This window comes from Botryllus schlosseri, chromosome 12, assembly GCF_051294905.1.
Source record: "Botryllus schlosseri isolate E-star chromosome 12, Bs_hap1, whole genome shotgun sequence".
NCBI lineage: Eukaryota > Metazoa > Chordata > Ascidiacea > Stolidobranchia > Styelidae > Botryllus > Botryllus schlosseri.
Window position 1 is genome coordinate 17,673,080 of NC_137247.1, and position 441,768 is coordinate 18,114,847.

Genomic DNA, 441,768 nt, shown 5'->3' on the forward strand with positions numbered 1-441,768 from the left:
GCTCACTCTGTCACACTGGACAACCAATTTGGCTTCCGACAAAATCTTGACATAAATCAAGCAAATCTTGCCCTTACTTCCAAAATTTATCAGAGACACAACTCTGGTCTGATTTCATGTGTTGTTTTTTCTTGATATAAAAAAGCTTTCGAGACTGTCAATCCTTCAATACTTATAAATAAACTCTCGTGTTATGATATCAAAGGTGTAACCTTGGATTTGATTACAAGCTATCTTACCAATCGATGTCAATATGTTTACAGTATGGATCGCACACCTTCTGAAAAGGGTGATATAGTGTGTGGTGTTCCACAAGGCTCCGTTTTAGGACCACTTTTATTTCAGTCTATATATCAATGATGTTGCTGACCTCAGTCCTATTTGATGATGATACTTGTGTACTTATATAACCTACAGACTTGACCTTTTTTCAATCCAAAGCTATTTCCAAGATTTGTAAGATTAGTTATTGGATGAAAGCAACCGACTAACCATTAATTCAATTAGACTCAGGTACTTGTTTTCAATTGTAAAGCTACCTCAAATTTTTCACCAAGTGTATCTGACGTCATTATTGCACCCTCAACCCATACACGATATCTGGAAATTATCATTGACTCCAATCGTAAATGAAAGACCGACATTTTCAATCTTTGTAAAAAGCTATCTGCGAGGGCCAGAATGCTAGCCAGACTGAGACAATCTCTCCCTAGACAGACCTTGAGAACAATTTATTGATATGATGTCAGACTGGCAATGCGTTGCTTCAGCATTGTATACAAAGGTGTTTGTCGATTGTATACAAAGGTGTTTTTTTAAACATAGTTCGTGAATTAACTAGACTTTTGGGCCATCACGAATTTGAGCTCCTATGATTGCTAGGGACGGAGTTCTATTTTGGTCTGCCACATACTTCTTCCCGCGCAGGATGAAATTGCATGGCCCGCAGTCATGTGTTTGACAGTTCTGCAATATTTATAGGTCGATGCAGATATGTGGTTATGTGTTGTAGCCAGGGCCGGAACAGTACATTTGAGCCAACTCCTGCCCTAAAAAACACTGGTCTGGGGCCCACCATAGGGTGATCGAAGCAACTTCTGGTGGTCTCACTATATGCATCTGATTTCTACGCCCGTGGGGTCCGTGAAGCATTTTCAGGGGTCTGCGAAGACTTAAAATTTGTAAAATGATTAAAAACCTAATTTCTATGTTATTTCTGAATTAGGAAAAGCATGAGTCAGTTTCGCTGCGTGATAGCTAAAACTTTAGGCCCTCACATCATTGAAATGGTCGTCGGGTATGAAATATCCGACTGTGAAAACTCATTTTAATTGTCAAATTGCCAATAGCATGCAGATGCAAACATATTGCCGTTTAGAGATGTTTTATTGGGGTTAGTGGAAAAATGAAATTTTGGAGACAGCAAGGTCAAACAGGGTGACTTCGAAATGCAAAACATTTTGATTTGGAGTTGTCAGTCTAAGCAAGTTAGTTAACAGTCGTTTGAAATACAAACTCCTTAATTTTTTTTCCGAATTTGTCCGAATGAAGGAATTGAAACCTCGACACGAAATTTATTTTCTCATGTGATATAACCACCAGTGATGAGCGGAGTCTGCTTTTCGAGACTCCGAGTCCCTCCGACAACTTTGGTCTCTGAGGCAAAGTCCCTCCGACTCCGGGGATCTCAATCCCAGACTCCGAGATAACCCGAAGAATCTTGTCCATCAGTCTCCAAAACATCCATATCGGTAGAGGTAGTTATTCAAAACCATTGTCGAAGAACCCAATCGATGTTTTCGATAGCCTGTTTGATATTCAGACCAGTTTTTTTAGTATCCATGAATTGCCGAACAGTCGCAACATTACTTCTGAGAGTCAAGTTCTGTCGAACAAAATGGAAGGTCAAGCTAATAGAACTGCGACCCTTTAGATCGGTCCACATATCTGTGGTGATGCCAGCCAGCCCATAAGACTTGATAGCAACTCTTAGTTCCTCTGACAGCTTCTGCTTCAAAGATGAAGCCTCCTCATCCAACTTACGTTTCACCGTAAATCTGGATGGCAAAACGTCTTCTGCACAACACCACGGCAAACCGGCACTTCTTCGGTATTCTCCACCCGGCGATCAGTGTTCCCCATGATCACCTTCTCCTTTGATTTCTCGCTTACTTTTTTGTTGGAAGAAAGAAAGGAACTTTCTTCAACTGCGATCAATTCTTCTTACACGCTTCGCTATGTCTTCGAAGATGCGACGTACCACTTGTCGACTTGTGATGCTTTAGCTGAACATTGCAATTTTGACATCTCGCAAACCCAGTATACTGGCCGTTATTATCATGCAGCATCAGAGTGAAATCCTTCCACACGTCACTCTTTTTCTGCGTCTTTGTGGGTAACCCACTTGACGTCGATGGTGCTTCAGCCATTATATTAAAACGACGAAGGAAGACCAGTCAGTTCGAACTAACTACCACTAACCCCACTGAAATCGACGATCACGTCACAGGTTTCAGTAAATTAACTTCCGCATCGCCATGAAACAGTTGATGGAACTGCACTGCACTAGACATACATGATGCATCACTGACGCACCGATCGGCGCTCCTTGGAGTTGACTAAATGACTAGTGCGAGTGACAGCGAGTGACAGCGATACGGCTGATCTCATCTGTACCTTTACGTACCAATTTATCGCCTTACTACCGTAAGCATCGAATTTTGCGAGTTGATGAACTGTATCGCTTCGAAGTATCAAAAGTTGTTCACAAATATTTTTCCAATAGTCTGCCTCCTGTGTTTGATGACTTTTTCATACCTGCTAAACATGTCCATTCCCATTACACGAGATCTTCATCTAAAGGAAACGTCTACTTACCCCAACCCAATAGCAACCTAACTAAGAGATCTATCGACTACTCGGGACCTATCATCTGGAATGCATTACCATCACATATCCGTGAATTGCCTTATAATAGATTCAAAAAAGCCCTACTTGATCACCTCTTGTCGTTACACTAACACTGTTGCCCCACCTCGCCCAGACATTGCTTCATTGATCATTTGCTACCATTGTTTAATTTTTTTTCTATTTTCCTTTTCTAACTAAACATTTTTTACAGCCAGACTGTTCTGAGTCAAGTGTACCTGTTTGATGCTGGTGTGATCAGACTAGATGACCTTCATGGTCTTATCGATCATTCCTATCTAATACCGAATACTGTGCACGCATATTTTCTGTACCACCATCACTGCCGTTTGTTATGTATTTTGGTTCGATGAAAATAAAGACTCTCTCTCTCTCACTTCCAATTTTGAAGCTGATACATGATATCTGGAATTTGGAGTCTGAGACAGACCAGCAGCAGAAACTTGATTGCGGTGCTGATTTTTCTTATCACATCAAAGTCATTTCTCAATCAAACCAAACATTACATGACGAAAATTCAGAATAGTTCTGGATGACTGACTACGTCAATCAATATTGAAGGAAGCGTAGTTGATGCGAGCAGCAGAGATGAGCATGGATTAGGATTAGGTTTTGAAAAAACAGGATTTGTGAAATTTTGTCGGATTTGGATTGGATTTGGATTAGACATTTTTTTCGGAACGGATTAGGATTTGGATTGGATTTATCTATTTTCTGGGAGATTGAAATGTCGTGTGGCGAATGGCGACAAACTTTATTCAGATCAGTTATTAATGTACTTATGGTTACTAAGTTATCTTGAATCAAGTGAATCGTTGGTTGTGAAGGAAAATTTTCGAATCCCTCCATTGCATAAATTAGTATTTTTTATGAATTTCCAGTTGGAATCGGATTAGGATTGGACATGGACTTGAATATGAAAAAGTTATGGATTAGGAATAGGATTAGGATTTGAAGGTTCGGATTTGGATTGGATTAGGACATAGAAATTTCAAATCCGCTCATCTCTGGCGAGCAGAGCAAAGCAGATGATTGTAGTTATTGAGTGTGGCCGTTCAGAAATTCGGAATATTTTGTTTTTACAGGGTAAGATCAGCTTACCTTAGTGATTTATGTATTGTTGAAATCTTTAAAGCGGGATTAGATGCTGGTATGCCTCTGTGAGCGGATCTTACTAGCGAAAATTCGTCGCAATGTCATTAAATCATTGTAACACATTGCATAAGTTATTATTGTTTCCATCCAGAAACTTGCTTGTTGTATGTATATTTCTCACAGATATAAAGGTAATATTGATGTAACACTTATTATCGATATCTCTCACTGCAAATTGCAAGTACGATGAAAGTTGCGAAAAGTTATCACAAAAGTGGTATCGGATATTATCTTGTTTCAACTGATACCAACGTTGGAAATACATTTTCACAAAATGGACCTATTACTATGTTGAATGTCATCAGGATAATGGGATATATTCCGTTATGATCATGAACTTGCTGGAAGAATCAGGGTATCTAAAGGTTGTACCATAGGGAAGCCCCGCTGTATGTTGCTGATTGTAAATGTTTCGCACAATTACTGGGGTGGCATGAAAATCAGTCACCAAACAAATACGCAAGGAGGAATGTGACTATAAAAGACTGCAATGACAGCAACGTGGAAGATTCTGGAGATCTTATCTCATAATATGGTGACATTCAGCTGTGGATTCAAAGACTGCATCTCAAGGCAGGGAGCAAATGATGCACTGCGAATGATATTGGGCGCCTTTAATTTTGTGAACTACAGACACTGCTCAACGAAAATGCCTTGCTAGATCACTAGGTTACTCTCCAGTCCCCAATTGCAGTGCAGATGGCTGATTTTTATGCACTTGGCAATCATTTTTGCATGTTACCCGTCATATTACAACTTTTCAAGGTGTCAGCTGTCTGTGTTTTGGTATGTAATCAATAGTGTCTTCTGGTCAGAGCTATCGAAAGATATCGGGGGCAAAACTTACAACACTCCGGAAAAATATCTGTAGTAAACTCCGAGCCCATTCCGAGTATCACAAAATTGGCAAAACTCCACTCCGGAAACACTCCGACTCCGCTCCGATGCTCATCACTGATAACCACTTAATAACCTGAATATCACAGAGAGAGAGAGAGAGAGAGAGAGAGAGAGAGAGAGAGAGAGAGAGAGAGAGAGAGAGAGAGAGAGAGAGAGAGAGAGAGAGAAAGAGAAAGAGAGAGAGAGAGAGAGAGAGAGAGAGAGAAAGAGAGAGAGAGAGAGAGAGAGCGAGAAAGAGAAAGAGAGAGAGAGAGAGAGAGAGAGAAAGAGAAAGAGAGAGAGAGAGAGAGAGATGATATTCTTTTTCGCCTGTCCCATCGAGATGCTTTGACGACAGAGATGCGATACGACCGTAAGGTCATCTAGTCTGCACCTCCTTTTTCTCCACCATGCTATTCGTGGACGCTGCGCGTCGAGCAGGATAGCTACGGTTATCAGTTTTCGATTCTTTGGTGTGACCCGGCCTGGGATCAAACCACAACCTGCCGATCGAGAAGCAGGACCTTTCCACTACAGATAGAAATGACGATAGGCTGGACGTGATGTGTTCATTAATAAACGCTGTTGTCGGAAGTGTTACGCGTTAATATTATATTCGCCACCAATAAAGCTTTGTGGAAATGGATTTTTGGTACTCATTCATATCCCATCGAAGACGCAGATGTTCAAGACAATAAACACAGTTGGAAAATTCCCTTCGAACACCCCAATCGCACGGATTTGTTTTTTATGATGCACTAAACATGAAATCAAGATTACCCCCTTACGCCGGCTAGATTTTTTACATCAGATAACGATATCAATTTCATTGATTGGTTGAATAAGCATCATTCCCTGACTACCTGTAAAGTATTTCGCTCTTGATATTGTGTGATTGCGGGTCAAGCTCACTGCGGATGGTCACTAAGTATTCGAGCAAACTTTTGTAACAAAGCAAGTAAAATCTTTGAGAATGTCAAAGAGCATGCTCGATTGGTGTTGATATTTTTATGCTGTCAGCGCCATGCATAAAGTGGTCTGCAGTTGAAATGCAACAAATTTCAACTAAAGGCGTTATAATGAAGTGAAAATTGTAATATATGAAAAAGGTTCACAGTGCAGAACCTACCAAGGTTCGTTTGTGAACGTGAACCTCTGAATTTCTGAGGTTCACACACAGAACGCGAACGTGAACCTCGCGTTCACACCATCCCTGATGTTTACCCAATTTCTACATAGTATGCTGTAATTTTCAAGAGAAGTCATTTTGTGGCTGTTTATCACTAGCCTACATTTACTATTTGCACAAGACAGTTTACGGTTGCACGATATAATTGAGCAAATTTTGAAGGAAAAATTGAGGGAGTCCGTGGGGTCCGTGACGGTCTAAAAGGGGTCCGCGAAGACAAAAAGGTTGAGAACCACTGCTTTAGTTAATGAAAATGTTTTTTAAAGCTTGGGGTCGTTTGCCCTTTTCTGGGGATCGCGAAGATGTTGAACTTACTCGGCTTTTAACACAGACCGTGAGTAAGTCTGGTCAAAGGTGCTGAACATTTTTCTTAGTAATGAGCTTACCAAAGTTTAAGGTGAGCCACGAAACATTTTCAAATTGAAAATAGAGTCGCGACCATAAAAGGTTGGAAATCACCGGATGTGGTCTTATCCGTGTGACACGAACATCACTTAGCAATGTAGAATTACGTTCCGGCATTTTCAAAGTCATTATCGCCACCACAGCTCTACAGATAACTTCGATCAAATTGGCTGAGAGAGGATAAAAGTTTTATAGTGACATTTGGAAAAACCAAGATTATTGAGAGAATTCATTCACAAAATTTAACAACCAGGGGTCCGCGGATCCCCGGTTGAGAACCACTGGACTAAAGCATCCAAACGGCTTTCCCGACACTAGGAATATACGGTTCTCTTAAAATTGCGATTACAATTAATCTTACCACAGTAAATGATAGTTATTTTGATTTATTTTTACATTAGTTTTTACGAGGACAGAGGTAGGCCTACCCGCACTAAAATTAACATACGTTAAAATAAATCGCGCGCAGCGCGAAGAAAAATTTCAAGCTAGCACAGCATAAATCTTCCCCGAAATAAGTAAGTGTTTACGTTGATTTACGAAAATAATTTCAGCTCCCTTCAAGCCTAAACCCCAGACATTTAGCCATGTTGCCGCATTTCCTCCCGGACGCACTTTGAAAAGTGGAATTCCAGACATGTCCGGGAAATTCCGGACGTATGGTGACACTATTCTAGGTCATCTGCTATACTCCTGGTTATTTAGCTCTTAGGATACTTAAACTACCAAATTTGTAAATGGAGTAGTCAACCTGATGCTTAAATTTACAAACGGCAATATCTCCCCTTACTTTAATAGCTTGTTTGAGCAATCTTGTACTGTGCGTGGGTATTCTACTAGATCATCAGAATTTGGACATCTTCATGTTCACCGCAAGAACTCCAGATTGACCCTACAGTCCATTGAATATATGGCCCAAATATTTGGGTTAGCGTTCCAGATAATATCAAAGAGCAATATCAGCATGAATTTAAATCCCAATACCTGTATTACCTTTTTCAAATTACAATAAGATATGGAGACTGTACCCGTTAATTTATATATTATACATCTATTTATTGATTTCATCATGCGTATTTATATTTAGGCCTATATTTTTCAATTATATTTATCCGGAGGCAGATAATGAACAATCAATAAAGCTACCAGCAGCGTATATCGCATTAGGCACGACGAATATATTCAAGTTGAATACATACTGCAGCAAAACATGGTTTAATGTTCCTGGGAGTAGAAGTATAGCTAACCAAAGTATTATAGGTTTAGCTGGCTGACTACTTAACCTGGAATCCTGTATCCTGTTGAGATCTTCTTAAGACGCAGATATAGGCCTACGCAAGACATACGAATATATTTCAGACGTTGTTACAAGTAGGTTTAGCAAATGAGTCTACTGACTCTCTCGAATCAGTAGTTTTATACTAGAGGCAAATTACTCTAGAACAGATGTCTCTCGGTTACGAGATATACACATTTCATGGTTGGATGATAACAGGAATCTCCTATAATACGCTCTAAAATTGTTATTTTACGTAAGTGCTCCAAATATTTGAGGGGCATGGCATGAGTTTCCCGTGGGTTAGCGCCGATAGCACCCACTTTTATTACTAACTTGTATTCTTCTAATAAGCTGCTCTCTTACCGTCGCGATATGTCGATGACACATTGGTGATTTTCTATAAGGAATCTGATTGCGACAATTTCCCAAATAACCTAAACAACTTGCATGCGGCATTGCAATCCGCGTTGGGAAAAGAAATTACCAAGCACTGTGCATTACTCTAACGATCTAGTTCAGTGTTTCTCAAACTGTGGGCATGAAAGCATCTGAGGGGATGCGCGAATCCTCCTGAGAGAAATGGTGTTTCTTGAACTCGGAATGAGTTTAATTTGTGCCATGTTTGAAAATCACTATGGATTAATACATACATCAGTTCCTGATTTTAGAGGAATCCTGCAGATATATCCAGTACCGGTTTTTCCTAATCGAACACTCAAACTGCCAAACGCGATATAATGCAGTTCCCAGCACTGACTGTTCGTTTCAACATCTATCAAACATGGTCGCAGCCTTGAAAAGTGGATATTATATTGAGTACATGCAGCCTTCCTGATGACAGCCGGATGTATCATTACCTCCCTAAATTAACATGGTTTGTGCCCCGAATGCAATACAGATTCTGCCACCATAAGTACTAGATATGTGCAAAAACACTTTACATTCGCAAATGGATTTACGATAATAGTCATCCCAAGCATGTACTGAAATTATTATCTGATATCGATACAGTTTAATGGAGTGTATTATAGCGAAAAATGCGTTCGGTCAAGATTTTCGCAATGCCTGGTTGGTTGAGTGAGTTTTACATATTGGACGTTTTATATGTTGAATGACCTGTATTGTTCTCACAAATCACGTAATCCATATTGCATATCATTACGTTTAGAAGACGTTTGAAATTGTGATTGAACATGGCCACCTGGCCAAAGATAATAAATTTCTAAACTCATAAATGGGCAATTTAGATCATAAACGGCGAATGAGGGTCTAACTTTAAATAAGTGGTTCTCAACCTTTTTGTCTTCGCGGACACCTTTTGGACGGTCACGTACCCCAGCGGACCCCCTCACCTTTTAGATCAAATTTTGCTCAATTATCCTGATCGTGTAATCGTCATTTGTCTTGTGTAAATATTAACTGCAGGCTAGCGATAAACATTAACAAAATTACTTTTCTTGAAAATACCATCATAGTATTTATGTAGAAATTGGATAGACTTTTCATATTTCAAAATGAATCCCGAAACTGTATTTCTTCGAATACGCGGTCGTCCAGTCGTGTTGTTTTGTTTGAGGTATTCATGGTTTTTGTCGACTACAATGGTCACTTACACCAGGCCGATATTGCTTAATTTTGATTCCGTAACTGCCGACTTGTAGCACGGCCCAGTTCTAGCTATTTGTACGACACCACCGCTTACGTGGATGAAATGGCCAGGAGGAGCCTAGATAAACACTAAAGTAGGAATTCTAAAGTCCACCTCGGTCGCACTCGAACCCACAACCCATTAGCGTTGTAGCTTTGGAATATACCATTACGCTATCTCGCCACAGCGTGGTCGTGTTTTGAACATCCGCGCACTCGATTTGATAGGACGAGTTCCTTGAATCCATTTCTACAAAGACAGGTGGTGGTGAATGTGATAAAAACGAGTAAATGTGGCATCAAAATTGAGAAACAGAGTTTTTAATGAACACATAACGTCCAGTCCGGTAATTTTATTTAGCAGCTCATCTCGAATTTATTATGGAATAGTGGTCGTCTATATCACAGGAGAAAATGGATCTCTGCAAACATTATGAAGTCATCGTAATTGACCTTTCCACTTCTTATTTCTCCACAATCCTGAACAAAACACCTCTAGATAGCAATATGTTAGTATGAGTAGGCTATAGGAAATTTAACAATTAAAATGAGTTTGCAAAGTAGGATATTTCATCTCAGACGGCTGGTCTGTTGATGTGAGTCCTGGAGTTTCACCAGTAATGAAGCGAAACTGCGTCGTGATTTTCCTAATTTAAATAATTACAAATTAGGTTATCAACCATTATGTATATTTCGAGGTCTCGCGGAGCCCCTGTGGAGAACCACTGGTCTAGCAGCTCATAATGAAGTTATTCCGGAATAACGGGTATGTATATCACAGGAACAAATGGATTTTTGCAAACAAATATTTCCAAATCCCCAACAAAACATCTGAAAACAGCAACACGTTTAGGCTATTGGCAATTTGGCAATTGAAATGAGTTTGCACGGTAGAATATTTCGTTTTAGATGGCCATTCTGTTTTTGTGGGTACCGAAGTTTTAGCAGTTATGGAGTGAAACTGCCTCGTGATTTCTCTAATTAAAAAAATACAAATTAGGTTAATCAACCATTTTGGGAAATTTGGATGCTTCACGGACCCCCAGGGGTCCGCGGATACCCGTTTGAGAACCACTGCTCTAAATAATAAACTAGTTAGTTACAAGGTATCATCTAGCCATGTGTATAGTGTAAAACATCGGAGTGCTCGGTTACTTGGGTGCCAACGTTTTGTTGTAAACTAAAATAATTTATGCAATAAACTAAAATTCAATCGGAAAGTGATCCTTTTTCCGAGCATAAAACATTTGAGACGGACTTTCAATATTCCCATGGTCACTTACTTACTTACACGGATAATTTCGTGGCCGGCCATGGAAAGTGCTATGCTATGGCCGTCGGCCGGCCATGAAATTTCCTTTGCCAGCCATGTAAAACTCATTCTCACGGCCGGTCATAGCCGAATTTTATCACCGGCCGCAATATATCAACTTAGTATTGATGATCAGTACTGTCCGTGACATTCATGTACTGTCATGGCTGTACACTTTGTACAGACGATAGCAACAGATTAAAGCGAGTATGTTTTGGTCAGTTTATCAGAAAAATACCAGACAAATTACAATGCAATGAAATTATATGAAGAAGTCGAAACGACTTGGAAAAGTCTATCAATTAAATGATAGGTCTACATTAAAAAGAGGAGTGCGTACTAAATGAAATATAAAACTACATAGCATAGAAAGCGGGAAGCGAGGAAGGCAATGAACCTTTCTGCCCTGTGTCCAAATTTCGACCCCATATTCCTAAAACGCTGCTAATTTGGTTAAGTAGGCTATATATTTCAATGATTTAAATAATGTGTTCATATTGAGATAAATCCGAATATTTTCGTCTGGCGCTAGACAAGGGTGATCACTCATCATCCACAACTAGTAGAGAATGGAAAGATCATTGTATAGAATGTAGATATGGAAAAACCTCCATAAGTTCCAGAAAAGCTGTGAAATTCACATAACATTCTGTGGCCGGCCACGGAGCAGCTCGCTGTGGCCGGGGCTTCTCCCGATCTCATATCTCTTTCAAACGGTAGGATATGTAATTGCAAATGATTGCATAGCAAATAGAGTTAGTTGTCTTTTGCAGAGCTGAATAGCTGCGATTTTTAATAATGAGAGGCTGATAAGATCTTTCACTTCCCACCACGATGATGGTGATGATGATGATGATGGTGATGATAATAATGAGTCTACGATGTGGGGTTAATAATCATATAGTCGGACAATGTAAGGGGAAATTTAAAATCTCGTGAATTGTCCGAACGAATTTATGAATCTTATTATATATATGAATACTGTACCGGCAATTCACATTAATTCACTATAAATTTGTTCTATTTGCAATTGCGTAGACTCGACTATGCTACCATAGCCTTTATAAAGGCTATATGTCGGCAACCTTTCTCGTGAAACGTGCCAGGATATGACAATTTCAAAAATAATATTAACTAACGTGCCACACGTTTTTAGTTTTGTCATATTTATCGCTTTAAGCAAGGAATTCCAACTACCACTTATCTGAAGCTGACAACGGCGTCGGTTGCGCCATTGGTTCTCAAAGTAAGGGTCTTGTAAGGTAGGCCTATAAATACTGGTCGCTACCGCACCAGAGCTTAATTTATTGCAAAAAATCTATTCGCACGAAGATCGATCTTCTGTGGTTGCTTTTGTAGTTTCTTTATCCGCTGTGTTCGGAACCATAGCCAATAAGTTACACGCTCACCAACTTCGACACGACGGTATGACTTGATCATCAACAATGTACCCACCCCTGTAACATGGTTTGATGACAGAAGATTTTTCTGCAAAGCTGTAAAGATCGCGGTAAAGACGGTAGCTGTTCAAAATAGATTGGAATCGCTTACACGTACCAGACGAAGCTAGAACAAAATCTCCTTTCGTGAAATGAATACGACGCCAAATTCGTATTTCGTCGCGGGTCCCATTATTTTTCTCTGCGGGTCTCGTTTGCACCGTGCGACTCAGGCACAGTACTATTCAGTGCCGGTCATTTCGACGCCTGGACATACCAATATCGAACGTTTTGGCCAACATGCAACGGACATTTAATTTCAAGGTTTTGTCGCCGCCAGTCATTTTAGGAGCGCACTTCACGGAGTCGCCTGTTTCCCGAAACGTTATGTCTTAGTGTCTCCTACTTAGGAACACCCAGGGCCGAAATGACGGTTTATAATAGTCACCATAGGCGCCGAGTAACGGGGTGGCGGGGTGGCGCAACCACCCCAAGAGATATTTATGGGGTGGCGGCCACCCCATACAATAAGATTAAAAGCCCGCCTTCTGCGATTTCAGATCATCAACGCTGTAAATTAGCGAGTCCGTGATAGCGCGTAAATGCCAACTATTTACCACCGATACGCGCGCGAATAATTGAATACGCAGCTTCGTTGGCGACGACGAACTAGTGCTTAAAACGCCCAATAAAGTGTAATCCGTTAATCAGACAATGGAAGCAACCTCGTTTAAGACGCCGATTTTGACACGCTTGCGCTGAGAAACACCATTTTCTCTCTCGACCAGACGAGCGAATTCACGTTCTCCTTCTCTTCCTTAAATTGTATTTGCGCCCATATTCGTTTAAAAAATAATTCCTGAGTAAGTTCCGTGATAGTCTCTTTAATTGGAGGCTTGCAGCGCGAAATAGGACAGTGTGTTTGTGTATGCCTGCGAATTGAAAAGTCATTCCTGCCCAAAGTGCGCATATTCATTTCTCTAACAAGGCTTAGCCAACTTTTATCGGGAAATGCAACAATTCAGCTCAAACGTCGTTATAATGAGCAAACAATTGTCGCAATGTCAGAGTTGGAACCCCATTGTGCCGCACGCAAGTTGTGGAATTACTGATTAGATGCGCGCTTTCTCGTTTGCAATCATCTGTAGGCTAGTAATTCGTGTCTGCTGTATACAGTGATTATCCACCAATCAAGGATAATCGGAGAATTATCAACGAAAAACTCACATAACTCCGCTTCTACTGGTTGGAATCGACTCAAATTTGTTTTGCATCGTCTTTGAAGACAGCTCAACAATTTCATGGGATTGGCAGAAAAATTTGAAAAATATTATTTTTTAATTTTCCCTTATAAATTAAAATTTTTAATTGGATCCGCGGAGGGAGTCCTACACTTGTTGGAATTGAACCAAATTTGATGTGCAGCGTTATTTACGGTAACCTTACAATTTAATCAGTGAACGGCTGGAATCCGCAAAAAAAAAGTTATTTTTGAACAGCCCTAGTATACACTCGTATTCCCTCGGTGTCACTTGTCAGTGTTTGATTAGTTATTAATACTGCACATTGTGCAGAGCACCGCGTTGAATTACGTTGTCCAAAATTGATGCAACACGAGATTCTCGGTGACGCGAATTACGAATTTATTCGATTAGTTTGAACGGGAACTTTCTATGTTTCAATAAACGTCATTGCTGGACGGACTCTATCGAGCGCAACCATATCGCGGATCGAATTTCAAACCTTTGGGATATGTATTTCTATTGATAAGGTCGCGACATGCGCCCATATTGCGCTTACAGCAATAACACGTGGACACAGGCGCACCATTTTACGATCAAATTCGACTGGCTGATCGGGGCCTACGTAGGCCGCAGGCCCCGGGCTGATATTAACCAGCGCGTTGTCGGCATAAAAACCGTTGGTGCGTAGCCAGGGAGTTTCTCAGTTATAACTAGCAATTCCGTCCTTTTGAAATGCGAATTCACTAATTCGTAGTATCGATGATGCGTATGGCAAATTAGCGGGAATAATTTGTATGCGTAATGGGTCATCGATATCTCATGTGCACTATAGTCGCAGGTTTGATTTAGCGCGTCCGCATGCGGGCCTGCTGCCGTCCGCAGAAACACTTTCGCCAAACCGTAGCAATCTGTGATCGTAATATTGTTTGTGTTTATGTATCTTTTTGATTAAAACTTACGCCCACGTCTGAACAAATTGTGCTCGTTACCATTGCCGAATCTGCATGGGTATTTAGGTATGACTAGGACACCCTGTAATTGTAATTATCACAGGTTTGCTGCATATCTGCAATTTCGTTATTAGCGCAACTTTGTCGACCGATTGTCCAGTCCGATAAAATTGATCACTACTATGTATTTCGCACAGCGTACGGATGCTGATTTCAGCAAACTAACGATCCTTATTATGTGTACAAATTCGACCTCACGTTCAAAAAGTAGATTTCATCGCGCGCAGAGTAGCAGACGAATCTCGCTAATTGGTCGTGACCCTGAGTAACACTGTCAATACGACTTGTGGAATTGCAACTGCCTATTAGCGCAAGAATGGTCATTTCAAAAGGACGGGGTTTTGCGTTACAAAAGGAGGGGGCGTCGACATCCCCCTGGCTACGCGCCTGCCACCACTCCATGCAAAAATAAAAGTCGGCGCCTATGATAGTCACCCTCTCATATTTTCACGAATAATAGAACTTGCCACAAAATTCTCCATTTTATAGTTATTTACGAACTAATTTTTGGTCACCTTCGAGCTTTTTCTATTTTGAAAACTTCTGTTTCAGTTTTTGCAACAAACATGATTATAACACGTCCTGTGTGTCAATTCAATCAGCGTGCCATGAAAAATATTTTCGCGTGCCGCAATTGGCACGCGTGCTAGGAATTGCCGACCCCTGCTCTAAATCATGCCTCGTACTCCAAAAAATCAACTTGACTTGACTCGACTTGACTCGAGTCACCTCCAGACGCCCCCCAGACGCAACTTTTATTGTTGTGCACCTCGTATGCAATGTTCCGGTAGTACAGGTACCCGATAGAATTTGGACCAGACAAGTGTCCAGTCTATTTCCACCTGCCTTGGCTCGGCTCCGTTTCGAACAGATTTACCAACTTTGTTATAACACTGTGAAGTCAAGAATTGTTTGCATGACCAAACAGATTTTTCCCAACGCTCAAAAGGATGTGCTTCCCGCTTTTCATCAAGGTATGGTTCTTTATGAGTACAAATGCCACTGCGACAGTCGGTATGTAGGACGCACATCTCAACGTTTGTTGGAACGCATCAAACAGCACGTTCCTAAAGTAATGAGATCGACATCACAGCCGCTCGATTTGGAAAACTTGGCACGTCAATGCAAAAACGCGTCATACGGTACATCATATAACCAAGTAACATTTGAATGGTATATTCATATTGAAATGAACCCGAATATTTTCGGCTGACTCTCGTCAGGGGTAATCGTCAGCAACTAGTAGAAAATTGGAAAGAACATTGTATATCAACAATCGTAACACAAATGCGACGTCATATTTTGTGATACGATTGTCGATATACAATGTTATTTCCAATTCTCGAATATTTTTTTTCGAACCCGAATATTTTCGGCTAGCACTCGTCAGGGGTAATCGTCAGCAACTATTCGAGAATTTGAAATAACATTGACCCAATAAACACTTTACAGACCAAAGATGTAGAAAAGCCGAGCTTGATTTAGTAGATATTAGAGCTTGGCAGGTAGTAGAAAGGGGGATTTTGTGTCGACTCAATTCAATGTCTTTTCCATGTACTTTAATAATGTAAGTATTACGCAGATACTACAGCGTTCATCAGCGCATGGGATGTAGATCCGCTGGTTAAAATACCACCCTGACACACTCCTTCCTGCTTCACCTATTCAGGCATACCTGATCATAATAGCATGCCGTCACATATGCAATGGTATCCACTACCCATTACCTTGTATTATATAAAGATCACAAAACAGATAATAACATGAAATGAGTTGGAGAAGCGAAAACAAATTAGAATTGACAATATTGAAAAAGCCAAGACAACTAACAATACAATAAAACGAGGATTAATTAAGAAACATAACTGAGTGGATGATATGTCTCTGCAATGAGTAATAAAATTGCTTTCAAGTGTAGGCAGATACAAAATATTACAGTTACTATGACAAAAATGCAGCTTACAATGAAAAAATGATACATATTAGGATACAGCACATGAAAAGTTGACTATATAGTCAACAGACCGAACCAAGAGCACCCAAATATCAACATATTACGGAAGTAGATACTGAGGTTAGCGGATTGCATGGATTCAGTGACAGAAAGGTTTATGTAACAGTTATGGCACAGTGCGCAGGGATTAGGCTGGAGATATATATACTCAAGTCTAGAAAGTGGAATGATACTCTGCCTGGAAAGCTGAAGACCTAACAATATTGTGTACAGAGAGCAAAACATTTGAGTGGCTGCACTGGTATAGGCATTAACAAATTTTTAGAATTGACAGCAAGATAACCAGCAAGACATTAAAATGAGAATTACGGTAGTGCAGTTTCTTAGGCTGTAGTGATACTCAGCCAGGAAAGTAATTGACCTAGCAGAGAGCAAAACGTTGTAAATAAAGTGAGCGAAACCTCCGACAAATGATACGATAAAACATTAGAATCGACAGTCTTACTAGAAGCAGAATAACTATCATGAGCGGTTAGAGAACAGAAGACCGGGAAGTATCTATCAGAAATTACAGCATACTGGCCGAACAAATCCATGACCAATAGCAAATGGTCTTTTAATAGTCCATATTGATACCAAATGACACCACCCCTATTTCACCGCAATATTTAGCAAATACAGCACTGGAGTCAACCTTATATAAGCGCTAACCAAACGCCCCATTAGTTTTCCCATCTACTACTTCGCGGATGAAAATACGCATTAAAGCGAACGGACGCGACTTGTCACACTCTTGCTTTTTCTGTCCTTTCTTTCTCTTCGTTCCCCCTCTCTGTCGCTTCCGCTTGAGGAGAGAAACAGTCGGACACGTTTACGGATCGTGGATTCCCGGCTTAAGGGTGATTCTTCCTCCAATGGTCAACACCTTGAAAATTGAGAACAATGTTGTTGCAAAATGCATGACAATTTGAAAGTTACATCATTCTAATTATTCCAGTTATGGCCGTGAATCGTTACAAGTGCGGTAAACATAAGAATTATTACTATACTTCAACTACAAATACAATATATTGTATAAAATAATTACCAATTCTTTTACGTTGATCGAGTCCCAAATAGATGAAATATGTCAAAGAATTTGCTAAATTTTTTTGTATAATTTGCCTGGCTGCTACCTGTTGCGAGTCAAATCTTTGTCCCGCGCGATGACGTAAAATTTGAATCGCCGAAATGTTCTAGAAGTCACGCATCGATAATCATATTCCTAAACGTACAACATCTCACTTATTTAGTTATTCTCTGAATAAAACTATTATCCATACTCGTTGAACATACGAGATTACCGAAAGAGCGAATATATATATAATGAAGATCATATATATCAGAAGAAAACGAAACTGTTCGACCTTAAGCAACAACAGGAATATACAACACCGGTGACATCCTCACGCAATAAAACGAAGGAAGAACATTGTTTTCTAATGGATATAACGAAGCTACTGCATGAGATCGAACAAAACCGGATAGTAATTTATTGTTATTGAATGTAACACAAACAATATCCTTTCTACGTATTTTAGACATACCCGCAAGCGATAGAAAATTCGCATTATTAGGTTAACAACGGGATATAACAAAGTCTAACGCATGCCATGAAACAACACCGAGTTGGAATTTATTCTGATTGAATATAATCACAAGACCACCCTTCTACGTATTTTAGATATTCCCCCGACACTTAGAAAATCAGAATATAATCGAGATGATCCCGGATTATCCTTTTACGGTTTTGTGTTTGTTGGGGAGTGTCAGCCGAAAATATTCAGGTTCATTTCACTATGAATATACTATTCAATTGTATATTGAAGATCTGTACCTCCAAGAAGCTCTTAACCAAGTAACAGCGGGCAATTCATCCATCGGTCGACATTTAATTGATAACCCGGTTTGCGCCCAAAACTATTCCGACGATATGTTTTCTGTTCTGTCCAAGGGGATATCTACATTCTACATACCACTTAAAAGCATTGGATTAGACGTTCATTAAACTGAGCAATCCGGTCCTATATATGGACAGAAAGAATATTTGTATTAGCTTAAGATTGCCCACCAGTTGCCGTTGTGTAGTTGTTGTGCGTCTTGTTATCAAACACAGTTTGCTGTTCCTATTGCATTTGCCGCGTTAATTGTATCATCTGTGTCCAGAGGTAGTCAGTAACGAAGTACTTCTACTTTTTCGAAGTACTCAAGTAGTTTCCCTCTACTTCTGGTACTTACTCAAGTAGATCTGATTTTCGCTACTTCTACTTCTACTTCGTAATTTTTTATGATCTACTTAATTACTTTTCGCTATTTTCAGTTTGTCAAGTAGAAGTAGTTTAATCCTTTAATCAGCAATATAGCCTGAGGAATTTCGGGACTGTTTTCACGGAGTATCAACATGTCATTTTTCATAAAGTTGAGTAAAGCGAAAAATTTTCGTCGCGCTTCGCGCTCAGTGGATACGGAGTAGCCAGTATGATTTCACGAAAGTATCGGTGAATATAATTTGGGGAGCGGGTTGGCGTGGTTCCGTTCCCACCGCATTGTCGCCCTTTGCCCATATGGAATATTTCACCACAGTATATATATGGCTCATCATAACGTTTGAAACTGATGTTTCGCAATGTAGCATCTACTTATCATATCGTAATCTAGCAGTACATGGTGTGTCCTAATCTGGAAAAGTGAACTCTGACTTTTTTAGTTTTAGAGCTGTTTTAGCATACCACCTTTGAAACTTTCTGTCTTTAGACATGAAATACATATCCCGCTTTTAGAAGTAGTATTTAGCTTACATTACACTTTCAATTTCCAGTATCATATACTTTGAGCTCTAATCAATATCAGTTATTTTGTCTCGATAACATGCCATGTTGAAGTATAAAAGCAAATGTAGTAATGCCTTTAATTTCCGGAAATAAAGCTACACAATTTGGCATTTTCACGATCCACCATATTTTTAATTCACGTCTACTAATCGCGCAAAGTGCTGACACCGTATCCTATACAACTTCTCCCTATTACTCTTCGACTACACAACGGGCCTTATAATATGGGGAAGGCCGCCATACCATGATACTTTCTAGAACGATTTCTAGTTCGATTAAACAGTGGATTAGTATCGCATTTCCATATCAACACTATCATTTTCATCCCATGATGCGGACGAATGCTTATGCTGTCGAAAATTGAATACCTCCTGGTATACATCAATATGAATCAAGCTCGGCACCTTTCGCATTGCTCAATTTGCACCTTATGACAATCCATGTGAACGAATTATGATCGTTTTCATAACTACTTACTTACTTGAGTAGATTTAAAGTCAGTCGATTCTACTTCTACTTCAAGTAGTTTTAGGTTGCTTATGGAAAAAGTACTTCTACTTGTACTTGAGTAGATTTTTCCGTCGTTACTTCTACTTCTACTTGAGTAGCTTTCTTGACTACTTTGACCACCTCTGTCTGTGTCTCACGCTGGCATTTCTGACTTACGCTAGCAGTTGCTATACACTAGTCTGCATTGTTGCTATGTTCTGGCTCCATTGATGTTATTTATAAATTCGACAGTATTGCGTCATAATTCTCCATTTGGCTTTGAATTCAACTTGGTTTTATTTCCTTTATCGTGCCGGTAGTTCTTTATAAGTGGCAATCGAAAAGTCACCAGCGACCAGACTTAGGTGACTAAATTTCCTGATTATATTCAAATCCGTAAATAAGGGGGGACACGAAAATTTGTGTCGAGATTGATAAGGGGGGTGATGAGTCGAAAAAGATTGGGAACCACCGATCTAGAAAGATATGCATCGTCTATTTGTCTACAATCGTAATCTCGCTGCTTGATTTCCCACACATCTTTTTCATTTCCTGTCGTATTTCATTCGATCCGTAGTAGTAGAGAAACGGATTGAGGCATTCCGACAGGCGGATGACTCCATGAGCTGCCAATGTCAATGTCAACGAGTTACGATCTGGCACGTTGTCATCACTTCTGAGGAATATGAACATCTTCGTTCCGCAGTCGAATGTGTAGGCTATCAGGAAGCTGACAACAACGACCACAAGCTGCTTAATTGCTCGTTTCTCCATTCGTCGCCGAGATATATTCGCCGATGTTGTAGATGTAAGTGGCTTCCGTCCCAATAAGAACGCTGCGATCGCGATACACAATCCGGCTATAAGCCGCGTTGGAACGAAAATTCCAGCAGCCACGGACAATACCACCAGATTCCTCGCCAGTGTGGCACTATCGCTGATCTCACATATCAATCTGTTATCAATTTCGGTAACTCCGACAGCAATTGGATATGGTGATATCATCAACAATGACAGCACCCATACTGAGACGATGGTAGAGTTGAATCTACGATGCGATGCTTCTTTTCTCGGTGACGCATTGGTTACGGTGTGATATCTGAACATGGTCAAAGCTAGCACTTGGTAGACTGTTGCGATCGATGTGCCGATTTCAATACTCGATGACAAGCCGCAAAAGATCTTCGGAAGCTTGAAGTCTTGCACTGAAAGTACAACCTCGACAAACAGCGGGCTGTTGCAAGCCGATAGAAAGTCGGAAAAGCAAAGCCCGATGAGATTGACGAAAAATACTGTGCGTTTCAAGTTTAACAGTGTCCGTATCATCAGAAGATTTGCGACGACACCTCCTGCTGCAAGCAACCCGAACGTCGTTCTGATAGCGGCGAGCTCTGTTGTACTGTAAATCGGGTCAATTCCAGTTTCATATTTCATACTCGACGTCGGAAGACAAGAATGGAAATAGCGTTTAATGAAAAATGGAGCTGTTCGTCCTGATAAATTGAAAAATAAGTAAGTTTTTCTGATGTTACTTTGCTCAATTGATTGAATGAGCATCAGAAAGAAGACGTAGTCAAGAAGAAAAAGTCCATTGTACTGTTACAATTTTTACACAAGTCAACGTTTAATTATAGTTATAATTCATTGTCCACTGTTTGATAAAAACGATGTGTCGCTTTCACTATCAGTGTGCTGGTTGGATTTACAACATTTGCTATTCTAACGTTAAATTTCAAAGAACGACAACAGCAATGGGTACGGAATGAAAGAACGAAGAAGAGAAAGTGAAAACTAGTTTAGCATACTGGGTTCCAGTCCGGTTCTTGTAAATCAGCTAAATTCTCTCATAGATATAATGTTGTTTAATTTTTTGTTTAGCCAGTTCATGAGCGATTAAGTCAGTAAATTTTAAATGGCGAAAGCATTTAAAAATTATATTGCCAAAACCATAATGAAGCCTGGAGAACTCTGTTTGTATGAAGATCTTGGTTGTAGGGATGGTGTGAACCTCTGAAAGGTTCAGGTTCGTGTGAACGCGAACCTTTTTGAAAGGTTCTGTGTGAACGCGAACGTGAACCTCATGACGTCACGTGACGTCATATTGCTAATTCCGACCCTGTCTTTCAATGAAGTGATAGCCTATATTAATGTACACGATACCTAGCGACGACTCGGGCCACATAATGCCACAATGGTGAAGTACATATTGGCGTTTTAAACGTCACTAAATGTATCAACTGAGGCAATCAAATGATATAATACTCCCATAAAATCAATATCATCCGTCGTTTTGTCAACAGTTTCAACGAGGAGTTGCCAGGGAATATAAGCTTACGCCTTAACGGTCTTGGCCAGACCGTAAAGTGTATTCGGCGTCTGAGTATATCTACATTGATATTGGGCATAGTGTAAAACAGGTTTCTATACTTGCTACCGATATTAGGCTATCCCACTAATTATACAGCTGTAGCCAACACCTCAATCGCACGGATTTGGTTTTAATTATACAGTAAACATATGAAGTCAAGATTGACCCCGTACGCCGGTTAGATTTGTTACATCAAAATACGATATCAATCTCATTGATTTGCTGAATAAGCATCATTCGCTGACTACATGTAGTGTCTGTCGCTCGTGATGTTGAGTGATTGCGGGTCAAGCTCACAGCAGGAAGTCACTAAATATTTACAAACGGAAAGCTGGATATTTTGAGCAAACTTTTGTAACAAAGCAAGTAAAATCTTTGAGATTGTCAAGGTGCATGGTCGTTTTGTGTTGTTTTTTTATGCTGCCCGCGTCATGCATAGCGTGGCCCGCAGTTGAAATGCAATAATTTCGCACCAAAAATGTCATAATGAAGTGAAAATTGTAATATATGAAAAAGGTTCACAGTGCAGAACCTACCAAGGTTCTGTTGTGAACGCGAACCTCTAAATTTCCGAGGTTCACACACAGAACGCGAACGTGAACCTCGCGTTCACACCATCCCTACTTGGTTGCTTTCATACATCTTATTAATCGTCGACTTGCAACGTAATAACTTTATTTCTCTCACGAGCTTTCGGAGCTCCGCTCCATCTTCAGGTGTTCAAGTTTGTATGGAATTCTGAACTTATGCGCGTCTCATAACAGTATATGCTCTTATTTTTCAGGTATGAATGCATTCGATCAATAAATATGTTACTTGCATATATTGGGGGTCGCCTCTGTATACCACCGGGCTCATTTGGCAAGGACAGGATTATTCGGCGTTTAGACATAGCAATAACGAAGGTTTCGGTGAACATGCCTCTATCATTTTGTGCAAATGTTTCATCACCGACGATCTCGCTGCGACCGCACAAGCGAAGTCGCGTGTTGGCGTCAAATGATGCTGATTGCAATTGGGAATGAGATACGCCAATGAATAGTATTTATGAATTCAAAAAGTATTTCAGGTACTTCACATAAGCGTTGATACTGGAGCTTTATATGTGCTCAAAACTTTGCGAGCTTCAGGGAAACCAAATGGTAACTCGTGGAGCTTATAAGGCACATTAGCATTTGCTGGTCTTCCAATATCACCTGAAACCGCTTCCTGTAATAGAATAATAAAACGTTTTGGTGTTCTACCACGATAAACGTAGACTATTAGATGGTATCCAGCGAATATGGAGAATGACGTGAAGAGAGGACGATAACGATCGGAAGAAGATCAGTAACGATTATTATCATAATAATTCTCGAGCACGCTATCGGTACATGAACCGATGCCATTTACTTATAATTAACTGAACGATATTGTGTATCCACCGAAAGTCGAAAACAATGACCATTAGTCGTAATTCCCCCAAGAGAGTAATATAGAGTGCTGAAGAGCAAATGATACGATGACATGATATCGTAATGTTTTGTGAAGAATACAGCCACAAGCTTCGTTAAGTCTTCGTGAAATCTACATTGGACCGACAAGGAATATAGATATTAACTATCACTTGAGAAATATATTTACCAGTGTTTTACCTGCTTGTCAGTTTATTTCGTTATCGTGGTCGTTAATTTTAGTGTGAAAAGTATTTTATTTGCAAAATATATCTCCATCCTTTGAATGTGGCTATTTCAATGAAGTCGAATAATTTCCAGTTAATACGGGATGTTGGAGTGATGAAATTGGTCACCGTAAATACTATTATATATAAAATGGCCGAAAATTTCAATTTGAAAGAAATCGGCATTTACTGGTTGAAATTGAGTCAAATTTGGTGTGAATCGTTTTTAAGGTAACCTGAAGATTTGATCAAGTAGCGATAACGATTTTGAATTTTTTTTGAACAGCCCTAGTACCAGACATGGGGTGATTACTTCATGAATGAAATTGAGTGCGATTACGATTACTTCTAAATCACGCGATTACGATTACGATTACAGCAAAATCAGGAAGTAGTCGATTACGATTACATTAGAAAAGTAATCACGATTACTCACGATTACATTTATTTTGGTTCTTAGAAGCAATCTTAAAAATATATTGGAAGACAATATAAAGATTGCGACGAGAAGGCATAACATAGTAACAAGTATCTATATAGATGATACGTCATTTGCTTGTTACGTCATACTGTGTCCATTGTGCAACTTATGGGATGATTTATCGTACCCAGTTCAGTTCAGTTCGGTCTATTAAAAATTTTTATCAGTTCAATGCACCACAAAAATTTCGATACAATGAAAAGATAGGGAGCTGTCGAAACGACTTGGAGTAGTCTTTGGAATCAGAAACCCACCTTGGCCTAGGCGATGTAAAGAGAAGGCATGTACACTGAATGAGACGTAAAAGAAGATGGTATAGAAAAAGAAAGCGACAAAAAATGGGGTGACATGTCACGGAAGGCGAGATCGATAGGTAAGGTCGTGGTCCTGTAATCTTGAGGGCGGACTTGTGTACATTTAGTAGTAATTGCTTGAATTTTGACTTGGATGTGGACATGCTCGTCGACTGTCGGATGGCCGGCGGGACAGTGCTCCACACGGCAAGTCCGGCCTATTTGATAGAGCTATGATTTTTTCGGTCAATCACGCATCGATTTGCATTCTTGCCACGTCCGTAACCGCCACACCCCAAACTTCCCGATAGGGTGGGGAGCGAGCTCGATGAGAACTAAAAAGTCTTTCGTAAATCAACACAAATTATAAAATATATTTTTTGAGAGATTTAAATAACTTGAAAATTTTCTTCGAGCTTCGCGATAAAATGAATCGATATAGCTTGATTTTGAAATGCATACGTTTCCCCCCAAGAAAAAGCATGTCTGCTTTATAGGAATAGGCATTTCGGTGCCGATCATTACCGCACCAAGACACACCAAAAGAGATATGCAGTTTCGACCATCATGCGACTTCACGAAATGTGCGACCGAAGAAAGAACTGGGCCGACACGTTAGGTATATGTGTCCATTGTCAATAGCCACGCTGGATGGGCGTGACGAATAGTCCTGTCCTTCCAGTCAGAGCCCCTCGATACAAATGCCATCCCGGGCAGCCACAGAGGAATGAAGACATGACAATTTGTGCGTGCGTCTCACGAAAGTTTTAGTCAGATGGTATAATTATGCATTAAGTGCTCCAAGCTCTAATGGTAAATGTGACCATCAGGGACTGAGAGAGGATTAAAAATGAATGGTAAAATAATGCAATTATCAATATTACTGAATAAATTCAGTCATCAACCTGAAAATTGACCACCCTTTCGGACCCAAGACCAACGTTTGTGGTGGGGGACGAATTTCTGTTTTCGTCCTGATTCTAACTACAATCCCACGCTAACATGGTGTATCAGCGGATGGCTATGGCGGCAGCAGGTTCAAAAGTTGAGTAAAGAACAGCGAAAAAACGATTGGCGCCGGTTTCAAGTAGAGCCATACGATAATAAGATAAACTGAACATAAAATTCTGCCTTCCACTTAATACAGACACTGCAAGCTGACGTTAGGAGAAACTGCGAAGAATGGCTCGCTCATGAAATATATCAGCAGATGTTGGTTTTAATACTTCTTTGTGGAAATCATAATTGTTTCATTTGACGACTACAAAATTTCCAAATCTTTGTCCGGTGTACTTGTACATACGTAGAGGAGACCTGGTACCGATGAGACACTGGGACCGAAAATACTTGAAAAATTATCTGTGATTATCCCATGATTACAGTACACGACTTTGTCTGCAATGGCATGCTGGCAGAATCTTTCCTCGCATGCAAAAAAACTTCGACCTGCGTGAGTTATGGGGTCTGTGACAAATGGTTTACGTTTTAGGGGGTGCAAAGTAAATTTGGACCGACATATACATTTTTCTATATCACCTTCCAGACTAATAAACCCGCAATAGTTTTTGATGTGAGTTATAGGGCTTGTATCAGGGTATATAATGGCACATATTGTTTGAATCGATACCATCTTCGAGTGGCCTATTTTCAATTTAATTACAATATTTATAGTGTGGGAAACCTATGGTACGATCGCCAAATCAGGGAAAATAGTTGGACCAACTAATCACTTAACAACAGAAACACACCTACATATATAGAGACTGTAAATCATAGTTACCTGTGGTGTTTTATCGCTATTTCGTGGTATTTGAAAGTCAAAATGTCGATTTTCCGGTAATCTGTATGTGGCATTAATTTTGTAAGTTTTGGCGGAAATCAAAACGTGATTTTATCGCAACATTTGAGTTGATATAATCTATTTTATTCTTGTAGGTGGCGACGAAACATTCTTCATTGGCATGCTGTAGCCTAGATTATAGTACACAATAAAACAAGTTGAAAAATTTGAGTTTTGAGCGTATGTCTCATATTTCCCATGGTCGTGTGCCATCGGACCCACCGGGTGGGGACCGATGACACGCTCGAACAACAAATTTTAAATGTTGATGAATATTTTTTGAAAAGGAGGATATCCATGTAAATGCCCGCGATAGTTAGAGCTTGTATCAAAGTGTTGAGCCAGCAAAAGATCCGCTATTCTCGGCCGAAGATATGCGGGCCAGAGATCATTTTGCAATTTTTGATCCATCGGTACCACATCTCCCCTACGTACATAGGCCTACTGCTCGCCAAGCAACAACGGTAAACCTGCGTTTTTCTTAATCGAAGGTTTAACTATGTATAACCAAACATCAATACATAAGTTCCTATTTGAAACTATAGGCAGCATGGTGATTATTATCCTACTGCAAGGTATAGTAGCGTCTGGAGTGTGTTGATAACCTGATATACAGCATGGCGGATGTTCTTACAATTACACTACAATGAGGCGTACATCGAATATCTATTAACTAAGTGTGGATACTTCTTACGCAATGACCAGCAAAGCTAATACTTTTGACGTAATAACGAGCAGTGGCGTTTGAAAATCAGACGTTGATGATATCTATAAACTCGGTACAATATCTCTTCCTTGTTCACGAGCGTTCCGTTTTTGTCATAGTCCAAGTACAAATAAAAAGTAATCGTTATTTCACAAAGAAATCGATTAGATATGGGAAGTAGTCGATTACGATTACGATTACTTCGGACTTTTTTTTCGAGTATAATCGATTGCGATTACGATTACTTGAAAATGCTAATTGTCGTAATCAATTACGATTACTAATCGCGATTACCCCATGTCTGCCTAGTACACGATAGGGTACCTAGCGACGACTCAGGCCACATTATGTCACAGTGCTGAAGTACATGCTGAATTTTTAAACGTCGCCAAATGTATCAACTTGAGCAATCAACTGCTAATATAATGCCATAAAATCAATATCTTCGGTCGCTTTGCCAACAATTTCCACGAGGACTAGCAAGGGAATATAAGATTACGCCTTACGGTCTAGGCCAGTCCTAACAATATATTCGACGTCTGACTTTTGCTACATTGATATTGAACAAAGTGTAAAACTGGTTTCTCATACTTGCTACCGATATTACCCCATATAAAAGTTATAAGGTAGCCAACACCCTAATCGCACGGATTTGATTTTTATGATACAATAGACATATCAAATCCAGATCGATACCGTACGCCTGCTAGATTCTTTTACATTAGACGACGCTGTATTCTTTGTTAAGCATCAATTTCCTTGATGGTTGAAGAAGCATCTTATACGTGAACTGCCTACATGTAGTGTATTTCCTTCTTGTTGTTGTGTGATTTCGGGTCAAGCTCACAGCAGAGAGTCACTAAATATTCACAAACGAAAAGCTGAATATTTCGAGCAAACTTTTTTAAAAACGCACGTAAAATGTTGGAGAATTGCAAGGTGCATGCTCGTTTAGTGTCGATTTTTTTGTGCTGCCAGCGCCATGCATAGATTGGTCCGAAGTTAAAATGCAAAGAATTTCAACCAAATATGTTATATTATCGTGAAAATTGTAACTTATGAAAAAGGTTCACATTGCAGGACCTACCAGGGTTCGTTTGTGAACGTGAACCTCTAAATTTCTGAGGTTGACAAACAGAAAGCGAACGTGAACCTCACGTTCACAACATCCCTGATAATTACCACTGTAAAAAGCGCCGCGCTCAAGTGACTCACAAATCGTTATCTTCAGATGCCGTAACGCTAGTTTAACAGCATGCACAATGCTGTCGCCAATTTCAGTGTGGAAAGTATTTATTAGCAAATTATAATAACTAAGCTCAAGTGGGGTAATAGAAGAAATTAGACACTAAAGTCGCTAAAATATCTATGTGCTACGACCTAACATTGCACATGAATATGTTTAACAATATATCAAGCTCGCAATATTTTCGCGCCTCGCGCGATTTGACTCCAGCTCATTGTTATAGCTCTGTGTATAATCCTAATTCCATATTGGATAAGTCTCTCAACAACCATAGTACATCCCATGCCACCAAACAGTGCGTTGGGATTGCAAACATGACCTTTGCTCTTTTAATATATTTTGATATGACGATAATGGAGTGCGAAACTTTTCACTATCATCAAGGGGGCGTGTCGAACCACTGTTCTAGTTAAAAACGGGACGGACAATTCCTCAACTTTGCGTATAGAAAACCTCCGTTCACTGGTTAGTACCTTCGATGGAATTCTTTTAGCCCAAAGGGTCACAAAATCAATTTGATCGGCACCTTGGTCCACCAACCGTTGAGGATATCCTCTAGGGAAAAATTGAATTCGGAACTTAAATATATTCGCAAAATTTTTCTTGATAACGGATACCCAAAGTATGTCATCATGCGGGGGATAAACAAAACGTTAAGTCATTTGAATGATACCAATCCCAAGAAATCTCCGAATACGTTACTCATGAGAGTAAGGTTGTATTGCATACATTAGGGATATGGTGAAAACGCGAGGTTCGCGTTCGCGTCCTGTGTGCGAACCTCGGAAATTCAAAGGTTCACGTTCACAAACGAACCTTGGTAGGTTCTGCGATGTGAACCTTTTTCATATATTACAATTTTCGTTTCATAATAAAATCTTTGGTTGAAATATATTTCAATTTCAACTGCGGGCCACTCTATGCATGGCGCTGGCAGCATAAAAATCAACACTAAACGAGCATGCACCTTGACAATCTCAAACATTTTACTTGATCTGTTACAAAAGTTTGCTCGAACTATCCAGCTTTTCGTTTGTGAATATTTAGTGACTCTCTGCTGTGAGCTTGACCCGCAATTACACAACATCAAGAGTGAAATACACTACATGTAAGTAGTCAGCGAATAATGCTTATTCAACCAGTCAATGAAATTGATATCGTTGTTTGATGTAAAAAATCTAGCCGGCGTACTGGGTCAGTCTTGATTTAATATGTTTATTGTATCATAAAAACCAAATCCCTGCGACTGGAGTGTTGGCTACTGCTGTATAACTTGTCTAAGGGATAATATCGGTAGCAAGTACAGAACTCGTTTTACAGTCTGCCCAATATCAACGTAGCAATACTTCGACGCCGAATACGATGTTCGGTCTGGCCTAGACCGTTAATGCGTAAGCTTATATTCCCTTGCAAGTCCTCGTCGAAACTGCTGGCAAAGCGACGGAAGATATTGATATTATGGGATTTTTATATCATTTGATTGCCCCAATTGATACATTTGGCGACGTTTAAAACGTCAATATGCACTCAGCATTGCGGTATTATGTGGCCCGAGTTGTCTCTATAGGTATCGTGTACAATGTATGCAATATTACAGGCTATCACGTAACTGAAATGTAGGGTTGGAATTAGCAATATGACGTCACGTGACGTCACGAGGTTCATGTTCGCGTTCACACAGAAACTTTCAAAATGGTTCGCATTCACACGAACCTGAGCCTCTTAGAGGTTCACATCATCCGTATTAGTATACATCCACCTACTTTGGATCGGCCCAGTTTATCTTCGATTTGAGAAACAGCTGACTTCAGCTGTCTACCGTTGTTATCCAACGGGGAAAACCAATGTTTTTTTCTACTACGACACGAATGTTTCTTGCAACCAGAAAGGATGTTCTCCCTGCTTCACAACAAAACACTGAATTTATGAATCCGAGGTACACTACGGACACTACCAAACGGTTGTACGACCGTATCAAACAACACATTCCACGTTTTATCAATTCGTATATCTCAAAGTAGTAGCAAAAGAAGATGCTTATTTTCAAATACAACCAGTCCATTGCTCAAGGGTCTTCCATAGGCAAATACTTGCTTCTATGTTCGGACTAATTGTCGCCACATTTGAAACTCACTATGGATCAATGCCTACATCGGAATGAGTTTAATTTGTGCCATGTTTGAAAATCACTATGGAATAATAGACACATCAGTTCCTGATTTTAGAAGATGCCTGCAGAGATTTCCAGTACCGGTTGTTCCTAATCGAACACCCAAACTGCCAAGCGCAATATAATGCAGTTCACAGTTCTGACTGTTTCGTTTCCACATCTATCAAACATGGTCTCAGTCTTGAAAAGTGGATATTATATTGAGTAGGGCCTACATGCAGCATTCCTAATGACAGCCGGATATATCATTATCCCCCAAATTTAACAGGGTTTTTGTCTCGAACGCAATACAGATTCTTCGCCACTAAGTACTAGAAATGTGCAAAAACACTTTACGTTCGCAAATGGATTTACGATGATAGTCATCACAAGCAAGTACTCAAATCATGATCTGATATCGATACAGTTTAATGGACTGTATTACAGCGAAAACTGCCGGTCAAGATTTTCGCAATACTTGGTTGGTTGAGTGAGTATTACTGTCCGACATTTTAGACGTTTTATACGTTGAATGAGCTGTATTGTTTTCACAACTCACGTATTCCATATCGCATCTCATTACGTTTAGAAGACGTTTGAAATTGTGATTGACCATGGCCACCTATATATATGGCCAAGGATAATATATTTCTAAACTCATAGATCAGTGGTCACCAACACGCGGCCCGCGGGCCGCATGCGGCCCGCGAGGTCATATTTTGCGGCCCGCGGCCCGATTTAGAGAAATTTTGGAAGAACGCTGAGCGAACCATTTCGAAATGCCGAAATTGATTTCAGTTTAAACATATTGTTGTTGTTGTTCAAAGTAAGCCATTCTACTGTGCCCAATATCACTATTCCTTCGGTTCGGCATGGTAATATCATTCTATGCTGGAGGAATAATTTGCTGATATGAATGCGCATATTGCCTTGGCGTGCAGTGGCCAACCACTGCCAAGACCGGGAGGCTTGATAAACGACTTCGGGCTTTACAGGAGACCATGCTTTACGAGTAGATAGTTTTCCAGCAAATAGGCTATACCTTGCCTATAACTAACCCCAATATCGATTCTTTAATCCTGGGGAGGCCAATCTGCGACAGTAGAAGAAAAATTATGGGGTCGTCGACATTCAATTCAATTAGGATGTGTTGGCGGCTGTCAATAATATGCGAATTTAATTTACGAATTGACTCCCTAATTAATGAGAGATTTGAATTATTCTTGAAATTTTCTTCGCGTGGCGCGCGCGTCAATGGGAGTTCATTTTTGATATTAATATAGCAGTGTCCATTGTAATCTGAGCCCCACCGTACAGATGCGAACAGCGGACAAAAATTATGCACCCCATAAAGAAATACCAATTTTTGATCGTGTTCTCCTCATCCCGAATTACTTTTTTTTTCTGGTAGGCCTGCGTTTGGGCGAATCCAATATATTTCCACTATAACGACAATTCTAATGGGAGGTCAAGAAATACTTGCATGCAACATAGGCGACTAATGAGAATTGGCCCACTCAAAGATGCACCACAGCAATAATAACTTCTCCAAGGTTTTGAAGACACCCCCTGCATAAACTCTACCGGTGAATCTGAACACATGGGCCGAGAAAGGATGAATTTTTGATACTAATAATGCATTGACGAAATCCACTCATGAACATAAAAAAATTTTCGCGCTTCGCGCGACTACAGTGTACAAATCCCTGTTGCTCATCACTACAACATGAATATATTCACGATCTCGGTGCCCATAGTAAGCCGATATGAGTAAATAGATTTGTCCAGAGTGTACCAGCAATGGACATGGTGAGTTTAACGTAGATATTTGGCTCCAGCTTGTTTATTACCACTATGCACCGGAATGCGGCCGCGGGCTATATGAGTAATCGAAATGCGATCGTTAATAGCAAAAAGGTTGGCCACCCCTGTTTTGGTTGCTACAGAGTGTTGTCAGGTAGGCCTATTGTGCGCATCTCATAGTTGAAAATATAATGAAATTGAGTCGCATGAGTTTTTTTTTGTATTTGTGTTTGTTCAATAAAATATTTTTCATTTTGGGGTGACTATGCCCATCGCCCATGTAAGAGGGCACAGCATTGCACTTACGTAGAGTTATCACACGTGATTGTTAAGCTGCATTGGCTATGTTAATCTCAATATTGAAGTCATGCGGCCCGCGGTCTCTAGGAATTTTGAAAAGTGGCCCGCGACCCATTTTGAGTTGGCGACCCCTGTCATAGATGGACAATTTAAATGGTTAACTGCGAATAATAAACTAGTTAGCTGCAACGTATCATCTAGCCATGTGTATAGTGTACGGTATATGGCAGGAGTGTGAAACATACGGCCCGCGAGCCGCATCCGGCCCGCGAAGTCATTCTGAGTAAATTGAAAAATTATTGTACTTTTCTAATAGAAGTAACGGTCGAACGTGTTCATCGGGGCCGCCTTATAAACAGTTGTCGACAGTGTTGAGTTCTTACTCATGTAACCATCAGGACCAAGGTAGTGACAATGACACTAAATTATGGAAAGGCAAAAAATAGCACATTCTAATCAGAGTTTTCTGGGGAAAACAGAGCAAATAATGGTTATTCACCGAGGCGGAAACGACAATCCGAAACCGTTATATGCAAAACACACGGAGAATATAATAGCTACGCGAAGAATAGAATTCAAATATCTCTGGTCGCACTGCTTCTTATATTACTCTTACCCAAAAGGCCGCAGTCCCGGTCTCCAGAGAAATCGAATGGTGAATTGATGATAGAAAAATCATGAACAAAGGGCCCTCGTTTACAATCTCTTATATGTGTCACCACCAGGGCTGTGGAGTCGGAGTCGGAGTCGGTGTAGTCGGTGAGGTCGGAGTCGGAATTTGGCTAATTTTCGCTTAATGGAGTCGGGGTCGTTAAGACTAAAGTGGCTGGAGTCGGAGTAGGAGTCGTAGAAATATTACTGACCGGAGTCGGAGTTTGTGAAAATGACCCTGACTCTGACTCCGACTCCGACTCTAACTTCTTTATTATGAAAACAATTGATTTCAAAGGCATCATTAAACTACTAGTATGTTAATAACTAAACAGGATTTTTATGTACCATCAATCACTGTTATTAGTAACGATATAGATCAGGGGCGGCCAACCCGTGGCCCGTGGGCCTAATGTGGTCCGCGAGAAGGTTTTGTGTGGCCCACGAGGTAATTATCGAAATTAGGTATAACATCAGGTAAAATTACAAGGCCAACCAAACTTTTATTAGCCTGACCGCAAAATTTGATGATGACTAAATCATCAGTTCCGACGCCTTGGCGTAACCAGGGGCCAGCCACATTTATCGCAGATCTTCGTATATGACCATAAAGTGGAACATTTCGTAGCAGATTTAATTGACTTGAAATTTTTCTTAGCACTTCGCATGATTTATTGTCACTCGATTTCTTGCATTCTTGCAAAATTATAAATACGCGTAATTTACAGAATTGAGTCTAACTATATTCGCAATTAGGAGATAACGTGTCGTCCAACATGCGACTTCCCTTGTGCGCTTGCAGCGAGATCGTCGGCGATGAAACATTTGTACAAAATGACAGAGGCATGTTCACCAAAACCTTCGATATTGCTATGTCTACACGCCGAATAATCCTGTCCTTGCCAAATGAGCATAGTAGTATACAGAGGCGACCCCCAATGTATGCAAATAATATATTTATTGATCGAATTCATTCATTACCTTTGAAAACATTTAGCGCTTTTCGCGACCAGGAAATGTATGCACACTGCACAATTGCACACAGAGTTTTCATGACATCATTGTTATCAATTTTAAAGTGTAGTAATATAAGTCTTGTTTTCAACGATACCTAATTCGGTTTGCTCCTATCGCACGACTAAAAAAAGGTCATCAACATTCAAGTGGCCCGCGCAATGTTTCGTAAATCTCGTGTGGATCTTTTGCCGAAAAGGTTAGCCACTCCTGATATAGCTAAAATTGAACATCTTTTTAAAATTACAATTCAGTTGCATAGAGGAAGAAAACCGCAATATGCATCTTCGCGATGCAGTCACAAATCGAGGCAATTTTAGGAATTATACCATGATACTGTGCCAGAGTAAATACATCGTCTGGTTTTGTAAAATTGTAAAATTGATGTAATATAATCAAACGCTGCTTCCCACTTGACAAGATTAAAAATATTTGTAGTGTGGCGTATAGCAGCTTGGGTCGAACAAAGGAATAAGAAAGACTGCAAGTCCTAGTCCTTGAATACCTGAGTAAGTGCATGTAGACTAACTCCTATGCTATTTCATTACTTCCTGAATTTCGTTTCTGACCAATGTTTATTACTTCTGAGAGTGTGTGTGATTGTAATTAGTATAGTGTGTAATGAGAAAATTAGTAAGGTACATCTCTGTATCAGTTACTGACTCATACACAAGAGCTACACTTCGATTGTTTTATCAACATTATAATTATACAGGATTGGATATATGTCATGTTTGAATGATTCATACATATTAGGATAGTAGCGAATCCATGTTATTAAAACTTATAAAATATAAAAAAGGAAGGATATTTAGTAAGGCATTTTTCATGTTAATTGCATAGTGAATAATTCGAGCTGTGTCACAATGAACCGATTTTGCAAGCCACCGTTAATCATATATTTACATATATATTTAATGGTTATATGATAGTCATTCAATCGTCACTGTGGCATATAATTTTCGAAGTAAATTGGTAATACTGTTGGAGTCGGAGTTCACACAAGAAAATAGTCGGAGTCGGAGCCGGAGTCGAAGTCGGTACGTTTGAACACTCAGGAGTCGGAGTCGGAGTTGGAGTCGTTGGTAAAATTTGCCGACTCCGCAGCCCTGGTCACCAAGAATGCGCAGGGTCAACGACGCATCACGATTGAAGCAAGGGGATCATTGAATTATTCCATCTTGTATCGTCGTTAGAGATTATGTTTTAGTGGTTTATAACTGTATTCAATCGGCCAATCATCGCATTTGTCGATTTCATTGTTTGCCAATAACGGTGTTGCTAAAATAGATATAATATATAATACTGTTTTGCATGGCTGCAGATGCTGAAGAAAAACGGCGTTGCAGTAGATGATGTAGTTGGGTTATATGATTGATGATTATATAATAGAACAATAGTTTGCAAATTGCATTGCTCATTGCAAATTAGCAGCCGACCAAATTTGTAAAATCACGAAATTTTTCGTTGATGGTGCGAATAAATACAAGCGATGTTTGGAACGTGTTTCTCTGAATACAGTGTGTGGTGATTCGTATAGTCTTTTGTATTCAAGCCATCGTGCATCATGTCATCATTGCTTTTCTAATCATTAGTTTCCAATACCTCTGTTACTTACATCGCTACTGTTACTGTTACTGTTACTGTTGTATTTGACGCCGAGATTTAAGTTAGTAAAAGCCAACGAAACAAGAGTCTTCTGTTTACTGGTACGACAATTTTACTAACTTAAATCTCGGCGTCAAATACAACACTAACAGTTTACGATTACGATTACGATGCTGTCATCACCGAGCTGCAGTCCCTTTACAAAAAGAAGAAAAACGAAGTCTACGCCCGACATCTGCTAGCAACTGCAACGCAAGAGGTTGGAGTTAACGTGTCAGAATTTTCTAGAAAACTGATGGCGTTGTTTAAAGATTGTAATTTCTTGGCCGTAAATGCTCAAAAGCATAAAGAGGAAGCTGTAAGAGACGCTTTCATCACTGGGCTGAGGTCCCCAGCAATTCGACAGAGATTACTGGAATGCGATGAACTAACTATGCAAAAAGCCTTCCAGACTGCGGACACGTTAGAAAGAGCCCAATTGTTCGCCAGCTCGTACAATGTCAACCCTCCTTCGTCTGATACCATCGCTTCTGCGGAAATCGCAGCAGTTCGGCAAAGCGATCCTGAACACGGGACAGATTTTACCGCAGCTGTAGAAAAGCCTGAAGCACCGAGATTACTGCGCAAATGCTTCTTCTGCGGCGGATCTCATGTGGCAGACAAGCGCGTTTGTCCTGCAAAGGACGTCGAATGCCTGAAATGCGGAAGAAAGGGGCATTTTGCAAAGGTATGTCGATCCCCTCGTTCATATGACATCCGAGCAACCGCCAGCATGCTTCTAGCAGGAGTTCCAAATTGTCTCTGGCGTGCGTCATGCACAGCTAAAATTCATAAATTACTTGTGGGCGTTCTATTAGACTCGGGCTCTTTCGAAAATTATATGGACGAGTTGGTAGCCATTAAACTAGGATTTCTGCACGAGGTCAGTCCACTACTATATCACTCGCGTCCAAGACAGCGACAGCCGAAGTTTCCGGCACCTTTACTGTTTCTTTCGAAATGCTATCTCGAAACTATGTGGGTGTCACATTCGGGGTGGTTAAGGATTTGTGCGCTGATGTAATTCTTGGTCATGATTTTATGAAGAAGCACAAGAAAGTCATCTTCGAGTTTGACGGAAACGAAGAACCGCTGACAATACAAAGTCGATCGTGCGCTTTGTCCCCTGCTAAGGCAGAGCCTCTTCAGCTATTTCGGTTCCTAGATTCCAATTGCAAGCCTATCGCCACCCCATCAAGAAATTATAGTCGCGAAGATCAATCGTTCATCAAGGACGAAGTTAATCGCTTACTAGAAGGAGGAATAATTGAGCCTTCTCGTTCTCCTTGGCGTGCTCAAGTATTGGTTACGAAGGTTTCCAGGCACAAGAAAAGACTTGTGATTGATTATTCGCAAACCTTAAACAGGTATAGGGGAGATGTGGTACCGATGGATCACTGGGACCGAAAATACTTTGAAAATTCTCTATGATAATTCCATGATTGCACTCCGTGAACTTGTCTACAATTGCATGCTGGCAAAATCTTTCCTCACATACAAAAAAATTCGACGTGCGCGAGCAATGGGGTCTCTCACAGATGATTTTTGTTTTAGGGGGTGTAAACTAAATTTAGATCGACATATACATTTTTCTTTGTAACCTTCAACACGAACAAACCAGCAATCATTTTTATTGTGAAGTGTAGGGCTTGTATCAGGCTATATAATGGCAGCTATTATTTTTTTCAGTACTTTCCTTGAGTGGACTTTTTTCGATTTATGTATAAAATTCGTAGGGTGGGGACCGATGATACAATAGCCAAATCAAGCAAATTAATCAAGCATACTAATCACGAAATAAATGAAACATGCCTACGTTTAGAAAATCTTTATGTAATAATTGCATATGATGTTTTATCGCTATAACAAGGTATTTGGAAGTCACACTCTCAATTTTCAGGCAATATGTATGCACCCTCAAATTTATAAGTGCGAGCCTAAATCGAAACGAGATTTTATGACAACATTTGAGTTAATATTTATTCTATTTTTTGACAGTTGCGACCCGACCAAACATTTTTCTTTGGCTTGCTGTAGCTAAGATTATAATACTGAGAAAGAAAAGTAGTCACATTTGAGTTTTTTAGGGTAGATGTGTCATAGGTCCCCGGGTCGTGTGTCATTGGACCCACCGGGTGGGGACCGATGACACGTTCGAGCAACAAATTTTGAACGTCCATTAATATTTTTTGAGAAGACGGATATTCATGTATATGTGCGCGATAGGTAGAGCTTGTATCAAAGTGCTGAGTCAGCAAAAGATCTGCTGTTTTCGGCTGAACATTTTAGGGTCAGCGATCATTTTCCGATTTTTGATCCATCGGTACCACATCTCCCCTACTCCGCTTGACGCGTATCCCTTGCCAAAAATTGAAACTATCGTAAATGAAGTGTCGAAAGGTAAAGTATATTCGACTATTGATTTGAAGTCTGCTTATCACCAAGTCCCGCTATCTTCATCTGACAAGCCGTTTACCGCCTTTGAAGCTTGCGGCTCCCTTTATCAGTTTTGCAGATTGCCTTTCGGTATCACCAATGGAGTGGCTGCTTTCCAACGTTTTATCGATTCGTTCATCGACGACTACAGTTTGAAGGGGACTCTGGCTTACTTGGACAACATCACTATATTCGGCAAAGATGCCGCGGAACACGACGAGAGACTCCAAGCTTTCCTCAAAGCCGCATCTGATTGTCGACTAACGTTGAACGAGAACAAATCCGTCTATAACGTGAGTGAATTGCGTCTATTGGGTCATCTGGTGTCGCACGGATCAATTAAACCCGACCCAGATCATCTGAAACCGTTGATTGAGTTGCCACCCCCTAAATCGGATAAAGAGATGAAAAGGATCTTGGGTATGTCCGCATATTATTCAAAGTGGATTCCAAGCTTTTCTGATAAAATCAAACCAATGATTAGCAATTCAGTTTTTCCACTGAGTGGGCCTGCCCTGACCTCATTCAATGTTCTGAAGGAAGACTTGATAAACGCATCCCTTTGTTATATTGACGAATCTGAACCGTTTGAAATTAAATGTGATGCGTCCAACAACGCTATTGCTGCTATTCTCAGTCAGCGAGGTAGACCTGTGGCATTTGCCTCGCGAACATTTGCTAAAAGTGAACTAAATTATCCTGCTGTCGAAAAAGAATCAGCCGCAATCATGCATGCTATAAGAAAGTGGGGGTACCTTTTACATGGTCGTAAATTCCGATTGATAACTGACCAAAAAGCCCTGTCGTTCATTTTTAAGAAAAAGCATCGCAGTAAAATAAAAAACACTAAATTGACACTGTGGAAGCTGGAACTTAGTGTTTTCGACTACGAGATTGTTCACAGACCAGGAGTAGAAAATATTGCGCCTGACACTATCTCTCGGATTTGCAGTCTAACGGCTTTGTCCACTGATTTACGCGAACTTCACAACATTTTAGGACATCCGGGCATCCGTAGGTTGAGTCATTTTGTTAAATCTAAAAACCTACCCTATTCAATGGAAGACGTCAAAAAGGTTTGGGGTAGCTGTAGACCAGTGGTTCTTAACCTTTTTTCTTCCAGCGCCCCCTTGCCAAAAAATATTGTGCTCCAGCGCCCCCCAACTTCATATTGTCAGGAATGTAATAAAGACGATAAGTAAGAGGGAGGGCCGTAACAGCACTTCGTCAACCCGCCTAAAAACGATTGCCTTGCGCACCCATAGCGTGATAAACCAAAATTCTGAGGTTTTCGCCCCCACGAATCCCATGGCGTAGTGATTTCGATGGTCAGCAAAGTTTGTGTGGCCTGGTCGCCCTAGGTACCAAAATTTTCTATAATGCATGAATGAATAGGTGGTAATCACATCGCTATAAACTTCTTATCCTCTCAGCCCACGTAATCAGATTTACCAGTAGCTCTGAGTGAGCTGTTGTATAGGAAAATAAAGGGCACGTAATTAATAATTAAACATATTCGGGCGTGCCCTCAGATACAATTATTCGTTACCAGGGCCGTAACAGCACTTCGTCAGCCCCCAACCCAAACAAAAATCGTTGGTCTTGGGCCCCCATCGGGTGATAAACCAAACTTCCGGGGGACTTCAATCCCAGACCCCCATTAGGCTGTCCGCTATTTGCTGATAGCCTATTAGGTTTCTACATTGGGTGTCCATTTACTGAGGCAGCTATTCTCGCCTAGTCGCGTGAAGTGCGAAAAATTACACTAATTAATGATTGAATTGGTCAATATCATCGGGAATTGCATGTAAATTGAGATCAATTTTTATCCTCTCTCTGCTCACGTAAACACATTTACCAGTAGAGCTGAGTGAGGTGCAATGTGCCCTCTAAGCTGCGCACGTGCGCAGTGCTGACACGGTCTCTGCGCACAGAAAATCTACGTTGCGCATAATAAATCCGGAGTTATTACCTTTTTTTAGTCGTTACGCACTGTTGTCCAAGGGTCAGCGCAGTGAGTTGTTGAGTGTGCGCAGCAGACTCATCAAAACTTAAAGCGAACATTGTGAGGTTTCTTGGTAACTGTAGGGCCCGTTACTAATAATTAAACATATTCGGGCGGGCGAACCCGTTGGTATGACTTCGTTGCATGATGTTATTTCGTGACCCTCTGTCTGCAATATCAAAAAATATAGAATCGCTCAACGGGGATATCGCCCAATCGTACCAAACTAAAAGACGCATACTATTTCAGATTGGTATTTTTTCACTGACATATAATTTTTCCCTGCCAGATGGAATTCGTCTTCTGGGGTTCAGATTGCCAAGGCAGGAACATTCGGTGTCAGTCATTTAGGCGCCCATGGACAATTAAACCTATATGTATTTTGAAGGCTATATGTAACGGAGTTTTCGGTGTTAATTTGCTCTGAATACTCATAAAGGAAATGTAGTTATGTACCATCACCACATCATCTACTGCGAAGCCATTTTTCTCCAGCGCCCCCCATACCGCCCCCCTGAGCCCAGCGCCCCCCATATCGCCCCCTGAGCGTTTCCGCCCCCTTCAAAATCGCCAGCGCCCCCTGGGGGGCGCTGGGGGCAAGGTTAAGAACCACTGCTGTAGACAATGCTCCGAATTGAAGCCTAGATTTTTCAACAACAACGAGCACCATAAACTTGTCAGAGCCACTCGCCCATGGGAACGCATCAGCATGGACTTCAAAGGCCCCGTGGCTGGGAGAAACAGGTTTTTATTGATTGTTGTGGATGAATACAGTCGGTTTCCTTTCGTGTTTCCATGTCGTGATATGTCTACTCCAACCGTGATGCGCAACTTGAAGACGCTGTTTTGGCTCGTAGGAGTTCCCGAATATATCCATAGCGATAGAGGAAGCTCTTTTATCTCCAGAGATTTGATTACGTTTTCAACTAAACGTGGTGTCGCTACTAGCAGGTCTACTCCGTATCATGCTACTGGTAATTCTCAGTGTGAACGCATCAACCAAACGATTTGGAGAACAATCAAATTGATTCTTGCTACGGAGCGGCTGCCGGAATCTGCGTGGGAAATGGTGTTGAATGATGCGCTACATAGCGTGCGATCGCTGCTTTGTACAGCTACTAACGCAACACCACATGAACGATTTTTTGGTTTTCCTAGACGCTCGATGATTGGACCCTCGATTCCTGATTGGTTACTTTTCGCCGACTCTGTGCTGTTGCGACGTTTCCATCGATCTTCGAAGTCTGAACCGCTTTGCGACCCGGTCGAGCTGCTTGATGTGAATCCTAAGTACGCGTTAATACGCCACGAAGATGGAAGAGAGTCCACCGTGCCCGTGAGAGACTTGGCTCCGAACCCTACCACCATCGATGTGGAGAGACCGGAAGCGAGAGCCGATACGTCAAGGACTGAAATGATTCCGACATCGAATGATCGTGCCGAGGTGTCGGATGATAAAGAGCCCGAGAATGAGACGTCGTTATTAAAGGACAATTCGTCGAATACGCCAATGCCGCGCCGATCTAATAGGGTTCGAAAGTGTCCGGAATGGTACGGCGACCGCGTAAAGTGATTTTGATGTGATAATGTGCCAATTTTGTATTCAATTTTATTTGGTGGGGGAGATTGTGGTGATTCGTATAGTCTTTTGTATTCAAGCCATCGTGCATCATGTAATCATTGCTTTTCTAATCAGTAGTTTCCAATACCTCTGTTACTTAAATCGCTACTGTTACTGTTACTGTTACTGTTGTATTTGACGCCGAGATTTAAGTTAGTAAAAGCCAACGAAACAAGAGTCTTCTGTGTACTGGTACGACACAGTGGGTTATTAGAATTCATGTAAACAGCATTGGGCGTTATTTTAGATCCCCAATTCCGAGTTAAAACACTCCGGATGGTGGAGTAATTTTGAGCAGATGTATTCGACTACAGATTTTTTTCGCACTTCGCGCAATATATAATTTCAGTAATTTTTTGATTGCTGACTAGCCGCTTCTCGATAAATAAAAATGATGTACGGAGTTGAATCCAACTGTATTCGTGTGTGCTGCTTACGTTGCGGGTCTGTTAGCCACCTACCTTTCGGCACCAAAAAGACACACCAAGGCAGAAAAGTTTTTGCCAACACGACCTGTGATCCCGGAAAAATCGTCAGCGATAGAAAAACGACCGAATATCGCGCGGGATGGCCTTGTCTTCGGAATCTGAGTCCCGTGGTACAAATGAAACGGGCAGTGACAATAAATATTGCACCCCGTGAATAAATGCAAATTTGGAGTCCAGCGCATCTCATCAAAGACATTTCTTTTTGATTTTGGTACATGTGGCCACAACTTTCTCCTCAGGTCACTAAATAACAGCATGATTCAACTAAGTAAGTAATAATCAGTGGCCCGCCCGATGCTCACCCTCCAGAAACACATGAATAGTCTTCCCGTGTGGTATAAACATATAGCTCGAGATGAATAATATTGTGCCTTCTAAATCTTTGAAGACGCTGCTTCTGTCAGGTCTTCCAGTAAATCTTTTTATGAAAACGTGTAGGCTATGCAGGGACGTATCAGATTATAGATAACTAACCTACAGTTAGGTTAGTAATCTAGGTTAGTTAGTATAATTAGTAATCTATTATCAGAGTCGCACCCCAAACCCAACAATTAGGGGGGTGGCGAGCTCGAATGGGGCATTTTAGCGCCGTTGATATATATAAGTGTATATGTCCAATTGTCAGTTGTTTATATACGTGCCTAGATTGTCGGCACCGAATAGTCCTGTCTTGGCAATCAGAGAAAATGCTGCACCATGTGATGAAATGTCAACTTGGAAGCGTTCGTATCTCACGAAAGAGGTTATTCTTTTTGTTTAGTCTGATACAGTTGTGCTATTGCAATATCCTTCAACCATATATAGCAGCCAGGAGATCAAACTTAATTAATTGTTAATCATTAACGCGAACTAAAATTTCGAAGACACCACCGCCCTTAGCTATACCGGCAAATCTGATCACGTTGGCAATTATATGATATGCAATTACTAATATTATTGACAAAATTCAGACATGAATTAGGAAATTTATACGCGAATCCCGTCACTACAAGATATACGTATAGGCCTACACGGTGTGCGTACAAACATACATGACAATGACGTGGGTCGAGTAGCCGTGACATGGGAGGTCTACGGGACGAATCCTCCGGAATTTCGGTTGATCGCCCTATGGCCTTTAGCAGGGATCGGGAACCTATGGCTCGCAAGCAATGTTCCATCTAATTTTTCACGAGTCTGCGCGAACACGCCAACTTACTGCGCAGGCCCTTGGACAACGGTGTGCAACCAGGCTCCCATAGGATGATAAACCGACCTTCTGGGGACCCAGACCCCTCGGGATATACGCTTTTTTCCGCTACTAATCATCCATATTGAGTCTCCGTTTAGTGGGCGGTTCGGCTAAACGCGCTCATCGCGAAAAAATCCTATAATTCATGATTGAATCAGTCATTATCATCGGAAATTGCATATATATTGCTATCAATTTCTATCCTCTCTCTGCTCCCCTAATCAGATTTACCGGTAGAGCTGATCGAGTGAGGTGTGTTGGAAAAGGTAGGACCCCTAAATAATAATTTAACATATTCAGGCGTACCCGTTGGTATAATGACTTCCTTACATGATGCTATTTCGTGACCTCCTATCTGGTATGTCAAAAGATATTGAAATCTCCCAAACGTACTAAACTAAAAGACGTGCACGATTTCAAATTGGAATTTCTTCTTTGAAAAATTTGCATAAATTTCCAAAAACATACTCCATGATTTATGGTAATTCACGAAATAATTTTGAGTCCCCTTCGAGCTCGAGCCCCCAAATTGGGGGGTGTAGGTGCGGCAGTTACGGTCCTGTGCGTAACACCAGACGTGCGTGTATCCATTCGAGTCACATGATTTATTGATACAATGATTATAATCAAAGTACAGCATTTACATTTAGTCCCATTGCATGGCACCAGATAATCTCATTATGAGTGAAGAAAGAGAACTGCGCTGTAAACATGATGTGGTCTTGACTTGAAGTTAAGCCATTGTTAAGGCATTTGTTCAGAAGGTCACCGCGTTTGGGCTGCGGCTGGAATATTTTCGGGATTCGGTTAAGAAGCATTCATGCGCAATAGGGTTGTCCAAAATTTGGAAAATCTTAAAAAGTCTCCGTGATTGTGTCTCATTCTATAGATTATTGATAAAAAACAACAATTAGCCTGAAAGAAGCTTACAGAAATGCCGTTAAGATTTCGGTCAAAGCGTTTGAAAGTAGCTGCTCAAGAATGGGCGTGCCACCGACCATAGAACGGCTAGAAGACTAGTAATCAAACAACCACGGCTATTGATTGGCTAATCGGCTATGCTTCAATGATCACGGCAGCAGCAGCTTGCTGATTAGGTGTTCAAGAAGTCTGCTACCGGCGGGGATTCTGAGTGCGCATTGTTAGTATTTTGGCAGGTGATGATTTCAGATTAATTCAGGACATGTTGAGTTACGAAATGCATGATGAACAAACAACACCTGCTTCACAAAACCTTTTACAGCATGACTGCTTTATTGTGAAGGAAGCGGCTATAGCCTACATGCCGTGTTTTTTACGAGGAAAAGCAAAGGTGCTTACTGCTTATGCAAGTGGTGAACGAATTCCCCGTTTAAGAAGGGATCCATCATCAGTGAATACAAATATAAAGCTTGACTAATTTGTGTGATCTTATTGGACCCAAGTTGTAGTATATAGTAAGTTTTGAAGGTTCTAGGGATCGACTGAATCGGCCGGTTATGCTTGGCAGTTATCCTTACAGCAAATTGAATTCACTTATAAGAGTTGTCAAAGTCCTTACTGATGCTGCAGAAAAGAGGTGTAAGGTAAGCATAGGCTATGCTGGATATGATATCCAAACTATTCTAGATACTATATGCAGCATAGTCTGTGCTTTTCTTCTCACCTCTTTTCAGCGGGATCAATAAGGACTTTGAGATACCATATCCAGCATAGCCTGTACGAGTGTGCGTACATTACCACCTCTTTTCTGCGTTTTCATTAATGATGACTTAAACAACGCCTACAAGTGCATGCAATTTGCTGTAAGCAAGTGCCAAGCATAACCGGCTGATTCCGCCAATCCCTAGAGCATTCAAAACGTCACCTATAGACTACAGCTTCAGCCCAATAAGATCACACAAAGTATAGTGTCATTGTTAAGCTATATATATTTGTATTCACTGATGATGGATGCGTACTGAAACGGGGAATTCGTTCAACACTTGCATAAGCGCCTTTGCTTTATCTCGATGAAAACACGGCATGTAGGCTTCAGCCGTTTCCTTCACACTAAAGCAGTCGTGCTGTAAAAGCTTCTGGGAAGCAGGTGTTCTTTGTTCATCATGTATTTCGTAACTCAACATGTCGTGAATCATTTTTAAACCACCACCTGCCAAAATACTAACAATGCGCACTCAGAATCCCCGCCGGTAGCAGACTTCTTGAACACCTAATCAGCAAGCTGCTGCTGGCGTGATCATTGAAGCATAGACGATTAGCCAATCAAGAGCCGTTGTTGCTTGATTACTAGTCTTCTCGCCGTTCTATGGTAGGTGGCACGCCCATTCTTGAACAGCTACTTTCAAACGCTTTGACCGAAATCTTAACGGCATTTCTGTAAGCTTCTTTCAGGCTAATTGTTGTTTTTTATCAATAATCTATAGAATGAGACACAATCACGGAGACTTTTTAAGATTTTCCAAATTTTGGACAACCCTAATGCGCAATGACGATAATCTCGACATCATGGATATCGCACGTGTGCTGTGGTGCATGTTTGGGGGTATTTTGGCTTCAGTTCGAATGCGGTGGCTTTTTGAAGAAAATGACTGCTGCCAAAAATTTTCCCAAATTTATCTCAAATTTAAGACCCTGTCGTATCTAGATCGCAGTCTCCCTTTACATTTAATCCTTATTTTCCCGTCTATCCTTCTCAGCTCTCCAATGGTTGTATACATTGTCCAGGTTATTGGCCTCGTCTGTATTAAGTTTTGACTTTATGCGCATCAGCTGGTCCAAATGAGCCACTTGAAGACGATTTCTCGATGCTGTTTTGATCCGATTCATTAAACTAAAGCCTCTTTCGCCATCCGCACTGGATGCTTGAAATGTAGCACAAATATCCACAAGCTGTGAGACGTGCTTCAGCTCCTCGCATTTTAGTGTCGCTGCTACCATGTCGGAAAATGTTCCGATCGATCCTTGTTTCAATTTGTTTCAAATGATATCAGTATTGCTCACGCGTACGAGACCATACTAAAAAATATCTCTTTCGTGAGGCGCACGCGATAGCAAATTCTCATTTCTTCACGGAGCGCCATATTTACCTTTGCGGGCCGCAGTTGCAGGCCTACCTCGGTTTCAGACTTCAGCGATAGCACTATTTACCCTTGGCAATGTTCCCTCTCATTTTTCACGAGTCTGAGCGCCTGCGCGGTCCGTTGGACAACAGTGCGCAACGATTAAAAAAAAAGTCATCACTTTTGATTTTTTGTGCGCAGCTTCGATTTTCTGTGCGCAGGGACCGTTTCAGCACTGATCATTTGCTCACGTGCGCAGCTTAGAGGGAACATTGCTCGCAAGCCATATATGGCTCTTTTGATGCTAGGCTATAATATGGCTCTTTGATAAAATTTTACTTTGCCACATAATTTACAACAATATTGCTGAATGTTCTGTAACTTTTCATAACGAACGAAATTTATATGCCTGTGGTAGCTGATACAACGTATGTGTAGGGTCAAAAAGTGGACTAACTCAGACATGTTAGAGAATCTGAACCTTCCTTTTCAAAATCTCAAAATTTAATTAGGCAGGTAATCGCTCATTTACCAGTCCAATATGATTTATTTTTTTCTATAATGGTGTAAACACAATCACGTTTTTTCAAGATATGCATCGCTGAACGCAACATCGCACGACTCGAAATATTGGATTTCATAATGCGTTGATTAATCAGAGAGAAAAGCGAACTTGGCGATACCTTTGTGACAATGCAGATTTCAAATATACATTATCTTTCTGCTCATTTGTAAGAAATATACTCCCTCGCACGGAAGTGACATTACAAATTCAACAACAACTCCAGTGTGTTCGGTGGGTGGCTTGCTCGCAACGCCGTTAAAATGTAGGCTAGTAGCGCAAAGTTATGTTACCACCAAATAATTTGAGAATTGAGTGGTAAAGTTAACCAAATGATATCGGTTCACGATGGTACCCGCCGATGAAGTTTTTTCATGGCTTGGAGCAATTGATTTGACAGCGCGTAATTGTCAGTAGTGCCATTGCGGTATGGCTACAGGCTACCCTCACGCGTGCTGAACGGATACTTTGAAAGCCGTGTTACTGAAGAATATGCAGTTAATTCCCACGTTTACTAACCAGAGCGAATCGGCTGTTTCGGTGGTGAGACAGACTCAATTCTCCACTCAAACCATCTCTTTGATCCAAGATATCTGGCGTTGTACCGGTCATAGCATGTCCACATTCAAGTCGAAATAAAAGCAATTACTACTAAATGAATACTAGTCCATCCTCAAGATAACCGGAACACGACTGACCTATCGATCTCGCCTTCCATGACATGCCCCCCAATTTTTGTCACTTTCTATTTTCTATACCATCTTCTTTACTTTTCATTCAGTGTGCATGCCTCCTCTGTACTACGCCTAGGCCAAAGGTGGGTGTTTGATTCCATAGATTAGTCCAAGTCGCTTCGACACCGTCCTATCTTTTCATTGTATCGCATTTTGTGGTGTATTGAACTGATAAAATTGTTAATAAACCAATGATGATGATGATGATGATGATGATTGTGGTGATTCAGTTCCTTTTGACCACTAGTGGGTGTTTATACTGATTGCTTCTAATTACCTTCACGTCGGGATTATTCATTTCATTCGTACTAGTTGGGTGTGGTGTTGCTTCTGTTCGTTGTATCTACGTTTACTCTGTTTTATTGCCATGTTGTATTCAGATACACTAGCTTAGTTTTATGTTAATAAAAGCCTAGGAACCGATCGTATTGAGTTCTATCGAAGGGTACAACAATGATAGTGTCCTATATGGTGTGGACACAAGCAAATCTCACGGCTCTGTGAAATTGGTCTACGTCACACTTTCCATTTGGCCAAAGGCAATTTGACGGTTATTTTTGACCGGCTTGCCGAGCGCGAAATTTGATAAAAATTTGATAAAAATTTTATTCTGCTCGTGGTCCTGGTACTATATGGTTCCAGATCCTATATATCAACTATATTAGCAACGCAAAACATGTTCAAAGTGCAGGATGAATACAGAAAAACGAATTTCGCGGGTATCGACAACAGGAGAGTGACGGCCAAATGTTTTCTCTTTTCTTGATGAGAAATCGATAACACTTGGTGTTATCACACTATGATCTCCCGGCCGTCCAATCATCGAATTAGCTCAGTTGGTTACGCGTTGAAGAGCGGTTTGTTGCGATTTTCGAGACGTTGGTTCAAGTCCTGTGGTTCAGATTATATGAACATTTGTGTGAACCCACTTCAATTCTTGCATCGAGGCCCACCGTTCGAAGAAAGTTGGCTTAAGTTTCAGAAAATATTGTAATTATGGCTCTAGCGCAGTAGTCGCCAACTCAAAACGGGTCGCGGGCCACTTTTCAAAATTCGTAGAGGCCGCGGGCCGCATGACTTCAGCATCGAGATAGAAATATGCAACGCAGTTTAACAACCACGTTTTAATAATTCTACGTCAGTACAACGGTGTGCTCTCTACATGGGCGACGGGCATAGTTACCACAAAAGAAATAATATGTTATTGTAGAAATACAAATGAAACAAAAATACTATGAGCTGCGCACGATACCTGAACAACACTCTTTAGCAACTAAAGCAGGGTTGGTCAACTTTTTTTGCTATTCACAGGCGCATTTTGACCAGCTGACTTATGTAGCCTAAGGCCGCATTTCAGTGCATAGTCGTAATGAAGTAACTGGAGGGAAAATACCCACGTTAAACTGTGCATGTCCAATTGTCGATTGCCAGTGAACTCCAGGCTAATCTATTCTCTCATATCGGGTTGGTATGGTTACGGAAATTCTGAGTAGTCATGTTAGGAATAGCCAAAGAGAGACGTTCTGTAGTCGTGCGAAGCGCCAAAATTTTCTCATAATCATGAATGACTTTCGTCATTATTATTAGTATAGTTTCACATATTACTATAAAATATTTATCCTTCCTCAGCTCATGTGATCAGATTCAGCGGTAGGGTTGATGCAGAAGGTGTCTTCGAAAATTTAGGGAAGTTATTAATTCTGTACTGTATATTTGGGTGGACCAATTGTTATTAGTGCTCTTTGTTGCATGCTGTTTTTTCTTGACTACCCATCAGTATTTGCGGTATAGTGGAAAGATGTATAGGCCTACCAGACACAAATTTCCTTCGTGATGAGGAGAACACGATTACAAATTAGTATTTCTTTATGGGGCGCATCATTTTCCTCTGCTGTTCGCCTCTGTACTGTGGGGCTCACTTTATTGAAATCGAAAATCAATCTTCCTTCTACTGCCGCGGATTGCCCACCCCTGGACTAATGAATCGATATCGGCGCTAGCTAGACAAGACACGGACACACGGTACTTCCTGGAAAACTATCTCCTCGCCCGAAGTCGCTTTCTAAGCGTCTCGGTCTTGTCAGTGGTGGGCCATTGCACGTCAAGGCAATATGTTCATTCATATCAGCAAATTCCTCCTCCGTGGAATGATATTACCGTCGCCGAAGCCGTATCAGCTATTGAGGAATAGTGATATTGGGCACAGGAGAATAGCTTACTTTGAACAACAACAACAATATGTTTAAACTGAAATCAATTTAAGCATTTCAAAAAGCTTAACTATAAGCGTTCTTCCAAAATTTCAATTCAGGTAGCGGGCCGCAAAATGGGACCTCGCGGGCCGCGTGTTGGTGACCCCTGCTTAAGCGGAAATAAAATGGAAAATGTGTTGCTCCCAAAAGGTTACCGAATCCTTTAGCTCGGCTAAAGTATCACATGCTCTTTGCTCAACTGTCGTTTTTCACTGTGTCGCATGATCAAATGTCACGCAACTTGCTTGATTAATGGGGGCGTTGTAACATCACTTCAGTGCTCAAGCAGAGAATATGGCGCACACAACGAATCCCATAGTTAACTTTGCCTTCGTGCCTCAGTGACGTCACGTATCATCGATTGTGACGTAATAATTAACATTGATGTATGGCTCTTTGGGAACTACAAATCGAAATTTAAGGTCGATATGGCTCTTTTGTCGAAAGGGGTTACGGACCCCTGGTCTATAGGGTGCCCAAGACCAGTGCAAGTACCAATATTATTCACCAAACTAAACCATTTCCTTTGAAAAAATTTCGCGCTCGGTGCCCCGCATCCGCACGTTGCAGACCGAATTAGAGGAAACCATCCCAGCTTCCTCCGACGGTGTTAAGCTATACTAGGAACATACCGTTCTTGCTTAAGTGAGAACACAGTTCGACTCATTTCTGTAAATTATGCGCAATAAAAACATTCTTGGATACTGAAGTTACGGCCCTGCTCTTTCCCCCGCCCTTTTGTCAGAGCATCACGCGCGCAAGTTAGTGCTTTCCATATAAACCAATGTCAGACATATCTTATCATGACACGAACCACAATTTGAGCATCACAAAGCCGGAAAATTTCTACGATCAAACCATATTGTGGTAACCAATTATAGGCGTGCCTATATTATCCAACATAGGGACCTTGGAAAAGAACAAACTTTCTTCAGGAGATCGCGAGAAATTCCTTTTGCTGTCAGAAATTCAGCAAGTCTTACATATCTGTACGCCTACAAACGGTGAATTGTGATTTTATTTCACTCAACCGATACAATGGCGATAAAGAGTTCAGATACAGATACCAATGCTATATCATGAGTCTAGCAGGTAAAACAAATTACGGCATATAAAAGTTGCCGATTATTTGCCTTAATTCAGATAGTACAAGATTGAGAAAATGGATCATTAAAGCTTGTTTGAGCGCTACAGGGGCAAGTAAATATATGTGCCGGCTCTGCACTTACAGTTGAAAACACAGGAAATGCCATTTTATTCACAATTTCATTACGTTCATTGCTATTTAAATCGGTGACTGGAAAGATTCACAAAGTCCACAACTGATGATTGGGTCAAATTGTTCATGGTAGGGTTACCATACGTCCTCTTTCAAGAGGATTTGTCCTCTTTTTTGACTTTTTTGAAAGTGTCGGAGGAGGATGCCCAAATGTCCTCGTTTTTGAGATGTTGTTCTCTTTTTTGAGGATATTTGTTAAAATAGGGCAAAATTTGACTGAGATACAATATATCAGTACTGAAATAACGTTCCGGCGGTTGTTTCGGGAGCCGATCCGGAAAGTTAACCTTTTTCGTGTAAAAAGTTTGATGTCACCAGAAGCTTCTAGGGGCTCGCACCAGCCCTAAAAAGTTAGTATATAAATCTATAGAATGACGTCCACCGTCTAGTTGTTTTGAATTGTCATCTCGCTGCTTGATATCCCACACAACTTCTTCATTTCCCGTCGTATTTTATTCGAGCCGTAGTAGTACAGAAACGGATTGAGGCATTCCGAAAGACGAATTATTCCATGACTTGTCAATATCAATGTTATCAAATTGTGATCGGTCAGTTCACTATCATTTTTGAGGAACACGAAGATCTTCGTTGCACAGTCTACTGTGTATGCTAGTAGAAAGCTGACGACAACGATCACTAGCTGCTTAACAGCTCGTTTCTCCATTCGACGACGAGATTTATCAGCTGATGGTGTAGTTACAGGCAGCTTTCTTTTCAACAAGAACACTGCGATAGTGATGCACAACCCAGAAACAACCAGCATTGGAATGAGAATTCCAGCAATCGCTGACAATGCAACCAGCTTAGACGCCACTGTAGCGTTTTCCCTGACATTACATGTGTAGAGTAGGGTTACCATATTTTCGGAACACAAATTCCGGACGCTATTTAGCGCCCACTGGCGGATTCCAAAATGAGGTTTGAGTACATTGTGGGTCAATATGACGTCACACTAGCAAAGCTTTGTCCATCGACTAGAGGTGGTCACGATCCGGTTCAGCTTCAGGAGTGTGTGGTTGGGTGTTGTAAGTCGTAACCAGGGCCGAAGCCACATTTTCCAGCCCACTCCCGCCCAAATAAACACTGATATTGAGCAGATCGTAGGGTAAGCGATGCAAAATCTGAAGGCTTACTATTCATCTGGTCGTTAAATGACTTGAATGAATTATGTCAATAAGCATATGCCGCTGGACAAGGAAGACGCAGACATAGCCTCGTACGGCTTTCTAAGTCTTGCACCACCCCGCCATACTATCACAATGCGTCAAGCGGGGAAGTCATGGATACCAGCGTTACTAATCAGGTGTTTGGTCTGACCCGGCCGGGGATCGAACCCACGACCTACCGACCAAGAAGCCGGATGCTTCACCATTACGCTATCTTGTCGGTTTACGTTACCTTGACGCTATCTTGTACATCCTTAAGTCATATATGTCCAAACAGCCTAAACCGACGCTATGAATATACCTTTATCTTGTAATTGCGATTACAATTAAACTTATTTCTGTAACCTAATGTTATTTTGGTTTATATTTTATCGCAGTTTTTGCGAGGGTGGTAGTCCCGATGGTAAAATGGATATATATGTGTTACTAAATCGCGCGCAGCGCGAAGAAAAATTTCATCTAGCATAGATCTGCCCAAAAATAATATTGTTTGTGTTTGTTCAGGAAAAAATCATGACCCTACTTCAAAATTCCGGACATTTAGGCATATTTTAGAAATTCCTCCCGGACGCAATTTTAACAGTGAAATTCCGGACATGTCCGGGAAATTCCGGACGTATGGCAACCCTAGTGTAGAGGCCTTTGTCCAGTATGGAGGTTTATTCAGCACACAAAATATACTGCAACCCGACAGACTATACAGATCCAAGAACCAAGTAACCGACCACAAATACCGTCGACCGCCCCGCACGGCCGACGCATCCCAAGAGACCGAACCGGCTCATGCTCTTCCCAAATAGACGAAGCATGACCGATAGCGGACCCGAACAGGGGGCGCACGAGGGCTGCTACATCACCCTCCTCTAATTCTGAGAGATACTATAGAAAGTACTCTCACTAACCCACAAAATAGCAACAAACTATCAGCATAAACAATCAAGGTAGAGTAATCACAATAAAACACATATGCAATTTTTCAGTCGTCAGTCCATACTATCATTCACACGGCGGTTCCCAAACTCCCCATAGTAGACGTACGACTTCAGCCAATTCGGAAGATCTGAGACAGGTGAAACGTAGCCATTCGAGTTCAGTTCCCACAAGCTTCCCACGATTGCTGCAATAAATCCTGTGTCATTCGGAATCCTCTCCCGGTAATCAGGCTTGCTTCTGTAGCCGCATTCTGAACGTTTTTCATCACGTCGCTTACATGGCAGCTGCACTATGAAATCTGAAACATCAGTCGAGACTTTCACTTCATATCCAAGCGCTGGACCACCCAAACTGACATCAGCTGCTACACTGCAATTCTCTGGCAAGGCGATAGTGGATGTAGTATCTGAGCATGAATTACGTACCGGTACACCACGCAACTCTTCACTGCTGGACAATTTCCCAGCTCCAACACCTTCACTGACAGAAGCACCAGAATCTTCAACGCCCATAATATTTTCAGAACCAGCATCATCACCTTGTAGTATAGCCTTGAGCACCGAAATCATTCTATCCTCAGATGCCTTAAACTTGCGTTCAACGATCTCTTCCATAGCTTTCACGCAGTTTTCAGACGTACCGTCGATTCGAGAAATCCATGTACTTTCCATGTCCTCAAATCGTCGCTGCAGACATTCAATTTCGGCCTCCAGCATAACCAACTGTTGTGCTTCAATTTCTCTCTCCAATCTTCTGACTTCACTAACTAGCCAGACTCGCGAGTTGATGGACTGCGGCGAATTCTCCATACTGGTCCTGGCGTGCTCGCCAATGTAGAGGCCTTTGTCCAGTATAGAGGTTTATTCAGCACACAAAATACACCGCAACCCGAGAGACTATACAGATCCCAGAACCAAGTAACCGACCACAAATACCGTCGACCGCCCAGCACGGCCGACGCAACCCAAGAGAGCGAACCAGCTCATGCTCTTCCCGAATAGACGAAGCATGACCGACAGCGCACCCGAATAGGGGGCGCACGAGGGCTGCTACACATGCAAAACCGTGACCAGTTTCTAGCACTCCGACTGCGAACGGATGGGGGCAGCTCATCAACAATGACAATATCCATATCAACACGACGGTGTAGGTGCATGTATGATGCGATATTTCGCTTCTCGATGACACAGAACGGACGACACTGTGGAATCTGAACAAAGTCAAAGCCAGCACTTGGTACATTGTCGCAATCGATGTACCGATTTCAAACGCAGTTGACAAGCTGCAAAAGATCTTCGGTAACTTGTAGTCAGTTGCTGAAACAATCACTTCCACAAACACCGGACTGTTGCAAGCCGACAGCAAGTCAGAAAAGCAGAGCCCGATAAGAATGACAAAAAATACTGTGCGTTTCAAGTTGAGCAATGTCAGTATCATCAGCAAATTTGCGCAAACGCATACTAATGTCAGTAGCCAAAATGTCGTTCTGATAGCGGCGAGCCCGATTGTACTGTACACCGGGTGAATTCCAGTCTCATTTTCCATACTCGAAGTCGGAGGTTAAGGGTGCCGATGAAATACGAATATATATAAAGTCGTTCGTCCTAATAAATTGAAACAAGGTATGGTCCTACATTGCTTTGGTCAAACAATCGAAAGAAAACTAGTAATATTTTGGACGTATGTACGATTAGGAAACTTCTATGTATCTAGGGTTGCATTTAAAACAAATGGATGTTTAAATCACAGTGATTTAAAAACAATGCCCCTTAAAAATGTATTTTTCAAGTTGCATAATTATGCCATTATTGTGTGAATTCTTTCCAAAAACATGTTTTATGAGCCTACGGACGATAACCACAACAATATAGCCGACGTATACGATATGTGATGGTTGGAACCCTCGAAACTGTCGGTTCAACTGCTATAGTACGTAGATATAGATCAGTGGTACGAAATGAATGTTCTGATGATGATGACCACCGACCGTAGAAATGCTGCATGACGATGTAGTCCTGGTTAAAGATATTTTTGGTCTTGATATGACAGGGGTTGGAAGCCTATTTCGTCAAAGGAGCTATATTTACCCTATATTTTCAACAATCATTGCCAATCCATCATGACGTCACAACTGAATTTTCGTGACGTCATGGCTTTCATTAAAAAAAGAAAAAAATGAAAATCATGTTTCAAACAAGGGCCTTGTTTTAAACAATTGGTTTTAAATTGATTTTTGTTTTAAATGCAACCTTAAATCTATTGCTATAATTTTCGCACACACGAACACGTTCAATCACTATTTATTCGTTCCCTGTCAGTCGTCACGTCACATGTGGGCTGGGTAGATTTACAACTTCGGTGAATTGAACGCCAACAAGAAAGAAAGCAACAGAGCAAAGAAAAAAAGAAAGAACAAAGAAACAAAGACGGACAGAAAGACAGAAAGGGAAGACGACTCTGCAACTAGGCTTGTGCAATATCGAGCAGACCCACCTATGTGCTTCGATTCCGAATCGATTATTATGCTCTAAATCGAGTATAAAAGTATTACTACAGGAGTAAGGATGATGGGGTGTATTCAAATATGCACATTTAAGCGACCCACAAAGAAAATAATGCCAGTTCTACGGTGCATAGAGAAAAGTTGGTAGTTTTTCGGCCATATCAATTTCATTGCACTCTGTAACAATGCTGCGACTTGAAATCCAGCTGCACAGAAACGTCAACAACACTAGAACGCGCGAAGCTTTTTACCTATTTATTTTTAAGACAACAAACATACTCGAACAACATAACCGGCTAGCCATAATCGCAAACTTCAATTTGGAACTTTCAATACATGAACGATGAAACTTTCAATATATGAACCCTGAGACAACTTCAAATCGCAATATATGACAAAGCACTGTCAATGAGAATATCGCACCGTCATGAAAAAATCGTGTTTGGGCTTCATTCAGGTCATCGCCAGCTAAAAGCGGATTGAATTCGGATTATTCGCATAAATTCTAGTTTGTAGGATTTTTTTCCACCCGATACGGTTGATCATTTTCTTTTATCAAATTATAAATACGGCTATCATAGGCTACGGCTATCATATCATCACGAATACTATAACAATCTTGTGATGGATCGAATCCATAACTCACTACTTAATAATATTGTGGTGAGCACGCAATATCTAACTGCCGTCATTGAATCCGTGCACCCGTGAAAATTATTATTCTGAATAGTTCAACATTTACACACGTATGACTTCTAAATGAATCATTGAAATGGACGTAGTGTAGCACACCGTTCGCTATGACAGACGTTAATAATATTATTAATAAAATTTTAGATGGCTATTTAGGAAAATGATGCATGTCGAAAATATTTGTAAATGTGGTTTTGGGCTAAACTTTTCGCTTATCCGGGCTTTTCTTATCATACTTAGTCATGAGCACCTAATTTTTTAAGTGGTCGAATGAATTGTCTTATCCTGTAGAAAACACCCACAGTGAGTCGCGTGGAATATTGATTAATTTTGCTATTGCTGCCTCAAATCGTCTCATAAGGTGCTGATTACGATTCATATGTCACCAAAACGAAGTCATGGATACAGTTTAGCCTGCGTGGCAGTGCCGCAACAAGTGTATGCTATCCGGGTCATAGCGTCCGGAATCAATTATATTCATGATGACCCTTCACTTATTTTAATTGAATAATATAAGTTCCCGATTTGAGAATCCGCATTCAGTGATTCCCATTCCCGCTTTTTCCAAACATAACATTGAAGCTCTGAAATAAATTCGAATGTAGTTCGCAGCACTGATTCGTTTTCTCATCAAGCACGATGGCAGTCTTTAAAAGTGCTGCATATTCTCTTGAGTGCATGCATCATATATAACAGGGATGGGCAAACTGCGGCTCTTTCAGCACATCCCTGATATATAATGCCCAGTGGCTTTATCATTAAGTTCGAAAATACAGCGTTTGTATGTCGAAGGAAATGCAATTTCTGTCCCACTAAGTACAAGATATATGTGCAGGAACAGTTTACATTTGCAAATGGATATGTAATAATTGTCATTCTCAAGCATCTGCTGCATTCCTAAACATGCACCTCTGAAATTGATAAAGCCGAATCAACTTTATATCTTCAGAAGAGAAAAATCATGCTTTGCCACGTATCCACCAAGTGTCCATTCAACTTAGACTATAATCCAGTGGTCGGGAATTTATGGCTTTTTTGAGTATAAGGTATGGCTCTCTGGCAAATGTTTAATTTTCTACTTAATTTATCAATATTGTAGCAACTTGTCAGTAAATTTTCATGACGGCCAGGATAATCATTCTCATGGCAGCATAAACATGTCTTTGAGTGGCCAAGACAGTGGGGTATCCAGAGGGTTAGGGGCTCGTACCCTTCTTTTCAAAATGCCTAAATGTATGTTGCTGTCGCGCCGGCGACCAACTCCATTCGCTAATTCGATCTACCCGCCACTGCGCTCCTTGAAGTCTTGGATTGCACGATACCTTGATTGATCAAAGAGAATAGCAGACATGGCGACGATTAATGCAGTTTTCAAATACACATTGCCTTCCTGATCTACGCCATGAAATAAACTGCCTTGGAAGTGATATTCACAATTATAAATCCAAATTAAAAACAGCGCCATAGCTACCCATGTTCTTTATTGGTAAGTATTAGCTTTCTAGCACCGCCGTAAAAATGTAGGTGTCGATCAAGTCGATCAATATTTAGATTTTTGGAATCAGCGCGACAATTACATTTGAATAATATTTGTCATTGTAAATTCTAAACCAGTGGTTCGCAACCCGGGGTCAGCGGATATTATTTTCAAGAACGATCATTTTGTTGCTGTTTATCACTACCCTTGAGTTGATATTAGCGCAAGACAGATGAGGGTTGCACGATAATTGCTCCAAATTGGAACTAGAACTTGAGGGGGTACGCGGGGGTCCGTCACTGTTAAAAAAGGGTCCGCGAAAACATGAAGGTTGAGAACCACTGTTCTAAACTATTTACGATAAGTGGCGCTATCACAGGTGAGGCTTTGGCCCGTCTGTGCCTTACCTCTCCTTTCACGCTTTATTTTCGAACAATACATATGAAAATTCCGTGATTTTGGGAATAGAAATGTTCAAAATCTAGTCATTCATAAACATCATTGAAGGTTTCAGAATTTTCCTTCTCTCATCCCTGACGACATGTGAGTTAGTGCCTCACTTGCCTCCCCTAACCCCACGTCACTGATGCATCACACCCTGCAGTAGGTATGTGCTGCTGTAGTGATCGTGTTTGACTCCACCTACGTTTGCGGGCACAAAAATATTGCGCACAGTACGAATCTCATATATTAGGGCTGCCAATCCGTCACGAATTTTCAATTGTGACGTAACAGTTGATTGGCATGTGTGGCTCTTTGGGAGCTACAATTGAAAATATTGGGTCATTATTGCTCTTCGGTCGAAAAGGTTTCCGACCCCTGCTATAATCGATACTAGACACCCGGTGGCCCTAGTAATAGCAATACCACCACAATATCAATCAGTGGCAAGTGGGTTTGAGTCGGCCCGACGTCAACTCCAGAATTCCTACCTAATTGTTGGAGGTTTATCTAGGCTCGTCCTCGCCATCTCATCCACGAAAGTGGTGTCTGAAAAAAAGCCTAGAAGTGGGCCGTGCTACAAGTCTGCATCTATGGAATAAAAAAAAAGAAATATCGGCCTGGTGTAAAGGACCATAGTAGTCAACAAACACCACGAATATCACAAACAAACAAACAATAGCAATTACCAATGAGTGAAAATCATGGAGGGCTTGGTTTGCGAACTTAAAAAATCAATGCACTATTTTGTAACGAATCATGTTTGCTATCCTACAAAATGGCGTAATGGTGGAGTGTCTGGCTTCTTGATCGTGGGTTCAATCCCCTGTCGGGTCAGACCAAAGACCTGGTTACAGTAAGGAGCGGACTGTGATATTTTTCGTTCAAAGTCCAGTCCTGGAATCAGGGATATCTAGAACTTCTAGATATCCCTGCCTGGAATTTTCAATTCAGTCCGACTCCATTCTGATCCAAAAATATTTTTCAAATTAACAGTCTGACATCCAGCTCCCCCAAAAACTGTAAAATCCATTGTCCAATTCTGAAAATCAGATGAAACCGTTACAGGGAATAATGGAGCTTCATGTAATATATCTTGGTTATGTGACAGTATGTTTAATTCCTCGTCATGCTTACACTCAACTCGATATGACACAGCAATTTCACAGCTGCAGGTAATTCACTGGACGCATTAGGCCGGCTTCCATTAAGTTGAGCATACAGTACGTCGTGCATTAAGATGTTCCTTCAAATGGTTCAATTTGAAATTACAGTATTGTTTAATTGCGATAATAACCATGGTGTCAATTCCAGATACATTTAGCAAAGCATTTCCTGAGCCCATACACTGCAGAAATGCTAACTTATTATAATTTGCGCAACTCAAATGCGCTTTAATGACCATTTGGAGACAGGCGCCCATCACAGGGTCGAATTTTGATATTTAATGCAATATTGATCTCACTTTGTAACATTACGTAACATTATCTATGTTCAACTCCATTTTTGATGCCACTTAAAGGGGCACTGCACTCTAAAAATGATGTGGAATCAAATTGATGGGCAAAACGAAAGAAAAATTTTGGCCGCAGCCGTTTTCTTCAGAACGCCACCGTAATGGAGCTGCAATGTATTGAAATTTCCATAGCGCCTTCACGCTCCAGCATTCACGCAGAGATCGAACTTTATATAGTTGTCAGCCGATGTTATGAAGGAAATATGTCGTACACGCCACGGTGGTTTGGATACCGCGTTCAACGGAAGATGTTCAATTGTCCAGTCAGAAAATTTATGTCAAAATCGGGCCTAGTGTATTCTATTTCCTTCATAACATCGGCTGACAACTATATCAAGTTCGATCTCTGCGTGACTGCTAGAGCGTGAAGCCCCTGTGGAAATTTCAATACATTGCAGCTCCATTACGGCACCGTTCTGAAGAAAACGGCTGCGGCCAAAATTTTTCTTTCGTTTTGCCCTTCAATTTGAGACGACATCATTTTTAGAGTGCAGTGCCCCTTTAATGTTTTATTGCGCGGTAAGTTCGAAAATCTGATAAGATTTTCCGTATCATCTTTACTTTTGAATTTATCACCGTCCTTTTTTTCTGATTTAGTAATGAAAATCCAAGTTTGAAGACTGTCAACGTATATTAATTTAGATGAGCTGGGAATCAAATATTACCGACTACAACATGTCAATTGCACTGGTCAACAGTGGCAAATGAAGTAAGAGTGGTTTTAGAGGTTCTGAATAGCACTGATTTCGAATATAACCTTCGTTTTTTCAAATTGGCTCTATTTTTAAAAATAATTCATGGGGCTATTTTGACTAAAATCTCATATTTTCGCTGTATGGGCTGGATAAAAAATCGGCTCAGTCATACTATAAAGTTCAGATATTCAATCTACTTGTCATTTTGGCACGCTGAAGACTGTTTTAAATCAAAATACATCAACAAGGTATTAGATTTATCATAATTGGAGACTTTCACGGATATCATGTACATAAATAAACTTCAATCATGTATATAAGTATTTACCTAAATACTCAAATAACGTTGCATTAATTGAATCAGTTTTATGTCAACCACCTATTTTAAATTCAAAATAATCAGTTGGAATATATCAATAATAACTTATCTTAAAGCAAAATTGGTTCTTGTACTATTTTCGGTTGTAAGCATTTTAGTGCAGTTTTTCGAAAGGTTCCAGCAATAGTCTGCCATAATATGTTCGTTGCATCAGCACTGATATCTTTGTTTTGTTGTTTTGATGCATTGGTGGAACCTTTCCCCTTTCTATTACCTCGAATCAACAATATTATCAGAAAATATATCAAGATGACTGAACAGGAAGTGAGATTTAATGCTCGTGTTTGCTCCGAGGTTTCCATATGCAGATGCCAATTCTCGGTCGAACTGTTTGTAGTTGGGTGCTTTGTATTCTTCCCAACAGTTTTATTTACTACATCCTAGAAGGGATTCCATGCTGTAACAACCTTTCTTCATATGAAATTGTAATCCTTACTCCGTATTCGAATCTGATATCCATCAAAGATTCCAGATTTAAGCTTCTCGTTTGACATGGATACTAGGTATACCCACTTTGTCGGCTTTACGAAAAATTATCCATTTACAAGTAAAAAGAGATGAGACGTATATGACTATTGTAGTTAGGCTTTCCGGGGACAAACTTGATAGCATTATACTCCTCTTTCGTCTTGGTAGAATAACTAATTGGTACAGAAGAAAATCAATTTCCATTGTGTAAAAGTACAATTTTTAGGCTTGACAAACTGCTTTTTTAACAAAGTTCTCGCATCAGGTCATGTTAATATTGATGGAATAACTGAGAACGACATGAGTGTTTTTGTTCATCATAGTCAATTATCTATTTATACGCAGTATGAAAGTAGAAAAATCCAAGATTTACTTCCTACCAAATGTAATATTCAAGGGTAAATACAGTAATTTTAAGCTTTTTTACGGGTGTAAATATCTTCTTTTCTAGAGCCAATTTGGCAAAACTAACGTGATATTCGTAATCAGCAACCTCGAAAACCCCAGAAACGGATCTCCGATGTTCTGCCAAAAAAATTTGTTACATTTTGTTGACCAGTGTTATAGGTCACTCTTCAAGTCAGCTTTCATATGATATGTTACTTTCCAATTTCCGTGGAGATTAAGTACGCTAGAAATATTTGAAATTAATGTTACGCATGACTGATTTTTATGATCATTGGGTTCTTAACCTGGTTTTGATCGACGACCTCATTTCGTTGGGCAAGAGATTTTCAATTCAGCATGAAGACCTTCTTCTCTATCATTAGGCACTATAATTTTATATATATATAAATATAGGTACGTTTTTTATGCCTGTTATTGTTGCATGCAATGTAAAAGAATTGAATTTATTGGTTGGGTGAGCACGAAATATCCACTTTAAAGATGCGATAATTTGTTTTATCGATAATTTGTTTTATCGAATTTATTTTGCAGCATTCATCATAAGATATTGTCATTTCACGGATCCCCTATATATAGCTAGTTCGCGGACCCTTAAGGGGTCCGTGGACCCCAGTGGAAGAACCCATGTAATAGACCTTTAACCGGAGGAAGAAATAGTTGACGAGCAGATTTTTTGCGATATTTTCCAAAATGTGATATTCTGATGCATATTACAGCATTTATGAGTAAAATGAGCTTCGTAGTTCCTTCACTTATCCAAATCTATGTTTAGAAGAGCTAAACGCGCAGCTAAACGATAATTAATATCATAAATGAGATCTGTGCTATTCAGTATGTATGTGCAATGTGCATTAACCCTACCCCCATTACCACCCTTCCCCCACCGAGTGATCGATGGTAGCAAAAAATGAATGATATTTTGTTTGAATCAATGCCCCAAAAGTATAGCCAAATGGATTAAAATATCAAGATAAACGAAAATTTCATTCGATTTTGCTACGTAAGTAGTTATTATGATCGCTTATGATGTGGCAGGGGCTCTTATGGGTGCGGCGGTGACTCGTATTGAAAACTCGTGGTGGTGACTCGTACTTTCAGACCCCCCTCTCGGCGGTGATTCGTAATGGATTCTTATGGACGCGGTCGTGATTCGTACTTTCGAGTATTGGCTGCGGCGGTGACTCGTATTAAAAACTCGTGGTCGTGATTCGTACTTTCAGACCTCTCATGCGGTGGTGAATCGTATTGAAATACTCGTGTTGGTGAGTCGTATTTTCAGGTATAGGCTGCGTTGGTGTGTCGTACTTTCAGGTATAGACTGCGGTGGTATGGTGTTGAATATGTATTAGATATGGTAAATAGTCACGCGATTGATCCTTAGTTAATGTGTTTATTCCAAATTATTATATATGACCGATTCGGGTTAATCCCAACGTTGACGGTGAGTGCGACAATGATATATCGTTATACTTATGGACGTGGTGGTGATTCGTACTTTCGGGTATAGGCTGCGGCGTCATGTCGTACTTTCAGCAAAAAAGGTGTGAAATAGTTTGCTAAATCTAGGAATTACTCGCATGGTAATATTTTGGTAATTAATCGAAATATATTACAAACCCCGCGATCACTCACAAGATAACACCTAAGACATAGCCATGTCTCGCGACTTGTCATTACATACATTCCAATCGCCCCAGTGTAATATGTTGATAGATTTTACTATTAAGTAATAAGTAACGAATAACAGAACCGTTGCAGACGGTGATTCGAAAACCAACAATTTGACACTTGCCCGCGATCGCTATATGTTTTCACATCCTTGAAATAGTGGTCGACTTCAGTTGCGTGATTAGAGTCATGAGAATATTCAATCAATGTGTTAATTTGTCAACTTGAAATGAAACTCACTACACAAAATCAAGTTGATTCGTATTTGAATGTGTTGATTCGGCCCAACTCTAATCCTTTGAGAAATCCATTTAATGCGATCAGTTGATTCGAACGTAACCTGAATATTACTGACTCCAACTTCAGCCGCATCGAATTATTCACACATCCCACGCCGCTGTTTTCACACCTGTAGAATCAATACCAACTAACTCAACAAGAATCAAGAATCACAAGTATGCACATTATACAGTTATTGTATTTATCAACTTGAAATCAAACTATTACCAAAAACACGCAACTAATCATTTGCCAACTCTAGCATTACCAAAAAATTCAGGTATTGTTGATTGAAAATCCTTGTGTCCTTATTATTAAAAATACGGGGTCGGAATCCATTCGCGAGATGTACAAAAGGTAAATTCAGATAATCCAAAATGAAATATTTTGACTTTGACATAGACTGAATTGAAATAGATTGACAAACATGACCACCAACTTCCAACCCAGTCATATTTAGAGATTATACGCATATTGATTTGAAACAAGTAATGAAACCTTACAACTCTATTCACGACTGAGTTTCCGTTTGTCAAATATAGTTTCAGTAAATAATATCACTATGGCATCGCGATATTTTAATGTGTTACTACACACAATCGAATCAATAAATGAAATAGCACCTGTTGTTGTAAATATTTCTAACTTGACAACCACTTGTGCATACCGCGATCGAGTTACGACGCGATGAGTTAAATCAGAATATTTCAATCTCTTTGTCGAAACCTTGACCAAACTATCTGGTTATTTTTTGTTGCAATTGAGTTAACGGAAATAGTATTACGTCTTGACATTTTAACATCTTACCATACTCCAAAGAGTCAACAAGGAAAAACCTTGTCAAGTAAATCCGTTTGTAACTCACCCAACCAACTCAACAGTATCCGTATGGAAAGTAGCCAAGATTACGCGAGTACATACATTCGCTACAATCTAAAATCCATAAAAAGTTCGGTTGTAGTCATATACCGCCAACTCGTCTTTTTTGTTCAACTGTAAAAGTCGTTACTATTCTGTAAGATAAAGGAATTACTACTTGGTTTATTCTGTAACACAAAGTAATTACTACTCGATATATTTTGTAAGACAAAAGTAATTACTACTCGGCGCACACGATTTGAGATTAACATAATATGTTTGAGTATACGAGATTTGAATGTCTGATCATCGTAGTTGGGAATTCATTTCTTACAATCGAACGCTGGCGTTATATCGAAAGTTATCATGCTGTAAACATAAGGATTGACACATTGATTTGACATATGTAAGAGTCGATCATGACTTGATTATTAAATTACGGCGTAATTAGTCCGGGGTTGTGTTAAAGCAGAGGTCTCAAACACGCGGCCCGCGGGCCGCATGCGGCCCTCCAGAGCATTTTGTGCGGCCCGCGACGACATTTTAAGATTTTTAATAATTTGACAATATATACGTGTCACATATATCTTTTCAGGTTATAAAGTCAAAATTCCCTCTTAAATTGCTCCGAAAGCCTGAAACTATAAATCAAACTTCACTATAACATCTATTGCAAACGCTACCATACAGGGGAAGATTCACTATTTCGCCACATTTCCAATTCATGGTGACAAAACCTGACCCTTAGACGATTCGTGACTGAAATTTGTGAGTTGGAATTGGACGTGACCTTTCTCAGAATTACTCAGACTCGGACTAACTCGATGGAAAAATGAAAATGACCCGAGTTGACTCGGAGTGACTCGGAATGCCGAGAATTTGTTAGAACCATGGACGCAACAAACTAATCGCATATCAGGGGAATAGTAATAGATCAGAAGGTCGCAGCTTGGTATTTCGCTAACTAAGCAAGTAGTTATGGCAACCATGGGCAATCTGTTCGTTACATCTTTGGTCGCTAATCCATGTTATTAAGGCCACTACAAGGTACCGAGTATACCGTAGTGGTACGCTCCAACGATGTAACAACAATGGGCCGTTCGGCGTTCCGATAATTCAATCATCAAGACAAATTCATTAATATATTTATATTATATTTATATTTTTTCTGCTCCTGTATTTGAAGATATTTGGCCATGAGATTAATAGCCTACATATCAGACGTACACCCGAATCCTGGATTGGAATTACAATGCTCAACCTAAAAATGTTTTGATATCAGATCAGTCTCTATTATCAATCTGTTAAATTCATAAATATTCATAGTAGCTGCAAAATTATAACCCGATAGCTTTTATGATGGCATCATACATTTTTCCGGCCATATGGTGTCTATATCTTATAATTAATATATATCAAGTGCAACAACAATTCTATTCAAATAGTTATAAATGTGATGATTCTTTTCGTGCCAGGCCTCAATTGATACAAGAGTAAATCACATTTTGACGATGTTTGTTTACTGTCAGTCTGCTGGATCGTCTCACTTTCAATAGGACAATTCAATCCCGCCAAATAAGGCCTACTTGGAAAGACATAGAACACCCCTATAAGTGCTGCGGCCCGCGGCGTCGTCAAAACGGGAAAACTGGCCCGCGAGCACATTTGAGTTTGAGACCTCTGTGTTAAAGGTTATTATGACAGCAACAAACTTTTCACTACCATGGTTATTAACATGTTGAGTTGTAAAACTATACGTGTCTGAAATGTTCTTGATTGGAAATTTATTCCACCTTGGTACAAATCACTCTGCGTATCGCGGATATCAGAAAATATTTTACAAATGTAATTGTTTCCAGTTACCGAGACTAAAGATGAAACAACAATTTCGTTTGCTGGTTAACAACCGGTGCAATACTTTATTGTCAGAATCTGTGACAGCGAATTGAAACATACACACATTACACAGTACGAAAATATCACTTTGGGCTCCGGGGCGGCGTCATTTAATCCGTGTTAAACTCTGTTCACACTCTCTGTCGAAAATGCGTGAAATGTAAAAACATTACGAGGTCACACTCTAAGGCTTTGATCAGTGCAGAGGCAATTGGAATATCTTTTCTGGACGCAACCTATTCAACCGGTCTTGGTTAAAACAAAACTCATACCAATAATAAAATCGAAGTATATGCTACACTGAAATCTACAAAAATGTGTTTGTATTGCTGTTCATAGTATAGTGATATCGATTAAAACCTCCAGAATAATTGTCATCATCCAACCAAACTACTGAAAGTCGTTGCCAATTTGTATGATGTTCACTGATTGCATACTAGAACTATTTGTGCAACGCACACGACCGGAGAAATTGGAAATTTTCCCATTGTCATTCGGCAAAGTAAATGTCGTTACAATACTCAGTCATTAAAAGACCATATACTTGTATGTGATTGAATCGCCGGCAATTAACTAGCTAAATCAAACCCCTAAGCAATTTCAGTCACTCATTGGATATTAAACAGCGTCGCTTAATCGGTGTGGGTCGTTTTTTCTAAATACAAATCATATCTGTCCAGCCGAAAACAATTTTCACTCACTTGGGTAACGAAACCAGTGTGCAATATCAGTACAAGATATTTTCCTCACACAAAAAATAATCAACTTCACTCGATATTCTCGTAAAACGAAACTGTACAATGGTTTCATGTTTTTTTGTATGACATGGAATTAATACCGATCGAAGTAACCGTATATTGGAAATGACTTTCAAACAAACACACTCTACGTGGTTAACATTCTCATCGATTCCATTGTGATCAATGTATACTTCGTGCGTTCTGGATTCATTTCGATATGGTTAAATATTCAAGCTCGACCGATACGAATTGTCACACACTCAACTAATATCATACCAAATAGTTATTTACAACAACCAAGACACAGAAAATTTGTTTTTGTCGTTTCGATTTTATAACTGGAGGTACTCATCACTTCGCTTAATACAATCTAGATTTAAACTCCATCGAGCCTTTGGTGTCTATCGTTTTGCTGGATACGCATTATGTTAGTGTAACAGTAAACAATTTTCACTATCTTGGGTTATGAACTCAGTGTGTTAGCGGTCATTCAATATTCTGTAGCATCAACTATAGTTACTTTGTATAGGATACGAATGATCATCCTCACAACTCTTACAAAAGTACGAAGGATATTTACAACACACAAAGTAATCGACTTTACTCGATATCCTCACACTACGAAACTAAATGTTTGGTTAGACTCTACAAACTGTTTTTGATGTCACAAGAACTTTTTTTACATGAATGGTCACGCATCTAAATATTCAAATAATCCAACACACAATCATAGTACTTACAGAAATATCATAGTTCTTGTAACAAAGTTGTATGCGCACAACATATGTTTGTCGTGAGTCCTACACGTTCATGATATCTGTCGAGTTTGACTTTTAGAAAATATTATATCGATATCGCGACATCTTTCAAAAACAAAACCATGGCCACTGCTTGAGAGACCTACCAATGTCATCGCAGTAATCTTGTTACTTCCACAAAAGAGTATGTATTCGACTTACTTTCCACAAATCTAACGCACAAAACAATTTACTTTGCTAACGAAAAGTGCTGAGTCATCATATGATTGTCCTCACAACAATACAACTAAAACATACTATCATACAAAATGGTCGTTATAGTTTGCACACCAACGATACATCGTACAAGTAACAAGTCTCGAGAATCGAGTTATTGAATACCGTTAAAGTGTTTTTTCCAGTGTCAAGTCGTTATGTTGATGAAAGCGTATATTGTAATATCATGATCAATTTGCATTCGTTGGTCACAAACTGTCACTACTCTAAATAATTATTTTTCACTCAAACACAAAAGCATAATTGTCACCATTCGTTTTCATCAAGCACGAGTTCAAGAAATTTACTTACTACGACATGAATTGTTATTTTTATGTTGTGTAAATAGGTAATAATTAATTTTAGTAACACTATATCAACGTCATCGAGTTGTGCGAATAGATTTACGTGTGGTCTTGTGGTTTTAATCGAAGCACACAGCATGGTCTAATGTAGAGTCATCTCTATTGCACAGCAAGTCGGGAATCGAAATGCACGCATTAACATTTGAACAACGATCTTGTTTCGTCACGCGAAAAATATCTTCACTGTCGCGACACTCTGATACTCTGCACATGATGTGTAAATCCTTTTCACACTCATAATAGTACACTAACAGGATACCGACGTCAAGCAACAATGTTTAACAACATCACTGACACTGAACATACGATACCTACCCAAGTAAAATTACCACACTGCGATATGAATGTCCTAAACGCCTGTCCTTTTCACATTACGTAGAGGCCGGGGGCCACAAGAATGCAATAGAGACATAATAGGTAAAATAGGTTAACACCACGATTCTAAAACTTCACGTCAGTACAACGCTGTGCTGTCTAACATGTTCGACTGACATGGTTACCACAAACGAAGTGATATTTTATTATAGAAATACAAAGACAGCAAACAATATCATGATCATCACTTTAATTTTATTTTGAACTACGTGCTGATCACGATACCTGACAACGCTTTTCAGCCACCGTGACTAAGAATCAATATTGGGCTATAGTGGGGCACTGTAGCCTACTATTGGAAAGACTACCTTCTCGTGAAGCTTAATCGCGTGGGTAAACCCTAAGCCGTTTTCTATGTGTCTCAGTCTTGGCAGTGTCGGGACCATTGCGCGTCAAGGCAATATGCCCAATGATATCAGCTGATTCTCCCTCGGTGGAGTGCTGTTGCCATCGTCGAAGCCGTTTCAGCTAGTGAGGACTAGTGATGTTGGGCACAGCAGAATAGTTCATTTTGAAACAACAACAGCAACAATATTTTGAAACTGAAATCAATTTCAGCATTTCATAGTGCTACTTAGCACTCTTGCGAAATCTCAAATCAGATTGGATTTGGATCAAATTGTTCATGGCCTCATGGGCTCACAATATGAACAGTCCAATAATACTGAGTATGAAAAACAGGTCTTTGCGGGTCGGATCCCGGACCCGGATCCATCACAATCTAACGTTGTTATATGATAATCATACGACATTTCGATCCAGTTAAGTCATCATGAGAGACATGTTTCTGATGGCTTAGATCGTACTCTGAATAATGTCTACAGCTTGGACGGTATCTGACACGGACAGGAAGGCAAAAAGGTATAGCTATTTGAATTACCATTGTGACGTCAGATGCCTCCACACGACCCACTGTTCGTATTCGCCACTACAGCGAACCACTTTATAAAAGATCATATTAACACGAATCAGCACCTGTTACGGAGCTAGTATGAGTTGATACAATGTTCACAATCGTCTATTTGTTTTGAATTGTGGTCTCACTCCTTGATATTCCACATATCTTCTTCATTTCCCGTCTTAATTGATTCGAGCCGTAGTAGTATAGAAACGGATTGAGACATTCCGAGAGGCGGATTACTCCATGAGTTGTCAACGCCAGTGTCATCGTGCTGTATTCAGTCAAATCGTCATCACTTTTGAGAAAAAGGAATATTTTCGTTGCACAGTCGAATGTGTAGGCGACCAGGAAACTGACAACAACGATCATAAGCTGCTTAACTGCTCGTTTCTCCATTCGTTGCCGAGATTTAGTCGCCGATTGTGCAGATACAGGCGGCTTTCGTCCCAACAAGATCATTGCGGTAGCGATGCATAGTCCGGAAATAACCACCGTTGGAAGAAAAATTCCTGCAGTTGCAGAAAATGCAACCAGATTTTTCGGCAGGGTTGCATTTTCTCTGAAACTACACTTGAGCGTATCATCATCATCAGTTTCGGACACTTCAACCGCGAATAGATAGGGTGATATCAGCAACAATGACATCACCCATAGTGGGATGAGGGTGGAGGTGCATGTATGATGCGATGTTTCTCTTCTCGGTGACACAACATTGACTACAGTATGGAATCTGAACACTGTCAAAGCCAGCACTTGGTAGACTGTTGCGATCGATGTACCGATTTCCAAAGCCGTTGACAAGCTGCAGAAGATTTTCGGTAGCTTGAAGTCTGTTGATGAAAGGATAACCTCCACAAACAACGGACTGTTACAAGCTGCTGAGAGCAAGTCGGAAAAGCAAAGCCCGATGAGAATGGCGAAGAATACTGTGCGTTTCAAGTTTAGCAGCGTAAGTATCATCAGCAGATTTGCGACCACGCCAACTATTGCTAGAAACCAAAATGTCGTTCTGAAAGCAGCGAGCTCTATTGTAGTGTAAACAGGCTCAATTCCAGTAACATTTGCCATACTCCACGTTTCAGGCCAAGAATGCCTACTATGTATTAATAAATAGAGACTCGGCCGTCCTGATAAATTGATACATAGTACCGTCTAGCATTATATGACTGAAACTATAAAATGCAAATGAGGGGTATTCTAGATCTGTGTACGAATAAAAAAGCTCTACTCAGTGTACCGAAGGCCTACCACCAGAGGTGGTCAGTAACGAAGTACTTCTACTTTTTGGAAGTACTCAAGTAGTGTTCCTCCACTTATGGTACTTACTCAAGTAGATCTGATTTTCTCTACTTCTACTACGTAATATTTTGTGATCTACCTACTTTTTTTCGCTATTTACAGTTTGTCAACTAGAAGTAGTTTGATCCTCCACTACGAAAGATATCCTGAGGAATGTCGGAGCTGTTTTCACGGAGTACCAACATTTAATATTCATAAAAGTCAAATAGAGCCCAGAAATTTTGTTGCGCTTAGCGCACAGTAGTTACGGAGTGACAAATATGTTTTCGCGAAAATATCAGTGAATACTACCGTTTCGCAATCTAGCAATTACCTATCTTATCGTAATCTAGCAGCCCATGACATGTCCTGCTAATCTGGAAAATCCGGCTTTTTTGAACGTTACACCTGTTTTAGCAGATCACTTTTGAAGCTTTATGGACAAAAGACATGAAATAAAATTTTTCGCTTTTTAGAAGTGGTATTTGTATTTCTCTTTCAATTCTCAGTTTCAACTTTGAGTCCTAATTACTTTCAGTTCTTTTGCCTGCAGAACATACATGTTGAAGCATGAAAGCAAGTATAGTAATGCCTTTATTTTCCGGAAATAAAGCTACACTAAATATAACTTTTACGATTCACAATATTTGTTATTAACGTATACTAATCGTGCAAAGTGATGAAACCGTATCCGATACAACTTCTACGTAACGTATTTCTCTTCGCCTGAACTTGGGGCCTTATAATATGGGGTATAGGGCGCCATGCCATGATATTCTCTAAAACGGGGTCTTCTAGTAAAAAAGGGGTAGTATCGCATTTTCATATCGATACTATAATTTGCTTCCCATGATGCGAAAGAATGCTTATTCTGTCAAAAATTGATACCTCCTGAGATGTATCAATACGAATCAAGCTCTATGCACCTTTCGCATATCTCAATCCGCAGCTTTTGGCAGTCGATGCGAACGAATTAAGACTGTTTTCAAAACCACTTACTTACTTGAGTAGATTTAAAGTCAGACACTTCTACTTCTACTTCATGTAGTTTTAGGTGGCTTATGGAAGAAGTACTTCTACTCGTACTTGAGTAGATTTTTATCGTCGCTACTTCTACTTCTACTTGAGTAGCTTTCTTGACTAGTTTGACCACCTCTGCCTACCGCTTGCTTAAACTTCCCTAAAACCTACTCGTGCAACGATGTAAGTAAATAAAAATATGTTGATAGGGTTATACTTATTGCATTTACAAATTACGCGTTGAATGCACTCACCAAACAGTCTTACAAGCTCAACAACATCTATAGCACGCTGCTATCAGTTTAGTTAATATAGGGTTGCCATATTTTTGTGGTTCAAATTCCGGACACTATTTAGCGCCTACTAGCAATGAGGTATGGACACACTGTCAGTAAATATGACGTAACACTAGCATAAGTTCGCCTATCAACTGTATACAGGAGTGGGGTGGAACATAGGGTCTGAATTGGGCCATCTGCAAGGTGAGCTCTGGTGATTGCTTGGGTCTGCAACTAATTTCTTCACTGGCCGAATGAAATCGTCTGGCGGACCGTGTCCGGTCCGCCGGTCGTGTGTGTTGACAGCGCTGCCATACTGCCAGCCGTGTTTCAGTATACGTTGCAGTAAATTGGGCGCAACGCGAAGAAAAATTTCAAATAGCATAAATCTGCTTAAACCTAATATTGTGAAATCATAAATTTATGGTCATCCACAAAAAAATTTTGAGCGTACTTAAAGCCTTCAAAATTCCGGACATTTAGGCATATTTTAGAATTTCCTCCCAGACGCAATTTTTACAGTCAAATTCCGGAGATGTCGCGGTAATTCCGGACGTACGGCAACTCTAAGCTAAGGTACTACTTTTCGTTGTTTTTCGTAATGATCATGTTCAAATCATGTGTGGATTGTGATGTCATTGTAAAAATCCAACTTGTTCTTGTCTTCCAGGGCTGACAAAATCGAGCAACTGAGTGATTCGATTTCAAATCGAGAACTGGGCCTCGGATATATATAGAGCAGGGGTCAGGAACATGTGGGCCATATATGGCTCTTTTTGTGATAGGAAATGACTATCTGATAAATTTTCAATTTGACACATAATGCGCATCTTATTTATCAACATAACTGCCACTTCTTTATCAATTTTTCAAACCGTCAGAATATGATCATTCTTGTGTTAGCTGAGACAAGTCTTTCAGAGGACAAGTCAGTGGCGTATCCATGATGTTGTACGTTGTCAGAACTAGCTTTTCAAAATCCTAAAATTGATGTCAGTGGTTCTTAACCTTTTTTCCTGCAGTGCCCCTTTTCGGAAATTGTTTGGGTCTGGTGCCCACCCCCGTATTTTAGGGACGGTAGTAAAAATAAACAGGTTAAAGATCGAAGTACGCTCGTTTTTTTCGGGTTGGGACTTCACTATTGGCAATAGCTTGAATCGCGCCCGAGGACCACTCGACTAATAAACGATATAATAATAGTGTGCTATATCCGGGCACGGGTTGATACCATTTGGTTCGAGCCCGGTATACACATCCCGAATTCACCTTTGCGACTGGAAATGCTGGGACGTTAGTTGTATTGGGTTTGTTTTGTTGGTTTTTATGACTAGTAAATCAATGGAGAATGTGCTAGAGATCTTTGCTGACATTAAATTTAGTACGGCGCCTAATTATTAACTTTAACATAAGTGTATTACAAACAAAGCAACCCATTTTTTATAACTTTCATGTGAGGTTACGGCAGGGTTACCATATTTTGGAATCGAGAAAGGAGGACAATTTTTCAAAATGTTCAGACTTACAATACTGGAGTAAAATTCGGAAAAAATGTTAAATTTTCCACGACATCGTGCTGGTTGGTTGACTAAAAAGAAAAAGGTAAACTTTCCGGATCAACTCCAGAAATACAGATTTTCTTTCACACTTTGCGTTGGCTGACTAAAAAAAGGTCGTCACTTTCGTTCGAACCACGAATTCCCTATTTCGCGTCATTCATGCCCATTTTCACTCGAATCTATCCACTGTCTTAGCTCTAAAAGTTGTAAAGGAGGACAAATTGTCAAAAAGGGGGACATTTAGGCGTCTGTGGAGGACAATTTCAAAAACCGGAAAAAGGAGGACAAATCCTCCTAAATGAGGACGTATGGTAGCCCTAGGTTACGGTCACAACACCAAACAGTAGCCTATCATTCTTTATGATACGTTGAAGAAATATTCCGAAGATTTAATCTTGTAGCAAATATATTAAGTTAATCATTTTGTCCGAAAAGCTTCAAAACATCTTTCAAGTACAAAGGGCTATCACTCTTAAAAGTGGTATAGCGCCTCTTTCTTCGATTTCGACACGCTGTTAGCTGCGCGATCAAATATCTAGTTCGAAACATTTTGTGGAAAATAACTCGAGCTAGCGTGACGGGAGTATTTTAGCGGGGAATTGGCGATCTGAAGGTACACGCAAATAATTTTTCATGAATTATTATAAAGTACTGTATACATGGAATCGTGTTGAAAACATTGACGGTAGCTATTTCCTGCACAGCGCCACGAAAACTTTCGAGAGTTGACAGATTTTGTCGAATTTTAATTTGCAATGAGAGCTCAGATATAAAGAACTGTTGTTTAAAGAGCTTCTTGGAGGTACAACTTCAATATACAATTGAATAGTATATTCATATTGAAATGAACCCGACTATTTTCGGCTGACACTCGTCAGGGATAATCGTCAGCAACTAGTGGAGAATTGAAAAGAACATTGTGTATCAACAATCGTATCACAAAATATGACGTCACCAGATTGAAATTTCGAATGAGAGAGCGTTCAATGTAGGCTACTATTTTCAGGTGGTACACGAACTTCTTTTGGTGACAGAGTTTGGGTTGGTGTATTTTGATAAAAGTCGACTCCAAGGCACACAAATGGAAGTGTGAACGGCCCTCCCAACGACGCGAAATCGCACAAATCGGATTATCTAACAGTTGTTTGCCAATTGCAGAAATTACTCCCTGCACTTCAACAAAGTAATGCAGTGTACGAATATAAGTGCTACTGTGATTGTGGCTACTTGGGAAGAACGTCAAAGCGTCTGCAGGAACGCATAAACCAGCATGTCCCCAGATTTATCAGAACACGTGCATCAGGCTCGGTGGAAAGCTCACCCTTAACTCATCCGCTTAAGCTTGATGCTGACAAAGGTCATTAATTCTGCCATCGGCAAACATCTGTTGGATAATCCGATTTGTGCGAATAATTATCGAGACGACAGATTTCGCGTCGTTGGGAGGGGCCGTTCACACTTCCATTTGTGTGCCTTGGAGTCGACTTTTATCAAAATACACCATCCCACACTCTGTCAACAAAAGTAGTTCGTGTACCACCTAAAAATAGCACATTGAACGCTCTCTCATTCGAAATTTCATGCTGGTGACGTCATATTTTGTAATACGATTGTTGATATACAATGTTCTTTCCAATTCTCTACTAAATGCTGACGATTAACCCTGACGAGTGTCAGCCGAAAATATTCGGGTTCATTTCAACATGAATATACTATTCAATTAGAACTGTTGTTCTGCTATATAATCATATGTCCTTATTGCACCCTCTACTGTAACGCCATTGTTGTTCGGTGCCACCCATAACGCCCACCTGAGCCAAGCGCCCGCATATCGCCCTCTGAGCGTTTCCACCACCTTCAAAATCCAAATCGCCCCTTGAGGGCGCTAGCGGTCAGGTTAAGGAACACTGATTCATGTCATATATTGCCAGTTGATATTTGCTTATTTTCACGTCAGGTTCTTGTGCTAAATGAGCGAGTTTACACGAGAAATATCTACCATCCCATTACATATATGTTATGTAAAGCACATCAAAATAGCATCGTCATTTAAATATTTTTCTTCAAGAAAAACACTAGTTTTACCGAAAATACACTAGGTGAAGTCAAATAACACTAAGAATGGCACCACTGCTCGTGAAGCTACGATACTCGATATCACATGCCATTACGCGATGAGTTGATTTACAAGAGAAGGACGTACACATGGTGAGTGGGTGACGCATATATGACTCCCTTCGAAGTGACTTTCTCGATTACAAACATCCACATTGCCGATGTTCAGGTAGCTTGCTGGTACTTCCGTTATAATATAGGCTTGTAGCGGCGGTATGTTACCGCCGAATAATACGACAACGCAATTAGAAAGTTACCCAAAATATTTTCTCCGTCACTGAAACTATCATTCAGGTTCGACTGAGCTGATTTAACCGTGTACACTTTTAATAAAACAATTGACGTAAGTCAGGGGTGTTCACCATTTTATTTATTCACGACCGCATTTCGATTACTTATGGTCGCATTCCAGCGGACGATCGTAGTGGACCACCAAACGATAAATATACATATTAAATTGACTACCGGGGGACTTTTCATCACCCTCGACAGCCCGTGTGATTTCTGTACCATCACTCTTTGCTTGTGAGCTAACTTGCACCAATGGGCATGAAAGTTTCTAATTGTAGAAATAGAAATCAAAAGACTCCCACAACAACTTTTGGCGTTGTCAGTTTAGATCATCATCATCTAACTCCTTTCTAGATAGATTTTCAGAGGTAGAGTTTTAGACATTGCCGATGATTTTGAAGCATTTTATACATTATCCTCGGCTACTAAAACTTGCAATTTAGAATAATTCGATTTACCAACTATAAGCACATAAATTATACCAATTAACAACAAAACTTGTCGTCAGATCTATCGGACCAACAGCTGTTGGAAAAACACCGCAATAAATAACCATGCTCAGTTGCATACTCACAGCAATGGTGGTGACTTACAATAAACCCCAGTGACAATCATGGGAAAGTCTGACACTGCACTACGTTAGCACCAATAACAAAAAACGTTCGTGATCAACCAAACTTCTGGGGTGAAGCAATCCCATTTTTAAGACTGGTCGCTTCAACTCTGTCCATTCATTCAGTTCATTCCAAAAACCTCACGCATAGCCTGCTATACATCCTTATAGATTACGATATTCTCGAAGGCGCCGGATTACGGCAAGGTGAATTCTGGACTCATCTATTTATTGATATCAGCTTATTATACGCACCGAAATCGTGGGTATTGTTGTTTATGATACCCATGGTGTTTCGACTATAGTATAGATTGGAGATTTTCACACCGGGCCGATATTATTTATTATGATTCCGTATTTACCGACTTGTAGTTCGGGCCTCTTCTCGGCTTTTTAAGACACCGCTTGCACGGATCACGTGGCGAGGAGGAGCCTTGATAAGCCTAGTCAAGCCATGACTCGAGTCATTCCAACACTGCTTGTAGCACGGCCAACTTCTAGGCTTTTATAAGACACCGCTTAGACCAGTGGTTCCCAAACGGTGGGGAATTCCCCACTGGTGGGGAATTCAATGGTTTCTGGTGGGGAATAGACGCATCTGTTCAAAATTATATACAGCAGGACATATTCCCGGAGACACATGCGCAATTACCGTTACCAGTTAACTACTCTGGAATGTATGTATCGAAAATTATATTGCGTGTTGTTCACAAAACCTCATTTTAACTCTGGATGACCAATGATGGCGTCACAATCGCATCCAGCACGACTAGTCTGACGTGAAATCATGCTTTCGCGAAATTTTGAGCGTTACTGGTATCGGTTCACGATACGTGTTATGTTGCAATTATAGGCGATTGTCTTGCCTACTGGTGTGGTTGTGTGTCTTGTTTAGTCAAACCAGCAAATAGCAGCTCTATGATGACAAAAGTGTTGGGTAGTGGGGAACAGGACCGTAGCTGCCGCACCCAAACCCCCCAATTGGGGGGGTGAACTCAAAGGGGCAAAAAATTATTTCGTGAATTAACATAAATTATATAGTATTTTTTTGAAATTCATGCCAATTTTTCAAAATATTTTCGCGCTTAATTATTGAGTACCCTTCCCCCACGAAAATACGTAGAATTTATAGAAATGGAGACTTCGACGTCGGCCATTACTGCGCCCCGACGCACCAAGACATATGAAGTTATAGGCCATGTAACATGCAACTACGAGAAGTGTGCCAGAACGATCAGCAGCGAGAAGACCTTGGCCGAGAACGATTGCCCATGTGGTGAGGTGACCGAGAACTTCGATATATATACAATATACATATATGTTTAATTGTCCATAGGCGGCTAAATGGCATGCGCCGAATGTTTCTGTCCTGGCGATCAGAACCCCACAGGACAAATGCCATCACGCAGGTAAAAATCTGATTACGTGAGCATAGATAGAGAGGGGATAAAAAATTGATAGCAAAATATATGCAATTCCAGATCATATTAACCGATTCAAACATGAATTTTATAAATATTTCGCGCTTCGCGCGTTTAGTCGAAATAAGGCGACGCACTAAACAGTAGACCCAATTTAGATGATAAGTAGCGGGGGAAAGTGTATAAGCTCGGGGGCTGAGGGGGAAGCCCCCAGTTGGGTTTATCACTCTGTAGGGGGCCCAAGACAAACGTATTTTTAGAGGGGTGCTTACGAAGTGCTGTTACGGTCCTGGTGGGGAATGAAGGCTCGGAATAAATCTGAAGTGGGGAATGAAGACAAAAAGGTTGGGAACCACTGGCTTAGACGGATGATATGGCGAGGAGGAGCTGGAATAGATAAACCTTCAAGACGACGATGATGACTACTTAAAAACGCTGTAATCATCGTAATCGAGTACGATTACAAATCAACTATAGTCCCATAACCCATGTCTGGGTATAATACGAATACAAAAACAGCCCTAATTGAACTATAAATATGTGATATTGACAATTCCTTATTTGAGTTTATAATCTTAGTTCAGTTAGGCTGCGAAAGGAACCAGAACAAAAGTGACTTGTGCAAGTACAACGTAAGAATCCATTCATTTCCTTTACAAACACATCACGCGACTTGATATGAATTGCAGACTGCGGTTCTTGTGGGACTGCGGGTGTTTGTGTGCGAATTAGGTATACGTAGAAAAGACTAGTAGATGAAAAGGTGTATGGGGGAAGTCTTCCCAGGAGCTAGGTTGATTAGCCTTATTAGGCACGAAGGCCAGAGTTTTTTGAGTGGATGGTGTCACGGCTCTGCCCTACCCAACAAGTTGTGGATTTGGCCCTTAATCGACAAAATATCTCTGACAACCCTCTATGATGTCACTGCTTCTCTATTAGGCTATGAAATTGCGAATATTCTTGTGGTGACTATATGATATACCTGGTGTGAAATCTGACGATTGGGTTTGTTTAGGATTGATAGACATACCAGGTGGCTTATAGACTCGACTCTGCTCATTTATTATAACAATTTATCTCGATATTTGGTAGTGGAATGTTTGAGTTCATCATGTCGCCTGGTCAGAACTCTAACCTCCAAACTCGTGTCCATGGTCTATCTAAAAGCCGTGTTATTTTTGGCATTTTCCAGATTTTATTTTCGACAATTTTGGCATCGCTATGTATTCATATTTATAGATTCGAATTAACCATATCAAACGCTTCAGTTGGGTCTTTCTTAGGAAACGGAGCCACAAAACATTCAGTATCCACACTGTGCCATCAAACAGAAAGATTTATATCCGAATTGAAGACGATGTTAGAGACTAAATTTACCTGATACAAAACTGAGTGTTTCTGCGAAATCTATTCTCAATAGTCGATTCACTATGCGTGCGAATTTACCGGCATTCACACTGGTCACAATACTTATGATAACAATTCAAAAGGGTTTCTGACACGTTTGGATCGCAGCCTTCACTAAGAAAGGAAGGAATTTAAATAGGTATGTAAGGTACGTATATAACTGAAGGCCTTTTGCACAATGTCTGTTCATTGGTGAAACTATGAACCTATTGGGAATCGTGACACAATCTATCAGTTATTGAACAATGAACAAGCAGACAGTTTTCAATTGCAAGGTAAAAGGGAATGAAATTAGGTATATGCACATTGAGCTAAATCAGTGGTTCCCAGCGTGGGCGATTTGGCGGTCTAGGGGGGCGGAAATTCCGAAGGGGGCGATGGGCAGTTTTGGCATTTGATATGCCAAAAATAACACGGCCTGGTTATCTATCATAAGGGCGATTTTAACGTGCGGGAAGCGATGATCGTCTTGCCACAAGCACCCAGTTGAATATTTCACCCTCAAATGGTATCATAGTTTTGACATGCAACATCAGTTAGAAACAATATAAATTACCAACCATCATATTTGCGATTCATATGTCGTCAAATAAATACGGTGGACATTTAAACCTATATCGCAGTAGTAGCCAACAACATTTATTTGCTGTGTGATTCGCCGACCCTGTTGCCAATTATATTCAGGTGTTATGTACTTCACTATCTGGATCACTACATTCCTTCTCCTTCGGTAATAAGCTATCAGTTACTGATTTCAGAAGCCGCAGCAGTGATTGCCATGCCAGTTTTTCCAAATCTGGCCCACAAATTACAAAACGAATTGTACTGTAGCTAGGAGGACTGTTTAATGTCCTCATCGATCAAACTTAATCACAGTGTTGAAAAGTTTAATCGTATGCTGTTGCATGTAAGATATGTATACATCATACGTAATGACAGGCGGTTCTATCTTAACATTCAGAAATACGGGTCTCCGTTTCGAAGACAATGAGGATCGTATGCCATATAAGTACTACGTGCTTTGTGCATTGTGTAAGGACAGTTTACATTCGCTACTGGATTCATGATAATTGACATTCCCAGGCAATTACTGAGGTTATCATGTGGAATCGATACAGTTGGATCGAACTGAACCGCCCTCGGTCAAGATTTTTCTTCAATCCCTGCACTTTTGAAAAATTCTATGCCAAATTACTGGTCTGGAAGCAGTTTAACGACTCTGAGACAGGTAAATTTGAAAACGTTTGTCCCGTAATGTAATTTTCCAAAGACTGACGATTTAAGTTTTACGGAAAATTCCCTTTGTGGTGATCGCTATCGTCTCATTTTGGTTTTGTTATTATTGCTTAATTGGTTGATTGTCTGAACGTTATCTGCTCTAGGCCTAGGTATAAAACTATTGCGTTTCCATTCATTGTTTATCTTAGTAAATAAAATTGTTGTGAATCTAATTCACCTCAATACAACTCAGAGGTGGTCAGTAACGAAGTACTTCTACTTTTTTGAAGTACTCGAGTAGTTTCCCTCTACTTCTGGTAGTTACTCAAGTAAATCTGATTTTCTCTACTTCTACTTCTACTTCTACTTCGTAATATTTTGTGATCTACTTACTTACTTTTCGCTCTTTTCAGTTTGTCAAGTAGAAGTAGTTTAATATTCCAATAAGAAAGATAGCCTGAGCAGTTTCATGGCTGTTTTCACAGAGTATCAACCTTTAATTTTCATAAAAGTTGCGTAAAGTCTAGAATTTTCGTAGCGCTTCGCGCTCACTAGACTAATATGATTTCACGAACGTATCAGTGAATATAATTTAGGTAGCGGGTTGCGTGGTTCCGTTCACACCGCATTGTCGCCCATATGAAATGTTTCACAGTAAATATGGCCCATCATAGCGTTTGAAACTACCGTTGCGCAATCTAGCATTTACCTATCATATCGTAAACTAGCAACCCATGGCGTGTCCTAATCTGGAAAAGTGGACTCTGACTTTTTTTTAGCTTTACATCTGTTTTAGCAAACCACTGTTGAAAGTTTCTGGACAAAATACGTGAAATAAATTTTCCGCTTTTCAGAAGTAGTATTTTTATTTATTTTTCAATTCCCAGCATCATAGTTTGAGTTCTAATTAGTTTCAGTTCTTTTGTCTGGAGAACATATAGGCCGACATGCTGAAGTATTTATTTTCCGAAAATAAAGCTACACTATGTGGCATTTTTACGATCAGCCATATTTTTATAAACGTTTACTAATCGCGCAAAGTGTTAACACCGTATCCGACACCGTATTGCTCTTCGACCAATACTACGGGCCTTATAATATGGGGGAGGGCGCCATACCGTGATATTTTCTAAATCGGGGTGTACGAGTAAACGGAGGGTTAGCATCGCGTTTCCATGTCAATGCTATCATTTTCATTCCATGATGCGGACGAATGCTTATGCTGTCGAAAATTTATACCTCCTGGGATGCATCAATATGAATCAAGCTCTTCACCTTTCGCATGGCTCTATTTGCAGCTTTTGACAGTCCATGTTAACGAATTACGATCGTATTCACAACTACTTACTTACTTGAGTAGATTTAAAGTCAGTCAATTCTGCTTCTACTTCAAGTAGTTTTAAGCTGCTTTTAACAGAAATACTTCTACTCGTACTTGAGTAGATTTTTGCGTCGCTACTTCTACTTGAGTAGCTTTTTTGACTACTTTGACCACCTCTGTTACAACTGCACAGCAGAAATTCGATGCCATGCTCGATTCGGGAGCTGCCGAATGTTTCATCAAACTTGATATTGCTATTAAACTCGGTTTGTTTCCATAGGGACCAAGTTACAGTATCAAATTGGCTTCAAACAAATGCGTCACCGATGTTCTAGGACAGTGCTCTTCAACCTTTTTCGGTCTGGTAAACCCTTTTAATGTTTACTCAAAACTCGTACACCCCTGACCACTTAATACACCGATTCCTTATTAAGCCGCATTTCGATTAGCAAGCGGCCGCATTCCAGCTGAGCGAGTCGTCATGGTCCATCTGGACGACAAATACTCATGTTAAATTGGCTACCGGGAACTTCGCACCGTGGAGAGCACTTGTGGTGTTTTGTGCCATCACTAATTTCTTGAGATATATACCATCCGTATTAAAGTTTCTTACCGTAGAAGCAGAACATCCCGACAGGCTTACTATATATGCACCAATATCCCCAGTATAAATGTCAGGAAAAGTTTTCTTCAACCTCTTGACTGAATTTGTCGATAATGTTAGTAGTCTCACATGTAACTGTCGAAATTTTATTAATTCTCAGCCCGCGTGATCAAATTAACCGGTAGAGCTGATGGAGGGGTATCTTCGAAAAAAAAATGGGCACAAAATTAATAATTCTGCATCTTCCGGTTTTTATTTATCACTTTGTTGCATGTTATTTTTTGACCTCCCATCAAGATTTTCGGTATAGTCAAAATATATTTGAATCGCCCAAACGTACCAGATAAACGTTCATTCGCGTGACGCACACGATTCCAACTTTGTATTTGTTATGGGGGCATCATTTTCCTCTGCGTTTCGCATTTGTACAGTGGGGCTCCGATGACAAGAGCTAATTTTTAAAAACTTTGAAAGCTGAACATATGCTTAATTTGTGCACGACTCCTTTGTATTGAGCTGAGTTCTATGCCCCGTGTTTGGGTAGCGACCCATACTTTACGAGAACCTGTTTTGCAGCATGCCCACATTATTTTACTGGCAGTCCAATGGGAAAATGTTTAGTATTTTCGATCAAATGGTTTCCGTCATGGATATTATGTAGGTCGCCCGCTCTCCTTTGATTTGTTTGCTTTTCGTGATATGAAACGGATGTTGTCTAGTTTATATAGTCATCATTCATCACCTTTATCGTTCATATTATTATTTATGTAATACTATTTTGAATATTTGGTGACTCTCTGCTGTGAGCTTGACCTGCAATCACACAACATCAAGAGCAAAATACGCTACATGTATAGGTATCATCAGTGAATTAAGCTTATGCAACCAATCAATGAAATTGATATAAAGAATGTATCATTGTCTAATGCAAAAATCTAGCAGGGGTACAGGGGTCCATCTTGATCTGATATGTTTATTGTATCATTAAAACCAAGTCCGTGCGATTGAGGTGTTGGCTACCGTATATCTTGTTAATGGGGTGTTATCGATAGCAAGTATAGAAATCCGTTTTACACTCCGCTCAATATCAATGTAGCAATAGTCAGACGCCAAATACATTTTCCGGTCTTGCCTAAACCGTAAAGACGTAAGCTCATATTCTCTTGCAAGTTCTCGTAGCAATTGTTTGCAAGGCGACGGAAGATATGGATTTTATTATAGCATTTGATTACTCCAGTTGATACATTCGGCGACATCAAAATCACTATGTACTCCAGCATTGTGGCATGATGACTGAGTCCTCGCTCGGTGTCGTGTACATTATTATATCACTGAAATGTGGGGTTGGAATATGCAGTATGACGTCACGTGACGTCATAGGTTCCCGTTCGCGTTCACACGAAACTGAATGTTTCAGAGGTTCACACCATCCCTACCGTTAACCATATATACCAGCCGGGAGGTCACGAGATAAGTACATGCAACAGATTCATCGAATACAACACCCGCTCCCCTCCAGCTGTATATTTAAAAAAACAGCAAAGCCCTTCGAATTCATAAAATTTGCTCGAAGAAAGAGGACAAAAATGAACATTTGGAAGTTTTGAAACACGAACTAATCAAATCTGGCTACGATCAACAGCTGATAAGGAATCAAATAAAAAGGGCCCTCAATGTACCACGAGAAAAACTCCTTGATTGCAGCCGAAATCACAATGAGGAAACTCAAGATCGCAGAGTGCCGCTGGTCACTACTTATTTCCCGGGAGCAGAAAAGCTCCGTAAGATTTTACGAAAACATCAGCGAATACTAATCAACGATCCGAAATGCAATGAAGTGTTCCCGCAAAGACCTATTCTAGCCATACGTCAACCACGCAACTTGCGTAACATTTTGGTAAATAGTAGGCTACCTCGGTCAAGACGAGAAAATGGCGTGGAAAATTGCGGACAGCCATCATGCAAGACGTGTGCTATTCTCAATCACAGCACCGTGATTACAAGAGGACTCGCCCGGCACAACATCAAAGGCCATTTTACTTGTAAATCAAGTAATGTCGTATATTTGATTCGCTGTCGAAAAGGATGTACGAATGCATGGTACGTAGGAGAAACCAGTCAACCTCTCCACAAGAGAGTAAATGGTCACCGACATGATATCTCGAAAGGTAACAAATCGAAGCCTGTCGGTGATCATTTTTCTTCCGCTGGGCACTCGGAGAGCGACATGACTGTCAATGTATTGGTCGGGAACATGGAAGACGCTACTCTCCGCAAGGCTACAGAACAAAAATATATCGACAAATTTGATACTTTCCGACAAGGGCTGAATATAGATAGAGGATGTATGTCTCACTACACCATGAATGTTTGACTTAACGCCTTTTGTTCTTTTCAAATTAGCATATAACACCTTATCCAATCCGATTTTAGGCACACAACTCACTATTTGCATTTCAAATCAAAACTTGATACTTGTGTCTATGACGCCATAGAGTACATGACTTCGGAATCTAGAATTTCTCACTCCCTATGATGTCATAATATGTATATGTTCAAATTGAAAATATTTTTGCGTTGCTCTTTTTGCGTTACTTTCGCTTTGACACCTGATGAAGGAGCAGCGCTCCGAAAGCTCGTGTAACTAATAAAGTTATATTCATTCGCAAGTGGACGTTAAATAGAGTGTGAAAGCTACCAAGGTCTTACGTTTATATATATCGTCTGCTATCGGCGCAACAAAGTAAAAAAAAAAATGTAAATCATTAGCATGACCTATACTTTCAAAGACGCCTCCACACTTAGCTCTGCCGTTAAATATGATCCACTGGACAATTATATGATACGGAATTACTAATATTATTGCCAAAATTCGGTCATGAATTAGGAAGTTCAATCGCGCTTCGCGTCACTACAAGATATACATGGAGTGCCTCTGCGTGGCAAAGACGTGAGGCTTTGGAGTAGACGTGACATGGGATGTGTAGTGGACGAAACCCGCCATAAGTTCGGTTTATCGCCCTATGGGATATTCAATACCAGTGCAATTAACAATATCATTGACCAAATTCAATCATTAACGTTGCAGAATTTTCCGGCTTCTCGCGAAAGTAGAGGAGTACTGATATTCCATTGCATTATGTTTGTGGGTAAAAGATCACCCTAAAAGTTGGCTACGCCCTTGATACGCATATCAATAGTTTCCAACCCCTTTCGTCACGAATTCATTGTGGGAACTTTTCAAGCTCATGGACACCGGGATCATTGCAATTGGGGTTAGATTTTGCAATCGGGCCCATTCTAATTATTTACTTTGTGAAGCATGTAGTTATTTCATGACTTCCGGTGAAAGGATATTGGAATGCAAACACGCACGACATCAAACTAAATTTTTAAAAATCCAATTTTCAGACGGACGTGATTTCAAATCGGGGTGCTTTAATCTCCACTGTGTAGAATCGTAGATCATGTTCTAATGACGGGCCTATTCGGTGCTGACTATACCGACGACCAGATATATCAATATCGAAGGTTTCGGCGAACCAGCGACGGTTATGTTGGGTCAAGGTTTTATCGCTACCGATCTTTGTACAACCGTGCGGCGTGTCGCTCAAAACTTCATGCCTTCCCATGTCCCGGCGCGTGAGAGGGTTGTCCACGAAATACCTGTGCGTATTAGCCCCGCCCCCGCACCTTGCACACACTTATAGGAAACCAGAGGTGGTCAAAGTAGTCAAGAAACCTACTCAAGTAGAAGTACAAGTAGCGACGAAAAAATCTACTCAAGTACGAGTAGAAGTACTTTCTCCATGAGCAACCTAAAACTACTTGAAGTAGAAGTAGAATTGACTGGCTTCAAATCTACTCAAGTAAGTAAGTAGTTGTGATAACGATCGTAATTCGTTCGCATGGATTGTCAAAAGGTGCAAATTGAGTTATGCGAAAGGTGCCGAGCTTGATTCATATTGATGCAGACCAGGAGGTATCCAATTTTCGACAGCATAAGCATTCGTCCGCATCATGGGATGAAAATGCTACTATTGATCTGGAAATGCGATACTAATCCTCTGTATACTCGAACAGCACGTTTTAGAAAAAATCATCGATCGCGCCCTCCTCCATATTATAAGGCCCGCAGTTTAGTCAAAGAGAAATACGGAGAAGTTGTATAGGATACGGTGTAAACACCATGCGCGATTACTATAAACGGTAATAAAAATATGGTGAATCGTAAAAATGTCTTATTGCCTAGCTTTATTTCCGCAAATTAAAGGCATTACTACACTTGCTTTTATACTTCAACATGTATGTTATCGAGACAAAAGAATTGATATTAATTAGAACTAAAAGTATATGCATGATGCTAGGAATTGATAGTGGAATATAAATACTACGTTACGTTATTTAAACGTTATGATGAGCAATATATACTGTGATAAAAATATTTCATATGGGCGAAGGGCCACAATGCGGTGTGAACGGAACCACGCCAACCCGCTACCTAAATTGTATTCACCGATACTTTCGTGAAATCATACTGGTTACTCCGTATCCACTGCGCGCGATGCACGACGAAAATTCTGGGCTTTACTCAACTTTTATGAAAATTAGATGTTGATAATCCGTGAAAACAGCCCCGAAATCCCTCTTGCTATCTTCCTGATTGGAGGATTAAACTACTTCTACTTGAAAAACTGAAAATAGCGAGAAGTAAGTAATTAGATCACAAAATATTATGAAGTAGAAGTAGAAGTAGCGAAAATCAGATCTACTTGAGTAAGTACCAGAAGTAGAGGAAAACTACTTGAGTACTTCGAAAAAGTAGAAGTACTTCGTTACTGAACACCTCTGTAGGAAACCATCCCAGCTGCCCACGACGGCGTTGAACGATAACAGGAATATACTATTCTATCCTAATTGCGAATACAGTTCGACTCATTTCTGTCAATTTTGCACATTGAAATGTCCTTGAATGTGGAAGGTACGACCCTGCTCTTTCCCGATTTCTCTTGTCTGAATATTACGCGCAAAAGTGAGTGCTTTGCAGAGAAACCAATGTCGTACAAATCTTATTATGACATCAAGTCAATTTGTAAACACAAACCGGAAAATTTCATCGATCAAACCGTATTGTCGTAATCAATTTTAGGCGTGCCTATATTACCCAACATAGGGATCTTAGACTAGAACACACATTTTCTCTAGGAGATCTCGAGAAATTTATTTTGCTGCCTGAAATTCATCAAAAATTACATACGTTAATTAGGGATCTTCAATTATGACTTTTTTCTCAAATCGTAACGGCTACTTGAAAAATTTTTAGGTTGCCCAATTTAAGCCTGCACACCAAATTTGGTTCAATTCCAACCAGTAGCCGCATTGTTACAGGTGAAGAAAGTTTCTATTTATTATATAAAAATGAATAACAAAAAATCGGAAAATTTTCTGTTCACCCCAAAAAATTGTGAGGTTGTCCATAGAAACGATGTTCGCCAAATTTGGTTCAATTACAACCAGTGAAAGCGGAGTTATTGCCGTCGAAAATTTTGGATTCGAATAAAATAGTATTTACGGTGAGCACCATTATAATAAACATTTAAAAAATTGGTCACCGTAAATTCTATTTCATTCATAATCCAAATTTTTCGACGGCAATAACTCCGCTTCCACTGGTTGGAATTGAACCAAATTTTGCGAACATCGTTTTTATAGACAACTTAACACTTTCGTGGGTGAACAGATGATTTCCATTTTTTTGTTATTTATTTTTATATAATAAATAGAAACGTTCGTCTCCTGTAGCAATTCTGCTACTGGTTGGAATTGAACCAAATTTGCTGCGTAGGCTTAAATTAGGTAACCTAACAATTTCATCAAGTAGTCAGTACGATTTGAGAAAAAAACTCATTTTTGAAGACCCCTAACGTATATGCCTAATAACAGTGAATTGTGATTTTATTCCACCAAGCCGATACTATGGCGATAAAGAGTTCAGACACAGATACCATTACTGAATATTAAGTAAAGCAGGTCAAACAAATTACGGCAAATAACAGAGGCCAATTATTCGTCAATTGACATTATTGCGAGAGTACAACATCGAGAGAATATATCATTAAAGCTAATTTTGGGCGCTTCAGGGGCTAGACAACATATGTCCCGGCAGGGCATTTACAATGGAAAACATCGGAAATGCGATTTTATTCGCAATTTCGTTAATTCTATTATTATTCAAATCGGTGACTTGAAAGATACACAAAGTCCACAAGTGATGTTTGCGTCAAATTGTTTCTGGGCTTGCTGGACTTTGCGATTAAACCAACAATATAATGGGTGTGTAGAAAGGGTATTTGAGGATCGAAAACTAGTTGTCTAGACAACCAGATGCAAGACCAGATACGATCTTTCACTGCTGCAGTCACATCGTCTTGAGTGATATCTTTCGAATGACACACAGTGCACTCTGACTGTGATGATTGCTGCGACTATATGTAACTCAGACAGAAAGGCAAAATTGTATCTCAACTAACTTTGTGAAGTCGCACGTTTTCAAATGTTCGTGTTCGAAATCACACTGAACCGTGTAAAATAGTTGAATATAGCACTAACTAGAACAGTGGTTCCCAACCTTTTTATGCTAATTCCCCACTTCCGAATTATTCCGAGCCTTCATTCCCCACCTAAAATCTTTATATCCATATCCACCCTAATGCTACCTCCAATAACATTGGTAATTGTTAATATTCCCGGGAATTATCAGCACACAATAAAATCAACACAGCAGGGAACCGTAAACGCAACCCCGTAAATATGTATCTATACCCAGACGCGCAGCCAGCAGAAAAATAGTAGGGGTTTGAAAATCTTCCAAATGCGCGGGATCTCATCAATTTACATACGTAAATGCCGAATAATACATGGGTCAGATAAACTTCCTGATGTTGACGAACTCGTGCGTGCGATATATATATAAGCCGCCGTAAACTACACTTTCGCACAGTACTAAAAAAACTTGAAATATCATAAATATGTAATTTCATTTGTAACGAGTCCGGATGTGCTATCAATTAGCAAGTTCATGATCTCCCTTGCATACATGTTCAGCAATATGAGCTCTTATTACAACCAGGGCTTTGGAGCAGCCGTAAATTTAAACTGCTCCAGCTCCGGCTCCGGAGCTCTCTCCTATCATACATTAGCTCCGGCTCCAGCTCCGGAGCCGCATTATAACCACTGCTCCGGCTCCAGCTCCGGCTCCGGCTCTGAAATTATCGAATGGTCCTGTCTATATCAGGGGTGGCCCGCAAATGTGGCCAGCGAGAGGGTTTTGCGTGGCCCGCGAGGTAATGTCCTATTATATTATCGAAAATGAATTGCTCAGATTGTGAACTTGCAATGCCAACCAAAAATTACAATTCTGGCTGCGACACTTGGGATGTTGATGACTAAAATATCAGTTCCGACGCATTGGCAGATCCAGGGTCCAGTCACATTTTCAGTAAATCGTCGTACATTACAATAAACTAAAATAGTAGCGAAATTTTTCTTCCCGCTTCGCGTGTTTAATTGTCACACGATTTCTTGCTTGGTAGCCTACCCCCTACTGAAAATGAAAAAAACGCCTAACCGTATTCGCAATTACGGAAAAAAGTTTTTTCGCGTTTACGCTCGCATAAAATCGTCGACGGTGAAATGTAGGCACCAAATGATTGTCGCATATTATCGGAGACCTTCGATTTCGATGTGTTCAGACGCCGAATAGTCGTGTCCTTGCAAACCGAGCCTAGCGGGTGGTATACAATAGACCCTCAATACTCACCTAGTTTATTAATAAACTTAGAAAATTTTACCCGCTTGGCGTGGCTAGTGGACCGCGCACTCGTTCGTAAATTGCATGTGCCCCTTTAGCCGAAAAGGTTGGCCATTCCTGGTCTATATAGATTACTAATCTACTAATGGGTTAGTTATCTATAGTAATCTAGAGTCCGTCAGCCGTCAGTAATATCCGATGTAGCAACAAAGACATATAGGTGCTGCCGTGCCGGCCTGTGACTTCATACTGAATACTTGTCAATTGTCGACAACATCATAGTTGCACTATAGAACGCAATTTACTCCATGCCATTGCTGTGCACAGAATTAAAATTCAGGCCTGGTGTTCAATTATGATAAATCAGCAGATGTGGTTGTTGCATATTTAATAGAATCTTATGAAATAGGTCGGAGCCGGAGCTACTCCTCAAATAACGGGCTCCAGCTCCGGCTCCGGCTCCGGCTAAATTTTATGTAGAGCTCCGGCTCCGGCTCCAGCTCCTGTGAAAATACACGGCTCCGGGGCTCCGGCTCCGGGCTCCGGCTCCGGCTCCGAAGCCCTGATTACAACGAAGCAGAATTTTTCTACCACTATATTTCGTGACCGATGATGGTGTGGAAATGAATAAAAACATTTGCTGGAGATCGTGTGTCGCTATCCAGGTGATTCTCGCTAGTTGGATGCACTGATATTATGAATCGCTGCAAATATTCGAGATACGATCGGCATTTCAAAACGACATTTAATAAAGGAAAATATTACTATAAAGATTTTTGCAAAAGTGAGTCTATTCCCCACCAGAAATCCCGAAATTCCCCACTAGTGGGGAATTCCCCACCGTTTGGGAACCACTGAACTAGAACCTTTTAGGAGCTCGCACAATCCCTAAAAGTTGGTATATGGGTCAATAGAAAGATTGCCATCATCTATTTATTTTGAATTGTGATCTCGCTGCTTGATAACCCACACAGCTTCTTCATTTCCCGTCGTATTTTATTCGAACCGTAGTAGTACAGAAACGGATTGAGGCATTCCGAAAGACGGAGTATTCCATGACTTGTCAATATCAATGTTATCAAACTGTGATCGGTCAGTTCACTATCACTTTTGAGGAACACGAAGATCTTCGTTGCACAGTCGACTGTGTATGCTAGTAAAACGCTGACGACAACGATCACTAGCTGCTTAACAGCTCGTTTCTCCATTCGACGACGAGATTTATCAGCTGATGGTGTGGTTACAGGCAGCTTTCTTTTCAACAAGAACACTGCGATGGTGATGCACAATCCAGAAATAACCAGCATTGGAATGAGAATTCCAGCAATCGCTGACAATGCAACCAGCTTATTCGCCACTGCATCATTTTCCCTGACATTACATGCAAAACCTTGACCAGTTTCTACCACTCCGACTGCGAACGGATGGGGGCAGCTCATCAACAATGACAATATCCATATCAAGGCGACGGTGTAGGTGCATGTATGATGCGATATTTCGCTTCTTGATGACACAGCACGGACGACACTGTGGAATCTGAACAAAGTCAAAGCCAGCACTTGGTACACTGTCGCGATCGATGTACCGATTTCAAACGCAGTTGACAAGCCGCAAAAGACCTTCGGTAACTTGAAGTCAGTTGCTGAAACAATCACTTCAACAAACATCGGACTGTTGCAAGCCGACAGCAAGTCAGAAAAGCAGAGCCCGATAAGAATGACAAAAAATACTGTGCGTTTTAAGTTAAGCAATGTCAATATCATCAGCAAATTTGCGCAAACGCCTGCTAATGTCAGTAGCCAAAACGTCGTTCGGATAGCGGCGCGCCCGATTGTAGTGTACACCGGGTCAATTGCAGTTTCATTTTCCATACTCGAATTCGGAGGTCAAGGGTGCCAATGAAATACGAATATACATAAAGTAGTTCGTCCTAATAAATTAAAACAAGGTATGGTCCTACATTGCCTTGGTCAAACAATTGAAAGAAAACTAGTAATATTATGGACCTATGTACGATTAGGAAACTTCAATGTATCTAGGGTTGCATTTAAAACAAATGGTTGTTTAAATCACAGTGCTTTAAAAACAATGCCCCTCAAAAATGTATTTATTAAGTTGCATAATTATGCCATAATTGTGTGAATACTTTCCAAAAAACATGTTGCATGAGCATACGGACGAATACCACAACAATATAGCCGACGTATACGATATGGGATGGCTGGAACCCTCGAAATTGTCGGTTCAACAGCTATAGTACGTATAGATATAGATCAGTGATATGAAATGAATGTTTTGATGATGATGACCACCGACCATAGAAATGCCGCATGACGATGTAGTCCTGGTTGAAGATATCTTGGGTCTTGATATAACGGGGGTTGGAAGCCTATTTCGTCAAAGGAACTTTATTTATCCTATATTTTCAATTGTCAATGCCAATCCACCATGACGTCACAACTGAATATTTGTGAGATCATGGCTTTTATTTGAAAAAATGAAAAAAATGTACAACATGTTTTAAACAAGGGCTATAGTTTAACAATTTGTTTTAAATTTATATTTGTTTTAAATGCAACCCTAAATCTATTGCTATAATTTTAGCACACACGAACACGTTCAATCACTATGTATTCGTCTCCTGTCAGTTGTTACGTCACATGCGGGCTGGGTAGATTTACAACTTTCGTAAATTGAACGCCAGCAAGAAAGAAAGCAACACAGCAAAGAAAAAGAAAAAAGAAAGAAACAAAGACGGACAGAAAGGGAAGACGACTTTACAACTAGGCTTGTGCAAAATCGAGCAGAACTACATGGGTGCTTCGATCCCAAATGTGGTCAGTAACGAAGTACTTCTACTTTCTGAAGTACTTGAAGTAGATTTTGCCTACTGGCACTACTTATTAAGTAGTTTTGATTTTAGACTACTTCAACTTCTACTTGACAGTTTTCAGTTTTTCAGGCTAAAATGCGCGTAGAATACCTACTTACTTACTTACTTGTCAGTCGCCACTCCTACTTCTACTTGGGTATAATTTTCGACGTTACTTCGACTTCTACTTGAGTATCGACAGTGACTACTTTGACCTCCTTTGTAGAATTTCGAATCGATTATTATGCTCTAAATCGAGTATTAAAGTATTACTATATAGGAGTAAGGATGATGGGGTGTATTCAAATATGCACATTTAAGCGACTCACAAAGAAAATAATGGCAGTTCTACGGTGCATAGAGAAAAGTTGGTAGTGTTTCGGCCATATCTATTTCCTTCCACTTTGTGACAATGCTGCGACTTGAAAGCCAGCTGCACAGAAATGTCAACAACACTAAAACGAGGGTATAGCTTTTTACCTATTTATTTTTAAGACAACAAACATACTCGCACAGCATAACCGGCTAGCCACAATGGTAAACTTGAATTTGGAACTTTCAATATATGAATGATGGAATATTCAACATATGAACGCTGAAACAAATTGAAATCCCAATATATGACAAGGCACAGTCAATATGATTGTCGCGCCGCCATGAAAACATTGTGTTTATGGGCTTCATTCAGGTCATTGCCAGCTAAAAGCTGATTGAATTAGAATTATTCGAATAAATTTTAGTTTGTGGGTTTTTTTCTACCCGATACGGTTGATCATATCCTGTTATCATATTATAAATACGCCTATCATAGACGGATAGCCTACTATAACAATCTTGTGATAGATCAAATCCATCATTCAACTTATAACATTGTGGTGAACACGCAATATCTAACTGCCGTCATTGAATCCGTGCACCCGTGAAAATTATTACTGAATATTTCAACATTTTCACACGTATCACTTCTAAATTAATCATTGAAATGGACGTGGTGCAACACACCGTTCGCTGTGATAGGCGTTAATGATAATATTATTAAAATTTTCGATGGCTATTCAGGAAATTGATGCATGTCGAAAATATTTCTAAGTGTGGTTTTGGGCTGAACTTTCCGCTTATCCGAGCTTTAGTCTTATCATGCTTAGTAATGAGCACTCAATTCAATTTATTAATGGATAGTCTTATCCTGTAGAAAACACCCACAGTGAGTCGGGTCGAATTATAAAAAAACTTTCCGATTGATTAATTTTGCTATTACTGCCTCAAATCTTCTCATAAGGTACTGATTACGATTCATATGTCACCAAAACGAAGTCATGGACACATTTTAGGCGACGTGGCAGTGCTGCACCAATTGTATGCAATCCGAGTCGTAGGGTCCAGAATCAGTTATATTCATGATGGCCCTTCACTCTGGATCAGAACATATTTTAATTGAGTGATATAAGTTCCCGATTTGAGAGTCTGCAAGCAGTGATTCCCATTCCCGCTTTTAACGAATCTAACATTGAAGCTCCAAATATATTCCAATGTCTAGTTCGCAGCCCTGATTCGTTTCCTCATCAAGCACGATGACAGTAGTGCTGGATCTTCTATTGAGTGCATGCATCATATATAACTGGGATGGGCAAACTGCTGCTTTTCATCATTTGATTACTGCTCTCCAATGCCCATCCCTGATATATAATGACCAGTGGCTTAATCATTAAGTTCGAAAATACAGGGTTTGTATGTCGAAGGAAATGCATTTTGTGTCCCACTAAGTAGGCCTACTTGATATATGTGCATTTTGCGTTTACATTTGCAAATAGATATGCTATAATTGTCCTTCTCAAGCATCTGATGCAATCCCAAACATGCACCTTTGAAATTGATAAAGCCGAATCAACTACGTATCTTCAGAATAGAAGAATCATGCTTTGCTGCGTGTCCGCCAAGTGTCTATTTAACGTAGCCTATACTCGATATTAGACACCCAGTGGCCCCAGGAATAGCAATACCACCACAATATTAATCGGTGGCGAGATAGCGGCGTGGTCGTATAATCCACAGCTACAACCCCAATGCGTTGTGGGTTGGAGGCCTACCGACGTCAAATCCATTGTAGTCAACAAACACCATAAATACCACAAACAAACAAATAAACAATAGCAATTACGAATGCAAATTGTAGAGGGCTTGGTTTGCGAACCTAATAAATCAATGGACTATTTTGTAACTAATCATGTTTGATTTCCGACAAGATAGCGTAATGGTGAAGCGTCTGGCTTCTTGATCGTGGGTTCATTCCTATGTCGGGTCAGACCAAAGACCTGGTAACAGTAGGGAGCGGACTAGTCCAGTTCTGGAATTTTTAATTCAGTCCGACTTCACCCTGATCCAAAAATATTTTGCAAATTAACAGTCTCACATTCAGCTCCCCCCAAAAACTTGAAATTTGTAGTCCAATTCTGAAAAATCAGAAGAAACCGTTACAGGGAATGATGGAGCTTTGTGTAATATATCTCGGGTCTGTGACAGTTTGTATAATTCCTCGGCATGCCTACACTCATCTCGATATGGCACAGCAATTGCGCAGCTGCAGGTAATTCACTGGGCACATTAAGCAGGCTTGCATTAGGTTGAGTACACAGTACGTCGTGCATTAAGATGTTACTTTATGGTTCAATTTGAAATGATAGTATTGTTTAATTGCGATAATAACCCTGGTATCAATTCCAGATACATTTAGCAAAGCATTTCTTGAGCCCATACACTGCAAAAATGATAACTAATTAAAATTTGCGCAACCCAAAGGCGCTTTAATGACCATTTGCAGGCAGGCGCGCATCACAGGATCCAATTGTGATATTTAATGCAATATTGATCTCAGTTTGTAACACTACTTAACGTCATCTATGTTTAACTGCATTCCTGATGCAACTTAATGTTTTATTGGGCGGTAAGTTCGAAAATATAATTATACTTTCCGCATCATCTTTACTGTTGAATTTATCACTGTCCTTGTTTTTGTCTGATTTTGCAATGAAAATTACCTAGTTTGAAGACTGTCGGTGTAAAGTAATTTAGATCCGCTAGGAATGAAATATTATCGACTACAACATGCCAAGTAGGCCTATAGGTCACTCTTGAGGTCAGCTTTCACATGATATGTTACTTTCCAATTTCCGTGGAGATTAAATACGCTAGAAATATTTGAAATTAATGTTACGCATGAGTTTTATGATCATTGGGTTTTAAACCTGGTTTTGGTCGACGACCTCATTTCGTTAGGTAAAAGATTTCCAATTCAGCATGAAGATCTTATTTTTTACATTAGGCCCTATAATTATATATATAAATAATAGGGATGGTGTGAACCTCTGAAAGGTTCGGGTTCGTGTGAACGCGAACCTTTTTGAAAGGTTTTGTGTGAACACGAACGTGAACCTCGTGACGTCACGTGACGTCATATTGCTAATTCCAACCCTATCTTCCAATGAAGTGATAGCCTATATATATATATTAATGAACACGATACCTAGCGAAGACTCGGTCCACATAATGCCACAATGCTGAAGTACATATCGGCGTTTTCAACGTCGCTAAATGTATCAACAGCGGTAATCAAAGGATATAATAATTGCGTAAAATCAATACATTCCGTCGCTTTGCCAACAATTTCAACGAGGACTTACCAATGAATATAAGCTTACGCCTTAACGGTCTTAGCCAGACCGGACAATGTGTTCGGAGTCTGAGTATTGCTACATTGATATTGAGCAGAGTGTACAACGGGTTTCTATACTCGCTACCGATACCACAAACAACAACAAGTTATGCAGCAGTAACAAGCACCTTAATCGCACGGATTTGGTTTTAATGATACGGTATAAAGATATGAAGTCAAGATTGACCCCGTACACCCAGGGCCGTAACAGCACTTCGTCAGGCCCCCCCAAAACTTTGGTCTTGGGCCTCCCATAGGGTTATAGACCGAACTTCTGGGGGGCGATGCACTGTTTACCACTATTCATCATTATTATTGGGAGTTTGTTTAGTGAATCAGCTTTTGTCGCCTAAGCGCGCGAAGCGCGGAAAATTTCTAGAATTCATGATTTCATCGGGCAGTATGATCGGGAATTGCATATTTGTTATCAATTTTTATCCTCTCTCTGCTGACGTAATCAGATTTGCCGGTAGAGCTGAGTGAGGTGTGTTTGAAAAGGTAGGACCACTCAATAATAATTAAACATTTTCCGGCGTATACCCGTGGACAGGAACGAAACAGCACCTCGTCAGGCCCCCATCACGTTGTTCGCGTTTGTCACGAAATTATCAGTACTGTAATGCGAGCCAGCGCGAAGCGCAAAAATTTTCGATAATTTATGATAAAATCGGTCAATCAGATCGGCGATTGCATATATATTATGCTATCAATTTATTGTCCTCTCTACTCACGTAATTATAGCTTTACCGGTAGAGCTGAGTGAAGTGTCTTGAAAACGGAAGGGCCCGTAAATATTGATTAAACATCTTCGGGCGGGCGGACCCGTTGATATGACTTCGTTACATGATGTTATTTTGTGACTTCCAGTCTGCTATATCAAAAAATATAGAATCGCCCAAACGTAGGCTTCTAAACTAAGAGACGCACACGATTTCAAATTGGTATTTCTTCACTGGCATAAAATTTTTCCAGCGGGATGGTATTTGTCTTGTGAGGTTCAGATTGCAAAGACAGGAACATTCGGCGCCAGTCATTCAGGCGCCTATGGACAATTAAACCTATATGTATTTTGTATAGCCTGTATAACGAAGTCTTCGGTCTGCATAAGGGCATAGACCTTTTCGGCCAAGCTTTTCTCGCTGCCGATCGTTCTGGCACACTTCTTGGAGTCGCATGTTATATGGCCTAAAACTTGATTGTATGTCTTGGTGGGTCGTGACGCGGTAAAGGCCCAATACCCAATAATATATAAAAATGGCTACTTGAATTCGCGCGCAGCGCGAAAAAATTTTGAAAAATTTGCATAAATTTTCAAAAAATACTCTATGATTTATGCTAATTCACGAAATAATTTTGGGCCCCCTTTCGAGCTCGGGCCCCCCCCAATTGGGGGGTTTGGGGTGCGGCAGTTACGGTGCTGCGTACACCCGTTCGATTTTTTACATCAGAAGACGATATCAATGTCATTGATTGGTTGAATAAGCATCATTCGCTGACTACGTATATCGCTCGTGATGTTGTATATGATTGCGGGTCAAGCTCAGAGCAGAGAGTCACTAAATATTCACAAACGGAAAGCTGGTTATTTCGAGAAAATTTTTGCTACAAAGCAACTAAAACTTTTAAGGTTGTCGAGGTGCATGTTGCATGCTCGTTAAGCGTTGATTTATTATGCTGCCAGCACCATGCATATGGAGTGACCCGCAGTTGAAATGCAATAAATTTGAGCCAAAGATCTTATAATGAAGTGAAAATTACAATTTACCAAAAGGTTCACAGTGCAGAACCTACCAAGGTTCTGTTGTGAACGCGAACCTCTAAATTTCCGAAGTTCACACACAGAACGCGAACGTGAACCTCACGTTCACACCATCCCTAATAAATATAGGTACGTTTTTATTTCTTCTACTGTTGCATGCAATGTAAAGAATTGAATTTAGTAGTTGGATAGGCACGAAATAGCCAGTTCAAGATGCGATAACTTGACGAATGGGGGCTCCGTTTTATTGAATTTATTTTGCTGCATTCACCATTAGATAGTGTCCTTTCACGGATCCCCTATGGCTAGTTCGCGGACCCGTACGGCGTCCGTGGAGTCCAGTTGAAGAACCCATGTAATAAGCCCTTAAACGGAAAAAGAAATAGTTGACAAGCAGATTTTTGCAATACTTTCCAAAATCTGCTATTCAGACGCAGATTACAGAATTTTTGAGTCAAATGAGCTTTGTAGTTCCTTCACTTATCTAAATCTATGTTTAGAAGAGCTAAATGCGCAGCTCAACGATGGTGAATATCATAAATGCGATATTTGCTGTTCAATATGTATGTGCCATGTGCATCTGATCCTACTCCCATTAGGCTACCACCCCACCCCAACAAAGTGATCGATGGTAGCGAAAACCAAATGTCATTTTGTTGGAATAAATGCCCCTAAAGTATAGAAAAAAGGATTAAAATATCAAGATAAATGAACATTTCATTCGATTTTGTTACGTAGTGTAAGCATCTGCGCTATCGCCCCGCTTTCTATCACCGCCTCTGATTTTCGCAGGCCACAGTTTCCCAACTCCTGGTGTATCAGGAAATCCGTCGAAGATGTCCTGTACAGGCTGATACATTAACTTTCTTTTCTTGAATCTGCGAATCTGCTTACTACGTTTATTTATCGTGGCTGTAGGTTATTATGTAGTTAAGTTCATTTAATATTTTTGTATAAATTTACAAATCTTATGGGTCACTGAATGAATCCCACTTTGCCAACCTGAGAAAGATGGCCACGAAACTGCTTGGTCTGTTTGGGTCTACATAAATTTCCGATCAAACATTTTCGCTCATGAACATTAGCAAGACGCATCTGCGTTCCAATCTCACTGATGTTCGCGTGCAGTTTATACTAAGGATTTCTACCTCCGACAGGCAGCCAGACTTTATAGAACTTGTTGACAGCTGTAGCCTACACTACGTTGATGAAGTCATGAAACGGCTTTTGGTCACTTCATGCTATAAACTTCAAGTTTACATTATATAGATGTATTACTTGTACAGGTGGATAAAAAACGCGATTAATTTATTGATTCCGGAATCCGGTCAGCCAAGCACTTCATTTTTCCATATCAGGCCCGTCGATTGCAGAAGTTGCCCATCCCTGTTTCAGATCGAAATCTAGATAGTGAACCCAGGTGAGAATGGTCGACTACCTACTAGCGGTGCATCGTGAATTTGTTATATCAGTCAGATATTATGACACTAACGAGTTCAGATAGAATACATTCATGTGATATTTTGGGCAATGACAATGAATCCAACTAAATAGAGAAGAACTGAAGTAATGTTTCTTAACTCAGGCCTTAGGAAAATTCAGGAACGAAAGTGCGCCGTGCTATAAGTTGGCATCGCATGATTCATAATTGGCAATATCGGTGTAGTGCAAAATGACGATCGATATCGAAATACTATCAACACTAAAATATCGAGAATTATCATTATTGTTTTCATTATGAAAAAAGTGGCGCTTTCAACCGATTATGATTATTTGCGCAACACTCACTATATATTCAATGAAATCACCAGAAAAGGCAATATATACATCTATACCAGAGTTTCTCAACCTTTTTCGGCCTTGGCCCATTTTATGGTTTAAAAATGTTTTGTGGTCCACCTCTTAGCCCAGACTAGAGTCATGGTCCAGCTCAATGAGCGGTGATCACCGGCGCCAGTACGCTTATTTTTCTAAAATACGGTCATTTTATTTTACTGTTCAGTGTTCATATTAAAATGTAAGGACATGAAATTTTGCGAAGAGCGATAAAAATATTCAGGTTTTTATAAACGACCAACGAAATAATTTTGGGCCCCTTAAAGCTCTCCCATCGGAGAGTTGGATTGCGGCAGTTACTGTTCTGGTATAGGCAATATAACTCTTGTACGTATGTACTATGGCCATGTTTGGATCCACGCAGTAGCGTAGCAGCCACTTGGCGCTTTTGGGTCTGTACCATGGGCGGCAGGCTGCTAGGGGGCGGCAAATGTGAGGTGATGACCCCTTTTAAAATTTGGGGGGCATTTTCAGCTAAAGCCATGGGCGGCAGCATATGCTCCCACGCCACTGGTTCCACGCATGTCGCGAAACACCATATCATGATCCAATCCCTGAATCAGCGAACTCAGTGTGCGTGATGGGGTTTTTTGTTCCCCTATGGTAAGGATCTCATAGTGAAACTATTCTGAGCCAGCTTCTATCAGTTCTTAACGTGATTTCGGTGAATGGGATACCACAGACAAGTGGAGAATATTTTTTATTATGCATGCTGTTTGTATGTCTTGCATGTACTGAAGTTGCAATGTCAGAAAATTCATTCCAATGACACAATCAATTCATACAACTGTCAAATTTTGTCCAACGATTTCAGGGCCGGACGTTTTTAGATGGACTCCAAAGAATAATGATCTGGGCTAAATCCTCAATCCATTACGATTCGATGCGGTGATGCCGTATACTTCACAAGGAAATTGATAATTGGTAATAAATTGCAATTATGAGTTTGTTGATTCAGTCCGAGTTTAATGCGAACCCCTTTGAACTCAATACGACATATGACCCTACTGGAATAATTGGTTACTTCAGCATTAACTCGTAGTTATTACACATAATTGAAATTATTTTCGTTGCTGTAAGCCGCAGATTGACATGAACTAAACTTTTGCTAAATCTACAACTTTCCAAATAGCTCTGTGTCTCACCTCAAAATGCTCCTGTAGCCCACCAGTGGTCATGGCCCGCAGTGTGAGATTCCCTGATCTAGAAAAAAATCGCAAGAGAGAATAAACTGTATAAATGACGTGCCATATTATTTCTGTGCATTAGTAAGTCGTGAAACCAATTTTAATGCAAAAACTGCATCCCTATGAGATATATTAAGAAAGTTATAAAATCATATAAAGTCATATTTCGCCAACCCACATCAGCGTATGTGGAGCGCTTAATTTCCTTACTAAAGTCATTTTACGTGCAAATCGTAACTACAAAGACTCTAACATTCCACTCTACATGAATCTGTACTACAACAGTGCTTTAAAATAAAAAATTCATGTGTAGTACTTTTATGTTGCATATGTTTTACTGTTTAGTTCCGTGAGTGACGATGTTCTCATGTAAAAATACACGAATTTCATCTTAAGTCATATAAAGTCATATTTTCCAAAAAATAAAGTCATATTATTGATTTTTTAAGGTCATATAAAATGTCCCTATAGTTATCACCTTACCAAATAGGCCCACGATATCTGATCCGCATCGGATGTGTACATTGCGTACATTTTACACATTGTAAGCTACACTGCGTGTCTCGAGCGGATAAAAATAGTTGATCCGCCGATTATACTCCACTCATAATTTGGATTCCTTGATTTTTATAATTCGACCTTATTTACCACATTTTCTCGCGGCACTTCTGAGCAGTCCAATCGGCAGCCTATTGCGCCATGGCATCCCGGTTGAGAGCTACTGGCCTACACTATAACAGTGTATCGTGAATTTATTCCATCAAACAGAAACTATGACGATAGCGTGTTCAGATTCATATACAGCTGGTATATCCTAAGTATAACAGAAAAAATAAAAGCAAACATAAAGTCTTCAATTCTTCGCAAAATCGCATGATTGAGAAAGTAAATCATTGTTTTCTTCTTTCTTCTGAGTGGCTTTGAGAGAATTGATCTTTCAAGTTTGTTTTGAGTTCTACTGGGTCAAGACAATATATGCCCTCGCGATATGAATTTACAGCCGAAAGCATAGAAAATACAATTTTGTATACAATATCGCTATTTTTGTTGTTCTGAGTCTATCATTCATAAATTCTTGTCAATATTGTTTCAACTAACAATGCTCGAGTTTCCATATGGAACGTGCCACCACTGAATGTAATACTCCGTAATTAGGTGACTTTTACAGATTCACAAAGTCCATAAGTGATATTTGGATCAAATTGTTTATTTGGGCTCTCGAGATTCTGTGATCAACTCAACATTATACTATGTGTAAATAAGAAAGCTTTGGGAACCGCCAACTATAGTCTCAGATCTATCAGAATCTAATCCGCATTGTTCACGTTAAATTAATTTAGAAAGGTATTGTATAGCACAGTGGTTCTCAACCTTTTTCTCCTCGCGGACCGTAGAATTTCCAAAAATGTCTGGCGGACAGGTGAACTTTCAAAATTGAAATGAAGTCAAAATGTAGAGTATGCAACCGTTTTTTTGCAGTTATATGGTGCTAGAGTGCGACATTTAGAGGGTTTTGATCGTAATTAATTATCTTCATGATGGCATCCATGTGATTTTATGGTAGTGAGTCTGCTGAGTCGAGGTAAAATTGCCTTGTCCAGATAAACGTGCTACCGCCGAAAGTCGTTTACAGTCTTTCGCGCCGAAGGCCGTTGGTTTGACCGACCACGCCAACACGAATAATATTCTTCTCTTTGACAATATCGAGAGAAGAAGCGTTTCGGAGTAGAACCAAGCACCTTGTCGTGCTTCCTTGCTCATTGCACACTGCCACCAGACGCATGCAGGCTACTCTGACAACTATACGAATACAATGCGTGCCGCAAGACAACACCTTACAGCAGCTGTACCGGCCATGCCCAAACCCGGCCGAAAAAAAAACAAAAAACGTTGGTCTTGGGCCAACACAGGGCGATAAGCCAAACTTCCGGGGGCTTCGCCCCCAGACCCCACATTTGGGTGGCTGTTTTCACCTGTACTTGTGAGCACATTCTTCTACTCAGTGTAAGCAGAAAGTTTATGCAGCTTAAACGCGCCAATAGCGAAAATTTCCGATCATTCATGACTGAATCGGTATTCTCGCTGCCGAATTTTTTGCACAACCTTCGGAGTCCCATGTTAGCCTGAACTTGTGTTGGTACGTCGCGGCGCGGTGATGGCTGACGCCGAAATGGCTATTTATATAAATCATGCGTATTTCTCGGAAAAGGACACCTATAAGCATGGCATTTAGTGACACTAAATCGCGCAAAGCGCGAAAAGAAGTTGAAAAATGTTTCAAAAAAAATTACACTATGATTTATGTTCATTTGCACAATAATTTTGAGCCCTTTTCAAGCTCGGGCGCTTTTCCAGCTCGGCCGCTCTCCAATTGGGCGGTATGGGGGACCCCAGTTACGGTCCTGCCCGAAATGAATGAATCGAAAACGAATGATCGCGCAAACCGCATGTTCTGTTTAGCGATGAGTCAGCTCGTATATGTTCTGTACTTGTCGCCTTCAACATTGCATCTTGAAATTAAGGTATAAAATTGTAATATACCTCGCGGACCGGCAGGAATGTCGTCGCGGACCGGCACCGGCACCGGCGGTTGAGAACCACTGGGATAGCATATTGTATTTACCGTAGGCACCTTTACATTACTGTTGCTAATAATAATAATAATAATCCGATACGGACCTGAATAACCAAATGAAAATTGTCCATGAGTTTTCGGAAGATATAAAAATGAAATTTGGTTTGAATAAATGCTCAAAACTTACCATACGACGTGGAAGAGCCACCATCACTGGCGACATGAACTTCAAAATCGACGAAACCATAACAGAATTGAATGCTGAGATAAATATCTCGGGATCTGTGAAAGCGACAACATTAAACATGCTGCAATGAAATCAAGTCTAAAAAAAGAATATAGCAACAGGCTCAAATCAATTCTCAAAACTGAAGTCAATTCCAAAAACAAAATCAATGCCATAAACAGTCTTGCAGTGCCTGTCTTGAGATATAGCTTTGGTGTGGTGAACTGACGCAAAGATGAAATTAAAAAATTGGACACAAAGACGAGAAAACTGATGAAAATGCACCACATGCATCACCCAAAATCTGATACACAAAGACTGTACAGTGTACATCCCCAGAACAAAAGGTGGTCGAGGACTATAAGAAATTGAACAAACTTTCAAAACAGAAATCATTGGCTTGTCACAGTACATCAACAACAGCGATAACATTTACTGCTAACTCATTGCACAGGAAGACAAACAGCGCAAAACAAAATCTCTGAGCTATCGTCACGACAAGTACGTCAGAGAAGTCAACATGGAAACAGCTAACCTGTATACTGCTGAAAACACTGTTGCCAAACCCGCAACAATAGCAAAAGCAGCACGAGTTCGATACAAAAATGCAACGCTCAAAATGAGAGAAACGATATGGGAGTCAATGATTCTTCATGGTCAGCACAAGAAGTTAACTTCACAGCCCCATGTAGACGAGCTTTCATGGACCTGGCTATCCAGCTCTGGTCTGAAACCGGCAAGCGAAGGGTTCATTTTCGCAGCACAAGACCAATCGCTTCCTACAAAATACTATCGCAAAAGAATTCTGAAGCAAAACACAGACGGCAAATGCAGAATGTGCCACAACCAAAATGAAACTGTGGCACATCTCATGTCCGGCTGTGGTGCACTTGCAGCTACCGAATACCTATGGAGACACAATAGGATTGACCACTACATTCATCTTGAATTTTGCAAACATTTTACCATCACCACTTCGAAAAAAAATTGGTACGATTACAGCCCAGCACCAGTGACAGGAAACGACCAGGTAAAAATTCTGTGGGATGTACCAGTTATAACTGACCGCGAAATCAGAAGCAACCGCCCGGATATCATCATCAAACTAAAAAAGAAAAGAGAAGGCTTATTCATTGAACTGGTTGTCCCAGCTGATCACAATATACAACAAAAAGAATCAGAAAAGCAGTACAAATACGCAGACCTTAAAATGGAATGTGAGAAAATGTGGCGATCAAAATAAACATTGTACCGATAGTCATTGGCGCTACAGGGGTCGTAAGCAAAAAACTCATGAGACATATCCGACAGATTCCGGGTAACGTTCGATTCGATGTGATCCAAAAGATCACGTTATTGGGCACTTTGCTTATTCTTCGGAAGGCGTTGAATGCACCACTGGACTAAAATTATACTAGTGAATCACAGCATCATTTCTGTAATTTCGATTCTTCATTTTCAATCATCTCTACCTCTGCTCTGTAACCCTTGCCAATTCTTCATCTACTGGAATTCTGTAATCTGACTTAGACTCCATGTATTGCATAGGAATAACAATTTGACTGCATTACTGAAATTTGAAAAAATTTACTCCAATCTCGCCATTTTTCCTTGGGTGCAGGTTGCTCCCCGGATGATGTGTGTATTGACCAGTTTCTTACTGTGAATAAAGAATATTAATAATAATATCCTAATCTAAATGATCAGTTGGTAGGCTATACAAACTTTTCTGCTGCTGTCGCATCGTCATCAGTGAGACCTCTTTCAAATGACAGAAAGTTACGATTAATGATGACAGCTGCGGAAATGTGCAACACAGGAAGGCATAAATATATTTGTGTTTCATGCCTTCAAAAGTTATGGTTCATAGCAAACATTTTCAAATAGTCCAAGTGCACAGCGCATTAGCCAGAACATTTAAGGGCGCGCACCATCCTCAAGAGTTACCATGGCTTAATGCAACGATTTCTAATGTCTATTTGCTTTGCACTGTGATATCGCTGCTTGATATCCCACACATCCTTTTCATTTCCCGTCGTATTTGAATCGAGCCGTAGTAGTAAAGAAATGGATTGAGGCATTCCGAAAAGCGGAGCACTCCATGAGCCACCAATGTCAAGGTCATCGACAGGTGGTCTGACAATTGGTCATCACTGCTGAGGAACATGAAGATCTTCGTTGCACAGTCGAATGTGTAGGCTACTAGGAAGCTGACAACAACGATCACAAGCTGCTTGATAGCTCGTTTCTCCATTCGTCGCCGAGATTTATTCGCCGATGATGTAGATATAGGTAACTTCCGTCCTAATAGGAACACTGCGATAGCGATACACAGTCCAGAAACGACCAGCATTGGAATGAAAATTCCAGCAGACGCGGACAATGCCACCAGATTTGTCGCCAAGGTGGCATTTATCCCTGATATTACATTGCAGTCTGTTATCAACTTCGAACACACCAACAGCGAACGGGTAGGGTGATATCAGCAACAATGACAGCATCCATATAGAGATGACGGCGTGTGTGCATTTCTGATGAGATGTTTCTTGTCTCGGTGACGTAGAACGGACGACGGTGTGATATCTGAACACAGTCAAAGCAAGTACTTGGTAGACTGTGGCGATCGATGTACCGATTTCGATGGTCGTTGACAAGCCGCAAAATATTTTCGGCAACTTGAAGTCTGTTACGGAGACAACGGTCTCCACAAACAACGGACTGTTGCAAGCCGACAGCAAATCGGAAAAGCAAAGCCCGATGAGAATGACGAAAAATACCGTGCGTTTTAGGTTGAGCAGTGTCAGTATCATTAGCAGATTTGCGACAACGCCTACTAATGTAAGCAGCCAAAACGTCAATCTGATAGTGGCGAGCTCTATTGTACCATACACCGTGTCAACTCCAGTATCATTTGTCATACTGGACGTCAGACGCCAAGAATGCTCATGAACTATGACTAAACATAGGATCGCTTGTCCTGATAAATTGAAAAATATGGTCTAATTTAATTTCGCTGACACAGTCAAATGAAAACTCGGAAGCAGAACAAAAGAAAATAACTCCAATGTGTTATTGCGATTTTCCCACAACTAAAGTTTCAATATCTATAACTAGGAATCTTAAAAATGCACCATACATCGATTTTTATTATCAGTAGTAGTAAAATCGTTATAGTGTGCTTATGACACAACAGGATTTGTGCACCACTTCTGTAATGGTTCTTCAAGGGAATTCGTATCATATAAATATCTGTAACATGGTTTAGTCTTGGTGATGCGAACTTGTACAAGTAGCTAACATATAATATATGTAATGAGCGTACATTTTACAAGATAAACACATTTCATGAACACAAGCGACTGTAAATGTATTTATACAAATGCATAGATGTATGTATGCATTGCATAGCTATTAGGGATGGTGTGAACGTGAGGTTCACGTTCTCGTTCTGTGTGCGAACCTCGGATATTTAGATGTTCGCGTTCACAAATGAACCTTGGTATGTTATGCACTGTGAACCTTTTACATATATTACAATTTTCACTTCATTATAACATATTTGGCTGAAAGTTATTTCATTTAAACTGCGGACTACTCTATGTATGGCGCTGGCAGCATAAAAAAATCAACACTAAACAAGCATGCACCTTGACAATCTGAAAAATTTCACTTGCTTTTTTTTGTTACAAACGATTGCTCGAAATATCGAAATGTCCAGCTTTCCGTTTGTGAATATTTAGTGACTCTCTGCTGCGAGCTTGAACCGCCATCTCACAACATCAAGAGCGAAATACATGACATGCAGTCAGCGAATGATGATTATTCAACCAATCAAAGAAATTGATATCGTTGTCTGATGTAAAAAATCTAGCAGGTGTACGGGGTTAATCTTGACTCTTTATGTTTATTGTATCATAAAAAACAAATTTGTGCCATTGCGTGTTGGCTACAGCTGTATAACAGGGGTGTTCAAAAATGACTTTTTTTCCTCAAATTGTACTTGCTACTTGATAAAATTGTTAGGTTACCTGGTTTCAGCCTACAGACTAAATTTGGTTTAATTCCAACCAGTAGCCGCATTGCTACAGCAGTACAAAGTTTCTATTTATTTTACAAAAACTAATGTAAAAAATTCAAAATTTTCTTTACACCCCAAGAAAGTGTTAGGTTGTCTATATGGAAACGATGTCAATTCCAACCACTGGAAGTGGACTTATTGCCGTTGAAAAATTTGGATTTGAATAAAATAGTATTTACGTTTGGCACAACTACAATAAATAATTACAGAATTGACCACGGTAAATACTATTTTGTTCAAATCCAAATCCACAAAAAACGTCCTCATTTCTAAGATTTGTCCTTATTTTGAAGGGCCAGGTCTTAGAAAACTCATAACTGCTGTTATATTTAGGAACCGTCTTTGATTTTGAGTGGCGTCTTTATTTTGTCTTATTTTCCACACTATACAGAACTTCGATCGTTTTCCTTTGGTATCCGTGTTGCATATTATTCTAAAATTATGCTTTTGCGTCGTGATTTTATGACATCATTAATGGAAGGAACTCCCGTGGCGTACCCAGACACCACGCGATTTGACTTCTACGTGGTGAGATAGCTAGGGCGGCAGTGAGTGGTATATCAGGTTCGGCTGTACCTAGCTATCGCAGTGGACGTCAGTTTAGTAGTAAACAGCAGTACCAGGTTTTTGTTGTTTAGTCTACAGCTAGGGTTGCATTTAAAACAAAAATCAATTTTGAAAACAAACATGTTTAGAACAAGGCCCTAGTTTAAGGCATGTTTTTATTGTGTTTTTTTATGTTTTTTAAGCCATGACATCACGAATATTCAATTGTGGCGTCATAGTGGATTGACATTCACAATTAAAAATATAGGGTAAATATTGCTCCTTTGACGAAATTTCCTTACTATTGTTGTTGAACCGACTATTTTGAGGGTTCCAACCATCCCATATCGATAAGCGTCGGCTATACCGGATGGTGATAATTGTGCGTAAGGTCATGCAGCATGTTTTTTGAAAGTATCCACACAAATATGGCATAATTTTACAACTTGAAATTTTTTTAAATGGTTTGTTGAAAGCAAACATGTTTTAAACAAAGTGTTCTAAAACACCGTTTGTTTTAAATGCAACCCTAACTACAGCAGAATATGATGTGAGGAAGGCAGCATTTATTGCGTAGTAAAAAAAGGGAGCAGTGCTGCCGACACTTGGATTAAAAAGTAGTAAAGCTATAAATTTAGATCAATGCATCTAAAATATATTGCACATATAATTTCAGCTACCAATAAGGCTAAATCTGATTAGTTAAAATGAGCATGAGTAAAAACGTTATTAGTCTTTTCGGTGGAGAATTCTATCATTCAGCTATGCCGAAAAAGAGTTGATCAGTATGCCATAACGAGAAGTAATGCTTATCAACATGTGTTGATTTTGTTGAAAGCCAACATGTTTTAAACAAAGTGTTCTAAAACACCGTTTGTTTTAAATGCAACCCTAACTACAGCAGAATATAATGTGAGGAAGGCAGCATTTATTGCGTAGTAAAAAAACGGAGCAGTGCTGCCGACACTTGGATTAAAAAGTAGTAAAGCTATAAATTTAGATCAATGCATCTAAAATATATTGCACATATAATTTCAGCTACCAATAAGGCTAAATCTGATTAGTTAAAATGAGCATGAGTAAAAACGTTATTAGTCTTTTCGGTGGAGAATTCTATCATTCAGCTATGCCGAAAAAGAGTTGATCAGTATGCCATAACGAGAAGTAATGCTTATCAACATGTGTTGATCGTTATGATTGCCTGGAATCAAGCGCGATTGCCACATATTTCAAATGAAAAACTTGACACCAATTCTGTGGAAAACAATAAATATTTTTAAAAGAAACAACCACCGCAATATGATGACTCGCAAGTTCATCAAAGAAACAAAACAAGTAAAACACTATACAAAAATAGGAACGCATGCATCATAAAAAACCTACAAATATAAATCATAACATAATGACAACACACGCAGCAATTTATACTCATTTATCGGCAGAGGAAGATTTTTCCGAATCTTAGTGCAACTTGGTGCACTTGGTGCGGCTTCTTTCGTAGTACTGTTTTACTTGTAATTATTTCGTAAATCAACAGATTTGGTGAACTTATATCTTATCTTTTTGCTACGCACGATTTAGTGTCACTAGACTTCCTAAGTTTTTATGTTGGTGCATCAGTTCCAAAATTTATTGCGCCAGGTGCAGTTATTGCTGACGTTGTCCTGTTTTTGCAATCTGACCGCTGCTGAGTAAAATGCATGCACCCCGTCAAGAATTGCAAATTTAGAATCGTGTTTGAGTACCGAAAATTACCTGAGGTCACAAAATAGCATGCTGCAAGAAAGTAATTTATAATCATCCTATGAGGGACAAAGACCAGAGTATTTCGTGGAGGCTGGTGTTACGGCTCTTCCTGCAATTTGTGGATTTGGACCCGAATCTGGAAAACTTCTCCCCTGGCAACCCCGTATAATGCGATATTTCTATTTTAGGATATGAATAGGCGAATATTTCTTTGGTGATTTTAAAAATAACAGGTGTGAAATATGATAATGGACCGAAAACCATACCAAGGTCACCACTTACTGACTCGTATACATGTCCATTTTTCATAACGATTATTCTCTATATTGGTGATTGGGTTGTGATCAGACATGGGGTGATTACTTCAAGAATGTAATCGATTGCGATTACGATTATTTGTGAATCTCGCGATTACGATTACGATTACAGCGAAATCGGAAGTAGTCGATTACGATTACGATTACATTTCAAATGTAATCACGATTACTCACGATTAGCCTACATTTGTTTTGCTTCTTAGAACTAATTTCAGAAGAGATATTGGAAGACAATATGAGGCTTGCGATGAAAAGGTCTAATGAGATAACAACTTTCCTTATAAATCATACGTCATTGGCGTGTTACGTCATAATGCACCCATTGCCCAACTCTATACAGGCCTATTCGTCGCACCCAACGATTTGCATTCTTGCCAGGTCCGTAACTGCCACACCCCGAACTCCCCAATAGGACCGGGAGCGAGCTCGAAGGGGACTCAAAAGTATTTCGTAAATCAACATAAATTATTATAGAGTTTTTATTTTCAAGAGAGTTAATTGCCTTGAAAATTTTCGTTGAGCTTCGGGATTTAATGTCTCTAAATAGCTTGATTTTGAAATGCATACCTCTCTCCGTCAAGAAAAAAAAAGCATGCATAATTCATAGGAATAGGCATTTCGGTGGTGGTCATTACCCCGCCATGACACACCAAAAGACGTATGCAATTTCGGCCAACATGCAACTCCACAAAGTGTGCTACCAAAGAATGACCTTGGCCAATACTTTGGGTATGTGTCAATTGTCAGTAGACGCGCTCTGTGGGCGTGACGAAGAGTCAGGTCCTTCCAATCTAAGCCCCAACAATGCTAATACCACTCGGGGCACTCACAGAGGAATGAAGACATGACAATTTGTGTGTGCGTCTCACGAAAGCTTTTCATTTAGTCTGCTACGTTTGAGCGACTACAGTATCTTTTGATTATATAGAGCAGTGGTTCTCAACCTTTTTCACCTCGCGGACCGTTAAAATTTCAAAAAATGTCTGGCGGACCGGTGAACTTTCAAAATTGAAATGAAGCCAAAATGTAAAGTATGCAACCGTTTTTTGCAATCATATGATTTTAGAGAGTGACATTTGGAGGTTTTTTATCGTAATCATTATCTTCATGATGGCATCCATGTGATTTTGTGGTAGTCAGTCTGCTGGGTCGAGGTAAAATTGCCTTGTCCAGATAAACGTGCTACCGCCCAAAGTCGTGTACAGTCTTTCGCGCAGAAGGCCGTGGATTTAACCGAATACGCCAACTCGAATATTCTTCTTCTCTTCGACAATATCGAGAGAAGAAGCATTTCGGAGTCGAACCAAGCACCTTGTCGTGCTACCTTGCTCATTGCCCGCTGCCACCGGACGCATAGGCTACTAGGGTATGGTTACCATACGTCCTCTTCTAAGAGGATTTGTCCTGTTTTTGACTTTTTTGAAAGTGTCCTCGGAGGACGCCCCTTTGTCCTCTTTTTTGAGATTTTGTCCTCTTAATTGAAAATTTCGGTCACATTTAGAGCAAAATGCGAGTGATATGCCGTAAATTAGCACAGAAGTGACGCTCCGGCGGGTATTTCGGAGTGAAAAACGGTGATCTGAGCTCTGAGCGAAAAGTTGACTTTTTTTTAGTCAACCGATCACAAAGTGGGAAAAATTCACTGATTTTTGAGAATTATTATCCGGTTTTGCAAGTCTCAAATTTCTGAAAAATTGTCGCCTTTTTAGATTTACAAAATATGGTAAGCCTATATACTATGGCAACTACGAATACATTGCGTGCCGCAATAAAACACCTGCCCAGTTACGGTCCTGCACAAAATGAATGAATCGAAAACGAATGATCGCGCCAACTGCGCTGTTTAACGATGATTCAGCTCGTATCTGTTCTGTACTTGTCGCTCCCATGTCGTCAAATGACACATCTTTAACTTTAAGTCAAATCGAGCATGTTTCCAGCCCTAATGTTACCTCGCGTAGTTCTGAATCAGTTTAAAATTTAATGTTTAATATATTTATTCGATGGAAATGCCTTCAACTTTTCATCTGGAATTTAAGTTATAAAATTGTAAGATACCTGGCGGACCGGCAGGAATGTAGTCGCGGACCGGCACCGGTCCGCGGACCAGCGGTTGAGAACCACTGATATAGAGGACGGTAGGTCACGAATTAACAACATACAATAAAGTAATTATAACAACCCACCAGATGCTATAATTATGAATTACTTGCCCCCAGCAATGTAATGCAATTACCAATATTATTGACGAAATTCAGTCATCAACTTCAAAACTGACCACCCTATTAGTGCTCCAATACCCAGGGCTGTAATGACTCGACTCGACTTAATTTTAGTATTGACTCGACTTGTACTCGAGTCATTCTGCATGAATCGAACTATGTCGTATGACTCAAAACTATAGAGCGGCCACGATATACATACCATGTAACTTCGAAGAATAGTAAAGTTACCACATTATTTGTATTTCTTCTATAAGTCCTAATACTTGCAAATAGGGCCGTAAGCTGTGAAAACTGATGAAAATTATTAGATTATGAATACGAGCCATTCTATATCACTCGAGCAGAGTTGAAAAAAGTGGGTTGAACCGGATTGATCTGAAAAAGATCTGTGAACATAACGACTTGGCCCCGTACTCGAGTCAAACACTATGACTCAGACTCGACCCTGTACTAGCTGACTTGGACTCAGACTTGACTCGGGGGTGAATTTAAAATGACTCGACGTGACTCGAGTCCAAACTATAAAAGTGAGATTGACTTGTGACTCGGAACATTGTGTCTTGGTTACAACTGTACCAATACCAACGTTCGGAGTGGGAGACGAATTGTTGTTTTGGTCCTGATTGTACCTACAACCCACGCTAACATCGTGTATAAGTAGATGGCAATGACGACAGGTATAAATGTCGAGTGAAGAATTGTGAAATAACGATTGGAGCCCGTTTCAAGTAGAGTCATATGAGAATAAGATAAAGTGAACTTAAAATTCTACCTTCTACTTAATACAGATACTGCAAATTGCCCTTACGAGAAACGGCAAAAAATAGCTCGGTTATGATATATATCAGCAGCTGTTGATATTAACCATCGTAGTGTGTTATTTGACGAGTACAAAATTTCAAATCTTTGTCCGGTGTACGTACAATACATACGTATACTACTACATAGATAGGCCTACTGCTCGCCAAGCAGCAACGGTCAAACTGCGTGTAACTAAGCATAACCACACATCAATACGTAAGTTACTATTTGAAACTAGGCAGAGTGGGGATTATTATCTTGCTGCGAGGTAGTGGCGTCTGGAGTGCATTGATAACCTGATATACAGCATGGCTTATACTGTTGTAACATTCTCACAACAATGTACATCGAATGTATATTTACTACGTGTGGATACTTCTTACGCAAGGACAAGCAAAGCTAATAATTCTGACGTAGTAATAAACAGTGGCGTTTGAAAATCAATCGTTTGCGATATCAATAACCCAGTATATTATCTCTTCCTTGTTCACGAATGTTCGGTTATGTCATATTCATTGTACAAATAAAAAGTAATCGTTCTTTCACAAAGAAATCGATCAGATATGTGAAGTAGTCGATTACGATTACGTTTACTTTGGATTTTTTTCGAATGTAATCGATTGCGATTACGATTACTTGAAAATGTTGTAATCGTCGTAATCGATTACGATTACTAATCGCGATTACCCCATGTCTGGTTGTGATAGCTGATCATATCGTGTGGATAGACCTCCGACCCCAAAACACGGGTTATCCCTAATCATAGTTGGCCATGAGCACTATTTTGATGTGCAGGGAACAGTCTTGACACAACAGAATATACCCTTTTAGTGTAACGTGTCAATTTCAACAATGTATTTTTCGATTCATGGAATTTGCTATTTTCCCCTAAAATCGTATCATGGCTTAAACATGCTGCACTATAGCTAGAATCACTGCGATCATAATCATCGACCGCTTACCTTACCATTCATGTCGTCAAATGAAGACAACGGATTCACTCAAGCCTAAATTGCAGTACTGCCACATTTATATGCTGTCTGATTCTGTAACCAATTATATTCAAGTCTGCATTTCACTATGGACCGTTAGGTTCTCTTTCAATCGTCAATATTCGTACCCGATTTCAGAAGCCAAAGCGGTGATTGCCTTGCCAGTTTTTCCAGATCTAGCACGCAAACTACAAAACACAGTTCTGTTTCATTTCCGCATCGATCAAACATAATCGCTGTCTTGAATATTTTATCCTTATAGTAATGCAGAGATGAATTATATATACAGCATACATACTGACAATCGGTTTTATCATTACGGCCAGGAATACAGGGTCTGTATGTTGGGGACCAACCGACCGTGCGCCCCGAAATATTAGATATGTGTAGGAACAGCTTACTTTATGGATTTATGATAATTGTCATTGTTTTGTTTCCTCATCGATCAATACTAATCGCAGTGTTGCTCAATGGATCTTATATTGATTAGCATGCATCATATTTTCACACATCAAGACTCAAGACATACGGAATAATCATTACGTCCAAAATACAGGGTGCGTCCCTAGAATGCAATACAGATCGTACGTCGCTAAGTACTAGACATGTAAAAGCGCAGTTTACATACGCAATCGAATTCATAGTAATTGTCATTGTCGAGCATGTACTTTAAAACCATGTGATATCGATACAGCTGAATCGAATTGAACCGCGCTCTCGGTCGAGATCTTCGCAATATTTCGCGGTCGAGATTTACGTCCCGCCATTTTGGACGTTATATATATGCTGGGCGGCTTGTATTGACTCACGAAACCAAGGATATATAGAGATGGCTTACTTCTTTTTGGCCAATACAGAACTTGGTGTATGTATAAGCTGCAGTCGATCTCGAAATCTTCACTTTTTTCGCAGGTTAGCAATATAGGTGTATATAGAATCACGTTCCTTAACCCTCGCCTTCCTGGTCAATATGCCAGACATTCTAATAAACATGTCTCAACCATTTTGTGCTATACGGAGTAATAAGCAAAATGTGTCGACGCTGACTATCGCCCATTTCATTCAATAAATCGTGGATACAATTGGAGACTTTAAATTAGCCTAAATTTACGTTGAGGTCATTCATATAGCTGAGTAGATAAGAAAGATAAATAATATTCAATATTTTCTAAATAATTGAATAGTATATTCATATAGAAATAAACCGGAATATTTGTGGCCGACTCCAAGACCCACCAATGAGAGTTCGAACGGGCTCTCCTGTCGACGCGAAGTTTGATGTCTCGATAATTTTTCGCACAAATTGAATTATCCAGCAAATGTTTGCCAATTGCAGAATTCGTGCGGACAGATTCCGCCTCGTCGTGAGAGCTCATTTGATTCAATCCATCAATTTGAGATGCAACTTCTTATCCCTATATTGCCGAATGAAGCAGAAACGGTGGATGCACTTTTTTCTCTCAGAAAGAGCTGCTTTACCGTCACGAAGAAGTTACCACCATTGGCTGTGCAGTACATCTCGAATCGAGCTTCTGTACGGTTGGGTAGTAATTCACCGGTAAGCGAGAACTCGGAATTAGGCTTGTGTTGGAGATTTTCCGATAGAATGATCACTGATTCCATGGACTGGGTACATATTTAAAACGGCTCGTTGCTGAGACACGATACCCGAATTTCCATATTGTCACCAAGAATGTTCCCTCTAAGCTGCGCACGTGCGCTAATGCGCAGTGCTGACACGGCATCTGCACACAGAAAATCCAAGTTGCGCACAAAAAATCCGAAGTGATGATCTTTTTTTTAGTCGTTACGCACTGTTGTCCAAGGATCTGCGCAGTAAGTTGGTGAGTGTGCGCAGACTCGTCAGAAATTAGTGGGAACATTGATCACCAACATTTGAAGAATTAAATTGCAGCCCAATTATAATATAGCAGAATAGCCACTGATGATGCGCTGTGCGTAGGATGAAATGTCGCATTTCGTTTCAGGAATCTGCAACAAAAATGAATGAATGATTACTTTCGAGCAGGGGGAGGGGGCAACTTTTTGGGCCATTGTGCGGGTTACTAGCCGCGCAAGGCGCGAAAATTTTTCGAAGTTCATGGGTCAATAATATTGTTACTCGAGTCTGCTTGAGTTACCTGGGACTGCTGTATATGGCTGGACTTAGTTTGCAAGGACAGGACTATTCCGCGCCTAGACATATCGATATCGAAAGCTTCGACCAACATGCATCAATAATTTAGTGCCTATAGTTAGACTCAATCTGGTACATTCGGCGTTTTTTTCGTTTTCAGGAAGGGGTAACAATGTTAAAGCACGAAATCCAGTAATAACATATTGCGCGAACCTTGAAGAATTTTCTTTAGTTTAGATGAATCTACCGCAAAAGATTCCGGTTTATTGTAATGTACGAAGATATACGAAAATGTGACTGCTGGCCCATAGATGTGCCAATGCGTTGGAACTGATATTGTAGTCATCAACATCCCAAGTGTTGCGGCCAAACTAATTAAATTTTTGGCTGAGATTGCCAGTTCACAATCAGGGCAATCTATTTTTGATGATAAAACTAATTTCAAGATTTTTGAAATGTTGTGGATGAACGCGAAGATGAACTTATAACGCCACGGGAAGTCATATTGCTAATTCCAACCCTACATTTCCGTGAAGCGATATATTAATATACACGATACCTAGCGAGAACTCAAGCCTCATTATGCTACAATGCTGAAGTACATGCTGAATTTTTAAACGTGACCAAATGTATCTACTGTAGCAATCAAATGCTATAATAATCCATACGATCAATACCTTGTATCACTGTAACAGCAATTTCGGCAAGGATTTGCAACGAAATATAAGCTTCTGTCCTGACGGTGTAGGCAAGACCGGACAATGTCTTCGGCTTCTAACTATTGCTACATTGATATTGAGCAGAGTGCAAAAAGGGTCTTTATTTGCTACTAGGGCTGGGAACAATTATTCGAGTACTCGAATCTGAATCGAGTATTCATTTTAATTCGAGTCGAGTAGTAAAATACGATTTTTTTGAGTACTGAAATTCTGCGCTACTCACAACTGAAATTTAATTTAGTAACGAGAATTATATTTCTGCTACTATTTTCCACTGAGGAAGCCTTGAAACATTGATTGGCCGTGTCGCAGCATACAAGACATAGTACAAAGCTACGATAGTTACTGAAAATAAGGCATTTCCGAAGTCGTGATCATCCCTAAACATTGCCGTTTGTTTTAAATGCAATACCAATACCACTGCGCTGTCTCGCCACACTCTTAGTGTGCGTTAATAATAATAATAATAATAATAATTTGGTTGTATATTTGGTTGTATTAAGAATTAATTAATAATTAATTAATTACTTTAACTTAACCTAACTTCTGAACTGACGCATCACTGCTGTGAATGCCTGCGAAACGATCTGGATATATCGCACCTGGACGTACCCGCCGTGGGACCAAGCGGATGACCCCAGAGGACTCGTCAACTCCGACCACACAGGAACACCAAAGAGAAGATATTTCTCAACATGGCGCCTGTGCAACACCGAACTGTGGCTCACAAAACAGCTCTGCTGCAAAAGAAAAAAAGAAGAGACACAGATGGAGTAAAGAAGAGTATAAAGAAATAATGAGATGTTACTTCTTAGCCAAATTTGAAAACTCGGCAGGAGTAACCGAAGAAAAAATGGAAAGAGAGAACGAACAACTCTCCAACCATGACTGCCAACACCCTGGCAACAATGAGACGTTGTGTAATAAAAAATAAAAAATTATCTGAACAAGAACTCGCAGAAATCGAGGGAGAAATGTGTAACAACAACATCGAAAACTCTGAGGCAATGGAACTGCAATTCGGCCAAGATGACCTGAACCCACAACAATCACTTGATGACCCGAACATCGCAGAAGTAGAATTACAAAATACCACCGATAACCCGAATGAATCAACAACACCTAACGATGGCGACATAGACACGGAATTAGAATTGGAGATCAAAAATCAAATCATCGACCGCATGAAATCCACATTGAATGTAAATGACAGAGTGCAGTTACCTGACTTACAAATTACAAAGAAACTGAAAACTGATATTGCAGTAGCGAACAAAATTTTGACAGAAACCATACTACCTGCAACTCTAAATGACAAACAAGGAGAAAGACCACAATGTCCCTTGACAACAATCAACAACCTCATTTACAGCACTGCGGCAGTTATCTCAGAAAGGCACTGCAAAATACCAAGAATTGTCAACAAAAAAAGGGGAAGGCATACGCCAGCTTGGCAACGCAGAATTGAAAACAAAATCGCAAAACTAAGGTGTGACGTTGCGATACTCTCAGAACTAAAAAAAGGAAATGTTTCCCGCAAAGTAAAAAATAAAGTAAAAAGAATAGAACTGGAGCACCAAACCAAACTGCAGTCAACAGAAAAAGTGACAATGTTGCAAGAAGAATTAAAAATGAGAATATGCGCCAAAGCACAACGATTGAAACGATATAAAAAACGAGAAACACAATATCGCCAAAATTTGTTATTTGCTCGCAAACCTGGACAATTTTTTCGAATGATGAAACAAAAGTCAAATCAAAAAATTACCAGCAGCAAAATACCAGCCACTGCAGATGTGGAATCATTTTGGAAGAAAATATGGGAAACCAAAAAATTGCACAACTCAAATGCAAATTGGATACAAGACCTCCACACTGACCATCTACAAACACCAGAACAACAATGGTCAGAAATCACAAAACAAGAAATCAAGGAGGCCCTAAAGAGTTCACTGAACTGGAAAGCAGCTGGTCCTGACCAGATCAAAAACTTTTGGCTAAAAAAACTAACTGCAACACATAATTACCTAGCGGTGACCTACAATGAGCTTTTATCCTCAACCAGCTCGCACGAGATCCCAGCCTGGTTCACACAAGGGATCACCTATCTTATTCCAAAAAATGAAAACACCAGGGACCCCAAGAACTACAGGCCAATAACATGCCTGACAACCATGTACAAAACACTGACCAAAATCCTGGCAAAACGAAGCTACAAACACCTAGAAAATCTTCTACCGCCTGAGCAGAAAGGATGCAAGGAAGGCGCCCTTGGCTGTAAGGACCACCTGCTCCTTGACAAAACCATTCTTGAAAACTGCAAGAGGAGACACACTAACCTCAGCATGGCATGGATAGATTACAAAAAAGCTTTCGATTCAGTCCCTCACACGTGGATACTGAAAACAATGCGTATGTACAAAATGAATCCGATCATCATCAGATTTATTGAAAATTCAATGAAAAATTGGCATACAAAACTGTTGATCAAACATGACCAAGGTGAAACAGAAACCTGTACAATTCAGATATGCAATGGTATCTTCCAAGGCGACTCATTCTCACCACTTCTATTCTGCCTCAGCTTAGCTCCACTCAGTGAGTTGCTGAGAAAAAATGAAACAGGATACGTGATGAAAAAAGCAGCAAATTCTGAAGGTCAAAAGATTCATCACCTTTTGTTCATGGATGATCTGAAACTGTATGCGAAATCCGACACGGACCTGAATAACCAAATGAAAATTGTTCATGAGTTTTCGGAAGATATAAAAATGAAATTTGGCTTGGATAAATGCTCAAAACTTACCATACGATGGGGAAGAGCCACCAGCACTGGCGACATGAACTTCAAAATGGACGAAACCATAACAGAATTGAATGCCGAAGATCACTATAAATATCTAGGGATCTGTGAAAGCGACAACATTAAACATGCTGCAATGAAATCAAGTCTAAAAAAAGAATACATCAGCAGGCTCAAGTCAATTCTCAAAACTGAACTCAATTCCAAAAACAAAATCAATGCCATAAACAGTCTTGCAGTGCCTGTCTTGAGATATAGCTTTGGTGTGGTGAACTGGCGTAAAGATGAAATTAAAAAATTGGACACAAAGACGAGAAAACTGATGACAATGCACCACATGCATCACCCAAAATCTGATACACAAAGACTGTACATCCCCAGAAAAAAAGGTGGTCGAGGACTACAAGAAATTGAACAAACCTTCAAAACAGAAATCATCGGCTTGTCACAGTACATCAACAACAGCGATAACATTTACTGCAAACTCATTGCACAGGAAGACAAACAGCGCAAAACAAAATCTCTGAGCTATCGTCACGACAAGTACGCCAGAGAAGTCAACTTGGAAACAGCTAACCTGTACACTGCAGAAAACACTGTTGCTAAACCCACAACAATAGCAAAAGCAGCACGAGTCCGATACAAAAATGCAACGCTGAAAATGAGAGAAACGATATGGGAGTCGATGCCTCTTCATGGACAGCACAAGAAGTTAACTTCACAGCCCCATGTAGACGAGCTTTCATGGACCTGGCTATCCAGCTCTGGCCTGAAACCGGCAAGCGAAGGATTCATTTTCGCAGCACAAGACCAATCGCTTCCTACAAAATACTATCGCAAAAGAATTCTGAAGCAAAACACGGACGGCAAATGCAGAATGTGCCACAACCAAAATGAAACTGTAGCACATCTCATGTCCGGCTGTGGTGCACTTGCAGCTACCGAATACACATGGAGACACAATAGGATTGGTCACTACATTCATCTTGAATTATGCAAACATTTTAACATCACCACTTCGAGAAAAAATTGGTACGATTACAGCCCAGCACCAGTGACAGAAAACGAACAAGTAAAAATTCTGTGGGATGTACCAGTTATAACTGACCGCGAAATCAGGAGCAACCGCCCGGATATAATCGTCAAACTAAAAAAGAAAAGAGAATGCTTATTCATTGAACTGGCTGTCCCAGCTGATCACAACCTACTGCAAAAAGAATCAGAAAAATACTCAAAATACGCAGACCTCAAAATGGAATGTGAGAAAATGTGGCGATGCAAAATAAACATTGTACCGATAGTCATTGGTGCTACAGGGGTCGTGAGCAAAAAACTCATGAGACATATTCAACAAATTCCGGGTAACGTTCGATTCGACATGATCCAAAAGATCACATTATTGGGCACTGTGCACATTCTTCGGAAGGCCTTGAATGCACCACTGGACTAAAATTACGCTTGTGAATCACAGCATAATTTCTGTAATTTCGATTCTTCATCTTCAATCATCTCTACCTCTGCTCTGTAACCCTTGCCAATTCTTCATCTGCTGCAATTCTGTAATCTGACTTCTCCGTGTATTGCATAGGAATAACAATTTGAATGTATTACTGAAATTTTAAAAATTTACTCCAATCTCGCCATTTTCCTTTGGGGGCAGGTTGCTCCCCGGATTATGTGTGTATCTACCAGTTTTACTGTGAATAAAGAATATAATAATCGGTACATTGTACCGATAGTCATTGGCGCTACAGGGGTCGTGAGCAAAAAACTCATCAGACATATCCAGCAAATTCCGGGTAACGTTCGATTCGACATGATCCAAAAGATCACATTATTGGGCACTGTGCACATTCTTCGGAAGGCCTTGAATGCACCACGCTGGACTAAAATTACACTTGTGAATCACAGCATAATTTCTGTAATTTCGATTCTTCATCTTCAATCATCTCTACCTCTGCTCTGTAACCCCTGCCAATTCTTAATCTGCTGCAATTCTGTAATCTGACTTCTCCATGTATTGCATATAGGAATATCAATTCGAATGTATTACTGAAATTATAAAAACGATACAAAAATGCAACGCTCAAAATGAGAGAAACGGTATGGGACTCAATGATTCTTAATGGACAGCACAAGAAGTTAACTTCACAGCCCCATGTAGATGAGCTTTCATGGACCTGGCTATCCAGCTCTGGTCTGAAACCGGCAAGCGAAGGGTTCATTTTCGCAGCACAAGACCAATCGCTTCCTACAAAATACTATCGCAAAAGAATTCTGAAGCAAAACACGGACGGCAAATGCAGAATGTGCCACAACCAAAATGAAACTGTGGCACATCTCATGCCCGGCTGTGGTGCACTTGCAGCTACCGAATACCTATGGAGACACAATAGGATTGGCCACTACATTCATCTTGAATTATGCAAACATTTTAACATCACCACTTCGACAAAAAGTTGGTACGATTACAGTCCAGCACGAGTGACAGAAAACGACCAGGTAAAAATTCTGTGGGATGTACCAGTTATAACTGACTGCGAAATCAGAAGCAACCGCCCGGATATGATCATCAAACTAAAAAAGAAACGAGAAGGCTTGTTCATTGAACAGGCTGTGCAGAATTCGAACCCTGCAAAACCGTGCGATACGGCTGATCTCATCTGTACCTTTACGTACCAATTTATCGCCTTACTACCGTAAGCATCGAATTTTGCGAGTTGATGAACTATATCGCTTCGAAGTATCAAAAGTGGTTCACAAATATTTTTCCAATAGTCTGCCTCCTGTGTTTGATGACTTTTTCATACCTGCTAAACATGTCCATTCCCATTACACGAGATCCTCGTCTAAAGGAAACATCTACTTACCCCCACCCAATAGCAACCTAACTGAGACATCTACCGACTACTCGGGACCTATCATCTGGAATGCATTACCACCGCATATCCGTGAATTGCCTTATAATAGATTCAATAAAGCCCTACTTGATCACCTCTTGTCGTTACACTAACACTGTTGCCCTACCTCGCCCAGACATTGCTTCATTGATCATTTGCCACCATTGTTTAATTTTTTTTTCTATTTTCCTTTAACTAAACATTTCTTTACAGCCAGACTGTTCAGAGTCAAGTGTACCTGTTTGATGCTGGTGTGATCCGACTAGATGACCTTCACGGTCTTATCGATCATTCCTATCTAATACCGAATACTGTGCACGCATATTTTCTGTACCACCATCACTGCCGTTTGTTATGTATTTTGGTTCGATGAAAATAAAGACTCTCTCTCTCTCTGTCCCAGCTGATCACAATATACAACAAAAAGAATCAGAAAAGCAGTACAAATACGCAGACCTCAAAATGGAATGTGAGAAAATGTGGCGATTCAAAATAAACATTGTACCGATAGTCATTGGCGCTACTGGGGTAGTAAGCAAAAAACTCATGAGACATATCCGACAGATTCCGGGTAACGTTCGATTCGATATGATCCAGAAGATCACGTTATTGGGCACTGTGCACATTCTTCGGAAGGCCTTGAATGCACCGCTGGACTAAAATTACACTTGTGAATCACAGCATAATTTCTGTAATTTCGATTCTTCATCTTCAATCATCTCTACCTTTGCTCTGTAACCCTTGCCAACTCTTCATCTGCTGCAATTCTGTAATCTGACTTCTCCATGTATTGCATAGCAATATCTATTTGAATGTATTACTGAAATTATAAAAATTTACTCCAATCTCGCCATTTTCCTTTGGGGCAGGTTGCTCCCCGGATTATGTTTGCATTAACCAGTTTTACTGTGAATAAAGAATATAATAATAAAGGGCGTATTGTCTGGCGGGGCCATTTGTTACGATTTTTTTTATTTGCTAATCCGTCCGTGATAAATATCATCCCTATATTCGTTATTTGGAGTACGCAACAAAATCGTAGAACCTCTCGAGGTGGTACGCGATAACAGAAAGTTTGAGAAGTTTGGATAGAATTCGCAAAAAAGTCAATCACATATAGCTATCGAACTATTTGATAGGACCAATTCGATCAGGTGGCGCATCGTACCAGCAATAATATGAAAGGCAAAACTGAGCAAACCTGTTTGACATCTGTCGCCCGTATAACTCGGCGGACAATTGCAGTGTAGACCAGAATGCATTTTGACACATGTACCACCGTTTTGGCAATATGATTGGGTGCATCCCGCCCATATTTCTGAAACGATAAGGTGGTTTCGAAATAGGCAACCAATAGATGAAGACATTCATATCATATCTAAAGAGCCTAACTAAAACGGGGAAGCCGGCTGTCTGATTTTGAGATTAAAATGACTCGAGTCAGGATATTTTGATGACTCGACTTGGCTCAGGTCAAAATACAAATGTAGGATTGGCTTCCGACTCGGAACCTTGTGACTCCGTTACAACCCGTAATGGGGGCGAGAGCTAATCGATCACCAGGGTGATCAAACAATGAAGTTGATAGAACACATATATAAAATTTAAACTTCCAACGAATGAAGGCACTACGACAGTGGTTCCCAAACGGTGGGGAATTCCCCACTGGTGGGGAATGCAGTGGTTTCTAGTGGGGAATACACGCATTTGTTCAAAATTATGTACAGGACAGTCTTCATATTGCGTGTTGTTCACCAAACCTGATTTTCAACTCTGGACGGCCAATGATGGCGTCACAAACGCATCCAGCACGACTAGTTAGACGTGAAATAACGCTTTCACGAAATTTTGAGTGTTACTAATATCAGTTAACAATACGTTTTACGTTGCAGGTATAAGCGATTGTCTTGCGTACCGGTGTGGTTGTGCGTCTTCTGCAGTCAAACCAGCAAATAGCTGCTCTGTGATGACAAAAGTGTTGGGTAGTGGGGAAAAGGACCATAACTGCCGCAGCCCAAATCGAGCTCGAAGGGGCCCCAAAATGATTTCGTGAAGTAACATAAATTAGAGAGTATTTTTTTGGAAATTTATGTCACTTTTTCAATTTTTTTTGCGCTGGGCGCGCGATTTAATATTGCCAAATATCTTGATTATTGGGTAAACTTCCCCCATGAAAGAAAATACTTAGATTTTACAGAAATGGAGACTTCGGCGTCGGTCATTACTGCGCCACCACGCATCAAGGCATATGAAGTTATAGGCCATATAGCATGCGACTCCTAGAAGTGTGCCAGAACGATCAGCAGCGAGAAGACCTTTGCCGAGAAGGAATGCCCTTGTGGTGACAGAAAACTTCGATATATATACAATATGTATATTTGAACAAGTGATTTGTGGTACAGAACTTCAGAATAACGCGAAACAATAACTTCATATTGTTAATTTATTCGCTAAAAGCTTTTCGACTAACTCTCATCAGTAGCGAACGTTAGTGATGGGGTGAATCAAATTCGAAATGTAAGAACTATTTTGTCTGTATGACGTAATAATAACAAAAATATGTATATTGTATATATATGTTTAATTGTCCATAGGCGGCTAACTGGCTGGCGCTGAATGCTCATGCCATGGCGATCTGAACCCCACAGGACAAATGCCATCCCGCAGGGAAAAATGATTTGTCAGTAAAGCAATACCAATTTGAAATTCGTGTGTGCCTTTTAGTTTTGGGCGATTTCCATATCTTTTGACATAGCAGATATAGGAGGTCACGAAATAGCATCATGTAACGAAGTCAATATATCAACGGGTCTGCCCGAGGATGTTCAATTCATATTTAGGGGTCCTACCTTTTCCAACACACCTCACTCAGCTCTACCGGTAAATCTGTTTACGTGAGCAGAGAGGGGATAAAAAATTCATAGCAAAATATATGCAATTCCCGATCATATTGACCGATTCAAATATGGGTTATATAACTTTTTCGCGCTTCGCGCGTTTTATGGTCCCGGTGGGGAATGAAGGGTCGGAATAAATCTGAAGTGGGGAATGAAGACAAAAAGGTTGGGAACCACTGCACTACGACGACCGGACAATTAAATAGATGCATTTACTACTTCAGAAAGTAGAAATCAAAATGATAATAGCAAATATGACGCCAAAATTAAAAAGAAACAAATAAATGAGGATGATGAGGATGATAATGCACATATAACTTCCTGCTTGGTAGCGGTTATCAGCTTATCACTATGTGATCATGGCTATTTACTATTTAGTGACTTTAAAGTACAGACTTCCAATGTTGGTTATTATTGATATTATTTCACGAGATGTGCCGATTGAGGTAAAACGCAAATATCCCATTGTGGAATTGTAGAAATTTCCACAGCTGTGAGCTACTCAAAAGTTCTCCATCGTCACTGAATATCGCTAAGCTAGTGCGTAAGGAAGGGAGCAGTGTCAAATAAAGAATCGATTTTGAGAAAATGTCAACGCATGGCCCCACAAGAATTTGTATTAGGGTTGCATTTAAAACAAATGCTTGTTTAAAACATGTTTTGACCAGTGTTTTAAACAAATGACTTTCGAAAAATTGTAGTTTTTCAGGTTGTATAATTATGCCATAATTGTTTGAATGCTTTCTAAAACACATGTTGCATGAGCCTACGGACGATTTACAATAGGTGGTTGACCTAAAACTGATTGAATTAATGCCACGTTATTTAAGTATCTAGGTAAATACTTATATACATGACTGGAGTTTATTTATGTACATGATATCCGTGAAAGTATGTAACTATGATAAATCTAATACCCCCGCTGTTGCTGTATTTTGATTTAACATAGTCTTCTGTGTGTAAAAATAACACGTAGATTGAATTTCTAAACTTTATAGTACGACTAAACCGATTTTATATCTAGTCAATACCGCGAAAATCGGAGATTTTGGTCAAAATAGCTCCATGGGTTATCTTCACAAAAACAGCCAATTTGAAAAAAACTAAGGTCATATTCGGAATCAGTGCCCTTCAGAACCCCCAAAACCACTCTTACTTTGTCTGCCTAAAAATATGTGTTGACCAGTGTTATCGACCTGGCCGATTATCGAGGCTGATATTTGGAACCTTCCTGATCATCGCTCAAGAAATCGGCGACGCAAAGGGCAATACGTGACAGATTTATGCATGCAGGGCGAGTTTAACTGCGTGAGAATGCAGATAGACTATGCTTCCTGCATTACAATCTACCTTTTCTGGACTAATCTGCAATTTTGTATCACGTTTTGCTTCTTGGGTTATCCCAAATTTCAATGAATGTGCCCAGTTGAGCAATAATTATTTTTCATTTCAGTTTTCTCGTTTGTTGTTCAGCTTTCTGTGGCATGTACAGGTGCCATCTTGCCTAATATATAAGTGGTTCTCTGCTCCTTCCATATTAATATCGGCCTATGATATCGGTTATTGGCCTTTTGAATGTGTCGATAAGTTGTATCGGTATCGGCCTGCAAATATCATTATCGGGCGACCTCTATTCCTGACGTCATGGCTTGAAAAAAAAAAGAATTTTGTCTCATATAAAACCCTAGTTAGTATCGCAGGCAAAAAGTGACATACCTGTTTGACATCTGTTGCCCGTATAACTTGCCGGACAATTGCAGTGTAGACCAGACTGCATTTCGACACATGTACCGCCGTTCTGGCAATATGAATGAGTGCATCCTTCCCATATTTCTGAAACGATAACGTGGTTTCGAATTAGGAAACCATTTGGATGAGGACATTCGTATCATATTTAATTAGTCTAATTAGAGTGAGCAAGTCGACTGTCCAATTCGAATCTAATTTGGGAGATGTTTCTATGCTCCAATTTTCATTATACTTTAATTTCTAGTACTCCTAAAAATGCTACAATCAGAAATGTACACTGCTAAACGAGCCAAGCGTTGTTGACGAGAATTTACTCCGATTTGATATGAAGCAAACTTGATTTTTGTCGTATGTCTTTTTAATTAGGAATCGAATTCAATTTCCAAGATTCGGAAATTCGGATATTCTAATTGGTATCTAAGTTGAAGAAACTGTGTAGCTGTAATTCTTGATATATTCTGATTCGGAAAACACGAGAAAAATCAAGCTCCAGTACATCGAAGATAAATGAAATCTGTCATAAAAGATTGTATTTTATGTTGAGTCACGAAATACTTTTGGGTCGTCTACGAGTTTCGAACATTTTAAAAACTTCTGTTCCACTCTTTGCAAAAACATGGTTATAATTTGTCGTGTTCGTCAAATCATTTGGAGTGCCCAAGTCAAGTTACTTATGCAAAGTTACTCCAGTCAACGTCGTATCAAAAAGTTGATTCGTATCTGACTCGAGTCATCCCAACACTGCCTAATAGGCACATTAGGGTTATGACTAAAAAAAATATTTTTGCCTGTAGCAGGAATTGATGAACATTTTGGTATGAATTAATAAAATTATAATCATTTTGTTCAAATCGAAAAAAATGTCCCGCACAAACTAACATCAATTTTTGACACAGGTCCAAATATGGAAAAAATTTAAAATTCAAAGATATTCTTTGCTACAAATTTAATCTTCAAATATATGTCCTTTTGCATTTCTTGTAAAGTTCATCCATCAATTTGACTTCCCTTTCTGTTATTATGTTAGTGCCAGGGACATCTTCGACGGACATGTCCGACTTCCAATGGGGTTTGGGGGTACTTTATCGCTGCAGGACATTCGACCGCAAAGATAGCAGCAAATAATCTTTGGTATATTTTAGAGCCCGACCGATATTTGATTTTATGGTCGATACCGATAAAACCGATATCTCACACCTTGACCGATAGCGCCAATACATTCACCTGATATTCAAGAGAAGTTGGATGTATACATAAACACATTTTCAATGCTTCAGATGGCATTTATTTGAACATCTTTACAGTCATTGTTATACTTGAACATGAAATGAACGGCATCTGGACACCTGTAAAGTGTAAGCTATATGAAATATATCAATATTCTTAGTCTAGCGGTCAAAGATTATAGTTTTCTGACTTTTTACCTCCATGTTGTGACGTCACACGCAAATTGCCGTTAATTTTTCAGCTCCAATGGCCGATACCGATAATTCTTTCAAATTGTGATATCGTCTCGATATTATCGACAAACCGATAATCGGTCGGGCTCTAGTATATGCCATCTTTAGACATCTGGTTAGAATACCAGTCTTCCTGACACGCATTTGCGATGAATAAGCATGTTATCTCCAGAGTTATTCTCTACCTCGGGATTTGGAAGTACGCAATAATGGCCCTTGAGCACCATTTCGCATTGCGTAGAGATGGAACTTTATGCCATTTGATTAGTGGTAATCTAAACTATTTTCTTTGAAAGAGCGGCATGTTCTGCACAGATAAACTTAAAATCATCCCTACATCCTCGGTTTTCTAATATTTTCATCTGAAATTCTGGCTTGGTGGATTGCACCTAGTTTTCGTAGTGTTTTACCACATCATCTCCAAATTTGTAACTGAGAGTTGGATTTGTTGGAGACGTTGGATTGAAGAACTCTAATGTATGCTTTAAGAGTCGATAATATGATGTCGGCAGACGATATATTGTAGTTTATGAAAACCCATGCTCATCATTGCATTTCGCAGTTTCGAAACAACGCCATTCTGCCGTCCAGTATCAACAGATGCTACGGTGTCACATATGATATATGATATTTTCAAATTTTCCTATGCATCATATTCTTCTAATCGGTTTTCCAGACCGCTGAAAATACCTAGAGTTTTTCTACTTTCGCCTTTTCGAACACCCAGTTTGATTTGTGTCAGACAAATTGAAATTATACGATATATACAGTTTACATCTAAAATTGGAATTAATAATTATTTATTAATTATTTAATATTGACTGTAAACAAGTACACGATAGGAATAATTCAATCTGGGCGATCGAAATGTACCAAAATACTATTTTAAATCTTTGCAATTGGAATTGAGTCAGTTAAATTCAAATTAGTCGGTATATATATTATATAGTCTGTATCTACAAAAGAAAGCCTATCCTATATACAGTGAAAACTGGAAAATTTTTGTGCGGGAGGTTTTTGTTCAAACAGTCTTAACTTTTGTGAGTTTTGAAATCAGGACACAAAAGTTCATCATTTGTGACTACAGGACACAAAAAATTTTGAAATTTTTTTTCTAGTCATAACCTTAAGGCACATACATTGACAGTCTGTCAACATGGCGTTACTTTGTACTTTTCAATGCAAATACGCTAGTCTCATATAGTGTATTTTTTTATTTTATGGGAATTTACGTCGATAAAACCTCGAGTTCGAGTTGGTAAATTCTACCGCATTGAATGTAGTTCTGTAAGTAATGTTACAGCTACCTCAAAAAGAGATGTTTTACCACGTATATTTCAAACAAAAGAGCAACGAAACACAGAGAACTACAACAAATTGTTTCGCATTCCAAGCAATATTCCTTCTACTGAAGTTTGCCGTGTCCCGGGCGAACCCGTCGTTCGTAAGTGTCACAGGCAGAACGATTATGCTTTCCGCATCTGTAGCGTCTTCCCTGTTCGATAGCCTGAATTGTGCGATTGAAATTGCTTGAAGTAGCGGCATCGATGAACCCCGACATTTCGGCAAGAAGTTTAGTTTCTCCAGACAATTTTCTTTTGTTGACATATGTCTGAGCAAGCTGAAAGGTAGGTAGAGCTTCGACATCCGACCAACTGTTCATCCACAGTCAATGCTTTCATATTAATGTAGATATTGTGCAGATTATCTCTGTCCAAGCCGGCACGTATCGTAATAGCAAGACTTGCCTCAACTCTTCAATTGTAATGTTTTTGTGTGCACAATTAGACATCGGTTTGTATTCGTATCTCACTTCATTTGCTTTTCTGTTCATTCCAAATACTATCTGATGGATAATTTCAGGCCAGTTAAATTATTTGAAAGCAGCCACTTCAAGTTCAGGAGCAGCATCAATTAGAAGCCATTGCGTCAATGTATTTCTTTTTCTCGCTATCTTCACTTTCTTCTTCAAAGACATTCATATCTGGCGGCTACTCCGTTTCGACAGGTGGTTCATCAACATCTGGTATGGACTGACATTCAGTTCCATTTGTATCCTCATTCCTCAATATTAAAGTAGCTATCAACATTATCAGAAGTTAATTGCAGTTGTCTGAGAACCTCTTGGAAGGTGAAAATTATCTGTCTGTCAACCAGTAAATTTCAAACTTACTGACACAACCTTTGAATTCCAAATAGTTAGTATCTCATGCAAATATCGTAAATTCTATATTTAGAGCTCACGCAAACGTTTCCAAAATAATTGCAAGCAAAATATTATCTTCCGAGTCATATATACTGATAATGCAACTTCTGTTCACTCACTGATTCACTGAATACACAATGCATATGCAACCTTCCGCTTGGTATTTACTATCACTGAGGCGAATTTTTTGACATGTCAAAAAAGTAAAAATTTTGTCCAAATTGTAGCTTTAGGTTCAAAAATTGTCAAAATTGTTTACAAAGTCTAATTCCTTGCAACCTGATTATCGTTTGTACCGTAGAGGTTTGCACTATCGGTGAACCTATCATATGACATTTTACAGCTTGTAGGCCTACCGTCGTAGACGGCCCATTGTCTGCTCATTGTGAATCATAAACGGATAAATGAACCATATAGGTCAGGGGCGGGCAACTTCTCCAGTCGGCGGGCCGGATATAGGAAAATTAAGTACTAGGCGGGCCGGATTACTGAATCGATACATTATTCGCCCATTTATCCACATATACAAGGAATAAATCGTATTAAATGAATGCATTTTAACGACAGAAATGTCACTTCAAAGCCATTTCTCGCCGATAATGACGAAGACAATGCGGAGTTGAGAATAGCATTGTCATGCAGCCGCCGCCATGTCTGCTTCTCTCTGATCATTGATCAATCAACTCACGGTACAATCCTTAATTATGATTTCACGGCGTTCGATAAGCCCGATACTAAGGATGGTGTGAACGTGAGGTTCACGTTCGCGTTCTGTGTCTGTGAACCTCAGAAATTTAGAGGTTCACGTTCACAAACGAACCTTGGTAGGTTCTGCACTGTGAACCATTTCCATAGATTAGAATTTTCATTTCATTATAACACCTTTGCTTGGAATTCTTTGCATTTCAACTTCGCACCACTCTATGCATGGCGCTGGCAGCATAAAATAATCAGCGCCAAATGGGCATGCACGTGATGCACCTTACCGATCTCAAAAATTTTACTTGCTTTGTTACAAAAGTTTGCTCGAAATATCCAGCTTTCCGTTAGTGAATATTTAGTGACTCTCTGCTGTGAGCTTGACCCGCAATCAGACAACATCAAAAGCGAAGTAAACTACATGTAGGTAGTCAGCGATTGATGCTTATTCAACCAATTATTCAAATTGATATCGTTGTCTGATGTAAAAAATCTAGCAGCCGTACGGGGTCAATCTTGATTTCCTATGTTATTGTATCATGAAAACCAAATCCATGCGATTGGAGTGTTTGCTACTGCTGTATAACTTTTTATTGCGGTATTATCGGTTTCATGTATAGAAACCCGTTTCACACACTGCTCAATATCAGGCTAGCAATACTCGGACGCCGAATGCATTGTTCGATCTTGCCTAGACCATAAAGGCGTAAGTTTAGAATCCTAGCCACTCCTCGTCGAAATTGTTGGCAGAGCGACAGAAAATATTGAGTTTATGGGATTATTATATCATTTGATTGCCCCAGTTGATACATTTGGCGACGTTTAAAACGTTAATATGTACTTCAGCATTGTGGCAATATTGGCCCGAGTCGTCGCTAGGTATTGTGTACATTAATATAGATAGGCTCTCACTTCACTGAAAGGTAGTGTTTCAATTAGCAATATGACATCACGTGACGTCATGAGGTTCACGTTCGCGTTCACACAGAACCTTTATAAAAGGTTTGCGTTCACGCGAACCTGAACCTTTCAGCGGTTCACACCATCCCTACCCGGTACCCCAAATTTACCAAGACATCATTTCATTAGGGTTAAGTAGGTGACGAGATATAGTAAGGGAAACTTATGAAAATCTGTGAACTATATTGTTACCAAACAATTTCTTCACCAATATGTTTGTTAAGGTGTGTAATAACATGTGTTAAAATGCCCAAGTTCAACTTTTGTGGGAAACCCCCCAAAGAAGCGCTTAAATTTGACGAATTAAAAAAAATTAAAAAAAAATTTAAAAATCTTTATCGCCCATAAGTATCTTAGGACGTGTTTAATAATGGTTTTCCATGATTCTCAATTGATTGTTAACACTTATAATTCCCTACAGGCTCTGCTTTGTAAAAAACGCCACACCCACGTTTATATTTATGCACAAAATCGCCTTTATTTCGCATAGCTATGTTCACTGAAGAGGTAGCCTATTTCACATGCACAATATCAGACATTTCAACAGGCATTGCCTATGCCTTCTTCGGACTCAACATCATCGTAAATGAAATTATTGCATTATAGGGTCTTTACATATTCCACAGACTGAAATGCACGTGACCTCATTCTTCTTGCAGCTGTATATTCGGTTGTTGCAATCTTTATGACAACTATAGCTTCGGAACTGCAATAGCTCATCAGGCTCATATCTATGCACGCCTATTGTCCATCCGTAATCGCTGGGGTTCGGAGACAAGTTCTGTAAAAGAATCAAATCCCGGGTCTGCAGGTACTCGCGGAGTGAACGTTATGAAGCTGCACCCTCTGTTAGAGGTAGTATCTCTGGTTTTATCACTCCTGTCGCTGTCTTCCTTGAGAACATGTGGTGTGTTTTGGTGAACTGCTGTAACCATCAAAGACCACAATGACATTCTAAAAGCAACGGCCCTACCTACTGCACGTAGCTTGGGTAATTGTTGCCAATTCCCTGTCATGTCTGACGTTGACCCCACTTCACCATGTACAGAAGCCATCCACCATCAATTATGAGGGTCCAGCATGGTTGATTAGTCAAATCAAGTGGTTCAGTTAAGGCCTACAAGGTTGTATTCGTACATTTTGCCTTGGGAGCCTTGTTCATCTTCTGATTTTTGTTGCTGAACAGGGACAGCGGGAAAGGACTGAACTTATACTGTAAGCTTGTCGCAACATCCATATCCCGCTGGGTGAAAATGATCAGTCGCTTGAACAACTTGAATGAGTCAATGTGAATGTTTTACTAGTAAACCTTAGGACATTTTCATTGCGACGACAGGGCTTTTGCCCAGGGTTGTAACCAACTCATAAGACTCCGAGTAACAAGTCAATCTCAATTTTATAGTTTTGACTCGAGTCAAGTCGATTCATTTTCAATTCACCACCGAGTCATGTCCGAGTCCAAATCAGCGAGCAGAGGGTTGAGTCCGAGTCATGGTATTATGGCTCGAGTACGAGTTCAAGTCATTGTGTTGATACTGCTCAGTTTCCAGTTAAAGCCATGTTAAATCCCCTTTTTTATAACTCTGTTTGGTGATATCGAATGGTTCGCATTTATAATATACTAGTTTTCCTCACTTTTAGCAGTTTCTGGTCGCATTTTCAAGTACAAGTACTATTAGACGAAATCCCAGTAGTTTTGTTACTTTACTATTCTTCGAAATTACCAGAAAATGTTGGTCTTGGCCGTCTGAGTCTCGAGTCATATGACTTGGTTCGAGTCATGCGCAATGACTCGAGAGTTCGAGTCAATACACAGATCCGTATTTTTAGAAAATGACTCGAGTCAAGTCGAGTCATAAAAAATCGTGACTCGAGTCATTAAAACCCTGCTTTCACCTTTGACATGACAACCATAGTCGGCGTCACTGACTTTTCATCCAGATTGATCAGCATGGCCAATGGCCATCCTAAATTCAGCTGCTCCCTCAGTATTTCGACTACGTCATCAACCGTATAATTGTGAATCCAGTTGAGAAATCCATGAGCAACCCATTTTATCCACCGTTGACGAATGGCTTCATTTCTTCAAACCATTTAAGGAAAAGTTCAATGGCCCCTGCATCTCGCTTCATCTGTGTCTTGATAAGCTCTCTGTGAACGGGTACATGTCTACTGACGTCCTCCTCTATTCGACAGTTGACATCTATCAGATGACTGAGGGTGGGCAGCTAGGCACCCAACATCTGTGACCAGAAAAGCTGTTGCTCATTCTTCCTCTGCGGGTTCACCAACGTGGTTCACGTGGGCGGCAGACGTTCTAATGCAGTGGTTCTCAAACTGGGGGTGGGGGGTCGTGGAGGCATCTGAGGGGCGACGCGAAGCCGCCTGAGAGAAATGATTTTCTTGAACTCGGAATGAGTTTAATTTGTGCTGAAACCTCCAGTTTCAACAATGGAAATAATCCTAATTAGGCCTTTCGATTTGAAATGTCATAATTCCGCCGTACCATCCACACACTGATGCTAGATTTTCAGTGATACCGAATCTTGCACTAATCAGAAGATGTCCCTGAATGAAGTGTAACTGGTAAATGCGGGTAGCTGCCATTGGTTTTTGATTTAGGTTGTGGTCAGGTCCGTTCGAGCTAAGATCAAGTGGGGTAATAGAAGGGGTTAGGCACCAAAATCGCTAAAATATCTATGTGCTACATGTTATCATTGCACATGCACATGGTTACGTTTAATAAATTATTCAACTGCAACTACATATTTGAGCCATAATACCTCCAGTGCCACCAAACAATGCATTGGGGTTGCAAACATTGGTTGCTATTTTTAATACTTTTCGATATGACGATAAGAGAGGGGCGAAATTTTTTATCAAGGGGCGTGCCGAAAAAAGTTTGAGAACCGCTGATGATGGCCTGCAGGTGTGAGGCATCTTGGTAACAATGCAGGAAAGATTCCCATTGTGGTCTGCGAGTCACTCGGTTCTGATAAAGACATTGGGCATATCTACCATGTATTGGTAGCCTACTCCATCGGGGTGCAGGTGTTCTTACTCTTTTTGCGAATCGATTGAACGTTTCTTCAAACCTTCGCTCGAATACTCGCAATACTGGGTCACAGTGTCTGGCTCCCATTTCCCCACCAGTCACCTTTCCATGAAGGACTTCATGTCACCACGCTTATCCTCAGTTAAGCAATTTCCATGGTATGTTCATAGATAGCTGCATCGACGAGGAGGTGAGGAGGGATTGCCTTGTCAAAACATCCTCCATCCATGATGTGGATGGTTGTTGTGCTTCCAGCATAGATCAACTGGACTACATCTAGTAGCCCAGAATATTCCATGCTGTCACCAATTGGTCCAAGATAAGATTTCAATAGGTGAAAACTACTCAACCTTGGAATGACTGTTAAAATGTGTCTGCTTCATTATATATATATAGCCTTCAGTCGAATCGGAAGATCGACGGTCACTGTAGCTACCCCAACGCGCTGTGTGAACTCTTTAAGACTGGTGAAGAAGGTTTTGAGGTCATCAGGGTCTCCTTCAATAACTGGAAGGAACTCGATCTGTGCGCGCTGTTTTGCATCATTACCATTGATTCTCTTCATCCAGCCATTCCAGTTGGAATGTTGAAACTCAGGATTGTTGGCTTTATTAACCCAAACCACTGCTCATAGTGTGTTACCTGGATAGATGAGCGTCTGATCCAAGCTGATCCATATGCCAAGGATCAGAAATTATGGTGAAACAGCGACGAACCATTCAGTAACAATTGACAATGAACTCACACAAGGCCTTGCTGGATTCATAGCCGCTTTTGTACTTCGATACAATTGCGTCCATCTTACAGAACGGAATGATACAGAAAATGCCGTTTTAGACCTTGCTGCATGGCTTATAACTGTATTTAAGGAATTACTGAACTGGTTTTAAGCCTATATATGTGTGTGTTACCCAGTATTACAGTATACAGAATTTGTTGAATTGTTCGGTATCGAATTACTGAACGGTGTACTTATAACTAGATAAATATGCCATCAATGCCATTACTTTTACATATATTTCCACAAAACATCCTGTAGTAAAATGTAAATTTTAACAATCAATTGAGAAACATGAAAATCCAGTATTAAACCCATCCTTAGTTACTTATAGCCGATAAAGATATTTTTTTCAATTTTTTATTTTTATTTTATATTTTCAAATTTGTCAAATTCAACAGCTTTTTTTCTGGGTTTCCCACAAGAGTTGAACTTCAACATTTTAACACGTGTTATAAGAGACCTTGACAGACATATTGGTGAAGAAATTGTTTGGTAACAATATAGTTCACAGATTTTTGAAATATTTCATAAAATGCCCTTAGTAATAGCGTCGTTGTTCAACTGTGTGGCCTAATTAACCTCGATATTGAATTCATGCGACCCACGTCCTCTACGAAATCTGAAAAGTGGCCGCGACCCGTTTTGAGTTGGCGACCCCCTGGCATAAGCGGTACCTTACAAAAGCCTAGAAGTGTTCCGTACTACTAGTCGGCGGTTACGGAATCAAAAATAAGAAATATCAGCCTGGTGTAAATGACCATTGTAGTCGACAAATACCATGATTACCACAAACGACATTAGGGTTGAGTACATTGTAAATGCCGATAATGCAAGTCTTCTCGTTTCGACGAACTTACACGTAAGCTCCACTCTGGCACGCTGCGCAATGCGCATACACGTATATAATAACATACAGTCACTAAAATTTTACGTAGTAAGCAAGTAGTGGGGAATCTCGGCAGACTTGGGCCACGGGCCACATTATCATGTAAGATGGAAAACTGTCCGCGGGCCGGACAAAATCCCTTCGCGGGCCGGATCCAGAATGTAGGAAAGTATCTTTCGTTGTGCTAGAACAAATTTCATTTATATTTCCACCACACTGCGTGACGTATCTACTGGAATTCTGCATAGGTCGAGATTTCGGTAAAATATAGTTTTTTCGTAAGGACATACAGTTCCAACCAGAAATGAAGATAAGTAGTAGAATTCTAACAGTATGTGCAACAACACGTAATTTGCATATATGAGGCCAAAATTTGTAAAAATTGGGTTTTTTGAAGTAAAAAAAATGTCAAAAATTTGATTTTTTAGGTCAAAAAAGCGCCCTATAGCTATCCCTTTGCGATCATGAATACACAGTGGCTTTTATGTCCAATCTTCCATCGTTTCTGATTATTGACATTTTGTCAACAAATGTGTCGATTAAGGTAAAACTCAAATATCTCATTGTGGAATCAATTTACCGTTGGGAAATTACTACAGGAGTGATCTACTCATTACTCAAGAGTTGTCCATCGTCACTGAATATCGCTGAGCTAGCGCATAAGGCATGGGCGTAATGTCAAATAAAGAATAGGTTTCGTACATAATGTCTATGCATAAGCCAATAAGAGTTAGTTACACAGGCAAACAGTAGCATACCTGTTTGACATCTGTCACCCGTATAACTTGCCGGACAATTGCAATGTAGACCAGACTGCATTTCGACACATGTACCGCCGTTCTGGCAATATGATTGGGTGCACCCCTCCCATATTTCTGAAACGATAAGACGGTTTCGAAATAGGAAACCGTTAGGTCACGAGTGGCCAACCTTTGGCCGTCGAACGTAATTCAACGTGTTGGTGGCCGTCGGAATGCAAATTGAATTTACGAAATGACTCCCGAATTTTTTAGAGATTTTATTTAAACTTGAAAATTTTCTTCGCGCTTGGCGCGATACAGTGCGGCTTCGTTATTCGTTATTTGCAATCTGAGACCCGCAGTACAGATGCGATCAGTAGCGGAAAATGATGCGCCCGATAATTAGAATCGTGTGCTCCACACAAAAGAAATTTGTTTCTGGTACGTTTGGGCGATTCCAATATATTTCCACTACACCGACAATCCTGATGGGAGGTCAAGAAATAACAGCATGCAACAAAGTGACTAATACCAATTGGCCCGCCCGAAGATGCGTCATCATTTATAACTTGCCATTAATTTTCTAAAACACTCCCATAATCAACTCTACCGGTGAATGGGCTTAGAAAGGATAAATATTTGATAGTAATATGTAACACTGCTAATAATAATGACGAAAGTCATCTGAAAATTTTTTCGCGATTCACGCGACCATAACCAAACTCTTTATAATAACTCTTCATAACTCCTCAGAATATGACCACTCGTGATTTCGTTGCGTAGTAAGCCGATATGTACAAGTAGGCTAGATTGGTCCAGAGTTCACCGAAAATGGGCGTGGACAGTCTAACATGGGCAATTGGCGTCAACAAGTAAATTTTACTTTCGCAAATCGTTACTGGATTGAACGATCATGCGCTGTAATGAATTTCAATTCCTAGGCAACTAGGCATACACACTAACACACTGTCCTATTTCGAGCTACTATTAAAAAACCATCACCAGAGAACGTACATTTGCTCGTTTAGTTCTGAGAGGAGACAGTGCTTCGAGGCGTGCGCGCCTCCAAATCGACGTGTGCAGCAAGGTCACGCTTCAACCTCTGCCGTTGCTAACATATTCGTCTGATACATTTTTAGCCTACCCACTCTTGGTGCCCATGCATGGACATGATTAGTTAGAAAAGATGATGCCAAGAAAAGAGCAATTCCCAATTGTATGAACGATTTATCGTAATATTATGTGAATTCAGTCAATAGTAGTAGCATACAATCTTGTGAAACAAATCGGCGCCGGAGGTACTTTTGAAACAAACGGATCCTGTTCCGGCTCCGGCTGCTCCTGAATTTTATATAGAGCTCCAGCTCTGCTGAAAATGGGCGGCTTCGAGGCACCGGCTTCCTGCTCCGACTCCGGCTCCAAAGCTCTTGTTAGAGCTCAGGGAAACGTTTTCGACACAACTACTTAGAAAATATTATCTTCTGGGTGATATATACTGACAATGCAAGTTCTATTGAGACTGTGGCTCACTGGACGCACCTACAACTTTCCGTTTGGAAATGGTTATTACTTTGTGGTCATGGCTATTTACTACGTCGCGAGGGAAGCGAGTGGCGCAGTTGGTTATGCACCTTTGTGTCACCACGCCAATTGTAGTGGTTCGAATCCCGGTTCGGACCTACTTCTATGTGTCAGAGGTTTATCTGGGCTCCTCATCGCTGACCTCAGTGTCGTAAGAAAAGCCCAGATGAAACATGCAAAGTCGGGCGAACGAACATCGGCGGCAACTCACTCTGGCGAGGACGAGTGCAAGAGAGACTGAGAGACGTGTGACTGAGTGTGACTGAGCGTAGTCCGCAAAAATCTTACCACAAGCAAAGGACAATATTCATGATCGGGCGCAAATGACCTTATCGGCGATAAGCGCCATAATTGTTCAGTAAAAACTTTCATTCTTTGTGATTGTTTACATTTTGTCAACTGATGTGCCGATTAAGGTAAAAGGCAAATATCTCATTAGAATCAATTTACCGCTTGGATATTTCAACAGCAGTGAGCTTACTCAAAAATCCTCTATCGTCACTGAAAATCGCCGTGCTAGCGCCAAACGGACGGGAGTAATGTGAATTGAAGAATCGATTTTGACAAAATGTCAACGCATGTGCCAAAAAGCGTTAGTTTCAGAGATAAAACCTAGGATACCTGTTTGACATCTGCCGCCCGTATAACTTGGCGGACAATTACAGTGTAGATCAGACTGCATTTCGCCACATATTCCGCCGTTCTTGCAATATGACTGGGTGCATCCCTCCCATATTTCTGAAACAATAAGGCGGTTTCGAAATAGAAAACCGTTAGATGAAGATATTCATTTCATATCTCATTAGCCTAATTAGAGAGAGAAAGCCGGCTGTCTAATTCCAATCTAATTTGGGAGATGTTTCTGACATTGCTCTAATTTCAATCATACTTCAATTTCTAGTTTTCCTGAAAATGCTACAGCAGAAGTGCATACTGTAAAACGAGCGAAACGTGGTGCATAGATTCTTGACATTCTTATGCTGATGAGAATGAAATCAAATTTGATATGAAGTAAACTTGACTTATTTTGTATTTGTTTTTAATTAGAAATCGACTTAAATTTCCAAGTTTTAGTAAATTCAGTAATTCTAATTCTAATCTAAGTTAAAGAATATCAATAGCTATAATTCTAAATATATTCTGATTCGGAAAACATGAACTAAATCAGGCTCCGGCGCAAAGCGTGGAAAAACTTCAAGACGAATAAAATCTGTGAGAAAATTCTGTATTTTATGTTTATTCTATTTACGAAATAATTTTGGCACTCGTGCCTGGGTTGCCGAACCCTGCACTACACAGTCATCATTTTTTAAGCCTGTTGCAGTTGCGAAAGTGTAGAGCAGGGGTCGCAAACTCAAAACGGGTCGCGGGCCACTTTTCAAATTTCGTAGAGGCTGCGGGCTGCAAGAATTCAATGGAATGTGGAGTAAGTATTCTATCGTCCCTTAATATCGCCAATCTAATGAATTAAGGCACGGTATAGCAATGTCAAATAAAGAATTGACTTTTCCAAAACGCCAACGCATGGGCCAATGGGGGTTAGTATCACAGGCAAAAAGTCACATACCTGTTTGACATCTGTCGCCCGTATAACTCGGTGGACAATTGCAGTGTAGACCAGATTGTATCTCGGCACATGTACCACCGTTCTGGCAATATGAAAGGGTGCATCCCTCCCATATTTCTGAAACGATGAGGCGGTTTCGGTACATGAAACCAGTAAATTATTGCATTCATATCACATCTGATTAGCCTAATTACAGAGAGAGAGCATGTCGGCAGTCTAATTCTAATCTAATTTGGGAATTTTTTCGATGCTCTGATTTAAACTATACATTAATTTCTAGGGCTGCAAGAATTCAATGGAGTTAAAAATAGGCCACACAGTTAAGCAATCACGTTTTTAAAACTTTGCTTCAGTATTACAACGCTATGCTCTTCAACATCAGCGACGGGCATAGTACCTCAAGAGAAATAATATTATACTGAGAACTGAAACAGCGCTTCGTCAGCCCCCCCTCCAACAAAAAACATTGGTAATTGCATCCTCTCTCCCTCTACTTAGTCATATTAACAGCGGAGATGACTGAGGTGTTGTCTTGGAAAATTTAAGGCCCTTAATAATGTATGATTATATTCGGGCGGAGCCCGTTGGAATATTGACGAGGATTTCAAATTAGTGTTTCTTCACTGCTAAATTTCCTCTGCTGGATGGCATTTGTCCTGTGGGGTTCAGATTGCTAGGACAGGAGGATTTGGCACCAGGTATTATAGTATCATGGACATTGGACAATGTGACATGTACGTATCGACGTTTTTGGTGAACAAAAGAGCTGCCCTTTACAGCCATGGTATTCTGGATGCAGAACTTTTTGACACACTCTTCGGCGTCCCATGTTGACCTAAACTTTATATGTCTTGGTGCAGTGCGGCGCGGTAATGGTCGACACCAAATTGCCTATTTCTACAAGTAGTTCATCACTAAATCACGCATAGCGTGAAAAAAATTGTACAAACTATCAAAAAAATACCCTCTAATTTATGTTCATTCATGAAATAATTTGGGGCCCCTTTCGAGCTCGCGTCCCCAATGTGGTGGTTTGAGGGGTGCGGCAGACACTGTCCTGGTTATACGTAAGAAATACGAATGCAACAAAATAATATCATGATCATTACTTTCCTTGTGTAACTATGAGCTGTGATTATATGCAAGATTATCGCCAGATTACAATATGCAACTCCTAGCTAATGAGCTCTGTGATATCTTAGCAAGGACCAATAATGGTGATGCGGCTGAAGCGGATCTGGAACCTACCCATAAATTTCAAAGAACGTGCTCGAATACCAAATGCGCACCTGAACGACGATGATATATCGCACCAATAAAACGGCGACCTGGGATAAGTTATGCACAAAAGTGTGTCTAAAATATTGCAAGTAACTGGGACCGCAATGAAAAATGTTCCCTGACACCGTCTGTACATCTTTGGGTTGATTTTTATCCTCTTTGGATCCATTGAATCAGAAATATTACAACTTGTTTAAGAAAACCACTTGGTAGTTCTAGGTAGTCCGAAGCTCCGGTATTTCTAATTTTAAGGTCCAAACTTCTATTGATTGTTGACATTTTTTCAACTGATGTCCCTAGTAAAACGCGAATATCTCATTGTGAAATTAATCTACCGTTTGGAGATTTCTACAGCAGTTAGCCACTCAAAAGTATTCTATCTTCACGTAATATCACCAATCTAATGAATTAAGGCACGGTAGCAATGTCAAATAAAGAATTGATTTTTCCAAAACGCCAACGCATGAGCCAATGGGGGTTAGTATCACAGGCAAAAAGTCACATACCTGTTTGACATCTGTCGCCCGTATAACCTGGTGGACAATTGCAGTGTAGACCAAATTGTATTTCGGCACATGTACCACCGTTCTGGCAATATGAATGGGTGCATCCCTCCCATATTTCTGAAACGATGAGGCGGTTTCGGTATAGGAAACCAGTAATTATTACATTCATATCATATCTGATTAGCCTAATTAGAGAGAGAGAGCATGTCGGCAGTCTAATTATAATCTAATTTGGGAATTTTGTCGATGCCCTTATTTAAACTAGACATTAATTTCTTGTTTTCCTGAAAATGCTACAGCAGAACTGTGTACTGCAACACGAGCCAAGCGTGGTGGACAGACATTTTAAATTCTCAAGTTGACTAAAATGAACTCTGATTTGATATGAAGCAAACTTGAGTTTTGTAGTATTTCTTTTTAATTAGAAATCGAATTCAATTTCCAGGTTTTTGTAAATTCAGTAATTCTAATTCTAATCGAATTTGAAGAAACTGGGTAGCAATAATGAATAATGAATTAAATGAATAATGAAAGAAATCAGGTCCCATTAAATTGCGCCAAGCGCGGAAAAAATTCAAGATAAATAAAATCTGTCATAAAAGACTGTGTTTATGATGATTAACGAAATAATTATGGGTCGTCTACGAGCTTTATACATTTTCAAACACCTGTTTCACTTTTTTTGCAAACACATGGCTATAATATGTCGTGCTGTGCGGCAAATCATTTGGAGTTCTGGGGATTGCCAAACCCTCCCTCCACTACATTGTCATCAATTTTCAGGCTTGTTGCAGTTGCGACAATGTAGAATTGACTCGCTCACTGAGTTAGTTGTAAAGAATGTGTAGATAGGATGTCGACGATATTTTGTTGCCGGTTCCGTATTATGCTTTACTTCATTGGCGGATTATCATTTATTGCAGGTTCCAAAGATTGTTTTCATAATAACTACATTCAATCTGTGGCAGAAAATACACTTCATAAATGAAATCAATTGGCACTGTATCAAAATGTTTTAGCCTGAATGACTTTTGTGTGCGTGACTGATGGCTCCAGGAGTTGGAGAGCTAGGCGCAACTTAACGGACCACCCCCATATCTATACACACGCAACTTCTGGGGGGCTTCATCCCGCAAATGTCTGTCTGACTATTCCAAACTGAATGTTAACAGATTCTAGATCAGGCTCGGTCAACCCACGGCCCGCAGGCCGAATGTGTCCCGGAAGAAGGTTTTGAGTGGCCCGCGAGGTAATTGTATAAAGTAGATGTATTTGCAAAACTTAAGTACCCAGGCAATTCATTTTAAACTTGTAAGGCCAACCAAAAAATTGATTGACCTGTCCGCGAAATCTGAGAATTTAACGACTAAAATATCGGTTCAGACGCATTGCCGTAGCCAGAGGCCAGTCACATTTTTCGTAGATCTTCGTATTCGAAGCTCCGGTATTTCTAGTTGTAAAGTCCGAACTTCCATTAATTAAGAAATTTCGTCGTATCAAATACATTGCGTTAAGGGGACCAGCGTTCCACCACAATATCGTTCAGGCACTGGCGTGCTAGGCTGGGGTTATCGAACTTCTAGCTTCCACACCATTGCGTCATGGATAGCATTGAGTTGTAACTGATCAATCCCACAGCTCTTTGTTCATCAAATCAAAGTGAGAACCATACTAGAAATAGCTTATAGCATTTTTTTACAAATCACATTTTTACATTTTGCGCAATACTTGATAAAGTTGCAGTAAAAAGTTACATGAAAATGCAAGAGTGGCAAAAGGTTGTAATAAAAAATTCCTTCGAACAGCTTAAATGGGAACCAACTCAACTTTCGTCGCTGGCTGGATTCAAACCTTCAGATCGCTCGCGGGCCGCACAAGTTAAATGATTCCAAAATATTACCTCAAAACGCGTGCCCTTGATTTTCATTTTAATACTTAATTATCAAGCCTATACACACAATATACTACATTACATTATATTACGGATCATAGTGGTTCTTCTAGCTTCATTGTTATTCGTAAACAATAGATTAATGGTAATGATGGGATGACTGGACGGTTAGATACCGTTATAAACTGCTAAAACAGGGGATCTTACGATAATATGAGTTGTCACGCTATGGACCCTTATTTTAGTCGTATAGGCCCTACTGGCGTCCGCCCAGCTGACCACAGATATTTGAATTATATTTCCATGTAACTATTATATTCTCCATGTAACCTACATACAACGGTTTCGTATATGCGACGGGCATATAACTTGTTCATGGGGTAATATCGGTAGCTAGTATGGAAACCAGTTTTACACTCTAATCAATATCTATGTAGCAATAGTCAGACGGTGAATACATTGTCCTGTCTGGCCTAGACCGTTACGGCGGAAGCTTTTATTCCCTTGCAAGTCCTCGTCGCAATTGTTGGCAAAGCGTCGAAAGATACTGATCTTATGGAATTATTTTAGCATTTGATACATTTGGTGAAGTCAGCATGTACTTCAGCATTGTGGCATGATGTGACCTGAGTCGTTGCTAGGTATCGTGTACATAATATATCATCTCACTGAAATGTCGGGTTGGAATTAGCAAATGACGTTACGGGACGTCATAAGGTTCACGTTCGCGTTCACACCGAACCATTCCAAAAAGTTCCCGTTCACACGAACCTGAACCTTTCAGGGGTTATCACCACCCATAGTATCAAGCATATTTTATAAAAATGCCAGTGTTAGAGCTAGTCATAAAAAGTGCCACAATGACCCGGATTTCTTTCTACATCAGTGACCAGTACACGATTAACATTTAGCGATTCAATGTATGACAGCTTACAAATAATACATTTGGGACTTTACGAAATCAATTTAAATGCCGGGCACCTCAAATAGTCTGCAAGCATGACAATGAAACTTCGCTGTAAAGTAAATCAAAGTCAAATCTTTGCAATTTTAAATTGCCATTGTTTGGTCCGAGCCAGAGAATCACCCTAACGAATGTTATTTGAAATATTTGAACCCAGATATCAAATTAACGAAAGAGAGACATCAGTCAAGGTAGATGGTATAACCACAAGATGGCGGATTACTGTCAGTGCCCCTGAAAAGCCAATTCGCCCCCTCCCCTGGGAGGCGCTGGCGCCAAGCTTAAGGGACACTGCTTAAGACAGTCGCTTTCAACTGCAAACTCTTTTAAATGTACCCAGCGGCAATCATCACAGCAGAGCACTGTTTTGCAATAAGAGCTAGGTAAACAGTCCGTGAAATCCTCAATTATTAGGAGATTTGGCCCATGATCTTTGTGGGTTTCAAGAGGCAGGAAGATCACGATGAAGATGACCAAAACCCCTCAAAATGTGTTTTTATGTACTTTGGAAGATCAAGACCGAAGTTTCCTGGCAATTTCCTATTCTGAACAACCCTAATACATATATGGTTACCTATATTGAACCATGTATTTATGAAATTAAGATTTTATTTCACAACTAACTTGCTGTTAATTCCGAGTTTCTTCTCTTTAAATCTGCAACTTCTGACTTTGTAATATCCAGTGCTGAAATAAAATAATTCAATTTATAAATATCGCTCCCTATATATGCCGGACCTCAACTGTAGAGCAGTATGTCGACAGCTCTCGAAATACTGTCCTATGTTACCCATATATGTGGTTTTTTCAGTAATATAGTAAACAATATATAGTAATTCTTGACTCTGTTGATATCAAAATGCAGTACTGTACACTAAAACTTAGCTGAAGGTATAACTCTTGTGCGTCTTATGCGATCAGTGCCAACTACTGCAGAATAGCACAGCCGCAATTCATTAAATACGCAACATACCAATATTTTCAATGCGCTGTCTAACTTAACGCATGACTATGTAACGAACAATAGTTTTTCCGGGTAATTTGGGCAAAGCAGTTTCCCCGCATAATTCGGCCAACAGTGAGTGTAACGAACTTGTCGTAATTAAGTAATTAAGCGGAGTCGACTGTGTTTTCATTTTGTTGAAATCGTGTGGTGCTTGGACCTGATGAATTTTTTTTAAATAAACGAACGAACGATACGGATGAATTACATTCCCTTTATATGAACAGCTGCTTAGAGGTACAGAACTTTAATATACAATTGAATAGTATATTCATATTGAAATGAACTCGACTGTTTTCAGCAATTGCCAAACACTTGTTGCATAATTTCGCCTGTGCGAAAAATTAGCGAGACGACAGATTTCGCTTTGCCGGAAGGGGCCGTTCACATTTTCATTTGTGTGCCTTGGAATCGACTTTTATCAAAATACACCAGTCAAGGCTGTGGTAACAAAAAGATCTTGTGTAACATCTAAAAATAGTACAATTGAACGCTCTCGTATTCAACATTTCATGCTGGTGACGTCATATTTTGTGATACGATTGTTGATATACGATGTTCTTTTGAATTATCTGCTAGTTGCTGACGATTGCCCCTGAATATACTATTCAATTTCCTGTATACTGCCCTATAACTGTAGAGTTTATCCGGATATTGACTAACGTTCAACCAGTGGTGGTCACTGGTCAGTAATGAAGTCCTTCCATTATTCGACGTACTTAAGTAGATTTTATTTACTTGAAATACTTACTCACATTTTTTAGTAAAATTAGACCTATAATAGTTACGTTTTTGCTTACTTGCAAATAACTGTACTTCTATCTGTATGCGAGTACTATCGGTGACTACGTTTCCCACATTTGATTAAAACATTAATTGAAATACATTACTTACTTACCTGCTTTCAAATTCAACAATTCTATTTTCAGCTCATCATATTCAGCTCTGGTTACTTCACCTTGCCGAACTATGCTTCTGAAACACGTGATCGGGAATTCGTTCTTGTTTAATCCACCAAACACAGTCTGACTAGGGTCGCATTTCGGCAAGCGACAGCCAGGCCGAGCTTTGCAGAGCAGCTCCTCCTTCTGGTCACCTAAAGTGACTAAAAACAAGCTAATTAATACGATACCACGTGCTACATACGTCTTCATTAGACGCTCGCACTATTAGCGATCTATCTATAGCCAATCTGTTATTGAAAAATCGGTATTTTAATATTATAGAGTTGACTTGGTCAAGATGTAAAATGGTATTGAAAACTTCCGTTGGACTGCTTTTATGAACTATACACTTTCTCGGATAGTTGGCAATGTTCATATGTAGTACTTCCAAAATGTACTTGCACAAACCTTACGGCTTTATCTCAGCGAGCAATCATCATAGTTAGACTGTATAGTGGATAGATATAGAGGCTTCATCGCGCTTAATTAATGTTAACTTCGAAGAAAGCTGGTGCCCTCCGGGAATTCGATATATAGTTGTTTGTTGTTATTCTTCTGATTCTGATAATAATCAGTTCAATAAAGTTTCATATACTGCTGGCATCTCACCTACATTGATAGGATTGAGGAAATCACCGCAGGAAAACGCTACCGTGTTGACGCCATTGCCAATCAAGTGTTCAGTAAGAATCTATAGCAACATTGGGATGATATTACGACAAAAATCGGGACTGTGGTCATGGTCATGAGCTGATCAGAAGTAGTATGTCCAGGTCTTCTCAAAATTGATATTCGGGCATAGAAAAATTATGCATAGCAATCCTTACAAATAGTTATTCTTCGCAGTTTACTGTATGAAACAATTAACTAAAAACACTAAATGACGAGTCCTAGTCCAAGTTATTGATATTCGTCACAAGTCATTTTGCATGAATTTTATTCAGGGGGTAGGATATCACATTCAGTATGAGGCAAAACTCGGTCTACACTTGGTCATGGCAAATCACACTGACATTCCCAAAAAAACACTCTATTAAGTGGACCTTTACTGCAGTGTTGGAGTCAAGTTATTTCGAGTTACTGCAAATTTTCTCTACAGTAAAATCAAGCCATTTCAAAATTTTTCTAGTCAAGTCAAGAATGAAGCCATCCAAATTTTCAAAGTGACTCGATTCAACACGAGTCATCTCAAATCCTCTCATCATACCATCCCTTAAAACAGTGATTTCCAAACTGTGTGCCGCCGCACACTGCAGTGTGTCTTTACAGATTCTCGTGTGTTGGAATTTCCGAAAAGAACTGTATATAAATTTTTAAAAAGCATGCAGACTAGTTGGCGGGTGACACGTTCTGGACTTGTTTGATAAACTAAACAGATTAACCCAGTAGGCGTGCATCTTGGGTGGCCGACCAGCGGCCATAGAAGGAAATGTATGCGGACGTCGACACGTAATTCAATTAGCACACAACTTGCAAAACAAGAGTGAAGCTACGAAGAAAGAGCCAGATAGTACTGTTGCGTCACAATGCCAAACTCAATCACAATCCGAATTCCTAGGCTGATTTTGGGGGTTCCAGAACCATCAACAAAATAAAATTTAAATTTTCGTAATCAGTACAGCAGCAGGTTTCCATTGACACCCATTTTATGGAATTTAACCTCGGCAAGCCGGTCAAAAATGGCCGTAAAGCAGCCTTCAGTCAAATGGAAAGTATGACGTAACCCAAATGGAGTGAGTCGTTCAGTATCGCTGTTCCCACGCACACCATATAGGACACTATAGGTAGCACTAACCGGCCATTGTCTCCATGACTCCAAGCTAATGATTCACAACCATAGCTGTGGTATTCTGGACACCATATTTCAGCACCCATGCCGTTAAAGTCGGTAAAAATTATTCTGACAGTCACTGCAAGATGTAAGGTTATCGCTCTAAACTACTAATGGAGTAAAATGCTGTATATCATGGATTATAGGTCTGCCGATCACACTGGTGAACACATATTTTCAGGCAGACAAAGTAAGATTGGTTTTTGGGGTTATGAAGGCCACTGATTCCGAATATGACCTTAGTTTTTTCAAATTTGCTCGTGTTGTGCATGCAGATAACCCATCAAGCTATTTTGACTAAAATCTCCCGTTTTCAACGACTAGATATAAAATCGGCTCAGTCGTACTATAAAGTTTAAAAATCCAATCTACTTGTTATTTTTACACACAGAAGACTCTTTTAAATCAAACTACAGCAACAGCACTATATTTAGGGGTAATATATTTATCATAGTTACATACTTTCACAAATATCATGTACATAAATAAACTCCAGTCATGTATATAAGTATTTACCTAGATACGCAAATAACGTGGCATTAATTCGATCAGTTTTACGTCCACCACCTAATGTAAATTTGAAATAACTGTTTGTTGTTGGGTGCTTTGTGATCATCTAAAAATTTACTACATCTTAGGATAAATTACATGCAGTGAACTCCTTCCTAATGTGAAATTGCAATCTTTCATTCCAATTCGAGTATACCAGATACCATATTTAAGCTTCTCGTTTGATAGGGTTACTAGGTATACCCACTTTGTTGACTCAGCGGAAAAGTTATCGATTTACCACTCAAGAGAAGTGAGACGCATTTGAGTATTGCAGTTAAGCTTTTCAGGGACAAATTTTATAGTTTTGTACTCCTCTTTAATCTTGGTAGAATGACCAATTGGTACAGAAGAACATGTATTTCCGTTGTGCAAAAGTACAATTTTTAGGCTTCACTAACTGCTTTTTTGACAAACAAATATTTCGCGTCATGTAGGGTTAATATTGATAGAATGACTGAGAATGACATGAGGATTCTTCATAGTCAATTATCTATTTATGCGCAGTATAAAATTAGAAAAAACTACGATTTTCTTCCTTGCAAGTGAAATATTTAAGGGTAAATACAGTAATTTTGGGCTTTTTAGGGGTGTAAATATCTTCTGACAAAGAGCCAGTCTGACAAAACTAATGTGATATTCGTAATCAGCAACCTCAAAAACCCCAGAAACGGCTCGCAGATGTTCTGCCTGAAACAAAATTCATTTTGTTGACTAGTGTTATCGATGTGGCCGATTATCGAGGACGATATTTGGAACCTTCTCGATGATCGATATTGGCCTATATGAAGGCAAAACATAATATGTCACTCGATAAACATCGAACTCGGTTGAAGACATGATTCAGACTGTGGAAAGTCAGGGTATGGTTCATGATTTTGATTGAGGATGCAGATTTTCTTGGATTAAGATTAGCAAATATATATAAAACCTACAAAGGTTAGCTAATTAAGTTGGCTTCCTTTTTCTTATCACATTAGCCATCTTACAAGCAGGTTATCTGGGCTACTGCTTGCTATACGTTATATGTAAGATGAGTCTTACAAAAACCTAGAATTGAATAGTATATTCATTATTCATATTGAAATGAACCCGAGTATTTTCGTCTGACACTCGTCAGGGGTAATCGTCAGCCGAGTATGAGCCTTCAGACGACAGTCCGCCGAAAATATTCGGGCTCATTTCAATATTGTATTGTATTGTATGTTGAAGTTCTGTACCCCCGGGAGATCTTCACAAACCTATAGAAGTGGGCCGTGCTAGAAATTGGCAGATATGGAATCAAACATAGAATATCGACCAGGTTTAAATGACTATACAGCAGTTGAAATCACTATAAAGGCCACAAACAAGACAACGCAGGCTATGGAAGTAGCTATCACATACCACAATTTAACGTATCTATATTGATGGATAATATATAACAGCTTCATCAGTAAGGGAATGAATTTGCTCCGTACTGCGTATTGGCCATCGCTACTATATACAATTCATACAACACTGTCGGTTCCCGAAATCGATAGCGCGTTTCACTGTGCTGCGATTGTCCGATTGTTAGCAAATAATAATTGAGGCAGATTCGATTGTGCCTCACTTAGCTGTTGTTTCTCTGCACTGCCATTGTACGTAATAAAGCTCAATTTCACATTCCTGGGTGATTTTGAACGGGTTCCAGAGCACTGAGGTGGTTAATATTGAGATTTTCGGAATGGGTGCTACAATAGCATTCGACAGATGCTAGTTATTATGAATTCTGAGCTATTTATGATATAATTGCATTGTCGCAGGTGAGGCACGACTCGCCCTTGTCTCACCCTTTGCCTCACCACTCCTTTCGCGCTGTATTTTTAACGAGAAATGTGAAAATTTGTCATGTTGGATGGAAAATATTCCATTTCAGTTATTCATGGACGTCAACGGTGAATATCAATAATTATTTATAGTCATTGAAGGTTTTGATAATTTTCTCTACTCAGAAAGGCGACAGATGAGGCAGTGCCTCACTTACCTCCCCTGACCGCACATCCCTGCTCCTATTACTATGACACAATGATTGTTCTATTTCATTTGTTATAGTTTTGTTCCAATCGAAGGCAGATCTAACGTTGATTTAATTTGACTTTGGCAATGGCACGAACAAGAGCCTACTTATCGGTACTATATGCATAAACCCGGATTATGCTACACTGCACAAATGCTCTGACATCAGATGAATCTTTGGTAAATTCTGAAACATTCTACCTGTAATTGTAGCACGTCACATGTTTGCTAGCTGCAATATAATAACGCGACAGCCTTTCCGAAATCATGATGCCTTTGTCATCTCACATTGTGTCTATGACTCATTATTTTGACAAATTATGCCCAGCATAAAAACAATTTTTTTGAAATATTTGAAAATGATTTTTTTCGTGCCAATAGTGAATATAACACAACAGAAAATTACATTGTCACGATGTTTGTGGAATGCCAGTCTGCAAGGTTCCGTCAAATACGGTCTACTTGCAGATTATATTATTATTGATGTTGTGGCAAATTTGAGTTTGGGACCCCTGCTTTAACTGAAAACCGACAGTCGACACAATGGCACAATGACTTGGACTCGGACTCGAGTCTTAATACCGTGACTATGACTCGGCCCTCTGCTCGTTGACTTGTACTCGGACTTGACTCGGTGGTGAATTGACAATGACTCGACTTGACTCGAGTAAAAACTTGTGACTTGGCTACTTCAAACTCATCCCCCATCGAATCATATTACCATCGCCGAAGCCCTATCAGCTATAGTGAGGAATAGTGATATTGGCCATAGGAGAGTAGCTAACTTTGAACAACAACAACAACAAGACGTTTAAAGTGAAATCAATTTCATCATTTCACAATGCTGTACGAAGTGTTCTTCCGAAATTTCAAATCAGGTAGCAGGCCGCGCGAGGCCGCCCTGGGCCGCGTGTTGGTGACCCTTGAGACCCCTGATATAGCGGATGAATATTGGTTATGCAGGACAAAGTTTTTATTGGTTTTACAATCCAAACTTAGCCTATAAATAGAAGAAAATACATACGAGTTAAACCTAAACACAAAATAAACACGACAATGAAAAAGGATTTCACCCAATCTATGACACAAAGGAGTCAGTCTTCCAAAGATCGCGAATGCAGCGTGGGGGCTCAACAACTTGACAGTCAAGTTCACCATATATATACAAGCGTGGCCAGTTGCAGATGTTACAATACCTCGGTCAGTAATTGCAACGCGAAACGCGGGGCTCTACTCATTCGCATTCGAGCATGTTCTACCGTTGTCGTTTTCAGGGTGAGTGAGCGTGGGGTGGAGTAATTGTGTAATCTTGATTCGAAAACCAGGGCCGTGGACATTGCTACGCGTTTCGTCGCCTAAATCGTTTGCCAACGTAAACCAATGCGTTTCGATGTTCCGCGAGTGTCCAATAGTAGATCGGGTGGGCGTGTATACACTTGATCGAACACGTTGTCGACAAGTCTGAAATAGCTCACGACAGCTTCATGGTAAAAAGGACATATTACCGAACCCTAGCACGATTAAAAAAGGAAATAACTGAGAAAATGAACCCGAATATTTTCGGCTGACACTAGTCAGGGGTAATCGTCGACAACTAGTAGAAAATTTGAAAGAATATTATATGTCAACAATCGTATTCGAAAATATGATGTCACAAGCATGAAATTTAGAATAATAGAGCGTTCAATGTAGGCTACTAGTTTAGAGAGAGAGAGAGAGAAAGTCTTTATTTTCATCCAACCAAAATACATAACACACGCCAGTGATGGTGGTACAGAAAATATGCTTGCACAGTATTCGGTATTAGATAGGAATGATCGATAAGACAGTGAAGGTCATCTAGTCTGATCACACCAGCATCAAACAGGTACACTTGACTCTAAACAGTCTGGCTGTAAAAAAAGGTTACAGCAGTAAAAAATAAAATAGAAGAAAAATTAAACGATGGTAGCAAATGATCAATGAAGCAATGTCTGGGTGAGGTAGGGCAACAGGTAGGGCAACAGATGTTACACGAACTCCTCTTGTTGACACAGCCAGCCAAAGATGTATACATCCATCCTATTTCCACCCGCGTTGAAACGCAATTGATTTTGCGGTCAGTAAGTGTTACGACACAGTGAAGACCAGCGTGATTTTGACGACAACGCGATTGCTCCCTGCGACTCGTAAAGACGTGGTGCCTTCACTTCGACAAAGTAATGGGATGCACGAATTTAAGTGCCACTATGGCTACGTGATAAAAACGCTAAAACGTTTGCAGGATGGCATAAAATAGCATGCCGCTAAATTTATTGAAACACTTGCATCACGCTCGATGAAAATCGCACACTTGACTCATTCCCTCAAGCCTGATACTGAGCAATCAAAGGCCATAAGTTCTGCCATTGGCAAACATCCGTCGGATGAACCCGCTTCTGCGAAAAATTATCGAGACGGCAGATTTTGCGTCGTTAGGGGGGCGGGCGATCACACTTTCATTTGCGTGCCTTGGAGTCGACTTTTATGAAAATACACCAGACGAGGTTGTGTCAAACAAAAGGAGTTCGTGTACCATATAAAAATGGTACATTGGACGCTCTCTTATTGAACATTTCATGCTGGTGACGTCATATTTTAAAATACGATTGTTGATATACGCTGTTTCCAGTTCTTACCCCTGACGAGTGTCAGCCGAAAGTATTCGGGTTCATTTCTATATGAATATACAGTTCAACCCGAATATGTAGGACGTGAGTGGAAATACCATTTCTGAGACGTCATTGCCAACCCACAGGCATGTCAAAAAGTGCAATACAATACGCATATAACTTAATGGAGTTGACCGGACATTGATTTTTGTGGTCGCATAAGAGGTACATATCAGAGTTGGATCAATTACAATATTTTAATTCAATTACAATTACAATGACAATTACTCCCTTGCATGTTTCAATTACATTGCAAATACAATTACTCAATGCTAAAAATATCAAATTACAATTACAATTACAATTATTGTTAAACATGTAATTAATTATAATTATAATTACAATTACAATTACTTTTAAACAGGTAATTGATTCAGTAAAGAGGTGTTCTTTGACAACCGTAGCGACGTAACTAGCAACAATCTCAAGCTATTCATGTTTCATTCCTGATATGTAGAATACCCTTTAATTAAAAAAAAAAAACTCGAACGTATTCGAACTATTCCTAATCATGAGTACTGAAAACTACAAGCAAAGGAAAATGTTTCAAGCGACATTTAAGAACCAAAGGTTTGAGCGACTAACAGCGAATAGGCTACAGGACAGTCAATGAAATGTAATCAAACGATTAGGCTACTCAGAGCTGAGTGAGGATAATGAAATGTATTTGGTGAGGCGTCATCGATAAGGATGATACCGATAAGGTGCGTAAAATTAAAATAAATGCAAAAGGAAAGATCCTCCTGATAACTAGGAATTACAATATTTTGGTTCGCATTAACATTTTCACTTGCTCGGAAACTGTTAGATTGCATTTGATGAACATTTTAGGACGTGAAAAGTTTCTGGCCCCAGTAAATTTGGCCAAGATTGGAGGTAAAATTGGGATAACATCTCTAGAAATGCGTGATCAAGTTTGATGAAGCCTTGTTTGCAAACTTTAATTTTTTTTTGCTATTGTTGCAACAAGCCTCGGTACTGGTCAGAGAGACTTTGACCGTGGTGTAGGAAATGGTTCAGCACAGGTTTCAGAAGAGTTTATTTGCTGTTCATCCATTTTTGAAATACTAAGATTTAGTTTAGCCCACTGGTTCTCTAACTTTTTTAGACACGCCCCCCTTTATGACAGTGAATATTTCGTGCCGCCCTTATCGTCATAGCACACAATGAAACCAGAAAGTTAGCAATCTTCACATATAGTTTGATGGTATGGAAGGTTATGACTGTTGATGAGAGAATTATCCAATACGAAATTCAGACTATACACCGAGCAATAACCATAAAACGGATGTGAATCGGGCCAATCACGGAAAAGATTTCAGCTCACTGGAGCGTCGCGCCCCGTTCAGATGGTTTCACGCCGCCCAAGGGGGCACGCCCCCAGTTTGAGAACCACTGGTTTAGCCTCTATTGTAATTCACAAAGTTTTCTGTTGCTACTGAAGTATGGGAAACAGTTTTGCGTGACTGAATTATCTAGTTATAACGCAGCACGCATAGAACACCTATTTAAATATATTTAGCCAATATTAGCCTATAGCCTCATCATTACATGTAGTGACTGTTTACCTGCCCCTCGTCGTCATCCTGGTTCGTACCGGATTTTCACTGGTGCGACGAATAAATGATTTATTAAATGATTATTTTATGTTGTGATTGTCAGGTTTCCATGAAAATGTAATTGAGATTGCAATTGAGCAACATTTTGATCAAATTACAATTACAATTACGATTACACAAAATAAAAATGCTTCAATTGCAATTACATGAAAAAATGCAATTAATTACATTCAGCTCTATTACAAGTTACAATTGATCCAACTCTGGTACATATGTGAACTTTTCACGATAGATAAATATTACTATGGCATCATCGGAGTGATACTAGAACACTCAATTCGACCCAAAGCCTGATTCTCGATTTCGCGTCCAGCCATAACAACGATCACAATAAAATAATAATCATTATTATGAAGATTCAATTTCTATATCAAATGAATAGAGCGTTTTCAGCATCCTCATCCCACATCCGGTTTTACTTGCGGGGGCTGGGAAGAGTTCTTGCTAACTTTGGTAACAACTGGTTGGATTTTCAGGAAAAATGGAAACATTGTTTTTCTCCACGTCGGAAATGCAGCAACAATCATGCGCAAATTCGCCATCGGGTTGAGCCGGCCCAAGGCAGAAGGAAAGAATCCGTAGTTAACTATTCTGGTCATAATGAGGAGGGCGGTAATGACGTCTGTGATAACGCAGACCGATGCGCACACTAACGACAGCACGACCAGCGGCATAAGGCTTTCTCCTCCATTCTGGTTTTGTGAAGTGTGTTTGATCAGTGGGTACGTGAATAATCCAAGAAGTAAAAGCCGTGTGACGGTGACGACGATGAGTCTCGCAAAAATACCTATTTTTGGATCGAAAGGTTATCCCGGCAACGGCGAATCCTGATTCCATAACTCCCAACTCGAAAGCCCCCACGAAAAGAGCAAAAGAAGCGATTGGTGAAATCACCGGCAGAATCCCGCAGATCCAACTAAAAATGCGCAGAGTAGGAGTTGTCAAATGGTTCACCGTTGGGGTCTGATAAAGTGATCTTTGCCTAGTCCACAGCACCGCATAAATGAACGAGTCGCTCAGATTAGCCAACAACATTTTCGAGTACTTGACTGGGGCGCACAATTCAGGAGCAAACATTTCCCCGATGATGTCTTCCAAGATGGTCGCGACTAGGAACAGGGATGTGCTTGCTGCGCAAAGTGCGGACTATATTTTGATGCGATTTTGAATCGAAGTCGCCTGTCCCTGAGCAAGTGGGCAAATGTATTCCTTCAGCAATGCCACGGTTATCCAAATTGACATGATTTGGAACAATATAGTTGTTGACGCAAAAAGTATCCAGAATTTTGAAGACTTGACATCTTCTATTTTTGCAGATGTATTTGAGGAGGTGCTGATGGTGGTTTCGACGTCAATATACTCTCCAGACATTTCTCAAGAAGTGATATTTTCTACTGCAAATAAAGAAGGATTGTAAGTGTCTGATATATAGTAGGCCTACTTATATCTCGAATGCAGTTGATCGAACAATTAGCCTACCGTCTGTGAAGAATTTTAATTTTGTGGTTAATGAACTCTTCGGACATTTCTCAAGTTATGATTTATTCTACTGAAAGCAGCGAAGGCCTGCCTGACCAACAATGCATATATCTAGAATGCATATGAGCGAATGATTGACTGCATTGACGATTTTGAGCATCCTACAGAATTCGAACCATCTCTAATAATATCAGAGGCGAGCATTTATTGAATTTAATTCATCCATGCCTTCAATCATTAACTGATTTAATATTGTTGTCATCAGTTCAAATCATCATATTGCGTTGAAATGAAAAGATAGGATGTCGTAAAGACGACTTTCTGACATTCAGACAGTCTTTCAATCAGACAACCCCATTGGCCTAAATCAGAGGTCTCAAACTCAAATGTGCTCGCGGGCCAATTTCATAGTTTTGATGACGCCGCGGGCCGCAGCATCAATAATAGGGATATTCAATGTATAATTTCCAAGTAGGCCTTATTTCACGGGACCTAGCAGACAGGCATTCCTCAAACATCGTGAAAATGTAATTTCCTATTCTACTATTGACGCTTGGCACGGAATAAAAATCACATTTTCAAATATTTGAATAAAATTGTTTTTGTGCCATAATTTTTTTAATTAATGAGTTATAGACATCATGCAAGAGGATGCTTCATGACATCGTGAAACTGTCGGGTTATAACATCGCAGCTATAGTGGACCTTTGACGTGTCACAATTTTATGTAGAATATTTTAAAATCTACTGAAGATTGATCTGATATCAGAGAATTTCTACAGTGTAGCCTAATCCTGGTTTTGATATAGTCGTGATAAGTATAAGCTATTGTTACCGTCATTGCCAAAGTCAAATTAAGTCAGCGTTAGATTTTGCCTTCAAATAATATTGGAACCAGCACCGTAACTGCCGCACCCCAAACCCCCCAATTGGGGGGGGGGGCCGAGCTCAAAGGGGGCCCAAAATTATTTCGTGAATTAGCATAAATCATAAAGTATTTTTTGAAAATTTATGCCAACTTTTCCAAATTTTTTCGCGCTGCGCGCGAATTCAAGAAGCCATTTATCTTTATTATTGGGAATTAGGCCATTACCGGGCTACGACCCACCAAGACCTACAATCAAGTTTTAAGCCATATAACATGCGACTCCAAGAAGTGTGCCAGAACGATCGGCACCGAGAAAACCTTGGCCGAAAAGGTGTATGCCCTTATGCTGACCGAAGACTGCGTTCTATATATAAAATACACATAGGTTTAATTGTACATAGGCGCCTAAATGACTGACGCCGAATGTACCTGTCTTCGCAATCTGAACCTCGCAAGACAAATACCATCCTGCTGGGAAAAAATTTATGCCAGTGAAGAAATACCAATTTGGAATCGTGTGCGTCTCTTAGTTTAGAAGCCTACGTTTGGGCGATTCTATATGTTTTGATATAGCAGACAGGAAGTCACGAAATAACATCATGTAACGAAGTCATATCAACGGGTCCGCCCGCCAAAAGATGTTTAAATATTATTCACGGGTCATCCCGATTTCAAGACACTTCACTCAGCTCTACTGGTAAATCTAATTACGTGAGTAGAGAGGAAAATAAATTGATAGCATAATAAATATGCAATCGCCGATCTGATTGACCGATTTTATCATAAATTATCGAAAATTTTCGCTCTTCGCGCTGGCTCACAATGCAGTACAGATGATTTCGTGACAAACGCAAACAACGTGATGGGGGGGGGTCGTTTTATCACCCTATGGGAGCCCAAGACCCACGTTTTTGGGGGGCCTGACGAGGTGCTGTTTCCTTCCTGCCAACGGGTATACGCCTGAAGATGTTTAATTATTAATGGAGTGGTCCTACCTTTTCAAACACACCTCACTCAGCTCTACCGGCAAATTTGATTACGTGAGCAGGGAGAAGATAAAATTTGATAACAATATAGGCCATTTCCGATCATACTGACCGATTCAAACATGAATTCTAGAAATTTTTCCGCGCTTCGGCGACAAAATGTGACTCCTTAAACAAACACCCAATGAATATGCTAAATAGCGGTAAACAGTGTATCGCCGAAGGGGGGTCTGGGGGGCGAAGCCCCCCAGAAGTTAGGTCTAAAACCCTATAGGGGGCCCAAGACCAAAGTTTTGGGGGGGGGCTGACGAAGTGCTGTTACGGCCCTGATCAGAACCGTCATTGGTCGGAACATATTCCCGTATTGAAAGATCCATATACTCGTATAAACTAAATTGCAGTCATTTCACGAGGTGACATGGCCGTGACGAAAGAGAGAGAGAGTCTTTATTTTCATCGAACCAAAATAAATAACAAACGGCAGTGATGGTGGTACAGAAAATATGCGTGCACAGTATTCGGTATTAGATAGGAATGATCGATAAGACCGTGAAGGTCATCTAGTCTGATCACACCAGCATCAAACAGGTACACTTGACTCAGAACAGTCTGGCTGTGAAAAAATGTTTAGTTAGGAAAGGAAAATATTAAAAAAAATTAAACAATGGTAGCAAATGATCAATGAAGCAATGTCTGGGCGAGGTAGGGCGTGATATCGCAATTAAGAAATAGGTTGTCTCCGCGACTCAAGATAATCGCATTCTGAGAGGTTGTTGTTGTTGTATAAGTTTAATATTGGTGCTCGACTTCTAATGGTCTTTTGCACCAGATCTATGATGAGAGTATCAGGTATCCCTTATGTCTTTATAACTCTCGACCGGTTAGTAGGGCATATTCTATCAGAGTGCCCATGGTAAGAGGATTGACCAGTAATGTTTCCAAGCGGAAGGGAACGGTGTCTCTAATTTGGTCCCGCAGATACTGTCGAGGGCCTTCATACTTGGTGCAGTGAATGACGTAATGCTCAACGGTTTCAGGTACGCCGCAGCTTTCGCACTGTCCAGTATCGTGAATTCCTAATCTATGCAGATGAGGGTTCAGTTTGCAATGACCGGTTTGCAGACGGATAAGTATAGCGTAGGCTCTTCTTGGCAATGATAGCAACGGGGCATGGAAACTAGTGGTTCGGAACAGATTTGGGTAAAAGGAATTTTCTGCATTGCTGAAAAACTCTGATTTCCATTTGGACTCGCAATGCTCTTGAATGAGGGACTTGCATTCCCTCGCTGTAATCTCAATGGTGCTGCTGTGAGTATGCTCGGATGCCGCTTGCCTTGCCAGCTTGTCAGCGGTCTCGTTACCGCTGATCCCCTTGTGACTTGGGACCCATATTAAGGTGACTGAGATAGCATAGGAGGATAATGCACCATATCTTGCGGCAATATCCCGAATTATATCGTTTTCTGTGTGGCTATTTTCGATGGCCACCAAGGCACTAAGACTGTCCGAGAGAATAAGCAGATCGGCCGATTGTGGGCACTGCTCGACTGCCCAAGACAGTCCTTCTCGAATTGCAATCAACTCCGCAGAAAAAATCGACAGTCTTCTGTCTAACGTGATTTTACCAACTTCCCCTAAATCCTGGACATAATATGCTGCGCCACACGTTTCCTCTGATTTCGACCCATCTGTAAATATCTTCGTATGATTTTGAAAATGATGACTGATATATTCCTTGCATTCGATCTGAATTTGCAGAGGATTCTCCATTTGCTGTGTGTGAGTAAACACAGATGAGTATCTACTACACAGTTTACAACCGACCAGGGAGCTATTGGACACGTTTTTTGAATGGTGATTTCCTCGAAAATTGGCAGTCGTGACAGCAAGTTGAAAGTACAGAAGAGCGAAGAATCCGGAAATATCTCGGGCCAAGAGTCTTCAATAATGTGGGAGCAAATGTGTTCATTGTTGGCGGCAATTTTACATCTTGCTACTACGCATGCGCGCAAGTGACGTATGTGTACCGGCAATTCCCTGCACAAATGCAAAAGTGCGTGGATGGGAGTGCTTCCCATTGCCCCACTGCATATTCTCAATGCCTTGTTTTGAATTTTTTGAATTGCTTTCAGTACATATTTTGGAGATAACAGATATGCTTCGAAATTATATTCGACGACGGAGCGGATAAGTGCTCTATACAATGAGAGAAGACTTGATTTTGAGGCGCCCCATTGTGTGCCGCACAGCAGGCGAAGTACATTTATACGTCTGTTGCATTTATCTACTACCGAATCTGTGTGCTGTCTGTAAGATAGTCGTGAATCGAAGATGATTCCTAGGTATCTATATTCTTTTTTAACAGGAAGCAGACAGTTCGACACTCTCAGTTGAACTGCTGGTGTTTTACGTTTCCTGGTGAATAAAACTGCTGCTGATTTTTCGACACTTATTCTGAAACCCCACTCGTCACACCATTTAGATACTTCGTTCAGGGATTTCTGTACATCAGATAATAGCGTGTCTGTAACCAGCCCGGATTCCCAGAGACAGATATCATCTGCGAATAGGTTGATATTTGAAGTAATGTTTTCTGGCAGGTCGTTCATCATGACCGTGAAAAGTAGGGGGGACAGCACGCTGCCCTGTGGAGTACCGTTATCTATGGGAAATATTCGTGATAATGTTGACCCTAGTCGGATTTGCATGGTTCGTTCAGACAGGAAAGAATCAATCCATTTAATGATATTTCCAGAAAGTCCTATTTTCACCAATTTTGCTAACATCCCGCCGCGCCACATGCGATCGTAGGCCTTCTCTAAATCCAGGAAGACGGCAACGGCAGATCGCCTATTCCACAGGGCCTTGTACACGTCGTCATGGAGTGACAAAATAGAATCTCGGGTCGGTCGATTGGTGCGAAAGCCGCTCTGTGCCGGATGAAGCAATTTGTTCATTTCGAGCCACCAACGCAATCGATTACATATCATGCGTTCCATAATTTTGCAAAAGTTACTTGTGAGTGAAATCGGTCTATACGAGGCTGGATTACTTGGTTTTTTATCGGACTTTAGAAGTGGTATCACTATCGAGTGTTTCCAGCTTTTTGGGCACTTCCCTTCTAACCACAATGAATTAATACATCTTAGGATATCTTCTTTGCATTCGGTCGACAGGTTGGTGAACATGGCATAACACAGTTTATCGTGTCCTGGAGACGAGCTTTTTCTGTGTTTGAGTACCCGTACTAATTCTTTAAAAGAAAAGGGAGAGTTAATCTCCTCGTGATCGCCAGAATCATTAAATGCTGGGACGATTATTTCGGATCGCACGAGTTCGTGTCGACGCCTAGTCGGTTCATCCAGCACCGTAACTGCCGCACCCCAAACCCCCCAATTGGGGGGGGCCCGAGCTCGAAGGGGGCCCAAAATTATTTCGTGAATTAGCATAAATCATAGCGTATTTTTAAAAAATTTATGCAAATTTTTCAAAATTTTTTCGCGCTGCGCGCGAATTCAAGCAGCCATTTTTCTACATTATTGGATATTGGGCCATTACCGCGCCACGGCCCACCAAGACATACAATCAAGTTTTAGGCCATATAACATGCGACTCCAAGAAGTGTGCCAGAACGATCGGTATAGCGAGAAAAGCTTGGCCGAAAAGGTCTATGCCCTTATGCAGACCGAAAACTTCGTTATAAAGGCTATACAAAATACCTGTAGGTTTAATTGTCCATAGGCTCCTGAATGACTGGCGCCGAATGTTCCTGTCTTTGCAATCTGAACCTCACGAGACAATTACCATCCCGCTGGGGAAAATTTTATGCCAGTGAAGAAATACCAATTTGAAATCGTGTGCGTCTCTTAGTTTAGAAGCCTACGTTTGGGCGATTCTATATTTTTTGATATAGCAGACTGGAAGTCACGAAATAACACCATAACGAAGTCATATCAACGGGTCCGCCCGCCCGAAGATGTTTAATCAATATTTACGGGCCCTCCCGTTTTCAAGACACTTCACTCAGCTCAACCGGTAAATCTAATTAAGTGAGTAGAGAGGACAATAAATTGATAGCATAATATATATGCAATCACCGATCTGACTGACCGATTTTATCATAAATTATCGAAAATTTTCGCGCCTCGCTTTCGCTCGGCTCACAATACAGTACAGATAATTTCGTGGCAAACGCGAACAACGTGATGGGTGCCTGACGAGGTGCTGTTTAATTATTATTGAATGGTCCTACCTTTTCAAACACACCTCACTCAGCTCTACCGGCAAATCTGATTACGTCAGCAGAGAGAAGATAAAAATTGATAACAAATACGCAATTCCCGATCATACTGACTGATGAAATCATAAATTTTCCGCGCTTCGCGCGCTTAGGGGATAAAAACTGATTCACTAAACAAAGTCCCAAAGTTTAAGATGAATAGTGGTAAACAGTGTATCGGCGGAGGGGGGGTCTGGGGGGCGAAGCCCCCCAGAAGTTCGGTCTATAACCCTATGGGGGGCCCAAGACCAAAGTTTTGGGGGGGGCCTGACGAAGTGCTGTTACGGCCCTGATTGGAACATATCAATAACAACTTAAATATAATCATTATTGAGTAATAGTGATAGCATTGCCTCTCAACCTTTTTAGCGATCGTACCTATTGTGCTTCCAATAAGATTTCTCGTAGCCCCTGTCCCTTTTCAACACATTTTCTGATGGTACCTATATTAAAAATCAGAGAGCCCATTCACATTAAATCGTTAGGACTATATTCTAGTTGAATAAATTAGCCAAGAAAATATTCCACAGCATATAGGCCTAATTCCACAATGCCTCTCGTGCACCCTGATGTGGTGCCTCGTACCTTGATGGGGTTTACGGACCCTGGTTAAGAACCCCTTGAATAGATATGTCCAATCGGCGAAAAATTCGTTGATGTTACAGCTGTAGAGCGTACAACTATACCTTACTCGCCACCGATAATAACATGGATAAAGAGAATAAACAAGTTTTTTGAGATTTCAGTGATTTTTATAGTAGTTTTAGCGTGAACTTTAAGTTCTTATATCTAAAAAAGATATATGGCACTCGAATATATATTGTTGAATACTTGAAATTACAAAATGCCGTCGCGGGCCGCACAAAATTCTCTCGCGGGCCGCGTGTTTAAGACCTCTGGCCTAGATCAAGGGTCGGTAACCCGCGGCTATGAAGCAGCATGTGGCCTATGCTGCAGCATCCTCCATAGCTCTATAAAATGTCAATGGATAGTACTAGTCTGGTATTGGTGCCATAGTTCTACGAAATTTGAAATAGTTTAAAACTCTCAGGTTCGTTTTTGCGTGTTGACCTTCAGTTCTTAAGAATCCTCTCATTTGATCTTCCTCCCTCAATTCATTTTCAGTTAGCATTATATTCAGACACCTCACGCCAATGGTCAATTCCCTCCCCATATCCCTTCAGTATATTCGATTTAATATTACTCTAATTCATTCACAAGGAAGGATATTTTTCTAATTCAGTCACAAGGAAGGACGTTTACTTCTTTCTTTATATTTTCATTCATTACACCCGCAAATGCAATTCAGTTTTTTTTTATCATAGAAGTGGTTTTTAACATTTGAAAACCTTGAAAGTCAAATTTCTGACAAGGGACCAAAACAACAATTGTCACAGTACACATGAAATCCGTTACTATATGTTACTGGACCATTAAGCGGAAAATAAACATTGTTTATACAGAAAATGCTTACTCAGTACAATTTTGATTATGAAAAGTAGAAAGTTTCAGGATAAGCTTGTTTCATTTGTATGTGTTAAATCATTATGAGAACAGCGTGAAATAGACTATGTATTTAGAAATCGCCGTAACTAGCTTATTTGAGAACGCATTTCGGTCCCTTGACTCATCGCACAATTTTCTTTCACAACAAATGACCAAGGTTATGTTTATCGTGGACAATGTGTATGTTTTACTAAAGAGCAGCAAGGGAACTGAGACAAAATGTATTGGCCTATTTTAAGTCAGTGGGTCAGATGCAAAAAGATAGATTTGGTTTATATTTGATGAGCTTCCAAGTGCAATTTATGCAGGTTATAACTAGAGCCCGACCGATTATCGTTCGCCGATAATATCGAGTCGATATTGCACTTTGAAGGAATTATCGGTATCGGCCATTGGAGCTGAAAAAATATCGGCTGTTTTGGTGACGTCACAAAATGATGGTAGGAAGTCGGTGAACTATAATTCTTGACCGCTAGACTGGGAATCTTGCTATATTTCGTATAGCTTACACTTTCAAAGTGCCCAGATGCATCCTTTCTAGTCTATTTCATGTTCAGGTATGACAATGGCTGTAAAGTTGTTGGAATAAATGCCCTGAAGTTTTGAAATGAGGTAGATTCCCCCTTATTAGAATATTGGCTGAATATATCGGTGTTATCGGTGAAGATGTTAGATATCGGTTTTATCGGTATCGGCCCAAAAATCCAATATCGGTCGGGCTCTACTTATAACTAAGTAATAGGGTAACAAAGAAAAATGAATGCGTCCGCATATATGGTTGAAATTCGAAAAGTTGTGATTGAAAATACATGTAAAATCTCCTCGCCAATTGATCCACATATGCGGTGTCTTATGGAAGTCTAAAAGTGGGCCTCGCTACAAGTCGGCAAATACGGAATCAAAATTAGAATATATCGGCCTGGTGTAAAATGACTAACATAGTCGAAATACCACATCATTTTTTGTAGACCAGTGTAATACTAACATTGTTCCGATAGTCATTTTTGGTATGTTCGTGCATTTTACGTTGGTATCTTTGTTTCGTATTCGTCTGGGATTAGTAATTACCGCCAATCCTCATCTCCTCGTGTGTCGTGCTTGTATTAATACCCTTGTGTTCTGTTTTCTATGGTCTTTCGTTTACCTACACTCTGGATCGTGTCGTCTGTCTTATAGTTATTCTGCTGGTAATATACTGATTTCATATTGAAACCTCATCGTATGAATCATTGTTCAAACAAGATCAAGAGCTTAACAATTGGTGTCAGAAGTCGGATTCATAGCCAATTCTGCGACTGAGATACATCATGGAAGCAAGTATATTGAAGCTTCTAGAGAAGCAGCAGGAAATGATGGCGAAACAACAAAGGCAGCATGAAGAAACCATGGTCAATCAAAAAGCGCAGCTGGAGCAGCAACAGGCACAGCTGGAGCAACAATACGCACAGCAAAAAGAAGATATGGCACAGCAAAAACTGCAACAAGAAGAAGCCATATCGCAATTAACGCAGATGCTGAGTCCCAGGGCGTCAACATTTGAAGCGACCGCTCCCAAGTTTGATTCGTTCGTAAAATTAAAGGAGACATGGGGCCAATATCTGCAGCGGTTCAAAGACCCCCTAGCAATTTACGGCATTTCGAACATGGAGAAAAAAGAGCCTGTCTACTCTCATGAGTCTGACCTCAAACGTTTTATACTTGCACCTTCGTAATTTGTTTGGATCTGCTGATGTCAGTGCGCAATCCTTCGACCAGTTGACGGAGAAGTTGTCTACAGACTGCAAGGACTCAATTCATGTGCAAGCAGCCAGGTACGAATTTTACAATTGCAAAATGCAACCGGGGACAGTCGTATGCCGATTGGATCGCTACTCCGCGCACGTATTTGTGGTGACTTCAATGCATTAAATAAACAAATTCAGATTGATCAACATCCCCTTCCCTGCTTGGATGAAATTCTGCATAAGTTTCTGGGTGGTTGTATTTTCAAGAAAATTGATCTTGCCGATGCTTATTTTCAGCTAGAATTAGATGATGATGCGAAGAATCTGTCGTCGCTCATAACAAGCTTCACTGCCTGTTCTCTCAAAGCCGCTCACAATAAAGAAACGGTGATTTACTTTCTCATATTCATCAAATTACCGAGTAAACGGGGCAACTTGGCGAGTCGCCCTGACAGTGTGACGTAACAATGGTATACTTGAACTCTGTTACCGTCCTATGCGTTGAGTCGACCTTTGCTGGTATAAGTCGGTTTTGACGGTGTTTCGCAACATGATAATTCTTGAAACTTGGTATGCTATGTCGTGATGGTGGTATTTAACACTGCTTCAAGTTTCAGGGTTGCTACTTGAAGTTTGAGTAGTAATTTCGTTTCCAAAGTTGACTCTGTGCTGATCCGTCATATTTCGCAAACAGATTTTACTTTAAAGCGGGTATTGGGCTCCATTGATTTTGACGATGTTCCATACCGAGATCGGTCATGACATTTGACATAGGTAAGTCTTAATGTTAGTATCCAACGCTCTACCAAGTTTCACGTTTATCACTGAACTATGTTAGTGGTAATTTCGTTTCCCAAGTCGAGTGAGAGCTGACTCGTCATTTATCGCTTACAGATTTTACGCAAAACCGGTATTGGTCTCTATTGATTTTAACGATGCTAACCGCCAATCATTATTTCTTCGTGTGTCGTGCTTCGCATTTATACCCTTGTATTCGGTTGTCTACCGTCTTCCGTTTACCTGCACTCTGGATCGTGTCGTCTGTCTTATAGTTATTCTGCTGATAATATACTGATTTCATATTGAAACCGCGTCATACGAGTTATTGTTCAAACAAGATCAAGAAAATAACTCACTCGATGTAATTCTACAACGCAATCCCGAATTGCAGGCGATATGAATCGCATATCATCTGCTTTTACATTTGAATACATCACGTATTCTAGTGTAACATTCTGGAAATGATATAGTATTAGTTCCTATCACTTTGACGTTAATAATAATTAATCCATTAGCTAATGCGTTGTGGAATCGATTATACCACCCTCGTAATTATATCAAACTAAGGTCTTTTAAACGATGATACCGATCTCGAATTGAAAAATATCAGCCTTTCTGATGGAGATGTATGCCGTTAAGTACGTTTTGTATAAATTTGCTCAATGATATATGTTCGGTTTTATACAACCTATTGAGACACCAAACACCGCGCATTTTTGAAGATTTTCTCGTTCAATCCTATACCTGAATCTACGAGGCCTAACATATTGGATTTGCAGGATTGAGTACATTAGTCTCAATTTATTTAAAATAACTGTACATTCAGTACGTTGTTTGCGACGCAGCGACTTAATCCAGTCACAGTTTATGACAGAGACGGACAAAAGTGCAACCTAGATGTCCCGAAGTGAACGACGTGCAGTGATGCGTTCGAGCATCACAGACGAAGCAAATCTGTCGTGAAATATAGTCGAGCGAAAAAGTACCGTATGTTCGTTTGTTGGTGCTGGTGTGGCTACGAAATTTCGAGTATTATATAATTGATCTCATGTCAGTTTTGTAACAGTATATTGGTCGCACTGATAATTCTAATTACTGAATTGCGATCGAGCTAAGGAATATTGGAGATGGAATCTGCCATTTCAAAATGGCAACTGGATACCGAAGTCACTACCTTGTGTGACAGAAAAGAAGACAAGTATACTTCATGCTGCGTGAGTGAACCGAATTAATTTGAATTTGAAGTATGTTCTAACACAGTGGCTCTCACCCGTCGGTCCGCAACGACATTTCTGCTGGTCTGCCAGGTATTTAAAAATTTTGTGGATGACCCCGTATAGCTGTTGCCAGGTGTTTTCGTGCGGTGTATTGCATGTACGGTGGTAGTGGGAAGAGAGCAAGGTAGCACAAGGAGCTTGGTCCCACTCCGCAACGCGTCTTCTATATATTTTGCCGAAGAAAAGAATATCATTCGAGTTGGCGCGGTCGGTTCGGTTCATCCACGGCCTTCGGCGCGAAATACTGAAACAACTATAGATAACTAACCTACGAATAGATGCGCAGCACGTGACTAACGGTCGAGTATACCCACTACCAAGAAGTAGCTAACGAATGCTGGTCGCTCTGTGAACTGATATTGTATGCCATACTGGCCATCCAGTCACTCGGGTTATATCTGGATATGTGCGCACCAGAGTTGGTTCAATTGTAATTTGTAATTGAGCTGAATGTAATAAATTACATTTTTTTTCATGTAATTATAATTGTAATTGAAGCATTTCTATTTTGTGTAATTGTAATTACAATTTGATCAAAATTTTGCTCAATTACAATTTAATTACATTGTTATGGAAACCTGACAGCCATGCTAAACTGTTTCCCATACTTCGGTAGCAACAGAAGACTTCGAAAACTTCTCATACAGGGGGCGTGTCCCCGGGTGGCGTGAAAGCATCTGAAGGGGGCGCGAAGCTCCGGTAAACTGAAATTTTTTCCGCGCTTGGCGCGATTTACCTCTATTTCAGAGTTATTGCTCTGTGTATAGTGCGAATTTCATATTGGAGAATTCTCTCATCAACCGTCGTAATATTCCATACCATCAAACTATCGGTACGGATTGCTAACATTCTGGTTTCATTGTGTGATATGACGATAAAGGGGGCACGAAATATTTCACTGTCATAAAGGAGGGCGTGTCTAAAAAGTTTGAGAACCAGTCGGCTAAACTAAATCGTAATATTTCAAAAGTGGATAAACAGCAAATAAACTCTTCTGAAACCTGTGCTGAACCAATTCCTACACCGCGGTCACAGTTTTATTTTCAAATCTCTGACCAGTAGCCTACCGAGGCTTGCTGCAAAAATTGCAAAAAGAAATTAAAATTTCCAACCAAGGCTTCATGATTCTTGATCACGCATTGTCGAGATGTTATCCCAATCTTACCTCCAATCTTGGCCAAATTTACTTGGACAGAAATTTTCGCACCCTAATGTTCATCAAATGCAATCTAACAGTTTCCGAGAAAGTGAAAATGTAAATGCGAACCAAAATGTTGTAATTCGTAGTTATCAGGAGGTTCTTTCTTTTTGCATTTATTTTAATTTTACACATCTTATCGGTATCATCCTTATCGCTGACCCCTTACCAATTACATTTCATTATCATCACTCAGCTCTGAGTATCCTAATCGTTTGATTACATTTCATTGACTGTCCTGTAGCCTATTCGCCGTTAGTAGCTCAAACATTTGGTTGTTAACAGTAGCTTGAAGCATTTTTTGTGTTTATAGTGTTCAGTACTCATGATAAGAATAGTTCGAATACGTTCAATTTTTTTTAAATAAAGGGTAGCCTACGTATCATGAATGAAACATGAATAGCTTGAGATTATTGCTAATTACGTCGCTACGGTTGTCAAAGAACACCTCTCTGACGAATCAATGACATGTTTAACAGTAATTATATTTGCAATTGTAATTGTAATAATTACATGCTGAACATTAATTGTAATTGTAATTTGATATTTTTAGCATTGAGTAATTGTAATTGTAATGTAATTGAAACATGCGAGGGGTGATTGTAATTCTAATTGAACTGAATTATTGTAATTGATCCAACTTTGGTCCGCACTATCTGTTCCGCCACTTAGACATCATGTCTGGGGTATTTGACTATGTTGTTACTCGGACCTCATGTCATTAGTATGTTCGCATTGCGTTCCGCCATTCGGAAAGTATATCTGGGGTAGATTCGAGCTGGCATGATGTCCGACTGGCAATTGCAGTTGGAATCTATCTCAGACGTGATGTCCGGATGGCGTAGCTTAGTCCCGACATACCAAACATATGATGTCCTAGTAGCGCAGCACATTACTAACAGACCAAGGACATGATATCCGAGTGGCAACACAGTCCGAATCTACCTCAGATATGATGTCTTATAGTTGCGGGCTCGGAACACACTGCGAACATACCCCTTACGTCGGAGTGGCAACAAACCCCGAAGATATCCCATACATAATGCTCTCAGGCCGCTGGCATATAATATTTGTTTACGAAGCGACCAGCAATCGCTAGCTGCTTTTCGGTATACTCGACCGTCACGTCTTGCGCATCTATCAGTAGGCTGGTTTTCTATAAATCGACTCTCCGCGCTAGCAAGTTTATCAGGCCAAGAGAATTTTACCTCGACTAAGCAGACTAACTACTGTAAAATCACATGAATTCCATCTTGAGCATATTTAATTACGAATAAAACCCTCGGAATGTAACACTCCACTACCATAATTGCAAAAAGTGGTTGAATTCTTGACATTCTGGGTTGATTTCAAATTTGAAGGTCCACCGGTCCGCCAAATATATTTTGAAATTTTACCGTTCTGCGGGATGAAAAAGGTTGAGAACCACTGTTCTAACAGATCCAAAGATAATGGATAATGTTGGAGAGTGTGTGGCCAATGTAAATCACGTTACGACTTGTATATACTTGTGGGCTAGTTCCGTATATTGAATGTCCATTGTGCATATTAGTGTGTCAATAAGACTGAGCAATGTTGTATGTATTTATATTGATGCAAATTCCTGTTATGAAGTGGCGCACAAACCTGTGCTGTGATAAGATCCTCTTTCACCCCACATGAAGACACAGTATAGGATTGGTCACTATATTCGTCTTGAACTATGCAAAACAAAAAGTTGGTATGATTACAGCCAGGACCAGTGACAGAAAACGCCCAAGTAAAAATTATGTGACCGCGAAATCAGGAGCAACCGCCCGGATATGACAATCTAACTTTAAAAAATGCTTATTCATTGAACTGGCCGTTGCCATACCATAAGTGCATGATGTGCATATGCCGCTGGACAAGGAAGGTGCAGATACAGCCTGGTACGGCTTTCTAAGTCTTGCACCACCCCTCCATACTATCCCTGGCCAACACGAACAATCATCATCACGTATAATTCCTATGTAGTGAAAGCAATTCCAAGCACACGAATTGGCCAAAATCGCAATATTACAACAAACCTACGCTGTCTGAGTCGCAGGCACCGCAATCAATCATACCAGTCGTTCTTAAACTGTTTTGACCGCGACCCAAATCTGAGTTTTATGGGCATCTCGTGACCCAAGCCTCGCACATCGAAATAATGCATTTTTACTGTTAGCGTGTTACGTTTTTGCGGTCATGTATGACAAGGAAAAGATGCAGTGAACCAGTCGTGCGATGCGACCATCAGTTGTACGCAACGCAGATGCTAACAAACATGTGCGACGCACGCGACTTTAAATTGGGGAACAATCAGAATTATTCGATTCCGATAGTTTGGACGATCGGACCAGACTTGTACAAACTACCCATTTAGCTAGTCGGCGGTCCAAGTACCTAACTGCTTTTTGAGTAGTTTTAGCTCTAGTTCTAGTTCTAGTTACGGATTTTGAAAATTCAGTAGTTCTAATTCTAGTTCTTTTTGCACATTTGAAAAAGTATTAGTTGCCGAACAACGTGTCTTCGTTTTGCGATACCGGTGTTCTGTTGAATGATGTTTGTACAGCCATTGCTAGCTCATAGCCATCATCACTATAGCGAGTGCGTAGCCAACGGGTTGGTTTTCGAAGACGGATTCTCTCCCATTTCAAACTGGAAACCCTGTCCTTTTGAAATGCCGACTCTAAGTCTGATATTTCCGATAAAATAATATTATAAGGCGTTGCCTAGGAGAATGAAATCCAGTTCAGTATGTTTTTTTTAAACATTTAATGGCTTGGGAGTCCCTGTGCCGGAGGTGGGCATTTTTTTTTCTCCAAATGAGAAGCAGGAAATACAGTTTGCGGGCTAAGTCAAAACTTTGCACTATACTCTGCGGTATATCGCAGAGGTGGTCAAAGTAGCCAAGAAAGTTACTCAAGTAGAAGTAGAAGTAGCGACGAAATAATCTACTCAAGTACGAGTAGAGGTACTTCTTCCATAACCAGCCTAAAACTACTTGAAGTAGAAGTAGAATTGACTGACTTTAAATCTACTCAAGTAAGTAAGTAGTTTTGAAAACAGTCCTAATTCGTTCGCATGGACTGTCAAAAGCTGCAAATTGAGCTATATGCGGAAGGTACAGAGAGCTTGATTCGTATTGATGTAACCCAGGAGGTATCAATCTTCAACAGAAGAAGCATTATTTCGCATTATGGGATGCAAATTATAGTATTGATATGAAAATGCGATACTAACCCTTTGTTTACTAGAAGACCCCGTTTTAGAGAATATCAGTGCATGCAGCCCTACCCCATATTATAAGGCCCCAATTTTAGGCGAAGAGCAATACGGAGAAGTTGTATCGGATATGGTTTCAACACTTTGCGCGATTAGTATACGTTACTAACAAATATTGTGGATCGTAAAATCTATATTTAGTGTAGCTACATTTTCGGAAAATAGAGGCATTGCTACAGTTGCTTTTATGCTTCAACATGCATGTTCTGCAGACAAGAGAACTGAAAATAATTAGAACTCAAAGTATGATACTCGGAATTGAAAGTGGAATATAAATACCACTTCTAAAAAGCGGGAAATATATTTCCTGTCTTTTTTCCATAAAGCTTCAAAGGTGATCTGCTAAAACAGGTGTAACGTTAAAAAAGCCGGATATTCCAGATTAGCAGGACACGCCATGCGCTGCTAGATTACGATATGATAGGTAATTGCTAGATTGCGAAACGGTAGTTTCCAACGTTATGGTATGCAATATTTACTGTGATGAAATATTTGATATGGGCGACAATGCGGTGTGAGCGGAACCAGCAATCCGGTACCTAAATTATATTCACTGATACTTAAGTGAAAACATATTTGTCACTCCATAACTACTGTGCTAGAAGCGAAACAAAATTTCTTGATTTTACTTGACTTTTATGAACATTAAATGTTGGTACTCCGTGAACACAGCCCCGAAATTCCTTAGGCTATCTTTCGTATTGGGGGATTAAAATACTTCTACTTGACTGACTGAAAATAGCGAAAAGTAAGTAAGTAGATCACAAAATATTACGAAGTAGAAGTATATACAATAAGATCTACTTGAGTAAGTACCAGAAGTAGAGGAAAACTACTTGAGTACTTCCAAAGAGTAGAAGTACTTCGTTATTGACCACCTCTAGATATAAGTTTCTAATCGTTTCTAAATTGAAAGCACTGAATTACGTTACAGCAAGCTTCTGTGTGTTCGATGTGTTACTATTACTATTAGGCAATTGGGAAGTTGAAGTTAATATACAAAACTGATGTTTATCTCACGTAATTATTCAAGACAATGGTAAACGAAAAATAGTAGTAACTCTTTTTAATCACGCCTAACCCCAGACACGTCATTTTGAATCACCAAAAAATATGGGATACTACAGCTTGGTCACAACATCCCGAGCGGTGTGTAGCTTGGTAAAATAGCCTTGTGTTGGCAGTTTCGCAGATTTTTCCGAAATTTGCATTCTTGCAGCATCAGCCGAGTGACTGCGTTTTTATATCATAATTATGACTTATATTAACCCATGTTATATCGACTCAACTTTGAACGTAGGCTATACGTATAACCACGGTGCATAGATAAGGAGTTAAGCACTAAACACTGAAAAGTATTCAAAATATTTTTGGTTCTACTAATAAAGCCTATAGTTTTAGTAAACATTCAAATGTATAGTTCAAGATTTCAAGCAACTTCTTGCGTACCGTAAAATGCCCAGGTGTGCCCTGCGCCAATCTGCAAGCCTTTGGGAATCCCTAATTTTAAGTGAGTCATAAAAACAAAAATCTACCTCATTGCACATCTAACTGCACATTTATTACATCACTTACATTGTGGGCCCGGAAACACCTGGAAATAACCACTGATCTAGTTTGTTGTCTCTTACTTAGTTGCGGATTTTTAAAGGTCGTTAAGTTATAGAGTTGCTTGAAGTTGCGAGATAGCGTATAGGTATAATCCACAGCTAATACAACACCAATTGGTCGTGGGTTCGAGTCCGACCGAGGTCAACTCCAGAATTCCTACCCAGGTGCTGTAGGTTGATCTATAGTAGGGGCGGGCAACTTCTCCAGTCGGCGGGCCGGACATATGGAAATTAAGTACATCGTGGGTCGGATTGCTGAATCGATACATTATTCGCGCATTTATCCACATATACCGGGAAAAATCGTAATGTCAATTCAAAGCCCTTTCTCGCCGATAATGGCGAAGACAATTTGGATTTGAGAACAGCATTGGGAATGAACCTTTGTTAATGTGTATATCGTAAATTATTATATATGATGTAGTTTAGTCGTGACAAATGACCGATCGTGTTCTAAGTCTTTCCTCGCTATTGATTGCTAGCTGAATAATACTTCAGATCGGATTATTCGCACCTTCCGTACCACTGTTTCGCACCTATAGAATAGTCTGCTGTTCACAGTCGCAACAAGAATCACAAGTATACACATTTACACATTCGTTTATTACTCTGAAATCAAACTCTTCACAAAAGCACGTACAATCGTATCATTCACTTTTTTATCATCACCAAAATTATCCAAGTATTCCTAGGCTGAAAATCCGTGAGCTCTTTTTAAAATGCGTCCGTTTTGGAAATTCGGAGCGCGCACTATCGTATCGATTATTCCACTAATCCAGTCGGTGCTATTACATTCAGCAGTATTCAGTATTCAGCAGCGACACGAAAAGCGAGCAACAAATAACCGCGCTCGTAAATTAACACTTCAAAAAGTGTAAAATAGATTGCAAATCCCGCGATCGCTAACAAGATAATGTCTCGGACATAACCATTTTTAGCGACTTGGTGTTAAAGACATACCGATCACTCACAAGGTAATATTTCGGTAATTAGTTTACCACAGAGCCGGCGTAGACGGTGATTCGAAAACCAACAATTTTACACTTTCTGGTGGTCGCTATATGTTTTGACACTTCGAACAGTGGCTGACTTTAGTTGCGCGATAAGAATTATGAGAATATTCAATCAATGTATCAATTTGCCAACTCGAAATGAATCTTACTACACAAACCAAGTTGATTCGTATCTGAATGTGTTAATTCGGTACAATTCTAATTATTTTGAGAAATCTTTTCGTGATCTTTTGACTCGACCATAACCCGAATATTACTGACGCCGACTTTCAGCCACATCGAATTATTCGCACATTCCGAGCCGCTGTTTTCACACTTATAGAATCAATACCAACTATAATTCTACAAGAATCAAGAATCACAAGTATGTGCATTATACAGTTATTATCTTTATCAACATGAAATCAAACTCTTAACAAAAACACGCATCTTATCACTCGTCAGTAGTATAGTAGATCGGTCGCGATTCGTAATGGGGTTCTTATGGCGGGGTGGGGAGCGGCTGGAAAACCGGGGGTGGTGAGCGGCTCTTATTTCTTATGGCGGGGGTGGTGAGCGGCTATTGCGTCTTATGGCGGGGTGGTGAGCGGCTCTTATTTCTTATGGCGTGGGTCGTGAGCGGCTGGGGAAGCGGGGGTGGTGAGCGGCTCTTATTTCTTACGACGGGGGTCGCATGCGGCTATTGCGTCTTATGGGTGCGGTCGTGATTCGTACTTTCGGTATAGACTGCGGGCGGTATGTCGTACTTTCAGCAAAAAAGGTGTGAAATAGTTTGCTAAGTCTAGGAATCACTTGCAAGGTAATATTTTGGTATTTAGTTTACCACAGAGCCGGCGTAGAAGGTGATTCGAATATCAACAATAACAACGGTCACAAATTACCACTTCAAATAGCTGTGAAATAGTTTGCAAAACCCCGCGATCGCGGACAAGATAATGTCTCGGTTATAACCATCTTTCACGACTTGTTACAGGCATATTGATCGCTCACGCGGTGAAATTTTAGTAATCAGTTTGTCACAGAACTTGATATCGCTGGTAAGATTTAACAAGTAACGAATAACAGACCGCCAGTGTCGGTAACTTGAATAGCGACAAATTGTCACTTATTTCCGCTCTAACCCTAATCCTCTGTGAAGTGAACGCTTATTCAAAAGGGTGTGATATAATTTTAAAATCCGACGACCACTCACCGGATAATGCTTCAGACGCTCACAAGGTAATATTTCGGTAATTAGTTTGTCCCAGAACCGTCGCAGGCGGTGATTCGAAAACCAACAATTTGTCACTCGCCCGCGATCGCTATATGTTTCACGCCTCCAGAATAGTGGCTGACTTTAGTTGCTTGATAAGATCCATGAAAATCTTCAATCAATGTGTTAGTTTATCAACTTGAAATGAAACTCACTACACAAATCAAGTCGATTCGTATCTGAATGTTCTAAATCGGTACAACTCTAATCCTTTGACAAATCCCTTAACACGTTTTTGTTGAATCGAACGTAACCTGAATATTACTGACGCCGACTTTCAGCCGCATCGAATTATTCGCACATTCCGCGCCACTGTTTTCACACTTATAGAATCAATACAAGAATCAAGAATCACAAGTATGTGCGCATTACACAGTTATTGTCTTTATTAACTTGAAATCAAACACTTAACAAAAACACGCAACTAATCATTTGGCAACTCTAGCATTACCAAAAAATTCCAGTATTGTTGATTGAAAATCCTTGAGTCATTATTATCAAAAATATTATAGTACCGCATCGGAATCCATTCGCGGGATGTACTAAAGGTAAATCCAGATAATCCAAAATGAAATATTTGGACTTTGACAAACATGACTACCAACTTTGATCCAGTCACATTTCAAGATCATACTTTGAAACAATCCTTGAAACTTACAACTCTATTCACGACTGAGTTTTCCGTTTATCAAATAGAGTTTCAGTAAATGCTATCGCTATATTTTAATGTGTTACTACACACAATTGAGTCAATCAATGAAATAGCACCTGTTGTAAATATTTTTAACTTGACAACCACTTGTGCATACCGCGATCGAGTTTCGACGCGATGAATTAAATCGGAATATTTCAATCTACTTTGTCGAGACCTTGAACAAGCTATCTGGTTATTTTTTGTTGCAATTGAGTTAACGGAAATAGTATTACGTCTCGACATTTTAACATCTTGCCATACTCCAAAGAGACAACAAGGAAAACCTTGTCAAATCAATCCGTTTGTAACTTACCCAACCAAAGCAAAAAGTATCCTTATGAAAAGTAGACAAGACTACGCGAGTAATCACCACAATCCAAAACCCATAGCAAGTTCGGTTGTAGTCATATACCACCAAATCGTCTTTTTATTTGTTCAACTGTAAAAGTCGTTACTATTCCGTAAGATAAAGTAATTACTACTCGGTATATTTTATAAACCAAAGTAAATACTACTCGGTGCACGCAACTTGAGATTAACATAATATATGTCTGAACATACGAGATTTGAATGTCTGACCAACGTAGTTGAGAATTCATTTCTTACAATCAAACGCTGGTGTTACATTGAAAGGTATCATACTGTAAACATAAGGATTGACACATTGATTTGACAAAAGAGATTTTGTAATAGTTGGTAATTACTTGATTATTAAATTATTCGCGTTAATTAGACCTGGTGTTGCGGTGAAGGTTATTATGACAGCAACAAACTTTTCATTACCACTGTTATTTACATATTGAGTTGTAAAACTATGCGTGTGTGAAATGTTCTGGATTGGAAAATTATTCCGCGTTGGTAGAAATCACTCTACGTATCAGAAAATATTTTTAAAATGCAATCGTTTACAATAATTAGGATTAAAGATGAAACAACAATATCGGTATTATTACATTCAACAACCAGTACAATTATTGAAATCCATCGTTTGCGATAACCGGTGCTAAAGATGTAATAATTCCATTATTCATACATTGAACACCCGATACAAAATGCTTTATTATCTCAATTCGTAACGAGTAATTGAAACGACTACGTGTGGAGTTAGTATATCACAATATCGTTACTATTGAATCCAACAATTGATACGATTTATTATCGGAATTTGTAACAGCGAATTGAAACATCCTTACCTTACGGAGTGTGAAAATATCACTTTAGGTATCGAGTACCAGTAGAAGCGGGTGAACAATACTTAATTCGTGACTCGTCGTTGTACTTGCTAAATGTAAAAAATTACAAGGTTACACTCTAAGACCTTGATCAGCACAAGCGCAATTTGGAATATCATTACTGGCTACAACCTATTCTACTAGACAAAACTCACGGTAATAATAAAATCAAAATATGTGCTACACTGAAATCTACAAAATGTGATTGTATTGTTGTTAGTGATCATACATTATCATATGAATATTCTAAAGTAATTATAATCATAAAAACCAAACCGCTGAAAGTCATTACCACCACAAAAACAATTTGTATGATATTCACCAAACGCATCACAACTCAGTATGCAGAAATTATTTGTAGAGTGCATACCGACAAAGAAATCACGAACACAACCAACACCGAAAATGATAAACACGTTTCGCGTTACTATTGATACAAGTTCATTGCTATCGGGCGAAATAAATGCCACCACAAAACTCAGAGCATGCAAAGGTCTTGATTGATATGCATTTCGATTTGTGTTTTATGGTACCAGCAAGCATTTTAGACATATTACGAATTGTTAAACCAAAGTCGGACGTCCGATTAATAGTTGATTGGAAACTTGCTCACGTGCCTCAAGCATTACAGAAAAGTATAACACCATTGTCCGACAATCTTTTACAAAAAAGGCTCGAAACCAAGTCTCTCAAAGTCGTTGCCGTCACATAAACAATTTGTACGACGTTTGCTAAATGCGTCCTATAGTTAGGTGTACTAGAAATATTTGTAAAACACACACCGATAAAGAAATCAACGAAAAGATATCCTACACCTAAATCTGGTAAAACCAGTTTGCGCTTTTTGTTCATTAGTATGGTATCCATTTCCTTTCGTCAAAGTAGGTGTAATCATAGTCACTAAAGAACTTACTTGGACGTATGCTTGAATTCTAGACATAGTTCTGATTTGTCCGACACAAGACCCAAGAACAACCCTAGTTTCAACCGAGCACACATATCCAAAATATCACACACTCCGCTATTCCTAAAGCGCAAACACCCGATACAAAATATTACTTGTTGTGTTGTTGTGGTATCATCTTCACAATATCACACACAATACAAATGATGGTTATGTGTAACATGCTATCGACTTGAATCACACCAACATGGAAGAGGATTTACTCATTCTTTACATAACGATATTGACCAACACCACATCGTCGGTGTGTATCGTTTTTTCTAGATACAAACTACGCTAGTGTAGCGGAAAATAATATAGTGTAACAAAAACAATTTTCACTCTCTTGACTTATGAAAACAACAGACGAGTCTTCATTCAATATTTTGTTTGTGTCAACTAGTTACTTTGTATGATACGACTGATACCCGCGCGACTTTTTCAGATCACAATATGAAAGATATTTACATCACACAAAATACTCCACTTGATATTCCCATACTATACTAAACCGCGGAATGGTTTGTCAGACTCTACAAAATGTTTTGATATCGTTTTTTACACGAATGATCACGCATCTAAATATTCAAATAATCCAACACGCAACTATAGTACTTACAGAAATATCATAGTTCTTGTAACAAAGTTGTATGAATATACTATTCAATTGTATATTGAAGTTTTCTACCTCCAAGAAGATCTTCAAAGTTGTATGTGTACAATGTATATCGTGAGTCCTACACATTCATGATATCCACCCCAGTTTGACTTTTAGTAAACACTATACCGACAGCGCGACATCTTTCAATATTAAAATCACGGTGACTGCTTGAGAGACCTACCAATGATATCACAGTAATACCGTTACTTCCACAAAGAGTATGTATTCGACTTACTTCCCACAAATCTAACACACAAAACAATTTACTTTACTAAAAAAAAAAGTGCTGAGTCAACAAGTGATTGCCCTAGCAACAAAACAGCTAAACGTACTATCATACAAAATGGCCGTTATAGTCACCAACGGTACAAGTAACAAGTCTCGAGAATCCAGTTATTCAAAAAAACGTGAAAGTGTTTCTCCTGCGCCAAGTCGTTATGTTGACGAAAGTGTATATTGTAATATCATGATCGATTTGCATTCGTTGGTCACAAACTGTCACTACTCCAAATAATTATTTTACACTCAAACACAAAAGCATACTAGTCACCATTCGTTTTCATCAAGCACGAGTTCAAGAAACTTACTTACTACGACATGAATTGTTATTTGTATGTTGTGTAAATAGGTAATAGTTAATTTTAGTAACACTATGTCAACATCATCGAGTCGTGCGAATAGATTTACATGTGGTCTTGTGGTTTTAATCGAAGTACACAGCCCGGTCTAATGTAGAGTCATCTCTATTGTACAGCAACTCGGTAATCGAAATGTATGCATTAAAATTTAAACAGCGATCTTGTTTCGTCACGCGAAAAATATGTTCACTATTGCGATACTCTGCACAGGACGTGCAAATCCTTTTCACACTCGTAATAGTATACCAACGGCTGCCGGCGACAACGTTTAACAACACCAACGACACTAAACTTACGATACCTACTCAAGTAAAATTTCCATTTTCACTTGGTGGGGCCTCGTTTACCTGAGTAAAAATATCATTTCCTTTGGAGATCTGGCGTTTACCCAGTGTAACAATACATTTCACTCGGCGCCCCCATCTTTTCCTATAGTAACAATACCATTTTCATTTTGAAATCTGACAAACACACCTGACAATTTGGTATTTGTTGTATTGACGATAGTTTGAAATAGATTGCAACGAACAGTGACGGAAATATACACCAACAACGACCCCGATACATTTGTTTAATCAAATATTCACTTGTTCTGATTCATCCCATCAAAATCATTGGGTACTCGCATGCAATAACAATATGCTCTTGTACATCGACATGTATGTTTTCGGAATTGGCGAATAAAGCGGTTTCCGATATGTCTGCGATGTCCGGGTTCGTGCTTTGGATTTTTCAGAGTCAACGTGAATAAAACACAGCCTCGACTTGGGTAAATGTTTGGCGCACAGATAACAGCGGTCGGAAATCGAGGAATTTACGTTTCCATCGGGCTAACAACACCGGTTACTTGTGTTTACTATGTTGTGTCACTCTTCATTGACCAACACATACAGCCCCATGCAGTTTGAAATCGGAAACCCCGAGAAAGTGTTAACCGGATCCGGATATCAACTCTGAATCGATAAACCACACACCACAACCTGTATCTCTATGGAAATAACAAGACATCGCGCAAATTAAGTATACTTCGTGATTATTTACCCCACACATCGTGATTTAGCTGAACATGTAGTTTAGAAAATCTGTTTATTAATGTGTATCAAAATCATCGTCTTCTTTGTACGACGTCGTGGATCCTCGTGGATTCGTGTTAAATTGGACAGAAGTTTGATTTACACGAGACCGATCCCGCGACAACGGATTATGTGTGTCCAGCTACTTACCGGGGCTATACAAAAAACACGAAAGCGAAGCCGATTTCCCTGATCCTGCAATCAAGCCGTAATCTGCTGTACGCCAATATCTGACCACTGCATAGAGACTGACCCGGCGACAACGGATTATGTGTGTGTGTCCAACGAATCAGTGGGGCATTTCCCGGTAAAATGTACGAGAGCGACTTATTTTTTTTTTTTTTTTTTTCGAAAACTAGGTCTATAGAAATCAAGAACTCGGACGCATTGTGTCAGTTTAAGAATAGGTTCAGGGTGTAAGTACACAATAGTTACTATACAACAGCATTAACTTCTCTCCACAGACCAAATGCGGAGCATAAATATATCGATGGGTCGAGTCAGAAATTTTAGAATATCCAGTCTAGTTAATTCGATCAGCAGACACAATCACGGTGTCTTCCTGAATTCCGACTATCAGTTTTCTTGTTTTTGATACCCTTTTATGGGTGGTGGAATATTCATAGAAAAAAGCACGGGAATTGGTTAACTTGTTTTATGAATTATAGATTTCGGAAGACATCGCGTAACAATTTGAACCACAGATCGCATAATGTGAAAATTGTACCAATTAAAGTTCGGTGTCTTGTTGTGACTTTAATTCTAACGGTAAACTTGGTATATTGACTTTGGTTTTAATCCGGATTAGACATGTGAGGTATGTATAGACCAGAGGTCTCAAACTCAAATGTGCTCGCGGGCCATTTTCTTAGTCTTGATGACGCCGCGGGCCGCACCACCAATAATAGGGATATTCAACGATGAATTTCCAAGTAGGCCTTATTTGACGGGAACTTAAAGACAGGCATTCCACAAACATCATGAAAATGTAATTTACTATTGTACTATTCACGCTGGACACAGAAAAAAAAATCATATTTTCAAATATTTGAATAAAATTGTTTTTATGCCGGGCATTATTTGCTTAAATAATGAGTTATAGACATCATGCGAGAGGATGCATCATGACTAATGTTCACTCTAAGCTGCGCACGTGCGCAAATGCGCAGTGCTGACAAGGTCTCTGCGCACAGAAAATCTAAATTGCGCACAAAAAATTCGAAGTGATGACCTTTTTTTAGTCGTTACGCACTGTTTTCCAAGGGTCTGCGCAATGAGTTGGTGAGTGTGCGCAGATGCGTCAAAAATTCATTACATCGTCAAACTGTCGGATTATAATATTGCAGCTAGTGGACCTTTGACGTGCCACAATTTTATGTATCATATATTAAAATCTGCTGAAGATTGATCTGATATCAGAGTATTTGAGCGGTGTAGCCTAATCCGGCTTATGATAGTCGTGATAAGTAGGCTATTGTTACTATGCCATTGCCAATTAAATCAGCGTCAGATTGTGCCTTCGATTAATATTGGAACATATCAGTGACAACTTGAATATAATCATGATTGAGCCATAGTAATAGCATTGTTTCTTAACCTGAACGATCGTACCCCTCGTGCTTCCAATAAGATTTCTCGTAGCCCCTGTTCATTTTCAACACAATTTCTGATTGTACCTAAATTAAAATTAGAAAGACCGTACACGTAAAATCGCGCGTAGAGCGAAGACCATTTTCCAGTTTAATAAATTGGTCAAGAAAATATTCCACAGCATATGAGCCTAACTCCACAATGCACCTCGTACGCCATGATGTTGTGCTCCGTACCCCGAAAGGGTCTACGGGCCCTGGTTAAGAACCCCTGGAATATAAATGTCCAATCGCCGATGAATTCATTGGTGTTACAGCTGTGGAGCGTACTACTGACTTACTCACAACCGATAATAACATGGATGAAGAGATCAGACAACACCTATAGCATGTAACTAACTATATGTCACGGGGTCACATAATGCCGATGGTTGCCATACTGACCTGATTAGATAGCTATATATACCCTACGCAACGCAAGCTACGACCTTTTGATATATTACTATTCCCCATGACAGTTTCATAGATTGTTGCATCCGTAGGATTGCCAAGTCACCGTTCCGAGTCGCAAGTCCTGCTCTGATTTTAACGGACGACTCGACTCAACTCGAGTCATTTTATTCACTACGAAATCGAGTAATTTTACGAAAGATCGCACAAAACCAAATCACAATTTTCAGTCACGAATCATCAACGGGTCATATTATATCATCATGAACTAGAAATGTGACGTAATAGCTGATCTTCTAACGCATGGTAGCTTTTGAAAGTGGTGTGATACTGTAGTTTGTTGGGATTTCAGTGTTTTATAGTACTTTTAGGGTGAACTTCAAGTTCCTATATCTAAAAAAGATATGTGGCACTGGAATATATTATCGAATACTTGAAACTCCAAAATGCCGTCGCGGGCCGCACAAAATGCTCTCGTGGGCCGCATGCGGCCCGCGGGCCGCGTGTTTGAGACCTCTGGTATAGACTGTGTAATCGTGGAATATGTTGATGACGAAGCTTTGGTAGTAAACGAATTCCCGGTCTGGCTTATACATCGTATGGTTTTAGTTCACGTATCAACACTAAAAGAGGGTTTGGTATTTAAAATTCAAGCAGTCTTTCGTGCGACCCTCGGAATCACTCGGTGAGGTGCATTTGACCCTGCGGGGTGCGATCGAATCCGAGACCCACCGGTTCAAATCAATAAATTAAGAATCGTAATGATATAACCGAAGTGTTATAAAATTACGTCGCGATTATTCATCAGTTCTGGGTTGCTTAACATTTTTTTTTGTCGTATTCAGGAACTATTTTAGTGTGCAAGATAATCATGAATCCGTTTCCATGCTTGATCTGCGGAAAAGAATTGACTTCGAAGAGTAATTTGAATGTTCACATGGATGCACACGCAGGTCTAAAGAACCATCACTGCGGTATTTGCGGCGAAAGTTTTACCCAGAGAAGTAGTTTTTTGAGACACAAACGCAGCCACCTTGGTGCTAAAAACTACGAGTGTCAAATTTGCGGAAAAAGATTTATCCGGAAAGATAATCTAAAAACACAGGAATCTTTTCATTCTATCGATAAAAACCACAAGTGTCAAATTTGTGGTAAGGTATTCACACGACGAATAGACCTCGCCAACCACGTGGATACGCACTTCAACATTAAAAAACACGATTATTGGATATGCGGAAAAGCGTTTACCCAGACCCAGAATTTAAAGGACCACCTGAACGCACATGTCAACGCCAGACCACATAAGTGCGAAATTTGTGGGAAAGAGTTCGGTCGAGAAGGCTCGCTCAGACGACATATGGGTATCCATAAAGATGAAAAAGACCACGAATGCCCGATCTGTGGAAAAGATTTTCACCTAAAGAGTCAATTAAAGTCGCATTCGGATATTCACGCTGACATCAGAGTCTATGAATGTCATATTTGCGCGAAAAGATTTATGCGGAAAAATGGACTCGCAAGACATGTAGCTAGTCATGGCAGTGTAATGATGTAAAATGTGATCATTAAATTGTGTGAAAAAATAAAATAAAATAAAGAAATGTTGTTTGTGTCTTTCAGTCGCTATGTAGTGGTCAGATATTGGCGTACAGCAGATTACGGCTTGATTGCAGGATCAGGGAAATCGGCTTCGCTTTCGTGTTTTTTGTATAGCCCCGGTAAGTAGCTGGACACACATAATCCGTTGTCGCGGGATCGGTCTCGTGTAAATCAAACTTCTGTCCAATTTAACACGAATCCACGAGGATCCACGACGTCGTACAAAGAAGACGATGATTTTGATACACATTAATAAACAGATTTTCTAAACTACATGTTCAGCTAAATCACGATGTGTGGGGTAAATAATCACGAAGTATACGCGATGTCTTGTTATTTCCATAGAGATACAGGTTGTGGTGTGTGGTTTATCGATTCAGAGTTGATATCCGGATCCGGTTAACACTTTCTCGGGGTTTCCGATTTCAAACTGCATGGGGCTGTATGTGTTGGTCAATGAAGAGTGACACAACATAGTAAACACAAGTAACCGGTGTTGTTAGCCCGATGGAAACGTAAATTCCTCGATTTCCGACCGCTGTTATCTGTGCGCCAAACATTTACCCAAGTCGAGGCTGTGTTTTATTCACGTTGACTCTGAAAAATCCAAAGCACGAACCCGGACATCGCAGACATATCGGAAACCGCTTTATTCGCCAATTCCGAAAACATACATGTCGATGTACAAGAGCATATTGTTATTGCATGCGAGTACCCAATGATTTTGATGGGATGAATCAGAACAAGTGAATATTTGATTAAACAAATGTATCGGGGTCGTTGTTGGTGTATATTTCCGTCACTGTTCGTTGCAATCTATTTCAAACTATCGTCAATACAACAAATACCAAATTGTCAGGTGTGTTTGTCAGATTTCAAAATGAAAATGGTATTGTTACTATAGGAAAAGATGGGGGCGCCGAGTGAAATGTATTGTTACACTGGGTAAACGCCAGATCTCCAAAGGAAATGATATTTTTACTCAGGTAAACGAGGCCCCACCAAGTGAAAATGGAAATTTTACTTGAGTAGGTATCGTAAGTTTAGTGTCGTTGGTGTTGTTAAACGTTGTCGCCGGCAGCCGTTGGTATACTATTACGAGTGTGAAAAGGATTTGCACGTCATGTGCAGAGTATCGCAATAGTGAACATATTTTTCGCGTGACGAAACAAGATCGCTGTTTAAATTTTAATGCATACATTTCGATTACCGAGTTGCTGTACAATAGAGATGACTCTACATTAGACCGGGCTGTGTACTTCGATTAAAACCACAAGACCACATGTAAATCTATTCGCACGACTCGATGATGTTGACATAGTGTTACTAAAATTAACTATTACCTATTTACACAACATACAAATAACAATTCATGTCGTAGTAAGTAAGTTTCTTGAACTCGTGCTTGATGAAAACGAATGGTGACTAGTATGCTTTTGTGTTTGAGTGTAAAATAATTATTTGGAGTAGTGACAGTTTGTGACCAACGAATGCAAATCGATCATGATATTACAATATACACTTTCGTCAACATAACGACTTGGCGCAGGAGAAACACTTTCACGTTTTTTTGAATAACTGGATTCTCGAGACTTGTTACTTGTACCGTTGGTGACTATAACGGCCATTTTGTATGATAGTACGTTTAGCTGTTTTGTTGCTAGGGCAATCACTTGTTGACTCAGCACTTTTTTTTTTAGTAAAGTAAATTGTTTTGTGTGTTAGATTTGTGGGAAGTAAGTCGAATACATACTCTTTGTGGAAGTAACGGTATTACTGTGATATCATTGGTAGGTCTCTCAAGCAGTCACCGTGATTTTAATATTGAAAGATGTCGCGCTGTCGGTATAGTGTTTACTAAAAGTCAAACTGGGGTGGATATCATGAATGTGTAGGACTCACGATATACATTGTACACATACAACTTTGAAGATCTTCTTGGAGGTAGAAAACTTCAATATACAATTGAATAGTATATTCATACAACTTTGTTACAAGAACTATGATATTTCTGTAAGTACTATAGTTGCGTGTTGGATTATTTGAATATTTAGATGCGTGATCATTCGTGTAAAAAACGATATCAAAACATTTTGTAGAGTCTGACAAACCATTCCGCGGTTTAGTATAGTATGGGAATATCAAGTGGAGTATTTTGTGTGATGTAAATATCTTTCATATTGTGATCTGAAAAAGTCGCGCGGGTATCAGTCGTATCATACAAAGTAACTAGTTGACACAAACAAAATATTGAATGAAGACTCGTCTGTTGTTTTCATAAGTCAAGAGAGTGAAAATTGTTTTTGTTACACTATATTATTTTCCGCTACACTAGCGTAGTTTGTATCTAGAAAAAACGATACACACCGACGATGTGGTGTTGGTCAATATCGTTATGTAAAGAATGAGTAAATCCTCTTCCATGTTGGTGTGATTCAAGTCGATAGCATGTTACACATAACCATCATTTGTATTGTGTGTGATATTGTGAAGATGATACCACAACAACACAACAAGTAATATTTTGTATCGGGTGTTTGCGCTTTAGGAATAGCGGAGTGTGTGATATTTTGGATATGTGTGCTCGGTTGAAACTAGGGTTGTTCTTGGGTCTTGTGTCGGACAAATCAGAACTATGTCTAGAATTCAAGCATACGTCCAAGTAAGTTCTTTAGTGACTATGATTACACCTACTTTGACGAAAGGAAATGGATACCATACTAATGAACAAAAAGCGCAAACTGGTTTTACCAGATTTAGGTGTAGGATATCTTTTCGTTGATTTCTTTATCGGTGTGTGTTTTACAAATATTTCTAGTACACCTAACTATAGGACGCATTTAGCAAACGTCGTACAAATTGTTTATGTGACGGCAACGACTTTGAGAGACTTGGTTTCGAGCCTTTTTTGTAAAAGATTGTCGGACAATGGTGTTATACTCTTCTGTAATGCTTGAGGCACGTGAGCAAGTTTCCAATCAACTATTAATCGGACGTCCGACTTTGGTTTAACAATTCGTAATATGTCTAAAATGCTTGCTGGTACCATAAAACACAAATCGAAATGCATATCAATCAAGACCTTTGCATGCTCTGAGTTTTGTGGTGGCATTTATTTCGCCCGATAGAAATGAACTTGTATCAATAGTAACGCGAAACGTGTTTATCATTTTCGGTGTTGGTTGTGTTCGTGATTTCTTTGTCGGTATGCACTCTACAAATAATTTCTGCATACTGAGTTGTGATGCGTTTGGTGAATATCATACAAATTGTTTTTGTGGTGGTAATGACTTTCAGCGGTTTGGTTTTTATGATTATAATTACTTTAGAATATTCATATGATAATGTATGATCACTAACAACAATACAATCACATTTTGTAGATTTCAGTGTAGCACATATTTTGATTTTATTATTACCGTGAGTTTTGTCTAGTAGAATAGGTTGTAGCCAGTAATGATATTCCAAATTGCGCTTGTGCTGATCAAGGTCTTAGAGTGTAACCTTGTAATTTTTTACATTTAGCAAGTACAACGACGAGTCACGAATTAAGTATTGTTCACCCGCTTCTACTGGTACTCGATACCTAAAGTGATATTTTCACACTCCGTAAGGTAAGGATGTTTCAATTCGCTGTTACAAATTCCGATAATAAATCGTATCAATTGTTGGATTCAATAGTAACGATATTGTGATATACTAACTCCACACGTAGTCGTTTCAATTACTCGTTACGAATTGCGATAATAAAGCATTTTGTATCGGGTGTTCAATGTATGAATAATGGAATTATTACATCTTTAGCACCGGTTATCGCAAACGATGGATTTCAATAATTATACTGGTTGTTGAATGTAATAATACCGATATTATTGTTTCATCTTTAATCCTAATTATTGTAAACGATTGCATTTTTAAAATATTTTCTGATACGTAGAGTGATTTCTACCAACGCGGAATAATTTTCCAATCCAGAACATTTCACACACGCATAGTTTTACAACTCAATATGTAAATAACAGTGGTAATGAAAAGTTTGTTGCTGTCATAATAACCTTCACCGCAACACCAGGTCTAATTAACGCGAATAATTTAATAATCAAGTAATTACCAACTATTACAAAATCTCTTTTGTCAAATCAATGTGTCAATCCTTATGTTTACAGTATGATACCTTTCAATGTAACACCAGCGTTTGATTGTAAGAAATGAATTCTCAACTACGTTGGTCAGACATTCAAATCTCGTATGTTCAGACATATATTATGTTAATCTCAAGTTGCGTGCACCGAGTAGTATTTACTTTGGTTTATAAAATATACCGAGTAGTAATTACTTTATCTTACAGAATAGTAACGACTTTTACAGTTGAACAAATAAAAAGACGATTTGGTGGTATATGACTACAACCGAACTTGCTATGGGTTTTGGATTGTGGTGATTACTCGCGTAGTCTTGTCTACTTTTCATAAGGATACTTTTTGCTTTGGTTGGGTAAGTTACAAACGGATTGACTTGACAAGGTTTTCCTTGTTGTCTCTTTGGAGTATGGCAAGATGTTAAAATGTCGAGACGTAATACTATTTCCGTTAACTCAATTGCATCAAAAAATAACCAGATAGCTTGTTCAAGGTCTCGACAAAGTAGATTGAAATATTCCGATTTAATTCATCGCGTCGCAACTCGATCGCGGTATGCACAAGTGGTTGTCAAGTTAAAAATATTTACAACAGGTGCTATTTCATTGATTGACTCAATTGTGTGTAGTAACACATTAAAATATAGCGATAGTATTTACTGAAACTCTATTTGATAAACGGAAAACTCAGTCGTGAATAGAGTTGTAAGTTTCAAGGATTGTTTCAAAGTATGATCTTGAAATGTGACTGGATCAAAGTTGGTAGTCATGTTTGTCAAAGTTCAAATATTTCATTTTGGATTATCTGGATTTACCTTTAGTACATCCCGCGAATGGATTCCGATGCGGTACTATAACATTTTTGATAATAATGACTCAAGGATTTTCAATCAAAAATACTGGAATTTTTTGGTAATGCTAGAGTTGCCAAATGATTAGTTGCGTGTTTTTGTTAAGTGTTTGATTTCAAGTTAATAAAGACAATAACTGTGTAATGCGCACATACTTGTGATTCTTGATTCTTGTATTGATTCTATAAGTGTGAAAACAGTGGCGCGGAATATGCGAATAATTCGATGCGGCTGAAAGTCGGCGTCAGTAATATTCAGGTTACGTTCGATTCAACAAAAACGTGTTAAGGGATTTGTCAAAGGATTAGAGTTGTACCGATTTAGAACATTCAGATACGAATCGACTTGATTTGTGTAGTGAGTTTCATTTCAAGTTGATAAACTAACACATTGATTGAAGATTTTCATGGATCTTATCAAGCAACTAAAGTCAGCCACTATTCTGGAGGCGTGAAACATATAGCGATCGCGGGCGAGTGACAAATTGTTGGTTTTCGAATCACCGCCTGCGACGGTTCTGGGACAAACTAATTACCGAAATATTACCTTGTGAGCGTCTGAAGCATTATCCGGTGAGTGGTCGTCGGATTTTAAAATTATATCACACCCTTTTGAATAAGCGTTCTCTTCACAGAGGATTAGGGTTAGAGCGGAAATAAGTGACAATTTGTCGCTATTCAAGTTACCGACACTGGCGGTCTGTTATTCGTTACTTGTTAAATCTTACCAGCGATATCAAGTTCTGTGACAAACTGATTACTAAAATTTCAACGCGTGAGCGATCAATATGCCTGTAACACCAAGTCGTGAAAGATGGTTATAACCGAGACATTATCTTGTCAGCGATCGCGGGGTTTTGCAAACTATTTCACAGCTATTTGAAGTGGTAATTTGTGACCGTTGTTATTGTTGATATTCGAATCACCGTCTACGCCGGCTCTGTGGTAAACTAAATACCAAAATATTACCTTGCAAGTGATTCCTAGACTTAGCAAACTATTTCACACCTTTTTTGCTGAAAGTACGACATACCGCCCGCAGTCTATACCGAAAGTACGAATCACGACCGCACCCATAAGACGCAATAGCCGCATGCGACCCCCGTCGTAAGAAATAAGAGCCGCTCGTCACCCCGCCATAAGAAATAAGAGCCGCTCACCACCCCCGCTTTCCCAGCCGCTCACGACCCCCGCCATAAGAAATAATAGCCGCTCACCACCCCCGCCATAAGAAATGAGAGCCGCTAACCACCCCCGCTTTCCCAGCCGCTCACGACCCCCGCCATAAGAAATAAGAGCCGCTCACGACCCCCGCCTTAAGAAATAAGAGCCGCTCACCACCCCCGCCATAAGACGCAATAGCCGCTCACCACCCCCGCCATAAGAAATAAGAGCCGCTCACCACCCCCGGTTTTCCAGCCGCTCACCACCCCGCCATAAGAACCCCATTACGAATCGCGACCGATCTACTATACTACTCTCGTCAACTCTATCATGAAAATCTTCGAGTCCTTATCATCAAAAATGTTATAGTGCGGCGTCGGAATCCATTCGTGGGATGTATTAAAGGCAAATCCAGATAATCCAAAATGAAATATTTGGACTTTGACATAGTCTGAATTGAAATATATTGACAAACTTGACTACCAACTTTGATCCAGTCACATTTCAAGATCATACTTTGAAACAATCCTTGAAACTTACAACTCTATTCACAACTGAGTTTTCCGTTTATCAGTTTCAGTAAATACTATCGCGATATTTTAATGTGTTACTACACACAATAGAATCAATCAATGAAATAACACCTGTTGTAAATATTTCTAACTTGACAACCACTTGTGCATACCGCGATCGACTTGTGACGCGATGAGTTAAATCGGAATATTTCAATCTATTTGTCGAAACCTCGAACAAACTATCAGGTTATTTTTTGTTGCAATCGAGTGAACGGAAATAGTATTACGTCTCAACATTTCAACATCTTCCCATACACAAAAGAGCAAAATACAAAAAACCTTGTCAAGTCAATCCGTTTGTAACTTACCCAACCAAAACAAGAAGTATCCTTACGGAAAGTAGACAAGACTACGCAATTAATCACTACAACCAACAAACATATCAAGTTCGGTTTTAGGCATATACCACCAACTCGTCTTATTGGAATGTCAGCAACTCTTTACGGTCATAGTTACAACCACATAAACTAATTTACCCTGCCCACACGTCATGATCATTCCTGAAATCAACACAAACTCGACCACTGACTTGAGTTAACCACAAAACGGCATCAAGTTTTTAATCCACTTATAGCTGACAGATTATTCGAATACATCGATGGAGAATATTATTGAACTCGTCGGTATTGTTACTTCAACAAATTACACCGACTGCGAAAGTTAATATCGAATGGTAAGACTTGATCACATATTTGTTGAACACAGACATGACAAAGAACATGATCGGGATTTTATAAACTAGTCATATTACTTTTCACATCTATCAATATCAGAATACAAGTCATCAAACTTTTTGTTAAATGTAACATAGCGCTTTTGGAATCGGATTCGTTATAGTCGTACAAATTGTATTAAACCCAACATCAAAACAAAAGGACTTTTTTAGTTCATTGAAATCAAATCATTCGTCTTCGACTTGTGCTTTTTTAGATTGCCCGCGACAATTCGTTTCGAGTGAGTTGTAACCAAAGTCAAGATATCTTTGTATCCACAGATATGGAAGATGAATATAGCTAACACAATCACGAATCGACGTTTCAGAGTATTTCGCGGATGTAATAAACTTGTTAGTGTCACCTATCTAAAAGTACGCACGCGTTCGATTTCCATACCGACTGTTGCGATGTTTAGGATTCACTTACAATAACCACGGGTGAGGATTTAACATCAACGTCGTTACTGGTGGTATTCACAACAGAGAATCGAAACATTACACAGTGTGAAAATATATCTTTGATATCAAAGCATTATCCCAAGTATACGATTAATAGTCAACTCCGTTCACACTTTCTATAGAATGTGCTAAATGTAAAATATCACGAGGTTGCACTCTAAGACTTTGATCATTACAAAAGTAAATTGGAATATGTTTGCTGGATGCATTCAATTCAGCTAGAAATGTCTAGTGCACAACAATCGTAATATCAAGGAAGTACTTGCTATCACTAAACGTGTTTTGTATCGTTGTTCATTTGTGGTATTGATTGAAATTGTTTTTAAACACTCAAATAATAATTCCCGACATGAAACCAAGCCGCTGAAAGTCGTTACCATAACAAAGAAACAATTTGTACGATGTTTGGCAAATGTACCCTATAGTTAGGTGTACTAGAATTATTTGTGTAACACATACACCGACAATGCAATCGAAATTTTTTCCGTTGTCATTCGCTAAAGTAAATGTCATCACAATACTCTGTCACTAAAAGACGTTACTCGGACGTGCTTGAATTCTAGGCATAGTTCTGATTTACCCAACACAAGACCCAAATACAACCCTAGTTTCAGTCGAACACAGATATCCAAAATATCGCACACTTCGCTATTCCTAAAGCGCAAACACCCGATACAAAATATTACTTGTTGTGTTGTTGCGGCATCATCTTCACAATATCACCCTCAATACAAATGATGTTTATGTGTAACATGCTATTGATTTGAATCACACCCACCTGACGGAAGAGGATTTACTCAATCTTTACAAAATGGATATTGACCAACATCACATCGCCGGATTGTATCTGTTTTGCTGGATACGAGTTATGTTAGTTTAACAGTAAACAAATTTCACCCGCTTGGATTATGAACTCAATGCGTTAGCAGTCATTCAATATTTTGTTTGTGTCAACTAGTTACTTGGTATGTTACTCCACAACTCTTACAAAAGTACGAAGGATATTAACATCACACTAAGTAATTAACTTTACTCGATATTCTCGCATTACGAAACTAAAGAATGGTTGGTTAGACTCTACAAACTGTTTCGATACCTCAAGAACTTTATTGTCTGAATGGTTGGTCACGTATCTTAATAATCAAGTAGTTCAACACAGAACTAGTATTAACAGAAACACCAGAGTTGTTTACACAAAAGTTTGTATGTGTACAGTATGCGACTACCATTTGTAAGTCCAGCACAATTGTGGTATCCATCCGAGTTTAGTTAACACAATTTGCGACACCGAGGTCGCCTCATCTTTCGTAAGACAACATACCAAGGCTTCAGGATATGTCCATGTCATAACAATAAATCAGCTACTCCAACAACAGAGTACATATGTTTTCTAGTTACGGTGCTTACATCTTACACACAAATCAATCTACTTCGCTAACGAAAAGTGCTGAGTCATCACATGGTTGTCCTCACAACAATACAACTAAAACATACTATCATACAAAATGGTCGTTATAGTTTGCACACCAATGGTACATCGTACAAGTAACAAGTCTCGAGAATCCAGTTATTCAAAAAACGTGAAAGTATTTTTACACCAAGTCGTTATGTTGACGAAGACGTATATTGTAATATCATGATCGATTTGTATTCGTTGACCGCAAAATGTCACTACTCTAAATAATTATTTTTCACTCAAACACAAAAACCTACTTGTCGCCATTCGTTTTCATCAAGCACGAGTTCAAGAAACTTACTTACTACGACATGAATTGTTATTTTATGTTGTGTAAATAGGTAATAATTAATTCAAGTAACACTATATCAACATCATCGAGCTGTGCGAATAGATTTAGTTGTGATCTTGTGGTTTTAATCGAAGTACACAGCACGGTCTAATGTAGAGTCATCTCTATTGTACAGCAACTCGGTAATCGAAATGCATGCATTAACATTTAAACAGCGATCTTGTTTTGTCACGTGGAAAAATATATTCACTATCGCGATACTCTGCACAGGACGTGCAAATCCTTTTCACACTCGTAATAGTATACCAACGGCTACCGGCGACAACGTTTAACAATACCAACGACACTAAACATACGATACCTACTCAAGTAAAATTTCCATTTTCACCTGGAGATCAGCCGTTACCTGAGTAAAAATACGATTATCCTTTGAAAATCTGGCGTTTACCCAGTGTAACAATACATTTTCACATGGGGGTCCATCGTTTCCCAGAGTAACAAACCCCTTTTCCTTTGGAAATCTATTTTTTTGCGTGGGTAACAAATCTTTTTCACTTGGAAATATCTTTTTTCCTCGGGTAACAAACCTTTTTCACTTGAAAATATATTTTTTCCTCGGGTAACAAACCTTTTTATACTTGGAAATATATTTTTTCCTCGGGTAACAAACCATTTTCACTTGGAAATGTTTTTTTTTCCTGAACGACAAACCATTTTCACTTGGCGGTCCGTCGTTTACCTGAGTAAAAATATCATTTTCCTTTGGAGATCCGGCGTTTACCCAGTGTAACAATGCATTTTCACTTGGAAATCTGTCATTTACCTGAATACCGTTTTCACTAGGAAATCTATCTTTTCCCTGGTAACAATACCATTTTCGTTTGAAAACTAACCACCACACCGGGTCAATTTGATATTTTTGCATATTGTTACAACGGCCAGTGACAAAATATACACCAACAACGACTCCGATACATTTGTGTAATCGCATTTTCACTTGTTCTGGTGCATCCCATCAAAATCGGCGGTTAGCCACACACACACACAATAACAACGCGCTATTTCGATATGACTGCAATGTCCGGGCTCGTGCTTTAGATTTTCCAGAATCAATCCGTCTAAAGTTGTAATCCCCCCCCCCGACTTTGTTAACTGGTTGATACACGGATAACAATCTTCGGAAAATGTAGGAACGCATGCTACCCATCGTGCGCACGATTCCAGGTTACTTGTGATTAATTTCCTTGCTCACTCTATACAGATTATACGTACTGGGATATGTAGCGGTAATCGGTTTGGTCAATACATATCCCCCCATCCAGTATGGAATTACAAACCCAATACAGGCCAGTTCATAACCGGATCCGGATATTCAATGCAAAGCGATAAAGCAGAACCAATGACCAAATGTAATTAAACATATAGATTCACAACCCTTGATTTTTTTCTCGCGAAAAATGACAATACATATCGAATATACTTTACGATTGTTCAACCCTACCAAGTATTCAAGTAAATGTGGTTTATGACATTACATACAATGTGTCGGTGTACAAATGTTGGGTGTTTATGCACACATCGGTATGACCCATAGACAACATCATCATACCCTCCAGGACTTCAGTCAACTACCATTGGTCTCTCGATACAGCGAACGATACAGTATGCAACACATATCATTAGAGTGATATATCCACAGGTAAATATGGGGACTCGATCGTTTTAGCAACTTGTAACATCACAAGATAGACACGACTCGGGATTACTAATATTCACAATGTTTATGATAAGTGTCGTTACTGATCGTTCACTAAGTCTATATCAGGGCTGGCCAACCTTTTCAGCCAAAGGGCCACATTCGATTGACGAAATATTGCGCGGGCCACTTGCCGCGCGAAGCGCGAAAATTTTTCGAAGTTCATAGCTCAATAATATTGTCACTTGACTATATTGCGGGCCTGCAGTATATCGCTGGGCTCAGTTGGCAAGGACTGGACTATTCAGCGCCTGGACATATCAATTTCGAAAGCTTCGACCAACATGCGTCAATCATTTTGTGCCTAGGTTTCATAGTCGACGGTCTTTCTGTGAGTGCAAACGCTATGTCGCACATGTTGAACTACACTTTGTCTTGTAATCGAGAATATAGTTAGACTCAATCAGATACATTAGGCGCATTATTAGGTAACAACATTAAAAGCAACAAATCGAGTGACAACATGTTGCGCGAAGCGTGTAGAAAATATTTACTTTTGATAAATTTATCGCAAATTATTCTTCTTTATTGTAGTGTACGAAGATCTACCAAAGTGTGACTGGCTCATGGAAATGCCAATGCGTCGTAACTGATATTTTAGTCATCACATCTCCAGTGTTGCTTCCAGACTAATCAAATTTTTGGTTGGCCTTGCAAGTTCACAATCTGTGCAATCCATTTTTGATAACATTACCAATTTCGGAAATTACCTCGCGGGCAACTCAAAACCTTCTCGCGGGCCACATGTGGCCCGCGGGCCACGGGTTGGCCGGCCCTGGTCTATATGAATATTCGAAAAATCGGGTATCGCTACTCTCAACACCAGTGATTCGGTTTAAGTTCGAAATCGATTTGGTAATGTAATCCGAAATGATGTGTTTCTGCGGGATCTGTTAACCTTTACAAGAAAGTGCTGTCTCTTTGACACATGAAACAAATATTATCAACCGCACCTTGCGTGCATCGATTTGTCGGCGTCGTACAATTATTGTGGCCAGTCCCCATATTTACCTGTGGATATATCACTCTAATGATATGTGTTGCATACTGTATCGTTCGCCGTATCGAGAGACCAATGGTAGTTGACTGAAGTCCTGGAGGGTATGATGATGTTGTCTATGGGTCATACCGATGTGTGCATAAACACCCAACATTTGTACACCGACACATTGTATGTAATGTCATAAACCACATTTACGTGAATACTTGGTAGGGTTGAACAATCGTAAAGTATATTCGATATGTATTGTCATTTTTCACGAAAAAAAATCAAGGGTTGTGAATCTATATGTTTAATTACACTTGGTCATTGGTTCTGCTTTATCGCTTTGCATTGAATATCCGGATCCGGTTATGAACTGGCCTGTATTGGGTTTGTAATTCCATACTGGATGGGGGATATGTATTGACCAAACCGATTACCGCTACATATCCCAGTACGTATAATCTGTATAGTGTGAGCAAGGAAATTAATCACAAGTAACCTGGAATCGTGCGCACGATGGGTAGCATGCGTTCCTACATTTTCCGAAGATTGTTATCCTTGTATCAACCAGTTAACAAAGTCGGGGGGGGGGGGTTACAACTTTAGACGGATTGATTCTGAAAAATCTAAAGCACGAGCCCGGACATTGCAGTCATATAGATATAGCGCGTTGTTATTGTGTGTGTGTGTGGCTAACCGCCGATTTTGATGGGATGCACCAGAACAAATGAAAATGCGATTACACAAATGTATCGGAGTCGTTGTTGGTGTATATTTTGTCACTGGCCGTTGTAACAATATGCAAAAATATCAAATTGACCCGGTGTGGTGGTTAGTTTTCAAACGAAAATGGTATTGTTACCAGGGAAAAGATAGATTTCCTAGTGAAAACGGTATTCAGGTAAATGACAGATTTCCAAGTGAAAATGCATTGTTACACTGGGTAAACGCCGGATCTCCAAAGGAAAATGATATTTTTACTCAGGTAAACGACGGACCGCCAAGTGAAAATGGTTTGTTGTTCAGGGGAAAAAAAATATTTCCAAGTGAAAATGGTTTGTTACCCGAGGAAAAAATATATTTCCAAGTGGAAAAAGGTTTGTTACCCGAGGAAAAAATATATTTTCAAGTGAAAAAGGTTTGTTACCCGAGGAAAAAATATAGTTCCAAGTGAAAAAGATTTGTTACCCACGGAAAAAATAGATTTCCAAAGGAAAAGGGGTTTGTTACTCTGGGAAACGATGGACCCCCATGTGAAAATGTATTGTTACACTGGGTAAACGCCAGATTTTCAAAGGATAATGGTATTTTTACTCAGGTAACGGCTGATCTCCAGGTGAAAATGGAAATTTTACTTGAGTAGGTATCGTATGTTTAGTGTCGTTGGTATTGTTAAACGTTGTCGCCGGTAGCCGTTGGTATACTATTACGAGTGTGAAAAGGATTTGCACGTCCTGTGCAGAGTATCGCGATAGTGAATATATTTTTCCACGTGACAAAACAAGATCGCTGTTTAAATGTTAATGCATGCATTTCGATTACCGAGTTGCTGTACAATAGAGATGACTCTACATTAGACCGTGCTGTGTACTTCGATTAAAACCACAAGATCACATGTAAATCTATTCGCACAGCTCGATGATGTTGATATAGTGTTACTTGAATTAATTATTACCTATTTACACAACATAAAATAACAATTCATGTCGTAGTAAGTAAGTTTCTTGAACTCGTGCTTGATGAAAACGAATGGCGACAAGTAGGTTTTTGTGTTTGAGTGAAAAATAATTATTTAGAGTAGTGACATTTTGCGGTCAACGAATACAAATCGATCATGATATTACAATATACGTCTTCGTCAACATAACGACTTGGTGTAAAAATACTTTCACGTTTTTTGAATAACTGGATTCTCGAGACTTGTTACTTGTACGATGTACCATTGGTGTGCAAACTATAACGACCATTTTGTATGATAGTATGTTTTAGTTGTATTGTTGTGAGGACAACCATGTGATGACTCAGCACTTTTCGTTAGCAAAGTAGATTGATTTGTGTGTAAGATGTAAGCACCGTAACTAGAAAACATATGTACTCTGTTGTTGGAGTAGCTGATTTATTGCTATGACATGGACATATCCTGAAGCCTTGGTTTGTTGTCTTACGAAAGATGAGGCGACCTCGGTGTCGCAAATTGTGTTAACTAAACTCGGATGGATACCACAATTGTGCTGGACTTACAAATGGTAGTCGCATACTGTACACATACAAACTTTTGTGTAAACAACTCTGGTGTTTCTGTTAATACTAGTTCTGTGTTGAACTACTTGATTATTAAGATACGTGACCAACCATTCAGACAATAAAGTTCTTGAGGTATCGAAACAGTTTGTAGAGTCTAACCAACCATTCTTTAGTTTCGTAATGCGAGAATATCGAGTAAAGTTAATTACTTAGTGTGATGTTAATATCCTTCGTACTTTTGTAAGAGTTGTGGAGTAACATACCAAGTAACTAGTTGACACAAACAAAATATTGAATGACTGCTAACGCATTGAGTTCATAATCCAAGCGGGTGAAATTTGTTTACTGTTAAACTAACATAACTCGTATCCAGCAAAACAGATACAATCCGGCGATGTGATGTTGGTCAATATCCATTTTGTAAAGATTGAGTAAATCCTCTTCCGTCAGGTGGGTGTGATTCAAATCAATAGCATGTTACACATAAACATCATTTGTATTGAGGGTGATATTGTGAAGATGATGCCGCAACAACACAACAAGTAATATTTTGTATCGGGTGTTTGCGCTTTAGGAATAGCGAAGTGTGCGATATTTTGGATATCTGTGTTCGACTGAAACTAGGGTTGTCCTTGGGTCTTGTGTTGGATAAATCAGAACTATGCCTAGAATTCAAGCACGTCCGAGTAACGTCTTTTAGTGACAGAGTATTGTGATGACATTTACTTTAGCGAATGACAACGGAAAAAATTTCGATTGCATTGTCGGTGTATGTGTTACACAAATAATTCTAGTACACCTAACTATAGGGTACATTTGCCAAACATCGTACAAATTGTTTCTTTGTTATGGTAACGAATTTCAGCGGCTTGGTTTCATGTCGGGAATTATTATTTGAGTGTTCAAAAACAATTTCAATCAATACTACAAATGAACAACGATACAAAACACGTTTAGTGATAGCAAGTACTTCCTTGATATTACGATTGTTGTGCACTAGACATTTCTAGCTGAATTGAATGCATCCAGCAAACATATTCCAATTTACTTTTGTAATGATCAAAGTCTTAGAGTGCAACCTCGTGATATTTTACATTTAGCACATTCTATAGAAAGTGTGAACGGAGTTGACTATTAATCGTATACTTGGGATAATGCTTTGATATCAAAGATATATTTTCACACTGTGTAATATTTCGATTCTCTGTTGTGAATACCACCAGTAACGACGTTGATGTTAAATCCTCACCCGTGGTTATTGTAAGTGAATCCTAAACATCGCAACAGTCGGTATGGAAATCGAACGCGTGCGTACTTTTAGATAGGTGACACTAACAAGTTTATTACATCCGCGAAATACTCTGAAACGTCGATTCGTGATTGTGTTAGCTATATTCATCTTCCATATCTGTGGATACAAAGATATCTTGACTTTGGTTACAACTCACTCGAAACGAATTGTCGCGGGCAATCTAAAAAAGCACAAGTCGAAGACGAATGATTTGTTTCAATGAACTAAAAAAGTCCTTTTGTTTTGATGTTGGGTTTAATACAATTTGTACGACTATAACGAATCCGATTCCAAAAGCGCTATGTTACATTTAACAAAAAGTTTGATGACTTGTATTCTGATATTGATAGATGTGAAAAGTAATATGACTAGTTTATAAAATCCCGATCATGTTCTTTGTCATGTCTGTGTTCAACAAATATGTGATCAAGTCTTACCATTCGATATTAACTTTCGCAGTCGGTGTAATTTGTTGAAGTAACAATACCGACGAGTTCAATAATATTCTCCATCGATGTATTCGAATAATCTGTCAGCTATAAGTGGATTAAAAACTTGATGCCGTTTTGTGGTTAACTCAAGTCAGTGGTCGAGTTTGTGTTGATTTCAGGAATGATCATGACGTGTGGGCAGGGTAAATTAGTTTATGTGGTTGTAACTATGACCGTAAAGAGTTGCTGACATTCCAATAAGACGAGTTGGTGGTATATGCCTAAAACCGAACTTGATATGTTTGTTGGTTGTAGTGATTACTTGCGTAGTCTTGTCTACTCTCCGTAAGGATACTTTTAGTTTTGGTTGGGTAAGTTACAAACGGATTGACTTGACAAGGTTTTTTGTATTTTGCTCTTTTGTGTATGGAAAGATGTTGAAATGTTGAGACGTAATACTATTTCCGTTCACTCGATTGCAACAAAAAATAACCTGATAGTTTGTTCGAGGTTTCGACAAATAGATTGAAATATTCCGATTTAACTCATCGCGTCACAAGTCGATCGCGGTATGCACAAGTGGTTGTCAAGTTAGAAATATTTACAACAGGTGTTATTTCATTGATTGATTCTATTGTGTGTAGTAACACATTAAAATATCGCGATAGTATTTACTGAAACTGATAAACGGAAAACTCAGTTGTGAATAGAGTTGTAAGTTTCAAGGATTGTTTCAAAGTATGATCTTGAAATGTGACTGGATCAAAGTTGGTAGTCATGTTTGTCAATATATTTCAATTCAGACTATGTCAAAGTCCAAATATTTCATTTTGGATTATCTGGATTTACCTTTAGTACATCCCACGAATGGATTCCGACGCCGCGCTATAACATTTTTGATGATAAGGACTCGAGGATTTTCATGATAGAGTTGACGAGTGATTAGATGCGTGTTTTTGTTAAAGGTCAACTGCATCTCTATAGACAACTTTGCGGAATCATGTTCAGAACTTTTTTTTATACCGAAATTACCGACTTTCCGTGTTTCAACTCAATCGGAAATTGCCGTAATTTTGACTGAAAGTCCCAATATTGGCATGTTTACGGAAAAAGCAGAATGTGCATTGTGACGTCAAGTACATGACATCTCTATTCTCACCACAGCGGATATGTGTGTTCGCCAAGACGCTGGGCGAATATTTGAGTTAGTTGTATGGCGAAGGACTCGCTTATATGGTGTTAAAACTGAGTCTGAGTACTTGAATGTAAGTATGAAATGCGGACGCGCTTCAGGTGGTGATTCGCTCGATCCCATATCAGTGGAACCGCTATCAGCTTCGTATAATGATGGGTCGGTTGGTAATCTGTAGTGTGATCAGCGTAAAAGCTAAATGAAATGCAGTATGGTAGCGGCCTATGTATAATTTGGTGGATTACCTCGTTTCAATTAGGAATCTTGCTACAATCAATCACAGGTGTTAATATGAAGGTCGCCAGCTTAGATGCCAACTATCAGGGAGAGTTTGTGCTGACAGAATAAGAGTGAATCACAGCATTACCATCATTTCAATCAGCTTGTTGGGATGGTGATGCATTGAAGATGTCTTACTATAGATATGAACAGGATTATGGCCACAGAATTATAACATCTAGTTTGATGCATGAGTGAATGAGCCTCATTAAGATGAAACGACGAGTACGTTGCCAAGTAATTTCCTAACACAACTACACTTTTCAGGAAGCTGAGAAACACTGAACAGGAATTTCGTCCAATTGCTATGGGGATTCTGGAGAAAACAACATGGAAAATCCTGCCTGCGCATGTCGTTACTGCCATCCGATCAAAAGTCACATCCAGTAGTTATAAAGGATTTCAATTTTGAAATGCTTCATTGTGAATGAAAATGGTTTTATTGAAAATAGTAAACGCAACAAACTAATCCATCAACACTGCTACTGTATCAGGAAGAGAAATATATCGGGTTTTGTGTCCAGCAATATCATCATCCGAGCTAATTTTGACGATGCCGCTACTCGAATAAAATTGATGAACTGTGCCGTTCCTGGTCTTGTTTTGATGAGTGCATTGACTTCTTCATTGCAGTAATCTAGAGAAGGCAAAAAAATATCACAAGGTGTTATAACACAGTCAGATTGAAGGCAGTATTCCAAACGTTGTATTCTTAAGTATCATTAAATAAAGGATTGCCAACTGCATCCTACAATGATGCGTATGGCTTGTGAATATGGTGAAATCTTATAAGGGTTGTTTTGAACAGTTAACAGAGTACTTTACGACCGTTATGGTGATACTGGTACTTTCTCATCTCCGCTGAGCTGCCAACATCTTGAGAGGGACACAGATTACGATATAGTAATGGATCATCGGTATTATCTTGTTGCTTTTGCTGCTTACATGATACGCAGGCCTCCTGACTCATAGGCTACAGCTTCATCAGTCTATGATTTTATCGGGGTTGTAGCCAAGTCGCAAATTTCCGAGTCACAAGTCAATCTCACTTCTATAGTTTTGGCTCGAGTCGCGTCCTTTTCAATTATCCACGGAGACCATAAAAGGTGGTCAGCGATGTAACCATCAGGTCATGCAGTCAGCTGGTTACATACTCCCTTTTCAGTAACTAATGCCACTACTTCATTCAATGAGTGAAGTGGCTTAATTTTAGAATACTTCCACTTCAAAAGTTTTTGAAGGCATATACTTAATTCTACATGTATACTTGAGTGCAAACAATAACTATACTTTCATTACCACCACAGTCAATACTAATAGAAACGGTTAGTTACACTCTTATAGTACTAGCTGACTCAATACATTTTCACTTACCGATTTCGGACAGTACCGGTACGTAGCTTTAGAGGAGTACAGGTATTCCTGCGTGAAAATGAAGTGTGGACGGGAGTACATGCGATAGTTGCCTGTGTTCGGTAGTCAACTAGCTTGTGTATCTCGGATACTTCATTGAAGCAAGATGGTTGAAAGTGATCCGCGCATAAATATGATTCTGTGCGCAATTTTGGTCTTCACGATGTTCCGCACTGTTCAGCTATAGGCGTCCGGTCGGCTGCCGGCATATGGCTTGTGAAAGCGATGTAAGCACACTTTGAGTACCGCATATTGCGTATTGTAGCAGCCATACGCGACATAACGTCTACCTCCATTCCTCATCTTCTTAATAGCTTTCATGATCACACTGAAATACTCAAATCCACAGCAACAGGGATAACCTTATACAAACCAGGTATCAAGACTTCTGCTGTGTCAGTTACATGACGTCATTTCATAGCTGAATGATTTCATATCCGTTTTTCGGCTTTTCGATTTATAATTTAAATTACTTGAAAACAATAAGGTATTTTCAATTTTCATTATTTTATTCATATTCCTAACCACATAATGTACGAAATAAGGCAAAGTCATTTTTGAGATGCAGTTGACCTTTAAGAGTTTGATTTCATGTTGATAAAGATAATAACTGTATAATGCACATACTTGTGATTCTTGATTCTTGTAGAATTATAGTTGGTAGTGATTCTATAAGTGTGAAAACAGCGGCTCGGAATGTGCGAATAATTCGATGTGGCTGAAAGTCGGCGTCAGTAATATTCGGGTTATGGTCGAGTCAAAAGATCACGAAAAGATTTCTCAAAATAATTAGAATTGTACCGAATTAACACATTCAGATACGAATCAACTTGGTTTGTGTAGTAAGTTTCATTTCGAGTTGGCAAATTGATACATTGATTGAATATTCTCATAATTCTTATCGCGCAACTAAAGTCACCCACTGTTCGAAGTGTCAAAACATATAGCGACCACCAAATTGTTGGTTTTCGAATCACCGTCTACGCCGGCTCTGTGGTAAACTAATTACCGAAATATTACCTTGTGAGTGATCGGTATGTCTTTAACACCAAGTCGCTAAAAATGGTTATGTCCGAGACATTATCTTGTTAGCGATCGCGGGATTTGCAATCTATTTTACACTTTTTGAAGTGTTAATTTACGAGCGCGGTTATTTGTTGCTCGCTTTTCGTGTCGCTGCTGAATACTGAATACTGCTGAATGTAATAGCACCGACTGGATTAGTGGAATAATCGATACGATAGTGCGCGCTCCGAATTTCCAAAACGGACGTATTTTAAAAAGAGCTCAAGGATTTTCAGCCAAGGAATACTTGGATAATTTTGGTGATGATAAAAAAGTGAATGATACGATTGTACGTGCTTTTGTGAAGAGTTTGATTTCAGAGTAATAAACGAATGTGTAAATGTGTATACTTGTGATTCTTGTTGCGACTGTGAACAGCAGACTATTCTATAGGTGCGAAACAGTGGTACGGAAGGTGCGAATAATCCGATCTGAAGTATTATTCAGCTAGCAATCAATAGCGAGGAAAGACTTAGAACACGATCGGTCATTTGTCACGACTAAACTACATCATATATAATAATTTACGATATACACATTAACAAAGGTTCATTCACATGACTATTTATTTGATACATATTCAACACCGCGCGAGAGATGCCTGAAAGGGCGATTCACGGCCGCACCCATAAGAACACATGGTGAGTCACCAGAGACCGCGTAAGAATACATGACAGGCGAATCACCGCCACCGCCTATAGCAAAAAAGGCGAGTCACGACCCCGAGTTTTCACGGCGAATCACCGACGCAGCCTATACCCGAAAGGGCGAATCACGGCCGCACCCATAAGAACACATGGTGAGTCACCAGAGACCGCGTAAGAATACATGACAGGCGAATCACCGCCACCGCCTATAGCAAAAAAGGCGAGTCACGACCCCGAGTTTTCACGGCGAATCACCGACGCAGCCTATACCCGAAAGGGCGAATCACGGCCGCACCCATAAGAACACATGGCGCATCACCGCCGAGAGGGGGGTCTAAAAAGGCGCATCACCACCCCCGGTTTCCAGGCGCGTCACCACCCCGCCCATAAGAACCAATGGCGATTCGCGACCGATCTATATAACTACTTGCGCCCTATAGCTTGAGAACCCCAGAATTATACTAATCGATCTCCGCAATTCAGTGTGGATCAGTGTTGGGATCAAGTCACTACCTTCGGGTCACAATTCATCTCGATTCATTGCACATTTTGACAAGAGTCAAGTCAAGTGAGTCGATTTTTGGATGAGACTCGAGTCAAGTCACGAGTCACGTTGCTAGTCAAATCAAGTGAATTTCCGAAGTACGAGGCATGCGTCAAAACCATTGCATTCTGCTGGCTGTTTTAATGAGAGCTTCAGTAAGGTCAGATTAGGGCCACATGCTGCACTAAGATCCATGGGTTGGAACCAGTGCTGTATGTAAAACGAGTTTAGAATCCTACGATCACCTCTGAAGCTTTATGGACATAAGCAGGTCGTGTTATTTTTGGCATATGCCAAAACTGCCAAAAATAGCTTATTTTTGGCATTTTTCAATTTTTATTTTTGGCAGTTTTGGCATCGACCTCTAAATAGATATTTTGAGACTCGAATTCGTCATAAAAACGCTTTATTTGGGTCAGTTTATCAATAGAGACCAAAAATTGTGCAATATCCTCTTATAATCAGTACCAACAAACAATAATAAGAAGAAAAAACCTAGCGATTACATAGGTTAATAATATCAAATGAAACCACAAAATGTGCAGTATCCATTCGGACCCGGTGCCAATAATTAAAAAGAATGAGAAGCCTAACGAACATTGTTACAGCTTTTGAATAGACTTAAATTGTTTGCACTGTAACAGTGCTTCCAAACTCAGGTCAGCAAAGTTTCTCCTGAATTAATTTTTCGCCCAACGAATCTGGGAAATATCGGCTTCAACAGTAGCCGTTGAGGGAAAGAATGTTGTCAGTCCCTCACAAAAGGTTTTCAGAGCTTCAAATTTTCGGAGGACAGAACCGCCTTCCATGCATCATGAAAAGAGATCACTGCGCTAGTGCTATCGATCTCATCGCGGAAAGAATTTTCTTCCCGATACTTTTCCAACAGTTCCCTGCGTTGTCTCTCAACACATTCTATTTTGTAGCGCGACCATCCCATCTCCATTAGTCTACCGATATATTTTAGGAGGACTGTTGTCACGTCAGATGGCTTTAATATTACCAACTCACATGGAAGAGTCCTGGGAAGGTTAGCTTGTTTAAGAACATTAACGCAACAAGACTGTCTGGCAAAACGAGACTGCAGCTCAGAAATAGCCGGACTGTTTGTTGTGTCACAATGTTCAACTCGATCACGATGCAAAAATCGTGGTTGAATTTGGGGTTTCCAGATCCTTGAGCAGAATACAGTACAGCGGCAGCTTTCCATTGATACCCGTTTTATGAAATTTATCGCTCGACAAGCCGGTCATAAATGGCCGTAAAATTGCCTTTGGACAAATGGAAAGTATAACGTAACCAAATGCAGTCAGCCGTTCAATCTCGCTGTGCCCACACCATTTAGGACACCATGCTTTCTCCCCTAATGGGTGGGCTGGACCCATAGAGTAAGAAACCTGCCCTTCACACACGCTCTTCTCGCTTGTAATGCGGTCCTGTTAACACAACACCATGAAAGAAATACACTATTGGCAGGCCGTGTTATTTTTGGCATATGCCAAAAATTAGTTATTTTTGGCATATGCCAAAAATTAGTTATTTTTGGCATTTTCAAATTTTTATTTTTGGCAGTTTTGGCATCTGGCTCCTGAAATGCCAAAAATAACACGGCTTGGACATAAGTCATGAACTACATTCTCTGCGTTTTAGAAGTGGTTTTGTATTTCACTTTCAATTGCGAGTATCATTCTTTGAGTTCTGATTACTTTCAGTTCTTTTGTCTGCCGAACATACACGTTGGAGCATAAAAGCAAGTGTAGTAATAATTCTATTTTCCGAAAATAAAGCTACTCTAAATATAACTTTTACAATCCACAATATTTGTTATTAACGTATACTAATCGCACAAAGTGATCAAACCGTATCCAATACAACTTCTACGTATTGCTCTTCGCTTAAACTTCGGGGTTTATCATATGGGGTAGGGCGCCATGCCATGATATTCTCCAAAACGGGGTCTTCTAGTATCGCATTTTCATATCAACACTATAATTTGCATCCCATGATGCGAAAGAATGCTTATTCATCATATAGTAGGGCTGGGCAGAATGATTCAAGTACTCGAATCTGAATCGAGTACTAATTTTAATGATTCGAGTCGAGTAGTAAAAGACGAATTTTTCGAGTAGCCTACTGAAATTATACGCTTCTCGCCACTGAAAGTAAATTTATCAACGAGAATTATAGTTTCGATACTAATTTTCACTGTTGATGCCTCGAGACCTTGATTGGCGGTATCGTAGCATACGAAACATATAGTACAAAGCTACGAAGGTTACTGGACGTAGCATATTTCCGAAGTCATGATTATCCCACAACATTGTCACCGAGTGGAATGAATTCGGTATAGTCAGAAAAATACTAAAGTATCATTTATGAATTTATGAGATGGATAACAGACATTATATTCTTTGGGGTGGCATAGACGGTGCCTATTTTAACTTTGACGTATTGTATTCCGTTGTGACGTCATAATGAGTGATACTCGATTACTCGACTCGACTCGAAGCATATTACATGATTCAGAATCGAATCACTCTGGTACTCGATTTTGCCCAGCCCTAGTTGCTAGTTTTATTGATGACATAATCGTTACTGGCGCTGATGAACGCGATCATTTTCGCAACTTATCGTTACTTTGTGAGCGTCTCACCGGATATGGTTTCACCGTCAACTTCGCTAAATGTGAATTTTTCAAAAGTAGTATCGAGTATCTTGGTCACATAATTGACAAGAACGGCAAACGCCCGTCGAAAAAATTCGTTGAAGCAATGTTGCCCAAACCTCAGGATGTTCTCCAGCTATACAGGCATTCCTGGGCAAAGTCAATTACTATCGCGCGTTTATTCCTAATTTTACGAATAAAACCGCTCCGTTATATCGCCTTCTTCAAAAAGACGCGAGATTCACTAGGAATACGGACTTGCGCTTATCAAAGGGTCCAGAGCCTGAGTTTGAGTAACTGGAAATTCGCGAAAGCGCGGAGATCGTTCACGCTATTATCATGGCACTCGATGACTTACCGTTAACTCGAAATGAAATTCGCGACGCGACGCTGAAAGATAAAACCATGGAACCAGTGAAATTATCTGTTACTCAGGGTAATTGGAATACAAAGACGCACGTTGATGATTTTACTTGGTTTTCGTCTCGCAAACATTCGCTTTCTCTGCACGAAGACATAGTCATGCTCAATATTGATGGTCTTCAGCGCGTAGTAATTCCGCAGTCACTTTGATCGCGAGCCTTATCATTGTTGCACAAAGGTCATTGGGGTATCGCGAAAATGAAACGGATGGATCGACATTACATCGCATGGCCTTCCATTAATCGCGACATTGAAAATCTCGTGAAGAGTTGCGACGCTTGCCTTGAAGTAATGAAAGCGCAACTATAGAACTAGAACTAGAAGTATATCTCTAAGTCTGAACGCCACAACGCGGTAGAATAAGGTCGTACCAAACGCTTCAAACTGGTTTTCTCTTAACGTGCCGGGTTGCATGTTGCTTTCTTTGCTAACAATAAGGTCAGTGTTTTGTTACGTTTAATACTTTTACGTTGATTAGAATGAATGTTAACTGGGGATTCTATTCCCATGAGCTCGGGCTAAACAGAAAACCAGGGCTGTGGAGTCGGGGTCGGAGTCGGTGGAGTCGGAGTGGGGTAATTTTCGCTTGATGGAGTCGGAGTCGGAGTCGTGAAAACTATAATAGCTGGAGTCGTAGTCGGACTCGGGGTCGTGGGGAAAATACTGACTGGAGTCGGAGTCGGAGTTTGTGAGAATGACCCTGACTTCGACTCCGACTCCGACTCCAACTTCTCTATCATGAAAACATTTGCTTTCAAAGAATTTTCAATATAATTTTTATGTACCACCAATCACTGTTATTAATAACCCTACAGATCAGGTGCGGCCAGCCCGCGGCACGCAGGCTAAATTTGGCACACGAGAAGGTTAGGTGTGGCCTGCGAGGTAATTCTCGAAATTATTTATGACATCAGGTACAATTGCAAGGCCAGCCAAAATTTGATTAGCATGACCGCGAAATTTGATGATGACTAAAACAACAGTTCTGACGCATTGACGTATATCCAGGGGCCAGCCACATTTATCCCATATCTTCGTATATGACCATAAAGTAGAATATTTCATAGCAGATTTATTTGACTTGATATTTTTCTCGGTACATCGCATGATTCATTTTCATTGTCACTAGATTTCTTACATTCAGTATTTGAGCCCCTTTCTGAAAATTATAAATACATATTATTCACAGAATTGATTCTAATTATTTTCCCAATTAGGAGATAACGTGTGGTCCAACATGCAGCTTCGCTTGTGCACTCGCGGCGAGATCGTCGACAAAACATTTGCACAAAATGATAGAGGCATGTTCACTGATACCGTCGATTTTGCTATGTCTAAACGTCGAATAATCCTGTCCTTGCCAAATGAGCCCAGTGGTATACAGATGCGACCCCCAATGTATGTTAGCAACATATTTATTGATATAATTCAGTCATTATCTTGCAAAAAAAGTTAGCGCTTTGCGCGCCCAGGGCCTGATTTTGCACTACACAGTTGCATGACATATTGTTATCAATTTTAGAGCGTATTAATATAAGTCTTGTTTGCAATGTTACCTAATTCGGTTCGCTCCTATCGGACGACTAATAAAAGGTTATCAACATTCCAGTTGCCCACGCAATGGTTCGTAAATCTCATGTGTCCCTTTGGCCGAAAAAGTTGTCCACCCCTGATATAGATAAAATTAGACATTACTTGCAAATTACAACTCAGTTGCACAGGGGAAGAAAATCGCAATATGCGTTTTCGCGATGCAGTCAAAATTGATGCAATTTCTGGAATTATACCATGATACTGTGACAGAGCAAATGCATCGGCTGGTTTTGTAAAATTGTAAAAATGATGTAAATTTGACCAAACGATGCTTTCCACATGACAAAATTATAAATATTTGTAGTGTAGCTTAGCTGTTTGGGTCGAACAAATGATTAAGAAAGACTGCAAGTCCCAATCCTTGAATACTTGATTAAGTACATGTAGATTAGACATAGGCTATGGTCTTTGACTATACTTACCTAAATTCCATTTATGACCAATGTGTATTAGTAGTAAGAGTGTGTGTGCTTGTAATCAGTATAGTGTGCAATGACAAAATTAGTAGGATCAATCTCTTTATTAGTTGCTGACTCATACACAAGAGCTACACTTGGATTTTTTATCTACATTTTTATTATACAGGATTGGATATCTGCCATATTTGAATGATTCATACATTTCAGGATATTATAGAGTCCATGTTATAAAAACTTGAAAAAGGAAGGATATTCAGCAAATCTTTCATTCATGTTAATTGCATAGTGGATAATTCGAGCTGTGCCACAATGAAACAATTTAGCATGACACCGTTAATCATATGTTTGCATATGTTTAATGGTTGTATGATGGTCATTCAACCGACAATGTGACATATAATTTTCGAAGTAAATTGGTAATAATGCTGGAGTCGGAGTCGGGAGTCGGAGTCGGAGTCGGTACGTTTAAAGACCCAGGAGTCGGAGTCGGAGTCGGTACGTTTAATGACTCAGGAGTCCGAGTCGGAGTCGGAGTCGGTATATTGAAAATGCGTTTAGTCGGAGTCGGAGCCGGAGTCGGTGGTAAAATTTACCGACTCCCCAGCCCTGCAGAAAACAATAAACAGCCCTCGAGATTACCAGACCACGATATGATATATCGACCTTGCCTAAGAAATGCCCCATTAATTTTCATACTTTTATATCATCTTATATTGCCTTGAATCAGAAGCGGTCAGTAACGAATTGCTTACCACCTTGCAGAAGTATACTCAAGCAGTTTTCATTGCAGTACTTGCAGTACAGCAGTTTTTGGGGCTTCGACGGCTCGATGCTCTATGTAAGCTAAGATCAGAATAGTTCTCGTTCTAGTTCTAGGTGAGGAATTTAAAAAGTGAAAATTCCAGTTCTAGTTGCGGATTTTGAAAAGTGAGTTCTAGTTCTGTTGCCGATTTTGAAAAGTGAGTATAGTCCTTGCTCTAGTTCTATTTATGAATTGTGAAAAATGAGTAGTTGTATAGTTATAGTTATAGCTGTGGATTTTGAAAAGTAAGTAGTTTCTAGTTCTAGTGTCAGTTTCGTGTTTTTAAATTGAGTAGTTCTAGTTAAGAATTTTAAAATATGGCTAGTTCTAGTTGCTAATATTGAAAAGTGACTGTATCGCTAATCTTGAGAATTGGGTACGGGTAGTTCTAGTTCTAGCTGTAGTTGCTAGTTTTGAAAAATGAGTAGTTCCAGTTCTTGTTGTTGATTTTAAAAAGGGGGTAGGCCTAGTTCCAGATGTAGATGCGAGTTTTTACAGTGAGTATTTCTACGTTCTGCGAGTTTCTAGTCTACGAAGCTTCAACGCGCCGGGTAAGATTTTACTCAATGTCAGATGATTTTGCGTTCGCGAAAGTTGCGCAAGCAGAGCGATCGCTTTCCCCGGCAAAATAAACACACAATTTGAGAACAATTGTGATAGGAGGGATCGCTCGCCTTTCTTTCTTTTTTCCCTTGTCTCACCTATTCCGTGACAGCTTTACGGAGAGGCGTTTCCGACAAACAATCGACAGTTCACCCCATAGACAGCGATTCGTATTCGCTAGATTAACAGTTTTGACAGAACAGATCACAGTAGTTGTGTTTCAGTGTTTCCTGTAGCTCGGATCAATGCACCCGGATGCAGGGGATGAGTTACAGTAAAAAAGTAGCTAGAATATGTTTTTTAAGGGATAAGGCATGGGAAACGTACTGAAAAACATGAATTTTTGTAAGTCGGTCAATTCGGAACAACCCTAACATATGTGTTCACACGGATATGATAACTCTGTACAAGTGTCCAATGATATATGGTGATGATATGACCGGTTACAGAATTGCCGAAGTCGCCTAAATTATCCTGATTTATGATCAGTGATAAGCTAATAATCTAATAATGTCATCTCATAAGCATATTAAAAGTATAAAAACCTTCCACACGAATCAGTTCGCCATACCTATCGTGGAAAGATGTTTTCTGCGCCGATTGTTCTCGACACCCAGCACGTTAAAAAATCACCGCCCATAACCTGGTTAAATTGAATATTCTTTCGCAATAAGTACAACTAACTATCTTCTCAATAGCTTACACATTGTATACAACAAGAAATGTTGTACGCATGAGATGGTAGCTTATTCTAGGCAACGCATGGCCACCCTCAAGTTTCTTGACCAGAAATATTGCAAGGAGAACGATCACTATGAATTTCGTCTAGTCGGCATTCAACATATAATCGTAAACTATTTGATAATTTACTAGCTTCTCACCCGAGTTGAATACGATGAGGTTGCGTAGCCAGATCCTTTAAAGATGAAATATTCTTTCGAGACATCTTACCATTATTTTATCTTCCAAAGTAAGAATATAATTTTCTAGATTATATCGGAAATTTATTTGGATATGATGGAAAGACTCGTGTTTGTGTTATGCCTTATTACCCATGGTGAGAATATTCTATATGATGCAGGTGTTTCGCGTGCGTGCGTGAAACTGTTCTCTAGAGTAATCAGTCGGATCCAATTCATTCTCACATATTTAACTGCTGAGGAATTAGCAATGAATATTCGTTATCATTGTAACGTGATGTCATGGGGAAACGTGCTTCGTCTAGAAAACCTCGATCTGTTCAAGAGTTTTTTACGACAATGAGTCTGTACAAATCTGACGCTTACTGATGTATCCAACCGTTCCGAGATGGTTGATTCGAAGTTTATCAGCAGCGCATTTGCAACTTACAATTTGGATAAAAAATTTGAACGCAACTTTGGACTATTTTAGCGAATGTCAGATTGTAAAAACATCGGAGACGCATCGGAGACCATCAATAGCCGACACTCTCGTTTTTTATTGACTTTGAGAAGCTCGGAGCCTATCGCATTAGGTCTTTGGAGAGATATTTTTATCTGTTACCCCAGGACGGTCTTGCACCCATGGCTGCTTTCAAAGATGCCAGAGTATTTCGTGACACTTCAATCACGTCTAATATGGATCGCAAGCATCGCGTATTGTTGCTTACGCGTGACCAAGAATGCTGATTTAAGATATACAATGGCTTTCTCTATGAACATCTCATATTTTAAATCATATTACCAATAGGTCCGAAAGATTTCCCGTTGATGTCTCAGGTAGGTATGGAGAATAGCTGGCCAATTCATTTTTAGCACTCCGGCAAGCATTGATTTTATTCGTTATGAGAATGAGATTCCAGCATATGTTTTATGTTGGAGTAGACAGTCCTGTTCACTAGCAGTACGTAAACCAATCTTAGTTTCTCAAAACTATTGGATGATATCAGTAATGAATAAATAGGTGTTCGTACCTACATAATCACTCTGTACAAGTGTCCATTTATTGATATATGATGATGATATTTTAGGTTAGATGATTGCCAAAGTCGCATGATATCCTGATTTATGATCAGTGATAGCCTATAATTATGTTCCTTCACTAAAAAAGTAAACATATAAAAATCTTCCACACTAATCATTTCGCCATTCATATCGTGGTAGGATGTTATATGCACCGACTGTTCTCGGCACCCACTTAAACAATTACAGTCCATAACGGCTCGTTAAATTGACAATTCCTTCGCAATCTATATAACTAACTATTCTCAATATTTCAGGGTTTCCCACGCAAACGAAAGCGGCTTCATGGTACAACGATGTGGGAGAATGGAACGAATGGATAAATGATCTGATTGATTGGCGCGGAAATGTTGCAGAATGGAAATATCAAATAGAGCGCGGGTGGTATGTGATTACATTCTGAATTTCGTTCGATGTAGACTTGAATTCAAGTCAAACGTGTTTCCATTCCACGCTTCATTTCCGCAATATTTGAGTTCAAGAAGTCCGTGCAGTAATATTGCATGAACAATGCGGCAACATCATGGTAAAATTCGTTGGTGATGCATATGTATTGTATAGTGATGACAAAAACTTTCATTCCCCACAATGCTTATTTCCACATTACGTCTTTGTTTCGTCCTTGACTCGCGTCATAATATGTTTGCTAGCTTACGTGTGGACGAATATATAGTTTACTTATGTAACATGTACCATAATGAACACCTCTAAATATAATGGAAAAACTTACAGAATAACAAGTACTGGCGGTAATAGTGGCATCTCCTACTAGTAGACGTGCGAGTCAGCGGATCGTGACAAAATCGTGATGTCGCGGTTACGCATCATACGTACCTCGTATTCGAAATCCGGATTCATCATAAAGTCGGTCACGGGAGAGCGGATTTCAGAAAGAATGTAAGCTTCGCTCCACAACAACACTATTTCGCCAAGCTACACAGTGCTCGGAAGGATGCGACCACGACAATAAGCTGTATAATATCCCAAGATCATTTTAATGTATTGATAGAAAAACGCGGATAGGAAAGTTCAAAAGGTATCATGTTTAACATTGTTCCCAAATATGACGGCAAAATTTATATACACTTTTTGGTAATTAACCGTCACTTTCTCATTACCTACTATCAATACATCCACTGAGCAGCATTTATAAACAGTGTAATTCACTACTTTTAATATAGAAATGAAATTAATGCGCTGGAAAACACAGCTAAATTTTTGACTTAGCCCGCCAACGTATTTTCTGCTTCTCATTTGGCCCACGGAAGAAAAATAATTGCCCACCGCTAGTTTATACTATCATCGATAAATCATTATATGCTTTGCTAAGTATTGGGTCGAACATGCGTCCGGCTGAATCTTATGAAATTCTCAATTTTACAATTCTTCTTGTGTTTCAGCTTCATCAATGGGAGCGGCGCGTATTGGACATCGCTTTTCGAATGCCCGGACTTTTCTGAGATTCGATGCGTCAATCAAACCGCCGGGAATTCGATAATTGACTCTCTTAATTGTACTATCGCATTTTGTGAAGATGGCCGTTATACCAGTAGGATTTGCATGTTTAATGATCTAATATTACTGAGATATAGGCTGATATCTGAACGAGCCAAAACTTTGAGTAAGAATTCCCGATTGATTCATGCATATTGCAGGCCTTTGCCATAATTCTAAATATTGGACTGTGAAAGATTCATCATGACATTGATATAGGAAACAAACTGACGCGGTTTACCATGATATACGATCGTAAGCAAATCTCTTCAATACAATCCCCTTTGCAAAAGTTGTTATCACTTTCAAAACACTTCTATATTCTTCACTGCTAACTTACCGGGTATGGAACCCTGATTTACATCTCATTATAAATACAAAATATAGCTTGCCAAGAATATGTGGGCATTCGAAAGTACACTCGTCGATGCTATTAATGATGGGTAAATTATTGTAGTCGCCAAAACGAGGCCTGGCAATATCAATGCAGATGAGAAACATTGGTTCATTATCTGCATTAACTTCAACACTGTTTCATAAAGTCAAATGCAGTCTTTCATAGCTTTCCACAGTCCAACTATCAGAGATTGGACTATTCAATTGCAATGCATAGGCTACCTTTACAATTGCAATGCATACCTTTACCAGACGAAACGGCTCTTCGAATAATCTACCGCGGTCAATCTGATATGTACAAAAAAATTATCGGGATTCACAAAGAAGATTTGATTGAATGCAGGGAAAGGTAGGAGATGAGGTTATTCAAGTCACGACAGTTTTATAAACAAACGGGCTTTGTCGTTGATAAAGGTATTGGCAATCAAAAATATTTGCAACGAATAGACCCGACTAATATGAAAAATCATTAATCGAAGGAAACCGAGCTTCTTGGAGGTATAGAACTGCAGTATAGAATTGAATGGTATATTTCATATTGAAATGAACCCGAACATTTTCGGCTGACAATTTTGACTATGATCAAAATACGGCAACCGCGGCTTTGTCAACCAAAGGAGATCTTGTATCACCTAAAAATAATACATTGAAGTCTCTTCTATTCGAAATTTCATTCTGGTGACGTATACATAATTCCTTGCAGTACTTCAATAGTTGTTGGTGATCACCCCCGATGAATTTCAACCGAAAATATTTGGGTTCATTTCAATATGAATGTACCATCCAATTGCATATTTAACAATCGTGTCACAAAATATGACATCACCGGCATGAAATTTCGAATAAGCGGAACGAAAAGAGCATTTTTAAGTTCAATGTAGCCTACTAGATTTAGATGGTGCCTGACTGTTATCGAATTTGGCGGACATGTGCGTAAGTTGATAAATTATGTAGTACAAATAGACTATAGGGTTGACATGCGTCCGGAATTTCTGTGTTCAAACTCCGTACAGGGGAAATACTAAAATATGCTTATTGCTTATACCTCCAAAATATTGTTGCCTTGAAGGGGGCTCCAAATTATTTAGTGAATCAATAACAACAATAAAATATTCTGGCTCAAATTTATGCTGCTTGAATTTTTTCTTAGCGCTGCGCGCGATCTCGTGTCATATTTTCCGGTTTTCATATGTGTATCCCGTCACTCACAAATATACAACCATAAATAAATATATAAATAAGAATTATCACCATCACTGAAATAAGGCTAATTATAATCGCAGTTATAAGATAAAAATATATTTATAGAGTCGGTTAAGACCGTTTGGATGCTTTAGCCAAAATAGTGGTTATTGTGAGCAATATGAGGTGTCCATGAAAATTTAGAGTCAATGACGATTCCAAGATATTTTGCTGAGTCGCACAGTGAAATACACTTATTATTTAGATTCACAGTAAGGTTACCAGAGGCAGTATCAAAGAGGATCATCACAGTTTTATCGGTATTTAAACTTAGTTTGTTGGCAGACTGCTTCAGTGTGTTTTAAATTGAAGGTCCGAACTCCTACCCCCCCCCCATCCAGAAATGAAACACCTCAATCTCTACATTTGACAAACGGATTGTGATGTCCCGACAGATTTCGCTCTATGGCAAACTATTGACAGTGTGACATTGTCGCATGCCCTTCAGTTTAGTAAATGCAATTTTCTTTCAGGACGTGTGCGGAAGCTGTGCACACAGCCTCTGTTTCGCCAACTATAACAGAACCTGAAACAAAGGATGTTTCCTCTTAAACACCGGCAGGTAGGGTAATAGGTTAAAAGGGCGTTTGGAATTTAAAAAGACTCGCATTTCGTATAACGCTGTTCAGAACCTGTGCACACAACCAACCAGTTGACAGAGCCTGCAATTACCACTATTTCTCCAACCGTAACAGAACCTGAAACAAAGGAAGTTTCCTCTACAACACCGGCTGGTAGAGTGTTAGGTTAAGAAGGCGTTTAAATTTTTAAAAGACTCGCATTTCATCTCACTTCGTTCAGAAGCTGCACATACAACTAACCAAGTGACAGAGCCCGTAAGCACATCTGTAACAGAGTCTGAAAGTACCACTGTTCCGCTTACCGCAGGTATAATTTTCAGTTTCTGGCGGTCTTGAAAATGACTCGTGTTTAAAGTCATTTTGTTCGAACGATTTCTTGAAGCATATGCTTGAAGCAAACCACACGTTGAAAACGACGTGATCAAATTGCAACCCCAAAGGCACAAATAACGATCACTCAATTTCAGTGCGGCTTATCAAAACGACGAATTATACGACCAACAAATTTCTGCCAGACGCTTAAACATGGTCACTCCTCTAGCTATACACAATGAGCCTGCCCATAGCAGGGTTGTAATGACTCGCGCTGTGATTTTCTGATGACTCCACTTGACTCAAGTCAATTTCTAAAAATACGGAAATGACTCGACTTGACTCGAGTCAAAACTATAAAAGTGTATGGACCATTGTCAGCCCAGGGTTGAACGTGACCTGCGTTACCGTGACCAATGACAAAGTTCATTGTTGATCGCTTTGCACCATTGCGCGTATGAAATGTTCAAATGACCTCGCTCCGAAAGTTCATCTGCTCAATTCAAGCCCTGCATCGAAACTTTCGCCTAATTCCTGATTGTTACGAAAGTTAAAGACAATGGCTAGCATGAGTCCAACACACAGGCTGTTGGCTGCTGTATTAAAAACAAAACCGCAGAAGTTTGTGCTTTGCTGCAGTGGTGGCTTTTGGGGTGGGCGAGGTAAGCTGCGATTGCATACTTATAGCCCCCCCCTCCGGAAGTCTAGCCCAGGGCCCCCCCAATCGTAGGGCCACCACTGCTTTGCTGCAAGACTTCAGCTCGTCATCTGTGTAGTTACTACTCTCCGCCCAGATGATCAGAGTTAGCGGTAGAGCTGGGGGAGGATGATGACTTCGAAAATGCAAGGAGCGTAATTGCACTTCGTTCGTTAAGTCATGTTCATGTACCACCGATAAGATTGTTTAGCAGCCTTATGTCGGTGCACACTACGGAGCTTTACAAACACCCCATATCCAGTGGTTTCCAACCTTTTATGATCGCGACTCCATCTCCAATTTGAAAATGTTCAGTGGCCCAGATCAAAATTTAACGAGCTGATTACTAAAATGAGCCGGCACCTTTGCCCAGACTTATTCACGGGCTAATTTGGAAGCGGATTACGTTCAACATATTCGCGAACCCCGGAATAAAGGCAAGCAAACCCCACGTTTGTAACCACTATCTTTGAATAAGGCATTTAAACGGCCTTAACGATGAGAATATTATCTTCCAACGGCGAGATTAGGCTAAATCCCTTCATGGAGAGTGCATTACATTCGTTGCCAAATCGGTATTTGAACCTTCAAACCAAACTCTCTTTCAATGCGTCGTACTCGCCCGTTTGTTCGCTCACAGATCGACGGCAGATCTCGCAAGCATGTTGACCGAGAGCAAACAAAGAACAATGGCCGCACAATCGAGTGTGACGCTACAAGTGCTTCTGAAAAGACGCCCTCGACAATGCCCGCCATTGTGACGAGGCTTGTCGCAGGTGTTTGTCGACAAATAGGAGTCGATTTGCTGAGGCAGGTTGCGGCGTCCTCATTCCGTCAGTCAGGTCTGTAGGCAGTTCACAAAACAAGATGGCGGCGACGATGTCTGTGGGCAGTTTTCCCTGTAGTACTTCCTAAGTGCGTCTTCCGCTGACGACAAAGATGCATTAGTATTCTACGAATGGTTTCATTTGCCCCGATCTTTATCAAATGATCAGCAATATTTTTTTCATGTGGTTATAGCAGAGAATGTGGGAAGCACCTGGCTGCCCGTCCAATAAGCCATTATACATTGCCCGCTCGTCGTCAGTTCCAATGGGGCTGTTCCACTTCATTTTGAACACGTGGTGGCGACAAAGGTAACTTGACCCAAATCTGTTTTGTTGTTATATGCTTTACTATGGTAATGGACTAAACATGGACCCAATTTCGTCTCTTGGCGTACAACGAGGATGGTGAAAGTATCCATATCAATATAAATCATCCATATGGATATCAAAGAGCTGTTAGCTGACGAAAATGACGCTATTTCTTGGCGTCTTGTCCTCGTGATGGACATCGGCACCCTGGCAGGTGGCAGCTTACCGGTACATTGCTGTTAATTTTCCGAGAGTCGTATGATATGGCGAGTGTTATATGACTTATTATGTAAGGATGACGGTCATTTGATCTCAGAAGATGCATCAATTAGAAACAGAAAGTTATTGGGAGGAAGGGTTCCGTTTACGAAGAAGAGGTACCGTATGGATGCCTGGTCCTCTCCTGGAAAAGTTGTCTGCAGAATATCATTTCACCAACATGATTCATCCTGCTTCCCCTGCAGTAAATCAGTTCCCCCATGGGTGCTGTGTGTTATGGAAAATTATGTTATGTACATTGTACATTTGCTGCTGTGAGGTCCTACAACATATAAAAATCATGCGTTTGAATTACAATGAAGCTGATGAAACTTCAGCAAAGGCAGCCTCATCTGTTCTGTTTTCAATGAAAGAGGTTGCAGAAGAAACGTCATTGTCAAAAGCTGTTGCAAAAGAATAGACTGTACGAGTCATCAGTCACGGCATCTTGTTCTGACAATTCAACAATTTGGGAATGGGATAGCTGAATATATAGTGATTCACCCATTATTGAAAGAAGCATACTCTATAGTTGATAGTGAAAGGTAACCATCATTCCAATTATAAATCCTGGACACTCAACACTGTTGGATATTGAAAGCATGGCGTCATTTCTGTACTTCCAACTGAAAGACTGTGAAATTAGGCTCAGTTGTAAGACAACTATCTCAATTGACTCCAACAAAACAGGACTATTGTCGGTTTCTCACTACATGGACTGTTCTTATATACGTATCTGGTCATCTGATAGATATTATGCTGGTAGCACAACAAACCTTGCTACAACCTTCAAGATTTTCAAGTACAAACTCAATGATCAAAAATGACCATAAGGCTCACAAGCTCATTTTTGTGTTTTACAATTATTGGATATGGTGGTGATATTTGTATCAATTGGGTTTACACCATAGTATTTTCCTTTTTGTCTTAAAGCAGTCCCATACGTGGGTTTCTCAAATAGCGGGTTGACATTCCTTCTTCCTAAGAATTCTGTAATTGTGTAATAATGAGCATGCATAAATACGCTGCTTAGAATGCTATAATCTAATGTTCATGTGCTTACCATACAATTTATTTTCGGGTCGGGCAAAAACATATTCGAGAACCTCTGCTTTATAGACTATATATGCTTTGCGACTTCAGTTTATATCTGTTCCATTTTATTCAACAAAATAACTGCAACAACACAACTGGTACATCGTTTAATTGTCAATGATCAGAGCGGATGAGATCAAGTTGGCATTATTAGTATTATAACTGCAACAATACAACTGGTACATCGTTAAATTGTCAATTATCAGAGAGGATGAGATCTAGTCGGTATTAGTAGTATTTTATCATTTAAAAACACCAACAGATAGTGATGAGGTTACAGAATAGGCAGGTATTGGAATGACATGAAGTCTTTCAACCAAACAGCTATTTGGTTAAGGTCATAATATATCTAGAAAGAGCTTGTGTTGAATCCAGTCCAATTTGGTGTAGTTTTGGGCGCTAAATGGCGAAAATAATAATGATAGAACCACTGTAGTTGGTGATGAGGATTGAATCATAATTTCAGCACTTCCATCACGAGGACAAGACGCCAAGAAATAGCATCATTTTCGTCGGCTAACAGCTCTTTGATATCCATATGGATGATTCAAGTTGATATGGATACTTTCACTATCCTCTTTGTACGTCCAGAGACGAAATTAGGCCCATGTTTAGTCCAGTCCCATAGTAAAGTATATAGCAACAAAACAGATTTGGGTCGAGTTACCTTTGTCGCCACCGCGTGTTCAAAATGAAGTGGAACAGCCCCATTGCTAAATTATCTGCAGCTAGAAACTCCTTTGATCATTGATCACGGTACGATCAACTCTGGGCTGACAATGGTGCATAAGGCCCTAAATGTATCATTCACTCACAGCCACATTATAAACATCACGTTGTTCAAAGGAAACGGAACAGAAATAGATCAACTTGGCAAATACTACTTAAATCAGGTGGATGAAATTGTTGCTTTAGAGAAATCGGCATATCTGTTCCCGTGATCTTCCACGGCTTGTAAGAGGCTCGCCCGCTGTTCTTTGTCGTCTGTTTTGAAAGCATCAAAGTCGGTATTCAATTTTACCAAACGCTCTGCTGCGTCGTTAACTACTTAAACACTACTCACAAATTCTTGAGCAATCACAAATGCGGATCAGTATGCCATTGCGAAACTGGAAGACTAAACCAATCATGACATGTATAGCATCGAATAGAAGCCATGATTCCGGCCCAATTAAAGCAACCATACTCATTGACTCAGAGACAGAGTCAGAGATTAGACTCAGAGGTATACCTTTGCGAAATTGTTCAAGAATGGGCATTAGCAGCAATTTAGCAGCCATCGCTTCCTTCACTTTGTCAGGAATCTTTGGTTTAGCCGAGAACATTGTAGATACCACCGTTTCCTCGGTGAGATGCCAATGATGTTTTCGCATCTTTTTCTATGCCACATCAGCAACTGCGAAATCGTATGATGAAAAGTCTGTAATGTCATGAAGGAATTTGAGATCATTACACTGTGCGTCACATCAATATCAGTTTTCAACCAAGCTGGGACATAAAACAGGGCAATGAATGTATTTATTCGTACTAACCTTCTAATGGACTCTTCAGAATAGCCCATTTGCTCACTCCACATGAACATTATTTGACAGTACAGCACTTGACTCATCCATCCAGTGCTATTAGTAGCACCAGGCTTGCGAAACATATTGGTCATCTCAAATCGCCAAGGCGCCTGTTGCACATTCTCTGTAGTCATCTCTTATCAAGACTTCTTTCTGCTTTCCATTATATGGCTTAGTCAGTGGAATTATTTCTTGCTTTGCTTCATCAGCTTTCATCGCCAACCAGCTGCCTTCATCAAACTGCTTCTTAATTGATCATTATCTTTCCACTTCTTAGCAGTGTTGGGATGACTCGAGTCATGACTTGACTCGAGTCAGACTCGAGTCACCTTTTTCGCATGACTTGACTTGACTCGAGTCACTTTGCTAAAATGACTTGACTTGACTTGACTCGGCGTATCAGAAATGCGGATTGACTCGTGACTCGAAGCAAAATTCACGAGTCAATTTCAAGTCATTGAGTAATCGGTGTCGAGAAAAATCGCAGTATCTTGCAAATGTTCGGATTGTTCGCGAAACGCTTGTGTAACCTGCGAGAGCGACCAATCGTTCAATGACCTTGCATTTCACTGAGCCTCGATTGTTCTCTGACAAACAAATTGACCGTAAATGAAGTGATCGAAGCTTACAGCTTACGTTGTCGTAACTCTAATAGTAAAGTAATAGGATAGCTAAATGTATATTTCTGTTCTCTGTTCTTACCTCAACCAAACCTCTTGTTTTATTGCAATTGAAGTCGAATGTAGTTTATATAGTCCTCAACCATTAGCGCAGGCGAATGGTATCATATCTATTTGTAAATGGGTAATGTATTGCGTCTTATCAATTCGTTTCTCTATTTTGGCTGGAAACTATATATACTGAGGCTATGCTATTGCGTAGTTTACCAGTTCTAAGTATATGTGAGCGATACAGCGCCTTCTTGTGTGTATATTAAACTTTATGTTTGTTCATCGGTTCGGTATCAATGACCACTCAAACTGTATTTCAGACAGCTAGCAAATTGCAATGACGTAATCATACCTCCTACATACTTCGAAAAGGCAACTTGACTTGAAATGTGACTTGACTCGTGACTTGACTTGACTTGACTCGACTTGACTCGAGTCACCTCCAAAAATCGAGTGACTTGACTTGACTCGAGTCACCTTTGAAAATCGATTGACTTGACTTGACTCGAGTCAAAATGTGCAATGACTCGAAATGACTCGTGACTCGAAGGTAGTGACTTGATCCCAACACTGCTTCTTAGAAGGTATTAAAATCTGTGTTTTCAGGGCCTGTGGTCGCCGATCCAAACACACACTTCACTTCCAGACCTCCCGTATGACTAGTTCATGAATTTGATGGTGACACGCACTGTAGAAAACTTTCCTGTTTCTCAATTATTCAAGTAACAGAACCGCAACTTTATTTTAAAGTTTAAAACGATTTGCAATGCGTCGTCGATAGGTTCCAGATCTTGAAAGATGAAAGTCATTAGGGTCACCATAGCAAGCCTTAATCAGTGCTACAGTTATCATGGGAGCAGCATTATCGCTGACTTTCAAGCGATCAAAAACCTGGCATAGGTCTTTGTCGTTGAATAGGTTTACAGGCGCTTTTAGAGTCACAAATTTAAAGGAATGACCAGATGTCGACTGCGCCACTTCAAAATCACTGCTGTGGGAAGTGTTAGCTACCTGCGAAGATATAGATGGGCTCTCTGTAAATTCACCTTCGCTACTTGATGCTGGTGCACTCTCTCGCACTCATGGCTGGTCTCTTTTGTTGCATGGCTTTCACTTTCAACACTGTATCTTTGCCACCAATCGTTGCTAATCACGGACCCTGTTATGTTATTGATCTTGTTTGAACAATAACTCAATACGACGAGGTTGCAATATGAAATCAGTATATTAACAGCAGAATAACTTCAAGACAGGCGACACGACCCAGAGTGTAGGTGTAACACATACTGCATAACTTTCCTAAGAGTAGGCAGCTTCGATGTGTGATGTTTCCTCAGATGGCCCAACTATGAAATGTAGTGTCTGCGACTGTGATATTGTAGTTTTCTTTGATACTATTGCACAGTGGCGGCTCGTCCTATAGGGCAACTGGGGCATTGCCCCACCTAAAATTCTGTTCAATAACAATTCTTTACCATTTATAGACGCACACCTATCTATATAAACCGAAATCACAGCGAAAATCGTATACTTCTTGTCCTTTCGCTTGTAAATGCCCATACATAGCGAAGTCTATGCGAAAATCAAATTCTCTTCTGTGTTTTCGCTTTGCGAATGCCTAGCCGGGGCTTGCCCCGGTAGCGCTTATAACAAGCTTTCACTGTCTATTCTCTCAAAACCGCGCATAATAAAGAAACGGTGATTTACTCTCTCCTATTCATAAAATTACCGAGCAACCGGGGCACGATAGCTCTGTGCACTTAAGGTGTGATGTAACAATCGTATCTATAGCTGAACTCTGTTACCGTCATATGCGTTTAGTCGACCTTTGTTGGTATATAGGTCGATTTTAATGGGGTTTCACACCATGAAAACTCTTGAAACTTGTTATGTCATGTCGTGATGGTGGTATTTAACACTGCCCCAAGTTTCAGGGTTTCTACTTAAAGTTTAGGGTAGTAATTCCGTTTCCGAAGTTGAGTGTGTGCTGATCCGTCATGTATCGCAAACAGATTTTACTCAAAAGCCGGTATTGGTATCCATTGGTTTTGACGGTGTTCAATACTGAGATCGGTTATGACATTTGGCACGGTAAGTCTTAATGTTAGTATCGAACGCTGTACCAAGTTTTAAGTTTGTCACTGAACTGTGTTAGTGGTAATTTCGTTTCCTAATTCGAGTGAGAGCTGACTCGTCATTTATCGCTAACAGATTATACGCAAAGCCGGTATTGGTCTCTATTGATTTTAACGATGCTCCTTACCTAGATCCGTCATAAGCTTTTGCACGGTATGTCTTGATTTTAGTATCGAACGCTGTGCCAAGTCTCAAGGTTGACACTCAATGATTAGGGCAGTAATTTCGTTATCAAGGTCGAGTATGGTAAAGATGTGCTCCGATCTGACTCTTTAGCCTACAACACATTGCGGATTTCACGCAAAAGCCGGTGTATCTGCGGTAACGTTAAGTGAGATGATGATATCATTCTCAGTTTGCATTCAAATATTTACTTTGATCGTATATTCTCCAATGTCAATTTCACCGTGAAATTGTGGCCTTCAAGCCATTTGCGTACAACCCCTCGTCACTTGATCAGCCTATTCCTCAGTAAATTTTACGCAAAATTCGGTGTTGGTCTGTTCGCATTAATTTTGACAGTGTACCATACCGAAAAGGGCCATGAGGCCACTTCTCGATAATGTCATGTAACAGTGTACCAAGTTTAAGGCTTTCATCCACGTATTTATTCGGTAATATATTTTTCAAAGGCGATTTCGCAGCAGACCTATAAGACAGTAATAAAAACGTATGTGTCGTGTTACAGTCTCCAGTTTCAAGGCCAAAATCTCTTATGCTGTACCGAGACCAAATTTCCGAGGCTGCTATTCTTAGTCCTTTACAATGATGTTTTGGATTCAATAGGACAGGCCCAATCTATGAGATAACAATTGCGTATCTGTCCGAATTCGTTGACCTTTCCAATTAGGCTTACGCTATCTCTCGAGTTATAGTCATTTCCATTTCTGCAGATAATTAGTCAGGTCTAATGCGAACATGAACCGTGTTGAATCTTTGTTCCGTACGCCGTTTACGCAGTTACCACACTTCAAGTCACAGCTCACCAGCGGACCTCTCGTGGCACATACGTTAAAATCACTGTTGCCGGGAAATTCATGTTACCGTACCATCATTAAGTTACTTGTTTACGTTGGAAAACGCCATTGTGACGTCATCTTGATAAAAAGTCGCTTGCAGCCCTTGCCCCACCACCCGATATTGTCACGAGCCGCCACTGCTATTGCACTATATGACAATTTTCTTTTTTTCCAGACATTTCGCACTAGAGCTAATCCTAGAAAAATAAATATACATCAACTCAGTCAAGCAGCAAAGAATGGTTGGAAACATATCAGTTCTCTTATTCTTAGGTCAAACACATAGCCTACTGCACAACTTGCGCAAGAATAGCCGGATCAGATCCAGTTATTGATTCTGGAAGATAAATATTCCTAAATTGGAAATACTCCTACCAGTATATTGACATATTCAATTGTTTTCGTTTTTTTTATTGCAATGACTATCCGGATCTGATTCTTCTGCGTCTAAGGTTGCCAATTATATTGGTGAACAGCAAATAAATTATATAGTAGGCGATTATTCCACTACATCAATAATGATATCAACTAATCTGAGAGCAGCTGCGCAAACTCCATATTACCTGTCCGAAAATTCGTATCTTTGTGACGTACGTCCACAGAAGACCATGAATTGGCTATGACGCCATTGAGGTGTTATTTCATTAATTAATGAACAAGCGTTCAACTTGATGTATTTGGGAATTGAGATACGCGTGATCTTCAAGTTAATAGCAAATGAAAACAGGCGCCCTGAGGCGGTCCGTGTTTCGCGCAGGTCTGTTCTCACCTCCGGCCACGACTACGACGCCAGAGACAAGCACAGCAACAGCTTCAACTGCTTCGCCGCCAGAGAATTGCAGCGAGGTGAAGGTTTCTGTCTCTCTTTCTTAATCGCTGCAACTGTCGCGCTCTGTTTCAGGGTTGGTTTGAACACAAGGGATGTTGCTACGCGGTCGGAGGCCCTGCTTGGTTTACTACTACACTTGCAGCTTGTCAGGGCGCCTCCTCCTTCATCGCTAACGAGAACGTGCGGACCGCGGACGGTCGCAGGTGAGTGACGCCGTGACGCCACGTCGTGAATGCTCCAAGTTTGTCTCCATCCCAGAGAGCTGTACGGCGGGTTAACGGGCGATGTCTGGCTGAATTTGTTCTGGCTGACGGACACGCTGGTTTGGAACGGCGCAAATGGAACGGCGCCCTACGTAGACGACGGCACAACTTTGAAAGGAGTCGCGCAATCTGAGGCGATCTTTGCGACGTACAACACGGGCGATGCCGACGCTATCACCTTGTACAGCTGGTTCAGTGATACGGTGACGGCGTACTTCGTGTGCGAGCGCTGTCCTGCCGAGACGGGCGTGTCCCGATAATCGCGGATGTGAGATTTCGGCCGCAGTGCTTTCCAATTAAACGGACAATCGATTGGAGTTTGTTTTAAGTGATTGACAGAATGAGAGAATTTATTGAAAAGCTCGAAACTCGACTGTGACGTCGCTGTGCTTGCGCGATTGTCTCGTGACGTAATGATGGGCGGCGTTTTGTTTGTAGCAGTCGCTAGCGACCAAGTCCGAGTGTGACGTCGGCTGCAATTTCGTGACGTCGTTCTCGCTGAACCTCGAGTGTCTCGTCACGTGATGCGTGACGTAATGATTGGGGGCGGCTCGGTTCGGGGGCTTCCCGGCTTTTTCCGGGAAATTCCCTCGATAATTCCGCGCGATGTCGCCCAAGGTGAGAATGTCCGAACCCCTTTCTGACGTCACGTGACGCTCTGTGACGTCGTCGCGTCGAGAGCGCGCGAAATAACGAGCGTCCTCGCGACCGCCTTTCGCGATGAGTTGTGACGTCACAGACGTCGCGTTCCCGACTTGTTTTGTTCACAAATTCCAAATTAAAATCTGAGATCAGAAATGCATTTGAATAGCCTCGGTCAAGACGAGAAAATTGCGGACAGCCATCATGCAAGACGAATAAGAGGTCGAACTCACCAACAACCTTCGCCAAGACGCTTTTTTAAAGTTTTTAATTTGTCGGTACAATTTGGGGCAAGCACATTAATTGATATAGCCGCATAACATAATGCGACCTACTTTGAGCCCTAGAAACAAAATGCGTTGCTCGCTAATTGCATATGTTGTACAAAGTACAGCAGTGGTTCAAGGTCAACTATATCGACCGAGACAACTTTGGCTCAGTCAGTAGAGTTTTACATGCTCATTCCAAAAATATACCTCATACCTTCTAAAATTACGTATTTTCTGAGATATCGAGCAGCGAAAGTCGCAAAATGCCACCACAGACGAAAACGGTGGTAAAATCAATGAAGCATGTCGATGACGTACTACCAGGAGGATTTCTGATACTGCCGCTGTGGTGTATGTAATTGAAGTGGGATAATGTCAACCTCTGAAGCTGTGGACTCAACTGATAGCTACACGGTGTCTAGTAAATCTAATTCCGACACTATTGTGGAATCCCCGTATATAGGTAAGCCATTGAATGGTATATACAATCAGGCATTACTGGACGACGAAAGTACCGTACCGTTTTGTCAAATGATTGGACTTGCGCGTCTAACACAATTAGTGTACCGCATGCATGTAAGATTGTGTGGTATGCTGACGTTCTAAGCTTCAGGACCGATGCATATAACTAATACATATTGACTTTTCAGTGACGCTAGACCCGACTAGATTCACTCAGACAGGAATTCAGCTCCGCCGCATGCACAGTATTCCGACGTCCCTGATCAGTTCTCACAGTCTGCTAGTTCCACTTTATCTTTGTATGTAATAAAATGGCTTTACTCAAAAGCTTTTACTGGATTCTAATACATACAGAAAAGTCGAAAGCTTTTATTTGGTTCTAATAAATGTGTAGTGACGTAGGCCTACCTGAGGGAATCCTAGGCAATCTTGCACGCTGGACGTGATGAAAAATGCGTTGAAGTTTTGAGTTACGACGATTATGAACCCGCCCAGAGCCTGGAATTCTGGAATATTTTCAGCTTTTCCCAATTAGATTCAATAACAATCATAGCTACACAGTTTTTTTTTCATATTAGATTTGAATCGGAATTGCAGCGACATAGTTTTTGTGACTCGAGTCCAAGACACCTTAAGGAGATATATTCCAGGGCTTTAGTGGGTTATGTTTCCGCGTTACACCCCGAGAAATCACAAAATGGTACTCACACATCCTTACAACGGGTGAAAATGAATCGACACACAAATCAGTATGGTGATATGTCCCAATGGTGCTCATTGGTCAGCAACGAAGTACTTTTACTTTTTCGTAGTACTCGAGTAGGTTTTGCCTACTTGCAATACTTACTAAGGTTATTTCTATTTTAGAATAAATCCAGAACAATCTCACTGACCTCAGATCTTCGTTTTTAGGCAAAACTAGCAGTAGTTACTTTTGTACTTACTTGAAGATAGCTTCTTCTGCTTTTACTTGAGTAGAAGCTTATGGCGTCACTTCTACTACTACTACTTCTTCAACTACTACTACGTTGACAACCTCTGGATATATCTCAAGGGTGTATGTATATTGCGTTCTGTTTATGCGAACTACCGTTTTGTGATTTCATGGGGTGTTACGCAGTAACACACCCTAATATACATATCCGTGAGCCGTATTTGTCACGTTTCCACCCATCGGACGGTGTGAAAGCACAATTGACGCTCGGGGTGGTTACGTGGTTTACATCCCTACAGTGTGAATCTGATAAAAATAGGATTTCCGTTTACAGTGAATGGCGATGATTAAGGTTAAGATGAACCCACGCCGGATCCGGATTCGCATGAATACCTCACCTGCATGGCGAGAAATAAATAACATTAACAATACGTTAGATCAGGGGTGGGCAAACAACGGCCCCGGGCCTCATGCGGCCCTCCACGCCGTTCTGTGTGGCCCGCGAGATCGAGTCTGAAGAAACTTACTAAAAATAATAATAAAATGCGTGCTAAACATCGAATTAATGCAGGGACTTGATTTAACTTTTTCCTAGTATATTTCTCCATGATAATTGTAAGGCAGTGGTCCTCGAACTGGGAGGCGCACCCTCTTGGAGGGATGAAAGCATCTGAAAGGGGGCGCGAAGATGAGCTCCACTGAAAACTGTTTTCGCGTTCCGCGCGATTTACATATTATTCATAATTATTGCTCTGTATTTAGTCTGAATTTCATATTTAAAAATCTCTCATCCACAGTCGTAACCTTCCATGCCATCAAACTATCTGTTAAGGTTGCAAGCATCCTAATAGCGTTTTGTGATATGATGATAAGAGGGTGTGGGGCAAATCTTTTACCATCATAAGTGGGGGCGTGGTTTAAAAAGTTTGAGAACCACTTCTCCAAGATAAAGACTTCCTATATTATTTTTTTATGTTTAATTTCTGGCGCGACAGCCAGATCTCAAGGCCCACGCAGTTTGAAAGGTTTCAAATGCTAAACATCACAAAAATCCTAAACGTGATTGAAATAATTCGGATCACGCGTGTGATTTCGGACTTGCCACTCCAGTTTTAATTAGTTCAGTAATGTGCTTATAAAAAAAAACGATTCGCGCGTGTCTTAGGTACATTCGTTCTCTGTATGCGTAGAATTGGGTATTAATGTTTTATCTACACATAGTAGAAGCGTGTTTAAAACTAGGTTATGACGCTCTCAGCATTGTGTGTCCTGGAACAGAACCAAAAGTGGAATTAGTAAATCTATAAACAGATAGTTGCTCACAGATTTAAATTTCAATCCAGTCCTAAGAATCGGGACAACTGACTTTCATCTCTATAGTTTTGACAAATTGGTTATTGAGGTCGACCATAGCCTATAAAATCTCGCCTCTGTTTCTGTAGCGAGTACAATATCATCAAAGCAATGTTTTGATTGTTTTAAATATAGGCATATATATTATCGCCATGTCCTCACTATATAATCAAACACCTATACCTAGAATCTTATCAGGCCGTAGCGCTCACTACAAGTATTATCAAGTGAAGAAAAACGAACGCCTATAATTCTCCTCTAGATACATATTTTTTCGGAAAATACCCCCTTACAGGATGAGTACAGTTGTTTTCTCAAGGTCTTCTTATCTTCCCCATTCAAGCGCGGTAAGACTAGTTTGACTTTGCAGCATTCGGGATTATATCTCACGAAGCTCTGAATGGAATTCACGCATTCCTCATCGATTCTCGTTCTGTCGCTATCACTGAGGTCGATTGCCTTTAGCTGTTCATTGAATAATAGGCGATTTTGATCAATTTAAAAAAAATACAGAAACGAACAACATCGTTACATAATGATATATGATCGAGCAGAAAGATCTTACTGTAGCGCATCGCTTTCCCGTCTCTTCGCTCAGATTCCTGATTTGCATGGAAAGCCTCTTGCAATTGCTCAGATTAAATTCTTCCACCCGGGAATTGCACAGGACTTTAGTGACTGTTTTGTAGCAGGAAGAAATGGCAGGATTTCTACTTAAATCCAGCGAATGCAGATAAAACATGGTGTTGTATGTGGGGTTAGTGGTGCTTAACTACTAAGGTCTTGTGCACCAGACCTCGTCGAAAAAAGGGTGCTCTTCATTCAGTGTCAGTGGTGTGCGATAAGTTTAATTCGGAAAATTAGTGTGTTCAAATCAGGCCTGTCGCCAACATAGTGTTGCATGGAATAATGGAATAGGACCTCAGTTGTATTGAAAACATGAGTTAATTAACATCATCTCGACTCATGTGGATGACTAATTTTTTTAACTTAGATATAGCGTATCAGGACTTCGTGAATTTATTCGATTAGTTTATATTCCGAATTTTATTAAAAACTGAAACTGTTAAGTACTACTAAAAGTGTTTTAAAATGTGAAAAAGAGTCATTAATGCATCGGTCGCAATTCTGCTCGAATACAAGTACAAGTAGAGATTTCAAAGTAAGTAAGTGGTTATGTTCGTAGACTAACCCCACTTCTACGTAACGATTTTTCAGTAAGTAGTTATGTTTCTAGGCTACTTTTACTTCTATTTAACGGGTTTTCATATAAATCTGCTCACTTTTATAACTTTATATTTTGTGAAGTAAAGAGTAGTTTAAGGTTATGTTTGTATAACCCTGACAAGTGCTATTGTCACACTCGATTACCATCTTTAAATCATGGCTATCTCAATGACGTTGACTAAATTTACGGCTTCAGAACGTGCTAATTAGACCCTGTAGTTATAAAGCTGGGGTTCGCGTACAGGCAGCAAAAGTGTTTGTATATAGCCCTGCGAATCGCGCGCCTACGGCTATAGTTCGTTCGATTATTTACGCCTTGGGATTCGCGTATATGCTACTAAGCTGTTAAGACTTCGGAACGCGCACATGCGAGTGATTTATTTCCATAGCTCCGAACTTAAGAATCGCTTGCCTGCGTCTAATGAAAATAACTCGTAAAATGTGGAGGCTGCAGAAACCGTAACTTGTACACATAAAATCAAGTTTAAAAAATATGGACGGATGACATTAGTCCTAAATACACATAATAGAATATCTGAGAAAAGTATCAACTAACCCAGCGGTTCCCAACCTTTTTCGACCCATCGCCCCCTTTTCTAGGTCAACACCGATCATCGCCCCCCAAATTTTGTGCACCGATAATTGGGCATACAGACTGTAATCACCGGCGAGTTGACTAAAAAAAAAAAAAAAAAAAGGTCATCTTTCACCGCTCAGAGCTGAAAATAACGTTTTTTCGCTCCGCATTGCTAGGTGGATGACTAAAAAAAAAAAAAAAAAAAAAAAAAAAAAAAGGTCAGCCGTTTTTTCGCGTCATCGCCCCCCTATCGCCCCCTTCGCTATTTTCGCCCCCCGTCGCCCCCTTTGTCCATTTTCGCCCCCCTGTCGCCCCCTTCGTCATTTTCGCCCCCCTAGATCGCCAAATCGCCCCCTGGGGGGCGATATCGCCCACGTTGGGAACCACTGAACTAACCTATAATGAATGTTGTTTATTTATCGGAAGCAAGTTATTATCTATACATAGTCCGGATTTTAATATGTCCGCATAAAACCGTGCATAGTTTAACGTTGATGAGTATTATATGAGAGCTTATATTATCCGTGAAAATATATACTCCTAAATACACATAATAGAATATCTGGCGAACATAGTCTTGCATAGACATCATAGTTTTCGAAATTTATGTATAATCTGAATGTTAATTATTTCTCGAAAGCAAGTTATTATCAAGTCTTGTTGATTTACGGAAGCAACGTAATGATTATTACCTAAAAATGATTTACTTAACGCTATCTCCACTCATGCGGATTAGTAATTTAAAAAATAATCGTGTATCGGATGCATAGTCCTGAATACACATAATAGAATATCTGGCGAACTAAGTCTTGCATAGACATCATATAGTCGAAATTTATGTATAATCTGAATGTTATTTTTCTCTCGAAAGCAAGTTATTATCAAGTCTCGAAATTTACGGCGATAGTGTAGCGACGAGCGATGCTCATAAATACACACGGTAATAGTCTCGCGATGAACGATGAACATAAATAGCCCGAGGGCGGGGATTGGTGCGTACCAAACCCAGCTCATCCTACTACTATAGCCTATTCCCGATTTAGGCTATTGATAATGTCATTGACTATTAAGCCAAATCAAAACAGCGCTATATTTCCCATCAACTGTTGGAACAGATGAATAACAGCATATATATAATATTCAATGTGTTGTAGTAATAGAATTGCTCAATCACCGAACAACCCATTGGTGTTACAGCGGCGGAGCGTACGTTGCTCGCCGCCATTGTGCGGGTAATAACATGATTAAAGGGTCCCAAGATGTTAATAACTCTACATTAAGAGGACTACAGAACGCCAATGATTACCAGAACGACTTGCGTGGATAGCGAAACACCAAGCTACGACTTTTATCAACTAAATATTTCCTATGACACGCGAATAGTTTGTCGTGTCCATTGTTTATATAGGTCACTCGGGGTAAAGTCGAATCATCTTCATTTTGTCACCAAGTCAGTCCGAGTTCAAGTACGAAAGGTCGAGTCCAAGTCACAATTTTCAGTCACGAATCAACTACTGGTAACGTTTTATCATCAGAAATCAATGTGACTTATCTTATCTTCCACAGCAAGTTTTAGATCGAATTATAACTTTTCAAAGCATAAAAAAGATACGTGATATAGAAATATTTACACATAATCGAAAATACTACATATCGTCGCGGGCCGCATGTGCGAGACCTCTGTTTTGAGGTATATTGAAGTTGCATTCCCCAAAATCATAGTAATCCAAATCGCGTGCTTGAGGTATCGCGTGCAGCGGTTGTATTGAAGAATGCTCGCAATTTGCGGTGTGTGCGAAAATAGCAACCACCGATAATGCGTTTCATAATCCTTTCGGACTTCTTTTCATTTTAGCTCGAAAATAGGCCGATCTCAAAGACTCTCGCCACGCGATCGTACGGCTGCGACACTCGGGCGTTAGCTGGCGGCTCATTGTAGTGACGAGAATGATCGCTAGTGAATAGGCTTGTGGATCTCTGCAATTGGGCATATAGTCTTTGCACAGGCTATGGTTGTCGTTAGCTAATTACCATTTGCTTCGACCTTTATACCACCGGTTCCGAAACGTCTTTTGATGTTGGGTCCAGACATGTACAAACTATCAATCGAGATATATAGTTGACGGCCATAGCTAACTTCTGGTTTTCGAGTAGTTCTAGTTCACACGATAGCGTGACGGTGGAGCGCTCCGGCCACGGTCGGGTCAGACCAAAGACCTAATCAGTCACACTGGTGTCTATGACTTTCCCGCTTGGCGCTCATCATTACCGGGATATCATGCAAGACTTAAACAGCCTTACAAAAGACTATCTGCCAATCTGCGCCTTCCATGTCCAATTGTCCAGCGGCATATGCACACCATGCACTCAGGTCTTCTGGGTGTATGTCATGAGTCGGTGGATTTGCCGCAAAATCGTTCTATGTCGTTCTCCTTCTACGTCTTACGACATGGCGTATAGCACGGCTCCTACAGAAGCTATCTTTTTGAGAAGTAGAATAATGCGTATGCCTAAAATTGATATAGGGTGATGATAATCCGAGCGAAACGCAGAAAATAATTTCCAAGTTTAACAAGTTGATATAAATAGGCCTATCCATGCAGCTCCAACATTCTCTAATTCCATGACTTTAAGACTTCTTTGGTTAATTTGTGCATTAGAAGTCATGATAAGCGCGCAAGCAGTCGCTTATCCTTCGTTTTTATATTACACGGATTGGAATATTTTTACTATTAATATTATTTTCTATCGTACGAGCGTTACACGACTTTGTGGTTGGTCTTGAAAGATATCTCGACAAATTGGTTGATTTGAACAGTGAAAGGTTTTGTAAGGATAGTGCAATCAATCAGATAAGAGAGAGAGAGTCTTTAATTTTCATCCAACCAAAATACATAACACACGGCAGTGGTGGTGGTACAGAAAATATGCATGCACAGTATTCGGTATTAGATAGGAATGATCGATAAGACCATGAAGGTCATCTAGTCTGATCACACCAGCATCAAACAGGTACACTTAACCCTAAACCAGGGGTTCTCAACCTGGGGGGCGCGCCCCCTTGGGGGGGGGGGGGTGTGAAACATCTGAAGGGGGGCGCGAAGAAGCGGTCATCTGAAAAAATTTTCGCGCTCCGCACGATTTACCTCCAATTCACGCGTGTTTCTCTCTATATAGACCCAATTTCATATCTTTTTATTCTCTCATCAACATTCATAACCGTCCATACCATCAAACAATCTGTTGGGGTTGCTAGCATCCCAGTTGGAGTTTGTGATATGATGATAAGGGGAGCCGAAATTTTTCACTATCAAAAAGGGGGGCGTGTCAAAAAAAAAGGTTGAGAACCACTGCTCTAAACAGTCTGGCTGTAAAAAATGTTGCGGTAGTTAAAAAAATAAAATAGAAGAAAAATTAAACGATGGTAGCAAATGATCAATGAAGCAATGTCTGGGCGAGGTAGGGCAACAGTGTTAGTGTAACGACAAGAGGTGATCAAGTAGGGCCTTTTTGAATCTATTATAAGGCAATTCACGGATATGTGGTGATAATGCATTCCAGATGATAGGTCCCGAGTAGTCGATAGATCTCTTAGTTAGGTTGCTATTGGGTGGGGGTAAGTAGATATTTCCTTTAGACGAGGATCTCGTGTAGGTGTAATGAAAGTGGACATTTTTAGCAGGCATGAAAAAGTCATCAAACACAGGAGGCAAACTATTGGATTGTGAATGACTTTTGATACTTCGAAGCGATACAGTTTGTCAACTTGCAAAATTCGGTGCTTACGGTAGTAAGGCGATAGTTTGGTGCGTAAAGGTACAGATGAGATCAGCCGTATTGCACGGTTTTGTAGGGTTCGAATTCTGCTCAAAAATGTTGTGCATGCACTTCCCCATACTACGATTCCATATTGCAGGTGAGAGTGGAAAAGAGAGAAATAGATGGTTCGTAGTATTGATCTGGGAACCAAAGTTTGCAGACGGGTCATTATTCCCACACACCGAGCTAGTTTTGATATTGTGCATTCAATATGTTGCTTCCAAGACATTTTGGCATCAATGGTGACGCCGAGATATTTTGCTGAGTCACATATGGAGATTTGTTTATGATTGATGTTCACAGTGAAACTATGATCGGCACTATATTTAAAAGGAGCATCTCGGTCTTATCCGCATTAAAACTGAGTTTGTTTGCTTGCGGCCATCTTGAAACTTTTGGGAGTTCCCTATTCACGGATGCATGCAAATCATCGACAGTGTTGGAGGTTATGAAGAGGGGAGTATCATCAGCAAATAGGGTTCTGCGGAATAAAGATGCATTAGCAATGTCGTTAATATAAATGAGGAAAAAAGTCGGTCCAAGGAAAGTAGAGATCTTTGTCATGGTTCTCATAAAACTTCCAAAGTGTGAAAGCATGAAAAAACAGATCATATCACACACCTGCCTATGATATGGTTTTCAGGAGTTAAGTAGATTGAGTCCCCATTTCTTCTGAATATAGAGTGGAATATACACGAAAAATGGCGTTGAATCGCTGCCGCATACCTAGAACTGCTAAACTACGCAGGTAACATCAGACAAAATACTGGATAGAGTATGAGATCTCGGAATGTCGAAACAAATTGATATGATGCAACACACTACCCATCTCCACATTCATTACTTACAATTTAAGCCTGCTCCTTATTGGCGAGTAATCTAAACGACACTCATCCGATCATACAAGAGGATTGGTTTTATGAGCACAAGGCATGGGCACTGTGATCAATTTACAGAGCAGACATAGCCTACATTGCCATTCGATTACTTTACTATTAGTTCATATCTTTATACGACAACGAAAGCTGTAATCACAGCGTTTGCGGCCAATTCATTAGTTACATACCAATAGAGGAACGGTTAAACGCACAATCATTAAGTGATTGGTTGTACTCACAGGTCACACCAGTGTATCGCCAGCAATCCGATATACACGAGACAGTGATTTAGTCGACACCGATTACTTGACGACTTGAAATCGACTCGTAAATTTTGCTTCGAGTCACCAGTCAATACACATTTCTGAAACGCTGAGTCAAGTCACGTCGAGTCGTTTCTGCAAAGTGACTCAAGTCAAGTCATTCGAAAAAGTTGACTCGAGTCTGACTCGAGTAAAATCTTGACTCGTGTCATTTCAACACTGCTGTAGATCACTACAGTAGTTAATATTGGGAAAGATACGTTCTTGAATTCAGAAGCCGACGCAGTGATTCTCATGTCTGTTTTCCCTGATCTAGCACTCAAGCTGTTGAACGTAGCGAATTCTTTTTGGCAAAACTGTTCTTTTTCACCATCTAACAAACACAATCACAGTCTTTAAAAGTGGATCTCATATTGAGTTCATGAGACATAATTGGTGCCAGTCATATTTTTATTGTATCATGAACTACTATGCCTGTGTTTTAAACACAATATCCTGCACTCCTAAATGCAAAATAGGTCGGAGAACAGTTTAAGTTCGCGAAGGTATTTATGATGCTTCATTTCGTCGCCGACCCAACATAATCGCTGTCTTTAACAGCATATCTTGGATTGAGTATATGTATCGCGCAAGATTGCATACGTTTAGATGTTTACATCCACCTCTAAGAGCTAGATGCGTGCAAGAACAGTTTACATTCACAAATGGATTTAAGGAGTTTCCCGAGCATGTACTGAGATAATCATATGATATCAACAAAAAAGGAAGGGTTAGCCTATATCTTTACTAATAATGGCCCCTTGCTTGACATTTTGACGATGCATGAAGGCTACTTAATCACCTGTATTTTTTCAAGGTTCATATAACCCAGTACATGGTTCTCTACTTTTTTGACCTTGCGGACCGGAGAAACTTGAAAAGAAGTGTTGCGAACCGGTGAATCTTCAAGCGGGGAGTTGGAGCGACAGTGTCCAGTCCGCAATCTGAAGACGGTGGTTTCGTTATGGCGTGACGTAGTTATGGTCAGAGATATATATCTATATATCTATATATCCCTGGTTATGGTAAGCAGTTTCGTGGATATGTCAGGGCAGAACTGCTTCAAATGTGCACCAGCGACGGTTTCGACGAGACTTTGGTTCCAGTCTTGCCTGCAGTGACTTAGAATGAAGGAGTTGACCTCGTTAGAATAATAGGATACACAAATAAAAGTGTGAACGAGCTCCCGACGACGCGAAAATTTCTCGCACAAATAAAATTGTCCAACAAAAGTTTGCCAAATGCTGAATTACCTTTTTTCTCCCCGAAAGAACTGCTTTACCGTCACGAAGAAGTTACCAGTGTTGGGATCAAGTCACCACCTTCGAGTCACGAGTCATTTCGAGTCATTGCACATTTTGACTCGAGTCAAGTCAAGTCAATCGATTTTCAAGGTGACTCGAGTCAAGTCAAGTCACTCGATTTTTGGAGGTGACTCGAGTCAAGTCAAGTCACTCGATTTTTGGAGGTGACTCGAGTCAAGTCGAGTCAAGTCAAGTCAAGTCACGAGTCAGGTCACATTTCAAGTCAAGTTGCCTTTTCGAAGTATGTATGAGGCATGATTACGTCATTGCAATTTGCTAGCTGTCTGAAATACAGTTTGGGTGTTTATTGATTCCGAGCGGATGACCGAATATAGAGTTAAATATACACACACGAAGGCGCTGTACCACTAACATATACGTAGAACTGTTAAACTACGTAATTGCATAGCCACAGTTCATAGTTACCAGCCGGAATAGAGAATGGAGAAACGAATTGATAAGATTCTATACATTACCCATTTACAAATAGATTTGATACAATTCGAGCCTGCGCCAATGGCTGAGGACTAAACTAATTCGAAGTCAATTTCAATAAAACAATCGGTTTAGTTAAGGTAAGAACAGAGAACGGAAATATACATTTTGCTATTTTATTACCGTACCACTAGAATTACAACAACGTAAGCTGTAAGCTTCGATTACTTCATTTGCGGTCAATTTATTTGTGAGAGAACAATCGAGGCTCAGTGAAACGCCCGATCATTGAATGATTGGTCGCTCTCACGGGTTACACCAGCGTTTTGCGAACAATCCGAACATATGCAATATACAGTGATTTTCAATGACACCGATTAGTTGATGACTTGAAATTGACTCGTGAATTTTGCTCCGAGTCACGAGTCAATCCACATTTCTGATACGCCGAGTCAAGTCAAGTCGAGTCATTTTAGCAAAGTGACTCGAGTCAAGTCAAGTCATGCGAAAAAGGTGACTCGAGTCTGACTCGAGTCAAGTCATGACTCGAGTCATCCTAACACTGGAAGTTACCACCATTGGCTGTGCAGTACATCTCGAATCGAGATTATGTCGGGTTGGATGCTAATTCACCGGTAAGCAAGTACTAGAAATTATGCTTGTGTTGTAGATTTTCGTATAGGATGAACACTGATTCCATGGACTGAATACTCGGTGCTATGACAAAAGACTCAAATTTCCAACATTTGAAGATTTCAATGACGACACAAGTTAAGCATGGCATGATATCTCCTGATAACGTGCTATACGACCTGGAACGTCGCATTTCGTTGCAAGAATCTTTAACAAAGATGAATAAATGATAAATTTATAGACACAAATCAGCCATGAACCTTATTATTAACAATAACTTGATGTGGGGATTTAACCCGATGGTTCTTAACCGTTAATTTGCCAAATATATTATACTTTTATATCTCAATTCCAAGATCAATAAGCTTGACGCTTGTCCATTGGAGAAATAAAACATCATTCCATGCTTCGGTGATTTTAAACGTATTTTTCTACATGGTGTCGCAATATAGAGTTCATAACGTCCGCTTTGGACTTAACGCGCGTAACAATGCTGCAAGAGTACGAAATTAAGTAGCCTATACCTCTTCTATGGACAGGTACATATGAAAATTATAAGACTATTAAACGTTCTCCAAATTCCTACCCCTGGCGTAACCAGGAGTGGGCCAAAGCAGAGTTGGATCAATTACATTATTTCAGTTCAATTACAATTACAATTACAATTACTTTCATGAATGTTTCAATTACATTACAATTACAATTACTCCATGCTAAAAATATCAAATTACAATTACAATTACAATTACTCCTTGCATGCATCAATTACATTACAATTACAATTACAATTACTCCTTGCATGCATCAATTACATTACAATTACAATTACAATTGCTGCTGTTGAACATTTAATTGAATAGTCATAAATTCAACCGTGGTCCTTGACAACCGTAGCGTCGTATTTAACAACAATTCAAGTCTAGTTCAGATTGTGTAGTAATAATTGCGTTGATGTGCGTACATAGTATGCTATGTAAGATGTCACTGTGACGTAATGTAAGCGTGTTTTGTATGCTAGGTAATTATGGCTCACGTAATTGGAAATGTAAAATGTTATTTACCTAATTTCCTATGGGTTAGGATTGAGGATAGGGTGCAGTATGTCGTTGAAAAAGTATTATAATATATGCATGTGTTGGATTTGCGTATATAGTATATAATTAAAGAAACAATATTATTTTTATCGAGGGACGTAGGAATTAGGATGAGGAGTAAAAACAAAACCGTGCTTTGTCAGATAAGACGTTATATAATATCCAGTGGTCTGGTTAGTTAGCCAGACGAAATAACGATGCATCATCGTGATCTGAAATCGTATTGTAGATTGCCAACCCACGGATAGATGAGCAATATGTGAGTCACGGATGAATGTACCGACAAACGTACTGAAAAGTCGGCTAAAACCAGCAAACTTTATAGTCCTAGAGCTGGCGATCCATGCGTCCAAATTTGATGCATCTGGTCTTCATCGTAAGCTATTGATGTACTAATTCCGAAAATACAAAATAAAATCTCGTCAGGGCAATGTAACTGCTCCAAAATAGCCGTTTAAGGCCGACTGTTCTGAAAAGTGAGAGCGCTGCAGCAGCATGACTACAACAATTACCAGTTACGCCCATAGCGATTGTTCAGAACAATGCCGATTCCCAGACTTTCACGACTATTTTGGGATGGTACCATTGCCTGGAAATATACTTTTATTGCGGAATCAGTGCGACACTAGCTTTCGATTACGACCATACATATCAAATTTCGACTCTTGGATCGCCAGCTATGGGACTATCAGTTCTGCTGCTTTTAGCCGGCTCAGCAGTTCGCTTCTCGGCGTATTCAATCGTGAGCCACGTGTTGCGAATCCATCGGTTGGTTAGTAATTTAAAAATTGTATGGAATGGCAGCCGAGGCCAGCATAGCGGTAAAAATAAAAATAAACTCCGCCCGCAAGGGCGCGGTCAATGGCCTTCGCGAATGGATCCACAAAATTCCTTGTCGTTCGTTTAAAGAGAATGCATTATAAGTCAATTGTTTTATGTTGTGCTTGTCAGGTCTCAATAGCAATTTAATGTAATTGAAATTGTAATTGAGCAAAATTTTTGTCAAATTACAATTACAATTACAATTACACAAAATAAAAATGCTTTAATTACAATTACATTACAATTACATTGAAAAATGTAATTAATTACATTCAATTACAATTACAAATTACAATTGATCCAACTCTGGGCCAAAGTGGCCATGCCGCCCTCTCCGTAAATCAAAAAAGAAAATAGGCCTAAATAATAATACGCATGATGTACACAATTCAATCTAACTGTATTCGTTTGCGCTGCCTGCGTTGCGGTACTTAGGCGCCCGCTTGTTCTCGCCCAAAACACACATACCACAGTAACGTTTTGGCCGGCACGAAGTGCGATCCGAAAAAGATCGCCGGTGATAGACCCTTGACCGAAGAGAGCGCACGATGGCCATGTCCTTACAACCTGAGTGAGGCCATGTTTCTATGTGTCGGAGGTTGATCTGGGCTCCTCAGCGCTTTGAAAGCTCAGACGAAGAGAGAGCCGAACTCTTGAAAGATGGCAGCTAAAGAGCAAAAAGCAGAGCAAAAGCAAAGATACAAATGACATTTATGAATTTCATGTACTGGGCGCAAATGACTATAACAGCGATAAGCGCCAATGATGTAATAAAACAAACAAACAACCTGAGTGATACAGTACGAATGCGATGACCAGAGGCAATAAATGTTGCGCCCCGTGAATAAATGCAGATTGGCAATCGTGCATATCTCACCAAAGATATTTCTGTTCTAACGTTAAATCATATACTTAGGGCGATTTTGACCTAAATTTGACCTAAAAATGGAAGATTTTGTTCTAAAAATTAACATTTTGACATTTTTTATCTTAAAAAACTTTCACAAAAGTTTGACCTCAGGTATGTAAATTGGGTGTTTTACAACATAATGTTAGAATAGTACCACTTATCTTCATTTCTGGTTGGAACTGTCTGTCCTTACGATGTAGTCAGGCCTGAAAAAACTTATTTGACTTGAAAACTGACCAATTTTTACGTGAAGAAACCTTATTTTAACGAAATCTTGACCTATGGAGATGTCCATTCGTTATCACGCATAATGATAAAAATAAATAAAATAAATTGTAGCACAACCGAAGATACTTTCCTACATACTCGGGTAGAAAGTGTCTTTCCTTACTAAGCAGCTTGCCAAGAATGGAGAAAGTACGTTCAATAGCTGCAGCTGTTGGCTGACAACATTGAAGTTGTGCGTACACTGCTGGTGACACACCATGTTGCTCCATTCTGACAATGTTGTCTACATCACAATTTTTCATCATGCGCTTCTTGATTTAAGAACCGATGCCCACGCAGTCTTGCTTGAGTTAGGATATTGCGTTACTTTCTGCACACCATCATGCCAACCTATTTGTTTCATTTGGCCGTTTATAACTTTATGATTCTCAGTGAGCAGATAATGGATCATCTACAACGCTATAGGCCTCCAAACTCGACTAAAATCTGTAAAGTGTTAACTAAGTTCACCGACAGTGCAAACATTTACGATAGAAACGAATTGCATGTGGCAATTTTTTTTTTACTTTGTAAACAATTTTGACTATTTTGCGACCTAACGCTACAATTGTGACAAAATTTTGACTTATTTTGACATGTCAAAAAATCACCCTATTCGAACCCCAAACCCTAAAATGCGAGGGGACCTCGAATGGAGGCCCGAATTTATTTCGTAAACAAACATAGATTTATAGAGTATTCTTGGGTAGAATCACTAAACTTGAATTTTTTTCTCGCGCCTACGCTATTTAATGTTGCGCTACATGTCCTAATTTTATTATGAGTGCCTAATCCCCTAGAGAAAAATTAATTCATATTATTATATGGAAACAGGCATTTTGACGCCGTTGACATGTATATTGTATATGGTCAATTGTCATTTGGTCATATACGTGCCTAAGTGATCGACACTGAGCCGAATAGTTCTGTGTTGTTAATCTGGGAAAATGCCAAACCCCGTGATAACATGTAAACTTGGAGGCGTATGTTTCACGGAAGACGTTCTTCCTTTTGTTATGTCTGGTAAATTTGTGCTATTCCAATATCTTTTAATCATATAGTAGTCGGCAGGTCACGAAATAAAAAGACGCAACAGATTAATTAATAACAACGCCTGTTCCCTCGTAGACGGATAATAATTAATTGTATATCATTAACGTGCCCTAAACTTTCGAAGACACCACCTCCCTTAGCTTTACGGGTGAATCTGATGAAGTGGGCAATTATATGATATGCAATTACTATTATCAGAATTGTCAGAATTATTAAATATATAATTACGAAATTTCTTCGAGCTTCGTGCCACATAAGATGTACACGGTGTGCGTACATGGCATGGCGGCCTGACTTTCGAGCGAGCATGGGAGGTCTAGGGGATGAAGTCCTACGCCGAGAGTTTGGTTGATCGCCCTTTGGGGTGCCCAAGACCAGTGCAAGTAACAATATTATTGAGTAAATTCAACCACTATATAGTTGCTTACTACGTCAAATTTCAGTGACGGTATGTTAATATATATACACGTGTGCGCGCAGCGTGCGAGAGCGGAGCTTGCGCGTAAGTTCGTCGAAGCGAGAATACTTACATTATCGGCATTTACGATCTACTCAACGCTAATGCTGTGTGTGTTAATCATGGTGTTTGTCGAATACAATGGTAATTTACACTAGACTGATAATTCCTATTTTGATTCCGTTACCGCCGACTAGTAGAACGGCCGACTTCTAGGCGCCTGTAAGTCACCGCTTATGCAGATAAGATGGCGAGGAGGAGCCTAGAGAAACCTCCAACACTAAGGTAGGAATTCTGGAGCCGACCGTGATCGGAGTCGAACCCACAATCCATTGTAGTAAGGGAAACCTATGAAAATCTGTCAGCTATATTGTTACCAATCAATTTCTTCACCAATCTGTTTGTTATATCGTAGAAATGCCGCATTCTTTCCAAGCAGTGCTGCACTGCTGATTGAAACTCATTCTGAAACGGCGGACCGCATTCTTGTGATAACTAATTATTATGTCGCGGGCCGGACGATTTCGCTTGGCGGGCCGTAGGTTGCCGACCCTTGGTATACTTCATAGTTTGTTATTGTTGCCATTGGTACAATGCGAATTTCATGGTCTGTGATTTTGATTGTTACGTCATACTTTGCCTTTTTGGTTTTGCTTTTAAATCTGTTTAACACCCTTTGGTGTACCGTTAACTCTTGAAAAGAGGCACACGAAAAGTCTTCGAGTTCAATGAATATTATTTTACAATGGATATTGTATTGAAAGCTATATATCGCTTGTATGTGGGATCAGCAATCCGGCCCGCCAAGTACTTAATTTTCCTATATCCGGCCCGCCGACTGGAGAAGTTGCCCGCCCCTGCCTTATACAGCACCGTAACTGCCGCACCCCAAACCCCCCAATTGGGCGGGGCCCGAGCTCAAAGGGGGCCCAAAATTATTTCGTGAATTAGCATAAATCATAAAGTACTTTTTGAAAATTTATGCCAATTTTTCAAAATTTTTTCGCGCTGCGCGCGAATTCAAGAAGCCATTAATCTTTATAATTGGGTATTAGGCCATTACCGCGCTACGTACGACCCACCAAGACCTGCAATCAAGTTTTAAGCCATATAACATGCGACTCCAAGAAGTGTGCCAGAACGATCGGCACCGAGAAAATTCCTTGGCCGAAAAGGTGTATGCCCTTATGCTGACCGAAGACTGCGTTCTATATATAAAATACACATAGGTTTAATTGTACATAGGCGCCTAAATGACTGACGCCGAATGTACCTGTCTTTGCAATCTGAACCTCACAAGACAAATACCATCCCGCTGGGAAAAAATTTATGCCAGTGAAGACATACCAATTTAAAATCGTGTGCGTCTCTTAGTTTTGAAGCTTACGTTTGGGCGATTCTATATGTTTTGATATAGCAGACAGGAAGTCACGAAATAACATCATGTAACGAAGTCATATCATCGGGTCCGCCCGCCAGAAGATGTTTAATTATTATTTACGGGCCACCCCATTTTCAAGACACTTCACTCAGCCCTACCGGTAAATCTAATTACGTGAGTAGAGAGGAAAATAAATTGATAGCATAATAAATATGCAATCGCCGATCTGATTGACCGATTTTATCATAAATTAGGCTTACCATATTTTGGAAATCAAAAAAGAGGACACTTTTTCAGAAATTTGCAACTGGCAAATCCGGAGTCAAATTTTCAAAAACAGGTTAATTTTTCCCACTTCGTGATCGGTTGACTAAAAAAAAAAGGTCATCACTTCTGCTCGGAGCTCAAAATAACGTTTTTTACTACACATTGCCGGGTGGATGACTAAAAAAAAAAAAAAAAAAGGTCATCTTTTCGCTCAGAGCTAAAATCACCGTTTTTCACTCCGAAATACCCGCCGGAGCTTCACTTCTGTGCTAATATGCGGCATATCACTCGCAATTTGCTCTAAATCTGCCTAAATTTTCAAAAAAGAGGACAATATCTCAAAAAAGAGGACAAAAGGGCGTCCTCCGAGGACACTTTCAAAAAAGTCAAAAAAGAGGACAAATCCTCTTAAAAGAGGACGTATGGTAAGCCTATCATAAATTATCGAAAATTTTCGCGACTCGCGCTGGCTCACAATGCAGTACAGATGATTTCGTGACAAACGCGAACAACGTGATGGGGGGGGGGGGTCGTTTTATCACCCTATGGGAGCCCAAGACCCACGTTTTGGGGGCCTGACGAGGTGCTGTTTCCTTCCTGCCAACGGGTATACGCCTGAAGATGCTTAATTATTAATGGAGTGGTCCTACCTTTTGAAACACACCTCACTCAGCTCTACCGGCAAATCTGATTACGTGAGCAGAGACAAGATAAAAATTGATAACAATATAGTCAATTTCCGATCATACTGACCGATTCATTCATGAATTCTATAAATTTTTCCGCGCTTCGCGCGCTTAGGCGACATAATGTAAATCCTTAAACAAACTCCCAATGAATACGCTAAATAGCGGTAAACAGTGTATCGCCGGAGGGGGGTCTGGGGGGCGAAGCCCCCCAGAAGTTAGGTCTATAACTCTATGGGGGGCCCAAGACCAAAGTTTTGGGGGGGGCCTGACGAAGTGCTGTTACGGCCCTGGCCTTATAAGTAAGTGGTAAACATCTATTAGTTTTGCGCCAGGAATAGTCAATAAGAATTCCAATGAAGAACATAGAGCGGGATTATGCGAGATGTAGTCTTCAGACGAATAATAAACTTAGGAGCCTAATATCAGCATGTCATGATTAACTGGCTTCGTGCTTCGTTATAGCCTTATCTGAGATGATGTGCTGTTGATACACGAAAGCCGAGATGCATACAATCCTCAAATATCTGGTTCGTGGTATGGGACCTAAATATTGCTTTCATCAGAACAGCAATTGCTAAATACATATTTTTATACCTGAAGACCTTTCAGGTCCCTCGTCTCAAGAGTTTGCGGTACAATAAATGATTTTAGACCGTTTCAAAAGTAAAACCCTTATGGCAAAATATGACGGAATACCCGAAATTCTAATTAAATTTGCATTGTAACCATGACAACAGCAGTTTCTGAAGGATATAGGGAGCAATAATAGCAACTGTAGATACATTGTAGAAAAGGTACATGAGCGTTTCCCATTCTGATATGAACATATTCAATATTCATATTATATCGATTCGCGGCTGATTAGGGCCGAGTTTCTTAACCTGTAATTTTTACTCTAAAGCAGTGTTTCCCGATATTTTTTTCCTCATTTCCGACTTCTGATTTTTTCCGAGTCTTCGTTCCCAACAACCTGATATCCCCCTATACAACCCTTAAACCCCCCCCCCCCCTCCCCCCATAAAAGTTGGATTTTATAGTGACGACTCGTGTAAATGAAACGAATGATTGTGGCAGTTGCTCATGAGTTTTCTGTACAGCCTTGAATCCGAGGTCCAGTCAAGTATGTTCGTATTTTATTTTAACCTTCGTCGTTTCGTTTTATCGGACGTCAAGTGCACCAGCAGTAATATACTGGATGGCACGGACAAGCTTTTTATCCATTTAAATGTACCCAATAGCTCCAGAAGCCAGGACGGCTGACAGTAGAAATATAAATAGTACATAGAACTCCTTGTGTACCGGCAACCCACAAAAGTATTCGAAAGCGCGTGCTAAAAGTATTTGTAACCCCAATATAGGTTATCCATAATTATCAAACTGAGTTTTTGTGAAAAACACACCATAATTTTGCGAGACATGCAGTCCTGAGCAGTAAACTGGTAACCGTATCGTGGTGCTATGTCCCAGTGAATATATATATATTGGTTCAGAGGGGGTCAGTAAGGAAGTACTTCTACTTTTTCTAAGTACTCAAGTAGTTTTCCGCTACTTGCAGTACTTACTCAAGTATATCTGATTTCCACTACTTCTACTTCTACTTCGTAATATTTTGTGATCTACTTACTTACTTCTCGCTATTTTCAGTTTGTCAAGTAGAAGTACAGTAGTGTAATCCTTTAATCAGAAAGATAGCCTGACGTATTTTGGGGCTGTTTTCGCGGAGTAACAACATATAATTTTCGTAAAAGGTAGGTAAAGATCAGAGTTCTCGCCGCGCTTCGCGCACGGTACATATATCGAGTGACGAATTTGTTTTCACGGATGTATCGGTGAATGTGCTTTAGGTAGCGGGTTGTGTGGTTCCGTTCACGCCGCATTATCGCCCATATGAAATATTTCATCATAGTAAATATGGCCCATACGTTTGAAACTACCGTTTCGCAATCTAGCAATTACCTATCATATCGTAATCTAGCAGCCCATGACGTGTGTCCTAATCTGGAAAAGTGCGGACTTGGACTTTTTTGTGGGTGAGACTTGTTTTAGCAGAACACCGTTGAAATAAAATAATTGACATGAAATATATTTTCCGCTTTTTGGAAGTAGTTTCCTTCAATTCCCAGTATCATACTTCAAGTTCTAATTAGTTTCAGTTCTTTTTTTCTGGAGGTCATGCATGATGATTTGATGAAGTATAAAAGTAAGCTCTCTACACGTTCCGCATTGCTCAATTTGCAACATTTGACAGTCCATGCGAACGAATTATGACCGTTTTCACGACTACTTACTTACTTGAGTAGATTTAAAGTCAGTCAATTCTACTTCTACTTCAAGTAGTTTCAGGTTGCTTTTAAAAGAAGTACTTCTACTCGTACTTGTGTAGATTTTTGCTTCGCTACTCCCACTTCTACTTGAGTAGCTTTATTGACTACTTTGACCACCTCTGTATTGGTTACGTGGGAAGAACGTCAAAGCGCTGGCAGGAACGCATAAATCAGCATGTCCCTAGATTGATTAGAGCACGCTCGGCGAAAAGCTCCCCCTTAACTTATCCGCTCAAGATTGATGCGGAACAATCGAAGGCCATAAATTCTGCAATTGGAAAACACTTGTTGGATAATCCCGCCTGTGCGAAAAATTATCGAGACGACATATTTCGCATACTCGGAAAGGGTCTTTCACACTTTCATTTGTGTGCCTTGGAGTCGACTTTTATCAAAATGCACCAGCCAAGGCTGTGTCGACAAAAAGAGTTCGTGTATCATCTAAAAATAGTACATTGAACGCTCTCGTATTCGGCATTTCATGCTGGTGACGCCATATTTTGTGCTACGATTGTTGATATACGATGTTCTTTTGAATTCTCTAGTAGTTGCTGACGATTACCCCTGACGAGTGTCAGCCGAAAATATTCGGGTTTATTTCAATATGAATATACTATTCAATTATATAACTATATATATATACTGTATGTATTCATTTTGCAAGTGAATTCCCCACCGGTTTGTAGTCACTGCTCTAAAGGCAGCTGGGAAACGGCTTACATGGAAAGGATTCGCTGCACTTTGTCTTATCCCTCTAAGTTGCATATATTTGAAAAATAATATTGAACTACCTACTAATAACTTAATAATTTGCGAGGTGGTGTTTAGCCCAGCAATAAAGGTATATACTAACTGTAAATCGTGATGATATTTCACCAAAAAGAGACCATGAAGATACAGAGTTCGCATAAAGATACCATTGTAATATTGTAAGGAAAAGAGAAAAAACGAATAAGTGCAAATAAAAAGTTACATATGTGGTCAATGATTTCACTGATTAAGATAAGTGCGAATTTAAATCATTGCTTTCATCTCTCTTGTAATCGGCTATGAGAGAATATAACACTGAAGCAAGTTTTGAGCGTTACTTGGGCAGGACAATGTATAGGCCTACGCCCCGGCTAGGTATTTATATCGTTCTGCGTCTATCAATAATAAATTGTTGTTAATACTGTTTCATCAAGGAGTTACAGATGGTTCGGTTGCTCCATGGCGCCTGCTGCAACTGAGTGTGATACCCTGGAAATCGGTGTTTTCTATATTCACTAAGTCCGCAGGTAGGTCAAATAATTCCCTGGCTCATGCGATTCCTCACTTAACATGATAACTAGGGATGGTGTGAACCTCTGAAAGGTTCGGGTTCGTGTGAACGCGAACCTTTTTGAAAGGTTCTGTGTGAACACGAACGTGAACCTCGTGACGTCATATTGCTAATTCCAACCCTATCTTTCAATGAAGTGATAGCCTATATTAATGTGCATGTGCACGATACCTAGCGAAAACTCGTGCCACATAATGTCGCATTGCATATAATATATATTGGCGTTATAAACGTCGCTAAATGTATCAACCGCGGTTATCAAAGGATATAATAATCTCATAAAATCAATACATTCCGTCGCTTTGCCAACAATTTCGACGAGGACTTGCCAGGGAATATAAGCTTACGCCTTGACGGTCTTAGCCAGAACGGACAATGTGTTCGGAGTCTGAGTATTGCTACATTGATATTGAGCAGAGTGTAAAACGGGTTTCTATACTCGCTACCGATACCATAAACAACAAGTTAAATAGCAGTAACCAGCACCTTAATCGCACGGATTTGGTTTTAATGATACAGTAAAGATATGAAGTCGAGATTGACCCCGTACGCCCGCTCGATTTTTTTCATCACAAAACGATATCAATGTCATTGATTGGTTGAATAAGCATCATTCGCTGACTACGTACATCGCTCGTGATGTTGTGTGATTGTGGGTCAAGCTCACAGCAGAGAGTCACCAAATATTCACAAGCGGAAAGCTGAATATTTGGAGAAATTTTTGGTAACAAAAAAGCAAGTAAAACTTTTAAGGTTGTCAGGGTGCATGCTCGTTTAGTGTTGATTTTTTATGCTGCCAGCGCCATGCATAGAGTGACCCGCAGTTGAAATGCAATAAATTTGAACCAAAGATCTTATAATGAAGTGCAAATTACAATTTACCAAAAAGGTTCACAGTGCAGAACCTACCAAGGTTCTGTTGTGAACGCGAACCTCAAAATGTCCGAGGTTCACACACAGAACGCGAACGTGAACCTCACGTTCACACCATCCCTAAATTGATAACATACTAGTTGCGAATATGTTGTATTTGCGAACCGACAGCTATAGCCTCGGATCTATCCGAGTCTAAGCAACCAGTTGTACTAAGATCATGATACGACTTTTCGCTGCAGCCACGTTGTCATGAGTGGAATCCTTCTAAGAATATCACAAAATATATTCAGATTGATGACTATACTGGGACAATATGGAACACAGACAAGACGGCAAAAAGAGATGTGTGTTACTGAAATTACGATGTCACACTGCATCAAATGTTGGTGTTGACGACCGTGATAACAGCGAGCCGTCTAAAGGAGTTCGAGTTAACATTAACCACAACCTTTTCGGGGCTCGCACCATCGCCAAAAGTTGGTATCAGTTAATAGAATGACGCCTATCTCCTATTTGTTTTCAATTGTTATCTCGCTGCTTGATATCCCACACATCTTTTTCATCTCCCGCCGTATTTCATTCGATCCGTAGTAGTAGAGAAACGGATTGAGGGATTCCGAAAGGCGGAGTACTCCATGAGCTGCCAATGTCAAGTTCAGCGAGCTGTGAACTTCCATTTGGTCAGCACTTTTGAGGAACATGATCTTCGTTGCACAGTCGAATGTGTGGGCTACCAGAAAGCTGACGACAACAATCACAAGCTGTTTAATAGCTCGTTTCTCCATTCGTCTACGAGATATATTCGCCGATGATGTTGATGTAGGAAGCTTCCGTCTTAACAAGAACAATGCGATCGCGATACACAATCCAGAAATAACTATCGTCGGAACGAAAATTCCTGCAGCCACGGACAATGTCACCAGATTCTTTGCCAGTGTGGCATTGTCGATGATATCACATACAAGTCGCCTGCTATCAATTTCGGACACCCCGACAGCGAGCGGATAGGCTGATACCATCAACACCGACATCTCCCATATTGAAACGATGGTGGAGGTGAATGACTGATGCGATGTTTCTTTTCTCGGCGAAGCATTGGTAACGGTGCGATATCTGAACACAGCCAAAGCCAGCACTTGGTAGACTGTTGCGATCGATGTCCCGATTTCAATACTCGTTGACAAGCCGCAAATGATCTTCGGAAGCTTGAAGTCGTTTACTGAAATAATGACCTCCACAAACAGCGGGCTGTTCCAGGCCGACAGCAAGTCGGAAAATCAAAGTCCGGTGAGAATAACGAAGAATACTGTGCGTTTCAAGTTTAACAGTGTCAGTATCATTAGCAGGCTTGCGACAACGCCCACTAATGTAAGCAACCAAAACGTGGTTCTGATACCGGCGAGCTCCATTGCACTGAAAATCGGGTCAATTCCAGTTTCATTTTTCATGCTCGACGTTGGAAGACAGGAATGCCGGTGAGGCAAAATTAATCATACAGTCGATTTCGCTGAAACAATCGCATGATAACAAGTAGAAAGAAGAAAAATTCAAAGTTGTGATTACGATTTTTACACAAGTTAAAGTTCATTGAGAATTTTCTTTATAATTCGTTCTCCGCTGTTTGAATAAAAAGCAGTCTCGCAAAGGCCTGGCTCGCTATTGAATCGATAATTAGGAAAGAACGTAAACAACAAAGGATGAAATGAAAGAACGAAGAAAAGAAACGATGGACAAGTTGGACCAGGGCTTTGGAGCCGGAGCCGGAGCCCGGAGCCGGAGCCCCGGAGCCGTGCATTTTCACCGGAGCTGGAGCCGGAGCCGGAGCTCTACATAAAATTCAGCTGGAGCCGTAGCCGGAGCTGGAGCCCGTTATTTGAGGAGTAGCTCCGGCTCCGACCTATTTCATTGCCATTATATATATAGGCTATGCAACAACCACATCTACTGATTTATCATAATTGAACAGCAGGCCTGAATTTTAATGCTGTGCACACTGCACAGCAATGGCATAGAGTAAAATGCGTTCTAGTGCAACTATGATGTTGTGGACAATTGACAAGTATTCAGTATGACGTCACAAGCCGACACGGCGGCACCTATATGTCTTCGTTGCTACATCGGATGTTACTGACGGCTGACAGACTCGAGATTACTATAGATAACTAACCTATGGGTAGATTAGTAATCTATATAGACCAGGAATGGCCAACCTTTTCGGCTGAAGGGGCACATGCAATTGACGAACGAGTGTGCGGTCCACTAGCCGCGCCAAGCGGGTATTATTTTCTAAGTTCATAAATAAACTAGGTCAATAATATTATTACTTGAGTATTTCGGGTCTATTGTATACCGCCCGCTAGGCTCAGTTTGCAAGGACACGACTATTCGGCGTCTGGCCACATCGATATCGAAGGTCTCCGATAATATGCGACAATAATGTTGCGCCTACATCTCACCGTCGACGATCATTATGCGAGCGCAGACGCGAAAAGACTTTCTCGCGTAATTGCGAATACAGTTAGACTCAATCGGGTAAATTGGGCGGTATTTTTCATTGTCAGTAGGGGGTAGGCTACCAAGCAAGAAATCGTGTGACAATTAAACACGCGAAGCGTGAAGAAAAATTTCGCTACTATTTTAGTTTATTGTAATGTACGACGATTTACTGAAAATGTGACTGGACCCTGGATCTGCCGATCTGCCAATGCGTCGGAAATGATATTTTAGTCATCAACATCCCAAGTGTCGCAGCCAGAATTGTAATTTTTGGTTGGCTTTGCAAGTTCACAATCTGAGCAATTCATTTTCGATAATATAATAGGAAATTACCTCGCGGGCCACGCAAAACCTCTGGCAGGCCACATTTGACCCGCGGGTTGGCCACCCCTGATATAGACAGGCCCATTCGATAATTTCAGAGCCGGAGCCGGAGCTGGAGCCGGAGCAGTGGTAATAATGCGGCTCCGGAGCTGGAGCCGGAGCTAATGTATGATAGAAGAGAGCTCCGGAGCCGGAGCTGGAGCAGTTTAAATTTACGGCTGCTCCAAAGCCCTGAGTTGAACGCATTTTATCACAGCACATCATCCTTTATTTAGCCATGTTCATGTGTGCCAAAGTCATTAAATTACAAATGGCGAACGGATTTGAAAGCTATGTTGTCCACGCCACAATGGTTCCATGGTGAATTCTGTACGCACGGATTTCTGCACGGCTCTGACAGGGCTGGTATTGTTTCATTGTTGTCACTTCGGGTCCTTCGGGGCCAAGATCGTGGCATTTGAACCAAGATCGAGAGTATTGGCGCCACAAGACTTATATTCATGTCACGTAATAGTTTGGAAGAAGGCTGTTTTTATACAATACAGTGTGGTTCGTAACTTCTACATATACCTGCGGCACACTTATGCTATCCACACCTGCGCAGAACCCCAAATAGTTCCCGAGTCACATAGAACTGAAAAGTATATTAAGGGCCGAAACAGCACTTCGTCATGTCCCCAAAAAACCTTGGTAATGGGCCTCCCATTGGATCATAAACCAAACTTCTGGGGCCTTTGCTCCCAAGATTCCCCCAATCAGGATGTACGTGCTCGCCGCTACTTGTGACCGAGATTTGATGTACTAATTAGTGAGTCAGGTCGAGGCACCTAATCGCGCGAAGCATGAAAATTTTCTATAATTCATGTTTGAATCAGCCAATAATATCGGGGATTGCATATATATTGCAATAAAAATTTTATCCTCTCTCTGCCCACGTAATCGGATTTACCGGTAGAGCTGAGTGAGTTGTTGTTTCGAAAAATGTAGGTCCCGTGAAAATTATTTTCGTAAAGGCCCGTAAGTATAATGACTTCGTTACATGATGTTATTTCGTGACCACATGTCTGCTATGTCAAAAGATATTGAAATCACCCAAACGTATATAAAAGTAAAAGACGCACACGATTTCAAATTAGATTTTTTTTATTGGCAAATAATTTTTCTCTGCGGGATGGCATTTGACTTGTGGGGTTCGTCCAAAGTTTTTTTTCTCTATGCCGATCGTTGTGGCAGACTGACACACTTCTCGGAGTCGGCCTAAAACTACATGTGTCTTGGTGCGTCGTAGCGAGATAATGGCCGACGCCGAAGTGCCTATTTCTTTAAATCATGCGCGCCTTTTCTTGAGAGAAGGATATCCAATATTCAGGATATTTGGCCACATTAAATCGAACTGAGTTCTGAGTATATGAAGTTATGTACCTCCACAAGTCACATCATCAAAAATTCCCTACAATACACATCTGATATACATTTCTAAAGAGCAGTTTATACATGGTTGCCACAGAAAATGAAATGATTCTAGTTAATAAATAATGGAGAAGTAATCGACATGTTCAAAGGACATGATTTCTATTTTTAACCTCCTTCCGGTGTGCGGCACTACACACACATGCCACCATTACATTCACAATTTGAGCACTGATCGCGTCTACAATCGACTGAAACCAATGATGGTGTGTTAGTGCATCTTGTGCGTCTTGACTTCCAGCGGAATCCCTGAGACTGGCTCATAAAAGGCACATAGTTGAACTTTTGAACTGCAAGGTCGACGTTCAGCCAGGTGGATTTGTGTCTGAAGCTTATTGGCAAATCAGTCAGAATTACGCTGGCGTATCCCTCCTTATAAATTACAGCTGTATGAATAGCTTTGCTTCAATAACAGCCATCGGCATGTCACTATCAGTCCAACCAGATGACAAACATTAAAGAGGAGGGGTAGCCAACCTGCCGCCGCACAGGAAAAATTATGTATCGACACATAATTTAATTAGAATGTGTTGGCAGTCGTCAACATGCAAATTGAATTTACAAATTCAGTCCTAAATCTTTGAGAAAATTAAATTATTCTCTAAATTTTCATCGCGCTGCGCGAGATTTAATACGCCTTAATTTTTCGATTTTAGTATAGATGTGCCCTTTAGAATCAGTACTAATGCGAATCGCAGAGGAAAATGATAGGCTCCATAAAACCAACTTGGAATAATGATGTGCTTCTCACTCAAGATATTTGTTACCTCTGGGCGATTCTAATATCTCTCTACTATACCGACAATCCTGATGGGAGGCCAAGAAATAATCAGCAACACAGTGACTAATTACAATTTGCCTAAAGATACATCATCATTCATATCCAAGTGGAACTAGGATGGTTGGAAAAATGATTTAGCTGCAGTTCCTTTAAGGTGGCTCTCTGAAGAAAGTGGCTGTGTGGGTTGGTGATCTAATCGGACATTGTTCCTCGTTATTTGGCTGATTTGATGTAGCTATATTTAATATTTGGAGCCTTTCTTTCATTCAATCGGACTAACAATCACTACAGCCAATTGTTTCGACGCGACGCTCAAAACTAATGAGTGACTGCTCAGCTAGTTGAAACCTGCTCTCGGACTATAGGCAAACGTTAGGTACGCTTTTGTTTTACACTTATTCCAACCAAACCGTAACCATATAAAATTCAAAGAAACTAGTGACATTAAATCGCGCGAAGCATCTAGAAAATGAAGTTGAATAAATCTGTCCAAAAATAGTCTACTTCATGTTAATTACGGATTTTCTTAAAACAATTTGGGAAATAGGTGCCTTTCGTCCATCCCTGACTACGCGTATGTGTTGTTACAGTCATCATAGTCCAGCTTTCATTTTCAAACTACTTCCCACTTAATTAATACCACATTTGGCTGTAACTGGTTTTAATCGATATCGATAACAACCCAACATGACATGATCAAACATGAACATGACTTGGAAGTGCAACAAACCATGGTGTTACCCCAAGCGAAACCGTCCTCAGTGTGTCATATCATTTTCAAAAATTACGTCACCGAATCATCAATTATGCTATTGATCCCAGAAATCGTTTCATAACTTTGAGCTCCCACTTTATATTATTATTCCTATTATTATAAGCAAAATTGTGTGCGGCACCAACCCTGTTTGCGATCCGTATGTCACTAAAATAACGTTCCTGATACACATTTGACTATACATCTTAGCACAACAGCAACCCTGTGATGGTCCATTAGGGTGGGGTGAAAAATGGAAAATTTTGAATTTTAAAATGGACACATGATATGTGGTGCCAAATATCAAAACAATGGTTTGAAATAAAAATCCACAATTCCATTGTCGATGGTGCTTAAAACTTATACAACATAGTTTACCATGTTACAAAGCTTTCTGATACACGAATTCGTAACCTTGCTCTATCTGTGCTACAACGAAAGGCATATTTTGCACATCCGGAAAATGTTTTTCTGGGAATGCTCGACTTGACTTGCAATTACCAAGATTGCAACTATGAGCAGATCAAACAGAATACCAGATTCCAATTGACGACTTTGGAGGAGGATATGTTAATGAAACGAATCCTAAAAACAACGTGGACAGTAGAATCAGATTGTTCAAAATCTTAATTATAAACATCAAGGCCAAATCATACCACCAAATTGTCAACTTGAAACCAAAAGATCTGGATCAGCCACCAGCAATCAAAAATTCGTCATATCAGGATCTGGAAAATTTATAGTCATCACCATTAAGGCTCAATCATCCTTGGCACAACCAGGCAGTGGAAAGAGACGACTAAAGTGGTGACCGAAGCATCTGCCCATGTGTCTGGATTTAAACGTAGAGATGGTCTCATTAGAAAAAACTGAAGTCTCGAAAGCAGATGAAATCCTTTAATACGAAACAAGATTGTAAATTTTGTGCAGACTAATACTCTGGTAGTGAAACCATCTTCGAAATATATCTTTTTTCAATATAAAATTGATGTTTTTGTGTTTTCAATATGGGAGTTGTCAGTCACTAGACCGAGAGCGAACGGCCAAAGTGCATGCTCATAGGGTCTTAGAAGGATTGTAGGTCGGAATCGAAAATATGCACTCCACTGATAATTAATCTGAGCGTCAGCCGTTACCGCTCCGGGGGATTCAGTTGTGAGGAGGCAAGCAACATGTCTAAAATTGTATAAAATTAAAGTCATAGGACAGTCCGGAAACTAATTGGAATTGCATCTTCGTTGATTACAGATCAAATATCATAAGATAAATCATAAGATCAATCACTACGCAGTTTTGGCATCGTACCGTACCCACTGCCTCAGTGCCTAATTTGACATAAACCGGCCTAAAAATCCATAATTTGCTTGTAACTTTCTTTCTGGTCATTTTTAAGACAAAGTTTTGTGGAAGTGAGATATAAACTTGTTGCTTCCGCATCATTCATGCCCAGCTTTCTAGCGTAAGCAGTCATCAATATATAGCGAAATGAGTTATTTTGGGCTCATTCAGTGAAATAGCGCGACCACTAGACGGTGCACGAGCCCAAAATTAATATGGGATTTTTTTTTCATATTTGGCCCCACATATCAAGTGTCCGTTTTAAGATTCAAAATTTTCCGTTTTTCACTCTACCCTAATGCTCCATATCTAATTATATTCTTGTTTGCACCTCACTCTGCAATGTATCAATACATTCCTTTTGTAATAATAACTTTTCCTGATTTTAGGAGCCATGTGCAGTGATATCCATTACCGGTTTTTATTATTTGAACAATCAAACTGCGAAACGCTATGCAATGTAATTCCCAGCACTGACCGTTTCGTTTGCACATCTGCCGAACAAGTTGGCAGTCTTGAATTTTATATTGAGTGCATGCAGCATTCCTGATTATAGGCAGTTTCATCTGGGGATAATGCGTTTAGAAATAAACACGGCCTGTGTTCCTAATGCAATACAGATTCTGCGCCATTAAGTACTAGAGATGTGCAATATCAGTTTACATTCGCAAATGGATTTACTGTAATTGTCACTCCCACGCATGTACTGGGAATATCATCTTATATCGATATAGTTTAATGGGGTTTATTTTTAGAAAAAACAGTTCTAGAGATTTTCGCAATACCGGTTTGTGTGAACTTCAAGTTCCGACATTTGAGTTGTTTTATATATTGAATGGCATGCTTTTACAGATCACGTACCCCAAATGATATTTCATTACGTATAGAATACTTTAAAATTGCGATTGGCCAAGGCCACCTATTGCCAAAGAAAATAAATATATGAACTCATAAGTGGGCGATATAGATTTAAAAAAACACTGTAAATAAGAATTCAACTCTATATAATAGACTATAGTTAAGTAAAATACAATCGGAAAGTGATCCCTTTGCGAGAATCAAACTTCGCGATTACCGAATTTGCCACCGAAAGATGGTGCGAACGTTCCGTTGTCGTTTTTCGGTGTGATGTGAACATTTGCCGATCCAAGAGGTTCGCGTTCGCAATCCATTAGCTCCACCAGGTTGTAAAGATTTTTGTGAAATACCTCGATTTTTCAGTAGTCCCAACATTGATGATCAAACGTCCTTAGATTTAAACTTCATATCATTCCAAACTCCAACTCGGATTCCACTTCGCCGCGACTCGATATGTTACCAGACTATACGTTTTGCTTTGCGTAAGTCAGTGGTTCTCAAACTTTTTTAGACTCGCCCTCCTTGACGATAGTGAAAGATTCCCCTCCCCCTTCTCGTCATATCAAGAAATATAAAAAGAGCAACCAGAATGTTTACATTCCTAACGCATAGTTTAATGGCATAGAAGGACATGACTGTTGAGAGACTTTTCAAAAAAGAAATTCCGACTATACACAGAGCAACAGTTATGTTCTGGAGCTATAAATCGCGCCAAGCGCTGAACCGCTTTTCAGTTGAACAATTTGTCAAAAGTAATCCCGTGCAATGGTAGCACATATACCATATAAATAGTTGGGCGATTTTGGTGTCTAATACCTTCTATAATCTAAATTCTGACTCAGGTTTGGCTCAGACGTACTAGAGCAGTGGTTCCCAACCTTCTTCATCTCGTAGACCCGTTAGACGAAATTTGAGTAAACAACACTTTGCCAACCTACAATAAGCAATGGTCTTGGTCTCAATCAATCAACACAACTTCGGGAGGGCTTCGCTCCACCGACTTCCCATACGTCCATTGATAGATACAATTCACAGTACGACAAACACACGCACAGTCGCACACTCACACCCTTTCCGCAACGAACTAAGTCCGGTATCACGTGATTCGTAGATGTGGCAGTGTTAGGTAGCGGCCAACGCAAAACTTACCCATTCCTGTTTGTCGGCTTACCATGCACCAATCGGTAATATAACTGCTGTAATAGCAGTATGCATTGATTTGCAGGTCGCGCGAATTTTTTTTTTAAGTTAATGTAGGAATTTCGTCAATAATATTGGTACTTCCATATATAGCATGCACATGATCAGATTCCCTGCAGAAGCTGGCGGAAATGGCGTCTTCGAAAATTTAGGACAACCATGCCACTGAATTAAGACTTATAATGAAGTTTCGGGTGGGTCTACCATACTATGTTGAATCATGTTGTTATTTCGTGACCTCCAGGAAAGATTGTCGCTATAGGCTACTCAAAAGATTACAAATTCGTATTTCTTGACTAGGTGATGTGCTTTCCTCTTTGGATCGCATTTGTACTGCGCGCCCAGATTTCAATGGCGGGACTATACGTTTCCGTCATTTCGGAGCCGTGCATTCATTTCAATATCAACGGTTTAGGAAAACATGTGTCGGTAATTTTGGATTTTAGGTGTTATCGACGTCGATCTTTCTGGGGGCACACTTCGCTAAGTCGCAGGTTTCTAGACTGATACTAAAAAAATCCGTCCTTTCATAATTGTGAAAACAGTTTGACTCAATTCTGTAAATCAAGCGTATTTAATGCGTTATGTTTTCATTTTTAGTTTTGTAGTGAAACCGCTAATAAATAATTCAAGTTAAATAAATTTGCTCAAAAATAGTCTATTTATTGCTTAATAAAAGAATCGCCCTCTGGCTAATACATATAGCACAATAAATTAGTTCGTCATTCTCCGTTTTGGCAACATTGCACCAAGCTTAGCATGTTTTTTCTCGTTCGGGTGGCTGTTCACTAAAAATAAAACAATTTCATCAGCGATCTCTTTGACTTGAATCCATGACGTTGGAATGTTTTGTCACTATCTAAAAAGTGCTTACTTGAAAATAAGATAAATACTTTTACTGGAGCCCGCGTTCTGATGGATTCGGCACAACGTTTGCCCGCTTATTAGAAATTTAGTTGTGAGGCCGGCGCGGGCCCAACAAAATTGTCTCGCGAACTGCACTTTTAGCACATATGAACTAGTTTAAAATAGAACGGAAAATTTATATGTAAAGGAGAGATTTCAAATAGCATTTGAACATACTTGCAGCAAAAAAGGCCAGAAGGAACATGCGTTCGGAAATAACTAGTTGACTACTTGAAAGTTCGGACATGAAAAATTTCGTAAATCCGTTTCAATTCTAAAGCAAAATCCCCCCCTAAAAATTACAAAATTCCCCCTAAGGGGGAATTCTCCCCGTTTGGAAACCACTTTACTAGATCTTAATCTTGGTATAATATAGGCAACATGGTATATAAATGATCTTATACGGAAATATCTTATTTCTCCATAACTTTGTGTCGTTCTACGTACTATGCACAGATGCTCGACAGACAGACCATAAGAGCATCAGCTAACACGTACAGTCGTACACGCATTTACCAGTTACTCCTAATTCGGAGATATATTTTGATTGATGCAAGGTCCGGTATCAGTCTCAATCTATCATAGGTGTATGGATGGTACAATGCAACTATGACATTAAGGGCGGATATCAAAAAGTTAGCTGATTCGGGAGAATGCTAAGCATGTGAATAAAAACTGCTAATCGGGACCTATCTACCCCCTAAGCTGCGCGCCGTGGAAGCCTTGAAACCTTGATTGGCCGTATCGCAGGATACGAAACGCATAACACAAAGCTGCTAATGTTACTGAAAATACCATATTTATATAGTCATCATCAACCGACAACATGTCACAAAGTGCAATGAAATCTGTATGTTCGAAAAAATACCAAAGTATCTTCAATGTGATGGAGAACAGGCATTGTATTCTTTGTGCACGCATAAAAGGTACATATTTGAACATGGACATTTTACATACCGCTATTACGTCATCATGAGTGATACTCGACTCGACTCGGAGCATAATGCGTGATTCATAATCGAATCACTCATGCACTCGATTTTGCGCAGCCCTACGATCAACCGGTTTCCTTAATCCTGTGTTGGTAAATCCTGATAAACGCGATTATAGACTTTATTGACCATCCAACTTTATGATATCCGCCCTTAAAGTCGCAATGTGATTAGGATTATTGCTGTTGTTGGAACTAGGAAGTATCATTACAAATTAATCTGATTCCGAGTTCAAGAAGCTTCATTACTGTCACGCGACTTCACGCCCCTTTCAGATACTTCCATGCCCCCCCCCTTATCCCCCCAGTCTGCCAGTTTGAGAACCTTTCGCTGTCATTCACCATGCCCAAATCAATAAGGAAATGACACGATATTGCAATTACGTTCAAAATATGACCATTAGGGCAAGTTTTTGTTGCACTAAAATCGAGAGAAAGTTGCAATTAATTTTGACAAAATTTGCAGTAAAAAGTTCCATTTATAATTTTTGTTGAATTATTAGGGCATGAGATACTCGAAAGGTTCTGTTGCATGACCTAGTTCCTGCAGAGTTAGCCAATTTGTCGCCACGGACATTCTGGCGAGACCACCGCCAAAAATTACGCAATAAAGGAATAATTTTTTCCAAAAAAGCCAAATAGCATAGTAAAAGCCCCCTCCCTAAAACAAGTCAAATAACTCACCTCAAACCCCTTAGGTCTGCAAATATGACCCAAGCTGTTGCGGAAAATCTCATCCTTGGCGACTTTAACAAAATAGTAGCCTGAATAAGGTGACCCAGTGAAAATGTAATTTCCGGCGGTCTCGCCTTAGCGTCCGTGAAATGGGTGACCATCTCAAATCTAAACGACATAATTACTAACGCGATCTATTTGCATATTATTTGGACAGGGTCGGGCTTGGCAGGGGCAGTTGAACTTCTTGCTTGCAAGCCATTGTGTCATAGATAACACAGTGAGATGCAGCTATAACCCATCATATTGCTCTTTGTTATGCAATTCAACGAGAATATAACCAAACCATACTAGAAATAGTTTGAAGCATGTTTTTAAAGCACACTTATACATTTTGACGCAATATTTGATAAAAGTTGCAGTTAAAATTGGTATAAAAAACCGAGAAAAGTTGCAAAAAGTTGCACTATAAAATCTCTCCAAACAGCTTAAAACATCATTTCACATAGATTCTGAGTATCTAGGAAGCTGTCGGAAACTGTGAAAAAATGTTGCGAAAGTTGCAAAAACTTGTCCTAGTGATCATAATCGTAAGCAACGCCGGATTAGTATTGCTATAGTGGCCACCACCACAAAAATGTATTTTATCTATCTTTGTTCATGTTAACCACTTGCTCCATAGAGTAATTCCCTTTAAAGTGGGACTATAATAGGTGAAATAAATTGCGATTATTTTCCTGTTACCAATTCTAGGACAGCTTTTGAGAATGTCCCGATGTCAATGTAGTTACATTTTCCTTATAACCGGTGCAATGTTGGTAGCGAATGCCTGATAATTTTTGGCCCTTTTATTTTTTCCGTTGTTATTCACAAAAGAGGATATTCTACTAGTTGATCAAGATATGTGCAGGACGACAAACAAGACATAATATATCAAAATATTGTAGAAGATATGGGATTCAATTCTGATTTCTTGAACTCCCGGTTATGTAGAAAAGGTTGACTTTTAAGTTCCGTTGTTGTAAATCGATATAAAGAAGCTAGAAAATTTACAATTTCAGTGAGTTGTTCCTCATGGAGTCCATTTGAGTAGTCAGGTTCTGTAAAAGTGGTCAAAAGCAGAAGTTGGATTCTCGAAAAAGTCATATACTTTTCTCCCATTTTTAAGCATTGATTTGAAACTTTTTCCTGACATATGTTCAACAGTCTGCGGTGACCTTCCCTTTTTTAAATTACATCGGAATTCGGGAACTTGCCGATAGCGCCATCCTATTATTGCAGACCTCGGCAATTTAGGGCCGTGGGACCGAATGCGGCCCGTGATGAGATTCTCATCGGTTAACGCAGTGGTCCCCAACCAGGGGGGGATTCCGCCCTTGGGGGAAATTTGAAATTTTTAGGGGGTAATCTGGCTTTGGCGTCGTATCGGAAGATACACTGGCTTCACAAGGCTTATAGATTTTTATGGTAAAGAACCGTTAATTACAAATTATTTCTTTACAATTGTACGTTTCTTTGGCGAATTTTAAGCTACGTGTATGCTTAAATGTCTTCCATAGATATTACACCCCATGATAAGGTAAGACTCGCGAGATGATCTCGTTGGGTCCGCGACAGCCTGTCGACCAAAGTGCTACTAAGCAGGAAAAAGTCAAGCCGAATTCAGCACAAGGCCGCTGGTGAAATTGTTTAACTTTTTAAGCCAACATCCGAGCTAACGTGAAAAACAAACCAAATTAATCGATGCAACAGTAGGCCATAGCAACCGGACATAGTGATTTACCTTCCGTCAGCGGCTACCCGGCCGGTAAAAAATGGTCAAATTTAATTGTAGTACCGTCCGCATTCGACATGAATTGGGCATATTGTTTGGCCATTAACTGCTCAGCCAACAAGTGGTTATGCGTTAAAAAGCACCTTTTTTTAGTCACAGGCAACTATATCATATGGGGGAATTTCAGCCCAAATATCGGCCAATGGGGCCACGAGACGAAAAAGGTTGCGAACCACTGCGTTAGTGAATGGTTGCTTGAAATTTAGAACATAAAACATACTTCTGTATACTAATTCGTGAACTAAAATCATAGGCTGCATAATGTGATCCAAAAATGGATTAATTAACCCTCAATTTTTTTGTTACCTAAGTTCAACACATCCACTTAGCTGCTTGTGTTAGCAATGTCATTCATTGTTTTCAATTTAAAAGAGAGATACGCCTCGCAATGTAGTGTAAACCTTTGTCTCGACCCACCAATCTAGTTTTGCTCCTCATTTGCCCCGCTTCGAAAAATAATTGGCCACCACTGCCCTCAAATATTGGTCATGGCTCCCTGACTCCCACGTTCATGACCATATATTGGTACGCATACACTATTCATATCAGATCTGTCGACACTTTACCGCCTACTTCAACCTTGACTCCAGCTGCAGACATTCTTGTGTTCCGACTCAGGAATTTTAAACCCGTCGATTTCGACTCCAGATCCGATTCCAAGTATTTTCCTCGCAGAGCTCAGACTCCGATTCCAACATTCCAGAACATCTACTCAAAAAATTATACGTTTCTTACATTTTGGTTAAACGTGAAACCTGGGTAGCTTCCACAACCTATTTAACGTCCACTTGCGAATGAATAAAACTTCATTAGTTACACGAGCTTTTTCGGAGCGCCGCTCCTTCATCAGGTGTTAAAGCGAAAGTAACGCGAAAAGAGCAACGCAAAAAGATTTTCAATATGAACATGTGCATGTTATGACATCATAGGGAATAAGAATTTTTAGATTTCAAAGTCGCGTACTTTATGACGTCATGGACACTAATACAAAGTTTATATTGGAAATGCATACAGTGAGTTGTGTTCCTAAAATTACATTTTAGCTAGCAGTACTAAAACATGAATAAACTGAATGAAAAATAATAGTACATTCCGAAACGAGCCAGAGAAATAGTCTTCCAACACCAATTTCACACCTCCCCAAATTTGATCCATATCCCATTTTTATTCTGATTTCCCTCATATATTACCATATATCTATTAAACAACCAGAATTTATTCTTGCTTTATCTTCCCGATATAATAATCACCATGTTTCCTTCGTTGTCCTGCGTCGGTATGACTAATATTGTTTATCATTGATTGTTCTTCGATATCCATGGTCACGAAACACCATTAAATATACCAGACAGTATTTACGTGGCGACTTTTAGTGAGACTAATCTCCAATTTTCGTCAAAGGTTTTTTCAAACGCAGCTAATGCCCAGTGGAGGCAATGAGGAGTTGTGATAAGTTGTCTATCCATCACCTTGCAAATAGACAACGATATATATTTGTTGATCGTAAATCAAGAAACTTTCAATGGTATCCATATATTTTTATATTCATCATAATGAACAGTAAAATTAAATCGACAGCGCAAAATTTGTAACAACTACAAATAATCAATTTTATGTATATTTTCGTAATTTTGAATATTTCAGGTAGTGATTTTATCTTTTAATCATTTTTCTGTTCATTTTATTGTATTTTTCCAGAGGTGGTCATAGTAGTCACCATCGCTACTCACAGTAAAGTAGAGGTAACGCCAGAATTTCTAATCAAGTAGAAGTAGGGGTGACGGTTCACAAGTAAGTAAGTATTCTAAGCCTCTTTCGCCTAAAAAACTGAAAACTGTAAAGTAGAAGTAGAATTAGTCTAAAATCATAACGGCTTAATAAGTAGTGTGAGTAGTCGAAATCTACTTCAAGTACTTCGAAAAGTAGAAGTACTTCGTTACTCTTTAGTGATTTTATTTCAAATTGCATAATAAAGCATATTAAGCAAAGCAAAAAAAGAAGAAATATAATGCGTGCCTATATGAATCTCTGATGGCTAGACTTAAGATCTCAAGTGTTATACGCCAGCACCATTCTTTTTATATATAAAAGGTCCTTGGGTTTATAGGCTTTAGGGTGATTGTGAGCGGTGTTATTGGATCGTGACGAAATTGAACTTATATTTTCAGTCATATTTATATCTCGGTACTTCGTTACTGACCACTTCTGTATTCTTCATATTCACGGATAGCAAAAAAATATCTTGATAAAACGCAACAACCTTCACGCATTGTAATATACCTAATAGGGTCATGTCTAGTAAAGTATCAGCGGTTAGCCCGTGCTAATGGTCCTACATCATTTCACAAATTCCGCAATTTTATGTTTGCAATGATTATAATAAGAATACGTTCTGAAATTTAGAGCGCTCAGCAATATTCGTTTAGTCACCAAGTATTGGAATCGAAGCAAAACGTGGTCAATAATCCCGTGTGCTGAACGATAACAGGTGTACATTAGGGCTGTTCAAAAATAACTTTTTTTAAAAAAATTCCATCCATTCAGTGATTAAATTGTCAGGTTACTCTAAAAAACTCTGCCTACCAAATTTGGTTCATTTCTAACAAGTATAAGGCTCCGCAAATCCAATTAAAATTTTTCATTTTTACAGGAAAATTGAAATTATTTGAATTTTGCGTTGATAATTCTCGGATTATCCTTGATTAGTCGATAATCCGAGGATTATCAACGAAAAACTGCAATAACTCCACTTCTACTAGTCCGAATTGAGTCAAATTTTTTTGCATCGTCTCTGAAGACAGCTCAACAATTTCATGGGGTTGACAGAAAAATTTTAAATTTTTTTTAAAATTTTTCTGTATGAATTAAAAAATTTAATTGGATCCGCGGAGCCCTATACTTGTTAGAATTGAACCAAATTTGGTGTGCAGCGTTTTTTAGGGTAACCTGACAATTTAATCACTGAATGGATGGAATCCGGGGAAAAAAAGTTATTTTTGAACAGCCCTAGTGTACATGTATGGTTCTCACTATCAATGTCTTTATAATAATTTTCAAGTCGGGATCGCATGTACGAACCTTTATCAAAATAATATCGAATATTGCTGAGCACACTAATTCGAATACTCAGATTAGACTCGACTCAACTAGATTCGAGTCGACTGTTGAGATACGTTTTGTTCTCAAGTAGCCTACTCAAAATATACCACCTACAACGTGAAGTTATTTAATCGATGAGAATGATAGTTTTGATGCTCTTTTCCCTACGTGCCGTGAAAGCCCCCGCCTCAGTATCACGCCAACCTTAATATGTAGGACAAAGCTACGCAGTTGAGTGATAGTAACATTTCTGCGACGTCGTTGTCAACCAAGAAGCATTTCAATAATAGCAATGCAATATGCATATACCTTTACATGGAGTAGACCGGACATTGATGTTTTGTGGTCCACAACAGGTGCATATTTGAACTTTTCACATACATGAGTTCACAATGAGTTATACCAGAACACTCGATTTGACCCGAAACCTGATTCTCTATTTTGCGTCGAGCCCTAATAACGAGCAAAACAAAGTGATTAACACTATCATTTGATTCCATTTCCCGATCAAATGAATAGCACGTTTTCAACATCCTCATTCGATATCCAATTACACTTGCGGGGTTTCGGGAGACTTCTTGCTGTCTTCGGTGTTCACTTGTTGGATAGTCAGGAAAAATGGAAACATTGTTTTTTTCCACGTCGGAAATGCAGCAACAATCATGCACAAATTCACCATCGGGTTGACTTGGCCCAAAGCAGAAGGAAAGAATCCGTCGTTGATTATTCTGGTCATAAGGAGGAGGGCGGTAATGACATCTGTGACAACGCACGCTGATGCACACACTAATGATCGCACAATCAGAGGCATCAGCCTTTCTCCTCCACTCTGGTTTTGTGAAGTGTGTTTGATCAGTGGGTACGCGAATAATCCAAGAAGGACGAGCTGTGTGACGGTGACGACGATGAGTCTCGCAAAAATACCTATTTTCGGATCGAACCTTATCCCGGCAACAGCGCATCCTGATTCCAAAACTCCCAACTCGAAAGCTCCCACGAATAGAGCGAAAGAAGCGATTGGTGAAACCACGGGCAGAATTCCGCAGATCCAACTCAAAATGCGTAGAGTAGGAGTTGTCAAATGGTTCATCGACGGGGTCTGGTAAAGTGATCTTTGCCTAGTCCACAGAACGGCATAAATGAACGCGTCGCTCAGATTCGCCAACAACATTTTCGAGTGCTTGACCGGGGTGCACAATTCATGAGCAAACATTTCCACAACGATGTCTTCCAAGATGGTCGCGACTAGGAACAGGACTGTGCTTGCTGCGCAAAGTGCGGACAATAATTTGATGCGATTTTGAATCGTAGTCGTCTTTTCCTGAGCAATCGGGCAAATATAATCCTGCAGTAGTGCCACGGTTATCCAAATTGACGCGATTAGGAAAGATACAGTTGTTGATGCAAAAAGTATCCAGAATTTTAAAGACTTTACAACTTCTATTTTTGCAGATGTATTTGAGGAGGCGCCGATGGTTGTTTCTACGTTGATATACTCTCCAGACATTTCTCAAATAATGATATTTTTACTGCAAATGAAGAAAGAATGTTAGTGACTTATATTTAATACATATATCTCGAATGTATGAGTTGATCATGAAAACTTTTAATTTTGTGGTTAATGAATTCTTCGGACATTACTCAAGTTGTGATCAATTCTACTGAAAGCAGCGAAGGACTGCCTGACATATAATGCATGCAAATTAGCGAATAATTACCCCCTCCGAAAGTATTTACTGCATTGACGATTGTGAGCATGAATATGAACATGAACATCCTACAGAAATAGAACCAATTATAACAAAATTAGAGGCGAGCATTAATTTAACTTTAACTCGTTCATTCATCCCTCCAATCATTGATTAATTTAATACTGTTCTTATCAGTTCAAAACATCGCAAAAATGAGTTGTAATGAAAATATATAGGATGTAGTCATAATGACTTGTAGTAGTCCTTCAGTCAGATAGCCCCCATTTGCCTAGATCAGGGGTCGGTAACCCGCGACTGTGAAACAGCGTGTGGCTCTTTCTCGCATCCTCCATGGCCTTATAAACAGTCAATGGATAACACTAGTCTGTTAGCATATTGATGTCATATGTCTACAAAATTTGAAATAGTCAATAACTCCTAGGTGCTTTTTTTCGTGTTGGCCCCCAGCTCTTATAAATTCTGTTATTTCATCTCTAACACCCCCCCCCCCTCAATTCGTTTTCAGTTAGTATTATATACAAACGCCTTGCGCCAATGGCCAATTCACTTCCCATATTCCTTAAGTATACTCGATTGAATATTTTTCTAGTTCATTGACAAGAAAGGACGTTTAGTTCTTCCTTTTTATTGTCATTCATTACACCCGCAAATAAAATTCAAGTATTTTTTATCATAGAAATAGTTCTAGCCTTCGGAAACCTTGGGCTAATTTACCAGCCAAATTTCCTTACGACTGACCAAAACAACAATTGCCACAGTACACGTGTGGTGCGTTACTATATATAGTACTGGTCCATGAAACGAAACATTGCTTAAAAGCAGGGCTTTGGAGCCGGAGCCGGAGCAAAGAGCCGGAGCAAAGAGCCGGAGCAAAGAGCCGGAGCTTCGGAGCCATATATTTTCAGCAGAGCTGGAGCTCAAAATAAAATCTGGGTGGGACCGGGGCTAGAGCCGGTTGTTTGGAATGTAGCGCCGGCTCCGATGTATATTATAAGATGCTATGCTACTACTTTTGGCTGAATTCACAAACGTTTACGGTAATCGTTCGAAAATTTAAGAATTGTTGCAACGTTGGCGCCACCTTTTTCAAACTAAGCAAGTTCAAATTTTTCTTATATAACGTGCTAAACCTAGGTATGCGAGATATGCCGTGCATTACTATATTCTGAGACTTGGTTGTTCGTCATACCCGTAATTTCGTCATCAGCACATCACTAATGGCGGTTCGGAAAATATTGATCACTTTGTGTTTCACAAAATGGGACTGGTGCTTATGTGAGCTGAGCAAATTAACTAATGAGTAATTATAGCCAGTGGTTCTCAAAGTGTATTACGCGTCTACCACAGTGGTACACGAGACCTACTTAGGTGGTACGCGAAGAGTGCTGTGAGTAATGTCGTACCTCAGATTGTCGAGCTTCTGTAAAGTTTGAGAAACACTGAATTAAATCCAGATCATAAACCTGACTTTGCTGCAAAGCTGCACTCGCACATCTCGATTTGGATGCACGCACGCAGAGATACCGCGTACCGTATGCCGCCGACTCTCTAAGTTAGTCGAGCAAATGCCCGTTCTTTGGTGATAGCTTTTTAATCATACGGCGAAATTCAACAGTGTGTTATTGTGTGTGCCTGCGAATTGGATATCAATCCTGCGCATGATCGTGTATTGGTGTAAGAATCTGCGAACGTAAATAGAGAAACGCATCCCAGAACGCCGTTATAGTCCGCGAACAGTTTTCGCGATGCGAGCTAGTCAATTCGATGCCCGAACCTCGGGCTGTTGGATATAATAGAGAGTAATTAGTGGTTGATTGCGCGCTTCCCATCTGTTTTGTGCAGATTCAGATACGCCAGATTCTCAGTGGCACTAGTTCTGCATTTATTCCGTTCTTTTGAAAGAAAACTTTCTATATTCCAGTAAACTTGATCGACTGCGGGTAGAAAGCGAATTTCTGGTCGCGACATGCGCTCATGTTGCGCTTGCTGCAATTACACTTGAACAATCCCACATTTTCAAGATTACACTCAACTGTATGACTTGATATGATCAATGGCAGCGCCTGTTGTTAAAACGCCTCATTAGTGCTTTGATGCGGTACGCAGCAATGCAGTGGAGTGAGTTCTCATGCGACTATGGGGTTTCGACAGACTAGGTCACAGGACTGTACATGCCCACACAAAATGACTGTTCAGTCCGACGGTCCCCGGAGCAACGGTAGTTGTTGACTACATGAATGAACCATTTGATAGTCTATACCAGTGGTTCCCAACGTGGGCGATATCGCCCTCCAGGGGGCGATTTGGCGGTCTAGGGGGGCGAAAATGACGAAGGGGGCGACAGGGAGACGAAAATGGACAAAGGGGGCGACGGGGGGCGAAAATAGCGAAGGGGGCGATAGGGGGGCGATGACGCGTCAAAACGGCTGACTTTTTTTTTTTGTCGACCCACGGAAATTTAGTTACAAAAGTGTGTTAAATTGGACATCGAGCAGAAAATTTTTGACCTTTTTTTTAGTCAACCCGCCGGTGATTACAGTTTGTATGCCCAATTTTCGGTACACAAAATTTGGGGGGCGATGATCGGTGTTGACCTTGAAAGGGGGGCGATGGGTCGAAAAAGGTTGGGAACCACTGGTCTATACGGAGCCGGAGCAGCGGTGTGGATGAGCTCCGTAGCTCGGAATCGGAGCTAATCCATCATAGAAGAGAGCTCCGGAGCCGGAATTAGAGCAGCTTAAGATTTGTACCAGCTCCAAAGCCCTGCTTAAAAGTCCATGATTTCATCAGAAATTTACAATTAGTGGGACGAAAATATACAAGTAGTAGGCTATCCTGGAAACTTGTGTGATCGAAAAGCGTTTCCGGCACCCGATTGGTTATATTTGGTAAAAATGCAAGGACACTTTGTGTTCTCAAATATTCCGACCTCTGGCTTAAAACTTGGTAATAATAGTCCTGCAGAATTTTCGGTCAACCTAGAAAAAATTCTTATAAAGACATATTATATACTGTTGGAAAGATAATTTTATCAGCTTTTCAATGATGGGTTTTGTCATTTTTTACCTTGGGGAAAAAAGTTATGACCGAAACCATGCAGGGGATAAAGCACTATTTTGCCTAACATTAAAATTCAATTATAATCTAAAATACGATACCTTCGTATCAGAATACAACACCATAAATTGGAATATCACCCTCAGTAAAGCAAAGTAACAATCGAACAGCAAAACAATGAAACATAACTTTATTAAGAGGTATTTATCATACGTTAAGGGGGCAAAAGTTGACCTAGACGGAGATAACACTGCATGGTTTACAAATTTCAAAAAAAATTAGCGTCAAAAATTTTAATGATTGAGTCATGCTAATTTATGGTTGCTGAGTCCGATTCTGTGCTAATAATTTCTTCATCACGTCAGATTTTTCCAGTATTAATTTTTCTCATTTTCATAAATTAATCAAATTTCAGCTTTCGTTAGTGACATCACAATTAGCATACAATAGCAACGGATCAAATTTTGTTATTGAAATCATCCATCATGAAACCTGGGTTGTTGTAATACAGCATGAGTGAGTTTTCGGTGAACTTGAATACAGTGATTCTCTATCATCGTTCAATCAGAAGCTCCTTTCGACCCATAAAATTACACTGGTCAACAAATTCAAAAAACCACACCAAATACCATACTGGAACAGAGGCAGAGATGTTTTTAAATGGTATCGAGGCCTTTTGTTTGTGTTTTGCGATATTAAACGCCAGTTCTATACACAAAAAGCTTTTCATTTTTGGCGGTTTCTAATTTTCCGTAATATTTTATTATGAACTTGAGCAGTGGTTCTCAACCTTTTTGTATTCGCGGACCCCTTTTAGGCCCTCACGGACCCCCCCCCTCTACCCCCGCAGCTTCAGTTCAAATTTTGCTCAATCATCGTACAATCGTCATCTGTCTTGTACAAATGATAACTGTAGGCTAATGATAAACAGCAACAAAATTACTTTAAATTGGGTTGACTTTTATTATTTTAAACCTAATTATTCAACTGCATTTTTTCAAATACGTGGTCGTGATTTACTTATCCAACCATTTATTTTTCAGACGATGCCCAACAGCCAAATACAGCCAAATATTTGTATCAGTGGGCTATTGGCAATTTAGCAACTAAAATGAGTCCACACAGCAGGATATTCCATCTCAGACGGCCATCCTGTTGATGTGAGTTCTACTGTAATGATGCAAAACTGCCTCGTGATTTTCCTAATTTGAAAACTATAAATTAGGTTATCAACTATTTTGTAAAATCGCTTCGCTTCGTGGGCCCCCTGAAAATGCTTCACGGACCTCCGGGGGTCCGCGGACCCCCCGGTTGAGAACCACTGAGCTAGAGTTTGTAGAAGTGATTGGCGTTGCTACTCAAGTAGCACAAGTAACTCCGTATATTTTCTACTCAATTAACAGTATAAATAGTAATTTTAAGACACGTGAAAACTACTTCAAGTGGCAAAAATATACAAGTATATTTGGTCGGGGGGAGGGTGGTCGCATACTTTCGAAAGTTAGTCGGAGGTGGCTACATACGAAATCGCAACATGTATCTTCTCGGCTAACGCAAAATGTTTATAACGACACAATAACCATTGATAGAATATTCGAAAATGTATTCAGTTACCGCGCTTTAGGGGGTGTTAAGGCTTACATTTATGAAATCATATGCAGCCGACATCTTTGATTGGAATACATTCGTGTTAAAATTAATAACTGGGTGCAGTACCAAATTCAATGTGGGCAGATATCTCCATGACATTCCCAGTCGATTTACTAGTCACACAAAGCACCAAGACAGACCCAATACAATTAATTTCCCGTATTGCCAATCACAGATGGGAATTCGGATTGCGTACATCTGGTTCGAAGCACATGGTATGAACCCTTCCCCGATGGCTGTTATAACAACCGTGATTTGACCAAGAATATACCACATGCAATTAATACATATATATACGATTGAAGCGCAAAATATTTCCAATAGCAAAATCTCAACTAGAAAACAGCGACCGGACTTTGACCTCTTACCAGGACCGTAGCTGCCGCACCCCAAATCGTCCAATCGGGGGTCGCGATCTCGAAGGGGCCCCGAAAAAATGTCGGTGAATGAACATAAATTATTTATACAGCACATAACGACAATTTATGCAACTCTTTTCAATATTTTTTCGCACTGGTCGCGATTTCATGTTGCCAAATTTTTGATTATTGAGTACCCTTCCCCCCGAAAAAAGCATGATTTATAGAAAATAAAAATAGGCATTTCGGCGTCGACCATTAACACGCCGCGATCATTCGCGTCTGACCGCCGAGGTGTGCGGACGTGTCTAGATTGAGCAGCTCATCCTGCAATCAGCGTCGAGAGCTTGTTGCGAGGTTTTGGTCTTCTGGTGTAAAGGCTTACTTGTAGTAATACTCTAGCGGTACTCGGATAGGATTACGTGCAGTGAGAAGTTAATTGCTGTATAAGCCACCATCCCACCTGATGGCAGCGGATGTTGGTAACGATGACATGGAATTTACTGTTGTCACGTCAAAACGCAGTAAAAGGGGTTCACAAAGCGAGTCTGATTGTGATAGTCCGCCATTGAAAGCAATGAATAATAAGTCTGATGCAGACTATTCAGGCCGCTCAGCCGATCCAGCTCGCACCGAAAATTTGAAAATAGTTGTTAAGGGTAAAGATAGGAAGATGAAACACTATCATCCTACCACAGTGAACAAGTGCTTACACGCAGTGATTGGTAATTATGAAGGGATCCGTGTCTTCCCGTCGGGAGACTTACTCGTCACCTGCCACAATCGCATGCGGGCCGATAAGCTCCTATCTCTATAGATATGTTTACGGACGGAGTAGTGTCAATTCCAATTAATACGGGATGTTACGATAATTCCAATTAATACGGGATGTTACGATGAGAGTAAACTGCATCAGCATGCGTCTAGGGCCGTTATCCGAGGTGTGCCAGCTGACATGTCAGAATACGAAGTTGTTGAATTCCTCAGCGAATCACACGTGTGCTTTGCTAAACGTCTAAAACGCAAGTCCACTGATGGCTATGTTGCTAGTTTGTCAATGCTGCTCGGGTTTAATGTTCCAACACCTCCAGATGAGTTGTATATTGGATATCTTCGATTCAAGACCAATCCCTATAATCCTCCCCCATTGAGGTGCCACCGATGCAATCGATTTGGTCACACGAAGGCAAATTGCGGCGGAAGAAAAACGTGCTCCAAATGTGGGAGTCGTGAGCATGAACATCATCAGTGCGATCAGGAAAAGAGGTGTGTCAATTGTAAAATGCCCCATAGCGCAGCTTACGGTGGGTGCCCAGGGTATAAAAGGGAAGCCAAAATACAAATAATTCGAGAACGAGAGAGTATGTCGATGCTAAAGCCAAAGTATCGCATGTCGATGCTAAAGCAAAAGCACCAGAAACATCTTCACATACACAATTGTCGCCAACTCCCAGCGGTAAAACTTATAGTCAGGGCTGTACACAGACGGCAGGCTGTACACCAACGCCTCTGCTAAGTCAACTTCGGCGAAAATCAGTCCACCGCGACAACCCCTTCCAAATGATGCGAACTTATCCTTTTTGGAGACCTCTTCTCATCTAAACGAGGCCACCGAGGCCGCCAGTACCCCGTCCGAATCAGATCACGACTCGTCAATTCTATCTATCATGTCTTCTACACATCCGTTACTATTCTTCGCATTCATATGCGAAATTGTGAACCTCACAGCTAAAACTTGTCGTTCAAGCGATGATATCGATCTTCCGTCATTGATTACCTCCGCGGCTCAGAAGTGGCTAAGCGTTTCTTTCGACCCTGAATCACTGAAAAGCCTTTTGAGCGCAGTTCCACAAAATGTATAAGAACGCTGGTGTTCTTATACTGCAATGGAGCTGCAGAGGAATATACAGGAAGTTACCTGAACTGAAGAACTTTATAGAACAACTCCCTACGCCTCCTGATATTATGTTAATTCAAGAGACACATCTTATTGATAAATATGTTCCAAAGATTAAAGGGTACATCATGGAAAGAAAAGATAAAACACTTCGCAGTGGTGGGCTAGCCATTCTAATCAATAAGCAATTGTCTTATCGAATACTCGATATTCAGTCACCCGGTGGTGGTATAGATACGCTGTGCATCGAAGTGAAGGGTTTGCGGATCTGTAACATATAGGCTACTGCTCTCCCGAGTACCGAGTTGTTGATGGTGACTTAGACTTCTTGGGTGACCTGTCAGACAGGTCTTTGATATTAGGTGATTTCAATGCCCATCACTGGTCATGGAGTGCTGGAAACTCGAATCGCAGAGGTCACTTGTTGTATGATTCGATAAATCGGCATGGATTGGTAACCCTGAACGCAACGAGTCCAACTCGCATCAATACTGTATACAACGCAGTGAGCAGGGCCTCACTCATCGACTTGTCACTGGCGTCGGCAGATATCGCACACTCGTGCTCTACCAACGTGACAAACTCCCTATTAGGCAGTGATCATTTTGTCATACTGACATCTTTATTGGCTAAACTACCCCGCTCTAACAAACGTCCGCTTACTTGGGCCCTCTCGAAGGCAGGTTGGGCGAGCTTTCGCCAGATCCTTGATCTACCCGAGGTGCCAAATTTAGGGAACAACATTGACGCCATGGTCGACAAATTCACTAGTGATGTATTATGTGCGGCCAGCCTGTCCATTCCAATCAAGAGAAGCCACAGTCGCTCATCAGTACCATGGTGGAACGACGATTGTGCCAGGGCTGTGAGAAAGAAGAAGGCAGCGTTTTTGAAAATGAGGCAAACGTTTGATGCGCAATACATTGCTGAATTTAAACGTAGTCGTGCACAGTGCAGACGAGTGATACTAACAGCGAAACGTGAATCATGGAGATCCTTTTGTGAAACACTTGGCACCAGGGGAAATCTCCAGAAAGTGTGGAGTGTCGTCCGTTCTATTTCGGGCAATCTTTCTAATAGTTCGGTGGCATCTTTGAAAGTTGAGAGCAATTATATTACTGATGAAAGAGGAAAAGCACAAATACTAGCGAAGACATTCCAACGTGGTAGCAGCTCTTTGAATTACCGTCATAGGTTGGACTTGAGAGCTTCACTCCTCATAGAAGTCGAACACCATAGGAACGATACTCTTCTGAACAATCCTTTCACGATTGCAGAGCTTGAGAAAGCACTGAAGTCGAAAAAAGACACGTCCCCGGGACATGACACTCTTTGCTACTCCATGTTCAAAAACTTTCCGCCAGATGCCCTACTCAGTATGCTTTCGGTGATAAATAACTCATGGTGCAATGGGACTGTCCCTCGCAGCTGGAAGCACTCGATTGTTATTCCAATTCCCAAAGGAAACAAGGACCGATCAGGCCCACAGTCATATCGTCCTATAGCCTTAACCAGCCACCTCTGTAAAGTGATGGAGACGATGATTATGAAGCGACTATCTTGGTATCTAGAAAAGCACGGCTTACTCCACTCAGCTCAAAGTGGCTTTCGTCGGGGACGGCGGGCCCTGGATCATGTTCTCCGATTACACGATGCCACTTACAAAGCTATCCATAATGGAAGATCGGTCTTAGCTGTCTTCTTAGACATGGAGAGAGCATATGACATGGTGTGGAGGGCTGCTGTCATCCATAAATTACGGGAAATGGGTATTTCGGGGCCTTGTCTTTCTTGGATCAACAATTTCATACACGACCGTAATTTTCAAGTTCGAATCGGGACAACGTTATCCCACATTTTCCTCACCGAAAATGGTATTCCTCAGGGGAGTGTGCTTAGCCCTTTGTTATTCAGCATTATGATAAATGACCTTCCAACAGTTATCGAGTCAGACATGGGGCTCTATGCGGACGATTGCGCCATTTGGGAGGCCGGTCTTGCTGTTGACCAACTTGCTCAAAACATTCAGTCATCCCTTGATCAGATCCATCGATGGTGTGTAAAGTGGGGTTTTATGGTATCGGTCGAGAAATCCGTAGCAATGGTTTTCACGAAAAAGCGAAATTATGCACAACCTGTACTCAAACTTGGAAGTCATCAGCTGAGGTATGTGGAATCGTTCAAATATTTAGGTGTCACTTTTGACAAAAGACTCAACTATAAGATACACACCATCTAACGTTGCATCCAAATGCGCAAAGCGCATGAATTTACTCAAAATGGTATCCGGCACATCTTGGGGTGCATCCACTCGAACGCTATTAACCCTGTATAGGAGCCTGATAAGATCCATCATAGAGTATGGCATGGAAGCGTACTTCTTCGCACCGAAATCACACCTCACGAAAATAATATCAATCCGCAATCAAGCTCTGAGACTTTCTTGCGGTGCCATGTCCAGCACCCCTATATGCGTATTAGAGGCCTCGTGTAACGACATGCCCCTTTTTCTAAGGCACCAATATCTTTGTCTCAAGTACCGTTCCAAGATCAGAACACAACAATCAAACCCAGCACGCAGTTTATTGGAAGGTTCATGGGAGGAAATGTGCAATCTACTCTCGGACCGATTTGTGACTTTCAATCTCTTATCCCGACTTCAAATATTGGATATCCCGACTTCAAATATTGGATGATTTGCAAGTCAGAGGTGACCACCCTCTAACCATATGCCCTTGGTTATTGAAATGCGCTATGATTGATACATCATTACAAACAGCCCTCGGACGCGATCCACCACGTCACATTGTCGATTCTATATTCAGAGATTATATTTTTGAGCAATACCCAAACAGAATGCTAGTTTACACCGATGGATCTAAAAACATCAACGGTGCTGGGTACTCCTTCTACATCCCCGATCGCAATATAAGAACATCAAAAGTATGTTCGAAACTCCTATCAATCTTCTCGATTGAGCTGAAAGCAATATTCGATGCACTGATATGGATTTCAGAAAATTCCATCGAACGAGTTGCTATTCTAAGTGACTCTTTGAGTGCATTGCTGTCGTTGAAAAACCATCTTGGTGAAAATAACTATATTACCAATCAAATATTAGAACTAACTCACCATCTCTTACATGAAAGCCATAGAGATATTTCTTTTGTATGGATTCCAGGACACTGTGGTATTGAAGGGAACGAAGTCGCTGACCGACTTGCGAAAGAGGCTGCGGCCCATGACTTAGCTGACCAAAGTGTAGATCTTACTTCTAGCGAGGCCAACTCATTGATTTTAGGTCGCTGTGGGCAAGACTGGAACCAACGTTTCATTGAAACCGCCTCTGGAGCACATTTCAAACAGTTCTGCCCTGACATATACACAAAACTACCTACTTTTACCACGCCACGCCGTGCCGAAACCACCATTTTCAGATTAGGCACCGGACACTGTCGTCTCAACTCCCATCTTAACAAAATTGGATGCTCCGATACCCCTGATTGTACCACATGCCATGTAGAAGAAACTGCAGAGCACGTTATTATGGAGTGTGCAAAGTACGTTAATGAAAGATGCCAGTTTAGAGCTGCCGTAATGGACCTGAGAGTACCCTTCACCATGGAAAATGTAATAACAAGTGATTATATATTACCTTTGCTGTGGGAATTCCTTGCAAAGACAAAAAGACAATACTAAATGTTTAGTTGACTGTATTTACTTATCGCAATATCGATTCGATTAGCAACCGTTACGTCGTGACGCAAAAGACCATAGTTGTTATATGCGTCACTAAAATCGCTTTTAAATATAATAATAATAATAATAACACGCCGCGATGCACGAAAACGTACGAAGCATTTTTCAATATGGTACTCTGAAAAGTCTGCCAATAGATCGCCTGCGAAAAAACCTTAGCTCAGTGGTTCCCAACCTTTTTCGTCTCGTGGCCCCCTTGGTCGATGTTTTAGGTAAACCCCCCCCCCTGTGAAAAAGTTGCCTCTGACTAAAAAAGGGGCTTTTTACCGCACAACCATTTGTTGACAGAGCAATTAATGGCCAAACATATTCAGATATGTCCGAACTATGACGAATACTAGGGTTGTCCAAAATTTGGAAAATCTTACAAATCCTCCGTTGCAATGTCATATTCTATAGATTATTGATAAAAAACGACACTAGGCCTAAAAGAAGCTCGCAGGAAGGCCGTTAAGATTTCGTGCAAAGCGTTTGAAAGTAGCTGCCGAATAATGGGCGTGCCACCGACCATGGAACGGCGAGAATACTAGTAATCACGAAACCACGGCTCTTGATTGGCTAATCGGCTATGCTCCAATGACCACGACAGTAGCTGTTTGCTGATTAGGTGATCAAGGAGTCTGCTAACGGCGGCGATTGTGAAAGCGCATTGTATGTAGGTTGACAGATAATGATTTAGGATTGATTCAGGGTATGTTGAGGTACGAAATACATGACGAACAAACAACAGCTGCTTCACAAGAACGTCTAAAGCAGTGGTTCTTAACCTTGCCCACAGCGCCCCCCCAGGGGGCGCTGGCGACTTTGAAGGGGGTGGAAGCGCTCAGGGGGCGATATGAGGGGCGCTGGGCTCAGGGAGGGCGGTATGGGGGGCGCTGGGCTCAGGGGGGCGGTATGGGGGGCGCTGGAGAAAAATGGCTTCGCAGTAGATGATGTGGTGATAGGACTTATCCTTAATGAATATTCAGGGCAAATTAACACCGAAAACTTCGTTACATATAGCGTTCAAAATACATATAGGCTTAATTGTCCATGGGCGCCTAAATGACTGACACCGAATGTTCCTGTCTTGGCAATCTGAACCCCAGAAGACGAATTCCATCTGGCAGGGAAAAATTATATGTCAGTGAGGAAATACCAATCTGAAATTGGTGCGTCTTTTAGTTTAGTACGATTGGACGACAGGGATATTACTGTTGGGCGATATCCCCGTTGAGCGATTCTATATTTTTTGATATTGCAGACAGGGGGTCACGAAATAACATCATGCAACGAAGTCATACCAACGGGCTCGCCCGCCCGAATATGTTTAATTATTAGTAACGGGCCCTACAGTTTTCAAGAAACCTCACAATGTTCGCTTTAAGTTTTGATGAGTCTGCGCACACTCAACAACTCACTGCGCTGACCCTTGGACAACAGTGCAGTGCAACAGTGCAACAGTGCAACAGTGCGTAACGACTAAAAAGAGGTAATAACTTCGGATTTGTTGTGCGCAACGTAGATTTCCTGTGCGCAGAGACCGCGTCAGCACTGCGCACGTGCGCAGCTCAGAGGGAACATTGCACCTCACTCAGCTCTACCGGTAAATGTGTTTACATGAGCAGAGAGAGGATAAAAATTGATCTCAATTTACATGCAATTCCCAATGATATTGACCAATTTAATCAATAATTAGTGAGATTTTTCGCGCTTCGTGCGACTAGGCGAGCATTGCTGCCTCAGTAAATGGACACCCAATGTAGATACCTAATAGGCTATCAGCCAATAGCGGACAGCCTAATGGACGTCTGGGAGTGAAGTCCCCCGTTAGTTTGGTTTATCACCCGATGGGGGCCCTGGACCAACGTTTTTTGTTTGGAGGGGGGCTGACGAAGTGCTGTTACGGCCCTGGTAACGAATAATTGTACCTGCGGGCACGCCCGGATATGTTCAATTATTAATTACGTGCCCTTTATTTTCCTATACAACAGCTCACTCAGTGCTACTGGTAAATCTGATTACTTGGGATGAGAGGATAAAAAGTTTATAGCGAGTTATATATGTAATTACCACCTTTCCATTCATGCATTATAGAAAATTTTGGTACCTAGGGCGACCAGGCCACACAAACTTTGCTGACCATCAAAATCACGATATGGGGTTCGTGGGGGCGAAGATCTCAGAGGATCAGTTTATCACGCTATGGGTGCGCAAGGCAATCGTTTTTAGGGGGGTTGACGAAGTGCTATTACGGCCCTCCCTCTTACTCATTGTCTTTATTACCTTCCTTACAATATGAAGTTGGGGGGCGCTGGAGCACGATAATTTTTGAAAGGGGGCGCTGGAAGAAAAAAGGTTAAGAACCACTGGTCTAAAGCATTACCGTAGCCTATACGCCTTGTTTTCAACTAGGGAAAGCATAGACGCTTATGCAAGTGGCGACGGATTCCAACTTTGAGAATTGGTATATCATTATTGAATACAAATATAAAGCTTAGCAACGACACTTTAATTTCTGTGATCTTATTGGGCTCAGGTTGTAGTACATAGTTGAAGTTTTGAATGCTGTAAGGATTGGCTGAATCAGCGGGTTATGCTTATGCTTGGCACTTATCAGATGCTCACATCAAATTGTATTCACTTGCAAGTGTTGTCAAAGTCCTTGATGATGACGTAGAAAAGAAGTGTAAATGCAAGCACATAATATGCTTGATATAATATACAAACTATGCTGGATACTATGCACTATGCAGCATTTTCTGTGCTTACCTTTACACCCCTTTTCTGCACGATTATTAAGGACTTAATTGCCATATCATTGACATATCATATCCAGCATAGTATGTGCTTACTTTTACACCTCTTTGCTGCGTCATCATTAAGGACTTGCAAGTGAATACATTTTGATAGGAGCATCTGATAAGTGCCAAGCAAAACCCGCTGATTCAGCCGATCCTTAGAGCATTCAAAACTTCAATCATGTACTACAACCTGAGCCCAATAAGATCACAGAAATTATAGTGCCGTTGTTAGGATATATCATTTTTGAATTTGTATTCAAAAATGATATATCCTTTCTGAAACTGGGAATCTGTCGCCACTTGCATAAGCGCCTATGCTTTCCCTCGTTGAAAACAAGGCATATAGGCTACGGCGGTTTCCTTCACAATAAAGAGGTCATGCTTCAGACGTTTTTGTGAAGCAGCTGTTGTTTGTTCATCATGTATCTCGTACCTCAACATACTCTCAATCAATCCTAAATCATTATCTGTCAACCTGCGTACAATTCGCTTTCACAATCGCCGCCGGTAGCAGACTCCTTGATCACCTAATCAGCAAACAGCTACTGTCGTGGTCATTGGAGCATAGCCGATTAGCCAATCAAGAGCCGTGGTTTCGTGATTACTAGTATTCTCGCCGTTCCATGGTCGGTGGCACGCCCATTATTCGGCAGCTACTTTCTAACGCTTTGCACGAAATCTTAACGGCACTCCTGTAAGCTTCTTTTAGGCCCAGTGTCGTTTTTTATCAATAATCTATAAAATAAGACATTACAACGGAGGATTTGTAAGATTTTCCAAATTTTGGACAACCCTAACGAATACGGAACGCACTAAACTTTGGTAAAGTACAGCTAAATTTGACCTGTAATTTACGGGTCGGGTAGCCGCTGACGAAAAACAAATCACCAAGTCCGCTTGGAATGGCCTCGAGTTGAATCGATGAATCTGGTATGTTTTTCGCGTTAGCTCATATGTTGGCTTAGAAAGGTAAACAGTTTTACCAGCGGCCTTGTGCTGAATTTTTCTTGACTTTTTCCCGCTTAGTAGCAATTTGGCCGAGAGGCTGTCGCGGGCCGAACGAAATCGTCTCGCGAGCCTCACTTTATCAGGAGTGTAATATCTATACGGAAGGCATTTAAATATACACCGCTAAAGAAACATACAATTGTAAATTCTGAACTAGTTTCATAGATTCATACTTCAGTTCTACCGAGTTCATACATTCATACTACAGTTCTACCATAAAAATCTAAAAACTTGGTGAGCCAAGTGCATCTCCCAAAACAACGCCAAAGCCAGATTACCCCCTACAAATTTCAAAATTTCCCCCAAGGGAGGAATTCCCTCCGGTTGGTAACCACTGCCTTAGCCGAAAAGGATTGCCCATTGTTGACCGTGAACTTCGAAATAAATATAAGCCTATCTAATTGTCCATAGCTGCTCGTGTCTAATTATTCTATCATGGCAATCTGAACCCCACAGGTCAAATACCATATCTCAGAGAAAAATTATTTGCCAGTGAAAAAATACCAATTTTCGATAAAGCCACCAGAAACGTTTCTTGGATCTCGCATGGTTTCTCAATAAATTACGGCATGATGTGTACGTAATATGGCCATTTCCCTAATTTTTCTGAAAAGTTGCGATCAGCGTTTCACAATTCAGTTTCAAAGCATGACCATTTGACCAATTATAGTGTCCAAAGTAGGGTGCATTTAAAACAAACGGTGTTTTGATTTGTATTTTTTTTTCAAGTTATAAAATTATGCCATAATTGTGTATACTTTCCAAAACATGTTGTATGAGCACACGGACAATTACTACCGAATTTAGCCGACGTATATCGTTATGGGATGGTTGGAACCCTCAAAATAGTCGGCTCAACAGTTGTAGTACAGATATTTTGTTAAAGGGGCTATATTTACCCTATATTTTCAATGGTCAATTTCGATCCATTATGACGTCACAATTGAATATTCATGACGTCACGGCTTAAAAACAAAAAATTTCTTTTAAATTAGGGCCTTGCTTTAAACATGTTTGTTTTTAATTGATTTTTGTTGTAAATGCAACGCTAGTCCAAAGGCTGTGTGGTACTATCACTCAGAAATAAGCTCCCAAATGACACAGTACAGTCCGATAGCATTTCCTACAATTAACACAAATTGCTGTTTCTTTTTGACTAAGCATTATCTAAAAAAAACAAGCAAGGTAAATGAAACAGACCATAGTAAGTAAACAATAACATAATGATAATGAAGTTATAACGAACAACGACAGCTCAACTTGCGACCCCCCCTCCCCCCATCCCCCTGTCTTGCTCACTCTTACTCCCTCAAACAGATATATAAATCTATTTTATATTCCTTTTGCATATATATCCTGATTTCTGTTGGTAATACATTTATAGCCTTTGTTCATATTTTTATGTTAATATTACCCCAAATTTGAATTTTTACCCATTGGCACGTTTTAGGTCAGAACTTTTTTCCCAAGGTAAAAAAGTAACAAAACCTATCATTGAAAAGCTGATAAAATTATCTTTCCAACAGTATATAATACGTCTTTATAAGAATTTTTTCTAGGTTGACCCACTTTTGGACCAAATTCTACAGCACTATAAGGTAGGCTTAGCATATTTGGAAAATGTAAAAAGAGGACACTTTTTCAGAAATTTGCAAGATGCAAAACCGGAGTAGAATTCTCAAAAACCGGTGAATTTTTCCCACATTGTGATCGGTTGACTAAAAAAAAAAGGTCATCACTTCTGCTCAGAGCTCAAAATACCGTTTTCCTCTCCACATTGCCAGATGGAATCTCAAAAAAGAGGACAAAAGGGCGTCCTCCGAGGACACTTTCAAAAAAGTCAAAAAAGAGGACAAATCCTCTTAAAAGAGGACGTATGGTAAGCCTACTATAAGGGGCATGCACATAGAACAGGGGCAAGAAACGTCTCCAGTCGACGGGCCGGATATAGGAAAATGAAGTCGTGATTTTTGAATCGATACAGTAAACAAGTATTTATCCACCTATATACAAGGATTATTCCGATTTATTGTTAACTTTAAGTTTGAAACACAGATACCAAAGCAGTATTCAATGAATTTATTAACGTAATCGACTTCAATAACCGAAGTCAATGAGACATCTGTGGTCCATCAAAGTTGTGTACAGGTTCTTTGAAGTCTGGCTGCTTGCCGGACACAAAGAAAACAAAGAACTATTTTTATGTAACAAAAAGAATAGCCTACAATCACTATAATTTGACGTAGTAGTGCAAAATTGCGAATATTTATTAAACTCGAAGACTTTTTGGGTTTTTGAGGTGCATTGGGATTGCTGTTAGAGTCGGAATTAGAGTCGGAGTTGGAATCGGGGTTCTCTTAAGAAAATAGTCTGAGTCGAAGCCGGAGCCGTTACGTTTGAAGACTCAGGAGTCGAAGTCGGAGTCGGAGTTGCAGTCGATGGTCACATTTACCGACTCCACAGCCCGAATCATGTGGCAATCCGTTGGCCCATAGTAGCGCTCTTCCATACTTCTAAGATATTGGTGAATGACAGCGCCAATGTTTTCAGAAAAGTAATCCGTAGGATTTGTATGACATCCTAGCTTTATACTCTGCCCATATTGTGTATTATCTATTGTGTGTCGATTGTTTGCCGCCTTTCTGTTGCCAAGAAGTCGCTGGCAACAAGAGGTGGCCGGTAACGAAATACTTCCACCTCTGTCAAGCATACTCTGGTACGTTTACCTACTTGCAGTATATACGTAAAAGGTTATGTTTTTTACTGAAAAACGCTTACTTTTTGCAATTTTGATTATGAAAAGTAAGGTTTCAGGATAGCCTTATTGCTTCACTTGAATGAGTGAAATTATCATAAGAATAGCGTAAAATAGACCATGTATTAGAGTATTAGACACTGTCAAAATAAGCCTATTTGAGAACACATTTAGGTTACTTGACACATCGCGCAATTTTCTTGCACATTAAATGACCATTGTTATGCTTATGGTTTTTCTAAAGAGCAGAGCATGGAGCTGTCACAAAATATATTGGCCGATTAAGTCTGGGGATTAGCTGCAAAAAGATAAATTTGGTAACTAATTGATGAGCTTCCAATTGCATTGCATGAAGGTGGTAACTAAGTATTAGGCTACCAAAGAAAATGAAGACGTCCACATATATAGTCTAAATTCGAAAAGTTGTTATTGATGTATAAAGATGTATAACCACCACCTTAAAGTTTTTGTCATTCTGGGCCTCGACAAAAGTTTCGGTCAAGGTTTCATCATCGGCGATTTCAATGACAGCATTTGTTCTGTTACCATTATATAGTCACCGTTCAGTCATTAAGAAATTGGGCAAAATGCACAGGGAAAAATCCGGACGCGATCGATCAACAAAGTTGAAACCGCAGACCAGAATGGCCAGTGTAATAATAACATTGTACCGATAAGGATTGTCGCTACATGGGTCGTAAACAAAAAGCGCATGATACATATCCAAAAACTTCCAGGAATCCCGGGATCGGACATGGTGCAGAAGATCTCTTTATTGGGCACTGTGCATATTCGTGGGAAGACCTTGAACGTACCTCTGGACAACATTAAGCTTGTACTCGAAAATTACAGCATAATTTATGTAATTTCAATTCTTAATTTTCAATCATCTCTACCTCTGCAACCAATCCCAATTTTCCATCTGCCTCAATTCTGTAATCTGACGTCTCCATGTATTGCAAGGAAATATCGATTTGGCTCTGTTACTGAAATTTTACTTCAATCTCGCAATTTTCCGTCGGAGGCAGGTTGATCCCCAGATGATGCGGGTATTCAATAGTTTTACTGTGTATAAAGAAAATTAAAATATAAGAGTTTACTGAAATTAAAACCTCTGAACTAGGGAGACTTTTTGGGAATCATCACTAAATATGTGCGTTTGTCAATAAAGCAACCTTATTTCAGTATGCCGCGACCGTTTAATAATTGATCTATTTTATTTTTAATCGTAGAGCATAATTACCGACTCAAATACCTCATTTTAGTAGCAATTGCAATATTGTATTTGTTTCGTGATATTCTTCTCACGCACGAACGATTTATTTGAAATGAACCTGTCACTGGATGTAGTTCTGCAACGCAGCCCTGGAATGCAGGCGATATGATTCATATTGCTGTTATATTTGATTACACCACGTATTGTAATGTAACATTCTGGAAATCATATAGTATTAGTTCTACGTCACTTGACGTTCATATCAAGTCAGTGGCTAATGTATTGTGGAATAGATTATTACCCTGGAAATTCTATCAAATTAAAGTCTTTTAAACGATGATACCGATCTCAAATTGAAAAATATCAGCCTTTTTAATGGAGATGAATGTATTAAGTAATTTTTGTATAAATTTGTTCACTGAAATATGTTTGGTTTAAAACTACCTTTTGAGACACCAAACACCGCTCATTTTTGAAGATTTTAGCGTTCAATCTAGGTCTTGATTCTATACGCTGCCTAAACATATGTTATTTGCGGGATTGAGTACATTAGCCGCAATATATTTAGAATACCTATATAATCACTGGGTTGTTTACGAGGCAGCGACGTAATCCAGTCACAGTTTATCGCAAAGTCGGACAGAAGTCCAATCTTGATAAAATACAAGACGTTCGGTGATGCGTTCGAGCGTCATAAACGACGCAAATTTATCGTAAAAAATTAGTCGTGGAGAGAAGTCTCGTTTGTTCGTTCATTAGTTTGGCGGTGCTGGTGTGGCTACGGAATTTCCAGTCAGTGGTGGCTTTTGGGGTGGGCGAGGTGGGCGGTCACCCGCCCCCCCCCTGGTCGAAGCCCCCCCCCCCCCCTATTTGGATTTTGCACTTTTTTCAAGGAGAATGACAAATAAACATGGAAATCCGTGTACCAAGCAAGAATATGATTCCGTACAGATGTGTCAATCATCAACAAATCACTGCATTTGTTAGAAAAGTCCCTATCCCGATAATCATCACGTCTCTGCATGCGGTAGAATTACTTAGTTTTGATGTAGTCTATCCTTGCACACATGCAAAACAGACGTGGTGAAAGATAACTAATAATAACCTATGCGGAAGGGGGTCTGGGGGGCGGAGCCCCCCAGAAGTTACGGATAGATACTTATAGGGCCCCCCCCCCCCGATAAGTCTCGCCCAGGGCCCCCCCGTTCGTAGGGCCACCACTGTTTCCAGTGCTATATAATTGATCGTCTGTCAGTTTTGTAATAGTGTATTGGTAGTATATTGATAATCCAAATTACTGAATTGCGATTAAGCTAAGAAATATTGGCGATATGATTGCCATTTCAAAATGACGACGGGTTTTCGACTTTGAAACAGTGTTGGAAGCAAGTCACCATCTTCGAGCATAGTGTCCTATATGGTGTCGACACAGGCAAATCTCACGCCTCAGTAAAATTGTATCACGTCACAATTTCCATTTGGCTACAGGCAATTTGACGGTCATTTTTGACCGGCTTGCCGAGCATTAAATTTGGTAAAACGGGTATCAATCGAAAGCTGACTCTGCACTGATTACGAAAATATAAATTTTATTCTGCTCGTGACCCTGGAACTCCCACAATCAGCCTCGAATTTTTCATTGTTATGGAGATTGGCATTGGGACGCAGCAATGCTGTCTGGCGAAATGAGAGAGTAGCTCAGGGACGCAACAATGCTGTCTGGCGAAACGAGAGAGTAGCTCAAGAGAAAAAGAGCCAGACAGCATTGTTGCGTCCCAATGCCAATCTCCATAACAATGAAAAATTCGAGACTGATTGTGGGAGTTCCAGGACCACGAGCGGAATAAAATTTATATTTCCGTCATCAGTATCGTAATATTAAACAACTCCATGCTGCATGGTAACGAGATAGCGTAGTGGTTTAATCCACAGCTGCAACACCAATGGGTTGCGGGTTCGAGTCCGAACGAAGTCGACTGCAGAATTCCTACCCAAGTGTTCGAGGTTTATCTAGGCTCCTCCTCGCCATATCATCCGTGTTAGCGGTGTCTTATAAAAACCTTGAAGTGGGCCGTGTTACAAGTCCGCAGCTACGGAATAAAAAGGAAGAAACTTTATCTGATGTAATTGACCATAGTAGTCGACAAAAACCATGAATACCCCAAACAAACAAACAAATAACTCTACTCCATGCTGTCTGAGTCACTTGCACAGCAATCAATTATACCCATGTCTGCACCTAACTGTGGATCAGTGTTGAGATCAAGTCACTACCTTCGAGTCACAATTCATCTCGAGTGATTGCACATTTCGACTCGAGTTAAGTAAGTCAATCGACTTTCGAAGGTGAGGCGAGTCTAGTCAATTCAAGTCACGAGTCAATTCACTAGTCAAGTCAAGTAAATTTTCGATATACGATGCATGTTTCAGAATCATTGCATTCTGTTAGCTGTTTTAAATAGTTTGAGTCCCCTTCCTTCTGAAGTGATGAACGAATATAGGGTGGGATATACAAGAAAAAAGATATTGTATCACTCACGCAAACCTAGAACTGATAAAAAAAAGCAGATAAAAAAAAGCAGCTAACGGAGCAGCCCGAGTATATAACTATCAGTCGCAGTACAGGATAGAGTATGAGATCTCAGAAAGTCGAAACAAATTGATATGATATGATGGAATATACTCTACCTCTTCTACATCCATTATGTACAATTTAAGTCCGCTCCGTGAAAAGTAACATAAACTGTATTCGTTCGACCATACAAGAGGATTGTTTATACGAGTACTAGCATTGGGCACTGTGAACAGTTACAGAGCAGACATACATTGCTATTAGATTTCTTTACTGTAAGCTCAGATCACTGTGTTGCGGTCAATTCATTAGTTACATAACAATGGAGGAATCGTAAAACGCACATCATTGAATGATTGGTTGTGCTCACAGTTCACACCAGCGTATCCCCAACAATTCGAATTAATGCACGATACAGCGATGTAGTCGACACCGATTACATGATGACTTGAATGACTTGACTCGTGAATTTTGCTTCAAGTCAATCCACAGTTTGGGAAACGTCGACTCAAGTCAAGTCGAGTTGACTCGCGTCACCCCAACACTGCTGTCGATCACTACATTCATTAATATTGGGGCAAATAAGTTTCGGAATTCATAAGCCAAAGCAGTGTTCCTCATATCTGTTTGCCTTAATCTAACACTCAAACTGAGCAACGCAGGGAATTGTCGTTATTAGCACTGTTATGTTTCGTCCGCAGGGAATTGTCGTTATTAGCACTGTTATGTTTCGTCATCTATCAAACACAATCACACTCTTTAAAATTGGATCTCACATTGAGTTCATGTGTCATACTTAATCCTAGTCACTTTTTGATTGTCTCCTGAAATACGATGTCTGTGCTACACATCATCCTGCTCTCCTAGATGCTAGATATATAAACAATAATTTACGTTCGCAAATGTATTTATGATGCTTCATTTCCTCGCCGACGAAACATAATCGCTGTCTTTAGCAGTAAATCTTGGATTACGGTAAGTACATGTATCGCACAAGATTACATACGATTTGATCTATACATCCAGAAATACACTGTTGGTGTCTCTAATGCAATACTGACCATACACCACTAAGTGCTAGATGCGTGCAGGAACAGTATAAATTCACGAATGATTTATGGATTTGCCATGCATGTACTGAGACAATTATATGACATCAAAAAACTTGAAGGAGTAGGCCAGGGGTCATCAACGCGGCGCCCGCGGGCCCCAGGTAGCCCGCGACGACCAGATGAGTAGCCCGCGAGCCTGTTCTAAAAATGGATCGAATAGCAGCCTTTACCAATATTCGTCATATAATTACCAGTCAGCTTTTAAATAAATAGATTGATTGAATCGGCTATTTTCGTTTAAATTACACTAACATGCATCTTACAAATGACACTACACATATATATAAACCCTTAAAATGATGATATCAAATATGCTCAATTAGAATTAGTAATATACCAACATGTAATAGAATCACAAGATATCAAAGACGTAGGATACGGCGCACTGCCTACAGGCGACATGACGGTATGCCGTCCACGGTCTTCTTGAAATGGCGGGGCGGTTCCGTCATGGTAGCTCGTCGTCAAGGACAATGACAAAGTAGTAAACAACATTACTCTTCGGTAGCAGATAGCCGTGAAGTACGAGCAGAATTTCAGTATCCGTATTCCCATTACGTATTGCATATTTTGACACAGCTTGTTTCTCTTACACTCAACGCAGTTTAGTACCATGTTTCTAACTTTCTGTAATCGTTGCTACTGTTCTATCAATGACATCTGTCATGTCTGGATGCTGAACAGTTGGAGATATAAATTGTTACACTGCAAAATAACCTCCACCTCAATGCCCACCAGGCTGCAGCAAACTTCTGGTGCCTTGTTGACACGGAAAAGTACAGTGTTGCATTCGCGGCAGCTATGAAGGTTGCAACTTGCAAGCGTGTTTGGTTCAACTTATCGTTGTGAATCAGCCTTTTGGGACATGCAAAAACAGTCCTTTTGGGACATGCAAAAACAAACACAGAACACGTCTCACTAATGCACATCTGGAACACTCACTCAGAGTTGCAGTGACAAGTTACATACCAGAGTACAGCGCACTAATATTTTATAGCATGCAACACCAGGCTTCCAACCGACTGACATAGAAACAGAGAACATGATGTCCAGTCTAAAGTGTGGCATGATTTATTTTGAAATCTAAGTTGACTGTTGTTGTTTAACCAACATGGTTCGAAGTAATTCATGAATTCCTAAAAAATCTTAGTGGCTAGCTAGTTGAAATGAGATGTTTTGATTTAAAAGACTCCCTTAGAAGTCTTTTGCAGTCTAACACGGGTAAACGACGGGGGTAAATGGTATCCTTTCGCTTCAATCAGTACCCAAGAAGTAGCTCTTGGTTGCAAAAAGGTCGATGATTCCTGGAGTAGGCTATATCTTTAGTATTAATGGCCTTGCTCGACATTTGCACGGCATATGTAGGCTACTTAATCACCTGTATTGTTTGTTTTCACAGTAACCAACATACCACAGCAAGAGTGAAGTGTGGAGAGATTGCACCCGATTTATGAGACACTGGCTTTGTCAAATGCAGTAATTGCTATGCTCAAGTGAAACAACACAAGTTTTCAAGTGGCACAACGGACCTTAAAAACCACATCCGAAAGGCCAAGGACATTGCACAGTTGAAGATGAGTTTCTTCTCTTCCAATAAACAAATCAGCCAGAAACTACTGATCTGCTACTGGAGTACAGGAGAGGAAATTGGGACTACTTTCTGGTACAGCATGATGAATATGATATGGTGGACATCATGTGTGAGTCGACTATAAGCTTTGTGCCCCAAACATTGAGCTGATGTATCAAAAGTAATATAAGTATCACATCAGCAAGTTGCAAGTGATCAAGCTTTCACGCCTTCTAACAGTTGTGGGCAAGATGCGGATTATTATCTACAATGTAGATTCTACATCCATTGTTAACCCTCTTATAATTGTAAAACTCTATATGATAACAATTAGCTAATATTACTTGATATTTATAGAGCAATATGATTCAGTCATTAGTTGTTTTATATGTTCATTGCCTAATAATCAGTTATTGATCATTTGCCATCGATCCGAAAAGCAACTTTTGCACACCTACTTCAAACTAGTAGCGTTAGTTGTATTACCATTCCAATAATAAAAAGTCCAAATACGGTGTTTTTGTTCAGTCTAATAATACTATTAATGATCTTCTAGTGCAGAAAAGTATCTCAGTTCAGTTTTATAATTGATATTCTGCGACAACGTTAATCGATACGTTTTTGAGAATTCTTGGACGACATTTCGGATATAGTCGGATATTGGGATGAGATTCTCCGGAGTCGGACGGATAGTTTCACTGGCACGCAACCTGTCGGACGGATGCGGATTCTCAAACATCAACATCCGCTCATCACTGCTCAGCTCTACCAGTAAATCGGATTACGTGAGCGGAGAGAAGATTTTTAAAAAATGATAATCATATATATATGCAATTCCCGCTAACATTGACCGATTCGATCATGAAATAAAGAAAATCTACACGTTTGAAGCTGACTTACGAAACAGTCCACATATCTCTCTGATAAGTAGCGGCCAAAAAGACATAGGCATATGGAGGTCTGGGGGTCGTAGATCCAGTGTTGGGATGACTCGAGTCAACTTTTTCGTATGACTTGACTTGACTCGAGTCACTTTGGAAAAATGACTTGACTTGACTTGACTCGGAGCTTCAAAAAGGTGCATTGACTCGTGACTCGGAATAAAATTTACGAGTCGATTTCAAGTCATCAAGTAATCGCTGTCGAATAAATCACTGTATCTTGTGTATGTTCAGATTGTTCGAGATACGCTTGTCACTTGTGAGAGCACGCAGTCAATCACTGATTCCCGTTACACTGATCCTCCATTGTTACGTCACAGATAAATTGACCGCAAACTAAACGATCACAGCTTATGTTGTCGGAGTAGTAGTAGTATATTAATTGATTGAAATCGAAAAAATATAGTTAGTGCGTTTATATTTTCAGGGATGTGTACATGGGTAGTATAGGCTATGGTATCATATCAATTTGTTTCAACTTCTCGAAGCTTTAGGTCCTATATTTTGGCTGATGATAACTGACTGCATCATGTAGCTGTACAGTTACTCCCGTATTTTATTGGCAGTTCTACGTGTGTGTGAGGGATATAACGTCTTTTAGCATGCATATTTAACTGGATATTCGTTATTTCATTCAAGATAAATGATCAAGTATTTTGTCTTTCACACAGCTAGCAAAATGTAATGACTTTGAATCATCACTCGTTCTTCAAAAATTCAATTTGTCTTGAATTGTGACTTGACTCGTGACTTGACTTGACTCGACTCGACTTGACTCGAGTCACCTCCAAAACACGAGTGACTTGACTTGACTCGAGTCAAAATCTGCAATGACTCGAGATAACTCGTGACTAGAAGGTAGTGACTTGATTCCAACACTGCGTAGATCATGTTGCCATGTGCAGCATGTAATATTGGAGTGGTCAGTAGGTATAGGATACCGATAGAGTTTTATCGTATTTCATACGAAAATAGTTTATACAAGAAACTAAAATTCAAACGGAAAATGATGATACCTTTCCGAGCATAACACTTCGCGACCTACGATTGTACCATCTAAGGATGGTGCGAATGTTCCGTTCAAGTTTGTGGCCGTGATGTGATCATTTGCCCATCCAGAGGTTCGGGTTCACAGACCTCGGTAGTACCAGACTGTAAACATTTTTGTGAAATAACCCTATTTTTTTCAGTAGTCCCAACATCGATGATGATCAAATGCCCTCAGATATAGACTTCATATCATTCCAAACTCCGACTCCGCTGCCATGCAACTTTTACCATCAATATATTCTAGTAACAGACTCCACGTTTTGCTTTTTGTTTAGCCTACAACTTAACATTCAAATCGATTTCTTTTATATTCTGCTCAAATCATTACGGAAATGGAAAAAGTAACCCGATATTGCAATTACAGAAGAAAGGCTCTCATAGCCGAATCGAACGCCAGCTTGCGGTTGCTAGCGGCATAATAAATCGCTAACGGAGGGATAATGACGGAAATAGCGTACATAGACTAAACAGAGGGATAACGACGATCATGCGTCATAGGTGCTATAATTATCTTGCACTATCATACGCTCTTCATCCACCAACATCCTTTTTTAAGTTTCGAATTGGTTACCCTATGATAGAACATTCTTCTGAGAATGTCTTTATGTTATAGTGGCGATTCATTTCGCAACATTCCGTGTAACCCAGTGGTTCTCAACGTGTGGGGCGCGCCCCCACTTGAGGAGCGCGAGAAATTGACAAAGTCCGTATGAATTCTGACTGAACATGTGTTTTACAACTATTCTGAGAAGACGATTGTTGAAGATGATACTTATTTCGTATTCAAGAAAGCTCGCCAAAATCAAACTCCAGCAGTCGCGCTGAATGGTGTATAGGCTGATTTCAATTTCATTTGAGCAAATTTGTGATATTCTTTGTAGATTTAGAGCGATTCCAACGTCTAGTTCATTCAATAATTCATAGCTATGGCAGTAGCCTTAAGTCGGTGCGCTGCGTAGCTGTTGTTAATAGCTGACGAACTGCACTGCCTAAGACAGACTTAGATGTAATATTAGTTGGCCGGTTTCGCCCTCAATTAGGCTACCCTAAATCAACACAATTTAATTCAATTCCAGAACGGATCAAATTTAGCTTGGCAGTACATAACGACGCCGTGCTCTCTATAGTCACTGATAGCATTAGAGTCTCAGAGCAACCTACCTTGAAATAAATTGATGTCCTGTTCAATGTTCTTTGTTATTTTCAACCAAGTTTGGGAAAATTTGTCAGAAGACTCAACAATTGGAATGCGGATTTAAACTTGGCCAAGACATACCATATGTATACTATTATAGATCAGGGATGGGCAGCCTGCGGCCGTAGAAGGGAATTTGTCGACACCCAATTCAATTGGTATGTGTTAGCGGCCGTCGACACGCAAAAGAAAATTACGAATTCACAACCAAATTTTTGAGGGATTTTAATTAATCTTTAAATTCCGCGCACCGCGCAATTCAAAATAACTTCATTTTTCGATTTTAATATAGTAGCACCCTTCTCAATCTGAACCGGAATCGAAATCGTGTGTTCCTCGCGAAAGAAATTTGTTTATGGTACATTTGGGCGATTTCAATATATTCCCACTATTTTCACCACCGATACAATCGACAATCCTATATTGGGGGTCAAGAAATAACAGCATGCAACAAAGTGACTAATAACAATTGGCCCACCCGAAGATGCATTATTATTTATAACTTGCCCTAAATTTTCGAAAGCACTCCCCCATGAGTCCTACCGGTGAATCTGATCACATGGGCTGAGAAAGGATAAATATTTGATAGTAATATCTGATACTGCTGCTATTAATTACGGAATCCATTCATGAATCTGAGAAATTATCGCTCTTGACAATATGCAATCCCAGCAACTATTCATAACATTGCCACTCGCAATTTCGGTGCGTACAATAGAATGAAAAGTAGAATAGTCTGGAGTTCACCGGGAATGGACATGGATAAGTTAACATAGGTATTTTGCGTCCAGTGCGTTATTACGGCTATGCCCTGGAATGCGACCTTAAGGCTACATAAGTAATCGAAATGCGGCCGTGATTAGCAAAAAGGTTGCCTACCTCTGTATTAATTAGATGATGTGCTCTTTTTGACATGACGTATAGATGATGTGCTCTTTTTGACATGACGTATAGATGATGTGCTCTTTTTGACATGACGTTAAGTGCAGAGGGTCAAGGGGCGCAATTTTTCTGACCATCGCCAAGGGATGCGCATGTTCAAAAAGGTTGAGAACCGCAGCACATGTTCGTATAGGTTGCGTGATAATTTGTGGTCCTTCATTTTTTTATCTTTCATTGATATTCACATGGGGATGTATAGTTGATTCAGATATGTGTATAGCATAGGGTTGCATTTAAAACAAAAATCAATTTAAAACGAACATGTTTAAAACATGACCATTGTTTAAAACATGCTTTTATTCTATTCGTGACGCCAGGAATGTTTAATTGTGACATCACAGTGTATTGACTTTGACGATTGGTGCAAATGTACCGTAGACTCATATTACATGTCTTTCGAAAATGTTTGCACAATTATGGAATAATTATACGCTCTAAAATAAACACCCTTTTGTTTAAAAAAGGGATTGGCTTAAAACATTGTTCAAAGCAGTGGTTTTTAACGATGTCGCTATAGCGCCCCCTGGGGTGCGCTTTGGATTTAAAAGGGGTTGAAACCCTTGGGCCGGTATCGGGAGCGCTGGGACGTTATGGTGGCGCCGTACAAAACGGCGTAACAGTAGGCCTCATATGATTCATTAGTTCTCATAGGGATATAAAGCCCTATATATCCTTGAGATCTCGTTGCGAAATTCATTCATTCATTCCAAACAAAATGCTTCAATTATCCAAAATTGTCGTCACGCCTTGCGCGAAATATACCGACGATGTAATTGGTGTTTTCACGAATGCAGTGCACTATATTTCGTCTAACTAACGGTTTTCCCGACAAAATGTTTTGAAGAATGAATTATATATTGCAGAACTCTGCGTCTCGAAATCTGGAAACATGGTCCTATACCGCTTTTGAGAGTGAGAGCCATTTGCACTGTAGATATGATTTAAAGCTTTCTGACCACAATCATCAACTAAATATTCTTGTTTTCGACAGCTACAAAATACAACGTCACGGAATCGGGGTGCTAACATTGGGCTCGAGGTATGAGCCCGTACCAAACAGTTGTTATAAGAACCTTGATTTGATCTCGAAGATAGTGCATACAATTATTAGATTGTTAATTGGTCGATTGGTCATCGGGCGCCATTCAAGAGCGAAATATTTTCAACAGTCAAGTACAGACTTGAACCTCCACTCCATCGCCTTTAGTATACAGTCCTTGAAATATGGGAGGCACCAAATCATGAAAATTTCCGACAGGGGGCGCCGGGAGAAAAAGGTCAAGAACCACTGGTTTAAAGCAAGTTTTAAACAAAGTGTTCGAAAGCACTGTTTGTTTTAAATGCAACCCTAGTATAGCATGACACTCGCGGTATAGTCTATGAAAAGAATGAAGAAGCTGTGGCAGTGGTTCTTCAAACTCTTAGACCACGATATAAATCCGTATATCAATATTTCCAAACCCTTTTCTCTTCACAAACTCTTTATAGGTCATTTTCAAGCTCAGACCTAACTCACGACCTAACGATCAGGAAGCTGGACGCTTAACCATTACGCTATCTTGACCCCAATCATACATATCGGAATCTACATAAAACGATCAAATAACGTTTCGTTAATTCATTCAGCTTAACGTCATGTAATGCATCAATTGTAAATTCAAAATAATCACTTGGAATACAATAATAATAATATTACCAATTTACCTTAAAATGAATTGGTTTCGAGTACGATATGATATGTTCATTTCATCAGCCCTATAATCTCTGTCCTTTGCTGTGCCTTGTTGGAAACTTTGCCCTAATTCCACACTTTATTCACTATGAGGATGAGGAAATATATCAAGAGGACTGAACAGGAAGTGAACTTCAATATTCGTGTTTGCTCCAAGTTTTTCATGTGCAGTTGAAGATTGTGGACCAAATGTTTGTAGTTATGAGATTGGTGATTTTCTAAACTTTTTCTTATTGCGAGTGTGCTCGTTTCTATTTATATGAAATTATAATATTTCATCCACATTGGAATCTTACATCCATCAAAGAAAGGCCCTGGGATAGTCTGACCTACTTGAAGATATTTCAGTCTTTATTTAGTGCTTTGACGAACTGCTCCATTAACCCTTACTCGATGTTCAGAGGGGAAAATACGAGTCTATCCCTGACTATCAAATTCTCATTGATTAACAAGTTGTTCCGAGTTAGTTGCTGAGTGTGAAAAGGGGGCTTTCGGGCCGAAAACAAACGCCTGCTGTTATATAAAAGGAGTGGGCAGACCTGCTTCATGATCGAGCCCAGTATCAAAAATCCTTATTTTAAAAGTGCCAAACACAAAAATACGAATTTATTCCGTCACAATGAAATGTAAGCTATGGAATGAGGTTTATTATTGTGTGGTGATACGGTGCGTCTGCACCTGGGCTACACGGTCTTTGAAACCAGGCTGATATGAAGCCAAGCCGTGTGGGGCAGTTCCTTAAAGTGCTGCTGACCATTCAAGGATTTTTTTCAGCTTGGTAAACCTAATATATCGTAAATCTGTCTTCGTTGGGTAACTCGTGGAAAAGTTTTAGTGTTTGGTTTCGTAATGACGTTGCAAGTTACTAGCTTTATAATATTTGAGCGAATCTTGACGGATGAGGCACAGTGGCTTACCTCCAGTATTACTGAATTCCGTTTTTAAAGTTATATTTTCCTGCTCATACTTTATTTTCTTGCAATTATCCGGTTTTCCCAAATCCTAATCCATGCTCATCTCGGCAGTGAAACACGGGGATCGTTTGAACCGCGGTTAACAACTGCTGTTCTACAGTCTGAAAACTGAGCGTTCGGTGTAGTAGCAGAAGTTTACAGTAATCATTCCAAATTATCCATATTCCTAAAAGTGCTCTTTCCATCACTCGACGCATGACGGCGACTGCAAAAAGGGTCATGAACACAAATCTAATCCATATCTAGAATACAGTCGAATATTTTATTGATTCTTGAGAGTTTGGTTGATATATGACAGCATTTAGTTTGTAATAATATACAATGACTGGCATCCCGCACTGCTGAACGCTTAGACTGGTAAGGTATAGAACGAAATAATGAGCTTAGTGCGGCAGAGTGGCAATGATATTTAGATCAAATTGTTCCTCAGCTCACAGTATTCTCTGGGAATACCTACACATACCGAGTGTCAATAAGGGGTCTTCGCAGACCGCATGCAAACCCGGAACTGCCGGATGCCAACCAGTCATGGCGTTAAAAGGGACATATTCCATATGGTTCAGAGCGAAGACTACTCCGACGGTATCTTGCACAAAAATTAAGTCAATACCATAATTATATTTAAACTACCATTGTGACGTATCAGGTCGAGTTCGAAATGTCAGCGAACGACACATAGAAGTTCGCGTTCATATACGAACCAAAACCTATAACGTGTTCGCACCAATCCAAAGAGCTAGTATGACAGCAATGATGCTTATCGTCTATTTGTTTTGAATTTTGATCTGGTTACTGCTTGATATCCCACACATCTTCTTCATTTCCCGTCTGATTTGAATAGAGCCGTAGTAGTAGAGAACCGGATTGAGGCATTCCGAAAGGCGCAGTATTCCATGAGCTGCCAATGCCAATGTCATCGAGCTGTAGTCGGACGAGACGTCATCACTTTTGAGGAACATGAAGATCTTCGTTCCACAGTCGAACGTGTAGGCTACCAGGAAGCTGATAACAACAATCACTAGCTGCTTTACAGCTCGTTTCTCCATTCGTTGCCGAGATGCATTCGCCGATGGTGTAGCTGTAGATACAGGTAGCTTTCGTCCCAACAAGAACACTGCAATACAGATGCATAATCCAGAAATCACCAGCGTTGGAACGAAAATTCCTGCAGTCGCGGACACTGTAACCAGCTTTTTCGCCAGTGTGGCATTGTCCCTCATGTCACATTTGAGCCTGCCATCAATTTCGGACACTCCGACAGCGAAGGGATAGGGTGATATCATCAACAATGAAATCATCCACAATGAGAGGATGGTATATGTGCAAGTACGATGCGAGGTTTCTTTTCTCGGTGACGCAGCACGGACTACAGTGTGAAATCTGAACAGAGTCAAAGCCAGCACTTGGTGGACTGTTGCGATCGATGTACCGATTTCAACAGTCGTTGACAAACCGCAAAAGATCTTCGGCAGCGTGAAGTCCCTTGCTGAAATAATGATCTCCACAAACAACGGGGAGTTGCAAGCCGACAACAAGTCGGATAAGCAGAGCCCTATGAGAATGACGAAAAATATTGTGCGTTTTAACCTGAACAGTGTCAGTATCATCAGCAGATTTGCGACGACTCCTGTTAATGTAAGCAACCAAAACGTCGTTCTGATAGCGCAGAGCTCTATTGTACCGTACATCGTGTCAATTCCGCTTTCATTTGTCGTAGTCGTTGACTTATGATTAAATATAGAGGCGTTTCCTGATAAATTGTAACATAGTACAGATTATGGTCTTTCATAATGTTGCTCAAACTATCGCACGACAGTGAGAATATTTTGAGCTTGTATAGACCAAAGGGCCTCGTCCAGTCAAGGGGTAATCGTGATTTGTAATCGTTATCGTTTACGATAGTTACAGGATTTTCATGTAATCGTAATAGAAATGGATTACATTGAAACTAACGAGCAATATCGGTATTGCAATGACACTGATCTGCGCGTTTGCGCCAGGCCAAATCTGAGTCACCTAATTTGGGGGCGCTAAATCTGAATCTAGCATTATTTTTTCCTATCACGTCACATTTGACGTGATAGGAGATAATATATTTGTGGATTACTTCTACTTGTTTGTGGTTTTCAAGTATATTTTTCACTACTGATTTAAGTGGTTAGGTTTTCAGACTAATTCCACTTCTACGTGAATAGTTTTTCGGTCACCAGGGCTTTGGAGCTGGCGTCAATTTTAAGCTGCTACGGCTGCTGAGCTCTCTTCTATCATGAATTAGCACCGGCTCCAGCTCCGGAGCTCATTGATACCGTTGCTCCGGCTCCAGCTCCGGCTCCGTAAACGATAGAATGGTTCAGGCAGTAGGTAATAACGGCCGTTTCAGCTATGAAAAGAACACACAGGGACTGTCACGCCAAACCGTTATTCGGTGTAGGTATGAATAATCATGTGACGTCATAATTTCTCTTTGCCGACTGCCAAGAACGTTATAGTCACATGAGAACTCACTTTACTCCATAGCATTGCCAGTATACCGCACCAAAACACTGATGCGACGTTTTAATACCGGCGCCGTACTCGCTGATATCAAGCCACACAGTTAACTGTAATCTCGAAATTGTGCTATTGTTCAAGTGTAACTGCAGCAAGCGCAACATGATCGCATGATCGCTTTCTACCATATTTATCCAATGGGTTGAAATTCAATAATAATGCGCTCATTACCAGTCCGTCCGGTGTCTATCAAATTTACTGGAATATAGAAAGTTTTCCTTCAAAAGAACCGAATGAATTCAGAATTGGTGCAACTGAGAATCCGGTGTCGCATCAACACCTGACAACTGACGCCGTGCATTATAGTGGAGAAGCGAATTACTACACGCTCTTGAGCAGGGGTGGGCAAACTACGGCCCGCGGGCCGCATGCGGCCCTCCACACCGTTTTGTGCGGCCCGCGAGAGTCTAAAGAAACTTTTTAGAAATATTGATAAATTGCGTATTAAAAATTGAATTAATGCAGAGACTTGATAAACTTTTTTAGTATATTTTACCATGATAATTCTAAAACAGTGGTTCTCAAACTGGGGGCCGTGAAAGCATCAGAAGTGGGGCGCAAAGCTGAGCTCAGCTGAAAATAATGGGCGCGTGCCTCTTCAGGGGCGTGAAAGCACCTGAAGGGGGCGCGATACTGAGTTCAACTGAAAAAAAATTTCGCGCCATCCGCGATTTATATTCAATTGATAGTTATTGCTCTGTATTTAGTCTGAATTACATATTTTAAAACCTCTCATTCACAGTAGTAACCTTCCATGCCATCAAACTACCCGTTAGGTTTGCTAGCATCCTGGTTGCGTTTTGTGATATGACGATAAGGGGGCGCGAAATCTTCCACCTTCATAAGGGGGAGGGGGCGTGTCTCAGAAAGTTTGAGAACCAATGATCGAAGGTAAATACCTAATATCATAGCGGGATAGCTGCAACGAGATTGGCATAATTTGGATCACGAGTGGGATTTCAGATTGGCCACTCCCTTTTTAATTATTTCAGTGATGAGCCTATAAAAAACGATACGGGCGTGTCTTAGGTAGATTCGTTGTCTGTATGCGTAGAATTGATGTATTTATATTTTATCTACACATAGTAAAAGCGCGTTTGAAGCTAATATGGTTATGATGCTTTCAGCATTGTGTTTCCTGGAACTGCACCAAAAGTGGAATTTGTAAATCTACGAACAAATCGCTGCTCACAGATTTAAATTTCAATCCTGATCTCAGAATCGGGCCAACCGACTTTCATCTCTGTAGTTTTGACAAATTGGTGATTGAGGTTCGCCAGCCTATAAAATCTCGCCAATATAGTACTGCATATATATATGTTTCTGACGCGTGTGCGATATCATCAAAGCAATGCTTGGTTTGTTTTAAATATGCACATATATTATCTCCATGTCCTCGCTATATAATCAAATATCAATATTGCGTTTTGTTTTATAATCCCAATTTTATATAGTGCGGCCCGCGAATGGATTCAGATGTTGAATGCGGCCCGCGAGCTCAAAAGTTTGCCCACCTCTGCTCAAGAGTGACATTGCGTGACAATTCAGGAATGAGACTGTTTCAAACAGACAAGAATGTATGCAGAAAATAGATGATTACATACTGGAAAGGGCGTATCCAATCACTAATTCCTTTTTTTTTATATCCAAAACCTTGGGTTTCGGACATTGGATGGAATAGCTCGCATCTCGAAAATAGTTCGCGGACTGTACCGGCGTTCTTGGCTGCTTATGCGAACCTTTTTGAAAGGTTCTCTGTGAACGCAAACGTGAACCTTATGACGTCACGTGACGTCATATTGCTAATTCCTAGCGACGAATCAGGCCACATTATGCCACAATTCTGGAGTACATGCTGACTTTTTAAATGTCACAGAATGTATCAACTGAAGCAATCAAATACTATGTTAATCCCGTAAAATCAATATCTTCTGTCGCTTTGCCAACAATTTCGACGAGGACTTGCAAGGGAATATAAGCTTACGCCTTAACGGTCGAGGCCATACCGGACAATCTATTCGGCGTCTGACAATTGCGACAGTGACATTGACCAGAGTGTTAAACGGATTTCTATACTTGCTACCGATACTACCACATAAACAAGTTATACAGTAGCAAACTTCCTACTTGCACAGATTTGATACAATAGACATTTCCAATCAAGATGGATCCCGTACGCCTGCTAGACTTTTTATATCAGACAACGACGTATTCTTTATATCAATTTCAATGATTGGTTGATTATTGAAGAAGTATCATTCGCTGACTACCTACATGTACTGTATTTCTTTCTTGATCGTGTGATTGCGGGTCAAGCTCACAGCATAGAGTTACTAAATATTCACAGTTGGAAAGCTGAATATGTCCGGCCAACTTTTGCAACAAAGCAAATACAATTTTTGAGATGGGTATGATGTATGCGCGTTTAGTCTTGATATTTTTTATGCTGTCAGCGCCTTGCACAGAGTGGTCTGAAGTAGAAATGCAAAGAATTTAAACCAAAGATGTAATAATGCCATGAAAAATTGTAATATATGTAAAAAGGTTCACATGCAGAACCTACCAAAGTTCGTTTGTGAACGTGATCCTCTAAATTTCTGAGGTTCACACACAGACGCGAACGTGAACCTCACGTTCACACCATCCCCACTAATTACACACTGTTAAATTTCGCGCTACGATTAAATAACTATCACCAAAGAACGGGCTCTTGCTCGTCCAATTCAGGGAGTACATGGCGTATCGATGATCGCGCGCCTCCTACTGTGCAAATGCAGCAAGGTAACGTTTTATCCTCAGACGCCGCTTCGTCTAATTACTAGGGATAGTGTGAACGTGCGAGGTTCACGTTCGCGTTCTGTGTATGAGAACCTCTGAAATTTAGAGGTTCACGTTCACAAACGTACCTTGGTAGGTTTTGCACTGTGAACCTTTTTCAAATATTACAATGCTCACTTTATCATAACATCTTTGGTTGAAATTTATTGTACTTCAACTGCGGGCCACTATATGCATGGCGCTGGCGGCATAAAAAAATCAGCATTAAACGAGCATGCACCTTCATTACGCTCAAATATTTAGTGATTCTCTGCTGTGAGCATTACCCACAATCGCACAACATCAAGAGCGATATACAGCACATGTAGGTAGTCAGCGAATGAAGTTTCTTCAACCAATCAATAAAATTGATATCGTTGTATGATGAGAAAAATCTATCAGGCGTACGAGGTCAATCTTGATTTCATATACGGCCGTAAACCAAACTTTACGTTGATTGGTCGAGAAACAATGGCCATGGATACGGCGCAGCAACGGAGGACGCCGCATTTACCTAAGCCTAGTTGGCACAACGATGTATTCCTATAGCCGTGTAGACTGTATAAAACGACAAGATTACAGTTAAATGTTTATTTTTTCATCAATAATAAAATTAGGAAAGGAAAAAAAACTATTTAGTAACATATACTAAAATATAATGCCGACATACTGCTGTGTTTATGAATGCAGAGCCACAAATGGCAATGAACTGGGGAAGAACAGATTTTTCCATTTATTTCCTTCCAACGCAAAGGACAGGAAAGCTTGGGAATGCAGAGTAAGGAGGCAGGATTTCAAGCCTACTTCCACAAGCTTCATTTGCTCCTCGTCGCCGACCTCACTGCAGTTGCAGTGACTTCAAAAGCCGAGAAATCCAAATAGGGGGGCTCTTCGACCAGGGGGGGCGGGCGACCGCCCACCTCGCCCACCCCAAAAGCCACCACTGCTTATTGGCATCAAATTCAGGCCCAAATGTATGCCACAAATAGTCCTGCCTTCTTATACTCTGCATTCCCAAGCCTTCCTGTCCTTTGCTTTGGAAGGAAATGAATGAAAAGATCTGTCCTTGCCCAGTTCATTGCCATTGGTGGCACTGCATTCATAAACACAGTATCTCGGCATTATATTTTAGTATATGTTACTATATATTTTATTTCGTTTCCTAATTTTATTATTGAAGAATAGATAATCCTTTAACTGTAATGTTGTCGTTTTTGTACAGTCTACACGGCTATAGGAATACATCGTAGCAGACTATAGGCTTATAAGCTTATAAGGTAAATGCAGCGTCCTTCGTTGCTGCGCCGTATCCATGGCCATCGTCTCTCGACCAACCAGCGTAAAGTTTGGTTTACGGCCGTATTGGTTTATTGTATCCTAAAATCAAATCCGTGCGATTGGGGTGAAGCGTTTTATACTCTGCTCAATATCAACGTATAGCAATACTCAGACACCGAATGCATTGTCCGGTCTGGCCTAGACCGTTAAGGCGTAAGCTTACAGGCCTATTCCGTTGCGAGTCCTCGTCGCAATTGTTGGCAAGGCGGCGGAAGATATTGATTTTATAGGATTATTATATCATTTGATTGCCACAGTTGGTACGTTTGGTGACGTATAAAACTTCAATACATACTTCAGCATTGTGGTCCTAGTCGTCGCTCGGTATCGTGTACATTAATATAGGCTATCACTTCACTGATATATACCGTTGGAATTAGCAATATGACATCACGTGACGTCATGAGGTTCACTTTCGCGTTCACACAGAATCTTTCAAAAAGGTTCGCGTTCACACGAACCTGAACCTTTCAGAGGTTCACACCATCCCTACGTAATTACCTATTGTATTTATTTTGCTCCGCTCACATAAGCACCAGTCTCATTTTTTGAAATACCCAGTGATCAATATAATTTTCGAACCGCACAATTGGCCATCAGTGTTGTGCTAATAACGGAATTGCGGGAATGACGAATACCCACTTCCCGCAATACAGTAATTACGAAGTATGCAAGACTTATCTCGCATACCCTGGTATAGCGCGTTTTGTATGAACAATTTGAACATGCTCAGTAAAAACAAACGGTGGGGCCAACGAGGCAACAATTCCTAATTTTTTGAACGATTAGAGTAAATTTTGTGAATTCGGCAAATAGTAGTATAGCATAGCATCTTATGAAATACATCCAAGCCGGAGCTACTTTTTAAAGACCGGGTCAAACTACCTACTTTGACTTGGGATTTTGAAAAGCCGGAAATAATTTTTTCATCAGATTCATGGGTTGAATTATTACAATGGTCTACCTACACGATTTTTGCGCCAGGACTTATTAGGGTCAATTATACCTAATTTTGGGGTGCTGCATACAAATCTGACGTTATTTTTGCTCCATCACGTCACGTTTTTGAGATATTATATATGTTAAATATTTCTGCTTTTTTGAGGTGCTCAAGTAGATTTTGGCTACTTGCAGTACTTATTGAAGTGGTAACGTTTTACAACTACTTGAAAATCTACCTGAACTGTATTATGGATGAACTAATTACTTTTTCAATTTGGTTTTTGTAAAGTAGAAAGTAGTTCAGGGCTAATATCGCACCACTATCATGATTTAAATTGTCATAAGAAACGCTTAAAATAGCCTCGGAATCACGGTAACTGAGTACATATTTTTTTGAATATTATGCCCATGGGCGGTGTCATTGTGGTCGTTTTTCGGTATATGCGGCGATTTATCTTGCGATTTCGTAAGTAGCCATCTCCGATTAACTGTTGAAAGTATGCGACCACAATCCCCATACCAAATATACTTCGATATTTACTGACTTTTAGTAATTTTCAGACCTTTCATTTCGTCTTACACTTGAAGTAGTTTTGACATGTCTTATAAATGAATACTTCTACTTGTAATTGAGTAGAAATGTAAGGCGTTACTTGTGCTACTTGAGTAGCAACGCTGATCACTTCGACCGACTCTAGTTCATAGTAAAATATTACGGCAAATCAGAAACCACCAAAAATGTTACGCTTTTTGTATTTGGAACGGGTATTTAATCATTCAAAACACTAACAAAAAGCCTCGAAATTAACCAATGCTAATCTCTGGCTCTGTTTCAGCATAGAACGCGTGATATTTGGTGTAGGCCACAAAATGTATTATGTCGAGAGGGACCGACTATCCTAGAACCGATGCATATTTATTTCTATTGTGAAGTAAAACGAATTTCAGATTTCGTGTTGAGCTGTTACTAAACAACTTCCATTGATCTGTTTGTCTATAATATACAATGGAAAGGAAGCTCTTTATATCATGGAAATAAACCAAAAGAAAAACGGTCCAGAAACGGCTTGCCTCGATTCCGATAAAATGTGACAATATATGGAAACTGGAGAAGAAGAATTAGCATGATAAGTACAGGTGGAGATTAATTATGATAAATTCTTTCAAGTTATCATGATTAGCACTTTTTTCTTTGGAAAAGCAGACATCCTGTTTCGTTTAATGTTTCAAAACATGCCACATATTCTTGTCATGTACCAGAGAGAACAATTCTTTTCTACATAATATATCAGCAATACATTGTTTATTGTTTGCAAACTTTTACGTTTTCCGAAAGAGCAGTGTGCTGTCACAAAATGCATTGACAAATTAAGTCTACAGGACGGATGTATAAAGATAGATAACGTCTGGAACTAAATTAGGTACGGAGCTACTAATCAAAATCTTTCAACGAAGAATGGTAGGCTAGATAGAGGTGATAACTGCTACCGACTAAAAATAGTTGCATCCACATATAAATTTATTGGCCGAAAACAGGTCCTGATCGAAAGAAGATAGAGAACCACTGGATTCAAGTTCACCGAAAACTCATTCTGTACTACAACAACCCAGGTTTCATGACAGATGATTTCAATAACAATATTTGATCTGTTGCTGTTGTATGCTTACCGTGATGTCACTAACGAAAGCCGAAATTTGAATAATTTATGAAAATGAGAAAAATTCATACGGAAAAATCTGACGTGATATAGATATTCTGAGCACAGAATAGGTTTCAGCAACCTTAAATTAGCCTAATTCAATCATTAAAATTTTTAGAGCAAATTCTTTTCGAAATTTGTATAACCACGGCAAATAGACCTGTATCACGATATTTAAATATATTTGCGAAGATTTTACCTATGGATACTTTTATTGGTTACTTTGCCTTTATCGGGAAGATACATCTTGTAATTTTGAAAGTAGCCAACTCCGAAGAATGCTAAAAGTAAGCTATGCAGAATCAAATCGAATTTCTTAGAATCGGTGGATATTTGTGTCCATCGCCACGTAACAAGCACCTCAGTGTTACTTTTGAGGTGTCAATGAGCACTGAGCAGTCTCCATTCGTGTGGACTGTGGATGGTAACGGGAAAAGGCAAAAGACGACCTATAATAGCATGGCAATACACCAAAGATCTTTTAGTTAGAAGAGAAATAATCCAGAAACAGCTTTCACCGATTCTGATTTAATGTGTCATCCATACTAAAAACGAAAACATCCTCACTGAAAAGTCGCCTCAATTTCCAAAGTGACTTTTACGAGTCATCGACTTGGCTATTACTCCCTCTAATCGTCTCATAGCTTTGACTTTCTGTGTTAGTTAAATATAATAGGGTTAACATGACGGACCTTGCTGTCAATGATTCATATGTCGCTAAATCAACGTAATGGCCTTGGTACAAGTTAACCTACGTTGCAGTAGCCTACTATAACAATGGTATGCTGTCTCAATTGAGGGCCCCGTGGTCAATTTCGATTATGCTGGCCCTCAGTATTCGGATCACTGTTTTTCTTTTTATTGAGAAGTATAAGTTTCTGGTTCCAAAAGCCGCTATACAGTGACTCCTATACGTGTTTCCCCAAATCTAGCATTCAAGCTAGAAATACATATTTATGTACTTCGAAGCTCTATTTTTCTTCATCTTTTCTTCTTCAATGAAACATAATCGCAGACTTGCAAAATCGATCGCTATACGTGCAGTATGTATAATGATAGACTGCTTTATAATTACCTCCAGCAATACAGGGTTTGTATTTTGTCGACAATACGAATCGTGCGCCACTAAGTACTAGTAATATAAAAACAGTTTTCATTCGCAAATGGAATTATAACAAATGCAATTGTTTCCTTTCATGATCAATCAAACATAATAGCAGTGGATCTTCCGTTGGGAACATGCATCATGTATAATAACAGACGAATTTACCACGAATACGGTGTTTGTGCCTCGAATGAAAAACAGATCTTACGGCAGTGTGCTAGAACAAATTATTATCCTCGAATATATTTAGGATGATTGTCACTCCTGGGCATATACCGAGATTATCGTATGATATCAATACCCATGAATCGTATGGGGTGCATCACCATTTTGTAGTAATAAGCATCCCAAATGTGCCGTGAATAAGTGTCGACGAATGTGCAGCATTTTTTCGTACGGTGCAACAACATTTTCTGATAATAATATGATTCACAAATATGTCGTGAGTATGTCTGGACGAAGGTGCCGCCCCATTTCCTTCTAAGGCGATGCACTATTTTCTTGGTAATAAAAATATTCCCACGTATACCGTGAGTAAGTCAGGACGGAGATGACGCGCAGTTTTAGTAACAAGCTTCACAAATATGCAGCATAAATGCGAACGAAGGTGCCGCCCATTTGCTTAGGTGCTGCACCGTTTTTAGGGTGTGTTCGGACATCATGTCTGGGGTGTCTCCGGACTGACTGCGTTGCTAAGCGGAAATCGTGTTTGGGGTGTGTTCGGACATCATGTCTGGGGTGTGCTCGGACTGCGTTGACACTCGGACATCGTATATGGGGGTGTTCGGACATCATGTTTGGGGTGTCTCCATAGTGTGTTGCCAATCGGAAATCGTGTTTGGGGAGAGTTCGACATCATGTCTGGGGTGTGTTGGGACTGTGTTGCCACTTGGACATCGTGTCTGGGATATGTTGGTAGTGCGACTGACATAATTGTGAATATAACGACTGTTCTTATTGTGAACATGAGACTGTTTTTATTGTGAACATTGCTGTTCTTATTGTGAACATGACACTGTTCTTATTTTGAACAAAACTGTTCTTATTTTGAACATAATCGAACCAGCCCTGTAGACCATTTTAGGTAATAAGCTTCTCAAATATGCAGTGAATATTTCTCGACGACGGTGCCGTACCATTTTCTTGTGTGCAGCACCACTTTTTGGATAGCAATAATAAGCTCTTCAAAATATGCCGTGAGTAAGTCTCGACGAAGGTGCCGCACCGTTGTTTAGGAGGCTATATGCTTCCCAAGTAAGCTGTAAGTCTGGACGAAGATACCACGCCGTTTTATTAGATGCAGCACCATTTTTTGTTTACAAGACATCCCACTTATGAAGTCAGCGAGTACATAGACGAAGGCGCCGCACCATTACCATTTTTAGTAGTAAACTTCCCAAATGTGCCGTGAGTTGAGTAAGCCACCATTTCCTTGGGTGCAGCACGATTTCCTTGATAATAAAAAGCTTCCAAAATATGTCGTGACTAAGTCTGTAAGACTATAAAGTCTATTTAATAATGTTAATATGTGGATAAAAACTACTGTATAAACCAGGGACGGGCAACATATGACCCGCGGGCCGGGGCCGGCCCGCGATGTTGTTTTGAGCGGCTCACGGGACAGTTTCCGGTCATACGTTATATTGTGGCTCGCAGCCACAGTCTGCCGCAATCCTGAACTACTTGCTTACTATGTCAAATTTCAGTGACTTCAAGTTATTCTTTAGCGTACGTGTGTGTAGGCTAATGTGTATTGCGTACAAGAGTGGATCTTAGGCGTATGTTCGTCAACACAGGAAGGCATGCATTACCGGCATTTACGCATGAACTCAAGCCTATTGAATTGATATCTTGGTAAATTTGAACAAAATCCAAGCCCGTCGTTCGTATACAATACATTTTACCAGAGTTGCGCAACATACGGTCTGCGAAGGGATTTAGAGCGGCCCCCATATACAGTTTTGGTCTCACGTGGTTATATGGTCACAGTCTGCCGCAATTCTTCACTACTTGCTTACTCTGTCAAATCATAGTGACTGTATGTTATTCTTTTTCTTCGGACATAGATAATAGTGATTGGTAATCATGCTTTAGTTCTTTGTTTTCTTTGTGTCCTACATGCAGCAAGAGTTATAAGAACTTGCTAACAACTTTGATCGACCACAGATGTCTCATGGACTTCAACAGATATTGCCGTACATAACGTTATTAATAAATTCATTGAATACTGTTTTGGTATCTATGCTTCAAACATAAAGCTTACATTAAATACGAATAATCCCATGCGTGGAAAAATGAGCGTTTAATGTAACGATTTAAGAAACCGGCCCGCCAAGTACTTCATTTTATCATATCCGGCCCGCCGACTGGAGAGGTTATGCCCGCCCCTGGTATAGACTGATCCGGAAATACGTTTACTTTGAAGGCTAGTTTATTTTTTGCACCGTGATTGCGTAACCTAGGTACGTCGTATCGGAAATCCAGGCTTAAAATGGAGTCAATGTAGCAAATTATGCCGTAACAATTAAAGTTATTAATCGCTGTTTCAATATTCAAGTCACAGATCTTATTTGTTGTCAGGTATGTGCCTTAAACTATTACGTCATACGTTTCCAATTACTAATTTGTAAAGTAGTGCAAACGATGCACGTTATTAGCAGCTATCCTCACTCACAAACAATATTATATTATTCAATGAAAGATGCGGCTGCATGACGACATTTCAACAAGATTTGAAGCACAAAATATTTGTTTACGGAAGTCAGCCGTGAAGCGGTATTTTAGTTTATGGCGAATACCGAGCACGTCTCCGTGTATAAACTCAAATTAGATCGATGGCCCATAATTCGGAACGGGACCTACGAATATCGTAGGCTCCGTTCGGGAACTTTTATTTCTCGTGGACCGGACCCGTCAAATGATCACCTGCATTTGTTGTTCAGTGGAGTCGGGATATAGGTGAAATAACACGGACCAGACCTATTCCCCCCGCGGCTATGACTACAAAAGTCGGAATACTTTTATGCTGCCTTTATTTTATTCGGTGTTTGCCCTGCGTATCCGTGGTGAGAGAGAATTTGTTCGCGGCACCCGAGAACTTCGAGTACCCTGAGTGACTTGTAGCGTAATGTGAAGCGACATGATTGCCGCCGCATGCTTATATTGTGACATATTAACATGTTCGACAGGTACTGTCCTAACTGCTCAATAGAAATCCCACCTTTTGATAGAAGTGTGCTGGATAATAATGATATTTGTCCATTTTCTGAGGATTGCATATCGGGCCGTATTCGGTACGCAGGACGTATTTTGACATGTCCGCTGTAATGTCTAATATTGCGTGTACGAATACTGAATAACAACATTGCAAATGCTCCATCTTTCTTCTTTAGCTACATTCGCAAGATCTATTACACTTCTTGGGACCGAGTCATATTTCTGGCCGATATATGTTCTTCGTTCCAAGTGGTAGAAAATCTCAGATTAGATTGCTTTGAAAAGGCAACGGTGGTGGTATAGAACTTTCCTTCGTGCAGACCGGGAGAATGTATATAACTCATTCGGCTATTCGTGAACGGGATATAGCGTTGGCATTTTGGTCACGTCATTTGTCCCTGGTTAAGTATTTAAATTGTTATTCTTTTAGCCTTTCCCCTCAGTTGTGTGACATTATCAACAGCGATGAAGGCGAAATGCGCATCAAATGGAAACAATGAAACGAAATTCCATATTATAACTTCATCTGGACTAACAAGCAGATATTGAGGATAATTACAGTGTTAATGCTCGAACATCAGTAGATTTTATGTACACTTGTACGATGTAAACCAAAAATGCTAAATGTCATTTTATATCGTGGAAGCAGATCATCTTCATCAACACTTCATGGAGCAATACTAATCTTTTGAACCCACGCCATTTGTATGTAAGTCGGTCATTAATATTTCGACGTTTACTTCCATAGTATTAGTGAACATTGTACTTTTTAGCCACATGCCATGAAGTGTTTTATCAAATTTCTTTTCGAACAGTATCAGACTCTGAAATGACCTGGTCGTTGTTGTTTGTGGTATTCATGGTGTTTATCGTCTATACTACGGTCATTTACATCAGGCCGATATTCCATATTTTGCTTCCGTATCTGTTGACTTGTAGCACTGCCCACTTCAAGGCTTGTTGTAAGACACCGCTTATACGCGGATGAGATGGCAAGGAGGAGCCTAGATAAACCTCCAACAATTAGGCAGGAATTCCACAGTCGACCTAGGTCGGACTCGAACCCACAACTCATTGGTGTCGTAGCTGTGGATTATACCACTACGCTTTCTCGCCACCAAATAACATGGTGATCGCGCCGCATGAAACCATCATAAAAAGGATCGGACGTTCTGAATCGACACGTGAAAGTGTCAAATCAGTACATAATTCTGCAATATAATCCTGCTCTCATATCATAGATTCCTATGAATACGATCTGTCTCCAGACTACTTTCCCTGTAACTAACGGAGTATTTTGTAACCTCTGATAATTTTGTAAGACTGGCGCGCCAGTCCTTTACAGGTAATCAGCGCCACTATACATTTACAATGCTGGTGAAGAGTTTCTTCGAGCCTTATTATACCCATACACATCGGACATACCGCGATGCTGCAATATATCGTTTGAGAATTGCTCAATATGGCATCATAGCTATCCTACCTCGCATTGATGTGACCTCGTATGCCCCCGCAATAGATTTCATGTAAATCACGTGAGAGAACCGTGTTGTATAGCAGAATATGTTCAGGAGCTGGTATGCAATCGTTTGATGACACGGGTATGGCATAATGGAGGCAGTTCGAATACCTCGCCCGCCATCCGTGCCACAGATCAAGACCGATGTTGTCAGATACCCCATCAAAAGATTCATCAAATTCTAGTGAAGAACCCGAATCGAACATCTTCGTAGAAGTTTGTAACACTGCTGTGTCGCTGCATTTGTTTTACAGTAAGATGTCTGGCTCGCCAAAGCAAGACAGTAGGCTGATCTGACCCACAATCAAAACGAGCGCGACACCTCTGACGTAGATCAAGAAAACTGAACATACTGAAAGCTATCTGTTTACTTATGAACAATGAACATGACATGTCATTGCATTGTTGAAACATACGGAGAATTCAATCCTTTGCACGTTACGAACGACGACATATCGTCGTTCGCCAAACGAGAGAGTGAATCAGCAGAATTATTCGGTAAATTTGATTAGGCATCGGTTGCTTCGCTCTGCGCATGTAAACCTTGCAATCGTTGCATTATACATGATTTCTAGAAGATGGCTACGGATGGCGTATATATATATATATATCAAACTTCATGAATGAATTCGGTCAATATTATTGTCACTTGTATATGTTGCAGGTAACCTCTGTATAGCACTGGGGTCATTTGGCAGTGACAGGATTTTTCGCCGCTGTGACAGTGGACAGTAGACACATCAGTATCGAAGATTTCGACGAACATGCTTCCATCATTTTGTGCAAAGTTTTCATCGCCCACGATCTTTCGGCCAGTGCAGACGCGAAGTCGCATGTTGGACGACACGTTCTTACATAATTGCGAAAATAGTAAGACTCCATTCTGTAATATAGGTGTATAGTTTTCAGGAGGGTAATCAATACTAAGAGCAAGAAATCGAGTGACAATAAATCACGCGAATTGTCAAGAAAAATTTCAAGTCAAATCAATCTGCCACGAAATATTTTCGTCATCGACATCCCAAATTTCACGGTCTGGCTAATGACAGTTTTAGATGGCCTTGTAAGTTCACAATAAATTACCTGGATAAATAATTTTTGATAATATAACCAATTTCGAGATCGAGAATTACCTCGAGGGCTACACAGAACCTTCTCGCGGGCCACCTCTGCACTATATAAAGAAAAGAAACACATAACGCCCGTTACGTTACGAGAGAGTGACTCAGCAGAAATAATTTGTAATTTGATACACTGCCGTATTGTCGAGCTCTGCGGCGTAGTAAGTAAACAGGGTTGCGAAGCAGAGATAGTGTCATGGGTTGAGTACACTACTCACGTTGCAACGAATGGTGCATCTCAGCATCGGTATGTAGTCTAGATTCAGTCGCTGCATTCCTCAAGTTATGTAATGATGACGTAGCTTACGCCTAGGCGGTTGTAGCTACAAGCATTTGATACTGGTACATCCAGTACATCCAGTTCACAAACGTATCCCAGTTATTCAAGTCTAGGAATTACCAGGAAAGGAAAGGAAAGGACGTAGTTTATTTTTGTCCTTGATGTTTTTTCGGCATATACACCGACTCACGATAAACATACACACGATCTGTGCATTGCATATGCATACCATGAGTGCATGATGTGCATATGCCGCTGGACAAGGAAGTGCAGATATAGCCTTTACGGCTTTCTAAGTCATGCACCACCCCTCCATGCTATCCCAGTAATGCATGAACGCCAAGCAGGGAAGACATGGATACCAGTGTTACTAATCAGGTCTTTGGTCTGACCCGGCCGGGGATCGAACCCACGACCTGCCGATCAAGAAGCCGGGCGCTTCACCATTACGCTATCTTGTCGGTGTCGGTGCCAGTACCAACCAGTCAGCAGGCAAGTCTTTTGCGGTGCACTATAATCTGCAATGTGACTGAGCCTTATAGTTATTTGAAATCTTTCGTATAAAAATACATCGTTGATCTTTTAAGCGGAAGGGGTCATATCATTCTTCTTAAATGACAGCTTAGTTCGTTTAAAGTTAAACTACGCACACTCGCACAGTAGAGACGGCAAGAAATCATACGGTCGGTTAGTCACCAAGTAAATATTCGCAATACTTTCGGCAGGCAGTCGTTGAGAACTGCAATGATGCAATGAAATTTCGTTTGAGTGGATCGGCTAGCAATAATGCAGAACACTATCATATGTAGGATACTGCAGAAAGCTCACCGCCGTGTTGAAGGTGAGGATGTTTATACAGGGGTATGCTTCCAAGTGTTTGATGAATCCGTATTAAGAGTCTGCCTCGATTGTACACCAATACCAACACGGTATACAACAAGAATTGTGAATATTATGGTATCACAGGCAGCTGGCTGTCTTGGCACGTCCATGTTAGGCTGGATGTCACAAATATGTATGCTAAAAACGAACGGCTGAAATAATTCGGGCTCGAACGGACCACATTTGAATTAGCGATTATGAGAAACTAAGCAAGATTGTTTTGTCATATTGTGGAATGAAAGCGGACAAGGATTAAAATTACCATTACCATATGCTCCATCCCTGAAACCCAGGCGGTTTGTAAACTACATATTTCCGATATTTTGAGGTCATTGCCTGTCCTTAATTGAGATGTGCTGCACGCCGTCAACAAAGATCTGTGCTATACACGGAGTATTGACTTCAGAGATTTGCGGTTATTGCATACCGGGTTTGATGGTACTATATATTGAAGTTTGTTTTTTTTTTTTTTGGGGGGGGGGTATTCATGGTGTTTGTCGACTACAACCGATTTTCTGCATTTTTGATTTCATATCTGCCGACTTGTAGCACGGTCCACTTCTAGGATTTTGTAAGACACCGCTTACGCAGATGAGTAAGCGAGGAGGAGCCTACATAAACCTCCAACACTTAGGTAGGATTATACCACTGCGCTATCTCGCCACATATTGAAGTTTTGTTTCAAGTTTCAACAAAGAGGACTATCATTTTCATAACGTAACAGTCATTATCATTATAATTAATCGCAATGGGCAAATCAGTCATTGGAGGCAGAGTCGATCCGAATATCAAAATGACCGGAAAGACCGTACTTGTCACTGGTGCAAACGCCGGATTAGGACTCGTATCTTGCATCGACCTTGCAAGGAGAGGCGCCCGTGTCATCATGGCCTGTCGTAATATGGACAAGGGGGAGAAAGCGAAACAGAGAGTAAGTGATCAATATTTCTGAGTTCTTTGCTGCTTTACGGGCCTAAATTTAATATTTGATTAATATGTGTGGTCACGGAGGTCACGCATCATACCATTGATGATAATTAGGGCAATTATTTTTGACATGTCAAAGTAAGTCAAGAATTTTGTCAAAATTGTAGAGTTAGGTCAATAAGTTGTCAAATTATTTTGCAACCTGCATTTCGTTTGTATCGTACATTTTGCACCATCGTTGAACTTATCATTTGACGTTTTACAGCTTGTAGCCTATTTTATATGCCTACAGTTGTACACGGCCCATTTTCTGCTCATTGTGAATCATAAACGATGAAATAAAACAAATAGGTTTACATGGTGTTATACCGCAATATTCTAACTGAAGCAAGATCGCGTGGGCATTGCATGGTTCTATTGCGATCTTGATAACATTGTCAGAATGAAGCTGCACGATGTGTTACCAGCAGTGTACGCACAACTTCAATGTTGTCAGCCAACAACTATTTCTGTTGAACCTTCTTATCCATTTTTGCAAGCCACTTGATAAGGACAGACGCTTCCTACCCAAGAATGTAGGAAAGTATATTTCGTTATACTACAGGAAATTTTAAATATTCCTACCATAATGCGTGATGTAACTACTAGAATTCTTCTTCATGGGTTCATATTCCGTTATAATAAAGTTTTTTTCTCGTAAGTTCTTCTCGTTCTCATGAACGTCACGTTCACACCATCCCTAGCACCTAATCCGTGGCCCGATTCGAGTGTTAGAGTATCACTCATTATGTATCCATAAGGGTCCGTGGACATATGAGCATGCGACGTTACAGCATGCGACACTTCGGCATGCGACAATTTGGCATGCGACACATGAGCATGTGGGTTAAATTACGGGTTAGGGGTAGGTTAGGTTAGGTTTATGGTTGGGTTAGGGTTAGGGTTTAGGTTAGGTTAGGTTAGGTTTAGGTTAGGTTAGGCTATGTTTCGGGTTAGGGTAAGTTTTTGGGTTATACAGTCACATGCTGAAGTGACGCATGCTGATGTGTTCCATGCTGAACTGTCGTTTTCCATTGTGTCGCATGCTCATATGTCGGGCAACCATCCATAAGAGTATGGATGACGTAGAAAATGTTAAATATGTACATTTTGTGCTGTCACACATATACTGAACATAATGGGGGATCTACGCCTGCAGGGTTTCCCGTCCTCTTGAGCGTTCAATAATATTTTCTGTGTACCATGTGTTCCATGTGTCCATGTCCAGAGGTGGTCAGTAACGACGCACTTCTACTTTTTTAAAGTACTCAAGTAGTTTTCCACTACTTCTACTTCGTAATATTCTGTAATTGACTTGCTTACTTTTTGCTATTTTCTGTTTGTCAAATGAAGTATTATATTTATCCAATTAGAGAGAGACTGAGGAACTTCACGGCTTTTGACGGAGTACTAACACGAATTTCATTTTTACAAAAGTTACCGCGAAACAATAACTTCATATTGTTAATTCTCATTAATACTCGTTTACGTTTGTTCTGTATCGCTATTACTAGGGCCATTTAAAGTCATTAAAGTCATATTTTTTTCTATGCATCAGTAAGTCGTGAAATCAATTTTAACGCAAAAACCGCATCCCTATGGGGTATATTAAGAATGTTATAAAGTCATATAAAGCCCTATTTTGGGCTCCAGATAGCTTTTAGGCCTAATTTCACATAGCATGTCGTTCCCCCTGATTTGCTGACTTGTACCCCAAAGGGAATTTGGTATTTTGTCGACCATGCCTATTTCATTGCACTTGAAGACAATCCTGTTGGTTGATGACCCCTAGGGATGGTGTGAACGAGAGGTTCACGTTCGCGTTCTGGGAGTGAACCTTAGAAATTTAGATGTTCGCGTTCACAAACGAACCTCGGTAGGTTCTGCACTGTGAACCTTTTTCATATATTACAATTTCACTTCATTATAACATCTTTGGTTGACATTTATTGCATTTAAACTTCGGGCCACTATTTGCATGGCGCTGGCAGCATGAAAAATCAACACTAAACTAGCATGGACCTTGACAATCTCAAATATTTTACATGCTTTGTACCAAAGTTTCATCGAATATGTAGTGACTCCCTGCTGTGAGCTTGACCCACAATCACACAACATCAAGACTACACTACATGTAGTCAGCGAATGATGCTTATTCAACCAATCAATGAAATTGATCTCGTTGTTCGATGTAAATAATCTAGCAGGTGTACGTGGCCAATCTTGATTTCATATATTTATTGTATCATAAAAACTAAATCCGTGTGATTGGACTGCTGGCTACTGCTGTACAACTTGTATATGGGGTAATATCGGTAGCAAGAATAGAAACCCGTTTTACACCCTGCTCAATATCAATGTAGCAATATTCACACGCCAAATACATTGTCGGTCTGGCCTAGACCGTTAAGGCGTAACTTTTATTCACTTGCAAGTCCTCGTCGAAATTCTAGGCAATGCGACGGAAGATATTAATTTTATGTGAATATTGTATCATTTGATAGCACCAGCTCATACATTTGGCGACGTTTAAAACGTCAATAAGCTATGTACTTCAGCATTGCGGCATTATGTGGCCCAAGTCGTCGCTAGGTGTCGTGTACGTTAATATAGGCTATTATTTCAGTGAAATGCAGGGTTGGAATTAGCAATATGCCGTCACATGACGTCATGAGGTTCACGTTGGCATTCACACAGAGCCTTTCGAAAAAGTTTGCGTTCACACGAACCTAAATAGCTGGTTCGTGGTACAGAACTTGAATATAGCTTTCAATACAACATCCATTGTAGCAGTATATTTATTAAACTCGAAGACTTTTCGGGTGCCTCTTTTCAAGAGTTATCGGCACACCTGAACCTTTCAGAGGTTCACACCATCCCTAATGACCACCCCACTGCCATGCGTATCTTTGTCTTACATGCTTTGGATGGAAACTCTTGTAGTGAAGATTGGCGTAATTCGAATACTCAAAAATGGTCTCTCACGAAGCGACCCGAATAATTACAATGAATACTCGGTTCAGATTCGAGTATAATCCTTTACAGCCCTAATAATGAGCACTGTGTTTTAAACATGGCTATGTGACTCGAGTCCATCGGAAAATTCAACAGGTCGTGGAGGAATCCGACTCTGACAACGTGGAATTAATGTCCTTGGATCTGTCATCCTTCGCTTCCATTAGAACCTTCGCGGAACAATTCAAGGAAAAGGAACAGCGTCTTGACGTCTTATTGAACAATGCGGGTAACATTAGTATTATTTCACCGATTGTAGCGACCGGTACCCTTACATCAACTTTTAACTTTGCACAGGTGTTATGATGTGTCCGCAATGGACGACTGCGGATGGGTTTGAAATGCAATTCGGAACAAATCACTTGGGACATTTTCTATTAACGAACTTACTCTTAGATTTGCTCAAGGTTTGTGGATTAGATCGACAACTGTTTAGTAGTGTCGCTATGTATGTATGCACTAGTATGCAAGTAATCAAGCACTTTACATACGGAAGTGGTGATGTTTTAATACTACTACTACTACTTCTACTAGAGCAATTTCGGCGCCAAAGCTATTTACTTTTTATATCTTGGATTTCATAAAGTAGAAAGTCGTTTTGGGGTAAGTTTGCATCGGTTTTGTGTTTGAAGTCGTCATAAGAAGTGCGTGAAATTCTCCTCACCGTGATTGCTGAGTATATGTTCGAAGATTACACCTATTTGCAGCGTCGCTGCAGTAATTTTGCGTTTGTTGCGAAGATGCATCTTGCAATGTGAAAGTAGACATTGCCGATATACTATCAAAGGTATGCGACCTGGACACCAAATCACCTCTGAAAAACTACACTTACTTGAGTGCTTTCGGACCTTTCATTTGCTACTGCCACTTCAAGTAGTTTTGTCACCTCTTGGAAATCGTTATACTTGTACTTGTTACTGAGTAGGAATTTGCGACGTTATTTCAGTAGCAACGCTGATTGTGTTTTGACCATGTCTAGGGTGAACTATAACAACTTATGATTTTAGTCAAGTGCACCGAGCCGGGTGGTAACTGTGTCATCAGCCGCGCATACTAGTGCAAGCGATTTAAACTGGGATGACTTGAATCTTAAAAAGAATTACGCGTCGACCAAAGCTTACGCCCAGAGCAAATTGATGAACATATTATTCTCCAGGGAGTTAAGCGAAAGATTGGAAGGTAGCAGACTCTGCTCGATTCATATATAAGATCCTACTTTCACAAATTTAGTAATTCGGGGGTACGATGGCTAGTCGAACCAATGATGCGATTCGCAACAAATGTCTAGACTCCAGCATACTTGTCCTTTCTGTGGCAACATATGATATGTTGCAGTGATGCAGTGTTTAGATCAAGTCACTCTTTGAATGAAGTCACCTTCTAGAGCTGGGCATGGAACGGAGCCGGATTGGATATCCGGCCGGATTTTTTCATTTTTGGTCGGAGCCGATTCGGAGCCGGATCAGTACTTCCAATAAGAAGAGGACGGTCTCACCCTCTTCCACCCTCGAATCAATGGTTAAAGTGAAGCGTTCATGGAAAAAGCCACTTGCTAACTGCTCAGTCCAATTTGGCATAACTACTTAAGATAATGGTAGTGCTTGATCTTTGACTTTTTAATTTAATTTATCGATACTCAGTTTCATGTATTTGAGAGGTCAAGGCAGTGGCATATCCAAGGTTACGGGCTTGGACACCTTTACAAAATCCTCAAATTGCAATTGCTATAGCGCCAGCGACTAATATCACTCGCGAATTCGATGTACTCGGAATCGCGCGCTGCGTAATCTTTAATGGCACCACACGTTGACTGATCAAAGAGAATAGCATGACATGGGGACGCCTCTATGACGATCTAGTTTTCAAATACACATTGCCTTCCTGAGCTACGCCGAGAAATGAATTGCCTTCGAAATGACAGTCCATACATATACAAATTACAAAAAACGCTTTTCCACCCATGTTCCTCATTGATAAGAAGCTTTCTAGTACTGCCGTTAAAATGTAGGCGTGTAGTGCAACGCTTATGTTACCGCCGAATTGGGAAGTCGATCAATATTAAGATTTTTGGAATCAGTGCTACAGTTATATTAGATTAATGTCAATTATTATAAATTCTCAGCTATTCACGATGAATTGCGCTACCACAGGACAGTGTTGGGATGACTCGAGTCAGACTCGAGTCACCGTTTTCGAATGACTTGACTTGACTCGAGTCACTTTGCTAAAATGACTTGACTTGACTTGACTCGGCGTATCAGAAATATGGATTGACTCGTGACTCGGAGCAAAATTCACGAGTCAATTTCAAGTCATCAAGTAATCGATGTCGATAAAAATCACTGAATCCTGCATATGTTCGGATTGTTCGTGAAACGCTGGTGTAATCGTGAGAGCGACCAATCATTTGATCGTGCGTGTTACTGAGCCTCCATTGCTCCCTCACAAATAAATTGATCGCAAACGAAGTGATCGAAGCTTACAGCTTACGTTGTCGTTAACTAGTATAGTAAAGTAATTATTCTCAGTTTTTACCTTAACCAAACTTCTTGTTTTATTGAAATTGAGTTCGAATATAGTTTATATTGTCCTCAGCCATTGGCACAGAGTCGAATCGTATCATATCGATTTGCAAATGGGTAATGTTTTGCTTCCTATCAATTCGCATCTATTCTCTATTTTGTCTGTTAACTATAAACTGTGGTTTAACAGTTCTACGTATATATGAGCGATATAGCGCCTTCTTACGTGCATATTTAACTCTATATTCGTTCATCGGTTCAAAATCAATGACCACCCAATCTGTATTTCAGACAGCTAGCAAAATGTAATGACGTTATCATGCCCCATACTTCGAAAAGGCAACTTGACTTGAATTGTGACTTGACTCGTGACTTGACTTGACTTGACTCGACTTGACTCGAGTCACCTCCAAAAATCAAGTGACTTGACTTGACTCGAGTCACCTTTGGAAATCCATTGACTTGACTTGACTCGAGTCAAAATGTGCAATGACTCGAAATGACTCGTGACTCGAAGGTAGTGACTTGATCCCAACACTGCCACAGGATGATTAGTAGCCTACCAGTTTTTACAGAGAAATATGGCGCCCACGATTAATCCCATGTAGGAAGATGGAATTTGTATTACGATGACGTCACGAATTTTCAGTTGTGACGTAACAATTGATTGACATGTATGGCTCTTTTGTAGTTAAAATGGAAAATATTGGGCAAACATGACTCTTCAGACGAAAAAGGTTCCCAACCACTGCTCTTTGTATAGACAGCTTGATGTTGAAGAGGTGCACATCAGAAACCTTGAAATCATCCCAGTACATACCTAACCTATACGACTACAAGAGTGCCTTCATATTTGCATCGTTGTTCAGGTACGAATGTTACCACCTATTCCCTCCATCCTGGAGTCGTGGACACTGAACTCGCTCGCCACATTGGAACAATACCTGATCCGACATGCATCGATAGATTACTAGGTTGTTTGATGCCGTGCTTCAAGTGTTGCCTGATACCGCCAGACCAGGGAGCACAGACGCAAATATATTGCGCAGTCGCACCCGAACTAGAATTGGAAACGGGGAAATACTACGCGTAAGTATGCGTCTGTCGTTCGCCATTAGTTCGTGTGACAAGCTTCTGCAACATGTGCAATACCGTAGTCCTCAAATCACAGTCAGCATAAATCAATCCGTGTGAGACATCACCATCTTCACCACTATGTATATTATAGAGTGACCAAAAATCACAATTGTCCTGTACTTGATTGATTTGTAATTTAGAGGTGGAATTAGAATTCAATTACAAGTAGAAGTAGCGATTTCCGGGACATTTCAAAACTATTTCAAGTGTAAATAGAAAAAGGAAAGAACTTTAAGTACTCAATTAAGTAGTTTTGCATACTTTAACCAGTTAATCGTAGGAGGACAATTTTGCAATTGCTGTGTGAATTGGTGAAATTTTCAGATATAGGCTATATTCAGGTACCGTGAAACAGGGTCATTTCACCCAGTCTTTATGACAAGTTCACTGGTAAACGTGATGGAAACATCTTTAAACTGTTTTCCACTTTTGAAAAAGGTATAAGGCAGTGTTTCCCAACCTTTTTCGAATCATCGCTCCAGTCTCAATCTTGACACCAATGTTCAACCCCCCTGTTACGGATCCGAAAAATAGGACCTATAAACGGGAAGTTTATTTACCTATCTCTGATCCATGGTGAATATGTATCAAAAATGCCATTCCCCGATGTGGTAAGTGCTCGTAAAACCGGTTTATGCATCTACTTTTCGTTGATATGACCTTTTACGCGCCATATACAGAATACGCCGTCTTTTATCGCGTTAATTAAATATATATCACTGGACGTTCTATCATTTTCGCCCTCAATCACCCCCAGTTGCCCCCTTTGGTATTATCGCCCCCTGTTTTTCAAAAAGATATGACCACTTGGGAATGAGTAGCTCAAGTATGCAAAACTTATTTGAATACTCGAAAAAGTAGCTACTGATCATCTCTAGGTATACCCATGCGTTCATCGATATGCATCTATCTAGCGACGTTATCACTAAGCGTATATCGTTACAGGGATTGCAAAGTGAAGAAAGAGTCGCGGGCCGCCCGTAATGATGAATCCGCCAAACGACTGTGGGATATCAGTGCGGAGTATACCGGATTAAATACATAATTATGGGGCACCTAATCGCCATTATGAATTGACAGCGACGAGCTATTAGGCACACCCTCTTCCCATACATGCGGTGTGAATATTTTTAACTCATAAAAATAATATATATGAGCCTTACTTCTGTCGCACTTCTACTGATTAAATTTTAATGATTCTACAATTAGATCGTTAGTTTCTTTGGATGGTGCGTATGTACCTTATGCTGCTAATAAATTCATACCAAAATCATTGAATTCTTGTTATTTCGAGTATGATTCGTGGTGAGTGTTTATGAATTTTCACTGGTAAGTTGTTCCACTTGATCCTCGCATTAAAACCCCTTTGACGTCCTCCTAGAGACCTACACCACAAGAGATAGCAAATCATCCAAAATTCTTTTGAATAGCCAATTGGTTGAAGACCAATTGGTCGTGTCGTCTCTACCTTCTTCACAGAGAACTTGATTTTGCTGGGTAGGGGATATAGTAAATAATGAATGTCTGTTTAATAAGCCCGAAAAACGATCAAATCTGATGAAGTCTCATAGATTCTAGAGGGCATTTTACAATACATCCAGAGCTGGGCGTTTAGAGCCGGGGTCACCAACTCAAAACGGGTCGTAGGCTACTTTTCAAATTTCGTAGAGGCCTCGGGCCGCATGAATTCAATATCGAGATGAAATAGGCCACACATAGGGGACGGGAAAATAGTTTCAGCAAAAGAATTACTATTTTATTTAAGGAAATACAAATACAACAAAAATCATTACTTTCATTCTATTTTGAACTATGAGCTGCACACAATACCTGACAACACTTTCCAGCGACTAAAGAAGCGATATAGGGGTTAGCGGGACTGCTGGAGACGTTACTTGCTGAAAAACTATCCCATCGTTAAGCTTGAACTTTGTTGGGAATCCACAATTCGTTTTCTAAGCGTTATCGTTGTTTGTGGTATTCATGTTGTTTGTCGACTACTATGGTCATTTACACCAGGCCATTGCTCTTCATTTTTATTCCATAGATGCGGCTTGTGGTAGCCTACGTCCCACATCTAGGCTTTTACAAGATACCGCATGCATGGATGAGATGGTTAGGGGAAGTCTAAACCACCAACACTTAGGTAGGAATTCTGGAGTCGGCCTCGAACCCGCAACCTATTGGTGTTGCAGCTGTTGATTATACTACTACGCTACCACATCTCGACACTGTTTTCTAAGCGTCCCGGTCGAGGCAGTGTTTGGGCCATTGCACGACAAGGCAATATGCCCGATTGCCCATTCATATGAAGTAGTTCGTCCTCCGTGGAATGCTATCATCGTCGCCGAAGCCGTATCAGTTAGTGAGGAATAGTGACATTAAGCACAGGAGAATAGCCTTTTTTGAATATTAATAGCAACATCAACAACAACAACAACTACAGTATTTTTAAACTGAAATAAATTTCGGCATTTCAAAATGCTTTACTAAGCGTTCTTTCAAAATCTCAAACCAGGTCGCGGGCCGCATAATATGACCTGGCGGGCCGCAATCCGCCGCATGCATGTATAATATCCATTGAAATCTTGAATTTCTTCAAGCCCCAACTTCGTGAAGTAGTTTAGGCTAAGTAGAGAACGATCTAACCTCCTTATTCCTCCTGACACGATACGGATTGCTCGTATACGCGATACGGAGAAACCGTAAAATGAAGCAAACGGACGTGCATCTGCAGGTAATAATATTATGGCCAATACCATACTTGCGAGTTGCGACCATTTCATACAGTAATCCCGGCCGGTATGCCTAGGTTTTGTAGGTTTATCTGGCTAGATTCGTCATACGATCCGCTTCGGCGTTGGCTTAAAAAAGAATGGAGCAACAGTGGGCCATGATTAAGGTCGGCAGCTCAGAAATCATAAATCCGGTATCGGCCAGGTGTAAAATGACCACAATAGTAAAAACAGCATGAATAACAAATAACAACCATAACTCGATCGTCGTCGCGTTTGACTAATAAAGTTTCGCAAATGCACTCTTCCATCGAGGATTTCCAATCATGCAGAATATGATCATATCGCCCTCTAGGACAATATGATATGATCAAACGAAGGTACTTCAAAATGCAAACGGTTCGCTCATGCGTTCAGAGTAAAAATCTTCGCAGGTATACGTGCCATTCGAGTATTTGTTAATCCGTGATGTGTGTCTATCACAATTAAGATGTAGTACACAGGGAAGCATGCTATACAGTGACAGGTGCATATTAGGTTGTGCGTCGTTTATTTACCGAAATACCTCCGATAAGCATTGATCAAGGATTAGTAACTAATAAATGACAGTTTGCAGGAGTTGGACGGAGAATTATTCGGACTTTGATTTGCGACTACGATAAAGCCAAATCATATTATTTATAAGTTAGGACATCAGCAATCACTATTAGGGCTGTGCAAAATCCAGTACCTGAGTGGATCGATTCTGAATCACGTATCATGCTTCGAGTCGAGTCGAGTATTTGGTATCACTCATTATGACGTCATAACAGAATGTAGTATAGTTCAAATATTTTCCTTTTATGCCACAACAAAGAATATAATGCCTCTTATCCATCACATTAATAGATACTTTAATATTTTTCCGACCACACCGAGCTCATTGTACTTTGTGACAATGTTGTGGAATGATCATGTCTTCATAAATGTGTTATTTCCAGTGACGTTCGAGGCTTTGTACTATATGTTTCGTATACTGCGATACGGGTAATCAAGGTTTCAAGGCCTCGAAAGTGGAAAGAGTATCGAAACCATAATCCTTGTTTATAAATTAACTTTCAGTGGCGAGGAGCGTATAATTTCAGTACTTGAAAAGAATCGTTTCGAATCATTAAAATACATACCCGATTCAGATTCGAGTACTCGAATCATTGCGCCCAGCCCTAATCACTATATATCGTATGGTGCTGTGGTACAAATGTTCCACCGCCGCTACACCAATGGATTGTAGGCTGAGTTCAAACCGGGATTGATTTCAGTTCCTACTGCATAGCGTTGTAGTAGATGTTTAATATGCTGCGTTCCGACCAATCGAGTTTACATGCTTTCAAAGTGGAAAATAGTGGGCTATCTAAACCATAATTATCGCTGATGAATTAACTCTTAATGGCAAGGTGCGTATAATTTCAGTACTCGACAAAATCATCTCTCGATAGTGGGCTCGAATCATTAGAATTGTTAGTTGAATCAGATTCTTGTGCTGCAATCATTGTACTCAGCATTTAGGGCGGAGCATGGAGCGGATATCCGGCCGGATTTTCTCATTTTTCGCCGGAGCCGGATCAGTAGTTTTTCTGATGCGGTCGGATTGGGTTGGAGCAGGATCAGTACTTTTTACTAAGAATATGACAGCCTTAACCTCATCGACCCTCGAATCAATATAGTTGAAGTGAAACGTTCATTGAAAGTAACCACATGCAAAGTCCAAGTTGGCATGATTCATTCAGATAAGGGTTGGGCTTGATCCTTGAGCTTTTAATGTCCTGTTTGTATTGTTTCAATCAATATTCAATACCATCGTGTGAGTAGATAATTGTTTTCGGAGTTTTTCGAAGCGGATCACGGTCATTTCTAGAATCCGGCCCAGGAGTGTGGCCTGAGCCGGACAAGAGCTTTAAAAAACAGTATCGGAGTAGGATCAGAGAACTTTTCGATCCTCTCCTCACTACCAGCCTTACTCGAAGGTGATAATGATCAGCAGTGGGTTTTTGTGGGAAGATATGCCGACGTTGTCGACATTAATGAAATAGGCACACCCTATCTACCATTACCTTTTGTGGTATGATTTCATACCTCTGCTATGATAGGGTTACCATATTTTTGTGAAGGAAATTCCGGACACTCTTTAGCGCCTACTAGCGGATTTAAAAATGAGGTATTACATATTGAGTGTCAATATGACGTCACACTAGCAAAGCATTGCCAAACGACTGTATACAGAAATGGAGTGGGACACATAGGTCATGAATTGGACCCTCTGTAATGTGAGCTCTGGTGATTGCTACTTGCTATGGTGTGCAATAGATTTCTCCACTGGCAGGATGAAATCGTCTGGCGGGCCGTGTTTGGCCTGTCTGGATTGTGTTTGACGGTTGCCGGTGAACTCAGACCTCGGTGATCCCAGCCTTACTACCTCGGCCCTCGGTGAACTCGGACCTCGGTGAACTCGGCCCTCGGGAAATTTTGTATTCACGGATTGAGTAAGCGGGGGAGATAACGCGACGCTCACATACCACACATGTTTTGTGGTATTCATGGTGTTTCTCGAATACTATGAACCTCGGTGAATTCCGCCCCCGAACAATTTTGAATTAAAGCTGGGAGCTGGGATATTAGGGTTGCCGGAGGTGGGATATTAGGGTTGCCGGAGGTGGGATATTAGGGTTGCCGGAGGTGGGATATTAAGGTTGCCGGAGGTGGGATATTAGGGTTGGTGGAGGTGGGTTATTAGGGTTGCCGGAGGTGGGATATTAGGGTTGGTGGAGGTGGGATATTAGGGTTGGGGGAGGGGGGATATTAGGGTTGGTGGAGGTGGGATATTAGGGTTGCCGGAGGTGGGATATTAGGGTTGGTGGAGGTGGGATATTAGGGTTGCCGGGGTGGGATATTAGGGTTGCCGGGGGTTGGGATATAAGGGTTGCCGGAGGTGGGATATTATAGGGTTGCCGGAGGTGGGATATTTGGGTTACCGGTGAATACAAAATTTGCCGAGGGCGGAATTCACCGAGGGCCGGGTTCACCGATGGCCGAGTTCACCGAGGGCCGAGTTTGTAAGGCTGAGTTCACCGAGGTCTGAGTTCACTGGTAATCGTGTTTGACAGCCCTGCTATATACTGAATCAGGTTCGAAACAACATTTTTCCACCCCCTTCCGCCCACAAAATAGCACAGATCCCTAACCCAGCATAGGGTAATCGATGTAAGTTCTTGGGCAATTACTATATGCATTTGGCTGTGAAATTTTAAGAATGAATTCTTCAATAATATTGATTCTTCCATTAGGCTACCATAAAATGCACCGACAGGTTGCACATCCGGTGATTTACAACCTTTAATAGTAGCGACCTCATTTCAAACTTAAAAATGTTCCGTGGCCCAGCTAAAAACTTGATAAGCTGATTACTAAAAATAATTTGTCTTGCCCAAACTTACTCCTGGCCTAGGACGGTGATTACGTCCAACATCATCGCGATCCCCAGATAAAGGTAAACGACCCCAAGATTTGGAACCACGATCTGTGACTAAAGCATCCAATCGGCCTTGACCAGTTCTAGTACTATACCGTTTTCTTATAATTGCGATTACCATATCAGTAAATGATGGTAATTTATATTTATTTTGATTGCATTTTTTGGCGAAAGTGGTGCCTGGTGCCCATACTAATATCAATATACGTTGCATTACCTCGCGCGCAACGCGAAGGAGAATTTCGAATATCATAAATCTGCTTGAAAAAAATATTGTTTATGTTGATTTACGAAAAACCTTTGAGCCTACCTCAACCCTTCAAAATTCCGGACATTTAGGGATATTTTAGAAATTCCTCCCGAACGCAGATTTTTCAGTGAAATTCCGAACATGTCCGGAAAGTTCCGGACGTATGGCAACCCTATGCTATAATCGACAGCTCAGGATTCCTACGACACTTCCAAAGAACGAACGACACATTATGACCCGTCCCGTCACCCGTAAGCAGCAGCTGCATCGTTGCGTTTTTTTCTCCTAGCTCAAGTGCGCTGCGTCGTGAGATATCCATTCTCAATGCAACACTGTTTGAATATTTTCAACGAACTTAATAACCACTATTCTGTATTCAATCATCGCTGCAGTGAAAAATATATTTATTTTCATCGTTTACCGGCTGACTTTTTAGACTGCGCTCTTATTTCAGCTTTTCGCGCCGCCAGCCGAGCTGCCTCCTCCCTCCGGATATTCGCCTCGCGGGCCGCCTCCTCAGCTCGTCTGGCCGCCTTGAATTCTTCCAGGCTCACCTTCCCGTCGTTATCTTTGTCCGTTTTGAATATGAGATCCTGCATGTCCGTTTCCGCAACCACATCCGCGAGTGAGCCCCCCATCACTATAAGCTTCAATTCCCATAACTCTACGAAACCGTCGCCATCAAAGTCGATCAGTTTGAAGTCTTCTTGCAGTTTCTCGTCGCTGAGCTCCGTGCCGTCGTAGCGGGCCATTTTCGAAAGATAACCTTCCCACTTTCACGCCGGTATCCCCCTCTATGCTAGTAGGAAGTGATACGTGATAATTGGTTGCTAATGAACTCACCGCGATTGAACTTGTGCGATTCAATCGGTGTCTCAATTATATAAATCAATACCGAGGATTGATATCGTGTGATGATCATTAATATGCATTGAATGTTAAATCATTAGACCTCCTCTTTGTTATCGTGGTCCGTGTTCGGTTAGCCGTAAAGTGGGACTGCACTGCATAAATAGCTTATTACAGTTTTGTTGGTATGTTGGAAATATCAAAGTCTGGTGGGAATAAGTTTCATCGGAAATATTAACCCCTGTCACCGAGTGTGTGATCTCATGTCATGCGTTGTTATAATTGTAATCCGTATGATCCGCGCGTAGTTAATTTCTAATGTGGTTTACACTATTGATGCTATGGTTACAGACTGTGGCACCGCATTCCTTTACTTGTGCTAAGATCCGCTCGACTTTTACAATAAGAAGAATCATTATTATATTAAACCAATTGTGGTGTATAAACAGACGTTAAGATTGCCTCAGTGGCAGTCCCAGAAAATATCAAGCCTTTATATATTCAAGTTTTTATTCCTATGTCGTTGGACGGATTTTTTTCCTCGTCATATATTAGGATGGCATATAGTAGGCTAAAAGATATGTCATAACTTTCCGAATGCGTTACTCTCATATATTGACCCTGCTTATTGCTGCCTCTTTTCCTTTCGTATTTTGGCCAACTGTCAATACTGTATCTTTCTCGATTCCTTGAAAGGCCATGCACATAGCCCACCGTGTAAAATTCAGCCTTTCGCTTGGCAGGAGTCTGAATGAGAAAGTTTTACTCTATTCGTTTGTCGATAATACACATCCGTTCGACTTGCCGCCGTGAATCTGTCGCATTTATATTTATATTCCGACTCACAGAATACATTAACGACAGTCACCTTAGCGGTCACACTTCCACCTTACAAACCAGAGGCCTTGGGTTATGTCGACTAGTTACCTCTCAGCAGCCTAGCTGCCACCAAGCAAATCTTTATGGTGCCAGCCTCAAACCAAGGTAATTGGTAAGGGTTGCAGCAGGACGGGCATCCGGCGTAATACGCCATCCAAACCATGGTGCCATTCCGCTGCGGAAACTCGGCAATCGTGGAAAGCCGAAATATGTTCTCTCTATATATTCACAACAGAAAACAATATAGCTTATTACTCAAAACTTGCTGATATCCATAGTACGACGCTTGAATTCTAAACTGCTGTAAAAGTTGACGCCAATACACTATAACAATGGTTCCAAAACTTTATCAGCTTGCAACACAAAAAAAAATTCACGTATATCTTGCGGCACATTAACAAAAGGTTTATTTGTAGCTGGGGTGGGCAATTATTTTTCTCCGCGGGCCAAATGAGAAGTGGAAAATACGAAGGCGGGCCGAGTGAAATATTTTAGCTATATTGTCCAGCGTATTTTAATTTTATTTCCGAATAACATTGTTAATAAATTCCCCTAAATAAATGTGTTGATGTTAGGTGATGAGAAAGTGTAATTTAAATAAAAAAAGATCTATTTGCCGTCATGATTAGAAACAGTGTTAAACATGATACATTTTAACGCTCTTTAAACCCCTATCGACGTTCTTCTATTAAGACTCTAAAACAGTTTTTCGCGCCCCCCTTATCATAATATCACAAGATATTAAAAAGTGCAACCAGACTGCTATCAATCCCAACGGATAGTTTGATGGTATGGAAGGCTATGGCTGTTGATCAGAGAGTTCTGAATTATCAAAGTCGGACAATACACTGAGCAATAACTATAAGCTGGTGGTTAATTGCGCGGAGCGAGAAAAAAATTCAATTAACTTCGGCTTCGCGGCCTCCTTCTGATGCTTTCACGCCCCCCAGTTCGAGGACCACTGCATTTAAATGTATATGCAATGGTACAAAGCATATTTTCTTAGTCGCTGCTTTCCGAGCAGTGTGCAGCTTAAATAGCCATGATGTTGAGCGAAGCTTGCAGTTTTTCTGAACTTCGCCTTCCCTTGGCCGAGTGTTTCGTGTTTTTTTTCACCACACCGACTTTTATTAAAATGCCTAATCTCTGCGTGATGCTCGGCAAAAACTAAAAGGACGGGTTTACCCCTGAAGTACAAAATATTTAGTGCTAAACCTTCTTTGAACTTCAGTTTTCGGCTTTCTTGTTTTGGCATGCCCGTCAATCCTTAATATGGCTGATAGATATGATGAGTCATATAGTACTTGCCAGCACTGATTGACAATTGTTTTACGAATTACGTATTTGGAAACGTATCACGTAACAATTTGAAACACGTGCCGTATAAAGGCCTCTGCACACTGACCTCGCGACGCAACATCGCGAGTTGCGCGTTGCGAGTTGCGAGTCGTAAGTCGCGAAGCAATGCACACTGGTCCCGGCAGTGCCCACAAGCGGCAACTACAGCTCTTGCGCGTTCTGTCCGAAGTCTCGCAATGGGTGCACATTGCACAGCTCCCGATAGATCGCAAAATGAATATTTCGATGGGTATACATGGGTTTGTCAATGAATAAGATGACGTCGTATATGCACACACTTTTCCATTAACGAACCAATATCATATTTCAATGCTGAAAACACATAATCTGGGTGACCCAGTTAAAGGCGATATTTCCGGTTGCCGATCCAAATTTCTGGAGTTCTAGCTGTAGCCTATTATGCTACAGACACCAAACCTTTCTGTATTCCACTGCCTCAGTGAGTGCATCAACTGCCAAGCACTCATACATTAATTTCTCGATATGATAGAAAACAACATTCAAATGCATTATAATTTTATTGTAAATGTAATATTCAAATATAACTCCGGGATTCTTTCCTTTTCAATCTTCGATTCGCCCTCAGGTATCAAGCATGGAAACTGATCCGTAGGCCTGGTTGATTCATTCTCCATAATGATGCATAGTCCATTTCTGACTTATAATATTAGCCACTACAATTCGTACCGAAGTCTGATAAAGAGGAGAATAGACGAAATCTAACATAAAGAGTTACACTGCTGCTACCTAGTCAACAAAAAGATTTTCAGACGTCGTGTACTTAACCCAGTTTCCAACCAATGTACACTGTACAGGTTAAAATGAACCAGACAAGGTATATATATAATAAATCCACCTGTAGACATACAATGACTGAGAGTTTCGCGGTATCGGTACTGCCGGAGCTGGTTGGCCTTTGGTAATTACCAAGTACCGGTACTGCTTACAGTAGAATGCGGTCTTGCAGTTAAGCTTCAAGTTTTAAAATGGCCTCAAATCAGTCTAAATTCAACGAGGAAACAATTATAGATGCCAAAACACGCAATACCCGGACAAACTATTGCGTTGACATCAGTGGCGGCTCGTCCTATAGGGCAACTGGGGCATTGCCCCACCTAAAATTCTGTTCAATAACAATTTAACCATTTATAGACGCACAGCGCTCAATATATATCGAGATCACAGCGAAACCCGCGTTCTTCTTGTGCTTTCGCTTGCAAACGCCCATACATAGCGAAGTCTCTGCGAAAATCGAATTCTCTTCTGTGTTTTCGCTTTGTGAATGCCTAGCCGGGGCTTGCCCCGGTAGCGCTCATAACAAGCTTTCACTATCTATTCTCTCAAAGCCGCGCACAATAAAGAAACGGTGATTTACTCTCTCCTATTCGTAAAATGGCCGAGCAACCGGGGCAAATATGCCTACTCGCCCCGAAGGTGTGATGTAACAATCGTATCTATATCTGAACTCGGATACCGTGATATGCGTTGAGTCGACCGTTGCTGGTACAGGTCGATTTTGATGGTGTTTCACACCATGATAATTCTTGAAACTTGGTATGTCATGTCGTGATGGTGGTATTTAACACTGTCCTAAGTTTCAGGGTTTCTACTCAAAGTTTAGGGTAGTAATTCCGTTTCCAAAGTCGAGTGTGTGCTGATCGGTCATGTATCGCAAACATATTTCACGCAAAGCCGGTATTGGTCTCCATTGATTTTAACGATGCTCCTTAGCTAGATCCGTCATGAACTTTTACATGGTATGTCTTGATTTTAGTATCGAACGCTGTGCCAAGTCTCAAGGTTGACACTCAATGATTAGGGCAGCAATTTCGTTATTAAGTTCGAGTATGGTAGAGATGTGCGCTGATCTGACACTTGGCCTACCTAACGCATTGCGGATTTCACGCAAAAGCCGGTGTATCTGTGTTCCATACTGAGATAGGTGGATGAGATGATGATATCATGAAACAGTTTACTAACATCCTCGGTTTGCATTCAAATATTTAGTTTTATTTTATATTCTCCAATGTCAATTTCACCGTGGAATGGTGGCCTTCGGGCCATTTGCTCACAATTACAACCCCTGTCAAGCGCGATAGCTGTTTCGTTTTCGATGGCGGCTAACAGCTGATCGCTTGATCAGCCGATTCCTCAGTAAATATTACGCAAAATTCGGCTTTGATCTGTTCGTATTAATTTTGACAGTGTACCATACCGAAAACGGTCATGAGGCTATACTTCTCGATGATTTCATGTAACAGTGTACCAAGTTTTCGGCTTTCATCCACGTATTTATTCGGTAATATATTTTCCGAAGGCGATTTTGCAGCAGACATATAGACACTATAGACCGTTAGCCGTATGTGTCGTGTGACAGTCTCCAGCCTCAAGGCCAGAATCTCCCAAGCTGTACCGGGACCGAATTTCCGAGGCTGCTATCCGTGGTTCTTCAGAATGATGTTTTGGATTCAATATGACATTTCCTTGTCCAATCTATGAGATAACAATTGCGTATGTGTCCGAACTCGTTGACCTTTCCAGTTAGGCATACGCAATCTCTTATACAAGACATAAATTAATGCTGGTTGGCGGACGACTGTACACATCATGTTCTTTCCGAATAATTTCAATCAAGTGAGCCCAGGTAACTCAACCATGTCTATGGCTAAGGAAAAGTGAGTGGTTTTCATCCTTATTACTCGAGGCACACTGACAGTTAATTTACCGATATATTTTGTTATGGCTATGGAAAAAAAGTGAAAAATTCATCAAGAGGAAATAATTTATTCATGAAATTGTTTAATGCGATATGTGCTCGCATTTCAATTTAACACAATGCTTGGATTCCTGCTTGAATGATGGCAGGCAGACTCGTAATTAATCTTCCATGGATAACAGCTGGCTTTTTATAATGTTTTACGTTTATGGGTGCCACCGCTTTGATTGCCTATCCCCTGGTCGTAACGCATCAGGATCGTGTACCAAACACTTTCGGACGAGGGCAAATCGATTTGACTCGCTTTCGGGACGAGAATCCATATACAAATCGGGTCGGAGGCGCTGCAGCACTTTACAGAATTGCCGAGCATGGAACGATTAAAACACCACAAGGTGTCATGCGAATGCTCTTCGTAGGTAGTTGGTCTGTGTATTTTTGGTATAGTCTTACTCGGCGCTTGCGTAATCTCTACCACGAAATGATAACGCATGCTACTAAGGATAACCTGATGATTGATTCGTGGCATGGGAACGATTCTTAGTTCGCGTACATTTTTTAAAATAATCATTTGAATAAAGAACAATGAATAAAACATTTGTCACCGCACTTCAAGTCACGCCACCGGCAAACCTCTCGCGGCACCTACGTTAAAAATCATTGTTTACGGGAAATTCATGTGGCCATCATGAACGTTGAAAAACGCTACTGTGACGTCATATTGATAACAAGTCGCTTGCGGCCCTTGCCCCACCACCCGATATTGTCACGAGCCGCCACTGGTTGACATAGAGCTAACGATCAGTAACTGCTGACCAGTCGCTCGCAACTCGCGACAAAGTTGAAAATTTTCAACTTTGTCGCAGAGTTGCGCAACCCCTGTCGCAGACGGCATGTTGCGACTGTAGGGCTGGGCAAAATCGAGTACCTGAGTGATTCGATTCTGAATCACGTAATATATTCGAGTCGAGTCGAGTAATCGAGTATCACTCATTATGACGTCACAACAGGATGTGGTATGTCGAAGTCCAAATATGAACCTTTTATGCCACCACAAAGAACGTAATGCCTGTTATCCATCACATTAAAGATGCTTTGGTATTTTTTCGACCATACCGATTTCATTGCACTTCTTAACAATTTTGTTGGATGATAATGACTTCGGAAATGTGTTATTTCCAGTAACGTTCGGAGCTTTGTACTGTGCCTGGTATGCTAAAACACGGCCAATCAAGGTTTCACGGCTTCCTCAGTGGAAAGTAGTATCAATACTATAATTCTCGTCAGTAAATTAACTTTCAGTTGCGAGGACCGTATAATTTCAGTACTCGAAAAAATCGTCTTTTACTACTCGACTCGAATCATTAAAATTACTACTCGATTCAGATTCGAGTACTCGAATCATTTTGCCCAGCCCTAGTTGCGAGTTGCCGGCGACTCCGATCTGCATGGTCCAGTCGCAGACAGGCGCGATTCTCTCGTTTTATCGGGTCGCGAGCTCATGCAGTGTGCAGACTGCAGAGGCCTTAATACGCAATGTGACAATGGCAATGAAAAAGATTTAAACTCAACTATATGGAAAGAGTGATTTCTTGTGGATTTAATTGCTACGCATACTTTGCCACATTGCCTTTATTTTAAATCTGGATTACTCATGAGGGGTACGTAGTAGACAGCGTAATCGTGGCATATTAATGAACAGGCTTGAAAGTAAACGAATTTCCTGTTCAGTTGATACAGCCTATGGTTTTAGTCATTCACAAAGCAAGTTTTATACTTTTTATCCAAGCAACCTTTCACGGGACGCACCGAATAGCTTCGCGGGCCGCACTTAGCCCATGTCTGATCTATAAGTTCCTGCGTCATATGATCCGAGTAGCTGGTGCCCTAAAACAGCCTAGCTGTAGCGGTGCACCGTACTGCAAGTCCGCAGATATGGAATCATAATAAATGTTTGATGTAAAATGAGCAATGTAGTCGAATCCCCATGAATACCACAAACACTGACAGGAACACTTACAAGACAAGAAGAGGTGCTTTAAAATAAATATTTTCTCATGGTAATGTAATGGATATGCCTGTCTCTACGATGGAAAACGCTGTTGCATTACGATAAACATACCTGCATTTCGTTTACAGTTCCAAGCTTCATCTCTCGTTTGCGGCTTTTGATTTCAGTTAGAACAGAAAATCCACGTTCCCATAACTATGAAGATGCTTTTGCACTGATCAGTGTTCAGGGAATAGTATTCGGAAGCAGACAGTCAAAACTCATTGAAATTGGATTTTATGAAAAAGAGCTTTCAACACGGATCGTTTCGTAAAATGATGAATTGTTCCCTGTTCTCCTTCTGCAGAAGGATTTCTAGATTGCTTGACTACCAATCTATAATTCTCAATAGCAAATTCTGGGATACAATGTGAAAGCCGAAATCCAGACAATGTGATCATAATTTGTGAAAGTATTTCTTGAGTAGGAGTTAAATCATTATGAGCAGAGACTTATCGATGCCTTTCTTCGAGACTATAGTTTTCCACATAGAAATCCAATTATGACATGGCAATTACCCTACTAGCAGGACCGTAACTGTTGCACCCCATGCCCACAATCGAGGGCCCGAACTCGAAGGGGCCCGAAATTATTTCGTGAATGAACATAAATTATAGAGTATTTTTTGAAAATCTATGCAACTCTATTCAAGTTGCCGAATATCTGGATTATATCATCATCATCATTGGTTTATTAGCAATTTTATCAGTTCAATACACCACAAAAATGCGATACAATGAAAAGAAAGGAAGATGTCGAAGCGACTAGGAGTTGTCTATGTAATCAAACACCCACCTTGGCCTAGGCGATGTAAAGAGGAGGCATGCACACTGAATGAAAGTAAGAAAGATAGTATAGAAAAAGGAAGCGACAAGAAATAGGGCGGCATGTCATGGGAAGCGAGATCGATAGGTCAGTCGTGGTCCGGTAATCTTGAGGATGGACTGTATTTATTTAGTAGTAATTGCTTGTATTTCGACTTGAATGTGGACATGTGGCTCGTTGACTGCCGGATGGCCGGCGGGATACTGTTCCACACATCAGGTCCGGCATATTTGATAGAGCGATGATCTTTTCGGTCGATCATATGATATTTGGACGACGTGGACGCGCGTGTGTTGTACTTGTGCGCTTTTGATTCAGAGGTAAAGAAGTCATTGAAATATTCGGGGCAACGACCGCAGTGAAACTGATACATAAACTTGGCGATTTCTAGTTTTCGCATATCTTCTATGTTTAGGACGCCGAATCTCTTCAGCAGCGACTTATTGGCTACCCCCCGTCCACCAAAAAAGACTCACGATGCATTGAAATAGCCATTTCGGAGTCGGCCATTGCCGCGAAACGACGCACCAAGACATATGAAGTTTAGGCCATGTAACATGCGACTCCGAGAAGTGTGACAGAACGATCGGCAGCGGGAAAACCTTGGGCGAAAAGGACTGCCCTTATGCCGACCGAAAACATCGTTATATATACAATATATATATGTTTTATTAGCAATCGGTGTGTAAATGGCTGGCACCGAATATTCCTGTCCTGGCAATCTGAACCCATCAAGATCAAATGCCATTTCGCAGAGAAAAATTATTTGCCAGTGAAGAAATACCAATTTGAAATGGTGTGCGTCTTTTAGTTGAGTAGTTGGGGCGATTTCAATATCTTTTGACATACTAGGCAGGAAGTCACGAAATAATATCATGTAGCGAAGTCATTATATCAACGGGCCGCCCGAGTATGTTTAAGTAAGCTACTTAACGGGCCCTGCATTTTCCAAGACAACACCTCACTCAGCTCTACCGGTAAATCTGATAACGTGGGCAGAGAGAGGATAAAAAATTATGTCGATATATTAGTGCGTAGCATGGCCGCGCGGAGTCGGATTGGATATCCGGCCGGATTTTTTCAATTTTGATCCGACCGGATCGGAGCAGGATCAGTACTTTTTTGATACGGCCAAAATCTTTATGGATAAGCATGACTTTTGTAACTAAATAACTACCAACCAACCACACGCTACCAACCGCCAAGCCAGTGCGAAAATAAACGAGCCATATTTATAACTTCACGGAACCACCGTATCGTGTAGGGCCGGAAATTTCCGACCGGACTTTTTCATTTTTGGCCGAGCCGGATCGGAGCCGGATCAGTACTTTTTCCTGATACGGCCGGAGCCGGACCTGAGAATTGAAAAACCGGATCGGAGTGGGACCAGGGAATTTGTCGATCCGCTCCGCGCTACAATATATATGTAATTTTCGATATTATTGCTCGGTTTAATCATGAACTGTGGACATTTTCGCGCCTCGCGCGACATAAACTGGCTCAATAATGAGTATAACAAATCCCGCTCACAAAGTAGCGGTGAACGCATATATTGAGGTGAGTTTATGGTGGCCGAAGACCAACGTTTTTTTTTGGGGGGGGGGGGGCAGCGAAATGCTGTTTCGGGCCTACCTACTAGCATGCCGTCCTTGTATTCATTGTCACAGCTACAGAAACTGAACGCTTTTAAGTCACATATCCTTCTTTCCCCACAGTCTGATAATTCCATGCTTTAAACACGTAGTTGGATTATCGAATTAAAACAATAACAAAAAACAGCATGTATCACGTGAATGGAATCTATATGACTCGGACTCGAACTCCACCTGTCGTCTCATTATTTGGATCCAGACTTGACTCGAAAGTTAAAATCAGAAAATGACTTGTGACTTGAACAACTCCGATCTCACCGCTAATATACAGAAGAAAAAGACTCGCATTCTATTGCTGCCTCCCCACTGACACACTCTACACAGGAAATTCAACGGTTCGTATGAAACTGTTATTCATTTCGCAAATCTCAAAGCGAAGCGACAGCGGATACAAAATATATACATACAAACGTCAGGGAATATAGCACTCAAATTTTACTTTGAAATCAATCTGATGTGTGGCGGAAAATAGTTGCATGTCTGAAAAGTCGAAGAAGATTTCAGATGTTCACAACTTGAACATCCCGAAAAAGGTTGAGGACGGCAGTAGCTTATCGAGGACTTGGTTGTACGAAACGAGTCCGACTAGGAGTTTCTCGCGATCACCCACGTTAACTATGATGCCTTGATACGAGGTGTGGATCTGGAAAAATGTACAAATATGTTTTGGATTTAGATTATTGTCGGCGAAGAGCATTGACTTCCAACTAAAACTGAAAATAACGGTGTCCAGTCAATACCGAGAAAACCATTATCGAGAATGTCATTACCGAGAATGTACACCACCGAGAATGGACATTACCGAGAATAAACACCACCCAGATTGAACATCACCGATACTGCAATGTAGTCAATGTAGGTATATTACGCATATGCACAGGTCGTGTGTATGTGCATCACGACTTTGTCACATTCAGTGTCGATTCTCAGATATAAATTTCTCGACAACGCCGTCTCAGCAAGTTAGATTTTTGGCATTGGCCATTCTAGGCAATGCCCATTCTCGGTTGTGTCCATTCTCGGTAATGTCCATTCTCGGTAATGTCCATTCTCAGTAATAGCATTCTCGTTAATGGTTTTCTCGGTATTTATATGGAACCGAAAAAAAACTTTGGTCAATGTTATCTGTCAGTTGGCCAGTAAGCTGGAAGTTCAATAACCAAGTCTATCACGAAAGTTCCAGAACTAAATTAGAATTGGAAGTGTGACTTGGCCTTTTAGATTTTTTCCGCACAAACGGAAACAGATTGTGTCTGTGGTCCTTCGAGGTCAAGATTTGTTGAGGTAGATTAGTCATAGTTAAACTGTATGTTTATAAAAGTGCAGTCCTTATACTGCGACTAAGGAACTATAACTATATGATGTCAGTCTAAACTAAACAATCTGAACATGGATGTCCATGTCCAACTTGCGGCCCGTCTGAGATGTTTGTGCTTGTCATATTCACTCCAAGTAGCCTTTGAATTTTGAACTTTAGCCTAGCCAGCTTTTAGGGGCGTAGTATTAGTATAATATGGGATCTGTTACCCTCTCCGCTCGCCTTTTTATTTCTCCTGCGTGAGTCAAGACTAAGAAGATATTAATGCACCATAATGCGTACGAGAATGATTGAGTGACGCTAGACGCCTAGTAGCCAGTTGGTACACTTTTTTACAGTGCAGTATTGATTGCATGTCTGTATTTTGCAACTTATGCATGAATGCAGCTATTTACTGCAACTTTTGTTAAAATTAAGTGCAACTTTCTCACGATTTTAGTGGAACAAAAACCTGACCTAATAATTACCAATTGCAAATGTATCAAGACGAATTGGCATAATATAACTTTATTTGTGATCTAGTAATAAATGAATTAAACTGTAACGTTATGTGCTTATCCAGAATAAACTCATTGGTGGTAATGCAGATACTTGATTACGTCCTCAATGACGTTCTCAATATATCGAGAATCAGTTAGGTACGCACCGATTACTATACATTAGCCAAATTAGCCATACATTCCACCAAATGGATATTTGTTACAAAACACATTGTCAATCTATAACTTAGGCTTACCATATTTTGGAAATCCAAAAAGAGGACACTTTTTCAGAAATATACCACTTGCAAAACCGGAGTGAAATTCTCAAACATCGGTTAATTTTTCCCACTCTGTGATCGGTTGACTAAAAAAAAAAAAAAAAAAAAAAAAAAGGTCATCTTTTCCGCTCAGATCTCAAATTAACGTTATCTACTCCTCATCGCTAGGTGGTTGACTAAAAAAAAAAAAAAAAAAAAGGTCATCTTTTCGCTCAGAGCTAAAATCACCGTTTTTCACCCGCCGGAGCTTCATTTCTGTGCTATTATGTGGCATATCACTCGCAATTTGCTCTAAATATGCTCTAAATCCTAAAAAAGAGGACAAAATCTCAAAAAAGAGGACAAAAGGGCGTCCTCCGAGGACACTTTCAAAAAAGTCAAAAAAGAGGACAAATCCTCTTAAAAGAGGACGTATGGTAAGCCTATATAACTGCGATTGCAATCTTCGTACAGAGACGAAGGGGTCTAATGTGTATATTCAACAGCCGGGATTAGACTTTGGCGAACGTATCGAAAGTTTGTCGGGAATTTCGGCAGCTTAACTTATCTTAATACCGAATGGATGTCTTGCAGTTTGGTTTGTGTTTATACTTTTTGAATTAACAACCGTCGCCCACGTCACCACACTTGCACCGTCAGTTCCACCCACGCACAAACTCTGGTTTGAGGGCCTTAAGTCGAAAAAAATCTTAAGTTCGTACCAATGCGCAAGAGTAAGGACATAGCGACACAAGTTCAAACTTGTTTACTAGAATATCTTCATCGTCAATTATCAACCAAAATACGCCGTAGGCCGTTCAAATACTTATAATAGAGTGGATAAATACGCGACAAGGTGGTATAATATGTAGGTAAAAATAACAAATGCGCACAATTCGAAGAGTGTCATACGCTATAAACACGTTATTTACATTGCATTGAATAAATGGATAGAGATGTATTCGCACAGACTATTTGATGCCAATATATTTGATTCATCTCAAAGGCGACTTCGTGAACCACAGTCCGACAGGAGTCAAGATTATATTTTGAAATTTGAGATCTCCCGAACATGGGAAAGAAAAACCAGTATTGAAAACCACTATCTTCCAGAGACTTAATATGTCCATGTCCAATGTACTTAAGTTCTTTCACTGTCTATATATTTGCGAATGGTGGTATTTAATAACATATTTGTTGGTAATCCCCGCATTTTATTACTTTAAATCGAAAGCCAAGCCTTTGCGCGTGACGCATGGATCAAGCATTGATCATAAACGAGCAATCCGAAAGGTGGTGGACCTCAGAGTTCAATGCGGCAGAGCCTGGTTTGCACTATCGACGCTTCACTGAAGACAGAGAAAGCACCAAGGAAATGAATAAGCTGGATAAGCAATATAGTACAACGCTATTCAGACTCCAAACAGGCCATTGCAAACTCAACGGACACCTGTACCGTATTGGGTGCCATGATGATGGACTATGTGAAATCTGTTACTCGGAGGAATCTGTCGAACACTTCACTTAAAGGAGCCGCCGACCAATTAGGCATATGTTTTATACTGGACAATTTATTATCTGACCCCAGAATGTTTATAAAAGTAATGGAATTTGCAAATGCCACCGGGCGAGTCATCTGATTGCTTGTCAATGTGGACTTTATTATGGGCCCCTGAGTCATGGTGCGAAATGACTTCGCAGTCGGTGCACCAATTTCCCTTTATTCAACCAACCAAGTAACTTGATGTTAACGGGCGACATGTTAAACAAATCGGATTTCCGAGTAACGCATCCACGTCTATGGGGAACCTACCGAAGAGAGAGAGAGAGGGAGAATAAAACGGAGATGAATATGTTAAAACTTGACGACAGACTAACATCATGATTTATTGATTGTTTTGTCCAAAACGCCTGCAAACGCAGGGTGAAAAACAAAAATAACAATATAAAGCGACGGACAATCGGACATGGCTGTGATGAAGGTACTGGGATAGTTACCAAGTCTACGGCGTATCATTGGAAACACAGCAACCTACACGGCATGCGCAATTGCGCATGTATGCGATAGCGCCGCTATGCGATAGCGCCGCTATGCTTGTCTAAATGATGACAGCTATTAAATGCACCGCACACTTTACCAATATTATATATGTGAAAGGTTTTGAAAGTGCAGTCATTTTATGGATACTGATGATGACTCTCGCACACACTTGTTCATACTAATTTATCCTGGGTAGCCTATGTCCTTTTTACCTACGATATTCTGCGATAAAATTTATATAACCTATATCTAATCTGCCATGTTGCTGCGTTGCTATGAGTTGCGTTTTATCAATCGAGCATGGACGTTTTATACGAAATTTCCTAATTTCTCAGAAATGTTAGACTGTACACTGTGTACAGGTTACACACCCACATTTGCCAGCTTAAGCAGTGACGATAAAAGAACGAGATCTGACTGTAAATCGGGTGATTGAATACAATATGAGTGATGGAATGGATGCAAGGCATTGGAAATCACGCCACGTGACGGTAAATCATTTAATTGGCTTAGATATGTTATGAAAACGGACCGACCTGTGTATTGGCGTCTTTGTTCCAACAGTGGCTGACCACACCTTCCGCAATAGGTATAGGTTTCCGTGATTTCGGATAGTTAAACGGTATTTTGTAAATGACGTGCATCACAGTCTGACTTTTGAGATGCACGGTAGGTGGAGTCTGACCGTTCTGTGCCCGGACCACGTAGACCTGTTTGAAAGTTGAATGTGTATAACTTCAGTTCAGTTTATTAATAATTTTATCATTTCAATACATCACAACATAAAATGGAAAGGACTAGTCTTTCAATCAAACACCCACCTTGGCCAAGCTAGAAAGTAAATAGGAGGCATCTATACTGAATGAAAAATAACAGAAGATGATAAAAAGGGACACGCGATGTAAATGAAGGGGCATGTGGAGGTAGGCGAAATAGATATGTCAGATAGTGTTGCAGTAATGCAGACTTTAGCATGCAAGCCTAAAGTCATTTTCGGGTCACTCACTAACCGGTACGAACTGAGTGACGCGAGATCAAGACCATGCGAACTCCAGACGGCAGACTTCATGCCAAAACAAAATCATTCAGTTTCAACCCAATATCGGACGAAATGTTTCCACATTAAGGTAGCAATAACCGTGAGATATCCTGAATGAAGCTCAAATGCTTCCGCAGATAATAATCACATACACCGTCATTCCGATCCGCATGAGCGGTGTGCTACGAAGACCTAGAACTATAGTGGGCCGTGCAATAGAGTGCAGCTCACAAATCATAATATAGAACAGGGGTGGCCACACTGTGGCTCTTTAAGCCTTTGATTGCGGCTCTTTGATGATTGCACAAACGCACATGAATTTTTCCAACTTGTCGAGAGATTTAGCAAAATTTTAAAACAAAACATTTTATCGTGTCTTAAGGATATGTTGGCGTGTTGTATTCCCATTGTTCTTTGCCTCGCGGTTTAAGTATAAATTGGTAAAACTGATGCGAGCGCGGTTATACAGGGTGAGATTTGCGCAATGCAACTTTGGAATCGCGCTGACATGAACGTCCCTTGTGCGACAACAGTGAGTAGTGTTCAACAATTAACCTGCTAATTAATCACGGTATCGCAGGTCAAGTCCAACTCGCTACTCCGGACGAACATTGGCGCATACGACTCTTACATTTGCATTCTAGGCTAATATTAGCATTATCTGTAGAGTTTAGCGAATAGAATCTCGCTTATAAATAATTGCAAAAAGGCTACATGACTATGAGCATGAAACTAGAACATTTGAAACAGAATGGGGGGTAGAGCTCGCATTCCTAATAATAAGAGTAAACCTGGGTGTCAGGATGCGCTCGCTGATTACAAAATTAACAACTTGAAACATCATTACGAGGATAGACACAAATACCGTCCGATCGAAGTTACGGAGGAATAAGCTTAATGAATTGAAATCTTCCTTGTGACAAGTGACAACTACTAAGACGAAGGTGGTGCAAGTACGCCGAAGTGATTTTCATTTTACCGTGGAATATTGCCCAGCCCGGACATGTTGAGTTTAAAGGGAGTACTCCGCGCTGTATTTCACTATAATTTCAATCAGCTTGTTCACAGATGAAGACTCACGGTATCCATACAACGGTAACCACACAACAATAAAATAATCATTAATTATTGTGTACGAATAAATTCTGATTTCTGATTTTCTGTTCCGTGTCTTTTTTTGAACACTATGTTTTGCGATATGCGGCTTGAACATGGAAGCTACACATTCGGGTTGACCCTTGATTTCATGATGTTTTGACTGGTGACGCGACGTGTTTGAGTAAATCGAGTGTCATTATAATACAAAGAGCGAAACGAATTTAGCATTGTGCCGAAGTCCGAGAAATTGTCTTTGTAAAGTGTTTAAATACGCCAGATATAACTTACTCATATTCCAAAGACTGCAAACTTTTAAAGAGTTTATTCGAAACATTATATAACGATAGACATCACGCGCAACTATGTCTATAGGATTACAAATTACAATGTCAATATGATCGTTCATAGAACCATATTAATCAGAGACATTATATTAAATCTTTTCTGAAGACTACCAAACCAACCACATGACTGGATATGACAGAGTTCTTAGTGCCTATAGGAGCTTCCGTACCTGGTTATATACGAAATACTGGCCAGGTTCTTTTACAGAAATACTGGACTCAGCCCGATTATAGGTAATGTCCTCCGACTGGTCGAATTCTGGTATCCACGAAAGTATATCTTCGCCCCACTTGGCTTCTAAAGTATGAGCAGAACATGAAATCGCGAAGTTGTTATGACGCATCCCATATTAAAACGCATTTCGCGGAGGTTATCTCCTCCTCAATTGCGCATGCAGGAGGAGAGACTGAATTTCACGCAGTCAATTGTTTGCAGCAATCACTTAGCAAGTTTACTTTCACAACGTGCATGTACTGTACGTTGTTTAGTTTTATAACATTGATAGATAGTAAGTATATTGACATAAGAAATCTGATCGCGAGGCAACTAAAGATTTATCTGTGTTGATAAAGTGATCGAATCGCGGATAGGGGCAACGTTCAGCGGACAGGTCACCGGAAATGCTGACTCGATGCAGTATATCCAAATTATGGACATGACACTATGCATTGAACGCGAAAGTAAATGAGTATGCTCCGATGACTGCATTGTGCTAAATGCATGTCCATTCTCGGGAAGTAAAAATATATATGATACAATGTTTGTATGTTTTGAATACACAGTGTGCTCATAATGAGTCTCATTGCATGCTGCATTCAATCGTAAGGTGTTCTAGTTACCATAGGATGAATGGATATCGAGGCTAGGCTTGCATGTTCGGTTCTGAGTAGTAATAAATTTTGGCTAGAACCAGTCAAGACTCGAATACTCTTTTCGGCTATTTCAACGTCATACATCGTGAGGAACTATATCAATCAAAGGTTGATGAGGTCGAAATCGGCTTCGCCAAATAGTTGCGTTTCTAGATATCCTGCCTACATCGTTTTGGACCATCACACAAATCAACGACTGCTTATTGTCGTCCAAGACATGCTGTGGCATTATATATGTCACCGCGTCACTATATGTCACGCCAGTGATGATACATAAGGGGATACAGTCAATATCAGCTTTGTAACTTGAATTGCAGAACCCGTTTGTCACATAGAAGGGACATGATAACATAAATATACAGCAATCTGATGGCAACGCGCAGAGCCCAACCATTGCCTACGTCAGGGGTGGGCAACATACGGCCCGCGGGCCGGATCCGGCCCACAAAGGGATTTTGTCCGGCCCGCGGACAGTTTTTCGTCTTACATGATAATGTGGCCCGCCGGCCCCAGTCTTCCGAGATTCCCCACTACTTGCTCACATACATTATAGTGATTGTATGTTTTTATACATATGTATGTACAGCGAGCGAGGGTGGAGCTTACGCGTAAGTTCGTCGAAGCGAGAAGACTTGCATTATCGGCATTTACGATGTACTGAACCCTAATGTCATTTGTGGTAATAATGGTGTTTGTCGACGACAATGGTCATATACACCAGGCCGATATTTCTTATTTTTGATTCCGTAACCGCCGACTTGTAGCACGGCGCACACTTCTAGGCTTTCGTAAGACACCGATTATGCCAGGTGTCGCCAACTGAAAACGGGTCGCGGGCCAATTTCAAATTTCATGGCCGCGGCCCGCATGAATTCGATATCGAGATAGACAGGCCGCACAGTTTAACAACCACGCTATCTCGTCACCTAGTTAACCCTAACGCATTGATATCTTGGTAAATTTGGGGTAGCCTACCGGGCTTATTGAACGCCTTGAAATCTTAATGAAAAATTGCACCGTGTGTTGATTGATCAGAGAGAAGCAGACATCGTGGTACCTGTATGACAGGGGTGGCCAACCTGCGGCCGTAGAAGCAAATTTGTGCGGCCGTGGACACGTAATTCAATTAGTAGGTGTTGGCGGCCGTCGACGTATAATTTGAATTTACGAATTGACTCCCGATTTCTTGAAAGATTTTAATTATTCGTGAAAGTTTCTTCGCGCAGCGCGCGATTCCATGCGACTTTATTTTTCGATTTTAATATAGTTGCGCACTTTGCAATCAGAGCCCCACAGTACAGTTGCGAACAGATGCGCCACATATAGAAATACCAACTCGGAATCGTGTTTACTTCACTATATCGACAATCCTGACGCAGGTCAAGACATGCAAAGAACAGCATGCAACAAAGTGACTAATAATAATTGGCCTGTCCTGACCGACCCTCCACCTACTCTACCGGTGAATCTGATCACATGGGATGAAAAATAATATGTAGATACTACTAATTTTAATGACGAAATTCATGAATGAATCTGAAAAAAATTTTGCGCTTGTCGCGACTATGAACAGCCTACATTATTTAATAGATTAGTACGCAGTTCGCCGGAAATGGACTATGGACATAGACACTTTAACATGAGTATTTGGCGTCCTGCTATTTCATTACGACTATTCCCTGGAATGCGGCCGTAGGCTACATGAGCAGTCGAAATGCGGCCTTGACTGGCAAAAAGATTGGCCACCCCTGCTGTATGACAGTGCTGTTCTCAAATCGACATTGTCTTCGTCATTATTGGCGAAAAATGACTTTGAAGTTGCATCGCTGTCGTTAAAGTACATTCATTAAATACGATTTATTCCTTGAATACGTGGATAAATGGGGGAATAATGTATCGATTCAGCAATCCGGCCCGCCAGGTACTTAATTTTCCTATATCCGGCCCGCCGACTTGGAGAAGTTGCCCGCCCCTGGCCTACGTGGTACATATTTTGGTCATGCACATTATATGCGCGCTAAGGAATGTCCCGGATTTAGATAGCTTAGATTTTGCAGTGAACCGGAAAACGATTGTTACGGGGAAAGCGTTTTGCATTAGCCGTTACATATCAAGATAGGCGTTTCGCACAAGTGACTATCACAATTTGAGGACGTTTTCTCGTCAGTTTGTATCAGGAAATCCCCAAACCTTCCGACTTACTTCGAATCTGAGTTGATGCGTCTAAAAGCATGTGAATGTGTGGCTTTTTTGCTTCTGGGGGACTGGCTATGATTGGAGCGGCGCTTTCTTTAAGCGAACTCACATTCAGTAATCGGTCAAGTTCATCTTGAAGCACTCGTATCTGAAACACAAGAATCTCCAGAGTGATCGTATTTGACAATGCTTCCTACAGTACCAATATGCTAATGGACAATGCGTCGAATTGCAGCGGGTAGCATAGATTGGGCCAACACCCGACAGGTTTGAGTTCGAACTCGATCTTAAGTTAGAGGAGTGATGCTGCAGCCTGATTTGAGCCGGACTTCAGTGCAAACTTGATGTTGTTTAGTCGGTTGATCATTGCACCCGATTAATAGCCTAAATACTACGAATGGTGTGAACGTGAGGTTCATGTTCACGTTCTGCGTGTGAACCTCTGAAATCTGGAGGTTTGCGTACATAAACGAACCTTGGTAGGTTCTGCACTGTGAACCTTTTTATTGTATTACAATTTTTCACGTCATTACAACGTCTTTGACTGATATTCTCTGCATTGCAACTTCGGATCACTCTCCGTATGGCGCTGGCAGTATGAAAAGAAATTCCGCACTAAACGAGCATGCACCTTGCCAATTTCAAAAGTTATATGATAGAAATATTTCGGTTTGTGAATCTCTAGTGCAGTGGTTCTCAACCGGGGGTCCGCGAAGCAATTTCAGGGGTCCGCGAGACATCTAAATTTTCAAAATGTTTGGTAACCTAATTTTAACTTTTTTTACCTTGAGAAAGCATGAGGTAGTTTAGCACCGCAACTGCTAAAACTTCATGACTCACATCATCATAATAATCGCCTCGCATGAAATATCCTACTGTGCAAATTCATTTTAATTGCCAATAACCTACTGATCCAAACATATTGCTGTTTAGGGACGTTTTGGTGTGGTTTGTGGAAAAAATAAAAGCATGGAGATAGTGAGGTCAATCAGGGTGACTTCGTTAATGTTCGCCAACCCTTTTCGATTTGAAGTTGTCAGCCTCATCTAATTAGTGAACAGTCGTTTGAATTAGAAATTTCTGAAGACTTTCCTCTAATTTGTCCCGAAGAAGGGATTGAAACCTCGCCACGGAATTGATTTTTTATCCTGTGATATACATAACCATTATTCCAGAATAACTTCAAGATGAGATACTACATAAAAATGACTAGGCTGGACGTGATATGTTCATTAATAATATGTTTCTTCATTTTGGTGCCATAAATGTTGCGATCACACCAAAAGTATCGTCGGAAGCGTTGCGCGTTAATATTGCATTAGCCTCCATCCAGTGTTCCCTCTAATTTTTGACGAGACTGTGCACATTCACCAAGTCACTGCGCAGACCCTTGCACAACGGTGTGTAACGACTAAAGAAAGTCATCTCTTCGGAGTTTTTGTGCGCAACATAGATTTTCCGTGCACAGAGACCATGTCAGCCCTGCGCATTTGCGCACGTGCGCAGCTTAGAGGGAACATTGTCTCTATCTATCTTTTTTGAAATGGATTTTTGGCACTCATCGCTCATATCAAATAAAAGACGCGGATTTTCAAGACACGACCACGTATTTCAAGAAATACAGCTGTAAAATTAGCTGTGAAATAATAAAAGTCGACCCAATTTCTACATAAATAGTATGATGTTTTTTTTTCAAAATAAGTCATTTTGTTGCAGTTTATCACAAGCCTACAGCTCATATTTGAGAGAGATGACGGTTGCACCATAATTGAGCTAAATTTGAACTAAAACTTGAAGGGGGTCCGCGAGGGTTCGTGACGGCCAAAAGGGGTCCGCGAAGCCAAAAAGGTTGAGAACCACTGCTCTAGTGACTCGCTCCTATGAGCTTTGACCGCACAATCAGTAATCACACAATTGTAAGAACGAAACACACTATAATGTAGGAAGTCAGCGAATTGTGCTTAGTCAACCAATTAGGGTTGCTTTTAAAACAAATGTTTGTTTAAAACATGTTTTAAACAGTGTTTTAAACAAAGGCCCCTTTAAAGTTATTTCAGTTGCAAAATCATGCCATAATTGTGTAGATACTTTCCAAAAAATATGTTGTATGAGCCTACGGACAATTACCACCCCATATCGTCGACGTATACGATATGGGATGGTTGGGACCCTCAAATATTCGGTTCCACAGCTATAACACGTCTATATTTCGTCAAAGGAGCTAAATTTACCCTAGATATTCAATTGTCAGTGCCGAACTAATATGACGTCACAATTAAAGTTGTTGGCAAAGCTACGAAAGATATTCATTTTGTGGAATCATTATAGCATTTGATTGTTCCAGTTGATACATTAGGTGAGGTTTAAAAAGTCACCATGTACTTCAGCATTGTGAGAGAATATATGGCGTGAGTAGTCGCTATTTATCACGTACAATATTACTCTAGGAAACCTAGGGTTGCAATCAGCAATATGAAGTCACTGACGTCATAAGATTCACGTTCGCCTTCACACACAACCTTTCACAAAGGTTCGCGTTGATACGAACCAGAATCTTTCAGAGGTTCGCAGCATCCCTACTAAATACTTCCATAGTCAAGACCAACCCCAACCCAAATTTGACATCCGATTATCTTATCCGTAACTGTCTCTGGAAGTCTGGATAGGGATACGCATTGCATTATGAAGAGCTAGTGAACCAAAATGATGACACCTTGGCCATATCACCACCTCGTGTCGTTTGCAACCATAACTGAATGTTACATAAAGTATACGCAGTCATCGGAACGGATGTAGGCCAGGGGTCCATGCAATGCCGATGGTGCGACCAGAAATTCTGCCACCTCTCGGTGAGTTCATCCTAGCCAGCAATGTGATAAATTTACCCCATTCATAGTCAACTTACTTGTGACACTATTAAATTTTGGCCGTGGCGCACCAGACCGATAAAGTCATAAGCGCCACATATAGACATATTTTTAACAATAAAGAATAATAACAATAATCCAATATCGAAGTGTCGGCAGCATGTGGCTTTAAATCGGGCCATAAAACAAGGTGTTACCATAATCACACGTACACGTACACGTGATCAGAACATACTTCACTACTGTGATATTTATCTCATATAATGGTGTGTTTGGCTTATTCTTGCCAATGGATGTTAAAGCCTAATTTTATACCAGAAAGTGCCGACGAGATGAATTACACCTAGAAACACCATGTTGGAAATCAGAGGAGTACCATATCTTTGTTTACTCTTTTCACATCTTGTGGGAGAGTGTTGAGAATAAATAAAACCTATTTAGATAATGCATCGATCTCTGATAGTGAATTCAAAGGTAACCTACCAGACGAAGTCAGTTTTTGTTTTCTTTCATAGTAATAACAACACCGCGATCGCTTATTTCGCAAAATCTTAACAATTTGAATACGCTGCATGCTTGTATACGCTGCATATTGTACGACATCAACGTATTCGCTGCATATTCCTCTTGCATCGCCATACCAACCTCGACTGGTACGTGCGACTTCGCAATTTGAATGGAGCAAAACAATTCGTAATCGGCAGTACAAACGCCATTCCAATGCAATTGTGATGCGATATGATATCAAATACAACCTAATGATAACGCCATTATCAAATATATGTGCCCGCAAATCGAATTCCAGGGTCCACGTATGGCCCCTAAAACTCTTTCCGGCGGGTATGATCACATATAGGAGCCTCCAACATACCATCACCGCTTGCGAAATGACGATAATACGGAGACGCATGGCCAGAGAGCGAGGTATCTAGCATCTACAATGCATTGATGAAATCCGGCTACTGTAGTGCACCGCAAGTTGGCCAGTCATCAATTAGTTACCGTGGCCATACATTCCGAATTGCTGAAGAATTCAGTTTCGTTACTCAAGTAGAAGAATGACGAGCGCCGTACGTTCCGACTCAGTTATCTGTAGAATTAACGATTTCCAAGAAAGTCAAAAACTACGGTACTTCAACTGGACGGAGAAAATGGAGTCTATAAAATACTCAAAAAAGTACTTTCAAAAAGTAGATTTGGTCGAGGTGTCGCACATTTTGGCAGATAATAGGAAGCGATTACTTTCGGAGCGCAGGGTGCATCTTCGCGACTAACGTAATATGAATAATGGCACTAAGTTAACTTATCTTCAGACTGTAAAAGTCCTAAAAAATAGTAGACAGCAAAGTAGCCCAAAATCATAACCTCTCTAGGAAGTGTTAAAAGTAGACAAAAACCTAGTCCGGGACTCCTAAAAAGTTACTGACCACTACTGCATACAAATCCATAAACTCATACGATGTGACTATTTATATTTTTGCGATTTTGAACTTCACCATATACGCTGATTTCGTGAATGGGTATGTGCAGAACCCTCACGGGGAGTTAAATCTCTATGTTCTTTTAATCAAACGATGCGTTGCAGTTTTAGACCACGATATTGACTATATTTATGATCTACTGCAAGTTGGCTCAAATCCGTGCGTTTATATGGATTGGTCCGATTATAATCCACTGATACTATTTTGACTCACAATCCAGAGAGCTGCAACATTGGGAGGTGCAACATCCACATTAATAAGCCTATTTCGTCGCGTACCACCAAGGTAATTGAAATACCTTATTCACCCAGTTCATCCGATTATAATGCCAATTCCCAGTGACGTAGCAATTAATCCACCAGGCGATATCGTGAATAAGGTGGGCAATCGGCGTATATTATGCGAAGAGCTCTCAATGTTCTAAATCTAAGGTATTGTTTGCTCCAGCAATAATAACTATTTGCAACACTTGGTACGCGTTTGCAGTAAAATGATGGGAAGATCTCCTCACAACGTCTTTAGCTTGTAAACCCCCACAAATGAAACTCTTGTTTGCCATCAAAATACGTAGTAAGAAGGGAAGACCCATTGTACAAAAACTTATGACGCAGGGTATTGTTCGAATATGAATAGGCACAACGAGACACTGTATTTACTTAAAGTGAGGCGCGAGACCGTGAAAATGCGGAACTTGTTGGACCTATCTAAGGTGAACTCTTACTTAATGTAAATATAGACTTCGTAGCTAAGGCTAAATCAACTTCTAATTGAGTCAACATTACGACGTTTGAAGACTTAGGTCATATTTACCTTACTCTCTGTCCCATTAAATTGTAACTTGTTATTGCCGCATTCAACGAATGTGTAGGCAATCGACCCGAGCGATATCATTGTAACAAATATCATGAAAACGCACATTCGTCGGCAAGATGATTGCCGAACTTCGCTGTGATTCGAGTCAAGATCGTGTACATTCTTGTTCCTGGATTGTTGCGATGAATAGGTTTCAGCCATGTTATGAATTTGAGGAGATAATTTCATGCAAGTATTTGTTGTTGCAATATAATTGTCCGTTGCACAACTTTCAGACCGAGTTCTTGGTCGTCCATTTTTGCATATGCGTTTTTGGCCAAACGCGTGTGGTTCTGAGCTGATGGCTCTTACTAATGTCCTGTCGTTAATGTTTGGCTCTGTATGTTCGCAGCAACATGTGCTTTTAAGAATTAATCCTGCTTCTTCTGAAGATGCATTGTCGTCGTGATTGCAATAACATTCCGGATCTCGGCTGTTATGACGCTCACACTTAGGATTTTTGCTCCACCGTGCACAGTTATCATGGATGTCCGTTGCGGTACAGTCTTCATATTCGGTAATTGGGTTCAACGACAATCCAAGACCAGAATCACCCGATGTTACTGATGTTTGCCGACATTTCGCGATGTTTGGTCTTGATCTTGTACATCCACATCGCCGATTGAAGCTAGACAGCTCACTAACTGCAGTGTCGTTAGCAGGGTTACAGCTGCAAGTCGCACACGCATGATGATCGCATCCTACGCTTCGCAGCTGCCTCAGTTGACAGTGATCATCCATTGCTGTCAGTATACACCCTGTATCGCATGCCACCTCGTCTTCATTTACGAAGAGATGATGTATTCGTCCATACAACTTTGCTGCATCAGTTATAAAGCACTCGATCACAGCAACTTGTTCTGGTGAGAGAGGAAAATCAGTCAAGCACGAATACTCTCTCTTTCCCCGAGATAAATACACAGCATTCGCGTAAATCACCAGCAACAATATCAACTAAATGTTGGTGCGTCATATTTGTACCATGATCTAGGTGTAGGTTTTCTCCGAGTATCTCTGACTGTTTACTCTAATGGCCCGTTGCCTCCTTACAAACGTGTTTAATTGCAGGCTATGCGTCGGGGAAGCTCAAGCAGTCGTCATTTACATTCGCGTCGGTGTTCGTCGTCGAGAAACCCATAACATAGCCCGCGGGACACGTTGATCGCACTGCGGAATTAAGAAATGGAATGAGATAATGTGATCCTTGTCAGAGAGTAAAGATTACTCAACGTCGGTTTAGAAATGATTCGTCGACGTGGGCATGACTCGGCCTAGACCTTTTTGATAAAACTGCAATCAAAATATTATCACGAAAACTAAGGTCACATGCTAATGCATGATGCGATCTATTTAGTCTTTTATGCGTCTCGTGTAGCACCTTGAATTCCGAAATGACGCGGTCTCACTGTTTCAGCTAGACGCACCGATATGGTTCGTTTGATTTAGCAATGAAATATATTGTGTAAACCGATGTGCTATGTATACCACGAGTTTTGCAGTTTCACGAATACCATATGCTACATTTGCGAGATTCCTAGAACAATACTTACCGAAAAGTACCTGTTGCTTGATAAGATCGCAACAGTGTCTCACTTTTGCGACAATGACAGTGACTTGTAATGCTAATAATAGTTTATTCGCTCCACACACGCTATAATCCCAATGGAAGTATGTCATTAGAAGTAAAACGATAACTTGCAGCAACTCCTCAACAACTTCTATGTATTCAACCATGTTTAGTTGACTATACCATTCAATTTTATGTCTATCAGTGTCGGACCAGGTATTGGACCATATAATATCGATCGACTAACATGGAAATAGCCATGTAATGGTAAGGAACTGTTCCGCACGAGATAAGCCTATACAACTTTATTCATTTGCGTGCTTGGATGATATGCACATGCACATGCACAATGCACATACCCAACTCTTAAATGCTTATTATAATTGGATCGTGTTTCAAAGAAAATCCCGACCGATCATCAATATTCTTATATGCTACAATACGATTTAGTACATTCGATACTCGATTACTTCAATTATGATACAATATTAAATAATGATCGCTTGGAAAATAACCAATCTGGTCCGTGGGGAATTTTCAGGGGTCCACGAAACCAAGAAATCTCCAACAATATTGATAACCATAGAGATGACCACTATTCCAGAGAGCTTCAAGATCATCTGCTGAATAGGAATGACTGGAATGGGTGTGATCATTGGAAAAAATACTTCTAAATGTTCGGGCCTCGGCCGTGATGTCGCGGTCTTACCCAATACCCATAAGTATCGTCGAGACTAGGGCTGGGCAAAATCGACTACCTTAGTGATTCCATTCCGAATCCCGTATTATGCTTCGAGTCGAGTCGAGTCGAGTATACGAGTATAACTCATTATGACGTAATAACAGTACATAAGATGTTAAGGTTCAAATATGTACCTTTTATGCCCCCAAAAAGAAGCTAATGCCTGTTATATCTATCACAATAAAGATACTTTAGTATTTGTTCGACCCTACCGGTTTTATTTCACTTTGTGATAATGTTGTGGGAGGGTAATGACTTCGGAAATGTGTTATTTCCAGTAACGTTCGTAGCTTTGTCATGTTTCGTATGCTGGGATACGACCAATCAGGGTTTCAAAGCTTCCACAGTGGAAAATAGTATTGAAACCATAATTTTCGTCAATAAAATAACTTTCAGTGGCGAGGAGCGTATAATGTCAGTACTCGCAAAATTCGTATTTTGCTTTGTCGACTCGAATCATTAAAGTAATTACTAGGGCTGGGCAAAATCAAGTATCCGAGTGATTCGATTCTGAATCACGCATCATTCTTCGAGTCGAGTCGAGTATTCCAGTATCACTCATTATGACGCCGTTACAGAATTTAATACGTTTAAGTTCAAATATATACCTTTTATGCGACCACAAATAATATGATGCCTGTTATGCATTACATTAAAGACAAATCGGTATTTTACGACCCTGCCGATTTCGTTTTACTTCGTGATAATGTTGTGGGATGATCATGACTTCGAAAATGTGTTATTTCCAGTAATGTTAGTAGCTTTGTACTTTATGATTCGTATGCTGCGACAGGCCAATCAAGGTTTCAAGGCTTGATCAGTGAAAAAAGTATGGAAACTACAATTATTGTTGATAAATTAACTTTCAGTGGCTAGGAGCGTATAATTTCAGTACACTCGGAATAATCGTCTTTTACTACTCGACTCGAATCATCAAAATCAATACTCGATTCAGATTCGAGTACTCGAATGATTGTGCCCAGCCCAAGTCGGGACCGTTACGCGTTATTATTCCATTCGCCTCCACCGATCTTCGTGGAAGCGGATTTTTGGCTCTCGCTCATATCAAATCGGCGGCGCAGATTTCAACACACGACCAAATGCTTCGATACTTGCTCCTGACATGCAGCTGCAGAAATCGCAATAAGTTAATTTGCTTTGAAACGCTTCACTCCACTTCACAAATTCCTCATAGTATGATGCACACTTGCACAGTGTTGTCAGTTATCATGCATCATGCAGTTCATTTTTGCACAAGACAGAAAACGGTTGCAGAATAATTTCTCAATAACACTGAACAAAAGGGATCCACGAAGACAAAACATTTGAGAACCACTTCCATAAGCTATTCAGCGTCCTAAATTGTTCTTGAAATAACCAGCGATATCACTTTGAATTTATTCATTTATTCGCATCATTCTCATTTCTCCTCGTTCCAATCACACGGTCGGCATGATCTGAATGCTTTTAATCGAGTAATATCCGCCAGTCAGAAGTTAGCATGCGATATTGACGTACCACTAAATCTAGGGTTTGGCCACGCATTTTCTTTAGATATAAAGGGGATTTCTAACTATCTTAGGCGTAAATTTTTGGACTAGAGTTTCCCCGAGTGAAAATGTCCTGCTGATAAATCTCCCGAAATGGGCGTACATATTGTTTCATGATATGTGTACAGAATGTACATATTCCGGGTAATGTCGCATACACAATGTTTGCTTTCGGATGAAAAGAGAAATACTGTTGGTAAGCGCTGACGGAATTAGATATATATTTTGAAACTACACCTCATCAATGAGTAGGATAATGTTAGTAAGACGAGTATCTAAATATCCATCAGGGGAAATTCCTTCATCTTTACCCAACGTCAAATTAAGAAAGCTAATGTAATGAAAAGGTGTGATGCAAAGTTTACAGTGACTTATCACTAGGGCAAGTTCTTGTTGCACTTGTTTTTGACCAAAGTTGCAGTAAAAAGTTGCATTCGTAATTTTTGTTGAATAAGTAGGATTTGAGATATTCAAAAGGTTCCGTCGTTTGACCAAGTTTCTGCAGAGATGTCAAAATTGTTACTTTGCCATTTCACGAACATTCTGACGAGACCGCCAAAAATTCTGGCGAGACACAGCATGAAAATTACGCAATGCGGGAATAATTTTTTCCCAAAAAGCCAGACAGCACAGCAATGACCCCTTCCCCTCCAAACAAGTCAAATAACACACCCCAAACCTGGTCTGCAGACTGGACCCAAGTCGTCACAGAAACAGTCACTCTTGGTGACTTTAACAAAATTAATTGCCTGAATAAGGTGACCCAGTGAAAATGTGATTTTCGGCGGTCTCGCCTGGGCGCCCGTGAAATGGGAAACTATCTCAAATTTAAACGACAGATTTAATAAAGCGATCTATTAACATATTGTTCGGACACGGTCGTGCTCGGCAGGGGTAGTTGAACTTCTTGCTTGCAAGCCATTGTGTCATAGATAACAGTGAGATGCAGCTAACCTTTCATATAGCTCCTTGTTATGCAAATAAATGAGAATAGAACCATGCTAGTAATAGTTTATAGCATGATTCAAATCCCTCCTTTACATTTTTACGCAATATGTGATCAAAGTTGCAGTAAAAATTGGTATGAAAAATAGAGAAAAGTCGCAAAAAGTTGCACTATAAAACCCTCCAAACAGCTTAAAACATCATAGTACATATACATTCCGAGTATCTATATAAGAAGCTGTAAAAAAGTTGCAAAAGTTGCAAGATCTTGCCCTACTTATCACTATTTATACGTTAACGGTATATCGCTGTTGCACACTATAACGTAGAAAGACATAGAGCTAAATATGATAAAGCATCGGCGTGCACATCATATTTTCCACTTGACAGATGCGTATACTCGTGTTAAACGGACGTACACCGCATTTCAACTCGAAAGAAGGGATTTTTAAACATATTTTCTGAAGTGTGAAACACTGCGCAATGTAAATGTGTAATGTTTTCTTTTTGTGGGAGGCACTTGTGCGGTGCACACTCAATATCTCTTTTTATAGAAAGATCAGACACAGTCTGACTGACCAGCACAATGGTACACCATTGTCTACGTAACGTATACAAGGAGACGGCTCAAATAGGCTACGTACGGAAAAGCAGAGATCGCGATATATTAGGACATTCACGTCAGAATATAGAATTGTATTAAAGTATATTAGCTAAGGATGTAATACACGTTACATCCTATCTTTTCAAACAACATCACTTCCATTATGATCACAGAATTTAACGACTATGGATGTCACAGGTATAATAAGACATTCAATACTAGTATAATACACCTTTCTCCGACCCTCCGAATTACGCATAGTAAGCTTCAAAAGTTGTCAATTTGTCAATATACTAATATCTGCGTCACATGATATTGAAAGAAATAACTGCGAGGATGATTTTTTGACTGGTCTATGCTCAAGAGGTCATAATATTGGTTTACTGCGAGAGTTTATTATTGGTGTCTGGTTGTCTCCATATTTCTACTAATCAAATTATGGAATTGCGATGTCATATGACGCTTCGGATCAATTGCTTCAGCAGCTTTTGGGCACCTGAAACTTGTTATCCATGATCTCGTGAATGACGACCTTTTTTTTTATTAGTTCTTAGTACGTTCTTGTTGTTTGTGGTATTCAGGGATATCTAGAAACTAGATATCCCTGGTGGTATTCATGGTGTTTGTCGACCAATTTTCTTCATTTCTATTCCGTAGCTGCCGTCTTGTAGCGCGGCCCACTTCTAGGCTTACAAGACACCGCTTACATGGAGGAGGATGGCTAGGAGAAGCCTCAATACGTCTTATAGATCCCATAGGCATTGACCCACTGCGGGCACTGCGCTTTAAAAATGATGTGGTCTCAAATTGAAGCGCGGATCGACAAAAAATTGGCCGCAGCCATTTTCTTCAGAAAGCCACCGTAATGAAGCTGCAATTAAATGAATTTTACATGGTGCGACCACAACACCAGCGTGGTATGGTTAAATGCGGCCTATGGATATACTTGACATTTGCTGTCTTTAGGGATTATGTAATGAATGTATTTCTTACAAAAAATTTCAAACTTGTCAGAAACGTGCTGGATAATACAAACATTGTTCAATCTACTCAGACTTGCTTCGTGGGCCGAATGAAATCGTCTGGCTATGTTGGTATGTTTGACACCCTGCCCTAAGGTGTACCAAAATATAAAAAGGGTGCACAACTCAGATGGGGTGTACTGGGATGTAACAGATCCGCATTAAAATTGACCAATGATTAACTGTCACAATAAATAGGCAAGTTTATGCTTCAGAACATGTTGTGCATATGTTGTGCGGGTGTGCAATATCGTACGATGTCCATATCAGATGTACGCAGCTTGTAAATTACATTCCATTTGTGATGTCATGGGGTCATCATCAGATACTTCTCCTCGACATTTGAACGTTGGTAATAGACTTGTTGGTTCCTTTTGGAGTAGAACAGGATGGAGTTGAAATGTGTTCAGCAGGTTGCCACATCTTCTATGATAATTCTTGAGGACACCGCCGCAAGAGCTCATACATTTTGAATTGGTGTTTCCTGCGGTTTTCCTGGGGGTGCTGGGGGTCGTATCAGTTGCGTCCTTGATCATCTTTATTTCAACAGGGCAAGAGTAGGCCATTGGCCAACCTGTAGACGTTCGGTCGCATGCACCCGTTAAACAATAATTATGCGGTATCTACACATAATTCTATTGGCGTGCGTTAGCGACCTTCAATATGTAATTTAAACTAACGAATTGGTTCCCGAATCATTGAGAGATTTTCAATAAATTTGAAAATTTTATGCACGCCTGGCGCGATTCAGAGTGACTGGAATTTTTCGATTTTAATATAACAGTGTAATATGAGCCCCACCGTACAAATGCAAACCGCAGAGACAAATGATGCGCCCCATAAAGAAATACAAAGTCGAAATCGTGTGCGTCTTATGGGTGAAGGTTTTCCTGATACGTTTCGGCGATTTCAATATATATTTCGACTATGTCTACCATCCTGATGAGAGGTAATATGTAATAACTACATGTAACAAAGTGATTAATAACAATTGGACGATTCTTTATCACTATAATTTTGTGCCCCCGCTTTTCGAAGACACCCCTATATCACCTCTGCCTGTTAATCTGATCATGTTGGCTAGAAGTGGATAGATATTTGACAGTAATATATGAACCAACTAATATTATCGACGAAATTAATTTTCCCGGTGGAAAAATATTTTTCGCCCTGCATGACTATCACTGGAACTAACATAACTTGTCCTAACATTTGCACTCGAGATTTTGGTGCATATATGTAGCAGTAGTCAGGAACCTATGACTGCCTGGCATACATTACTCTCAACGGTATATTATATGACTCCTTGCCAAAATTTTATTTTTGTATACAATTTATCAATATTGCAGCGACTTGTTCGTAAATTTCCAACAGAGCCGGAATAATTATTCTGGTGACAATATAAAATTTTCTTTGAGAGGTCAAGCCCGTGGCATATTCAAGGTTCGGCGACCGGATCCACCTGTTCCAAATCCGCAAATTTATGTTGCTGACGTTACGGCGACCTATATCGCTCGCGAATTCGATGTACCGGCCTAGAAATCTTGGATTCCAGGATACGTTGATCGATCGACGAGAATAGCAGACAGTGCAGTTTACAAAAATACGTTGTCTTCCTGATCTACGGCGATAAATGAACTGCCGTGGGAGTGACATTCATATCCTAAAGATCGATCTTGAGGGGAGCCCAAGGCCGTTTTCTAAGCGTCTCGGTCTTGGCAGTGTCTGGGTCATTGCACGTCAAGGCAATATGATCGCTCATATCAGCTGACTCTCCATCGATGGAATGCTGTTGCCATCGCCAAAGCCGTTTCAGCTAGTGAGGAAGAGTGTGGTTGGGCAAGGCGAATAGCTCATTTCGAAACAACAACAGTAATTTTAAACTGAAATCGATTTCACCACTTCAAAATGCTGTACTTCTCGTTCTTCCAAAATCTCAAATGATATCACCGACCGCAAAATATGACTTCGTGGGCCGCGTGTAGCTGCCCAGTGCCCACTGGTGTAGTGCAAAACGAGCCAAGCTTATACAGACGTTAACCATTCTCATGCTTATAGGAATGAACTGGGGTTAGATATGACCGGAACTTGATTTTTGCTGTGTTTATTTCTCATTCACAATTTCATTCAATTTCCAGGTTTTTACGAAATTTGTTCGCCTATAATTCTAATCTAATTTGGAAAACCTGTGTAGTTCTAATTTAAATTCTAATCTAATTTGGAAAGCTTAAAATTCGCTAGTTGTCCAAGTCTGGCCTCTTATACATGAATGTTTGATTGAAAGCGTAGTTCACGACAATGATGAAATTATTACTGAAGAAGTGTCTATATATACAAGCAATCATGATCTTATATCAATCATTTATTTTCCATGATTCGACCATGAATGGAGGGATAGACTGCTGGACATAAATTGGTATCGTCACAGCCTGCGTCATAATAAACAATGTCAAATGGTTAAGATAACCGAATTAAATGTGGGTGACGGGTCGTTCAGCTATCCACTTCGCTATTCCGGGGGACCCGCGAACCTTTTCGTCGAGAGCCTTCAGCTTCGGCACGCAATCCAAGAGCGCGGGACAGGTAGGTGTCAAGAATTCGCATGCAGTCGAGAAGTTTATATCAGCCGAAGTGAACTGAAAAAGCAAATATGAAAACTGATGATCTGCTTGGAGATTTCCAACTTACGTCGGTGAATGCTTACTTGAAAGCAACTCTATACTAAAACTGGCAACGAATGAATAGTGAATAAGTATGTTTCCACTCGGTAGTCTCGATAATCCAATTTTCAAATAACTTCAACTGCACATGCTTCGTTGTGGTACGTATAGTACGTACCATATTGCACGTATATTACACAATGCTTGCAACTTGCTTAGCTTATTGTTGTTGCGATAATAGTTTGATGTGAAAAATTGTGAGGGCGACACCCACAATTTTGAATAGCTGCACTATCAGATCGATGTATAGTCGCCGTCTAATAAGAATGAAAATGATGGTTAAGGGCGCTTGATATAAAAAATATATGGCTTGTGTCTTCTCCGTATAATGTTCCAGTTTATTTACAAATATATGTACGGAGCCTTCTGTTTTTAATTGAAGTATACTTAGTCTTATGATGTGAGAATTCCCTGGCATTATATCGCTATCTCTATTGAATGCCATTTCTGATCACGTTGACCGCGTCATTTCTATTCAAAATTGCCACACTCACATCACTACCCACGAGGTGGCCGCTATCCTGCACAAACGTCTCCAGAAGTTTAAGGTGTTCAGTGATCGGGCCGGTAACAGCCTCCAACATGAGTCGAGCCTGTAATGCATGGGAAATCAGTGGCTGTGTTTTGAATTACCCCGGACGGTCTTATACCTTTTCCTCCTTGTCTTCCACCTCCCAAGGTAATGTCATCAATGCACTCATGACATGCTCGTTTAACATATCACATCGCGCAACATCGAACTTTGTTTTTCCGTTCAGTCCGAGCTCAGTCCCGACAAATCTGAGGATAGTCTGACTTTGAGCGACAACGGTCTTGGTTCCGTCATCGCTTACCACTTCCAGTACTGGCATCTGCTTGAACGGAAAGTCTGAATAGAAATAACAACGTATTGCCCGACTGCCGACATATGAGCATGCGACTCAATGAACCAATCTGGTTTCACATCCTAAAAACTTACCATACCCCCTTCTTCCTAACCCCAAAATCAACACTTATATATATCCTAATCGCAAACCTAACCCTAACCCAATCCTCAATTTAAACCATAACGGCCCTAAACCCAAATTTTACCCACATGCTATAGTGTCGCATGCCCAATCGTCGCACGCTGAAGTGTCGCATGCTATATTATGTCGCATGTGCATTGTTGTATATGTTCATTGTTCACAGACCGTGATACAGTGCAATCGTCGAGATATATTTTTCATCTGAACAAGTCACACACAATGTACAATGCGATAAGACACAATGCGATGCCATGAACAGATATAGCTCCTAACTACTCGGCCTAGGGTGCCCGATGTCACAGTTCTTTTCGATGTTGATCTTTTTGAAGCCGTGGCCCTGTCTACTAGTTCTTTCCGTTCCTTACTTTCGTCGGGTCTTTTTCTGGGCTTTTTTGTCGCCGTGAGAACGGCAACGGCGGGGGAAGAGGAGACCAGATAAACCTCCGACGGGAATCGATCCGGATCCGTGAGATTGATGGGTGCTTATTGTTACCACTACGCTATCTCCCAGCCTAAATGTCGTCGCCAGTCATGGCCCCTCGAATATGATGTAGCGTATTTTTGACTCGAATATCATTGCTTCCAACAAGCCACTGGCCCTGAACCCCAAAAATAATTCACAAACGGCAGATATATTCAGTGCTGAAACAAAATAATTCGTCCGTAGCTCTCACGCCCAGCGACAGGCGAGCATGCGACACGATGTGAAACGATAGTTTAGCAAGTGACAATTCACCATGTGAGATTGCCACCCTGACCCAACACCTACCGAAATTATAGCTAGAGGTGGTGAAAGTAGACAACATTGCTACTCAGATAAAAGTAGTTGTAGTGCCGATAATTCCTATTCAATTAGAAATAAATGTAGCGATTTACAAACACTCAAGAAGTAGTTTTCCAGAGTTGATGTGGTCGCTGTACAACATGCTTTTAGTAATACATCAAAGGATGGGCTAGATGTGCAGAGTGCAAGATGCATCTTCGCGACAATTCAAAATGACTGATGACTTGTCAGATCCAGTAATTTTGCAATATAAATTCTGATACCACAATACAGGAAACCGAGACTACTTTATTCAAAAACGTCTTTAAACTTAACAAGATTCTAAGTTTAAAAAGCAAGTATACAGGAATATTCTATAGATTTACCTAAAAACTGTTGAGTGTAAGTGGGAGTAGTGAAGAAACGTGACCACTTCAGTAAGTAGTGCAAGTAGGCGAAATTAACATATTTGGGCACTCCGTAAATGTATTATGCACTTCGCTACTTGCCAAATGGCCACTTCCGGGTGTACGTTACACGGTTGCCCGACATTTGAGCATGCGACATAATGAACCACGATAGTTTAGTGTGCGACACTAACAGCATGTGACTTTAACACCCTAACCCCATCCATAATCCGTGCTCAAATATTGCAGACTTTATCACGTGCCCAGAATGTGTTCTGTTCACGGGCGACGCTGCACACTGTACAGTTTAAATGTGAACATACACCGTATCCAGGGTTGCATTTAAAACAAACATGTTTAAAACATGACCCTTTGTTAAAACATGTTTTTATTGCTTTAGTGGTGTTTTTTCGGCCATGACTTCACGAATATTGAATGGCGACGTCACAGTGAACGATACTGACAATTGCAAACATAGGGTAAATATCACTTATTTGACGAAAAGGTCTTTCGACCCCTGCCTCAAAAATATCTTTGACCGGGTCTACATCATTATGCAACATTTTGACGGTCGGCGGTCATTTTCATCAGAATATCTATTCCGTATCAATGATATATAACCATACGTGTTGAACTGTTGAACCGGCAACGATTTCTAGGGCTCCAACGATTCCATTTGGTATACGTCGACTGTATCGGATGCAAATCGTCCGTAGGCTCCATACTACATGCTTATTCGAAGGTATTTACTAGGGATGGTGTGAACGTGAGGTTCACGTTCGCGTTCTGTGTGTGAACCTCGGAAATTTAGAGGTTCGCGTTCACAACAGAACCTTGGCAGGTTCTGCACTGTGAACCTTTTTCATATTTACAATTGTTTACGTCACTTCATCAGCTTTGCTTGAAAGTCTTCCCATTTCAACTTCGAGCCACTCTCTGTGTGGAGCTAGCAGCACGGAAATTAACTCAGCACTAAACGAGCATGCACCTTGCCAATTTCGAATATTTTATTCGTTTTCTTACAAAAGTTAGCTCAAGATATTCGGCTATCCGTTTTGAATATTTAGTAACTATCTGTTGTGGCCGGCAATCACATAAAATCAAGAACGAAATACACTACATGTAGCTACTTGTTGAATCGTGCTCACTCAATTATTAACATCAACGAAATTGATATGAATAAGGCACGTTTTGCTTGTGCAAGCTTGTGCAAGTTCCCTTGCATAAATTTCAGGACTTCAATATCTGTAGCAAGTGAAGAATCCGGTTTTTCACTCTGATCAACATCTATGTAGCAATCGTCTGACGCCTTCAGAATACATTGTCCAGTCTAATCTAGATCGTTAAGGCGTAAACATATATCCCCCTGCGAGCCGTTGTCGGAATTGTTGACCAAGCGACGGGAGATATCGGTTTTATGGAATTAATATAGCATTTGATCGTTTTAGTTGTACTGTTGTACTTAGGCTACATATCACTCGAATGCTTTCATAATGTGGCCTGAGTCGTCTTTATATCGTAAGGTATATACGTTGATGTACTACTTCACGGAAATGTAGGGTTCGAATTAGCATTATGACGTCACGTGACGTCATGAGGTTCACGTTCGCGTTCACACAGAACCTTTCAAAAAGGTTCGCGTTCACACGAACCTGAACCTTTCAGGGGTTCACACCATCCCTAGTATTTACACAATTATATCCTGATTATATACCACAATTGAAAAGAAAACACATTTTTTAAAGCCATTTTTAAGAACACTGTTTGAGACATCTTTTGAACAAATTGCTTTAAAACACCATTTGTTTTAAATGCAAACATAGCCGTATCCTTCAAACGATCCGAATGGACAAAATATGTACTATAACTGCAACAGCCGTAAAATTAAAATGCGCATACCTTGAACATTATTTTTCATCTCTTTCCATTCCTCAGATTTGATCCTATCATCTTCATATTCAACTCTAGAACAAGCGAACATCCATCTAATGACTTCGGCGCGTCCTCTCAAGTCGAAATATCGCAGTTTATAAGACGGCATTATTCTCAAGTAGGTAGATGAGCGTAATGTAATGTGCCGTTACAGCAGCACGCCGCGTTATATAGGCCTATATCTCTACTCGATGGTGGTCGTTTATACCACGAAGAAATAGCGGGCAGGATTAATCATGTTCGCTGATGATTACGAGACTTCGTGACTTTGCAATTAGCGTGCCTTCGAAATTGCGACTGGATGGCTGCATTTGTATCAAAGCTGGGTATTCCCTTTTCTTATCCGATTAGCTGCCAGCAATTTCTCTGTTAGACGGTAGCATAGCAGCTCAAAATTTCCGCCTATGGTGCAATCCTACGACGCATACTATAATATATGAGTTGGAAGAAACCACCACCACCAGTGTACCTACCTACCTTCAAATCATAAACTAGTGATGCTACTATTTCATCTACTAATGATTCTCGCAATTGCAATGTGATATACAAAACACCATGCGATTTAATGAACACATGGGATATTGTCGAAGCAACCATGTGTATGTGCATAACTCCAGTCATTACAACCCTGGTTTTTATCAAATAGTTGGATTTCGTGATTTAAAGATTCATGGCGGCAATTTTAACTCCGAAAGCTTCACTTGTTGAATTCAAATCATACTTGAACGCTCTAATAGTTATGTTCTCATTTCTCATCGATTTTCATTCTTCAAGGCCTACGCGAAAACAATGGTCGTACGTACGTGCGTACAGTACATCGACGAATTGACCGGTTTCTACGTTGTTCATGAACTACACGATCATGGCGACATGACATTGAAATTCAATTATCTCATTCATGGAATGCTTAGCAATGCACACGACGACGCAGTCGGACTAAAACGTTGTAATCCATTTCTGTATCCGCATGAGCCGTATCTTAGCCAAAGTAATCTCAGATTGTAATATCTTGTCGCAATCTTTTCCGCTACAGTGTCTGTAAAATGTGTAGCTGTACTGTGTATATAGTCATTAGTCACGTTCGACATTCGTACTGCTAATCCGATCCTTCGGAGCGAGATAGTGTAATGGTGATGCTTCCGGCTTCCAGATCGCTAGGTCGTGGATTCGATCCCCGACCGAGTCAGACCAAAGACTCGAAAACTGGTATCCGCGGCTATCCTGCTAGGCGCTCAGCAATCGCGGATATATATAGCTATAGCATGGAGGAGAAAAAAACGGGGGTGCATACTAGATAACCTTGCTATAAAGGCCGTAGCCCTATTGCCTCTCCGTCGTCAAAGCAATGGTGCAGGCGAAAAAAGAACACCTCATCTCTCTCTCTCTCTCTCTCTCTCTCTCTCTCTCTCTCTCTCTCTTCACATGCATGCAACCGTTTAGAATTATTTATCTATATATTCAATGTACGCATGTGGTTGCATGTGGAGAACACAGTGGCTTATAATTCAACACTTCCCTACGCCCAATATCACATTTGATTAGGGATGGGGACAACTTGAGGTTCACGTTCGCGTTCGTTGTGTGAACTTCAGAAATTTGACGGTTCGCGTTCATAAACGAACCTTGGTGGATTCAATCAGTGGCGGCTCGTCCTCTAGGGAAACTGGGGCATTACCCCACCTAAAATTATGTTATATAACAATGATTTACCATTTATAGACGCACAGCAATCAATATATACCGAAATCACGGCGAAAATCACATTCTTCTTGCGCTTTCACTTGTAAATGTCTATAGCGAAGTCTGTGATATCGCTTTGTAAATGCATAGCCGGCGCATATGCCTCGATAGCGATCATAACAAGCTTTCCCTGTCTGTTTCCTCAAAGCCGCTCACCACAATAAAGAAGCGGTGATTTACTCTCTCTATTCATCAAATTACGGAGCAAGCGGGGCAACTTTGCGATTTGCCCAGCCGGTGTGATGTAACCATGGTATCTATATATAAATTCTGTTACCGTATACCGTCCTATGCGTTAAGTTGACCTTTGATACGGTATATGTCGATTTTGACGGTGTTTCGCACCATGAAAATTCTTGAAACACGATATTGTTACGTCGTGATGAGGGGTATTTAAGACTGCTTTGAGTTTCAGGGTTGCTACTCAGGGATTGGCGTAGTAATTTCGTTTCCGAACTTGAGTGTGTGTGCTGGCCCGTCATGTATCGCAAACAGATTTTACTCAAAATCCGGTATATTGGTCTCCATTGATCTTGACGATGTTCCATACTGAGATCGGTCATGAGATTTGGCACGGTACATCTTAATTTTAGTATCGAAGGCTGTGCCAAGTTTTAAGTTAGTTGCTGAACTATGTGGGTGGTAATTTCGTTTCCTAATTAACCCACTTTTTACGCATTGCTCTATCAAGTATGCCGGACCCCAATTGTGGAACAGCATCTCGCCGGCTATCCGACAGTCGTCGAGCATGTCCGCATTCAAGTCGAAATACAAGCAATTTCTTCTAAATGAATACTAGCCTGTCTTCAGGATTACCGGACCACGACGTAACTTCGACCTTGCCCTCCGCCACATGCCTCCTCATTTTGTCGCTTGCGTATTATATTCCCTGCATTACTTTTCATTCAGTGTGCATGCCTCTTATTTACTTCGGCTTCTTGATCTGTTGGTCGTGGGTTCAATTCAATACCCGGCTATCCCGCCAGGCGATCAGCATCCACGAATAGCAGGGAGAAAATACGGTGATGCAGGCGAAAATAAATCTGATCACTCGCTCTCCCTCTCTATTGTAACTCGTCTCAGGGCTCAACCTAAAGCATACCTGTTTTTTTTCGCAGAGATTTGTTTTAGCAATATGAATAGATATAGATGTTTGCTGGAATAATGCGACAAACAGTAATAAGCTTTTCCATAGAATTTCATAATTTTCCAGAGCTAGTGCCCACTGCTCTTTTACCTATTCCTCGCGTTTACATTGATAAACTTGATCGAAGAATACCACGAGCTTGAGTCACGGTCACGGCCGTCGCCTCCAGTTACAAGAGCATTGACACTCGAGTGACTCGACAACAGATGAAGTGCGGGCCCAAACCCATTACCACACAACTCCCTTGTACAAATACAATCGGATGTGTTTCATGTCGAACAATCAAGCTTGTGATATGCGTGTCTGAATTAGCTAACTAGTACCTATACCACACAACGGAGACAATCGCAATATTCTTTATTTCGTGCGCAGAAGTAGGCAGGTAAATATACGTTGACGAATACCGTCACACACCCTAAAAAACGTGCAACCGCTAGACATTCGCTGGCATCACCCGGAGTTAAATAATAAAATCGACCAGTCCACCGAGGGCTCGCATCACATGTTCGGGAGATTGACAATGCTTTTGAACTTGTTCGCGGACCTCATGATTATCGGCACGTCTGTCTTGTAAACGTCGCTGCCCAGCTCGGACAAGTCCGGCTCGGTAGACTCAAGAGCCAGGGCTGTTTCCTTTTCGATGTGTTCCTTGATCTCCTTGTCAATAGCCTGGAAATTGAGCGAAACTAATTTCACCACAGCAAAAAGACAGTACCTGGTCTAGAGTTTCTATGGACAGAAAGTACCGCTACCTTTTCAGAGTACTGAAGTGGATATGCTTTTAGAGTACTTCTACATTTCACATTTTGTAAAGTAGAAAGTAGTTTTTAGATTGGTTTGTATCAATTTTACGAGTACAACTGTCATGACCATCCTGTGCCATCTGGATCAAATATTTTTCCTACGACTACTTCAAATAGGCTTTTATAAGTACATAACTTCAATGTTGCAGCAAACGATACGTTCCTATTGCCAGAAGGAAAATCTGTATGCCCTGGGAATATTTCATTAGAGTTGTGTTATCATTCGGCTATTTTACAGCCGAATTTGTATCTGTTATACCGTAACCGTGCGTTGTTATATGTCGTTCGCGACTCTGTGTACTTGTCATTATTACGTCGCAACGACAAAATTCTTTCTATATTTCGAAGTTGATTAACCGCATTTACTGACGTTCGCCCCTGATGACAGTCAGTCGAAAATCTTTGAGTGGAATAAAGTTGGCAATATCATCGTATTGTTTGTTGCAATACGAGTACTTTGTTACCAACAGAACTAATAAAAGTAGTCACAGTTGGCACTCGAGTAGAAATAGAAGCAGCGATTTCAAAAACATATTAAAACTAATTGGAAAATTACAGGTGCAAAAAGTAAGTGGTTATATGAAACAAATTTCACATAAAAGCTGAGGCAGTGTGAAAACATAACGCTCGAGAAAGTAAAGGAGCTTATTTCGTGCCGTGGGTCAAGAACTATGACAAACTGCTTCTTGTGTTACCTTGATTTCGTCTTTTGTGACCAATTCGGCGTCGACCAGTTTGTCTCGGAAACTCGTGATTGGGTCGAGTCTGTTACGTACTTCCTTAACTTCGTCTCTCGTGCGGTAACTGAAATTCGCGGGTTATTAACATTCTGGGTTTGAACGTTGCGGACACACCGAAAGATGAACAGAACATATGACAACAAAAACCAAGCTAAGCATAGAAACAGGCTTGAAAGGAGGACAGCGCAATAGGAGCTCAGGAAACGTTGAAAATACTAACAAAGCGTCCAAGTTATTTGCCAACAATTGAAAACCTGACCGTCTGGAGATGGGGTTCTAAAACTATAGGGCGTTAAAGTGTCTGCAAGGGGGTGCGAAGCCGTGTGAGCGAACTGATGTTTCATTAACTCAGAATGAGTTCAATCTGTGCTGAAACTTCAAAGTTTCAACAACGGTAATATTCCAAATTATAGTTCGATCAAAATGTCATAGCTGAGTCGTACCATCCACACGCCGATGCTATGTATTGACTGATAGGGAACCTTGCACCGACCCGAAGATGTCTCTGAATTCAGAGTAACTGGCAAGTGTGTGTAGCTATTAGCGATGCTATTAAGGTCTGTCTGTAAAGCATCTGTGCAGATTGCATTGAAAGGCACACATTTATGGATAAATGTCATGTCATATGCCATGTATAATATGCCTTTGGAATCTAATAAACAAAGAAAGTCGAAGCGGCTTACAAATTCGAAATACCCACTTCGAGTTTACTCGGTAGAATGCCACTTTAAAGAAGCACATTTTATGACATGCCAAAAGTACTCAATTGAATTATTCTCTGGCCGAGCACCTGTGACCCGTAGAGAAAAATGTTCGCCCCGTGAAGAAGTGCCAAGTTTGAATGACATGCGGCCGCGCCATTTGATTTTAACTTGTGATCAGGTAGCCTACGTTTGAGCAAAGCTCAAGTCAGGTGATAGATGGTATTAAACACCAAAAGCACTAAAATATGTATATGCTACCTGCTACCATTGCGCATGATTATTTTTGGCAAAATAATAAACTTGGGAGTGTTTTTGGTGCTCCGCTTAATTCACCTCCATATCATAATTATTGCTCAGTGTAGAGTTCGAATTTCATATTAAGAAGTCTGTCATCAGTCATAACCTTCCATGCCATGAAACTATGTGTTGGGATTGCCAACATTCTGGTTGCTCTTTTTATGATTTTTTTGACATGACGATAAGGGGGGCGCGAAAATTTTCACTATCAATGGGAGCATGTCCAATATGTCCATGAAAGTTTGAGAACCACTGGCATAGAGAGTACCGATCACAAACATGAAAACTTTACAATAATAAAGTGATGTCGCAAAAATTTAATCAAGAACAAAAAATAAGGGAGGTAATAAAGAAAATTAAATCAAATATGCGAAAGAGCTGGATCGCCCCAAATAATTAACAACTAACTGAGAAAGAAGGCAGTTTACATTTGTCCGACGATTCGCCGATTGCGTAAACACTACCGCTAAATATCTTTTTTCCCGTAGTGTCTATGGACTGGAGGGGAATACAGGGATAGGCCTACCACTTTAACAATCAAGTCTTTATGACCTGATTGGGGTTTTAACCAATGTCCAGCCGATCTGGAAGCTGAAAAATCTATTGCTACCTTGTCAAAACATCCAAATTCGTGATCATCACAGAGCCTACATCTACACCTCAACTTCCAGACCCAGAATAACGAGTCACTCAACAACAGTAACATACATCATGACACAATAGTGACGTTACTGTCACCTGGAAGCGAAAGCATGGGAAAATGCGTTTAGCACGCGTATGCGCAGGCCACGGAGGACGCCTGATTGGTCCACGGTCTTGCAGCCTATCGTCTGCGGCCTGGCAAAAAATTAACCGATGACGGCAGTGACTATGGATCCCGCCCGTTAACATACTGCTACAAACACAACAATGAAAGACGGTAATTACCTTGTGCCAGGGTCGCTCATACTGTGCCCGTGGTAGCGGTACGTGACAAGCTCCATGATTATCGGGCCCTGAAATTACAAAAGAGTTCATGCTGCTGCTGCAATGTGCCCAATGGTGTGAGGTGGTGAAAGTAGTACATGGTTTTGCTAGATTATAAGTTGGAAGTAAAACACCATCAAGTTTTAAAATTCTCTATTCGCTGACGATTGCCCCTGAAGAGTGTCAGCTCGAAAAGCTTCGGGTTTTAATATATTTCTGCCATGAATATATTATTAAAATGTATATCATCAAGTTGATACTCCATTACGAGTAAAGCTAGATATTCCCAAACCATGTCAAAACTGATTCAAGTGAAAGTAGAAAATCAAGAGCTGAATGAAGTAGACTACTTTCAAAACGTAAATTTAATTGAGATATTGCATACTTTTGGCAGTTAATGGGAGCAGGTTTCTCGAGAAATTTCTAGGTAGGCCTACGTCTTAGCGACCAAGCCAAAATGACTGATGTCCCATCAAATAGGTGCAATCTTTGAAAACATATTCAGTTGCCGGGACACATCAAGTCACATAGTTTTTTATAATTTCACTCATAGAAGGGATGTAAACATACAACACCTCGAACCTACTTTGAAAAAAATTGCGCTCGCACAAATAAATTAAGTTTCAGGTCCGCTTACGCGAAAAACTTCAACGTCTGTAACTTCAAAAACACTGTTCAGCAACATTGTCTACTTCAAAATTGTACCATTCATTGTAACAAACTCCAGCCCCAATTTTTATCTCCAACTACAACTCCCTCAGGTGTAAATATACAAAACCCCATCACAGCCTTGGTTAACAGTGACTTCATAAATTCACCCAACCTTTTCAACAGCATGCGCTTTCGCAAACTTAGTGGCTTCTCGTACGGCGAGCACGTCCATGCCGTCGACTCTGATGCCGGGCACGTAGTCTCCACGTGTGTAATAGCTTGTGCTGGCGCTGGCCCTCTCCACCGCTGTTCCCATCGCATACCTGAAAAGCTAATCATGGAAACAAGACAAACCAGCAGGACACCGCCACTCAATTACTTGTTATTCTCACAGACGTATACGACCGGCAGGTCCCAAAGCTTTGACATGTTGAACGCTTCGTATACTTGACCCTGAAAGGTGTGAAACCACGGATAAGATGAAAGACGATAGATGGGAAGCAGGTGCTTGTGAGTGAAATACATGGGGGCGACGCAAGATGCAAGCTCAGAAAAGTCAATACGCTTTAGCTTTTCGACTGTGACGGAGCTTATACTGCCACATTGCTTGCGTTTGCCAATATAGTGGACATCGCAATAATAGGGTTACCAAATTTTGAGATCCGCAAAAGAGGATACGTTTTACAAATAACAAAAGTTATAATATCGGAGGAGAAAATGGGCAATGTGAAAATTTTTACAGACACTGTTGTGTTGACTAATATGTTTGTTGAGCTTTTTTGGTCAACCTTGCCGTCAAAATTGGGATTTCATGTTATTTATGGTGTTTTTTAATTGTGCCTGTGCAGTGTACATAGTGTACAATCGCCTGCCTGTGAAAGCTACAAAGGAGGACGTATTTTCAAAAGTTGGACATTTGGGCGTCCTCGGAGGACATTTTTGGATTTCTTGAAAAAGAAGGACGTATGGTAACCCTACGTAACAATGGACAGCGAAGTTTTGGGAAAAGCATCTTGATGTCCCTTGCTGTAATGTAGCCATTGTCATCAAGGTATTGATGGATTTACACACGATATTGTAATTTTCATTGCTGTGGCAGGGGCTATTACGGGGGAGGACATAACGAATCTCGGGGGTTGCGCAGAGTATCTCAATTTGATACAATGCAGGTCACTACGCATTATACCGCTAAACAATTGAATTTAACATGGACAAATCTTGTTCTGTTGAAAATTATTTCTGCCATATTAATATTAAAGATACATAATAAATTCCCAGAAACCTTTTAAAATGATGTTATTAATTCTATAAAGTGATGGGAATATACGGCATCTTGCCGCTAACTGACTTGGTCAGATAAATAAAATTCTGCAAAAATTAAAGCCATGCTTGAATTTTATTACATAACAGATTTCGATGCTATTTTGTTTGTTGCCCTTAACAGGGTTGTATTGACTCGACTCGAGTCACGATTTTCTGATGACTCGATTTGACTCGAGTCATATTCTCAAAAACAAAAAGAAATGACTCAACTACACACAAATCGACTCGACTTGGACTCGAGTACTTGAAAACGCAACCGGAAACTGCTAAAAGTGAGGAAAATTATCACCAAACAGAGTCATAAAAAGTGGGTTTAACAAGACTTTAACTGGAAACTGAGCACAATGAACACTCAACACAATGACTTGGAATCGGACCCGAGTCATAATACCACGACTCGGACTCGACCCTCTACTAGCTGACTTGGACTCGGACTTGGTGGTGAATTGAAAATGACTCGACTTGACTCGAGTCAAAACTATAAAAGTGAGATTGACTTGTGACTCGGAGACTTGTGACCTGGTCACAACCCTCCCACTCACCAATGAATTAAATGTTGAGCAAAATTATCATTTCCCAAACCACTGCAGTGCAGTTAGAAAGAATTTGTTGATTTGTTGAAAAAATGCAGTCAGCGACAGCAGCAGCAGCGGTGTAAGCAAGCAATGCAAAAATTAGGCGGTGGCCTAGCTTCTAAACTTACATTAGCCTACCTGATTGGCGGCGCCGTCTCCATAACACGCCACACATATGCCTCCGTCGTTACGATATTTATGAGCAAAAGCAACACCGGCTCCAAGTGGCACCTGAAATGTTCAAACTCAGACTGTCAGACTTGACGCCACGCCATAAGCATCAGTTTCCACACCTGCGCGCCAACAATACCATTTCCTCCATAGAAATTGTGGTGATACATGTGCATCGAGCCGCCTTTGCCTTTAGCACAACCTAATTTTCGACCTGAAACATAATTCGATAATTTCAGAATCAATAATAAGCAGAGGTCATCACTGATCACATGCTCAAAGTAAACATCCTGTTGAGGCATCGACCTAATCTACTTTTCGAAATGACTTACTCTAATACTTTTCAGACCTTAATCTGATACTTCCAATCAAATTAGGCTCAACATCTCTTTGAAATTGCTAATTTTAATTTTGAACGAGCCGAAATTTACAGCGTTGCTTCTACCACACTGACTACCTTTATCACTTCTGTCAAGGCAATTGTAAAATGCACAAGCGGAACTCTCACCAAATAGTTCGGCAAGCACTTGGGACACAGGAACTCCCCGGACGTAGGTCCATCCATGCGCCCGATAAGCGGTAATGACATCGTCGGTGTCTGCGATGGCGTTCTCAATACCGACGCAGCAAGCCTCCTAAAATGAGCCGTCTATTTGAATAAAAGCGGCTCCATTCTTTAAACAAGGAGCCCATAAGCAAATTTTAACAACTACATAATTATAATTGTCTAATTAGACAAATTAGAGTGAAATGCTGGTACGGTGGTCTAATTTTATTCAGATTCGTAAATGTTTATATAGTATAGTTTCCATGACAATCTAATTTCTGGTTATCCAGAAAATGCTACAGGAGAACTTTATATAGCGTGAAACGAGCCGAGTTGGTGTACTGTACAGACATTTGCCCTTTAACACTTACGAGAATGAAACAAAATTTGATATGAACTGAACCTGGTTTTTGTTGTGCAGGTAGGCTACTTCGTTTCAGTTAAATTAAATTTGCAAATTTTTGCGAATTCAGTGATTCGAATTCTAATCTAAAAAAGCTGTTGTCATGAGGCCATTTCTTTAATGCAGTGGTTCTCAAACTTAACGGCGGACTGTTTGCAATTATTTTGATATTTTCAACTAAAGACTATCAATGAAGCGAACATAACATCCGTGAATCGAGAAAGCATTATTATCAAATCACATTCATCAAAAATTGTAACTGCAAATCCTCTCAAACTACAGTGGTCCGTAGACCGTATTTGTGGGAAGCTCCTCTCGAACAGACAGTAATATGGTTCAACCGGAAATGTGACTGTACTCTTTTACAACGACATATCCGATCAATTAGTTGACTAACACATATATAGAAGGCAAGAAATCAGAGCAGGCTATATATTGATCCGTATTCTTGATTATGATAAATTTGTGCTAAGTTGCGGACTTACTAACCCGAATGCAGCAAATGGTTGCTAATTGCTATGCATTGATTCGTATTCTTGCGCAAGATCAATTTGAGTAACAAACGTCTTTACCTGGCCATCATATAAATGGCAGAATCCCCGAATAACCTTTTGCTTGTAGAGTTGATCTGCCTTTAATTCCATTCTTCGGATGGTTTGCATTTCCCTGAAATGATATAGACAATTGTTGCCGTGGATTACACAGAAACATCAAGAGACTAATAGAAAAAAGAAAAGGAATAATATAGCCATGGGTTAATTGTTTAAGAAAAATATGAATTAGATACATGATGCTTGAAGTCATATCACAAAATTATAATACTGTTTATCAACTACCTCTGCCAAAACGACACAATAGGCTACATGTTGAACATGTATGGAAAATGCGACACATCCCAGTATTGGTTTTAATTAACAACTGCAAGTGCGACACCAAAAACTAAAGAGGATAGACGCACAGTTGGATGCTCACATACATACAATTTTCAACAGATGTAGTGCCATCAAATCATTATTGCACGAAACTCTAAATTTCAGAATAACTCTAGGAGGGGGTGTTGAACATCACTTTACATATCCACTATCAAAAATCATCTGTATCAATTGCTTGTTATGCGATAGTCACTGTAACTTACTTTATTTTGGCTAGTAGGCTATATATGGGTCGTTTGCATACTATTACACGTCGTGGTGTAGCCCACAATGTGTATACATTGATGACATTCAGCTAAATTAAGTGGAATATTTAAGGAAGTCTCATTGATCCCTACATAAACATCACGGATGACCTTGTCGCGGTGTGTACAATTGATTGCTAAAAACTTACTTAAGTTTTAATTGCCTGGGATAATAATAGAAGACTTCTAAAGTCCTAAAAAGTGTAATGTAAGTATTATAAGTAGTTATTATTACCGTGCAGAATTCTTGCAGTCTTAGGATAACATTTAAATTGGAAGATAAATCTTGGTGAACGTTGCAGAATGGGCGATACCGCTCAAGGGTGAAATTTCAACACTCACAGACGAGTAAAATGCTTCCCGAATTTATCAATGACGAGATAGCCGTCTTTGTTGAGGAATTTTGGACGGGTCTGCGCACACTCACCAACTCACTGCGCAGATCCTTGGAAAACAGTGCATAACGACTAACGTCATTTCGGATTTTTTGTGCGCAACTTAGATTTTCTGTGCGCAGAGACCGTCTCAGCACTGCGCATTTGCGCACGTGCGCAGCTTAGAGGGAACATTGCTGGTGCCTATGGCGGCCATCCCTTGAGCTTGATATTCTGACAAAACCGGTTTCCTCTAAAATCTAACAATTCACTGAGTTCTAACATACAATATCTTCTGGGTCAAAAGCTTCAGATAGGGCTACCGAAAATCATTAACAATTCACCTGTAGTATTTCAAGGCATCGTCTCGTGTCACCGTTGCTTCAACGGCCGGGCCATGATCCAAATTATGTAGCGAAAACTCTTGCACGGGAAATGTAGCTTCACTCGCGTTACGGCTCAAGCATAGAAATGCCCCACACTAAAGGATGATAAACATCTGGTTAATTCACTTCCTGAAATCTCAAACAGTGGCGAGCTCCAGAGAGAGAGAGATGATATTCTTTTTCGCCTGCACCATCGAGATGCTTTGACGACGGAGTTGCGATACGGCCCCATGAGGTCATCTAGTCTGCGCCCCCATTTTTTTTCTCCTCCATGCTGAGTGATTGCTGAGCACCTAGCAGGATAGCTGCGGATAACAATTTTCGAGTCTTTGGTATGACCCGGCCGGGGATCGAACCCACAACCTACCGCTCGAGAAGCCGGACGAGGAATAACCATTACACTATCTCGCTCAGAAAGCAAGGTACGGTACATGAAGTGATAATTATTAGCTTAAGCACCAAAGCGCAAAGATGAGATTGGAGTGCACTTTACACTCATAGTCAAGAGATATATCTCTACTCTGTATACACATACAGTATCGTACATTCGTAGGTACCCTAACAAATAACAAAAATACTTTGATACTTTGATACGTATACTGAGGTTCAGTGATTCAGCTATATCATCACAGCCATGAACATCAAGTCATAAACCGATCAGTCACGAAAAATCAGTTTTCATAATAACAGAAGATCAACCTTTGCAAATTGCACTGAACCTGTACGTCATATTCGGAAAAACCGTAAAATCAATCCAGATCAGCCAGGTTGGAATTCCGGTACGCTTAGCGCAATATCTTTGGTGTGCCAAGGCGGTTCTCGGCGTCACACCTGTGTGCATTCAGTAGAATCTTTGGTGTGCACGAGACACCGATTCCATATTGGCAGATCAGAAGATCAGAAGTATTCCTTCTCTATTCTCCGGGCATATAGACATTCAACGGATTCTGGAGAGAGAAATATATCTCACCTGTTGGATTTTTCGCTTGTATAGGAATTTAGTTCCAGCACGGAGCGCCATTATTGTTGATTTAAGCGATTTTTAAATGACTTAGCTGCACCACAGATCAGTATGTCAATATGACCAGTTGACCACTGAGCCGAGGTGATATGTTGTGATAATAATATGGGGTGAAAGGTCATGAACTAATTTCTTGCCATATATTCAACACTATGAGAGAGAGAGAGAGAGAGAATCTTTATTCGTATACATTACATATCAACATAACACTACAAAAATGTAACAGTGAAATGCGACATGCAAGGTAGACGGGAGGCTCGATATGACATAGTCTTCAGAGCCGAGCCACCCGGGACAGGAGCAATTTTCACAGTCGATAACTAATGAACTTATTCACATTCCCCTGGTAAGCTAATCATCAACAGGGCACTCGAAGTCCATGTCTAAATCACGACGACGAAACAGTAGTACCGGTAGACTACTGGACAACAAGTTGCTAGTCCGCGCTCGAAATTATCGGACCACGATATCCCATATCTATATCTCCCACATACTAAGATATGACACGTAATTTTCATCTTTTTTCCATGTTATTATATCTTCTGTTAGTTTTAAGCAAGTGGCTCATCATGTGGCTCACCATTTTACAAGTTGGATTTGAGCCTACGAGTTCAAGGTCAAAGCGGGTTGTTTGATTGAATCACCGCTACAAGTCATCTCGGCTCATTCCCACCGAGTCATTTATCGCAATCTTGTGATTATTATGGGATTATTACCGAGTAAGTAAGCCAAAAACGTCATCGCGATCGCTTCGCCCACCTAGTTCGGCCAAGTCACGGTCGGATTACGCCTGGTCACAGAAACACGGCCGACATGTACAACGCAATGACGCATGCAACATGGCCCTTCGGCCGCCCGTCGGCCGTGCATGGAAACGAAGTAATAGTGGCCAATTCTATGAATTGTATATCGTATTCGTACACATCTCATTTGCTTTGCCACGGTAACCATTTTGTATGTGTCCATGTTTCTTAAGTTTATGCTATTTTGTTGCCTTTTTTGTTATTCTGCGATGATGACTAAAAATTCTCTCTCACACTCTCTCTCTCTCTAATTAGTTTCAGTTCTTTTTTCTGGAGAACATACATGTTGAAGTATAAAAGCAAGTGTAGTAATGTCTCTATTTACCGAAAATACAGCTACACTATATGACATTTTTATGATATGATTTTTTTTTATTAACGTTTACTAATCGCGCAAAGTGTTGACACTGTATCCGATACAACCTTTCCGTATTGATCTTCGACCAAACTACGGGCCTTAGAATATGATGGAGGGCGCCATGTCATGTTATTTTCTAAAATGGGGTGTTCAAGTAAACAAAAGATTAGTATCGCATTTCCATATCAATATACTATCACTTGTATCACATGATGTGGACATGATGCATATTCTGTCGAAAATTGATGCATCCTGTGATGCATCAATATGAATCAAGCTCTCTACACCTTCGTCATAGCTCAATTTGCAGCTTTTTACAGTCCATCCGAACGAATTACGACCGTTTCACAACTACTGACTTACTTGAGTAGATTTAAAGTCAATAAATTCTACTTATACTTCAAGTAGTTTCGGGTAGCTTTTAAAATTACTTCTTCTACTCGTACTGGAGTAGAATTTTGCGTCGCTACTTCTACTTCTACTTGAGTAGCTTCCCTGACTACTTTGACCACCTCTGATTATTCAATATAATCTGACGATATTGATTATTGATTATTGAATATTGAACATTGAATATTAGTTTCACTAAATTTATCTCTCTGCATTAGAGTCGACCGCCAAAAAAATCTTTCAACGCTCTTCAAAGTAGAAGTTGGAATCGGAGATCTGGAAACACAATTAGAGTGGAGTCGCAGTCGTATGTCGTTAAAGTTGTCTGGACTCCGACTCCAACTACATTGAAACCCTACAAAATGCCTTCAAAGAACACTATCAAAACGGTCTATAATAGCCTGTTGTGAGTTATTTCATCATCAACATCATTTCATTAAATTTTTTATCAAACCAATGCACCACAAGATTGCGATATAGCGAAAAGATAGGATGGGGCCGAAACGACTTGGAATATACTTTTAATCAGTCACCTACCGTTGCCTACCGCCCTACAGCATGTAAATAAGAGCCATGCACCCATGGATCTATGACAGGTATTCTCCGCCTTTTGGGAGCCGTGGCGCATTTTCACGTTTGAAAATGTCTCGTGGCCCACCTCTTATGCTGTAGCAGGGGCTTTCAAAAAGACGGGGGAGATAGCGTGGTGGTAACGATAAGCCCCACCAATCTGACGGACTGGGTAAGATTCCCGTCGGAGGTTTATCTCCTCTTCCCCCGCCGTTGCCGTTCTGACGGTGACTAAAAAGCCCAGAAAAAGCTTCGCGACGAAAGAAATCACTCACGAGGAATGAAAATAACTATAGTAGGAAGAGCCGCGGATTCAACAAGATCAACAACGAAAAGAACTGCGACATCGGGGCTCTAGGCCGAGGTGGATGTTAGATTAAAAGGATCGCAACTGCATGCGTGTCGTTTGACATCCTCCTATCTGTTCATTACATCGCATTGTGTCTAACTCATTGTGTAACATTGTGTGTGACTTGTTCAGATGAAAAATTTACCCCAATGATTATTATTATCACCGGCGCCAATATGCGTATTTCTCTAAAATACGCAAATTTTTCTCACATCAACATATCACAAAAAAAAACAATTTATTTTGACGTTTATAAATTTTATCGTGTTAAGGGAAAACATTTATTGGTGTCATGGGGAACACTGTTTCGATCTGGGTTGTATATCGAAGAAGCGCTTAAATCTCCATGTAGCCCACGTACAATTCGATAATATGAATATATCTTGAGCGAAAAAACATTTTTACAAAAAAAAAATTAAAAAAAAATTTGACCAAACTTTCACAAATTCTACAATTTTCCAACTAGCTGGGTGTCCCTCCAAGGATAACGCATTTACGCTAAACGCAATTTTGGAGGTGACCTAAAAATACGGTAGATTGTAGAAATACGTTCAATTATACTTCCGGAAAATAGGGGCACTTCGTTTTTAACGCCTTATTATTGTGATCGAATATTACTCCACTTGAAACTGGTAATGCCAGCGCCATATAACTCACGTTGCGATCTCGTATCATAATATGGAAATCCCTATCCGTAACGGCTGACTATTATAGAGCTCGCATGTGAATCTGCTGCCATAGAGGTACAAGTAGGATTTTTGCTACTCACATACAAGAGGAAGTATAATGCCGTCAATTTCAACTCAATTACAAGCGAAAGTAACGATTTCTATGTAGACCTATGTCGTGTGAAAGTATTGTATCGACCGGTCTTACAAGTATTCAAGCAAGATATTCGAAGAAGTACAGAGGGACGAGTGGTCATAGAGTTATATTAAACTGCCGACTTGTAGTACGGCCCACTTCTAGTCTTTTATAACGCACTTAGGTAAGAATACTGAAGTCGATCTCGGTCGGACTCAAACCCAGCTATGCGTTATACCATTACTCTGTCTCGCCACATAGGGACGAGTAATCGTACACGTACGGTGATATCAGTCGAGTGTCCTTGACCTTTTTCAAAACTGCAATATGCGTCTTCGCGACAAACGCAGAATGACTAATGGCAGTAAAAATCAGATCAATTATTGGAATTACAATTTGCGTCTTGGTTTCTAACGGGCTTGCATTTTGCATCGCTTCTTTTAAAAATGGCAATTTCACTCATGAAATCGAGATCAGTGAAAATGAACCTATTCTATACAATTTTCACTTTATAATGGACAAAATCTAAAGTGTAGTTGTTGAAGTATAAGTGGGGGTAATTTAAAAATGTAACCACCTGACCAAGTGCTGAATGTAGGGAAACACAGTTATAAGTAGACTTCGCGAAGTAACGCGTAACTGAACTGACTACACACGTTGGCGGATGCGACATTTTTGTAAAAAAAGAGTGATTGATCTGCGGGATTGTCATAAAAACGCTGTGAAACACAGTGTAACTGGCATTATTCTAATTGCAGTGCATGAACTTTCCAAGTCATCCATACTAGGGATGGCGTGAACATGAGGTTCACGTTCTTTGCAACTCTTTCCATTTAAACTATGGGACCACTCTATATGCATGGTGCTGGTAACATATAAAAAGTCAACACTAAACGAGCATGCACCTTGCCAATCTTATGAAATTTTACTTCCTTTCTTGCAACAGTTGACTCGTAATATTCAGCTTTCGGTTCGGTTATTTTAGAAATTCTCTGCTGTGAGCTTGACCCGCAATCACACATCAAGAATGATATACACTACATGTAGGTAGTCAGCGAATGATGCTTATTCTACCAATCAATGCAATTTATGTAAAGAATAGGCTACCTCGTTGCCTAATATAAACTATCTAACAGGCGTACTAAATCCATCTTGATTTGATAGCTATATTGTATTATAGAACCCAAATCCGTGCGATTGGGGTGTTGGCTACTGTATAACTTGTTTATGCTGTATTATCGGTAGCAAGTATAAAAACCCGTTTACACTCTGATCAATATAAATGTAGCAATAGTCAGACTTCGAATACGTTGTCCGGTCTGGCCTGTACCGTTAAGGCTTATGCTTATATTCCCTTGCAAGTTCTCGTCGAAATAGTTGGAAAAGCCACGGAAGATATTGATTTCATGGGATTATTATAGCACTTGATTGTCCAGTTGATACATTTGGTGATGTTTGGAAAGTCAGCATGTACTTCAGCATTGTGGCATAATGTGACCTGAGTCGTCGCTTGGTATCTTGTATGTCACTTCACTGAAATGTAGGGTAGGAATTAGCAATGTGACGTCACGTGACGCCATAGGTTCACGTTCGCATTCACACAGAACCTTTCCAAAAGGTTCGCTTTCACACGAACCTGAACCTTTCAGGGGTTCGCACCATCCCTAATCCATACTTGCCCTGACGTCATGACGAGTGGTACGCAAATGTTCGAATAGACTTGAAACCTATATGCGATTCCGAGCGAATCATTCATACTCTATTTTGTCCAGCCTATTACATACTGCTGTCGAGGTCGCATCTTACACAAGTTTCTAGAGACACCAATGAAGGAATGTGAGCGGAAAATCATTGATTCTCTATGATAGGGTTACCATACGTCCTCTTTTAAGAAGATTTGTCCTCTTTTTTGACTTTTTTGAAAGTGTCCTCGGAGGACGCCCGTTTGTCCTCTTTTTTGAGATTTTGTCCTCTTTTTTGAAATTTAGGTCAGATTTAGAGCAAATTGCGAGTGATATGCCGTAAATTGGCACAGAAGTGACGCTCCGGCGGGTATTTCGGAGTGAAAAACGGTGATTGTAGCTCTGAGCGGAAAAGATGACCTTTTTTTTTTAGTCAACCGATCACAAAGTGGGAAAAATTCACCGGTCTTTGAGAATTCTTCTCCGGTTTTGCAAGTCTCAAATTTCTGAAAAAGTGTCCTATTTTTAGATTTCCAAAATATGGTAAGCCTACTCTATGATGAACTCGTTGACTTCTCTGAGGGCACCGGCAAAATGGCCCGATTTTTCGCGTAGGCCTACTCATTTATGAAGCGCACGCGCTTATATTTGTACATTTACTATTCTATGACGATATAGTTATTCCTATTAACGAAGGGGCGCCCGCATTCGCCTCCCTCGAACGAGTCGATAATCCAATTTAAAAAGTCGTCGCTAATTTCGCTAAATAAACGATATTCCACGCTTTGCGATGCGCAATCGCATCGTAATTAGTTGAATAAGCAAAAGGCGATAAAATCTGCATATGGCGAGAAACGATACAGCGGCATAATTCACCGTCCGTGTAATTGTCAATTAGTCCGATACTCCCGTGGGACGGCGATTGATATAGACAACAAAGACGTTTGGAGGATGCATTAAATTAGAATTTCCCATCTTCCCGAATTGAAACTTATGAATTTCGATCGTGGCAATTCGCTCCGCTTTTCGTTTGCTTAATAACTCATCGCACATTTGACCGTGACAGACAAAGGATGATGAATGGCTGCGTAATGTAATATCAAACGAATCGCGGCTCATTATACTCAAACAACAAGAACAGAACATTGTGCAAGCAGATTGGTACCTGCTGACCACACGCGCGTATAATAATCGCGCACAAGTGCATGTTTTGTGTAATGTGCGAATCCGTAAGTCGAAATGCACTCCATAACCAGCGGTGTAGCTAGAATAAAAAAATGCCGGGTCATAAACATAGTAACGATAAACTGACGTTACTGACACACCGTGACTAACCAAACGGCAATGTTGTAGAATCTTAGTCAGAGGAAGTGCCCTTCACCCCTAGACACAGAGCTTCTTCGTAGATCAGATCTCGAAACCGACTCGAATATTGACTATAATGATTCGAGTGGAATAGAAACGGTCCCTTTTTTTCGAGTACCGAAGTTATTCACCCTATTTTGAGAAATAACTATTTAATTGGCTGAAATCACCCTTTCGACACTATGTTCCCGCCATTGCACAATTGAACCTTCGATTGGCTTTACCAAGAGCATCCAAAACATTCAGCAACATGCAGCAAAGCATGCTTGATCGCGGAGAACAGTGACCCAGAGCACGAATTCCATACTTATTGTTAACCAATAAGAAAACATATATTTTTCTAAGTGCAGCTGAAATCATATTCTTTGCGGTCGCTTGGAAGGTACATGTAGGAACTTTCCAATTAGCTGATAGTGTGGATGGCGTCACAGTTAGTAGTGCGCGAAAATACTCCAATGACTGAAATCAAAGATTGATACTCGCCTCAGAATAGAATCGGTCAGGTGCTCGATCTTGCGCAGTCCTAGTTTTTATACATGGAAAGTGGAAAGTTTCGTTGCAGCGTAAAGATCTGACTTTTCGAGTTATTTCACACTCAAATTCCAATATTATTAGGCTGTTTCGTTTATTTACAGAATCTTGCAATTGCCGAAATGTCTAATTTCACTATGCGCTTTATGTCGAATATATGTGTCTTCAGGTGGTATAAAGATGGGAATTGGACTAGGACGCGGTGTAGTCAGAGAATATCCTTAGAAGACAAGAATTTGTCAATGGGTTTGGTTAATTTCAAGTAGAAAAAAATGGCTTTAGTGTAGTATTAAATACAATGTCATATATATATATAGTATTTAAAACATGTCTTCTAAATTTGCGAATTTCAAACTTACTGGTGCATTGAATCGATAACTACTTCTCAGATGTTTTGACAATGCAACCAGGATAAAATGCAATACGAGTTGGACGATACAATTCTGGTAACTCCGTATGACATAAGCGCAAAATAACCGAAAATTCGTGCGCAGCACTGCGCTTTGAAGTTTCAGAATATGACCGCAGAAACTAGGTATCCGCGCATGTTATGTGAACTCACTAACCAGTAATACCCTGTCTACATATTCTTTGGTATAGTTCCCATGCTCAGTGTCAATAAACTGCGACGGATTTGTCGTTACGAGAAGATCGCGCTTACGGCAGCGAATAAACCTCTTATTATATGCGCTCGAGAGTTGAGCAAGGACAAGCTAAAGTGATCCCGTCGGATTAAAAATCACTTTATTAAAATGTGGGACTACGCCTGCCAAATCTCAAGATGCTGTGCGTGTGTAGTGACTTGAATCAGCGAGATCCGTAATTATCTCTACCCGCCGATTTTCCCACAATCGAATTATTTCAACGTGAAATCCCGGCCCATGTAAAACAGCGGTTAACGCCACTTTCCTATATATATTACAATGTTTCGCGCGTCTGCGGAAATTGCTTTTGGGATTAGATTATAGGTTCAAACCCACCGATACATTTCATGGGAATATATCAAACGACCTAACCCCTTCGATCGCGCAATTGAGGACGGCACAACCTTGTGGAGATTTTTCTATTCATTTTGAAGGTCATCCAATATCGCACTGGATGTGAAATTGAAGGTTTCGTTAAACCATAAGTAGCATAACCTCATGTATACGCAACATAGCAAGAATGATTAGCATTGCATAAGATTTTATAACTCAATCTCGAATAACCAAGAGTCATAAACATATTTTCCAAACCAATGGACAAGTTTATACCAATATTTATAACGCATCGGTCACCGTCCTGTGGCAAAACGATGTCATCAGACATAATGCGGAATACACATCTGGTGCAAGCAAGTATTCAGAAATACATCGAAATGTCGATTTCGTATATATGCCGTCGTATTTCCTTTCGGTAATACTTGATTCATCTTATTTTAAGGTCGAAGTTAAATATTTTGTATTTTCCTGTACAAATTAATATTGCGGCCTTCCAGAGTATTTCAATCGTATCACAATCGCACATGTCGTCACTTTTGTTTCCATTCGAGAATCTGTGATCCTACAATGTCTCGAGTGAGAGATACTGGATTAGGCAAACATATAACTTATCGATAACCCTATTCACGCATCAATAAGCGGTGCGATATGATAGGATATAAGCAATACCCTCCCAAAACGATCGCCATATTTCCAAGACATCGTGAACGGGAGATAGAATACATTATCATCCTAATGTCTTCCTTTAGAAAGGATAAAACGTCGGAAAGAGGAACAAACAGTCAGGGCGATAAGTCGCCACCTCGGATTTTCAATACAGGTGTCCCAAGCTTCTCCATAGAAAAGATTCTGGGGCCGACGCCGACTGCTAACGCGTCGACTGACTGTTTACAATTTCCCGGAATTTTCACACCCGTTCTGCCACGAAGCCTTCGGATACCGTCATCGCACGAGGTATTTGCGGCAAAAAGTACATAATTTTCTTTACTGTGGAAACCTATTTATAATAAAGATACTGGCAATATCGAGGAGTTTAATTAATGTATCTTTTAAAGGACGGGGATTTACGAAAATTCGATTTCTTAAATGAAAGGTATATAACGAAACTCTCTGTGGTCGGTGTAAATCACCAGTAAGCAAGGCGTACGATTTGGAATAATCTCCCGGTTTTCTGGAAGTTTTCTGGAAGCTGTCGCGCGGCTTACTGTTGATCAGTGGTTCTCAACCACCGGTCCCGGGACTACTGCCGGACCGCGTGGACTTTCGGTCCCGTCCGCCAAATATATATCATCTTTATTCTCGACTGCTAAATGTAAAATATTGAAAACTTGCAGATAGTTAGCCAAATCAAACGCCAAATTCTAAACTGATTTAGAATTTTATGTTATGTTCATGGTCTAATTTCAACGCAATAATACTGAATGTGAAGTATACCAAACTGTTTAAAAGTACTCTACAACTTATTTGAGGCAAGTGCAATATGTGGAAGCCAAGACGAAATGTGACGGGATTCGACCGTACATTGCAACATTTGGCAGTATAATATAATGTAACAGCGAAGACGCATGTCTACCATAAGAAACCCAACGGTCCAAACGGAGTATAAATAGAGGTTGTCATGAGGGGAGGTCGGCAGAATCAGACTGCAAAATAATTTCTCGTTGATTGAAGTTTCAATTGTTTCATCGTTATTGCATTCTGTGTAGATTATGGTTTTTGTTACTGGTTCGCCGAATTTATTGCAAGCTGATAACGTTGAGAACCACTTTTTCAGAGGACAGTATCAAAACTCACTGCACGCGAAAACAAATCGTTTTGCTTTGAGTTGCATATATGTCATTTCAGCGACTGTAGTCTCAATGCTTCTCATTCGGCTTTCAGGTAGCCATCAGCGATGGGCCTTTGCGGACGGAATTCTTACCAAACTACAACTCACCTCTCGGTATGAGGAATTCTAGTAACTGCGATTCGCTAATAACTATAACGAGTTCTCTTACTTTACCGGGTATAGACAACGATTCGGACGTCTATTGGAGCAGAGGCAAGAGGCGGCGCGCGAGGACAAATTTCAAAGACGAACAAGTCAGATATCTCGAGAAAACGTTCGAGAAGCTCCATTACCCGGACATTTTTCTCAGAGAAGAGATAGCGAAAAAACTGGAATTACCAGAGCCGCGAATCCAGGTGAGAGTAAGGAGATCCAATCTGACGCGGAGTTAGTCCTCCAGCCTCTACACTAGGGTTGTTTCAAAATAACTTTTTTACAAATTTCACTCGCTTACTGATAAAATTGTCAGGTTGCCTAAAAAACGCTACACACCAAATTTGGGTGAATTCCGACCAGTAAAGGCCGCGCAATCTTAAATTGAAATTTCGACCATTTTTGAATTTCTAGTATTTACGGTAAAAAATGTCGACACTTCGATATGACCAAATATCGTGTTCCAGGCATGCCTGAAGGGAAAGTGATGCTTTTTTCACGGGTTTACATATTGATATTGATCTTGATAGAGTTGAGATAATGAAATTGCTAATTATTGAACCTGACAATTTCATTATTTTTTATTATTAAATTTACGTAATGCGAAGCTGGCGGCCGGCGCTTTAGAACCACTGATATAAACGCCATTTCTGAGAGATATTGAGCGATTCGTGGCATTATTGCAAAGCAATGGGTACGGTCAAGAAACGAAAAGTGGCGTAAAAGTGGCATTGTATACTTTTCGGTTACATAGAGGATACGTATATTTAGGCATTCCAAGTGGTATATCTTGTAATGACGTCATGTGTGAGTAGCAATCGATAACTCGACTCGACTCAAAGCCTACTACCCGACTCAGCATCAAATCAATCAGGTGTCCGATGTTTCCCAGGACTACACGAGTCGACACACAGCGGGTATCGTGACTGGACAACGGTGTTAATATTTTTGCGTGTGGCTTTGATACAGGAAATGCACCGATTGGGCGTTGTTTGTTTGTTTTCGGGGTATTCGTGGTGTTTGTTGACTACTATGGTCATTTACACCAGGCCGATATTCTTCTTATTTTCCGTAACTGCCGACTTATAGCACGGCCCACCTCTAGGCTTTTGTAAGACACCGCTGACGCGGATGAGGTGGCGAGGAGGAGCCTAGGTAAACCTCCAACACTTAGGTATCGGAATTCGGAAGTCGACCTCAGTCGGACTCGAACCCGCACCCATTGGTGTTGCAGCCGCGGATTATACCACTGCGCAATCTCGCCACGCGGAGCGTATTATTTACCTAACTAACGCATTCGCCTCTCAGATTAGTGTCTTTATGCCGGACTTGATTTGTGGAAGAATCGCCGGTTATCCGACTGTCATCGAGCATGCCCACATTCAAGTCGAAATACAAACAATATCTACTTATTCAATACTAGCCCTCTAGTTTACCGGACCGCGACTTGACATATCGATCTCGCCTTCCGACAAATGCCATATTTTTATGTTAACTGTCTTGTTATATTATCTACTTTTACTTTTCATTCAGTGTGTATGCCCCCTTTCTTGCATCGCCTAGGCGAAGGTTGGTGTCCGATTACGAAGACTACTCCAAGTCGTTTCGACACCTTCTTATCTTTCATTGCATCGCAGTTGTGTGGTGTATTGAAATGATGAAATTGTTTGCAGTAAATTGAACTGAATTGAAATCTTAGAAATATATATAATACCGGTTCATATACGGTACGGTTGCCATACATCCGGAATTTCCCGGACATGTCCGGAATTTCACAGTTTAAACGGCGTCCGGGTGAAAATTCCAAAATATGCCTAAATGTCCGGAATTTTAAAAGCTGGAAGTTGACTCATAATTTTTTCGTAAATCAACGTAAACAACATCATTTTTAGGCATGTATACACTACATGGCTACACGTTGCGCGCGATTTAGTATCTCCTATATTTTCTTTAATATGGGGACTTACCGTCTTCGCAAAAACTGCAATCAAAAATAAATAAAAATATTCTTCGCAATCGCAATTACCAGAGCACGGTATCTTCCTAGAGTCCGTTAAGCCCGTTTAAATGCTTTATTCAAAGATAGCGGTTCTAAACCTATGCAGTTGTTTGCCTTTATTCTGTGGTCTGCAGATGTTGAACGTAATCAGCTTCCAAATTAGGCCGTGAGTAAGTCTGGGCAAAGATGCTGACCATTTTTTTGTAATCGGCTTATCAAATTTTTTTTTCAAATTGGAAATGGAGTCGCGATCATAAAAGGCTGGAAACCACCGGATGTGTGGTGTTTATGTAACTCAGTGGTGCGCACCGGCACTATAGGCTGATAAATAATCTTATCGGTGTAACATAAACATGAGTTAACGATGCAAAATCACGGTCCCTGCATTCTTGAAGTCATCAACCTCCACTACCTCTACCGTTAACTCTGATCAAGTGGGCGGAGAGAGAATCAAAACTATATAGTAACAAGCAATACTATTGGGAGAATTCGTTCAAAAAATTACTGACCAGATGCATAGAGAAACCAGATTCATATTGTAAGCCCCCCTCTCCCCAGAAGTAGCATTGATTACCCTATGGTGGGCCCAAGATCAGTGTTTATTTGGGCGGGAGGGGGCTGAAAAAATGTTGTTTCGGTCCAGGTTAAAGCACACAACCACAGACTCCATCCGGATCGCGAAACGAATCGCGAACCCTCTGGTCGATAGGCAAAGCTTTGCTATTGTGATATCATATTGACAGACACTGTGCTCATGGCAAATTTTTAAATCCGCTTGTGGGCGCTAAAGAGTGTCTGGAATTTGAGCCACAAAAATATAGTAACCCTAATATACGGTTGTCAGGTGTGGTTTCAGAACCGAAGGGCGAAATGGCGAAAGACTGAGAATACCAAGAAGGGTCCGGGAAGACCTCCACATAACGCCAATCTCACAAGTTGCTCAGGTAATACAGTCACTTTCACATTTTCGCTGCCTCCCTAGATTGGCTTGACAAGTTTAAATCGCAGTCCGCTAATCAAAATTAACATACAACGAAAAGCAGATGCGCCTAGATTAGGAAATCGCAGAAATCTAAAATAACTCTGAAATACTATTCGATTCGATTGTTGATGATGTATTTTCGAAAATATCTCTTCTCGCCATTTTTATAATTGGAGACTGCAGCTTTGAAGGGATATGAAAACACGTTGTGGCACGCTGGGAAGAGGGACGTATTATAAGCCAACTATACATCAGTTTCTTTACCGAAACGCGATGCATACATGCCAGTCACTTGCAATAGTGTTTTCTAGCAAGCACAAGGGTTCTCAGCCTTTATTTGGCCGTGGCGCATTCGTTTTGAAATTGTTCTGTGGTCCAACTCTTATCTCGGAGTCTTAGTCCTGTTCAATGCATGTTAATCGACGGCGCCGATATGCCTATTTCTCTAAAATATATGAATCTTTCTCTTACCGGTCATATTTAAATGTAGACCTCTCGCTCCATGAAATTTTCAATTTGACTAAATATCCTCCAACAAACGACCAACGAAATAGTTTTGGGCCGCTTCCAGCTCCTCCAAATGAGGGCTTGGAAGCGGCAGTTACGGCACAGGTAGATCACAGGCTATAACTCTTAGGCTTTTGGAAGTACAGAACTTCGATATTGCAGCAAACAATACGTCCATATCGCCAAATTTACTCCACTCGAAGCTTTTCGACTGACTTTTATCAGGAGCGAACGTCAGAAAATGCGATCAATCAAATTCGAAATATATAAAGAATTCTTGTCGTTGTGACATAATAGTGACAAGTACACAGAGTCGCGAACGGCAAATACCAACACACCGTACGGTGAAACAGACACAATTTGGGCTATAAAATAGCCGAATGACAACACAACACTAAGGAAATATTGCCAGGGAATACAGATGTTCCTTCTGGCGGCAGAGGGTCAACTTTTGCAGCTTTATAATGGTAGACTCGAGGACCTTTTAATGAAAAAGAGAACGCCAACGAGCAACTATGGAAAACTGATTACTATTATAATGTTTGGCAGACTCGGGGTGTTCCAAAAGGTGCTGTCCGATGGCAGAATCACATGCTGTTAGTTGATCATCGAATGGAATAAATTTAGCAATGTGAGCGTATTGTTTGCTGCTCTTTTGTACTTATGATCGTCCGCTGCGCCACTCGCGTCGCGAAACAATAAGCCGATCGACAGAGTATAGTTTCATCTGCCCAATACGCATACACAATGTACGATGCTATATACAAGACACGCAATGCGATGTAATGAGCAGGTAAGGTGCCGAACGACCAACCAGTTGGGGTCGCTTGAACTGGCATCTTTCCTTTCGTTATCGGATCTTGTTTTCTGGACATTTTTATCACCGTATGAACAGCGACACCGGGGGGGGGGAGGTCGAGGAGCCCAGAATAACATCCGACGGCGGGAATCGAACCAGGACCGTCTGCTGGGATAGCGCCAACACTCACCACTACGTTATCTCCCCCGTGATCTAATGACCTAATCACCGCATCCACTGTGGGATTCGGGTTTTAGTTTCACTATTGTGGGGTATAATATAATATACTAATACTGGGCCAGACTCAAATAATTCTTTGGTGAATGGGTTGCTACAGAGAAGTGGAGAAAGAATCTTCAATATGCACCTACTGACGTTGCGATATCAGAACATCCAATCCAATGATACAATCAACTCATGTGACTCTTACATTATGTTTAATGATTTAAAGACCGGACATTTTAAAACGACTCCAATGATTAATGCTCTCCGTTAAATCCGAAATCCATTACAATTCGATTGCGGTTGTGCCGTGTACGTACATCCACCAGAAGTTGATAATAATTGATTACAATTTACAATTTTCGACTTGTACATTGTGGCTTCATACGTAGCCTACGTATAATTCGATAATATGAATATATTTTTGAGCGAAAAACATTACAAATATACCTAAAATTACACTAATTATAAAATTTTCGAAGTAGCTTCGTGGCCCATTTCAAAATGCTCTTGTGACCAACCAGTGGGCCATGGCCCACTCTTTGAGAATCCTTGGTCTAGCAATACCACAATGCATAATTTCCAAAGGATTACGTAAATTCGCGTAATCGATTTTGAGTGTGTGTAGGTGACGCTAATATTCAGGCAATTGACATTATTGAGTGGGTCGATTTCATATTTGTGCTGCAGTGTCCTTATATTAATTGGCTATTGTGACACAATGGCGTCGAAGCAATCCAGAAAAAATATTCTGATATATCAATCACACTGACAGTATAGTCTCTGTTCGTGACACATAAATGTGTATAGAATTAGTTATCTATATTGATTCTAAATAAAATGATCTCTGACAGCAGCTGTAATATTTCACAGCGTGCGTGTTGTGCAATATTCGAAGAGACTGCTATTATGAAATAAAAGAATGTATCTACCATCGTTATCACGTTATAATCTGTTCAATAATATTATTGCGTATATTGAATACGTCTAATGAAAATTGTCATAATAATTGTGGGGATATAGATTTAACTGAAGGCTTCTGTATACATTTTAAGTGCAACGAGTCGCAGATGACCAGCAAATTGAGCGGTGTTTACAGGCGGAGGTGGCCAGTAACGAAGCACTTTTACTATTCCGAGTGCTCAAGTAGCCTATATGTAACTGCGCATCAGCGGAGTGCTGAAAGAAAAACTAATAATTAAACCATGATTTTCATACGAAACCAAAACATTGTAATGAATATTAATTAGAAATCAGTTAACAATTTCGATACTCAGGGATTGGCATTGAAAGGTAAAGCGCTATCGTGTTGTTCCATCTTACGCAACAGCGCGACATCGATTGGCTGATTGAAAAGGAGCTATAGTGGATATTGTATCGGCATTTCAGAAGGACGGGTGTCGATTTCAAACTCCAACTCCCCTGCATACGCAACTGCATACAGCTAACCAGGGTACCACTAAAACAGTCATAATTCTAGTACAGTTCGAGCCTAATCATATATATGAGTTTTGTGTGTGTTGTGACCTTCATGGATCTCCTGAGACCAAAACCACTGATCTAGTTGGTTGCGTTTTAGTTTGTTGCGGATTTTTAAAGGTCGTTATCTTTAGTTCTATAGTTCTAGTTGCGGGTTTTAAAAGTAAGTGTGTTCTAGTTCTAGCTGTGGAATTTGAAAAGTGAGTCGTTCTAGTTCTAGTTTAGTTCCGCATTTTGAAAATCCATCAGACTGTAGAAGTCTGATCACTCCGCCTTCATGCATATACATCGGCTACCTGTAGTGCTTACTCAGATTTGTGGGTTTTGTGACTACTTCCACTTCGTAGTAACGGCTTTTAAGCAAAACTTCCTAATGTTCAAACTGTGGATTTACGAAGTAGTTTAGGCGAAAGAGTCCCTGCGTATCACGACAACTGACGAAATTTTGGACATTGCACCAGTCTGTAGTGTCATTAGCTACTTCACGTTAATCACGAAAAAGTAGCCGCCTCTGATTCTCTGTTAAAACATCCGACCAATCGACCAAATCTAGTTTTTGCGACTAGTTATTTTAGTACTTATAAGATCTTTTGACATGTTTTGGAAATTGTTTTTCAAATTTTTTACTTGTAATTCTGAAAAAATCTACGCTTTTACTCTTACTCCTACTTCGATAGCAACACTGAATCGTGTGACAACTTCCGCTTATAGTCTGGCAAAGTTGTCTCCGACATTTTCACTTCAAGTCTTACTTTCGTCTAGGTGAACCAATGGATCCATCGGAAATTGAAAGAAGGAAAAAAGCAAGATTGGAGAAAAAACTAAACAGAAAACAGAAGAATCAGTCTGTGAGAAAGAGATCAAACGCACAAAGTGATCAAATTCAAGGACACTCTCAAACCAATCCGACGTTCGGGGTTTCCAATATGATCATACCTCAATTTTGCAACACGATTCCAAGAGCGTTTGTTGGATTTCGACAAAGTTTTACACAACCCGCGATTCCAGACTATGCAACCTTGTTTACAAGCTTCTTGAGAGGGTTTGATCCTAAACCGATTCCCCGTCTCTACGCGAACATGAGCAGGCAAAATATGTTCCTGTCTTCCATGTTGCTAGAATGGAAGAAGCGTGAAATGAATTTTTCAAAGCCCGCAATAGACTTTCAGAAATATGATATGACTGTGTTTGGAAATTCGTCGCCCGGCGCTGATGACCGACCGGATATTCGCTAACATATGAATAAATATTAGACGACTATCAACAATGACCAGAACATAGTGATTTTCATTTCCCTTAAAATCAGTTTGGAAAAAATGATATCTAAATACTAAGGATGGGTTGGAGTGTGTAAGTTCCACTTGAAGTATTCATATCTTTATACCGTAGTTCTGTGGTTAAGTATAGTTCTCCGTGAAGTATGCACCGTAAGCCGTGATTAGATAGGTGCATGCGATGTCGATGCTATATCAGTTGATAATGATGAATGCGACAAACCTGCGACAAAGTCCATTTCTGGAACAGCTTCCTTGAGAATGCCTTTAAATGTGGAATTTTTCTTGTCTAGGTTTCAAGTATCATGATTACGATTATTGGACTGTTCACATTTAATCTGTGGTGAGCAAGCTGCGAATATATGCAGTTACATGTTCAATTGTTTGCGGCCTGCACGATATAATGTTTGCGAGGATGTTAATGCCACCGACTGGTCAGTGGTTATCCTTGAATAAAGGAATTGCGTACTTGCTGTCGGTCCTGAGTAATAAAATCTAATTGAAAATGGTTGATTGAGATGGTGTTGCGGCTTACATTCGAATCCTAACTTCCCGCAATTCCACCAAGCGAAATGAGATGCAAAGGTACATATCGGCTCACACCCCGAGGCGATTATCTATCTTCGCAATTTATATACATGGGAACGCAAATGTATACGATGGAAAGACATCTATAGATCAGACAGGCTTCGTAAAACCGAGCACGTTGTTATGTTAACGCCGTAATGTGTTCGATCAGACGCAGTTACTCGTGGTCACAGGATTCGCCTATTAGATGTAGGGGTGTAGCTACATTTAGCCCTTGCAGACCTGTCTTAGCTATGTCCAAAGCAAACTAGGAAGGTGACGGGTATTTGCGGAGATAATCGTTTTCTGGGGAAGCGTATCATCATGACTGAACGTATCTCCACCAGCTCTGGAAATCAGTACGTTGATAAGTCGACACATAGTAAAGAGTACGACTAATTTGCCTCATTGCCATTGTCATTCAATATCCTTGCAATACCCCAGTTACCACGGATGGTAGGTAACGATGTATTTCTACTTTATCGGAGTACTCAAACAGTATTGTCTGCTCATGTGGTTATGGTAGGCCTACATGATTTCGGTACAAACAAAAATCCGATAACTGGTGCTTACCCGGAAGCAATGTTCCCTCTAAGCTGCGCACGTGCGCAAATGCGCAGTGCGGAAAGGGTCTCTGCGCACAGAAAATCTACGCTGCGCACAAAAAATTAGAAGAGATGTTTTTTTTTATAGTTGTTGCGCACTGTTGTCCAATGGACCACGCAGGCGCGCAGAATCGTGAAAATTAAGATTGCCAGGGCCAAATAGTGTTATCACGCTGAAGTCTGAAACCGAGGTACAAGTGCGCCCCGCAAAGGTAACTATTGCGCTCCGTGAAGAAATTAGAGTTCACAATCACCTGCGCCTCACGGAAGATATTTTTTTAGTATGGCCTCGTACACGTGAGCGATACTGATATCATTTCAATAGCGCATTATTTTCTGGGAATGGCGAAATAACATGGTTTAACAAAGTTATAAATAACAATGGGCTAGCTCGAAGTTAATCTGCGAGAAACTAACGAATTATATAGTCTTCTTCGCGTGGCATGAACATTGCGTAAGATTTACTCAGGACCGTAACTTTCGCACCCCAAACCCCCCAATTGGAGGGGTCGAGCTCGAAGGGGGTCCAAAATTATTTCGAGAATTAACATAAATCATGGTGTATTTTTTGAAATTTTTCAGGATTTTTTTTCGCGCTACGCGCGTTTTATTATTGTAAGATATCTGATTATTGGGTACCCTTTCCCAACAAAAATTAGGCATGGTTTATAGAAATGGGCAGTTGGGCGTCGGCCATTACTGCGCCATGACGCGCCAAGACATATGAAGTTAAAGGCTATGTAACATGCGAATCCAAAAAGTGCGCCAGAACGATCAGCAGCGAGAAAACCTTGGGCGAAAAAGACTGCGCCGGTGCTGACCGAAAACTTCGATATATAATTGTCCATGTCCAATGTCCATGGGCGCCTATATGGCTGGCGCCGAATGTTCCTGTCCTGGCGATTCGAGTCCCACAACAAGACAAATGCCATATCGAGGGAACATTATTTTCCAGTTAAGAAATACAAATTTGAAATCGTGTAGGCCTACGTCTTTTACTTTAGTACGTTTTGTCGATTTCAATATCTTTTGACATAGCAGATTGGGCAGTGGCACCTTTTTCGATGGCAGGGCCAAATTTAGAATTTCAGAGTAACGCCGGGGCCGCACGAATACCAGGGCAATGAAAGGAACCCAAAATATTCACCAAATATGAAAATTGGCATTGTTCCGACCATTCGCTTGACGCCATTGGCCATTGTGTTGCCGCGCTCCTGTTGTTCAGAACAATCAACCTTTGCTGGCTATTTCGGAGTAGTTTTATTGCCCTGGCGAGATTTCAATTCGTATTGTTGGAATCAGTGCGACACTTGCTTTCGATAAACATGCACCAACATCAAATTAATCGGACGCTTGGATCGCGAGCTATAGGACTACCAATTATGCTGCTCACGTAATCAAATTGACCGGTTGAGCCGAGTGAGTTGTGTTTGAAAAGGTAGGACCACTCAATAATAATTAAACATATTCGGGCGTATACCCGGTGGCAGGAACGAAACAGCACTTCGTCAGGCCCCCCAGAACACTTAGGTCTTGAGCTCCCATAGGGTGATGAACCGACCCCCCATGCCCTGCCTAAATCAGGATCCCCATTTAGTGAGCCAGCGCCGTGCGCGAAAATTTTCGATAATTCAAAATAAAATAGGTCACTCGGTCAATCGGTCAAGATCGGGAATTGCATATATATATTACTATCAATTAACTTGTCCTCTCTGCTCACGTAATCAGATTTACCGGTAGAGTTGAGTGAGGTGTCTTGGAAACTGTAGAGCCCGTAAATAATAATTAAACATATTCGGACGGGCGGACCCGTTGGTACGACCTCGTTACATGACGTGATTTGTTATTTCGTAACCTCCAATCGGCTATATCAAAAAATATAGAATCGCCCAAACGTACTAAACTAAAAGATGCACACGATTTCAAATTGGTAGTTCTTCACTGGCATATAAGTCTTCCCTGCGGGATGGAAGCCTGTTTGTCTCGTGACGTTCAGATTGCCAAGACAGGCACATTCGGCGCCAGTCATTTAGGCATCTATGGTCAATCATACCTATATGTATTTCAAATATACATAACGAAGTTTTCGGTCAGCCTAAGAGCAGTCCTTTTCGGCCAAGGTTTTCTCGCTGCCGATCGTTCTGGCACACTTCTTGGAGTCGCATGTTACATGGCCTAAAACTTTATATGTCCTCGTGCGGCGTGGCGCGGTAATGGCTAACGCCGATATGCCCAATTCTATAAATCTTGCGTATTTTATCTTTGTCGAAGAGTACCCAATAATTAAGGTACTCGGAAACTTGAAATCGCGCGCAACGCGAAAAATCTTTAAAAAGTTGCATAGAATTTCATAAAATACTCTATAATTTATGCTAATTCTCTAAATAATTTAGGGCCCCCTTTGAGCTCGCTCCCCCCAATTGGGGGGATTGGGGTGCGGCAGTTACGGTCCTGTCAAGACCTCTAACTATACCTATATCTATAGGTACTGCCCGTTCAACTGGAAAGTTAGGGCACATTCTATTGAAACAGCAGTGACGTAATCTTATCAGTCTACTCACAACTTGCCTGCAATCCTAATTGAAAACTCCAGACTCCAAGCCAAGCAAGAGTATTTTATAAAAAAAAAAAATTTTCATAGATCGATTTCTCAATATTTTTGTGGGGGCCGCAAGAAGGCTAGCTGGGGGCCGCGGTTGGGAATCACTGAGATAGTGGGTCACGAAATAGCATCATGTAACGAAGTCATTATACCAACGGGTACGCCCGAAGATGTTTTATTAATATTTAGAGGGCCTATCTATTCCAACACACCTCACTGGATCAGCTCTACTGGTAAATCTGATTATGTGAGCACGGAGAGGATAAAAATTGATAGCAATATATATGCAATTCCCGATCATATTGGCCGATGCAATCATGAGTTATAGATTTTTTTTCGCGCTTCGCGCGTTTAGGGACGCTACTACTAAATGGGCACCCAATGTACATTATAAGTACCGGAAGAAGCCTAGAGCCGTAGGGGGGTCTGGGGGGCGAAGCCCCCCAGTAGTTAGTATTACCACCCTATTGGAGGGTGGTTGCGCACTGTTGTCCGAGGGCCTGCGCAGTGAGTTGGCGTGTTTGCGCAGACTCTTGAAAAATTAGAGGGAACATTGCCCGGAAGCTACACAAAGATAAGGTTGACCCAATGAATCTAATTGCTATTAATTGTAATCATGCTCATCAAAAATCCCGCTCCGGCTCTGATCCAACTCCGGTCACACTACCAAAAACTGCAACTCTGGATTGAATTTTCGAAATCCAACCAAGATCCCTCCCGTAGCGGATCTATGCTCCCAGAAGTGGTTAATGATGATGTACTTCTACTTTTTCGGAGAACTAAGTAGGTTTTGCCAACTTTCACTACTTACTCTAATGCAGTGGTTCCCAACCTTTTTTTAGACCCGCCCCCCTTTATGATAGTAAAATATTTCGCGCCCCCCTTATCGTCATATCACAAAATCCAACCGGGATGCTAGCAACCTCAACAGATTGTTTGATGGCATGGAATGTTATGACTGTTGATGAGAGAATTAAAAAATATGAAATTCGGTCTAGATATAGAGAAACACGCGTGAATTGGAGGTAAATCGCGCAATGCGCGAATTTTTTTCAGTTGACCGCTTCTTCGCGCCCCCTCAGATGCTTTCACATCCCCCAAGGGGGGAGCGCCCCCCAGGTTGGAAATCACTGCTCTAATGGCTATGTACTTAGACCAAGGCTCACCAACATTTTGAAACCAATACTACATCTTGGGACTGTCTAATGTGGCAGGCTACCATATACCTCCGCCGTTTATCCTTCCTTAGTTGGATTTCTTCACTTAGACATTCAGAGTACTTGGCAGGGTTTCCGTTTCCGCCCCTTATACCAAGAACAGATAGCTCTCACTCACCGGGACTCACACCAGCGTCTCCGGGATCGGTTGCGTTGCTGCATGGCGCGACATTTGGTAACCCTCTGGGTGGGCGAAGACGAGCAACGTCCAGATCGAAAACTCCCTGCGTATGTTCCGTAGGGTCAACTGACACACGTTCAACTGCTGTTAACGTGAAAAAATCCTTCGCTTCGACTTGCAAATCTCTTATTTGAATAATTTCCACTGCGACGGCGCGCGACTCATTTGCTTCTCGCGGGCACCGCATTGGTGACCCCTGACAATGAGTCTATTTGTGTTAGTAGCTTTCATATCTTCATTTTCCACTTCCATTAGATGGCACTTAGACATGTCTTTCAAATGGCTACAACTATTTGTACTTTAGTAGGAACGTATGGCGTCACTCGCATATTTGAGTAACGCTTAGTGCGTTGACCATCTCTGCGTATATAATATTGCCAAACAACTTATATATATCGGTTTTACGACTACTATATTTACTATCTGTCTAACAGCCATAATTATGTACGATGTTGCGCACTTTCCGATGGAGAATCATGGCAATACTTGTATTCCTACTATTCACTGCGATGCAGCTGGGTCTGTTACCTAGCACCACTGATAACATGCTCACACACGATGAATACGACAGATCGTTCGACGGAATCGGATTAAAATTGGGACGAAGTGGGCGCAAGCGATCTCCCGTGGTGGAGAACGCTTCGTCGAGAGTCGTGATGTACAACAGAGCTCCGAAATGCGGCAGCAGATCGATGCTAAGCGTCATTATAAGACTGGCCGAACGAAATAATTTCACAGAATACACGTCGACAGACTATAGTCACAAAAGGCCTGATAGTTCCCGCTTGCCTCATGACATACGAGACATCGCCACGTTGCAGCCACCGGTGATATACAACCGCCATTTGCTTTACGTGGACTTTCGTCAGTACGGTCACAAACAGCCTGTTTACATAAACCTGATTAGAGACCCGATAGATAGATTCTCTTCCCATTACAATTACATGAAATACGGCGATGAGGGCGAGCAACTAGAAAACAAAAGGTCCACGTGGCCCGACATTAACGTGTGTGTCGCACGAGACCAGGTAGTGTGTAAAAAGAACTTGCCGTTCTACGTGGGGCGGTTTTTCTGCGGAATGGACGCGTTGTGTAACTTCCCTTCTCGGGAAAGGGTCGAGGTCGCGAAGAAAGTCCTGGACGAAGAATACTTACTGGTGGGTATAACAGAGGAGTTCGAGAACACTTTGCGATTATTCGAGAAAATGTTACCTGAGTACTTCGACGGCGCGCTGGAGATATGGAGACAACATAATAAGGCGAAAAAGTTAACCGCGTCGAGAAAATACGACGTTTTGACTGCCGAATCAAGGAGGAAACTTAGAACGGATAATCTGGCTGATGAATATGAACTTTACAATTTTGCTAAGGAGAAATTTCATCGGCTGCTTAAGATCTATCGGATTGCAAATTGAGTTATCGGCTCAGAAACACTTACGATTATAAGTATATGACTTGTCCGCAAAATATCGTATAAGCAAGTAGAATGCATAACAGCAAAGAGATAACGGGTCAATTTGATAGAGCCTTAAACTGTCGTTGCGATCTTCACTCTTGAGATACGTGTTGGTACGAATTCTATGCCGATATTTACGCCTGTTTGATGTATACTTGGTAAATCCACTGCCATCAACGCCTCAGTCGCCGGTTCGAATCTACACATTAGCACGTTGTCACCTATATGTCACTATTCTTACGCTGTTTTCACAAAACGGCCGAGAGAGAAAGATCCGACGAAAGAAGATAAATGAGATAAAAAAGCGTATTAAAACGAAAATGAAACGAAAGATGAAGATCGAACACTGTTCAGTGATTACACATTGGGCCGAGATAAATGCACGATTGAGAGACCGTACTTGGTGCCTTCAATACCCTGCTGTCTGTTGATTACATCGCATTAGGTCTATACTATAGTGCAGCGCTTTTCAACCTGTGTGACGGTTCGCACTTGTGCGAATGAAAAAAATTGCAGTGCGAATGACGAAGATGGTGCGAATATTGCGAATGAAAATCCGGATCAAATGCGAATGACGATGCTAGTGCGAATGGTGCGAATGAAAATCCGGACCAAGTGCGAATGAAATCGTGATTAATTGTTAACTTTTCTGACGTGGACTAATTCAAATAAACCTAATAGGAAATTTAAGATCAGTGTAACTTTTGTAGTTGCGACGCAATTGTAAAACTTAATACGACGCACCACTAATCATGGCTCTCACAAGCCGTAGTTAATTAATATTCCCGCACTCTAATTATTACGTAACCAAAAGCCTGGTTTGAAAGCTGGTGTAGTGGCAATATTGAGATCTCTACAATCTCTATAGTTGCAGACGTACAGCCCATCTGAGCCTGCGACAGGCTGGGAAAATGACGTCAAATTGACTTTCTGCATTCTTTCGCTAAGCAATCATCATATTTTCGTAATAACTGTCCGATTTGCGCGAGGCACAAGGATATAGTAGTAAATATACCATCATTACAGACTCACATTCGCAAGTTCTTGTAACGCAAATTTTTACCCCTTCAAGGGTTATTAAAGTATGGCCCGCAAAGGGTATAATTTTGGGTCGACGCGGTGCCAGAGATATCTGTTAATATGTCTGTAATATTTATTGAATTTATTGCAAAAAATCTTGAGATCGCTTTTACATATCCAAGATTACTGTGTTGGGTACTGTAGCCAATGAGCGAGTCACGCAATAAATATGACTTTATCATGAGAATTCATTATAAGATTAGTCCGACTGTTTTTTTCTGGAAAACATGGTCGAAGACCGTTGGGATGAACTAGTGTAGGGGTGTGTAACGAGCGAGTTCAGGTCTATGAGACTCATTCATTTCGAGGCCAACCCCTTCTGCGTTGGGGCACATGAAGACGTAAAGTTTTGGCGAACGAACTGCTGATAAAATGCGGCGCCAAAAACATAAGCGGCGACACAACCTCGTTCTTAAAATGACCGATGCTGGATGGCCAAACCTTTCGAGATGGATTAGATATGCTCCCTTGTCGGCACTGAATGGTCCCGTTCTTGCAATCTGAGTAGACAGTAGTACAACTGCGATACGCAGAGGAATTTAATTCGCTCTTATAGTTTGAAATCGCGTGCGTCAGACATGTTTTGTAGAGCTGTGTGGGGTAGGATTGTGGTGTGCGCGTTCTGTATGCCATACATGCCCACAAAATCGTAGCATACAACTGTAATATTAAAAATAAATTCCTTTTCATGGGTGAGGCTTGGGTCGCGAGATGCCACAAAAACTCAGATTTTGGTGGTAGTCTTAAAGCTGCTTTACCGTTATTAAACTGTCATGAATTCTCAAGTTAGATTGAGCTAAAGAGTAGAACACACAGTATCGTGAGTAATTTGCTCTTGGAGCAACGTATCATAAGGTAGCGAGCTCTAATGTGCCTACTCTACTCGATAGTTTTTCACCTTATGTTCCGAAACATAAGGTGAAAACCTCAACACAAACATGTGGGTTTTTCATCCTTTCGACAAACTGGAGCCTCCGGGACCTTTGTGTCAGCTCTTAAAAATGATTTTTGCCAGCAAGCATTTTTCACTCGCGAAAAATACGCTGTATTTCGAATAGGAGTGCAGAACAGATTTTAAGACCTGGCCATTCAAGCACTAGTAGACGTTCTTATACAAATTCCCAAGTAACACTGTTTGGCCGAGAAGGGTTTTAGTGAAATAATTGAAAGCAAAACGAGCGAAAAAGGTTGCCTTTTTAATGAGACACTTGGTAGCTTAAGCTACATAGTAGCCAATTTGTTGTAATCCGAACAAAATGTTGTTACGTAACTTCATCTACTTTTTGTGTAACAATTTTCGATTAGTTTGTGCGAATGAAATTTATTTTACAAAAAAAGTGCGTATGGAGCTCAAAAAGGTTGAAAAGCACTGCACTAATATATAGCTATAGCTCATAACAAAAGTTAAATAATGAGGCTTGAATATATACGTAAACGCAAGAGACGGGTTCGCTAGTGGTTGGTTCCCTGCATCATCGCAGTATGGATGTGGAAATCAGGTCTAATACTTATCAATATAGTTTCGTCACCATGCTACTTGATCCGGCATTGCCAGAAATCTCGGCTGCCGGTTGTGCAGGTCGACTAAAGTGACTTCTTCGGGTGTACTGTTGACGTAATTCACCGAATATGCGTCATTCATAATATAGTCAGTCACAAACATAGGATACTGCAGAACATTGATGACGCGTTCCAAGCGATGCGCTATATTATGTGTAGTACAGCATTCAGTTTAAATGCTATTTCTGATCCGATTCGGCCTACATGCGTATATATTTTATTTAACAACTGCTTGATGTGGCTTGTAAGGAAAGCTGAAAGGAGGTATGTGTGCGTCTATAAGAGAATTGATCTAATACTTACGAACCAGGAAATAGTGTTGGATTGCTGGCCTCAGAATAAGACGCACTGTTGCTGCGGTTGGAAGAGAGGGCGACCTTGATTTGAGTACACTTGCTTTCGTTGCAACCACAGCACTCTGACTATAATCTCCACTCTATGACTATACGCAGACGTACGCCAAAATAACTCCTAATCAGCTTCATAAGACCATATACTATATTCATTGTATCGTCTAGTCACGCTTGCGCGTATTGCAGTTTAGGTAATGGCAAGTTATGAGTAACAATTGTATCGCGATGCGCATGTATTACTACGCCGTGTTACAAGCGACTTGATTTTTGACAAAGCATAGAATTATGAAGGGACTTGAAACCATACTGGTAGAGCTCCTATTCCACTGTTCGTTCGTCTACAAATGAATTCTTTTGATGTGTAGCCGAACGCTGGTCATATAGGCTACATACAGTGGTTAGTACAGTAAATTACTCGAGTGGCTAATATCAGTCAGCTCATTCGCGTTTCTAAATACCGTAGCACCGAAGAAATCGGAAATGACATCAGAAGGCTTGTATCCTCCAGCTTACCGATTTCGAGATTATCAGCAGTAGGCTAGCAGATGAGAAATCTGACACTAGTATGGCAGTTTGAAGTGACGTGTTTGAGTGATATTCAGAAAAGACTAAAAACGTCAGATGTCTCGGCATAGATATTCCGAGATTTGGAGAGATCATATGGAAACAGATTAAAGAGAATAGGTTCCATCTTCAGCAATAAAGATAGGCCCAACGGTGTCCAGCCCACACATGTAAAGTCAAGTTGTTACAGTAAATATGCGTTGCATAGGCATTCGCTCATTCGGGCATTGACAAATACATACATATCGCTTCTCGAGAGACATCTTACCTTGCGCGTTCCGTCCCCCTGTGACTATTATTGGTGGTATATAGAGTATATCTGGAACTTTGCGATATATATACGCGCTGGCACAGCGGCCACATATAAGTAAACAAGTCAGAGCAAAATAAGTTCTCTTTGGTGACGGATATCGTTATTCATGTGATGCCATGACTATGTGAAAGTTGCGGTGGCAACTGGCACAGCACAATGCAGGTTTGCATTTGTTTTATAAGTACAATGTATTGATCCGTATAGTATAATTAGACCTCGTTTCTGGATACCATGCTTTCTCAATTACTGCAAAATAGTTCCAACTCATGTTTCGAAGCTGTCTGCATCATTACGAGCCATTGAATGCTGATGATGGACAGCCGAGCAGAGTACAGAAACAATGATTGATGGATTAGATAAGCGTTCATATTAGCCGCCATTTATATCTACAATCAACAATAGATAAATAATGAGAGTCATAAATCATGTGTGCATAATGGTTTTTCGGCGTGCATTATGATTAAATTGTGAATATATGAACTTTTAAGCGACTTTTCAAAACCTCGGCTATCCCAATCAGTTCCACCGGGACGATGGATATTAATCATGATGGTTTAGTGCAGTGTTGTCTAGGTCTAACTACTTAACAAGTAACGCCGTAAATGTTTTCCTGTCAGTTAAGTATAGCCGCTATTTCGAGATCGAATTCACGGCAACAGCTTCCGAGGTTTTAGATGTGGTTGGTTTTTCTGAACTGAACCACTTGATGAGTATAGCCGTCAATTTTGGCAGTAACTCTTGAGTACTGCGTTATAGGAAGATTACTTTACGTTGGGTGGCGAAAAATTTCCTCAATAATATATTGCAGAAGCAGGATTGTTTCAGCTTGTTTTGCCATGTGACAAATTAGTTATCAACCCAACTGTCTCGGGGACATCTCACATAACTGGAAACTCTGTAGGCGGACACTTTAGTGATGTCAAGGGCCACTTTTAACGGCTCAATGTGTACGGCACGGGCTCCATCAGTTGGCGATTGCTGGCAAGAATCGGCACGCCTTACAAAATTTGGTCACTTCAAGGTGAATCAGAGTTGGAAGACACGGTGGATTGAGTACCCGACCAGGGCAAAACTGTAAGTGCCACAGTCGGTACGGGTCCTCCAACCGCTTTCGCCGATCTGTCAACGTGTTGTCGGCAGTCGAGCCTCGTGCGCAACTGGATGCTTAAGGCTTGGCTGAATCTTCTGCCGCTCCGGTAGATCCGGGGTCGGTTTAGAAAGCGTGCGGAGCCAAGTGTGGTCTGCTGCAAGTGCGGACAGCATACTGAGACCCTGCCCCGTGCCCTGAACCAATGCCTGCCAGTGATGAGTAGCATCACGGACGGGCACAACTCGCTGCTTGGGGTGCGCCTGGACTGTATAGCCAGCTCTTCCTCTTTTTCCAGGCTCGATGTGGAGCACGCCGCATTAAGTAACAGGCGGCTGAGGCCCGATATCATCCTAGCGGATGTTCCCCGGGTTTTGGTCGTCGATGTGCTGTACCCCTTCGAGAATGAGTAGTCAGCATGGGCGTCGCCGTCGAGCTGAAACACGCAAAATACCTGGACCTATGTCACTCCCTGCGTCTTGTTACGTCCAAGACAGTGGAAATGCACAATTTCGTGGTCGGGTCCCTGGGGAGCTACCACCCCAGGAACCTGGCCACCCTGAGGGCTCTGGGTGTTTGTCTCCTCGAGTCTATGCTGGTCTCCGAACGAGCCGTAGTCGCTTCTCAGCGCGGCTCGCATCGGGGTTTGAAGGCTTCGTGTAGTTTTCGGGACAACGAGAGGACTTGACCTCCTTCTTTTTCACCCAACGTCTAATTCCATGTCTTCCCTTCACGTCGTTTTTATGTTTTTTTCCTCGGCGCGCTAGGCGTACATATGTGGTTTTCGTTCTCCCTTCTTATCACTCACTCTGAGTGGCTCTGTGTTTTAAGCCTGGATTGCCACTAGCCATCACGGCGTTCGACTAAAGGCACATGGACACCTGGTTTGTCACGGGCTCCTCCCCAAATTACCGTAAAGGGGATTTTTAGTATGGTTTGAGTTGATTGATTTAGATAACCAGAGTGGTTCCCAAATGATTGGGGAGGAGTTCCCCCCACCCCTCATATGTTAGACTGTTTGACTTTACACCACAATGGCTGATTCTTATTGCCTGCAGTCGGACCTCGCCATTTCGCCTCTTTTTTTGCGGTATTTGTCGGCCCCCACGGCCCACCATGTACCGTGTTGTTTTTGGTAGGGGTCTTTTGTCTAATTTTCATGTTCTTACGGCTAACTGGACCCGTCTTCCCCTGTCCTTGTTCTATAAATAATATCCCATTCCATGTATGTGATTTTCGCCTATATATTTATCGTTCCATTCAATCTTGTTCCCGCCACCGTAAATGGCGGGTATTGTCCCGTTTGTATTGATTTATGGTCTAAGTATTCTAAGTTGAGGATGTTTTTATTTATTATTTCATGTCTCTTTCTCCCGTGATACAGGGACCGATAATCAACAGAATTGTAGAGCGTATAGGTCAGTGGTTCCCAAACTTTTTCGGTGTGAGGGCCAAATTTAGAATTTCAGAGTACGGTCGGGGCCGCACGAATACTACGGCTACGAAACGGACCCAAACAGTCATCGTGGCTATTTCGGAGTAGTTTTATTGCCCTGACGAGATTTCAAAACTGTACACTGTTTACCGCTACTTATCTGCTGCGTTGGGTGTCCGTTGAGTGAATCAGCTTTCATGACCTAAACGCGCGAAGCGCGAGAAATTTCTTTAGTTTCATGACTGAATCGGTCAATATTATCGGGAATTGCATGCATTGCCATCAATTTTCATCCTGTCTCTGTTCACGTAAACTGGTTTACCGGTAGAGCTGAGTGAGGTGTGTTTGAAAAGGTATAGGCCCCCTCAATAGTAATTAAACATCTCCGGGGTATACCCGTTGGCAGAAACGTAATAGCACTTTGTCAGAACCCCAGACTCCCGTAGGGTGATAAACTGACCCCGCATCACATTGTTCGCTTTTGCCACGAAATTAAAGTTGTACTGTTTAGTGAGACAGCGCAAAGCGCGAATATTTCGATAATTCATGATAAAATCGGTGAATAAGACCGGGAATTGCATGGTTGTCCTCTTTGCCCACGTAATCAGATTTACCGGTAGAGCTGAGTGAGAAGTGTCTTTGAAACTGCAGACTCCGTAAAATTAAACATCTTCGGGCGGGCGGACCCCTAGGTATGACTTCTTTACATGATGTTATTTCGTGACCTCCTGTCTGCTATATCAAAAATTGTAGAATCGCCCAAACCTACTAAACTGAAAATTCACACGATTTCAGATTGGCATTTCTTCACTGGCATCTAATTTTCTTTCCTGCGGGATGGTATTTGTCTTGTGAGGTTCAGATTGCCAAGACAAGAACATTCGGCGCCAGTCATTTAGGCGCCTATATGAACAATTAAACCTATATGTATTTTGGATATATAACGAATTTTTTGGTATTTCGAAGTTTTTGGTCAGCATAAAAGCAGTCCTTTACGGCCAAGGCTTTCTCACTGCCGATCGTTCTGACACACTTCTTGGAGTCACATGTTACATGGCCTAAAACTTTATATGTCTTGGTGCGTTGTGGTACGGTCATGGCCAACGCTGATATGCCCATTTCTATAAATCTTGCGTAACCGCGAGTCACGTGTTGCACATCTACTTATCATAGGATTACCATACGTCCTCTTTTAAGATGATTTGTCCTCTTTTTCGATTTTTTTTAAAGTGTCCTCGGAGGACGCCCAAATGTCTTCTTTTTTAAGATTTTGTCTTCTTTATTGAGGATTTTGTTTACATATAGGGGCAAATTTTACTGATATACATTAAGTCAGCACTGTGGGTACACTACGGCGAGTATTTCGGGAGCTGGACCGGAAAGTTGACTTTTTTTTTCAGTCAACCACCTGTTAATGTGAAAGAAAAACTGTATTTTCCGGGAGTTGAGCTTCTTTTTCTTTTTTAGTCAAGCGACCACGAAGTGGGAAAAATTTACCATTTTTTCAGGATTTTCCACCGGTTTTGAAAGTTATCAATACCTATTTATATCTATAGCTGCTGCCCGTTCAACTGGAAAGTTAGGGCACATTGCATTGAAACAGCAATGACATAACGTTAGCAGTCTATACTCACAACTATCCTGTAATTCTATAATTAAAAACTACAGAGGCCAAGCCAAGCAAGAGTAGTTAATAGATACAAATTTTATTTTTTCTCATAAATCGTTTTCTTAATATATTTTTGGGGCCGCAAGAAGGCTATCTGGGGGCCGCACTTGGGAATCACTGGTATAGGTTCAACTGAGTATGTTCCGCCGGCGCCAAGTCCCGTATATATTCGGTGGAGCCTATTCAATTAGACAGAAGCCACGTGAGAAATTTATCTGCTTCAAGAAGGTCTATTGCTCACGAAAGCAAGCAAACGTGCTTGATAAGCACTCAATTAGCTCGATGCGTTCTTGCACATTGTGAGGCATAGTGTTACAGAGTCACTGACTGCTTTTGTATATTCGCTTTCACGTTCGTGTATTGCACATCTGTCTGACGTCGTTCGTTCGACAGACGCTGATGAATGTATTTCCACCCACCACTGGAAATTCTTGGTAGAAACATACATTACATCAATCTCCGTGGACAGTGTTATTTAGAGATATTAGACAAAGAACATGAATCCATTCGTTGAGATAACTGAATTATGGATTAATAAATTTGAATCACCATTTAAAATTACTTAATCGTTATTAAACTGCAGTCTTTTGGGGATACAGGTAGATGATTATTTAGCGATGCTACGCGTAATTTAATTTCGTACAGAAATGGGATTTATGACATCACATGGGTAACAAATATCTCCATATCGCCAGGAAACGAATCAGGTGAGCAATATTTATTGTGATAACTGAAGCGTCCTGCTCCTTGATCGGTAGGTCGTGGATTCCATCCCCGGCCTGGTCAGAACAAATACCTGGTTAGTGGTTAGTATCACTGGTATCCACTGGTATTAATGACGTCCCCGCTTGACGCTCATGCATTACTGGGATAGCATGGAGGGGTGGCGAAAGACTTAGAAAGCCATACTAGGCTATATCTGTACCTTACTTATCCAGCTTGATATTTATATCACGAGTCGGTGCATACACCGCAAAAACATCAAGGACGAAAATAAGTTATGTCCTGTCCTTTCCTTTCCTATTTGAACTGATCACATCATTCATAGTGTATTGTCACTAAAGTGAGTTATAATCGAATACCGCCAAATGTTGTTTGGAGGTTGCGTGACCCCTAACCGAGAAATCTGTTGGATGTTTACTAAAAAAGATCATCACTTCCGCCCATTCCTAACCATAGCACCTCTTACAGTCATCTGGTCTATTTGCTACCGGAAAAAGTACCTCGTGACGAAAGAAGTCATAACCTTAGCCTGTGACCTGCGTTGAGCGCTGAAAATAAGACAAAATAAGAGCGCATGTCAAAACTAAAGTCTGATTTTTGCAGAATAACAAACCGCCATGGCAGCAAGTCGGATCGATTCGACTTTGGGGTCAGACCGCGCTGTGAAAATTGTCCGTACAGATCCGTCTCCAACCCATCACACGACCGCGATGTTGTCAAGCTCTGTAAATACTATTTTTCCGTCATCAGGAGAGCGAGACCTAGGAGAATCCGATGCAGAGAGGTAAAATTGTGATTTCTACGACGTTATAAATATTCTATCATGTTTGCGGTACCCACCTCACCACCTGAACCACGTGGTGTTTTACAAAAGTCTAGCTAACGAAACTGGCCTCGCCATCTGATTCGCGTAAGCCAGGGTCTCAAAGACGCATTATTTTGTTCACTTCGTCGGCATTTTGGATTTTTAAGTATTCTACAATATTGAACTGCCACTAATTTTTTCGATTTGAGAACTTAAAATTCGCTCCAAAACTAGTCCAAAAACCTGAAACTACTCATCAAACTTCACTATGACATCAGTTTCAAATGTTGCCATGGGGTGGAAGATCAGCTATTACGTCACATTGCCTACTTGGGTTGGTAAGAAATGACCCGTTGATGATTAGTGACTGAAAATTGTAATTTGGACTTGGACGCGACCGAATGGTGTTGATAACAAATTATTTTGACAAACTCTGCCACGTAGGCCTACGGTACAGCAACAATTTTTTTCGTGCCATGCGTGAATTCACAATAGAAAATCACATTTCACGATGTGTGTGGAACGCCGGTCTGCAAGGCCCCGTCAAATAATGCCTACTTGGAAATACTTTGAATACCCCTATTATTGGTGCTGCGGCCCGCGGCCCCATCAGATATCAGGATATCGGCTCGTGAGAACATTTGAATTTGAGACCCCTGGCGTAAGCGGTGGTCAGAAAAAGACTAGAAGTGAGCCGCGCTACAAACCGGCAGCTACGAAATTATAATAATGAATATCGGTCAGGTGTAAATGACCATTGTAGTCGAAAAACACCATAAATATCATAAACAATAACAACAACAACAACGAAACTAGCCTGACCCGTGTTACAAATCGGCAGGTCAGGAATCATAATGAAGAATGCAATGTAATGTACAATATGGCTCGTGTGTTACCAATGACTAACGTCAGGCCAGCATAGATTGCTGTATCAATTCACTATGACTTGCATGCTATGACAAGTGCACGTTTAGGTTAAGTTTATGTTTAGTTTCTTCACAACTCAATCATTTATTTGAGTGGCTAACTTATAAATATATGCATTTGTGTGACTCCAATTAGCAATTGTACGCTCATTGTACGCTCTTACGCTCATTGCGACCAAATACTCCAATGAAGTCGAAAGATCTTAGCACAAAAACGACAACTGCATGTTTGCGACAAATTTGGAACCGCATCGAGTGAATGGAGCCCAACTTCATGACAGGTCGAAATCGACTAGCTCAGAACTAAAGTCTATTTGTAAGCCTATTTCCAGCATGTATGTCTCATTGTCTCATATTCATGATTGTTTTGACTGCTATCTTCATCTCCAGCGAACCCATAACGTTATATTTACCCGCTGCTGTACTCTGCTGCTGATTTGCGTTAAGATTTTCCAGTCAGCAAATGCACAATGTGCGCAATCGCGGAACTGCTGAATCGGGAAAGCCTCGATAAGAATGTAGCGAACAGATATGGATGTGAAATTTGCAAGGCAGAGTTCTAAATGACAACGTTTCCTAATCTCGTGGATCCCTCGGAGTCAAGATTTGGTTCGGTTTCGTCGCTGTTCGTTAATGAACTCATGCATTTTATACTTTTATTATTATAAAACCCATAGTATTATTGTTATAGTCACAATAACAGTGGTTCTTATACTTGAAACGGCCAACTGCACTGTGTAGCCTGCTGTAGGGCATGAAGGGATAGCATGTGTGATAGGCTACACGTCTATTCTAGAAGTACAAGTACCAATTTGTCTGTTCAAAATAGTTCTTAACATCGGATTGTACGCCATGGTGCATGGTTATTAGTCATCGGCGCTATACGGGTCGTAATCGTAACAACACAACTCATGATACAGATCCAAAAGATCCCGGGAAACTTTCGATTCGATATGATCCAGACGATCACTTTATTGGGAGCAGTGCATATTCTTCCGAAAACCTTTAATGTACCACCGGACTAATCTACACTAGTGCTCGAAAATCAGCATAATTTATGTAATCTCGATTCTTCATTTACAGTCATCTCTACCTCTGCATCCCTTGTCAATTAGAACTACATCTACCGCTATTCTGTAATATGAACTCAACGGTTTGATCATATTACTGAATTTTTAAACGTTTACTTCAATCTCGCCATTTTCCTTAGAGGGCAGGTTACTCCCCGGATTGTCTGTGTATTTACTCTGTGAATAAAGAACATAATTATAATGGCTACTGTTGACCAGTCACCGTAAATATGTTTTATTCGATCATTATAACCCCGATTCCAATACGCACTATGTAGTAAAACAGGTGGAGATTACAATTTTGGATTAGGACGGCCGTATCAGGATCCCTCGAAAGCTATCGTACGGTCCACTGATTGACTAAACCTGTAAATTTAGATGATCGAGATAATAGATTTTAAAGTTTTATTGATGGACTGATAAAACGAGAAAAAAAAGTTGCCCCGAGTGAGGATCGAACTCACGACCTTGAGATTATGAGACTCACGCGCTGCCTACTGCGCCATCGAGGCGGGCCGAACAAAACTGTTTATCAATGGATCTTTTCGGTGGTGCCCGGAATGTCTGTGCAGCCACTTTTAACGCAATTGGACGATAGCACATACGATCGCTTATCTATGCCAGTTTAATGCTTACAATTATGGATGGAGTTGGACTGCGTTATTTTCAGTGTATGTGTCGGCATGTACCATGGCAATTTTACATTAGCCTGGTGTAAAGTGCCAATTGATGTTTAGACACGATAAATACCAAAACAACACACAGGATCAGAGAGAAGATTTTCCTTCTGATGTAAATCGAATAGAGTCAGGGACGTGTATGTTCAGCCTGCGTTCTTTACACTACTAATCGTCCACGTCACCACAGTGGCAATTCAGCATAATCTGATAATGTTTTTAATGATGAGCTTTATTTATTTCAGGCATTTTAATAGCATCTCAAGGTATATTGTAATTGCAACTATAATTTGATGATGCCCCGCCAATTTGCCTATAGATAACGGAATGGAACATCAGTTCTGATCATTTTAACCATAGACGACGCTTGAGCGAAGGCATATTTCTTTCCTATTTCTATATCTATCCACTTTACCGCTATTCAGCTACGTAATAAATCGATGAAGTTGATCTCGAAACGTAATTGCCGTATTATGGTATGCCCGTGGCCGATTGGTCGTTGTAGTGCGTATAGTTTCACAAATATTAAATATATAGGACAACAAGCTGTATGTCTAAATGTGCAATATTTGAGTATATAGTAGCGGGTATTGCAAAATGATATACCATCGAACGAGTCGGTGAGTTTAACCGGTTTAGCGCCTGATTCGGCAAAAAGCGTGCCCCGAGTGAGGATCGAACTCACGACCTTGAGATTATGAGACTCACGCGCTGCCTACTGCGCCATCGAGGCTGCGACTGGAGGTTGCTCGATCAAAATAGTCTTTGCCAATGTGGGCGAAAATGCCCCCAAGTGGGCGATTGTGAGATACAAGGGGCGTAAATACTAAATGGGAGACCGGCGGGCGATAGAGGCGAAAATGTTCGAACGTGCAGTGAGATATATTTGACTAACACGGTCACAAATGCACGTGAATGCGTGTTATTCTGCATATGACATGAATGAAAAGGTCAATTCTACGGAAAGTAGACGCGGAATCCGCTTTTCCGAGCACCTACCACCTCGGAATTTTTTTTAGTGAATTCACCAGCGATCAGAGTTGAGTGAATAAATTGCCAGATTATATGTATCCTTGAACGGATCCGTAAATATGGAGGGGGCGAAAATATGTATCGAGATTGATAAGGGGCGATGAGTCGAAAAAGGTTGGGAACCACTGGGTCAAACGATCTGTTTTGTTAAAGACACTGACTGTTTTCCCTGCGACAAGAAGCATTGGCATACATGCTTCTTTAAACATCGACCATTGTACCTGTGATGGTGCGAACTGGTTCGTGTGGATATGAACTTTCATAAAAGGTTCATTCTAAGCACGGAGATATGACGTCAGATGACGTCACAATGCTAATTGCAACCAGAGCAGTTCGGTAGCGAAGTACTTCTACTTTTTAGGAGTAGGCTACTCACGTGAGTGTTGCCTACTTCCAACACTTACTCTAGTGCAGGGGTTACCAACAAGCGGCCCGCGAGGTATTATTTTGAGACCCGCGACCTGATTCGAAATTTCAGACGAAGACTTGGTATAGCATTTTGAAATGCCGAAATGGGTTTTAGTTTAATCATATTGTTGTTCAAAGTAAGCTATTCTCCTGTGCCCAATATCACTCATTCTCACTTGCTGATACGACTTCGGGCTCCCCAAAAGACCAAGCTTTACGGGGAGATAGTTTCCAGCAAGTACCGTGTCTGGCTAACCCCACTATCGATTCTTTAGTCCAGGGGTGGCCAATTTGTGGCAGTGGAAGGAAAATTATGCGGCTATCGACAATTAATTTGATTAGGATGTGTTGACAACCGTCAATATACAAATTGAATTTACGAATTGACTATACCTAATTAATGATAGGTATGGATTATTCTTGAAATCTTCTTCGCGCTACGTGCAGATCAATGCGAGGTTTTTTTATTTTAATATAGTAGCGTCCTTTCTAATACGAGCCCCACGGCACAGATGCAAGCAGCAGAGGAAGGGGATGCGCCCGATAAAGAAATATCAATTTCTAATCGTGTCTTCCTCGTCACGAAGGAAATTTCTTTCTGGTAGGCATACGTATTGGCATACGTATTGGCATACGTAGGCATACGTAGGCCTATCCTTCCACTGCACCGACAATCCTGATGGTATGTTAAGAAATAACAGCATGCAGCAAAGGGGACTATAACAATTGGCCCACCCCCAAAGATGCATCACAGCATTAATAACTTCCCCAAATTTTTGAACACATCCCCTGCATCAACTCTACCGCTTAATCCGATCACATGGGCTGAGAAAGGATAAATTATTGATGGTAATAAGTGAAACAATACTAATATTGATGAAGAAATTCACTCATAAATATGAAAAAACATTTCCGCCTCGCGCGACTACAACAGGGATCGCTGTTGCCATTCATAACATGACTACTCACGATTTCGGTGCACATAGTAAAGCCAATATGAGTAAATAGATTAGGCAGGAGTTCACCGGCAATCGACAATTGGACATGGCAGTTTAACGGGGTGTATCTATTTTGTCAATGTCGCCAATACCGCCATACAATGTCACCCAGTTTCACATGGGTATTTGGCCTCCAGATAGTTCATCACGACTATAGTATATATGCACTGAAATGCAGCCGTAGGCTACAGAAGTAATCGAAATGCGGCCGTGAATTGCAAAAAGGTTGGCCACCCTGCTTTAGTTGCATGCTCAAGAGTGTTGACAGGTATCGTACGCAGCTCATAGTTTAAAATAGAATGAAAGTGATGATCATAATATTTTTGTTGTGTTTGTAATTCTTCAATGGAATATTATTTCTTTTGTAGTAACTATCCCCGTCGCCCATTTTACAGAGTACACATCGCGCGTTGTACTGAAGTAGAGTTGTCAAAACATGGTTGTTAAACTGCATTGCCTAATTTTATCTTTATATTGAAGTCATGCGGCCCGCGGCCTCTACGAATTTTGAAAAGTGGCCCGCTACCCGTTTTGAGTTAGCGACCCCCGCTCTAGTGGTCACGTTTCTGGACTACCTCGACTTTTACTCGATCGTGTGTCTGGAGAAAACTACGAACTTTTTACGATTTGGATTTGGTTTTGATTTTCACAAGTATAAAGTTGTTTTGTGGTATTCATGGTCTTTGTCGACTACAATGGTCAAATACAGCAGGCCGATATTCGTTATTTTTGATTCCGTAGCTGCCGACTTGTAGCACGTCCCACTTCCAATCTTTTTAAGACACCACTTACGCGAATGAGATGTCGGGGAAGAGCCTAAATAAACCTTCAACCAGGGTTGTAACCAAGTCACAAGGCTCCGAGTCATAAGTCAATCCCACTTTTATAGTTTTGACTCGAGTCAAGTCGAGTTATTTTTGATTCACCACCGAGTCAAGTCCGAGTCCAAGTCATCGAGCAGAGGGTCGAGTCCGAGTCATGGTATTATGACTCGAGTCGAGTCCAAGTCATTGTGTTGACTGACCAATTTTCCAGTTAAAGTCATGTTAAATCTACTTTTTATAACTCTGTTTGGAGATATCGAATGGCTCGCATTTATAATATAGGGCCTACTAATTGTCCTCGTTTTTAGCAGTTTCTGATCGCATTGTCAAGTATCAGTAGACGATATCCCAATAGTATGGTTACTTTACTATTCTTCGAAATTACAATGAAATGTCGGTCTTGGCCGTCTTAGTGTCGAGTCATATGACTTGGTTCGAGTCATGCCCAATGACTCGAGTCCAAGTCGAGTCAATACATGGATTGACTCGAGTCGAGTCGAGTCATTTCCGCATTTTGAGAAAATGACTCGAGTCAAGTCGAGTCATCACAAAATCGTGACTCGAGTCAGACTCGAGTCGAGTCATGACTCGAATCATTACAACCCTGCCTCCAACCCTTCGGTAGGGATTCGGAGTCGACCTCGGTCGGACTCGAACCTGCAACCCATTGGTTGGTTGGCTACCTCGTAGTTTTTGCATAAGTTTGCATCACTTTTCTGAGTAAAGTTGTAATACAAATCCCACGGAAAAGCCCCTGTATTACTGCAACTTGATATATATATATTTGAATATTGCAATTACTACTTTTTTTGCTTTACGCACGAATGCACATATTCGAATTTCGACTTAATCACCTACGACCGGGACCCCTCTACCAAATCTGCTTATTGAAATTACGTACTTTAGTACTTGCCAGTATTGTTAGGTTGCTGGGAGAATCCTTTGAGCCCAGGATCAGTTTGGCACCACAAGACGAAAATATCTGTATTCTCATCAGGAATGATTACCCATCCGTACATTTCAGTAAGAAGACGAGAAAGCCCCTAATTAGCGTTAGCTCGAACAAATAGAATGCTGTAACCATAGGATTTCGCAAGATATTCATCACATAGTTGTTGCACTAAGTTTCAATAAATGATATTTTCGACTGCCTTGTTGCTACCGGCCCTTCGATAGCTCAGTTGGTAGAGCGGTGGGCTGTAGAGCTCTTGCCTCGGTGGTTCGAATCCGGCTCGAAGGACGTGACTTTGTTATGTGGTAATTCTACCTTCGGTGACGTGCTATGCTCTGTTTCTCAAGATATACGGTAATTTCCATTACCATTTGCCCATTCCAAGCAAATCATTGCGAATTATAGATTTTGAAATGGTACATTGAACACACTCGTCAGGTCTTGCCAATTCAACTCATATTTCTTTCCTATTTATAGGCATACATTATACATATATACTTGGTAGCTAACCCATTATGCAATAAATCGATGAACTTGAGCGCGAAACGACATCGCGTTATTATATATGATGCCTATGACCGCTGTAATGCCTATAGTCTTATCAGTCATCGGAATGTAGGTATTAGCCCTAAATAGAGTAAAAGGTCGGTGCTACAAAGTGAGACACCAGTGATTAATTGGTCCCTGATTCGGCCTCTATAAAAAAATGCCCCGAGTGAGGATCGAACTCACGACCTTGAGATTGTGAGACTCACGCGCTGCCTACTGCGCCATCGAGGCCACTACCGAATCGAGTTCGTTCAATCGACTTCTGTTGTTGTGGACACGGTAAGGGTGGAATGGGCTTACACGGGTCAACATCAACACTACCTCTACCGGATCTCGCATTTTGCACTCATATCGAGCTTGAATTAATGTATACGCCTTTTTCGTTTCTTTTCTTATTCCTCCACCTTGCTTCGAGATCACTTCATTATATTCTCATTATTCTCTGTGTTGTAGATCTGCAATTGTACGCGACTCTTTCTCATGTAAGTCGTCCCCAAGATTACCAAAGACACAGACATATGAATTTTACAAAAATTCGTGTCATGGTCAATGTTCCCTCTAATTAATTTTTCACGAGTCTGCGCGCACTCACCAACTCACTGCGCGGTCCCTTAGACCAGGGCTCTTCAACCGGGTGCATCGTACACCCCAGGACAGGGGTCTGGAACTTTTTCTGACCGAAGAGCCATATTGGCCCAATATTTCCAATTGTAACTTCTAAAGAGCCATACATATAGATCAACTGTTACGACACAATTGAATATCCGTGACGTACTGGTAGCAGTAATATATGGGATTCGTAGTGTTTTTCTGCCCAAACGCCCACATGCCTAGGTGGGCCAAACATGGTCAGTGCAGCAGTATATACCCCCTGCAGGGTGTGATAATTTGTGTGTAAAAATTTTTCGCGCTCCACGTGACTAGAAAGGATATCAGAGCATTTAATCTCGCAATTTTGGTGCAGAGATAGTAAGTCTGCGGGGGTGTACAGCTGTTTCATTTAATATATATATATATATACGCAAGGTATATCTCAAGAAATCAGTGAGAGCACAGAACACAGTTCCCAGTAGTCAATTTAACATCAAATGACATCCAGATGGGCCATATCACGACTCTCCGCCGGAATGCGTCTGTGTGCTATATATGTAATAGAAGAACGGATGTGAATAGCAAAAAGGTTGAACATCCCTGGATTAGGCTTGCTATACGGCATCAGGGAATTATGGGGTCAGGGGTGTACGAGTTTCGAGTAAACGTTAAAAGGGTGTACCACATCGAAATGCTGCCTTAGACAACAGTGCGTAACGACTAGAAAAAGGTCATCATGCACTTCGGATTTTTTGTGCGCAGCTTAGATTTTCTGTGCGCAGAGACCGTGTCAGCACTGCGCAATTGCGCACGTGCGCAGCTTAGAGGGAAAATTGGTCGCGGTGCACATAGACTGAAAAAGGCTAGAAGCACCACTGTAAAAATGTCAATCAAAAATAATAATATTAATCTTAGTTTGTTGGCTCTCCATTTGCAAGCAATGTATGCGATTGTGTGCGCGCTTAATTAAGACTACCTATAAGTTCGATTTTACGCGATCCCATGTTTTCGTACTGTCGTAATTTTGTGATGATTAGAAATGTTTTAAGAATCATAAACTAATGACCGAAAAGAGAGAAATGTGGACCTGCTACATTTTAACGAATACTTGATGAAATCTGCACAAATGCGTGTAACAGACAAACGCTTGGGTGTGACGTTGAACCCCTATACATCGCCTTTTCTTCAGTCACATGTGTCTTCCCATTCCGCTGTACATTCGCCGCATACACAAACATGAACGTCCGTTTCAATATAATAATAGCTATGCATTTTCCATATAGCCTGCTATAGTATTTCCAGCAGGGTTGTAACCAAGTCACAAGGTTCCTAGTCACAAGTCAATCTCACCTTTATAGTTTTGACTCGAGTCAAGTCGAGTCATTTTCAATTCACCACCGAGTCAAGTCCGGGTCCAAGTCAGTGAGTAGAGGGCCGATTCCAAGTCATAGTGATGTGACTCGAGTCCGATTCCAAGTCATTGTGTTAACTGTTCAGTATTGAGTTCAATCCGGTTCAGCATATTTTTTCAACTCTGCTCGAGTGCTGTAATAGAATGGCTCACATTCATAATATTGTAATTTTCTCCAGTCCTAACGGTTTCTGGCCCTCTTTTTCAAGTATCAGGACTGATAGACGAAATACCAATAATGTGGTGTCTTTACTATTCTTCAAAGTTACTATGAAATGTCTGTCTTGGCTGTCCTATAACCTCGAGACATATGACTTGGTTTGAATCATGCACATAGCACAATGAACCCAGTATACAAGTCGAGTCAATACACAAATTGACTCGAGTCTTGCCTACTTAGATCGATGACTCAAGTGGCTATGTTGACTACTGCTACTACTTCCAAAACTACTTACTTTTGCCCTTTAGATTTTGTGTAGAGGAAAGTCTAGTGTTCGGATATGTTTGCGTCATTTCTATAGCTGAATAAATGACATTCATATCAACTTGCGAAACAGCCACTGTACCTCCGTAATTGCTAATATTATGAAATCGTCCCTACTTGCATTGCCATTGGTCATTTTGCATTAGTCTCGGAGATAAATCTTACAATTTGGAAAGTAGCCGCCTACGATTAACCGCTAAACGTATGCGACCCTTCGAATAAATCTACTCTTGAAACTGCTAAATAAATACTAGTCTGAGTGAAGCGGATTAATTTGGACTTGAAAGATGTTATAACAGATCCACTGAAATTGGATAGTGTTGTCGAGCTCGTAATATCTTCAGGACGATTTATATAATACAGCTAATACATGCATATATACATCATTTCTATAACTAAATGTGTACGCCTGCGTTAATGTCGTCTTTGTATCTTGTATATTGCAGGCTAGTTCCGCATATTGAATGTGGATTTTAGTGTGCGTCTAAGACTGAGCGATGTTGTATATATTTGTTTGATGCAAATTCCTGTTGTATAGATGTGGCGCACAAAACCTGTGATGTGATAAGCACGATTTTACTGCTAATAAGAATGAGTCTGAGCTCGAGATTAGGCGTACTGGGCCTCGTTCTGATATATCGACCTCGCTTTCCTTCACATGCCGCCTCATTTTGACGCTTGTCCTCTTGTATCAACTTCTATTACTTTTCACTCAGTGTGTATGCCACCTCGTTAGATCGCCTACGCCCAAGTGGGTCTCTGATTGCATAGAGTACTCCAAGTCATTTCGACACCTTGCTACCTTTGTATTGTACCGCAATCTTGTGCCGAATTTATATGATAGAATTGTTAATAATAAACCGAACTGAACTATTCAGACCTTCATTTTATACTTCTAGTAGCAACAGATTTAGCATTTCATGGTAAACGATACTTTTACCTGCGATTGAGTAATGATTTATGGCGTTACTTCTATTTATACACTAGTACCAATGCTGGCTACTCTGACATCATTTAATTACAGCATAAGATCAACATATCTCATGTATTGCAGCAGCAGATACTTCACCGCGTCCTCAGGTGACGAGAAATGCTTCGACGACGACGACGACTATAATGAAGACGACGATGACGACGAAGACGACGGCGAACTGTGCATTATGCTCGACAGTGATGATGACGGGGATGCAGGAAGTAAACAATATTACGTTATTAACATTCGCATTATACATATATAAGCTGTACTAGATGCTAGCATATTTTATTATTTAATTAATTCTCTTAAAGGCCAACAAATAACAGTCTCATTCATATATGCCTGTTGTCTAGGGATGGTGTGAACCTCTGAAAGGTTCAGGTTCGTGTGACGTCATATTGCTAATTCCAACCCTACATTTCAGTGAAGTGATAGCCTATAATAATGTACTGTACACGATACCTAGTGACGACTCCAGCTACATAATGCCACAATGCTGGAGTATTCAGCCTATTGACGACTTAAACGTCGTCAAATGTATCATCTAGGTCGGACAATCAAATGATATGATAGTCCCACAAAACTAATATCTTCCGTCGCTTACAAGGGAATATAAGCTTACGCCTTAACTGTCCAGGCCAGACGGACCATGTATTTGGCGTCTGTGCTACGTTGATATTGAGCAAAGTGTAAAACGGGTTTCTATACTTGCTACCGATATTACCCAATTAACACCCCAATCGAATGGATTCGGTTTTCATGATACAATAAAAATACGAAATTAGGATTGACTCCGCACGCCTGCTACATCTTGTTACATCAGACAACTATATCAACTTCATTGATTGGTTGAATAAGCATCTGCAGTCGCTGACTACCTAGCCTACATGTAGTGTATATCACTCTTGATGTTGTGTGATTGCGGGTCGAGCTCAAGGCAGAGACTCACTAAATATTCACAAACGGAAAACTGGATATTTCGAGCGTACTTTTGTAACAAACCTAGTAAAATTTTTGAGATTGTCAAGGTGCATGCTCGTTTAGTGTTAATTTCTTATGCTGTCAGCGCCATTGACAGAGTAGCCCGCAGTGGAAATGCAATAAATTTCAACCAATGATGTTATAATAAAGTGAAAATGGTAATATATGAAAAAGGTTCACAGTGCAGAACCTACCAAGGTTCGTTTGTGAACCTGAACCTTTAAATTTCTGAGGTTCACACACAGAACGCGAACGTGGACCTCACGTTCACACCATCCCTACTGTTGTCTCTCCTCAAAATTTAGGACCAATATAAAAGCATAAAACCGTAATCAATACCAATAATTCAACTCTGGTTTGGCAAAATCGAGTGTCTAACAGTTCGATTCCTAGTGTTTGTTTGTAGTATTCATGGTGTTTGTCGACCTCAATAGTCATTTGCACCATACCGATATTCTTCATTTTTATTCCGTATCTGCCGACTTGTATCACGACCCACTTCTAGGCTTTTTGTAAGACACCACGTATGCGGATCACATGGCTGGGAAGAGCCTAGATAACCCTCCAACGCATAGCCTGGAATCCTAGAGTCGACCTAGGTCGGTGTTGGTATTGCAGCCATGGATCATACCACTGCGCTATCTCGCCACTATTCCTAAGAGTCCTACACTCCACCGACTGAGCTAACCAGGCGATTCCTAGCGGATTAGTACGCTTTGATTCGAGATGAGTACTCGGGTAGCACTCACTATGACGTTGTACATATAGTAGGAGCTAATTGCAATTTCCAAATATGTACCGCTCATGCGACATCTAAGAAAATAATGTCAGTTACAAAATAGATGTTTTCCTATCTGTTAACCATAATTGTGATAATGCTCTGGGTTCATCATGTCTCCAGAATGTAGGGTCTCCGCGAACGGGCGTAGTGGCATGCTACATGTTCTGGATAATGTGGGAGAACTAATCCATATTCTAAGACCTCAATGGTGGGAGGATATAATTGTCAAAACTGTTAATCCTGCCGATCAGATAGATCTTTGTCACCACGTGTCATTTGCATAATTTCGGTTCTAAAAATATCGACAATCCCACTCGGCTCGAAGCATTACAATCGATACTCGATTCGGATTCGGGTACTCAAATCGTTGTGCCAACCGCTAATCGTAACCGGACAAATTTTATGGAAACCGGACAAAACATTTTTTCGATGCCCTCTCATTCATCGCCTGCAATCTATATATAGAGCTGTGTACCTGTATTTATGTTATGTAATTATGTTATATTCGTTTTTATCACAAAAGATACATTTCCGGAGATCCTCGTAGATTACAATATCAATACAAACAGATTAGAATGCTTTGATTGTTTTCGTATCAGATTGCGACTGCAGATTGTAGCGAAGCCGGATGTTCGAATTATTGACGCATTCCTGAAGCTTTCATTGGAGATCTTTGGATTTTGAATGTATATTTTAAATTGGGCTTTGGACGTGACCCAGCTTGGATCCGAGACTATCATTCGTTACCGTTACTTGGATCAAGAACAATTATTATGAAAATTGTTCTTGGCCCTATACATATAGGCCTACTAATTCTCATCACATTACAGAGCTGCGTAATATGGATATTGATGGATACCTATAGTTATTGCTACACAAATATTAGAGTAAGTACCTTCTAACAGAATTATGCAAATCGACAAAATTATGATCTCAGAAGGGTGACGCAGTTATCACATTTGACGGACAACTATTCTCACCCCACCCCAATCACACGATTGGATAAACTTATATGAGTCTGAATTTCGTGTACATGCAAAGTCAGATATCTATAGCATTGTATTAAATGAATCCCATTCGATCTAAATTTTAGACGCCTATTCGTCTGAAATATACTACAGTCCGCTGTGAGTATTCCATGTCTAATTGTACTTTCAGGTTTATCAGGCCTTCATATCAACCTGAAGACATTACAGCAAGTGTCAAATATGCTGGCGCACTACAAACCGATTATACAAGTAAGTAGATACCCTCGTCCATGGCCAATTGGCCATGAAGGGATGTAACACTGTAACAGCACCTTGTCATCCACCGGAATACGCCGGGATATTTGACCGACTTGTACTACTTGGAACTTACTCATATTTCGCTTATGGTTTTAAAAAGACGAATGTAGTTTTGGACATGCTTTCCTCGCTTTTATGAGTGAAATTGCCAGACAAACGGCGGAAGAGTCCCTGTGTCATGATAAAAAAGATATATTTTCGAAAATTATTATGGTGTCATCCAGAGTTGGATCAATTGTAATTTGTAATTGTAATTGAATGTAATTAATTACATTTTTCAATGTAATTGTAATGTAATTGTAATTGAAGCATTTTTATTTTGTGTAATTGTAATTGTAATTGTAATTTGACAAAAATTTTGCTCAATTACAATTTCAATTACATTAAATTGCTATTGGGACCTGACAAGCACAATATAAAATAATTGACTTATAATGCATTCTCTTCAAATGTCGACAAGGAATTTGGTGGATCCATTCGCGGAAGCCCTTGACTGCGCCCTTGCGGGCGAAGTTTTTTTTTATTTTTACCGCTATGCTGGCCTCGGCTGCCATTGAATACAATTTTTAGATTACTAACCAACGGATGGATTCGCAACACGTGACTCACGATTGAATACGCCGAGAAGCGAACTGCTGAACCGGCTAAAAGCAGCAGAATTAATAGTCCCATAGCTGGCGATCCAAGCGTCGAAATTTGCTATGTATGGTCCTAATCGAAAGCTAGTGTCGCACTGATTCCGCAATAAAAGTATATTTCCAGGCAATGGTACCATCCCAAAATAGTCGTGAAAGTCTGGGAATCGGCATTGTTCTGAACAATCACTGGGCGTAATTGGTAATTGTTGTGGTCATGCTGCTGCAGCGCTCTCACTTTTCAGAACAGTCGGCCTTAAACGGCTATTTTGGAGCAGTTACATAGCCCTGACGAGATTTTATTTTGTATTTTCGTAATTAGTACATCAATAGCTTACGATAAAGACCAGATGCATCAAATTTGGACGCATGGATCGCCAGCTCTAGGACTACAAAGTTTGCTGCTTTTAGCCGGCTCTGCAGTACGTTTGTCGGTGCATTCATCCGTGACTCAAATCTTGTGCATCTATCCGTGGGTTGGCAATCTACAATACGATTTCAGATCACGATGCTGCATCGTTACTTCGTCTGGCTAACTAACCAGACCACTGGATATTATCTAACGTCTTATCTGACAAAGCACGTTTTTTTACTCCTCATCCTAATTCATACGTCCCTCGATAAAAATAATATTATTTCTTTAATTATATACTGTATACGCAGATCCAACACGTGCATATATTATAATACTTTTTCAACGACATACTGCACCCTATCCTTAATCCTAACCCATAGGAAATTAGGTAAATAACATTTTACATTTCCAATTACGTGAGCCATAATTACCGAGCATACAAAACACGCTTATATTACGTCAAAATGACATCTTACATAGCATACTATGTACGCACATAAACGCATTTATTACTACACAATCTGAACTAGACTTGAATTGTTGTTAAATACGACGCTACGGTTGTCAAGGAGCACGGTTGAATTTATGATTATTCAATTACATGTTCAACAGCAGCAATTGTAATTGTAATTGTAATGTAATTAAAGCATGCAAGGAGTAATTGTAATTGTAATTGTAATTTGATATTTTTAGCATGGAGTAATTGTAATTGTAATGTAATTGAAACATGCATGAAAGTAATTGTAATTGTAATTGTAATTGAACTGAAATAATGTAATTGATCCAACTCTGGTGTCATCCGTCATTTTGCATTAGTCGCGAATGCTCTTTTCGATTTTGGCAGTGCTAACTTCTAACAGTATGCGACTCCACGATCAAATCTCCTTTCTGACACTACTTGAGTATTTTTCATATTTTTATTTTCTACTTTACGGCGCTGCCTAAATTTCCACAAGAGTACAGCAACGCAGCCAGCCATCACCACTTCGCATTCCTCTCTATCCTAGTCTGAATTCCGCTGTTCTATCATCAATCTACCGCGAAGAGTGACTTTAAACTTCAATGTACACAATATTCACTTTTCAACAGCGGGACCATAAGGGCAATCCGATATTTGTCCCACCTCCGCCCCCGGACATGGACATCACGCCACTCGTAACACCCGACAAAAAGACTTCGCATGCACGCGCAATCAGCTCATCGTCTTCAGGTACACGAAAAGAATTGGTGCAATTACTGTGTTATGCACAAGGATAATTGTCTTGATAGTCTAAAACTCTAAACTCATCACAAATCAAAGGTATCAGATCGTGACGTTTATCGGAATACACAATCCCCAAATGTCAGGGGCTAGCAGCATGGAATGCGGTAATTTGCGCAAGACAGTTGTAAGTAGGTTTACATTCAAAATAAAAATCAATTTAAAGCAAACATATTTAAGACATCGCTCTTGTTTAAAACATGTTTTTTAAGTCATGACGTAACGAATCGTTAGACGTGACGTCACAGTGGATTGCCATTATAGCGTAAATATGACTCCTTTGACGAAAAAGGCTTCCGACCCCTGTCATAAAAGGTCAAAAAAAAATCTTTAACTAGGCGTTATGCAGCATTTTTACGATCGGTGTTCAGTATCATCAGAACATCCATTCCGTACCAATGGTCACTATATCTACGTGCTATAAATTTCGAACCGACGACGATTTCGAGGGTTCTAACGATTCCATTATGTATACGTTGACTTATTGGGTGCAAATCGTCCGTAGGCTCATACTACTTGTTTTTGCGAAAGTATTTACAAAATTATACAACTTTTTTTAACACACTGTTTGAACATAGTGTTTGAAAACGATATTTGTTTTAAATGCAACCCTATAATTGTAAACCACAACTGTGACAGCAACTTGGCTTGAATTCACTATAGCCATACCAGTCCACTAAACGTTTATGTTTTTATGCAGCCGTTAGCGACACACGTCATCGCCCGCCGGTAACACGTGTCGATCTAGTAGTAAGTGAATGTCTGCTGATCGGTAGTATAAGAGAGAGAGAGAGAGAGAGAGAGAGAGAGATGATATTCTTTTTCGCCTGCACCATCGAGATGCTTTGACGACAGAGTTGCGATACGGCCGTGAGGTCATCTAGTCTGCGCCACCGTTTATTTTCTCCTCCATGCTATATCCGTGATTGCTGAGCGCCTAGCAGGATAGCTGCGGATACCAATTTTCGAGTCTTTGGTATGACCCGGCCGGGGATCGAACCCACGTCCTACCACGACCAGAAGCCGGACGCATAACCATTACTCTATCTCTCTTGGTTTGAGCGCTAATGCATATGACTTATTTCATAAGTAACTGAAATACGGTATGGCAGCTTTGGTGCAAGAATGTAGCGGAAAATAGATAATGAGTAAAAGGAAGGCGTGCCCCATGGTCCTTCGCATCCTAATATTGCTGGCCTCACGATATCTTCAGCGATGAAAACTATCATTAAGCGATGAAATCCTATCAGTCCAGTCTCGTTATATGTCGCAATACTTGATATAAAGTTGCCACAAATTTGTCGTTCTAATCTCGGTGATATTACCATATCTTTCAAGTCTGCTAGGTAAAGGTGGGTGTTCGATTGACACACTATTCAACGTCTCTTCCATTCCTTCCTATCTTTCGATTTTATCACAACCTTATAGTGTTTTGAAATGATGAGAGTATTATTAAGTTGGACTGAACTAAAATTCTATCTGATGAAATTGTTCTACCAAACTTTCCTCACCTCAGAATGCCGACAAGACATCGCAATGGTGAAGCGTCCGGCTTCTTTGGAGGGTGCGATTCCCGTCCGGGTCAGACCAAAGACCTGATTAGTAACACTGATATCCATCACTTCTCCGCTTGGCCCTCAGCATTACCGGGATAGCTTTGGAGGGGTGGTGCAAGACTTGGAAAGCCTTACAAGGCCATACCTGCACCTTCCTTGTCCAGCGGCATATTGGCATCATGCACTCATGGTATGCATATGAAGTATGCACAGATCGTGTGTGTGTGTGTGTGTGTGTGTGTGTATGTGTATCATGAGTCGGTGTATATGCCGCAAAACACCAAGGCCACAAATATACAACGTCCTTTCCTTTCCTTTCCTTACTCAATGTAGGAAATTGTGTCCCGCCACATTTCCACGTCACGCCACCATAGACTGTATCAAGTATATCCCAGCTTTCATAGGTAATCGCACACTGAAAACAGAAACTTATTTCGACAGAAGTTGCTGACGACCTCCAAATCGCGTTGCAAGAACTTGAGAACGTGATAAATGCCGAAGAAGACACGTTTTTAGTAGATAAAATGTCCGAACTGACTGAAGTAATGGAGAAAATGGCGAACTGCGCAGCCGAGGAGGCTGAAAACGCTTCTTAGCCATTCTACATTTTACGTCGGTCGCTGAAAAGAGCTTACCGCATGGCACAGTGGTGTTGCACTGTACTGCCGTTCCCGCTAATTCTTCAGTAGTGCTTTTTACTCTTTGCCGACACCGTATGGCGGCATAATGTATACCAGCAAGTCGACTGCAAGTGTTGTCCCTCACGCCCACTGTCGTACTAACTTAAAAGCGGTAAGAAATCGTTGATGGCACGCCGCATTTGCAATCTCGTAGTAACGCGGTGGACTTGCACTGTATCCACGAAGAAAACGGAAACCAATAGACAGAAGTGGTCAAAGTAGTGATTCATGCTACAGAGTAAGTAATGAAGTAATGTCACAAATTCGTACTCAATTACAGGTAAAAGCAGTGATTGCCAAAGCACGCCAAATTTAATTTAAGTATCTGCTACCATAATAGGGTCTGCATCGTCGGGTTTGACGACAGGTTCACTCGTGCCAGGGATGCGGACCTATTCATATAATACTACTACAGAGCCTACTTGACACAATCTAAAAAGTAAAACGTTTTCAGAAGTAGAAGTATCGTGAAACTTTACGATTTGAGTATATAGTAAAAGTAGGCAAAAGCCGCGTTTATGCTTCGAAAAAGTAGAAGTACTTTTTGTCGACCATTTCCGCCAATGGGACAGTCCCAATCGCAGCACACAAGGTGAAATCAGAATATATAAATATCCGTTATTTCCACTGAGAGGTTTCGCAGCCAATTCTTGACACCGACTTCAAGCCTGAATGCTACTTCACCATAGAAGACTGGCTAAAGTTTTAGCAGAAATGTATCGATCAATTTCAAGCAAATATACGAATGAATGCACTTGTCCAACTTTGCAGAACGTGGGTGGATTATATAATACATATGCGTGACCGTGATTTATGATGAATGTAGGTAGAAAGACAGACACATAGTCTGGAACAGCACTACTCGTAAGGCAAACAGCAGATAAGGGTCTGGTTGAAGCGATGTTGAGTATTATGGATTAACAAATCAACACATACCTAATGGGGGTACAGGTACATGGATAGCAGCATTAGCCAATGTCTATATTCAATGAATGTATGTTCGCACTGATCGAATGCAAGAGAGATATTTATGGTTTGAGAAGAACTCATTTTCAGCCCATGTATAGTTGCGTTATATCAGCGGTTCTACTGTTTTATCCGAGGAGTTAGCGTATAATAGGGTTACCATATTTTGGAAATCTAAAAAGAGGACACTTTTTCAGACTTGCAAAACCGGAATAGAATTCTCTAAAAATAGTAAATTTTTCCCACTTTGTGG

The 441,768-nt window shown here is 40.4% G+C and overlaps 13 protein-coding genes, 2 long non-coding RNA genes and 3 other non-coding genes across 21 annotated transcripts; 5 read left to right on the plus strand and 13 right to left on the minus strand.

Moving 5' to 3' along the window:
- Positions 1–20,295: 20,295 nt before the first annotated feature.
- Positions 20,296–21,234, minus strand: LOC145452738 (growth hormone secretagogue receptor type 1-like). The gene has a single exon (XM_080330894.1). It carries the CDS (start codon positions 21,232–21,234, stop codon positions 20,296–20,298), a length of 939 nt encoding a protein of 312 aa, XP_080187020.1.
- Positions 21,235–70,498: 49,264 nt separating this feature from the next.
- Positions 70,499–71,449, minus strand: LOC145452740 (allatostatin-A receptor-like). The gene has a single exon (XM_080330895.1). The coding sequence runs from the start codon at positions 71,447–71,449 to the stop codon at positions 70,499–70,501; it is 951 nt and encodes a 316-aa protein (XP_080187021.1).
- Positions 71,450–117,346: 45,897 nt separating this feature from the next.
- Positions 117,347–150,240, minus strand: LOC145451562 (uncharacterized). 2 transcript variants are annotated; one of them, XM_080329775.1, is made up of 9 exons: positions 149,866–150,224; positions 148,589–148,651; positions 145,110–145,226; positions 143,323–143,439; positions 142,377–142,493; positions 140,193–140,309; positions 129,355–129,471; positions 125,943–126,059; positions 117,347–118,174 (listed from the first exon to the last, which is right to left on the minus strand). In XM_080329775.1, exons 1-9 carry the CDS (start codon positions 150,119–150,121, stop codon positions 118,167–118,169), a joined length of 1,029 nt encoding a protein of 342 aa, XP_080185901.1. In that variant the 5' UTR covers positions 150,122–150,224; the 3' UTR covers positions 117,347–118,166. The 2 variants fall into 2 exon arrangements, with proteins under 2 accessions (XP_080185901.1, XP_080185902.1); XM_080329776.1 differs by lacking the exon at positions 142,377–142,493 and having other exon boundaries at positions 149,866–150,240.
- On the plus strand, positions 119,525–441,359 carry LOC145451567 (uncharacterized). Of its 2 annotated transcripts, none has more exons than XM_080329780.1 (7): positions 119,525–119,539; positions 421,186–421,295; positions 421,915–422,095; positions 433,093–433,232; positions 435,935–436,014; positions 438,142–438,262; positions 440,311–441,359. In XM_080329780.1, exons 3-7 carry the CDS (start codon positions 421,929–421,931, stop codon positions 440,463–440,465), a joined length of 663 nt encoding a protein of 220 aa, XP_080185906.1. In that variant the 5' UTR covers positions 119,525–119,539; positions 421,186–421,295; positions 421,915–421,928; the 3' UTR covers positions 440,466–441,359. The 2 variants fall into 2 exon arrangements, with proteins under 2 accessions (XP_080185906.1, XP_080185907.1); XM_080329781.1 differs by having other exon boundaries at positions 433,096–433,232.
- LOC145452495 (uncharacterized) lies at positions 206,718–210,150 on the minus strand. The gene is made up of 2 exons (XR_013919393.1): positions 207,981–210,150; positions 206,718–207,243 (listed from the first exon to the last, which is right to left on the minus strand). It is a non-coding gene; the product is annotated as an uncharacterized LOC145452495 (long non-coding RNA).
- Positions 216,929–222,628, plus strand: LOC145451945 (uncharacterized). 2 transcript variants are annotated; one of them, XM_080330157.1, is made up of 5 exons: positions 216,929–217,837; positions 219,020–219,146; positions 220,163–220,311; positions 222,368–222,456; positions 222,524–222,628. In XM_080330157.1, exons 1-4 carry the CDS (start codon positions 217,795–217,797, stop codon positions 222,412–222,414), a joined length of 366 nt encoding a protein of 121 aa, XP_080186283.1. In that variant the 5' UTR covers positions 216,929–217,794; the 3' UTR covers positions 222,415–222,456; positions 222,524–222,628. The 2 variants fall into 2 exon arrangements, 1 of the variants encoding a protein (XP_080186283.1); XR_013919141.1 differs by lacking the exon at positions 222,524–222,628 and having other exon boundaries at positions 220,163–221,001; positions 222,368–222,410.
- Positions 226,065–229,842, minus strand: LOC145451947 (uncharacterized). Its single transcript, XR_013919142.1, has 2 exons — positions 227,205–229,842; positions 226,065–226,957 (listed from the first exon to the last, which is right to left on the minus strand). It is a non-coding gene; the product is annotated as an uncharacterized LOC145451947 (long non-coding RNA).
- LOC145451692 (uncharacterized) lies at positions 273,844–275,025 on the minus strand. The gene has a single exon (XM_080329906.1). It carries the CDS (start codon positions 274,983–274,985, stop codon positions 274,029–274,031), a length of 957 nt encoding a protein of 318 aa, XP_080186032.1. The 5' UTR covers positions 274,986–275,025; the 3' UTR covers positions 273,844–274,028.
- On the minus strand, positions 306,527–307,450 carry LOC145452741 (growth hormone secretagogue receptor type 1-like). Its single transcript, XM_080330896.1, has one exon. The coding sequence runs from the start codon at positions 307,448–307,450 to the stop codon at positions 306,527–306,529; it is 924 nt and encodes a 307-aa protein (XP_080187022.1).
- Positions 323,786–332,145, plus strand: LOC145452256 (retinol dehydrogenase 13-like). The gene is made up of 6 exons (XM_080330466.1): positions 323,786–324,163; positions 327,310–327,442; positions 327,511–327,620; positions 328,221–328,392; positions 330,605–330,824; positions 331,818–332,145. The coding sequence occupies exons 1-6, from the start codon at positions 323,981–323,983 to the stop codon at positions 331,915–331,917; spliced, it is 918 nt and encodes a 305-aa protein (XP_080186592.1). The 5' UTR covers positions 323,786–323,980; the 3' UTR covers positions 331,918–332,145.
- Positions 348,021–363,397, minus strand: LOC145451557 (uncharacterized). Its single transcript, XM_080329771.1, has 5 exons — positions 362,499–363,397; positions 357,347–357,488; positions 354,442–354,569; positions 352,327–352,500; positions 348,021–348,335 (listed from the first exon to the last, which is right to left on the minus strand). The coding sequence occupies exons 1-5, from the start codon at positions 363,279–363,281 to the stop codon at positions 348,201–348,203; spliced, it is 1,362 nt and encodes a 453-aa protein (XP_080185897.1). The 5' UTR covers positions 363,282–363,397; the 3' UTR covers positions 348,021–348,200.
- Positions 371,312–376,047, minus strand: LOC145452649 (hematopoietic prostaglandin D synthase-like). Its single transcript, XM_080330827.1, has 4 exons — positions 375,767–376,047; positions 372,341–372,558; positions 372,185–372,283; positions 371,312–371,606 (listed from the first exon to the last, which is right to left on the minus strand). The coding sequence occupies exons 1-4, from the start codon at positions 375,906–375,908 to the stop codon at positions 371,442–371,444; spliced, it is 624 nt and encodes a 207-aa protein (XP_080186953.1). The 5' UTR covers positions 375,909–376,047; the 3' UTR covers positions 371,312–371,441.
- Positions 379,027–388,928, minus strand: LOC145452229 (pyruvate dehydrogenase E1 component subunit alpha, mitochondrial-like). Its single transcript, XM_080330449.1, has 11 exons — positions 388,774–388,928; positions 387,762–387,898; positions 386,439–386,532; positions 385,425–385,551; positions 385,039–385,130; positions 384,884–384,976; positions 383,227–383,300; positions 383,020–383,170; positions 382,158–382,225; positions 380,185–380,293; positions 379,027–379,355 (listed from the first exon to the last, which is right to left on the minus strand). The coding sequence occupies exons 1-11, from the start codon at positions 388,822–388,824 to the stop codon at positions 379,185–379,187; spliced, it is 1,167 nt and encodes a 388-aa protein (XP_080186575.1). The 5' UTR covers positions 388,825–388,928; the 3' UTR covers positions 379,027–379,184.
- Positions 397,081–406,405, plus strand: LOC145451561 (uncharacterized). Its single transcript, XM_080329774.1, has 5 exons — positions 397,081–397,610; positions 398,538–398,598; positions 398,668–398,840; positions 401,481–401,580; positions 405,388–406,405. The coding sequence occupies exons 1-5, from the start codon at positions 397,305–397,307 to the stop codon at positions 405,858–405,860; spliced, it is 1,113 nt and encodes a 370-aa protein (XP_080185900.1). The 5' UTR covers positions 397,081–397,304; the 3' UTR covers positions 405,861–406,405.
- On the plus strand, positions 410,926–413,068 carry LOC145451563 (uronyl 2-sulfotransferase-like). Its single transcript, XM_080329777.1, has one exon. It carries the CDS (start codon positions 411,521–411,523, stop codon positions 412,484–412,486), a length of 966 nt encoding a protein of 321 aa, XP_080185903.1. The 5' UTR covers positions 410,926–411,520; the 3' UTR covers positions 412,487–413,068.
- Positions 424,552–424,624, minus strand: Trnam-cau (transfer RNA methionine (anticodon CAU)). The gene has a single exon. It is a non-coding gene; the product is annotated as a tRNA-Met (tRNA).
- Trnam-cau (transfer RNA methionine (anticodon CAU)) lies at positions 425,450–425,522 on the minus strand. The gene has a single exon. It is a non-coding gene; the product is annotated as a tRNA-Met (tRNA).
- Trnav-cac (transfer RNA valine (anticodon CAC)) lies at positions 429,711–429,783 on the minus strand. Its single transcript has one exon. It is a non-coding gene; the product is annotated as a tRNA-Val (tRNA).
- Positions 441,360–441,768: the final 409 nt, after the last annotated feature.

Coding starts and splice junctions, on each gene's coding strand:
- LOC145452649 (XM_080330827.1), bottom strand. CDS start 375,908: ATGCCGTCTTATAAACTGCGATATTTCGACTTGAGAGGACGCGCCGAA. Junction 372,559..375,766: donor GATGAAAAATAATGTTCAAG/GTATGCGCATTT, acceptor ATTTCTATTCAG/ACTTTCCGTTCAAGCAGATG. Junction 371,607..372,184: donor GCCACCTCGTGGGTAGTGAT/GTGAGTGTGGCA, acceptor TTGCTTTTTCAG/TTCACTTCGGCTGATATAAA.
- LOC145452256 (XM_080330466.1), top strand. CDS start 323,981: ATGGGCAAATCAGTCATTGGAGGCAGAGTCGATCCGAATATCAAAATG. Junction 324,164..327,309: donor GGGAGAAAGCGAAACAGAGA/GTAAGTGATCAA, acceptor AAAATTCAACAG/GTCGTGGAGGAATCCGACTC. Junction 327,443..327,510: donor CGTCTTATTGAACAATGCGG/GTAACATTAGTA, acceptor AACTTTGCACAG/GTGTTATGATGTGTCCGCAA.
- LOC145451561 (XM_080329774.1), top strand. CDS start 397,305: ATGATAGGATATAAGCAATACCCTCCCAAAACGATCGCCATATTTCCA. Junction 397,611..398,537: donor GGATACCGTCATCGCACGAG/GTATTTGCGGCA, acceptor TTCGGCTTTCAG/GTAGCCATCAGCGATGGGCC. Junction 398,841..401,480: donor TACCAGAGCCGCGAATCCAG/GTGAGAGTAAGG, acceptor TACGGTTGTCAG/GTGTGGTTTCAGAACCGAAG.
- LOC145452741 (XM_080330896.1), bottom strand. CDS start 307,450: ATGTACGGTACAATAGAGCTCTGCGCTATCAGAACGACGTTTTGGTTG.
- LOC145451692 (XM_080329906.1), bottom strand. CDS start 274,985: ATGTCTGGAGAGTATATCAACGTAGAAACAACCATCGGCGCCTCCTCA.
- LOC145452738 (XM_080330894.1), bottom strand. CDS start 21,234: ATGAAATATGAAACTGGAATTGACCCGATTTACAGTACAACAGAGCTC.
- LOC145452740 (XM_080330895.1), bottom strand. CDS start 71,449: ATGGCAAATGTTACTGGAATTGAGCCTGTTTACACTACAATAGAGCTC.
- LOC145452229 (XM_080330449.1), bottom strand. CDS start 388,824: ATGGCGCTCCGTGCTGGAACTAAATTCCTATACAAGCGAAAAATCCAA. Junction 386,533..387,761: donor GATGCCTTGAAATACTACAG/GTGAATTGTTAA, acceptor ATATCATTTCAG/GGAAATGCAAACCATCCGAA. Junction 380,294..382,157: donor ATGAGCGACCCTGGCACAAG/GTAATTACCGTC, acceptor CGCGAATTTCAG/TTACCGCACGAGAGACGAAG.
- LOC145451562 (XM_080329775.1), bottom strand. CDS start 150,121: ATGAAGACGTATGTAGCACGTGGTATCGTATTAATTAGCTTGTTTTTA. Junction 143,440..145,109: donor GGGCGACAGATGTCAAACAG/GTATGTGACTTT, acceptor TCATCGTTTCAG/AAATATGGGAGGGATGCACC. Junction 129,472..140,192: donor GGGTGACAGATGTCAAACAG/GTATGCTACTGT, acceptor TTATCGTTTCAG/AAATATGGGAAGGATGCACT.
- LOC145451557 (XM_080329771.1), bottom strand. CDS start 363,281: ATGGATGATCACTGTCAACTGAGGCAGCTGCGAAGCGTAGGATGCGAT. Junction 354,570..357,346: donor CGCATCAACTCAGATTCGAA/GTAAGTCGGAAG, acceptor CTCATACTTTAG/AAGCCAAGTGGGGCGAAGAT. Junction 352,501..354,441: donor AGTATTTCGTATATAACCAG/GTACGGAAGCTC, acceptor ACTTTCAAACAG/GTCTACGTGGTCCGGGCACA.
- LOC145451567 (XM_080329780.1), top strand. CDS start 421,929: ATGGCAGCAAGTCGGATCGATTCGACTTTGGGGTCAGACCGCGCTGTG. Junction 422,096..433,092: donor GGAGAATCCGATGCAGAGAG/GTAAAATTGTGA, acceptor CATGTATTGCAG/CAGCAGATACTTCACCGCGT. Junction 433,233..435,934: donor TGATGACGGGGATGCAGGAA/GTAAACAATATT, acceptor TTGTACTTTCAG/GTTTATCAGGCCTTCATATC.
- LOC145451945 (XM_080330157.1), top strand. CDS start 217,795: ATGATGGAAAGACTCGTGTTTGTGTTATGCCTTATTACCCATG. Junction 217,838..219,019: donor GTTATGCCTTATTACCCATG/GTGAGAATATTC, acceptor TCAATATTTCAG/GGTTTCCCACGCAAACGAAA. Junction 220,312..222,367: donor TGAAGATGGCCGTTATACCA/GTAGGATTTGCA, acceptor ATTTTCTTTCAG/GACGTGTGCGGAAGCTGTGC.
- LOC145451563 (XM_080329777.1), top strand. CDS start 411,521: ATGTTGCGCACTTTCCGATGGAGAATCATGGCAATACTTGTATTCCTA.